The sequence below is a fragment of the Pristiophorus japonicus genome, chromosome 8 (assembly GCF_044704955.1).
Source record: "Pristiophorus japonicus isolate sPriJap1 chromosome 8, sPriJap1.hap1, whole genome shotgun sequence".
NCBI lineage: Eukaryota > Metazoa > Chordata > Chondrichthyes > Pristiophoridae > Pristiophorus > Pristiophorus japonicus.
The window spans coordinates 20850219-21426934 of NC_091984.1; the positions used below are offsets into that span (position 1 = coordinate 20850219).

General features: G+C 46.5%; 2 protein-coding genes across 2 annotated transcripts; one reads left to right on the top strand and one right to left on the bottom strand.

The window, feature by feature from the left end:
* Positions 1-40117: 40117 nt before the first annotated feature.
* Positions 40118-376863, bottom strand: LOC139268024 (uncharacterized). Its single transcript, XM_070886000.1, has 5 exons — positions 376481-376863; positions 348088-348212; positions 298340-298387; positions 108950-109155; positions 40118-40464 (listed from the first exon to the last, which is right to left on the bottom strand). The coding sequence occupies exons 1-5, from the start codon at positions 376545-376547 to the stop codon at positions 40251-40253; spliced, it is 660 nt and encodes a 219-aa protein (XP_070742101.1). The 5' UTR covers positions 376548-376863; the 3' UTR covers positions 40118-40250.
* LOC139268344 (uncharacterized protein SE_2353-like) lies at positions 69370-94971 on the top strand. Its single transcript, XM_070886424.1, has 4 exons — positions 69370-69401; positions 74068-74178; positions 85632-85728; positions 94903-94971. The coding sequence occupies exons 1-4, from the start codon at positions 69370-69372 to the stop codon at positions 94969-94971; spliced, it is 309 nt and encodes a 102-aa protein (XP_070742525.1).
* Positions 376864-576716: the final 199853 nt, after the last annotated feature.

A 576716-nucleotide genomic window follows, 5' to 3' on the forward strand; every position in this document is an offset into this window, starting at 1 on the left:
TCCGTGCAGCAGGGCAGGTCTCCAGTCGTCCTGGTTAACCCTTGCCACTGAATAAAGGCCTTGCTCTGTCAAGCCCGTGTGGTGGCTGATGTGCAACGGTCACCACACGTTAAAAAAATCCACGCACAGGCATCTTCCACCCTTCAATTGGAGTTCAGGACTGGAATATCGATTCCTTCATTGAAACAGCTGCAAATTCTTCCCTTTTGGTGTGGAAGCAAGTCATCCTCGTTGTGAGGGACTGCCTATGATGATGATACTACAGTGCAGTACTGTACTACTGGAAACGAGTTTGAGCAAATAAGGGCAAGAGGAATTTTTTTTGCAAGTGAGAGGGGAAAAAACTAGCATGGATTCGTCTAAGGAAGGCTTAGAAAGTTTAGCTGGTTGTCAAGATTGCCAAAGCACAGTTGGAAGAGACGATTCCCCAGCCTGCCCCTGATTCAGAGGCATGTAAACCAATTCGCTCAACTGGGAAAGCAGCAACTCCTCCTTTGACTTGCGGTTGCGCTCAAACACCAGCTTAATCTCACCCAGCACCTCAGCCCTGTCAACCACAGGGCTCCCAACCCAACGACTTCAAAGGTGAGCCAACAACAGACGTAGCAATCAGGTGAGACAAGCCAATCTCTAAACCAGCAAGTAGTGTAAAAGTAAGGATCGTCAGAGAAAGTAGGTGGTATTGGGCCGTGATTAGGAAATAAATTACTATTGGTTGAGCTTCCTGTTAAAAGATAAAGCCCAGAAGCACAGCTAACTTCCCAAGGAGATGGATGTGCATTTGAAATTTCTGGTTCTTTCTTGTTTAGATTTTCTTGCCACTGTTTGGAAACAAAATTGTGGCAGTTCTTGTGGGCTGCTCAGGACAGCACCATGGTCTCAAGGGAGGCATAATATGGTACACACAAATAACCTCAATGCCAACACCATTAACCATGGTTTGGAGGTTATTGAACTTTCCATGGCAGATGCCATGCAAAGCTTGTTAAATTGGAACCAATGGTATTAGGCAGGGCAAATAAATAACCTTATGGAAAAGGGAGGGCAGAGAGACCTGCTGCAGTGATATGTTGGGAAGAGTTGGGAATGCAGTGCTGCAAACGATACTGTTATGCATGTAAACATTATCAATGTGTAAGACTTGCCACCAGGGGGCGCACCTGTGGGAGACCCTGGGCAAGTAGGTATAAAAGGCAATCTACCATGCTGCCTCCTTGCTCTGGAGTTACAATAAAGAGACCAAGGTCACAACAGTTTGACCTTAAGATATACAGTCTTGTGGAGTTATTCCAAACATAACAATTGGCGATGAGTAACAGACACGAACTTTCACGCAGTTATGGCTGCCATTGGTATTCTTGAGAAAATTGAGGGTGATGATTGGGAAGCCTTTATTGAGCGTCTTGACCAGTACTTCGTGGCTAACGAGCTGGAAAAGGCAGAAACTGCGATCAAGCGCAGGGTGATTCTCCTCGCCGTTTCCGGGTCCACTATACATGGCCTCATCAAAAATCTGCTAGCACCGACGAAACCAATCGACAAGACATATGAAGTGTTCAGGAACACCTCAAGCCGAAGGAGAGCATCTTGATGGCCAGGTATCGCTTTTATATGCACCACCGCTCTGAGGGCCAGGACGTGGCGAGCTATGTCACCAACCTAAGACGCCTTGCGGGACCGTGCGTATTTGCTGAATTTTTGGGGGAAGTGTTGGGGACCTTTTCGTGATTGGAATCGGCCACGAGGTCATTCTTCGCAAACTGCTGTCTGCATCAACACGCACAGAGGACTGTTCATATACCACAGATGCCCCTTTGGGATTCGTTCGGCGACGGCCATCTTCCAGAGGAACATGGAGAGTCTGCTGAAATCGGTTCCGCACACCGTGGTGTTCCAAGATGACATCTTGATCACTGGCCGCAACACCACCGAACACTTGCACAACCTGGAAGAGAATCTCAAGCGACTGGACAGAGTGGGACTCAGGTTGAAATGCTCCAAGTATGTTTTCCTGGTGCCAGAGGTCGAATTTCTGGGGAGAAAGATTGGGGCAGACGACATCAGATCCACGGACTCCAAGACGGAGACCATTAAGAATGCACCCAGACCACAGAACGTGATGGAGCTGCCTTCGTTCCTGGGACTCCTCAACTATTTTGGTAACTTTCTACCGGAGTTGAACAATTTGCTGGAACCATTGCATTTATTGCTACGCAAGGGTGACGACTGGGTTTGGGGTAAATCTCAAGAGACAGCCTTTAATAAGGCCAGAAACCATGCCATGTTCTAACAAGTTACTTGTATTGTATGACCCGTGTAAACGTTTAGTACTAGCTTGTGATGCATCTTCGTACAGGATTGGTTGTGTGTTACAGCAAGCCAATGGGTCAGGCAAACTGCAACCGGTTGCATATGCATCCAGAAGCTTATCTAAGGCTGAAAGAGCCTACAGTATGTTTGAAAAAGAAGCATTAGCATGCGTATACGGGGTTAAGAAAATGCACCAATACCTATTTGGGCTCCGGTTCGAGCTTGAACCCGACCACAAGCCGTTCATTTCGTTGTTCTCAGAAAGCAAAGGTATTAACACCAATGCTTCGTCCCGCATCCAAAGATGGGCAATAACATTATCTGTGTATGATTATGTAATCCGCCACAGACCAGGCACAGCGGATGCCCTCAGTCGGCTACCATTGCCCACCACCGGGGTGGAAATGGCCCAACCCGCAGACTTGCTCCTTGTAATGGATGCTTTTGAGAGTGAGGGGTCACCCGTCACGGCTCGCCAGATCAGGACCTGGACTAGCCAGGACCCTGTGCTATCACTAGTAAAAAGCTGTGTCCTCAATGGGAGCTGGTCGGCGGTTCCCGGGAAAATGCAAGACGAAATTAAGCCATTCCACAGACGCAAGGACGAAATGTCCATCCAGTCAGACTGCCTCCCATGGGAAATCGTGTAATTTTGCCAAAAAATGGCAAGGAAATGTTTATACACGACCTACACAGTACCCACCCAGGCAGAGTCATGATGAAGGCTATCACCAGGTCGCACGTTTGGTGGCCCGGCATTGACTCGGAATTGGAGTCATGCGTAAACAAATTGCAACACTTGCTCACAGTTGAGCAATGCACCAAGGGAGGCCCCACTGAGTCTGTGGTCATGGTCCTCCAAACCGTGGTCAAGGATCTACGTTGATTTCGCTGGCCCCTTTCTAGGAAAGATGTTCCTAGTAGCAGTGAACACTTACTCTAAATGGATTGAATGTACAATAATGTCGTCAAGTAAGTCCACTGCCACCATTGAAAGCCTCCGGTCCATGTTCGACACACATGGTTTGTCCATGACAATGGACCATGCTTCACAGCTCGGAATTCAACGAGTTCATGACCCGCAATGGCATCAAGTATATCAGATCTGCACCGTTTAAGCCTGCATCCAATGATCAAGCAGAACGGGCAGTCCAAACCATCAAGCAGAGCTTGAAACGTGTGATGGACGGTTCCATGCAGAACTGGCTATCTCGGATTCTGCTCAGCTACTGCACGCGACCCCACTTGCTTACCGGGGTTCCCCCTGAAGAATTGCTAATGAAGAGAGCACTCAAATCCTTTGTCCACCCCGATCTCAATGATCATGTAGAAATCGACGTCACTGGCATAACATGTACCACGATCACGCGACATTGAAGTTAATGACCCTGTGTTTGTTCTTAATTATGATCATGGTCCCAAATGGGTTGCTGGCACTGTGTTAGCCAAGGAGGGGAATAGAGTGTTTGTCGTCAAACTTTTGAACGGACAAATGTGCAGAAAGCATTTGGATCAGACTAAACTGCGGTTCACTGACAACCAAGAACAGTTTGAAAAGGACAATACCATCATTGATCCACCCACACACACCCAACCAGCAATCGACCTCACGGTCAACCACGAGGATGAACCCACCCTGCCCGACAGTCCAATCAGACCAGCCACACTCAGCACAGCAATGATCTGACCGACTCACCCATTCCAGGACTTCAACTCAGGCGATCAACCCGGGAACACAGAGCTCCGGATCGCCTCAACTTGTAAATAACTTGTACATAAGACTTGGGGGGGGGGAATGACTTTATGCATGAAAACATTACCAATGTGTAAGGGGTATCTGACAATTCGGAAGGATAGACAAGAAGGGAAAGGAGGTGGGGTAGCTCTGTTAATAAAGGATGATATCAGGGCAGTTGTGAGAGACGATATTGGCTGTAATGAACAAAATGTTGAATCATTGTGGATAGAGATTAGAGAGAGTAAGGGGAAAAAGTCACTGATGGGCGTAGTTTATAGGCCCCCAAATAATAACTTCACGGTGGGGCGGGCAATAATCAAGGGAATAATGGAGGCATGTGAAAAAGGAACAGCAGTAATCATGGGGGATTTTAACCTACATATCAATTGGTCAAATCAAATCGCATGGGGTAGCCTTGAGGAGGAATTCATAGAATGCATACGGGATTGTTTCTTAGAACAGTATGTTACAGAACCTACAAGGGAGCAAGCTATCTTAGATCTGCTCCTGTGTAATGAGACAGGAATAATAAACGATATCCTAGTAAAAGATCCTCTCGGAATGAGTGATCACAGTATGGTTGAATTTGTAATACAGATTGAGGGTGAGGAAATAGTGTCTCAAACGAGCGTACTATGCTTAAACAAAGGGGACTACAGTGGGATGAGGGCAGAGTTGGCTAAAGTAGACTGGAAGCACAGACTAAACGGTGGCACAATTGAGGAACAGTGGAGGACTTTTAAGGAGCTCTTTCATAGTGCTCAACAAAAATATATTCCAGTGAAAAAGAAGGGCGGTAAGAGAAGGGATAACCAGCCGTGGATAACCAAGGAAATAAAGGAGAGTATCAAATTAAAAACCAATGCGTATAAGGTGGCCAAGATTAGTGGGAAACTAGAAGATTGGGAAAATTTTAAACGACAGCAAAGAATGACTAAGAAAGCAATAAAGAAAGGAAAGATAGATTACGAAAGTAAACTTGCGCAAAACATAAAAACAGATAGTAAAAGCTTTTACCGATATATAAAACGGAAAAGAGTGACTAAAGTAGATGAGAAGGGGGATTTAATAATGGGAAATGTGGAAATGGCTGAGACCTTAAACAATTATTTTGCTTCGGTCTTCACAGTGGAAGACACAAAAACCATGCCAAAAATTGCTGGTCACAGGAATGTGGGAAGGGAGGACCTTGAGATAATCACTATCACTAGGGGGGGTAGTGCTGGACAGGCTAATGGGACTCAAGGTAGACAAGTCCCCTGGTCCTGATGAAATGCATCCCAGGGTATTAAAAGAGATGGCGGAAGTTATAGCAGATGCATTCGTTATAATCTACCAAAATTCTCTGGACTCTGGGGAGGTACCAGCGGATTGGAAAGCAGCTAATGTAACGCCTCTGTTTAAAAAAGGGGACAGACAAAAGGCAGATAACTATAGGCCGGTTAGTTTAACATCTATAGTGGGGAAAATGCTTGAAGCTATCTTTAAGGAAGAAATAGCGGGACATCTAGATAGGAATAGTGCAATCAAGCAGACACAACATGGATTCATGAAGGGGAAATCATGTTTAATTAATTTACTGGAATTCTTTGAGGATATAACGAGCATGGTGGATAGAGGTGTACCAATGGATGTGGTGTATTTAGATTTCCAAAAGGCATTCGATAAGGTGCCACACAAAAGGTTACTGCAGAAAATAGAGGTACGCGGAATCAGAGGAAATGTATGAGCATGGATAGAGAATTGGCTGGTGAACAGAAAGCAGAGAGTCGGGATAAATGGGTCCTTTTCGGGTTGGAAATCGGTGGTTAGTGGTGTGCCACAGGGATCGGTGCTGGGACCACAACTGTTTACAATATACATAGATGACCTGGAAGAGGGGACAGAGTGTAGTGTAACAAAATTTGCAGATGACACAAAGATTAGTGGGAAAGCGAGTTGTGTAGAGGACACAGAGAGATTGCAAAGAGATTTAGATAGGTTAAGCGAATGGGCTAAGGTTTGGCAGATGGAATACAATGTCGGAAAATGTAAGGTCATCCACCTTGGATAAAAAAACAGTAAAAGGGAATATTATTTGAATGGGGAGAAATTACAACATGCTGCAGTGCAGCGGGACCTGGGGGTCCTTGTGCATGAATCCCAAAAAGTTAGTTTGCAGGTAATCAGGAAGGTGAATGGAATGTTGGCCTTCATTGCGAGAGGGATGGAGTACAAAAGCAGGGAGGTCCTGCTGCAACTTTATAGGGTATTGGTGAGGCCGCACCTGGAGTACTGCGTGCAGTTTTGGTCACCTTTCTTAAGGAAGGATATACTACCTTTGGAGGGAGTACAGAGACGATTCACTAAGCTGATTCCGGAGATGAGAGGGTTACCTTATGATGATAGATTGAGTAGACTGGGTCTTTACTCGTTGGAGTTCAGAAGGATGAGGGGTGATCTTATAGAAACATTTAAAATAATGAAAGGGATAGACAGGATAGAGGCAGAGAGGTTGTTTCCACTGGTCAGGGAGACTAGAACTAGGGGGCACAGCCTCAAAATACGGGGGAGCCAATTTGAAACCGAGTTGAGAAGGAATTTCTTCTCCCAGAGGGTTGTGAATCTGTGGAATTCTCTGCCCAAGGAAGCAGTTGAGGCGAGCTCATTGAATGTATTCAAATCACAGATCGATAGATTTTTAACCAATAAGGGAATTAAGGGTTATGGGAAGTGGGCGGGTAAGTGGAGCTGAGTCCACGGCCAGATCAGCCATGATCTTGTTGAGTGGCGGAGCAGGCTCGAGGGGCTAGATGGCCTACTCCTGCTCCTAATTCTTATGTTCTTATGTTCTTATGATAGACTTGCCACCAGGGGGCGCACCTGTGGGAGACCCAAGGGTCACCTGCAGACCTCGGGCAAGCAGGTATAAAAGGCAGTCTACCATGCTACCACCTCACTCTGGAATTACAATAAAGAGACCAAGGTCACAACAGTTTGAACTTAAGATATACAGTCTTGTGGAATTATTCCAAACATAACAGATATGATTGTACAAATGCAAAATACTGCGGATGCTGGAATTCTGAAATATAAACAGTAAATGCTGGAAATACTCAGCAGGTCAGGCAGCATTTTTGGAGAGAGAAACAGTGTTAACGTTTCAGGTCGATCGCCTTTCGTCAGAACTGGAAAAAGTTAGAGATGGAACAGATTTTAAGCAAGTGCAGAGGCAGGGAAAGGGTGTAAATGGTTGTAGTTTGGTTCACAGGAGCAGCGTGGTGGTCCCGATCTGCGAGGGATCATCAACGGCAGGTCGGGGCCATAAAAGGAGCGGCGAGGGGCGACCACGGGCAGCGCGGCGGCGTACCACTTCAAGGTACAGCACGAGCTGGTGCAGGAGGGCGACGGCAGCGAAGAGGGACGTCATCAAGGTCCAGGTCAGTGATTGGAGCGTGGGCAGATACAGCAGGAGTAGCGAAAGACTGTAGAGGGACATGATCGGGGCCCAGGGTAGGCATGAGTTCAGGGCCAGGGGCCCAGGGGCAGCACGGGCCAGCCCCCACTGTGATACGTGTGTGCACTAGGTCCGTGCAGCAGAGCAGGTCTCCAGTTGTCTTGGGTAATCCTTGCCACTGGACCAAGACCTAGCTCTGTCAAGCCCGTGTGGTGGCTGGTGTGCAACAGCCACCCCACGTTAAAAAAATCCACGCAACAGGCATCTTCCACTCTCGGGTCCTTCATTGAAACACCTGTGAACTCGTCCTTTTTTGGCGTGGAAGCAAGTCGTCCTCGTTTCAAGGGACCGCCTCTGATGATGATGATGATGGTTCAGGTGGGTCTTGACCAGTCACAGCCTGATATTGGTCATGCACTTAGATGCAGCCCATATGCTCCAGCCCTGCCGTGGTTTGAAATGGTTCTTTACGGAATAAAATACAAGATACAAATTAAACAAAAAAAATGCTGCTTTTGCATGCACCAACTAAATATAGGAACAAACCCAATAGGTTTAAGATACCAACAGGAAGCTTGTACGCTATCCAGGTGCCTGCAACTGAGAGCCCTTTAATCATCATCAGATAGAGACAACGACAGCTAAACTCTTCAAGGTCATGATTAAAAAAACTATTGAACATATAAATCAAATGGGCGACAAAATGCTTCAAGCAGCCAAAAGAGCTATTGATCAGAAACAGAGGAAAACCACTGATGTCTCAACACCATAGACAGTACAATCTGACAAGTCTACAGGCAGAATTCTTGCTTGGCTGCTCGTGAGGAAGCTTATCTTTTCATGTTCCAGGTGACGTTAAGGTTTGTCTTATTGTCTCCAGTGTACTGAGGTTACCCAGGGGTATTGCTTCTCACAACACTTCAGAGCCAGATTTTGCACTGCACAAGATTGGAAAGATGTCTCGAGAAGTAGTCAGCTGAGGGCTAAAGAATAACTGCTCCAGGTTACATGACTTGACCAAATATCGCCATTCCTTCATCGTCCTTGGGTCAAAATCTTGGAACTTCCTAACTAACAGCACTATGGGAGCACCTTCACCACACGGACTGCAGCGGTTCAAGAAGGTGGCTCACCACCACCTTCTCAAGGGCAACTAGGGATGGGCAATAAATGCTGGCCTTGCCCAAGAATGAATACAAAAATACTAACACTAAGAGGACATCTAGTTAACTCTGGCAGTGTGCAAAATAAATATTCAGTAGATATAGCATGCTCTTATACCAGGTCAGATACAAAATCATTTTAACTGACTTTAAGCAAATGTGTTTATGGACAGAGAGATTTTGAGCTTAATAATGTACGGCAACCAGGAAGTTGAGTGTGTGATGAAATCAAAGATCGCTGATGGTGAAGAACATAATTCGTCAGATGGTGAGCATTGACACTGGAAGATGAGAAGTTGCATTTATTTGTAATTATGGAGGTGCTGTTCCTACACTTTATTCCAAAGCTTCAATCCAATGAAATGTAGAATGGAAAAGCTGACACTAAGCACAATGGTTTCATATCAGGTGCCACTTGAAGTAAGTGGATAAAATCAGTCCACTTCAGTTTGAGAATTTTAAATTCAACCAGCATTGTGCAGCAACATAGGAGTAACATCAGCCAGCAGAAAGTAATAGGCACCGTCCAAGTATGCTGTAATATTTAGATGATATTTGTGTGACCTTCCCGATTATTTGAAAGCATTATTATTATAACATTGTTTAACATCTGTTGTTCAAGTTAATATCCAGTAATTCATTGGTGATTCTCGTATTATTCTAGACCATTTTCATTATTCCAAACTCACGGAAAGCAAAGCAGCCAATCATGGGTTCAGCTCCTAAAATTACTTTAATGGAACTGCTGGTAGGACGGAGAAAACTTTGACCAATGAAATGTTTTTAGTTTTCTTAGTAGCACTACTTAGCAAAGAAGGGCTTTAGGTGCATGCTTTTGCTAATTATCATGAAAAAGTAGTTTGTGAGTAAAGAGTGATGGAATGGAGGTAGACAATTCTAATGGACTGCTCATCTGTGTTTAATGCTGTTCTGCCCAAGTCCAAAAATAGATGCATGTATATTTGTGAAAAGTTGGTAAAAAAGGACCAATTAGGGTTTCCAGCCCTCCAGCATTGTCCTGGAGTTTCCAGGAATTGAAGATTCATCTCCAGGACACTGCTGCGAGCAACACAGGAGAAACATCCTAAGATTATTAAAGAGAATTGTGAGTTTCTTTCCGTTTCTTTGAACATTTTCATTTATTAGTTATAAACATATTGGGAGCTGATTAAAAAAAGGCTGTTTCATTAACAGTCAATATTAATGCAATTAGGTAACAGAGTCTGTTCCCTTTCCAATTGGCCATAGGAAGGCAGCCGCCGGGTGGATGGACCAATGGCAGGCGTGTGGGGGCGGGGTGGATCGAGGTGGATCATGTGGCAAAACCTCCAGCTGTACACCCGAGCAGAGTTGGCAACCCTCGAGCCAATTCTTGTTTAAGGCCATTAATGAGGATTAATGACTGTTCAACATTCTGCAACTGCAGTCAAAAAGTGAATATCTTCCTCTGTGTCAGATCTGGCACGAGCGAGCTTGGCAGTGAGGAAGTATCAGGCCCAGGCCCAGGCCCAGAAACTCATAGGGCCACTCTGTTGGCCTGAAATGGTACATAGGGCACACATTGGTGGAAATGGAGAAAAACAATTGATGAAGCTGGTGAGCAAACTGACAGATATTCTAATTTTCTGGGAGGTGGTGTGAGGCAGGCTTCCTCCAAAAATTAGTGATTTATTTTTTAACTTGGTGCATTTTCCAGCTCTTTGGAGGGCCTGGCAATTTTCTCATGAGCCATTCTGAGCTGTTGCCTTCCAACTTCACAGTGACTTCACTGTTACATAATCTCACACCATTTCAATTAAATTTGTTTTGAAAATGCTTCTAGACAGACGGCAAAACACACAAATTGGCCGGTGACACATTCATTCGATGCATCATCTCCTGAATGATTTCTTCCGCAGTACTCAATCTCCTGGTTCCACCGTTTCCTGGGTTGCTGGTATAGCCAGGTTTCATAGAATTCCGATATAGTGTAGAAACAGGCCATTCGGCTCAAATGGTCCATGACGGTGTTTATGTTCCACACACGCCTCCTCCCACCCTACTTCATCTCACCCTATCAACATCTCCTTCTAATCCTTTCTCCCTCATGTGTTTATCTAGCTTCCCCTTCAAGGCATCTCAACCTCGACTACTCCATGTGGTAACAAACCTAAGCCTTCAAATTCTGGCACCTAAAAATGTATTAATTTTACAACCACTCTCATATTTTATAGAAGAGAGGAATAAAATAAGCATGCAATATTTTTTTAATGTTTTGATGAAAACATTAAGCTTGTCATTTGAGTTGGGCCTCCCCTCTCTGCTAGGCCACTCAGATGATGTCCAACCATGGAAAACCACTCTAAAGGCTGGGGGAGTAAGGGTGTGCAGAGTTCTCTCCCTTCTCATTGGACGTTGCTGGGGTACAGTTTCTAGGGCACCAGATAGAAGTAACAGGCCACTCCAGCACAGGCCCTATCCTGTCCACCCATACACACCCTCCAGAAGTAGTCAAACTGGAGCGAGAACCCAGGCCATTATTTTGCCAAATCAAGGGGCACTGACGCCTTTGGTAACACCCCTACTGAGAACTTAGCTGGGATCGGACTCGGCAGAAACCGGAGATTAAACCTGGGACATCCTTGATCTGCATGGCTCAGCAATTCATTGGCTCAACTGACCAAATCATCAGTGGAGTTGGACGATTTAGTGTATTTTGCTTTAAAGAGATAATAATTATACTCTTCAGAATAATATTCTTGCGAGCTGGTGTCGACAAATAATTTGATCTGTGAAAAAAAGCCCACTCGCCGCCCCAGATTCTCCAAAAGTGAGTCCATCTTGCGAGGGATAATAAATACTGAGAATGGAAATCTAATTAGTTGTCAGGGTTGCTCTGCGGAACATCCTCTGGAGTGGAGATAACTGCACTTTCTAGGAATCACTGACATATTATGACAAAGGGTATATTATGGACTTTAATGTGTCTGAAGTCACAAAGTACTTATCCAGTTATTAGCTCTCCGAGGAACACTACAGGAACAAAACACAGAACACCAAAAATGAGACAATGGCAATTTATTCATTGGATAAATCTGGTGAAATAAAAAATAATAACTCCAGACCTCTGCAAACTGCTCTTATTTCCTATTTCCCATTTTCTTGTCTGAAATCACTGACTCAGTGCTGAGGTACAGGTACACAGCAGGCACCTCTTAACTCATCCAAAGGGGCCTTTTCTTCATGTGTGGGTATGCACAATGTACTTTTATGTTACGCCAGTGCCATGGGGTTTCCCAAAGCCATCTGGGACCTGTGCAATGTCCTTTGCGGTCAGTCTTTAGTTAGTGCCGGCAATTTTTCATGCATGGATCTCGCACAGTATATCAGCATCTAAAGTATCAGAAGGCTGTTTGACCGTGGAGGGCAGCCAAACCCAATCCTGACCTACCCTAACACCTGCACACTTCTTCTCTGGCTCGGTGTCAGCTTTTGTCTGATTACACTCCTGTGAAGCGCCTTGGGGTGTTTTCCTGCGTTAAAGGTATCATATAAATGCAAGCTGTTGTTGTTGTACATGTGCTTTCTAAAAGGTATTCTAAGTTATTATTTAAATGGAGAAAGATTGCAAAGTGCCGCCATTCAGCGGGATCTGGGGGTACTTGTGCATGAAACACAAAAGGATAGTTTGCAGGTACAGCAAGTGATTATGAAGGCCAATGGTATCTTGGCCTTTATTGCAAAGGGAATGGAGTATGAAAGCGGGGAGGTCTTGCTACAGCTGTATAAAGTATTGGTGAGGCCACACCTGGAATACTGCCTGCAGTTTTGGTTTCCATATTTACAAAAGGATATACTTGCTTTGGAGGCAGTTCAGAGAAGATTCACTAGGTTGATTTCGGGGACGAGGGGGTTGACTTATGAGGAAAGGTTGAGTAGGTTGGGCCTCTACTCATTGGAATTCAGAAGAATGAGAGGTGATCTTATCGAAACCTATAAGATTATGAGGGGGCTTGACAAGGTGGATGCAGAGAGGATGTTTCTACTGATGGGGGAGACTAGAACTAGAGGGCATGATCTTAGAATAAGGGGCTGCCCATTTAAAAATGAAATGAGGAGAAATTTCTTCTCTCAGAAGGTTGTAAATCTGTGGAATTTGTTGCCTCAGAGAGCTGTGGGTGCTGGGACATTGAATAAATTTAAGACAGAAATAGACAGTTTCTTAAACGATAAGGGAATAAGGGGTTATGGGGAGCAGGCAGAGAAGTGGAGCTGAGTTCTGATCGGATCAGCCATGATCGTATTAAATGGCGGAGGAGGCTCGAGAGGCCGTATGGCCTACCACTGCTCCTATTTCTTATGGTCTTATAGGAGTCAATGTACAGCAACCAGGAGCAGAAATGCTTGCTGATTATTTTCTTTCCTTCCCTAACCCAAGTGCGCTGATGCAAATTGTAAGACTTCACCACCACTCTAGCCAAGATTGCCAAACTCAGAAGGTTGACTTTTGTCTCAGTACCTCACTCGGCTGCACTTTGAGCCACTGAACCATAAGGGTAGCGTAACTCTAATTCTGTCTTTAACAGCGACGACACTTCACAGGCACTTCCTGGGTTGCAAAGCGATTTAACATAGAAACATAGAAAATAGGTGCAGGAGTAGGCCATTCGGCCCTTCGAGCCTGCACCGCCATTCAACAAGATCACGGCTGATCACCCACCCCAGCAGCCCCCCCCGCCACGCTCCCTCCACACCCCCCGACCCCCCCAGCTGCAAGGACCACATCCAACTCACTCCCGAACACATCCAATGAACCGGCATCAACAACTCTCCGCGGCAGGGAAACCCACAGGCCAACAACTCCCCGAGTGAAGAAGTCTCCCCCCATCCCAGCCCCAAACAGCCCACCCCCCCATCCCAAGACCGTGCCCCCGCGCCCCTCCCCACCCCCCCGGCTCCGAACCCACCCAACACCGGGAACACTCCCCCCACACCCAACCCGCCCCTTCCCGTCAGAATCCTTCCCAAATGCCCAACACCCCCGGATGTCCAGCCCCCAGCCCCGGAGCCACGCCTGCATAACGCCAACTACACCACATCCACCAACTGCCATCTGCACAGTCAACCCGTCCACCCCACTCCGAACACTCCCCGCACCGAGGCACAGAGCCCTCATTTGGGATGTACTGAGTTCCCAATAAATGGACGTTCTCTATTTTTTTCTTTATCACATTTAACATTAAAAATTGACAGCAAATAATTTTTGCAGCTGTTACAATATTTTGTGGCCAACCAGGAATAGCAACGGGTGCCTATGATCCAAGGGCCTATTACATAAAAGCACACACATTTATATGCAAAGTTGAAACATGCCACATTTTCTGTAATCTAATCTCTTTCGAATGCTTAACTGTAACATGCTTGATGTGCGCACACAACGTTGTCACCTGTTGAAAAGATAATTGTTTCTTCCTGCTTTTGATGTAAGAGGTCCCACTGTTTCTAATGACTCCTGTGGTTAAACAGTCGGTCCCATTGATCTCCGAACACCCGCCGTACGCAGCCTACCCGATACTAAGTCTTACTCAACTATCATCCTCGTGCTCAATGATCTCCTCCTGCCCCTCAGCACATTGATTTACAGATTCCTCCTTCTTTATTGATCCTTCTGTGGTTTCACCCCAGCACCATGCCCGTGTTTACAACCTCTGTCCTTTTGACTCTCTGCCAGTCGGCCTATATTCTCCCCTCTTCCTCTGAATTTGGCTTTTTGTGAATCACCCCTTCTCCTCCTCCTCTACCAACTTACCGCCATCATCATCTTCAGTGTCATCAGCATCAACAACTTAAGAACATAACAAATAGGAGTAGGAATAGGCCATTGGCCCCTCAAGCCTGCTCCGCCAATCAATAAGATCATGTCTGATCTGATCATGGACTCAGCTCCACTTCCCTGCCCACTCCCCATAACATAGAAACATAGAAAATAGGTGCAGGAGTAGGCCATTTGGTCCTTCGAGCCTTCACCACCATTTAATATGATCAGGCTGATCATTCAACTTTAGTACCTCATTCCTGTTTTCTCTCCATATCCCTTGATCCCTTTAGCCGTAAGGGCCACATTTAACTCCCTTTTGAATACATCTAACAAACTAGCCTCAAAAACTTCTTGTGGTAGAGAATTCCACAGGTTCACAATTCTCTGAGTGAAGAAGTTTCTGCTCATCTCAGTCCTAAATAGCTTACCCCTTATCCTTGGTTCTGGATTCTGGATTTCACCAACATCAGGAACATTCTTCCTGCATCTAACCTGTCCAATCCCATCAGAATTTTATATGTTTCTATGAGATCCCCTCTCATTCTTCTAAATTCCATTGAATATAAGCCTAGTCGATCCAGTCGTTCTTCATATGTCAGTCCTGCCATCCCGGGAATCATTCTGGTGAACCTTTGCTGCACTCCCTCAATAGCAAGAATGTCCTTCCTCAGATTAGGAGACCAAAACTGTACACAATATTCAAGGTGAGGCCTCACCAAGGCCCTGTACAATTGCAATAAGACCTCCCTGCTCCTATACTCAAATCCTCTCACTATGAAGGCCAACATGCCATTTGCTTTCTTCACTGCCTGCTGTACCTGCATGCCAACTTTCAATGACTGATGTACCATGACACACAGGTCTTGTTGCACCTCCCCTTTTCCTAATCTGTCACCATTCAGATAATATTCTGCCTTCCTGTTTTTGCCACCAAAGTGGATAACCTCACATTTATCTGCATTATACTGTGTCTGCCATGCATTTGCCCACTCATCTCACCTGTCCAAGTCACCCTGCAGCCTCTTAACATCCTCCTCACAGCTTACACTGCCACCCAGCTTAGTGTCATTTGCAAACTTGGAGATATTACATGCAATTCCTTCGTCTAAATCATTCATGTATATTGTAAATAGCTGAGGTCCAAGCACTGAACCTTGCAGTACCCCACTAGTCACTGCCTGCCATTCTGAAAAGGACCCGTTTATTCCTACTCTCTGCTTCCTGTCTGCCAACCGGTTCTCTATCCACGTCAATACATTACCCCCCATACCATGTGCTTTAATTTTGCACACTAATCTCTTGTGTGGGACCTTGTCAAAAGCCTTTTGAAAGTCCAAATACACAACATCCACTGGTTCTCCCTTGTCCACACTACTAGTTACATCCTCAAAAAATTCCAGAAGATTTGCCAAGCATGATTTCCCTTTCATAAATCCATGCTGACTTGGACCGATCCTGTCACTGCTTTCCAAATGCGCTGCTATTACATCTTTAATAATTGATTCCAACATTTTCCCCACTACCGATGTCAGGCTAACCGGTCTATAATTCCTTGCTTTCTCTTTCCCTCCTTTTTTAAAAAGTGGGGTTACATTAGCTACCCTCCAATCCATAGGAACTGATCCAGAGTTGATAGAATGTTGGAAAATGACCACCAATGCATCCATTATTTCTAGGGCTAGTTCCTTATGTACTCTGGGATACAGACTATCAGGCCCTGGGGATTTATCAGCCTTCAATCCCATCAATTTCCCTAACATAATTTCCTGACTAATAAGGATTTCCTTCAGTTCCTACTTCTCGCTAGACCCTCGGTCCCCTAGTATTTCTGGAAGGTTATTTGTGTCTTCCTTAGTGAAGACAGTACTAAAGTATTTGTTCAATTTGTCTGCCATTTCTTTGTTCCCTATTATAAATTCACCTAATTCTGACTGCAAGGGACCTACATTTGTCTTCACTAATCTTTTTCTCTTCACATATCTATAGAAGCATTTGCAGTCAGTTTTTATGTTCCCTGCAAGCTTACTCTCATACTCTATTTTCCCGCTCCTAATTAAACCCTTAGTCCTCCTCTGCTGAATTCTAAATTTCTCCCAGTCCTCAGATTTGCTGCTTTTTCTGGCCAATTTATATGCCTCTTCCTTGGATTTAACACTATCCCTAATTTCCCTTGTTAGCCACGGTTGAGTCACCTTCCCCATTTTATTTTTACGCCAGACAGGGATTGTTGTAGTTCATCCATGTGATCCTTAAATGTCTGCCATTGCCTATCCACTGTCAACCCTTTAAGTATCATTTGCCAGTATATCCTAGCCAATTCATGCCTCATACCATCGAAGTTACCTTTCCTTAAGTTCAGGACCCTAGTCTCTGAATTAACTGTGTCACTCTCCATCTTAATGAAGAATTCTACCAAATTATGCTCACTCTTCCCCAAGGGGCCTCGCACAACAAGATTGCTAATTAATCTTCTCTCATTGCACAACACCCAGTCTCGGATGGCCAGCTCTCTAGTTGGTTCCTGGACATATTGGTCTAGAAAACCATCTCTTATACATAGAAGCATAGAAACATAGAAAATAAGTGCAGGAGTAGGCCATTCGGCTCTTTGAGCCTGCACCGCCATTCAATGAGTTCATGGCTGAACATGCAACTTCAGTACCCCATTCCTGCTTTCTCGCCATACCCCTTGATCCCCCTAGTAGTAAGGACTACATCTAACTCCTTTTTGAATATATTTAGTGAATTGGCCTCAACAACTTTCTGTGGTAGAGAATTCCACAGGTTCACCACTCTCTGGGTGAAGAAGTTTCTCCTCATCTCGGTCCTAAATGGCTTACCCCTTATCCTTAGACTGTGACCCCTGGTTCTGGACTTCCCCAACATTAATAAGAACATAAGAACAGAAGAACATAAGAATTAGGAACAGGAGTCGGCCATCTAGCCCCTCGAGCCTGCTCCGCCACCCAACAAGATCACGGCTGATCTGGCCGTGGACTCAGCTCCACTTACCCGCCCGCTCCCCATAACCCTTAATTCCCTTATTGGTTAAAAATCTATCTATCTGTGACTTGAATACATTCAATGAGCTAGCCTCAACTGATTCCTTGGGCAGAGAATTCCACAGATTCACAACCCTCTGGGAGAAGAAATTCATTCTCAACTCGGTTTTAAATTGTCTCCCCCGTATTTTGAGGCTGTGCCCCCTAGTTCTAGTCTCCCCGACCAGTGGAAACAACCTCTCCGCCTCTATCTTGTCTATCCCTTTCATTATTTTAAATGTTTCTATAAGATCACCCCTCATCCTTCTGAACTCCAACGAGTAAAGACCCCCAGTCTACTCAATCTATCATCATAAGGTAACCCTTATGTTCCTGCACCGTATTGCTACCAGTTTGGTTAGCCCAATCTATATGTAAATTAAAGTCACCCATGATAACTGCTGTACCTTTATTGCACGCATCCGTAATTTCCTGTTTGATGCCATCCCCAACCTTACTACTACTGTTTGGTTGTCTGTACACAACTCCCACTAGCGTTTTCTGCCCTTTGGTGTTCCGCAGCTCCACCCATACAGATTCCATATCATCCAAGCTAATGTCCTTTATTAAGATGGAGAGTGACACAGTTAATTCGGAAACTAGGGTCCTGAACTTAAGGAAAGGTAAGTTCGACGGTATGAGGGGTGAATTGGCTAGAATAGACAGGCAAAGGATACATAAAGGGTTGACGGTGGATAAGCAATGGCAAACATTTAAAGATCACATGGATGAACTTCAGCAATTGTACATCCCTGTCTGGAGTAAAAATAAAATGGGGAAGGTGGCTCAACCATGGCTAACAAGGGAAATTAAGGATAGTGTTAAAACCAAGGAAGAGGCATATAAATTGGCTAGAAAAAGCAACAAACCTGAGGACTGGGAGAAATTTAGAATTCAGCAGAGGAGGACTAAGGGTTTAATTAAGAGGGGGAAAATAGAGTACGAGAGGAAGCTTGCAGGGAACATAAAAACTGACTGCAAAAGCTTCTATGAATATGTGAAGAGAAAAAGATTAGTGAAGACAAATGTAGGTTTCTTGCAGTCTGATTCAGGTGAATTTATAATAGGGAACAAAGAAATGGCAGACCAATTGAACAAATACTTTGGTTCTGTCTTCACGAAGGAAGGCACAAATAACCTTCCGAATGTACTAGGGGACCGAGGGTCTAGTGAGAAGTAGGAACTGAAGGATATCCTTATTAGGTGGGAAATTGTGTTAGGGAAATTAATGGGATTGAAGGCTGATAAATCCCTGGGGCCTGATAGTCTACATCCCAGAGTACTTAAGGAAGTGGCCCTAGAAATAGTGGATGCATTGGTGATCATTTTCCAACAGCCTATCGATTCTGGATCAGTTCCTATGGACTGGAGGGTAGCTAATGTAACACCACTTTTTAAAAAAGGAGGGAGAGAGAAAATGGGTAATTATAGACCGGTTAGCCTGACATCAGTAGTGGGGAAAATGTTGGAATCAATCATTAAGGATGAAATAGCAGCGCATTGGGAAAGCAGTGACAGAATCGGTCCAAGTCAGCATGGATTTATGAAAGAGAAATCATGCTTGATGAATCTTCTGAAATTTTTTGAGGATGTAATTAGCAGAGTGGACAAGGGAGAACCAGTGGATGTTGTGCATTTGGACTTTCAAAAGGCTTTTGACAAGGTCCCGCAAAATCAAAGCGCATGATATTGGGGGTAATGTACTGACGTGGATAGAAAACTGGTTGGTAGACTGGAAGCAGAGAGTCGGGATAAACGGATCCTTTTCAGAATGGCAGGCAGTGACTACTGGAGTACCGCAGGGCTCAGTGTTGGGACCCCAGCTCTTTACAATGTACATTAACGATTTAGACAATGGATTTGAGTGTAATATCTCCAAGTTTGCAGACGACACTAAACTGGGTGGCAGTGTGAGCTGTGAGGAGGACGCGAAGAGGCTGCAGGGTGACTTGGACAGGTTAGGTGAGTGGGCAAATGCATGGCAGATGCAGTATAATGTGGATAAATATAAGGTTATCCATTTTGGGGGCAAAAACACAAAGGCAGAATTTTATCTGAATTAGGAAAAGTAGAGGTGGAACGAGACCTGGGTGTCATGGTTCATCAGTCATTGAAAGTTGGCATGCAGGTACAGCAGACGGTGAAGAAGGCAAATGGTATGTTGGCCTTCATAGCTAGGGGATTTGAGTATAGGAGCAAGGAGATTTTACTGCAGTTGTACAGGGCCTTCCTGTAATCTGAGGAAGGACGTTCTTGCTATTGAGGGTGTGCAGCGAAGGTTCACCAGACTGATTCCAGGGATGGCTGGTCTGTCATATGAGGAGAGACTGGATCAACTGGGCCTTTATTCACTGGAGTTTAAAAGGATGAGAGGGGATCTCATAGAAATGTATAAGATTCTGATGGGACTGGACAGATTAGATGCGGGAAAAATGTTCCCGATGTTGGGGAAGTCCAGAACCAGGGGACATAGTCTTAGGATAGGGGTTGGTCATTTAAGACTGAGATGAGGAGAAACTTCTTCACTCAGAGAGTTGTTAACCTGTGGAATTCCCTGCCGCAGAGTGTTGTTGATGCCAGTTCATTTGATATATTCAAGAGGGAGTTAGATATGGCCCTTATGGCTAATGGGATCAAGGGGTATGGAGAGAAAGCAGGAAAGGCGTACTAAAGGAATGATCAGCCATGATCTTATTGAATGGCGGTGCAGGCTCAAAGGGTCGAATGGCCTACTCCTGCACCTATTTTCTATACTTCTATGACCTCTGACAGTGGCGCCACCTGTTGGCTAGTAAACCCAAGCATACATACATGACAATATCCACCTTTAAGATATTAGTAACGGTCTTTTTACAAATTGAGACAGTCCGGGGCTTTCCGCTCCTGAGTTGATTGTCTCAGTTCAACTCCAGCCTTGGGCGAGTGTTCTGAGTCTGTTATGACTGGGGGCTGGGTAGCCGATTTGATGGGAGTGGCAATGACCACGTCAGGGATTGAAAGTGCAGATTCATTGATGACAGCGGAGTCATCTGATGACTGAGGGTAGGTTGGTTGGTCACTGATTGTGTCTGCCTCAGACTGTTCCGGTTCATCCGTGTGCCACAGCTTTACCTGATCAACATGTTTCCTGCATGTCTGCTCATTCTTGAGCTTAACGATAAACACTCTGTTACCCTCCTTGGCCGTAACAGTACCGCCGATCCATATGGGACCTTGACCACAATTCAGTACATACACAGGATCTTTGATAGAAATGTCGCGTGACACAATAACGCGATCATGATACCACTGCTGACTTTGATGTCTGTATTCGACACGATTATTCAAGTAAGGGTGGACAAGAGAGAGCCTGGTCTTGAGACCTCTCTTCATCAATAGTTCAGCAGGGGAGATCCCGGTAAGTGTATGGGGTCTTGTCCTGTAACTAAGCAATATGCGTGACAAGCGAGTTTGCAGTGAACCTTGAGCGACATGTTTCATACTCTGCTTGATGGTTTGGACCGCACGCTCTGCTTGTCTATTGGATGCGGGTTTGAACGGTGCTGACCTCACATGTTTGATACCATTGAGTTTCATGACCTCTTGAAACTCCATACTGGTGAAGCAAGATCCGTTGTCGCTTACAACGATGTCAGGCAGACCATGTGTAGCAAACATGACACGAAGGCTCTCAATGGTAGCTGTGGATGTGCTGGATGACATGATTGTACACTCTATCCACAACTAAGAACATCTTTCCCAGGAAGGGACCTGCAAAGTCGATGTGGATCCTGGACCATGGTTTAGATGGCCACGACCACAGACTCAGCAGTGCTGCCACTGGTGCTTTACTAAGCTGTATGCAAGTGTTGCACTGATGCACACATGATTCCAGATCAGAGTTAATTCCAGGCCACCATACATGAGACCTGGCAATGGCTTTCATCATGACAAAACCAGGATGCGTGCTATGTAGATCATGCACAAATTTCTCTCTGCCTTTCTTGGGCCTAACAACACGATTACCCCACAGTATACAATCTGATTGAATGGATAGTTCGTCTTTGCGACAGATGTAAGGTTTGGTCTCCTCACACATTTGCTTGGATATGGCAGACCAATCACCACTAAGGATACAACATTTCATAACCGATAATATCGGGTCCTGGCTGATCCAGGTCTTAACTTGTTGGGCCGTGACAGGGGTTCCTTTACTTTCAAAAGCATCCATGACTAACAGTAGGTCTTCTGGTTGTGGCATTTCCAACTCCAGTGTGGACAACGGCAGATGGCTCAATGCATCGGCACAATTTTCAGTGCCAGGTCTATGGCGAATGACAGAATCATAGGCAGATAATGTCAGCGCCCACCTCTGGATGCGGGACGATGCATTGGTATTGATACCTTTGTTTTACGAAAACAATTAAATGAGTGGCTTGTGATCTGTTTCCATTTCAAACCGAAGACCAAACAGGTACTGATGCATCTTTTTAACCCTATACACACAGGCTAGTGCTTCTTTCTCTACTATGCTGTAGGCTCTTTCCGCCTTTGACAAACTCTTTGAAGCATATGCAACAGATTGTAATTTGCCTGTCTCATTAGCTTGTTGGAGCACGTAACCAACTCCATATGACAAATTATCACAGGCAAATACTAGATGCTTACACAGATCATAATGTACCAGCAACTTGTTGGAGCAAAGCAGATTAGTAGCTTTCTCAAAAGCTCTATCTTGAGACGCACCCCAAACCCAGTCGTCACCTTTTCTTAGCAGCATGTGTAGTGGCTCTAATAAGGTGCTCAATCTAGGTAAGAAATTACCGAAGTAGTTGAGTAGACCAAGGAACGAACGCAGCTCCGTCACATTCTGAGGCTTGGATACATTTTTGATGGCCTTGGTTTTCGAGTCTGTAGGCCTGATACTGTCAGCAGCAATTTTCCTCCCCAGGAATTCGACTTCCGGTGCAATGAAGACGCACTTCGAACATTTCAGTCTGAGTCCCACTTTGTCCAGACGATGTAGAACCTCTTCCAGGTTATTCAGATTTTCGGCAGAGTCACAACCTGCGACCAGCATGTCATCTTAGAACACAATGGTTCTGGGGACAGACTTCAGCAGACTCTCCATGTTCCTCTGAAATATGGCCGCATCCAGGCAAACTCCAAAAGGGCACTTGTTGTAGATAAACAGTCCTTTATGAGTGTTGATGCATGTAAGTTTCTTCGACGTGTCCACCAGCTCGTGAGTCAGATCCAGTTTAGTGAACGACTTTCCCCCGGCTACCATTGCAAACAGGTCATCAGCTTTCGGTAACGGGTATTGATCCTGTTTCGAAACTTGGTTGATCGTAACCTTGTAGTCTCCACAAATCCTGACAGTGCCATCACTTTTCAACATGGGAACAATGGGGCTAGCCCAATCATTAAATTCAACCGGCGATATGATCCCTTTATGCTGGAGTCTGTCCAGTTCGATTTCGTCCTTCTCCCTCATCATGTACGGAACTGCCCGAGCTTTATGATAGACGGGTCTTGCATTCGAGTCCACATGGATCTGCACCTTGGCTCCCGTGACATTGCCAATGCCTGATTCAAACAGCGAGGGGAATTTGCTCAGCACTTGAGCACATGGAGTATTCTCCTCCGACAACAATGCTTTGATCTTGTTCCAGTTCCATTTGATTTTTTTCTAACCAGTTCCTGCTGAACAGCATTGGACCATTGACGGGAACAATCCATGAAGATAAATCGTGAACTGCACCATCACACAACACATTGATTACTGCACTGCCAATCACTGTTATGAGTTCTTTAGTGTACGTAAGCAACTTGGCATTGACTGGACTCAGCTTAGGCCTCACAGCCTTAGTATCCCACAGCCTGTCAAATGTCCTGTGGCTCATTATTGATTGACTTGCACCCGTGTCTAGTTCCATCGATACCAGCACACCATTAAGTTTTACATTAATCATTATCGGTTGGCTTTTTGTTCTGAACGAATACAGTCCATACACTTCCTCCTCTGGTATCTCGGATTGCATATCCGAATCTGCGCTAGGCTGGTCATCATCCTCCATGCTAGTGTGTCACAGCACGCTTGCTCAATTATGGACACATGCGCTGGAGATGCCCCACTCTTGAACAGCCTTTACAAATATACTATTTAAACTGACACTGATGATGCCGATGATTTCCCCCACAACGCCAACACGGTGATATTGGATTCATTCCTGTTGGCAGATTTTGAACAGTCACAGGCTTTGCTTATGCAGTCGGATAGGCCCTGCCATACGCAGCTCTGCCAAACGACGATACTATCTTGTTTACAGTACTTGCCGAGTTCCGATTTTTCAATGATATCTGCTTTAAGCTTTTGTCCGTCATCATGTCTGATTGGGCAATCGTGATGGCCTTGCTCAAATCCAGCGTCTCAGCCACCAGTAGCTTACGCAGGATCACCTCGTGGTTGATGCCGATTACAAAGAAGTCCCGCAGCATGTCTGCCAATGCAGTTTCGAACTTACACGGTCCAGCTAGACGTCTTAGGTCGGCAATGAATTCCGATACATCCTGGCCCTCAGAATGATCGTGCATATAGAATCGATATCTTGAAATGATGATGCCTTCATCTGAGATGGTCACGTAACAGAGCACACAATGTTTCCTAGTCCTTGTCCATTGGACTTAAGGGCGAGAGGAGATTCTTTATGAGTCCTTAGATTTTTGGACCGCAAACCGTGAGTAGGTCCGCCCACCGCCGAACTGCGTCTGCCTCTTTCTCCATTTTGTTGGCCACGAAGTACTGGTTCAAGTGGGCTACAAGTCTGTCCAATCTTCTCCCTCCATGAATCGCTCCAGAATTCCAATTGTACTCATTTTTGCATGCAAAGGTTCTTGTTACCTCGTAGCCAATGTTGTGTATGCAATAACTCAATAGACTGAATACTGTAAACTCCGAACAGGTACAAACCTGGCTCTACTTTATTAGGACCCAATATGATTACATTACAAGATGGCTGGCCTTTTATACCGGGGCCGCCACACACGTGTGCACAGCCCAATGACCTCCGACAGTGGCGCCACCTGGTGGCTAGTAAACCCAAGCATACATACATGACACAAGCCAAAGAAGAAGCTATTAGAAAGGGTGACTAAAAGCTTGATCAAAGAAGTAGGTTTTTAGACTCTTAAAGGAGGCGAGGTAAAGAGGAGGAAAGGTTTAGGGAGCGAATCCCGGAGCTTAGGGCCTTGATGGCTGAAGGCATGGCTGCCAATGGTGGGGCAAAGGGAGTGGGTATGTACAAGTGGCTCGAGTTGGAGGAATGCAAAGTTCTCAAAGGGTTGTAGGGTAGGTGAAAGTTACATAGATAGATGCAAGGCCATGAAAGGATTTAAACATGAGGATAGAAATTTTAAATTCAACACCAACTCCCAAACCCAAGCCCGGACAGACAAGGGCATCAGGCGAATGGGAGCACCACCACCTCCATGTTCCCCTCCAAGTTGCACACCATCCTGACTTGGAAATATATCGCTGTTCCTTCATCATCGCTGGATCAAAATCCTGGAATTCCCTAACTAACAGCACGATGGGAGTACCTTCACCACCATGGAATGCAGCAGTTCAAGTAGGTGGCCCACCACAACCTTCTCAAGGGCAAAAAGCATGGGCAATAAATTTTGGCCTTGACAGCGACACCCACATCCTGTGAATGAATTTAAGAAAAATTGGAGGCTTTAGGAGACTGGGAGCCAATGTAAGTAAGCAGAGCACAGGGGTGACAGGTGGGCGGGACTTGGTGCGGGTTAGGATACAGGCAACAGAGTTTTGAATAGTTACCAAGTTTATGTAGGGTGGAACATAGGGGGCTAACCAGGAGACCATTGGAATAATCAAGTCTGGAGGTGACAAAGGCCTGGATGAGGGTTTTGGCAGCAAATGGGCTGAGCCAGAGGCAGAGATGGATGACGTTATGATGGTGGAAGCAGGCAGCCTTTGTGATGGAGAAGATAATAGGTTGGAAGCTCAGCTCAGGGTTGAATAAGATGCTGAGCTTGTGAATATTTGCCTTCAACCTGAGACAATGGGCGGTGAGTGAGATTGAATCGGAGGCGAGGGTACGTAGTGTGTGGCGGGTAACCAAAGATGACGACTTTGGTCTTCCCAACGTGTAATTGGAGGAAATTGCAGCTCAACCAGGACTGGACGTGAGAAGGAGCAGGCTCGCAGCACAGGAGCTGTGGAGAAGTTGGCGGGATAGAGCTGTGCGGCATCAGCACACATGTGGAACAGTATGCCATGTCTTTGGATGATATCATTTGAAGGGCAGAAAGTAGATGAGGCAGAGGATGTGGGGTCACGGATGGATCCGTGGGGGATCTCCAGAGGCAGTGGTGTGGGTTGGAAGGAGAGGCCATTGCTGAAGATGCACTGGCTACGATTGGATAGGTAAGGGTGGAACAAGTGAAGCCTAAGGAAGGATGTTTTTGCAATGAAGGTTCACTAGATTGATTCCTCGGATGAGCAGATTGTCCTGCGAGGAGAGATTGAGTAGATTTGGCCTACATTCTCTGGCTTTTATAAGAATGAGCGATGATCTCATTGAAACATATAAAATTCTTAGAGGGTTTGACAAGGTAGATGGTGAGAGGTTGTTTCCCCTGGCTGGGGAGTCTAGAACTAGGGGGCATAGTCTCAGGATAAGGGGTTGGCCATTTAGGACTAAGATAAGAGGAGACATTTCTTCAGGGAAAATGGAGTTGATGTAGAAGATCAGCCAGGATTTTACTGAATGACAGAGCAGGCTCAAGGGTCCTTATAGCCTACTGCTGCTCCTATTTCTTATGTTCTTATGTTCACTCATGTGGACAACGTGAAAAGGCAATGGAGCAGGATGGTATGGTCAACCACGTCAAACGATGGAGAGAAAAACAACAACCTGTATTTATATAGCGCCTTTAACATAGTGAAACATCCCAAGGAGCTTCACAGGAGTATTATGAGATTAAAAAAAGAAAGATGAGGAGGGATAGTGCACTACGTTCACAGACACAGAGGATTTGTGAGTTTGATTTGGGCTGTTTCAGTGCTGGGGCAGGAGCAAAAAAACGTGATTGGAGAGATTCAAACAAGACAAGAAAAACGGGCACAGATTTGGAAAATGACAATGTCTTCAAGGATTTCATAGTGGATAGGGAGATTGGAGATGGTGCGGCAGTTTGCAATGATAGCGAGGGGGGGGGGGCCATTGAGAGTCGATTTCTTGAGGAGTGAGGGGCTGACGATGTGAGTTATGAAAGGGAGGTAGACTGTATCTGAGGAGACGGGACCATTTACAATGTCAGCTGGCATGGGGGCCAGGAAGGGAAGTTGGGTGGGCAGCAGGTTAGTGGGAATAGAGTCGAAAAAGCTGGAGGTGGACCAGGAGAAGGTTTGAATGATTTCCCCCTGCAGTCCCCAGCAGGGTCATCCTTCCTGTTGATATTCAGAAACAAAAAGGATTATAGCTTTGGAGAAGAGGCCTAAAATGAAAAGGGACTGGCAGGATGTGCCATACGCTCCATTGCAATGGCTTGCCTCTGTACACCTGCAGTTTTGCCTTTCGTTTGCCTGTAAATTGTATTTCGATGCATACGCGTTCCAGGCTTCATGCAATTAAAATATGAAAATGAGCATACGAGGATATTTACTGGCTGCCTCACCTGTTTGTGGTGACCATGTGCATTAGAACACGCACCGTTTAAATCTAGGTGAAATCCACAGCTACACTGTGCACAGGAGATGGGAGGAAGCGAATGGCCTACTGTTTATATCGGGACAGATCACTGAACCAGCGGGAATTATGGTACACAAAAAAAATCTTCCTCATTCTCCCTGGGATTGTTCCGCTTAGAGCAGAGAAGGTAAAGAGGAGGTTTAATTGAGGTGTTCAAAAAATGATGAATGTATTTGATAGAGTAAATAAGGAGAAACTGGGGCCGAAATTCAGCCTCCTGGAAAGACTTGTTACCGCCGGAAAGCGGCGGAGTCGAGGGGTCGGTGATTTGCGGTCGAATGGCCGCCGCCAGCGAAGTTCACCTCATGGGTTTTCCGGGGGTCCCCTCTTCCGCCCCACTGCTGCCAAACCCTCCTAAGTGCGTGATCAACGCACGCATCGCCGATCTCCCGCGCCTCCACCTAAATTCACCTGCAAAAATCTTCGTTCCTCACCGCGTGGTGCCCTCGACAGCTTTTTCTGTCGGTGCGCTGTTTATTCAGTGTGTGCGGCATGACTGTGTGGCACTCATTCAAGGGGGGGGGGCACACTGCTGCGGCCGCCATGTTTTTTTTTGTTGGCCGACTACCAGGTCGGGCCGACAATTATGCTCCTGGGTTCGGCCAGGCCGCCAACAGGCAGCCAGATACCCGCGCGTGGGTGCCAGGCCGCCGGCCGACCCGAAACCCTCCCTGGTGGCCCAATGGGTGAAGTTTTTAAATGGCCAAGGCTGTTTCCTTGAAGTGAAGGTGAGAGACATGGTGACGCACACGCGTCATGACGTCATGACTGCTCCGCTGATGATTGACAGCGGGCGGTGACTCTGTCCCGCCTCCACTTCCACCCCACTAGAGTGGCCCTCGCCCACACTTCCGCCCCCATTATGACTGGTTTCCGGCCCACTCCGAAAAAGTTGACAAGGAGCTGAATTCGCGAAAGAGCCCACCTCATCCACAGCGGCGGAAGAAACACTTCAAGAGCGGTAGGTGTGACTCGTTTCGGGCAGACCTGAATTTCGACTCCACTGTTTCCACTGGCAGGTGGGTCGGTAACCAGGGGATGCCAATTTTAAGATAATTGACAAAAGTACCCGAGAGGAGATACGTTTTTTTTTTAACGCAGCGAGTCATTATAATCTGGAATGCACTGCTTGAAAGGATGGTGGAACCAGATTCAATAGCAACTTTCAAAGGGGAAATAGGTTAATACCGGAAAAGGAAAAAAAAAATGCAGGGCTATGGGGTAAGAGCAGGGGGATTGAGATGAATTGGATAGCTCTTTCAAAGAGCCGGTACAGGTACACTTGGGACAAATGGCCTCCTTCTGTGCTGTATCAATCTATGATTCTATGAAAACAAATACGTTAATTTGTTTGGTGTTATGAACATAAATAGCCTATAGCCAGAAAAAACAAGACGGCAAAACAACACAGCAATAACTCACGTCTGATGACTTCTAATTATTATTGCAATTAATTTTGATTCACCCTAGTGTACCTCACGGAGTTGACCATTGTTCAAGTGTGAGCCTTGGCGATGCGTGTTACCATTCTATTCAACCGTGGGGGCATTACAACAACAACTTGTATTTATATAGCACCTTTAACGTAGTCAAACGCCCCAAGGTGCTTCACAGGAGTACTATGCAATGAAAATTTCACACCGAGTTGTATCAGTAGAAATTAACACAGGTGACCAAAAGCTTGGTAAAGAGGTATGTTTTAAGGAGCGCCTTGAAGAAGGAAAGAGAGGTAGGGAGGCACAGAAGTTTAGGCAGGGAGTTCCACAGCTTAGGGCCTAGGCAACAGAAGGCACCGCCACCAATGTTGAGCGATTATAATCAGGGATGCTCAGGATTTGAAAATAAGGATGAGAATTTTGAAATTGAGGCATTGCTTAACCGGAAGCCAATGTAGATCAGTGAGCACAGGGGTGATGGGTGAGCGGGAGTTGGTGCGAGTTAGGACACGGGCAGCCGAGTTTTAGATCACCTCTGGTTTATGTAGGGTAGAATGTGGGAGGCCAGCCAGGGGTGTATTGGAATAATCAAGTCTTGAGGTAACAATGGCATGGATGAGGGCTTCAGCAGCATATGTTACGGAGGTAGAAATAGACGGTCCTAGTGTTGTTGTGGATATGTGGTCGAAAGCTCATTTCAGGGTCAAATATGACACCAAGGTTGCAAACAGTGTGGTTCAGCCTCAGACAGGAGTTGAGGAGAGGATGGAGTCCAATGGCTGGGGAACAGAGTTTGTGGCGGGGACCGAAAGCAATGGCTTTGGTCTTCGCAATATTCAATTGGAGAAAATTTCTGCTCATCTAGAACTGGATGTCGGACAAGCAGTCTGACAATTTAGAGACTGTGGAGGGGTCGAGAGAAATGGTAGTGTGGTAGCGCTGGGTGTCGTCAGCGTACATGTGGAAACTGACACTGTGTTTCTGGATGATGTCGCCGAGGGGCAACATGTAGATGAGAATTAGGAGGGGGCCAAGGATAGATCCTTGGGGGACACCAGAGGTAACGATGTGAGGGCGGGAAGAGAAGCCGTTGCAGATGATTCTCTGGCTATGATTAGATAGATAAGAATGTCCCACCCAACTGGACGACGGTGGAGAGGTGTTGAAGGAGGATAGAGTGGTCAACTGTATAGGATAGGATAGGGCACTACATTGACGCACCTGAGGGCAGGTGTCATTGGTGAAGTCAGAACACAGGGAGGAGAGTTAAAGGGAGAAAAATATGGGAAAAACTGGGTAAAAAAAATTGATATCAAAATGTATTTTTAAGAAATGTCCACAAATAGAGGGTGGTTTACACAAGCTCAAGTTTAGAAGGTAGAAGTGGGAATTGCTGCCACACTTATACTCCTTAATATGCATTGGTGACTAACGAAAGGACTATGATGGCCACAATTTCAAATAAAAAGAAATATGATTTTATTTCAATTAGCACTTTATGGTGAAGAAGGAAAGTTGGACCGTACAGGCCCACAATAACAATCTGTGTAATCTGGAAACAATTCAGTCTATGATTGGAAGATGATTATTTTATTTCTTCTATAAAACATAACTGCAAACACAATAAAACAATATAGAGGGCTTATAACAGCACAATATTGCTAAAGGGTCATTAAAGTGCTTAACTGCTTGCAGTGGAAATACTTTGTAATGGTAACAGATTGCAGGAACAAATTGTTTGCCCTACAGAGCACTAAAGTAAGAACCCGATAAGATCATCTTGCAAGAATAGCACTTAAATTGTGACTTAAAGTAGTAAGTAACCCTATACTATTTCTCTCCACCTCTAGTGGAGCTAAGATACATATCAGTCATGATCAAATTGAATGGCGAAACAGGCTGGAGGAACTGACCGGCCTCCTGTTCCTATGTCATTAGAGAAAAAGTTGGTGCCTTTATTTTTTCTACTGAATCTCCTCTTCTTCCTCTTATGACATGGGACAAGAGCGCATGTATGTGTGTGTGTGTGCGCGCGCGCATGTACGCCTGCATGCGTGTGTGTAGTGTGCACATGTTCATGCGTGTGCGTATCTGTGTGTTTGTGTATGTGTGCGTGTGTATGCACGTGTGTGCGTATGTACGTGCATGTGTGTGTGTGTGTGTGTATGGGTTGTGTGTGTGTGTGCGTGTATGTGTGGGTGTGTGTGCATGCCTGTGTGTTTGCGTATGTGTGTGCGTGTGGTGCGTGTGTGGTGCATGCGTGGTGCGTGTGTATGTGTACGTCCATGTGTGTGTGTGTGTGTGCACGCGCCTGTGTGTGGGTTGTGTGTGTGTGTTTGCATATGTGTGTGTGCACGTCTGTGTGTTTGCGTATGTGTGTGTGCGTGTGTGTGCATGTGGTGCGTGTGTGGTGCATGCGTGGTGCGTGTGTATGTGTACGTCCGTGTGTGTGTGTGTGTGTGTGTGTGGTGTGTGTGGGTTGTGTGTGTGCGCGCGCCTGTGTGTGGGTTGTGTGTGTGTGTTTGCATATGTGTGTGTGCGTGTGTGTGCATGTGGTGCATATGTGCGCACGTGTGTGGTGTGTATGTGGTGTGTGTGTGTGTCTGGTGTGTGTGGGTTGTGTGTGTGCGTGTGTGGTGCGCGCGTGTGTGTGTGTACGTGCCATCGGCTGCACATTTCTAACATCAGAAACACCTTTAAATTTGTGTTATTAAACAACATGCTCCTCTCAGGCTTTGCCGCACCCTTGAAGGTCGCAGCATGCATAGGCTCATGGTTGCCAATTTTTCACCGAAACAATGGCGAGGTTAATTATCCAAATCGAACTTAAGCAGGGGGCTGAAAAAAAAATTGATTTTACTTCTTTCCTGATTAGAATCCGACCCATAACTTAACCAATGACTGGCTTTCACGCTAAATTTGCCTCCGTGTAAAATAAATGCCCATTTACCATACAAGAAAATAATACTTGGCTGATAAAAAGGACACAAAGGAGTATGAATCCATTGTGGGTGGTAGCACAAAAACAGGTCACAGCGAACAAGCTGCGCGGCCCGTTTGACCCTCTGCCCAAATTTCTTTCTGTATTGACTTCAATGGAAAAGCAAATCAGGAATATAAAGTGGGCTTCCGATTTGCATTCGCCCATTTTACACTAAGTCCCCGAGGCCAATTTGTACCCCAAAGAGAAAAAACAGCCCCAAGTTTCATTTCACCGGACTTGGTGATTAGCTTATTTGCAAACTTTCCTCGGCTGGGGAAGTAATATGTCCATGAGAGATTAAATGAACATGTGGAAATAGTGGGGGCGATGTATTTAAAGAACAAAACAAGTTGGCTGCTAATATATACGCTATCTTAATTAACTGAAATTTCACAAGTTGAATAAGCCATCTCCAGTTTTTCAGTAAGTAAAAGGGTGTGTGAATGTCCCCTGACATTGCAGCTATTTCAGGAATGTTAATAGCTACTGGACTAAATTATTCTCATGTTTGAAAGAGTTGTGTTACTGGCATTTTGTTTTTATCAAAGTACGCAATTAGACTTCAGCCTTAATATCTCTGAGGCTGTCACATTTTCTGAACTCCATGGCATTGCTTGCCAATCGCAATCAGAAACCGCTCTGTCCCTTCAGCTTAATGAAAAATAAGTACTTGGCCATAAACTTGTAGTCATCCTGTATCCAATCACATTGTCTTGAGTAATTAAAATGATTAGCTTAATTAGCTTAATTAACTAAATTTGACTACAGGACATGGCCATATGGTGAAGCAAAACAAAGATGGGAGCTAATTAAACTTAAAATAATGCAGGTTTTAATTAACTCAACCCCTAGGCATCAACATTTTCAAATTTATCCAAGCTGATAATTAAAAAGTCCTCTTGCCCAAGCAACATTTCTTCTCCGAGCTAATTAAATCTGGAAATGAATTAGCAACATGAAGCTCCAAATATTAATTCCTGCTCGAAGATGATTTCACTTCCTAATGAAATTAATTAGCTGCAGTGGACCTTCAATCAGATGCCAAACACTGTCCATGAACATAGACCTCATGTAATCGAGAGCCAGGCTACAAGCCCTGGGGCAGGAATTTACAACAGCAATGAACAGTCTTCAGCTATGTGCCTCCCTTAATAACCAAATGAACATGTAGCTCTGTGTTTGCCAGCAGCACTCTCTCTCTCTCTCTCTCTCTCTCTCTTATTTAACGCTGCTGGTTTATCAATGCAGTTAGTTAAACATTCTTTTGCTTAATACTACTTGTTAGTGTTAATGATAAAATTGGCTGGCAGCGACGACATTCCGAGGAAGGAGGAGCTTTCGAGAGAGAACAAAGGTTATACAGAGCAAGATTTAAAAACTGTTCCGTATGTAACTCTTCTCGCTTTTCAGACAAGCTGACCTTATTACGATTAAATCACTAGGCTTACCTGTTGCTGTTTAACCCAGTGATTGAAAAGTCAACTACGCAAATCCTAGGAAGACCGAAGCCATTATCTTTGGTCCCCACCACAAACTGCATTTCCTAACCACTGACTCCATCCCTCTCCCTAGCATCAATCTGAGGGTGAACAAGACTGTTCGCAACCTAGGTGTCATATTTGACCCTGAAATTAGTTTCCAGCCACATATCCACGGCATAACTGAAACCGCCTTTTTCCACCTCTGTAACATCACCCGCCTCCGCCCCTGCCTCAGCTCTTCTGCTGCTGAAACCCTCATTCATGCCTTTGTTACCTCTAGACTTGACTACTCCAACTCACTCCTGGTCGGCCTTCCACATTCCACACCATGTAAACTTGAGGTCAGTCAAAATTCAGCAGCCAGTGTACTAACTTGCACCAAGTCAAGATCACCCATTACCCCTGTGCTTTCTGACCTACATTGGCTCCCAGTTAAACAATGTCTCAATTTCAAAATTCTCATCCTTGTTTACAAATCACTCCACGGCCTTGTCCCTCCTATTTCTGTAATCTTTTTCAGCCTCACAATTGCACAAGATGTCTGCGCTCCTCAAATTCTGGCCTCTTGAACATCCCTCAATATAACTCCTCAACCATCGGTGGCCATGCCTTCAGCTGCCTAGGTCCTAAGCTCTAGAATTCCCTCCCTAAACCTCTCTGCCTCTCTTTCCTCCTTTAAGACGCTGGTTAAAACCTACCTCTTTAAACAAGCTTTTGATCATCCGCCTTAATTTCTTCTGTGGCTCGGTGTCAAATGTATCTGTTTGTCTGTAACACTGTTGTGAAGCGCCTTGGGATGTTTTACTATGTTAAAGGCACTATATAAATAACATTTATTATTATTAAGCGCTGTATGAAAACACTGACCTCGGAGGAACAGAAGCTCACAGATTTGTTTGAAATCAACAAGTTTTTCTTTTGCCACCAAGTCAGCACAGGTTGAATTCTCTCGGCCTTCCATCCCTCACCGCGGAGATGCAGGTGTTTGGTTTCTGGCTGTATTTTTAATATTTCCTTCATATTCTTTGGGAGAGGGTGGAGGGAGAGGGAGTGTGGAGGGGGAGAGGGTGTAGAAGGTGAATGGAGAAGAAAGGATGGGGGGTGTGTGGAGTGGGAGGGGGGTGTGGAGGGGGAGTGGGTTGAGGAGGGGGGTGTGGAAGGTGGAGGGGGGAGGAGGTGTGGAGGGTAGGGGGTGTGGAGGGTGGAGGGGGAATGGAGAAGAAAGGATGGGGAGGTGTGGAGGAGGAGGAGGGGTGTGGAGTGGCAGGGGGGAGTGTGGAGGGTGAGGGGGTGTGGAGTGAGAGGGGGGAGTGTGGAGGGTGAGGGGGTGTGGAGGGGAAGGGGAGGGTGTGGAGGGTGGTGGAGGGGGAGGGGTGGAGTGTGAAGCGGGAGGATGGTGGAGCGGGAGGGTGGTGGAGGGGGACGGGGGTATGGATGGAAGTGGAGGGCGAGGGGGGTGTTGAGGGTGGAGGGGGTGTGGAGAGTGGTGTGGAGGGGGAAGGGGTTTGTGGAGGGGGGAGGGAGTGTGGAGTAGAAAGGATGGGGGATGTGGAGGAGGAGGGGGGTGTGGAGTGGGAGGGGGGAGTGTGGAGGGTGAGGGGGTGTGGAGGGGGAGGGTGGAGAGAGGAAGGGGGTGTGGAGGGTGGAGGGAGGTGTGGAGGGAGAGGGAGTGTGGACGGTGGAGAGGGGGGAGGGCGGTGTGGAGGGGGCGGGGGTGGAGGGGGAGGGGAGGAGGTGAGGGGGTTGTGGAGGGTGTGGAGGGGGTTGAGGGAGAGGGGGTGTGGAGGGTGGTGGGGTATGGAGGGGGAGGGGGTGGAGGGCGAGGGGGATGTGGTGGGTGGAGGGGGGTGTGGAGGAGCGGGTGTGGAGGGTGGAGGGGGAGTGGGGTGAGGAGAGGAGGGGGGTGTGCAGGGTGGAGGGGGTGTCGAGGGGGAGGTGTGTGGAGGGGAGGAGTGTGGAGCGGGAGGGGGCATGGATGGGAGTGGAGGGCGAGGGGGGTGTGGAGGGTGGAGGGGGTGTGGTGTGGAGGGGGAGGGGGTTTGTGGAGGGGGGAGGGGGTGTGGAGTGGGAGGGGGGAGTGTGGAGGGTGAGAGGTTGTGGAGGGGGAGGGGTGTGTGGAAGGGGAGTGGGGTGAGGAGAGGGAGTGTGGAGGGGGTGGGGAGAGGGTGTGGAGGGTGGAGAGTTGTGGAGGGAAGGGTGTGGGGGGTGTGGAAGGGGAGGGGTGGAAGGTGGAGAGGAGGAGGTGAGGCGGGTGTGGAGGGTGATGGAGGGGGTGAGGGGGAGTGGAGTGTGGAGGGTGGATGGGGTGTGGAGGGGGAGGGAGTGTGGAGGGGGAGGGGGTGGAGGGTGAGGGGGTAGAGGGGAGGGGGGTGTGGAGGGGGACGGGGTGGAATGTGTGGATGGGGGTGGAGGGCGAGGGGGTGTGGAGGGTGGAGTGGAGAGGGAGGGGTGTGTGGAGGGGAGGAGAGTGTGGAGGGGAGCGGGGTGGAGGGGGAGGAGAGTGTGGAGGGGAGCGGGGTGGAGGGGGATGGAGTGTGTGGAGAGGGAGTGGGTGTGTGGAGGGGGAGGGGGTGTGTGGAGGGGGAGGGGGTGTGTGGAGGGGGAGGGGGTGTGTGGAGGGGGAGGGGGTGGAGGTGGGGGGGTGTGTGGAGGGGAGGGGGAGAGGCTGTGTGGAGGGGAGGGGGTGGAGGGTGGTGTGGAGGGGGAGGGGGTGGAGGTGGGGGGGTGTGTGGAGGGGGAGGGGGAGAGGCTGTGTGGAGGGGAGGGGGTGGAGGGTGGTGTGGAGGGGGAAGGGGTGGAGGTGGGGGGGTGGGGGGTGACAGCACCGTCTTCATATTAAAACCAAAAAATCATCATTTAATTGTAAACTTTTTAATCATCATCCCATCACTGTTGGCTACGCCTTCAGCTGCCTGGGCCCCAAGCTCTGGAATTCCCTCCCTAAACCTCTCTGCTGCTCTCTCCTCCTTTAAGACGCTCCTTAAAACCTCTCTCTTTGATCCACCTTCTGGTCACTTATCTCTTGACGTGGCTCGGTGTCAAATTTTGCTTGATTAACGCTCATGTGAAGCGCCTTGGGCCTGCATGAAGGCCTAATGCAATATAAAAGCAGCTTAAAATATGCAGCTCGAGGAGCCTCCTCACCTCTTCTCTGCTTCCACCCCCCACACGCCCCACCCACCCCGTTCAGCTTTCTGGCCTCTTGTCCTGAATCTTGCTGGGGTGCAGTTAGAGAGTGATCCAGCAGCCCTCCAGGGTCACAGCAAAAGTGAGTGAACCTAGGCAGAGAGTGGCGTCAGCAATTCCACCGCGGAGGAGGGATGGAGAGAGGCAAGGGCATCACATCACAGCTGAGCCTGATCCTGTCCTCAATTGACGCCTGCATGCATACACGCTCCAACATGCATACACTTTCCAGCAGGCGTCTCTAGATTGCAAGCTGAAGCAGCTGATTTTTCAACCACTCGAGCCCAGGGAGCCAAAGCCAATTATTAGCAGCCCTGATTGATAGATTTCGGTTCGGGAGGGTATTCAGGGCTACGGAACGAAAGTGGATAGATTCAGTTAAGATACAGATCCGCCATGATCGAATTGAATGAGGGGGACAGGCCCGAGGGGCTGAATGGCCTACTCCTGTTCCCACGTTCTGGCTGCCATCCTGAGTGAAATCAGGGCCCGGAGTTTGCTCCGCATCTGCTGCCCAGAGAGACGTGTAATCCGGGTACACATCAATTACTCGGCATAAAAGAGCGCAGAATTTTGGGCCCCAGCGTGTGACGTGCGTAACTCCAACTTGCCCCAAGTCTCCTGGAAGTTTTTACGTCCGTACGTCAGAACAGGTCTCCGCCTTACAAAACTTGCCATGTTCCAAACCCGCCCTATCCCCACCCCCTCTCCCAACACTCAAATGCGAGTACCCTCCAGTTGCTCCCGTTTGTGGGTGGGAGGGGGGGGGGAATATCTCGATAAGATCGCAACCAGAGTTTTAGGTGCAGCAGGAAAGAAAGTGATTCCTCTCGTGTTAATTGCGATTTAAAAAAAAAGACATGGACCTCACCGAGAACGGCTCTGTATTTTCTGTTTCTTTGCATGGATAATTCCGGCATCACGAAAAGTCACCAGAAAAATTGAAAAGCTTCCCCAATTGCAAGTTCTGAAAACCGTCGGGCTGGATTTTCCGGCCGTTTGCGTTCGGGGTTTTGCCCCGGAGCGGCGTGAAAGGCGGCGGTGTGTTCTCCTGCGCCCCGTCGCGATCCTCCGGTCAGGATTTGCGGCGGCTTTGAGCAGCACCGCTGGGAAGAGCTGTGCCGGGTGTGCAACGCCCCCTGGTTGTGACACCGCTGCGAGTTTTGACTCTTGCCCGACCCGCCCGCCCGGAAGTTCGCCCGCCATGACTGCCTGGGAAATCGGAGGGTCCAACCATCTCGGCAGCAGATGGACTCTACACGTACGTGCGAGTGTTTTTTTGTTTTAAATTTTTGTGCGATTTGAGTTGCGGGCAATGTTTTGGGAATGTTTTTGTGCGTTTTTGTTGAGGTTCCACGCACCCCCCCCAGGCCGCTCTCGGAGCGTTCCCTGGCTGGCTGTTTAGTTCGGGAGTTTCCCTTCCTTGTGCCACGAGAGGTGTACAACGCCTCCCTTAGCACTGCGCCCCCTGACGCAGGACCCAGATCCCCAAACTTAAATACTAAAGTGCAAACTATTCCAGGCCGCTAACTTTCCCTCCCCACCGCCATTATCGCCCCGAAAACAGAAAAACTGAAAACCTAACGTGCATGAATGAAGGTCAACTGAGTTGGAACTTAAAATGTTCATACTTAACGAGTATTGTGTAGGTTCGGCACTTTCCTTGAGCTCCGATTGTTTATGCAGATTTATGCCAATTTTAAGTTCGAGCATATTCTAATGAGATTGGGAGGATTCTTGTGGTGTAACGTGACATCGGCAAACTGGGAGCGACATTGGACGCAGCTTCAAGTCTAACCTTCGTATTGTGCCCACAGAAGGAACTCCAAGCCCAGCTAACTCAGCACAGGCCTAAAAGGTAACCCGAGTCTGTATAGTGAACCCACTGAATCCATAGGATGGAGCAACTGTGCATTTTCACATAGGAATTTGTATAATGTCGTTTGCTAGATTCTACTCCTTACCAAAGTATCATATTGGATGTCCTGGCCAAAAATACTCCTCTATGGGCTTCTACAGAAGTCTTGCAGATTTTGAAAGCGTTTCTATAAGAGTCTGTAAGACCGACCATAAATACTAAACAAATTTCATTCAGGTCTCCTAGGTTCCACAAGAACCCTATTAATTTAATAGATCCATTTAAAATCCTTATAGCAGGCTCCTTATACTTTGGCAAAAGATGAATTTAGCAGCACTCTTAATTAAGAATCATGCAAGCATTTGGTACAAAATCCTTATTATGTGCAAGTATTACATTTAAAGTAGCAGCAAAGGTTAACTGAAGTGTACACCAATTACTGAAATATATGAGATGGTGAAATATATCCGACGACTGCAGATTCATTAAGAAGACACTTGTGACTCCTCTGCTCCTTTCCTGCAGTCTTCAACCCGATAAGCTTGATTTCTTGCCTCGGCAAGGCTCCCCGGTTGCTAGTCTGAGTTCCTCCAGTGGCTTTCTGTGCAAGCATTTGGAGGCCCCGATGCAGGAAATGAAATAATCCAACACTCGTACCGACATGAAAGTGCCCATCTGGCACACAGGACTATCTAGCTTCGAAAGCACAGACCCACTTTTGTCCTTGCATTGGAAAAAAAGCAAACTGTACGAGAGCTGCACGGATTTTCCTTTTCCCGTTTATGTACAGTGTTTGCACAGAGCCGACAGCCGCCAATATTTGTGAACACTTAACATGTTTGTACGACATTCCTTTGTCGGCTGATAAGTGTTTTCTAGATTTTTTAAAACTTTTTTTTTTAATAAAGAATGAAAGACATTTATATAGCGCCTTTCATGATCACTGGATGACTCAAAGTGCTTTTCAGCCAATGAAGTAGCTTTTGGAGTGTAGTCACTGTTGCAATGTAGGAAATGCGGCAGCCAATTTGCGCACAGCAAACTCCCACAAACAGCAATGTGATAATGACCAGATAATCTGTTTTTGTTACGTTGATTGAGGGATTAATATTGGCCTGGACACCGGGGATAACTCCCCTGCTCCTCTTCGAAATAGTACCATGGGATCTTTTACGCCCACCTGAGAGAGCAGACGGGGTCTCGGTTTAACGTCTCATCCGAAAGACGGCACCTCTGACAGTGCAGCGCTCCCTCAGCACTGCACTGGAGTGTCAGCCTAGATTTTTGTGCTCAAGTCCCTGGAGTAGGACTTGAACCCACAACCTCCTGACTCTGAGGCGAGTGTGCGACCCGCTGAGTCACAGCTGACACATTTAAAGTAATGTGCATCTATTTTTTTTTTAAAAACAGGAAGTGCTATTGTAAGATTCAGTCTCAGCAACACTGCTTTGGTGCAGCCCACAGAGCTACTGATTTCCAGAGTGCAAACATGCTAATAATTCATTTTGGAAGCAAAGAAATAATTAATCGTGGGGAGGTTTACTGTAAAACCTAACCAGGCCGTAAATGGCAGGACGATTTCATTTGAGTTTATGAGCCTCCTTCTTTCTCTCAGTTTGTGTTATTGCATTCTTGCCCTTCAGCACCCACCCAGGCCTTTTCAATGACCGTTAGCCTGCAAATATAGAAGGCACGCAAGCTTTGGCAGGTTCCCTATTTCTCATAAAAGTTCTTGCTCAAGCCGCCCCATGATAATTGCTCAGTTGTTTTGGATATTTCTTCTTTTCCAGTGCTATTTCTTTCAATACTTGCTTTCCCTCGGAAAACACAGCCGCCGGGTTCTTTGGAACTGCCTGGTTGATGCCCCCGCTACCCAGCGCGGTTCCTGCAGAGCTCTCAACTGTCAGACCCTCCCACCCGCCCATCCCCAACGTGCAGCCAGAATGCCAGCAGGAGAGAAGTCAGCCCCATTCCAGAAGCTAAATGAGTCACCAAGAGTCAATCTGTTTTCCTTTGCCGCCGGGGGGTATCCTCGGGTCTTGGCCTCGCCTGTGCTGTTCTGCTCATACATACAGCTCCAGGCTCAGGCCCTTGCTCGGCTTGGCTGCCTCCTGCTTGCCTGCTTCCATTCTGCTCGCTGCAGCTGCTGTTGGGCTTTGACCAGCCAGCCACAGAAGGTTCACGCCTCTGTCACATTTCTCCAAACTTCTTCCCCTGATGGAGAACGCGGACATCTTGGCTCTGTTGTATTTGCTAGAGCAGCAATAGATGAGAGTCCTGGGAAAAAAAAAACACACACACATGCCTTTATTCAATAGAACTCAAAATAAACTTTGATGAGTGTGCTGCAGATGCCAGCGTACATATTGCACAATAGTTATAAAACGTGTGTTCTGCAAAAGTACGACCCACCGTAAAAATGAACTAACGTGTATTTATCAAAGTTTAGTAATTGTGGGCTACTGAAAGAAATCTACCGATGTAATTTTGTTTACTGCTAGCTGCAGAGATGTACAAGCAGGCAGATGTTAACTATTTGTGGACTGCCTGTGACAATCATCCTGATTGCAGTTCTTTGTGGTGTTTGTTCTATTGTGTCACTGCGCACTGGTTATAGCTCACAACAACAACTTGCATTTATATAGCGTCTTTCACATGGTAAAACATCAAAAGGCGCTTCACAGGAACATCATCAGACAAAAGATTTACAATGAGCCACATAAGGAGATATTAGAACAGGTGATTAAAAGCTTGCCCAAAGAGGTAGGTTTAAAAAAAGAAAGACTTGGATTTATATAGCGCCTTTCACGACCACCGGATGGCTCAAAGTGCTTTACAGCCAATAAAGTACTTTTGGAGTGTAGTCACTGTTGTAATGTAGGAAACATGGCGGCCAATTTGTGCACAGCAAGCTCCCACAAACAGTAATGTGATAATGACCAGATAATCTGTTTTAGTGATGTTGATTGAGGGATAAATATTGGCCAGGACACCAGGATAACTCCCCTGCTCTTCTTCAAAATAGCGCCATGGGATCTTTTACATCCACCTGAGAGAGCAGACGGGGCCTCGGTTTACGTCTCATCTGAAAGACGGCACTTCCGACAGTGCAGCACTCTCTCAGCACTGGACTGGAATGTCAGCCTAGATATTTTTGGCGAGAGTGCTACCCACTGAGCCACTGCTGGCACTAAGGCGCATCCTAAGGAGAAGAGAGGGGCAGAGAAGCAGAGAGGTTTAGGGAAGGAATTCCAGAGCATAAGACCTTGGCAGCTGAAGACATGGCTGCCAATGATAGGGCAGAGGGAATTGAGAATGCACGAGGCCAGAATTGGAGGAATGCAGTAACACCGGCCATTTAGAGGTGGCATTGGTCTGCGTACCAATATCTAAATACAACCAGATTGTAACAATTATTGCACAAACCATACAAATTAGTCCTGTAATTTTTCCACTTCACTAATAAATCCTTTAAGGAATTCAAGAGAAATGTCTTTACCCAGAGAGTGGTTAGAATGTGGAACTCGCTACCACAGGGAGTAGTTGAGGCGAATAGCGTAGATTCATTTAAGAGGAAGCTAGGTAAGCACGTGAGGGAGAAAGGAATCGAAGTCTATGTAGATGGGATTAAATAAAGAAGGGTAGGAGGAAGCTTGTGTGGAGCATAAACACCGGCACAGATTTATTGGGCCAAATGGACTGCTTCTGTGCTGTAATTAGTGTGTAATACTTTGTACAGCTTCTTGTTGGAAACATGCAGAAAATGTTTGGAACTGCTACAGGAACAAAATAGCATGTGTTTAGAAAATGGTTCAAGGTATTGTCCAGTGCAGTACTGAGCTGTGCAGCCAAGGAAGATCATGGGTTCGATCCCTTGAGTTAACTGATCTTACCCAGGGCACGAGTTGGGGGTCATTGCAATTGGCCTCAGCCCCTCCTGGCTAGAGAAGAAAAAAATCAGCCAGGGCTCCTTGTCCTGATCATTAGCCAGTGATACCCAGCTGAAAAATGTATATGTGTAGGATCTTGCGAAGACATCGTTGGTGGTACTTCTCCAGCGCTTTGAGATGTCTGCTGTATATGGTCCATGTCTCTGAGCATATAGGAGGGCGGGTATCACTACTACCCTGTAGACCATAAGCTTGGTGCCAGATTTGAGGTCCTGGTCTTAAAACACTCTCTCCCTCAGGCGACCGAAGGCTGCGCTGGCACACTGGAGACGGTGTTGAATCTCATCATCGATATCTGCCCTTGCTGATAGTAGGCTCCCAAGGTATGGAAAATGGTCCATGTTGTCCAAGGCCGCAACATGGATCTTGATGACCGGAGGGCAGTGCTGTGTGGTGGGGTCAGGTTGGTGGAGGACCTTTTCCGAGAGCATGCAGAAATCAAGTGCAGACAGTGGAAGGAGCGTGCGGCAAACCAGGCTCCCCACTCACCTTTTCCTTCAACCACTGTCTGCCCCACCTGAGATAGAGACTGTAATTTCTGCATTGGACTGTACAGCCACCTGAGAACTCACTTTTAATGTGGAAGCAAGTCTTCCTCGATTTTGAGGGACTGCCTATGATGAAGATGTACATGTGTGGATATCGGATGAGAACAGGATTGGACTTGGGTGTGATGACTGCCGACACTGCTCCCTGTCCAGGATCAGCGCTTGCAGGAAGATACCAGAGAGCTGTAGCGCACTCGGAACTGTAACCCAAGAACAGTCAATGCCTTCAGCAGAGGAACAAGAAAGAAGAAAGAAAGATTTGCACATTATGTGGCACCTTATGACAGCTCTCAGAAACACCTTATGGAGGCAAACAGCAACTGGCCAACAGCAAGACGCCCACAAACAGTAACAAAATGACTGGCTAGCTCACTTGTCTTGGTTGAGGGAAGAATGTTAGTAAGGAAACCATGACTACTCACTGCTCTTCTTCCCATGGGATTTACCTAAACCATTGGAGCAAACAACAACAACAACAACTTGTATTTATATAGCGCCTTTAATATAGTAAAATGTCCCAAGACACTTCACAGGAGCTTTATCAAACAAGATTTGACACATAAGGAGATATTAGGGCAGGTCAAGGAGGTAGTTTTAAGGAGTGTCTTAAAAGAGGAAAGAGGTAGAGAGGCGGAGAGGTTTAGGGAGGTTTAGAGGTTTAGAGTTCCAGAGCTTAGGGCCTTTGTAGCTGAAGGCACGGCCGCTGATGGTGGCGCGATTAAAATCGTGGTTACGCAAGTGGCCAAACACAAGAACATAAAAAATAGGAGCAGTAGTAGGCCATTTGGCCCTTTGAGCCTGCTCCGTCATTCAATAAGATCATGGCTGATCTGATCATTGACTCAGCTCCATTTCCCTGCCCGCTCACCATAACTCTTTATTTCCTTATCTCTCAAAAATCTGTCTATCTCCGCCTTAAATATATTCAATGACCCAGCCTCCACAGCTCTCTTGGGCAGAGAATTCCATAGATTTACAACCCTCTGAGAGAAGAAATTCTTCCTCATTTCAGTTTTAAATGGGCGGCCCCTTATTCTGAGAATATGTCCCCTAGTTTTAGTTTCCCCAATGAGTGGAAATATCCTCTCTGCATCCACCTTGTCGAGCCCCCTCATTATCTTATATGTTTCGATAAGATCACCTCTCATTTTTCTGAACACCAATGTATATAAGTCCAACCTACTCTTCATAAGTCAACCCCCTCATCTCTAGAATCAACCTAGTGAACCTTCTCTGAACAGCCTCCAATGCAAGTATATCCTTCCTTAAATACGGAGGCCAAAACTGTACGCAGTACTCTAGGTGTGGCCTCACCAAAGTCCTGTACAGTTGTAGCAGGACTTCTCTGCTTTTATACTCTATCCCCCTTGCAATGAAGGCCAACATTCCATTTGCCTTCCTGATCACTTGCTGTACCTGCATACTAACTTTTTGTGTTTCATGCACAAGGACCCCCAGAGGTCCCTCTGTACTGCAGCACTTTGCAATTTTTCTCCATTTAAATTATAAGTTGCTTTTCTATTTTTTCTGCCAGAGTGGATAACCTCACATTTTCCCACATTATACGCCATCTGCCAAATTTTTGCCCACTCACTTAGCCTGCCTATATCCCTTTGCAGATTTTTTGTCTTCTCACAATTTGCTTTCCTACCCATCTTTGTATCATCAGCAAACTTAACTACATTACACTCAGTCCCTTTATCCAAGTCATTAATATAGATCGTAAATAGTTGAGGCCCCAGCACCGATTCCTGCAGCACCTTACTAGTTACTGTTTGCCAAGCGGAAAATTACCGATTTATTCCGACTCTCTGTTTTCTGTTAGTTAGCCAATCCTCTATCCATGCTAATATATTACCCCCAACCCCATGAGCTTTTATCTTGTGCAGTAACCTTTTATGTGGCACCTTATTGAATGCCTTCTGGAAATCCAATTACACCACATTCACTGATTTCCCCCTTATCCACCCTGCTCGTTACATCCTCAAAGAACTCCAGCAAATTTGTCAAACATGATTTCCCTTTCATAAAACCATGCTGACTCTGCTTGATTGAATTATAAGAACATAAGAACATAAGAAATAGGAGCAGGAGTTGGCCATACGGCTCCTTGAGCCTGCTCCGCCATTTAATACGATCAAGGCTGACCCGATCATGGACTCAGGTCCACTTCCCTGTCTACTCTCCATAAACCCTTATTCCCTTATTGTTTAAGAAACTGTCTATTTCTGTCTTAAATTTATTCACTGTCCCAGCTTCCACAGCTCTCTGAGGCAGAGAATTCCACAGTTCCACAACCCTCAGAGAAGAAATTTCTCCTCATCCCAATTTTAAATGGGCAGCCCCTTATTCTAAGATTATGCCCTCTAGTTCTAGTCTCCCCTGTCAGTGGAAACATTCTCTCTGCATCCACCTTGTCAAGCCTCATCATAATCTTATACGTTTCGATAAGATCACCTCTCGTTCTTCTGAACTCCAATGAGTAGAGGCCCAACCTACTCAACCTTTCCTCATAAGTCAACCTCCTCATCTCTGGAATCAACCTTGTGGACTTTCTCTGAGCTGCCTCCAAAGCAAGTGTATCCTTTAATAAATATGGAAATCAAAACTGCGCACAGTTTTACCCATTTATTTCAACTCTCTGTTTTCTGTTAGTTAGCCAATCCTCTATCCATGCTAAAATCATGCTTTTCCAAATGTCCTGCTATTGCTTCCTTAATAATGGACTCCAGCATTTTCCCAACGACAGATGTTAGGCTAACTGATCTATAGTTTCCTGCTTTCTATTTGCCTTCTTTTTTTAAATAGGGGCGTTACATTTGTGGTTTTCCAATCCACTGGGACCTCCCCAGAATCCAGGGAATTTTGCTATATTACAACCAATGCATCCACTATCTCTGCAGCCACTTCTTTTAAGACCCGAGGATGCAAGCCATCATGTCCAGGGGACTTGTCCACCTTCAGTCCCATTATTTTACCAAGTACTACTTCTTTAGTGATAGTGATTGTATTAAGTTGCAACCTCCCTATAGCCCCTTGCTTTTCCACTATTGGGATGTTTTTAGTGTCTTCTACCATGAAGATCGATACAAAATATTTGTTCAATGTTTCTGCCATTTCCCTATATCCCATTATTAATTCCCCAGTCATCCTCTAGGGGACCAACATTTACTTCAGCCACTTTTTTCCTCTTTATGTACCTCTAGAAACTCTTACTATCTGTTTTTATATTTCGTGCTAGTTTACTTTCATAATCTAGCTTCCCTCTCTATTATTTTTTTAGTCGTTCTTTGCTGGCTTTTAAAAGTTTCCAATCCTCTGGTCTCCCACTAGTCTTGGCCACATTGTATGCCCTTGTTTTCGATTTGATACCATTCCTTATTTCCTTAATTAGCCACGGATGGTTATCCCTTCTCTTAGTCCTTCCTTCTCATTGAAGGAGCGCAGATATCTCGAAGGGCTTTGGGACAGGAGGAGGTTACAGAGATAAGAATGGGCGAGGCCATGGAGGGATTTGAAAACAAGGATGCGAATTTTGAAATCGAGATGTTGCTGGACCAGGAGTCAATGTATGTCAGCAAACACAAGGGTGATGGGTGAACAGCACATGGTGCGAGTTAGGACACGGGCAGCAGTGTTTTAGTTGACTTCCAGTTTATGACCGATTGGGCCTGAGCTTAACCATATCCGGAAGCCGGCACCTCCAACAGTGTAGCATTCCCTCCGCGCAGCACTGGTGTGTCCGCCTTGATCATATGCTGAAGTATTGTATAGGGACGTCCTTCTGATTGCAGGATGAGAGTGCTACTAGTTGAGGCAAACTGGCACAAGGGGGAAATAATAGGGAAAAAATTGAAAAAAAACTCATCGAGATAAATAAAGCTTACAAAAGGAATCTTTAAGCAAAGGTTGAAAGGATTTGAATTTTTTTTTGGACATTTAAATCCATGGCTGTATATAAGACACTTAACAATTCTAATTACTATTAAGATTTTGTGGTACAATTAAAATATTGGACTAGTTACTTTCTATTGAAGTGAAGCCGTTCCACACGTAATGCTCAGTTCTTCCATGTTTACGAGAGAAATATTCCAGAAAACAATCCCTTGTTCTCAGGACTCTCTATTAAGTGTCTCTAAAAAGCTAATTTAAAAAAATACATTGCTTGCCTGCCCCATTTTTGTACGTTTTCAAATTACGTTGCCTCGATTTCAAAATTCTCATCCTTGTTTTCAAATCCCTCCATGGCCTCGCCCCTCCCTATCTCTGTAATTTCCTCCAGCTCCACAACCTCCCCCGAGATGTCTGCGTTCCTCTAATTCTGCCTTCTTGAGCATCCCGGATTATAATCGCTCACTTATTGGTGGCCGTGCCTTCTGTTGCCTTGGCCCTAAGCTCTGGAATTCCCTGCCTAAATCTCTCCGCCTCTCTACCTCCCTTTCCTCCTTCAAGATGCTCCTTAAAACCTACCTCTTTGACCAAGTTTTTGGTCACCTGTGCTAATTTCTACTTATGCGGCTCGGTGTCAAATTTTAAAAATCTCATAATACTCCTGTGAAGCGCACTACATTAAAAGCGCTATATAAATACAAGTTTTTGTTGTTGTTTCTTTCTCCGTTACATTATGGACCATTTCTTAGTCAGTAGACTGGGCACCAGGACTGTGCCAGTGTCACCGCCTGTAAACAATGTTAACATAGTCATTCAATACTGCTCTCCGATACTTAGAGAGAAGTGAATTGGATGGGGTTGGCATTGCCTGAGTCTGTGGTGGCTGTGATTAGGACATCCCATATTGGGAACTCTTGTGGGGGGAGAACCTATGCTCCTAGTATCACTCTTTGGTGCAACCCATTAATGCACTAATGCCCTGTGCAAAAGGTCTGCCCCTTTAGAAAACGCTTCTTCGATAACGTTTCTTCCCTCCTCGTCAAGCTACATTTCGTGGCTTGGAAGGAAGATGGGCAGGAGTCCTGATCCCAGCCCTCTACGGATTCAGCTGTACAATCAGTTGCTAGGAATCATGCAAGATGGTCAGAAGGAGCCTCTCCCTCCATTCCTTCCTACATTCCTGTGAAAAGCACTTAGCAGCAGCTTAGGACTGTAATATAATAATGCAGTAATGGTATAACTTCGTAATGGATATAATAGGGAGCACTGTGTTCTGGGATCATTACGTACTGTCTAGCTGCTAAAATAGGCTATCCGCATGCATTGTTGAGTACAACCAGTTCTGAGAGACAGTCACCCTGAAAATTTGTGGTCCTTGTAATTATGCTGGGATTGTGCCCGCTGGGAACAACAACCGCTGACCCCGGCAAACTTTCTGGGATCATGGTGAGATTAGCGGGTCCAACTAACGGGTGTCCGCACCATGTGGCACCCACCATATAAAAGAAGCCAGAAAGTCAAGCACTGGTATCCAGGACAAAGGAACTTGTAGTTGCCCTCTATTGCTCCCTTATAAAAGGAGGCCGCTTTAGAAGTGATCTTGATTCCATCATGGACTCTCAAAGGGTCCCCACATTCAACAGTCTCAGCTGTGGCTCAGTGGGTAGCACTCTCGCCTCTGAGTCAGAAGGTTGTGGGTTCAAGGCCCACTGTGGAGACTTGAGCACAAAAATCTAGGCTGACTCCAATGCAGTACTGAGGGAGCATGGAACTGTCGGAGGTGCCGTCTTTTGGAAGAGGGATTAAACCAAGGCCCCGTCTGCTCTCTCAGGTGGATGTAAAAGATCCTATGGCACTATTTCGAAGAAGAGCAGGGGAGTTATACCTGGTGTCCTGGCCAATATTTATTCCTCGATTAACATGACTAAAACAGATTATCTGATCATTATCACATTGCTGTTGGTGGGAGCTTGCTGTGCATACATTGGCTGCCACCTTTTCTACATTACAACAGTGACTACACTCCGAAAGTACTTCATTCGCTGTAAAGCACATTGAGACGTCCATTGCTCGTGTAAGGCGCTATGTAAATGCAAGTCAGTCTTTTTTACTGGCCGGGGAGCATTCCTGGTCTGAGCAGACATACTTCCTATATGCTGGGTCGCTCAGAAACCCCGGGGTTCAGGGACACCTAATGTCGGGTGTCCCGACTCACGACTCTACCCCCTTCATGATGACGGCCTTGTAAGGAACATGGCCTTACTCACACGGGTTGCAACAATCGAATCAGCGCATGTACTTCCTGGAATAATGCTTCTCTGAGTTGCGTGTGTTTTGGATTCTGCAATCTATTATAAACAGCTTGGGTGCTTGCTTTGGGGACGCTTTCCAAATGCTTCTCCAAATGTTCTACCCAAATGTCACTCAGCAAAGCATAGTGGGAAGTAAATTTGTAAAGAGCATCTGCTGTTGTGGAGGTTAATCGCTAATACAAATCATAAGCACATTATGACATTGCCCACAGCCTCCTCTATGCTTGGTCCTGTACTCTCTATCCCAGTCACATGACAGTTCAGAATTTCCAGCTTCTCTTATTTAAAAGTGCTCCATATAAACTGTCTTGAAAGCTCGCTTACAACCACAACGTACATTTATATAGCGCCTTTAAGGTAGAAATATGTCCCACGGAACTATGTAGAAGCTTAATCAGTAAAGATCGGCACTGAGCCAAAAAAGGAGATAATAGGATGGCTGACTGACAGCTTGGTCAAAGATAGGGTTTTAATGAGGGTCTTAAAGAAGGAGAGCAAGTTGGAGAGGCGGAGAAGTTTAGGGAGGGAACTCCAGCATGTAGGGCCTAGTTTAGTGTGAGAACATCCCTTTTGAATGGCACTGAGTACTTACTGTTGTCGACAGCTTCTGTGTTTCTGCGCTTACAGTTTCTTTTTACATCTTTGCATATTTCTGAAGGTGACTATTATAAAATGGTTTTGCTGACCTTGAACAGATATTTGTCGGTATTACCCCTTAGATTAGTGGCAGCATCAGGGAATTCTCGGCAATCTGAGCCTGCCAGTTGTTTACATGCCATGCTGAAACAAACCCTCATTTCTAATGCAATGTTGAACCAAGAGTCCCCATCTGTGCGTCCAGGTAGATAGTAAAGATCCCACGGCACTATTCGAAGCAGGCCAGGGAGTTTTCCTGGTGTTTTGGCCAACATTCCTCCTTCAACCAACACCACCAAAAAACAATATCTAATCCGCTTGCTTGCCACCCAAAGCGGTGAAGGTGAAAATGACTCCCCAAGCTTTTCCATCTTTTCCTCGTAACTCCGCCCTCTGCTCAATGCCTCCTCCTGATGTTGTGCTTGAGATCAGGAATTCATCACATGGGGAATCAGCGGCACCAAACCTCAACCGACCTCTCTCCATGACAGACCACACATAATGGCCCCGCTCTGCATTGGTATTGACGGATTTTGAATTTCTGCTCAAACAATGTCATTGCACCAGCTCCCCTAATGGCCTGGTGAATAAAGTCACCACTCAGTGTAGCACCAATACTTACTGACCAGATGAGCCCTGCTTTAACTCCTGGTCTGAGTGATGTTTGCTGAGCTCAACTGGGCAACAACTGGCATGCTACAATTGGCCGCAGTTCCCTTGGGGTAAGGAGGCTCCTCTTCATGATTGCTATTCAATGATGCGTTTTGTGTGTGCGTGCATGCGTGCGTGCGTGTTGGCGTGTGTTGAAGTTAAGAAAGGAGAGGGTCAGTTTCAGCTGTGATGCCCTCGATGACTGCCAACATACTGCCCAAGGTCACACGAGGAATGGCTACAGTCGCCTGTGCCAGTGAACCAGTGAAGCAAACCCAGCAAACATTGCTGCTTTCAGGAGAGTTGGGGAGACAAAGGGGAAGACAATTGGGGCAAAGCACCTATTTCAGCCTCCAATGGGTTAAACCAATCTGTGAAGTAACTGGATAAGACTCAAGATGGTGCAAATGTTCCGATTCAAAACATAGTCATTTCCTGCCTGTCGTGCACCTTAGAGCATGTGCTGACTGCGATTACTTTTCAACTGTCTGACACATCCACTAGTTTGTGGGAAAGGCAGCAGGATAGGCGTAAGGAGATGAAATTTAATGAGCCCAACAAAATACAAATTCAGTCCGATGCCTTGCATGAATTTCCAAGAAGTCTGGAGGTGGAAGAGAGGTGGACCTGCATGTCATGGGCTGCAGGGCAATGATATTCAAAACATTTTTAGGGATGGGATGCGAGTACGAAGTGGTCAAATCTCGGTAGACTCATTTACAGGGAGAGCAAGACACCGATTAAAACAGGTTGATCCAATGCCCCTACTTGACTTTTCCCCTTTTCCCTCCGTTTGCACGCAATGATTCTTTGTTTTAGCGAAGGCCATTTGAATCCAAACCCTGTTATCCATTAATGAAAGCAAGTCAAATTGCCAGATGGGGCATTAACATGAAAGAGCAATTAAAAAAAACAATCTGTATACGCCACTTCAGATAGCATGGATATGGTAGTGTTCAGTCCCACATTATGTAATGGATGCTTCACAGCCTCTGCAGTGGTCTAGCAAGGCACGCATTTGCACAAACAATCATTTACCAGAGAGAAGGCCCACCATCATCTTCTTAGAGGAAGGCCTCCCCAGGGAAACGAGGGATGGGCAATAAATGTGGCCACACAAGCATTAGCCACATCCTGAGAATAATAAAAAAAAGATACAGCTTCTTTCTTAATTTGTTCTCAGGATGTGGGCCACACAAATTTAAGACTGCAGTTTTACCCAACCCTAACTGCTTTGAGAAGGTGGTGGCAGCTCTTCAAAGCTCTTATTTGTACAAACGAATGGCCTATGAGGAGAGTCAGTCACGTGGTGTGGACTAGAGTCAAGTGTATGCTAGTCCAGCTAGGTGTGACAGGTTCCCTACCCTGGAGGACATTAGTGAACTGGCTTGGTTTGTACAATAACATGGCATCTTTTGTGGTCATTTTTTTCTGGTGCTCCCCCACACAAATGAACAGACTTCATTTTCACAACTTGCCATGGAAGAACCCAAACTCGCAACCTCTGAGCTACTAGTCCAGTGCCGCACACTGGAATCCTCCTCAAACGGCACTGGCACAGACTAGACCTCATGGTCCCATCACGGTGCCAATTCAGAAGAATGCGAGCAATGCCAGTATAAAAGACTCACAATCGAACCCTCCCTGTAACTGTCTGCATTCTCCTGTACCACCAACCGCATCCTGTCCTCTACCAGAACGCTGTTCAGTGAAAAACAAAGTCTGAAAATTTGTACTTATTTGACATGTGCTTGGAATTAATGTATGTACGCCTATTTTTTTTAAGACCCAAATTAATACTACAATTATGGAGCCAGCCAGCAGTGTAAGTGGTGCAGCTCTGATCAATTCGCACAGGAGGATTTGCTGGCCGGGCTCAGATTACAGCGCAGGGCCTAAGTGTAAAGGTACAGAAGGCATTTTCCCATCGACAGAGTGTCATTGATGGCAGGCGCTCGATACTCTCGCTGTCGACACCGCTATCTAAAATGAAGGAGGCAAGCCCTGCTGCTCTGACAGTGCCTGGCTCGTAGCTTTTCCCCATTCCCCTCGAGTGGAAATCGGAGGCACGGAAAATCAAGTGGCTAATCCAACAGGGGTTAAAAAGAATAGGGCCAGTGTGAAGTTCAGAGGTCACGGGGCTTGACACGCGCTTCACTCTCCCGGGCTCCCAGCAACATCAATGAGGTGCAAGGTTCCAAATCCAGTTTCCATCAGGACAGCTAGAATAAAATGGGATTCATTCTGGAATATGACAGGTTGGTACAGCAGCAGGTTTCTAAATTTGGCTTGAATTTGAATAAAACCCATCTGCATAATTTACGTGGTGTTATTTAATTCAAATTCAATCTAAATTAAATGAGTCCATGCAAATAACATTAAGAAAATGAGCAGGAAATGAGTACCACAATTCACTGTTGTTAACCACTGGTCGACTACACTTTGCTTATTGAATATTATTGGGGAATTGCTTTTTATTTTTTTTTTAAAACAATAATTGCATGTTCAGCTCTTAAAATAAATCTTTATTGTGCTGTTCTGTTGTCAAAATTGGCAGGCACTCAAAGTGAAATGATCTTGAACTGAGTTGAAGGAGTGACCTCCAAAACATTCAATGGCCTCGACAAAATCCCAGTTCCTCATGGCTCACTTGGCAAAACTCAGCCTTACAAATGAGAAGGTATCAGGCTCGATTTCTGGGTCTGGCCCGAGTTGGCTGATCTCATTCAGGCTAGCAGCCGGGGGCTATAATTGGACTCAGCACCTCTGAGCGAGCGAGTGGAACATCGCCAGGGGATAGTCAGCGACCCACGTTGGGACTTGTCCACATGATGGTGGCAGGTAAGGACGAGATTGGGTTTCACTTTGATGTCTGCTTGATTGAATAGCCTGCCACCAGAAACAGCTCTTATAACGTGAAAAAAAGGGGTGACCGAATAGAGATGTTTAAATTATGAAGGGGTTGGAAAGGGTAGACATAGAGAAGATGTTTCCAGTTGTGGGGAAGACTAAAACTACGGTTCATAAGCAATGGTCCCTGTAATTGTTTTGTGGCCCATTCAAAATACCACGCCTGCACGGTTTTCTATTTAAATGCCAGCAAGTTGGCTGCATGGAACCCTTCGAGCGTTGCGGGGCCACACAGCTTAAAGGGAGCATTGGTTATAAATATAAGATAGTCACTAATAAATCCAATAAGGAATTCAGGAGAAAAGAGTGGTTAGAATGTTTCAACTCAGTGAATCATAGAATGATTACAGCCCAGAAGGAGGCCATTTGGCCTGTTGAGCCCATGCCAACTCTCTGCAAGAGCACTTCAGCCAATCCCATTCTGTCCTTTCCCCGTAGCCCTGCAAATTTTTTTCCTTCAGGTACTTATCCAATTCCCTTTTGAAAGGCACGATTGAGTCTGCCCCCACCACCCGTGCAATCCAGATCCTAAACACTCGCTGCGCAAACAAGTTTTTTCACAGAACGCCTTTGGTTCTTTTGCCAATCACCTTAAATCTGTGTCCTCTAGTTCTCGACCTTTCTGCCAATGGGAACAGTTTCTCTCTACCTATTCTGTCCAGACCCCTCATGATTTTGAACTTGCTATCACAAGCAGTAATTGAGGCAAACAAGCTTAGATGAATTTAAAGGTAAGCTAGATACGTACATGGTGGAGGAAGGAATAGAAGGATATGCTGATAGGGTTAGATGAAGTAAGGTAGGAAGAGGCTCGTGTGGAGCATACACACCAGCATAGACCTGTTGGGCTGAATGGCCTGTTTATGTGCTGTAAGTTTGTTGAGTTATTCTCTCCTCTTTCGTGTTTCCTACACTTAGGTCTTTTGTCCTGGTTAGGAGAGCTGGTTAGTGCATCCTGCCTCTCTCGGCAGCACCAATGCCTCTTCTGACTTGCCTTGCGGGAGATGCTGTGGGCATTTTTTCTTGGGCCCAGAATATTCTTCATTCACAGCTCGATCTCCGAGAAGTTGATGAAAGATCAACAACTCGCCATGTCAGCTACAAACCGCAGTAGTGGCTGGGATTTTACAGGGTAAATATTGACGCCACTGTGTCAGCCAACAAGTTGGAGGCGGGGCGGGACTTGCTGGTTTAATTTACAGAGCAGATTGGATATAGCCATGAAATGGGCTGTGTTAAGCTGTGCCACCTCAAAATGGTCTAGGTAGCAGGCAAAATTCGTGCTCACTCCTCACTGACATGATTATAGTCATAATTTCAGCTCATGGGCTTAATGCACAACAGGCGGACCAATATCGGGGCCAGTCTAATTCCCAGTCATGCATGGCACAGGCTTTTTCCACTACTTTAAGAGGACGCGCATCGATGCTAAAGCACCTCATTGTCAAGGCCGTTACAACTGCAGCTGTCACAGGCACAAGAACAAGAAGAAGAAGGAGGAAGTGTAGGAGCTCCAAAGCAATTGCAGATGTCCTGAAAGCGAGAGAGCCAGGAGATTTTCGGATGCAGCTCTAGAGGCACTGGTTGTGGCCGTGGAGGGGAGGTGGACTGTCCTCTTCCACAAAACTGGCAGGAAGCCCTCGCCATACACCTCCTGAGCAATGTGGCAGGAGATAGCGCCCATGTCACGGCCAGCACTGTGGTGCCAAGGTTGGCCATCCAGTGCCGAAAGAAGTTTAATGACCTCACATGGTAGGTCAAAGTGAGTAAAGGCTTCAGCAAATGTCATATCCCACCATCTACACCACAACCCTCACACACTACCCTATACACCATATCCCCAGCACTCACCTACCAACAATCTCTAGCAATCACCACTCACACCTCACAATCATAGCTTCACTTCACCCTCACAACTTTAGCACCGCTGCAAATCTCACACTCACATCTCACACCTTGCACACAATGCCAGATATTTAACTTTGGAAGGCACATTACCCAAACACAATGCATTACACTCACTCATACATGTCTCTTTCTCTTACAGGCCAAGGTGGCTCACAACCATGGGAGCGCAGCGGCAGACAGGCGGAGGGCAGGCTGACATGCAGGACATCAGTAAGCTGGAGAAGGGAGTTTTGCAGATTATTGGGCAGCACATCGTAGAGGCTGTGGTAACCGGCGAGGTTGAACCCCTTGGGGATAACAATGGCATGGTCATTGCCAACCCTTCTTCTCACATCCCGCTTGGCCCTCAGCCCACAATCTCTTCTCACTTTCAAGCTGATGCTGTCTACATGTACATCCTGCATTACCCTACCCAGCCCTCCCCTCACCATAAGCTGACTCTTGTTCCTTTCTACTTTCAGCTAATGAACAACAAGCACTGGACCAGCCTGTCCCCGAGGTGATGCAAAAGAGCGAGAGGGAGGGAGAAAAGAGGAAGAAGAAGACACTGCATCTGTCACTCGCAGACACCAACTCAGAAATTGGCACTATGGGTACTTTAGAGGCTGGTGTAGTAGTGTGATCTACGCAGAGTGAGGCGCTGGGCACGAGTGGGCTGCAGCAAGGCTAAGGCGAAAGGGTAGCTCGGGGGGGGGGGCCAGTTCCCCGGAGGCGAGTTTGTGCGAGAGTTCTGCTGCACAGGACTCAGATGAGGAACCTCGATGGGGTAGCCTTCAGAAGAATTGATGGGTGCAATGGCAGGCCTGCCACAGAGCCCTGTGGCAATGTCGAGGAGCCCGCCTCCAATCTTGCACGGGGCTCTGCACAGAGCTCGGAGCCCAGGATTTCCAGGCTGGAAATGATGGAAGACTCCCGAGGAGACCGTGCTGACCAGACGCAATGGTGCGTGTGATGGGTGATCTCGCGGCTGCCAACTGCAGCACAGGCGACCCAACATCTTAGTGCTGCAGTAGCTCACATGCAGTCTCCGCTTGATGCCACCCAAGCTCAGACTGCTCTCGTGCAGCCTCCGCTTGATGACACGCAAACTCTGACTGCTGCCATTGTGGCTGGGTTTACCAGTCGCGACCGGGTCTTGCAGCGTGTCGCAGCAGCCCAGCAATCTGTGCTCCAACAGATTGCTAGGAATACTGTGGCGCCACCGAGGGGGAGTGGCAGTGGCTCAGTGGAGCAGGACCCTGCTGTCCTTTCTCCAGAGGTGGTCCCGCAACCCATGGTGGCAAGGACTGCGCTCTCATGATGATCAAGGTGTGGAGCTTGCAGCAGACCACCATGAAGTGGGATAGCCGCTTCGGCGAGTACTGGAGGGCACCTCCCGAGCGGTCAAGGCAGCGGAATCGTTGCCTCAGCAGCCCAATGCTCTGCTGGATGATGTTCCCGGTGGCAGTATGCCTGTCATTATGTGAGTGCTGGCCACGAGTGTTGGGGTTGCGGAGGGGAGTTCATCAGCCAGGTGCAGAGCAGAGATCCCTTTTCTCTGAGCACACCATCTGCACCACAACCCTCACACACTGCTGGCACACCGGACTGACGCAGGATGAAGGCATCATGGCTGCTGCCAGATCGCGGCCATTACCTGTTGGGAATCTCTGGGCGTGCTCGCATACCAACTGCACGATAAGTGAATGGTAGCCTTTAAGGTTATGCGGCACACGCAAATCCACGTGAGTGCAGTCGATGGCGCCCTGTACGAGGTCTAGTATTGTACTTGAGCTGTTGTGACCTTAGTCCCATTTATTGTAACTCCAGATTGAGGCACAACCATGAGGAAGCCCGCTCTCCTGGAAAGCCACATGCATGCTCTTCCTGCTTCTCTCTGCTCAGAGAAAAGATACTGACGTCCCTTCTCCTGTTGTAGAGAGCCTTTGTGACCTCCAGGATGCAGCGATGGATGGCGAACAGTGAGATGTGAGCTATGTCTCCTGCTGTAGACTGGAAGGATCTACTGCTGAAGAAATTGAGGGCCGCGGTGATCTTGACTGCCACTGGGCGAGCCATGGTCGCCCTGCTCTCAGGCTGCAGGTCTGGTTGCAGGAGGTGGCAGAAGTTTTGTGACCACCTCCTTGGTGAAGCATATCCTCCTAATACACTGCTCCTGGCTTAAATGGATATAAGAGAAGTGCTCTCGGAAGACCCTAGGTGGATAAGGTCTCTGGTTGAGACCCCTCCTGGCCCATCCCTCCCTTTGTGCACATCTTCTCATCTTCTTTGCTGCCTCCGCTCCCTCTGACGAAGATCACCGAGTGCGAGGTGGACTGCCTATGACTGTGAGCAAGTGGTGTGAGCAGAAGACTTGAAATGATAATGAAGGTGTTCTCCACTTGCAACAACACCTTTGAACCTTGAAAGAAGTTAATAAAGCTGCTGGAGTTGCAGAAAATTGCACAGAGTCAGTCCAACTGCAGAAACATGTCAAGTGCAACTGATGGCTGATGAGCTCTTTAAATACGAAGCATTCGCATCAAACTAGATGAATTAATAGCGCAGATAGAAATGGATAGGTTTGATCTAATAGTCATTATGGAGATGTGATTGCAAAGTGACTACGGTTGGGAACTAAATATTCCAGGAAACTTAACTTTTAGAAGAGACAGGCAAAATGGAAAAGGAGGATGGGTAGCCCTGATAATAAACAATGGGATTAAGACAATAGAGAGAAAGGATCTTAGCTTGGAAAATCAAGATGTAGAATCAGATTGGGTGGCGCTAAGAAAGAGCAAGGGGCAGAAAACATTGGTGGGAGTTGTTTATAGGCCCCCAAACAGTAGTGGTAATGTAAGGCACAATATAAATCAGGAAATTAGAGGTGCATGTAACAAGGGTAATATATGGGGGACTTTAATCTACATATAAAGTGAGAAAACCAAATTTGCAGTAATAGTGTGGAGGACGAATTCATGGAATGTATACAAGATGGTTTTCTAGATTCTAGGGAACAGGCTATTTTAGATCTAGTATTGTGCAATGAGAAAGGGTTAATTAATAACCTTGTAGTAAGGGGGCCTTTAGGGAGAGTGACCATAACATGATAGAATTTTATATTAAGTTTGAAACTGATTTCATTCAATCTGAAATTAGGGTCTTAAATCTAAACAAAGCAAACGATCTAGGTATGAGGGCTGAGTTGGCTAAGGTAGATTGGGAAACTACATTAAAAGGTATGACAGTAGACAAGCAAAGGCTAGCATTTAAAGAATTAACACATAATTTACAACATACATTCCTTTAAGGCACAAAAACCCCACATAAAAAGTGGTCCAACTGTCACTTACAAGAGAAGTTAAAGATAGTATTAGATCAAAGGAAGAGGCTTATAATGTTGCCCAAAAGAGCAGTAAGCTTGAGGATTGGGCAGATTTTAGAATTCAGCAAAAGAGGATCAAGAAATTGATAAATAAAGGGAAAATAGAATATGTGAGTAAACCAGCGAGAGACGTAAAAACAGTCGACAAAAGCTTCTATAGGTATGTAAAAAGGAAAAGATTAGCGAAAGTAAATGTGGGTCCCTTACAGGCTGAGACAGGAGAAATTATAATGGGGAATAAGGAAATGGCAGCGAAATTAAACAAATACTTTGTGTCTGTCTTCATGGAAAAAAAACACAAAAGACCTTCCAGAAATAGTGGAGGACCAAAGGTCTAACAAGAATGAGGAACTGAAAGAAAATAGTACTGGAGTAATTAATGGGACTGAAAGCCAATAAATCCCCTGGATCTGATAGCCTACATTCTAGGGTTTTGAAAGAGGTGGCTGTAGAGATATTAGATGCATTGGTTGTCATCTTCCAAATTTGCATAGATTCTAGAATGGTTCCCGTGGATTGGAAGGCAGCAAATGCAACCCCGGTATTTAAGAAAGGAGAGAGAGAGAAAATGAGGAATGAGAGATCAGTTAGCCTGATATCAGTAGTAAGGAAAATACTAGAATCTATTAATAAGGATGTGGTAACGGGGCACGAAGAAAAGAATAATAGAATTGGGCAGAGTCAACACGGATTTATGAAAGGGAAATCATGTTTGACAAATCTTTTAGAGTTTTTGAGTTGTAAACAGCAGAATAGATAAGGGGAAACCAATGGATGTGGTGTATTTGGATTTTCAGAAGGCATTTGATAAGGTGTCACAAGCGAGGTTATTAAACAAAATTTATCATCATCATAGGCAGTCCCTTGAAAGAGGATGATTTGTTTCCACAAGAATTCACAGATGTTTCAATGAAGGACCCCATGTTCCAGTCCTGAACTCCAATTGAAGGGGTGGAAGATGCCTGTGCATAGATTTTTTAACGTGTGGTGACCGTTGCACACCAGCCACCACACGGGCTTAACAGAGCTAGGCCTTTATCCAGTGGCAAGGGTTAACCAGAACAACTGGAGACCTGCTCTTCTGCACGGACCTAGTGCGCACACATATCGCAGCATGGGCTGGCACGTGCTGCCCCTGGGCCCTCAGCTCTTCTGGTGCCCGTACCCTCATTCACCGCACCTCCGCCATGATCTCTCGCCACTCCTCCGTCACAAACATTTGCCGCACCTCCGTCACGATCCCTCACCGCTCCTCCGCCACAAAAACACTCGCTGCACCTCCGCCACGATCTCCCTGCGCACCTCCGCACCAAACATTCGCCGAACCTCCATCACGATCACCCACCAAATCTCAGCCACGATCTCTCATCACTCCTCCGCCCCGATCACTCGTCGCAAGTCCGCCACGACCTTCCCGCTCCTCTGCTGTACCAGGGCCCCGCCGATGCTCCTGCCCACGCTCCAAACAGCGACCAAAATTAGGGCTCATGTGATTGGGGGCAATATACTAGCATGGATTGAGGATTGGTTAACGGACAACAAACAGAGTTGGAATAAATGGGTCATTTTCAGGTTGGCAGGCTGTAACTAGTGGATCAGTGCTTGGGCCCCAGCTATTCACATCTATATGAATGATTTGGATGAGGAGACCAAACGTAATATATCCAACTTTGCTGATAATACAAAGTTAGGTAGGAATGTAAGTTGTGAGGAGCATGCAAAGAGTCTCCAAGGGGATATAAACCGGCTAAGTGAGTGGACAAGAAGATGGCAAATGGAATATAATGTGGAGAAATGTGAAGTTATCCACTTTGGTAGGAGAAAAAGAAAAGCAGAGTATTTTTTAAAATGATGAGAGATTGGGAAATGTTGGCATTCAGAGGGACCTAGGTGTCATGTACATCAATTACTGAAAGTTAACCTGCAGGTATTGCAAGCAATTACAAGAGGATTTGAGTATAAGAATAAAGACGTGTTACTGCAATTATATAGGGCCCTGGTGAGACCGCACCTGGAGTGTGTGTACAGTTTTGGTCTCCTTACCTAAGGAAGGATATACTTGCCATCGAGGGAGTGCAACAAAGGTTCACCAGACTGATTCCTGGGATGGGGGGGGATTGTCCTCTGGAGATACTGAGCAGACTAGGCCAATATTCTCTAGAGTTTAGAAGAATGAGAGGTGATCTCACTGAAACATACAAAATATGGCAGATGAAGGGAGGGTGTTTCCCCTGGCTGGGGAGTCTAGAACCAGGAGTCCCAGTCTCAGCATAAGAGGTTGGTCATTTAGGACTGAGATGAGGAGAAATTTCTTCACTCAGAGGGTGGTGAATCTTTGGAATTCTCTACCCCAGAGGGCTGTGCAGGCTCAGTCATTGAGTATATTTAAGACAGAAATTGATAGATTTCTGGATATTAAAGGAATCACGGGATATGGGGATAATGCAGGAAAGTGGAATTGAGGTCGAAGATCAGCCATGATCTTATTGAATGGTGGAGCAGGCTCGAGGGGCCGAATGGCCTACTCCTGCTCCTAATTCTTATGTTCTTGTGTAAATACCACTGCTGGACCCTCTTCCTGCTTGCCAATTCTTAGTCACCTCATTGTAGATAAGGCAAGCCATTGAGTGGAGTGGTGAAGTCCAATCTAGCAGATTGAGGGTCAAGTGAGCATTGCACACTCACTGATGTCATGATCTGCTTAATTTCAATGATTTTTGCCACCGCTGCTATCCGCAGCTCTGCCGGCTACCCCAAAATGGTGGACGCCGCGGGACCCACCTCCAGCGGACCGAAGAGCAGGAATCACCATTTTTACACCCAATTATGGTATTAACGGATGGCAATAAACCACTCAATTTCTAGGCCAGAATCTTCAACTCATGATGGAAACTACAGTCCCCCATGTATACCAGGATTGTTTTTTCAGCAAAATGCAGTGAGTGAAAGATAGTTAGAAACATAGAAACATAGAAAATAGGTGCAGGAGTAGGCCATTCGGCCCTTCTAGTTACATAATACAAATCAATCCCAGTTACTTACGTGACTAAGGTGTCCCAGGAATTTACCCACCCCCACTCTCATTGTCTGTGGCCTTGTGCAGACATACAGCTTTTGGGCCGTGCTGTTCCTTGATGCTGACTTTTAAAAGAAAAGCTCATTTGCCATGCAAAATGTTACAGAATAAAATGAAAGAGCTGACTTCAACACATTAGCAGTAAACTTGTACAATGCAATGTGTTAAACCACGAGAGAGCCCTTGACATTGATGAGTTATGAAGTCCCTCACATTCATTTAATAAAAGGTGGTTTAACGTGCCGGCTTTTCCAAACACTGCATTAAGACATTCACCAAACACTGAATTTACAGGATACTCACAATGATTGAGAAACTATAACTGTGTTGTGCTTTTTATTTTGGTTTGATGTTCTCCTTAAAGAAGGAATGCTTAATGGTTTGATTTTCAAACTAGGGTCTGTGGACTATAAAGAATCCCATGCCATCATGAGATCACCGCTGGTCATCACATTTCTGCATTTGTTGACCCATGAGCATGATATTTCTGTTAGAAATATACTGTAAATGTTTTCTACAATGGTAGCATTGTTTGCCTTTGGGCAACTGACCCTATTTTCAGCAAGTTAAACAAGGTGATTTCTGGGAGTGTGTCAATATTGACAGTAATCAGATAGAATCCTAGAATCTTACAGCCCATTGTGCCTGTGCCAGCTCTTTGAGAGAGCTGTCCAATTTAGTCCCACACCCCAGCATTTTCCCCATAGCCCTGCAAGTAAGTCCTCTTCAAGTACGTGTCCAATTGCCTTTTCAAATTTCCTATGAAACCTGCTTTCACCACCCTTTCAGGTAGTTCGTTCCAGATCTTAACAACTCCCTGCATGTAAAATAATTCCTCCTCATGTCCCCTCTAATTCTTTTGCCAATTATTTTAAATCTATGATGTCTAAGTCAGAATGGTGGATTTTAAAAAGGGGCCTAAAGGAGGAAAGGGAAATAGAGAGACCAAGAAGTTTTTGAGGCCAGTTTGTTAGTTATATTCAAAAGGGAGTTAGATGTGGCCGTTACGGCTAAAGAGATCAAGGGGTATGGAGCGAAGGCAGGAATGGGGTACTGAAGTTGCATGATCAGCCATGATCATATTGAATGGTGGTGCAGGCTCGAAGGGCCGAATGGCCTGCTCCTGCACCTATTTTCTATGTTTCTATGTTTAGGAAGGGAACTGTAGAGCATTGGAAATCTGACTTTAAAAACATTCTAACAATATGTTCATTATAATACTGGTCACACACTTGTGCCTTGCATCTATAGGTGAAGCAAAACTGGACGGCAGCAATTTGAAGTGTAATTGGACCAGGTGTTGCAAACAAAATTCAGTCCTCATTTTATGTCATACATCCTATTGTTATCTTTCTATAATGTTTGATTTTATATCATTATTTATAATCAAATAGCCAAGTTAGGGCAATTTGGGAGGCAGAGAAGTTGTGTCGGTGGGAGTGTGTGAGTTCCTCCACAGGAGAGGCTGAGGGGCTGGGGAGGGGGGAGTTCAGAGGCTGGGTATTCTGTGGCGAGTGTCTCACCTCCTGACTCTCCAAAGCCTTTCCACAAGGCACATGTCAGGAGTGTGATGGAATACCCAACACTTGCCTAGATGAGTGCAGCTCCAAAACACTCAAGAAGCTAGACATCATCCAGGACCAGATACACTGCGGCAATTTGCCAGGGCTTCTTCAGCTGCACCTCCCAAACCCACGACCCCTACCACCTAGAAGGACGAGGGCAGCAGGCGCATGGGAACACCATCACCTCCAAGTCACACAGCATCCTGACTTGGAAATGTATCACCGTTCCTTCATAGTTGCAGGGTCAAAATCCTGGAAGTTCCTCCGTAACAGCACCACGGGAGTACCTTCACCATGCAGACGGCAGCGGTTCAAGGACAGTTAGAGATGGGCAACAAATGCTGACCTTGCCAGGAACGAATAAAATCACTGAGGTGCTACAGTGCCACCACTGGCGGGATGGTATAATTACTGCATTGCCAGATAGATGGACAGTCTTCATTATAAATGTGGACACAGGAGTCTATAATAGACACAATTGGCACAAACGTGTGATAAAAACACGATGAGAGGAAGTTAAAGTTTTGTAGTCAGGAAATTCTCGTAAAAAAAAATATTTTAAAGGTTTTTTTTTAATAGGAAAGATTGAACTGGCTGGGGCTCTTTCCTCTAGTAAAGGTAAAGCTGGGGGGGTGACCTGATAGAGGTCTTTAAGATTATGAAAGGGTTTGATTGGATAGAAATGGAGCAAATATTTCCACTTGTGGGGGGAGTCCAAAATTAGGACCCATAAATATAAGGCAGTCACTAATAAATCCAATAGGGAATTCAGGAGAAACTTCTTCACTCAGAGAGTGGTTAGAATGTGGAACTCGCTATCACGAGGAGTAGATGAGGCGATTAGCATGGATGTGCTTAAAGGGAAGCTGGATAAGTACATGAGGGAGAAAGGAATACAAGGAAATGTTGATGGGGTGGGATGAAGAGAGGTGGGAGGAGGCTCGTGTGGAGCACAAACACTGGCCGAATGGCCTGGTTCTGTGGTGTACAGTCTATGTAATTCTTTGTAAAATTGAGCCATTATCTTGAAGGTACGGTATTCCCTGGACCTTCTTTCCCCTTTGAGAAATTAAAAGCAAGATATATTGTAGCCTGGAAGTCATAACAGGACTCATTCCCTGCAACATTGTTGCATAAAAGAGGAAACCCTTATTTTTCAGATATATAATTACATTTATGCAGAACTGAAGCAAGCACATGACAAGTGAGCATGAGGCAGGAGATGCTGAACAACCTTTTGACCTCAACTGTGAACTTTTTAAACTGAAGTACTGCCTTGTTTAAGTTCCGCACTCATTGCTGAGTAAACGCTGTGTACATTCATCCCTGCACTAAAGTTTGCAATGTAAACCTTGCTGACGGAGGCAGCCAATATAAAAGCAGCATTTTTGGAAAAAAAAGAGAACCCATTTAACTGCGGGTTCTGGGCCAGTTTTGCTCTGGAATTTTACCAATGTAAATAGCGATCCAGGGTAACGCAGTCTTAACTCGCCCACCCACTGGCCCGTCACGTAATAAGTCCTCTTGAGGAAAATGCACGAGTGAAGCTGATTCCTGTGACTCTGCTGTAAGCGGGTGTAAATGGAACAGCTTCAGAGGCTTGTCTTCCCATGATCCAGAATAAACCGCAGTGGAGTGACTGAGACCCCGGGATTAATGCGATGCAGGCGGCAATTACAGGTATAAATGATCGGCTGAGAACTGCTGCAGCCTTTCTGAACCAGGTCCAAAAACAATAGTAGATATGAACTTCCTGTTTTCCTCAGAACATTCAGCGCATTTAAAAAAAAACAGATTCTAAGTTTAAGGTGGGCGGTTGAGAAATTGGGAAAGCATGCTCTCCGAGATACAGTGGGAGCTCTCTATTTGATTTCATTTGCCATGCCAACAGTCAGAGAAGCCCGACTGAACCCGAAGCCACCTGGATGATTGAAGCTGCGCTCGGCCCTTTGAACCTTCCGCGCCCACAGCGGTTTCAACATAACATCTTTCTCCATGGGGAAAGAGGGGAAGGAAAGATTTGGTTAAATTTAGCTTGACTTGTTCAACCCGTGCCAGCCTCTCGGTCTGAAACCATGGTCACTAACTACTAATTAAGAGGACTAATTCCCACAGCTCTAAAATCAAAGACTTGCATTTATATAGCGCCCTTCACGACCCCAGTTTGTCCCAAAGCGCTTTACAGCCAACGGAGTACTTTGTGAAGTGTAGTCGCTGTCCCAACGCTTTTAAATAATACAATTCAACCATGTGCCGCTCGTTAAAGGGATACAACCACTAGAACCTGCAAACTAACCAAAAGCGTTTAAGAAAACCTAACAAATCCAATCCAAATGTGGTTTCTGGAGGTGATGATGCACTGCAGTCCCTCTGGTGCCCGCCGGTCGCGGAAGGCCTGGTGTACTCTTATCTCCTGGGACGCCGGGGCGCGGAAGAGATAGTCGCTGTTCTAATACAGGAAATGCAACAGCCTAATTGCCCACAGCAAGCTCCCACAAACAACAATGTGATAATGGCCAGATAATCTCTTTCTTTTTTAGTGATGTTGGTTGAGGGATAAATGTTGGCCAGGACACCGGGGAGAACTCCCCTGGCCTTCTTCGAAATAGTGCCGTGGAATCTTCTACATCCACCTCAGCGGGCAGACGGGGCCTCGGTTTAATGTCTCATCCAGAAGACGTGATGATAAAGTATTAACTAAGGAACTAGGCCAAGCGAACTGCCGCAAGGTGAGACTACAACTGGCTTTATATTGCGTGGGACTGGTGTTAGTGGCACCAATTCCCATCGCGCTGCTCTTGTGCAGCTGGTTGCACGTCAAAAGTAAGCTTGCCAGGATTAATTTTATTTTAATTTCGATCCTAGCAGGCGTACCTTTGGGTTGCAGTGATATGCGAGCGACTGAACTTTGAATTGAAAGGCTGGTCGAGAGATTGCAAAACAACAACAAAAACTTGCATTTATATAGCGCCTTTATCGTAGTAAAACATCCCAAGGCTCTTCACAGGAATTTTATCAAACAATATTTGACACCGAGCCACATAAGGAGGAGATATTAGGGCAGATGACTTGGTCAAAGAGGTTGGTTTTAAGAAGCGTCTTAAAGGTGGAGGGAGAGGGAGAGAGGTGAAGAGGTTTAGGGAGGCAAAAGTGTGAGATAGTGACAGAGACGGTAAATGTTGCAGAGATGTTAGCATCCGGTCATGGTGGCGGATAGGATGTGGGTTACATTACCAGTAGGTGGGGAAGCAGGTAGACTAGGTGGTATCTCCACAATGGTTTGCACCCCAATCATGACCTAATTTAACCAGAACAGCAGCTGTGAACAAGAACCCTGGCAGATTTTCCCCTACTTGCAAGGTATTTGCATTGAAAGTGTATATTTTCTATCACAAGTTATAAATAAGTGAATAATTCACCCACCACCTCAGCGACTTGATCCAGTCATGCAGAGTTGGACATTACCAAGTTTAGAAGAAAAAAAGACTAGCATTTATATCGCACCTTTCATGACTACCGGACATCCCAAAGCGCATTGCAGCCAATGACGTACTATTGAAAGGTAGTCACTTTTGTAATGTAGGAAATGCAGCAGCCAATTTGCACACAGCAAGCTCCCACAAACTCCAATGCGATGATGACCAGATAATCTGTTTTTTGAGGGATAAATATTGGCAAGGACACCGGGATTAACTCCCCTACTCTTCTTCGAAATAGTGCTATGAGATCTTTTACGTTTACCTGAGGGAGCAGACGAGGTTTTGGTTTAACATCTCATCTAAAAGACGGCACCTCCGACAATGTAGCATTCCCTCAGTACTGCACGGGACTATTAGTCTAGATTTTTGTGCTTAAGTCTCTAGTGGGACTGGAACCCACAACCTTCTGACTATGAAGCAAGGATGCTACCCACTGAGCCACAGCTGACACGCCCCAGTCTGGGAATAAGTTACCTGATCCTAGTCAATTTCCACTCAGGGTGTCACATTTGGCCTTAATTTTTAGGAGAGGAAAATCTGCCAAGGTTCCTGCCCTAACCACTATCCGTGTGTGTGAATATTAGGTTAGGACATGATCAGGCCTGGTTGTGATGCACCACAGCCAAATCCCTTACCAACATGCACTGTTAAAGCCGTATCCTAAGGGGCAGCAAGTTCCATCACCCCTGTGGTCGCTGATCTATATTGGCTCTTGGTCCATCAATGCCTTGATTTTAAAATTCTCATCCATGTTTTCAAATCTCTCCATGGGCTTGCCCCTCACTATAACCTCCTCCAGCCCTATGACCCTCCAAGATCTCTGCGCTCCTCCAATCCTGGCATCTTGTGCATTCCCAATTTCCTTTGCTCCACCATTGGTGGCCATGCCTTCAGCTGCTTTGGCCCTAAGCTCTGGAATTCTCTCCCTAAACCTTTCCGCCTCTCTACCTCTCTCTCCTTCTTTGAGAGGCTCCTTAAAACCTACCTCTTTGACCAAACTTTTAGTCACCTGCCCTAATAGAACATAAGAACATAAGAAATAGGAGCAGGAGTAGGCCATACGGCCCCTCGAGCCTGCTCCGCCATTTAATACGAGATTGGCTGATCTGATCATGGACTCAGGTCCACTTTCCTGCCCGCTCCCCACAACCCCTTATTCCCTTATCGTTTAAGAAACTGTCGATTTCTGTCTTAAATTGGTTCAATGTCCCAGCTTCCACAGCTCTCTGAGGCAGCGAATTCCACAGATTTACAACCCTCTGAGAAAATAATCTCCATATGTGGCTCAATTTCAAATTTTGTTTGATAACGCTCCTTTGAAGTATCTTGGGACATTTTAATTTATTAAATGCGCGACATAAATGCAATTAATACCCTCACCTCCAACAACAAGTGTGAGGAACTCATGGTCTTCTTTGTCTCTAAGATTGAGACCATCTGATCATCCGCCTCTGCCACTTCCTTTCTCTTCCCTAGCCCACCGGGCCAAACTTCCTCCGAAGTTCCCCACAGCCTAGCCCTAAACTCACATCTTTCTCCAGTTTATCTACGATCTCTCCTCATGACGTCTTCGAGCTCATCTTGTCCATGAGACCCACTTCTTGCTCCCTCGACTCTAATCTCATTAAACTGCTGACCACCCAACTTTCTTTTCTGGATCCCATGTTAGGTGACATTGTTAACGGTTCTCTCTCCTCAGGTACTGTCCCCCTCTCCCTCAAATCTGCCGTCATCACCCCTCTCCTCAAAAAAAACCCTCGACTCCTCCGTTCTTGCAAACTACCGCCCCATTCTCCAATCTCCCCTCCGTGCCAACCTTTCCTGGAACTCCATGTATGAATCCCTCCAATCAGGTTTCTGTCCCTGTCCCCGTACCAAAACGGCTCTTATCAAAGTCACAAATGACATCCTGTGTGACTGTGACAAAGGTAAATTATTCCTCCTCATCTTTAAAACCTACCTCTTTGACCAAGCTTTTGGTAATCTGTCCTAATTTCTCCTTATGTGGCTCTGTGTCAAATTGTGTTTTATAAGGCTCACGTGAAGCGCCTTGGGACATTTTCGTATATTAATCATCATCCCTCGGAATCGAGGAAGACTTGCTTCCCCTCTTAAAATGAGTCCTTAGGTGACTGAACAGTCCAAAACGAGAGCCACAGTCCCTGTCATAGTGAGGCAGATAGTCGTTGAGGGCAAGGGAGGGTGGGACAGATTTGCCGCACGCTCTTTCCGCTGCCTGAGCTTGATTTCTGCATGCTCTCGGCGATGAGATGCGTTAAAGGCACTCTATAAATACAAGTTGTTGTTGTTGAATAAGGGTCACTTGGGTGAGACAACAGAGAGAACTTAGCACATATGGAAATGGACTCCGGCAAGGAGTCAGTGCCTTCAGGAATAGAAAGGAGGAAGTGGTAAGGAAAATAAAACATATTATTTCCGAGTCTCATATTTATTTCAGAGGGCTGTGATTGAAGGAAACCACTTAATGTGGCATTAAGAAACAACTAACAGCTTTGCATTTATACAGCATCTTATAACATCCCATCCCCAAGTGCTTCCCTTGCAATGAAATACTTTGGAGCACAGTCACGGTTGTGATGTAGGTGAACTTGGCTGCCATTTTGCGCACAGCAAGGTCCCACAACCAGCAATGAGATCTGCGTTATAAAAGCAAAATACTGCAAATGCTGGAATCTGAAATAAACCCAGAACATGCTTGAAATCTCAGCAGGTCAAGACCCTTCGTCATCGACCTGAAACGCTAACTCTGTTTCTCTCCACACATGCTGCCTGACCCACTGAGATTTCCAGCATTTTCTGTTGAGATTTGCGATGTTGCCTTGCAATCATACGATTGGTGCAATTTTGCATTTTGTTGGTCAGCAAACTGTAATGGAACTAAAACCATCCAAAGAAGATATAAGGTGAGCTGAATTCAGAGAGAATGGTAGATGAAGCTGTACCATCTGCTGAATGAGGCAGTGGTGCAGGCAGACAGTGGTAAAGATGGAGGATGCAGCTTGGTGATGGGAAATGAATACTCACTGGCCCATTTTAGAGTAGCTCTTACCTGCATGTACATCAGTGCGCTCAAGTTCCTTTATACCCATTTGGAAGGAAATGACCGTGCACTTTACAGCACAAGTATTTAGACATTCCTTCCCCAATAACAAAAAGGCAGTGAAAGTACTTGGCGAATAGAATAGAATTAAATGATACAGTATAGAAGGAGGCCATTCGACCCATCATGCCTGTGCCAGCTCTTTGAAAGAGCTGTCCAATTAGTCCCACTCCCCTGCTCTTTCAGCGTAGCCCTGAAAATTTTTCCTTTTCAAGTTTATATCCACTTCCCCATTGAAAGTTACTATTGAATCTGCTTCCACCATCCTATCAGGCAGTGCATTCCAGATCGTAACACCTGGCTGTGTAAAACAATTTCTCCGAATCTCCCCTCTGATTCTGTTACCAATGATCGTAAATCTGTGCCCTCTGGATACTGATCGACTTGCCAGTGGGAACAGTTTCTCCTCATTTACCCAATCAATACCCTTCATCGTTTTGAACACCTCTATTAAATCTCCTGAAACCTAAAAATAAATGCTCGCACCTTCATGATTCGATGCAAGGAAGACGTTCTCACTTCCACTCCGTAAAAGCTTAATGAGGCAGGGTGCACAGGAGGCCTGTTGTCCACCCGATTTGCTCCGGGACACTTGATAAAACAAGGTTGAATGGGGCCGTGCTGTTAAGGCTCAGTATAGGAAGGGAAGAGGTAGGCCAAAGGAAGCATTCACTACAAACTTGCTGCAAAAACACAGTGAGAGGAAAACAATTTGTCACAGCTGGTTGGGCAAAAAAAAAAACCCTTCCTTAAAAAAAAAAACAAAGGTCAGAAAAGATTTGGGTATTCTTTAAATGCTGTCTCAGAGCATTTATTTAAAGGTTACGATGTCATATAGTTTCAGAGTAAGGAAGTAAGAGGAGCCCTATGAGCACCAGCTCTACCGCAGGCCAGTTAGTGACTGTGACACGCAGTGACAGTGGACAGCAGGAGGCTGGCTGATGGTACGACTGTTGCCGGCGCCACTGGGCAAAATCACATTACTTTCAAACGACTTTAGAAATTGTTTGCATTTTTTTAGGGCAGCAAGGTTCAAAAGTTTTGAATTAGGGAATGTCCATCCACTGAGCTGCAACATTTTTCATTGGTCGCTACCACAAAGCATATTTTCCTGATTTACTGCTTACCCAATAAATGCACAACAAAATATGATATAATATACATGAATGCTAGATGTAATCCAAAATTAGTTGTTGAATTTCTAGGTTAAAAATTCAAAGGTACATATTATGACAATATAATTGGTACCATTGTAGGACAATGCTGTAGTTTGGCAGCTGTGAGGCATTAGCACTGCTATATTTGCCATGCCGTATGTACGTATATGTAGTGACAAATACCCTTATTGAGGGGATTTCAGTTGTTTATGCATGTATAAAATAACATATTCCCACTTAAATTTGCTCAACCATCTTACCAGAGAATTGGAAGATAAGCAAAATGCTTGTTAAACAGGATTAAACAAAAGCAATGAAATTGTACCGAGGGGGCGAAATTGCCCCGCGCTCCGTTTGGAGGCGGTAACCTTCCGGGGCTGGGACATTTATCGCCAGATCCGGAAGTTCCACCTCTGGCGCAGAATTCTGCCCTTCTGCCCCTCAACGGAGGCGGAGCGATATCGGAGGCACTCCGAATCTATGGAGGGATGCTCCCGGGGCGATAGAGCACCGCTGACCCCGCTCGCAACATCAGCACACCTCTCCTTCAATTAAAGGGGAGGGCCACTGCGTGCTCTGCAGTCCCTTTGGTGATCGCCATGGGGCCACCATGGATGCCCTTGACCGGGTCAACAGCCCGGCACCCAAAACAGAGTGAATATACTCAATGTCTCAGCATCCATGGCCCAGATGGCCAAGGCTTGTAGGCCATGTGCGGTTGATAAGTCATAGTGCGAACCTCTCAGCCACAAACATTTTATAAAGTCTTTGCTTACCTACGCCTCACACACTGACAACAATAACATTCAAAATTTGACTTCAGATTCTCTAAAATTCACATCTAAAATCTGAATGAATATGAATTCCCTTTTTGTATTATTATTTGTTCTCTGGATATGGGCAATGTTGGCATGCCTACATTTATTGCCCATCCCTAGTTGCCCTCAGAAGGTGCAGGTGGACATTCTCCTTGAATCACTGCAGTCCTCATCATGATGGTGCACCCACAATAGGGTTTGGTAGGCAAATCCAGGAATTTGAGGCAGCAATGATGAAGGAACAGCGATACATGCCCATAGCAGGATGGTGTATGGGTTAGAGGCAAACTGGGAGGCCATGGTGTTATGTTGCTGCTTTTGCCTGTCTAGGTGGTACAGGTTGCAGGAGAGGGAGGTGCTGCTAACAAACTTCAGTGAGTGGTCACTGTGTATCCTGTAGATCATATGTATCCTGCCACAGCGGGAGAGAGGATGGAAGTTAAGTTCAGCAACAGGACGATCAGACAAGCAAACTTCTCTGTCCTGACTGATGTTGAGCTTCTCGAATGTTATTCTGTCTGCTTTGACCGTGGAAAATTTCGAAGGCACCTATATAATATCTACGTTTACAGCATAAGTAGGGGTGCCAGCTCTCCCAGATATTGCTGGGGTCTCCAGGAATGAAAGATTAATTGCCCGAGCACTACTGTGAGCAATCCAGAAGAAAATAGGGGCAGTGCCCATGCACCAATGAGAGGAGGCATAGCTTTAATGGGCAGGCACGAAGGCCAATGAACAATGGGGCAAGGGGCGGGTTTCGGCAATCAGTTCAGGCTGTGCTGGAGCCGATGTGAGCACCATGGGCATTAAAAATCACAAATAATAGCTGCTTGTGTTTTGGCTGCAGCAGTCGCCATTACATGGTAAGCTCTAACAATGCATGAACCTGCACATTGAGTGTTCCTTTGTGAAGATTTTCCAGTTTGGAACATAGGTGCACTGATGGAAATGGACCTGGTGAAAAAATGCTCAGTAAAGTCAAATAGAAGGAATAAAAAAGGTGCAAGACCAGGTCAATAATGCTAGCAGGCTACAAGAGATGCTGAATTTGTTGGCAGACCTTTCCATGACAATTATGTTTAAACCTTTCGGATGAGGCGTTAATCTGAAGGCCAGTCTGCTCTCTCAGGTGGATGTAAAAGGTCCCATGGCACTATTTTGAAGAAGAGCCCAATATTTATCCCTCAATTAACATCACTAAAACAGATTATCTGATCATTATTCACATTGCGGTTTGTGGGATCTTGCTGTGCGCAAATTGGCTGCCGCAATTGCTAAATTACAACAGTGACTACATTTGAAAAAACCTTCATTGGCTGTATTGCATTGCGCAATTTCCTATGGTTGTAAACGGTGCTATATAAATGTCAGTCAGTCTCAGTCATTCTCAGTCAGCGTCAATCAGTCTCAGTCAGTCAGCCTCAGTCAGTCTCAGTCCGTCAGTCTCAGTCAGCGTCAATCAGTCTCAGTCAGTCAGCCTCAGTCCGTCAGTCTCAGTCAGCCTCCGTCAGTCAGTCTCAGTCAGCCTCCGTCAGTCAGTCTCAGTCCGTCAGTCTCAGTCCGTCAGTCTCAGTCAGCCTCCGTCAGTCAGTCTCAGTCCGTCAGTCTTAGTCAGCCTCCGTCAGTCAGTCTCAGTCAGCCTCCGTCAGTCAGTCTCAGTCCGTCAGTCTCAGTCAGTCTCAGTCAGCCTCCGTCAGTCAGTCTCAGTCAGTCTCAGTCCGTCAGTCTCAGTCCGTCAGTCTCAGTCCGTCAGTCTCAGTCAGTCTGTCAGTCAAGTCACAATCAATCTCAGTCAGTCAGTCAGTCTCAGCCAGTCTGTCAGTCAGTCTGAGTCAGTGTCAGTCTCAATAAGTCAGTGTCAGTCAATCTCAGTCAGTCAGTCTCATTCAATCAGTCTCAATCTGTCAGTCTCAATCTGTCAGTCTCAGTCACAGTCATTCAGTCTCAGTCATTCAATCTCAGTCATTCAATCTCAGTCTCAGTCTTAGTCCGTCTGTCTCAGTCAGTCATTCTCAGTCCATCAGTCTCAGTCTGTCAGCCAGTCTCAGTCCGTCTGTCTCAGTCAGTCTCAGTCCGTCAGTCAGTCTCAGCCAGTCCGTCTCAGTCAGTAAGTCCCCGTCTGTCAGTCTCATTCAGTCAAGTCAGTCAGAGTCAGTCTGAGTCCGCCATTCTCAATCCTTCAGTCTGAGTCAGTCTCAGCCAGTCACAGTCAGTGTCAGTGTGTCAGTCTCAGTCAATCCCATTCAGTCTCAGTCAGTCAGTCAGTCTGTCTCAGATCATCTGAATCAGTCTCAGTCAGTCTTAGTCAGTCATTCTCAGTCAGTCAGTCATTCTCAGTCAGCCTCCGTCAGTCAGTCTCAGTCCGTCAGTCTCAGTCAGTCTCAGTCAGCCTCCGTCAGTCAGTCTCAGTCAGTCTCAGTCCGTCAGTCTCAGTCCGTCAGTCTCAGTCCGTCAGTCTCAGTCAGTCTGTCAGTCAAGTCACAATCAATCTCAGTCAGTCAGTCAGTCTCAGCCAGTCTGTCAGTCAGTCTGAGTCAGTGTCAGTCTCAATAAGTCAGTGTCAGTCAATCTCAGTCAGTCAGTCTCATTCAATCAGTCTCAATCTGTCAGTCTCAATCTGTCAGTCTCAGTCACAGTCATTCAGTCTCAGTCATTCAATCTCAGTCATTCAATCTCAGTCTCAGTCTTAGTCCGTCTGTCTCAGTCAGTCATTCTCAGTCCATCAGTCTCAGTCTGTCAGCCAGTCTCAGTCCGTCTGTCTCAGTCAGTCTCAGTCCGTCAGTCAGTCTCAGCCAGTCCGTCTCAGTCAGTAAGTCCCCGTCTGTCAGTCTCATTCAGTCAGAGTCAGTCAGAGTCAGTCTGAGTCCGCCATTCTCAATCCTTCAGTCTGAGTCAGTCTCAGCCAGTCACAGTCAGTGTCAGTGTGTCAGTCTCAGTCAATCCCATTCAGTCTCAGTCAGTCAGTCAGTCTGTCTCAGATCATCTGAATCAGTCTCAGTTAGTCTTAGTCAGTCATTCTCAGTCAGTCTGTCAGTCTCAGTCAGAGTCAGTCAGTCTGTCAGTCTTAGTCAGTTGCAGTCATTCTCAGTCAGCCAGTCTCAGTCAGTCTGTCAGTCTCAGAAGTTCAGTCAGTCTCAGACGTTCAGTCAGTCTCTGTCAGTCGCAGTCAGTCGCAGTCGGTGTTAGGCAGTCAGTCTCAGTCTCAGATTATCTGTTGGTCAGTGTCAATCAGTGTCAGTCTCAGACCATCTGTCAGTTTCAGATCATCTGACAGTCTCTCAGTCAGTCTCAGTCAGTCTCAGTCAGCCTCCGTCAGTCAGCCTCCGTGCGCCAGCCTCCATCAGTCAGCCTCAGTGCGTCAGTCTCAGTGCGTCAGCCTCAGTGCTCAGTGCGTCAGTCTCAGTGCGTCAGCCTCAGTGCGTCAGCCTCAGTGCGTCAGCCTCAGTGCGTCAGTCTCAGTCCCTCAGTCTCTGTCCCTCAGTCTCTGTCCCTCAGTCTCTGTCCCTCAGTCTCTGTCCCTCAGTCTCTGTCCCTCAGTCTCTGTCCCTCAGTCTCTGTCCCTCAGTCTCTATCCCTCAGTCTCTGTCCCTCAGTCCCTCAGTCTCTGTCCCTCAGTCCCTCAGTCTCTGTCCCTCAGTCTCTGTCCCTCAGTCTCTGTCCCTCAGTCTCAGTCCCTCAGTCTCAGTCCCTCAGTCCCTCAGTCTCAGTCCCTCAGTCTCAGTCCGCCTCTGTCAGGCAGTCTCAGTCAGTCCGTCTCAGTCCGTTAGTCTCAGTCAGTCTGTCAGTCAGTCTGAGTCAGTGTCAGTCTCAATAAGTCAGTGTCAGTCAATCTCAGTCAGTCAGTCTCATTCAGTCAGTCTCAATCTGTCAGTCTCAGTCACAGTCATTCAGTCTCAGTCATTCAATCTCAGTCTCAGTCCGTCTGTCTCAGTCAGTCATTCTCAGTCCGTCAGTCTCAGTCTGTCAGCCAGTCTCAGTCCGTCTGTCTCAGTCAGTCTCAGTCCGTCAGTCAGTCTCAGCCAGTCCGTCTCAGTCAGTAAGTCCCCGTCTATCAGTCAGAGTCAGTCTGAGTCCGCCATTCTCAATCCTTCAGTCTGAGTCAGTCTCAGCCAGTCACAGTCAGTGTCAGTGTGTCAGTCTCAGTCAATCCCATTCAGTCTCAGTCAGTCAGTCAGTCTGTCTCAGATCATCTGAATCAGTCTCAGTCAGTCTTAGTCAGTCATTCTCAGTCAGTCAGTCATTCTCAGTCAGCCAGTCTCAGTCAGTCTGTCAGTCTCAGACGTTCAGTCAGTCTCTGTCAGTCGCAGTCAGTGTTAGGCAGTCAGTCTCAGTCTCAGATTATCTGTTGGTCAGTGTCAATCTCAGACCATCTGTCAGTTTCAGATCATCTGACAGTCTGTCAGTCAGTCTCATTTAGTCTGTCAGTCAGTCTCATTCAGTCTGTCAGTCAGTCTCAGCCAGTCCATCTCAGTCAGTCTCAGGCAGGCACTATCATTCAGTCTGTCAGTCAGTTTCATTCAGTCAGTCTCAGTCACTCTGTCACTCTGAGTCAGTAAGTCTCTGTCTGTCTCAGAGTGTCTCAGTCAGGCAGTCTGTCTCATTCAGTCACAGTCAGTCTCAGTCATTCAGTCTCAGTCTGTCAGTCAATCTCAGCCAGTCTCACTCAGCCAATGTCAGTCAGTATTAGTCAATCTCAGTCAGTCTCATTCAGTCTCAGTCAGTCAGCTTCAGTCAGTCCGTCTCAGTCCGTCCCATTCAGTCTCAGTCTGTCAGTCTCAGTCCGTCATTCTCAGTCCGTCATTCTCAGTCCGTCAGTGTCAGTCCGTCACTCAGTAAGTCTGTCAGTCACAGTCAGTCTGTCAGTCAGTCTCATTCGGTCTCAGTCAGTTTCATTGTCAGTCTCAGTCACTCTCAGTCAGTTAATCTCTGTCTGTCTCAGAGTGTCTCAGTCAGTCAGGCAGTCTGTCAATCTGTCTCATTCAGTCACAGTCAGTCTCAGTCAGTTTCATTAAGTCACAGTAAGTCTGTCAGTCAGTCTTAGTCAGTCAGTCAATCTCAGCCAGCCAATGTCAGTTAGTATTAGTCCATCTCAGTCAGTCTCATTCAGTCTCAGTCCGTCATTCTTAGTCTGTCAGTCCGTCAGTGTCAGTCATTCAGTCTCAGTCACTCAGTAAGTCTGTCAGTCAGTCTCACCCTGTCTCAGTCAGTCCGTCTCAGTCACTGTCAGTCAGTCTCAGTCACAGCCTCAGTCAGTTTCAGTCAGTCAGTCTCTTTCAGTCTGTCAGTCTCAGTCCCTGTGTCAGTCAGCCTCAGTCCGTCATTCTCAGTCCATCAGTGTCAGTCACAGTCTCATTCAGTCTCAGTCACTCAGAAAGTCTGTCAGTCTCAGCCTGTCTCAGTCAGTCCATCTCAGTTAGTCAGTCAGTCTGTCAGTCTCAGTCAGTCGCAGTCAGTCTTATTCAGTCAGTCTCTTTCAGTCTCAGTCCGTCAGTGTCAGTGTCAGTCATTCAGTTTCAGTCAGACTCAGCCAGTCTGTCAGTCCATCTCAGTCAGTCAGTCTCAGTCTCAGTCAGTCGCAGTTAGCCTGAGTCAGTTTGAGTCAGTCTCAGTCAGTCAGGCAGTCTCAGCCAGTCAGTCACACTCATTCTCAGCCAGTCTCAGTCTCAATCAGTCTCAGTCACAGTCTCAATCAGTCTCAGTCACTCAGTCAGTCTGTCCATCACTCTCAGCCAGTCTCAATCTCAGTCAGTCTCTGTCAGAGTCAGTCTGTCAGTCTCTGTCAGAGTCAGTCAGTCTGTCAGTCTCAGTTAGAGTCAGTCTCAGTCAGTCTCAGTCAGTCAGTCTCAGTCAGTCAGTCTCAATCATTCAGTCTCAATCATTCAGTCTCAATCATTCAGTCTCAGTCTGTCAATCAATCTCAGCCAGTCTCAGTCAGCCAATGTCAGTGATCTCAGTCAGTATTAGTCCATCTCAGTCAGTTTCATTCAGTCTCATTCAGTCCGTCAGTGTCAGTCCGACAGTGTCAGTCCGACAGTGTCAGTCTCAGTCATTCAATTTCAGTCAGCCTGTCAGTCGGAGTCAGTCTCATTCACTCTCAGTCATGTCATAGTCAGTCTCAGTCCGTCATTCTCAGTCAGTCTCAGCCAGCATGTCAGTCCATCTCAGTCAGTCAGTCTCAGTCTGTCAGTCTCAGTCAGTCTGTCAGTGTCAATCAGTCTCAGTCACTCCATCAGTCTCAGCCAGTCTGTCAGTCCATCATAGTCAGTCACAGTCAGTCACAATCAGTCCGAGTCAGTCTCAATCAGTTTCAGTCAGTCTCAGTCTGTCAGTCTCAGTCTGTCAGTCAATTTCAGCCAGTCTCAGTCCGCCAATGTCAGTCATGTCAGTCAGTATTAGTCCATCTCAGTCAGTCTCATTCAGTCCGTCAGTCTCAGTCAGTCTGTTTCAGTCAGTCAGTCTCAGCCAGTCTGTCAGTCCATCAGTGTCAGTCCGTCAGTGTTAGTCTCAGTCATTCAGTTTCAGTCAGCCAGTCCGTCTCAGTCTGTCTCTATCAGTCAGTCTCAGTCCCTCTGTCAGTCAGTCTGTAAAGTCCTTACTCTACAATATGAAACCACACGAGGCATATTCTGGGGACAAGGTCACTCTGTGACCTTAATTCTTTATTTACAGGACTCCAAAGACGATGACCCTGCGTGGAACGTCCCTTTTTATACCTGTGTGATCAGGTAAGGAGTGTCTCCCACAAGTTCACCCCTTGTGGTCAAGGTGTGCATCTAGGTTGAGTGTATACAGTAATACAGTGGTGTTACATTGTGGTTACATACATGACATCACCTCCCCCCCGCAAAGTCTTATTGGGATCATAGGTTTAGTCTTTCAGGTGGTCTACGCTCCCTCGTGGAGCGCCGCAGTTGGGGCTCTGGTTGTTGGACACTGACGTGAGTGTCTGTCACCTGTGGTGATTCCGGCCTGTCCGGGCTGACCTCAGGGACTGTGCATTCTTCTGATTGCTCTTGTTGCTCGTTGTGAGCTCCATCTCATGGTCTTCTTCAAGTTCCTCCGTGTCGATGCTGAACCTTATTTTTACTTGGTCCAAATGCTTCCGGCATCTCTGACCATTGTTGAGTTTTACCACGATGACCCTATTCCCCTCTTTGTCAATTACAGTGCCCTCAAGCCATTTGGGCCCCATGGCATGATTGAGGACGAATACAGGATCATTTATTTTGAAACATCTCCCCCTCGAATTACAGTCATAGTACTCGTTTTGTGACTTGCGCTTGCCCTCAACTATGTCGGTCAGGATAGGGTGAATGAGGGACAACCGAATTTTGAGTGTCTATTCCATTAGTAGCTCTGCGGGCGGGACCCCCGTGAGCGAGTGCGGTCGGGATCTATAGGCCAGCAGGAGACGCGACAGGTGGCATTGTAGGGAGGGTCCTTCAATCCTGAACATACCTTGCTTAATGATTTGGACCACACGTTCCGCCTGGCCATTGGAGGCCGGCTTGAATGGCGCAGTCCTGACGTGGTTGATGCCATTGCCCTACATATAGTAGCTTGTGAAACATGAGCCATTATCACTAACTAGGATGTCTGGCAAGACATGGGTTGCAAAGATCGCACATAGACTTTCCACAGTGGTGGATAACGTGCATGAATTCAGAATGATGCACTCGATCCATTACGAGTACGCATCTACCACAATAAGGAACATCTTTCCCATCAATGGGCCCACGTAGTCAACATGAATGCGTGACCATGGCCTGGTGGGCCAAGGCCACGGGATGAGCGTGGCCTCCCTGGGGCATTACCCAGCTGGGCACACGTCGTGCACCTGCGAACACAGTGTTCCAGGTCTGAATCAATTCCAGGCCACCAAACGTGTGACTGGGCAATGGCCTTCATCAGCACAATGCCTGGGTGCTCGCTGTGGAGTTCCCTGATGAATGCCTCCTGCCCTTCTGGGGCATAACAACCCGGTTGCCCCATTTTAGGCAGTCGGCTTGGATGGAGAGAGCTCATCCATCCGTCTGTGGAACGGTCTGACCTCCTCAGGGCATGCTCCATGTGCGGGCGCCCAATCCCCAGTCAGGACACATTTCTTAATCAGGGATAGGAGGGGATCTCTGTTTGTCCAGATTTTGATCTGGCGGGCTGTGATGGGGGAGCCTGCGCTGTCAAAGGCATCGACAGCTATGACCATCTCAGTGCTTTGCTCCACTGCTGTCTGTGGTGGCCAGTGGAAGCCTGCTGAGCGCGTCAGCACAATTTTCAGTGCCGGGCCGGTCCGGATGGAGTAGTCATAAGCAGCCAGCGTGAGAGCCCATCACTGTATGCGAGCAGATGCGTTGGCATTGATAGCCTTGCCGTCTGACAACAGGGATGTTAATGGCTTGTGGTCCATCTCTAATTCAAACTTCCTACCAAAGAGGTACTGATGCTTATTTTTTTTACACTATAGACACATGCAAGCGCTTCCTTCTCGACCATCCCATAGCCCCGTTCTGCTTGATAGCACGACCTGGAGGCATAAGCCACAGGTTGTAGTTGACCCTCAGCATTGTCTTGCTGCAACACGCACCCAACCCCATAGGAAGATGCATCACATGTCAGAACCAATTTTTACAGGGGTCGTACAGGGTCAACGACTTGTTTGTTTCGCGCCCGATCAAAAGCCCATTCCTGACAGTCCCCCCAAAACCAATCGCAACCCTTACGCAGGAGCACGTGTAGCGGCTCCAACAATGTGCTCAAGTTCGCAGAAAGTTCCCGAAATAGTTCAACAGTCCCAGGAATGAATGCAACTCCGATGTGTTGCAGGGCCTGGGTGCTCGTCGAATCGCCTTTGTTTTGGATTCGGTGGGCCGAATCCCATCTGCAGCAACCCTCCTGCCCAGAAACTCAACCTCAGGAGCTAAGAGCACACATTTAGACTTCTTGAGTCGAAGGCCTACTCGGTCCAGTCGGCGTAGCACCTCCTCCAGATTGTGGAGGTGTTCCTCGGTGTCTCGGCCCGTGATGAGGATGTTGTCCTGGAATACAATCGTTCCAGGAATGGATTTAAGCAGGCTTTCCATGTTTCTTTGAAAAATGCTGATCGAATACCAAATGGGCACCTGTTATAAATGAACAGTCCCTTGTGCGTGGTGATGGTGGTCAGTAGTTTAGATTCGTCGGCCAGTTCCTGGGTCATACAGGCTGAAGTGAGGTCCAACTTGGTGAACAGCTTGCCGCCTGCCAGTGTGGCGAAGTGGTCCTCCGCTCTTGGGAGCGGGTATTGATCTTGTACGGACACCTGATTGATGGTGGCCTTGTAGTCGCCACAGATCCTGACAGAGCCATCCGCTTTTAGGACGGGAACGATGGGCCTCGCCCAGTCGCTGAATTCAACAGCGAGATGATGCCCTCTTTCAACAGCCAGTCCAATTCGCTCTCGATCTTTTCCCGCATCACATATGGCTTTGGCTTTGTGGTGCACTGGCCTGGCGTCCGGGCTGATGTGTATCACTACTTTGGTGCCTTTGAAAGTCCCGACCCCAGGTTGGAATATTGAATCGAATTGTTGTAGGACTTGTGAGCACGAACTTCGCTCCACAGATGACATTGCATGAACATCCCCTCATTTCCAGTTCATCTCGGCTAACCAGCTCCTCCCCAACAGTGCGGGACCATTGCCCGGGACAATCCAGAGCGGCAGCTGGTTCACTAACCCATTGTGTGTGACAGCCAACATTGCACTGCCTAGCACCAGAATGATTTCTTTGGTGTAAGTCCGTAATTGTGTCTCAATACGTGCTAATTTGGGTCTAAAGGCTTTAAGTAGCCATAGCTTCTCAAATTGCTGAACGGCCATGAGTGACTGGCTGGCCCCAGTGTCCAGCTCATAACATAAGAACATAAGAATTAGGAACAGGAGTAGGCCATCTAGCCCCTTGAGCCTGCTCCGCCATTCAACAAGATGATGGCTGATCTGGTCGTGGACTCAGCTCCACTTACCTGCCCACTCTCCGTAACCCTTAATTCCCTTATTGGTTAAAAATCTATATATCTGTGATTTGAATATATTCAATGAGCTAGCCTCAACTGCTTCCTTGGGCAGAGAATTCCACAGATTCACAACCCTCTGGGAGAAGAAATTCCTTCTCAACTCGGTTTTAAATTGGCTCCCCCGTATTTTGAGGCTGTGCCCCCTAGTTCTAGTCTCCCCGACCAGTGGAAACAACCTCTCTACCTCTATCTTGTCTATCCCTTTCATTATTTTAAATGTTTCTATAAGATCACCCCTCATCCTTCTGAACTCCAACGAGTAAAGACCCAGTCTACTCAATCTATCATCATAAGGTAACCCCCTCATCTCCGGAATCAGCCGAGTGAATCGTGCATACTGGGATACCGTTTAATAAAACCTTCATCATCATTGGTGTATGAGCTGTGAATATTCGCCACATGGACCCGCTGAACCTTGGCGTCCATCGATTTGCCCCAAAAGTCATCCTGCCTCAAAGGACTCTCTTCTGGTCCATCCGCCTCATATATTAGTCTGGTTGCAGAGTTCCTGCACATTCGAGCTAAATGGCCACTGAGATTGCAGGATCTGCAGACAAACTGTTGAAATCTGCAAGATCTGGCTGAGTGTTTTCCCTCACACCTCCAGCATGAGTTAAAGTTTCCATTGTTGGGAACAAAGGGACTATGGCCAGGCATTCCGCGCTGACTGTCCCTTTGACTGCTCTTAAGTACCCTATTAGTGGGTGTCAATGGCCCCATCCTGGGCTGCATTGTCCACTGAGATGGCGTGAATGTCCGTTCAGCCTGCCATTGTCTCTGTTGAAGTCCTACTCTGGTATCTATTGCTGCCTGGGGAGTGTTGGACTTCCCCTGTCTGCCTGCGGGGCTCTGAGTCGCATTGATGATGTTGACTCCCTGATCCATCGCCGCGTTAGAGGCAGAATTGCGCGCGTATATTATTTTCGTCTCTTCCTCCCCCGCCATGAAAGTTTGAGCCATCAACGCCGCCGCTTCCAAGGTCAAATCCTTGTTCTCAATTAATTTGCGGAAAATTCCCGCATGACCGATGCTCTCGATAAAGAAATCCCTTAGCATTTCCCCCCTGCAGGCGTCTGTGAACTTACAGAGGCTGGCCAAACGCAGGAGGTCTGCTACGAAGTCCGGTATGCTCTGTCCTTCACGACATCAGTGGGTGTAGAATCTGTGTCGGGCCATATGTATGCTACTCGTCGGTTTGAGGTGCTCCCCGATCAATTTGCTAAGTTCTTCAAAGGTTATGTCCGCCGGCTTTTCGGGTGCTAGTAAGTCCTTCATGAGCGCATAAGTCTTTGGTCCGCAGCTGGTCAAAAGATGAGCCCTTCGCTTGTCGGCCGCTGCATCCCCCAGCCATTCTTTCATAACGAAACTTTGCTGAAGCCTCTTGACAAAATCGTCCCAATCTTCCCCAATACAGTACCGTATCTCTGTGCTACCAGTGGCCATTCTCGTGGGTCGTGAATTCCCATTTCTTGTCACCAATGTAAAGTCCTTACTCTACAGTATGAAACCACATGAGGCACATTCTGGGGACTAGGTCACTCTGTGACCTTAACTCTTTATTTACAGGACTCCAAAGACGATGACCCTGCGTGGGACGTTCCTTTTTATACCTGTGTGATCAGGTAAGGAGTATCTCCCACAAGTTCACCCCTTGTGGTCAAGGTGTGCATCTAGGTTGAGTGTATACAGTAATACAGTGGTGTTACATTGTGGTTAAATACATGACACAGTCTGTCAGTCAGTCTCAGTCCGTCATTCTCAGTCCATCAGTGTCAGTCATTCAGTCTCAGTAAATCTGCCAGTCAGTCTCAGCCTGTCTCAGTCAGTCCGTCTGTCAGTCAGTCTCAGTCACAGTCTCAGTCCGTCTCATTCAGTCAGTCTCTTTCAGTCTGTCAGTCAGTCTCAGTCAGTCATCACAGTCAGCCTCAGTCAGTCTTAATCAGTCTTAATCAGTGTCAGTCCGTCATTTTCAGTCCGTCAGTGTCAGTCCGTCAGTGTCAGTCTCAGTCATTCAGTTTCAGTCAGTCAGTCTCAGCCAGTCTGGCAGTCAGTCTCAGTCAGTCTCAGTCAGTCTCAGAGTCTCGGTGAGTCTCAGTCAGGCAGTAGCAGTGAGTCCCAGTCAGTCGCAGTCAGTCCGAGTCAGTCTGAGTCAGTCTGAGTCAGTCTGAGTCAGTCTGAGTCAGTCTCAGCCAGTCTCAGCCAGTCAGTCTCAGCCAGTCAGTCATTCCGTCTCACTCAGTCAGTCTGTCCGTCAGTCTCAGTCAGTCCATCTCAGTCATTCAGTCTCAGCCTGTCAGTCAATCTCAGCCAGTCTCAGTCAGCCAATGTCAGTCGGTATTACTCTATCTCAGTCAGTCTCATTCAGTCTCAGTCAGTCTCACTCAGTCGCAGTGAGTCTCAGTCATTCGCAGTCAGTCTGAGTCAGTTTTGAGTCAGTCTCAGCCAGTCAGTCTCAGCCAGTCAGTCTCAGCCAGTCATTCGCAGTCAGTCAGTCTCAGTCAATTAATCTCAGTCAATTAATCTCAGTCTGTCAGTCACTCAGTCAGTCTGTCCGTCAGTCTCAGTCAGTCAGTCTCAGTCAGCCTCAGTCACTGTCTCAGTCAGGCAGTCTCAGTCCATCTCAGTCTGTCTGTCTCAGTCACTCTCAGTCAGTCTCATTCAATCGGTCTGTCAGTCTCAATCACTGTCTCAGTCCATCTCAGTCTGTCTGTCTCAGTCACTCTCAGTCAGTCTCATTCAGTCAGCGTCAGTCAGGCAGTCTCTGTCAGTGTCAGTCAGTCTCAGATCAACTCACTCAATCAGTCTCAGTCAGTCTGAGTCAGTCTGAGTCCGTCAGTCTGAGTCCGTCAGTCTGAGTCCGTCAGTCTGAGTCCGTCAGTCTCAGTCAGTCAGTCTCAGTCCGTCAGTCTCAGTCCGTCAGTCTCAGTCCGTCAGTCTCAGTCCGTCAGTCTCAGTCCGTCAGTCTCAGTCCGTCAGTCTCAGTCCGTCAGTCTCAGTCCGTCAGTCTCAGTCCGTCAGTCTCAGTCCGTCAGTCTCAGTCCGTCAGTCTCAGTCCGTCAGTCAGACTCAACCAGTCTCAGTCAGTATCAGTCTATCTCATTCAATATCATTCAGTCTCGTTCAGTCACAGTCAGTCAGTTAGTCTCAGTTAGTCTCAGTCAGTCCGTTTGTCAGTGTCACAGTCTCAGTCAGTTATTCAGTCTGTCAGTCTCAGTCCATCTGTCTCAATCAGTCTCAGTCCGTCTGTCTCAGTCAGTCCCACACTGTCCGAGTCAGTCTCAGTCAATAGGTCTCAATCAGTCTGTTAGTCACTCAGTCAGTCTGTCAGTTTCAGCCAGTCTCAGTCACTCCGTCTCAGTCAGTCTGTCAGTCTGTCAGTCATGTCATAGTCAGTATATTTCAGCTTCAGTCAGTCTGTCAGTCTCAGTCAGAATCAGTCAGTCTCAGTCATTCTCAGACAGTCTGTCAGTCAGACTCAGTGAGTCTGTCTCAGACAGTGTTAGTCAGTCTCAGTCCGTCTCATTCAGTCTCAGTCACTCTCAGTCAGCCTGTCAGTCACAGCCAGTCTCAGATCATCTGAGAGTCTCAGTCCGTCTGTCTCAGTCCGTCAGTCTCAGTCTGTCTCAGCCAGTCAGACTCAATCAGTCTCAGCCAGTCTCATTCAATCTCATTCAGTCGCAGACAGTCCGTCTCAGTCAATCGCAGACAGTCTCTGTAAATCAGTCTGAGTCAGTCAGTCTCATTCAGTCACAGTCTGTCAGTGTCAGTCAGTCTCAGTCTGTCAGTCTGAGTCAGTCAATCTCATTCAGTCAGTCGCAGTCAGTCTCACATTATCTCAGTCAGTTTCAGTCAGTCAGTCTCAGTCAGTCAGTCGCGGCCAGTCGCAGTCTCAGTCAGAGTCAGTCAGTCAGCCTCAGTCAGTCTCAGTCCAGTTAGAGTCAATCTCAGTCAGTGTCAGTCAGTCTCAGATCATCTGTCAGTCTGTCAGTGTCAGTCAGTCTCAGTCAGAGTCAGACAGTCTCAGTCAGTCTGTCAGTCTGTCAGTCAATCAGTCTCAGTCAGTCAGTCTCAGTCAGTCAGTCTCAGTCAGTCGCAGTCAGTCTCAGTCAGTCGCAGTCAGTCAGTCACAGTCAGTCAGTCTCTGTCAGAATCAGTCGCAGTCAGTGTCAGATCATTTGTCAGTCTGTCAGTGTCAGTCAGTCTCAGACAGTCTCAGTCAGTCTCGGTCAGTCTGTCAGTCTCAGTCAATCAGTCTCAGTCAATCAGTCACAGTCAGTCAGTCAGTCACAGTCAGTCTCAGTCCAGTTAGAGTCAGTCGCTGTCAGTGTCAGTCAGTCTCACATCATCTCAGTCAGTCTGTCAGTCAGTCAGTGTCAGTCAGTCTCACATCATCTCAGTCTGTCTCAGTCAGTCTGTCAGTCAGTCTCAGTCAGTCGCAGTCAGTCAGTGTCAGTCAGTCTCACATCATCTCAGTCAGTCTGTCAGGCAGTCTCAGTCAGTGTCAATCAGTCTCAGTCCGTCTCAGTCATTCTGTCTCAGTCAGTCTGAGCCAGTCTGAGTCCGTCAGTCATGTCAGTCAATATCAGTCCGTCTGTCTGTCTCAGTCCGTCAGTCTCAGTCCGTCAGTCTCAGTCCGTCAGTCTCAGTCCGTCAGTCTCAGTCCGTCAGTCTCAGTCCGTCAGTCTCAGTCCGTCAGTCTCAGTCCGTCAGTCTCAGTCCGTCAGTCTCAGTCAGAGTCAGTTTCAGTCCGTCAGTCTCAGTCCGTCAGTCTCAGTCCATCAGTCTCAGTCCGTCAGTCCGTCAGTCTCAGTCCGAGTCAGTCTCAGTCAGTCTCAGTCAGTGTCAGCCCGTCAGTGTCAGCCCGTCAGTGTCAGTCCGTCAGTGTCAGTCACTGTTTCAGTCTCAGGCACAGTCAGTCTCAGTCTGTCAGTCAGACCCAATCAGTCTCAGTCTCATTCAGTCTCAGTCAGCCTCAGTCCGTCTTTCTCAGTCAGTCTCAGTCAGACTCAGAGTCAGTCTGTCAGTCTCAGACAGTCCGTCTCAACAGTCCGTCTCAGTAATTTAGTCTCAGTCAGTCTCAGTCAGTCAGTCTCATTCAGTCACAGTCTGTCAGTGTCAGTCAGTCTCAGTCTCTCAGTCGCATTCAGTCTCAGTCTCGTTCAGTCAGTCTCAGTCAGAGTCAGACCATTTCAGTCAGTCAGTCTCAGTCAGTCTGTCAGTCAGTCTCAGTCTGTCAGTCTCAGTCAGAGTCAGTCTCAATCTCTGTCAGTCAGTCTCAGATCATTTGTCAGTCAGTCTCAGTCAGTCGCAGTCAGTGTCAGTCAGCCTCAGTCAGTCTCAGTCAGAGTCAGTCTCAGTCATTCAGTCTCATTCCGTCTGTCAGTCTCAGTCAGCCAGTGTCAGTCATGTCACAGTCAGTCTCAGTCCGTCTCAGTCAGACAGTCTCAGTCAGTCTCAGTCAGACAGTCTCAGTCAGTCTCAGTCAATCTCAGTCTGTCATTCTCAGTCAGAGTCAGTCAGAGTCAGTCAGAGTCAGTCAGAGTCAGTCAGAGTCAGTCAGAGTCAGTCAGAGTCAGTCAGAGTCAGTCTCAATCTCTGTCAGTGTCATTCAGTCTCAGGTCATCTCAGTCTGTCAGTCAGTCTCAGTCAGTCGCAGTCAGTGTCAGTCAGAGTCAGTGTCAGTCATTCAGTCTCATTCCGTCTGTCAGTCTCAGCCAGTCTCAGCCAGCCAGTGTCAGTCATGTCTCAGTCAGTCTCAGTCAGTCCATCTCAGTCAGTCCATCTCGGTCCGTCATTCTCAATCCGTCATTCTCAGTCCGTCATTCTCAGTCCGTCATTCTCAGTCCGTCATTCTCAGTCCGTCAGTCATTCAGTCTGTCAGTCAGTCAGTCTCAATCAGTCACTCAGTAAGTCTGTCAGTCAGTCTCAGCCAGTCTCAGTCAGTCAGTCTCAGTCAGTCCGTCTCAGTCCGTCCGTCTCAGTCCGTCAGTCTCAGTCCATCAGTTTCGGTCGGTCTCGGTCAGTCTCAGTCAGTCAGGCAGTCTCAGTCAGGCAACCTCAATCAGGCAACCTCAGTCAGGCAGCCTGAGTCAGGCAGTCTGAGTCAGGCAGTCTGAGTCAGGCAGTCTGAGTCAGGCAGTCTGAGTCAGGCAGTCTGAGTCAGGCAGTCTGAGTCAGGCAGTCTGAGTCAGGCAGTCTGAGTCAGGCAGTCTGAGTCAGGCAGTCTGAGTCAGGCAGTCTGAGTCAGGCAGTCTGAGTCAGGCAGTCTGAGTCAGGCAGTCTGAGTCAGTCTCAGTCAGGTAGCTTCAGTCAGTCAGTCTCAGTGAGTCTCAATCAGTCTAAGTCAGTCTAAGTCAGTTATGCAGATTCAGTCAGTCTCAGTCTGTCCGTCTCAGTCCGTCTGAGTTAGTTTGAGTCAACCTGAGTCAATCTGAGTCAGTCTCAGTCCGTCAGTGTCAGTCAGTGTCAGTCTCTTTCAGTCTCAGTCACTGTTAGTCAGTCTCAGTCCGTCAGTCTCAGTCAGTCTGTCATTCAGTCTGTCAGTCAGTCTCAGCCAGTCTCAGTCAGTCAGACTGTCTCAGTCAGTAAGTCTGTCAGTCTCAGTCTCAGTCACACTCAGATGATCTGAGACTGACTGAGACTGACTGTGACTGACAAACTGTCAGTCTGAGTCATGCTCAGTCCGTCAGTGTCAGTCCGTCAGTGTCAGTTCGTTAGACTCAGTCCATCAGTGTCAGTCCGTCAGTCTCTGACAGTCTCAGACAGTCAGGCAGCCAGTCAGTCTTAGTCCGTCAGTCTGTCAGTCAGTCTGAATCAGTCTCAGTCTGTCAGTCTCAGTCTGTCAGTCTCAGTCCGTCAGTGTCAGTCCGTCAGTGTCAGTCCGTCAGTGTCAGTCCGTCAGTATCAGTCCGTCAGTATCAGTCCGTCAGTCTCTGACAGTCTGAGACAATCTCAGACAGTCAGGCAGCCAGTCAGTCTCAGTCCGTCAGTCTCAGTCCGTCAGTCTCAGTCCGTCAGTCTCAGTCCGTCAGTCTCAGTCCGTCAGTCTCAGTCCGTCAGTCAGTCTCAGCCAGACAGATTCAGTCTCAGTCAGTCTCATTCAGCCTTAGTCTGTCAGCCTCCGTCAATCATTCTCAGTCGGTCTCCATCAGTCATTCTCCGTCAGTCTTTCTCAGTCTGTCAGTCTCAGTGAGTCAGTCTCATTCAGTCTCAGTCAGTCATTCTCAGTCAGAGTCAGTCCTTCAGTCAGTCTCAGTCATTCTCAGTGAGTCAGTCTCAGTGAGTCAGTGTCAGTCAGACTCAGTCAATGTCAGTGAGTCAGTGTCAGTCAGTCTCAGTCACAGTGTCAGTCAGTCATTCTCAGTCAGACTCAGTCATTCTCAATCATTCTCAGTCAGACAGTCTCAATCAGTCTCTGTCAGCCTCTGTCAATCATTCTCCGTCAGTCTCCGTCAGTCTGTCAGTCTCAGTGAGTCAGTCTCATTCAGTCTCAGTCAGTATCAGTCAGTCTCAGTCAGTCTCAGTGAGTCAGTCTCATTCAGTTTCAGTCAGTGTCAGTCAGTGTCAGTCAGTCTCAGTAAGTCAGTCATTCTCAGTCAGAGTCAGTCCTTCAGTCAGTCTCAGTCATTCTCTGAGTCATTCTCAGTGAGTCAGTGTCAGTCAGACTCAGTCAATGTCAGTCAGTCTCAGTCAATCAGTGTCAGTCTCAGTCAGATTCAGTCAGTCTCAGTCAGAGTCAGTCATTCTCAGTCAGAGTCAGCCAGTCATTCTCAGTCAGACTCAGTCATTCTCAATTATTCTCAGACAGTCTCAATCAGTCTCAGTCAGACTCAGTCTCCGTCAGTCATTCTCAGTCAGAGTCAGAGTCAGTCAGTGAGTCAGTCTCAGTCTTTGTTCACAAAACATATTGGGAAAGAAATTGGTCTTGGGTGGTAGCTCTAAGCAGGCGATTCATCATGCTGTTTTACAATCGGATGATTTTACTTTCCACTGACTTCAAAAAACGAAATACAAAACATAGGCACTGACAGCCAACAGACCTAATTCTTGTAAATCAGATTTACAAATCTGCACCGCAGCAAGTAAATGAACAAGTTAAAGACAACAGTATGTTGTGCTATTCATTGGTTTATCAGGCCTACTTTACTGTTTCCAGAGCGAACAACTGTAATAAATGTAAATTTGGAATTAATGTTTGGTTTGATAGAAGATTTGTGCAGCAAATAGTAAAGTGAGGCCACTGCAGTGTGCCTTATTTTCACAGTAATGTCTTCAATCAATTTTCTCCCTTCCTCTCAACATCTTGTTGGAGGGCCTCTGGGTCATCTGCTAGTCATTCAATATTTAGATGTGATTTCCTGATACCCAGTCTACCTCTGCTAGTGAGGAAGAACTTTTTTTTCAGAATCATGGTGAGCAAACACACTTAACAACAGGGCACTAAACATTTAGAAGTAAATGTAAAAAAACATTTGGAAAACTGTCGGCAAACATCATGTGATTAAATGTCACATGATATCCACATTGATAGGTCCTTACTATACAGTATAAATGCACACGAGGCCCATGCTTGAGAAGTGGTAAGTCTGTGACCTGTCCTTTATTCCTTAGCACTCTAGTGATGAAGGTGGGTGGAGCTTCCCCTTTTATATCTGAAGGCCCAGGTTAGGAGTGTCTCCCACCTAGTGGTCATTGTTCTCACAGTGTACAACTTAGGTCAGTTTATACATGGGTTACAATGCTGGTTGAATACATGACACCATCTCCCCCCCAAAGTCTTATTGGGATCACAGGTTGAGTCTCTCTGGTGGTTTCGGCTCTCTTGTAGAGCGCCTGAGTTGGGGCTTCAGTTGTTGGGCGCTGGCCTGAGTGTCTGCTGTTTGCAGTGCCTCAGGCCTGTCTGGACTGCCCACAGTGATTGGGCTCTCCTCCCTTTGGTTCCAGTGTTCGGTCACCTGTGATGGAGTGAACTCTACATCGTGTTCTTCTTCTGCTTCTTCTATGGGGTTGCTGAACCTCCTTTTTGTTTGATCCACATGTTTGCGGCAGATTTGTCCATTGGTAAATTTAACTACCAGAATCCTATTTCCCTCTTTGGCAATCACAGTGCCTGCGAGCCATTTGGGCCCTGCAGCGTAGTTGAGGACAAAAACAGAATCATTTCAATACCTTCGCATTCCTGTCATGGTAATCATATTGTGGTTGGCGCCTGCTCTCGACAATTTCTTTCATGGTGGGGTGTATAAGGGATAACTGGGTTTTGAGCGTCCTTTTCATTAGCAGCTCTACGGGTGGAACCCCTGTGAGCGAGTGTGGTCGGGATCTATAGGCCAACAGGAGGCGTGATAAGCGTCTTTGTAGGGAACCCCCTTGGATTCTGAGCATCCCCTGTTTGATTATCTGTACTGCTTGTTCTGCCTGGCTGTTTGAGGCCGGCTTGAACGGTGCCGTTCTGACATGGTTAATTCCATTGCCTGCCATGAAGTCCTGGAACTCAGTGCTTGTGAAGCACGGGCCATTGTTGCTGACCAAGACGTCCGGTAGACCGTGGGCGGCGAACATTGCCCGTAGACTTTCTACCGTGGCAGAGGATGTGCTTGAATTTAAAATGTCACACTCGATCCATTTGGAGTAGGCGTCTATTACAACCAAAAACATTTTTCCCATGAAAGGACCTGCGTAGTCCACATGGATGCGTGACCAAGGCTTGGCGGGCCATGGCCAGGGGCTAAGGGGGGCTTCCCTGGGCGCATTGCCCAGCTGAGCACATGTGTTGCACCTGCGAACACAAAGTTCCAGATCTGCGTCTATCCCTGGCCACCAAACGTGTGACCTGGCAATTGCCTTCATCATGACAATGCCCGGGTGCTCATTGTGGAGTTCTCTGATGAATACCTCTCTGCCCATCTGGGGCATGACTACGCGGTTTCCCCACAGTAGGCAATCGGCCTGAATTGAGAGTTCATCCTTGCGCCTGTGAATTGGTTTAAATTTCTCAGGGCATGCCCTGTACGTGGCTGCCCAATCCCCATTCAGGACACATTTCTTGACTAGAGACAATAGCGGGTCTCTATTTGTCCAGACTTTAATCTGACGGGCTGTCACGGGTGAGCCTTCGCTACCAAAAGCTTCAACAGCCATGACCATCTCAGCAGCATGCTCGGTAGCCCCCTCAGTGGTGACTAGTGGGAGCCTGCTGAGTGCATTGGCGCAGTTTTCGGTGCCCGGTCTGTGCCGAATTGTGTAGTCATAGGCGGCTAACGTGAGGCCCATCTCTGTATGCGGGCCGATGCGTTTGCATTTATGGCCTTGTTGTCCGCCAAAAGGGACGTTAGGGGTTTGTGATCTGTCTCCAGCTCAAATTTCCTGCCAAACAGGTACAGGTGCATTTTCTTTACCGCATATACACATGCGAGCACCTCCTTTTCTACCATCCCGTAGCCCCTTTCTGCCTGGGACAGACTCCTGGAGGCATAAGCTACCGGCTGTAACTGACCCTTGACATTGACATGCTGCAACACACACCCGATACCATAGGATGACGCATCGTACGTTAACACAAGTTTCTTACATGGGTCGTATAGTGTTAACAGAGTGTTGGAACATTACAAATTGCGTACTCTATTAAAAGCCCTTTCCTGGCTGTCCCCCCAGACCCATTCGCGACCTTTGCATAGGAGCACGTGTAGCGGCTCTAGCAGCGTGCTCAATTTGGGAAGAAAGTTACCAAAATAGTTCAGGAGCCCCAGGAACGAACGCAGCTCCGTCGTGTTACGGGGTCTGGGTGCTCTCTGGATCGCTTCCGTCTTGGACGCAGTAGGGCTGATCCCGTCTGCTGCTACCCTCATCCCCAGGAATTCTACCTCTGGAGCTAGGAAGACGCACTTCGCTTTTTTCAGTCGCAGCCCTACCTGGTCCAGTCTGCATAGCACCTCCTCCAGGTTGTGGAGGTGTTCTTCAGTATCGTAACCCGTGACGAGGATGTCGTCCTGAAAAACCACCGTCCCTGGAATCGACTTGAGGAGGCTTTCCATATTTCGTTGGAAGATCACGGCGGCCGAGCGAATCCCGAACGGACATCTGCTGTACTCAAACAACCCCTTGTGTGTCGTGATGGTGGTCAGCTTCTTTGACTCACTCGCCAGCTCCTGGGTCATGTAAGCTGAGGTCAGGTCCAATTTTGAAAAAAGTTTGCCACCGGATAGCGTCGCAAAGAGGTCCTCCGCTCTCGGTAGCAGGTACTGGTCTTGGAGTGATACCCAATTGATGGTGGCCTTGTAATCACCACATATCCTGACCGACCCATCCGCCTTGAGCACCGGCACAATCGGGCTCGCCCAGTCACTGAATTCAACTGGCGAGATGATGCCTTCCCTCGGCAGGCGGTCCAGTTCGCCTTCTATCTTTTCCCACATCATGTACAGCACCGCTCTGGCCTTGTGGTATACTGGCCTGGCGTCCGGGTTTATGTGAATCACTACCTTGGCCCCCATGAAAGTGCCGATGCCGGGTTGAAATAATGAGTCAAATTTGTCCAGGATCCGTGAGCATGATACTCGCTCCACAGAGGAAATTGCATTGACATCGCCCCATTTCCAGTTCATGACAGCAAGCCAACTCCTCCCCAGTACTGTGGGACCGTCCCCTGGGACAATCTGGAGTGGCAACCTGTTCTCCGAATCTTTGTGGGTCACGACTACAGTGGCGCTGCCTAGCACCGGAATGATCTGCTTTGTGTAAGTCCGTAGCTGTGCGTCAATCGGTGATAATTTTGGCCTCCTGGCCTTGGACGCCCACAACTTTTCGAACTGTTTGATACCCATCAGGGACTGGCTGGCCCCTGTGTCTAGCTCCATTGATACTGGGATGCCATTGAGGAGCACTTTCATCATTATCGGTGGCGTCCTGGTGTATGAACTGTATACGTCCTCCACATGAACTCGCTGAACTTCAGCTTCCAGTGATTTCCCCCAGTGTCCATTTCTGCAATTTCTGCAGGTATTTTGCTCATCTCTGCAAACTCCGGCTGAGTGTGTGCTTCCAACATGAGCTGTTGTTGGAAACAAAAAGTCCCTTGCCAGTCGATCGTCCCTGACTGCCCCTGTTATTGTCCTTGAGTGCACCATTAACAGGTGTTGATGGCCCCATTACTGGCCGCATTGTCCCTTGCAATGGTGTGAATCGCCGTTCAGCTTACCATTGTTTATGTCGAACTCCTCCTCTGGGTTCGACTACATGTTGGGGCATGCCCTATTGCCCCTGTCTGCCTGGAGAACTGTGTGCTGCTTTAACAATGTTGAATCTCTGTCTCAACCATTCCTTAACACAGTACCTCTCGTCTGTTCTGCTAGTGGCCATGCTCGCGTGGTTTAAATCCCAGTTTCTCGTTGCCACTGATAGGTCCTTACTATACGTATAAATGCACACGAGACCCATGCTTGAGAGAAGGTCGGTCTATGACCTGTCCTTTATTCCTTAGTGCTCAAAGTGATGAAGGTGGGTGGAGCTTCCACTTTTGTACCTGAAGGCCCAGGTTAGGAGTGTCTCCCACCTAGTGGACATTGTTCTCACAGTATACAACTTAGGTCAGATTATACATGGGTTACAATGCTGGTTGATTACATGACACACATGATCAAATATCATGATGAAACATGATGAAACCTCCAGGAATATGTCCAACCAGAGTTGGCAACCCTAAACATCAGCCACCTTTAAAACTTTGTTAAGTAACACTACTAATGTCGTATCCATCAGCCCTAAATCATGGGGACTCTGTGGTGTGAACCTATACTCAAGTAGGGACTGGATTGTGATTGCCCTTTCACTGAAGACTGTCACAGTTAGGAAGGCACTTTCATCCCCATTATCCCTGGCTGGAATTATACTTCGGTCCCCAAAGAGAAAGGATAGTTTCCTAATGCACTCTGATACAACAGGGTCCTTGTCATATGATTGCTATTCTCACACATATAGAAGGGATCAACAAAACAGCATTCATTTGGATTTTGAAATGGGTTTTAATCTGAATTGACTTCAGCTCATTGAGCTCAAAGACAACGGTGCACCATTATAGCTCTAACGTCAATAGATTGGCTCAGGTCCATGTTTTTATTTTGTCAGTTCAGGTTTCGATTTCTTTGTAAACAGAGAAATCTGGCATCTTGTAAGGAATCCAAAGCCAGCCTGATTGAATTGATCAAGTGCAGGTCGGTTTGACATTTTCACTTGGCACTAATCTCGACGCTATTATGTGGTATAAAAATACCTCATTGGCAAGAAATTAGAGCTGAAACTGAAGAGTTTGGAATTGCCAGCACAGCTTGCCCTGAGTATCCGTTACTACTGAAGCAGCAAAGTAACTAACCAACATTAGTGTTAAATCCCGCTTCATCAGAATATTTTGCACTTTGAAAACTTTAATGTATTGAACAACAGCCACCGACCCGGTTAGAAAATTAATCATCTTTCACGGACAACTTATTGGCTCCATTCAGTTTCCTTATCTGGTGGTGGACATTGCAGCATGAGGCAAGAAAAAAAACAGAGGAAGAACATTTAAGGAACGGCAAGAAAATATCTCCCTGCCCATAAAATGTATGGCAAATCGAAAAATATCCAGATACAAGGATTCGGAATGGGACATGAACTCTTTCCCATGGACGTGGATTTGTGTCCTGTGTGTTCATTTCTGCCTAAAACCATATCAAGGGACAAAGCCAACAAAGTATTTAATACCAAGGGGATGAAATAGTGCTGTGGGATATAATGTTTGTTACTAATGTTATGCAGTTTGGTTTCAACATGCAAGTATTTGGCATCCTGTTCTCAAAAATTTGTGAAATTACAATATTTCATTATTTAAAAGAAAGAATTGCATTCATATAATGCCTTATTAGGTCCCTGAGAAACGTCTCACAGCATTTCACATCAATTACATTTGAAGTGCAGTCACTGTTATGTAGGCAAATACAGTAGCCAATTTGTGAATATCCTGCAGACAATGGGATGAATGAGCAGCTAACCTGTTGATGGTTGAGGATTGAATGTTGATCTGGGCACCAAGGGAATTCCCTGCACTTCTTCAAATAGGAACAGGAGTAGGCCATTCAACCCCTCGAGCCTGTTCTACCATTCAATTAGATCAAGGCTGATCAGTGACCTATCCACTTACCCGCCTTTGATCCATATCCCTTGATACCCTTAACCAACAAAAAGATATTAATTTCAGTCTTGAAACTGTCAATTGACCCAGCTTCCACAGCCTTTTTTGTGGGCGGGGTGGAGAGATACTATTGTAAGAACTGCTTATAACCAGAGTCATCAGAGGATCACTTTATCCTCAAATAGAACGTAAGAGATGAGAGATTGCCATGGGTCAGTGGACAGGTGCTTGGTTTAACATCACATCTGACCTCTGGCAAAGCAGCACTCCCTCAGTATCACATTGAGTGCCAGCTCACATTTGTACTCAAATACTGGTACGGACTTCAGTTTGGAATGCAGAACTGCTGCATATCGGTTATCAACTTAACCATCGGCAGATACTGGCCTGGACCATTTCCTTTTTGGTGTAAGTTACGATTTTATGAGCTCCCTTAGGGATGTTATGCCTGGGACAAATTTCCCTTTTCTTCCCCATCTCCTTCCCCCTCCCCCCAAAGCAAACAACCATGCCAGATCTGCCAATGTATAAGTGAATGGAAGCATTACATTCCAAACGAAAAAGAGTAGCAAATTTTATAGTCTGCACTGCGGGGATCAGAACATTCCTATCCTCTCCCTTCAATCTCTCTCTCTCTATCAATCTAAGGGTAAGCGCCGAGAGTTATTGATGCCAGTGCAGCTCTTCATACAATGGAAACGCAGATCGGAAAATCAGGGACGGATTTCTGCGTGACTGACCCATGACCCTCAATATTACTGCATAAGTGGATGGTAAGCCCTACACACTGCCTGAATTCCCATTATGTGCTTCCATTGTGCAAGCATCCCCACTGAATTTCTGACACCGAAATTCAAGTCAAGTGCACTATGCCATGTACCATCCAGTTCAACGTATAAGCAATATTCTGTTTTGATAATATAACGAAAATACTGAAAAAAATGACTTCCTGTACACAAATGTAAATAAAATGATGACACCACAGTACACTATTTTGCATTACTCACACAGCACATTATTGAACAAATCATGCTGACTAGCATATAGATTTGGAAATTTTAGGTAAGGTTTTCAAATTGGAAGCTACTTTGCCGTGTGCAATGATGGTGACATCATTAAATTTTCCCACATGATCTTCTTCATACATCCTGTAGCTCTGGATTGAAATGATTTTCAAATATCTTTAAAAACAGTTTGACCAAATTCAAAAACTGCTTCATTTCAGTAATCGCTGAATAAATGGCTAAACGGCAAATACATCAGACTGCTGCTTCATCCCATGTGGAGAAGGATGTCAATCGAATGCTGCCTGCACCAGTGGGATTATAGGAACTGTAGTTCATAAGAACATAAGAAATAGGAGCAGGAGTACGCCATAAGGTCCCTCAAGCGTGTTCTGCCATTCAATAAGATCATGGCTGATCTGATCAGTTCCATTTCCCTGTCCGCTCCCCATAACCCCTTATCCCCTTATTGTTTAAGAAACTGTCTTTTTCTGTATTAAATTTATTTAATGTCCCAGCCTCCACAGCTCTCTGAGGCAGCGAATTCCACAGATTCACAACCTTCTGAAAGAAGAAATTTCTCCTCATCGCAGTTCTAAATGGGCGGTCCATTATCCTAAGATCATGCCCTCTAGTTCAAGTCTCCCCCACCAGTGGAAAAATCCTCTCTGCATCCACCTTGTTCAGCTCCCTCATAATCTTTTACGTTTTGATAAGATCACCTCTCATTCTTCTGAATTGCAATGAGTAGAGGGCCAACTTACTCAACCTTTCCTCTTAAGTCAACCCCCTCATCCCCGGAATCAACCTAGTGAACCTTCTCTGAACTGCCACCACAGCAAGTATATATATCCTTTCATAAATATGGAAAACATAACTGCACACAGTATTCCAGGTGTGGCCTCACCAATACCCTGTACAGCTGTAACAAGACTTCCCTGCTTTTATACTCCATTCCCTTTGCAATAAAGGCCAAGATTCCATTGGCCTTCCTGATCACTTGTGTACCTGCATACTATCCTTTTGTGTTTCATGCACAAGTACCCCCAGGTCCCGCTGTACTGCAGCACTTTGCAATCTTTCTCCATTTAAATAATAACTTTCTCTTTGATTTTTTTTGCCAAAGTGCATGACCTCACATATTCCAACATTATACTCCATCTGCCAAATTCTTGCCCACTCACTTAGCCTGTCTGTGTCCTCCTGAGCCTCTTTATGTCTTCCTCACACATTACCCTTCTTCCCATCTTTGTATCATCCGCAAACTAGGCTACGTTACACTCAGTCCCCTCTTCCAAGTCATTAATATAGATTGTAAATAGTTGGGGTTCCAGCACTGATCCCTGCGGCACCCCACTCGTTACTGATTGCCAACCATTTATCCCGACTCTCTGTTTTCTGCTTGTCAGCCAACCTTCTATCCATGCTAATATACTACTCCCAACCCTTTTATCTTGTAACCTTTTATGTGGCATCTTGTCAAATACCTTCAGGAAGTCCAAATATACCACATCCATTGGTTCCCCTTTATCCACCCTGTTTGTTACATCCTCAAAGAACTCCAGCAAATTTGTCAAACATGACTTCCCCTTCATAAATCCTGACCAAATTTTGCTTTTCCAAATGTCCCGTTACTGCTTCTTTAATAATGGACTCCAACATTTTCCCAATCACAGATATTAGGCTAACTGGTCTATAGTTTCCTGATTTTTGTCTGCCTCCTTTTTTAAATAGGGGTGTTATATTTGCAGTTTTCTAATCTACTGGGACCTCCCCAAAATCCAGGGAATTTTGGTAAATTACAACCAATGCATCCACAATCCCTGCCGCTACTTCTCTTAAGATCCTAGGATGCAAGCCATCAGGCCAGGGGATTTATCGGTCTTTAGTCCCATTATCTTACTGAGTACCACCTCCTTAGTGATTGTGATTGTGTTAAGTTCCTCCCCAACGATAGCCCGTTGACTATCCACTGTCGGAATATTGTTAGTGTCCTCTACCGTAAAGACTGATACAAAATATTTGTTCAGAGTTTCTGCCATCTCCATGTTCCCCATTACTAATTCCCCGGTCTCGTCCTCTAAGGGACCAACATTTACTTTAGCCACTCTTTTCCTTTTTATATACCTGTAGAAACTCTTGCTATCTGTTTTTATATTTTGTGCTAGTTTACTTTCATAGTCTATTTTCCCTTTCTTAATCATTTTTTTAGTCATTCTTTGCTGGCTCTTAAAAGCTTCCCAGTCTTCTGTCCTCCCACTAATTTTGGCCACTTTGTATGCCCTTGTTTTTAATTGGATACTGTCCTTTATTTCTTTAGTTAGACACGGATGGCTTTCTTTTCTCTTACACCCTTTCCTCCTCACTGGAATATATTTTTCTTGAGAGTTGTGAAATATCTCTTTAAATGTGCACCACTGTTCATCAACCGTCCCACACTTTAATCTATTTTCCCAGTCCACTTTAGCCAACTCTGCCCTCATACCTTCATAATCTCCTTTACTTAAGCTTAGTACGCTGGTTAGAGATTCAACTTTCTCATACTCCATCTGAATTTGAAACTCAATCATGCTATGATTGCTCATTCCGAGGGGATCCTTTACTAAGAGATCACAGGAAACGGTCTATCTCAATCACAGGAAACGGTCTATTTCTTCTAGGACTACAGTGGACTGTGGGTTTGTGGCCCACACAACACCACTATCTGTTCTACAAAATGGAGAGGTAGGTGTAAAGGCAGCAGACAGCAGTCATTCTAGAATAGGGATGCTAACACATCTTCCATCAGCATTGTCATTTGTGGTTAAAGTTGGCTGAACTCTTCCTTCTGACTTGTGTCTAGTTGGGCAGGCTTGATGAACCAGCTGGTCTTTTCCTGCCCATTAATTTTGTATGTTCATAATCCTTTGGTAATATTTTTGCATTGCTGTGATAGAAATGTTTAATTGTGTGGGTGATATACAGAAGAATGGATGGTTGGCAGAGCGGGACAACAGGGTAAGGCAAGTTTGGCGTTCAGGTGACAAGCTTGCATGTTTGTTATGTGCTCTGTGCCTCACGATTATGGTCAAGTCTGTTAATGTAACCACAATCGGCTAGTGTTCTGTATAAAACTGACAGATAGTTGGCCCCAACTACTGCCATTTCCTGGCTGTTTTTCCCTAAATAAACATTTTTGACCTATAATAATGATTCTCATTTTCTTGCCACTTTCGGTTAACTCAAAGGTTTATTAGAATTACATAGGAATTACCAGACAGAATCAGGCTGTTTGGCCCAAGCAGTCCATGTTAGTGTTTATCCTCCTCATATCCTAATCCCATGTGCCTTCTCATTCCCATATATCTTTATTTTCCCCCTTCCTCTAACCACCTACAAAACCTATTGTTGATGTAGAGGGGAACTTCCAACTTTGGCGAAGGCTTAAAACAGGTGGTAGTGGATCAGCGGCTCATTATAAACCCCTACCCAATTTCCTTTTAGCTTTCTGAAGTCAAAACTATGTTAAATTGGATGAGGTGTATAATGGCAGGTCAATTTTACCCATTTAGCCTATTTTACCCTGCCAACATTGAAAGTTCCATCCTTGATTCTCTGCTTCAACTCACTAACACCAGCAGTGCATTCCAAAGCCTTATGACCCTCCGTGTAAAGAAATTTCTCCTGCTCTCTGAACTAAATCTCCCATTGCATCTTATATTTTATGTTCCCTCGTTCTAGACCTCTCAATCACAGGAAACGGTCTGTTTCTATCTATCCAGTCCCATCTCTTCATAATTTTAAACATCTCGTTCAAATTACTTTGCTATGTACTCTGTTCCAATGAAAACACTTTCTTTGTAATTGTATTTCTTCACCTCAGGCAGCATCTGGTGTACCTCATTGTACAATCTCTATTGTCTCACCATCTTACTTATAGTCTGGAGCCCAAAAGTGCACTCGGTATTTCAACTGTGTTCTTACAAAGGTTTTATATAGATTTGCCATTACATTTTAACTTTTATATTTTATGCGTCTTGCATTAAAACCCAGTATTCCATTAACTGTTTTTATGGACTTATCTATTTAAGATGCTGCTTTTAATGTTTTTGTGAATCTGAACCCCCGAATCCCCCTGCGCTCCAACATCATCCACCATTCAAAATATAATAATGATTTTTTATAAGCATAATGTACCACCTCACACCTACTGACACTGAATTCCATCTGCCACGTTTTTGCCCATTCCACCATCTTATTAACATTTCCAACTTTGTTTGGTCCTCCTTAATTTAGCATCATCTACAAAATCAGAAAACAGTTCAGCGAGCCTTATAGCCAAGACGTTTAAAGACAACTAATTAGGAGACTTTATTTGTTTATTCTGCTATAATTTGAGATTTGGCCCGTGTGGATTTTAAACAACGGCATGGGCCTGTTGAGCCACATGGCCTGTTTCTGTGCCTAAATTCTATTGTAATTATTACATGGTTCCGACTGAATGAAAAATTATTTTTAATCACATCTCAGTGAAACGTCTCAAGGCACATTATACACCACAAATTACTTTGAAGTGCAGTGGCTGTTATTAAGTTGGCAGATGTGGTAGCCCCTTTTAGCACACAGCAATGTCCCACAGAATCATTTTAGTGATCGTGTTGGTTTGAGGGTGGAACGTTGACCAGAATACCAGGAGAAGGCCTTGCTCTTCCTCGAACAATGCCATGGGATTATTCTGAGACCGGAATATTTTGGGATGGGTTGGGTCACAGCTGAAGAGCAGCGGTGCCCCGATCGCAGTTAAGAGTAACGCCAATCTGACAGAGAATGGTTTTTAACCTACTCAGTTAGTTCCCAGTCTTTCTTTTTGTACGTAATGTATTTGTCATGTATTCAACTATCATTGTAATCCATGTATAAGCTGACCTAAGTTGTATACCTTGAGAACACTGACCACAGGCCCCCTGTTTACCCCGAACTTGTGGGAGACAATTCTAACCTGGACTTTCTGGTATAAAAGGGGAAGCTCCACCCACCGTCTGTCTCTGGAGGTCTTGGTAATAAAGATAACTGGTCACAGAGTGACCTTTTCTCAAGTATGGGCCTCGTGTGCATTTATACTGTATAGTAAGGACATATTATTGGTGACGAGAAACTGGGATTTAAACCACGCGAGCATGGCCACTAGCAGCACAGAAGAGAGGTACTGTGTTGGTGATGATTGGGACGACTTTATTGAGAGACTACAGCAAAGTTTTGTCACTAAGGAATGGTTGGGACAGGATTAGGCCGACAAACGCAGGGCTCATCTCCTGATGGTTTGCGGATCCAGAACTTACTCTCTGATGAAGGACCTTCTAGCACCAGAGAAGCCGGCGGACAAGATGTTCGAAGAGCTCAGTAAGTTGATTGGGGAACACCTGAAACCGACGAGCAGCATGCACATGGCGAGACACCGGTTTTACACGCACCGGCGACGAGAAGGGCAAAGCGTTCCAGACTTCGTGGCAGATCTCCGGCGACTGGTGAGCCTATGTAAGTTCCCAGATGCATGCAGAGCAGAGATGCTGTGAGACTTTTTTATTGAGGGCATCGGGCACGCTGGGGTTTTCAGGAAACTGATTGAGACCAAAGGCTTGACCTTGGAAGCGGCAGCTATGATAGCCCAGACAATTATCTCAGGGGAGGAAGAGACCAGAATGATTATGGCAAAAATCTTGGCTCAAATGCGGCAAACGACCAGAGAGTCAACATTGTTAACGCGGCACACAGTTCTCTAGGCAGACAAGGGCAATCGGACATGCCCCAGCATGCAGTCGAACCCAAATGGGGAATTCAACAGAGACAATGGCTAGCTGAACGATGATTCATGCCATCGCAATGGACAATGCAGTCAGTAATGGGACCATCAACACCTGTTAATGGTGCGCTTAAGGACAGTTACAGAGACAGTCAGAGACGATCGACTGGTAATGGACCTTTCGTTTCCAACAATGGGGCCTCTAGCTCATGCTGGAGGTGTGGAGGCAAACACCCAGCCAGAGCTTGCAGGTATCAGTAATATACCTGCAGAAACTGCAACGTCAGTGGTCACTTGGCACGTATGTGCAGGAAGCCTGCAGCCAGGTTGATGTACGAGGAGGACGGGCCCGATGTAAGCCCTACGAGGCCAAATGAATACTGGGGGAAATCGCTGGAAGCTGAAGTTCAGTGAGTTCATGTGGAGCACATATACAGTTCATATACCAGGATGCCACCGATAATGATGAAAGTGCTCCTCAATGGCATCCCAGTATTAATGGAGCTGGACACGGGGGCTAGCCAGTCCCTGATGTGTATCAAACAGTTCGAAAGGTTGTGGGTGTCCAAGGCCAGGATTGACACACTGCTACGGACATATACAAAGGAGATAATTCCGGTGCTAGGTAGCGCCACGGTAGTCATGACCCATAAAGATTCGGAGAACAGGTTGCCACTCTGGATTGTTCCGGGGGACGGTCCCGCATTACTGGGGAGGAGTTGGCTTGCTGTCATGAACTGGAAATGGGGCGATGTCAATGCAATTTCTTCTGTGGAGCGAGTATCATGCTCACAGGTCCTGGACAAATTTGACTCATTATTTCAACCCGGCATCGGCACTTTCATGGGGACCAAGGTAGTGATTCACATAAATCCGGACGCCAGGCCAGTACACTACAAGGCCAGAGCGGTGCCGTACGTGATGCGGGAAAAGATAGAAGGCGAATTGGACCGCCTGCTGAGGGAAGGCATCATCTCGCCAGTCGAATTCAGTGATTGGGCGAGCCCGATCATGCTGGTGCTCAACGTGGATGGGACGGTCAGAATATGTGGTGATTACAAGGCCACCATCAATCGGGTGTCACTCCAAGACCAGTACCCGCTACCGAGTGCGGAGGACCTCTTTGCGACGCTATCCAGTGGCAAACCTTTTTCAAAATTGGATCTGACCTCAGCTTACATGACCCAGGGGCTGGCGAGTGAGTCGAAAAAGCTGACCACCATCACGACACACAAGGGGTTGTTTGAGTACAACAGATGTCCGTTCGGGATTCGTTCGGCCACCGCGATCTTTCAGCGGAATATGGAAGGCCTCCTCAAGTCGATTCCAGGGACGGTGGTTTTTCAGGACGACATCCTCATCATGGGTCGCGATACTGAAGAACACCTCCACAACCTGGAGGAGGTGCTACGCAGACTGGACCGGGTAGGGCTGCGACTGAAAAAGGCGAAGTGCGTCTTCTAGGCTGCAGAGGTAGAATTCCTGGGGATGAGGGTAGCAGCAGACGGGATCAGACCAACTGCGTCCAAGATGGAAGCAATCCAGAGAGCACCCAGACCCCGTAACACGACAGAGCTGCTGGGACTCCTGAACTATTTTGGCAAATTTCTTCCCAAATTGAGCAAGCTGTTAGAGCCGCTACACGTGCTCCTATGCAAAAGTCGCGATTGGGTCTGGGGGGCAGCCAGGAAAGGGCTTTTGATAGAGCACGCAATTTGTTATGCTCCAACAAACTGTTAATGTTATATGGCCAGTGTAAGAAACTAGTTTTAATGTGTGATGCTTCGTCCTATGGGGTCGGGTGTGTGTTGCAGCATGTGAATGCCAATGGTTAGTTACAGCCAGCAGCTTATGCCTCCAGAAGTCTGTCCCGGGCAGAAAGGGGTTACAGGATGGTAGAAAAGGAAGCACTAGCATATGTATATGCAGTAAGAAAAAATGCACCAGTACCTGTTTGGCAGGAAATTTGAGCTGGAGACAGATCACAAACCCCTAACGTCCCTTTTGGCCGACAACAAGGCCATAAATGCGAATGCATCAGCCCGCATACAGAGGTGGGCACTTACATTAGCCGCCTATGACTACACAATTCAGCACAGACCGGGCACTGAAAACTGTGCCGATGCACTCAGCAGGCTACCACTAGCCATCACTGAGGGGCCAACTGAGCATGATGCTGAGATGGCCATGGCTGTTGAAGCTTTCGAAAGCGAAGGATCACCTGTGACAGCCCGTCAGATTAAAGTCTGGACAAATAAAGACCCGTTACTGTCTTTAGTTAAGAAATGTGTCCTGAATGGGGACTGGGCAGTCACGTACGGGGCATGTCCTGAGGAATTTAAACCGTTTTATAGGCGCAAGGATGAACTCTCGATTCAGGCCGATTGCCTACTGTGGGCAAACCGAGTAGTCATGCCCCAGAAGGGCAGAGAGGTGTTTATCAGAGAACTTCACAATGAGCACCCGGGCAATTGCCAGGTCACACGTTTGGTGGCCAGGGATAGATGCAGACCTGGAACTTTGTGTTCGGCAGGTGCAACATGTGTGCTCAGCTGGGCAACGCACCCAGGGAAGCCCCCCTTAGCCCCTGATCCTGGCCCGCGAAGCCATGGTCACACATCCATGTGGACTACGCAGGTCCTTTCATGGGAAAAATGTTTTTGGTTGCAGTAGACGCCTATTCCAAATGGATTGAGTGTGCCATTTTAAATTAAAGCACATCCTCTGCCAAGGTAGAAAGTCTACGGGCAATGTTTGCCACCCATGGTCTACCGGACGTCTTGGTCAGCGACAATGGCCCGTGCTTCACAAGTCCTGAATTACAGGACTTCATGACAGGCAATGGAATCAACCATGTCAGAACGGCACCGTTCAAGCCGGCCTCAAACGACCAGGCAGAACAAGCAGTGCAGATAATCAAACAGGGGATGCTCACAATCCAAGGGGGTTCCCTACAAAGTGCATATCATAAGAACATAAGAACATAAGAATTAGGAACAGGAGTAGGCCATCTAGCCCCTCGAGCCTGCTCTGCCACTTAACAAGATCATGGCTGATCTGGCCGTGGACTCAGCTCCATTTACCTGCCCGCTCCCCAAAACCCTTAATTCCCTTATTGGTTAAAAATCTATCTATCTGTGATTTGAATACATTCAATGAGCTAGCCTCAACTGCTTCCCTGGGCAGAGAATTCCAGAGATTCACAACCCTCTGGGAGAAGAAATTCCTTCTCAACTCGGTTTTAAATTGGCTCCCCCGTATTTTGAGGCTGTGCCCCCTAGTTCTAGTCTCCCCGACCAGTGGAAACAACCTCTCTGCCTCTATCTTGTCTATCCCTTTCATTATTTTAAATGTTTCTATAAGATCACCCCTCATCCTTCTGAACTCCAATGAGTAAAGACCCAGTCTACTCAATCTATCATCACAAGGTAACCCCCTCGTCTCCAGAATCAGCCTCATGAATCGTCTCTGTACCCCCTCCAAAGCTAGTATATCCTTCCTTAAGTAAGGTGACCAAAACTGCACGCAGTACTCCAGGTGCGGCCCCCCCAAACCCTATATAGTTGTAGCAGGACCTCCCTGCTTTTGTACTCCATCCCTCTCGCAATGAAGGCCAACATTCCATTCGCCTTCCTGATTACCTGCTGCACCTGCAAACTAACTTTTTGGGATTCATGCACAAGGACCCCCAGGTCCCTCTGCACCGCAGCAAGTTGTAATTTCTCCCCATTTAAATAATATTCCCTTTTACTATTTTTTTTCCAAGGTGGATGACCTCACATTTTCCGACATTGTATTCCATCTGCCAAACCTTAGCCCATTCGCTTAACCTATCTAAATCTCTTTGCAGCCTCTCTGTGTCCTCTACACAACCCGCTTTCCCACTAATCTTTGTGTCATCTGCAAATTTTGTTACACTACACTCTGTCCCCTCTTCCAGGTCATCTATGTATATTGCAAACAGTTGTGGTCCCAGCACCGATCCCTGTGGCACACCACTAACCACCGATTTCCAACCCGAAAAGGACCCATTTATCCCGACTCTCTGCTTTCTATAAGCAGCCAATTCTCTATCCATGCTAATACATTTCCTCTGACTCCACGTACCTTTATCTTCTGCAGTAACCTTTTGTGTGGCACCTTACCGAATGCCTTTTGGAAATCTAAATACACCACATCCTCTATCCACCATGCTCGTTATATTCTCAAAGAATTCCAGTAAATTAGTTAAACATGATTTCCCCTTCATGAATCCATGTTGCGTCTGCTTGATTGCACGATTCCTATCTAGATGTCCCGCTATTTCTTCCTTAATGATAGCTTCAAGCATTTTCCCCACTACAGATGTTAAACTATCTGGCCTACAGTTACCTGCCTTTTGTCTGCCCCCTTTTTTTAAAGAGAGGCATTACATTAGCTGCTTTCCAATCCGCTGGTACCTCCCCAGAGTCCAGAGAATTTTTGTAGATTATAACGAATGCATCATGCCTCCTGTTGGCCAATAGATCCTGACCACACTCGCTCACAGGGGTTCCGCCCGCAGAGCTGCTAATGAAAAGGACACTCAAAACCAGGTTATCCCTTTTCCACCCTACTAGGAAATAAATTGTTGAGAGCAGGCGCCAGTCACAATGTGACTACCATGACAGGAATGCGAGGGTGTTTTTGTCCTTAATTACGCTGCAGGGCCCAAATGGCTTGCAGGCACTGTGATTGCCAAAGAGGGGAATAGGGTTCTGGTAGTTAAACTTACCAATGGACAAATCTGCCGCAAACACGTGGAGCAAACTAAAAGGAGGTTCAGCCACCCCATAGAAGAAGCAGAGGAAGAACACGACGTAGAGTTTACTCCACCACAGGTGACCGAACACCGGAACCAAGTGGAGGAGAGCCCAGTCACTGTGGGCAGTCCAGACAGGCCTGAGGCACCGCAAACAGCACACACTCAGGCCAGCGCCCAATAACCGGAGCCCCAACTCAGGCGCTCTACAAGGGAGCATAAACCACCAGAGAGACTCAACCTGCGATCCCAAAAAGACTTTGGGGGGAGGTGATGTCATGTATTCAACCATCATTGTAAGCCATGTATAAGCTGACCTAAGTTGTATACGTTGAAGACACTGACCACAGGGGGCGAACTTGTGGGAGACACTCCTAACCTGGACTTTCCGGTGTAAAAGGGGAAGCTCCACCCACCGTCTGTCTCTGGAGGTCTTGGTAATAAAGGTAACTGGTCACAAAGTGATCTTTTCTCAAGTATGGGCCTCGTGTGCATTTATACTATATAGTAAGGACATATTAGTATTCATATACAAACTCGCAAGTCCTTTTGCTGCTCAGCACTCCTGCAGTGTAACCAGTTAGATGGAAGTTTCCCAGCTCCCTTTAAATGGGCAATGTAATCACAATCTCCACAAAATTGTAGCAGCAGTCACTGCAGAAAGTGATTCACTTATGTCATTGTCATTTTATTGCAAAGTGGCTCATCTCGAACATTTCTCTGAGGCAAAACGGCAGGATATCATATTGGAGTGTGTCCCTGCCATCTTTTTTGAGTTGAGGTTTATCATAATTGGGCTCAGCACATAATCCCAGGACAGAATATGTGAGAAAATCCAGTTATTTTAGTATCTAGTGATGTATATGTATTAAATATCCAAATTGGACTTGGGTAATGAGGGACACCACTTGTGTCATGCAGTGTATTATATGTGCATTGGAAGTTTTATCATTGCACAGTGCTTTTGTGTGCCTCTCGGGCATCGTCCTAATGTGCAGCACTTAATCAAAAAAAAAATTAAATAACCAAAATGCTGAGGTGGTGAGAATTAGTAAAAATTACTGTTAGAGAATTACATTCACTATATCATTTTGATATCAAAAGTTGTTCCACATGTGACAATTTCACTAAGTGTCAACTCTGCTGACAGCAATTGTGCTATTGCTATATTAGAAGGAATCCCATCTTAATTAAAAAAAAAAGAACTCTTTAATAGCTAATACCATTTCCAACTGATTTACAAGTAAGGGCTAGGACTGGACTCCACAGAATCTTGTGACTTGCTTGTCCAACAGTGAGCACACGGATTCCGTTTCAGTGCATAAGCGAGTGTGATTAATCTCTCATTGCACATCAGATTACACGCTTATTGAAGGTAGAAAATGAAGCATGTATGGACGTGTAATGTCCAACACACTCCAAAGCAACGCGGTAGCTCTTAGCAAATTAGTTTTTCAAGCAGCTTATTATTTATCAACAATGCGGCATGTTTTCCTGAAGCCTTTGGGAGGGGAAGCTTCACTGGAGTGCAGGTGCTTAGCGGTTAAAAAGAGTTAATTTGCAACCAACAAATAAAAGCCAACACCTGTATCAACTCACTTGATTAGGAACGTTTCTGATAGTAGTCCAAAACAAATGGATGCTGCTTTGAAGAGAGAATGGGGCGGAGGGTCGTCGAAGGCTGTCATCATCCTGTACACGGTGAATGGCACAATGGCCATTAGGCCCAAGATTACTGCGAGAATCATCCAATTCTGCCAGCGGACAGCAACAAGCTTCCATGCTGAGCCATTCTGCAGGTGGTACTGTGGACACAGAAAGAGCTGTTACGATCCGGAATGCACGGCCTGAAAGGCTCGTGGAAGCAAATTCAATAGTAACTTTCAAAAGGGAATTCGATAAACACTTGAAGGGGAGAAATTTTCAGGGCTACGGGGGAAACGGACAGGGGCGGCGCCAGAGGACTGGAGGACTGCTAATGCTGTACTTTTGTTTAAAAAGGGAGAAAGGGATAGACCGAGTAATTATAGGCCAGTCAGCCTAACTTCGACGCTGGGAAAATTATTGGAGAAAATCCTGAGGGACAGAATAAATCTTCATTTGGAAAGACATGGATTAATCAAGGACAGTCAGCATGGATTTGTTAAGGGAAGGTCATGCCTGATTAAGTTGATTGAATTTTTCGAGGAGTTAACCAGGAGAGTCAATGAGGGCAGTGCTTATGATGTAGTGTATATGGATTTTAGCAAAGCTTTTGATAAGGTCCCACATGACAGACTGGTCATGAAAGTAATAGCCCATGGGATCCTGGGCAAAGTGGCAAGTTGGACCCAAAATTGGCTCGGAGGCAGGAAGCAAAGGGTAATGGTTGATGGGTGTTTTTGTGACTTGAAGTCTGTATCCAGTGGGGTTCCGCAGGGCTCAGTGCTGGGTCCCTTGCTTTTTGTGGTACATATCAATGACTTGGACTTAAATGTTGGGGGCATGATTAAGAAGTTTGCAGATGACACTAAAATAGACTGTATGGTTGATAATGACGAAGAAAGTTGTAGACTGCAGGAAGGTATCAATGTACTGGTCAGGTGGGCAGAACAATGGCAAATGGAATTCAATCTGGATACGTGTGAGGCATTTGGGGAAGTCTAACAGGACAAGGGAATCATCATCATGATCATTATACACATTAAATGGTACGACACTGAAAAGTTTAGAGGAACAAAGGAACCTTGGAGTGCAGGTCCACAGATCCCTAAAGGTAGCAGGCCAGGTAGATAAGGTGGTTAAGAAGGCAAATGAAATACTTGCCTTTGTAAGTCGAGGCATAGAATTCAAAAGCAAGGAGGTTACGCTTGAACTGTATAAAACACTGGTTAGGCCACAGTTGGAGTAAAGATGTAATTGCATTGGAAAGGGTACAGAGGAGATTTACAAGAATGTTGCCTGGACTGGAGAATTTTGGCTGTTACAAAAGTTGGAGATGCTGGGTCAGTTTTCTTTGGAACAGATGAGGCTAAGGGGAGACTTGATTGAGGTGTATAAAATTATGAGGGAACTGGATAGAGTGGATAGGAAGGACCTGTTTCCCTTGGCAGAGGAGTCAACAACCAGGGGCATAGATTTAAAGTAATTGGGGAGAGGTTTAGAGGAAATATGAGGGGAAATTTCTTCACCCAGAGGGTGGTGGGGGTCTGGAACTCACTGCCTGAAAGGGTGGTAGAGGCAGAAACCCTCACCACGTTTAAAAGATACTTGGATGTGCACTTATTGTGCCGTAGCCACAGGGCTACGGACCTAGAGTTGGAAAGTGGGATTAGGCTGGATAGCTCTTGGCCGGCCGGTGCGGACATGATGGGCCGAAATGGCCTCCTTCCGTGCTGTAAATTTCTATGATTCTGTGAATGGGATTAGTTGGATAGCTCTTGCAAAGAGCCGGCACAAGCACAGTGGGCCGAATGGCCTCCTTCTGTGCTGTATCAATCTATGATTCTATGAAAACAAATACCTTAATGTGTTTGGTGTTATGAACATAAATAGCCTATAGCCAGAAAAAACAAGACGGCAAAACAGCACAGCAATAACTCACGTCTGGTGACTTCTAATTATTACTGCAATTCATTTTGCAAAGTTCAAATAAAATTATAGCTGCAAGTACATATTGGTTTATTCAACAACTCTGCCAGTTGTAAATCTATCCCTAATACTATCTTATGAGAAAATAGGGTAACGTATTAAACATGCAACTGTGCATGCATCGTTATATATTATTAAACCAGAGAGGATGATCTTTATTATATACGGTATTTATATTCTGCAGCTTGCAAGCCTCCAGCAAGAACTTTAAATCTGTTACTGCAGACAGTGTTGTATATTAATCCATATTTTAAAATGAAATTCTGTTTGTTGTTTTCTTCTACAACACTGGTAATAGTGGATCAAAATAAGGAACAATAAACTCTAGCCAGCTTTTACTAATGTGCCTGAAAGAAGATTCAAGCTGATTTTTCAAAGCTAGCAGGAATGCATCACGTGGTTTAAGTCAAAGGGGCCGACACTGTCCCTTTCGATAAGGTCTCTGACCGTTGGAAAGCTGCGGCCACGGGGCGGTGCGGAATGGCCGCCGACTCTCCGTGGAGGTGCCACCATTTAAAAAAATTGCTTTTCCTCAGGATTGGAGCGGTGTGCGGGAGTGCTCCATCCATTTTCCCGTGTGCACGCGCTGACCCCTTACCGTCTGGCGGGGACCCTCTCGCAAAATTGCCCCTTACCCGAAATTGCCCCGCGGGAGTGGCCCTGTGCAGGGCCGAATGGACTACTCCTGCACCAATTTTCTATGTCACCGGCCGGTGCCCCCGACAGCTTCCGCTGTCAGTGCACTCTGTGTGAAAAGGCGAGGGCCCTTAAAGGGGAGGGCGCACAACTGCGGTCGCCATGTTATTTTTTTTGTCGGCTGATTGCCAGGTCGGCCAGAGTTCAACCGGGTGTTGGCAGCCTAGCATCCCCTTTTGCGTGCCAGGCTGCTGGCCGGGCCGAAAGCCTCCCTGGTGGCCCAGTGGACCTATCTAAAATTATTGTGGAGTTTGCAGCGGCTCTCCCCTTTAACTGACGGGAAGAGACGCTGTGATGCGCCAGTGCGATGACGTCATCAGCACGGCACTGATGACTGACAGCTGCCCCCACTTCAGCCTAAGGAAGGATATACTTGTCATTGAGGGAGTGCAACGAAGGTTCACCAGACTGATTCCTGGGATGGGGGGATTGTCCTATGAGGAGAGATTGAGTAGACGAGGCCGATATTCTCTAGAGTTTAGAAGAATTCGCGGTGATTTCATTGAAACATACAGAATTCTTACAGGGCTTGACAGGGTAAATGCAGGGAGAATGTTTCCTCTGGCTGGGGAGTCTAGAACCAGGGGTCACGGTCTCAGAATGAGTGGTCGGCCGTTTAAGACTGAGATGAGGGGGAAATTTCTTCACTCAGGGTGGTGAATCTTTGGAACTCTCTACCCCAGAGGGCTGCGGAGGCTTTGAGTATATTCAAATTAGAGATCGATAGATTTTTGGATATTAAGGGAATCAAGGTATATGGGGATAATGCAAGAAAGTGGGGTTGAGGTAGACGATCGGCCATGATCTTAATGAATGGCACAGCAATCTTGAGGGGCCGAATGGCCTACTCCTGCTCCTATTTCTTATATTCTTGTATTATTACATTGGTGTTTGTCAGAGTTTTCCTTTGTACAGCACCTTTAGCAGCATTTGGAAATGAAATAGTTAAACTGGAATTAAAGGGCAGTTGTCATTAAGGCTCACACATGGTCTATTGGTAGGATTCAGATCTCATTCTTATCACTCTATAGCTGGCAGAACATTGGGCCTGCAGCTAGGCTGCCTGGGAAAGGCTGCTTTCACCTTTGTATCTGACCAGAGAGCACTGTTTTGGCTTGCACCAGCGCTCCTCATAGTTTTCTCGAGTCGGTACGCAGAGCCTCATGTGAACTTCCCTTAAGCATAACCATCGTGTGCTTCCTCCAACAGGGCTTAAAACTGGAGAGTTCGCCTGCTGTTTTAACATCATTTAATTAGTGCCCTAAATTCATTTGCAATGCACACTGCACATTGTAGGCTGTTGTCCATGAATTAGTTTCTATGTGGCAAGTGCCGTCAAGCTAACTGTGATTTTTTAATGTAACAGCGAGCCCCGGTAATGGCTCACTGATAACTGAATGCATCTATCTTCATTACCTGGTCATTTCTGCTTCGGTTTGCTCTACTGCTCGTAAAGGATATGTGTCTCTGTGAACGGCACAATCAAGCCTTCATCCCAAGCAGATTCAGAACTTTCACTCATTTATTCTTGACTTCTCTTAATTACATTTTTTATTAAAAATGCAATCGTTCATGATGACACATTCCCGTGAAGAGGGTTGTTGCTCACAGGGAGATTCACTTCGTTTCTGGGTTATCTGTGCAACCATTATCAGCATGAAATACATCAAGTCAAAGCTGAATTTACTATGTTATATATATATATATATATGCACACACACACACACACACACACACACACACATATACATATACATATAGAAAACCCTGCTAACTTTATTGCTGTGCTGCAGATAATATATCTTCATTTGGACTTGAGAGGAATCAAGGGATATGGGGTTAGGGCAGGAAAGTGGAGTTGAAGTCAAAGATCAGCCATGATCTTATTGAATGGCAGAGCAGGCTCGAGGGGCTGTATTTCTTATGTTCTTTTTCCCAGTGTTATTACCTGCACCATAGTGTCACCAGGTAGGATCATGTAATCGGTCCGGATTCAAAGGGCTGGGTTTTCCGGTCCTTTGCGCTCTGGGTTTCGCCCCAGAGTAGTGTGAAAGGCGGCGGTCAGGTCTCCTGCGCCCCACCGCAATCTGCCGGTTGGGATTTGCGGCGGCACTGAGCAGCACCGCCAGGAAGAGCTGCGTCAGGTGTGCAACGCCTCTCGTCGTGACACCGACAGTACTTTGGACTTTTGACTGATCCGTCCGCCCGGAAGTGCGCCCGCAATGACCGATCAGAGCGATCCAGCATAGCCGGCGGTGTAGAGGAAGGTAAAGAACTCCCAAGGTAAGTGCGAGTGTTTGTCCTTTTAATTTTTGTAACGATTTGTGTTGTGGTGGCGTGGGCAACTTTTTTGGGAATGTTTTTGTGGGTTTTTTTTTAAGATTCCCTCCACTCTCTTCCACCCTCCCCCCTCCCCCCCTCCCCCAGGCCTCTCTCGGAGCGCTCAGGCCCGGCACTTTATTTGCGAGTTTTCCATCCTTGTGTCACGAAAAGTGTATAACGCCTCCCTTAGCACTGGGCCCATGTCGCAGGGCCAAGATGCTGAAACCTCCTTACCAAAGCGCAAACTATTCCTGGCTGGTAACTTTCCAGTCCGCCTCTGTTTTTGCCCCGAAAACAGAAAAGCCTCAAATCCAGCCATAATGTTTCTCGATATATGTACCAGAACAACATTTTTAAAAACTCAGTTTCAGACCGTACACATACTTTAAAACATCTTTTGGTGTCAGCTGTGGCTCAGTGGGTAGCACTCTTGCCTCTGAATCAGAAGGTTGTGGGTTCAGGTTCCACTCCAGGGACTTAAGCACAAAAATCTAGGCTGACAGTCCAGTGCAGTACTGAGAAAGCACTGCACTGTTGGAGGTGCCGTCTTTCAGATGAGACGTTAAACCATCCCATGTAAAAGATCCCATGGCACTATTTCAAAGAAGAGCAGGGGAGTTATCCCCAGTGACCTGGCCAATATTTATCCCTCAATCAACATAACAAAAACAGATTATCTGGTCATTATCACATTGCTGTTTGTGGGAGCTTGCTTGTGCACAAATTGGTTGCTGTGTTTCTTACATTACAACAGTGACTACACTCCAAAAGTGCCTTATTGGCTGTAACGCACTTTGAGATGTCCAGTGGACGTGAAATGTGCTGTATAAATGTAAGTCTTTATTTTTCAAAAATAGTTTGCATTCTGGCCATTTTCACATTGAGCACTCGATAGTTCATCCAATGGCAATAATGTGAGACTGCATTCATTGTCAATGCAGGTAACTGCACTGCTAGAGAGTGGTCATCAAATAGAAAGTCCAGCACCGCTGATAATGCATATTAAATACAGAGGCCGGTTGCAATATGACTACTGCACTGGAGTGTCCGCCTCGATTATGTGCTCAAGAATCTGGAGTGGGACCTCCTGTTTCAGAGGCGAGCGGGCTACCACTGAGAAGACCTATAACAGTATGCCATTAAAAGTTTCACCACAACTTGACTACCGACACTTCTTTCAATGCATAATCTTTTCACTTAGTCATACTTTCAAAAGTGATTCCTACACACACTTTCAAATTCTAAAGTAGTGGAAATTAATAACGGAAGCAAAATCAAGCTGGTGTTGAGATGTTTGTCCAGCAGGCAATCCTATGCTACTTTTTAGTCATTCCTGAGGAGTCCAGCACTGCATGTTAGATCCCAATGGCCGTAAGGTGTCAGTCGTGGCTCAGTGGTAGCCCTTTTGCCTTTGAGTCAGAAGGTTGTGGGTTCAAGCCCCACCCCAGAGACTTAAGCACATAATCTAAGTCAACACTTCCAGTGCTTTACTGCGCTGTCGACTGTGCCACTTTTCCGGAGAGATGTTAATTGATGTTATATGAATGTAAGTTCTATATTTCTTTCATTCTTACCCAGACTGTATGTAGAAAATATCTTTTGAAAAGAGTTTGTTAATGCGCTGAACAAAAAGTGCAGGGTAAAGCTCCTCAAAGCTCATTTAAAGTATAGCCCGAGATAAACGCATTCTCAAATGTGTAATTTGAGAATATTATATGGATGCAAAAAAATACATTTTCCAAACTAGGCTGACAACCTGCCAAAATGTGTCAGAAGTTAAGAGGGCAATTTTATGAATACCAACATTCAGTGTGTCAGATAGTATTAAATAAATGAAGAGATTTCAGGGGACTGGTATGTATGTCTTTACATGAATAGTCTTCAGCCATAATTCTCTTTCAATATATTACTGGCTTTATGGCCTTGTGGGTCAAGGCAACTATTGAGAGGTCGAAAACTGTGCCAAGAAGCTACAGTATCCACAGAAGGAATGTAATTATATTTTTTAAATTCCTGACAAAGAAAGAAAGTCAGAGAAACCTCTTTTGACCTGTAAAAGCTCTTAGGCTGAGAGGAACATGAGATCATGGACAAATTAGAGGCGGCTTTGGTAATTCAGCACTAAATGCAACTTAGGCATCAAACATCATCTTCTCTGTTAAATGTTTTATTAGCACCAAAATGCAGTCAGTTTAACATAACATTTCAAATGGAGTTCCAATAATCATTTGACTGTGATAACAGTGAATAATAAAATAATTTGCACCAGTTATATCAAAAACATTGTTGGTTTGTCATTTCACAACCCTTCTGTTTTCCCTTTTATTTTTCTTATACATTTGGGTTGTTTGTCTTCTGCCAGATAGAAAGTGAATCCCTTTTTGTTGTTGACAGATTTGCTTTTTTTTTGTTGGAATGGACAACTTTCAAATCTCAAGAGGTCCTTTTTCCAGCGCGGGTTTTATATAATTTTATGTAAAATCTCTTGTGCCGCATTAAATCTATGATATGCTGCTGATACCTCCTGGTCTCTCCAAACATCTTTTGCAAAGTGATGGCATTCAGCCAAAGCCAAATTGCAGATAAAAACAAGAACATAAACTCATGGAACTTGGGAAAGGGTGAACCGGCCTCCAGTCTGAATCTATCAACGGAAAAAGCCAAAACAACTCAAACACAGAGTCAAAGCAAATTCCTAAAACTGCTGATTCCTATATCAGAGTCAATAGAAAGTGACTAGAATGAAGGCTTTAACGTGTCAGGCTTGGCTCAATTGATAGCACTCTCGCCTCTTGAGTCAGAAGCTCATGAGGTCAAGAGCCACTGCAGAGACTTGAGCGCAAAATCCAGGCTGACACTCCACTGCCGTACTGAGGGAGTTGCACTGTCGGAGGTGCCAACTTTCAGATGAGATGTTACACCGAGGCCCCGTTTGCCCTCTCAGGTGGATGTAAAAGATCCCATGGCACTATTTCGAAGAAGAACAAGGGAGTTCTTCCTGATGTTCTGGCCAATATTTATCCCTAACAATATGAGTAAAGCAGATTATCTGGTCATTATCTCATTGCTGTTTGTAGAACCATGTTGTATGCAAATTGGCCACCCCATTTCCTACATTACAACAGCGACTACACTTCAAAAGTTCTTCAACGGTTGTAAAGCGCTTTGTGATACCATGAGGTCGTAAAAGACTCTATGTAAATGAAAATATTTCTCTGTCTTTGCAACTGTGAGAATGTTTGCATTTTAATCTGGACACAACCATCCAGGTTGGATTTGCTGAAGTTGTTCTAATTGTCCTAGAATATTTTAACATTGGTGAATAGGACAAGTTTCAACTTGCTGCCTGGGCAACACAGCTTGTGATGTGGATCAGCTCCACATTATAGAAACTGCCCAATTTTCATTGTAATTTATATCCTAACTCGCATTAAATCCCAATCACCCATCAGCCCGTGCTTGCTGATGTACATTGGCTCCCGGCCTAGCAATGTGTCCATTTTAAAATTCTCATCCTTGTGTTCGAATCCCTCCATGGCCTCGCCCCTCCTTATCTCTGTAATCTCCTCCAGCCCTATAACCCTCTGAGAACTCTGCTTTCCTCCAATTCTGGCCTCTTGTGCGTCCCCCCAGTTCCTTCACTCTACCATTGGCTGTCTGGGCCCCAAGCTCTGGAACTCCCTTCGTAAATCTCTCCACCTCTCCACTTCTCCACTTCTCTTTCCTCCTTTAAGATGCTCCTTAACATCTACCTCTTTGACAGAGCTTTTTGTCACCTGTAATAATATCTCGGTTTTTGGCTCGGTGTCAATTTTTGCTTGATAATGCTCATGTGAAGCCCTTTGGGATGTTTTACTACATTAAAGGTGCTATATAAATGCAAGACGTTGTTGTTGGATAAAGCAGGGAGCCAATACAAGTGGCAACAAAAGGAACAGGGAATTGGACTTCCACCAGAGTCAATTTTGACATGACGTAGCATACCACTCAGTCTCAAACAGAACCAAATCAGCAAATTTCTCACTGACCTTGAATGCAGCAAAATGTAAGTGCCTTTTGTATTTGTAATAGCATTTCTAGTGGTCATTTTGAATGAACTCTGAGCCTTTGCAAAAGCTTTGCCTTAGTCTTGGCAAATTAGAATCAGACGGGCTTGGATTTGTGACTTAGTTCTGTGCTCATCTACAGTGGAAGGTGGAACAATAAGTTATAAAATCTGCGACTATAGTTTGATAAATTAAGAATATCAGAAAAGTTAAGGATGAGAAAAGGCCATTTAACTCATCGAAGCTTATCTTTCTGTTATCTTACCTCTCCCATTATGGCATCCAGCTGTACTTTGAATGTCTCTAATATGTTTGCCTCTTCTATCCTACCCAGCAGATTATTGCAAACATTTATCACTGTGAGCAAAGACATAAATGCACTTTTCACTAATTTGAATTTATGTTCTCTTGTCCTGTAATCTATACTTCATTTGAAGTAATATTCTATACCATTTAATATTTTATATTCCTTGATGAAGTACCTCCTTAATTTTCTTCTTTCAGATCTTTCTAGAAGTACAGCTTGATCTTCTCTGATCTTCCAACAGCTCATTTCCTTCACATTTGCGATCAGCCTTGTTGCTCTTCTCTGCAACCTCTCCAGCATTTGAATATGTTTTTTGTGGCATAGTGACAAGAATTGAACACAGTATTCAAGTGTGGTCTGTCCATTGTATTGTTCAGTCCCAGCATTACCTCTGGAGATTTGTGCATTTAAAAATTCAGCCTGGGGATGTGGGAGTTGATGGCAAAGCCAGCATTTATTGCCTATCCCTAGTTGCCCTTGAGAAGGTGATGGGCCATCTTCTTGAACCGCTGCAGTCCGTGTGATGAAGGTACTTCCACAGTGCTATTACGGAGGGATTTCCAGGAATTTGACCCAGCGACGATGAAGGAACAGCGATATATTTCCAAATCAGGATGATGTGTGACTTGGAGGGGAAACATAGAAACATAGAAAATAGGTGCAGGAGTAGGCCATTCGGCCCTTTGAGCCTGCACCACCATTCAATAAGATCATGGCTGATCATTCACCTCAGTACCCATTTCCTGCTTTCTCTCCATACCCCTTGATCCCTTTAGCTACTTGGAGGTGAAGGTGTTCTGATGCACCTGCTGCTCTTGTCCTTCTAGGAGGTGGAGGTCGGGGAGCTTTAAGAGGTGCTGTCGAAGAAGCCTTGGTGAACTGTTGCAGTGCAGTACTCCACTGTTCTAGCTATATATTCCAATATTCTATTTTTCCATCACTCACAGGCCCCTTTCTAAGTCTCCCTCTGCCTATACAATCCAATTCATTGAGGTTTACGATGCATATTATTTGATAGATGTACTAAACTTTTCATTTCTTAGTGATGAATTTCATTTGCAATTTCTGCTCAATTAGATCGCCGAGTAAAATCCTCCTGTAAATGTTTTGCTGCATCCTCTGTCGCTGCTGCACTCCCTATTTTAGTGTTATCAGCAATTTTGATGAACTTACATTTCCAGTCATTAATGTCCAACAATGGTCCATGTACAAACCCATGTGGAACTCCCCAAAGCCTCTCGGGGAGATTTTCCACTTTGGCTTTCCCGGTGAACACCAGGAAGTTGCACAACCCACGATGCGATTTTCCCATCCATTAAAATTAATAGATGGAAAACCATAGGCTGGCTTTGGGCTATTTCCCAATATGTGTTCCCGGCATGTACAAGAATGCCAAAGCAGAAAAATCTTAGCTTCCATTTCCTATTTTTTAATCAATACCATTTTCTACCCTGGATTCTTATGGCTTCTAGTTTAATAGGAGTGCCCATCTCTGTAACCTCCTCCAGTCCAACGACCCGCCGAGATCTCTGCGCTCCTCCAACACTGGCCCCTTGCGTATCACTGATTTTCATCGCTCCACTATTGGTGGCCGTGCCTTCATTTGCCTAGGTCCTAAGATCTGGAATTCCCTCCCTAACCTTTCCACTTCCCTTTCTTCCTGGAAAGCATACCTCTTTGACCAACCTCTCCTAATATCTCGTTATGTAAATCGGTGTCAAATTTTGTTTGATAATGCTCTTCTGAAGCGCCTTGGGATGTTTTACTATGTGAAAGGTGCTATATAAATGCAAGTTGTTGTTTATGTGGGACTTTTAATGAAAGCTTTCCAAAAGTCAAAATAGACTAAATAGAAAGACTTACATTTATATAGCGCCTTTCTTGACCTCAGGATATCCTAAAGCGCTTTACAGCCAATGAAGTAATTTTGAAGTGTAATCATTATTGTAATGCAATGATAGGGAACCCCAGTATTTACTTTATTTGTAATGTGCTCCAAGCAATGAAATTGATTAATCTTTGAATAATAGTCCTGGTTAATCTGTTGACTCAAATTGTATTTTGAGCTCCTAATTTCATTATCCAACTTGTATTTAGAAAGAAATGATGTGTCCCTTGTATTAAAAACAGGGAAGTCTAGAGGCAGGTATCTAACCAGTTACAGTTCATGCTGACCAGACATCTTACTAGCAGAGCAAGCAGCCTAACATTACCTCTGATTTTCCTTTAGGTGGATGGGGGCTCTAGCCATTGTTGGGATGGCATTTTCCAGTTAGACTCTTAGCTGGACAGACCCATTCCTTTTGATTGTAAGTCTGTTGAATGGAATTTCTGTCTCTCAATCGAAGTTGGTAATGTGTTCATAATATCACAGGGGGAAAATATAAATGTTTAAGCTTTCGAGAAGCAGTGTAAATAAAATGGCAGTGTGGTAAAAGCGCTCACAGCTGGTGAGGTAGATGAGGTAAGATTGGTATCATTTGATGATGTTTCCGCTGGAATTGATGAGAAGGTGTCAGGAGGACATAACTTATGTTCATTTTCCAGGATTCAAAAAACTGCATTGGAGGAAATGATGGAACGACTTAAGGCAATGGTTTTCAACTTTCCCATGTGGGGGCTGCCTGAAAATGCCCAGAGAGCCCCTGTTATAACTTCCAAAAGTCAGTGCTGGATATCAAAAGGAATCAGCGCTACTTCTATTAGTATATAATAACAAAAATAATGTGCTGGAAAATCAATAAATGCAGCAAAATACCAAACTTTTAGGACCTCAGACATCACTTGGGATTCCTTCAGGGTCCAGGGATTCCAATATAAAAACATTGTGGCTCAGGCGAAAACATATCTTAATGATATAAGAAATAGAGGACTTCAAAATGACAAAAACAAAGTGTTCAAACTAATCTCAGGGAAACAAGAATGAATAGCATTCCCACGGAGATTACTATCCTAATACCCCAATTGCTAGAAAATAAGGTATTAGATAGCCCATTAGCAGAGGTTCTTCAGTCCCTAGTGAGAGCCATTGTTTGTGGAATTGTGATATCTGAGACATGCCCTGTACTGTTCTGGTCCTTGAGAGAAGGGGTGATATGGAGGAAACTGTTGGGAGTACATATGGTGTCCCCTACATAATTGTGTGCGCCTGAAGTCATAATACACATCGCCAGCTTATCGCCCATTTTCAAAGCCCCTAGTCTCCATTTTAAAAATTGGGCGTTACCACAAGCGATCTGAAATGGGTGTTAGCGTTAAATCTCTCTGACCTCCTGCCGTAAATGGTCGCCGTCCTTAGCAATAGCATGGCAATGCTCGTTTCCTGCGATTCAGGAGGTCAGGGGTCATTATTACATGCGCAAAAGGGAGAGCGAGAGAGTGAGAGGGAGCAGAGAGGAACTGAAGGCGTGTGTGGGTGTGGTGTGTGCTTGTTTGGCTGTTGTGGGAGTCACGAGGGAGATTTACCAACAGCATAAAGCCTACTAAGCACCAAGAACATAGTTGGCACCGAGTTTTTGTCCAACAAATAATATATAACATGGAAGGGATGGAGGAGGCCCTGCAGCTGTTAGTCAGGAACACTGGTGGCAGAGGGCTCCCGGAGCATGGCACTGCACCCCAAGGTGCCGCACCCCCATTGCCAATGACACGAGAGCCAGGAGCAACATCTTGCTTCTGGCTCAGAGCACGTTCCCACCTCGGGACCGTCCTCTCCCGTATCTGTCCAAGCAGCGGTTCTGCCATCATGCCCCCCCCCCCCCCCCCCCCAATGAAGCAGCGCCTGAGGAGCTCCTCGGCCAGGCGGCTTGGAGTCAGGAAGGGAAGGGATAGAGATGGGGAGGAGAAGCGGGAGGGGGTGGGGGGGGGGGAGGGTTGTTTTTTACGGATATACTTAGGATTTCAGACAAATGTTCGGTTTAAATGTTTTTTATTTAACATAACATTGTTGCGCATTGGCTCAGATAGCTGCACCGTTACACACTGGTGATTCCTTTACATCAAAGGGTACAATTACACTTAACTTCAATCAACTTAAACTTTGACTGTCACCATGGTGATGCCCACCATTGATGTATGACTTGCACAATCAGCAGTGTGTCAGCCTTGTAAATAACACCAACGTTCTTTCAGGCAAAGCGCTCATTTATGAGCTCCTGACGTAAGAGTCTTGATGCCACTATGGGTCCTTTCCTGCGATCTACAGGAAGGCTGGGGCATGGCTTCAGCGTCAGCCTGATTGTGTGGCCCGAGGTCAGCATCCAACTCCTCGATCTCCTCTTCCTCTCTCTCCTGAGGTGGACTGTCACCCCCTTCTGGAAATTCCTGATAGCCAAGTTGTGCAGCATGGAGCACACCACCTCGAATTGAGCTATCTGCTCAGGGTGGTATTGGAGCTTGCCTCCTGAGTGGTCCAGGCATCTAAAAAGCTGCTTAAGCATTCCAATGGTTTTCTCCACGATATTGCGAGTGGCTCTGTGGCTCTCGTTGTATCGCTTCTCAGCTTCGGTGTGGGTGTCACGCAGGGGGGTCATCAGCCAGGTGGCGAGGCCATATCTTTTGTCACCAAGCATCCAGCATTGACCTTGTGGCTGATTGTTAAACAAATCAGATACAGTGCTCTCATGCAGGATGTCAGCATCATGGATGCTGCCCGGAAATTTAGCATTCATTGCCATAACAATTTGCTGGTGGTCGACAACCAGTTGCACATTCAGGGAGTGGAATCCCTTGCGGTTCCTGAAAACCTCTGCATCCTGAAAAGGTGCCCGCATCGCGATGTGCGCACAGTCTATTGCTCCCTGCACCTTGGGGAAGTTAGCAATTTGGTGGAATCCTAAAGCCCTCTCAGTCTGAGCCTCCCTGGTCATAGGGAAGCTGATAAATGTTATCCTGCGTGCATACAGGGCTTCAGTGACTTGTCTAATGCAGCAATGTGTGGCATGCTGAGACATACCACAAATGTCGCCAGTTGAGGCCTGAAAAGAACCCGACGCGTAGAACGACAGTGCCACTATGACTTTGACCTCGACTGACAATGCGGTTCTGATGGTGCTGGCAGGCTGCAGATCTCCCCTGATGAGCTGGCATATCTCACTGATAACCTCTTTGTGGAAGCACAATCTCCGAAGGCAGGTGGTGTCGGAAAAGTTGAGGTAAGACTGCTTTTGCCTGTAACGTCTGGTCCACCTCATCTGTCTGTCATGTCTTACATTGGGTACATGATGCTGTCGAGCGTACCTTCTGCCATCTCGAGTCTGCAGCATGTAAGTGGTCATCAAGAGAGGCAGAGAAAGGACAGGCCCCATTCCAATAGCTATCTGTTTTCCACCGATTGGTCACAAAGAATGAATGTCCCCACTAAGACACCTATTAAATTCCAATCGTCCATAGTATGATAAAGACATTTGTTCAGATGTTCACATCACCTCCAAAGACCTCTAGAGTATATCCAAACTCTCCCGAGGTTGAAGCAGAGCAGCCTTTTAAATTGTGCGATATGTGATTTAGAACCATACCGCTGTGAGTAGTTCCGGTTAGTTCCACTTTTTCTTGGCGTTTTTTTCGGCGAGCGATATTGTGGGCGAGATGTCTGCGAGGTGCCGAAAGTAAGGATGAGCGATATACTGGCCGTTAGTTTCGGCAAATTTGATTAGTGGCCGGGTGGAATTATTAAATCCCGATGTTAATTACGTGCCGAAAATACTGCTGGGCGATATTATGGGCGTTGGGATCGCCCATTCTGATGACTCAGCCCCAAAAAAGTAGGCGGGCGGTATTATTTTTTCTTGCCGTTACGCACATGCGGAAATAAACGCTCGGTGATAAGTGACCGAGAAATGGGCGTCAGTTTCCATTTTGTGGTTAAATGGGCGATATTTGGGCGTTACACCTCATTTCAACGTTAAAATGGATGTTAAGTGGGCGTTATGCATGCAAAAATAATGGAAAATCTAGCCCTAAGAGTCTGTGCATTATTGCTAGGTCTATTGACGTGTGGCTTTTAACAAGTATCTTGTCTACTAATAACAAGATTATTGTGCATGAAGTAGTTGATTTAACTTGCCTTGGTCGGCTGTATGTAGACTGGAGCTCGCTGAAAGTAGACTAATTATGTATATTGTTGGGTTTGATTTCAGCATGGCATGTAGTCTGTAGCCTCTTCTCTCTGAATAAACGGTTCTTGTCAGCTTAGTTCAGAAAGTTGTGGGTTCAAGACCCACACTAAGACTTAAGCACATGATCTAGGCGGACACTTTAGTGCACTACTGAGAGTATGTTGAATTGTCAGAGGGACCATCTTTTGGCTGAGACATTAACCCGAGTCCCCATTCACCTGTTCAGATGGACGCAAGAGATCCTATGGCAGCTATTCAAGGAAGAGTAGGGGAGTTTCTTCCCGGTGTCCTGGCTAACATTTAATCCTCAACCAACATCACCAAAACAGATTATCTAGTCAGTTACCTCACTGCTGTTTATGGGGACCTCACTGTATATAAATTGCCTACTGCCTTTTCCTACATCAAATAGTGACTACACTTCAAAAAGTAATTAATTGGCTGTGAAGTGCTTTGGGACGTCAAGGGATGTGAAAGTTGCTCTATAAATACAAGGGGTTGGATTTTCGGCTTGTTGCTGCCTCTGTTTTCGCCCCGGAGGAGCGGTAATGGCGGCAGAAAGCATTAGCGGGCAAGCGACCAGCTTCCAGTGCCCCGCCGGGACATTTGGTGCCGGGTTTGCGGGTCGCAGAGCAGTACCGCCCGGGAGAGGCGACACCGCCTCGATATTTGGTTCGCGCTCAATCCGTAACCCGCCCTAGTAGGACCGCCTGTGAAAGCTGGCGGTCCGAGCTGCACTGGCCGTAGTGAGTGAAGTAATGTCGACCTGAGGTAAGTGTGATTGTTTTGTTTTTATTTTTGCGATTTATGTTGATGTGGCGTCAGTAAAGTATTGCGTATGTTTTTGGTGAGGATTTTTCCAGATTTTCTTTTCCACGCAAGCCTCTCTTAGGGCGCTCCAAGGCTGGCTGTTTAGCTCGGGATTGTCAGTTTCTCAGCCGGCCTAGCGCCTAAAAGAGGTGTGGAACGTCTCCCTTAGCGCTTTGCTCCACACTTAGGGCCCAGCTGGCGAGTTTTGCGGACGCAAACTATTTCCCGCGCAAAATTTACCGTTCCGCCTGGATTAACACCGCAACAGAGGCATGGCCGAATTTCCACCCCAAGTTCTGTCTTCCTTCATTTATCCAAAAATAACCAGCACTCCATCTGAAGTTAGCTAAAGAGGTTAGATCTGTCAGGGTAAGAGCAATAGATAACCGTAATTACAGTGCAATTAGAAAAAAGAAACAACTGATGCTAATTGAACCAGGCACACTTTAACTCACTGACCATGGATCTCAAACAGAAGAGGACTTATTGCTTCAGGTAAATTTATATGATCAAACCTCTTGTGTCCTTTGCAGTTGCCATCTATGCCATGGTCATCATCTAGGTTTGGACTGTCAAATTTGTCCGCCAATTTACTTGTTCCTTATTGGTTAACTCTATGTTATTCTCTTTTCTACTTGGTGAATATCCCAAAAAATAACGAATCATATTGTGCAAAACCTTTCGCCAAAATGTTAATGTTCTCCCCAATCAGATTCATCCCATCATGCTCCAGCAAAATAAAAACCTCCAAGATGCAGTTTCTCATTCGACTCACTATCAGCCTCAAAAATGAGCACATAACAGATACAATAACTGCACAAAAGAAGCGCTAATTTACCCCTCTGTCGTTTACGATCCCTACTGCCACACAGTCGGACCAAAGTCGAAACAGCCTTAATTTAGCAAATGCATATTTGCAGGAGTCTGTCCCTGATGTGAAGCACAACAATTCCTAGAAGCCAGCAGGTGGCCACAGCTCTAGACACAAGCACACTTCTTTCTTCTGGCGTGAGAGTCCATCTCTGTTACAAAAGACACATTTTCCACGAGCCGTCACCCTGCCAGGGCTCCAAAGCAGAGGCATGTGTTTCATACAATCAGTCTCCTCCCCTCACCCTCCACCCCGCAATATGCGCATGTCCAGGAGGACATCTCTGATGAAACACAGAAACATAGAAAATAGGTGGAAAAGGCCATTCGGCCCTTCGAGCCTGCACCGCCATTCAATGAGTTCATGGCTGAACATGCAACTTCAGTACCCCATTCCTGCTTTCTCGCCATACCCCTTGATCCCCCTAGTAGTAAGGACTACATCTAACTCCTTTTTGAATATATTTAGCGAATTGGCCTCAACTACTTTCTGTGGTAGAGAATTCCACAGGTTCACCACTCTCTGGGTGAAGAAGTTTCTCCTCATCTCAGTCCTAAATGGCTTACCCCTTATCCTTAGACTGTGACCCCTGGTTCTGGACTTCCCCAACATTGGGAACATTCTTCCTGCATCTAACCTGTCTAAACCCGTCAGAATTTTAAACGTTTCTATGAGATCCCCTCTCATTCTTCTGAACTCCGGTGAATACAAGCCCAGTTGATCCAGTCTTTCTTGATATGTCAGTCCCGCCATCCCGGGAATCAGTCTGGTGAACCTTCGCTGCACTCCCTCAATAGCAAGAATGTCCTTCCTCAAGTTAGGAGACCAAAACTGTACACAATATTCCAGGTGTGCCTCACCAAGGCCCTGTACAACTGTAGTAACACCTCCCTGCCCCTGTACTCAAATCCCCTCGCTATGAAGGCCAACATGCCATTTGCTTTCTTAACCGCCTGCTGTACCTGCATGCCAACCTTCAATAACTGATGTACCATGACACCCAGGTCTCATTGCACCTCCCCTTTTCCTAATCTGTCACCATTCAGATAATAGTTTGTCTCTCTGTTTTTACCACCAAAGTGGATAACCTCACATTTATCCACATTATACTTCATCTGCCATGCATTTGCCCACTCACCTAACCTATCCAAGTCACTCTGCAGCCTCATAGCATCCTCCTCGCAGCTCACACTGCCACCCAACTTATGTGTCATCTGCAAATTTGGAGATACTACATTTAATCCCCTCGTCTAAATCCTTAATGTACAATGTAAACAGCTCGGGCCCCAGCAAAGAACCTTGCGGTACCCCACTAGTCACTGCCTGCCATTCTGAAAAGTACCCATTTACTCCTACTCTTTGCTTCCTGTCTGCCAACCAGTTCTCAATCCACGTCAGCACACTACCCCCAATCCCATGTGCTTTAACTTTGCACATTAATCTCTTGTGTGGGATCTTGTCGAAAGCCTTCTGAAAGTCCAAATACACCACATCACCTGGTTCTCCCTTGACCACTCTACTGGAAACATCCTCAAAAAATTCCAGAAGATTTGTCAATGATTTCACAAATCCATGCTGACTTGGACCTATCATGTCTCATCTTTCCAAATGCGCTGCTATGACATCCTTAATAATTGATTCCATCATTTTACCCACTACCGATGTCAGGCTGACCGGTCTATAATTCCCTGATTTCTCTCTCCCTCCTTTTTTAAAAAGTGGGGTTACATTGGCTACCCTCCACTCCACAGGAACTGATCCAGAGTCTATGGAATGTTGGAAAATGGCTGTCAATGCATCCGCTATTTCCAAGGCCATCTCCTTAAGTACTCTGGGATGCAGTCCATCAGGCCCTGGGAATTTATTGGCCTTCAATCCCATCACTACCTCTTGGTGGAACTAACTCTTGGCTTTATTTATTTATTTATTTCAACAGCATTGTGGCCCAGGGAAAGAACTTGCATTTATATAGCACCTTTCACGATCTCAGGATGTCCCAAACCGCTTTACATCCAACAAAGTGCTTTTGAAGTATAATATAGGAAACGCAGCAGCTAATTTGCGCAAGGCCCCACAAACAGCAATGAGATAATGACCAGATGATCCACTTTTGTGATGTTGGTTGGGGTAGAAGAGGGATTAGATGGTTGATAGAAATGGGAGAGATGGAGAGACACTCTCGAGAGACACAATTGATGGGAGAAAGGCCTTCTTTGTTACTCAGTGGAGTGGGCAGAGACGGAGAGTTAATCAATATTTGGAAAGGATGAATACAGAGTGTAATGTATTTGCTTCATGGGTTCTTTGCTTAAGAATTCATAGCAACACATTGCTATTAAGAACTCGTTGGTTTATTAACAAAGGTTTAACAATCACACTACACATTAGCAGTTTATCCACTAGGCTCACAACTTCATACCGCATCATGGATGACCTAAACCTAACTGACTGGAGTTTTATTGAGTCTTGTGAACATCATGTGACCGGCTAAGCCATTCACAATGCAACAGCTCTACAACTATTTTAAGTAGAAACTTTAAATCAAGTGCCCCCTTTTGGCACTCGAACCCACAGATTTCCAAATTAAACTTTAACGGAAACTTAGATCAAATTAAAATTTGGTTACCGGGGGTGATGATGCACTCCAGTCCCTCCAGCATCCACCTCTCGCGGAATGCCGTGTGTATACCGGTGGACACCGCGTGCCCATCTTCAGGGACACCCTGGCTTGAACGCGGAAGAGAAGCAGGCAGTCAGGCTGAACGACCCCCTCGACCATCAAATATTGGAAGAGGGGCTGCAACCTCACATTTACAACATAAATATGGAACACGGACTACTCCAGATCGCAGAAATTACAGGCGGCCTGGGAGTCCGTGAACTGACTTAAAAACCAATTGCACGGGACTGCCCCATGCAACACCCTCCAGCCCAAGTCCCCAATAAATAAAGAGAGGACTCCTGCATAGAGAGCACTCCATTGGGGACCCCCACCTCCTCCGGACAGCAAGATGGTGCGCCATGGCGTGTCCGGACGGCAGACGAGGATGGCAAAGTGGAGAGTGTGCAAGAGCAGCCCGTTCAGGAATCCGCTCCGCGCAGAACTGAAAGGCACGGAGGGCAACAGCTCTACAACTATTTTTTTTTAGTTGCAATACTTTAAACAAGTGCCCCCTGATTAAAGGAGTGGGGGGGGGGCACTCCAAAACCTTTTCAGGTGCCCCCTTGTTTTTTTTTTTTAAACCTGTGAGCATACTCACATGTGCGTACATTACAGAGAGTGATCCTGTTGAATGGAGAAAGAGAAAGATAACTTGATGTCAATGATGTCTATCATTGGAAAAAAAATTGGGAGAATTGTTTGGCCGAGCTGAAATTGCACATTTTATGCTATCACCCAAAGACAAAACTACATCCCCACCCCCGTCCCCCCATGAATTTTCTTTAGACCAGGTGTAACTTCTCATTTAGAATGATTGTTAAATAGCCTTGAATTGCACATTTACAATTTACATATCATGCCTCACGTTGAGGTATAATAGATTCAATTATATATTAATTCTGTCAAAGCAACGTGAGTGAGTTCACACAACCAACCCAAATTTACAAAGCAAGCTGGCTAAATTAAACAACCAGACAGCAAATTCAACTGAACTCCCCATGCTTCAATGCAGTGCAATCCAATAATTCAATCAGATTGTAAATGGTGATGATATTAAAGAGACTCTCAATATCAGGCCCACTTTTAAAAATGGAAAGAAGTAAGACTGACATTAGCAATCCTATGTTGTGTGTGGTGCTTTTTTTTCTCCGGTTTGTTTAAACAGTGGGTGCTGATCAGCGGATTGCTAAAACCTGCCAGGTTGAGGGAGCTGTATTAATGCAGAGTCACTGGTGAATCATCCCTAGGTTAATAACTGAGGGGCTGCAATTTCCTCTCAGCTCTATGTGTCAGTGGCATTGTAACTGTAGCAGGAAATCTTCTGGTGGTGAAAATCGTAAATGAGTGATTTTTTTAAAATAGAAATGGCAACCACTGGTATTTCTACTCATTTTAATTTGGTTCCCTAACAGCTGGTGTCAGTTCCTCCTTTGAGCTGTCATCCTTTCTTTCTCTTCCCTTCCTCTCACGCTGGGGTTTGATGCCACGAGCATCAGCAGTCCTCTGGCCCTTCAACCAAGTGGTCATTCTTCATCTGTGAGCCTAGACGCTCAGTACTCATGGGCTGTTCAACCGTGAAGGACATCACAGCTGAGCCCAACTCGCTTTATATATATATATATATATATATATATATATATTTATACACACACACATGACCCAGTTTTGTCCCCCTCCTCCCTAGTCCAAGATACCAAATAGACTGCTGCCACCAATCTGTGGCTCAGATCACTTAACTTTAGAGCAGGTTAGGAATCAGCCCTGCTATCTCTCTTTTTCATGGTTCAGTTTCGCACCATGGGGCTCGTTTGCCCTCCGAGCTATCCTGGGAGGCCCCCAGCCTGAGCTTAGTAACAAAACAGCTACTGCTACTCTGTTTGCCTAAGAAATGCATAAGGACATTTCTCTCCAGCCATACGCGAGGTCTTTGGCTATGTATGTAATCTACATATTTTTGTCTTGTGCTGTCAAATAATCCTAAAAGCTTGTTTCAGTACATTGGAGACTAAATCAACGAGCAAAGGCTTTGCAGCTTTCCCCAGAAATTATTGCTTCGATTGAGCCAAATGGTAAATACTGAGCGTCAAATCACCATATTTCCATGGGCTAATCCGAGGGTTCACTGAGCTGACATTTACTCCAACTGTGGATGAGTCATCTGGAGACGGCAGAGCTTCGTGTCTACAAGGAGCCGAGCAGTCACCATCCCTGTGTGTCCAAAATGTAAGCAGCTAATTACAGGAAGACAACTGCTAATTAAAACCGTGCACCCTAAACCGTCACCTTCATCCAAGCTACAGCACTGGACAGTGGAGGGGGTGAAAAGGACACACACACACACACACACACACACACACACACACACACGATTCAGCTTGTCTTTATGGTAAGCTGACATAGTGAAGGATGCCCATTATTTTTTATTTTACACATTTTCGGTCAAAAGACAGTTCTGAGTAATTTATTCCCATAATGAACCATGGTTCGTTAATCAATTTAATTTATAATTGAATCAGATGGATGTAACTCTCTGCAAAATTGTCTCTGAAGAATCTGTTTTGCTCATCTGTTCAGCTGCGGAAAAGGTTCTGACAGGAACTGGAGGAAACAAAAGGGTTTGCAATTCTCTCTACCATGAGGGTTCGCAAAAGGGATATATGTTAGTGGAAAAATACAGAATGTACATGGGACAGAAGCAGAAAAAAAGGTCATCTGAAAGCCATTATTAAAATATAAAGTAACTATCTGTCCATCTAAGCAATTGTAATATATCTTCGTTGACAAGAAAGGGTTGTACTTTGATATTCCCGGAAATTTATACCGAAAAAAAATTCAAGTATCGTCTCTGTTTAGACATGTATCATCTTCGTGTACAGAATGTCACCTTTAATAGTACTTTATTTCCCACAGTGTCAGCTGTTGGTAGGGCAGCACAGGCTGCAAGACCATGAGAGGGCAGATCCGAGGCAGTATCGGAATGAAGGGGAAAGCATAGGCAGAATTAGGGGAGCAGGGGAGCAGAGCATGGGCAGAGCGAACAGGGCACAGGCAGACTTAATACAGTACAGGCAGAATCAACTTGGTACAGGGAGAGTTAACACGGTACCGGGAGAGTTAACACGGTACCGGCAGAGTCAACACGTACAGGCAGAGTCAACACGGTACAGGCAGAGTCAACACAATACGGGAGACTTAATACGGTACAGGGAGAGTTAACTCGGTACAGGCAGAATCAACACGATACAGGCAGACTTAATACGGTACAGGGAGAGTTAACACGGTACAGGGAGCGTTAACATTGTACAGGCAAAGTTAACAAAGCACAGGAGGGCAATAGAAATGTGGATTGCGCTTTCTAGAGTCGATCCCCCCAATGTGGCTGGTCTGTGGTGAAACTGTGAAAATCTGCAATACTCAAACATACTCGACAATAGTCCCAACAATGACACTCTCTACAATCCCGCGCTATAAAATCACACACTCTACAGTCATACTCTCTAAGGTCACACACTCTCTCCAATCACGCTCTCTTGAAATTCACTCTACAATCACATTCACTACAATCACATCATTTGTACAATCATACTTTAAAATCAAACTCTCTACAGTCGCTAGCTCGACAAGCGCGCTCGCTACAATCAGGCTCACTATGTCACGCTCTCTACAATCAGGCTCACTATGTCACGCTCTCTACAATCAGGCTCACTATGTCACGCTGTCTACAATCAGGCTCACTATGTCACGCTGTCTACAATCAGGCTCACTGTGTCACGCTCTCTACAATCAGGCTCACTATGTCACGCTCTCTACAATCAGGCTCACTATGTCACGCTCTCGACAATCAGGCTCACTATGTCACGCTCTCGACAATCAGGCTCACTATGTCACGCTGTCTACAATCAGGCTCACTATGTCACGCTGTCTACAATCAGGCTCACTATGTCACGCTCTCTACAATCAGGCTCACTATGTCACGCTCTCTACAATCAGGCTCACTATGTCACGCTCTCTACAATCAGGCTCACTATGTCACACTCTCTACAATCAGGCTCACTATGTCACGCTCTCTACAATCAGGCTCACTATGTCGCGCTCTCTACAATCAGGCTCACTGTGTCACGCTCTCTACAATCAGGCTCACTATGTCACGCTCTCTACAATCAGGCTCACTATGTCGCGCTCTCTACAATCAGGCTCACTGTGTCACGCTCTCTACAATCAGGCTCACTATGTCACGCTCTCTACAATCAGGCTCACTGTGTCACGATCTCTACAATCAGGCTCACTATGTCACGCTGTCTACAATCAGGCTCACTATGTCGCGCTCTCGACAATCAGACTCACTATGTCACGCTCTCTACAATCAGGCTCACTATGTCACGCTCTCTACAATCAGGCTCACTATGTCACGCTGTCTACAATCAGGCTCACTATGTCGCGCTCTCGACAATCAGGCTCACTATGTCACGCTCTCTACAATCAGGCTCACTATGTCACGCTCTCAACAATCAGGCTCACTATGTCACGCTCTCTACAATCAGACTCACTATGTCACGCTCTCTACAATCAGACTCACTATGTCACGCTGTCTACAATCAGGCTCACTATGTCACGCTGTCTACAATCAGGCTCACTATGTCGCGCTCTCTACAATCAGGCTCACTATGTCACGCTGTCTACAATCAGGCTCACTATGTCGCGCTCTCTACAATCAGGCTCACTGTGTCACGCTCTCTACAATCAGGCTCACTATGTCACGCTCTCTACAATCAGGCTCACTATGTCACGCTGTCTACAATCAGGCTCACTATGTCACGCTCTCCACAATCAGGCTCACTATGTCACGCTCTCTACAATCAGGCTCACTATGTCACGCTCTCTACAATCAGGCTCACTATGTCACCCTCTCTACAATCAGACTCACTATGTCACGCTCTCAACAATCAGGCTCACTATGTCACGCTCTCTACAATCAGGCTCACTATGTCACGCTCTCTACAATCAGGCTCACTATGTCACGCTCTCTACAATCAGGCTCACTATGTCACGCTCTCTACAATCAGGCTCACTATGTCACGATCTCTACAATCAGGCTCACTATGTCACGCTGTCTACAATCAGGCTCACTATGTCACGCTGTCTACAATCAGGCTCACTATGTCACGCTCTCTACAATCAGACTCACTATGTCACGCTGTCTACAATCAGGCTCACTATGTCACACTGTCTACAATCAGACTCACTATGTCACACTGTCTACAATCAGGCTCACTATGTCACGCTGTCTACAATCAGGCTCACTATGTCACGCTCTCAACAATCAGGCTCACGATGTCACGCTCTCAACAATCAGGCTCACTATTTCACGCTGTCTACAATCAGGCTCACTATGTCGCACTCTCTACAATCAGGCTCACTGTGTCACGCTCTCTACAATCAGGCTCACTATGTCGCGCTCTCGACAATCAGGCTCACTATGTCGCGCTCTCTACAATCAGGCTCACTATGTCACGCTGTCTACAATCAGGCTCACTATGTCACGCTGTCTACAATCAGGCTCACTGTGTCACGCTCTCAACAATCAGGCTCACTATGTCACGCTCTCTACAATCAGGCTCACTATGTCACGCTCTCTACAATCAGGCTCACTATGTCACGCTCTCTACAATCAGGCTCACTATGTCACGCTCTCTACAATCAGGCTCACTATGTCACGCTCTCTACAATCAGGCTCACTATGTGACGCTCTCTACAATCAGGCTCACTATGTGACGCTCTCTACAATCAGGCTCACTATGTCACGCTCTCTACAATCAGGCTCACTATGTCACACTCTCTACAATCAGGCTCACTATGTCACGCTGTCTACAATCAGGCTCACTATGTCACGCTCTCTAGAATCAGGCTCACTATGTCGCGCTCTCGACAATCAGACTCACTATGTCACGCTGTCTACAATCAGGCTCACTATGTCACGCTGTCTACAATCAGGCTCACTATGTCACGCTGTCTACAATCAGGCTCACTATGTCATGCTCTCTACAATCAGGCTCACTATGTCACGCTGTCTACAATCAGGCTCACTATGTCACGCTGTCTACAATCAGACTCACTATGTCACGCTCTCTACAATCAGGCTCACTATGTCACGCTCTCTACAATCAGGCTCACTATGTCACGCTCTCTACAATCAGGCTCACTATGTCACGCTCTCTACAATCAGGCTCACTGTGTCACGCTCTCTACAATCAGGCTCACTATGTCACGCTCTCTACAATCAGGCTCACTATGTCGCGCTCTCTACAATCAGGCTCACTGTGTCACGCTCTCTACAATCAGGCTCACTATGTCACGCTCTCTACAATCAGGCTCACGATGTCACGATCTCAACAATCAGGCTCACTATGTCACGCTGTCTACAATCAGGCTCACTATGTCGCGCTCTCGACAATCAGACTCACTATGTCACGCTCTCTACAATCAGGCTCACTATGTCACGCTGTCTACAATCAGGCTCACTATGTCGCGCTCTCTACAATCAGGCTCACTATGTCGCGCTGTCTACAATCAAGCTCACTATGTCACGCTCTCTACAATCAGGCTCACTATGTCACGCTGTCTACAATCAGACTCACTATGTCACACTGTCCACAATCAGGCTCACTATGTCACGCTCTCTACAATCAGGCTCACTGTGTCACGCTCTCTACAATCAGGCTCACTATGTCACGCTCTCAACAATCAGGCTCACTATGTCACGCTCTCTACAATCAGACTCACTATGTCACGCTGTCTACAATCAGGCTCACTATGTCACGCTGTCTACAATCAGGCTCACTATGTCGCGCTCTCTACAATCAGGCTCACTATGTCACGCTGTCTACAATCAGGCTCACTATGTCGCGCTCTCTACAATCAGGCTCACTGTGTCACGCTCTCTACAATCAGGCTCACTATGTCACGCTCTCTACAATCAGGCTCACTATGTCACGCTGTCTACAATCAGGCTCACTATGTCACGCTCTCTACAATCAGGCTCACTATGTCAAGCTCTCTACAATCAGGCTCACTATGTCACGCTGTCTACAAATAGGCTCACTATGTCACGCTCTCTACAATCAGGCTCACTATGTCACGCTCTCTACAATCAGGCTCACTATGTCACGCTGTCTACAATCAGGCTCACTATGTCACGCTCTCTACAATCAGGCTCACTATGTCACGCTCTCTACAATCAGGCTCACTATGTCACGCTCTCTACAATCAGGCTCACTATGTCACGCTGTCTACCATCAGGCTCACTATGTCACGCTCTCTACAATCAGGCTCACTATGTCACGCTCTCTACAATCAGGCTCACTATGTCACGCTCTCCACAATCAGGCTCACTATGTCACGCTCTCTACAATCAGGCTCACTATGTCACGCTGTCTACAATCAGGCTCACTATGTCACGCTCTCTACAATCAGGCTTACTATGTCACGCTGTCTACAATCAGGCTCACTATGTCACGCTCTCAACAATCAGGCTCACTATTTCACGCTCTCTACAATCAGGCTCACTATGTCACGCTCTCTACAATCAGGCTCACTATGTCACGCTCTCTACAATCAGGCTCACTATGTCACGATCTCTACAATCAGGCTCACTATGTCACGCTCTCTACAATCAGGCTCACTATGTCACGCTGTCTACAATCAGGCTCACTATGTCGCGCTGTCTACAATCAAGCTCACTATGTCACGCTCTCTACAATCAGGCTCACTATGTCACGCTGTCTACAATCAGACTCACTATGTCACACTGTCCACAATCAGGCTCACTATGTCACGCTCTCTACAATCAGGCTCACTGTGTCACGCTCTCTACAATCAGGCTCACTATGTCACGCTCTCAACAATCAGGCTCACTATGTCACGCTCTCTACAATCAGACTCACTATGTCACGCTGTCTACAATCAGGCTCACTATGTCACGCTGTCTACAATCAGGCTCACTATGTCGCGCTCTCTACAATCAGGCTCACTATGTCACGCTGTCTACAATCAGGCTCACTATGTCGCGCTCTCTACAATCAGGCTCACTGTGTCACGCTCTCTACAATCAGGCTCACTATGTCACGCTCTCTACAATCAGGCTCACTATGTCACGCTGTCTACAATCAGGCTCACTATGTCACGCTCTCTACAATCAGGCTCACTATGTCAAGCTCTCTACAATCAGGCTCACTATGTCACGCTGTCTACAAATAGGCTCACTATGTCACGCTCTCTACAATCAGGCTCACTATGTCACGCTCTCTACAATCAGGCTCACTATGTCACGCTGTCTACAATCAGGCTCACTATGTCACGCTCTCTACAATCAGGCTCACTATGTCACGCTCTCTACAATCAGGCTCACTATGTCACGCTCTCTACAATCAGGCTCACTATGTCACGCTGTCTACCATCAGGCTCACTATGTCACGCTCTCTACAATCAGGCTCACTATGTCACGCTCTCTACAATCAGGCTCACTATGTCACGCTCTCCACAATCAGGCTCACTATGTCACGCTCTCTACAATCAGGCTCACTATGTCACGCTCTCTACAATCAGGCTCACTATGTCACGCTGTCTACCATCAGGCTCACTATGTCACGCTCTCTACAATCAGGCTCACTATGTCACGCTCTCTACAATCAGGCTCACTATGTCACGCTCTCCACAATCAGGCTCACTATGTCACGCTCTCTACAATCAGGCTCACTATGTCACGCTGTCTACAATCAGGCTCACTATGTCACGCTCTCTACAATCAGGCTTACTATGTCACGCTGTCTACAATCAGGCTCACTATGTCACGCTCTCAACAATCAGGCTCACTATTTCACGCTCTCTACAATCAGGCTCACTATGTCACGCTCTCTACAATCAGGCTCACTATGTCACGCTCTCTACAATCAGGCTCACTATGTCACGATCTCTACAATCAGGCTCACTATGTCACGCTCTCTACAATCAGGCTCACTATGTCACGCTGTCTACAATCAGGCTCACTATGTCGCGCTCTCTACAATCAGGCTCACTATGTCACGCTGTCTACAATCAGGCTCACTATGTCGCGCTCTCTACAATCAGGCTCACTGTGTCACGCTCTCTACAATCAGGCTCACTATGTCACGCTCTCTACAATCAGGCTCACTATGTCACGCTGTCTACAATCAGGCTCACTATGTCACGCTCTCTACAATCAGGCTCACTATGTCAAGCTCTCTACAATCAGGCTCACTATGTCACGCTGTCTACAAATAGGCTCACTATGTCACGCTCTCTACAATCAGGCTCACTATGTCATGCTCTCTACAATCAGACTCACTATGTCACGCTCTCTACAATCAGGCTCACTATGTCACGCTCTCTACAATCAGGCTCACTATGTCACGCTCTCTACAATCAGGCTCACTATGTCACGCTGTCTACAATCAGGCTCACTATGTCACGCTCTCTACAATCAGGCTCACTATGTCACGCTCTCTACAATCAGGCTCACTATGTCACGCTCTCTACAATCAGGCTCACTATGTCACGCTGTCTACCATCAGGCTCACTATGTCACGCTCTCTACAATCAGGCTCACTATGTCACGCTCTCTACAATCAGGCTCACTATGTCACGCTCTCCACAATCAGGCTCACTATGTCACGCTCTCCACAATCAGGCTCACTATGTCACGCTGTCTACAATCAGGCTCACTATGTCACACTCTCTACAATCAGGCTTACTATGTCACGCTCTCTACAATCAGGCTCACTATGTCACGCTCTCTACAATCAGGCTCACTATGTCACGCTCTCTACAATCAGGCTCACTATGTCACGATCTCTACAATCAGATTCACTATGTCACGCTCTCTACAATCAGGCTCACTATGTCACGCTGTCTACAATCAGGCTCACTATGTCACGCTGTCTACAATCAGACTCACTATGTCACGCTGTCTACAATCAGGCTCACTATGTCACGCTGTCTACAATCAGGCTCACTATGTCACGCTCTCAACAATCAGGCTCACTATGTCACGCTCTCAACAATCAGGCTCACTATTTCACGCTGTCTACAATCAGGCTCACTATGTCGCTCTCTCTACAATCAGGCTCACTGTTTCACGCTCTCTACAATCAGGCTCACTATGTCGCGCTCTCTACAATCAGGCTCACTATGTCGCGCTCTCTACAATCAGGCTCACTATGTCACGCTGTCTACAATCAGGCTCACTATGTCACGCTGTCTACAATCAGGCTCACTATGTCACGCTCTCTACAATCAGGCTCACTGTGTCACGCTCTCAACAATCAGGCTCACTATGTCACGCTCTCTACAATCAGGCTCACTATGTCACGCTCTCTACATTCAGGCTCACTATGTCACGCTCTCTACAATCAGGCTCACGATGTCACGCTCTCTACAATCAGGCTCACTATGTCACGCTCTCTACAATCAGGCTCACTGTGTTACGCTCTCTACAATCAGGCTCACTATGTCACGCTCTCTACAATCAGGCTCACTATGTCACGCTCTCTACAATCAGGCTCACTATGTCACGCTCTCTACAATCAGGCTCACTATGTCACGCTCTCTACAATCAGGCTCACTATGTCACGCTCTCTACAATCAGGCTCACTATGTCACGCTGTCTACAATCAGGCTCACTATGTCACGCTGTCTACAATCAGGCTCACTATGTCGCGCTCTCGACAATCAGACTCACTATGTCACGCTCTCTACAATCAGGCTCACTATGTCACGCTCTCTACAATCAGGCTCACTATGTCACGCTGTCTACAATCAGGCTCACTATGTCGCGCTCTCGACAATCAGGCTCACTATGTCACGCTCTCTACAATCAGGCTCACTATGTCACGCTCTCAACAATCAGGCTCACTATGTCACGCTCTCTACAATCAGACTCACTATGTCACGCTCTCTACAATCAGACTCACTATGTCACCCTCTCTACAATCAGACTCACTATGTCACGCTGTCTACAATCAGGCTCACTATGTCGCGCTCTCTACAATCAGGCTCACTATGTCACGCTGTCTACAATCAGGCTCACTATGTCACGCTCTCTACAATCAGGCTCACTATGTCACGCTCTCTACAATCAGGCTCACTATGTCACGATCTCTACAATCAGGCTCACTATGTCACGCTGTCTACAATCAGGCTCACTATGTCACGCTGTCTACAATCAGGCTCACTATGTCACGCTCTCTACAATCAGACTCACTATGTCACGCTGTCTACAATCAGGCTCACTATGTCACACTGTCTACAATCAGACTCACTATGTCACACTGTCTACAATCAGGCTCACTATGTCACGCTGTCTACAATCAGGCTCACTATGTCACGCTCTCAACAATCAGGCTCACGATGTCACGCTCTCAACAATCAGGCTCACTATTTCACGCTGTCTACAATCAGGCTCACTATGTCGCACTCTCTACAATCAGGCTCACTGTGTCACGCTCTCTACAATCAGGCTCACTATGTCGCGCTCTCGACAATCAGGCTCACTATGTCGCGCTCTCTACAATCAGGCTCACTATGTCACGCTGTCTACAATCAGGCTCACTATGTCACGCTGTCTACAATCAGGCTCACTGTGTCACGCTCTCAACAATCAGGCTCACTATGTCACGCTCTCTACAATCAGGCTCACTATGTCACGCTCTCTACAATCAGGCTCACTATGTCACGCTCTCTACAATCAGGCTCACTATGTCACGCTCTCTACAATCAGGCTCACTATGTCACGCTCTCTACAATCAGGCTCACTATGTCACGCTCTCTACAATCAGGCTCACTATGTGACGCTCTCTACAATCAGGCTCACTATGTGACGCTCTCTACAATCAGGCTCACTATGTCACGCTCTCTACAATCAGGCTCACTATGTCACACTCTCTACAATCAGGCTCACTATGTCACGCTGTCTACAATCAGGCTCACTATGTCACGCTCTCTAGAATCAGGCTCACTATGTCGCGCTCTCGACAATCAGACTCACTATGTCACGCTGTCTACAATCAGGCTCACTATGTCACGCTGTCTACAATCAGGCTCACTATGTCACGCTGTCTACAATCAGGCTCACTATGTCATGCTCTCTACAATCAGGCTCACTATGTCACGCTGTCTACAATCAGGCTCACTATGTCACGCTGTCTACAATCAGACTCACTATGTCACGCTCTCTACAATCAGGCTCACTATGTCACGCTCTCTACAATCAGGCTCACTATGTCACGCTCTCTACAATCAGGCTCACTATGTCACGCTCTCTACAATCAGGCTCACTGTGTCACGCTCTCTACAATCAGGCTCACTATGTCACGCTCTCTACAATCAGGCTCACTATGTCGCGCTCTCTACAATCAGGCTCACTGTGTCACGCTCTCTACAATCAGGCTCACTATGTCACGCTCTCTACAATCAGGCTCACGATGTCACGATCTCAACAATCAGGCTCACTATGTCACGCTGTCTACAATCAGGCTCACTATGTCGCGCTCTCGACAATCAGACTCACTATGTCACGCTCTCTACAATCAGGCTCACTATGTCACGCTGTCTACAATCAGGCTCACTATGTCGCGCTCTCTACAATCAGGCTCACTATGTCGCGCTGTCTACAATCAAGCTCACTATGTCACGCTCTCTACAATCAGGCTCACTATGTCACGCTGTCTACAATCAGACTCACTATGTCACACTGTCCACAATCAGGCTCACTATGTCACGCTCTCTACAATCAGGCTCACTGTGTCACGCTCTCTACAATCAGGCTCACTATGTCACGCTCTCAACAATCAGGCTCACTATGTCACGCTCTCTACAATCAGACACACTATGTCACGCTGTCTACAATCAGGCTCACTATGTCACGCTGTCTACAATCAGGCTCACTATGTCGCGCTCTCTACAATCAGGCTCACTATGTCACGCTGTCTACAATCAGGCTCACTATGTCGCGCTCTCTACAATCAGGCTCACTGTGTCACGCTCTCTACAATCAGGCTCACTATGTCACGCTCTCTACAATCAGGCTCACTATGTCACGCTGTCTACAATCAGGCTCACTATGTCACGCTCTCTACAATCAGGCTCACTATGTCAAGCTCTCTACAATCAGGCTCACTATGTCACGCTGTCTACAAATAGGCTCACTATGTCACGCTCTCTACAATCAGGCTCACTATGTCACGCTCTCTACAATCAGGCTCACTATGTCACGCTGTCTACAATCAGGCTCACTATGTCACGCTCTCTACAATCAGGCTCACTATGTCACGCTCTCTACAATCAGGCTCACTATGTCACGCTCTCTACAATCAGGCTCACTATGTCACGCTGTCTACCATCAGGCTCACTATGTCACGCTCTCTACAATCAGGCTCACTATGTCACGCTCTCTACAATCAGGCTCACTATGTCACGCTCTCCACAATCAGGCTCACTATGTCACGCTCTCTACAATCAGGCTCACTATGTCACGCTGTCTACAATCAGGCTCACTATGTCACGCTCTCTACAATCAGGCTTACTATGTCACGCTGTCTACAATCAGGCTCACTATGTCACGCTCTCAACAATCAGGCTCACTATTTCACGCTCTCTACAATCAGGCTCACTATGTCACGCTCTCTACAATCAGGCTCACTATGTCACGCTCTCTACAATCAGGCTCACTATGTCACGATCTCTACAATCAGGCTCACTATGTCACGCTCTCTACAATCAGGCTCACTATGTCACGCTGTCTACAATCAGGCTCACTATGTCGCGCTGTCTACAATCAAGCTCACTATGTCACGCTCTCTACAATCAGGCTCACTATGTCACGCTGTCTACAATCAGACTCACTATGTCACACTGTCCACAATCAGGCTCACTATGTCACGCTCTCTACAATCAGGCTCACTGTGTCACGCTCTCTACAATCAGGCTCACTATGTCACGCTCTCAACAATCAGGCTCACTATGTCACGCTCTCTACAATCAGACTCACTATGTCACGCTGTCTACAATCAGGCTCACTATGTCACGCTGTCTACAATCAGGCTCACTATGTCGCGCTCTCTACAATCAGGCTCACTATGTCACGCTGTCTACAATCAGGCTCACTATGTCGCGCTCTCTACAATCAGGCTCACTGTGTCACGCTCTCTACAATCAGGCTCACTATGTCACGCTCTCTACAATCAGGCTCACTATGTCACGCTGTCTACAATCAGGCTCACTATGTCACGCTCTCTACAATCAGGCTCACTATGTCAAGCTCTCTACAATCAGGCTCACTATGTCACGCTGTCTACAAATAGGCTCACTATGTCACGCTCTCTACAATCAGGCTCACTATGTCACGCTCTCTACAATCAGGCTCACTATGTCACGCTGTCTACAATCAGGCTCACTATGTCACGCTCTCTACAATCAGGCTCACTATGTCACGCTCTCTACAATCAGGCTCACTATGTCACGCTCTCTACAATCAGGCTCACTATGTCACGCTGTCTACCATCAGGCTCACTATGTCACGCTCTCTACAATCAGGCTCACTATGTCACGCTCTCTACAATCAGGCTCACTATGTCACGCTCTCCACAATCAGGCTCACTATGTCACGCTCTCTACAATCAGGCTCACTATGTCACGCTCTCTACAATCAGGCTCACTATGTCACGCTGTCTACCATCAGGCTCACTATGTCACGCTCTCTACAATCAGGCTCACTATGTCACGCTCTCTACAATCAGGCTCACTATGTCACGCTCTCCACAATCAGGCTCACTATGTCACGCTCTCTACAATCAGGCTCACTATGTCACGCTGTCTACAATCAGGCTCACTATGTCACGCTCTCTACAATCAGGCTTACTATGTCACGCTGTCTACAATCAGGCTCACTATGTCACGCTCTCAACAATCAGGCTCACTATTTCACGCTCTCTACAATCAGGCTCACTATGTCACGCTCTCTACAATCAGGCTCACTATGTCACGCTCTCTACAATCAGGCTCACTATGTCACGATCTCTACAATCAGGCTCACTATGTCACGCTCTCTACAATCAGGCTCACTATGTCACGCTGTCTACAATCAGGCTCACTATGTCGCGCTCTCTACAATCAGGCTCACTATGTCACGCTGTCTACAATCAGGCTCACTATGTCGCGCTCTCTACAATCAGGCTCACTGTGTCACGCTCTCTACAATCAGGCTCACTATGTCACGCTCTCTACAATCAGGCTCACTATGTCACGCTGTCTACAATCAGGCTCACTATGTCACGCTCTCTACAATCAGGCTCACTATGTCAAGCTCTCTACAATCAGGCTCACTATGTCACGCTGTCTACAAATAGGCTCACTATGTCACGCTCTCTACAATCAGGCTCACTATGTCATGCTCTCTACAATCAGACTCACTATGTCACGCTCTCTACAATCAGGCTCACTATGTCACGCTCTCTACAATCAGGCTCACTATGTCACGCTCTCTACAATCAGGCTCACTATGTCACGCTCTCCACAATCAGGCTCACTATGTCACGCTCTCCACAATCAGGCTCACTATGTCACGCTGTCTACAATCAGGCTCACTATGTCACACTCTCTACAATCAGGCTTACTATGTCACGCTCTCTACAATCAGGCTCACTATGTCACGCTCTCTACAATCAGGCTCACTATGTCACGCTCTCTACAATCAGGCTCACTATGTCACGATCTCTACAATCAGATTCACTATGTCACGCTCTCTACAATCAGGCTCACTATGTCACGCTGTCTACAATCAGGCTCACTATGTCACGCTGTCTACAATCAGACTCACTATGTCACGCTGTCTACAATCAGGCTCACTATGTCACGCTGTCTACAATCAGGCTCACTATGTCACGCTCTCAACAATCAGGCTCACTATGTCACGCTCTCAACAATCAGGCTCACTATTTCACGCTGTCTACAATCAGGCTCACTATGTCGCTCTCTCTACAATCAGGCTCACTGTTTCACGCTCTCTACAATCAGGCTCACTATGTCGCGCTCTCTACAATCAGGCTCACTATGTCGCGCTCTCTACAATCAGGCTCACTATGTCACGCTGTCTACAATCAGGCTCACTATGTCACGCTGTCTACAATCAGGCTCACTATGTCACGCTCTCTACAATCAGGCTCACTGTGTCACGCTCTCAACAATCAGGCTCACTATGTCACGCTCTCTACAATCAGGCTCACTATGTCACGCTCTCTACATTCAGGCTCACTATGTCACGCTCTCTACAATCAGGCTCACGATGTCACGCTCTCTACAATCAGGCTCACTATGTCACGCTCTCTACAATCAGGCTCACTGTGTTACGCTCTCTACAATCAGGCTCACTATGTCACGCTCTCTACAATCAGGCTCACTATGTCACGCTCTCTACAATCAGGCTCACTATGTCACGCTCTCTACAATCAGGCTCACTATGTCACGCTCTCTACAATCAGGCTCACTATGTCACGCTCTCTACAATCAGGCTCACTATGTCACGCTGTCTACAATCAGGCTCACTATGTCACGCTCTCTACAATCAGGCTCACTATGTCACACTCTCTACAATCAGGCTCACTATGTCACGCTGTCTACAATCAGGCTCACTATGTCACGCTCTCTACAATCAGGCTCACTATGTCGCGCTCTCGACAATCAGACTCACTATGTCTCGCTCTCTACAATCAGGCTCACTATGTCACGCTCTCTACAATCAGGCTCACTATGTCACGATCTCTACAATCAGGCTCACTATGTCACGCTGTCTACAATCAGGCTCACTATGTCGCGCTCTCGACAATCAGACTCACTATGTCACGCTCTCTACAATCAGGCTCACTATGTCACGCTCTCTACAATCAGGCTCACTATGTCACGCTGTCTACAATCAGGCTCACTATGTCACGCTCTCTACAATCAGGCTCACTATGTCACGCTGTCTACAATCAGGCTCACTATGTCACGCTCTCTAGAATCAGGCTCACTATGTCGCGCTCTCGACAATCAGACTCACTATGTCACGCTCTCTACAATCAGGCTCACTATGTCACGCTCTCTACAATCAGGCTCACTATGTCACGATCTCTACAATCAGGCTCACTATGTCACCCTCTCTACAATCAGACTCACTATGTCACGCTCTCAACAATCAGGCTCACTATGTCACGCTCTCTACAATCAGGCTCACTATGTCACGCTGTCTACAATCAGGCTCACTATGTCACGCTGTCTGCAATCAGGCTCACTATGTCACGCTCTCTACAATCAGGCTCACTATGTCACGCTGTCTGCAATCAGGCTCACTATGTCACGCTCTCTACAATCAGGCTCACTATGTCACCCTCTCTACAATCAGGCTCACTATGTCACGCTCTCTACAATCAGGCTCACTGCGTCACGCTCTCTCCAATCAGGCTCACTATGTCACGCTCTCTACAATCAGGCTCACTATGTCACGCTCTCTACAATCAGGCTCACTATGTCACGCTGTCTACAATCAGGCTCACTATGTCACGCTCTCTACAATCAGGCTCACTATTTCACGCTCTCTACAATCAGGCTCACTATGTCACGCTCTCTACAATCAGGCTCACTATGTCACGCTGTCTACAATCAGGCTCACTATTTCACGCTGTCTACAATCAGGCTCACTATGTCACGCTGTCTACAATCAGACTCACTATGTCACGCTGTCTACAATCAGGCTCACTATGTCACGCTGTCTACAATCAGGCTCACTATGTCGCACTCTCTACAATCAGGCTCACTGTGTCACGCTCTCGACAATCAGGCTCACTATGTCGCGCTCTCTACAATCAGGCTCACTATGTCGCGCTCTCTACAATCAGGCTCACTGTGTCACGCTCTCAACAATCAGGCTCACTATTTCACGCTCTCTACAATCAGGCTCACTGTGTCACGCTCTCTACAATCAAGCTCACTATGTCACGCTGTCTACAATCAGGCTCACTATGTCACGCTCTCTACAATCAGGCTCACTATGTCACGCTCTCTACAATCAGGCTCACTATGTCACGCTCTCTACAATCAGGCTCACTATGTCACGCTCTCAACAATCAGGCTCACTATTTCACGCTGTCTACAATCAGGCTCACTATGTCACGCTCTCAACAATCAGGCTCACTATGTCACGCTCTCAACAATCAGGCTCACTATGTCACGCTGTCTACAATCAGCTCACTGTGTCACGCTCTCTACAATCAGGCTCACTATGTCACGCTGTCTACAATCAGGCTCACTATGTCACGCTCTCTACAATCAAGCTCACTATGTCACGCTGTCTACAATCAGGCTCACTATGTCACGCTCTCTACAATCAGGCTCACTATGTCACGCTCTCTACAATCAGGCTCACTATGTCACGCTGTCTACAATCAGGCTCACTATGTCACGCTCTCTACAATCAGGCTCACTATGTCACGCTCTCTACAATCAGGCTCACTATGTCACGCTCTCTACAATCAGGCTCACTATGTCACGCTCTCTACAATCAGGCTCACTATGTCACGCTCTCTACAATCAGGCTCACTGTGTCACGCTCTCTACAATCAGGCTCACTATGTCACGCTCTCTACAATCAGGCTCACTATGTCACGCTCTCTACAATCAGGCTCACTATGTCACGCTGTCTACAATCAGGCTCACTATGTCACGCTGTCTATAATCAGGCTCACTATGTCACGCTGTCTACAATCAGGCTCACTATGTCACGCTCTCTACAATCAGGCTCACTATGTCACGCTGTCTACAATCAGGCTCACTATGTCACGCTCTCTCCAATCAGGCTCACTATGTCACGCTCTCTACAATCAGGCTCACTATGTCACGCTCTCTACAATCAGGCTCACTATGTCACGCTGTCTACAATCAGGCTCACTATGTCACGCTCTCTACAATCAGGCTCACTATTTCACGCTCTCTACAATCAGGCTCACTATGTCACGCTCTCTACAATCAGGCTCACTATGTCACGCTGTCTACAATCAGGCTCACTATTTCACGCTCTCTACAATCAGGCTCACTATGTCACGCTGTCTACAATCAGGCTCACTATGTCACGCTGTCTACAATCAGACTCACTATGTCACGCTGTCTACAATCAGGCTCACTATGTCACGCTGTCTACAATCAGGCTCACTATGTCGCACTCTCTACAATCAGGCTCACTGTGTCACGCTCTCGACAATCAGGCTCACTATGTCGCGCTCTCTACAATCAGGCTCACTATGTCGCGCTCTCTACAATCAGGCTCACTGTGTCACGCTCTCAACAATCAGGCTCACTATTTCACGCTCTCTACAATCAGGCTCACTGTGTCACGCTCTCTACAATCAAGCTCACTATGTCACGCTGTCTACAATCAGGCTCACTATGTCACGCTCTCTACAATCAGGCTCACTATGTCACGCTCTCTACAATCAGGCTCACTATGTCACGCTCTCTACAATCAGGCTCACTATGTCACGCTCTCAACAATCAGGCTCACTATTTCACGCTGTCTACAATCAGGCTCACTATGTCACGCTCTCAACAATCAGGCTCACTATGTCACGCTCTCAACAATCAGGCTCACTATGTCACGCTGTCTACAATCAGCTCACTGTGTCACGCTCTCTACAATCAGGCTCACTATGTCACGCTGTCTACAATCAGGCTCACTATGTCACGCTCTCTACAATCAAGCTCACTATGTCACGCTGTCTACAATCAGGCTCACTATGTCACGCTCTCTACAATCAGGCTCACTATGTCACGCTCTCTACAATCAGGCTCACTATGTCACGCTGTCTACAATCAGGCTCACTATGTCACGCTCTCTACAATCAGGCTCACTATGTCACGCTCTCTACAATCAGGCTCACTATGTCACGCTCTCTACAATCAGGCTCACTATGTCACGCTCTCTACAATCAGGCTCACTATGTCACGCTCTCTACAATCAGGCTCACTGTGTCACGCTCTCTACAATCAGGCTCACTATGTCACGCTCTCTACAATCAGGCTCACTATGTCACGCTCTCTACAATCAGGCTCACTATGTCACGCTGTCTACAATCAGGCTCACTATGTCACGCTGTCTATAATCAGGCTCACTATGTCACGCTGTCTACAATCAGGCTCACTATGTCACGCTCTCTACAATCAGGCTCACTATGTCACGCTGTCTACAATCAGGCTCACTATGTCACGCTCTCTACAATCAGGCTCACTATGTCACGCTGTCTACAATCAGGCTCACTATGTCACGCTCTCAACAATCAGGCTCACTATTTCATGCTGTCTACAATCAGGCTCACTATGTCACGCTCTCAACAATCAGGCTCACTATGTCACGCTCTCAACAATCAGGCTCACTATTTCATGCTGTCTACAATCAGGCTCACTATGTCACGCTCTCAACAATCAGGCTCACTATTTCATGCTGTCAACAATCAGGCTCACTATGTCACGCTCTCAACAATCAGGCTCACTATTTCATGCTGTCTACAATCAGGCTCACTATTTCACGCTCTCTACAATCAGGCTCACTATGTCACGCTCTCAACAATCAGGCTCACTATGTCACACTCTCTACAATCAGACTCACTATGTCACACTCTCTACAATCAGACTCACTATGTCACGCTGTCTACAATCAGGCTCACTGTGTCACGCTCTCTACAATCAGGCTCACTATGTCACGCTCTCTACAATCAGGCTCACTATGTCACGCTGTCTACAATCAGGCTCACTATGTCACGCTCTCTACAATCAGACTCACTATGTCACACTCTCTACAATCAGACTCACTATGTCACACTCTCTACAATCAGACTCACTATGTTACGCTCTCTACAGTCACATTCCATACAGTCGCGCCCCCCCACGGTCACGCTCTCTAAAATCACGCTCTCTAAAATCATGCACTGTAGTGTATATTGTGATGTTGTGTATATGGATTTTAGCAAAGCTTTTGATAAGGTCCCTCATGGTAAACTGGTCACAAAAGTAAAAGCCCATGGGATCCAGGGCAAAATGGCAAGTTGGATCCAAAATTGGCTCAGAGGCAGGAAGCAAAGGCTTATGGTTGATGGGTGTTTTTGCGACTGGAAGGCTGTATCCAGTGGGATTGCGCAGGGCTCAGTGCTGGGTCCATTGCTTTTTGTGATATACATCAATGATCTAGACTTGAATATAGGGGGTATGATTAAGAAGTTTGCTGATGATAGTAAAATTGGCTGTGTGGTTGAAAATGAAAAAGAAAGCTGTAGACTGCAGGAAGATATCAATCAACTGGTCAGGTGGGCAGAACAGTGGCAAATGGAATTTAATTCAGAGAAATGTGAGGTAATGCATTTTGGGAGGGCTAACAAGGAAAGGGAATAAACATTAAATGGTAGGATACTGAGAAGTATGGAGGAACAAAGAGACCTTGGAGTGCTTGTCCACAGATCCCTGAAAGTAGCAGGCCAGGTAGATAAGTTGGTTAAGAAGGCATACGGAATGCTTGCCTTTATTAGCTGAGGTATAGAATACAAGAGCAGGGAGGAGATTATGCTTGAATTGTATAAAACACTGGTTAGGCCACAGCTGGAGTACTGCGTGCAGCTCTGGTCACCGCATTACAGGAAGGACAGATTTGGATAGGCTGGGTTTGTTCTTATTGGAACAGAGGAGGTTTTGAGGAAACCTCATTGAGGTGTACAAAATATTGAGGGGCCTGGATAGCAAGGGCCTATTTCCATTAGTGGAGGGGCCTATTACGAGGCGGCTTAGTTTTAAGGTGGTTGGTGGAAAGTTGAGAGGGGATTTTGGGGGGCGGGGGGCCTTCTTTACGCAGAGTGTTGTGGGGGTCTGGAACTCACTGCCTGGAAGAGTGATTGATGCGGAGAGCCTCACCACATTTAAGAGATGGTTGGATGGGCACTTAAAGGGTTACGGACCTAGAACTGGTAATTGGGATTAGCCTTGATGATCTCTTGTTGGCCGATGCAGATATAATGGTAAGTACTGCAGGAAATTGAATACGGCCAGGGTGATCTCCTGGACTAGTTTCAATCGCCTTGATGGATTGGAGAAGAATTTTCTCATATTTTTTTCCCCCAAATTGGCCTGGGTTTTGATCTGGATTTTGCCTCTCCCAGGAGATCACATGGCTCCGGTTGGGATGGAATGTAAAATGTTTCAGTGTAAGGGGTGTCGCAGTTATGTGGGGCGGATTGGTTGGGCTGGGTGCTCTTTACGTTTCCGTTATTGTTCATAGGTTTATATGTAACCTTTAGGGCTGCTGGCCAAGGGCCGTGTAGCTCTTTATCAGCCGGCGGGGACACGATGGGCCAAAATGGCCTCCTTCTGTGCCGTAAATATCTATGTTTCTATATTTCTATTGCACTGGAGAGGGTACAGAGGAGATTTACGAGGATGTTGCCAGGAGTGGAGAATATAAGCTATGAGGATAGATTAGATAGGCTGGATTTGTTTTCATTGGAACAGAGGAGGCTGAGGGGAGATCTCATGGAGGTGCATAAAATTATGAAGGCCCTAGATATAGTGGATAGAAAGGGCCTATTTCCCTTAGCAGAGCGGTCAACAACCAAGGGGCATAAATTTAAAGTAATTGCTCGAAATTTTAGAGGGGATTTGAGGGGAAATTTCTTCATACAGAGTGTTTGGGGGTCTGGAACTCAACGCCTGAAAGCGTGGTAGAGGCAGGAACCCTCACCACATTTAAAAAGTACTTGGATGTGCACCTGAAGTGCAGTAACCTGCAGGGTTATGGACCTATTGCTGGAAAATGGGATTAGGTGGATAGCCTCTTGTTGGCTGGCATGGGCCAAAATGGCCTCCTTCCGTGCTGTAAACTTCTATGATTCTGCAGTCACACACTCTACAGTCAGTCGCTCGACAACCACGCCGCTGACAACCAATCACTCTGTATAATCGCACCCTCTACAATCGACAATAACGCACTCACCAAACAATCACTGTGTCGACAACCACACTCTGTTCAATCAAGTTCTCTCTAATCATTCTGTCTACAATCACACTCTCTCCAGTCCGGCTCCCTTGACAATCTCGCCCTCCACAATCACGCCCTCTCTACCATCACGCCCTCTCTACCATCACGCCCTCTCTACCATCACGCCCTCTCTACCATCACGCCCTCTCTACCATCACGCCCTCTCTACCATCACGCCCTCTCTACCATCACGCCCTCTCTACCATCACGCCCTCTCTACCATCACGCCCTTAACAATTAATCATGCTCTCTACAGTCACCCTCTCGAAATCATACTTTCTACAATCACGCTCTCGACAATCAATCATGCTCTCGACCAAAATCGCGCTCTTGACAGTCAGGCGCTCTATAATCGTCCTCTTTACAATTGCCCTGTCTACAGTCAATCGCCCTGTCTAGTCAGTCACGCACTCTACAGTCCCGTGACCAAAATCATGCTCTCTACTATCAAACTCTCGACAATCCCGCGATCAAAATCATGCTCTCCCCCGTCATGCCCTCGGCAGTCATGCCCTCTATGATCTCGCTCTCCACAATCGCGCCCTCTAAAATCGCGCTCTATAGATGATTACATAGATCATATGGCACAGAAACAGACCATTCGGCCCAAGCAGTCCATGGCAGTATCTATGCTGCACTCAAGCCTTCTCCCGTCTTTCCTCATCAGCATAATCCTCTATTCCCTTCTCCTTCATATGTTTGTCTAGCCTCCCCTTAAAAGCATCTATATTATTCACTCCAACCACTCCCTGTGGTAGTGAGTTCCACATTCTCACCACTCTTTGGGGAAAGAAGTTTCTTCCGAACTCCCTGTTGGGTTTCTTGGTGACTACCTTATATTGATGGCCTCCAGTTATGCTCTTCCCCACAAGTGGAAATGTTCTCTCTGTATCCACTCTATCAAAACCTTTAATAATTTTAAAGCCCTCTATTATGTCAACCCTCAGCCTTCTTTTTTCAAGAGAAAAGAGACCCAGCGTGATCATCCTTTCCTGATATTTATACCCTCGCATTTCTGATATCATCCTTGTAAATCTTTTCTGCACCCTCTCCAGTGTTATAATATGATCACCAGAACTATATGCCAACACTGGTCTAACCAACACCGATACAGGTTTAGTATAACTTCCCTACTTTTTGATTTTATACCTCTAGAAATAAACCCGAGTGCTTGGTTTGCTTATGTTCCTCTACCCCACCTAGACTCGCACCCTCCAAGTAATAAGTGACCTCCTTTTCCTTCCTCCCAAAATGTAATACCTCACATTTATCAGTGTTGATTTGAATTTACTTCATGTTCTATTTCCTCCATTAGTAGGGATTCCATTATGTTTCCTACCACTGCTGTTAAGCTGACTGGTCTATAATTCCCTGGACGTGTTCTATCCCCCTTGACCAGAACCAATGTCCGAGGGGGAGTGTTTGCTAGTGCTGTTGGAGAGGGGTTAAACTAATATGGCAGGGGGATGGGAACCTATGCAGGGAGACAGGGAAGTAGAATGGGGACAAAAGCAAAAGATAGAAAGACAAAAAGTAAAAGTGGAGGGCAGAGAAACCCAAGGCAAAAATCAAAAAGGGCCAAATTACAGCAAAGTTCTAAAGGGGCAAAGTGTGTTAAAAAGACAAGCCTGAAGGCTCTGTGCCTCAATGCGACGACTATTCAGAATAAGGTGGACGAATTAACTGCACAGATAGCAGTTAATGAAAACGATATAATTGGCATCACGGAGACATGTCTCCAGGGTGACCAAGGCTGGAAACTCAATATCGAGGGGTATTCAACATTCAGGAAGGATAGACAGAAAGGAAAAGGAGGTGGGGTAGCGTTGCTGGTTAAAGAGGAAATTAATGCAATAGTAAGGAAGGACATTAGCCTGGATGATGTGGAATCTGTATGTGTGGAGCTGCGGAATACCAAAGGGCAGAAAACGCTAGTGGGAGTTGTGTACAGACCACCAAACAGTAGTAGTAAGGTGGGGGACAGCATCAAACAAGAAATTAGGGATGTATGCAATAAAGGTGCAGCAGTTATCATGGGTGACTTTAATCTACATATAGATTGGGCTAACCAGACTGGTAGCAATACGGTAGAGGAGAATTTCCTGGAGTGTATTAGGGATGGTTTTCCAGACCAATATGTCGAGGAACCAACTATAGGGCTGGCCATCCTAGATTGGGTGATGTGTAATGAGAAAGGACTAATTAGCAATCTTGTTGTGCGAGGCTCCTTGGGGAAGAGTGACGATAACATGGCAGAATTCTTTATTGAGATGGAGAGTGACAAAGTTAATTCAGAGACTAGGGTCCTGAACGCAAGGAAAGGTAACTTCGATGGTATGGAACATGAATTGGCTAGAATAGACTGGCAAATGATACTTAAAGGGTTGACGGTGGATAGACAATGGCAAACATTTAAAGATCACATGGATGAACTTCAACAATTGTACATCGATGTCTGGAGTAAAAATAAAACAGGGAAGGTGGCTCAAAGAGAAATTAAGCATAGTGTTAAATCCAAATAAATTGGCCAGAAAAAACAGCAAACCTGCAGACTGGGAGAAATTTAGAATTCAGCAGAGGAGGACAAAGGGTTTAATTAGGAACATAAAAACTGACTGCAAAAGCTTCTACAGGTATGTGAAGAGAAAAAGATTAGTGAAGACAAACGTAGGTCTCTTGCAGTCAGATTCAGGTGAATTTATAATGGGGAACAAAGAAATGGCAGATCAGTTGAACAAATAATTTGATTCTGTCTTCTCGCAAAAAGACACAAATAACCTTCCGGAAATACTAGGGGACCGAGGGTCTAGTGAGAAGGAGGAACTGAAGGAAATCCTTATTAGGCGGGAAATTGTGTTAGGGAAATTGATGGGATTGAAGGCCGATAAATCCCCGGGGCCTGAAAGTCTGCATCCCATAGTACTTAAGGAAGTGGCCCTAGAAATAGTGGATGCACTGGTAATCATTTTCCAACAGTCTATCGACTCTGGATCAGTTCCTATGGACTGGAGGGTAGCTAATGTAACACCACTTTTTAAAAAAAGGAGGGAGAGAGAAAAAACGGAATTATAGACCAGTTAGCCTGACAGCAGTAGTGGGGAAAATTTTGGAATCAATTATTAAAGATGAAATATCAGCGCATTTGGAAAGCAGTGACAGGATCGGTCCAAGTCAGTTTGGATTTATGAAGGGGAAATCATGCTTGACAAATCTTCTAGAATTTTTTGAGGATATAACGAGTAGAGTGGACAAGGGAGAACCAGTGGATGTGGTGTATTTGGACTTTCAAAAGGCTTTTGACAAGGTCCCACACAAGAGATTGGTGTTCAAAATTAAAGCACATGGTATTGGGAGTAATGTACTGACGTGGATAGAGACCTGGTTGGCAGACAGGAAGCAGAGTGTCGGGATAAACGGGTCCTTTTCAGAATGACAGGCAATGACTAGTGGGGAGTCGCAAGACTCAGTGCTGGGACCTCAGCTATTTACAATATACATTAATGATTTAGATGAAGGAATTGAATGTAATATCTCCAAGTTTGCAGATGATACCAAGCTGGGTGGCGGTGTGAGCTGTGAAGAGGACGCTAAGAGGCTGCAGGGTGACTTGGACAGGTTAGGTGAGTGGGCAAATACATGGCAGATGCAGTATAATGTGGATAAATGTGAGGTTATACACTTAAGGGGCAAAAACACGAAGGCAGAATATTATCTGAATGGAGGCAGATTAGGAAAAGGGGAGGTTAACTATCCGCCAGTCCTCTGGCACTGCACCTTTTTCTCACGAAGTATTATTATTTTTTTTTACATTTGTTCACACGATTTGGGGGTCGCTGGCAAGTCCAACATTTATTGCCCATCCTTAATTGCCCTTGGAAGGTGGTGACGAATTGCCTTCTTGAACTGCATAGGGCAGTTAAGAGTCACCCACATATCTGTGGGTCTGATGTCTCATATAGGCCAGACCGGGTCAGGATGGCAAACTTCCTTCCCTAAAGGACAGTAGTAAATCATTTGGGGCTAGATTTTCCACTTTTGTGCTTATTGCCCAAAAATGGGCGTTAAAAAAGGTTTTTCAGATCGCCGGCTTCTCGCCCATTCTCAAAGCACCTAGTCTCCATTTTTTAAAATGGGAGTTACTGCGAGCGAAATGAAATGGGCGGTAGCATTAAATCTCGCTGACCTTCTGCCATAAAGTGTCGCCGTCCTTAGCAACTGCATAGCAACGCTCGATTCTCGTGATTCAGGAGGTCAAGGGTCATCATGACATGCGCGGAAGAGGAGACAGAGAGAGAGGGAGCTCAGAGGGACTGAAAGCATGTGTGGCTGTGGTGTCTGCTTGTTTGACTGTTGTGGGAGGCACGAGGAAAATTCACCAGCAGCAAAAAGCCTTCTAAGTACCAAGAACATAGTTGGCACCAAGATTTGCTCCAACAAATAAGATATGACATGGAAGGGATGGTGGAGGCCCTGGAGCTGGTTACCAGGAACACTGGTGGCAGAGGGCAGAGAGCACCCCAAGATGCTGCACCCCCGTTGCCAACCACACACGAGAGCCAGCAGCAATATCTTGCTTCTGGCTCAGAGCACGTACCCGCCTCGGGACCGTCCTTTCCCGTATCCGTCCAAGCAGTGTTTCGGCTATCAAGACCCCACCCCCCCCACTCCCAATGAAGCATCGCCTGAGGAGCTCCTCGGCCAGGCGGTTTGGAGTCAGGAGGGGAAGGGAAGGGGTAGAGTTGGGGAGGAGAAGCGGGGGGTAGGTTGGGGGGGGGGGGGGTGTGGTGGGAGGGGGGAGGGTTGGTTTTCACAGAAATACTGATGATTTCAGAAAAATGTTCAGTGTAAATGGTTTGTTGTGCATTGGCTCAGAGAGCTGCACCGTTACACGCTGGTGATTCCTTATCAAAGGGTATAATTACACTTAACTTCAATCAATTTAATCTTTAACTGTCACCAAGGTGATGCCCACCATTGATGTATCACCTGCACACCCAACAGTGTGTCAGCCTTGTAAATAACACCAACGTTCTTTCAGGCAAAGCGATTATTGATGAGCTCCTGATTTAAGGCTCTTGCAGCTATCGTGCCACCACGGGTTCTTTCATGTGGTCTACAGGGGGACGGGGGCATGGCTTCAGCGTCAGCCCGATTGTCTGGGCCGATGTCAGCGTCCACCTCCTCATCCTCCTCTTCCTCTATCTGGTGAGGTGGACTGTCAGACTCATTAGGCAATTCTTGTCCCCTCCTGATAGCCAAGTTGTATAGCATGGAGCACACCACCATGAATTGAGCTATCTGCTTAGGGTGGTATTGGAGCTCGCCTTCTGAGTGGTCCAGGCATCTAAAGCGCTGCTTAAGCACTCCAGTGGTTTCCCCCACGCTATTGCGAGAGGCTCTGTGGCTCTCATTGTATCGCTTCTCGGCTTCGGTGTGGGTGTCATGCGGGGAGTCATCAGCCAGGTGGCGAGGTCATATCCTTAGTCACCAAGCATCCAACATTGACCTTGTGACTGATTGTTAAACAAGTCAGCTACAGTGCTCTCACGCAGGATGTGAGCATCATGGATGCTGCCTGGAAATTGAGCTTCACTGCCAGTATAATTTGCTGGTGGTCAACAACCAGTTGCATATTCAGGGAGTGGTATCCCTTGCGGTTCCTGAAAACCTCTGTATCCTGAAAAGGTGCCCGCAACGCGATGAGCATACAGTCTATTGCTCCCTGCACCTTGGGGAAGTTTGCAATTCTGGAGAATCCTAGAGCCCTCTCACTCTGTGCCTCCCTGATCATAGTGATCTGTCTAATGCAGCAATGTGTGGCATGCTGAGAAAGTCCGCAAATGTCGCCAGCTGTGGCCTGTAAAGAACCCGAGGCATAGAACAACAGTGCCGCGGTGACTTTGACCTCGACAGACAGTGAAATTCTGATGGTGCTGGCAGGCTGCAGATCTCACCTTATCAACTGGCACACCTCAGTGATAATCTCTTTGTGGAAGCGCAGTCTCCGAAGGCAGGTGGTGTCGGGCAAGTCGAGGTAAGAATGCTTCTCCTTGTACTTCCGGGGGGGTGTAACGTCTGGTCCTCCTCATCAGTCTGGCACTTCTTACATTGGCCACATAATGCTGTGGAGTATACCTTCAGCGATCGAGTCTGTTGCGTGTAATTGGTCACCAAGAGAGGGTGAGAAAGGACAGGCCCCATTGCAGTAGCTCTCTGTTTTCCACCGATTGGTCACAAACAATGAATGTCCCGATGAAGACACCTATTCAATTACAATTGGTCACAGTATGGTCAAGATGTTTAGAGAGATGTTCACATCAACTCCAACGACCTCCAGAGTACATCTCAATTCCCCCGAGGTTGAAGCACAGCAGCCTTTTAACGGATGCGACATGTGATGTAGAACATGGCGTCCATAACGCTGTGATTAGTTCCGGTTAGTTCCACTTTTTCTGGACGTTTTTTAGGTCGAGCGATATTGTGAGTGATATGTGTGCGATGTGGTGAAAGTGATGTTGGGTGATCTCATGGCCGCTAGTTTCAGTAAATATGCTCTATACGACAAAAAAAGTGGGAGGGCGGTATTATTGAATCTCGGCGTTAAATCAGTGCAGAAATTAACACTGGGCTATATTATGGCCGTTGATTTTGCCCATTCTGATGATTCCGCCCCAAAAAAATGGGCGGGCGGTATTATCTTTTCCCGGCATTAAGCACATGGGGAAAGTAACACTCGGCGATAAGTTTCCGAAAAATGCCTGTCAATTTCCATTTTGTGACTAAATCGGTGATATCTCGGCGTTATTGGTCATTTCAGCGGTAAAATGGGCATTAAGTGGACGTTAAGTATGCATAAAAAGTGGAGGTTCTAGCCCGTCGGGTTTTTCAACAATCCGGTGGTTTGCTGGTCACTCTCTCTACCGTCACTCTCCCTACCGTCACTCTCCCTACCGTCACCCTCCCTACAGTCATACTGTCTACAGTCATGCTGTATACAATCATAAATGCCCCAAGATTGACAGGTGCAGTTTTTCTCTGTGGTTGTCCGGCCTTTGCGTCGGGACACGCGGAGGTTCAGTTTTCCCCGCATGATGTGGAGTTTTGACTCCATGGCCATTGTTTTCCTTTGACAGGGTCCCTGCCTGGCTTCCAGTCGGACGGGCAGCAGGTCCCTGCAGCAGGGAAAGAGTCTTCAGTTGCTATTTATAGCCTGGGGAAGAGAATCCTCAACGTCGTAGATATCCGATCCCCGAGCCCAGTGGGTGGGGTTGTATGGGAGGAGAGTCTGATAGGTGAGAGTTTGGTGGTGGGGGTGGGGGCCAGGGTAGAGCTGGTCAGAAGCAGTTCTTGCCTCCCTTCAGCTGCCAGGTTTCCAGAGTCCTGGGAAACCCAGCCGGCCAGGTTTAAACCTGCAAATCAGGTTAAATCAGAGGCTGCCGGCTATATTTAAATATTTAAATTGCCAACCCATCTTCTGGGAGGGGGTTGGCTGCCCGCTTCTTGTAAAACTAGTCCAATAGACATTGTTTTGAGCATTTGCCTACTGCTTCATCGAGAGAAAAATTTAATTAAGGGATGATTTTGATGTCACATAACAGGGTGTTTCCTATTGTGACTTGGCTTTCAGGATGCTCACCCAAGAGTTCCCCAGTGGATTAAGGCAGACCAGAAGGTTCCAGTTGAAGTTTAGGGTTGTGCTACATTATCTCATCTCAGTTGGGTGACAATAGAGTTACTACAAATGGCCTCATTACCACGGTGATCAGTGGGAAGGTGGAAGGCAAGTGAACCATAATCGTCGATCCTGATTGCTATGCAGCGATTCTGGCTGCATTATGCAGGTACATGGACATTTGATGAGAGCTCTATGGGGCACTGTAATGATGACTAACCTGCTAACACAGATCAAAGTAAAGCTGCTTAGATGAGGAGCTGGAGGGTGAACCAAATCCAGCAAAGAGTCAAAGGGGACAAATTCTGTTGCGCTCCGTTTGGGGGCGGTGATATACGGGAGGCGGGACAGTTTGCACCAAGCACGGAAGTCCCACCCCCCTCGCTAACTTCGGGTTACCGCCCCTGGAAAGGAAGTGGAGCACGACATAATGTGCTCCACTTCCTTTCTTGGGGTGCTAGCAGAGCAGACGTGTAGGGAGTGGGGCGCAGTGCTCGGCACTGGGCTGCATAGCGTGCCGCGTAGGATGGGCTCTTCCCTTAATTAATGGAAAGGACCCAAGCTGCAAATACTGCAGTATAAAAATGGGCCTCCCTGGCCCACCGGAGAGTGGGGTGCCGTGCCAACAGCCCGGCACTCAAGCAGAGTGTCAGGCTGACCGATCGTGGCACAGACCCTAGGTTCAAACGCCAACATGCTCGGCAAAATCGTTGGAATTTTTTCTTTAATGGCCGATACTTCCCCTTTAACTATCAGCCCGCGAGGGGCCTGCAGCCTGGTTCACGTGCCCTGACGCTGTTGCTGGCATCGCCCGATGCAGCTTCAGGGGGCGACACCCAATTTAGGCTCCAGGGCGGTAACGGGGCGCCGCGCACGGTGACGATGTCGTCTTTGCTGGCACAGCAGAGCGGAGCGCTACGGGTTACCGCTACCGCTAACCCCCCCGCCAAATTTAGCGGGAGCGGTTAGCAGTGTAGCGCCCGGGCGAAACGTCGGCCTAACGAGAGATGCAACCGGCTCGAATTTCTAGGCCAAAGCCATCAGGAGAGGAGGAGAGAAAATTGGCAAAACAAAAGCTGCTATATCAAAAAGTCATCCCAAACAGTGAGCTTCAAACAACAATAACTTCACAAAAGATTATTAGATCAGAATCACTCATCATATATATTCTACAAAATAGGAGAATGTCATATCTCACTATCTTCCAGCTAAAATTATTGTCATATTTGCTAGTTACCTATAACTAAGGCTCAATGATCCAACATATATACACTGTGCAGTACTCAACAAAAATATATAATATTATCAAAAGTGTTCCACTAGGCAAGGGCAACATTGGAATTGCAGTCTATGCAGCATAGATAAATTGTGCATAGATCAGCAAGAGCTGATCATTAATTATATTAAAAAGGTCTTCTTCAAGAACTGGACCATTACGACGTCTTCTTTCCACCCAACAGCAACAACAACTTACATTTGTGCAGCATCCATCAGGTAGGAGAATATCACAGAGCACTTTAGAGTAGGAGAGAAGGACACCAGGCAGGGAGAAGGGGCTGAAAGACTTAGTTACAGAGATAGTTTTTTTTAAGTGGTTTCAGAAGAGAATGAAAGAAAAAGTTGCTACACCGACAAAGCAAATTGGTTTTGGGAGACAGTTCCAAAGAACAGAGGCGTTGGCGGCTGAAGAACTGGCCCTCTTGATCTTGGAGCAGCGGGAGGCAAGGAGTAATCTGGACCTGTAAGAACGGATGCTGCCCCTGGAATTCATGGCTGGCAGTGACTTACTAAATAATCTGTCCCACTGGCTCCCTGCCTCTTGATGCCACTCTCAGGAATTTCCGTGGGATGTCATGTCAACTGTATAATGCACCCACCCAAGTATGGGATGGCTTATTATAATTAGCTGTAAATGAAGACATGACACATTTCTGGTCATTTACCTCCTGAGCAATGTAGGGCACAAGCAATGTCAACACGTTCCTGCCATCCACTGTTGCTAGGGGCTGCAACAGGGGAGTTTTAAATTTGAAAGGCCTGCCATGACTAAGGCAATAAATCACAGAGCAATCGATTGCCCTAGTCAAAGAGACAATTCTAAATATTTCAACTTTTGTGAATTTAGTTTTACATTCTTCAGCGGGCAGGGTCCTGTGGCAAGCTGCTGCACCAATCTCCTTCCCCCTGCACCTTCACCCCAGGCAACTGTCCCAGCGGTGCTGAACAGAGCAGCGGAGCCAGCCTGTGATACCTCAATTACCCAGACCGCAGGAAACGCGTGCTGAGTCAGGAGCACAAGCAAATGGTAGGGAGATGTTCCACCCCGCCCGAGACCTGGCAGTCTTGGGGCAAAGAGGTAAATCTGGGTCCATGAACTGAAAGAGTGATTCGCTAAAGTATGATTGCAATGAATGGTCTTTTGGTAGGGTAGTGGATGCTACAATAATTCAAGCAGCAGCTGGATGCTATGCTGGGAGGAGGATAGAGGTCTATGGATGAGCGACTTGGGCTGAATGGCCTCCCTCACCATTCCGCATGTGTCTGTGATCTTTCCATTTGGGAAGGGAAGATAGCGTGTGAGAAATCAATGCTCAAAATGAACATATTACTTGTCCTGTTTACTACTCAGAATACACATTTTTGGTTCATCTTTGACTTATATTCTTTTCTGTCCTGCAACAATTGTGTGCTGGATATATGTGTGAATAATATCCTGGAAACATTAGCATTCAAACAGTGGTCCTCATGGGTTGCATGCGGTACCGGGATGTCATTTCAATGTATAAAGGTTATTTGATTACTCAGAGATGATTGTGCATCACGGGCTGGATTTCTCACTCAATGGACAGTAACAATATTTTCTAAGCAGTAGCTGTAGCATATTATATTGCTCCAGTCTCATCCCTTGGTTTCCCCTGTTGGGCGTACCTTAACAATGTAAATACACTTACTGGGGTATGGTAGCATAGTGGTTATGTCACTGGACCAGTAATCTAGTGGCCTGGACTAAAATTATTGAGGGAATGTGAGCTCACTTCCCACCATGGCAGTTTAGGAATTTCAATTACGTTTAATAAATAGTTCAGGAAATAAATAGCTGGTATCAGTAAAAGTGACCATGAAGTTGGCAGATTGTCGTAAAAACACATCTGGTTCACTGGTGTCATTTAGGGAAGGAAACCTGCCGACCTTACCCAGTGGCTCCAGTCCTGCACCAATGTGGTTGATTCTTCACTGCCCTCAGAAGCTGCCTAGAAAGCCATTCAGTTGTACCAGGCATGGCCAATGAATGCTGGCTTTGCCAGCAACACCTGCGCCCCGAGAATAAATTAAAAAAATATTATATCGACAGTACTGACAGTATCTACCTCACACAAAGAGAGCAGATTATTGGTCCCCAACTTCCCGCGAGATTCCAGTCATTTCCTCCTTTGTTTCTTTTTCTCCCGTAGGTGCAGAATCCTCGCTGAGGTGCAGTTCCCCCGGTGCCTGCCACTCTCCAGTACATTGCTCGAGTGACCGAGAGGGTCACCATGGACCCAGCTACTCGCCCATGAAATACGCATCACAGCTGTGCCCGGTCCTGGTCTCACTCGGCATCCACCTTTCCCAGCAAGGCTCAATGGGCCCTGCCACCACTCGTACCGTCCCCACTGCCATTCCCACTAAGGCCAGCTAACTCAGCACAGACTGTAGATCGAACCTGGGATTGTCCTGGACTGTATGTGGAGGGATCCTCTGCTTTAAGAACATAAGAACATAAGAAATAGGAGCAGGAGTAGGCCATTTGGCCCCTTGAGCCTGCTCCACCATTTAATACGATCATGGCTGATCTGATCATGGACTCAGCTGCACTTCCATGTCCGCTCCCCATAACCCTTTACTCCCTTATCGCTCAAAAATCTGTCCATCTCCGCCTTAAATATATTCAATGACCCAGCCTCCACAGCTCTCTGGGGCAGAGAATTCCATAGATTTACAACACTCAGAGAAGAAATTTCTCCTCATTTCAGTTTTAAAGGGGCGTCCCCTTATTCTGAGACTATGCCCCCTAGTTCTAGTTTCCCCTATGAGTGGAAATATCCTCTCTGCATCCACCTTTTCGAGCCCCCTCATTATCTTATATGTTTCGATAAGATCACCTCTCATTCTTCTGAACTCCAATGTGTATAAGCCCAACCTACTCAACTTGTCTTCATAAGTCAACCCCCTCATCTCCGGAATCAACCTAGTGAACCTTCTCTGAACTGCCTCCAATGCAAGTATATCCTTCCTTAAATACGGAGACCAAAACTGTACGCAGTACTCCAGATGTGGCCGCACCAATACCCTGTACAGTTGTAGCAGGACGTCTCTCTACTCTATTCCCCTTGCAATAAAGGCCAACAGTCCATTTACCTTCTTGATTACTTGCTGTACCTGCATACTAACTTTTTGTATTTCATGCACAAGGACCCCCAGGTCCCTCTGTACTGCAGTACTTTTCAATTTTTCTCCATTTAAATTATAATTTGCTTTTCTATTATTTCTGCCAAAGTGGATAACATTTTCCCACATTATACTACATCTGCCAAAATTTTGCCCACTCACTTAGCCTGTCTATATCCCTTTGCAGATTTTTTGTGTCCTCCTCACAATTTGCTTTCCCACCCATCTTTGTATCATCAATAAACTTGGCTACATTACACTCGGTCCCTTCATCCAAGTCATTAATATAGATTGTAAATAGTTGAGAACCCTGCAGCACCCTTTGGGGTGGAGTTCCAGCAGAGCATGACTTCCGTTTGCCCCTCCATATCTGCCCCAGCCTCGAACCATTTTTCTGGATCTTTTATTTTCCTTCTGTAGCTCAGGAACCCTGTAGCGTTTTGGCACAAGTCAAAATCTGAATGGCTCAGTACTGCACCATGCGGTGCATTTAGTCGTTGAGTCATCGAGACCAGCTCAGAACTTGATGCCATTAAAGCACGCAGTTGCACCGTGTCCTGCTGATCCTGAAGCAAACGAACTCAGAACACATTAGTGTTTTCCAATCTTAACTGCAGTAATAACGAAGGCTGCAGTTAAGGAAAACTAGCCAAGGTTCCCATTCCTGCTCGATGTACAACAAGAACAGCCTGTATTTATATAGTGCCTTTAAAATAGTAAAACGTCCCAAGGCGCTTCACGGGAGCATTACCAAACAAAATTTATCAAGCTATTCGGACAGGTAATCAAAAAGCTCAGTTTTGAGGAGCATTTTAAAAGGAGGTGAGAGAGGTGGGATGGTTTAGGGAGGAAATTCCAGAGGGCCCAGACAGCACGGCCGCCAATGGTGGAGCATTGCTCGAGGCCAGAATTGCATCAGCGCAGATATCTCGGCATGTTGTAGGCCTGGAAATGCGCGTGTGAAAACGCCAACCGAGGGCGGCACTGGCCTTGACCGAAACAACCTCCATAGCCGGATAGTCTGCCGACATTCACTGCCAAGGCTCATGCATCAGTAACGGGCACCTGGGCAAGATTAGGTCCCAGTGTGTCGCTGTGTGGGAGTCAACCACTCCAGGAAAGGAGGAGGAGAGGGGAGGACACTGGATGAGAAAATTAGAAAGAAAAGTTAAGCAAATCTAAAGAGTGGTGGAACGAGGCAAGGAAGTTGTGGTGAGTAAATGAATCAGGGTGTCTGTGGACAAATGCAGGATGGGGACTGGAACAAATGTTTGTGCTGGTACAGAACCATGTGTTCAACACATGGTAACATAGAAACATAGAAACATAGAAAATAGGTGCAGGAGTAGGCCATTCAGCCCTTCTAGCCTGCACCGCCATTCAATGAGTTCATGGCTGAACATGCAACTTCAGTACCCCATTCCTGCTTTCTCGCCATACCCCTTGATCCCCCGAGTAGTAAGGACTTCATCGAACTCCCTTTTGAATATATTTAGTGAATTGGCCTCAACTACTTTCTGTGGTAGAGAATTCCACAGGTTCACCACTCTCTGGGTGAAGAAGTTTCTCCTCATCTCGGTCCTAAATGGCTTACCCCTTATCCTTAGACTGTGACCCCTGGTTCTGGACTTCCCCAACATTGGGAACATTCTTCCTGCATCTAACCTGTCTAAATCCGTCAGAATTTTAAACGTTTCTATGAGGTCCCCTCTCATTCTTCTGAACTCCAGTGAATACAAGCCCAGTTGATCCAGTCTTTCTTGATAGGTCAGTCCCACCATCCCGGGAATCAGTCTGGTGAATCTTCGCTGCACTCCCTCAATAGCAAGAATGTCCTTCCTCAAGTTAGGAGACCAAAACTGTACACAATACTCCAGGTGTGGCCTCACCAAGGCCCTGTACAACTGTAGCAACACCTCCCTGCCCCTGTACTCAAATCCCCTCACTATGAAGGTCAACATGCCATTTGCTTTCTTAACCGCCTGCTATACCTGCATGCCAACCTTCAATGACTGATGTACCATGACACCCCGGTCTCGTTGCACCTCCCCTTTTCCTAATCTGTCACCATTCAGATAATAGTCTGTCTCTCTGTTTTTACCACCAAAGTGGATAACCTCACATTTATCCACATTATACTTCATCTGCCATGCATTTGCCCACTCACCTAACCTATCCAAGTCACTCTGCAGCCTCATAGCATCCTCCTCGCAGCTCACACTGCAACTCAACTTAGTGTCATCCGCAAATTTGGAGATATTACATTTAATCCCCTCGTCTAAATCCTTAATGTACAATGTAAACAGTTGGGGCCCCAGCACAGAACCTTGCGGTACCCCACTAGTCACTGCCTGCCATTCTGAAAAGTACCCATTTACTTCTATTCTTTGCTTCCTGTCTGACAACCAGTTCTCAATCCATGTCAGCACACTACCCCCAATCCCATGTGCTTTAACTTTGCACATTAATCTCTTGTGTGGGACCTTGTCGAAAGCCTTCTGAAAGTCCAAATATACCACATCAACTGGTTCTCCCTTGTCCACTTTACTGGAAACATCCTCAAAAAATTCCAGAAGATTTGTCAGGCATGATTTCCCTTTCACAAATCCATGCTGACTTGGACCTATCATGTCACCATTTTCCAAATGCACTGCTATGACATCCTTAATAATTGATTCCATCATTTTACCCACTACTGAGGTCAGGCTGACTGGTCTATAATTCCCTGTTTTCTCTCTCCCTCCTTTAAAAAGTGGGGTTACATTGGCTACCCTCCACTCAATAGGAACTGATCCAGAGTCAATGGAATGTTGGAAAATGACTGTCAATGCATTCTCTATTTCCAAGGCCACCTCCTTAAGTACTCTGGGATGCAGTCCATCAGGCCCTGGGGATTTATCGGCCTTCAATCCCATCAATTTCCCCAACACAATTTCCCGACTAATAAAGATTTCCCTCAGTTACTCCTCCTTACTAGACCCTCTGACCCCTTTTATATACGGAAGGTGTCCTCCTTAGTGAATACTGAACCAAAGTACTTGTTCAATTGGTCTGCCATTTCTTTGTTCCCCGTTATGACTTCCCCTGATTCTGACTGCAGGGGACCTACGTTTGTCTTTACTAACCTTTTTCTCTTTACATACCTATAGAAACTTTTGCAATCCGCCTTAATGTTCCCTGCAAGCTTCTTCTCGTACTCCATTTTCCCTGCCCTAATCAAACCCTTTGTCCTCCTCTGCTGAGTTCTAAATTTCTCCCAGTCCCCGGGTTCGCTGCTATTTCTGGCCCATTTGTATGCCACTTCCTTGGCTTTAATACTATCCCTGATTTCCCTTGATAGCCACGGTTGAGCCACCTTCCCTTTTTTATTTTTACGCCAGACAGGAATGTACAATTGTTGTAGTTCATCCATGCGGTCTCTAAATGTCTGCCATTGCCCATCCACAGTCAACCCCTTAAGTATCATTCGCCAATCTATCCTAGCCAATTCACGCCTCATACCTTCAAAGTTACCCTTCTTTAAGTTCTGGACCATGGTCTCTGAATTAACTGTTTCATTCTCCATCCTAATGCAGAATTCCACCATATTATGGTCACTCTTCCCCAAGGGGCCTCGCACAATGAAATTGCTAATTAATCCTCTCTCATTACACAACACCCAGTCTAAGATGGCCTCCCCCCTAGTTGGTTCCTCGACATATTGGTCTAGAAAACCATTCCTTATGCACTCCAGGAAATCCTCCTCCACCGTATTGCTTCCAGTTTGGCTCGCCCAATCTATGTGCATATTAAAGTCACCCATTATAACTGCTGCACCTTTATTGCATGCACCCCTAATTTCCTGTTTGATACCCTCCCCAACATCACTTACTATTGTTTGGAGGTCTGTACACAACTCCCACTAACGTTTTTTGCCCTTTGGTGTTCTGCAGCTCTACCCATATAGATTCCACATCATCCAAGCTAATGTCCTTCCTAACTATTGCATTAATCTCCTCTTTAACCAGCAATGCTACCCCACCTCCTTTTCCTTTTATTCTATCCTTCCTGAATGTTGAATACCCCTGGATGTTGAGTTCCCAGCCCTGATCATCCTGGAGCCACGTCTCCGTAATCCCAATCACATCATATTTGTTAACATCTATTTGCACAGTTAATTCATCCACCTTATTGCGGATACTCCTTGCATTAAGACACAAAACCTTCAGGCTTGTTTTTTTAACACCCTTTGGCCTTTTAGAATTTTGCTGTACAGCGGCCCTTTTTGTTCTTTGCCTTGGGTTTCTCTGCCCTCCACTTTTCCTCATCTCCTTTCTGTCTTTTGATTTTGCCTCCTTTTTGTCTCCCTCGGTCTCCCTGCATTGGTTCCCATCTCCCTGCCATATTACCATGGTACATCTATGGCTTTGTGTCACGGAAAGCTCTAGTTACACTGTTAGCCAATAGCCTTGTAGACTATAGTCATTGTGGTATAAATGCAGAATATTACAGGTTTAATGCATAAATTACACTGAAACCTTAGGATACCATCGTATTTTGGAACGGAAACACGCCAGTAGAGCAGCTGGTTGTTGTGTTGAAATGTTAAAAAGGTTAAGCTCTAAACCAAAGTGAAATAATAGTGTTGCTCAGTCAAGGCTACATTTACACCCTTTACACTGATAACCAGTCACTTTTCCTAATAGTTATTATGGCAACATTAGCAGGTGGGAGCTTAATCGAAGTGTAGACCCTACTTAATTTACATTAACTGGCTCACAAAAATATTAGCAACTTAAAAGCACGATGTTACCATGGCAATGTACTTTGCAGTAGACTGTACACTGACCGAGTGCATGATGATGATGATGATGATGCAATCATTATATTAATCACACCTGGATCTGTACATTTCTGCTTCTAAAACTTAACAACTGCATCGCAAAGCAGCTGATGTGTTACCACTGACAATATGGCAGCACTGCAGAAGAGCTTTTTTGTCAGTATTTGTTCTCGGGATGTGAGCGACACTGGCAAGGCCAGCATTTATCGAGGAGCTGGAAATTTGCCCGGCTTTTGGGAGCCAAGGCCGTGCTGCAGGTGCAACGCGCACCTAAACCGGGAGGCCAGCATCCGGCCAGAAAGTAGCCTCAGGCTTCTTTTTAAATAACGCGGACGAACTGCTGGAACGGGTTGCGCCTCCAAAGAAAGAGAGGATTACTCCTGGCTCCTCCTGGCTCCACAGGGAGGTTTTGCAAACTTAAAAAAAAAATGACCTTTAGTTGGGGGACGCTGCAGCCACTGAAAGTTCCTGAGCAGGGTAGGCCCAGCACATCACAACCCAATTTCCATGAGGGGACCTAAAACAGCATTAGGTCCCTCATTTCTACATGTAAGGGACCTATCACCTGTTTTAGGCGGCCGTCGGGGACGCCTGTAAAATAGCCCAACCCAATTTTGGGGCACAGCATATTGCTCCCCAAAATTGGGTCTTGTTGCACCTGTTGTATGCCCATCAAATGGATGATTTAGCCTTCCTTAACCCAGGGGCACTGAAGCCAATTACAGTCCTTCCAAAAGCTTCCCCAGCTGAGGCCAGCAGAGCCAGGAATCAAATCTGAGGCTACTAGGCCTCTATGGCTTGGCATTTACCCATAAGGCACGCACTTTCAAAGAACGCCTCCTGATTCATGTCAGAGAAAAATATGCCATTGTCAGCTTTAATTTCCATTGCTGGGATTTAAAAATAAATTCTTGTTCCTTTGATAGGGCAGTGAGCACTTTCAGCAGTGATATAATCATTCCCAGCAAATCAGTTCAACAAAGGCAGCAGCTATTTGAGACAGACTGCAGCAATCTGTCGTTCTTTGGGGGAAGTGCAGCACTGTGCTTTTATCACAAGGGCTGAGTGTTCCAAATGGGCAAGGTGATGGTTTAACATTGTAACCTCGGTTGAGCTTTCTATGGGTCTACATGGAAACTGAATCACAGAATAAGCAGCACTGCTTTAGTGGCTGCTACAAGTTCACTGCAGATATTATACTACTGCGGGTTATCAGAGATGGAAGGATTTGTTGCACTGGAATCATTTAAGTGGTAGTTGCATGCTATGAAGGGGGAACTGTAGGTTTGTAGGGAAGGATCAGCTAGATAGGCCAAGTGCCCAACTTCAGCTGTAATTATCTTTGTGGCTATTATGTCTGTAATGTACCTATGAATGACTCCAGAAGGCAATGTGTTGTACTCAAACTGTAGTGACCTTGGTCCTTTATTCGTAATTGCAGAGTGAGGCAGCCGCATGATGGCTACCCTTTTATACAGCCCCTGCCACCAGGGCAGGAAGCCCCAGTCTCCACCAGTTGCACCCTCTAGTGGTGCCAGCATAGTATATACACAGTGTAAACCTTATTGATAGTACATCAGGTAAACAAACGTCTTATGCAACTATACAGTGAGTACACAGAGAATATATCTATAATCTGCATATATAACAGTGGCCAGCCGCAAAAATGCTGTCACTACTACAGGTCAGAACCTGGGTATTCTGCGGCGAGTGTTTCATCTCCTGACTCCCCAAGGCTTCTCCACCATCTACAAGGCACAAGTCAGGAGTGTGATGGAATACTCTCCACTTGCCTGGATGGATGCAGCTCCAACAACACTCAAGAATCTTGACACCATCCAAGACAAAGCAGCTTGCTTGATTGGCTCCTCATCCAGCACCTTCAACATTCAGTTCCTCCACCACAACTGTGGCTGCAGTGTGTACCATCTACAAGATGCACTGCAGCAACTCACCACGGCTTCCTCAATAACACCTCCCAAACCCACGACCTCTATCACCTAGAAGGACAAGGGCAGCAGATGCATAGGATTGCCACCACCTCCAAGTTTTCCTCCAAATCACACACCATCCTAACTTGGACATATATCGCCGTTCCTTCATCGTCGCTGGTTCAAAAATCCCGAAATGCCTACCTAACGCATTGTGAGACTATCTTCACCACACGGACTGCAGCGGTTCAAGAAGGCGGCTCACCACCACCTTCTCAAGGGAAACTAGGGATGGGCAATAAATGCTGGCCTTGCCAGCGCTGCCCACATCCTAAGAATGAATTTTAAAAATCTGCAAATTACCAATTTGGGTTTCCTTTTTGTAATCGTCACTCTTGTCCTGGCTTCCACCCTCAGCCAACCCCAACAAAAATTCTCACCATGATTATCTAGTCATTCATCTCATGTACAAGATATTCCAGGTGGAGAATGGTTGTCATATTCACCTACATAATAATAGTCACTGCACTTCAATGTAATGCATTGTTTGGATGTGCTGTATAAATGCAAGTATTGTTACTTATCATCTCGTGGTGGCCAGATCTGTGGTTGTGTCCACTGATAATATAATTGCTGCCTCTTGGTTGTTTAAAATACTCATCCTTGTTTTCAAATCCCTCCATGGCCTCACCACTCCTCATCTCTGTAAGCTACTCCAGCTCAACAGCCACCCCTCTGCACCCCCTCCGCCACTCCCTGCGAGATCTCTGCACTCCTCCAATTCTGGTCTTTTGCACATCCTTGTTTTTAATCACTCCATCATTGGTGGCCGTGCCCTCAACTGCCAAGGACCTAAGCTCTGGAATGCCATCTCTAAACCTCTCCACCTCGCTCTCCTCCTTTAAGACGCTCCTTAAAATCGACCTCTTTGAACAAGCTTTTGATCATCTGCCCTAATATCTCTTTTGTGGCTCGGTGTCATATTTTTGTCTGATAACACTCCTGTGAAGGACCTTAGGATGTTTTTATTGCCTTAAAGGCGCTATATAAATGAAAGTTATTCTTGGTGTTATTGTCCTGTACTTCACGATATAGGTTTGGATGTAGATGACCCTTCAGCCCAGTTGATCTTATTCTTGCAGAATACCAATTCATTACATGATCAGGCAGACAAGGTCCTCGGTTTAATGAGTAGCCCAAGGAGAGCATCTCTGACAATGCAGCACTTCATCAATACAACACTAGAGTGTCAGCCCAGATTATAAACTCAGGTCCTGGAGTGGGGCTCAATAATACAATCCAGTGCTGATCCAGCATAAACAATAATGGAATCCAGTGCAGACTCATAATGAAGCACTAACGGAATCCAGTGGAGAGCAGCTTATTCAGCACACAACTGCTTTAGCCATCCAAGTGCGACAATTTCAAGAACAATGACGCCTCAGTCTCCTATGCCAAAACTGCTCCTTATCCAGGGACATCCTGGAGAACAGAGATAACCCCCGGTTTCTTTCTCTACCACCAGCCATCTCAGTAAATCCTCCTCTCTTGTCCCCTCTACCCTCACCTCCAACAAGTGCGAGGAACTCGTGTACTTCTTTGTCACTAAGATTGAGAACATTGCTAACATAAAAGGGAATCCAAAAGTCTTCAATAGGCATATAATAGTAAACAGGTAATGAGAGGATAGGTGGGGCCGATTAAGGACCAAAATGGAGACCTACACATGGAGGCAGATGGCATGGCTGAGGTACGAAATGAGGTACTTTGCATCTGTCTTTACCAAGGAAGAAGATGCTGCCAAAATCATAGTGAAAGATGAGGTAGTTGAGATACTGTATGGGATAATAATTTCTAAGGAGGAGGTACTAGAAAGGCTGCCTGTACTTAAAGTAGATAAGTCACCAGAACCAGATGGGATGCATTCTAGGATGCTGAGGGAAGTAAAGATGGAAATTGCGGCGGTACTGGCCATAATCTTCCAGTCCTCCTTGGATATGGAGCTGGTGCCAGAGGACTGGAGAATTACAAATGTTACACCATCATTCAAAAAATGATGTAAGGAGAAACCCAGCAACTACAGGCCAGTCAATTTAACCTCGGTAGTGGGGAAACTTTTAGAAACGATAATCCGGGACAAAGTTAACAGTCTCTTAGACAAATATGGATTAATTAAGGAAAGGCAGCACGGATTTGTTAAAGGCAAAACTTGATTGAGGGCAATACGATTGATGTGGTGTACATGGATTTCCAAAAGGTGTTTGATAAAGTGCCACATAATAAGTTTGCCAGTGAAGTTGAAGCCCTTGGAATAAAAGGGACAGTGGCAGCATGGATACAAAATTGGCTAAGTGACAGGAAACAGTCATCATCATTATAGGTAGTTCCTCGGAATCGAGGAAGACTTGCTGCCACTCTTAGAATGAGTCCTTAGGTGGCTGAACAGTCCAATATGAGAGCCACAGTCCCTGTCACAGGTGGGACAGACAGTCATTGAGGGTAAGGGAGAGTGGGACAGGTTTGCCGCGCGTTCCTTCCGCTGCCTGCACTTGTTTTCTGCATGCTCTCGGTGATGAGACTCGAGGCGCTCAGCGCCTTCCCGGATGAAATTCCTCCACTCAGGGCGGTCTTTGGCCAGGGACTCCCAGGTGTTGGTGGGGATGCCACACTTTATCAGAGAAGCTTTGAGGGTGTCCCTGTAACGTTTCCTCTGTCCACCCTAGGCTCGTTTGCCATGAAGAAGTTCCGAGTAGAGCGCTTGCTTTGGGAGTCGCGTGTCTGACATGCGGACAATGTGGCCCGCCCAGCGGAGCTGATCAAGTGTGGTCAGTGCTTCAATGCTGGGGATGTTGGCCTGATCGAGAACGCTAATGATGGTGCGTCTGTCTTCCCGGGGGATTTGTAGGATCTTGCGACAGCATCGTTGGTGATATTTCTCCAGCGAGGTGAGGTGTCTACTGTACATGGTCCATGTCTCTGAGCCATACAGGAGGGTGGGTATTACTACAGCCCTGTAGACCATGAGCTTGGTGGTAGATTTGAGGGCCTGGTCTTCGAACACTCTTTTCCTCAGGCGGCCGAAGGCTCCGCTGGTGTACTGGAGGCGGTGTTAAATCTCCTCATCAATGTCTGCTTTTGTTGATAAGAGGCTCCCGAGGTATGGGAAATGGTCCACGTTGTCCAGGGCTGCGACGTGGATCTTGATGACTGGGGGCAGTGCTATGCGGCGAGGACAGGCTGGTGGAGGACCTTTGTCTTACGGATGTTTAGCATTAGGCCCATGCTTTCGTACGCCTCAGTAAATACGTCAACTATATCCTGGAGTTCAGCCTCAGAATGTGCACAGACGCAGGCGACCTCCACGTACTGTAGCTCGACGACAGAGGTTGGGATGGTCTTGGACCTGGCCTGGAGGCGGCGAAGGTTGAACAGGTTCCCACTGGTTCTATAGCGGGGAGCTTGTTGACTGTGAGATGGAGCATGGCAGCGAGGAAGATTGAGAAGAGGGTTGGAGTGATGACGCAGCCCTGTTTGATCCCGGTCCGGATGTGGATTGGGTCTGTGATGGATCCGTTAGAAGGATCACGACTTGCATGTCATTGTGGAGCAGGAGAAGGATGTTGACAAAATTTTGGGGGCATCTGAAATGGAGGAGGATGCTCCATAGACCCTCATGGTTGACAATGTCAAAGGCCTTTGTAAGGTTGAAGAAGGCCATGTATAAGGGCTGGCGCTGCTCCCTGCATTTTTCCTGCAGCTGTCGCGCTGCAAAGATCATGTCCGTTGTGCCCCGTAGGGGACGAAATCCGCACTGTGACTCCGGGAGGAGCTCCTTGGCCATAGGGAGAAGACGGTTGAGGAGGACTCTCGCGACAACTTTCCCAATGGCTGATAGCGGGGAGATTCTTCTGTCGTTGCCGCAGTCGGACTTAACCCTTTTTTTTTTAAAGATGGTCATGATCACTACATCTCTGCGATCTCCCGGCATGCTGTCCTCCCTCCAGATGAGAGAGATGAGATCATGTATCCGCGCCAACAGCGCCTCTCCGCCATGCTTTAGTGCCTCAGCAGGGATTCAATCCACACCCGTAGTCTTGTTGTTCTTGAGCTGTCTTATGGCTTTTCCTACTTCGTGCAGTGTTGGGGTTTTACTGAGGTGGTGGCGAGTAGCATGCTGTGGGATGGAGTTGAGAACACTCGAGTCAAAGGCAAAGTCTTGATTGAGGAGACCTTCAAAGTGTTCCTTCCAGCGGGCCCTGACTGCCTTGGTATCCTTGATGAGTGTTTCCCTGTTCTTGGCCAGTAGTGGGATGGGGCCTTGGGAGTTTGGACCGTAGGTGCCTTGACTGCGATGAAGAATCCTCACACATCATGGCTGTCGGCTAGTTGTTATAACTCCTGTTCTTTCTCCATCCACCATCTGTTCTTTAGGTCCCGGGTTTTTTGTTGGACCTCAGCCTTGAGTGAGCCGCCTGTAATGTTGCTTTGCTGCTCCCGAGTTGGGTTGTTGCTTAAGGCTCAGAAATGCTCTGCGCTTGCGATCTATTAGTTCTTGGATCTCCTGATCATTCTCATCAAACCAGTCCTGGTGTTTTCTGGTTGAGTGACTGAGTGTCTCTTCGCAAGCACTGGTTATAGAGGCCTGGAGGGCAGACCAAGCGCTGTGGCCATAGAGCATCTCAGGGTCATCAGGCACGCCAGGTTAGCTGTGAAGCATTGGCTGTATAGGATTCTCTTAGCTGGGTCTTTAAGTGCCCCGGCATTAACTTTTTTGCGGCAGTGCTTCTGCTGTCCCCTCCGCTTTGGGGCTATGTTGATGTCGATGATGGATCGGATTAGGCAGGAAACAAAGAGTAGCGGTGAACAGTTGTTTTTCAGACTGGAGGAAGGAATACAGTGGTGTTCCCCAGAGGTCGGTACTAGACCACTGCTTTTCTTGATATCTATTAATGACTTAGACTTGGTGTACAGGGCACAATTTCAAATTTTGGAGATGACACAAAACGTGGAAGTATAGTGAGCAGTGAGTAGGATAGGGATAGACTTCAAGAGAACATAGACAGACTGGTGGAATGGGTGGACACGTGATAGATTAAATGGAATGCTGAAAAGTATGAAGTGATACAGGAAGAATGAGGAGAGGATATATAAAGTAAAGGGAAGGGTAAATTCTAAAGGGGATGCAGGAACAGAGAGACCTAGGGGCATGTGTGCACAAATCGTTGAATGAGGCAGGGCAGGTTGAGAAAGCAGTTAAAAAAGTATACAGGATCCTGGGCTTCATAAATAGAAGCATAGAATACAAAAGCAAGGGAGTTAAGATGAATATTTGTAAAACACTGGTTCGGCCTCAACTGGAGTATTGTGTCCAATTCTGGGCCCCGCACTTTAGGAAGGATGTGAAGGCCTTAGAGAGGGTGCAGAAAAGATTTAAGAGAATGATTCCAGGGATGAGGGACTTCAGTTACGTGGATAGACTGGAGAAGCTAGGGTTGTTCTCCTTAGAGCAGAGAAAGTTGAGAGGAGATTTGATAGAGGTGTTCAAAATCATGAGGGGTCTAGACAGAGTAGATAGAGAGAAACTGTTCCCATTGGTGGAAGGGTCGAGAACTAGAGGACACATATTTAAGGTGATTGGCAGAAGAACCAAAGGCGACATGAGGAAAAATTTTTTTATGCAGCGAGTGGTTAGGATCTGGAATGCACTGCCTGTAAGGGTGGTGGAGACAGATTCAATCATGGTTTTCAAAAGGGAATTGGATGAGTACCTGAAGGAAAAAAAATTGCATGGCTATAGGGAAAGGGCGGGGGAGTGGGACTAGCTGAGATGCAGAGAACCGGCACAGGCTCGACGGGCTGAATGGCCTCCTGTGCTGTAACCATTCTATGATGCATTCATTCAGCTGCTTCTGCTGCTTTTCCTTTTCTTTGCTCAAACCAAACTCATCCCAGACTCCCTCCGCCCTAGCCATGATCCTACATCTTGTCCAGTTTCTCTTTTATTTCCCCTCATGCCCTCTCTGAGCTTGTTTTGTTCCTCAGAACCCCCTCTTGGTCTCTTGATCCCATTCCCACTTAAATGTTGACCACCCAAGTTTGCTTCCGATATGCTGCCCCTTGGTGACATCATCTGCTGCTGAAACCTTCAGCAATGCCTTTGTCACCTCCAGACTCGAATATCCTGATTCTGTGCTGACCAGCTTCTCATCTTCTACCCACAGTAAATGTCAGCTCATCCAAAGCTCTGCTGTCCATATCCTAACCTACAACAAATCCCACGTACCTACCACCCCTGTCGTTACTGACCTATATTGGCTCTCGGTCCCACAACACCTCTAACCTATTATTCTGATCACCATGTTTAAATTCGTTCATAGCCTCACCCCTCTCAATCTATGTAATTTCCTGTTGGAAAGTGTGAGGTCATGCACTTTGGCAGAAAAAAAATCAAAGGACAAGTTATTATTTAAATGGAGAAAGATTGCAAAGTGCCGCAGTACAGCGGGACCTGGGGGTACTTGTGCATGAAACACAAAAGAATAGGATGCAGGTACAGCAAGCGATCAGGAAGGCCAGTGGTATCTTGGCCTTTATAGCAAAGGGGATGGTGTGTAAAAGCAGGGAAGTCTTGCTACAGCTATACAAAGTATTGGTGAGGCCACACCTGGAATACTGCGTGCAGTTTTGGTTTCTATATTTACGAAAGGATTTACTTGCTTTGGAGGCAGTTCAGAGAAGGTTCACTAGGCTGATTCTGGGGATGAGGGGGTTGACTTATGAGGAAAGGTTGAGTAGGTTAGGCCTCTACTCATTGGAGTTCAGAAGAATGAGAGATGATCTTATCGAAACGTATAAGATTATGAGGGGGCTTGACAAGGTGGATGCAGAGAGGATGTTTCCACTGATAGGGGAGACTAGAACTAGAGGGCATAATCTTAGAATAAGGGGCCGCCCATTTAAAACAAAGGAGAAATTTCTTCTCTCAGAGGGTTGTAAATCCGTGGAGTTTGCTGCCTCGGAGTGCTGTGGAAGCTGGGACATTGAATAAGTTTAAGATAGAAATAGACAGTTCTTGAGCGATAAGGGTATAAGGGGTTATGTGGATTGGGCAGGAAAGTGGAGCTAAGTCCATGATCAGATCAGCCATGATCGTATTAAATGGCGAAGCAGGCTCGAGGGGCCGTATGGCCTACTCCTGCTCCTATTTCTTGTGTTCTTATGTAACCTCCCCATAACTCTTATTCGCCTGATTCTGACCTTTTGTGCATCAACCCCCTCACTTTACCCCAACATTCATCACTGTGCCTTCAGCCAGCTAAGCTCTACATTTTGGAATTTCCTGCCTCTTCGCTTCTCTTTCTTCCTCTAATGCTCTCTCTAAATCCCTCCTCTTCGACCTAGCCTTTGGTCACCTTTTCTAATATCGCCTTCTTTGGCTTGGTGTCCATTTATTTTGAATTGTACCATGGTAAAGCACCTTGGGGACATTTTGCTGCATTAAAGGTGCTAGATCAATGCAAGTTGTTGTTGTTCTTGAACCAGCGAGGGGAATTGGAAATTGGCATGGTATGTGCACAGAGACATTGGGACAATTGAAACCTAACCCGCCCATTGGGAAATTGACAAGATCGGGTGCAACTAAAATCAGGCTTTACATGCTGCCCAATTTTACTTAATCATACTAGGCATGTATAAAACCGACGTTCCACCCAATGTCATGTGTTTCCCGCCTGACAAATAAGATTAAATGTACCCTCATTGTGTCCAAGAAGTGATGGGCTTTTCAGAAACCCAAAGTATCCAAATTCTGGTATTTGGTAAATTAACCCAACTGTTATTAATTCAGGTCACTATGGACCTGGCACTTATTTTGACAAACTTCTCTGGTTAGTGGCCAGAAAAGTTTGTCAAAATATTTTGATCTGCATTGTCTGGGTCTTGAACATCCCCAGGCAGAGCGCAGAGGGGGAAGACATGGAAGGGAGGATCACACGCCAGTGATGGCGTCATTTGGTTTTTCTTTTCATTTCAATGAATGGTTGGAATGAAAGAAATCGGGCTGGAGCAGTTAGGGCTTTCCCCTCTCTGCCCCCCACCCAGCCGATCCTGAACAACCCGGATAAAGGCTACCCCCCCAATGTCCAACTTCCTGCGGCTCTGACTCGCGCCCAAAATGTGGCAACAGCGGGTTCCTCCCTGCAGACTGCGGACTGCCTACATCGCATCTCGCATACTCGGCCCGGTCGAGAGCTCAGCAGCGTGTTCCCGGTTTGAAATGTGCAAACCGAGTTGAAATTGACAAACGGACACTGTAATTGGAAATGGGATACTGCAGCGAAGGCAGGAGGACAGGCAGCAAAGTGATCATTTCGGCGGAAGCTTTCAGCAGGAAACCTGGAAGCGGCTCCATGAATTAAAGATGGCAAGAAGGCAGCGAGATCAAAGTCGGAGTGTTAACAGCAATGCGGTGGATGTCAACAGTTATAGGGACTGAATAAAAAGGGATGGGATTGTCTTTCAGAAATGAATCCACAGGAGGCTTCCCAATTCTTAGCTCGCCATTAGCCCCGCACAGAAGAATTCATTGTAAACAGCAGACACAAGTCTTCAGAGCTGCATTTCAGACAAACTTCTAAACTCAAGAAAATACATGTTGCATTGACAATTGCTCGAAAACAAAGTGTCAATTGTGGCAGCTTTGCTCGAGTGCCATTGTGAAATCGCATTACAGAAAATACTCCATTTAATAATAAATAAAGAGTTCTTGATCAATACGCAACACAGAGGGCACAGTTTAACTTTGAATAACACCCAAAGTGATCCTCCTGGCCATCTGCTCGCTGTTGCAAAGGATTACGGGTGTCCTAGTTTACTCTTTGATTGTTATTTTGTGAAATCAACGCTCCTGGGAAAAATGGCAACTCTTCCCAATTCACTGATTTTCTCTGTCCAATTTCTGGCCTATCCCTACCTTTCCTGAAAGCATTGTCTTCTCGCGGAGGCATGCTGCAGTCTCGCTCCACAATTCTGGTCTAAGTGACCAGGATTCGTGTACAAACAGAGAGAGTCAACAGGCTATTCAACCACAGGGGCCAGCATATACCTTTTTATTTTATTTCATTATTCGCACTGAAGTTAAACTCTAGAAATATTACATTTTGACATGCTTAAAAAAAATCGTGATAACTTCCGTTCTCTGGTACATTTCTGTAAGACATGATAAAGTGCTTTCTAAATGCAACTCTTTCTTCGAGGTCTTTTGGGCCTCATTTTCCTTGTGCCTAAGCACGGGCATGTAGAGAATGTGCAACCATGAGTATGTAGCAGAAAATATTATAAACAACATGTTGCTGGCCAAGTTATGGTTCCAGTAAGAACTGTAAAAGTTGCAAATTGGATCTGACTTCAATACCAGGATGAAACTAAAACAGTCGATGCACAATAACAATGTAATTCACAGCTGGCCACATGGATTCAGAACGGGAAGACCGTGCCTATCCAACCTCAATAACCTTTTTGAAGAAGTGATAGTATTTAAAAAAAAAACCTTCTCAGAACTCGTGTCCACAACCAAGCTTTTAGCAACCTCTCTCCCTTCCTGGGTTTCCTTACGCATGGCAGTGGGACCTTTATTCCTTTACATTAAGCGCACTATATAAATCCAGCTTTTAGCATAATGCTCTGGTCAGAACTCACTTCAAGCACTGTATCTGAAGTGCAAGGAAAACATCCAGGTACTGGATTCAGACAGCCACGAGAAGAGCTTCAAGGCTGATCTCTACTGTCCAAGGTCCGTGTTCTGAGGAAAGGTTGAGTAAGCTTGGGCGGATCAACCATGAAAGGAAGCAACTGAAAAATTACCTCAGTTTAAAAAAAAAATCATTCACAGGATGTGGGCGTCGCTGGCAAGGCCGGCATTTATTGCCCATCCCTAATGAGAAGGTGGTGGTGAGCCGCCTTCTTGAACCGCTGCAGTCCCTGTGGTGAAGGTACTCCCACAGTACTGACTTTGTCATAGTAGTCTGGTGGAACTAAGTGGCCATTTCGCAGGTCAGCTAAGAGTCAACCACATTGCTCTGGGTCTGGAGTCAGGTATCGGCCAGAGCAGGTGAAGACGGCAGGTTTAATTCACTAAAGGACATTAGTGAACCAGATGGGTTTTTACGATAATCCAGCAGTTTCATGGTCACCATTACTGATACTAACATTTATTCCAGATTTACTTAATTAACTGAATTTAAATTCAACCAGCTGCCGTGGTGGGATTTGAACTCACGTCTCTGGATCATTAGCAGTAAACGGTATGCAAAAGTAAATCTAGCAAATAACACGTCAAATTAAACTGCGAAGTAGGTCTAGGATCAATCTAGTAAAAGGCAAATTAGGACTGAGGTCACAAAATTCTTCACGCAAAGAGCGCCCAATACATGGAGAGGGCTTCTGGGAATGTGATGGAGGTGCAAACCCTGGAATCATTTGGTTGCATGTCACAATGGGGAGACTTTAGGATCATTCCAGATGGATGAACTAAAATTAATTTTATCCATCTTTGTTTTGTGATCTTATGAAGTGCAGCTCACCAAGAGAATACATATACTTAGGACCAGTAGGGGCTCGAGGGGCCGTATGGCCTACTCCTGCTCTTATTTCTTACGTTCTATGTTCTCATGTAGTAACCATTTCCAAGCCCATGCAAATGGACAGAAAAATGTCCACTATCCCTGGTGTTTGCAATATCTCAGTGTGCTCGCAAGGAATGCGGGGTGAAGATGATGTTACGATAATGTAGCCCCAATTACCTGACTGCAAGCAAGGCTCCCGAATGTGAGTGTAGGATCGTGGAATCACACCATATATGAACTGTGCTTCACCTCTCCAACCATTGGTAGGATAAAACAATTCGGGGAGTGGGGGGGGGGGGAAGCGAAATGGGTTCTAAATATACAGCTATCATAATCAAAGGATAAGAGTTTAAGAAATAGCACCAGTTCAACCAACACGCTCTTCCCTGCCCCTTCCTTTTCAGAATTGAGTCCTGGTTTCCCAAAGCCTCTTCTTCACCTACAAGCCATAAGTCAGGCACGTGATGCAATATTCTCCACTTGCCTGGATGAGTGCAGCTCCAACAACACTCAAGAAGCTCAACACCATCCAGGAAATAGCAGCCCGCTTGATCAGCTTAAACATTCACTCCCTCCACCATCGGTGAACGTGGCTGCAGTCTGTACTGTCTGCAGGATGCACTGCAGCAACTCACCAAGGCTTCTTCAACAACAGCTCCCAAACCCACAACCTCCACCACCTATAAGGACAAGGGCAGCAAGCGTATGGGAACACCGACACCTCCAATTTGTCCTTTAAGTCACACATCATCCAGACTTGGCCACTGGGTAAAAATCCTACCTAACAACACGATGGAGGTACCGTCACCACATGGACTCCAGTGGTTCAAGAAGGCGGCTCACCACCATCTTCTCAAGGGAATCCAGGGATGGGTAATAAATGCTGGCCTTGTCAGTGACGCCCACATCCCGTGTATTAATTAAATTTTTTTTTTAAAAAAGGTCCTGGCATCTTGGCAGCTCAGGTGGGTGGGGGGGGAGAAAGAATGGTATAATGGAACACCATTGGCTGGAATTTATTAGGCAGCCTCCCGGTGGATTAATGAGAGGGAAATATTTAAAAATATTTGTTGCTGTTGAAAGGGGTGAGATGTGCTGACTCAGTCTCTGCCCCAAGAATTCCAATGAATCGGATCCTCCTCTACCTCACTGGGTCACCAGTTACAGAAGCATAAATGTTGACAAAATGAAACACGTTGAAAATAAAGCTAAACACTCACGTTTGACTCTGAGCCATAGACATCAGGCATCTTTGATGTAAATGTTAGCACTTAGAATCACAGAATCATAGAATGGTTACAGCACAGAAGGAGGCCAAATATTTTGTATCAGTCTTATGGTAGAGGACACTAACAATATTCCGACAGTGGATAGTCAAGGGGCTGTGGGGGGGGGGGGGGGGGGAAGGAACTTAACACAATCACAATCACTAAGGAGGTGATACTCAGTAAGATAATGAGACTAAAGGCAGATAAATCCCCCCGGACCTGATGGCTTGCATCCTAGGGTCTTAAGAGTAGTGGTGGCAGGGATTGAGGATGCATTGGTTGTAATTTACCAAAAGTCCCTGGATTCTGGGAAGGTCCCAGCAGATTGGAAAACTGCAAATATAACGCCCCTATTTAAAAAAGGAGGCAGACAAAAAGCAGGAAACTATAGACCGGTTAGTCTAACATCTGTGATTGGGAAAATGTTGGAGTCCATTATTAAAGAAGCAGTAGCAGGACATTTGGAAAAGCAAAATTTGGTCTGGCAGAGTCAGCATGGATTTATGAAGGGCAAGTCATGTTTGACAAATTTGCTGGAGTTCTTTGAGGATGTAACGAACAGGGTGGATAAAGGGGAACCAATGGATGTGGTGTATTTGGACTTCCAGAAGGCATTTTACAAGGTGCCACATAAAAGGTTACTGTACAAGAATAAAGTTCACGGGATTGGGGGTAATATATTAGCATGGATAGAGGATTGGCTAACTAACAAAGAACAGAGAGTCGGGATAAATGGTTCATTCTCTGGTTGGCAATCAGTAATTAGTGGGGTGCCGCAGGGATCAGTGCTGGAACCCCAACTGTTTACAATCTATATTAACGACTTGGAAGAAGGGACTGAGTGTAACGTAGCCAAATTTGCTGACAATACAAAGATGGGAGGAAAAGCAATGTGTGAAGAGGACACAAAAAATCTTCAAAAGACATAGATAGGCTAAGTTAGTGGGCAAAAAATTGGCAGATGGAGTATAATGTCAGAAAGTGTGAGGTCATGCACTTTGGCAGAAATAATCAACAAGCAAGTTATTATTGGAGAAAGATTGCAAAGTGCCACAGTACAGCGGGACCTGGGGGTACTTGTGCATGAAACACAAAAGGATAGTATGCAGGTACATCAAGTGATCAGGAAGGCCAATGGTATCTTGGCCTTTATTGCAAAGGGGACGGTGTATAAAAGCAGGAAAGTCTTACTACAGCTATATAAGGTATTGGTGAGGCCACACCTGGAATACTGTGTGCAGTTTTGGATTCCATATTTACAAAAGATATACTTGCTTTGGAGGCAGTTCAAAGAAGGTTCACTAGGTTGATTCCAGGGATGAGGGGGTTGACTTATGAGGAAAAGTTGAGTAGGTTGGGCTTCTACTCATTGGAATTCAGAAGAATGAGAGGTGATCTTATCGAAACGTATAAGATTATGAGGGGGCTTGACAAGGTGGATGCAGAGAGGATGTTTCCGCTAATGGGGGAGACTAGAACTAGAGGGCATGATCTTAGAATAAGGGGCTGCCCATTTAAAACAGAGATGAGGAAAAATGTCTTCTCTCAGAGGGTTGTAAATCTGTGGAATTTTTATGCCTCAGAGAGGTGTGGAAGCTGGGACATTGAATAAATTTAAGACAGAAATAGACAGTTTCTTAAACGATAGGGGGATAAGGGGTTATGGGGAGCGGGCGGGTAATTAGAGCTGAGTCCATGATCAGGTCAACCATGATCTTATTGAATGTCAGAGCAGGCTCAAGGGGCCGTATGGCCGACTCCTGCTCCTATTTCTTATGTTCTTCTGTTCTTATTCAGCCCATTGAGCCTATGCCTGTGCTTGGTGGGGCACCAAACGTTTAAACCCAAAGCCATGTTTTATTTCCAGATTTTGTTTCAAAATGCGACAGATGCATCTGCACCCTGAGACAGACCAAACTGGGTTAAGCTCAGACACTTGCAAATAAGCTGGAGAGGTCCCAAATTTGGGTGACCTAGCTTTCTTGCGTGACTTTAGCACTACTATAAACCTACTTTGCAGATCATGTACGCTAACATCTTTCTACATACACTGAAGCTTTGTTACACAAATATCCAAAAATAATCTCAATAAAAAAGGTTCTTAGAACAAGGTTTTGTTGTTAGATTAAATTATTTAGAGATATTAGTGTCTAGACTTATGACTTCACAAGGACACTTGGAAAATGTGAGTTTGTCCGCACAATCAGCCTTCTGGAGTTTTTCACTCTCGCAGACTGAATTTGAAACCTCACCGCTTGGAGTGGCCAACAATTCTTTTACGACTCACTTGTGGGATTTGCCCTCTCAGCATGATGAGAAAGTTTCACAGGGGGGGAGGTGTGAAGGGGCCGCACAAAAGGAGTTGAAGATATAAAAGTTTGAGCTTTTCTGAGACCTCGCAGCAAGGTGCATGGGAAATCTTTGGACCAAAGACAAACGTAACTATCAATCCGTAATCTTTTCAACAACAAGGGAAAAGACACTCAGATGGAGAATATCTACCCATTGGCTGCGAATGGGCAGAATAACTATCCCTAGCGTTTAAATCGAGGTTTATCAGTATAAGTTAACGACTCTAAATGTGATGCATTCAATTATTGCAGTATTAAAATCCCCACACTGAAGTTCCAATTGTGCACTGACTGTATGTAGGATTCTCAGAGCAGAAAGAATCACAACCATTAAAATTCAGTCAGAGAAAAGTTGAACTGAGGTGTGAACAGATGGATGGGAACTTACTGCCAGGGAGCACAGTCTGCAGAGGTGTGAAAAGGTTATAGCAGTAACAGTTGTGCTTATAAAGTCAGGAAAAGCATTCCTCGGTACAAATTTAATATTGAAAGCTGGAGGTTGGAAATTATTGGTTGATTAAAATTACAACATCTGGTCCACATATTAGTGGGCTTATATTATTTAATTATTCTTTTGCTATAAAACTAAATTTTCCTAAAAAATGATTTTAATAGAAGCTAAATTAACACAGCTTAACTGACAAATAAATGCTTTTGAAATCCTTTTTTGAAGACTTTGTCGATGGCTCACCAGGTTATGACAACAAGGTCAACTTACATTTATATAGCCCTTTTAACATAGTAAAACGTCCCAAGACACTTCATAGGAGTGTAATCAGATAGAAATTTACACCGAATAATATAAGGATATATTAGGACAAGTCACCAAAAGAGGTAGGATTTGAGGATTGTCTTAAATGAGTAAAGAGACGTTTAGGGAGGAAATTCCGGAGCTTAGGGCCGAGTCAGCTGAAGGCATGGAGGGGCAAAGGAATTGGGGCATGCACAAAAGCCCAGAATTAGAGGCGCCCCGATATCTCGGAGTTCTGTGGGGCTGGAGGAGGTTACAAAGATAGGGAGGGGCGAAATCATGGAGGGATTTGAAAACAAGGATGAGAATTTTAAAATTGAGGTGTTACCGGACTGCGAGCCAATGGAGGCCAGCGAATATAGCGATGATGAGTGAATGGGACTTGGTGTAAGTTAGGATGTGGGCAGCAGATTTTGGGATGAGCTCAAGTTTACAGAGGGTGGAAGATGGGAGGCCGACCAGGAATAGGCTAGAGGTCACAAAAGCATGGATGAGGATTTCAGCAGCAGGTGGGCAGAGGCAGGGGCGGAGAGAGTGAATGGCTGAGTCATATAAATGAGGAAAGTCCCAGGGTTGATTGCCAATCTGTGCAGAGTTTGCAGATCTGGGATAGGGTAGTGGTAGGGGTGCTACAATTGACCTTAGAAGCCTTTGGGTTAAGGAGGAGCGATGGTAGGTGGTAGGGAGGGGGAGGGGTGAAGAATCAGTTGGCATTCCCACTTCTGGTTAATATCCAGCAATTTCAGCTGGAAATGCGTGTGTGTGAAGGTGCAGCTCTATGCCAGTCTCACACAGCCATGCATGAAGCTGTGAATGGGCCACGCACCCAAACAAATTGGGGAAATATTGGTGTGCATGTCAGGTGAGGACAGGATCGGGATTAGCTGTGATAGTTCCCCCAGTCAAACAGCCTGCCAGCACTCGCTGTATAGGTCAATCGATGAACAATGGCCAGCTGGATGAGGCACTGGAGACTAGTCTGACATCTATTGTGTTTCAATGAGCTTTCACAAATGGAAGAAAATGGCCACTGACTTTAAATACCTAATATACAATCAAAAATAAGTGCTCCTTGTTGTTATAACCTGCACATTCCATCCACTTTCTCTTAGTAATGAATGAAGTATTTTTTTTAAGTCTCCAGACGTTACTAATAAAAACAAATGCTGGAAAAATAGATTTCTTTTAACAGCTAGTACAAGAATGGCCACCAGAGCAGGGTCATGGAGTTTGCCTCCTGCACTTTGACCCTTACAGGATATGAGCCTGTGTGCAGCAATAATGCTTATTTGATACACATATCCTGTATGGAGTAAAACACGAAGTTGCATCAACTGAGGGCCACTATCCATATAGATATTTTAATTTATCTTTGTTCACAGAAAAACCTAGCAACAGCTTTGGAGACATACAATTGAATCTTCTTCAGCGATTTCCATGTTTCTATGATGATGCATACAGTACTGAGCCTCAGCCTCCGTCACTGCCCGCTCATTCCCATTCGAATTACCCCAAACATAAACTCCCTCACACAAACCCACTCCTTCGTTTTTGCCGTCAAATGATTCCTCGGTGTCATGTGTCTTACATTATTATATATAACTGTATCCCAACATGCGAATATGACTGTAATAAGATATGACCTGTAACCACCAGCATACCTCACCACCAGGGGTGCACTTGCAAGAGTCAGGTATATAAGGACAGGTCTCAGGCAAGTGCAGCTTTCCAGAGCTGTGAAATAAAGGTGCAGGTCCAGAGTGACCTTGACTTCACTACATGCCTCGTGTGAATCTGTACTGAGGGGACAGGACTTTACAGTGGCGACGGGTTACGGGATTACAGAATCCACAGAATGGCAAACAACGGATCAGATGAAAAGTACAATGGGTGAGACAATTGGGAGGACCTTATAAAAAGGCTCTAGCAAAGCTTTGTAACCAAAGACTGGATAGGCGACGATAAGGCAGACAAGAGAAGAGCCCATCTCTTGACCAGCTGTGGCTCGAAAACATACGCTTTAATGAAGGATCTGTTGGCACCCGAGAAACCAGCAAGCAAGTCGTTTGAAGAATTGAGCACACTGGTAAGAGACCACCTGAAGCCAGCGAGCAGCCTACACATGGCCAGACACAGGTTCTACAACTACAGACGCTGTGTGGGCCAGAGCATACCCGACTTCGTGGCGGAACTTCGGAGGTTGGCTAGTTTATGTGAGTTCTCCGATGAACTGAGGAGAGAAATGCTGAGAGACTTTTTCATTGAAGGAATAGGCCACGCAGGCTTATTCCGAAAGCTCATAGAGACCAAGAACCTGACCTTAGAGGCAGCAGCACTGGTTGCACAGACATTCTTGGTAGGGGAAGAAGAAACGAGGTTGATTTACAATGCAGGTACGACAACTAACAAAATATCGGAACAAGAAGTTCACAGCATTAAACAAGCTGCTACCCCCACACACAGACAAAACCGGGAGAACAGGCTCTCGACAGCAGGCAGAAGCCATCAAGGGCCACAGGAACGGCCGTTCACACCTCATCAACCCACAATGCGAGCAATCAACTACAAACTGAGAGAAGCTCAAGAGAGATCAGCCAGACACAGCTCACCCTTTGGGAACTCATTGAATAATGGAACAGGTCTGCGGAGGTGTGGGGGTGGGCATTCGTCAAGGGGGTGTCAATTTCAGCAGGTTGTTTGCAGAAATTGTGAATATACAGGGCATTTGGCCCGCATGTGCAAAAAAATGGCAGCTCGGCTTGCATACGAATCGGATGGGTCGGAAAGCGGACCAGAAGATGGTGGGGACAGTACCCGGGACACCGGTGTACAGCGGGTCAACACGATCAATGGCCGCTGCTGCTACAACAGGACGCCTCCTATAATGATGAGGGTTCTACTCAACGGGATATCTGTCAACATGGAGCTGGATACGGGAGCGAGTCAATCTCTCATGGGGGCTCAACAATTTGAACAACTGTGGCCGCATAAAAGAGACAGACCAAAACTCACAAGGGTCGACACCACACTAAGGACCTATACCAAAGAAATCGTACCAGTCCTCAGCAGCGCCATGCTCTCTGTCACACACAACGGGACAGTGAACCGACTTCCCCTGTGGATTGACCCCGGAGACACCCCAGCACTGCTGGGGAGAAGCTGGCTGGCAAAACTAAACTGAAAATGGGATGATGTCCATGCCATGTCATTAGAGGAACGGACCTCCTGCTCAACAGTTATAAAGCGATTTGAACATCTCTTTCAGCCAAGTGTGGGCATTTTCATAGGGGCCAAAATCAAAATCTACATCACATAGGATCATAGACCGGTCCATCACAAGGCCAGAGCTGTACCCTATGTGATGAGGGAAAAGATTGAACACGAACTAGACAGGCTTCTGCGGGAAGGCATTATATCACCTGTGGAATTTAGCGACTGGGCAAGTCCCATCATCTCAGTCATGAAGCCTGATGGATCCATACGAATCTGTGGGGACTACAAATCTACCATAAACAGAGTCTCCCTACAGGACTAGTACCCGCTGCCCAGAGCGGAGGACTTATTTGCCACATTGGCTGGAGGTAAACCTTTCTCAAAATTAGACCACACATCTGCATATATGACGCAAGAATTGACCAAGGAATCCAAGCTACTCACCACCATCAACACACATCGAGGCCTTTTCATGTACAATCGATGCCCATTCGGCATCAGGTCGGCAGCTGCCATATTCCAGCGCAACATGGAGAGTCTGCTCAAGTCCATCCCGGGGACGGTGGTATTTCAGGACGGCATACTTATCACGGGCAGGGACACCGACTCCCATCTCCGTAATTTGGAGGAAGTACTAAAGCGGTTGGATCGGGTAGGCCTACGAGTCAAGAAATGCAAGTGCCTGTTTCTCGCACCCGAGATTGAATTTTTGGGCAGAAGGATTGCCGCTGATGGAATCCGACCAACGGAGTCCAAAACAGAAGCAATTCGCCTGGCACCCAGGCCCCGGAATGTCTCAGAACTGCGCGCCTTTCTCGGGCTACTCAATTACTTTGGGAACTTTATGCAGAACTTAAGCACGCTGCTGGAGCCTCTCCACGTGCTACTCAGGAAGGGGTGCGATTGGTTTTGGGGGGACATCCAGGAACGCGCCTTCAATAAGACACGCAACCTTCTGTGTTCCAACAGTGTTTTGACTTTCTTTGACCCAGGTAAAAAACTAATTCTCACATGCGATGTGTCAGCGTATGGGGTCGGGTGCGTTTTGCAACATGTCAATAGTGCGGGAAAATTACAACCCATAGCTTATGCCTCCAGGTCACTTTCGCGGGCGGAGCGCGGGTATGGAATGGTCGAGAAGGAGGCGCTCGCGTGCGTGTACGGTGTCAAAAAGATGCACCAATACCTTTTCGGGGCCAAGTTCGCGTTAGAAACTGACCACAAGTCCCTCACGTCCCTCCTATCCGAGAGCAAGGCAATAAACGCCAACGCCTCGGCGCGAATTCAACGGTGGGCACTCATGCTGGCGTCCTACGACTATACCATAAGGCACAGACCAGGCACAGACAGCTGTGCCGACGCGCTCAGCAGGCTACCCCTGGCGACCATGGTAGGGTCTGACGAACAGGACTGTGAGGTAGTCATGGCAATCAATGCCTTTGAGTCCACAGGTTCGCCCATGATGGCTCGCCAAATCAGAGCCTGGTCGACAGCGACTCCACGTTATCCTTAGTAAAAAGATGTGTCCTAACCGGTGACTGGGCAGCGGCACGCGATGCCTGCCCCGAGGAATTAAAACCCTTTCACATGCATGAGCTATCACTACAAGCAGACTGCCTGATGTGGGGCAGCCGAGTAGTCATGCCTCTGCGAGGCAGAGAGGCATTTGTCCGGTAGCTCCACCGCGAGCACCCGGGGATCGTTCTCATGAAGGCCATAGCCAGATCCCACGTCTGGTGGCCTGGTATTGACGCGGACTTGGAGCTCTGCGTCCGAAGGTGCACCATTTGTGCCCAAATCAGCAATGCCCCCAGGGAGGCTCCACTGAGCCCCTGGTCTTGGCCTACCAAACCGTGGTCGCGGGTGCACGTAGACTATGCGGGCCCATTCATGGGCAAAATGTTCCTCGTAGTTGTAGATGCATTTTCAAAGTGGATCGAATGCACCATTGAAACTCGAGCACAACCTCCACCACTGTGGAGAGCCTCGCAACCATGTTTGCAATGCACGGAATCCCTGACATATTGGTCAGTAACAATGGTCCGTGCTTCACCAGCGCAGAATTCCAAGACTTTATAATTGACCACCGCATAAATCACGTCAAGACGGCACCGTTCAAGCCGGCCTCCAACGGCCAGGCGGAGAGAGCAGTGCAAATCATTAAACAAGGCATGCTTAAAATCCAAGGTCCCACGCTGCAGGGTCGCCTGTCGCGACTGCTGCTGGCATACAGATCTCGTCCGCACTCACTGACTGGGATCCCCCCGCGCAACTATTGATGAAAAGGACTTTAAAAACAAGGCTCTCATTAATCCTCCCAGACATGCACGAAATCGTTGAGGCAAAGCGCCGTAAGCTGACTGAGTACCATGACAGAAATTTGAGCGGGAGATGGAATGAGATAGGGGACAAAGCGTTTGTACAAAACTATGGCAGGGGTCCCAAATGGCTTGCAGGGACAGTAACGGGCAAGGAAGGAAACAGGCTACTGATAGTACAAATGGACAATGGCAAAACCTGCCGAAGGCATGTAGACCAAGTCAAAAGCAGATTTACCAACAACACTGCGGAACCAGAGGCAGACTATAATGTGGAACTCGCACCACACCTGGTGGACAGACAGAGGGAACAACCTGAGGAAAGGGCAATCCCAACAGACAGCCCAGGCGAGTCAACAACAATCACACCAATCGAAACAGACAGCCCAGGCGAGATACCAGCAACCAAACCCAAAGAAAAACAGACACCAAGGCAAACAACTGAACCACAACTCAGATGGTCCACGTGAGAGCGTAGACCACCTGAGAGACTGAACCTATAAAGACAATAAGACCTTGGGGGAGGGTGATGTCATGTATCTTACATTATTATATATAACTGTATCCTAACATGCTATACATGACTGTAATAAGATATGACCTGTAACCACCAGCATACCTTACCACCAGGGGGTGCACTTGCAAGAGACAGGTATATAAGGACAGGTCTCAGGCAAGTGCAGCATTCCAGAGCTGTGAAATAAAGCTTCAGGTCCAGAGTGACCTTGACTTCACTACATGCCTCGTGTGAATCTGTACTGAGGGGATAGGACTTTACACTCGGCACCTCCGAAATTTTGATCATTGACGAGATCGTCACCAATAACTCCATCAGATCCCCGCCTCCCCCATCTGTAATAGAGCTTCACCTAGTGGACTATTGATGTAATGCAACTAGCAGTGGATGTGTGTATTTGGATTTCCAGAAGCCATTCGATAAGGTGCCACATAAGAGGTTACTGCACAAGATAAAAGCTCACGGGGTTGGGGGTAATATATTAGCATGGATAGAGGATTGGCTAACTAACAGAAAACAGAGAGTCGGGATAAATAGTTCATTCTCTGGTTGGCAGTGACTAGTGGGGTGCCGCAGGGATCAGTGCTGGGTCCTCAACTATTTACAATCTATATTAATGACTTGGATGAAGGGACCGAGTGTAAGTTTGCTGATGATACAAAGATAGATGGGAAAGAAAATTGTGAGGAGGACATAAAAAATCTGCAAAGGGATATAGACAAGCTAAGTGAGTGGGCAAACATTTGGCAGATGGAGTATAATGTGGGAAAATATGAGGTTATCCATTTTGGCAGAAATAATAGAAAAGCAAATTATAATTTAAATAGAGAAAAATTGCAAAGTGCTGCAGTACAGAGGGACCTGGAGTCCTTGTGCATGGAACACAAAAAGTTAGTATGCAGGTACAGCAAGTAATCAGAAGGCAAATGGCATGCTGGCCTTTATTGCAAGGGGGATAGAGTATAAAAGCAGGGAAGTCCTGCTGCAACTGTACAGGGTATTGGTGAGGCCAGACCTAGAGTACTGCATGCAGTTTTAGTCTCCGTATTTCAGGAAGGATATACTTGCATTAGAGGCTGTTCAGAGAAGGTTCATTAAGTTGATTCCGGAGATGAGGTGGTTGACTTATGAAGATAGGTTGAGCCTATACACATTGAAATTCAGAAGAATGAGAGGTGATCTTATCGAAACGAATAAAGATAATGAGAGGGCTCAACAAGTTGGATGTAGAGACGATATTTCCACTCATAGGGGAAACTAAAACGAGGGGACACAGTCTCAGAATAAGGGGCCGCCCATTTAAAACTGAGATGACGAGGAATTTCTTCTCTCAGAGGGTTGTAAATCTATGGAATTCTCTGCCCCAAAAAGCTGGATCATTGAATATATTTAAGGCGGAGATAGACAGATTTTTGAGATAGGGGAATAAAGGGTTATGGGGAGTGGGCAGGGAAGTGGAGCTGAGTCCATGATCAGATCAGCCATGATCTTATTAAATGGCGGAACTGGCTCGATGGGACAAACGTCCTATTCCTGCTCCTATTTCTTACGTTCTTATGTTATTCACTGATGTAAGAACAATAAAAGGTCATTTGGCAAGGTCACATGATGGCACATTTTCTAATAAGGAGCCATCTTGTAGGGTGTGTGCTTGAGCAGCTATATAAAGAAACATGGAAAATAGGTGCAGAAGTAAGCCATTCGGCTCTTCGAGCCTGCACAACCATTCAATAAGATCATGGCTGATCATTCCCTCAGTACCCCTTTCCCGCTTTCTCTCCATACCCCTTGATCCCTTTAGCTGTAAGGGCCATATCTAACTCCCTCTTGAATATATCCAATGAACTGGCATCAACAACTCTCTGCGGTAGGGAATTCCACAGGTTAACAACTCTCTGAGTGAAGAGGTTTCTCCTCATCTCAGTCCTAAATGGCTTGCCCCTTATCCTTAGCTTATGTCGCCTAGTTCTGGACTTCCCCAACATCAAGAACATTCTTCCTGTATCTACCCTGTCAGAATTTTATATGTTTCTATGAGGTCCCCTCTCATCCTTCTAAATTACATTGAATATAAGCCGAGTCAATCCAGTCTCTCCTCATATGTCAGTCCAGCCATCCCTGGAATCAGTAAGGTGAACCTTAGTTGTACTCCCTCAATAGCAAGAATGTCTTTCCTCAGATTAGGAGACCAAAACTGTACACAATCTTCAAGGTGTGGCCTCACCAAGGCCCTGTACAACTGCAGTAAGACCTCCCTGCTCCTATCCTCAAATCCTCTCACTATGAAGGCCAACATGCCATTTGCCTTCTTCACCACCTGCTGTACCTGCATGCTAACTTTCAATGACTGATGTACCATGACACCCAGGTCTTGTTGCACCTCCCCTTTTCCTAATCTGCCGCTATTCAGATAATATTCTGCCTTCGTGTTTTTGCCACCAAAGTGGATAACTTCACATTTATCCACATTATACTGCATCTGCCACACGTTTGCCCACTCACCTAACCTTCCAAATCACCCTGCAGCCTTTTAGCATCCTCCTCACAGCTCACATCGCCACCCAGCTCAGTGTCATCTGCAAACTTGGAGATATTACTTTCAATTCCCATCATCCAAATCATTAATGTATATTGTAAATAGCTGGGTTCCCAGCACTGAGCCCTGCGGCACCCCACTAGTCACTGCCTGCCATTCTGAAAAAGACCCATTTATCCTGACTCTCTGCTTCCTGTCTGCCAACCAGTTCTCTATCCACGTCAGTACACTACCCTCAATACCATGTTCTTTAATTTTGCACATCAATCTCTTGTGTGGGACCTTGTCAAAAGCCTTTTGAAAGTCCAAATACACCACATCCACTGGTTCTCCCTTGTCCACTCTACCAGTTACATCCTCAAAAAATTCTAGAAGATTTGTTAAGCAGAATTTCCCTTTCATAAATCCATGCTGACTTGGACCGATCCTGTCACTGCTTTCCAAATGTGCTGCTATTTCATCTTTAATAATTGATTCCAACATTTTCCCCAGTACTGATGTCAGGTTAACCGGTCTATAATTTCCCATTTTCTGTCTCCCTCCCTTCTTAAAAAGTGGTGTTACATTAGCTACCCTCCAGTCCATAGGAACTGATCCAGAGTCTATAGAATGTTGGAAAATGATCACCAATGCATCCACTATTTCTTGGACCACTTCCTTAAGTATTCTAGGATGCAGACTATCAGGCCCTGGGGATTTATTGGCCTTCAATACCATCAATTTCCCTAACACAATTTCCTGCCTAATAAGGATTTCCTTCAGTTCCTCCTTCTCACTAGACCCTCGCTCCCCTAGTATTTCTGGAAGGTTATTTGTGTCTTCCTTCGTGAAGACAGAACCAAAGTATTTGTTTAACTGGTCCGCCATTTCTTTGTTCTCCATTATAAATTCATCTGAATCTGACTGCAAGGTCCTACTTTTTTTTCATTAATCTTTTTCTCTTTACATATCTATAGAAGCTTTTGCAGGCAGTTTTTATGTTCCCAGCAAGCTTCCTCTCATACTCTATTTTCCCCCTCCTAATTAAACCCTTTGTCCTCCTCTGCTGTATTATAAAATTCTCCCAGTCCTCAGGTTTGCTGCTTTTTCTGGCCAATTTATATGCCTCTTCCTTGGATTTCATAGATATCACAGATGGTGATGAGGATAAGATATATGAATTCCCTAGCTGAAACTTTTGTTGGTGGGTAATCCTGCCAACTGATGGAGAGACTTTGAAAGGTTCTTTGAACTGTCAACATTGCCAGAGACTAGATGGGCATGCCTATGGGAATAATATGGCGCTTGGGGGAGTTCCATCGCAACCGAGAGACTTTTGGAGCATATGAAGACCGGTTAGAAATGTATTTCACTGCGAATAGTATCGTCAAAGTCCCCGATGATAAAAACCGTAGCCGGGTGGTTTTAGAAAGGAAATGGGCTAGTTTCTTGACTGAAGCAGGCCCCGAGGTGTATGAAACTGTGAAAAATTTGCTAGTTTCCGTCAAGCCAAAGGACACGCCACTGACAGAAATTCTGAGCAAGTCAGAACCGCACTGCAGTCCTGAGCCCCTGGAAATTGCTGAAATGTTATTGTTTTGGAACACAAAGTCAATTAATTGACAAGGGTATGAGTGAGTACACATTGTAGCATTAAAAAGTCTATCCATTCACTGTCATTTCAGAAACTTTCAGGACCGGGCATTGTGTGACCGCTTTGTTTGTGGGTTGAAAAATGAAGCAATCAGAAGGAAATTGTTGACAACCCCTAAATTGACTTTTGATTTAGCTTGTCAGACCGCAATGTCGATGGATATGGCCGACCAATATTCCAGAGAATTTCGCATCATTTCCAGTCATCAAACAACCAAGGTGAATCACCTGCAGGTTATAAGTAAAAGGCAATTGCGCCCCAAAGCCTCAGCAACTGGCCAAGGTAACAGTGCATTGAAGTCGTGCCAATGGTGCCTGGGACAACACATCGCTCAAAGCTGTCCGTATGTGAAGGCAGAGTATATCTGCTGAAAGAAAACTGGGCATCTTGCGAAGTCATGCCAACTGAAGAGTAAACCGAATTTCAATGATGGAAGTAGAAATTGCCAGACACTACACAGCATTGTAGAGAAGCAACAGGACAATGAGGTTTTGGAGGCAGGAAACAGAGAGCAGGAATAAACACCTCTTTTTCGGGGTGGCAGGCAGTGACTAGTGGTGTATCACAGGGATCAGTGCTTGGGCCCCAGCTATTCACAATATATATATATATATAAATGATTTTGATGAGGGAACCAAATGTAATATTTCCAAGTTTGCTGACGACACAAAACTAGGTGGGATTGTGAGTTGTGAGGAGGATGCAAAGACGCTGCAAAGCGATTTAGACAGGTAGAGTGAGTGGGCAAACACATGGCAGATGCAGTATAACTTGGATAAATGTGAAGTTATCCACTTTGGTAGGAAAAACAAAGACAAAATAGTATTTAAATGGTGATGTACAAAGGGACCTGGGTGTCCTTGTACACCAGTCATTGAAAGCAAACATGCAGGTGCAGCAAGCAATTAGGAAGGCAAATAGTATGTTGGCCTTCATTGCAAGAGGATTTGAGTACAGGAGCAAGGATGTCTTACTACAGTTATACAGGGCCTTGGTGGGACCGCACCTGGAGTATTGTGTGCAGTTTTGGTCTCCTTACTTAAGAAAGAATATACTTGCCATAGAGGGAGTGCAACGAAGGTTCACCACACTGATTCATATGAGGAGAGATTGGGTCGACTAAACCTATATTCACTAGAGTTTAGAAGAATGAGAGGGGATCTCATTGAAATGTATAAAATTCTGACGGGGCTGGACAGACTGGATGCGGAGAGGATGTTTCCCCTGGCTGGGAAGTCTAGAACAAGGGGTCACAGTTTTAGGATACGGGGGTAGGAAATTTAAGGCGGAGATGAGAAGAAATTTCTTCACTCAGAAGGTGGTGAACCTGTGGAATTCTCTACCACAGAAGGCTGTGGAGGCCAAGTCACTGAATATATTTAAGAAGGAGATAGATAGGTTTCTAGACACAAAAGGCATCAAGGGGTATGGGGAGAAAGCAGGAATATGGTGTTGAGATAGAGGATGAGCCATGATCATATTGAATGGCGGTCCAGGCTCGAAGGGCCGAATGGTCTACTACTGCTCCTACTTTCTATGTTTCTATGTTTCTATGGAGAAACAAGTCATCAGAAGCATGAAGGTATCTAACAGCGATTTGCAAAGTATTGTCATTCAAGTAGGTGTTGCAGGAAACAGGAACTCATGGAAATCGGCATTAGTGCATCCATGTGTATAATTACTGGAATCACTATATCTCGACTAGTTGCATGATTTTTGACTGGAGAAATCGAAGATAGAGCTGATAGGCTACTCAGGAGATCCAAACCTTGTTGTAGGATGTATCACCTTACCGGTGAAATACAAGGATCAGTTTCAGAGCTTGCCTCTCATATTATTGGCAGGAGACAAGCCTGCCTTTTGTAGATAGAAATTGGTTGGGATCACTGAAGCTGGATTGGAATGAGATTTTTCATGTTGAAGCAGTACCCGAAGGTATTCCGCGAAATAGGCAGTCTGATCCAAGACTTCAAGGCGAGTGTCAGGGAGTACAGAAGGACACAAGTCCAGTTGACTGCAAGCCACGTCCTATACCATATGCACTCAAGGAGAAAGTTAAGCAAGATCTCAAAACACTAGAAACTGAGAACATTATCTCTAAAGTAGATCTAAGTAATGCTGATCACAGTAATGCTGATGCTATTATAAAAGCAAAATACTGCAGATGCTGGAATCCGAAATAAACACAGAAAATGCCGGAAATCTCAACGGGTCTGGTGGGAACCGAGTTAACTGAGTTTGTCCTTTCCTCCCCTCCCTCTTTGTTCATTTTGAACATTCGCTAGTTCTGGTGAAGGGTCATCGACCCAAAATGTTAACTCGGTTTCTCTCCATGGATGCTGCCTGATCCGCATTTTCAAGATTTTCTGTTTTTATTATCATCATCATAGGCAGTCCCTCGAAGCGAGGATGACTTGTTTCCACGCCAAAATGGGATGAGTTCACAGGTGTTTCAATGTTCCAGATCCCAAACTACATCTTGAAGGAAGGAAGATGCCTGTGCGTGGATTTTTTTAACGTGGGGTGGCCGTTGCACACCAGCCACCACACGGGCTTGACACAGCTAGGTCTTGGTCCAGTGGCAAGGATTAACCAAGCCGATTGGAGACCAGCTCTGCTGCATGGACCCAGCGCGTACACATATCGCAGTGTGGGCTGGCCCGTGCTTCCCTCGGGCCCTCGCCTCCTCTGAGCCCCAAACTCACGCCTCTCTTGGGCCCCGGTCACCTCCATCTACAAACTCTTGCCGCTCCTTCGCTCCTCCTGCTGTGCCTGTCTACACTGCAATCAGCGACCTGGCTTCGCAGTTGTCGCCCTCCTGCAGCAGCATGCGCTGGTCCCTGCAGTGGTATGACACTGCACGCTGCTCCCTCCAATGGCCCCAGCCTGCTGATGGTCTCCAATAAGGGGAACAAAGGCCCACAGCCTCCCGAGTGCTTTTATTAATGCTGATGCTATGTCCAGTTTGCCATCCCCATCACAAGTTACATCCAATAGGGAAGAAGCGTTCCATTTCTCATGCATTGATGAGCTGCCAGTCACAGTAAAAGAGATTGATGGAGCAACCAAACGTAACCCAGTTGTATCAAAGGTGTATGATTACATAGCAAATGGATGCCCAAACCTGGTATCAAAGGAAGATATTCATCCATACTTCGTTCATAGAAATGAATTGTCAGTGGATGAAGATTGTATCATGTGGTGAGCAAGAGTGGTTATCCCAAATAAGTTCAGGTCCAAATTGTTAGGAGATCTTCATGACCAGCAGTTGGGAATGTGCTTGACCAAGAGGTTTGCACGTAGTTATTTATGGTGGCCAGGTTTAGATAAAGATATGGAGTACATCATCAGTCAGTGTACAACATGTCAATCGGTAAGCAAGAAACCACCATCAGTACCATTACAGCCATGGAAATGGCCTCCCAGGGTGTGGCAAAGGTTACATATAGATTTTGCTGAGCTCAAACGACAGCAATTGTTCATTGTGATTGATTGTCATTCGAAGTGGGAAGAGGCGTTTCCGATGTGGAAAATAACAAGTAAAACATTAGACAATTTGCGAAGATTGTTTTCTTCATATGGCCTCCCAGAAGAAATTGTGTCTGATAATGGGCAGCAATTCTGTTCAGAAGAATTTACACAGTTCACAAGCAGAAATGGTGTGAAATATATCAAAGTTCCACTATATGACCGTGCTTCAAATGGTGCAGCAAAGAACACAGTACAAATTGTAAAACGTGTCCTCATCAAATAAATGTTGGAACCAAATACAAGGAGATGGCAGTTGTCATTGAACCACAAACTGGCACATTTTCTGATTACTTATCATAATACTCCTCATACAACTACTGGTAGATCAACAGCAAAGTTGTTTCTCAAACAACAGCCACCAACCAGATTCTCGTAGTTAAAGCCAAACCTGGCACAGTTAGCAGATAGGAAACAATCAAGACAGAAAGAGAGTCATAATAGAGGTGGAGTAAGTGACAGAAGTGTGAAAATTAATCTCAAGGTTAGAGTAAAGAACCATCATCATAAATGGTTAAAGTGGTTACCAGGAAGAGTTGTGAAGATATGTAGTCCTCCCGCATATTTGGTCAAGATGTTTGATCAAGAGAACATAAGAACACAAGAAATAAGAGGAGTAGGACATTTGGCCCCTCGAGCCTGCTAGACCATTTAATAAGATCATGGCTGATCTGATCATGGACTCAGTTCCAGTTCCACTTCCCCGCCCGATCCCCATAACCCTTTATTCCCTTATCGCTCAAAAATCTGTCTATCTCCACCTTAATTTATATGCAATGACCTAGCCTCCACAGCTCTCTGGGGCAGAGAATTTCACAGATTTACAACTCTCAGAGAAAAAAATTTCTTCTCATCCCAGTTTTAAATGGGCAGCCCCTTATTCTAAACTATGCCCTCTAGTTTTAGTTTCCCCTATGAGTGGAAATATCCTCTCTGGATCCACCTTGTCGAGCCCCCTCATTATCTTATATGTTTCGTTAAGATCACCTCTCATTCTTCTGAACTCCAATGAGTATAGTCCCAACCTACTCAACCTATCTTCATAAGTGAACCCCCTCATCTCCGGAATCAACCTAGTGAACCTTCTCTGAACAGCCTCCAATGCAAGTATATCCTTAAATACGGAGACCAAAACTGCACGCGGTACTCCAGATGTGGCCTCACCAAGACCCTGTACAGTTGTAGCAGGGCTTCTCTGCTTTTATACTCTATCCCCCTTGCAATAAAGGCCAACATTCCATTTGCCTTCCTGATTACTTGCTGTACCTGCGTACTGACCTTTTGTGTTTCATGTACAAGGACCACCAGGTCCTTCTGTACTGAAGCACACTGCAATCTTTCTCCAATTAAATTATAATGTGCTTTTCTATTATTTCTGCCAAAGTGGATAACCTCACATTTTCCTATATTATACTCCATCTGCCAAATGTTTGCCCACTCAATTAGCCTGTCCATATCCCTTTGCAGATGTGTTGTGTCCTCCTCACAATTTTCTTTCCCACCTTTCTCTGTATCATCACCAAACTTGGCTATGTTACATTGATCATGGAAAGGTTAGGATTGTTCACATTGATCAGATTTTACCTACAGATGTGGAAGGAGTTGAAAGTTGGAATGATTCGATTATTTCTGATGAGTCAGATAGTCTTATTACAAGTAGAGTACCAGTAGCAAATCCTACATCAGATGTACAAGAATCAAGTCCAAGAGAAAGTCAGTATTTAATTCCGAGTTCGAGTCAGGCAGTCAAGCAGTTTGAAGTTGTAGAGAAAAACTTGGAGAAAAACTCTCCTCAGGCTCAGCCGAGAATGAGTCTAAGTTCTACACAAGTTTGGAAAGTTCTGTTCAAGAAAGAAGGTATCCGCTTTGAAACAGAAAACCAGTGGTTAAGTTTGGTTTGTAAGTATGGAAAAATAAGTCCATATCATTTGTTATGTATAACCATGCAAGTTATGTATAATGATTATTTTGTTATGATTGTTTCTTTAATAAGGAGGGAGAAGTGGAAGAGATCAACCTAGTGGACTACTGATATAATGCAACTACTGATGTAATAACAATAAAAGGTCATGTGGCAAGGTCACATGATGACACAATTTATGTTAAGGAGCCATCTTGTAGGGTTCTGTTTGCGTAGTTGTATAGAGATATCACACCATCTACATTTTCCTACCTGCCTTCCCCCCTCCCCATCCCCCATCACCCTCATCACCCTCTCCTCCCCTCCCTCTCCCCTCCATCCTCCTCCTCCTCCCCCTCCCCCCTCCCCTTCCCTCTCCCTCCTCCCCATCCCCCTCTTCCCCCTCCCCATCCCCCCCATCATATCCCCCTCCCCCCCATATCCCCCTCCCCTCCCATATCCCCCCCCTATATCCCTCTCCCCCCTCCATATCCCCCTCCCTTCCGATACTCTCACTCCCACCTCTGGAAAACCCTCCTCCTAGCTCCCATGCCAGTTCACTCTTTAACTCCAAACTCTTCCTTCCTTTGGTCCTCCAAATGCCACAACACTGTTGTTGCTGTTGGCTTCCTCAACCGCTCTCACAGATCTATCTTTGGCACATTCATTCATTCACGGTCTCCTCAACCCTCATACCCCCCGGTAAAAGAAAAACTCCCACCTCCATGCTCTCAACCCCAAAGACTACACAATCAAGTGCACCTGGCACACAACAGCCTGCCCTCCACAACTAGATCTTCAGGCTTGACCACCTTACGACCTTCCACTCCGCAATCCCAGATCATCCTTGAGGGCAAGGACCATACCAGACTCCCCTTCTCAACAACTAAGCACGTCCTCTAATTCCCACCTCCTCCATCCTGACCACCAAAGCCCAATGTGAGGAGCTTATGGAGTTTTTCATTTCAAAAGATCAGAACTTTCACACTGCTACCCCACTGACCATCTCCTCTTCCTTCCCAAATCCCTATACTAATCTCTTAGTTCTGAGTCTGTATCACTCTGAAATTTCTTTCCATCCATCCCTTACCATGTGTTGCTCCTCTATAAGACCCATCTCCTGGTCTTTCAACCCCCTTCCCACCCAACTCTGAATATTCAACAAGTCCTACTTGCCGCAGTATTAAGTGACATCATATATGGTCCCAATTCTCACGCAGGAGCAGCCAGCGGCCTTGGGAGCAGTGTGGAGGCATACCGCTCCAGGGAGCAGCGAGAGCTAGTGCAGGAGGGTGACAGCAGCGAAGAGTGACGTCATCAAGGTCCAGGTCGGTGATTGGAGCGTGGGCAGATACAGCAGGAGCGGCGAGGTCAAGGCGAAGGAGCGGCGAGAGACTGTAGAGGGATGTGATCGGGGCCCTGAGGAGGTGTGTGCGATGGCTGGTGTGCAACGGCCACCACACTTTAAAAAAATCTACGCACAGGCATCTTTCACCCTTGAGGATGTAGTTCGGGTCCTTCATTGAAACTCCTGTGAACTCATTCTTTTTTGGTGTGGAAGCAAGTCATCCTCGTTTCGAGGGACTGCCTATGATGATGATTTGCTCATGCACCATTTCCCTTTTATTGAATCATTTTTCACCCTGTTCCTCACCAGTCTCCAATGGCTCCTGGTCTCCCAACTCAACACATTAAAACTCCTCCTCATTTACCATCTCACTCTCCCTGTGCAACCTCTTCCAACCCTGAATCCCAGCTTTTCACCAGTGCTTTAGGTCAGCTGTCCTAATTCTCCTGCTGCCACTCAACAACATAGCAAAATGTTCCAAGGCACTTCACAGGAGCCTTATCAGACACTTGACACCAAATCACGTAAGGAGATATTAGGACAGGTGACCAAAACTTCAGTCAAAGAGGTTTTAAGGAGCACCTTAAAGGAGGAGAGAGTCAGAGAGGCGGTGCGGTTTAGAGAGGGAATTCCAGAGCTGAGGATCTAGGCAGCTGAAGGCATGGCCACCAATGGTGGAGCGATGAAAATCGTGGTATGCACCAGAGGCCTGAATTGGAGGAGAGTAGAGATGTCAGAGGATTTTTTAGTCTGTTCTCTTATTTGTGAAGCACCTTAGGACCTTTTATTATATTCAAGGAATGATATAAATGCAAGTTGTCATTAGCATTGCACCAAAGAGCAACACATTACATTCCTATGATAATCGCTAGTCGTGGCGAGTATTGGCTGGCACACTAATCCACCAGCTCTGCTTTCAGTAGGCTACCTTGCAGATGGTGAATGTCCTGCACAGAATTGTACTGCATTAGTGAGCCAGACAAGCACTTCTCTTGGCTGTATCACAATATGCCAGACTGATGTGTATGGGGGAAAAATTGGGGACAAAATGTTTCATTTACAACAAAAAAAGGCATCTCCCATATCCATCAAACTTCATGGTAAGACATTGTATTATTATTTTTCTAACAGAGCAGCTTGTCTTAATATTTACAAAGCTTTGATTACTTTATACCAGAACAGCATCAAGTCTCCTCAACTACATGAGAAGATATTAAAAGAAAAATAATTTTTCAAAAAATTCCAAATAATTTAAAATTTATGTTGTACTCTATTTCCGAGCACTTGCACAAAATGACCTTAAAAATAAGTCTAATTATACTCATCAATAACATGGAACCGTAGATTTACCACGAGCATTCCCAAAGGGAAAGCATGACCCTGTACAAACGCCATTTAAGAATAAGTTGATAAAGGTAAAAATGAGCTGCCGTTACCTGAGGGATATTTTAGTAATGAAACAGTGTGTGTCGGAGCGAGTGTTAATGGCTGATGAAGCAGACATTTTAATCCCAGGAGGCATCATCATCAGGAAAATTGGTCATATTTACATTAAGGGGCCGCAAAATTGTTCCTGTTCCTTAAAAATAAATCTGGTCCAAAAGAAGTGGCTAAGGCTTGGAGCTCAGTCTCATTTTGCTTGCTGAGGCCTGAGATATGCTTGTCAGCTGTTAGACATGCTCAGGTGAGTGCTAGTTGGCTGGCACAAGAGCCAACTCAAACAGATTTGCATTGAAGATCAAAAATTCAACATTTAAACAGTGGAATACAGGCAGTGATCACAAGGAACAGTCTGAAGACTCTGGTGCATTAAAACAAACTTTTGCATAAAGGAAAGTTTTTTGTTTTCTGCGTGGTTTATGCACAACATAACCACACTCTCTCTGGTCGGGGAATTGTGCTATAATCGACTGATGATGTCTTTTGCTGTAAGCAGTGCCAACCTGCTGCTTTAGATCTGATTTGCGGTATTTTGTTTCCCACATATAACAGTCATGGTTCATACAGCTGCATTTATTCACCCAGGATCCAAAATAATCTGTCACAGTACATAAAGTATTTTAATTTAAATTATTAATCCAGTATTCTTGTGTATTCAGCACAGTGTGGAATTGAAAAATGTGATCAGATTATCGAGTCGTGCTTCTGGAAGCTAAGGTAAGTTTTTACACAATGAAGCATTATAAAACTGAACAATACTTTCATTACGATGATGTGGTTTCAAAATATGGTCAAACATTTGTCTAAATATTTAAACAAATACACGGGAATGGGTACAGTGTTAATATATGAGCAATAGGTATAACACAGATGATATCTTCATTGTGATATTTCTCTGCTCATAAAAATGAGGTAACCTGATAAGAAGCAGTTTGCTTTTGCAAATCTCTTTTTGGATTAGCAGTGTTTACGATATAATTGCTTGTCTGCTCTGAAAGTAAGATCCATTATTGAATCCACCCATTCAAGAGCTCTGAATTCTGGAATAGTAACCTTGGCATTAAATGGGGACTTTAGTTTCTGTAAGCTGCATTGCTTATATTCAGAATATAATCAGTGGACACAGATTTAAGATAATTGGCAAAAAATCCAAAAGGGAGACGAAGAGAATTATTTTTACGCAGCAGGTTGTTAGAATCTGGAATGCGCTACCTGTAAGTGTGATGGAAGCAGATTCAATAGTAACTTTCAAAGGGGAATTGGATATATACCTAAAAAGGAAAAAAGTTGCAGTGCTATGGGGAAAGAGTGGTGGAGTGGGACTAATTGGAGAGCTCTTTCAAAGAGCTGCAACAGACACGATGGGCTGAATGGCCACCTTCTGCGCTGTAAGATTCAAGGAATATAAATGTAATCACAGATTCATTTTGTAACATACCGTCGTCCAGTGTTTCGTTTTAATTCACATTTATGGTTCTGACAGGCAAAAAGGAAAAGGTTTTACTTTAAATTTCCTCCCTCTGCCTTGCTTTCAACCTCCCCTCCCTGCCTCAAACGCCCGCCACCCCCACACCCCCCATTGTAGGCAGTTTTTCACGGTTGGGGTAGAGTTCCACTAGCCATGGCTTTGGCTGGCCAGCACCTCAGCCCCAAGTTACCGTGTGTCAGGCTGATCAGAAAATCCCTGTGGTGCTATTCAATCAATGGTCTATCATGACCGAGCCGAATTCCACCCTTATCTGGTGTACGCACGCGGGAACCTCCAGCAAAAGTCCGGAGCAGAGATCAAAACTGGGACTTTTTTCCTCTCTTGTTTGGTCAAAGGGACTAGTTATAACAGGGAAATGCAAAACCTTGACCCCCAAAAAGATAGAAGGCGATTTTATGTACTTTTACGCTATGTTCCTGCTGCCAGAGACCAACAGGAACATAGGAACAGGAGTAGGCCATTCAGCTCCTCGAACCTGTTTTGGCATTCAATCATATCGTGGCTGATCTGCACCTCAAGTCCATTTTCCCACCTTTGCTCCATATTCCATGATACCCTTACCTAAGAAAGATCTATCAATTTCAGTCTTGAAAGCTCCAATTATCGCAGCATCTACAGCCTTTTGGGGAGAGAGTTTCAGATTTATACCAATCTTTGTGTGAAAAAGGTGTTTCCTGATATTGCTCCTGAACGGCCTGGCTCTAATTGTAAGATTATGTCCCCTTGTTCTTGATTCCCCCCACCAGAGGAATTAGTTTCCCCGTATCTACCCTAACGAATCTTTTTAACATTAAAAACACCTCAATCAGAACACCCCATCAATCTTCCAAACTCAAGATCACACAAGCCACGTTTCTGCAACCTGTCTTCCTAATTTAATCCTCGAAGCCCAGGTATCATTCTGTTGATGGCCCTATCAAATACCAAACTACTATTCTGTGCCTGGCCTGGGGGTGGCCCAGATTTTCTTTGGAGTTTCACTTAGAATTGTAAACTCACTGAGCCACTTTAGTGCATCAGTGAGCTTACATCATGATGCAAGCTTGCTGCTGCACTAGGGTAGCTCAGAGCCAATTTCGGGCCTTCGCACTTTTGTTTTTGAAGAAGAAGATGTAAGTAACAGGTATCATAAGGTGTCTCCACTTTCCTGTAGGCTCATTGAAGGATGTGGTTTTGGAAGATGGTAGCTCAGATTTCTGTACACCTGAGCCAGTTTTCCCCAGTCCGACAGCAGATCAACGTATAATTGTAGGAGAGTGATGTACAGTGGCAGGTTGGGCATTGCTCTTTCAAAATCAGGGCCGTTAAGTCAGTCCTGCAGTGTCAGCCGGGTGGGATAAATACTGCACAGCGAGAGTCCCAGCCCTGAGTTTCACTTGACGGGGAGCATGGTTCTGAGAACTGGATAGGTGATCAGCAAGACCTAATTCAGGGTGCTCCTGATTTCCCAAAATGATATAAGAGGTACTTTTGAGCCACAACCTAATTCCGGATTTTCACAAAACATGATTTATATTTCAAGCTTCCCGCTGTTTGATATCACAGTGAGTTTGCAACCTTGCTTTTGAGATTTTGCTCCTTGTAACATATGGAGTTTGGCATCTGGGAAGCTTTGTACAAAAAGTGGTGGCAAATACATACAACTCTGTAATGTCAAATTCAAGATCTGCAGCAGCAGAGCATGAGCCTGAAAAACCAAACTCTATCAAATATACAGAATGTACGGGGGTGTCCAAATGATAGCAGCTCACTGCACAGGCATTTCCATCACCTGGCTATGGGCAGCCTATTACAGCGCATCACCTCACAACGCTAGCATCCTACGACATGGATACGACCGATGGCGCAGTGGCATTGCCTCGCCACACTGGAGTGCTCTACTAATTGGGTATTGGCAGCCACAGATTCAGCGGCATGAAGTCACGTTGGCGTCGCCCATTACACGCACATGAGCAGCTTCGTGCATAGGTGGAAACATAGAAAAATAGAAAATAGGTGCAGGAGCAGGCCATTTGGTCCTTCGAGCCTGCACCACCATTCAATATGATCATGGCGGATCATGCAACCTCAGTACCCCACCTCTGCCTTCTCTCCAAAACCCCTGATCCCTTTAGCCGTAAGGGCCATATCTAACTCCCTTTTGAATATGTCCAACGAAATGGGCTCCACAACTTTCTGTGGTAGAGAATACCACAGGTTCACAACTCTCTGGGTGAAAAGGTTTCTCCTCATCTCGGTCCTATATGGCTTACCGCTTATCCTTAGACTGTGACCCCTGGTTCTGGACTTCCCCAACATCGGGAACATGCTTCCTGTATCTAACCTGTCCAGTCCCATCAGAAGTTTATACGTTTCTATGAGATTCCCTCTCATTCTTCTAAATTCCAGTGAGTATAAGCCTAGCCGATTCAGTTTTTCCTCATATGTCAATCCTGCTATTCCGGGAATCAATCTGGTGAACCTTCGCTGCACTCCCTCAATAGCAAGCACGTCCTTCCTCAGATTAGGAGACCAAAACTGCACACAATACTCAAGGTGTGGTCTCACCAAGGCCCTGTACAACTGCAGCAAGACCTCCCTGCTCCTATACTCAAATCCTCTCGTTATGAAGGCCAGCATGCCATTTGCTTTCTTTACTGCCTACCTTCAATGAGTTGGTGACAAGGACAAGGAGGCATGTTGACACTGCAACGGGCTTTCCACTTCACCGCTATGCCACAGTAACAGCTTAGCTCGGGAGTCAGATCTGGAGCTCCATAGTTATACTTTAGTATTGCTGTGAAGCAGAATCTGCTAAAGTTGCAACATAATGGCAGCCTAGATTTGGAGTGGTGAGTTTTCAGCTCCCTTTGCGAATTCAGAGCTTGGATTTCCAGACTGGCTCCGTAAGCAAATGGAAACATGCCCTCAGTCACTGGCGTAACTCATCTCTATATCGAATTGCACTGAAGACCATCTCCTCAGTTCACCTATAAAGTCATTAACAAGTCCATTTCAGCTCTGAACTAATTAATTCTTGTGATGTCCTTTGCAAAGCTATTCTTTTAATTTAGCTAGAATAAAGCACTAATGTCACTGCTACTGTTTAGACACAGCCAGACTCTGTCTATTCATTTGTGGCAGTAATTGCCGGTCATAGCCTCCCTAATGGACATTACAGTCTAGTGTTCGCTGTCAGAATGAGCAGCAATTTCCTGACTCCAAACAGCCTCTTTTGTGCAAAGCTGGGAAAAAGTGTCAGCACTGAAAGAATAAGTGATTTTGCTCCAATCAGGCTGATAGAAAAATTTCTGTTTACAGCCAGAATTACACAGGCAATGAGGGAGAAAAGATCGACCCCCTCCTCTCGCCCCCTTCACACGGCCACTACCAGCACCCAAAGTAAAACAATCAACGGCAACTCAAGCATTCCTTCCTCCTGTGATTACAGCTGCTATAAAACTGATTATATGGCCACTGACAATCAAATGCATTCTCAACATCCTGTTAGAGCTTTAATTATTACACTTAGCCGAAAGTACCTCTCCTTTGAATCTACCAGCATGAGACAAAAAGCAGAGTGAAAGCAGCAAATTGAACAGCACACCCTATATAACAACTGCATTTATATAGCGCCTTTAAACTACATAAGAACATAAGAACTAGGAGCAGGAGTAGGTCCCTCGAGCCTGTTCCACCATTGAATAAGATCATGGCTGATCTTCGACCTCAACTCCACTTTCGCATCCTATCTCCATATCCCTTGATTCCCCCCAGAGTCCAAAAATGTATCTATCTCGGCCTTGAATATATTCAATGAGCCAGCTTCCACAGCCCTCTGGGGTAGAGAATTCCAAAGATTCACAATCCCCTGAGTGAAGAAATTCCTCCTCATCTCAGACCTAAATGGCTGACCCCTTATCCTGAGTCTATGCCCCCTAGTTCTAAACTCTCCAGCCAGGGAAACTAAACTCTCAGCTTCTACCCTGCCAATCCCCCTCAGAATCTTATATGTTTCAATGAGATCACCTCTCATTCTTCTAAATTCCAGAGAGTATAGACCCAACCTACTCAATCTCTCCTTATAGGACAACCCTCTCATCCCAGGTGAACCTTTGTTGCACCGCCTCTACGGCATGTATGTCCTTTCTCAGCTAAGGAGCCCACAATTGTGCACAGTACTCCAGTTTCAATTTTTTTTCAATGCAATGCAGGTAAATAAATATTCTCTGACAATTTACATGCCATTCGTAAATTGGAATTCTACAGGTTACTATTTCAATATGTCATGCAACTGGACATCAGAACATAAGAAATAGGAGCAGGAGTAATAGAAACATAGAAACATAGAAAATAGGTGCAGGAGCAGGCCATTCAGCCCTTCTAGCCTGCACCACCATTCAATGAGTTCATGGCTGAACATGAAACTTCAGTACCCCCTTCCTGCTTTCACGCCATACCCCTTGATCCCCCGAGTAGTAAGGACTTCATCTAACTCCCTTTTGAATATATTTAGTGAATTGGCCTCAACTACTTTCTGTGGTAGAGAATTCCACAGGTTCACCACTCTCTGGGTGAAGAAGTTTCTCCTTATCTCGGTCCTAAATGGCTTACCCCTTATCCTCAGACTGTGACCCCTGGTTCTGGACTTCCCCAACATTGGGAACATTCTTCCTGCATCTAACCTGTCCAAACCCGTCAGAATTTTAAACGTTTCTATGAGGTCATTTGGCCCCTCGAGCCTGCTCCGACATTCAATAAGATCATGGCTGATTTGATCTTGGCCTCAACTCCACTTCCCTGCCCACTCCCCATAACCCTTGACTCCCTTACCATTCAAAAATCTGTCTATCTCCACCTTAAATACATTCAAAGACCCAGCCTCAATAGTTCTCTGCGGCAGAGAATTCCAAAGATTCACGACCCTCAGAGAGAAGAAATTCCTCCCCATTTCCGTTTTAAATGGGCAACTCCTTATTCTGAAACTATGCTCCCTAGTTCTAGATTCCCCCACGAGGGGAACCATCCTCTCTGCATCTACCTTGTCAAGCCCCTTCAGAATCTTATACGTTTCAATAAGATCACCTCTCATTCTTGCTTGGAAGGGTTAAAGCTACTGCATTCCTCTGCCAATGATCTTGTCTAGAGTTGTACAGTTGAAAACCTACCAACAAGTGATCTTTGTGTACACCTGCTGGTGCTGAGGCAGCGGTGTCACTAAAGCATCTTACAGGACTTCACTACAATCAAGTGGCTAGGGTTGGCAACTCAGCTCAGGGTCAAGCAAACACCGAGATTGCAAACTCAAGTCCAGTTGAATTTATTCCTGGAGGTTTCATGACATGACGGCCTGTCTCTAACTGCCCCGCCCCTACACTCTCGCCATTGGTCGCCCGACATGCCCACCCTCATGGTGCCCCGCCTTCCGATGCCAATCAGACAGTGAACAGACTCTGCATTAGCTGATTGGTTGATTCTTGACTGTCAGTCAAACAGCCTTCACCCCGCCCCACTGCCATGTCCGCTATTTGTACAACTCGTAAACAAAAATGCTCAAACATAAGTTTTGAATGCTCCTGGGTTGCTGGCAGCCCAGTCCCGGAGATTAGTCTGTATTTCCTGGAGACTCCAGGACAACCTTGGAGAGCTGGCAACCCTAAACTGTACAGCTATTTGGCCTACAAAGGAGCATGTGGCTTGGAAGGGTTAAAGCTACAGTATTGCTCTTCCAATGATCTTGTCTAGAGGCGTGCAGTTGAAAACCTACCAACAAGTGATCTTTGTGTACACCTGCTGGTGTTGTGGCAGCGGCGTCACTAAGCAGCTTACTGGACTTCACTACAATCAAAAACAACTTTTAACAGATTAATGTATAAGCTGAAATAATTAGAGGAATAAAAGCGGGGGATGGCACGTTTATATTTTAATAAGCTTTGAACATAACCTTGCAAAAGGCGCAAGAATTAAAGGCAACTTTTAATGCCTCCACCACAAAAAAAAAAGAATTGTCATTAGTTCTAGTTTGAAAGCTGCAAAACCAAGTTAAGTACTAGCAATATGCGCCGCCCTATTTTTTTTTCACTTAACTCAGTAGAAATTAGACCAACATACTCAGTGTACAAAGAAAGTATGAAAGGAACTCTTGTTTTAGTGTTGCCAGCTAGGTTTCAGCAAACCCTACATTATCTCACAGCTTTAATGACTTCCTGCTGAGTACAACTCTGTGAAAGTCTTGGCAGCAGGACTAAGAATAGCATTAAATGGAAGGTTATCTGGGCATTACACTCGCTGTAACATGCAATTAACTCTCCTCTTCCATTTTCATTACACAATTATTCATTAATGTCAATTTAATTTTATGCATTGTTCTACATGACCGATGGCTGATTACGGGCCTTTCACTCCAATATCCCAAGTTAACTGGTGCCAGCTTCAGTCAGTGCTAGCTAATTGCAACTTAGTCCAGACAATTCCTCCCATTTTTGCCCTCCAGTAATGGAACAACAAATCCCTAGCCAGGTAAGGAATTTAACAGCTATTTAGTTGAGTTGGAGCGCCAGCACATTAAGGTAACTCTGACCCCTTGCAGTATCTCATCACTAAAAACATACCTTCCAGCTTTCCCTCGCTTCCAACAAGCTGCCATTAACCCTTCTGAATTTATTGCAACAACAATCTACAATTCTATTGCACTCCTGATAAAAAAGAACATTTCACAGCTTTTTATAAGCATGGAGTATCGGAATTTAGGGGGTTGGGAGGAGATCAGAGACATGGTCAAAAACAGAGGCTTTCATGAGACTTTTGAAGAAAATATAAGGGAACGAGCAAGATAAAGTGGTATTGAAAGGGATCTCGAGAAGGCAGGGAACAACACTGTCATGTATCTTACATTATTATATATAACTGTATCCTAACATGCTATACATGACTGTAATAAGATATGACCTGTAACCACCAACATACCTTACCACCAGGGGTGCACTTGCAAGAGACAGGTATATAAGGACAGGTCTCAGGCAAGTGCAGCATTCCAGAGCTGTGAAATAAAGGTGCAGTCCAGAGTGACCTTGACTTCACTACATGCCTCATGTGAATCTGTACTGAGGGGACAGGACTTTACAGTGGCGACGGATTACGGGATTACAGAATCCACAGAATGGCGAACAACGGATCAGATGAAAAGTACAATGCGGGAGACAATTGGGAGGACTTTATAGAAAGGCTCCAGCAAAGCTTTGTAACCAAAGACTGGTTAGGCGACGATAAGGCAGACAAGAGAAGAGCCCATCTCTTGACCAGCTGTGGCTCGAAAACATACGCTTTAATGAAGGATCTGTTGGCACCCGAGAAACCAGCAAGCAAGTCGTTTGAAGAATTGAGCACACTGGTAAGAGACCACCTGAAGTCAGCAAGCAGCCTACACATGGCCAGACACAGGTTCTACAACTACAGACGCTGTGTGGGCCAGAGCATACCCGACTTCGTGGCGGAACTTCGGAGATTGGCTAGTTTATGTGAGTTCTCCGATGAACTGAGGAGAGAAATGCTGAGAGACTTTTTCATTGAAGGAATATGCCACGCAGGCATATTCCGAAAGCTCATAGAGACCAAGAACCTGACCTTAGAGGCAGCAGCACTGGTTGCACAGACATTCTTGGTAGGGGAAGAAGAAACGAGGTTGATTTACAATGCAGGTACGACAACTAACAAAATATCGGAACAAGAAGTTCACAGCACTAAACAAGCTGCTACCCCCACACACAGACAAAACCGGGAGAACAGGCTCTCGACAGCAGGCAGAAGCCATCAAGGGCCACAGGAACGGCCGTTCACACCTCATCAACCCACAATGCGAGCAATCAACTACAAACTGAGAGAAGCTCAAGTGAGATCAGCCAGACGCAGCTCATTCTTTGGGAACACTTTGAATAATGGAACAGGTCTGTGCTGGAGGTGTGGGGGTGGGCATTCGTCAAGGGGATGTCGATTTCAGCAGGCTGTTTGCAGAAATTGTGAATATACAGGGCATTTGGCCCGCTTGTGCAAAAAAACGGCAGCTCGGCTGGTATACGAATTGGATGGGTCGGAAAGCGGACCAGAAGATGGTGGGGACAGTACCTGGGACACCGATGTACAGCGGGTCAACACGATCAATGGCCGCTGCTCCGACAACAGGTCGCCTCCTATAATGATGAGGGTCCTACTCAACGGGATATCTGTCAACATGGAGCTCGATACGGGAGCGAGTCAATCTCTCATGGGCACTCAACAATTTGAACCACTGTGGCTGCATAAAAGAGACAGACCAAAACTCACAAGGGTCGACATCAAACTAAGGACCTATACCAAAGAAATCGTACCAGTCCTCGGCAGCGCCATGCTCTCTGTCACACACAAAGGGACAGTGAACCGACTTCCCCTGTGGATTGTCCCCGGAGACCCCCCAGCACTGCTGGGGAGAAGCTGGCTGGCAAAACTAAACTGGAAATGGGATGATGTCCATGCCATGTCATTAGAGGAACGGACCTCCTGCTCAACAGTTATAAAGTGATTTGAACATCTCTTTCAGCCAGGTGTGGGCACTTTCAAAGGGGCCAAAGTCAAAATCTACATCACACAGGATGCTAGACCGGTCCATCACAAGGCCAGAGCTGTACCCTATGTGATGAGGGAAAAGATTGAACACGAACTAGACAGGCTTCTGCGGGAAGGCATTATATCACCTGTGGCATTTAGTGACTGGGCAAGTCCCATCATCCCAGTCATGAAGCCTGATGGATCCATACGAATCTGTGGGGACTACAAATCTACCATAAACAGAGTCTCCCTACAGTACCCGCTGCCCAGAGCGGAGGACTTATTTGCCACATTGGCTGGAGGTAAACTTTTCTCAAAATTAGACCTCACATCTGCGTATATGACGCAAGAATTGACCGAGGAATCCAAGCTACTCACCACCATCAACATACATCGAGGCCTTTTCATGTACAATCGATGCCCATTCGGCATCAGGTCGGCAGCTGCCATATTCCAGTGCAACATGGAGAGTCTGCTCAAGTCCATCCCGGGGACGGTTGTATTTCAAGACGACATACTTATCACGGGCAGGGACACCGACTCCCATCTCCGTAATTTGGAGGAAGTACTAAAGCGGTTGGATCGGGTAGGCCTACGAGTCAAGAAATGCAAGTGCCTGTTTCTTGCACCCGAGGTTGAATTTTTGGGCAGAAGGATTGCCGCTGATGGAATCCGCCCAACAGAGTCCAAAACAGAAGCAATTCTCCTGGCACTCAGGCCCCGGAATGTCTCAGAACTGCGCGCCTTTCTCGGGCTACTCAATTACTTTGGGAACTTTATGCAGAACTTAAGCACGCTGCTGGAGCCTCTCCATGTGCTACTCAGGAAGGGGTGCGATTGGTTGTGGGGGGATGCCCAGGAACGTGCCTTCAATAAGGCACGCAACCTTCTGTGTTCCAACAGTGTTTTGACTTTCTTTGACCCAGGTAAAAAGCTAGTTCTCACATGCGATGTGTCAGCGTATGGGGTCGGGTGCGTTTTGCAACATGTCAATAGTGCGGGCAAATTACAACCCAGAGCTTATGCCTCCAGGTCACTTTCGCGGGCGGAGCGCGGATACGGAATGGTGGAGAAGGAGGTGCTCGTGTGCGTGTACGGTGTCATAAAGATGCACCAATACCTTTTCGGGGCCAAGTTCGCGTTAGAAACCGACCACAAGCCCCTCACGTCCCTCCTATCCAAGAGCAAAGCAATAAACGCCAATGCCTCGGCGCGAATTCAACGGTGGGCACTTATGCTGGCGTCCTACGACTACACCATAAGGCACAGACCAGGCACAGACAACTGTGCCGACGCGCTCAGCAGTCTACACCGAGCGACCACGGAAGGGTCTGACGAACAGGACTGTGAGATAGTCATGACATCAATGCCTTTGAGTCCACAGGTTCGCCTATGACGGCTCGCCAAATCAGAGCCTGGACGGCCAGCGACCCCACGTTATCCTTAGTAAAAAGATGCGTCCTAACCGGTGACTGGGCAGAGGCTCGCGATGCCTGCCCCGAGGAATTAAAACCCTTTTATAGGCGCATGCATGAGCTATCACTACAAGCAGACTGCCTGATGTGGGGCAGCCGAGTAGTCATGCCTCTGCGAGGCAGAGAGGCATTTGTCCGAGAGCTCCACCGTGAGCACCCGGGGATCGTTCTCATGAAGGCGATAGCCAGATCTCACGTCTGGTGGCCTGGTATTAATGCGGACTTGGAGCTCTGCGTACGAAGGTGTGCTATTTGTGCCCAACTCAGCAATGCCCCCAGGGAGGCTCCACTGAGCCTCTGGTCTTGGCCTACCAAACCTTGGTCGCGGGTGCACGTAGAATATGTGGGCCCATTCATGGGCAAAATGTTCCTCGTATTTGTCGATGCATTTTCAAAATGGATCGAATGCACCATTTTAAACTCGAGCACAACCTCCACCACTGTGGAGAGCCTCGTAACCATGTTTGCAACGCACGGAATCCCTGACATATTGGTCAGTGACAATGGTCCGTGCTTCACCAACGCAGAATTCCAAGACTTTATAATTGACCACGGCATAAATCACGTCAAGGCGGCACCGTTCAAGCCGACCTCCAATGGCCAGGCGGAGAGAGCAGTGCAAATCATTAAACAAGGCATGCTTAAAATCCAAGGTCCCACGCTGCAGGGTCACCTGTCGCGACTGCTGCTGGCATACAGATCTCGTCCGCACTCACTGACTGGGATCCCCCCGCGCAACTGTTGATGAAAAGGACTTTAAAAACAAGGCTCTCATTTATCCTCCCGGAAATGCACGAATTCGTTGAGGCAAAGCGCCATAAGCTGACTGAGTACCATGACAGAAATTCGAGGGGGAGATGGAATGAGATAGGGGACAAAGTGTTTGTACTAAACTATGGCAGGGGTCCCAAATGGCTTGCAGGGACAGTAAAGGGCAAGGAAGGAAACAGGCTACTGGTAGTACAAATGGACAATGGCAAAACCTGCCAGAGGCATGTAGACCAAGTCAAAAGCAGATTTACCAACAACACTGCGGAACCAGAAGCAGACTACAACGTGGAACTCGCACAACACCTGGTGGACAGACAGAGGGAACAACCTGAGGAAAGGGCAATCCCAACAGACAGCCCAGGCGAGTCAACAACAATCACACCAATCAAAACAGACAGCCCAGGCGAGATACCAGCAACCACACCCAAAGAAAAACAGACACCAAGGCAAACAACTGAACCACAACTCAGACGCTCCACGCGAGAGCGTAGACCACCTGAGAGACTGAACCTATAAAGACAATAAGACCTTGGGGCAGGGTGATGTCATGTATCTTACATTATTATATATAACTGTATCATAACATGCTATATATGACTGTAATAAGATATGACCTGTAACCACCAGCATACCTTACACCAGGGGTGCACTTGCAAGAGACAGGTATATAAGGACAGGTCTCAGGCAAGTGAAGCATTCCAGAGCTGTGAACTAAAGGTGCAAGTCCAGAGTGACCTTGACTTCACTACATGCCTCATGTGAATCTGTACTGAGGGGACAGGATTTTACAAACACTCCAGTGGTGGCTTTGGGACAAATAGTAGTCCAGAGAGAGAGAGGAACAGACGATGCAGATTGGGGTGAAAAAGATTGCCCAGATAAGGTGGGATGAGACTGTGGACAGATTAAAAAAATGAGGCTGAGGACATTGAAGTGGATTGGACAGTGCACAGAAAAAATGCAGACGTCTTTGTGTGGAATAGGAGGCAGGCCACAGAGTTCTGGATCAGCTGGACTTTGTGAAGGGAGGCGTCTGGTGAGGTGAAGGGTTATGACAGAAATTGGAAGTGAAGAAAGCATGGATGGGAGTTTCAGCAATGGAAGAGGCACAGGCAGAAGTGGGTCATTTAATGGAGGTGGAAAATGATGGATCAGACGTGAGGAAGAAAGCTCTGCTCAGGGTCAAACAAATACCGAGATTGGAAAACCATCAGGCTCAACCTGAGTCAGCAGCCAGGGAGGTTGATGGAATCAGCACCAGAGGTGTTTAGATGCTGACAAGAATGGCTTTGGTCTTGTTTAACTTCAGCTGTCGGAAGTTAAGGGTCATCCAGATTTGACTTTGGACAGGCAGTTGGATATTACACCAGTAGCCTTGGAGTCAATGGTGGTGCAGAGAAGTAGAGTTAGATGTCATTGGTCTAAACCTGAAAGTTAACCCTGTGCCTGTGACTGATATTGATGAAGGAAAGTGTGTTGATGATGAATAGGCAGGGTTAAAGGATGGAATTCAGGAGTATATAAGAGTTAACCTTGTAGGTGCTATGACGATGGACAATAAAATTTGCCGAGAACAATGGAATAGTCTGTTGAAGGCAGCAGAGAGAGTGAAGGAAACAAAGTTATCCACAATGGTGTCATGGATAGGATGCTGCTTAAAGCTCAGAAAAGAGAGCGATGGTTAATGGATGTTTGCCAGACTGGAAGGATGTAAACAGAGCTGCTCCTCAGGGGTTAATGTTAGAACCACTAGTCCTCTCAATAAATATATATATATATATATGTCTATATAAATATAAATTGACATGAGTATCGGGGGCAGTGTATCAAAATTTACAGATGACAGAAAAATATGGGGTGTGGTTGATTGTGAATGACTTCAGGAAGACACAGAAAGGATAGTTAATTGGGATATCAGATGACATTTAATGCAGGGAAATCTGAGGTAATACATTTTGGGAGGATAAAATAGAGAGGAAATATACACTCGATGGTATGACTTTAAGAGGACTAAAGTAGTAGAGACACTTAGGAGTTCAGATACACAAACCTTTAAAAGTGGGAGGACAAGCTGATAAAACTAAAAGAAAGCATATGGGACCTTAGTTTTTTTTGTTGAAAGAAGTGGGGGGGTGGGGGGAGGAGCGTAGGGTACAAAATCAGAGGGGTAATGTTAAACTTACACAAACTGTGGTTAGGTCAGAGTTAGAATGTGGGTCTAGAAATGGGATCACCTTTGAATCAGGGTGCGATCCCAGTGCAGTGTACACACCTAATGAGGCCGCTGGCAGATCCACTGCAAACTGGCCTGCCGATCTCAATTGTATCACAGCGGGGAGCTGCGGGCCCCAGTCATGGCCCTACAGGCAGGCCCGCTGGTCTTGATGGGTTAGCGAATTTGGCCGGCACAGATGCTGGGCGAGGTCCTCAAGTGAATCGGAGAAGATGATGGGGGCGGGAGGGCGGGGGGGAAGGAGGCAGTCGGAATGGGGGTGTGAGCGGTGACTGGCTGCGCCTCCCAGTTTTAACGTGCAGCTGGGAGCGGGACCGCTGTTCCTCCTGGCTCCACGTGAAGTGGAGACTTATCTTGTGAGTGGCAGCCTCCAGAGGTCCCCATAAGGACCATTGGTTCAGCTGCCCGTCTCAACCGCATTTCACAAGGGGGCCTGAAACGGGCGTTAGGTCCCCGTCCTGCATGACCAATTGGCCCAACGTCAGTTTCAGGCGACTAACCTGGACAACTACAGGGTGCTCTAACCAATATGGCGTGCACGCCCAGCACAGAATGAACGTGTGCTCACTTCGCTCCGCATTGGATGCCCCAGCGCTAGACTTTCCCTTTGGCTGCAGAAGAAATACACTCAGGGATGAAAGACTTTAGTTATGAGGAGAGGGTAGGAAAGCTGGAGCTCTGTCAAAATTATGAAGGGTCTTGCTAACGTAAGTAAAGGAAAATAATTATTTCCACTGATCATTGTGTCGGTAACGATGGGGCATAAAGTTAAACAGTCTGTGGTGCACTTCATCATCTAGGAACTCATCGCCTGACTTCCAAGGTAGGTGAATCTATTCACTGCAGAGGTGAGCACGTAATTGGATGGTAACCATGCATTCAAGAACCATGGCGCGAAAGGCAAGATAGCGATATAGGGCAAGAGGGAGTCACATCCAGATTTGCTAATGATACTGACATAAGAGGCTGAGGGCTAAAAATTTAGGAGCTTTACTCCACCTGTTACTGGCAAAACGGTGAGTTAAGAGGGCGGCTTCTGCTCTTTTTCCAGCTGGTGGCAGGCCCCATGGCGTCCACTATTCTCTCAGGCCTGGCAGCACTGGCAGTAACATCCATCGCCCTGCAAATTGAAATGAGGGAGTGGTGACGTCAGTCGACATGCACGCTGTCTTAATGTCACCACGGCGAACTTGGACCTCAGCGCTGGATCCTAAGCTCACCATTTAAACCTAGCGCCCAGCAGACTGATAGAGATGTTCCAGGATAGATCCAAGGTCGTCCCATGCTCTTATCATTGAACGTACAGTACGCAAACGACACTTGCGTCTGCGCATACTTGGAGGCCGAACTCCAAGCCATCATCAACAGCTTCACCGAGGCGTATGAGAGCATTGGCCTTATGCTAAATATCCATAAGACAAAGGTGTTCTACCAACCTATCCCCACCATACAGCTCTGCCCCCCGATTATCAAAATCCACAATGAGGCCTTGGACAACGTGGACCATTTTCTATACCTCGAGAGCCTGCTGTCAACAAAATCAGACATTGATGACAAGGTCCAACATCGCCTTCAGTGCGCCAGCGCAGCCTTCGGTCGCCTGAGGAAGAGAGTGTTTGAAGACCAGGACCTCAAATCTGGCACCAAACTTATGGTCTACAGGGCAGTAGTGATACCCGCCCCCTTATATGGCTCAGAGACATGGACTATATGCAGTAGACACCTCAAAACATTGGAGAAGTACCACCAGCACTGCCTCCGCAAGATCTTGCAAATCCACTGACAGGATAGACGCACCAACGTACATGTTCTCGCTCAGGCCAACATCCCCAGCATCGAAGCATTGACCACGCTCGACCAGCTCCGCTGGGCGGGCCACATTGTCCGCATGCCCGACACGAGACTCCCAAAGCAAGCGCTCTACTGGGGACTTCGGCACGGCAATCGAGCCCCAGGTGGGCAAAGGAAACGTTTCAAGGACACCCTCAAAGCCTCCTTGATAAAGTGTAACATCCCCACCGACACCTGGGAATCCCTGGCTCACGACTGGCCAAAATGGAGGAAGAGCATCCCAGGAGGGCGTTGAGCACCTCGTGTCCCATCGCCGAGGGCATGCGGAAATCAAGCGAAGACAGTGGAAGGAGCGTGCGTGAACCCAGGCTCCCCACCCACCCTTTCCTTCAACCACTGTCTGCCCCACCTGTGACAGAGACTGTAGGTCCCACATTGGACTCTTCAGTCATCTGAGAACTCACTTTTAGAGTGGAAGCAAGTCTTCCTCAACTCCGAGGGACTGCCTATGATGATGATGAGAGGTGCTTTCAGGTATGTTTGCATTTAAGCTGTTGGACTGTTTTTTTTTATTTTATTGAAGTAGTGGCTTGTGCAATACATGTTAAAAGTGTTTTAAGTGTGCCGGGAGTGCTGCTGGATGCTTGCAAGGCCTCAGTTGGTACAGGAAGATTGAAAATGCATTCAATGCTCAGCAGGTCAGGCAACATCCATGGGGTGAGAAACAGAGCTCACGTCTCAGGTTGAGATGCTGCATGACCTGCTGAGTATTTCCAATATTTTATGCTGTCATTTCAGATTTACAGCATCAGTTCGCAGAAGAGGAAGACGCAGAAGATGAAAAAGCCGAAGAAGAGAAAGCAGAAGGAAGGAGGCAACCCAGACAGCCCCTTTCTGGCCGGGGTATCCGGGATTGTATCATCCGCCTGCGGTCCAAGTGATCGAAACCTCAATTCCCTTTTCAACATTTGTCCCACACCGTACCTTCCCTCTGTTACTGACCATCACAGCATCCTCTTGGCCACAATACTGAAATAAAAGCTACAGCAAAGCAAACTGGCCAATCCAACTTTATACATCTATCCATCCAATGTCACATCAGGAAATCAGCTTATCACCCTTGTGCATCCTCTTCGTGACTGTCTTCTGTGGCCTTTGCCTATCCTACTGATGTCACACAGTTCTACCCCAGTGGCTGCAGCATGGCTGGTGGAAGGCTGCTGACTTTCAGTGGGGGACACTGCAAATGGCCTTGCTTGTAGACCTAGAGGTGCTGGTGGCTGGGAGTGTCAAATCAAGTGAGGTGCTGCTGCTTCTTCTTCACTCTCCACTCCCTCTTCTTGGTCAACCACTGGCTAGGCAGACCACAGTTCTTGGGTATGTGAAATGAGGAAGGCACAAGGGGAGAGTTGTGGTGAGGGGAGGGCGGAAAAGCAAGTGGTGCATGCCAGAAGCAGGATAACGGATGAGGATATCAGCATCTTGTATCCTTTCTGCCCCACCACTGACCAAGGGCTCAGCCATGCCCCTGCCAAGAATGCCCAACGCCCTCTCCTCCAAGGGGGTGAGGTGAGGCTAGGAATGGGAGGATACAGATTGATACAGATGATTGGTGAGGTGGGGGAGTCGTGTATTGAGCAGTGTGTGAGATAGTGGTGCAGTTGGTAGGAGACGGCTTTTGAAGATTCATTCACTGACCTTGACCAGTGGTCTGAGGTCATGAAGCTTCTTTGGGCACTGGAGTCAGGTGGTGGGGACGACACTTCTGGCAGTGACAGGCTCAGTGATGTAGTCCCACATCATTCTCTCTGGAGGGCCTCCTGGCCCCTGTGGGTAGAGGACCTCTCTTGCAGTATTGACCCCCTGCACAAAGCTGGAGTGCTGCGTGCGAGACCCTGGGTGCCCCTTCCCTGGCTTGCTGAGCCATTTGTGTTGGTGCTGAAGCACTTTTCCCATTTTTTGAGGTTCAGAAGGGAATTCAGGTTTAAGAGCTGAAGACTCCCATTTAGGACTTCATTTTAATGTTTTTTTTAAAAAAGGCAGTAAGCACTGAAAACTGCATTTTTCCTCTTCATTTTTATTATTATTAGTTCAGAAGGCACTGCCCTTTTAATTTATCTCACTTCCAGTGGCTGTTAGAAGCTGGAATGCCATTTCTCTCATTACAACAGTGACTACACTCCGAAAGTACTTCAGTGGCTGTAAAGCGCTTTAAGACGTCCGGTGGTCGTGAAAGGCGCTATATAAATCCAAGTCTTTCTTTCTTTCTGGATGGCAACTTTGACTCCCAGCCTGCACTAACGCCGCCAGGAGAGCGTCACACGGTAAGTTAGCACTGGGCTAAAAATCTTTAGCCCCTAGCGTGAACTTGTCTGTTGTGGTGCTTCATCCATTTTCAGCGGCTGTTAGCCCGAGGCAGCGGTGACACCTGCAACTCTCGTGGCGGCCAAGGATTTTTAGCCCATAGTAAATAATTCTGAGGACCAGAGGAGGATGCAAGGGAAGATTGATCAGATGGTGGAATGGGCAAAACAGTGGCTGATGGAATTCAATGTCAATAAATGTGAGGTGGCACATTTTAGATTTTTTTTTTTTTAAAGTAGTAATTATACTTTGAATGGGAAGACGCTGGATGATGCAGAGCAAAGGGATTTGAGAGTTCAGGTTCACAAGATATTAAAAGCAGCACTCAAGTGGATAAGACCATAAAAATGCTAATGGAGTACCCAGGCTTTATGGCAAGACGTAAAGAATATAAAAGTAATGGTGAATCTACATAAAACCTTAGTAAGCCCACAGTTGTAATACTGAATGCAGTTTTTGGCTGCATTCTTTAGGAAAGATGTTGAGGCAATAAAGAGAGTACAGCATCAGGATGCTGCCAGGTATGGTACAAATATGAAGACATATTGAAAATTGGGGCTGTTGTCATTGGAACAGAATAGATTATAGAGTGGTTTCATAGAGGTGTTTGTTATGATGGGATGGGAAAGATTACAATAACATACATTTATATAGCACCTTTAACATAGAAAAACATCCCATGATACTTCACAGAAGCACAATGAGTAGTTGAGTTGAATAGCATCAATGCATTTAAACGGAAACCAGATAAACACATGAGGGAGAAAGGAATAGAAGGATATGTTGATGGGGTTAGATGAAGGAAGGTTGAAGAAGGCTTGGGTAGAGTTCAAACACTGGCATGGACCTGTTGGGCCAAATGGCCTGTTTCTGTGCTGTAAATACTACTTAATATGATGTATGTGATAATCAGGCAGAAATCAGACAGCGCACCAAAAAAGCAGATATTAGGAGAGGTTACCAAAAGGTCGGTTAAAGAAGTGGGTTTTAATGAGGGTCTTAAAAGAGGAGAGGGAGGTAGAGAGGTGGAGAGGTTCAGGCAGGGAATTCCAGAGTGTAGGGCTAGACAGCTGAAAGCATGGCCACCAATGGCAAGGCAAAAGGAGAGAGAATGCACGAGAGGCCAGAGTTGGAGGAACGCGGAGTTCTGAGGGGGGGGGGAGGCTGGAGAAGGTTGCAGAGCTGGGAGGGAATAGATAGAAACAAACTGTTTCCAGTATGAGGGACCTAGAATGATGGAACATAGATACAAGATCAAATGTAAGAGATTTAGGACAGGGAGCAGGAGAAACCCTTTTTACACAGAGGGTTATGAGGCTGTGGAGTGCATTATCGGAGTTAGTGATTGAAGCAGAGTACATGTTAACATTTAAGAAAAAGTTAGCTGAGTAGTCGAAGGAAAGGGGGTTAAAGGGATGTGGAAACTGCACTTGCATGGGATTATGGCTACTGCTTGTCTGGAGAATAACAAACAACATGGACTGGTTGGTCCAAATGGCCTGTAAGATCTATGTAATTATATATAAAGATAAGATTGTATCTTGCAAGGGTAGATTTTTTTAAGGAGGGATGAGGACAGTTTTAAAAGAGATGGAAATAATACCTGAAGAAAGGTAGAAGATTATAGTGTTGGTGACCTTGGGATTGAGAAGGGGAAGTTGGGTGACTCTAGGTATGGAAACAGAAGTAGTAGACTTCATGTGGGAGATGGGAATTGGTAAAAGGAGAAACTCCAAAGTCTAGGTTGTATGGTCTCTCCCGTTTTCAGAATTATTGCTCTACCTGGACCCCTCCCTCTGGCCTAGTACCCTCTCTAGATCTCTTCATTGCAAACTGCCAACGGGACATTGGCCGTCTTAATTTCTCTGCCCCCCCCCCCCTCACTCACTCCAGCCTACCTCCCCCTGAACTTGCAGCGCTCCGCTCGGCCAGATCCAACTTTGTTTCTTGTTTTCGGTGGGAGCGGTGTTGGTGTTGGGAGAGGGGTGGAAGTGGGGGCGGGTCAGAACGGCCATCACTCCAAGTCATCAGCACCAAGCGGGGGTGCCAGGCTACCTGTTGGTGGCCCGGCCGTACCCATGGGCATAATTGTCGGCCCGACCTGGCAGTCAGACGACAAGAACAAATAAAATGGAGTCGCTGGCAGCGTGACCTCCCCTTTAAGAGCAGACGTGCCACCTAGCCACAGACCGCTCCCGTGGGGGTCGGAAAGCTGGTCACCGCCGGTCGGTAAGGGGTTGGCACGTGCCTGACGCGGGGGGAAAACGGGCTGGGCGGTCCCGTACACCGCTCCAAGTATAAAGGAGGGCAATTTACAAAATGGCGGCCCCTCCACGCTGACTGAGTCCTTACCGACCTGGGGCCGTCTCTGAGTTTGTCACGGCCCTTATAGAAAGGGGCAATTTCGGCCCCGATATGTTTTCACAAGTTGCTTCACGGTGTTAATTTTCCTGTAATATTTAACACTGTATATAACATATTGTTATTGATAATCTCTTTTTAAAAGTTCTTGCCTCAGCTAACTCAGCACAGACCAGCCTGGGACATTCCTGGTGTATACGGCTCCGTACCACAATTTATTGAACTCTTTATTTAACTAGAAGTTAGCTGTATTCATTCCAGGTCTGTACATCCTTTACCTTAGATTAAATGGTATTCCCAGGTGTTAAGGGGCAGTGAATAGCTGCCCATGATTTTCCTCCGCCAGTCGCCCATGGCAATCGCAGGCACAGGCCTCCCTCCCCCTGACGTTGTTGTGGGCCTCAGAGGGCTGCAGGTGTGCTCCCAGCCACAGCCATCGGAGCCTTTTTATCCAATCAATGCTTTACTGACCTGCATTTCCTCGGCCCGTATCTGGTGTTGTGTAGGCATGCCTGTTCACTGTGTAACACTCTCATGCAACATTGAATGTACCCTTGTACTGTACACACCTTACCAGTACACTAGAGGGTGCTGTTAATGGAGACCGAGGGGTTGCCTGCACACGGCAGGTAACCCAGTATAAAAAGGAACACACAGCTTGTTGTCGTCACTCAGGAGCTGCAAATAAAGGACTGCAGGTCTGCATAGTTTAAGTACCATATTCTGCCTCGTGGAGTCATTACTAAAGGTGCCTACATACACCACAACTGGGACCCCCTTTCTTCAGGTGCCTCCACACGGTGGGGCTACCCAATGGCTGCAAAAAGAGAGAGGAAGCTCAGTCGAGAGGGTAGCACCATTTCCTGATGCCTCAGCTAAATCAAAAAACAGGGCCTGCTCCTACCACAGGTGGAGGGCCCCTGTGTGTTACCAAAGAAAGCCCAGGAAATCCCGGGGCGGCTCAAGCAGGGGATGGGGACTGTGGAGGCCTGCCCTAACCAGTCACTTCACTGATTCCCTCGGCGCAGTGGAAAGAAAATGTCCCCTACTGTCTGTATCTCATCACTTGCTACCGGCTGGCAACACTCCTTCAGGCCCTCGCCATTGATCCCAGCTGCCTGGCTCGGTCAGTCCTTCCACTTATTAACCTTCCCCAACCATACTTCTGTATCCTGCCTAACTCCCTGTGCGCCCTCTGACAATCTAACCCATTGCAACCAAGGGGACTCTCTCAAAAATCAGAAACTATGGCCTTGATATTAACCACCATCCCCCCCACCCTCCTGCCCCCACGATGGGCGGGAGAAGGTCGGAGGGGACGGGTTAAATATGGCCAACACGTCCCTGTTTTTACCGCGGCAGATTTTGTGGTGTCAGAGTGTCCCACTGTGGGGAGGCGGGTCCATCATTAACATATTTAAATCAGGCTCCCGCAGTGCAACTGGGAGCCCGATTATCAATGGACTGCGGGTTTCCCAGGAGTCGGAAAACTGGGCAGTGAAAGGGAGGCGGGGCTGCCGGCTTCACAAGGCTTTTTCCAGCACTCCTTGTGGGCCTGTTCCCCCCAGCCCCTCGAGGAAGTCTTCGGCCTCCCTCCGGCTGATCGCGGCATCTCCCGGCCACCCCCGCCCGTCGACCTGCCCCTCCCCAACACTGATGACCTCACTCTCCGATGGCCTCTCTCTCCCCCGCCACAGAGGCTAACCTTCCTGACTGCGCCCCCCCCCCCCCGCCCCCCCTGCAGCTGGTTTTCCCTCCGGCCCGCCAAACAGGCTGTCATTTTGTTTGGCTGCCGGGTTGGGAATGGAACTAAACAAATGCTGATGAGGTCCTGTCATTAAGTTCGGCAGGATCGCCGCGTCCCCAGCCTTGCCGGGTTCTTTGGCCGCTTTCAACTCCTCCCGCACCCTCCCCACCTACCTGTAAATAGCGGGGCCTACTAGTTTCCAACAGTCTCTCATCTGACTGAACGGAGGTGTCTGAGCCTCTGAAATGCTGCAGTTGCCCGATACTTACTGGACCACAGTCTGCAGCCTGAACTTAGTGTCGCCAACTCGGTTTCGGCATATCCCTGGCGGTCTCACCACATGGCCTCTCACTTCCCATCGCCCCGCCCGATCCAACAGGTTTTCCACCCAATTCCAATACTTTTATAACAGTAAAACAAAGTGACCTGGAGATTAATCTTTAATTCCTGGACACCCCAGGGCAATCCTGAAAGGTTGGCAACCCTCATAGCATTGAGGTCACATTCACTTTAAAGCAAAATTGTTCTTAATCTGCTGGTGTATGGTTCACCTATCTTCTCAAGCTTCAGATTGTTAGAACTTTCAGATTCTCATGCATTGCATTCTAAAACCAGCACGGACACGATGGGCCAAAACTGCCTCCTTCCGTGCTGTAACTTTCTATGATTCTATGAAAACTTCATTCCTCATTCTCCATTGAAACCGTCAAATACTCTCATTGGGTTAGCTAGATTTAACAGCAAGTTAGGAGTGCATTGAAGGTAGTTTTGGTTACAATACAGGATACAATCGCTCAACCATCGGTGGCCGTGTCTTCAGTTGCCTCGGCCCCAAGCTCTGGAACTCCCTCCCTAAACCTCCCCGTCTCTCTACCTCTCTTTCCTCCTTTAAAACGCTCCTGAAAACATACCTCTTTGACCGAGCTTTTGGTCATCTGATGTAATTTCTTCTGATGTGTCTCAGTGTCAAATTTTTGTCATATAACACTCCCATAAAGCGCCTTAGGACGTTTTCCTACGTTAAAGACGCTATATAAATACAAGTTGTTATTGTTGTTTTGATTTACCTTCTTAGGTTCTTAAATAATGAATACATACTGAGCTCAAGTCCATGGATGACCATGATGGCAGGCAGACCCTTCCCATAACTACAAGCACACCCCATTAGGCCCTGACATACTTCTAAAGCTGGTGGCTCTCCAGTTCCTGCTCGGGTTACATTACTTTATTTTAACATTAATCATCTATGAGACTAATGAGAGATAGTTTCCTCTTTAACAAGATTATCTTGTCCACCTTCAGCGTTGAGATCATGGTATCCCACTTATTAGCCATACCCTTGTTCCTTTTGCTCAGGCACAATTCAGAATTTTCCCACTATTCCAGCTTTCTTTTAAGTCAATATCCCGTAACGATCCATTCATCTGAATGAGGTGATGCTGAGCTTCTGTGGCATTCGAACAAAATCCGAAATCTGTGATACGATAATGGAACCTGGGCTAAAGAAGTTAAATTAAATCAAGTGCGTAGTCAGTAAAAAGCTACATGTTCACATTTACCGCTCGTAAAATGTAATATTACAGGGCTGTCCCCACAATCCATCTCCCGGGTGTGCCCTCCATACAGGTCCAGTATCAATAAAGTCAGTGATTTTCAAGATTAGACAGACAGACAGAAAAAAAATGTTTGGATTTATGTAACAGGCCGTCCCAAAGTGCTTCATAGCGATTACGTATTTTTGGAGTGTAATGACTGTTATAATGTAGGAAACATGGCAGACAATTTATGCACAGCAAGGACCCACAAACAGTAATGTGATAATGACCAGATAATCTGCTTTAGTGATGTTGGCTGAAAGGATAAATATTAGCCAGGATACCAGGGAAAACTCCCCTGCTTTTCTTTGTAATAGTACCACGAGATCACTCTTACATCCACCGGAGTAGGCAGATGGGTTTAGCGCCCCATCCAAAAGACAGCACCTCGGACAGCACAGTGTTCCCTCAGTACCGCACTAGAGTGTCTGCTCTTCATTCCCAAAGACAAAAGTGCGACCACTAAGCCAGAGCGAACAGCAAATGCTTACATTAGAGTTAACAAGATGAAAGAATCTCTGCACTGATAAGCTTTTGGGAGATGTAAGTTTTCAAATTGTAGGTGGCTTTATGTGAATATGAGGATCATGGAGCTTCTTGCTGAAGACAAGAGAGGTATTGCTCTGCTGTACCAGCAGTTTCTTTATCCTCTGCTCACTGTTTTTCCAATTTAATCTCTAGTCCTCGATATGGATTATGTGAACTGTGAAATATTGCTAAGCTCTGGAATTCCCTCTCAAAACCTCCCCGCCTCTTCACCTCTCTCTCCTTTAAGATGCTCCTTAAACCCTACCTCTTTGACCAAGCTTTTGGTCATCTGTCCCAATACCTCCATATGTGGCTCAGTGTCAAATTTTGTCTGAAAACGCTCCTGTGAAGCGCCTTAGGACTTTTGCTGCTGTAAAGGCACTATATAAATGCAAGCTGGTGTTGTTGCAGGGACAGTAATCGTTAGTCCCATGCAGCGGAACCTGGTCTCCAGTCGTCTTGGATCCTCTTGCCACTGGACCAAGACCTTGCTCCGTCAAGCCCGTGTGGTAGCTGGTGTCAACGGCCACCCCACTTTAAAAGAATTCAGGCACAGGCATTTAAAATGAAGTTCAGGACCTGGAACGTCAGGACTTTCATGGACAATCTCAACAGCAACAGACTGGAACGTCGTACCGCTATCATTACCTGGGAACTCAGACGCTTCGACATAGACATCGCCGCCCTAAGCAAGACCCATCTCACAGACTCTCCTTGCGGGATAAACAAGCGCCTCATGACCCTTCGGCTCACTCTAGCCTGGAACCAGTGCGCTACAGTCATCAGTGCTTACGTCCCAACACTGGAAGTTACAGATGAGACCAAAGAAGAATTCTACTCCAACCTTGAACAATGTCCCGAATCCCAACGGGCGACAAGCTGATCCTCCTCAGTGACTTTAACGCCAGAATTGGAAAGGACACAGACCTCTGGGGAAGTGTGATCGGCAGAGAAGGGGTAGGGAAAACCAACTCCAAAGGTACCCTCCTCCTGACAAAATGCTCAGAACACGGCCTTGTCATAACTAATACCGTGTTCCGTCAGAGAGAGAGTACAAGTCTTCATGGCAACACCCTCACTCCAAGCACTGGTATCTGCTAGACTACGTCATTGTCCGAGCGAGGGACCGCAAGGACGTTCGCATCACCCGAGCCATGACAGGAGCCGACGACTGCTGGACTGACCACTGTCTAATCCGCTCGTTAATGTCCATCAATGTAGCCCCAAAACAGTGGTGGCAACAGAAACAATGCCGCAGGAAAATTAATGCTGGAGCACTCAAAGACCCTGCTGAGAAAGCACTATTCAGCCAAACGCCTCGCTACCAACTACTCCCAGTGATCCGGAGACGCAGAGTGTCCACAGTGCCTGGTCTGCCCTCAAGGCCTCCATAATTAGCACCTGCGAAGACACGCTCGGTCACTCGACCAGGAATCACTAAGGCTGGTTCAACGCAAATGACCAGGAGATCCAGGAGCTAATAAGCTGCAAGTGCAAGGTATTTCTGGACTGGAAACATCGTCATCATCATCATAGGCAGTCCCTCGGGGTCGAGGATGACTTGGTTCCACAAACTGGAAACAGCAACATAACTCGAGAGCAAGAAAGCAGCCTTACAGACGTCTGAAGACCGAGGTCCAACAAAAGACTCACGACCTAAAGAACAGATGGTGGGTGGAGAAAGCACAGGAGATCCAGCAACTAGTTGACAACCATGGTGTGTGTGTGTGTGTATTCTTTAGTGCAGTCAAGACCACCTACACCCAAACACCCAAGGTTCTATTCCACTGCGCGCCAAGAATAGAGAGGTACTCATCAAGGGCAGAGAGGCAGTGAGGGCCCGCTGGAAGAAGGACTTCAAAAATCTCCTTAACCGAGACTCTGTATTCGACGGGAGTGTCCTCGACTCCATCCGGCAGCATGCTACCCACCAGCACCTCAGCACAACCCCAGCCTGGCATGAGGTTGAAAAGACCATCCGACAACTGAAAAAAAAGCAAGGCCTCAGGAGAGGATTGAATCCCCACTGAAGCACTAAAACATGGCGGCAAAACATAATTGGCGTGAATACATTAACTCATTTCTGTTATTTGGAAGGAGGAGAGCATGCCAGGGGATCTCAGAGACGCCGTAATCATGATCATCTTCAAGAAAGGGGACAAGTCCGATTGAGGAGTTTCCTTGCTGTCTGCCACAGGGAAAGTCATCGCAAGAATCCTCCATCGTCTCCATTCCAGATCCAAGGCCATCCCATCCAGTCATTGAAATACAGAATGCATACGACGCTTGCGTCTGCGCACACTCGGAGGCCGAACTCTAAACCATCGCCAACATCTTCACCGAAGCGTACGACAATCTGGGCCTTGCACTAAACATCCGTAAGATAAAGGTTCTCTACCAACCTGCCCCCCGCCAAACAGCCCCCGATTACCAAAATCCATGACGAGGCCTTGGACAATGTGGACCATTTTCCATACCTCGGGAACCTACTGTCAACAAGGGCAGATGTCAATGATGAAGTCCAACACCATCTTCAGTGTGCCAGTGCAGCCTTCGGTCGCCTGAGGAAGAGAGTGTTTGAAGACCAGGACCTCAAACTCGGCACAAAGCTCATGGTCTACCCACCCTCCTTTATGCTTCAGAGACATAGACGATGTACAGCAGACCTCAAAGCACTGGAGAAGTACCACCAAAGCTGCTTCCACAAGATCCTGCAAATCCATTGGCAGGATAGGTGCATCAATGTCAGTATTCTCGCTCAGGCTAACATCTACAGCATTGAAGCATTGACAACGTTCGATCAGCTCCGATGGACGGCCACATCTACGCATACCCGATACGAGACTCCCAAAACAAGCGCTTTACTCGGAACTCCGACAGGGCAAACGAACCCCAAGAGTACAAACACACTAATCACTAAAGGTTGCGACACAGGTTATCAAGGCTGTAAAAAAAGCAAACCAAGCACTTGGGTTTATTTTTTGAGGTATAGAATTAAAAAATAAGGAAGTTATTCTAAACCCGTATCTTACCTTGGTTAGACCACACTTAGAATACTGCACACAGTTCTGGTCGCCATATTAGAAAAAGAATAATAGAGGCACTGGAGGAGTTGAAGAGAAGATTTACAAGGATGATACCAGAAATGCGAGGGTTATATATCAGGAAAGGATGAATTGCTTGGGTCTCTTGAAAAAAGAAGGCTGAGGGGTGACCTAATAGAGGTCTTTAAAATTATGAAAGGTTTTGATAGAGTGGATACAGAGAGAACATTTCCACTTGTGGGGAAGAACAAAACTAGAGGCCATCAATATAAGATAGTCACCAAGAAATCCAATAGGGAATTCAAAAGAAACTTCTTTACCCAAAGAGTGGTGAGAATGTGGAACTGAGTGGTTGAAGCGAATAGTATAGATGCATTTAAGGGGACTGGTTGCGCCAAATAATCTGTTTTTGTGTCATATATCCTATGTAATCCTATGTAAATATACCTTTGACCCTTGTAAGTGTGACATCTGAAATGTGACAATATTCAAGGTTTTTATATATAATTAGCGGCTATCCCGTTGGTGCTACTCACAGATAGAGCAAGGCCTGGAGCAGTGTTATTCATGCTTACCTGCTAAAGTTACCTGTCCTTTTGCACTAAATAAGAAAATGTGGGTATTTGTAGCTCGTTGTAAATAGTTGGTCATTCAGAGTGCAATTACAATTGCTTGTAAATTTCAGGCTCCAGTTCAACGACTGGCTTTCTTCCTCTTTTATAAAAAGATCTTTGCTTTGCATCAGTGCAATGTCTGGCGCGCGATCCCTGGCGGGCGATCTCTGGCGCACGATCTCTGGAGTCTGACAGATGTAAGTAGTCACATTGTTTTTATACACCCTCGACAATCTCCCATGGAGGGTGTGCTCTTCTATTAGCACAGGAGCATTACACCATAGACCAAACATTGTGTTGCTTAAGTGTTGCTGTGCGTTTAAATGGTGTGTGCCCTTAAAGCCACAATAATTGCTGTGCCTTCCTGGGTCAAGTGAAAAATAATGCTTCAGAGCAGCGCGTCGGGTCATTTGGAAGTCAAACTATCTTTCGGTCTCTTTTCGTAGACTATTTTTACGCGTGACTCCTGAACCCAATTAGAAGCTATGTTCTGTACACGCTGTTCTAAGTTGCTTTGTACATCAGAGATGGTTGGTTTCCTTTCCCTTTATAAAAAAATACTTTTTACAGGTTACCCAGGATTTTGCAAGGGTGGCAGTGTCACAACTGAAATGTGATAGGCACGTCTCAAATCTCATACATACAAGAAAAAGATAGCTGGATAGATTTTTAGATAGAGTCTCCCTGGATAAATTACCAGGAAAATAACGTATGTTTTCCACCAAAGTAGAACACATCTAGTCAGCTGAACCTTTAATAAGCATTTTACCAGGTTACATTTGTGTTATATCACCCTTTTAAGCACTAATGGAGCTGTATATAGTTTTTTTGATCAATGGGATTCATAACGTGTCGAACATCTAAGCTTCATTTACTGTAAAAGCATACTCGGACACTTAAATTATGAAATGAAACCAGAGTAAACATCAAAGAGGTGCTCTCAACATGATTTTCGTATATGCTGAATTTCTAATTCAATTCAACTTGTTAGGTAAAAAGGCTTCCATCAGCTGCAAATGCACTCTTGAGAAATCTTTAATGTACTCTAACTGCTATCCCTTTTGCGAACATAAGCATGGGTTCCTTTTGTCGTTTGGTTCACGTATTGAGAGTTGCTATGTTTCAATAATCTATAGAGATCAGTTTTGTATACGGTTAGTAACAGTTACTAATAAGCATATAAAATCATCCAAGGTGTCAGCCTTGGCTCAAGTTGGTGGCGGCACTCTCGCCTCTGAGTCAGAAGTGGGCTTAGCCTCCACTTCAGAGACTTGAGCGCATAATCTAGGCCGACACTTCAACGAAGTGCTGAGGGAGCGCTGCAGTGTCAGAGGTGCTGTCTTTCAGAGGAGACATTAAACCGAGGCCCCGTCAATCATCCCAAGTGGATATGAAAGATCCCACGGCCACTATTTGAAGGGAGGCAGGCAGCCCTGCCAGTGTCCTGTCCAATACGTATCTCTCAACCAACACGAATAAATAAAAGAATTGATTTACCCAGTCACTTGTCTCATTATTACTTGCAGGACCCGGCTCTGAGAAAAATTGACTGCTGCTTTTACCGACATTATAACAGTAAGTACATTTCTAAAGTAATTCATTTAATTGTGAATCATGAAAATGATTGTGGGACTCTGTTATTAGCACGATTGTGTAGGTTGCTAGGCCCTCTCAGAGGGCATTTGGAGTTAACCATGTGTGCAGCACTGGAGTCACAGGTAACCCAGACTACATCATAGGCAGTCCCTCGAACGAGGATGACTTGCTTCCACAAGAGTTTTGATGAAGGATCCGACGTTCCAGTCCTGAGCTCCAATTGAGAGGGTGGAAGATGCCTGTGCGTGGATTTTTTTAATGTGTGGTGACCGTTGCACACCATCCACCACACGGGCTTGACAGAGTTAGGCCTTTATCCAGTGGCAAGGGTTAAACAAGGATGACTGAGATCTGTTCTGCTGCACGGACCTATTGCGCACACATATCACAGTGTGGGCTGGCCCGTGCTGCCCTGGCCCCTCAGCTCTTCTGGGCCTCGAACCCTCATTCCCCACACTTTTGCTCACGCTACATAGGGGTCTGACAGCTTCCCTGAAATACTTCAATGAATCATTTGGATTTAAATAGAAACATAGAAACATAGAAAATAGGTGCAGAAGTAGGCCATTCGGCCCTTCTAGCCTGCACCGCCATTCAATGAGTTCATGGCTGAACATGCAACTTCAGTACCCTATTATAGAAATGATAATCTGGCAGTGTTAATGGCCTTTCTTTCTGGTGTTAATTTACCAGAATAGTGGGATTGAAACTCGTGCCGGGGTCGGGAGTGGGGGTTGGGGAGGGAGCAGGGGTTGGGGAGGGAGCAGATTCTCCCAATCATTCACCGTAACTTTGGTGAAAAATCTTCGGCAATCCCAGAGCAACTGCGCAACCAGTGTTTACACCATTTCTCCGTTGTTTCTGCAGATCTTCCTCTGAAGTTACGATGGACAATCGGGAGAAGCCAGGCGAAAATTCAACCCAATGACCTCGGGTTGCTGGCCCAGTATCTTAATCACCACAGTACGATATCCCACAACAGAGTCAAGTGAAAATCTGCATCCTCATTTAAAAATCTCTCCACAGTCTCACCCCCTTCTCTGTCTTTGCTACCTTCTCGAGCCCAACGTGTGGCCTCCCCTCAACAGATTCTGGCCTCCTGAGCAACACCTCTTCAGTGGCCCAGCCTTCAGAACCTTGGCTCTATACTCTACCATTCTCTCTCTAAAATCCCCTCTGCCTTGGTACTGTTTCACCAATTTCAAACATCTCCTCAAAACCTTTTGCTTTGATCATGCCTTCCGTCACCTTGGGCCCAGTTCCACCACAATTCCACTGGCACATAGATATGTACGAGGGTGATAAGTTGATGAGGATCAAAACCTAATACACTGTGCAAAATAGCAGCGGGGAGGGGGGGGGGGGGGATGATTGTGATGGACATGGTTGGACAATGGTGCAGTGAGGCCTACTGCCACCTCACTGCCCTGACCCCAGCCCTCTCAGAAGCATAGCTGGCTGTCCCTTCCCTGCCCGCCACCTGTAAATGCTGGTGGGGAATGAGGGGTCCTGGAATCCCAGCCCCCACCCGCCCTCGCCACCAGCCCCTCCCATCCCAGTTATCGCCACTCCCCGGGACTGCCTCGTCGAGGGTGGCTGTTGGCCCGGGATTGCAGCAGGAAGGCCCTAGCCAGAGGGACAGAGCTTAGTAAAGACCTGCTCTCCCTCTATTTCATGACCTGGGCATATCGAGACCTTTGCCGAGGCTTAAAAAGAAATTTGCCATTTTGTCTTCAAAGCATTTCTGCCCGTTTAAAATCCATCACCGCCTCTTGCGGTGCTCCATTGCTCGGATTATCCTTTGCTGCACTGGCGGGCTCCCGATGGGCATCAGGAGTCCTGCCAGGACCCCGTTGTGCAGGTCATCTTGACCCTGGGGTCACAGTGGTTTCGGGGGGTCAGGTGGAAGTCCTGCCCTAATAGAACACCACCGTGAGGAGGAGAATGCATCACCACAACATTTTATCTTTGTTGAAACTTCAGCCTCCATAAATAACAAATGAGCATATTTGCATTTATATAGCGCCTTTAATGTAGTAAAACATCTCACGGCTCGTTATAGCATAAAAAATTGACACTGAGCCAAAGAAGGAGACATTAGGACAGGGACCCAAAAGCTTGGTCAAAGATCATCTTAAAGGAGGAGGGAGAGGCGGAGAGGTGGAGGGAGGGAATTCCAGAGCTCAGGGCCTCGATGGCTGAAGGCACGGCTGCCGAAGATTGGGCGAAGGAAGAGGGGGAATGCGCAAGAGACCAAAGTCGGAGCAGCGAGTTCTCGGAGGGTTGTAGGGCTGGAGGAGGTTATAGAAATAGGGAAGAGCGAGGACATGGAGGGATTTGAACACGAGGATGAGAATTTTAAATTTGAGTACATTGAGTAGAACCTCGATGACATGCTCCAAACAAAATTACCCTTATCTCTACAAAAATGAAAAGTGAGCATACCCGCGTATACCCTCTTTCCACAGCCCTGTCCCAACAGGGGCACACGTGACTTTGAACAAAATATAGCCCCCGTCGACATTAATCTATATCTCTGTTTGTGCTGATCTCTGCCGCTTTGTTCCATTTCACACCTGCCTGACACGCTGCAAATGAAATGCACGTGGGAGCAGATGCAGTTCGACAGGAATTGTAACAAAGTCGTAAAATAATTATCAGTAATTAACAAGATGCACCCGACAACCAGAGAGAGCGAAACCTGAGTCGGAATGTAGTGGTGGAACAGCAGCCTTCGGACTGCTGCAAGTGGGCTGGTGGGTGCGGGACTGAGTGCAATCAATGCCTGGCTGAGGAGCATCCTACGTAAAAGGTATCACCCCATATCCAGAGTGGCTGGCATGTCCGTTTCCCTTCTTCAAACGCCGCAAGATGTTGACATCTTGTTTTTCTTTTTCATATAAAAGCCAAAAAAAATCTGCGCTAAACTGCGGTTAGAAATCGAAACGTTTATTGACCGAGGTGCATAAAGTTAAGTCTCAAATGATGTAGTGCCTCCCCGTTTCTACAACCCGTTTTTAAATTTCTGATGAGATTTATTTACATTTATCTGTAAGCTCCATTTAGTTTTCTGACAATGTGGACCGACTGAGTCGCGGTGATGGATTGAGGTACCTGTCCTAATGGTAAACCCAAACTGTGCCCAGCAGTGCACAGTACATTGATAAATTGACAGCCACTGCTCCATGCTCTGCTAGCAGTGAAAATGGGGCTACTCGGACAAGGAAATGCATGCAATCAGACTGCCAGTTTAAACATTCCTGGGTACCTTAAATAAACTCTTAAACCTGACAGCTACGACATTTGAAGTTTTGAGTGTGCGTTTCGATTTGAGTCGCTCTAGTTAGACGCGTGCCTGTGCTGTTTTTACACCAGGAAAGTACCAGATAATCGTAAAATTATATTGTTCCTAATGCGTAAACCCAAACAATAGGGAACGCAGCGCGGGGGAATTACACACAAATAGTGTTACGGGTTTGATAGAATTGTATTTCTCTGTTATTATAGACTGGAATGTTAAAGCTGTTGGAATCTCCCCACCCCACCCCATCCCCCTCCATCCCCCAGTGTGAGCCATAATTGTTACAGCAGAGCTAGGGACAGTAATGATGTCTTACAGCCTTGAGGCTTCATTCATTCAGCTGGGGTTTTGCTGCTGAAAATATGGTTTCAAAGGTTCTGTCCTCGCCCTTCCCCTGGCTCCGATCTCATTTCCCCCTCGGCCACGATAAAACTTCCTCAAGCCTTGAGAATATTTCCTCGTGATCGTGTATTCCCCAGCCCGCCCGCTCACAGCCATGATTTAATTCCTCTGCCAGCTGCCATTTTGATTCAAAATGGTTGCTGAAACTTTGTTGTCCCACAAAGCTGCACTACCCGTTGCTAAAGATCACAAGCTTTGCGCAAGGTCCGAGCTGGACCCTTTGGCGAACATTTACCCAAATCTGGGTGGAGGTTTCATCACATGACCGCCTACTTCCCAGGCGATGATGTGATGCACTGACAGTTACTGCTTGAAGGAAAGAAAGAACTTGCATTTATATAGCACCTGTCCTGACCTCAGGACCTCCAAAAACGCTTTACAGTCAATGACGTACTTTTGAAGTGTGGCCACTGTTGCACTGTGGAAAAGGCAGCAGCCAATTTGCGCACAGCAAGCTCCCACAAATGGCAAATGTTTTAGGCATTAGTTAAGGGGTAAATATTGGCCAAGACACTGGGAGAACTCCTCTTTCCTCCCCCGGGCAGGCAGTGCCTCGGTTTAACATCTCATTCAAAAGACATCTGCTCAGACAGTGCAGCACTCCCTCAGTACTGCACTAGGAGTGTTAGCCTGGATTCTGTGCTCAAGTCTCTGAACCCACAACCTTCTGACACAGAGACGAGAGTGCTACAACTGAGCTAACGGCGCTTGGGCGCGCACAGGAATAAAGGCAACTTGGGTAAGGTAGCGAGAGGCCCATGGCACCATACTCCTGCACGAGGCCTGGAAATTTAGTAATGAAATAATAATCTTGCATTTTAACCGTTGAGACAAAGTACTTCCTCTGTCAGCTGGGCAATTTTGAACAAATTCTTTGTATACTCTTACCCATCAATCACTTCTTTATTGTTATTTACATCAGGTTTCTCCTCAAGGCACTCAGCCCACTGCGCGGATCTCCGGCTGGGCGAGTGGGTAAGCACGCAGCAGACTGACACACCCCACCCAACAGCTCCATGGTGCAAGAGGCAAGAGGAGATTTGACACCCAGCCTAGTTCATGAAGCGTCACTGTGCACCTTGTGGGTAACTCCACCTTGTGGTCATGGAGTGGATTGCCTAAATTTATTGTCCAATATATATTGGTGGGACGACCTTTAGCAGGGTTTCAACGCAGTTTCAGAAACGTGAAGTAATTCGGTACAGTCACCCATCAACTCCAAGTTCCCCATCAATCACATGCCACCCCGACTTGGGATATCGCCGTCCCTTCGTCGTTGCTGGTCAAAATCCTGGAACTCGCTCCCTAACAGCGCTGTGGGAGTACCTTCATGGCAGCGGTTCAAGAAGCCGGCTCACCACCACCTCTTCAAGGGCACCTAGGGATGGGCAATAAATGTTGACTCTGCCAGCGATGCCCACATCCCAAGAATGAGTAAAATAAAGTCACATCCAGAAATACAGTTGCTGTTTCCTCCCAATGGACGGGTGCATAAATGCATCACTTGGGGTGAAAGCAAGCTATACGCAGCAAGTAGTCTCAGCTTTAACCCCCCCCCCCTCCTCCCTTCCCAGTCCACGTTGAGCTAGCAGATTTCACCTTGGCCAACGGTAATGTCACTTTAATAGCTCACATGATACCATGCGGTAGAGGTGGGGAGGGGGGGGGGACAGGGGAAGAGAGGAAAATCAGCCAGAACTTCTGTGCTGAATATTGTGTGTGCGTGTATGGGCACGTCAGCTGAGCACGGAGCCCGGGTTAGTTATGAAGACCCCACAACACTCACTGGTCAAGGCTGAAGTATGAAGAAGAATGCCAGTTACTTGGATGAGGTACTGGAAGGCTGCTGGTAGTTGTAGACCCTCACCCTAGTACAACCCTTCGAGAACTCGGCACCCCCCCTCCCTCCAATTCTGGCTGCTTGTGCATCCCCGAATTCCCTCGCCCCACCAGCTATGGAATTCCCTGCCTAAACCTCTCCGCCTTGCTACCTCTCTCTCCTCCTTTAAGACGCTCCTTAAAACCGATCTCTCTTAACAAGCTTTTGGTTACCTGCCCTGATATCTCCTTGTGTGGCTCGGTGTCAAATTTTGGTCTGATAACGCTCCTCAGAGTGTTTTACTGCATTAAAGGGGGTAAATAAATAAATGCAAGTCACTGTTGCTGTCAAGAGTCACCACCTTCAGGGGAGGACAGGAGAAAATAAAGAAAAGTTGAAAAGTGCAGCTGACTTCACTTAATAGGAGCGTCTATTTAAAGAGGCAGCATTTGTGGTTTCAGTTGACTCACAGTGTGCTTAAATCAGTGAGCTAATGGGTTCTACCGAATGGAGAACAATCTGATAAATGATACAATGGGATTCATTTTGCCCTGGACTCATGCTTTCCAAACTGTTACCAATTACCTTTGCTGTAAAACTCGCTCTGTCAGTAGTGTTTTTGCATTGCTACACTGGGCCCGTGCTGGCACGAGGGAACCAGTGTTATGGTCGTAGGGAGGGGCAGGACAGACAGCTTCAGGGCACGTCGGCACCGCCAGTGTCCCACTGCGTCAATCCTCTCTTTTAGTCGTGAATGAAGAAATTCAAAAGTCCAGTGCAAACAAAGCTAGCCAAGAGGTGACCTTAGCAGTGAAAAGCAGGATTTATACAGCCGGAGTATATTTAAGTCCACATGCTTCTAGGAATCTGACTCCTGTTGTCAAAGTGTCAGCTTAGCTCAGTGGGAGCAGTGTCACCTCGGAGTCAGAAGGTTGTGCTATGAACCCCATTACTTCTACCACTGGATCTTGTTAGACCCCATCTGGAGTTTTACATTCAATTCTGGGAAAATTTTGCTTGACAACGCTCCTGTGCAATGCCTTGGAATGTTTTACTAAGTTAAAGGAACTATATAAATGCAAGTTGTTGTTGTTGTTGTACCTCAGGAAGGATATATTGGCCGAGGGGATGCAGCACAGATTCACCAGAATGATACTGGGACTAAAAGGGTTAAATAGATTAGGTCTGTATTCCCTTGAGTATAGAAGATTAAGGGGTAATCTAATTGAAGTGTTTATAATGACTAAAGGAATAAATAGGGTAGATATGACCACTATTCCCTCTGGTGGGGAGTACAGAACAAGGGGCCATAACCTTAAAATTAGAGCTAGGCCATTCAGGGGTGATGTCAGGAAATTTGGAACTCACTCTCCCACAAAGCTCGAGAGTCTGGGGGTCAAATCAAAATTTCAAAACTGAGATTGATTGATTTTTGTTCGGTAAGGGTATTGAGGGATATGGAACCAAGGCAGGTAAATGGAGTTAAGATACAGATCAGCCATGATCTAATTAAATGGCAGAACAGGCTCGAATCTGAATGGCCGACTGCTGTTCCTCTGTTGCTGTAGGCTTGAACACATCATCTAAGCTGACAGCTCAGTGCAGTGTTGAGGAAGTACTACAATATCAGAGGTGCTGTCTTTACAGACAAGACATTAAGCTGATGTCCCATGCACCTGGTCATGCAAAAGATTAGAAAAAGAACAGGCAGTTATCCCTCAAACCTCACCACTGAAACAGATGAACTAATCATTAATTTCGCCGTGTGTAAATTGGCTGCCGCATTTGCCTATATAACAGCAGTGACTACAGTTCAAAGTAATTTATTGGCTGAGAAATGCTTTGGTTTCTCTTGAGGGCATGAAAAGCGTTATATAAATGCAAAATCTTTCTTTTTTTTTTATTACCATCTGGACGGGTGTTCAAAACACCCGGCCGTTTTAATTTTATAAACTAGGTTAATTTTTACAAACTCAGCTTTTGAGAGGAAAGTGCCTTTACTGTTTTCAATGTGCCTGACCAACTATCCTCTCACGTGGAATGGCAACAGTGGGCACAGAATTCAGTGCTCTGACTTTGCTACGATCTAGCACCGCAAATTTAATTATTGCATCGATAGTTACACCTAGCCACTCTTCCATCAATCTGCCCCTGTCACAAGAGGAGGAATACTGGGCCCCATTTCTCTCCGAGACCACAAATATAGCCCTCCAAGACCACACCTGTATTTGAATATCTTGTGATCTTTCTTTCTTTCTTTCCTGTGCTCAGAATCAATGCACTCCTTCAAAGACCATCACTTCCCCTGTGAACCTGTCTTGTAAGAAAAGGAAGACTGCACCAAGATTAGAGACGGTGTTCATCTGTTTGGTTTTCCACTGATTTTTCATTGTTGTGCAACAACTCACCCAGATACTTTGTAACTGTGACTTTTTCGAGCTGCCCAAGTTCTCTCAGGACCGCCAATTCTCTTTCTAGTGGCTCAAGCTGCTGCAGGCACAGCCCTCAGCACATCTGTCCAACCACTTCCCAAGGCCTTTGCTTCATTTTCCTGTCTGTCTGTTATGGGGAAGTTATTGGAATCTATAATTGAGGACAGAGTGACTGAGCATTTAGAGTAATTTGAGCTAACTAGACTAGAGAGAGCCAACATGGATTTGTAAAGAGTAGGTCATGTCCAGTGAACCTAATTGAATTTTTTGAGGAAGTAACTAAAGTAGTAGACAGGGGAATGTCTATGGATGTAGTTTATATGGACTTCCAATAGGCATTCAGTAAAGCTCCACATTAGAGACTGGTAGCTAATATTAAAGCTCATGGAATTGAAGGCAAATTACTGACCTGGTTCGGAGACTGGTTAGAGGGTAGAAGACAGAGTAGGGATAATGGAGATGGACTCTAATTGGAAGGAAGTGACTAGTAGTGTTCCACAAGGATCTGTGCTGTGCCTCAATTATTCACTATATTTATTAATGACTTAGATAACACAATAGAGAGCCAGATATCCAAGTTTGCCGATGACAGGAAGATTGGTGGCACAGTAAGTAGTGTTAAATTACAAAGAGACATTGATTGATTAAGTGAGTGGGCAAATCTGTGGCAGATGGATTTCAGCGCAGGTAAATGTGAGATCATCCATTTTGGATCAAAAATGGATAGATCAAGTATTTTTTAAATGGAGAAAAGCTAAGAACAGTGGACGTCCAAAGAGATTTAGAGGTCCATATACACAAATCACTTAAATGTAGTGGTTAGGTATATAATCAAAAAGGCTAATGGAAAGTTAGCTTTTATATCTAGAGGGCTAGAATATAATGGGGAGGAAGTTTTGTTTCAGCTATACTCAGCCCTGGCTAGACCACACATGGAGTACTGTGTACAGTTCTGGCACTGCATCGTAGAAAGGATATATTGGTCTTGGAAGGAGTAATGTGCAGATTTACCAGAATGCTGCTAGGGCTCCAAGTGCTAACTTATGAGGAGAGATTACATAAAACTAGGCTTGTATTCCCTGGAATATAAAAGGTTAAGGATGATTTGATTAAGATTTTTAGGATTTTGAAAGGAATTGATAGGGTGGACAAAGAGAAACTTCTTTCGCTGGTGGGGAGCCCAGAACAAGGGGACATAACCTTAAAATCAGAGCCTGGCTATTCAAGAGAGAAGTTAGAAAACACTTCTTCGCGCAAAGAGTGTGGAACTCTCTCCCACAAAAAGCAATAGATGCTAGCTCAATTAATAATTTGCAATTTGAGAACAATTGCTAGCCAAGGGATATGGAGTTAGGATATAGATCAGCCATGATCTCACTGAATGGCGGAACAGGCTCGAAGGGCTGAATGGCATACTCCTGCTCCTATGTCCCTGTGCCCATCATTTCTGTCACTAGGCCGAAGCATGTCCTCACTGATCAACATTTGAATAAACTGACAATATTGCAATTCTTTATATGACATAGCCAACCTGTTCAGCAAACCTGCAGAATGTTCCTCAAAATTATTCTGCAAAGAATGTTTAAAAATTAACATTTTTTATTAAAAAATTGTGGCATAAGCACAGAAGTCACAGTATAATCCATTAATCATATAACACATCAATCCAACCAGACGTCAGCACTCGTGTGTTATGTGATTAGGTCCATTTGTGTATAAATATGCTATCACACTGGGACCAGTGTGCTATCCTTTATGAACCACTCTTTCATAATTCATTTTTGCTTATTACATTTGACGTTATACATCCAGGTTGATGTACGTACAGAACGTGAATAAATTCAAAATTGGCACATCAGTTATTTATAATTTTATGGATTACTGGCTAGAGCCTTTGATAACAGTAAGGGCCTTAGTCGCTGCTACAGTGTAGAACAATATTTTGTTATGAACATTCAAACTCCATAGTTAACATTTTACAACAGCCTTTACATTTTGCACTTCTGTGATTTATGGACTTTCTAGCAAATAAAATATGAAGTGAATAATGAATAGCTGTTAAAAAGAATCCAAAAATTGTAATGGTAAAGACATTAGTTGCATACTTTGCGTGCATTCTGAGATCATGAATGTAGGCGATGCATAACGGCCCAATTTGCAAAGCATGTGAAATGCATGGACCCATTTGTTACCTGTAATCTTGATGCAGTGCTCATTTTGAAATAAAAATGCAAGGCTGTCACATTTACAGTCGAAAAGTTGTGCAAAGGAAAGGCTAGTACACTGGCCTTGTTAATATCCTGATAGCAATTCACAGGACACGTGTATTCATTGGTGTAACAACAGTAACTACACTTCAAAAGTACTTCCTTGGTTGTAAAGCACTTTGCGACATCCTGAGGTCATGAAAGGTGCTATATATTATTAGAAAAGAGAAGACTTCTATCTCTCCAAGAAGGGTTTATTCCAAGGATCACGTCAGGATGTTTGTGCTCAAACAAAGTCATCACTTGAGTCGATTATTTGACAAGGAGAACTCAGTTATCAGCTGGAGTCAAAAGAACATAAGAAATAGGAGCCAGGAGTAGGCCATTTGGCCCCTCGAGCCTGCTCCAATAAGATCATAGCTGATCTGATCATGAGCTCAGCTCCACTTTCATACCTCGATTGATAGACAGATATAGCCTTTCACTGTCAGTACATTAAAGAACCCAGATACAGACCATGTTATCTCATGCTTCAGATGCTGGTCCAAGGGAGTATTATCTTCATTTGCAGCTTTGCTTACCAATGGAGTAGGTTATGCCTATATTCAACCTACCTGTCCTTGGTGCATTTTGTGCCCATTAAAAACATTTTTTTTTTTTTTTTTTTAAACAGGAGATACAAGTGGTAGACTTAATTGAAGATTCTACTGGTAAACCCATGGAACTCCATGAAAGTCAGATACATCCACCTCTCTGAAGATTTCACTAAGGAAGAGCTAAGTCAGGCCAATTATTTTTGTGAACTGGTTTGGTTGTAATCAACTAAAGTCAGAATCCGAGGTTTTATGAGAGCAGATGTTTGAGGGGTGAATACTTGGCTTACTCAGAGGACAATTTTGAAAAGAAAGATAGAAAGATAGTAAGGTAGAAAGAAGAAAAGAAATGGGGCAGCCAATACGCACACAGCAAGCTCCCTCAAACAGTAATGTGATAATGACTAGATAATCTATTTTAGTGATGTTGGTTGAGGGATAAATATTGGCCTAGACATTGGGGAGAACGCCTCTGCTTTTCTTCAAATAGTGCTATGAAATCTTTTACACCCACCGAAGAGCACCAACAGGACTGCGGTTTAATGTCTTATCTCCAACATAACACCTCCAACAGAGCAGCACTCCTTCAGTACTGCACTGGAGGGTCAGCCTACATAGAATCATAGAATGGTTACAGCACGGAAGAAGGCCATTCAGCTCGCCGAGCCCGTGCCGGCTCTCAGCTAGTCCCACTCCCCTGCCCTTCCCCTGTAGCCCTGCAAATGCTTTTCCTTCAGATACTTATCCAACTCCCTTTTGAAAGATAAGATTTAGTCTGCCTCCACCACCCTTTCAAGCAGTGCATTCCAGAACCCAACCTCTCGCTGTGTAAAAAAGTTTTTTCTTACATTGACCTTTGGTTCTTTTGCCAATCACCTTAAATCTGTGCCCTCTGCTTTTTGGCCATTCTGCCATTGGGAACCGTTTCTCTCTATGCAGACCCCTCATGATTTTGAACACCCCTATCAAATCTCCTCTCAGTCTTCTTTGCTCCAAGGCGAACAACCTCAGCTTCTCGAGTTTATCAACATAACTGAAGTCCCTCATTCCTGGAATCATTCTCGTAAATCTATTCTGCACCTTCTCTAAGGCCTTCAGATCATTCCTAAAGTGTGGTGCCCAGAATTGGACATGGTACACCAGTTGGAGTCGAACCAATGTTTTATACAGGTTTGATCACCTCCAGCCCCACAATCCCCCGAGATGTCTGCGCTCCTCTAATTCCGTCCTCTTGAACATCCCTGATTATAATCGCTCACCATTGGTGGCCATGTCTTCTGTTGCCTAGGCCCCAAGCACTGGAACTCCCTGCCTAAACCTCTCCGCCTCTCTACCTCTCTTTCCTCCTTCAAGACGCTCCTTAAAGCCGACCTCTTTGACCAAGATTTTGGTCACCTGTGGTAATTTCTACTTATGCGTGCTCGGTGTCAAATCTTTTATCTCATAATACTCTTGTGAAGTGCCTTGGAATGTTTCAGATACTTATCCAAGGTGCTATATAAATACAAGATGTTGTTGTTGATCATATTTTCCACAATTTGTACTCTATACCTCTATTTATTAAGACCTGGATCTCGTAAGCCTATTTAACTGTTTTCTCTCAACCTGCCCTGCCACTTTCAACAATTTGTGCACACATACCCCCAAGTTGTGCACCTCCTTTAGGATTGTACCATTTAGTTTAGATTCCTCTCCTCATTCTTTCTACCAAAATCTCTGATTATGTGCTGAAGTCTCTGGAGTGAGACTTGAACCCACAACATTCTGAATCAGAGGCAAGAGTGCTAGTCACTGAGCCATGGCCGACACTGTGGCTGACATCACTACATGTAAAAGGCTGTGAAGAGGGCCACTGGATTGGATGTCACCATAACCCAGGTCAGTGATTGGTGCATCGGCAGGTACAGCAGGAGCGGCGAGGTCAGGGCGCAGGAGCAGCGAGAGATCGTGGAGCAACGTGATTGGGGCACGATTTCGGGGCCCAGAAGAGGCGAGGGCCCAGAGGCAGCATGGGCCAACCCACACTAGGTCCGTGCAGCAGAGCTGGATGCCAGTCGTCTTGGTTAACTCTTGCCACTGGACCAAGACCTAGCTCTGTCAAGCCCGTGTGGTGGCTGGTGTGCAACGGCCACCATACGTTAAAAAAATCCACGCACAGGCATCTGCCACCCTTCAACATGTAGTTCGGGATCTGGAATATCAGATCCTTCATTGAAACACCTGTGAACTCATCCCTTTTTGGTGTGGAAGCAAGTCATCCTCGACACGAGGGACCGCCTATGATGATGATGATGATGTAAAAGGTAGCATGGGTAGTGAGGATTGCTGTGGTCTTCTGCAAAATGTTTTGAATGCCTATGGGTTTGGGAGAGGAATTTCCCAGAGTTTTATTTCTCCTGGATTTTTCGTGCCTCTTCCAGGAGATTTTGTAGCTGGTTGGGGGGTGGACAGAAGGAGGGACATCGTTTGCATAAGTCGCACCATGACAATATGAATCAGTTTTGATGGATCAGCAGATCTTTTCCTGTCATTGTCTTTCTACGTTAAGATTGCAAAGTACCTCAAAGAAGATCTGTTGCCCACTTCTGGTATACGGTCAAATACAACGCACCAGTATTACAAGGACAGAGTCATATTCCATTTAGAAAAAAATCCCAAATGAAAATCCTTTGCCTCTGACCAGGCCAAGAATGTCAGGCACCGGTTGATCTGTTTCGAGGTAGTGGTAATAAATACAATAATGGTGAGAATGTAGAACTCGTTACTACATGGAGTATTTGAGGCGAATGGCAGAGATGCATTTAAGGGGAAGTACATGAGGGAGAAAGGGAGAGAAGGAAATGTTGATAGGATGAGATGGAGTAAGGTGGAAAGAGCTGTATGTGGAGCACAGACCTGTTAAGCCGAATGACCATTTTTATGCTGTAAAATTCTATGTAACAATAGAGTATGACAGTATCACTGAAGAAAAGCAGCAAGCAAGGAAACCATCAAAAGTTAAACAGTAACAGGCATTGGGATATTGTAAATAGAAATGAAACCAATATTTAAAAAGTTTTCCTTTTCTTTCGCTTCTAAACACAATTCAAAGTCGGTATCACTTAACCTTCATGGACTGATGGAATAGCTTCACTCTGTGTAACACACCATTCAAAAACCCACTCAAGAATGGGCAACCCTCATCCAATTGAGCTGGCAACACGGAGACTGGATTTGGACATTTTGTTTGAGAATCAATTACTTCCATCACTCAAGTCATTAGAATGCCAAGGGTCTGAATATCATTTGTATAAGGAAGAAAGAAAGACTTGGATTTATATAGCGCCTTTCACGACCATCGGGCGTCTCAAAGCACTTTACAGCCAATTAATACTTTTGGCGTGTAATCACTGTTGTAATGTAGGAAATATGGCAGCCAATTTGCGCACAGCAAGCTCCCACAAGCAGCAATGTGATAATGACCAGATAATCTGTTTTTAAATGATGTTGATTGAGGGGTAAATATTGGCCAGGACACCGAGGATAACTCCCCTGCTCTTCTTCAAAATAGTGCCATGGGATCTTTTAAATCCACCTGAGAGGGCAGGTGGGGGCCTCGGTTTCATGTCTCATCTGAAAGATGGCACCTCTGACAGTGCAGCACTCCCTCAGTACTGCACTGGAGTGTCAGCTTAGATTTTTGTGCTCAAGTTTCTGGAGTGGGACTTGAACCCACAACCTTCTGACTCAGAGGCGAGTGTGCTTCCAACCAAGGGGTCCTTTATCTCGCAAGAGATTTTGAGAAACACTTAATGAATAATAGAATAGTACAGCGCAGAAGGAGGCCATTCGGCCAGAAGGGAAGAAGAGGAATGGGAAGAGAGGAATTTCACATTGATATTCTAATATTTATATGTATTAGCACATTGAATTTTAGGCCAGAATTTTTATAAATTTCCTTTTAGTCACTGAGCCTGGAGAGTAAGTTTAAGAGGGAGAGGAAGCAGTGATCTGCAATGACATACTTACTCTTCTACTTCCAATGTTCACTTGTTCACAGTACAATCAATTAGTAATCGTGAAACTATTAATCAACCACTAAAAAGGGTATAATTAGTGTAGCAGAGCTTCAATGGCTATGGCAATGTTCTCCGAGAGAACTGGTTACAGTTTTTGAAGTGATTTCAATTTTAAAAGGAAAGAAATAGGAAAGTAATAATAATACAAATTGGGATGTAAAATGGAATAAAAGAGCTTTGAGGTTTCAAGCAAAAATTAATAAGTGAGAAATGAAATCATCTTCAGGAATTGCACAGACGTGGATAGAATTTACAGCACAGAAACAGACCATTAGGCCCAACAGGTCTATAAGAACATAAGAACTAGGAACAGGAGTAGGCCATACAGCCCCTCAAGCCAGCTCCGCCATTCAATAACATCATGGCTGATCTGATCATGGACTCAGCTCCACTTCCCCGCCCGCTTCCCATAACCCCTTATCCCCTTATCGTTTAAAAAACTGTCTATTTCTGTCTTAAATTTATTCAATGTCCCAGCTTCCACAGCTCTCTGAGGCAGTGAATTCAACAGATTTATAACCCTCAGAGAAGAAATTTCTCCTCATCTCAGTTTTAAATGGGCGGCCCCTTATTCTAAGATCATGCCCTCTAGTTCTAGACTCCCCCATCAGTGGAAACATCCTCTCTGCATCCACCTTGTCAAGCCCCCTCATAATCTTATACGTTTCTATTAGATCACCTCTCATTCTTCTGAATTCCAATGAGCAGAGGCTCAATCTACTTAACCTTTCCTCATAAGTCAATTCCCTAATCCCCGGAATCAACCTAGTGAACCTTCTCTGAACTGCCTCCCATTGTGTTCCTAACAGAGATGAGACTGCACACAGGGAGGTTAAAGTAACAGTGAACTCAGTCTTTATTAAGACACACCAGAGTGAGGAATAGGCCTTCGGGGCCGGCTTATATACCGTGCTCCCAAGGGATACTGTGATCCCTTGGGACTTCAGGGGATGCACTCCCTGGTGGTGGAACATGGGAGAGCATGCTTTACAGATACACACCATCCTGCCTCCCAAAGTCAAAGTGAAAACTATTTACAAGGTGAGGCAGTCGGGAGCCTTTTTTTCCCTGGTGGACCTCCTCGGTACAAATTGTCTATTCTGGTGTGTTGGCTGTGCCCTTGCTGAACTGAAGTGTTGTTGGCCATGCAGGGCTGCTGGGTGAGCCTGGCCTTGCTGGGCTGTTGGGCATGTTGGGTTCAATTTCCTGGTCCGGGGTGGTGTCGTTGATCCTTTGGGTGTGTGTTGTGGGCTCGAAAAAGGTGGTGTCTGCTGTGGGTTGTTCAGGACAGTCTGTGAACCGAGGCCTCGTTTGGTCCAGGTGTTTTCTGCAAATTTGTCCGTTGTCTAGTTTGACTACAAACACCCAACTCCCTTTTTTAGCTATCACCATGCCCGCGATCCACTTGGGACCATGTCCATAGTTTAGCACATACACAGGGTCATTCAGATCAATTTCCTGTGACACAGTGGCGTGACCATCGTTTACATTTTGTTGCTGCCACCTGCTCTCTACCTGATCATGCAAGTTGGGGTGAACCAGCGAGAGGCTGGTTTTAAGTGTCCTTTTCATGATTAGCTCAGCTGGGGGCACCCCTGTGAGCGAGTGGGGTCTCGTGCGGTAGCTGAACAGTACTCGGGACAGGCGGGTTTGGAGTGAGTCTTCTGTGACTCGTTTAAGGCTCTGTTTGATTGTTTGTACTGCCCGCTCTGCCTGCCCATTAGAGGCTGGTTTAAACGGGGCCGAGGTGACATGTTTGATCCCAATGCGGGTCATGAATTCTTTAAATTCGGCACTGGTGAAACATGGCCTGTTGTCACTGACCATGGATGGCAAACATGGTCCTTAGGCTTTCAATGGTGGCGATGGCGGTGCTTCCCGACATTATTTCACATTCAATCCATTTTGAAAAAGCATCCACCACCACGAGAAACGGGCCCGCATAGTCGACATGGATCCTTAACCATGGTCTGGAGGGCCAGGACCACAAACTTAGTGGTGCCTCTCTGGGCGCGTTGTTCAACTGAGCACACACGCTGCATTGCCGTACACAGGACTCTAAGTCAGAGTCGATACCGGGCCACCACACGTGGGATCTGGCTATCTTTTTCATCATTACTATACCCGGGTGTGCGCTGTGGAGATCCGAGATGAACGTCTCCCTGCCCTTTTTGGGTAGCACTACACGGTTACCCCACAACAGGCAGTCTGCCTGAATGGACAGCTCGTCCTTTCGCCGCTGGAACGGCTTGATTAGCTCTTGCATTTCAACGTGGATGCTGGCCCAGCTCCCATGCAGTACACAGTTTTTTTTACGGGGACAGCAGAGGATCTTGGCTGGTCCAAGTCCTAATCTGGCGTGCCATGACAGGTGATTTATCATTTTCAAATGCTTCCATGACCATCAACAAGTCTGCGGGCTGTGCCACCATCAACAAATTTGCAGGCTGCGCCATTTCCAACCCCGTGGCGGGCAATGGTAGCCGACTGAGAGCATCCACACAGTTCTTGGTGTCTGGCCTGTGGCGGATGGTATAGTTATACGCTGATAGCGCGAGTGCCCACCTTTGTATGCGGGCTGAGGCATTAGTATTTATCCCCTTGTTTTCAGCGAACGGGTATGAGGGGCTTGTGATCGGTTTCCAGCTCAAATTTGAGGCCAAACAGGTACTGATGCATTTTCTTTACCCCGAACACACATGCTAATGCCTCTTTCTCAATCATGCTGTAGGCCCTCTCGGCCTTAGACAAGCACTTGGAGGCATAGGCGACAGGTTGCAACTTCCCCATAACGTTAGCTTGTTGTAATACACACCCGACTCCGTACGATGACGCATCGCATGCTAGCACAAGTCTTTTACACGGGTTATATAATACAAGCAGCTTGTTGGAGCATAAAATGTTTCTGGCTTTCTCAAAAGCAATTACTTGTTTCTTTTCCCCATACCCCGTTCTCACCTTTACGTAATAACACATGTAGGGGCTCTAAGAATGTGTCTAACCCCGGTAGGAAGTTACCAAAATAGTTGAGTCATCCCAGGAATGACCGCAGCTCCGTGACGTTCTGTGGCCTGGGCGCATTCCTGTCTTGGCGTTTGTGGGCCGAATGCCATCTGCCGCGATCTTTCTCCCCAAAAACTCCACTTCTGTTGCCATGAAGACGCATTTCAACCTCTTCAGCCGCAGCCCTACGCGATCCAGTCACTGGAGTACCTCCTCCAGGTTTTGTAGGTGCTCGACGGTGTCCCGACCCATGACCAATATGTCGTCCTGAAAAACCACAGTGCGTGGTACCGACTTGAGTAGGCTCTCCATGTTTCTCTGGAAGATCACCGCATCCAACCGAATGCCAAACGGGCATCTGTTGTAGATGAACAGTCCCTTGTGCGTGATGATGCAGGTGAGGCCCTTTGAAGATGCCTCCAGCTCCTGAGTCATGTAGGCCGAAGTCAGGTCGAGCTTGGCGAACATCTTGCCTCCTGCCAGCGTCACAAATAGGTCATCTGCCTTAGGTAGCGGGTGTTGGTCCTGTAGCGAGAAATGATTAATAGTTACTTTATAATCGTCGCAAATCCTGACCGTGCCTTCACTTTTGAGTACTGGAACAATCGGGCTGGCCCACTCGCTGAATTCCACTGGGGAGATGATGCCCTCGCTTTGCAGCCTGCCCAGCTCGATTTCCACTCTCTCCCTCATCATGTGAGGTACCGCTCGTGCCTTGTGGTGAATTGTTCATGCCCCTGGGACCAAGTGGATCCACACCTTCACCCCGGAAAAGTTTCCAATGCCTAGCTCAAAAAGGGAAGGAAATTTGTTCAGAACCTGGGTACATGAGGCCTCATCGACATGTAATAGCGCTCGGATGTCATCCCAGTTCCAGCAGATTTTGCCCAGCAGCTCCTTCCAAGCAGTGTGGGGCCATCGCCTGGGACAATCCAGAGTGGCAGTTCATGCACCGTGCCCTCGTAGGTGACCTTGACCATGGCGCTGCCCAGGACAGTGATAAGCTCTTTGGTGAATGTTCTCAGTTTCGTGTGGATGGGGCTCAGAGCTGGTCTGAGTGCCTTGTTGCACCACAGTCTCTCGATCATCTTTTTACTCATGGTGGATTGGCTAGCGCCAGTGTCCAGTTCCATGGCTATGGGTAAGCCATTCAATTTTACAATTAGCATTATAGGTGGACATTTCATCGAAAATGTGTGCACCCCATGTACTTCAGCATCTGCCTCCTCTCTCTGAGGGTCAAAAGTGCTTTGATCCACCATGGACCGATCTTCCTCTGCCACGTGGTGGTTAGCAGGTTTTGCAGAGCTTGCAGCTCGTCTGCAAGCTCGTTGGTGTTGCCCCATTGTTCCACAGCTCTTGCAAATACACCCTTTGAAGCGGCATGAATAGGCTGAATGGAAGCCTCCACTACACCTACAAGGTGTGAATTGCTTTGCATTCATCCTTTGTTGCAGACTCTGAGTCATAAGAACATAAGAACATAAGAACATAAGAATTAGGAACAGGAGTAGGCCATCTAGCCCCTTGAGCCTGCTCCGCTATTCAACAAGATTATGGCTGATCTGGCCGTGGACTCAGCTCCACTGACCCGCCCGCTCCCCGTAACCCTTAATTCCCTTCTGGGTCACCTGAGGCCTGCTGGCTGTTGCAGACTCGTGGTTTCTGCCCTGTACATTTCTGCTCACAAACACAGTTCCAGTTAATTTATGAACATTGCTAGCACTTGTGTGCTGAGAGATTTGTTTGGTGTTATCACTGGACATAAATGCCTGTGCTATCGCAATGGCCTTATTGAGGGTCGGTGTCTCGACAGTCAAAAAAGTCTCTGACCATTTGCTCTAGGTAGCCATTAAACTCACATTGTCCTGCAAGTCACCTTAGCTCGGCGACGTAGCTCACCACTTCCTGACCTTCAGATCGTTGGCACATGTAGAACCGATGCCTCGCCATCAGCACGCTCTCCCTCGGGTTAAGATGCTCCCGAACCAGTGTACACAGCTCCTCATACGACTTATCTGTGGGTTTCACTGGAGCCAGAAGATTCTTCATGAGGCTATAGGTCGGTGCCCCGCAGACCGTGAGGAGGACCGCTCTCCTTTTTGCAGCGCCTCCTTCTCCGTCCAGCTCGTTGGCTACAAAGTCTGGTCTAGCCACTCGACATAGACTTCCCAGTCCTCACCCTCCGAGAACTTCTCCAGGATGCCCACAGTTTGCTGCATCTTTGCGTTGGATTCGTTTACTCGTCGCCAGTTATTGTGTTCCTAACACAGATGAGACTGCACACAGGGAGGTTAAAGTAACAGATGCTGGGATCCCTTGGGACTTCAGGGGATGCACTCCCTGGTGGCGGAACATGGGAGTGCATGCTTTACAGATATAGAACACCTCTCTAAAGCAAGTATATCCTTTCATAAATATGGAAACCAAAACTGACACAGTATTCAGGTGTGGCCTCACCAATACCTTATATAACTGTAGCAAGACTTCCCTGCTTTTATACTCCATCCCCTTTGCAATAAAGGCCAAGATACCATTGGCCTTCCTGATCATTTGCTGTACCTGCATACTATCCTTTTGCATTTCATGCACAAGTACCCCCAGGTCCTGCTGTACTGCGGCACTTTGCAATCTTTCTCCATTTAAATAATAACTTGCTCTTTGATTTTTTTCTGCCAAAGTGCATGACCTCACACTTTCCAACATTATACTCCATCTGCAAAATTTTTGCCCACTCACTTAGCCTGTCTATGCCCTTTTGAAGATTTTTTGTGTCCTCCTCACATATTGATTTTCCTCCCATCTTTGTATCATCAACAAACTTGGCTACGTTACACTCAGTCCCTTCTTCCAAGTCGTTAATATAGATTGTAAACAGTTGGGGTCCCAGCACTGAAACTCTTTTGGAGTTTACCTGAAAAAACATAAACATTAAACCGTGCCACCCGCCCTGGATGATACACCAGACATTTACAAGGCCCTTTTTTTTCTTTTTTGTGGTTTTTTTTTGTGTTTTTCTTTTTTTTTGGTTTTTTTTTTGGGCACTAAAATCAAATTTTTTCCTCCAGTGCCCCCTATAAAAGGGGAGGGGGACACTAAAAGCACCGGCAATTAAAACAAATCAAACTTTAAAACATAAAATCAAATTTAAATTTGGTTGCCGGGCGTGACGATGCACTCCAGTCCCTCCGGTGCCCACCTCTCGGGTCCCAGCACTGATCCCTGCGGCACCCCACTCATTACTGGTTGCCAATCAAAGAATGAACCATTTATCCCGACTCTCTGTTCTCTGTTAGCCAATCCTCTATCCATGATAATATATTACCCCCAACCCCGTGAACTTTTATGTGGCACCTTGTCAAATGCCTTCTGGAAGTCCAAATACACCACATCCACTGGTTCCCCTTTATCCACCCTGTTCGTTACATCCTCGATGAACTCCAGCAAATTTGTCAAACATGAGCTCCCCTTCATAAATCCATGCTAGTGTTTATGTTCCACATGAGCCTCCTCTCACTCTGCTTCATCTAACCCTATCCTTTCTCCCTCATGTGCTTACCTAGTTTCTTAATAAATGCATTTATGCTATTCATGTGTATTTTTTTTTTTTTAAAGTGCTGACATGAAGCTGGTATTTCTGCCATGAAGTGCCAAGGTACCAGACAGAACCCTGGTACTGATAACGTACTGTTCCAATAAGAGCCAGTTACTAAACTGAAAAGGTAGTGCAGCTACACAGTCTATGGTTAATAGCCACAGACAGAATGGGCCGAATGGCCCCCTTCTGTGTCATAAATTTCTATGATTTAAAAAGTATAGCATTGAAGCGGTGACAGATATGCAACTCAGCCGTTGCAATGCATAAATATATGGCAGTGGGATATATTCCATTCCTTTCCAAACGTACTCGAGAAAATCTCCCTAATACAATGATAATAACAGGCTTTGGTCAAGCCCAAAGAACTTCTGCTATAGTACCTGCAGCTGGAATCAGATGTAACGTAAAACGATTTGCTTTTTGTTTTGATTGCAAGCAATTATTAGCCCAGCTTTAAGCCGAGATTACTTTCCAACTGTCATAATTTTATCCAAGCCCTCAGGAAAATTAGAAAGGTTGTTTGACTATTCCAATCAGATCCTGCTTTGCACACATACCATAAACAACACAATGGTATCTCTTAACAGGATCCAAATCGGAAACCTGCAACAATTTACTTTTATGTAGAGAGTCTAGTGGCCTGTACTATCAAGTTACAGGCCCCCCTAAAAAAAACAAAGAATGCAGATGGAGCTTACATTCAATAAAAAAATAAGAATTCGGAGCAGGAGTAGGCCATTTGGCCCTTCGAGCCTGATCTGCCATTCAATAAGATTATGGCTGTTCTCCTACCTCAACTCTACTTTCCTGTACTATCCCCATATCCCTTGATTCCCTTAATATCTAAAAATCTATACTCAATGACTGAGCCTCGACAGCCCTCTGGGGGAGAGAATTCCAAAGATTCACCACCCTCTGAGTGAAGAAATTTCTCCTTATCTCAGTCCTAAATTGTCGACCCCTTATTCTGATACTGTGACCCCTGGTTCTAGACTCCCCAGCCAGGGAACAAAATCCTCCCTGCATCTACCCTGTCAAGTCCTGTAGGAATTTTATGTTTCAATGAAATTATTCTTCTGAATTCTAGGGAATTCTAGTCTCCTCAATCTCTCCTCATAATCCGATCATCTCAGGAATCAGTCTGGTGAACCACTGTTGCACCCCCTCTAAGACAAATATCCATCCTTCGGGTAAGGAGACCAAGACTGTACACGATACTCCAGGTGTGGTCTCACCAGGGCCCTACATAATTGCAGTAAATTCAAGGGACAGCAAGTTGAAATGTCGAAGAAATGCAGACAAAGCAAATTCTATTTTTCACTAGAAAAATAATATAGTAACTCTGTAACTCAACTGAATAAAGTAATTTTATTAATCTGATCTACAGCTAATGAATAGACATTTTTGGGACATTTCAGTATGAAAATTTGAGTAGGCCTGGAGTAATTTCAATTGTTCTTTTTTCTTTACAATCTGGGGGAATTCCATGGGGATAATGAAAAATACGAATTGTTTTATGATGCACTGGGAAAATATACCCTGTTCAGAATTAATCATTTATTTTTTAATATCGCAAAACTTTTAGGTCCCGAAATTGGTGGCCTTGTCGCCGACTGCCGCAGGGTCTTGCCGCCAGTCTCCCCTTTGTGCCAGTTTCCATTTTGGGCTGCAGCCGGCGGGCGGGGAGTGCCGCCAGGAACTGCCCGCCAATGGCCTCGGGTGGCCAAGTAGCGCAAGTGTCCTCCCGTCCGCCGAGCTGCCAGTTTGGTGCGAGCGGGAGTCGGTGGCAGCAGGGGAAAGGTCCACTGCATTGAGGCAGGTCTAACCTCAATGGTAAGTATGAAGGACATGCAAAAAAAGGTTAGTGACCTTTTTTTAATTTTTTTTTTACAGCATCTTACCTGTATGGGCTCCCCTGAAGGTCTTCTGGTGTTTTTGTTTTGATGATGATTTTCAGATCTTCCACCCACCCTGGGCCCGACTCTATCCTCAGCGGCACTTGGGCGGCAATTGCATTTGCCACCGAGATTGAGAGCTCCCGCCCGCTGCTGCCCAGATGGACGACGTAAGTACCCGCCCGGTCGCTCAGCGGCCATCGGTGGGCCTTTGGCCGGCACTTGGGCGGGCCTTGGCCTTCAGCAGTTTCGGGCCCTTCGAATGATACCAGGGCCGAGGGGCTTCAGTTATGTGAATAGATTAGAGAAACTGGGATTGTTCTCCTCAGAACTGAGAAGGTTAAAAGGAGATTTGACAGAGGTGTTCAAAATGATGAAAGGTTTTGATAGAGTAAATAAGGAGAAACTGTTTCCACTGGCAGGAGGGTTGGTAATCAGAGGACACGGATTTAAGATCATTGGATAAAGAACCGGAGGGGAGATGAGGAATTTTTTTTAACGCAGCGAGTGGTTATGATCTGGAATACACGGTCTGGAAGGATGGTGGAGGCAGATTTCATAGTAATTTTCAAGAAGGAATTGGATGTATACTTTAAAAGGAAAATAAAAATGCAGTGCTATTGGGACAGAGCAGGCGAGTGTGACTAATAGCATATCTCTTTCAAAGAGCTGGCACAGGCACAATGGGCCATTAGAAAGTAAGAATGTAAGAAATAGGAGGAGGAGTAGGCCATACGGCCCTCGGGCCTGCTCCGCCATTCAAGGCTAATCTGATCTTGGCCTCAACTCCACTTCCCTGCTCGCTCCCCACAACCCTTGATTCACTTATCATCCAAAAATCAGTCCATCTCCACCTTAAATATATTCAAAGACCCAGCCTCCACAGCTCTCTGGGGGTAGAGAATTCCAAAGATTCACAACCCTCCTCATTTCTGTTTTAAATGGGAATTATGGGAACTATGTTCTAGATTGCCCCAGGAGGGGAAACATCCTTTCGGCATCTACCCTGTAAAGCCCCCTCAGAATCTTATATATTTCAATAAGATCACCTCTCATTCTTCTAAACTCCAATTAGCATAGGCCCAACCTGCTCAACCTTTCTTCATAAGATAATCCCTTCATCTCAGGAATCAACCTCATGGACCTTATTGGAACTGCCTCCAATACAAGTATATCCCACCTTAAATAAGGAGACCAAAACTGTACCAGTACTCCAGGTGGGGTCTCATCAATGCCCAGTACAGTTGTAGCAGGACTTCCCTACTTTTATACTCCATCCCCCTTGCAATAAAGGCCAACATTCCATTTGCCTCCCTGATTACTTGCTGTACTTGCATACTAACTTTTTGTGTTTCATGCACAAGGACCCCCAGATCCCTCTTTACCTCAGCATTTTGTGATCTCTCCCAATTTAAATAATAATTTACTTTTTTTTATTTTTCCTCACAAAATGGATAACCTCACATTTTCCCACATTATACTGCATCTGCCAAATTTTTGCCCACTCACTGAGCCCATCTATATTCCTTTGCAGATTCTTTGCGTCCTCCTCACAACTTGCTTTCCCCCACCTATCTTTGTATCAACAGAAAATTTGGCCACGTTACACCCGGTCCCTTCATCCAAGTCATTAATATAGATTGTAAATAGTTGAGGCCACAGCACTGATCCCTGTGGCATCCCACTAGTTACAGTTTGCCAACCTGAAAATGACCCATTTATCCCAACTCTCTGTTTTCTGTTAGTTAGCCAATCCCCAACCCCGTGAGCTCTTATCTTGTGCAGTAACCTTTTGTGTGGCACCTTATCAAATGCTTTCTGGAAATCCAAATATACGGCATCAACTGGTTCTCCTTTATTCACTCTGCTTGTTACATCCTCAAAGAACTCCAGAAAATTTGTCAAACATAATTTCCCTTTCACAAAACCATGCTGACTCTGCTTAACTGCATTATCATTTTCTAAATATCCTGCTACTGCCTCCTTAATAATGGACTCTAGCATGTTCCCAATGACAGATGGTAGGCTAGCTAGTCTATAGTTTCCTGCTTTCTGTCTCTCTCCTTTCTTAAATAGGGGTGTTACATTTGCATTTTTGAATCCACTGGGAACTCCCCAGAATCCAGGGAATGTTGGTATATTACAACCAATGCATCCACTATCTCTGCAGCTACTTCTTTTAAGATCCTAGGATGCAGGCCATCAGGTCAAGGAGACTTGTTCACCTTTTGTCCCATTAGTTTGCCTAGTACTTTTTCTCTAGTAATAGTGATTGTTTTAAATTCCTCTTCCCAATAGCCCCTTGATTATCAATTATTAGGATGCTTTTAGTGTCTTCTACCGTGAAGACCGATACAAAATATTTGTTCAAAAAGCCAAATGGTCGCCTTCTGTGCTGTGCCATTCTATGATTCTAAATTATATTGAAATGAAAACGCAACATGCTGGAAATACACTGCAAATCGCTCAGCACCTATAATGAGAAAAAAAAAATGGTTAATGTTGTGGATGTAAACCCCTCAATGTTTGAATGAAGGCTCTACAGCCAAAACATTAAACCAGCTTTGCTCTTTTTAGATGCTGACTGACCCGCTCTGTACTTTCCAGCAGCATTTTAATTTCAGATTTACAGCTTCACTGTAAAATTATAATAATTGACTTCACAAATGTTAAATAACATCTGCCAAAAATAACAAACATCAGATCATTCAATTTGTGTGCAGTTTTTTCTCTCTCAAATTGTAGGTTGAAAGGGGATAGTGTACATGAATGAAAACTGTCCCAATACGATTTCAGGAGGAATGCAAGTCCGTTTATCACCAGCCGCAAGAACTTTTCTTCCGAATGGAACATTGTGAAAATGAAGAGAGCTGTTTTGTGCCTCCATTCGCACATGCCATTAAGTGTAAATATCCCGCAGTTTTCAAAATCCCAAATGACTAAATCTAGAAAACTTTAAAAAAAAATTAACGGAGAGTAAATTTAAGTCCAGGAGAGGAAGAAAGGCCAATCTGAGAAACACATAGGAGGCAAGGAAGGCCCTTTTCTTTTGCCAATACAGGTTGAACCTCTGTAATCCGGCATCCTTGGGACCTGGCCTGTGCCAGACCAAAGAATTTGCCGGACCACGGGGAGGTCATGCTGACCCTCAACTTATCGGCTCCTGATGACGCGCTCGTGTCTCTGACCGCCTTCCGCCAAGCTCCGGCTCCAAAACTCCTGCCACGCTCCTTCTCCGCGCTGCTTTCTTGAACGTTGCTTGACAAGATGGCGTCCCGACCCCGAAGCTGGATTGGTGCATGCGCTGCACAGAAGACGACTGCGCAGCACTTAGTCCGGAATCACTCGCGAGACCAGCAGATAAAAGCATCATGCATTTCACCCTACCGTCTTCTGTCCACTATACCTGTACACATTTCACAGTAAAAGGCAGTCATACTGCAATCCCCATCCTTGTTCCTGTGTTATTATTCTCACCCCCGCCCCGGCCGGCCGGGAGTGATACTGGGAGGTTGTTGGACTAAAGAGAGCTGGATTCGAGAGGTTCAATCTGTACCACTATACTGATAAAGCTCAATGTACATGAGGTCTACCATTCTGCCTTTCCATTCAGAATACTGGCTGATGGCTGCAGCCTGTGTGACAGAAGTAAACTTCAGCAATTGTACATCCCTGTCTGGAGTAAAAATAAAATGGGGAAGGTGGCTCAACCGTGGCTAACAAGGGAAATTAAGGATAGTGTTAAATCCAAGGAAGAGGCATATAAATTAGCCAGAAAAAGCAGCAAAACTGAGGACTGTTTTATAATACAGCAGAGGTGGACAAAGAGTTTAATTAGGAGGGGGAAAATAGAGTATGAGAGGAAGCTTGCTGGGAACATAAAAACTGACTGCAAAAGCTTCTATAGATATGTGAAGAGAAAAAGATTAGTGAAGACAAATGTAGGTCCCATGCAGTCAGATTCAGGTGAAATTATAATGGGGAACAAAGAAATGGCGGACCAGTTAAAAAATACTTTGGTTCTGTCTTCACGAAGGAAGACCCAAATAACCTTCTGGAAATACTAGGGAACCGAGGGTCTAGTGAGAAGGAGGAACTGAAGGAAATCCTTATTAGACGGGAAATTGTGTCAAGAAAATTGATGCGATTGAAGGCCGATAAATCCCCGGGCCTGATAGTTTTCATCCCAGAGTACTTAAGGAAGTAGTCCTAGAAATAGTGAATGCATTGGTGATCATTTTCCAACAGTCTATCGACTCTGGATCAGTTCCTATGGACTGGAGGGTAGCTAATGCAACACCAATTTTTAAGAAAGGAGGGAGAGAGAAAACGGGTAATTATAGATCAGTTAGCCTGACATTAGTAGTGGGGACAATGTTGGAATCAATTATTAAAGATGAAATAGCAGCGCATTTGGAAAGCAGTGACAGGATCGGTCCAAGTCAGCATGGATTTATGAAAGGGAAATCATGCTTGACAAATCTTTTTTGAGGATGTAACTAGTAGAGTAGACAAGGGAGAACCAGTGGATGTGGTGTATTTGGACTTTCAAAAGGCTTTTGACAAGGTCCCACAGAAGAGATTGATGTGCAAAATCAAAGCACATGGTATTGGGGGTAATGTACTGACGTGGATAGAGAACTGGTTGGCAGACAGGAAGCAGAGAGTCGGGATAAACGGGTCCTTTTCAGAATGGCAGGCAGTGACTAGTGGGGTGCCGCAGGGCTCAGTGCTGTGACCCCAGCTATTTACAATATACATTAATGATTTAATTGAAGGAATTGAGTGTAATATCTCCAAGTTTGCAGATGACACTAAGCTGGGTGGCGGTGTGAGCTGTGAGGAGGACGCTAAGAGGCTGCAGGATGACTTGGACAGGTTAGGTGAGTGGGCAAACGCATGGCAGATGCAGTATAATGTGGATAAATGTGAGTTTATCCACTTTGGTGGCAAAAGCACGTAGGCAGAATATTATCTGAATGGTGGCATATTAGGAAAAGGGGAGGTGCAACAAGACCTGGGTGTCATGGTACATCAGTCATTGAAAGTTGGCATGCAGGTACAGTAGGTGGTGAAGAAGGCAAATAGCTAGGGTATTTGAGTGTAGGAGCAGGGGGGTCTTACTGCAGTTGTACAGGGCCTTAGTGAGGCCTCACCTGGAATATTGTGTTCAGTTTTGGTCTCCTAATCTGAGGAAGGACGTTCTTGCTATTGAGGGAGTGCAGCGAAGGTTCACCAGACTGATTTCCGGGATGGCAGGACTGACATATCAGGAGAGACTGGATCGACTGGGCCTGTATTCACTGGAGTTTAGAAGGATGAGAGGGGATCTCATAGAAACATATAAAATTCTGATGGGACTTGACAGGTTAGATTCAGGAAGAACATTCCCGATATTGGGAAAGTCCAGAACCAGGGGACACAGTCTTAGGGGGATAAGGGGTAGGCCATTTAGGACTGTGATGAGGAGAAACTTCTTCACTCAGAGAGTTGTTAACCTGTGGAATTCTCTAACACAGAGAGTTGTTGATGCCAGTTCGTTGGATATATTCAAGAGGGAGTTAGATATGGCCCTTACAGCTAAAGGGATCAAGGGATTATGGAGAGAAAGCAGGAAAGGGGTACTGAGATGAATGATCAGCCATGATCTTATTGAATGGTGGTGCAGGCTCGAAGGGCCGAATGGCCTAGTCCTGCACCTATTTTCTATGTTTCTAACATGGTGACATGCCCTGACCTGCTTTAAATACGTCCAGTCAGGGGTTCGTTCATTTTTAGTAAATGACCCTTGTGTGTCTCCCTGGTAACTTGTAGGAAATGTTGTTTGAAGGCTTCTTGTGTCAGTTGTGCTTTAGGGGGTCACGAGTCTGAAGCTCCACAGGCTGTTTGAACTATTTTCCCAGCAGCAACCGTGTTATTGGACAGCAGCGGCTAATCAGGTAATGACAGCCTGACCATTATTTATTCAAATAAACACAGGAAGAATGCTTCCTGGAATTGTTCATCCCATTCAGTCATGTTTTTTTCTTTACGATTCCATGTGCCAATCCACTTTAATATTCCTGATAAGTCTCCAGTTGTTGTTGCAGGCAGTGTTCCAGACAGCCTCATGTCGCATGTATTTTTAATATATCAATGTAACGATTGCAACATTTCACAATTAATTAAGCACAGATCATATTTTTTAAGATTGTTGATTGTTCATTTTTACCCATTTATATGGTCATTTTATATATATATATATATATATAATCATAAGAGATGGAATCTGCAAAGCTTTAAAACCTTTGTGACTTAAATAGTGTTTATAAGGCAAACTACAAACTAGCAGAGGATTCACAGCATTGATAATGTGAGGCACTTGCACCCGAACATTGCACTTGTTTTCCAGCCTCTCCGTTTACTGTGCCAATCAATTGGTAATTCAATATTCAGTTAATGAACAGGCCCAGGCAATTAGTAATTGATGTGTATTTACATTGGTAATCCAATTCAGTTAAATAATAGAAATGTGCCTATAGCACTTAAAGTGAGTCAGATTTTGGTCACAACGTATTCTTTTTAATTGAGAGCATGCATAGAATAAAGCTCATTTGGCAGAGGCAGTTGAACCTCATCAGGGAACCAAACATCTAAAGGACTGCACAAGCTAATTACGATATATCAGGCAGTTGGTTTATAATGTATATTTTACAACTCGGGAGCAAAGCGTGATCACTTTGTGAAGTGAGCATCATTTATTCAAACTTTTTAAGGGTCACAAAATGCAGATCACATGTCGAATTTGAAATGGATTCTTCAAATGTTCAGAGCTCCCGTCTTGGTTTCATGTGGGGCTCGTAATGCAAATGGAACACTTCTTCAAGTCTGAGGCTTCATGCAAGGTACAGAATGCTAAATGGCTGCTCTCACTTCAGAGAGAGAGACAAATTAGGCTTGGATCACAGCATACTGTGAAACGTCAAAGAACGCTGGGGAATTGGAAGGAAATGGGAATAGTCGAGCTAGCTCCAGTTTAGAAACCAGCATCCGCACAGCACAATAGACTAATCATTTCTATGGTCAAGTGTCCAGCCCACCAGAACTTTTATATGGTCAGATCATAGGATCATACGGCAGAGAGGGAGGCCATTCAGCCCTTCATGCCTGTGTCAGCTCTTTGAAAGAGCTATCCAAGTAGTCCCCCTCTCCTCTTTCTCCTCTCCTGCTCTTTTCCCATAGCCCTACAAATGTTTCCTTTTCATGTTTGGAAGGATCTGCTGTTGGGGTCAGATGAAATAGAGAGGGAGGAGGCTTGCGAGGAGCATAAACACTGGCATAGACAAGTTGGGCTAATGGTCTGTTTCTGTGCTGTAAATTCTATGTCGTTCTATGCAAGTATATATCCAATCTCCTTTTGAAAATGACTATTGAATCTGCTTCATCACCAGGAATGGTAGCATAGTGGTATTATTACTCGACTAGTAATCCAGAAACAAGAATTCAAATCCAACCAACGACAGCTAGCGAATTTAATTTCAGTTAATTAAATCTAGAGTAAAACGTTAGGGCCGAAATTGCCCATGGCCCGAAACGAGTCGCACCGACTGCTCTTGAAGTGTCCTGGCCGCCCCAATGCATAGGGCGGTTAACTGGGGGTATTCAGCACCTTGTGCTTTCTTTTTGCAGCAAGGCAGAAGTGGCCTCATCATCGGAGTGGAAGTTGGGGTGGGGGGGGGGGGGGGGGGCGTGGCCATCACTAGCGGAGCTGAAGTGGGGGCGGGGCGGAGAGACCGATGCTGCGCTGATGATGTCATCGCTGTGGCGCGTCACACCATCGCTCCCCATCAGTTAACTGGGAGGGCCTTTGCGAACTCTGCAGCCTTAGTGAACTTTAGTGGCAAACACTGGGCCGCCAGGGAGGGTTTCGGCCGGTCTAGCGGCCTGGCACCCAAGAGGGGGTGCCAGCCTGTCTGTTGATGGCCTGGCCGAACCCAAGGCCATAATTGTCGGGCCTGAACTAGCAGTCTCGGCCGACAAAAAAAAACATGGCGTTGCCGGCAGCACCGCCTCCCTTTTAAGGGTGGCCATGCCGTCAAGGAACAGAAAGGGCACCGATAGAAAAAGCTGTCAGGGACACCAACCAGTGGCAGCGCCGCTCCCTTGGGGCAACTTTTGAAAGGGGCAATTCCGGGAAGGTGTTGCTGCTGGTTGGTAAGGGGTCGGCCCGTGCACGCCATGGCGGGAAAACGGGTGCAGCTGTCCCTTACTCCGCTCCAAAACAGAGGAAGGGCAATTTCAAAAATGGCGGCTCCTCCACGGAGGCCAATCCGCACCGACGCATGGCCGCTGCTTTGAGGTGGCCACGGGCTTTATAGAAAGGGGCAATTTTGGCTCTCCAATGTCAGTAATGGTGACCATGTAACTATTGGATTGTCATTAAAAACCCATCTGGTTCACTAATGCCCTTTAGGGAAGGAAATCTGCTGCCCTTACCTGGTCTGGCCTATATGTGACTCCAGGCCGACAGCAATGTGGTTGACTCTTAACCGCCCTCTGAAATGGCCTAGTGAATCACTCAAGGGCTGTTAGGGATGGACAGTAAATGCCGGCCTTGCCAGCGATGCCCACATCCCGTGAATGAATTTTTTTAAATCACCCTTTCTAGCTTTGCATTCCATATCATAACAACTTGCTGCATGAACATCTTTTTTTGTAATGATCTTATTCTGTGTCCTCTGGTTACCGACCCTCCTGCTCAGTAAGCAAGAAAATCTCATGTGAACGTGAACAATAAAAAAAAAGAATGGCACAAAATTAAATTATACATTGCCCAAGAAAAACAACTTTATTTAATTGAAACAATAGTGTCCTGTGCATTAACGGTCTGATGGGAACAATGAAGTTAAGCCTCAGATGGACAATTGGGCAGGGCTGATAGGCAGTGATCAGACATGCAACATTTCAGTGTAGATATTAAAGAAGATTAGATGTTAAGAACTGATTTATAATGCAAAGCGTCGACATTTATTGTGCTGAGTGTACGGAATAGGGATGAGCATATGCCAAGCCGAAAATCCCAATTAATCTGAACTTGCCCCCACCCACAGTCAATATTTGCTTGCTGCCTACCTAATCTGTTCCAGTGGTTAATTGCTAGATTTTCAGCTAGATTTGGAACTCCTTACCAGCGAACGTTCAGACATAAGAAATCCCCCTGCGTAAGTGGGCTCCAGTTTATCCAGCTGCTAACTGGATTCTACCCATAACTGGCACGTCAACAGGAGTCCAGTGTGAATGGCAGACCGCTTTTGAATGATAGTGCACTCCTGGCCATGAAAGAGAGATGGGGATTCTCCCTACGGATGGCTTGTGACATGGTTGCATAGCTTAGTGGGTAGCACTCTTGCCTCTGAGCTGGAAGCCTGTGGGTTCAAACGCATTACACTCATTGACCTTCCATGTTACCTCTTCAAAAAAGTCAATCAATTCCCTTAACAAATCCATGCTGACAGTCCTTGATGAATCCGTGCCTTTCTAAATGAAGATTTATCCTGTCCCTCAGAATGTTTTCTAAAACATTTCCCATCACCGAGGTTAGGCTGACTGCCTGCAATTACTCGGTCTATCCCGTTCTCCCTTTTTAAACTAAGGTACCACGTTAGCAGTCCTCCAGTATCACACCTGCAGCCAGAGAATTGGAAAATGATGGTCAAAGCCTCTGCTAGTTCCTCTTTTGCTTCTCTTAACAGCCTGGGATACATTTCATCTGGGCTTGGGGATTGATCCACTTTCAAAGCTGCTAAACCCTTTACGACTTTCATACTTGAACACAAAGATCTAGGTTGACACTCCAGTGCAGTACTGAGGGAGTGCTGCACTGTTGGAGGTGCCGTCTTTTGGATGAGACATTAAACCGAGAAGTCTGCTGTCTCAGGTGGACATAAAAGATCCCACGGCACTATTCACTATTTCAAAGAGCAAGGGAGTTATCCCTGATGTCCTGGGCAATATTTATCCCTCAATCAACATCACTAAATAAAGCTTGTTTGGTTATTAGCATATTGCTGTTTGTAGAACCTTGATGCATTCAAATTAGCTGCCATGTTTCATACATTACAACAGTGACTGCCCTTCAAAAGGTATTTCATTGGCTGTAAAACGCTTTGTGAGGTTGTGAAAGGCATTATATAAATTGCAATCTCACTTTATTTGTTTTACTTATATAGTTTATTTTAATATAGTGAAACTTTCTAAGATGGGGGAGAAACAGATACGAAAGAAGAGTTGGAACATAGGTTGAAGAGAGAAGTTTTGAGGAGTCTTATAAAGGAGGGGAGGGATGTAGCAAGACGGAGGGGTTTTCAGGAGAGAATTCCAGAGTTCAGAGTTCAGAGGTGTGAGAGCTGAAGGTTCCATCATTGAGCATCGAGAGTGGGGAGGCACAGTAGACTGAGAGTGGATGACGGGCTGGAATGGAAGACTGGAGAAGGATACAGAGATGAGGTGGGATGAAGCCACGTAAGGATTTGTCGATTGAAGATGACGATTCGGAAATCCATTTTGTAGCCCCCTACCTGGGGGAGGTGGGAGGTGTACGAGACATATCCATGGTGACCAAACCTCCAAAAGTTCCTTCTGTTCCCATGGGAAAGTACCAGGCTTTTATTTGTCACCTCCCACTGGTTCTAGGGCCCAGATTGGGAGATCACATTGGGTTGCATTATGGCTGGGACCCCCTGTCTGACTGCTCCAATACACACGACAACACTAATGCCATCGACCGCAGGGCTACGCACGCTAAGCTTCTTACTGAAAATGGCAAAACTCTTCAAAAAGCACAGTAAAATGAGAGATTCACCGGCTTTATTTACATATCCAGTAATTCTGGATCTGTAGCTCAAACGCAATGGCTCACTTTGTAATGTTCCTCTGGAATTTGCTTGTATGTCCACAAGTAAATGTGTGCACACACATACTCTCACACATGTTTCCCTGTTGCACAAAATGACATTACAACAGGGCAGCCCCCAAGCCTTTTTGTTCAAATAAATTCCTGCAAAACAATGCGTTCCTGTCAGTCATCATTAGCTTACCCGATCCCTGTCAGTTTATTCATCATACAGTAAAATAAAATTGGCAGATCTCTTGTGCAAACAGTGTAAGTATTTATATTAGGTAGCTTGCATATAGCAATATAATATTCATCATTATCCTCATTATAATACACCCCAGAGAGCTTCAGTAGATGCTTTTGAACTTCAAATTTGGCAATAATTTTTACAAGCAGCTGATGCTCCTGCTCATGAAGCATTTGAGTTTTAGTGGAAAAGTGAGAAACATTTTGCAAAGTGACAGTTGCACAGTGTTCAGCGCCATTCACAATTTCTCAGATGACAAAGTAGTCCATGGTCACGTGCAGCAAGACCTGAACAACATCCAGGTTTGGCCTAACAAGTGGCAAGTAACATTTGCAAGTGTCAGGCAATGACCATCTCCAACAAGTGAAAGCATAACCACCTCCCCTTCAATGGCATTACCGTCGCTGAATCTCTCCAGTATCAGCATCCTGGGGGGTCGCCATTGACCAGAAACTAAGCTAGACCAGCCACATTTATGTTCTGTTCTGAGTACTGGTGAGGGCAATGTTTGCCCCACCTGTGACAGAGACTGTAGGTCCCGCGTTGATCTCTTCAGTTACCTGAGAACTCACTTTGAGCGTGGAAGCCAGTCATCCTCGACTCCGAGGGACTGCCTATAATGATGATGCTGCTGCTCACCGCACATTATACAGCAACCCAGATATAGGTGCAAAAAATAAAGATTTAATACATAATCAATATAGTCACAAACAACTACCAGAACAATAAACAGTGCAGAAAAATAACATCATTTACCACCCTTGTGCATTTCCTTATAAACCCTCTTACACGTGCCTAACCTGCAACTTTGCCTCAGTGTCTCCCCTGTGGCTGACTCATGGGTCTGGAAAGGCTGCTGCCTTCCCTGTGTGGAAGCTGCAGATGTTCTTCTAGGATGCCCTCGGGCAACTTTGGGCCTAGAAGGAGATTGGTCAACATCCTCCTGGGACGGTTCAGTGTGGCTTGGCTCGAGCGAGGCCATGCGTGGAGGTACTGGCGGAGTGACAGGCCTGGGGCCAGGAATGCTGTGATCCGGAGGGAGAGCATCAGCCATATCCTGGCCTGAGGAGTCTGAGTAACTCACCAGGGGTGGCACAATACCACCACCACCAATCTGAGGGAGCTCAGGTCGGTGCTGTGACACCACACCAGAAGGTCCCCCGTGGCCCGTGGTGGACCCAGCCACGAAAGCAATACTGAGGTGTCGGGGGGCATCCAGCTGAGACTGCATGTGAGCAACCACAGTCTGAAAGCCACCAGATATGACAGCACTTAGACGCTCCATCGACTCTTGCAGAACCGCGGCCATCCTCTCCAAAGCAGCACCGATACACTCATTCCCTCGCGCCTGTGCTGCAATGGCAGCTGCCATGTCACCTTAAGGATGAATTTCCCGTGGAAATAACGCCCCCATTAAGACTGTAAATTTCAGCTTTGTAGGGCTAATAAGGCTGGAACACTTTTTTGTGGTCAAAAAGCTGAATTTGGATCGAATGGCCTCCCCAAACTTTGCAGCATTAATCGGAGAAAAAAGGCCTCAACACCACCAGCTTTCTGGCTGCATTTAAGTTCGGCCCCAGGGTCTTCAGACGGGATAGAGAGGAGAGTAAAAAAAGAGGGTGGTGGTTGCAGTATTAATTAAAGAAACAATTACAGCTGTGAGCAGGGATATATTAGAGGGATCATGAAACAAAGCCATATGGGTTGAATTGAAGAACAAAAAAGGGATGATCACATTTCTGAGAGTGTACTACAGACCTCCAAACAGTCAGAGGGAGATAGAAGAACAAGTATGTAGACAAATTGCTGTAATAGTGGGGGATTTCAATTACACTAATATTAGCTGGGAAAACTGCAGTCTGAATGGTAGAGAGGGTGCAGAGTTCCTAAAATGCATTCAGGAGAACATTTTTAGCCAGTATGTAACAAGTACAACAAGGGAGGGGGTGGTTCTGGACTTGGTTTTGGGGAATGAAGAGGGGCAGGTGGAAGGGGTATCAGTGGGAGAGCATTTTGATGCTAGTGATCATAATTCAGTAAGATTTAGGGTAGTTATGGAAAAGGACAAAGGTGGACCAGGAAAAAATGCTCTCAATTGGGGTAAAGCCAATTTTGCTGAGCTGAGATGGGATTTGGCCAAAGTGGACTGGAAACGGCTACTTGATGGTAAATCAGTGTCAGAGCAGTGGGAGGCATTCAAGGAGGAGATCCTGAAGGTACAGAGCAAGTATGTTCCCTTAAAAAAAAAAGGTGGGGCTAACAAATCTAGAGCCCCCTGGATGTCAAGAGACATACAGGGTAAGAAAAAGAAAAAAAGGGTAGCTTATGACAGATTCTGAGAACTCAACACTGCAGAGACTCTAGAGGAGTATAAGAAGTGCAGGGGTGCTATTAAAACAAATATCAGGAAAGTAAAGAGAGAGTATGAAAGAATGTTGGCAAGTAAAATCAGAGCAAACCCAAAGATGTTTTATAAATACATTAAGAGCAAAAGGTTAACTAGAGAAAGAGAGGGGCCTATTAGGGACCACAAAGGAAATCTGTCTGTGGAGGCAGAAGATGTGGTATGATTCTTAATGAATACTTTGCATCTGTTTTCACAAAAGATAGGGGTGATACAAACTCTGCAATGAGTGAGGAGTGGTGTGAAATATTAGATAAGATAAACATAGTGAGAGAGGAAGTATTTAGAGGCTTAACAGCATTGAAAGTGGATAAATTCCCAGGCCCAGATGAAATGTATCATTAAGAGGAGCAAAAGAGGTTCTGACTATCATTTTCCAATCCTCTCTGGCGACAGGTGTGGTGCCAGAGGACTGGAGGACTGTTAATGTTGTACTTTTGTTTAAAAATGGAGAAAGGGATAGACTGAATAACTACAGACCAGTCAGTACAGACCAGTCAGCCTAAACTCAGTGGCGGGAAAATTATTGGAAAAATCCTGAGGGACAGGATAAATCTTCATTTGGAAAGACATGGATTAATCAAGGACTGTCAGCATGGATTTGTTAAGCTGCGGATTGCAGGAAGATATCAATGTACTCGTCAGGTGGATGGAACATTTGGGGAGGTCTAACAAGGCAAGGGAATACACATTAAATGGAACGACACTGAAAAGCGTAGAGAAACAAAGGGACTTTGGAGTACAGGTCCACAGATCCCTAAAGGTAGCAGGCCAGGTAGATAAGGTAGTTAACAAGGCATATGGAATACTTGCCTTTATTAAGAACATAAGAAATAGGAACAGGAGTAGGCCATACAGCCCCTCGAGCCTGCTCCGCCATTCAATAAGATCATGGCTGATCTGATCATGGACTCAGCTGCACTTCCCTGCCCGCTCCCCATAACCCCTTATCCTTTAAGAAACTGTCTATTTCTGTCTTAAATTTATTCAATATCCCAGTTCTCTGAGGCAGAGAATGCCACAGATTTACAATCCTCTGAGAGAAAAAATTTCTCCTGATCTTTGTTTTAAATGGGCGGCCCCTTATTCTAAAATCATAACCTCTAGTTCTAGTCTCCCCCATCAGTGGAAACATCCTCTCTGCATCCACCTTGTCAAGCCCCCTCATAATCTTATACGTTTCGATAAGATTACCTCCCATTCTTCTGAATTCTAATGAGTAGAGGCCCAACCAACTCAAGTTTTCCTCATAAGTCAACCCCCTCATCCCCGGAATCAACCTAGTGAACCTTCTCTGAACTGCCTTCAAAAGAAGTATATCCTTTCGTAAATATGGAAACCAAAACTGCACGCAGTATTCCAGATGTGGCCTCACCAATACCTTATATAGCTGTAGCAAGACTTCCCTGCTTTCGTACTCCATCCCCTTTGCAATAAAGACCAAGATACCATTGGCCTTCCTGATCACTTGCTGTACCTGCATACTATCCTTTTGTGTTTCATGCACAAGTGCCCCAGGTCCCGCTGCACTGCGGTACTTTGCAATCTTTCTCCAGTTAAATAATAACTTGCTCTTAGATTTTTTTTCTGCCAAAGTGCATGGCCTCACACTTTCCAACATTATACTCCATCTGCCAAATTTTTGCCCACTCACTTAGCCTGTCTATTAGTCGAGGCATGGAATACAAGAGCAAGGAGGTTACTCTTGAACTGTATAAAACACTGTGTTAGGCTGCAGCTGGAGTACTGTGTGCAGTTCTGGTCACCACATTACAGCAAAGATGTGATTGCACTGGAAAGGGTGCAGAGGAGATTTACAAGAATGTTGCCTGGACTGGACAATTTTGGCTATGAGGAAAAATTGGAGATGCTGGGCCTGTTTTCTTTGGAACAGAGGAGGCTGAGGGGAGACCTGATTGATGTGTATAAAATTATAAGGGGCCAAGATAGGGAGGACCTGTTTCCCTTGGAAGAGGGTCAACAACCAGGGAGCATAGTTAAAGTAATTGGGGGGAGATTTAGAGGAGATATGAGGGGAAGTTTCTTCACCCAGAGGGTGCTGGGGGTCTGGAACTCACTGCCTGAAAAGGTGGTAAAGGCAGAAACCCTCACCACATTTAAAAAATATTGGATGTGCACTTGAAGTGGCGTAGCCTGTACGGTTATGGATCAAGAGCTGGAAAGTGGGATTTGGCTGGATAGCCTAATCATCTGGCGTGGACACGATGGGCTGAAATGGCCTCCTTCCATGCTGTAAATTTTTATGATTCTATGATTAATGTTGTGGCTATTAGAGCAAGACAGAGGTTGGATATTCTGCACCTCTGGACTTCCCAAAGGTTCTCTACCTCCTATAAGGCACAAGTTAGGAGTGTGATGGAATACGCTCCATTTGCATGGATGACTGCAGCTCTAACACTCAAGAAGCTCAACACTCATTCAGGACAAAGCGTCTGCGTGATCGGCACCCCATCCACTAGCTTAAACATCCACTCCCTCCATCACCGACATAACGTGGTTATAGTGTGTACCATTTACAAGATGTACTGCAGCAACTCACCAAGGCTTCTTCGCCAGCACCTCCCAAACCCGCGACCTCTACCACCTAGAAGGAACGAGGGCAGCAGGCGCGTTGGAATACCATCTCTTCCAAGTACCCTACCATCCTGACTTGGACATATATCGCTGTTCAGTTAATGTCGCTAGGTCAAAATTGTGCAAATCTACCTTACAGCATTGTGGGAGCACCGTCACCACATGCGCTGCAATGGTTCAAGGGGGCAGCCCACCACTACCTAATCATGGGCAACCGCAGATGGGCAATGAATGCTGACCTTTCCTGCGATGCCCACATCCCCAAAATGATTTTTTTTAAATTAGAAAATCCCTGAAAATGAATGGACTTCAAGGAGGTTTTGAAATCTCTCAGCAGGTGATGACGAGAACAGAAGATCGAAGTGCGATAGCCAATAGGACATTCTTATTTTTTCAAGATTGTGTGCAAGATTTTTATAGAATTAGAAGAGGGATGTGTAACCTTCCAAGCTATTAAACTGACAGCTACTTCATAATCGAATTCTTGAGACAGAACAGTAACTATGGCACGGCACAAGTGATTGCATTCAGAGAAAAAATTGACAAGCAAGTCTTCAGTTACAGAGCTTTGATTGCGGATAAACAGGGCTGAACTTTAGTGGGGAAGGTGGGTTGGGAGCGGAGGGATGGCGCTCCGACGGGGTCGGGGAAAGCCAGGAGGATAGATTTCTCACAGGCCCTGCAGAATATAACGGTAGGGCCTGATTTGCATGGGAAATCTCTGCTTCCCACCCGCAGCCAGCCAGAAGAAGAGGCTGGCTGTCTCCAGGCGGGTAGGCTTGCGGCACTAGGCCACAGAGAAGAAGGAATAGCATGGGCGCCGGGGGTTGTGACCGAAGGGGCAGTGGGGGGGTGGTGGTCCAGAACACGGTTTATTCTTGCAGTGTAATGGAAACTGGCTCTGGACTGGGCGGAGGCCATCTTAGAATGCTGGTCGCAATATCATTGCGCCTTTGAACTTTAAGATTAAAAGTCCAGGAGGTCTGCTGGACCTCCTTTAAGCTTCTAACATTGCAAACTGTCACTTTGGCCCTTCACTAACATTAGAGACTTTTTTTTTCACGCCATTCTAGAAGCCGTTTCAAAGCAATGCCTGTGTTACAACATGCAGCACTAAGGCAGGAAGTCACTTACCGAATTTGGTGCAAATCGAATAAAGCTGTTAGAGTTACTGAGGTGACAAATGGAAGGTTTATGGATGGGTGGATGGATGGCTTCAGAGAGAGAGACAGACAAGCAGCAGCAACTGGTTCAGTAGCATGGGAAGGAGGGATTACGGATGAAACAAAACCCAAAGCTATTTTGTGGTTTGATGAGCAAACTCTCATGTATTGTGCAAATGCAATTGTTTATACTGTAAAAGGCTAATTCTGTTAAAGGCTTGCCCTACAATCTGACCTTTTGCCGAGGCGGGCAGGAATCGGATCAGTATCGGCCTGCTTCGCAAGCACTCTCTGTTTGTATGGGAGATTTGCAACATTTGAATGTGAGACGAAGAGAACAGGAGTTCCCTGGGCTTCTGTAAAAAGGCACCGGGGGGGGGTGTGTTAAGGCAACATTGCTATTGAAGGATGAGAGCAGCTTAAATCAGTCAAGCACTCAAGCAGTTTGCAGCTACTGAAGAGAGGCAAGTCTTTGAGACGCTACAGAAAACACCTTGAAATGGTGGGCACCTGACAGGAGTCACATCAATTCACCAAAATCAATGGCGTGCCTTAGATTCCACTACGCATATTGGATGACATAAAATACTCCCAAGAAACGGGAAAAGGATATAGCAGCAGGTTTGAAACCATTCACCCTATCGTTCGGGCTTCATAGGGGAACAGACTGTAACATTGCTGAAAAGTCATCGATCAACACCATTCCTAGACTCAAGTGTCTGATCAATGTGGAAACTACACTCGCAGTGCCACAATATGAATTTATTGTGATCACAGTCACTGAGGTCAATAATTACCGATACACACGGTTTCCTTCTCACAAAAATCAATAGTGAAACCCCAGTAACTATTACATTTCAGCAGACCCTTTAATATATTTCTTTGAGTTCTAATCTACTGTGGTGCATGTAGGTAGTAGCAAGGTGCAGTGAAGTATGTCCCTCCAGCTAATTACTGGAGGCATTCATTAATGCAATCAATGTAAACTATTCTAGTGCAACTCAGCTCTATTCATTAGAAACAATGTAATGCACATGTGTCACATTGGGCCTTTTCAAGTGCTCGATGCCTTTTGTACTTCGAAGAGCGAGAATGCATTTTCTATCATCAGGCGTTATTCTATATCTGTTTTATATATGAATGCTCAATAAACAACCATATCAAAACACGTAGGATGCAGCCCAATATCCTCAACAGGTCACAGGTCAAAGTCGCACGGCACACACAACAACAATTAAGCATGCAACACCATCGACATTTTAAGCACACTGCCGAGAACAAAAAAAAAACATTAAAATTAAATCAATGGCTTAATCGCATTTTTGGAGGACTTTTTAAAAAAAAACAAATGGGAATGGAATAAATCTGTTTTCCCCTGTATTCCAAAGGTTGCTACCTGGTACATTGTATGCCAGACGTTTAATCTTCAGTTACCATCAGTATTAAGAAGAATTATATTTATATAAGCATCTTTAACCGAGTAAAACGTCCCAAGGTGCTTCATCGGAGCGTTATCAAAGAAAAATGCTACCACATAAGGAGATATTAGAACAGGAATTTGGTTGAAGAGGTAGGTTTTAAGGAGCAACTTAAAAGAGGAGACAGAGATGGAGTGCAGAGAGCTTTAGTGAGGGAATTCCATAGTACATATACACACACACATACAATTAGTAACTTAAGACATGTGTATGTAAGATATTCATAGTTTGATATTTATGTCTGCACAGATAATACCACACCATTCATCCCTAAATTCTACTTAAAACAAAATAGAATTAAATGGATCGCGATGGTACAATTTGATTTTGATACTCGACCCCACGTAGGTTTCTGGTTTGCCCTTCTTCAAAATTTTTATTTTTTTCTGTTTTTTTTGCAAAATCAATGCTTTGTCAGGGCTTTAAAATGACTGAATAAAAAGATGACAGGATGTGGAATTACTTGGCACTGCAGCCTTTGCTGCTGTGCTCACCGAAGCCAATAAGAAAGCGCCTGGCTGAAATGGGGCGCTAGCGAGGTTAAAATTGAAGTGGTAGACTTACTGGTCCGTTCCCGCTTGCTGTCATTTTAACTCAGGCCTTCTGCTGGGCAGCCCATGTGCCCACCAGGTCCAGGAGAGTCTCATTAGGACCCCAATGCAATTTAGAGGACCAATCTGAGCTTAGCTGGGCCAACCTGACAGAGCATGCGCCGTATGGGACCTGCTCAGCTAAATCAGGCCATGAAGAAGAAAGGGCCTTAAAAGGTAAGTGAAAATTTATTTTTGTGGGGCCGGGAATACACCTCAGTGCTCCACATGAATATCTTGGGCCACTGTCAACCTGGGCTCTCCCCACCCCCACTCCGCAATCGCCCTATCCATCCCTCACCCCCCCACCCGCAACCTGCAATCGCCCTCCCCACTCCCACTCCGCAATCGCCCTCTCCATCCCTCACCTCCCCACCCTGCAAATCGCCCTCTCCTCACCCCTCACCCTCACTCTGCAATCACCCTCTCCGCGCGCCCCCCCACCCCCACTCTGCAATCGCCCTCCCCACTCCCACTCCGCAATCGCCCTCCCCACCCCCACTCCACAATCGCCCTCTCCATCCCTCACCCCCCATCCCGCAAATCGCCCTCTCCTCCCCCCCCACCTCCACTCTGCAATCGCCCTCCCCACCCCCACTCTGCAATCGCCCTCTCCATCCCTCACCCCCCATCCTGCAAATCGCCCTCTCCTCCCCCCCACCCCCACTCTGCAATCGCCCTCACCACCCCCACTCCACAATCGTCCTCTCCATCCCTCACCCCCCATCCCTCAAATCGCCCTCTCCTCCCCCCCACCCCCACTCTGCAATCGCCCTCACCACCCCTACTCCGCAATCGCCCTCTCCATCCCTCACCCCCCATCCCGCAAATCGCCCTCTCCTCCCCCCCACCCCCACTCTGCAATCGCCCTCTCCTCCCCCCCACCCCCATCCCACAAATCGCCCTCTCCGCGCCCCCCCCACCCCCACCCTGCAATTGCCCTCTCCACCCCTCACCCCCCACCCCCACTCTGCAATCACCCTACCCACCCGCACTCCGCAATCGCCCTCTCATTCCCTTACCCCTACCCCGCAAATCGCCCTCTCCTCGCCCCCCCCACCCTCACTCTGCATTCGCCCTCTCCGCCCCACCCCACCCCCACTCTGCAATCGCCCTCTCCCCCTCCCGCCCACGTCCACTGCACAATCGCCCTGTCCACTCCCTCCATCCCCACCCCGCAATCGCCCTCTCCGCTCCCCCTACCTCCACTCCACAATTGCCTTCTCCACTGCACCCCTCCCACCCCCCCCCCCCCCCCCCACACGGACCTACGTCCCTTGTTGACTGGATTGGCTGGCAAGCGGCGGGGGAGGGGGGGGGGGGGCACCTGTTTGGGGCATGTGGTAACCAGGCCTGGTCCTCGAAGTAGGTCTGGTCTTCGTTACCATGGATCGAGCTTACTGGCCTGCGTAATGCACTGGTTGGCCAGCGTTCAAACCGACCCTTATTATTCTTATTTTTTTCAGCCATTCAGAATTTTAGCATTTTACAACACATTTTTATTTCCTCACTAAAAGAAAATACTCAAGCTAACCAAAAAGCTGCAATTCTCCCTAAGGAGCGTGGAATAGTATTTGAAAAGGCTATTTTTGTAGTCAGCATAAGTATTTTCCATTTTCCCAAAGATCTTTGACCTGTACTTGTTTTATTGCTGGTTTAAACCAAAAACCACAATTCGTAATATTTCACTATCATATAATCAGTAACAGAACTGTGGGAATAAGTTATAGTAGAAACCTTATTCAGTGTCTCATACAGCAGTCCCTCCTTTAAAAACACTGATATATAGAAGATACTGAACATCTAACACTTGATGCGTTTTTTATATGCTATAACTCATTCATGATATCATTACATAATATGATATGACACAAATCATAACGTTGTATGGTTATGAATGCCTCATTAACAGAGAAAATAGATACTCTTGCCATACAATGCTATAATATCGCTTCCTCTTGTGTCCGCCCCTGGAACAAACTCTTCCCCAAGTCAGTTACAACTGCACTTCAAGCTACTAACTGTCTAGGCTTTGGCTCTCCCTTCATCACAATCTTTCTGCAGCTATTGATGTGCTCAGTCACTCCCTCACCCCATTTTTAGTGGTCTTTTCCTCAGTAAAACCCATACTCGCTCCCCCCTGGTATGTGCCCCATTTTCGCTCCCTTCAGTGCAAAGGGTGCTGAGTTGAACGTATCTGGTGCACAACTAGTTTAGTCATCCATCACCAGATCAGGATGGACCACATCAGGGTCTGACTCTCCCCTGTCCAAATGGCCAGGACCATCCTGGAGAGCAAAGATAACCCCAGGCTTATTTTCTACACTACCAACCATTTCCTTAAACCCGGTTTCCCCTGCCCCCTCCATCTTTGCCTCCAACAACATGTGCAAGGTGCAAGGAGCCCATGGATTTCTTTGTCATTAAAACTGAGAACCATCCATTCAGTTGCCTCTGTTGCTTCTCCTCCCCCCACCCCCCGTCACGCCCCCTTGCCCACCAAGCCAAAACTCCCTTCCCCCACCCCAGGCTTCTATCTGGCCTAGCCCTAAATGTACGTAGTTCTCTAGTTGCTCCTCTACCTCCTTTTTGATCTTAATTTGTTCACAAGACCCACCTCCCGCTCCCTTTACACCACTCCCACTGCTGGTGTAACACCCGATTTCCTTTCCTGACCACCATGCTAGCTGGCTTGTATGGCAGGGTAGTGTTTATGTTAATAGCCTAATATGGCCGGAGGGTAGAGGCCGGGTGGAAAAGTAACAATCTCGACATAAGAAAAAGAGGGGATAAGAGTAATGGAACAAAAGGAGATAAAGACGACATAAATACACTGACAACAGAAAAGGTTATAGACAGTAATAATAAAATATCAGTGAAAAATAAAGCAGGAGCGATGACAAATAAAAGCATATTAAAATTGCCTGTATAGCAGTATACATCAGCAGCCAAGAGTGTGATAGGTCAACAAGTATGAGAAATACACCATCAGGGCGTACGGGCAGGGTGGGGACAAACAGTTATGTACATGAATGCATGAGAAACAAATGAGTGAGAAGCACAAATTCAGCTTAAATGATACAAGGTATCAGCCATTACAGGGACCTGGCTGGGCTACAAGCTGGGTATGATTGGGAGCGATATTCCAGGTTATAGGATCAATAGAAAAGGACAGGGAAAACGGGGAAGGGAGTGGGGGCAGCAGCAAGGTTGATAAAAGGAATCAAATCGAGAGAAAAAATTTCAGTCAGGGTGATCAGGCTAAAAATTCGATAGTGGTAAAAGCCTGCTGGTGCCACAGTGTAATGGGGCCAGAAGAGGCGAGGGCCCAGGGGCAGCACAGGTCAGCCCACACTGCAATATGTGTGTGCACTAGGTCTGTTCAGCAGAGCTGATCTCCAGGCATCCTGGTTTACCCTTGACACTGGACCAAGACCTAGCTCTGTCAAGCCCTTGTGGTGGCTGATGTGCAACAGCCACCACACATTAAAAAATATCCACGCACAGGCATCTTCCACCCCTTCGATTGGAGTTCAGGACTGGAACATCGGGTCCTTCATTGAAACATCTGTGAACTCATCCCTTTTGGTGTGGAAGCAAGTCATCCTCGTTCGAGGGATTGCCTATGATGATGATGATGATGGGCCGTGTTAATGGCCACCGAAAATGGTGGCGGCTGGCAGGACTGGTAAATTGGTGCTGGTAGCTAATTAACATTAGCCCAGCTCTAAACTTTCAGTGCAAAGCTGTTCTGGTGACTTTCATCCTGGCATGAGGCCCCAATGTAGCGTGACTGTAGTGTCGTTGCAGCAAGGACAGCCCCCCCGTTAAAGCAAGTCTGTCATTTCAGAAAGCAGTTCGGTCTCTTAATGCTGATGATAGAAAGATGGGTGGGAAAGAAAATTGTGAGCAGGATACAAAAAAATCTGCAAAGGGATATAGGCAGGCTCAGTGAATGGGCAAAAATTTGGCAGCTGGAGTATAATGTGGGAAAGTGTGAGGTTATCCACTTTGGCAGAAATACTAGAAAAGAAAATTATAATTTAAATAGAGAAAAATTGCTAAGTGCTGCAGTACAGAGGGACCTGGGGGTCCTTGTGCATGAAACACAAACAGTTAGTATGCAGGTACAGCAAGTAATCAGAAAGGCAAATGGAATGTTGGCCTTTATTGCAAGGGGGATAGAGTATAAAAGCAGAGAGAAGCCCTGCTACAACTGTCCAGGGTATTGGTGAGGCCACACCTGGAGTACTGCGTACAGTTTTGGTCTCCGTATTTAAGGAAGGATATACTTGCATTGGAGGCTGTTCAGAGAAGGTTCACTAGGTTGATTCCGAAGATGAAGGGGTTGACTTATGAAGATAGGTTGAGTAGATTGGGACTATACTCATTGGAGTTCAGAAGAATGAGAGGAGATCTTATCGAAACATATAAGATAATGAGAGGGCTCGACAAGGTGGATGCAGAGAGTATATTTCCACTCATAGGGGAACCTAAAACTAGGGGACATAGTCTCAGAATAAGGGGCCGCCCATTTAAAACTTTAATGAGGAGAAATTTTTTTCTCAGAGGGTTGTAAATCTGTGGAATTCTCTGCCCCAGAGAGCTGTGGAGGCTGGGTCATTGAATATATTTAAGGCGGAGATCGACAGATTGTTGAGCGATAAGGGAATAAAGAGTTACGGGGAACGGGCAGGGAAGTGGAACTGAGTCCATGATCAGATCAGCCATGATCTTATTAAATGGCGGAGCAGGCTCGAGTGGCCAAATGGCCTACTCCTGCTCCAATTTCTTGTGTTCTTGTGTTAAAGGACATCTGCCTTCTAAAGTGAAAAAAAAATCATGTAAGAATAGGCAGTTTTTAGACCTCACAGCTCAACTGCCTTCTGAAAAAAATTTACATTGAAAAGAATTCCCAAATGGGAGTCTTCAGCACTCAAAACTTAATTCCCTTTCGCAGCTTAAAAAAAAAACTACCAACAATCTATACCAAACAGCAAGCCAGGGAAGAGGCACCCAGGGTCTCGCATGCAGCATTCCAGCTTTGTGCAGGAGTTCAACACTGCAAGAGAGTTCTTCTGCCCACAGGGCCTGAAAGAAGAATGTGAAACCATATCAGAGTCCATCACTGCCTGCAGTTTCGCCCCATGACCTTGCTCCAGTGCCCAAAGAAGCTTCAGGACCTCAGACCATTGGCAAAGGTCAGTGAATGCATCTTCAAAAGTCATCTCCTACTAACTGCACCACTCGCCTCACACACTGCTCAATGCATGACTTCCCCTGCCCCCGCCAATCACTCACCTACCAACAATCTATACCAAACATGAGGCACACCTCCCATTCCTAGCTTCACCTCACCCCCTTGGAGGAGACAATGCAGGCCATTATTGGCAGCAGCATGGCTGAGCCCTTGGCCAGCGGCAGGGCTGACAGAATACAAGATGCTGGTATCCTTATACGTTATCCTCCTCCTCCTATGCACCTCTTGCTTTCCCGCCCTCCCCTCACCACAACTCAACCCGTCCTCATTTCATACACCCAAGAAATGCAGCCTGCCCAGCCAGTGGTTGGCCAAGAAGAGGGAGAGGAGAGGAGAAGAAGAAGAAGAAGAAGGGAAAAAAACACCGTCACTCGATTTGACACTCCCCAGTCATTCAGGTCCTCGCAGTAGACCTGCGTGTCCATTTGCAATGTCCCCAGTGAAAGTCAGCAGCCTTCCACCAGCCATGTTGCAGCCATTGGGGGAGCACTGCGTGACATCACTAGGATAGGCAAAGGCACACACAGGACAGTCACTAAGAGAATGCGTAAGAGCGATGAGTTGATTTCTTGATGTCATATTGGATGGATAGATGTATAAAGTTGGATTGGAGAGTTTGCTTTGTGGTGGCTTTTATTTCAGCACCGTGGCCAAGAGGACGCTGTGATGGTCAGTAACAGAGGGACGGTAAGGTGTGGGACAAATGTTGAAAAGGGAATTGGGGTTGTGTTCCCTGGTGGATCATTCCATCCCAGATATCCCGACCTGAATGGGATTGTCTGGGTTTCATCCTTCCTTCTGCTTCCTCCTCCTCTGTCTTCCTCTTCCCTCTGCAAGTGGGTGCTGTCAATCTGAAATAAAAGCATAAAATGCTGGAAATACTCAGCAGGTCAGGCAGCATCTCCACCTGAAACATGAACTCTGTTTCTCTCTCCATGGATCCAACCTGACCTGCTGAGTGTTTCCAGCGTTTTCTGTCTTCTCAGAGGCCTTCCTTTACTATTCCTGGCCTTGCAGCTTCCAGCAACACTCCCTGCACATTTTTTTAAAACTTTGAACATCTATTGCAGCAGGCCAGTACTTCAATAAAATATTTAAAAATCCAGTCCAAAAGGTTAAATGCAAACTTACCTGAAAGATGTGTGTGTCCCTTTAAGAAGTGCTGGCAGCTTCTCTGTCAGTCTGCTGCACGCTTGCTTTTCAGAGTGAGCTTAAACTCAGTGCTAAACTCAGTCCTGAGGTTGAAGTTCGCACAACTGCAGACATCCCGCTCTTTTCATTTACATCTCCAGGGCCAGCACTGCTAACGGCAGGGCGAAGGCCCTCACCAAAACGGCGGGTGTTATGTATGTAATAACTCGATATACTGAATACTGTAAACTAACAGGTACAAACCTGGCTCTGCTTTATTACAAAATAGCTTGTCTTTTATACCTGGGCTGCACACACGTGCGTACAGGCCAATGACCTCCGACAGAGGCGTCACCTGGTGGCTAGTAACCCCAAGCATACATACCAATATCTTAAAGGGGGATATTGTCATGTAACAATCTTTTTACAAATTGAGACGGTCCGGGGGCTTTCCGCTCCCGAGTTGATCGTCTCAGTTCAACTCCAGCCTTTGGCGAGCATTCTGAGTCTGTTATGACTTGGGGTTGGGTAGCCAATCTGATGGGAGTGATAATTGCCCATGTCAGGCATTGAAAGTCCAGATTCATTGATGATAACGGAGTTCTCTGATGACTGAGGTTAGGTTGGTTGGTCACCGATTGTGTCTTCCTCAGACTGTTCCGGTTCATCCGTGTGCCGCAGCTTTATCTGATCAACATGTTTCCTGATGTTTGCCCATTCTTGAGCTTGACGATAAACACCTTGGCCGTAACAGTACCGGCAATCCACTTGGGATCTTGACCATAATTTAGTACATACACAGGATCGTTAACAGAAATGTCGCCTGACACAGCAGCGCGTCATGATACCACTGCTCACTTTGACGTCTGTATTCAACATGAAAGTTCAAGTCAGGGTGGACGAGAGAGAGCTTGGTCTTGAGACCTCTCTTCATCAATAGTTCAGCAGGAGGGACCCCGGTAAGCCTGTGGGGTCTTGTCCTGTAACTAAGCAATATGCATGACAAGAGAGTCTGCAGTGAACCTTCAGTTACATGTTTCATACTCTGCTTGATGGTTTGGACAGCACGCTCTGCTTGACCATTAGATGCGGGTTTGAATGGTACTGACCTCACATGTTTGATACCATTGAGCTTCATGAACTCTTGAAACTCCAGACTATTGAAGCAGGGTCTGTTGTCACTTACAACGATGTCGGGCAGACCATGAGTGGCAAACATGACACGAAGGCTCTCAATGGTAGCTGTGGATGTACTGGATGACATGATTATACACTCTATCCACTTGGAATATGCATCCACCACAACAAAAAACATCTTTCCTAGGAAAGGGCCCGGCAAAATCGATGTGTATCCTCGGCCATTGTTCAGATGGCCATGACCAAAGACTCAGCGGAGATTCCGCTGGTACTTTACTTAGCTGCATGCTGATGCACACATGATTCCAGATCAGAGTCAATTCCAGGCCACCTTACATGAGACCTGGCAATGGCTTTCATCATAACAATGCTAGGATGAATGCTATGTAGATCATGTACAAATTTCTCTCTGCCTTTCTTAGGCATAACAACATGATTACCCCACAGTAAACAATCTGACTGAATGGATAGTTCATCTTTGCGATGGTTGTAAGGTTTGGTCTCATCACCCATTTGCTTAGGTATGGCAGACCAATCACCACTAAGGACACAATGTTTCACAACCGATAATATCGGGTCCTGGCTGGTCCAGGTCGTAACTTGTTGGACTGTGACAGGGGTTCCTTCACTTTCAAAAGCATCTATAACTAACAGTAGGTCTGCAGGTTGTGGCATCTCCAACTCCCCCGGCTCAGTGCATCAGCACAATTCTCGATGCCAGGTCTATGGCGAATGACATAATCATAGGCAGATAATGTCAGCGCCCACCTCTGGATGTGGGACAAAACATTGGTATTTACACACTTGTTTTCCGAAAACAAGGAAATGAGTGGCTTGTGATCTGTTGCCAGTTCAAATCGAAGACCAAACAGGTACTGATGCATCTTTTTAACCCCATACACACAGGCTGATGCTTCTTTTTCTGCCAGGCTCTTTCCGCCTTTGACAAACCTTTAGAAGCATATGCAACAGGTTGTAGTTTACCGGACTCATTAGCTTGTTGGAGCACGCAACCAACTCCATATGACGAAGCATCACAGGCCAATACTAGATGCTTACATGGATCATAATGTACCAGCAGCTTGTTAGAGCAAAGCAGATTAGTAGCTTTCTCAAAAGCTCTATCTTGAGACACACCCCAAACCCAGTTGTTGCCTTTTCTTAGCAGCATGTGCAGTGGCTCTAATGAAGTGCTCAATCTAGGTAGGAAACGACCGAAGTAGTTGAGTAGACCAAGGAACGGACGCAGCTCTGCCACATTCTGAGGCTTGGGTGCATTTTTGATGGCCTTAGTTTTCGAGTCCGTAGACCTGATGCCGTCAGCAGCAATTTTCCTCGCCAGGAATTCGACTTCCGGTGCCATGAAGACACACTTCGAAAGTTTCAGTCTGAGTCCCACTTTGTCCAGACAATGTAGAACCTCTTCCAGGTTGTTCAGATGTTCGGCAGTGTCACAACCTGTGACCAGGATGTCATCTTGGAACACGGCGGTTCTAGGGACGGACTTCAGTAGAGTCTCCTTGTTCCTCTGAAATATAGCTGCAGCTGAGCGAATTCCAAAAGGGCACCTGTTGTAGATAAACAGTCCTTTATGAGTGTTGATGCAGCTCCTGTGTCATGTAGGCAGACGTCAGATCCAGTTTAGTGAATGACTTCCCCCCAGCTAGCGTTGCAAACGGGTCATCAGCCTTTGGTAACGGGTATTGATCCTGTTTCGAAACTCGGTTGATCGTAGCCTTGTAGGCTCCACAATTCCTGACAGTGTCATCACAGGAACAATGGGGCTGGCCCATTCGTTAAATTTGACCGGTGATATGACCCCTTCACGCTGGAGTCTGTCCAGTTCAATTTCGACCTTCTCCCTCATCATGTACGGAACCGCCCGAGCTTTATGATGGACGGATCTTGCATCCGAGTCCACGTGGATCTGCACCTTGGCTCCTGTGAAATTGCTGATGCCTGGTTCAAACAGCGAGGGGGAACTTGATCAGCACTTGAGCACATGGAGTATCATCCTCCGATGACAACGCTTTGATATCGTTCCAATTCCATTTGATTTTTTCTAGCCAATTCCTACCAAACAGCGTTAGAACATTGCCTGGAACAATCCATAACGGTAAATCATGAACTGCACCATCAATCACTGTTATGAGTTCTTTAGTGTACGTACACAACTTGGCATTGACTGGACTCAGCTTAGGCCTCACAGCCTTAGTATCCCACAGCTTGTCGCATGACCTCTGGCTCATTATTGATTGACTCGCATCTGTGTCCAATTCCATCAGTACCGGCACACCGTTAAGTTTCACACTAATCATTATCGGTTAGCTCTTTGTTCGAAATGAATACAGTCCATACACTTCCTCCTCTGGTATCCCGGATTGCATATCTGGATCCGCGCTCTACCAGTCATCATCCTCCACGTGGTGTGTCGCAGCACGCTTGCTCAGTTACGGACACATGCGCTGGAGATGCCCCAGTCTCGAACTGCCTTTACAAATATACTATTTGAACTGACACTGATGAGGCCGATGATTGCCCCCACAACGTCAACACACTGAAATCGGATTCATTCACCGTTGGCAGATTTTGGGCAGCCACAGGTTTCGCATACACAGTCGAGTAGGCCCTGACATATGCAGCTCTGCCAAACGATGATACAATCTTGTTTACAGTTCTTGCCGAGTTCCGATTTTTCGATGATATCTGCTTTAAGTTTTTGTCCGCCGTCATGCATGCCTGGGCAATCGTGATGTCCTTGCTCAAATCCAGCCTCTCCGCCACCAGTAGCTTACGCAGGATCACCTCGTGGTTGATGCCGATTACAAAGGAGTCCTGCAGCATGTTTTTGAACTTAAATGGTCCAGCTAGACATCTTAGGTCGGCAACGAATTCTGACACATCCTGGCCCTCAGAACGAACGTGCTTGTAGAATCGATATCTTGAGATGATGATGCCTTCTTCTGGTTTGAGATGGTCACGACCCTGAGCACACAATGTTTCATAGTCCTTGTCTGTTGGACTTTAGGGCGAGAGGAGATACTTTATGAGTCCATAGATTTTCGGACCGCAAACCATGTGCCTAACTGCCTCAGTAGTTTCCTCCATTTTGTTGGCCGCGAAGTACTGGTCCAGACGAGCTACAAAATCTGCCCAGTCCTCTCCCTCTATGAATCTCTCCAGAATTCCAATTGTGCTCATTTTTGCATACGAAGGTTCTTAAGTTACCTTGTCGCCAAATGTTAAGTATGTACTAACTCGATTGACTGAATACTGTAAAGTAACATAGGTACAAACCTGGCTCTGCTTTATTAGGGCCCAAAGTGATTACATTACATGATGGCTTGCCTTTTATACCTGGGCCGCACACAATGACCTCCAATAGTGGCGCCACCTGGTGGCCAGTAACCAAGCATACATACATGACAGCGGGCAGTGGGTTCCATGCCAAAGAAGGGCGCTAGAGTAGCGGCCGCCATTTTTAGCCACGATTCCAGTGCTAATTGGGGCCGCTATGGTAGGGAATTTCTAGGCCGATGGTTCCAACTAAGGAACAGTAAAAGATGCAAGATTCTACAGACCAGCAGGACAGTAGGATGAATAAATATCGAGATCAGGGAAGCATGTAGCAGGAACAACGTGGTTATAATGTGAGGTTTTAATTTTCACGTAAACTGGGAAAAGTAGAATAGATCAAGTAGTAAAGGCAATGAATGTCTATGATGGATTTGGGACAGTTTTCTGGAAGAGTATGTTGTGGAACTGACAAGGGAATGGGCCATACTAGATTTAGTTAACAATCTGATTGTAAGGGAACATCTTGTGAATAGTGACCATATGATTGAATTTGAGAGGGAGAGTCCATAACCAAGATTTTAAATTTAAGTGAGGCAAACTTCAAAGGGATGAGAAACAAATATACCACAGTAAATTGGGCTGAGCTGTTAATCGGTAAATCTACAGGCAAGAAGTGGGAAGCAAAGAAGTTTTTTGGTACAATACAAAACCAGCACATACCCCAAAAGACAAAGGCTCCAGCTGTACAGTTAAGCAACACTGGTCTACAAATAGGCAGTGTAAGAAAAGGCCTACACAAATGAAAGGAAAAGTAGAAATCCAGCAGACTGAGGGAGCTATAAAAACACAGGGATACAAAAAGGGAATATGAACAGAAATTTGCAAGAGCTATCAAATCTAACAGTAACATTTTTTTTATAAATATATTACGAGAAAGAGAGTGATAAATGTGAATGTGGGCCCATTAAAGACAGATGTAGATGATACTATAATTACATCGGATTACATAGGATATACAACACAGAAACAGGCCATTAAGCCCAACCAGTCTACTCGAACCTCCTCCCATCTTTCCTCATCTAAATCTATCAGCATAACACTCTATTCCCTTTTCCCTCATATACTTGTCTAGCCTCCCCTTAAATGCATCTACACTATTCACTTCAGCCACTCCTTGTGGTAGCAAGTTCTGTATTCTCACCACTCTTTTGGGTAAATATGTTGCTTCTGAATTCCCTATTGGATTTCTTGGAGACTATCTTATAGTGATGCCTCTAGTTATGCAATTGGTCCTTTGTTATTATTTATTTCTATCCATATGCATTCTATTTTTGTCCTGCTGATAGCTGCATCACTTTTTCTATTGTCATTATGTTATATCTAATAAGTACAGCTACTCCACCTCCCCTTGTCCCCCTCTATCTTTTCTAAATATGCTGTACCCTGCAATATTCAATTCCCAGTCCTGAGTTATCTATAGCCATGTCTCAATAATCCCTACTATGTCTGGTTCCTCGCAACGCATGATTGCCTCCAGCTCCCCTATTTTATCACATCTTGTGTGCATTGCTGTACAGACAGTTTAATTCATTTTTAATAGGAATTCATCTCACTTTATGTTTAAGCACCTTTTTAGACTCCTGTTCTATAACTCTACTTATTACCTTGTCATCAATGTCCTCCCTTACTTTATTATTTCCTATGCTCCCTTTTCCTGATTTGTTTATATTTAGGCTGGTTGTGTTTCTTGTAGATCCCTCCAGCAACATTCACTTCAGTGTAATATGATGAATAATAAGGAAATAGCAAACTTGTTACATGAATATTTTATTCCTGTTTTCACAGTAGAGGAAGAGGACAAAATAGCAGCTGTATAAAAGAACCAAAATTAATTCAAGGGAAGGAACTTTGATGTTATGCAAGTAGAAATATGGTAATGGAGAAAATAATGGGACTTAAGATAGCAAATCTCCAGGATCTGATGGTTTCCACCCCAGGGTGTTCAAAGTAAACTGCAGGTGCATTGGTCAGCATTTTACAAAGTTCTGTAGATTTGGATATTGTGCCTTTGGATTGGAAAATTGCAAATGTCGCTCCATTATTTAAGGCAAGCATCACTTGCAATCTCAGTGTTGGCTGTGAGTATATGCATTCATTTAACCCCTCATAAACCTGCAAGTGTTTGACTCCTGCATCCAGAACCCTTATTTCTGGTACACAAACAGAGACTGTAGCCTCTGTCTATATTATTACTAAGACACATTCTAGCACTTCCAAAGAGTCTGTGATATTCAATAAGAAGTCTCACACCATAATTGCTTAAAACTGTACCAGCATATTACACTGAAGGGAATGCTGCTGGAGTGGAAGCCTGTCCCGTACAATGATTACTTACAGATTGGCTTGTGTAGGTAATTAAAGCTAAACGGTTACCTACATGGTTTCCGATGGGATGGGGAGTGCATACATCGTGATGCACGTGGAATTGCAGTTGTGCGGGACAGACCGGATGGACCAGTGGGTCCTTTCCTGTCTGTCATTGTTCGTATGTTTGTTGCTGGATAAGGAAAAGAATCTTGGTATGTGGCAGCAATTGGCACATACAAGGACATTGCCAAGAACTAGCTGATAGCTGATATGTGGATTGCTTTTACTGTAGATACATATCAATGCATCTGTTCCAAAAGCCAATAACTGTCAGGAATTGTAAGCACTTACAGGTACTGCGTGTTTACACAAACTCATTTGTCTTCATCTGAAGTAATGCAGCAAGAAATTATACAGCCAGTCTGTCTCGCAGTAGCTAATGAGTTAATTGTCCTCTAAAATATATAGTTCTGTTAAGAGTCTTTATTTTGATTTCCCTTTAAATTCTTGATGCCAACCATCTTCATTTGATACACAGCGATGCCAAAAGGAGAGGAAATGGAGCTGGGTTTAAAAACAAGCACACAGCTGAGTTTGAATGCTGATGTTCAGGTAGGATGTCAAAGCTGGGTATCTCCATATAAAATCTTAATAATTAACAGCCACAATTTAACATGATCTCTTCTGACACACCCACACTGGTAATTATTGCTTTAAGGCCATTTGCTAATGAAATTAATGTATTCATTGCCCTAACAAATTAGTATAACTCGTACATAATGCCCTGCATTTGTGACCTCGCAGTAAGAGGTTCCCAAAATACCACCAGAATTAAATGGCAAGAGCATTAAACGTAGGCTGTATTCACTGGAGTGCTCTATGCATCTAACCACAAAGGATATTCTCTTTTAAAATGCAGAATACATCTGATGACAGTATAAGTGAAACCTAATTAATTAAAGCTCGGTTTTGGGAACTAATGATATTGTTTTGCAGCAAATACATTGTTAGTTATCCATCTGTGTTGACAATTAACGTAACTAATATTATGGAAATTGATTTTATGGAAAGGAGAACTTTGCCCTTTTAGTCAATTACAGCGCATGCATTATGGGTTGGCATTAATCTGGGATATGTTTGGTATCCAATATGAAAAGCAAAGGATATAAACAGAATCTCACAAATTAAAATTTGTACCGAATTTGATTGTGCATGGACACAAAACAATATTTACACAATATTCATTAGGTTAATTCATATATTTTGTTTCTTTTCATCCTCTATGTATCAATGTGCTTAATGCAGCAACAGTGTTATATTTACAACATTTTGTTCTTTCAATGAAAATAACGAAAGAAATATATTTTTCTTCCTCTATTTTCTGACAGTTTTGACCTCTCCTGAAGCCACGGATTCCTCGCTGGGGTATGATTGCACTGGCAACAGGCACATCTCACTCAAGTAGCTATTATTCATGTGTGACTGTAGATAGTGAGTGTCGACAACCATGACTGGCAACACAACTGAGCCCAGTGCCACCCTCACTCAATGTCCACAGACATGCACTGCCAGCAGGAGTCACGGGATAAGAATCATGATGAGGAACTCGTGCAAAACAGGCATGGGCGAATTGGCAAGACAAGAAAAATAGGGCAGGGTGTAAATCCGGCTGCAAATTCGCGATCGCTTTGTACCACTGCCCAAGCCCAGTGTCCTGTCTGGTTGCTTTTCCCCTTTCTAACCCAGAGGCACTGAAGTCAACTGTCGTAAGCAAAGGACAAGTGTAGCAATATCATGGGGACAACATCAACTCCAAGTTCCCTTTCAAGTCACACACCATTCAGACTTGGACTTATATCGCTGCTGCTTCATTGTCACGAGGCCAATTGCCTGGAACTCCCTGCCCGACAGCACTGTGGAGCACCCTCATCCTCAGGAATGCGCAAGTTCAAGAAGGCCCACCACCACCTTCTTACGGCAAGCAGGGGTAAGCAATAAATGCAGCCTGCCCAGCCTCGCCCACATTCTGAGAACAAAGTGCTGCCCAGCTGAGATCAGTTCACTCAGACCCTGAACCTGGGTTTCCTGGTCTGAACGAGCCACTGAGCTAGTCCCCATTTCAGTCTTTCAAAAGAAATGGATTAAAGTAATGGTTAGCTACCTTAAACTTTGCAATTTATCTCTGATTCTAATTCATTCACAATTGAGTTAAATGAAGGAATGTGGATTGTGAATTCATGTGGCCTAAAATTCTGAGATTTAGTTTTAGTGCAACAGTGGTGTAGTTCTTGCATAGGGGTCTGGAATTTAGGATGTAAATCAGATATACTAGAGTCACACCCGTTCTAAAATACACACTAAATTCTGATAGAATTGGCTGCTGGCTGAAGATGTGTCTGTCCCTCAAAGTGGTGCAATTTGGAAATGACAGGATAATGGCAAAAACTGCTGTCCCACAAGTTGTGTCATTTACACTAGTGTCACACGCCTGACTTAATTAAAGCTTGTAGTAAAGAGGGATACGTTACTGGCGTGGCTTGTCAAACCAGGGAGTGGTTGAGTTCAGAGCCTTTGATTGAAAGCTCTTAGCAAGATCTGTTCTTGGCTGTGCAACTAGAAAGGAAGTCTGCAAGCTGCCTTTCAGCAGTCGTCACCAGGAAAACGTTTTTGCCGCACTCTTCTGTCACAGAACCCTTAACATGGGACTCAATATAGACATTCCCACATATGTGTCCTTGTACTGGAGGCAGGACAGGAGCAGAAGGGAAAGGAAACTAGAGAGGCAAGCAGGATAAGACTACACCAATAGGAGGTACCCTTCCACTAGAGTCTAGAGACTGCACTGCTCCCTCGATGGTGTCTCGGGTCTGAGGTTGAGGTTCAGTAAGAAGGTATAGAAGGAATGCAGTGTCCTATAGTAAAGTGACCTCCAAAATGTCCCCTCAAACACAAAAGACAAAGAACAGACATTCTTCAAACTTCATATCACAAGTGATTTTACATGCACATATATTTACAGTGATTGCTTCTTTTAACCAACTCTGGTGCCTCTCCATGCTGTTCTAAAACCTATCCTGATACTGCGCCAAGATGATACCCAAGGTACCAAGACGCCAGTGGTGCTTGGCTGTGCTGTGGTATAATTAGTCTCTTGGGACCAAAGTGGTCCTCGCTGCAGAGGGTTTGGAGCCATGGGAGGACACGTCATCAGGCAAGTGCATGGGCAGCCTGGTCCTGTATCCCGACACCTACATGAGAAGGCTTCTGAGGAGATGCCTACAAAGGTGACATGAGCTGCCACCAGGAGAGAGGATGGCATCAGAAAGGCAGACTCTAGCCACGCCCACTGATCAATATGATGGCAGAACTGATGGGATGGGTTCGATTCTGCATCCCCCCTGCTTCTCGGGTGAGCCTGAGGCACCGCAGACTATGTTTGCACAGCCTGCATACCTCTGCCTGCGTAAACTGGCCAACCTTGCGATTCGTGGCACGGTCGACTCAGCTGCCCAGGAGGTGGGGAGAAGTCTCGCTCTGTATCAGTTCTGATGCTGCCATTGGAACTTCATACCCCAGGTGTTCACAGTAATGGAACTCCAGGCAGGTCCCCTGTTCAGAAAGTAATTCTTTCTGCGTGAACTTTTTGGTTATTGCCTTTTTCCAATAACAAGTAAAAAAAAAAAGGTCCGTGTTTCTGGAGAATAATCTATATTGGGGAGAGTTCAGCTAAAAAGCTAAGTGAAATGTCTAAATCTTATTGCAAACTGTATTTTCACTGGTTTCATATAGTCTCGGAACATCAGGCACTTATTTTTACAAGGTGCGAAAGTTTGTTTTCCAATAATGTGTCTCTTGGGAAGGAAACTGATAAAGAATACCACTGCATTCCAGCTCGCCTCGATCAGACTATTATACATGGCATTCATTATAGCACTGTTGCTGTGTCTGCTGGTGATTAGAACTGTGCCAAGTCCTGAACCCAAAGAGGCCTAGTGTAACCACACACAAATGGACAAACCATTTTTCCGTCTGTCATCAACCAAACATATTTGAGAAGAAATGGTTTTGAGACATCTTTTTCTTTTCCAATCTTTGCCCTTCATCTCTTAAAGGTGCTGGCTCACACTGAGATACGGTTTCAAGGCGTGAGGAGAATCTAATAGTGAGTGCTTGTTCAGCATTCCCTGCACCCCACCCTTCCTATTTTCTCCCCTCCTTTCCTGACAGTAGGTGATCATGTTGCAGCCCTCTTATACCTCAACCAAGTGCTGAATCTTCAGATGCCTGGACATGGAGCGTTGGCAGGCACTTCAACCATGGGAGTCACAGCAAACCTCAAGATTGGGATCCAGCCTAGTTATACACTCCCACTTAACTGTATGGCTCATCCAGTAATGGAGACCTCTAAAACTGTGATGCAGCTTTGTAACAAACATCAGCTAGCTGTTATTTTGAGTGGTGTCCTGATTAAATCCTGTTCACCCATCACCCCTGTGCTCGCTGACCCAGGATGTGTCTGCCAATGCCTCAATTTTAAGATTCTCATCATTGTTTTCAAATCTCTCCATGGCATCGCCCCTCCCTATCTCTGCAACCTCCTCCAACCTTCCGAGATCGCTACATTCCTCCAATTCTGCGCATCCTTGATTGTTATCGCTGCACCATGGGCGGCCATGGCTTCAGCTGCCAAGGCCTTACGCTCTCAATAAACATCTTTGATTCTCTACCCCTCTCTCCTTTAAGATGCTCGTAAAACCTACCTCTTTGACCAAGTTTTTGGTCACCTGACCTATTGTGTGGCTCAGTGTCAAATATTTGTTTGTTAACGCTCCTGTGAAGCACCTTAAGATCTTTTACTACATCACAGGAGCTATATAAATGCAAGTTGTTGTTGTATACCCACTCTCCTATTTTGCTGTTGAAGTTTTTCTTCACGGTATTTTTTTCTTCAAATATCTGAGTTGAGTAGTTTTTTGGCACAGTTTTGTGTCTCACTACTGCTCTTGGGCTTTGCCACTTTGGGTTACCATCCTTCACTGTTATCAGATCATAAGACATAAGAACACAATACAATGTGGAGGAAGGAATGTCCATTTGGCCTATCAAACACAAGCCATTCAGAGCCCTTGGGGTTAGTTTTGACTTCTCATGATAGTTCAAAACAGGCGATAGCAAATCAGCAGCCCATTTTACACCTCTGCCAACTTTCATTCCCAAATGTGTCGCCTCGGTATCAGATGGTTGTGGGTTCAATTCCCACTCCAGGCTCTTGAGCACAAAAATCTAGGCTGACACTCCAGTGCAGTGCTGTGGGAGCACTACATTGTTGGAGGTGTCATCTTTCAGATGAGATGTTAAACCGAGGCCCCATCTGCTCTCTCAAGTGGATGTAAAAGATCCCATGGCACTTTTTCGAAGAAGAGTAGGGGATTTATCCCCGGTGTCCTGGCCAATATTTATTCCTCAATCAACATAACAGCTGTTTGTGAGAGCTTGCTTGTGCTGCCGCGTTTCCCACATTGCAACAATGACTACACTCCAAAAGTACGTCATTGGATGTAAAGCGCTTTGAGAAGTCCGGTGTTTGTGAAAGGCGTTATATAAATCCAAGTCTTTCTTTTTAAAGACAAAATTACAGGCCCCGCCTGCCCGCTATCTATGATTATGATTGTGAATCTATGATCATGAACTATCTTTTCCCACCGCCTGGTGATTCCTACTTTAAGGAATACTACTTTATTTTCTTTATCTCCCCTGAAATAAAAATCAAGAAGCAATTTAATCTTCAGTACCACTTTTCAATGGATATCTTTTTGCTGTATGGTTCTATATATCATTCTTTTCTTGTCATTCATGTTTGTGTACAAGCATTGGGATGACAGCCATTAACTCTGAATGTCATTCATCAGCAGGGGAGCATTAGACGCTTTTTTTAGGATATATTTTCAGCAATTCATGTTCCGATGTTTATGATGGACAATTTGAAGATTTGTGGATACTTGTCATAAACCATTAATATTTTACAAGTTGATTGTAAGGTCATTTGTGTTCCTAGTTAACTGTCCTAGTTTTACAATAGCTAATGGAAGTCCAATGGATTCTTACCGTGGTTGCTTTCAGATTGACAGCCACCAAAGTGACTGAATATGAAGTGACAACTAACTGGGGTTCACTCCAATATGAGATAGTTCTCCTCAGAGAAACTTTCAACATGCAGTACAGTAATAAAAAAAACATCAAATCAATAAGTCACTTTTCACACTGTGTTACTGCAACTTGATGGGGTTTTTGATTAGACTGCCAATGTAGGGACCGATCAGAACATTGCCCTAATAGTGCTGGATCTGTTCCACTGTCTCCACACCCAATTTCTCCCCCTCCTTTTTCAACGGTGGTTATTCAAGCCACACTGCAAGCTTCTGTACCGCCCCCAAGTGGCCATCTCCATTTTAATTTGATGGGTTACCTGACTTTGGGCGGGGGCGGGGGGTGGGGGGGTGCAGGGTGGAGGTCGGAGCTCATCATAGCTGTGACCGATTAGGTTCTTATCTAAATGTATTTCTAGCAAGGATCATTGAATGCTGATAAGGGGCCGCCCATTTAAAACTGAGATGAGGAGGAATTTCTTCTCTAAGAGGGTTGTAAACCTGTGGAATTCACTGCCTCAGAGAGCTGTGGAAGCCGGGACATTGAATAAATTTAAAACAGAGATAGACAGCTTCTTAACCGATAAGGGATTAAGGGGTTATGGGGAACGGGCAGGGAAGTGGACCTGAGTCCATGATCGTATTAAATGGCGGAACAGGCTCGAGGGGCCATATGGCCGACTCCTGCTCCTATTTGTTATGCTCTTATAGGATGAGTAATCATAGTTAACTTCCTCCCTCCCCTGCCTTCAAATAATATAAGGGGCAATTGTCGTGCTCTCAGCACCATCGCTGCTGATGAAGTCGCCAATTCAGCACAGGGGGGGAAAAGGAACAAATCTGTCACTGTCCTGAGCTGTATGGCTCCTGCTCACATCGTGTAGTGCATTGCCCCGCTGAACCGTTAGGGCAGCCGAATGAAGGTTCGATAAGGTGAATATATGTAGAACATTTTGTACAAATAGAGTGACACTAGATAAGAACTGACAATCAGAAGTGTTTTTATTAGATAAAATGAATTGTGATTGATTGAAAAATACTGGAACAAGGAAGGAGATAGCAATAAATGGAGTCCACATTACTGATATTGGAGCCTGCCAGAAAATACTTAAAATAGCATGTACTGCGTGAAACCAAACAGAATAAAAACACATCCAATCACTTCTGTAACCAAATATTAGATTGAAAATAACCTTGAATGTTAGATGTTATTACCATCAATATCAATATTTGATTAATTTATATATAGCTCCTGTACTTACAAAAGGTAACTTGTTGCGGTACAACAATTGCGTCAATTTAATGAATAATATAACATTGCGTTATGTTCATAGACCAATTTAAAACCAGCTGCATTCCTATATTTCTGCTACAAGCCGGAATGAAACTAATCGGTTAAACTGTTCATCAAGGCATTTGTAAGTTCGAGCCCCTTCCTTAGATCACAAAAAAGTGCTGCATTTTAAAGGCAATTAAAATTTCAACATTATATTGGATGAAATCACTCATTATACTGACTACAGATAATGAGGAATATTGATGTTTCTCTATTGCTAAATAGTACGTATCTCATATTGTTGAAAAGGAATCACGCCAGCACTTAGATGCATTCATATGTAGATATGGCACAGTAAAGCTCACACTGGAGTGCACATTATTTAAATGTTAGACACAATGTCAATTTTAATGCAATGGCAGACAGCACTCACATCTCGCAAATGCTGATATGACTCAAAAGCCCATTACATCACTTTAATTGCAAGTGGTCCCCTAGGATAATGAGTTCTAGACACTTTTTACTACTGGTTCTTAAGTATCATTGGCAATATTTATTTTTTATAGCTTTTAATACAATTATTTGTTTTTGCCTGAAAAAATCTTTCATAGGAAAAGTAAATACATCTAGCTGTATTGAATTCCCCTGTCCCTCTTCAACCCAACAACCCACCCCCACCATGTCCAGCAGCCAGAACCTTACCTCAGCTGTGCACACTTTGCAACTTGGCCTGTCTTCATTCCCGGAGCCCTGTGGAAAAAAAAAATAACTCAGTTAGATCTATTCATGGGAAAATGGAAAAGGAAATCCGTGTGCGGTTGTGATAATATTAATCGACATTGTGATTATTGGAACAACAGTCTAAAGATCTGATTTAACCCTCGGGAATAGCAGTGGAATTTCTGCACTAAAAGTTGAATTCTGACAAGCTTATGTTTCTTTTAAGTTTGAACGAGGCTCCCCGAATTTAGACATGTTCTGCGGTTTTCCATGTTTTCTTTAATTCTATCAACATATTTGACATCAGAGAAAATGACTGTTGCACCTCTGACTTTGGTCCCCTGGTTAAGGCAGTGAACACGGTAGGGAGATTCCAGCTTCAATCTCCACTTACACAGGAACAGGCGCAGGGCCCTCTAGTCTGCTCCGCCACTCAATTGCGGTTCACCTGTACCTCAGCTCCACTTACCCGCCTTTGATCCATATCCCTTTATAGCCTTACCTAACCAAATTCTATTGATCTCAGCCTTGAATGCTCCAATGGACCACCAGCATCCACAGCTTTTTGGGAGAGAGTGTTCCGCATTTCCACTATCCTTTGTGAGAAATACAGGGGCCAAAATTCACCCCCGCCAGAAACGGGTTGCACCTACCATTTTTCTTGCGTTGCGGCAGCCCATCTTGCGAAATTCAGCTCTGTCATTTTTTTCCCCCCCCCCCGAGCGGGTGGTCATAGTGGGGGGTGGAAGTGGAGGTGGGACGGACTCTCTGCCGCCGTCAGTCATCGGCGCTGGGCTGGTGACATCACCGCGCTGGCGGGTCAACGCCTCTTCCCTTCAGTTAAAAAGGGAGAGCCGCTGCGAGCTCTGCAGCTTTTAAAGTTAGGTCCACAGGGTCACCAGGGAAGGTTTTGGCCGGGGTGTGTGGTGGGGGGGGTGTGCCAAGCTGCCCGTTGTCGGCCCCGGCTGAACCCGGGGCCGTAATTGTCGGGCCAACCTGGTAGCCGGCCGACAAAAAAAAAAAAGTCGCCAGTTGCCGCAGTGCGCCCTCCCCTTTAATGGAGGCTGCACCGCCATTTTACACACACTGCAAACACTCTGCACCGACAGAAAAAACTGTCGGGGGCACCGAGCGCCAGACGGAAGATTTTCCAAGGTGAATTTTGCTTGCGGGGCGGGACACCGGCGGTGTGCGCTTTGATGAATCACTTAGGAAGGTTCGGCAGCAGCGGGGCGGAAGTGGGGGTCGCCGGAAAAACCACCGGGGAGAATTTTGCGAGAGGCGGCTATTCAACTACAAACCGGCGGCCAATTGGCACCGCAGCGTGGCCACCGCGTTCTGACGGTAACAGGCCTTAACGGAAAGCTGAATTTCGACCCCAGGTGTTTCCTGATTTCGCTCTTGAACGGCCTGGCTCTGATTTTAAGATAGTGCCTCCTTGTTCTGAATTCCCACACCAGAGGAAATAGCTTCTCGGTCACCACCCTATCGAAACCTTTTGTCAAATTTGTCACTTAGATAGCTGATCTTCCAGGGGCCTCGGTGCTAAAAATAAGGGAGGGGGGAAAGTTGCTGAGGGTTCCTTCTCAGGAGAGCAGCCTAGCTGGAAGTACATGCGTGTGGATATCAGGTGGTCAGGATTGGGCTTGGCCGTGATGCAGCAGAAGGTTGAATAGCCTCCTGGTATTAACTGGCCAGATTGACATGTGAAGGATGGCCCCTTGGCTGAGGTACTGCAAGGTGACGGACGCCCAAGAAACACCACTGCTGCAGATAACATAAAAACGGACGTGTTTTTGAAACATAGAAAATAGGTGCAGGAGCAGGCCATTCAGCTCCTCGAGCCTGAACCCCATTCAATATGATCATGGCTGATCATGAAACTTCAGTACCCTACTCCTGCCTTCTCTCCATACCCCCTGATCCCTTTCGCCGTAAGGGCCACATCTAACTCCCTTTTGTATATAGCCAACGAACTGGACTGAACAACTTTTTGTGGTAGAGAATTCCATAGGTTCACAATTCTCTGGGTGAAAAAGTTTCTCCTCATCTCAGTCCTAGATGGCTTACCCCTTATCCTTAGACTGTGACCCTTGGTTCTGGACTTCCCCAACATCGGAACATTCTTCCTGAATCTAACCTGTTCAATCCCATCAGAATTTTACATGCTTCTATGAGTACCCCTCTCATTCTTCTAAATTCCAGTGAATACAAGCCTAGTCGATCCAGTCTTTCTTCATATGTCAGTCCTGCCATCCCGGGAATCAGTCTGGTGAACCTTGGCTGCACTCCCTCAAATGGCAAGAATGTCCTTCCTCAGATTAGGAGACCAAAACGGCACACAATACTCAAGGTGTAGTCTCACCAAGGCCCTGTACAACTGCAGCAAGACCTCCCTGTTCCTATACGCAAATCCTCTTGCTATGAAGGCCAACATGCCATTTGCTTTCTTTGCTGCCTGCTGTACCTTTATGCCTACTTTCAATGACTGATGTACCATGACACCCAGGTCTTGTTGCACCTCCCCTTTTACTAATCTGTCACCATTCAGATAATAATCTGCCTTCCTGTTTTTGCCACCAAAGCGGATAACCTCACATATCCACATTATACTGTATCTGTCATGCATTTACCCACTCACCTAACCTGTCCAAGTCACCCTGCAACCTCTTAGCATCCTCCTCACAGCTCACACTGCCATCCAGCTTAGTGTCATCTGCAAACTTGGAGATATTACACTCAATTCTTTTGTCCAAATCATTAATATATATTGTAAAAAGCTGGGGTTCCAGCACTGAACCTCGCGATACCCCACTAGTCACTGCCTGCCATTCTGAAAAGGACCCGTTGATTCCCATTCTCTGCTTCCTATCTACCAACCAGTTCTCTATCCACATCAATACACTACCCCCAATCCCATGTGCCTTAATTTTGAACACTAATCTTTTGTGTGGGACCTTGTCAAAAGCCTTTTGAAAGTCCAAATACACCACATCCACTGGTTCTCCCTTATCCACTCTACTAGTTACATCCTCAAAAAATTCTAGAAGATTTGTCAAGCATGATTTCCCTTTCATAAATCCATGCTGACTCGAACCGATCCTGTCACTGCTTTCCAAATGTGCTTCTATTACATCTTTAATAATTGATTCCAGCATTTTCCCCACCACCGATGTCAGGCAAAGCTGTAGAAGACACAGAGCAATCGAAGGGTTAAAGTGCAAAGCTCCACAGCTATGGCACTTTTCAAACAACAGTCACATCCAAGAGATTCTGTTTATTTTGAACACTATTATACTGATATCAGTTATGGAGCTCATGTTGTTTTATATTAAACTAATTTGAAGTACTGCATCTGGACTGTCCCCTGGTGCCAGTTCCAAACCATTTAACATTTTTTATTGGAGCACTCTATAAAATCATGGTTACAAACCATTATGAATTTGCATGCATGACCCACTTTGAAGACCGTCATCAAAGACAAATGACCCAAGTTATGGATAAAGTCAAGAGCTGATTAATTTACAATGAAAATCTAACAGACTCGAGAGTTCTCGACTGTCTATTTAAACCATTGCATAAACATGCTCGCGTGAAGTCAATTTCTCCAAATGCTCCAAGGCTGGAAAAAGAGAAAAAAATTAAATCGGTAAAAATGAAAGCTTTCTCCACGCTGAAGTAAAATGAAGCATCTATCAGTGACACTGGCTTGTGATGTGACACTGGCATTCAGAAGTACTGAATTAAGTCCCTGGTTTGCAGCAAAAGATTGGAAACTGTCTTTGAACAGCACACCCAGAGCGCCCAGGATTGGCGTTCAATTGGATTAAATCAACTAGAATGGTGGCAGCAAGGGTTCTGCAAGATGAGTAATGAGGATGCTGTGATGTAATTTCCTGGGTCAGCCAATCTTCTGAAGGCAATAATAACCTGGGCTTTCTAATAATAGTAAGCCTGCTTCATTAGGCTGGTATCTTTCTTGGCAGTTTGGACACAGTCAAAGTGGTTTAAGAGTAATAGCCAAGTGAAAGGAACCATACTGAGATGCTTGCCTGAATGAGGCATTTGTTCATGTTAGTGTTATGACAAGGAGTAGGGTATGGGGTAGGTGAATTCCCACTTGTCACACTGCCCAAGTGGGTAAACGCAGTCATAGGCAGGGTTGGGGCAGGAAACTCCACACAACTGATGCTTGAAGTACATTCAACCAACGATATTGCTTTGTAGGAAGTGTGCAATCCACATGGCCATTTCTAGACCACATCCGAATGTCACATCGGTGCGAATGCCTTTTATTTATTCTTGGCAGGAACTCAGTGCATTGTCTGCATTTCTGTGGAAATTGGCACAGAGCCAAGTCTTTGCATAAAGCCAACAAAAACAAAAGCAAGCAGCAAACTTTATTTTTAGATGATGTGTCCTAACTTGCAAATGGGCTCACATCACAGTCAATTACCTTTTAGGTATGTTTATATAAAATGGTCATCTCAAAGCTGAAGACATGCCCAAACAAGTAATAATGTATTTGTAACTACCAGAGGATATAATTTGAGAGACTTCCAACCAGCTGTTTTAATAGCTGACTGTATTCACATGTAATCATTGTAAACATGATAAATGAGAAAAGCACACCTTTTAATACCCCATATTTGGTTCTCTCTACATTCCCTTTAAAAACTTTGTCTAATCAAATTGTTTAACTCCAATGATTATTTGTTTGTCCCAATAACAATAAGAGAGGGGTGATGCAGACACAGCTATCGAGGAGGAGGAGTGTGAAATATTAGATGAAATAAACATAGTGAGGGAGGAGGTATTCAGGGGTTTAGCAGCTTTGAAGTGGATAAGTCCCCAGGCCTGGATGAAAAGTATTCCAGGCTGTTAAGCGAAGCAAAAGAGGAAATAGCAGAGGCGTTGACTATCATTTCCCAATCCACTCTGGCTTCAGGTGTGGTCCCGGAGGACTGCTAATGTGGTATCTTTGTTTAAGAAGGGAGAAAGGGATAGACAGAGTAATTACAAGCCAGTCAGCCTAACCTCAGTAGTGGGAAAACTATTGGAAAAATCCTGAAGGACAGGATAAATCTACATTTAGAAAGACACAGATTTATCAGGGACAGCCAGCACGAATTTGTTAAGGGAAGGTCATGTCTGACTAACTTGATTGAATTTTTCAAGGAGGTGACCAGGAGGGTCAATGAGGGCAGTGCGTATGATGTAGTGTATATAGATTTCAGCAAAACTTTTGATAAGGTCCCACATGGCAGACTGGTCACAAAAGTAAAAGTCCATGAGATCCAGGGCAAAGTGGCAAGTTGGATCCAAAATTGGCTCAGAGGCAGGTATCAAAGGATAATGGTTGATGGGTGTTTTTGTGACTGGAGGGCTGTTTCCAGTGGGGTTCCGCAGGGCTCAGTACTAGGTCCCTTGCTTTTTGTGGTATTCATCAATGATCTAGTCTTGAATATAGGGGTTAAGTATTGAATAACTCCACGAGACTAAGTACGGTGAGCTAGTTCAGGCATGACCTTACTCCAGTTTATTTACTCTCAAAGTGAGGATTCAACATGGCTGCCAACATTATATACACAGCTTGCACATGTCTGCCAGTGACCATGAGTACTCCGACAGTCATGTCCTCTGGTGGCAGGTAAAACCCAGTTAACATACATAACATCATTCCTCCCAAAGTCCTTGGTACAGGTTATATTTACAAGTTGAGACAGTCCAGGGTCTTCTGCTCCCTGGTTGATCTTCTCAGTTCGAACCCAAGTTTGGGTGAGTTAGTAGGACCATTGCTGTATTGTGGAGCAGTCGGTCTGACAGGACTGTCAGGGATGATAGATTAGTCTTTGTGAATGACACAAGGGTCAACTGATGATTGGATGTGTGTTGGTTGGTCGATGATGATGTCATCTTCAATTTGTTCTGGGTTGTCTGTGAATCGCAGTTTGGTTTGGTCGATGTGCCTCTTGCACAATTGGCCATTTAACAGTTTGACTACAAACACCCTGTTCCCCTCCTTGGCCAAAACCGTGTCAACAACCCACTTTGTACCATGACCATAATTCAGGACAAACACAGGGTCATGAACAGCAATGTCACGTGATAAGGCCGCGCGATCGTGGTACCATTGCTGCCGTTGCCTTATGGTTTTGACATGATCAGAGAGATCTAGGTGTACAAGGGAGAGCCTGGTTTTGAGGCCTCTCTTCATTAATAGCTCGGCAGGAGGGAGCCCGGTGAGCGAGTGGGGTCTCGTCCGGTAACTGAGCAGAATGCGGGACAAGCGGGTAAGTAGGGAGCCGTGAGTCACGCGCTTTAGGCTCTGCTTAATGGTTTGGACCGCTTGACCGTTAGACGCGGGTTTGAAAGGGGCAGACCTGACACTCTTAATGCCATTGCGGGTCATAAACTCGTGGAACTCCGAACTGGTGAAACACAGTCCGTTGTCACTGACAAGGACGTCGGGCAGGCCATTGGTGACGAACATGGCCCGGAGGTTTTCAATAGTGGCTGTGGACATGCTGGATGACATGATTACGCATTCAATCCATTTGGAGTAAGCGTCCACTACCACTAAAAACACTTTGCTGAGAAAGGGACCGGTGAAGTCTACGTGGATCTTTGACCACGGCTTGGATGGCCATGACCACAGACTCAGCGGAGCCTCCACAGGTACATTACTCAGTTGCATGCAAGTGTTGCACTGATGCACGCATGACTCCAAGTCCGAGTCAATGTCGGGCCACTAAACGTGAGACCAGGCAATGGTGGGAGTTCGTGAGATGAGCGGCCTACAAGAGGCCCATCAGTGAGCAGCGGGAGTTCGTGGTCAGAGGCGGGAGTTCGGGAGGCAAGTGGCCTACAAGAGGCCCATCAGTGAGCAGCAGGAGTTCGTGAGACGAGCGGCCTACAAGAGGCCCAGCAGTGAGCAGCGGGAGTTCGTGGTCGGAGGCGGGAGTTCGGGAGGCAAGTGGCCTACAAGAGGCCCATCAGTGAGCAGCAGGAGTTCGTGGTCGGAGGCGGGAGTTCGGAAGGCGAGCGGCCTACAAGAGGCCCGTCAGTGAGCAGCGGGAGTTCGTGAGGCGAGCGGCCTACAAGAGGTCCGTCAGTGAGCAGCGGGAGTTCATGAGGCGAGCGGCCTACAAGAGGCCCGTCAATGAGCAGCGGGAGTTCGTTAGAGGCGTGAGTTCGTGAGGCGAGCGGCCTACAAGAGGCCCGTCAGTGAGCAGGGGGAGTTCGTGGTCGGAGGCGTGAGTTTGGGAGGCGAGCGGCCTACAAGAGGCCCGTCAGTGAGCAGCGGGAGTTCGTGAGAGGCGTGAGTTCGGGAGGCGAGCGGCCTACAAGAGGCCAGCCGGTGCAGCTGCAGGAGGGAGGCAAAAAGAAGTAGAAAGAAATCGAAAGGTGACGTCACAGCCAAGGGAGTAAGTGATTGGTAAGTAGCTTTTCTTTTTCTTTTCTATATCAGTAAGTAACATTTAGCACTGTTGTTGCCAAATTAAGTTAATCTAAGCATTAAGTCATGGCAGGAGAGCTCGGACACGAGTTATGCTCCTCCTGTACTATGTGGGAAGTCAGGGACGCTTCCGGTGTCCCTGACGATTATGTATGCGGGAAGTGCATCCGCCTGCGGCTCCTGACAGATCGCATTGTGGCACTGGAGCTGCAAGTGGATAAACTCTGGAGCATCCACGATGTTGAGAATGACGTGAATAGCACATTTAGCGAGTTGGTCTTACAGCAGGTAACGAGTACACAGCCAGATAGTAAATGGGTGACCAACAGGAAGAGCAGTGCAAGGAAGGTAGTGCAGGGGTCCCCTGCAGTCATCCCCCTGCAAAACAGATACACCGCTTTGGGTACTGTTGAGGGAGATGACTCATCAGGGGAAAGCAGCAGCAGCCAAGTTCATGGCACCGTGGCTGGCTCTGTTGCTCAAGAGGGCAGGAAAAAGAGTTGGAGAGCTATAGTGATCGGGGATTCGATTGTAAGGGGAATAGATAGGTGTTTCTGCGGCCGCAACCGAGACTCGAGGATGGTATGTTGCCTCCCTGGTGCAAGGGTCAAGGATGTCTCGGAGCAGGTGCAGGACATTCTGAAAAGGGAGGGTAAACAGCCAGTTGTCGTGGTGCACATTGGTACCAACGATATAGGTAAAAAATGGGATGAGGTCCGACAAGATGAATTTAGTGAACTAGGAGCTAAATTAAAAAGTAGGACATCAAAAGTAGTAATCTCAGGATTGCTACCAGTGCCACATGCTAGTCAGAGTAGGAATCGCAGGATAGCTCAGATGAATACGTGGCTTGAGGAATGGTGCAAGAGGGAGGGATTCATAAGAACATAAGAATTAGGAACAGGAGTAGGCCATCAAGCCCCTTGAGCCTCCTCCGCCATTCAACAAGATCATGGCTGATCTGGCCTTGGACTCAGCTCCACTTACCCTCCCGTTCCCTGTAACCCTTAATTCCCTTATTGGTTAAAAATCTATTTATCTGTGACTTGAATACATTCAATAAGCTAGCCTCAACTGCTTCCTTGGGCAGAGAATTCCACAGATTCGCAACCCTCTAGGAGAAGAAATTCCTTCTCAACTCGGTTTTAGATTGGCTCCCCAGTATTTTGAGGCTGTGCCCCCTAGTTCTAGTCTCCCCGACTAGTGGAAACAACCTCTCTGCCTCTATCTTGTCTATCCCTTTCATTATTTTAAATGTTTCTATAAGATCACCCCTCATCCTTCTGAACTCCAACGAGTAAAGACCCAGTCTACTCAATCTATCATCATAAGGTAACCCCCTCATCTCCGGAATCAGCCTAGTGAATCGTCTCTGTACCCTCTCCAAAGCTAGTATATCCTTCCTTAAGTAAGGTGACCAAAACCGCACACAGTACTCCAGGTGCGGCCTCACCAATACCCTATACAGTTGCAGAAGGACCTCCCTGCTTTTGTACTCCATCCCTCTCGCAATGAAGGCCAACATTCCATTCGCCTTCCTGATTACCTGCTGCACCTGCAAACTAACTTTTTGGGATTCATGCACAAGGACAGCTCCTGAAATTCTGGCTGCACTTCAGTCCCACTCTCCTGATCTTTGGGCACCCTGTGCGGAGGGGAGCGGGTAGGTCCGAAGGCCTCCTCGTAGGACTGCTCCTGGGCACGGCCAAGGGTGCCATCAGCCGGTCCAGGCAGCGGGCGGTCGAGGGGGTCGTTCAACCTGACTGCCTGCCTCTCTTCCACTCTTACATCCGGTCCAGGGTGTCCTTGGAGATGGAGCACGCGGTGTCCACCGGTACGCTCGCGGCCTTCCGCGAGAGGTGGGCACCGGAGGGACTGGAGTGCATCATCACGCCCGGCAACCAAATTTTAATTTGATTTTACGTTTTAAAGTTTAATTTGTTTTAATTGCCGGTGCTTTTAGTGTCCCCTTCCCTTTTATAGGGGGCACCGGAGAAATTGTGATTATAGTGCCCAAAAAAAAAAAATAAAACACAAAAAAAAAACCAAAAAAAGGAAAAAAAGGGCCTTGTAAATGTCTGGTGTGTCACCCAGGTTGGGTGGCACAGTTTAATGTTTATGTTTTGCAGGTAGACTCTAAAAGAGTTTCATGCACAAGGACCCCCAGGTCCCTCTGCACCGCAGCATGTTGTAATTTCTCCCCATTCAAATAATATTCCCTTTCACTGTTTTTTTTCCCCAAGGTGGATGACCTCACACTTTCTGACATTGTATTCCATCTGCCAAACCTTAGCCCATTCGCTTAACCTATCTAAATCTCTTTGCAGCCTCTCTATGTCCTCTACACAACCCGCTTTTCCACTAATCTTTGTGTCATCTGCAAATTTTGTTACACTACACTCTGTCCCCTCTTCCAGGTCATCTATGTATATTGTAAACAGTTGTGGTCCCAGCACCGATCCCTGTGGCACACCACTAACCACCAATTTCCAACCCGAAAAGGACCCATTTATCCCGACTCTCTGCTTTCTGTTAGCCAGCCAATTCTCGATCCATGCTAATACATTTCCTCTGACTCCACGTACCTTTATCTTCTGCAATAACCTTTTGTGTGGCACCTTATCGAATGCCTTTTGAAAATCTAAATACACCACATCCATCGGTACACCTCTATCCACCATGCTCATTATATCCTCAAAGAATTCCAGTAAATTAGTTAAACATGATTTCCCCTTCATGAATCCATGCTGCGTCTGCTTGATTGCACTATTCCTATCTAGATGTCCCGCTATTTCTTCCTTAATGATAGTTTCAAGCATTTTCCCCACGACAGATGTTAAACTAACTGGCCTATAGTTACCTGCCTTTTGTCTGCCCCCTTTTTGAAACAGAGGCGTTACATTAGCTGCTTTCCAATCCGCTGGTACCTCCCCAGAGTCCAGAGAATTTTGGTAGATTATAACAAATGCATCTGCTATAACTTCCGCCATCTCTTTTAATACCCTGGGATGCATTTCATCAGGACCAGGGGACTTGTCTACCTTGAGTCTCATTAGCCTGTCCAGCACTACCCCCCTAGCGATAGTGATTGTCTCAAGGTCCTCCCTTCCCACATTCCTGTGACCAGCAATTTTTGGCATGGTTTTTGTGTCTTCCACTGTGAAGACCGAAGCAAAATAATTGTTTAAGGTCTCAGCCATTTCCACATTTCCCATTATTAAATCCCCCTTCTCATCTTCTAAGGGACCAACATTTACTTTAGTCACTCTTTTCCGTTTTATATATCTGTAAAAGCTTTTACTATCCGTTTTTATGTTTTGCGCAAGTTTACTTTCGTAATTGATCTTTCCTTTCTTTATTGCTTTCTTAGTCATTCTTTGCTGTCGTTTAAAATTTTCCCAATATTCTAGTTTCCCACTAACCTTAGCCACCTTATACACATTGGTTTTTAATTTGATACTCTCCTTTATTTCCTATGTTATCCACGGCTGGTTATCCCTTCTCGTACCGCCCTTCTTTTTCACTGGAATATATTTTTGTTGAGCACTATGAAAGAGCTCCTTAAAAGTCCTCCACTGTTCCTCAATTGTGCCACCATTCAGTCTGTGTTTCCAGTCTTCTTTAGCCAACTCTGCCCTCATCCCACTGTAGTCCCCTTTGTTTAAGCATAGTACGCTCGTTTGAGACACTACTTCCTCACCCTCAATCTGTATTACAAATTCAACCATACTGTGATCACTCATTCCGAGAGGATCTTTTACGAGGAGATCGTTTATTATTCCTGTCTCATTACACAGGACCAGATCTAAGATAGCTTGCTCCCTTGTAGGTTCTGTAACATACTGTTCTAAGAAACAATCCCGTATGCATTCTATGAATTCCTCCTCCAGGTTACCCCGTGCGATTTGATTTGATCAATCGATATGTAGGTTAAAATCCCCCATGATTCCTGCCGTTCCTTTTTCACATGCCTCCATTATTCCCTTGATTATTGCCCGCCCCACCGTGAAGTTATTATTTGGGGGCCTATAAACTACGCCCACCAGTGACTTTTTCCTCTTACTATCTCTAATCTCCACCCACAATGATTCAACATTTTGTTCATCAGACAATTTCATCTCTCACAACTGCCCTGATATCATCCTTTATTAACAGAGCTACCCCACCTCCTTTCCCTTCTTGTCTATCCTTCTGAATCGTCAGATACCTCTGTATGTTTAATTCCCAGTCTTGGCCACCCTGCAACCACGTTTCTGTAATGGCCACCAAATCATACCCATTTGTAATGATTTGTGCCGTCAACTCATTTAATTTATTTCGAATGCTGCGTGCATTTAGGTAGAGTGTTTTAATACTAGTTTTTAAACCATGATTTTTAGTTTTGACCCCTCCTGCAGCCCCTTTATATTCAGTGGCCCTTTTTGTTTTTTGCCTTGGGTTTCTCTGCCCTTCACTTTTACTCATCTCCTTTCTGTCTTTTGCTTTTGTCTCCTTTTCAAATTTCTGGGACATTGGAACCGGTTCTGGGGGAGGTGAGACAAGTACAAACCAGACGGTCTGCACCTGGGCAGGACCGGAACCAATGTCCTAGGAGGTGTGTTTGTTAGTGCTGTTGGGGAGGAGTTAAATTAACATGGCAGGGGGATGGGAACCGATGCAGGGAGACAGAGGGAAATAAAATGGAGGCAGAAGCAAAAGTTAGAAAGGAGAATAGTAAAAGTGGAGCGCAGAGAAACCCAAGGCAAAAAACAAAAAAGGCTACATTACAGCAAAATTCTAAAGGGGCAAAGTGTGTGAAAAAGAAAAACCTGAAGGCTCTGTGCCACAGTGAGAGGAGTATTCGGAATAAGGTGGACGAATTAACTGCACAGACAGCAGTTAACGGATATGATGTAATTGGCATCACGGAGACATGGCTCCAGGGTGACCAAGGCTGGGAACTCAACATCCAGGGGTATTCAACATTCAGGATGGATAGGCAGAGAGGAAAAGGAGGCGGGGTGGAGTTGCTGGTTAAAGCGGAAATTAATGCAATAGTAAGGAGGGACATTAGCCTGGATGATGTGGAATCGGTATAGGTGGAGCTGCGGAATACTAAAGGGCAGAAAACGCTAGTGGGAGTTGTGTACAGACCACCAAACAGTAATAGTGAGGTTGGGGACAGCATCAAACAAGAAATAAGGGATGTGTCAATAAAGGTACAGCAGTTATCATGGGCGACTTTAATCTACATATTGATTGGGCTAACCAAACTGGTAGCAATGTGGTGGAGGAGGATTTCCTGGAGTGTATTTGGGATGGTTTTCTAGACCAATATGTTGAGGAACCAATTAGAGAGCTGGCCATCCTAGAATGGGTGATGTGTAATGAGAAGGGACTAATTAGCAATCTTGTTGTGTGAGGCCCCTTGGGGAAGAGTACCAGAATATGGTAGAATTCTTTATTAAGATGGAGAGTGACACAGTTAATACGGAAACTAGGGTCCTGAACTTAAGGAAAGGTAACTTCGACGGTATGAGGCGTGAATTGGCTGGAATAGACTGGCAAAGGATACTTAAAGGGTTGACGGTGGTTAAACAATAGCAAACATTTAAAGATCATATGGATGAACTTCAACAATTGTATATCCCTGTCTGGAGTAAAAATAAAACGGGGAAGGTGGCTCAACCGTGGCTGACAAGAGAAATTAAGGATAGTGTTAAATCCAAGGAAGAGGCACATAAATTGGCCAGAAAAAGCAGCAAACCTGAGGACTGGAAGAAATTTAGAATTCAACAGAGGAGGACTAAGGGTTTAATTAAGAGGGGAAAAATAGAGTACGAGAGGAAGCTTGCAGGGAACATAAAAACTGACTGCAAAAGCTTCTATAAATATGTGAAGAGAAAAAGATTAGTGAAGACAAACATAGGTCCCTTGCAGTCGGATTCAGGTGAATTTATAATGGTGAACAAAGAAATGGCAGACCAATTGAACAAATACTTCGGTTCTGTCTTCACGAAGGAAGACACAAATAACCTTCCAATTGTACTAGGGGACAGTGGGTCGAGTGAGAAGGAGGAACTGAAGGATATCCCTATTAGGCGGGAAATTGTGTTAGGGAAATTGATTGGATTGAAGATCAATAAATCCCCGGGGCCTGATAGTCTGCATCCCAGAGTACTTAAGGAAGTGGCCCTAGAAATAGTGGATGCATTGGTGATCATTTTCCAACAGTCTATCGACTCTGGATCAGTTCCTATTGACTGGAGGGTAGCTAATCTAACACCACTTTTTCAAAAAGGAGGGAGAGAGAAAGCGGGCAATTCTAGACCTGTTAGCCTGACATCAGTAGTGGGGAAAATGTTGGAATCAATCATTAAGGATGAAATAGCAGCGCATTTGGAAAGCAGTGACAGGATCGGTCCTAGTCAGTGTGGATTTATGAAAGGGAAATCATGCTTGACGAATCTTCTGGAATTTTTTGAGGATGTAACTAGCAGAGTGGACAAGGGAGAACCAGTGGATGTGGTGTATTTGCACTTTCAAAAGGATTTTGACAAGGTCCCGCACAAGAGATTGGTGTTCAAAATCAAAGCGTATGGTATTGGGGGTAATGTACTGACGTGGATAGAGAACTGGTTGGCAGACAGGAAGCAGAGAGTCGGGATAAACAGGTCCTTTTTAGAATGGCAGGCAGTGACTAGTGGAGTGCCGTAGGGCTCAGTGCTGGGACCCCAGCTCTTTACAATATACATTAACGATTTAGATGAAGGAATTGAGTGTAATATCTCCAAGTTTGCAGGTGACACTAAAGTGGGTGGCGGTGTGAGCTGTGAGGAGGATACGAAGAGGCTGCAGGGTGACTTGGACAGGTTAGGTGAGTGGGCAAAATCATGGCAGATGCAGTATAATGTGGATAAATGTGTGGTTATCCATTTTGGGCGCAAAAACACAAAGGCAGAATATTATCTGAATGGTGGCAGATTAGGAAAAGGGGAGGTGCAACGAGACCTGGGTGTCATGGTTCATCAGTCATTGAAAGTTGGCATGCTGATACAGCAGGCGGTGAAGGCGGCAAATGGTATGTTGACCTTCATAGCTAGGGGATTTGAGTGTGGGAGCAGGGAGGTCTTACTGCAGTTGTACAGGGCCTTAGTGAGGCCTCACCTGGAATATTGTGTTCAGTTTTGGTCCCTTAATCTTAGGAAGGACGTTCTTTTCTTGAGGGAGTGCAGCGAAGGTTCACCAGACTGATTGCAGGGATGGCTGGACTGTCATATGAGTAGAGACTGGATTAACTGGGCTTTTATTCACTGAAGTTTAGAAGGATGAGAGGGGATCTCATAGAAACATATAAGATTCTGACGAGACTGGACAGGATGTGGGAAGAATGTTCCCGATGTTGGGGAAGCCCAGAACCAGGGGACATATTCTTACGATAAGGGGTAGGCCATTTAGGACTGAGATGAGGAGAAACTTCTTCACTCAGCAGTTGTTAACCTGTGGAATTCCCTAACGCAGAGAGTTGTTGATGCCAGTTCATTGGATATATTCAAGAGGGTGTTAGATATGGCCCTTACGGCTAAAGGGATCAAGGGATATGGAGAGAAAACAGGAAAGGGGTACTGAGGGAGTGATCAGCTATGATCTTATTGAATGGCGGTGCAGGCTCGAAGGGCTGAATGGCCTACTCCTGCATCTATTTTCTATGTTTCTATGTTTCATCATGACAAGGCCTGGGTGGGTACTGTGTAAATCTTGCACAAAAGTTTTGCTGCCTTCTTTTGGCATAACAACATGATTACCCCATAACAGACAATCAGACTGAATAAACAATTCATCTTTGCAGCGGCTATAAGGCTTAATTTCATCCTGCATTTCCCTGGGAATGACAGACCAATTTCCATTTAGGACACACCTTTTTATGCTTGACAGTACAGGATCCTGGCTGGTCCAGGTCCTAATTTGGCGAGCCGTGACGGGTGACCCTTCGCTCTAGAAGGCATCCATGACCAGCAGCAAGTCTGCGGGCTGCGGCATTTCCACCGCGGTTGTGGGCAATGGTAGCCGGCTAAGCGCATCAGCACAGTTTTCAGTGCCTATGGCGGATGACATAATCATAAGCGGATAATGTCAGTGCCCATCTTTGGATGTGGGATGAGGCATTGGTGTTTATACCTTTGTTTTCAGAAAACAATGAAATGAATGGCTTGTGGTCTGTTTCAAGCTCAGACTGAAGCTCAAACAGGTATTAGTGCATTTTCCTAATGCCATATATGCATGCTAAAGCCTCTTTCTCTACCATACTATAGGCTCTTTCAGCCTTAGACAGACTTCTGAACGCGTATGCATTGGTTGGAGTTTGCCTGATACATTGGCTTGCTGGAGCACACAACCGACCCCATATGATGAGGCGTCGCAGGCCAGCACTAACCACTTCCATGGGTCATAATGTACCAGTAATCTATTGGAACAGAGCAGGTTCCTGGCCTTCTGAAAGGCTCTGTCTTGAGATTTGCCCCAAACCCAATCGTTATCCTTTCTCAGCAACATGTGCAAGGGCTCTAGCAATGTGCTCAAACTAGGGAGAAAGTTACTGAAATAGTTGAGTAGACCCAAGAACGAACGCAACTTCGTCACACTCTGGGGTCTGGGTGCATTCTTGCTGGCCTCTGTCTTCGAGTCCGTAGGCCTGATGCCATCTGCTGCAATCTTTCTCCCCAGGAATTCGACTTCTGGTGCCATGAAAATGCACTTCGAGCTTTTTAGCCTGAGTCCCACTCTGTCCAGACGACGTAAAACCTCTTCTAGGTTGTGCAGGTGTTTGGTGGCGTCGCGACCGGTGATCAGGATGTCATCTTGGAACACGACGGTTCTCGGGACACACTTCAGCAAACTCTCATATTTCTCTGAAATATGGCTGCCGCCAAGCGAATTCCGAAAGGGCATCTGTGGTCAATAAACAGTCCTTTGTGCGTGTTGATGCACGTTAGTTTTTTCGATGATTCGACCGGCTCCTGTGTTATGTAAGTGGAGGTCAGGTCCAATTTGGTGAACGACTTCCCCTCCCCCCCCCCCCCGCCCTCCCCGCTAGCGTTGCAAACAGGCTGTCAGCCTTGGAGTAACAGGTACTGATCCTGTATCGAGACTCGGTTGATCGTTACCTTGTAGTCGCCGCAGATCCTGACCGTGCCATCACTTTTCAACACCGGGACAATTGGACTGGCCCATTCGCTGAACTCGACGGGTGATATGATTCCTTCCTGTTGAAGTTTGTCCAGTTCGATCTCAACCTTCTCCCTCATCATGTAGGGAACCGCCCGAGCCTTGTGATGGACGGGTCTTGCATCCGGGCCTAGGTGGATCTGCACCTTGGCTCCCGTGAAGCCGCCGATGCCTGGTTCGAACAACGAGGAAAACTTGCTCAGCACTTGAGCATACGAAGCATCATCTACTGATGATAAGGCTTTAATTTTCTCAAGCCAACTCCTGCCGAACAGCATTGGGCTATTGCCTGGAACGCTCTACAATGATAAATCATGCACAGCTCCATCGTACGATACCTTTACTGCCGCACTGCCAATAACTGGTATGAGCTCTTTGGTGTCGGTACGCAGCTTCGCATTGATTGGGCTCAGTTTGGGTCTTTTTGCCTTAGTATCCCACAGCTTTTCGAAAGCCCTCTGGCTCATTATTAACTGACTCGCACCCGTATCCAATTACATGGATACTGGAGCCCCATTTAATTTAACTTCCAGCATTATTGGAGGACTTTTGGTAAAAGAATGTACCCCATACACTTCTTCGTCCTGTACCTTGGGTTGAGTTGCCTGTGCCACTTGATCCATGCTGGATCGATCATCCTTAGCCACGTGGTGTGTCGCAGCATGCTTGCTCAGTTGCGGACACATTCGCTGAAGGTGCCCCATTGTTGCACACCCTTTGCACACGTATTGCTTGATGGGCCCAATGACAGCCCCCACAATGCCAACAAGGCGAGATTTGATACACCCCTGATGGCGGACTTTGAGCAGTTACAGGTCGTACGAATGCGGACGAGTAGGCCCTGCCATGTGCAGCTCTGCTGCTGACGATATTATTTTATGCACAGGACTTGCCGGTGAATTTCGATGCTGGGAAGATATCTGTTTCGAGTTTTCGTCCGTGGACATGCTTGCCTGGGCGATCATGTCTAGAGATTCAGCAGCCAGCAGCTTTCGAAGGATGACCTCATGGCCAATGCCAAGCACGAAAATGTCCCGCAGCATTTCCTCCAACGCAGCTCCGAAGTTGCATGGCCCAGCGAGATGTCCCAGGTCGGTGACAAATTCCGCCACATCCTTGCCCTCGGAGCGATTGTGCGTATAGAAATGATACATAGAAACATAGAAACATAGAAAGTAGGTGCAGGAGTAGGCCATTCGGCCCTTAGAGCCTGCACCATCATTCAACATGTTCATGGCTGATCATGCAACTTCAGTACCCCATTCCTGCATTCTCTCCATACCCCTTGATCCTTTTAGCTGTAAGGGCCACATCTAACTCCCTTTGGAATATATCTCATGAACTGGCATCAACAACTCTCTGTGGCAGAGAATTCCACAGGTTCACAATTCTCTGAGTGAAGAAGTTTCTCCTCATCTCAGTCCTAAATGGCCTACCCCTTATCCTTAGACTGTGACCCCTGGTTCTGGACATCCCCAACATCGGGAACATTCTTCCTGCATCTAACCTGTCTAAACCCGTCAGAATTTTATATGTTTCTATGAGGTCTCCTCTCATTCTTCTAAATTCCAGTGAATATAAGCCTTGTTGATCCAGTCTTTCTTCATATGTCAGTCCTGCCTTCCCGGGAATCAGTCTGGTGAACCTTTGCTGCACTCCCTCAATAGCAAGAATGTCCTTCCTCAGATTCGGAGACCAAAACTGCACACAATACTCAAGGTGTGGCCTCATCAAGGTCCTGTACAAAGTAAGACCTCCCGGCTCCTATACTGAAATCCTCTCGCTATGAAGGCCAACATACCATTTGCCTTCTTCACCGCCTACTGTACTGCATGCCAACTTTTAATGACTGACGTACCATGACACCCAGGTCTTGTTGCACCTCTCCTTTTCCTAATCTGTCACCATTCAAATAATATTCTGCCTTCCTGTTTTTGCCACCAAAATAGATAACCTCACATTTATCTACATTATACTGCATCTGCCATGCATTTGCCCACTCACCTAACCTATCTAAGTCCCCCTGCAGCCTCTTGGCATCCTCCTCACAGCTCACACTGCCACCCAGCTTAGTGTCATCTGCAAACTTGGAGATATTACATTCAATTCCTTCGCCTAAATCATTAATGTATATTGTATATATCTGGGGTCCCAGCACTGAACCCTGTGGCACCTCGCCAGGATGATGCTTTCCTTCGGTTTAAAGTGGTTCCGAACCAGCGTAAACAATTCAGCGTAAGTCTTATCCGTTGGTTGAGTCGGTGAGAGTAGATTCTTGATAAGGCCATACATTATTGACCCACAAACGGTGAGGAGAACTGCCCTGCGCTTAATTGCGTTATTGGTTCCTTCCAATCCATTGGCCACGAAGTACTGGTTGAGGCGATCAGTGAAATCCTCCCAATCTTCCCCTTCCACAAATCTCTCCAAAATTCCAACAGACATGGTTACATCAAAGTTCGTATTTTTAACTCGTCGCCAATTGTTAAATATCGAATAACTCCACAAGGCTAGAATCTTACCCCAACTTATTTACTCTCAAAGTGGGGATTCAAAATGGCTACCAACATTATATACACGGCTTGCCGTGTCTGCCAGTGACCATTAGGACTCTGACAGTCGCGCCCTCCGGTGGCAGGTAAAACCCAATTAATATACATGACAGTATGATTAAGAAGTTTGCAGACGATACAAAAATAAACTGTGTGGTTGATAATGAAGAATAAAGCTGCGGACTGCAGGAAGATATCAATCAACTGCTCAGGTGGGCAGAACAGTGGCAAATAGAATTTAATCTGGAGAAATGTGATATAATGCATTAAATGCTAGGACACTGAGAAGTGTAGAGGAACAAAGGGACCTGGGAGTGCATGTCCACAGATCCCTGAAGGTAGCAGGCCAGGTAGAAAGGGTGGTTAAGAAGACATACGGAATGCTTGCCTTTATTAGCCGAGGCATAGAATATAAGAGCAGGGGGGGGGGGGTTATGCTTGAATGGTATCAAACACTGGTTAGGCCACAGCTGGAGTACTGCGTGCAGTTCTGGTCACCGCATTACAGGAAAGACGTGATTGCACTGGAGAGGGTACAGAGGAGATTTACGAGAATGTTGCCGGGAGTGGAGAATCTTAGCTATGAGGACAAATTGGATAGGTTGGGTTTGTTTTCCTTGGAACAGAGGAGGCTGAGGGGAGACCTCATTGAGGTGTATAAAATTATGAGGGGCCTAGATATAGTGGATAAAAAAAGTCTATTTCCCTTAGCAGAGGAGTCAACAACCAGGGGCCATAAATTTAAAGTAATTGATAGAAGGTTTAGAGGGAATTTGAGGGGAAATTTGTTCACACAGAGGTTTGTGGGGGTCTGGGACTCACTGCCTGAAAGGGTGGTAGAGGCAGAAGCCCTCACTACATTTAAAAAGTACTTGGATGTGCACTTGAAGTGCCGTAACCTGCAGAGTTACGGACCTCGAGCTGGAAAGTGGGATTAGGCTGGATAGCCTCTTGTTGGCCGGCACGGACACGATGGGCCAAAATGGCCTCCTTCCGTGCTGTAAGCCTCTAATATTCTACGATGAATTATTTTCATTTGTTCTAGAGCACTGCTGCCTGTGTCCTAACTCGCACCAAGTCCCATTCACCCATCACTCCTGTGCTCGCTGAACTTCACTGGCTCCCAGTCTGGCAACGCCTCGATTTTAAAATTCTCATCTTTATTTTCAAATCCCTCCATGGCCTCACCTCATCCAATCTCTGTAACCTCCTTTTACCTAACCTCACCCCCCCAAGATCTCTCTGCTACTCCAATTCTGGCCTTATGGGCATCCCCGATTTTCATCACCCCAGCCGTGCCTTCAGCTGCTTAGACCCTAAGCTCTGGAATTCCCTCTCTAAACCTCTCTCTATCTTTCTCTCTCCTCCTTTAAGACCCTCTTTAAAACCTACCTATTTGACCAAGCTTTTATTCATCTGTCCGAATGTGTCCTTATCTGGCTCAGTGTCAATTTGTGTTGATAATCACAAACCTCTTCAAGACCCTTCTCTGTGATCGCAGACTTTGGTTTGACCCATCCCTCCAATTTTTTCCAAATCCTGCTTGATGTCACCCTCTTGTGTAAGTTTTTGGAGAACTTCCTCTGTGAGGGATGCTCTTTAAATGCAAGTTGTTGTAACTTTTGGGGATGACGTTGTTGTTAAACCTACAGCGCTATTCATAACTAATACAAAAGCAAAATACTGCGGCTGCTGGAATCTGAAATAAGAACAGAAAATGCTGAAAATCTCAGTAGATCAAGCAACATCTGTGGAGAGAAACAGAGTTAACGTTTCAGTTTCTGAGGAAGGGTCACAGACCTGAAACCTTAACTCTGTTTCTCTCCACGTGCTGCCTGATTTGCTGAGATTTCCAGCATTTTCTGTTTTTATATTAGGGCTATTTATAATTTTGTTTTCAAAGATTTTGATTTTACTTTTTTGAAATAGTTTAAAGAATTAATTGACAAATCCCATTCAGTCTTGACGAGACCAAGCATTCGTGACACTGAAATTTAGAAGACTGAGAGGGGATCTCATAGAAACATATAAAATTCTGACGGGATTGGACAGGTTAGACGCAGGAAGAATGTTCCCAATGTTGGGGAAGTCCAGAACCAGGGGTCACAGTCTAAGGGTAAGGGGTAAGCCATTTAGGACCGAGATGATGAAAAACTTCTTCACTCAGAGAATTGTGAACCTGTGGAATTCTCTACCACAGAAGGTTGTTGAGGCCAGTTTATTAGATATATTCAAAAGCGAGTTAGATGTGACCCTTATGGCTAAAGGGATCAAGGGGTATGGAGAGAAAGCAGGAATGGGGTACTGAAGTTGCATGATCAGCCATGATCATATTGAATGATGGTGCAGGCTCGAAGGGCCGAATGGCCTACTCCTGCACCTACTTACTATGTTTCTATGTCAGGCAGACAGAGAGTGAAGCTCCCCTGACAAAGAACACCAACACCAAATTCAGAAAAGGTTCACTGCTGCACCAGTATGGCACTTAAGGCCTTGGAGAGGGTGCAGAGCAAATTTACCAGAATGGTACCAGGGATGAGTGTCTTCAGTTATGAGAAGCTAGGGCTCATTTTCTTAGCGCAGAGAAGGTTAAGGGAAGAGTTAATGGAGTTATTCAGAATTATGAAGCGTTTTGATTGAGTAAATGAGGAGAAACTCTTTCCACTGGCAGGAGGGTCAGTAACCAGAGGACACAGATTTAAGATCATTGGCAAAAGAATCAGGGTGGAGATAAGGAGAATTTTTTTTACGCAACGAGTTGTTAGAATCTGGAATGCACTGCCTGAAAGAGATTCAATCGTAACTTTCAAAAGGGAATTGTATATATAATTGAAAAGGAAATATTTATAGGGCTATGGGGAAAGAGCAGGAGAGTGAGACTAATTGGATAGTTCTTGCAAAGAGCCGGCACAGGCACGATGGACCGAATGACCTCCTTCTTTGCTGTATAATAATTCTATGATTCAATGGCAGGGCCATTTCTCAATCTAACTAACCTTATGAGTTCTGGGAGTGAGCCGGTCACTTTAGTAGCAATTGCACTGAATTGGAGGGCAGTTTTGTGTGCAGGTTCATGCCCTTTGGGAACTGGGTTGAAACTGTCCAAACTAATTTCATGGAAAAGATCCACCAGCCATTGGAGAAAGGAAACATTCAACACATCTGCCTGGACTAGTAACAGGGACAGGTTTTCACTGCCCAACTCCAGCACCAGTTTGTTCAGAGATTATTGTGAACTGGCCTGATGTTCTGCATCTCCCTGACATTAACTATATGGAGTGATTATTTGCAATGCATTTCTGACTCTGTACACATGCTTGCCCATTGGCAGCACTTGATCCGGTCAGGCATGCACAGTACCCAGCGGTGCAGTAGTTGCGGCTTGCATCATCATTGGGGGAGAGCAGATCGGGGGGGGGGGGGGGGGGCGGTGGACAGAAGATCTAAGGGGAGGAAGAGAAGAGAGGGGATCGAAGGGTAAGAAGAGGGGAGAGAGGACTGAAGGGGGAGAGAGAAGAGGGGATCGAGGGGGGTAGAGGAGAGGATATTGAAGGGGGAGAGGAGACTGGGTGAAAGATAGAGGATTGAAGGGAGGCGAGAGGAGAGGGAATTGAGGGGGGAGAGAGGAGAGGAGAGGATATTGACAGGGGAGAGGAGACTGGGTGAGAGAGGAGAGGGGATCGAAGGAAGGTACAGGGAGAGGAGGGGGGATCAAGGGGCGAGAGAGGAGAGGATATTGACATGGGAGAGGAAACTGGGTGAGAGAGGAGAGGGGATCGAAGGGAGGGGAGGGGAGAGGAGAGGGGATCAAGGAGAGAGGGGATCGAGGGGCGAGAGAGGAGAGGATATTGACATGGGAGAGGAGACTGGGTGAGAGAGGAGAGAGAATCGAAGGGAGGGGAGGGGAGAGGGGAGAGGGGATCAAGGGGAGAAAGAGGAGAGGGGATTGAAGAGAGGTGCAGGGAGAGGAGAGGGAATCGAGGGGGGAGAGAGGGGAGGGGATTGGGGGTGGAAGAGGAGATGGGATTGAAGGGGAGAGGACCAAAAGGGGGAGAGAGGATAGGGGAATGAAGGGGGGTGGGGGAAGAGGAGAGTGGATGGGAGAGGAGAAGGGATTGAAGAGGGAGGAGGAGAGGAGAGTGGGTGAGAGAGGGGATTGAAGAGAGGAAGAGGAGAGACGATCGAAGGGGGAGACGGGAGAGGGGATTGAAGGGGGAGAGGAAGCAAGGAGCTCGGGTGGGGGGTAAGATCACAGAGAGAACAGTGGGGATGGGGCAAGAACATGATCTAGGTCTAAAAGGGGGTATTGAGAATGAGAACGTGATCTAGATGGGAAGATGGAACATGTTCTCTCCCCGACAGACATGGATCACGTTCTTTCAACCCCACCCTCACTACACACACACCACATTCTCCTCTCCTCCCCTAGACCTGATTGATTTCTCAGAAAGCCCGATGCGTGTGTGGCAAATGACATAATTGGACTGACGAAATCTGGAAGTCATGACACTGTCACTGTTCATTTCATATCCAATAAACCTGTTAAAACAATCGATGACCCACACACAATGCCTCATCTATCGGTGGAGGAGGTGGTCAGGAACTCGGGGGGGAGAGAGAAGGTCAGAAACTTGGGCAGGGTGAAAAGGTCAGGAACTCGTGAGGTGGGTCAGGAACTTGTTGGGAGGTCAGGAATTTTGGGGGTCTGTCAGGAACTCGGCGGGTGGGGGGTGAGGCGGGGGGAGAAGGTCAGTAACCCGGAGTGGGGAGGGAAAGGGTCAGTAACTTGTCTGGGGGAGGAGGTCAGGAACTTGTTGAGGGGAGCGTGGGTGGAAGTTCCTAACGCGCGAAGGTGAGCCCTGGCTGTTCTCTGAAAGCAGTACTCTGAGCTCTGGCTGGAGCCTGGCAGTCAGAATGAATGGATCAAATTACACATTGCAAAGTATTTGATTACTCAGGCAGGCAGGATCTAATTACACATTCCAGACTAACTGCTGGGTGTGTCTTGTCCTCCTAGGTGACCAATCAGAAATCAGGTTTTATCATCCAAGGTGAGCAATCAGAACTTTGGTGTTGCAAATACACACTGCCTTAACTATACGGCATCAGATTTTAGAGAAAAGGATTTTAGCCGAGGTTAAGTTATAAGAAGCATATATTTCACCACAGATGTCATTGAAAGCTGAAAAAGTTCATTCCATATTTTAATGGTTTACAGTTTCTACTGTAAGCAAATCAATCTTAGCTGAAATTATAAATATCGATTTAACATTCTAATTGGTTTATTATTTAAAATAAAATATCTGTCAGCTTTCCTCTTCAGATGCTATAATTTGAAAGTTTGAGTTAGTTAGGCTCATAAACTATATGTGACAGGAGTGCGCACAGGAATAGGTGACTTTTGTTAGAAATGGAACTCATTGAGGCTCTTGAATTCTCAGTGCTCCCACATCAGTGTGTACCAGTCCTCTACTGTCGGTCAGGGGGGGCTAACTCGTGGTGTCATTCAGGGTCAGTTTAATTTACACATTTCATCATCTGAAAGGAGCAGTTATGTTTTCATTTGATATTGCTGGCGGGAGGCTCACTAACATTTTAATTATCCCAGCCATCTCTCAGTGGTGAGAATCATCAACATAGGCGGTCCCTCAGTGAGAATGTAGAGCTCATAGGAACGTTGGAGCACAGGAACAGGAGCAGGTCATTCAGCCCCTCGAGCCTGTTCCGCCATTCAATTAGATCATGGCTGATCTGTACCTTAACTCCATCTACCTGCCTTGGTTCCATAACCTTTAACACACGTGCCTAAAGAAAATCTATCAACCTCAGTTTTAAAATTTTCAATTGACCCCCCGCGCCCCCCCCCCCACCCCACAGCCTCAACAGCTTTTTGGGGGGGGGGGGAAGAAGAGAGTTCCAGATTTCCACTGCCCTTTGCGTAAAGAAGTGCTTCCTGACATCACCCTTGAACGGCCTACTGCATGGAGTGGCTGCGGTGAATAGCGAATATGCATTTAAGGGAGAAAACAATAGAAGGATATGCTGATAGGGTTTGATGAATCAGGGTGGGGAGAAGGCTCACGTGGAGCCTAATCATCGGCATAGACCCGTTGGGGTAAATGACCCGTTTTCTGTGCTGTAAATTCTATATCATTCTATGTCATCTAGTAACTGAAAATATGAAATTTAAAGGATTTTTTAAAGTCTCACCGCATTCTCCAGGCAGCATATACTACAGTTAAAGTCTCAGTCACATCTGACATTCCAGTGATAGGGTTGAGGGAGGCAGAATGGGCTGGACTAGACATTCATTCTCTAGTTAATTTTCATATCAAAATGGTTTCATAAAATGTTTGGAAAAAAAAAAGTGAGGAATGTAGTTATATTAAATTTGAATTGATAAGCAATAATTTGATCAGCAATAATTTGATCTGGATTCAAGTTGTACTGTAAATGATAAAGTGGGTCATTCAGATAGGATACGGTAGCATAGTGGTTAAATTACTGGACTAGTATTCCAGAGACATTGAGTTCAAATCCCCCCACAGCAGCTGGGGGAATTTAAATTCTGGAATAAAAAACTAGTTTCAGTAATTGTGACCAATGTTGTAAAAACCCATCTGTTTCACTAATGTCCTTTAGGTGAAGGAAATCTGCTGTCCTTACATGATCTGGCCTACATGTGACTCCAGAGCCACAGCAACGTGTCGACTCTGAACTGCTCTCTAGCAAGCCACTCAGTTGTACCAAACCACTTTTAGAAACTATGATGTGACCTTCACCACACAGTCTGCAATGATTCAAGAAGGCGGCTCACCACCACCTTCTCAAGGATAATTAGGAATGGGCAATAAATGCTGGCCTTGCCAGTGACGCCCACATTAATTTAAAGGGAGATTTGATCTAGATCCAATTTTTTTTTTTTTTTTTAAGTGTCCTTAGTTTTTTTCCTGGCTCCCCTATGCGAGCAAAGGGTGGTGGCAAACCTTTCAACTGTGGAGGCAATAGGCCAGCTCAATCCATTCCTTAACCAATGCTTACTTATATTTTTGCTGGATGGCAACCAGGGCCAGAACTTTTACCAGCAGCAGCGAGTGTGTTTAGGAGATGGAGGCAGGAGGAGGGGAGTAAAAAGTGCTGAAATTGAATGCGCGACGGGAAGCTGGCTCCAAGGTACCAACTTCCGCACTCCACTGGAGTGCAATCTGGCAGCGTGCCAGAAACCCCCTCGGGTGAGGTGAGTTAGCATTAGAAAGCAATTAAGAGATAGGTAACTGATAGTTAAGAAGTTTTCCAACAGCAGTTTTCAACTTTAACTGTGGATCCACGGGTTTCTCGAGCTTCCTGGACCTCGCCAGTGACAAGAAGGTGAGAGCACAGTGGCAATTGAGGGGTCTAATCGAGCTCCCCCTGGTGGATTACTGCTCCACCTCGTGGACTACTGTGGTAATGCAACTACTGATGTAAAAACAATAAAGGGGTCATGTGGCAAAGTCATATGATGACAGGTTTTCTATGTAACAGCCATCTTGTGTGTGTTTGTTAGTGATGCTGTAAGAATATATCACATTGGTGACGAGGATAGGATAATCAGATTCCTCAGCTGAAATTTTTGTTGGTGGATAATCCAGCCAAACGACAGAGAGAGGTTCTTTGTTTTGCAGAACAGCTAAAAATCCAAGGTAAATTACAAGCACAATTGGCGGAACTGTCAGAGTCCAGATGGCTGTACCTATGGGAATAATAGGACGGTTGCCTGAGTTCTATCACAACTGAGAGACTTTTGGAGCCTATGTGGAGCAGCTAGAAATGTTTTTCACTGCAATTAGTATCGTCAAAGTCCCCGATGATGAAGACTGTAACCGGGTGGTTTTAGAAAGGAAACGGGCTATTTTCTTGACTGAAGCAGGTCCCGAGGTGTATGAAACCCTGAAAAATGTGCTTGTTCCTGTCAAGCCAAAGGACACATCACTTATGGAGATTCTAAGAAAGTTAGAATGCCACTACAGTCCTGAGCCTCTGGAAATTGTTCAAAGTTATTGTTTTGGAACATGAGATCAATTCATTGACGAGGGTATAAGTGAATACATTGTAGCTTTAAAAAAGCTATCCATTCACTGTCATTTCAGAAACCTTTAGGACCGAGCATTGCGTGACCGCTTTGTTTGTGGGATGAAAAATGAAGCAATCAGAAGGATATTGTTGACAACCCTTAAATTGACTTTTGATTTAGCTTGTCAGACAGTGAAATCGATGGATATGGCCGACCAATACTTCCAAGAATTTCGTGCCATTTCCAGTCGTCAGACAACCGAGGTGAATCATCTGCAGGTTAAATGTAAAAGGCAGTTGGGCCCCAAGGCCTCAGTAACTGGCCAAGGTAACAATACATTGAAGTCGTTCTATCAGTGCTTGGGACAACACATTGCTCAAAGCTGTCCATATGTGAAGGCAGTGTTTCTTCTGCAAGAAAGCAGGGATCTTGGGAAGGCATGCCGACTGAAGAGTAAACCGATATTCAATGCTAGAAGTAGAAATCCCCATAGCATTGAAGAGAAGCAACAGGACGAGGAGGTTTTGGCGATACGAGGGTATCTAAGAACAATTCACAAAGGATCGTCATCCAAGTAAACATTGCAGGAACCAGTATACCCAATACCAGAATCGCTATATCTCGACAACTTGAGTGATTTTCCACTGGAGAAATTGAAGATAGAGCTGCAAGGCTACTAAAGAGAGCAAATTTCTGTTGTAGGATGTAGCATCACACCGGTGAAATACAAGGATCAGTTTCAGAGCTTGCCTCTCATAGTAATGGCAAGAGACAAGCCTGCCTTGATAGATAGAAATTGGTTGGGATCATTGAAGTCGTAGGGGGAGGAGAGGGGTTCGTGGGGGGAGAAGAGGGGTTCGTGGAGGTGGGGGGAGGAGATGGGTTCGTGGGGGGGTGCGGGGGGGAGGAGACGGGTTCATGGGGGGGGGAGGAGGAGACGGGTTAAAAATAAAAAGGGGAAGGTGGCTCAACCATGGCTAACAAGGGAAATTAAGGATAATGTTAAATCCAAGGAAGAGGCATACAAATTAGCCAAAAAAAGCAGCAAACCAGAGGACTGGAAGAAATTTAGAATTCAACAGAGGAGGACAAAGGATTTAATTAAGAAGGGGAAAATAGAGTACGAGAGGAAGCTAGCCGGAAACATAAAAACTGACTGCAAAAGCTTCCATAAGTATGTGAAGTGAAAAAGATTAGTGAAGACAAACGTAGGTTCCTTGCAGTCGGATTCGGGTGAATTTATAATGGGGAACAAAGAAATGGCAGACCAATTGAACAAATACTTTGGTTCTGTCTTCACAAAAGAAGACACAAATAATCTTCCGGATGTACTAGGGGACTGAGGGTCCAGTGAGAAGGAGGAACTGAAGGATATCCTTATTAGGCGGGAAATTGTGTTAGAGAAATTGACGGGATTGAAGGCCGATAAATCCCCAGGGCCTGATAGTCTACATCCCAGAGTACTTAAGGAAGTGGCCCAAGAAATAGTGGATGCATTGGTGATCATTTTCCAGCAGTCTATTGACTCAGGATCAGTTCCTATGGACTGCAGGGTTGCTAATGTAACACCACTTTTAAAAAAGGAGTGAGAGAAAACGGATAATTCTAGACCGGTTAGCCTGACATCAGTAGTGGGGAAAATGTTGGAATCAATCATTAAGGATGAAATAGCAGTGCATTTGGAAAGCAGTGACAGGATCGGTCCAAGTCAGCATGGATTTATGAAAGGGAAATCATGCTTGACAAATCTTCTGGAATTTTTTGAGGATGTAACTAGTAGAGTGGACAAGGGCGAACCAGTGGATGTGGTGTTTCAAAAGGCTTTTGACAAGGTCCTGCACAAGAGATTGGTGTGCAAAATCAAAGCACATGGTATTGGGGGTAAAGTACTGACATGGATAGAGAACTGGTTGACAGATAGGAAGCAGAGAGTTGGGATAAACGGGTCCTTTTCAGAATGGCAGGCAGTGACTAGTGGAGTGCCGCAGGGCTCAGTGCTGGGACCCCAGCTCTTTACAATATATATTAATGATTTAGATGATGGAATTGAGTGTAATATCTCCAAGTTTGCTGATGACACTAAACTGGGTGGCGGTGTGAGGTGTGAGGAGGACGCTAAGAGGCTGCAGGGTGACTTGGATAGGTTAGGCGAGTGGGCAAATACATGGCAGATGCAGTATAATGTGGGTAAATGTGAGGTTATACATTATGGGGGCAAAAAAAAGGCGGCAGAATATTATCTGAATGGCGGCAGATTAGGAAAAGGGGAAGTGCAACGAGACCCAGGTGTCATGGTTCATCAGTCACTGAAAGTAGGCATGCAGGTACAGCAGGCGGTGAAGGCGGCAAATGGTATATTGGCCTTCATAGCTAGGGGATTTGAATACAGGAGCAGGGAGGTCTTACTGCAGTTGTACAGAGCCTTAGTGAGGCCTCACCTGGAATATTGTGTTCAGTTTTGGTCTCCTAATCTGAGGAAGGACGTTCTTGCTGTTGAAGGAGTGCAGCGAAGGTTCACCAGACTGATTCCAGGAATGGCTGGACTGACATATGAGGAGAGACTGGATCAACTGGGCATTTATTCACTGGAGTTTAGAAGAATGAGAGGGGATCTCATAGAAACGTATAAGATTCTGACGGGACTGGACAGGTTAGATGCGGGAAGAATGTTCCCGATGTTGAGGAAGTCCAGAACCAGGGGACATAGTCTTAGGATAAGGGGTAGGCTATTTAGTACTGAGATGAGGAGAAACTTCTTCACTCAGAGAAATGTTAACCTGTGGAATTCCCTGCCGCAGAGAGTTGTTGATGCCAGTTCATTGGATATATTCAAGAGGGAGTTAGATATGGCCCTTACGGCTAAGGGGATCAAGGGGTACTGAGGGAATGATCAGCCATGATCTTATTGAATGGTGGTGCAGGCTCAAAGGGCCGAATGGCCTACTCCTGCATCTATTTTCTATGAAGCTGAATTGGAATGAGATTCTACGTGTGGAAACATAATTTGCATCAAAAACTGATGTCATCAAGCAGTATCTAAAAGGTGTTCTATGAAACAGGCAATCCGATCCGAGACTTCAAGGCAAGTGTCGGAATGCAGAAGGACACAAGACCAGTTTACTGCAAGCCACGTCCCATTTCATATGCACTCAATGAGAAAGTTGAGCAAGAACTCTAAAGACTACAAACTGAGAACCATATCTCTAAGGTAGATCTAAGTAATGCTGATGCTATATCTAGGTTGACATCCCCATCACAAGTTACACCCAATAGGGAAGAAGTGTTCCATTTTTCATACATTGATGAGCTGCCAGTCACAGCTGAAGAGATTGGTAGAGCAACCAAACATGAACCAGTTATGTCAAAGGAGTATGATTACATAACAAATGGCTGGCCAAACCAGGTATCAGAGAAAGATATTCATCCATACTTTGTTCATTGGAATGAATTATCAGTGGAAAAAGGTTATATCATGTGGGGTGCAAGAGTAGTTATTCCAAATAAATTCAGGTTCAAATTGTTAGGAGATCTTTATGACCAGCACCTAGGAATGTGCTTGACCAAGAGTTTTGCATGCAGTTACTTATGGTGGCCAGGTTTAGATAAAGATATAGAGTACATCGTCAGTCAGTGTACAACATATCAATCAGCAAGCAAGAAATTACCATCAGTATCATTACAGTCATGGAAATAGCCTCCCAGGGTTTGGCAAAGGTTACATGTAGATTTTGATGATCTAGAAGGACAATTGTTCAATGTAATTGATAGTCGTTCAAAGTGGGTAGAGGTGTTTCCAGTGCAGAAAATAACAAGTAAAACACTAGACAATTTGCGAAGATTGATTTCTTCATATGGCTTCCCAGAAGAAACTGTGTCTGATAATGGGCCACAATTTTGTTCAGAAGAATTTGCACAGTTCACGAGCTGAAATGGTGTGAAAGATACCAAGGTTCCACCATACTTCAAATGGTGCAGCAGAGCGCATAGTACAAGTTGCAAAACGTGCCCTCATCAAACAAATGTTGGATCCAAATCCAAACGGCAGTTGTTGTTGGATCACAAACTAGCAAATTTTCTAATTACTTATTTGTAATACTCCTCATACAACTATTAATAGAACACCAGCAGAGTTGTTTCTCAAATGACAGTCATGAACCAGGTTCTCGTTGTTAACGCCAAACTTGGCACAATCAGTAGCAGAGAAACAATTAAGACAGAAAGAGAATCATGATAGCGGTATGAGAGAGAAGTGTGAAATTGAATCAGAAGGTGAGAGTGAAGAACCATCATATTAAATGGTTAAAGTGGTTACCAGGAAGAGTAGTGAAGCTATGTGGTCCTCGCATATATTTGGTCAAGATGTTTGATCATGGAAAGATTAGGCTTGTTCACATTGATCATATTTTACCTGCAAAAACATTTGCCGCACCTCCGCCACGAACTCTCCACGCACCTCCGCATCAAACATTCGCCGAACCTCCGCCACGATCACGCGCCAAATCTCAGCCACAATCTCTCATTGCTCCTCTGCCTCAATGGCAGAGGAGCGGTGAGAGATCGTGGCGGAGGTGCGGTGAATGTTTGTGGTGGAAAAGCGGCGAGAGATCGTGGAAGAGGTGCGGCAAATGAGGGTATGGGGCCCAGAAGAGCCGAAGACCCAGAGGCAGCATGGGCCAGCCCACACTGCGATATGTGTGCGCACTAGGTCCGTGCAGCAGAGCAGGTCTCCAGTCATCCTGGTTAACCCTTGCCACTGGATAAAGACCCAGCTCTGTCAAGCACGTGTGGTGGCTGATGTGCAATGGTTCCACACGTTAAAAAAAATCCACGCACAGGCATCTTCCACTCCTTCAATTGGAGTGCAGGACTAGAATATCGGATCCTTCATTGAAACATCTGTGAATTCATGTGGAAGCAAGTCATCCTTGTTCGAGAGACCGCCTATGATGATGATGATTTTACCTACAGGTGTGGAAGGAATTGAAAATTGGAATGATTCGATTATTTCTGATGAGTCAGATAGTTTTGTTACAAGTTGAGTACCAGTAGCAAATCCTACATCAGTTGTACTAGAAACAAGTCCAAGAGAAAGTCAGAATTTAAGTCCGAGTCCGAGTCAGGCAGACAAACAGTCGGAAGGTGTTGAGAGTTCAAATGTAGATCAAAGGCTGCCCTTGGAGAAAAACTCCACTCAGGCTCAGCCTAGAATGAAGCTAAGTTTGACACCAAGATCGGAAAGTTCTGTTCGAGAGCGAAGGTATCCTCTTCGAAACAGAAAACCAATGGCTTTTTGTGGTATATATCAATGATTTAGATTTGAACATAGGGAGTATGATTAAGAAGTTTGCAGACGACACTAAAATTGGCTATGTAGTTGATAATGAAGAGGAAAGTCATGGGCTGCAGGAGGATATCAATCTACTGGTCAGGTGGGCAGAGCAGTGACAAATGGAATTTAATTCAGAGAAGTGTGAGGTGATGCACTTTGGGAGCGCTAATAAGGAAAGGGTAAACACATTAAGCTGTAGGCCATTTAATAGTGTAGATGAACAAAGGGACCTTGGAGTGCTTGTCCACAGATCCCTGAAAGTAGCAGGCCAGGTGGTTAAGACGGCATACAGAATGCTTGCCTTTATTGACTGAGGCTTAGAATATAAGAGTAGGAAGGTTATGCTTAAATTGTATAATACTCTGGTTAGGTCACAGCTGGAGTACTGCGTGCAGTTGTGGTCGTCTTATTATAGAAAGGATGTGACTGCACTAGAGAGGGTGCAGAGGAGATTTACTATGATGCTGCCTGGAATAGAGAATCTTAGTTATGAGGAAGGGCCTTTTTCCATTTGTGGAGGAGTCTATTACGAGGGGCCATAGTTTTAAGGTGGTTGGTGGAAGGTTCAGAGGGGTTTTGAGGGGAGGCTTCTTTACGCAGAGGGTTGTGGCGGTCTGGAACTCACTGCCTGGAATGGTGGTGGATGCAGAAACCCTCACCACATTTAAAAGATGGTTGGATAGGCACTTAAAGTGCCATAACCTGCAGGGTTACGGACCTAGAACTGGTAATTGGGATTAGACTGGATAACCTCTTGTTAGCCAGCGCAGATATGATGGTAAGTACTGCAGGGAATCGAATATGGCCAGGGTGATACCCTGGATGGGTCGGAGAGAAATTTTCACAGAATTTTTTCCCTCATATTGGCCGAGGTTTTTAATCTGGTTTTTGCTTCTCCCAGGAGATCACATGGCTCCGGTTGGGGTGGAGTGTAGAATGTTTCAGTGTAAAGGGTGTAGCAATTATGTGAGGCGGACTGGTTGGGCTGGGTGCTCTTTACCTTTCCGCCATTGTTCATAGGTTTATATGTAATCTTCAGGGCTGCTGACCGAGGGCCGTGCGACTCTTTGTCGGCCGGCGCGGACACGATGGGCCGAAATCTGCGCTGTAAATTTTTATGTTTCTATATTAAGTTTGATTTGTAAATATGGAAAAATAAGTCCATATCTTTTGTTGTGTGCAAGCATGCAGGTTATGTATAATTATTATTTTGTTATGATTACATCTTCATTAACGGGGAGAAGTGTAATTTAGCTCCCCCTATTGGACTACTGCTCTACCTAGTGGACTACTGTAAATGCAACTACTTATGTAAATACAATAAAAGGGCCATGTGGCAAAGTCACATGATGACAGTTTTTTTGTGTCAGAGCTATCTTGTAGAGTGTGTTTGTTAGTGATATCGTAAAGAATATATCACAAGGGGGATGAACAAATGACAGGCAAAGAGAGACTTTTTCTCACAGCACTTGTACTGAGAATTTGCTTTCGGTATTTTGCAGGTGATATCTATACCTTTGCATGTGATTTCAACTACTTTGAAGGTGACTTTCACTACATTGGAGGTCACTCTTACTACTTTGGAGGTTTGTGCGTTTGATCTCCACATTAAATCTGTCACATATCAGATCAGCATGGGTGCTGCTGATGCAGTTTCACCTTGTACCTCATGAGGAGCAGGATGAGCACCAACATCAACAGCACCAGCAGCAGCCCGCACTGCTGCACAGGATGCCCAGGATGCACTCATCGTGGCAAGATTTTGTTTCACCACTGTAACCACCTGGCAGCCACATGCAGAACTCACTTGCCCCTTGCCCCCAGCACAAAGCAGTCCTGCATTCAACAAAGCATCCCTTTCACAGACTCCCATTGCTCAGATTTAAGTCTTGTCTTACCATTCATCAGAACTGAGAAGGCCAGTTGGCAGGCTGCAGACAAAAATGGGCAGGACTGGGAAGTCATGCAAAGAAATAATTTTGTATGAGAATCAGAACTTGCATTAACTTATTATTGTGACATGTCTAACACACACATGTGCATACCCTTGTGCAACTAATAATCTTTCATCTTCCTTTTCCAAGAACTCCTACGATGTGCAACCTATTTGGCTTTACAACAACAACAACTTGTATTTATATAGCGCCTTTAATGTAGTAAAATGTTCCAAGGGGCTTCACAGGAGTGTTATAAGGCAAAACAAATAAATTTGACACCGAGCCACGTAAGAAAGAATGATGGCAGATGACCAAAAGCTTGGTCAAAGAGGTAGGGTTTAAGCAGCATCTTAAAAGAGGAAAAAGAGGTAGAGAGGCAGAGAGGTTTAGGGAGGGAGTTCCAGAGCTTAGGGCCTAGGCAGTTGAAGGCAAGGCCACCAATGGTTGAGCACGCATAATCAGGGATGCTCAATAGGGCAGAATTGGAGGAGCGCAGACATCTCGGGAGTTTGTGAGGCTGAAGGAGATTACAGAGATAGGGAGAGGTGAGGCCACGGAGGGATTTGTAAACAAGGATGAGAATTTTGAAATCAAGATGTTGCTTAACCGGGAGCCAACTTAGGTCAACGAGCACAGGGGTGATTGGTGAGCAGAGGTAGAGGCAGGCAGCTCACTTCCCTGCTATTACTGCTCAGATGCTCTTGGCCGATGTCCTCTGGGTTTTGGAGCCCATGAGGGCCCTGCCAAAGGCTACTCCACCTGCACCTGTACAGAGGCAGAATTGGCCACTGGACAAGAGGCAACATGTGGGGCACTGACTGACTGGGGGTGGGGCAGAGGGGGCAATGGGTGAGAAGTGGAAGTGCCCATTTTTCCTTTTGCCATCAACCCTCTCATGGCCCACCCACACTGCCTTGCTAGCACTGAGCAGGAGAATACTTTGCTGCACATCAATGGGCCGATTAATGGACAAGGTTAGGTTTTGATCGATCCTAGTTAAGGTGGCATTCAGCGTGTGCAAGCTGTTGGCGAGGGCAAGCATGCAGGCATTTGACTGCCACGTTTGGTGCTCCATGCAGGTGGCCACTCTTTCCATGTCACTACTGATGTAAATACATCATAGCTAAGGCCTGCGACATCATGCCAGTCATGCTTGAGGTGGACTCCCCCATTCTCTCTGCAAGTGTGCACGTAACATAAGAGCATAAGAAATAGGATCAGGAGTAGGCCATACGGCCCCTCGAGTCTGCTCCGCCATTTAATACAATGATGGTTGATCCAATTATGGACTCAGCTCCACTTCCCTGCCCGCTCCCCATAACCCCTTATCAATTAAGAAACTGTCTATCTCTGTCTTAAATTTATTCAATGTCCCAGCTTCCACAGCTCTCTGAGGCAGCGAATTCCACAGATTTACAACCCTCAGAGAAGAAATTTCTCCTCAGCTCAGTTTTAAATGTGTGGCCCCTTATTCTAAGATCATACCCTCTAGTTCTAGTCTCCCCCATCAGTGAAAACATCCTCTCTGCATCCACCTTGTCAAGCCCCCTCATAATCTTACATGTTTCGATAAGATCACCTCTCATTTTTCTGAATTCCAATGAGTAGAGGCCCAACCTACTCAACCTCTCCTCATAAGTCAACCCCCTCATCCCCGGAATCAACCTAGTGAACCGTGGATGGAAATCCTGCCAAAGCTTTGCACATTTTTTGCTGCCCCTCCAGAATTAACCTCTTTGTCGATGGCCCTCGAGGTTCAGCATCTGTGCCCAGCTGAGCAGAGCTTGGAGCGTTCTGTGCCCTCCGACGAGAACTCCCCACGGTGTTCCAGTCTCCAACTGTGAGACACCAGGTGACAAGACAACTATCTGTTTTGATGGTCCCACCGACATGTGTGCATCTGAGTTGGTGCATGGTGTGCCTGCGTCCTGTGACGGTGCACCCTCAGAGTTAGCAACCTCCTCTGGAGGAGTCATCTCCCTCCCCCAGCTCCACCACCTTGATGGGCCTGTGGGAGAGCAAAGACATGAATTAGAACTGTCATGGTAAGAATGTTTTAAGTGATCATTATGCACATGATCATATTTCACTGGCTGCTGACAACAAGTCAACATGAGTGAATTGTATGCCATGTGGCTGTGCGATATTTAATTCTGTCACCGGGTAGCTGGGAGTTCCCCATCTCTCCATCTCCCTCCGCCATACACACCAACACGCCGTTTATTTCCAGTGCCTCCTCCACTGCAGCTGTGAACATTGCTATGACTGGAGGGCCACCTTCTGGTCTCTGCCTCCCCCTGGAGTTCTGTGCTCTCTTCTCCTACAAGGAGGGAAACAAGAGACCTGCTCTTCTTAGGCAGTCCCTCGGAGTAGAACATGACTTGCATCCACACTAAAATGAGCTCGAAGGTGACTGATGAGACCAACGTGGGATCTACAGTCTCTGTCACAGGTGAGGCAGGTGGTGGTTGGAGAGACGGGTGGGTGGGGTGCTTGGTGTGTCGTGCGCTCCTTCTGCTGTTTGTACTTGGTACTTGGTTTCCGCATGCTCCCGGCGAAGAGACTCGAGGTGTTCGGCGCCTCCTCGGACGCTTCTCCTCCACTTTGAGTGGGCTTGGGCCAGGGATTCCCAGGTGTCGGTGGGGATGTTACATTTTTTCAAGGTGGTTTTGAGGGTGTCCTTTAAGCATTTTCTCTCCCCTCGTGGGACTCGCTTGCCGGAACATAACTCGAAGTAGAGTACTTGTTTGGGGAGTCTAGTGTTGGGCTTGCGGACAATGTGGCCTGTCCATCAGAGCGTGGTCAATGCCTCAATGCTGGGGATGTTGGCCTGAGAGAGAACGTTGATGTTGGTGCGCCTATCCCGCCAATGAATTTGCAGGATTTTGCAGAGGCAGTGTTGGTGGTACTTCTCCAGTGTTTGGAGATGCCTACTGTACATAATCCATATCTCTGAGACATATAAGAGGGCGGGTATCACTGCTGCTCTGTAGACCATGAGCTTGGTGCAGGGTTTGAGATCCTGGTCTTCGAACACTCTCTTTCTCAGGCGATCAAAGGATGCACTGGCACTGAAGGCGGTGTTGGACTTTGTCATCGATGTCTGTCCTTACTGATAGTAGGCCCTCAAGGTATGGGAAGTGGTCCACATTGTCCAAGGTCTCATTGTGGATCTTGATAATTTGGGAGCAGTACTGTGTGGCGGGAGAAGGTTGGTAAAGAACCTTTGTCTTACGGATGTGTAATGTGAGGCCCAGACTCTCGTACACTTCAGTGAAGGTGTCAACGATAGTTTGGAGTTCGGCCTCTGAGTGTGCACAAATGCAAGTGTTGCCTGCATACTGTAATTCAATGACAGAGGTTGGAACAACTTTGGATTTGGGCTGGAGGCGACAGAGGTTGAATAATTTCCTGCTTGTCCTGTAAATTAACTCCACTCCAGCGGGGAGCTTGTTAAAGGTGAGATGAAACATTGCAGCGAGGTAGATGGAGAAGAGCGTTGGTACGATGACACAGCCTGGCTTGACCCCGGTCTGCACGTGTATTGGGTCAGTGGTGGATCCGTTGGTAAGAATCACGGTTTGCATGTCATCGTGAAGCAGGTGCAGGATGGTGACAAATTTTTGAGGACAGCTGAATTTCAGAAGGACACGCCATAATCCCTCATGGTTGACAGAGTCGAAGGCCTTTGTGAGGTCAAAGAGAGGTTGATGCTGTGCCCTACATTTTCTTGGATTTGGATGGATAACGTCTATGAGGAGAGGCGTGACGCTGCATTAAGATGAGGGCGAGTGTCATTGGTAGATGGTCAGATGGGGAAGTGAGAAAATGCATAGAGAGAGAAGGATGGTTGCATCTGCAAGGGACATTGGTGTGAGGAGTGACATGCAAGAGTAGGCTTGGGAAGGCAGAGCGAGGGGGGTGGGGTGATGCGCACATGAGGATACAGTTGAATGTGGCCTTGTACTCACCTTTCCTTCCCTCGTGAGATCATTAAATCTCTTTCTGCATTGTGCCATCACACTCCTGCTGGTCACCTCCTCCATTATCTCCAGCCATGCCTTCTTCGTAATCCAGGCTGGCTTCTTCCTCCCATCAAAAGGGAATAAAATCCACGTGGGCCCCAACATCTCGCGCACCCCAGGGAGGCATCACTAAAGTGAGGGGCAGCAATCGAACATCAAGAATCCATTTTCACCTGCAACCGATCTTTCTCCCACCTGCACAATCCTTCAAGAGTCATCGTTGCCGTGTTCCTTTAAAGACCCCAGCTGAAATAGACCCATGCATGATGTCATCTCAACCGCTCGCTTTAATTGGTCGGGATACCGGAAGTCAGATGCAAGTGCAGGGGCTTCATCAAAAAGCCACTGTTGAACGCGCTGGTGAAATCTGCGGGTTCCCCACATGCTCCAGGACTCCCCGCACATTGGACAGTGAAAGTTTCAGCCTAGTACTGTGGATGTGTTTAGCCAATAACTTCTCAGGGGCGAAACTCTGACCCAAATTCAACTCACCCAAATCAGTTACATGCTGTTTGAGTCCAGTGGAATTAGGATGCACCTCTTCATGTTTTATCAGGTCTTTATCACTGGGTTTGGCGTGCAGTGATGATACAATAGAACCTTCATTACCTGCACTCTAATTATATGATAGACTGTTAGAATTGTCACAGTCTCATGCCAAATATCCCCTCAATGCAATTATCATCATTCACATCAATGTCCTCTGGTCTGATATAAACCTGCCTTACAGCCCCGAACAGATTGAATTCAAATTATGGTATCTGCATTACACTTATCTTCATTGCTATATTTAAGATATTGTTGTAACCCGCATTTAATGCTTCTGCTTATCGGTCAATTCGTATTATTCACTGGTGGTGATGGGTGGCGATGGGTGGAGGGGAAGGGGTGTCTTGGGGAGCTTATTTTGGAGGTTATACTGTCCATCACTTTCACAGTTAAGGAAATATCATCTCATGCGTCTACAGGAGATTAGTCAGATTAATAATGAACAAGTTATCAAATCATTGCATTAATGTTGCATTGACCATTGTGGCTACAACAAATACATGCTAGTCATTAATAAAAGAGCATTGACTAATTATCATCATCACATTTGGACAGATGGTTCCTAACTTTACCTCCTCGGTGAATCAGGATATTTTGCGTAATATAATACTGTCTTCACACTGCATCTTTCTGGCCATGCGATACCAATAAAGCTGCCAGTGTGGTTAGGTATTCTAGCAAGCAAGAGCTTTTAAAAATGTGCCCTCACTTCATATCTTGCTTCACACCAACAGCAGTATAACTATGGCTGGTGCATACCTGCTTCATAAATTATCTTTATTTAACAACCCATTAGAAACCCATTAGAACCCACCCTCAAAGCCTCCTTGATAAAATGCAACATCCCCACCGACACCTGGGAATCCTTGGCCAGAGACCGCCCTAAGTGGAGGAAGTGCATCTGGGAGGGCACTGAGCACCTCGAGTCTCGTCGCCGAGAACATGCAGAAAGCAAGCGCAGGCAGTGGAAAGAGCGTGCGGCAAACCAGACTCCCCACCCACCCTTTCCTTCAACCACTGTCTGACCCACCTGTGACAGAGACTGTAATTCCCGTATTAGACTGTTCAGTCACCTGAGAACTCACTTTCAGAGTGGAAGCAAGTCTTCCTCGATTTCGAGGGACTGCCTATGATGATGATGGTGATGAGAAATGTGGGTGGGACCGGGGAATTTTAATTGATTGAAAAGTTCCAACTATCCTGGCAGAAAAAAATGGCCCGAATCAGAGTCCAGGATGCAGCATTCTGTGGCACTGGTTGTGTTTACATACACCGAGCTGCTTCCCCCAGTCCACTGCGATGTGAATGGGGAGTCTAAGCATAACTCTGCACCTGCACCATGCCTGAAACAGTGTGAGTACTGCACTGGTTCATCCCGTATAAAGACACCATGAGGAACATTGTCTTGTTAACTGGCAATAGGATTACATCAGATTACAAAAGATATACAGTTGAGAAACATGCCATTTGGCCCAACCAGTCCATGCCGGCATTTATGCCCCACTCAAGCCTCCTCCCGTCTTTCCACATCTAAATCTATCAGCATAACTCTCTGTTCCCTTCTCCCTCATATGCTTGTCTAGACTCCCCTTAAATGCATCGATACTATTCCCTTCAACCACTCCCTGTGGTAGCGAGTTCCACATTCTCACCACTCTTTGGGTAAAGAATTTTCTTCTGAATTCCCTATTGGATTTCTTGGTGACTTTCTTATATTGATGACCTCTAGTTATGCTCTTCCCCACAACTGGAAACATTCTCTCTGTATGCACTCTTGAAAAACTTTTCATAATTTTAAAGACCTCTATTAGATCACCCCTCAGCCTTCTTTTTTCAAGAGAAAAGAGACCCAGCCTCTTTATCCTTTCCTGATATATACCCTCACATTTATGGTATCATCCTTGTAAATCTTCTCTGCACCCGATCCAGTGCGTCTATAACCTTTTGATAATATGGTGACCAGAACTGTACCCAGTACTCGAAGTGTGGTCTAACCAAGGTTCGATACAGGTTTAGCATAACTTCCCTACTTTTCAATGTCTACAAATAAACCGTAGTGCCTGGTTTGCTTTTTTTTATGGCCTTGCTAACCTTGTTGCTACTTTTAGCGATTTGTGTATTTGTACTCCGAGATCCCTTTGTTCCTCAACCCCACCTAGACTCTCACCCTGCAATTAGTAAGTGACCTCCCGATTCTTCCTACCAAAATGTAATACCTCACATTTATCTGTGTTGAACATCATTTGCCAATTATATGCCCATTCTGCAAGTTTATTAATGTCCTCCTCAGTACTGACTATCATCCCCAATTTGGTGTCAGCCACAAATTTTGAAATTGTGGTTTTGATTCCAAATTCTAAATCCTTGTGGAACACCACTACCCACCTTCTGCCACTGTGATTAGCTACCTTTTACCCATACTCTCTGCTTTCTGTCTTGAAGCCAGCTAGCTATCCATTCTGTTACTTGTCCCCGACTCTGCAGTCTCTAACCTTGTTCATCAGTCTATTATGGGGTACCTTATTGAAGGCCTTATCTACTGCATTACCATTGTCTACTCTCTCTGTTACCTCTTCAAAAAATTCAATGAGGTTGATCAAGCAAGATTTTCCCTTTTGAAATCCATGCTGACTATTCAGTACTACATTTTTGGTTTCTCGATGTTCTTCTATTTTAATAGGGATTCCATTATTTTTCCTACCACCAATGTTAAGCTGACTGGCCCATAATTCCCTGGACATTTTCTATCCCACTTCTTAAATATAGGTATTACGTTAGCTATCCACCAGTCCTCTGGCACTACACCTTTTTCTAACGAATTATTAAATATGTGTACTTATGCCCCTGCTATTTCTTCTCTAGATGCTTTTAAAATGCGTGAATGCAATCCATCCGGACCAGGGGTTTTATCCTCTTTGAGTTTGATTAGTTTATTTAATATATCCCCTCTTTTTATTTTAAATGTACTTATCTCATTACTAATCTCATCATCTAATGTCATGTCCACCTGTTCTATCTCCCTGGCAAATACTGAAGCAAAATAATGGTTTAATATTTCTACCATCACTCTATCGTTACCTGTGGTATTATCCTGTCTATCCCTTAATGGCCCTCTTCCCATCCCAACCTTTTTTTATTGATATGCCTATAAAATATTTTACTATTTTGGTTTCTTTTCTTTGATAATTTAATTTCATAGGGCCCGAGCTTGGCCCATGTACCGTCAAAAGGACCGCTAAGATCCTGACGGTACTTTGGGCGGAAATTTGGTGAATAAATGGGAGGGAAAAAAAAATCGCCCGGTGAACAAATGGATGTTATACGCCGATTCTGGCAGCAAATGTGATCCTCGGCAAAGTAACGTCGAGGATAGAGTCGGGCCCGGGGGGCGGGAGAAATGGGGGAAAAAAATCTTCAACAAATGAAAAAAAAACTTTTACAAATCCTTCAGCGGATCCTATCCACCAAAATCACAACAAAAAAAATGAAGAAAACAAATGCACTAACCTTTTCTTGCAGGTCTTCATACTTACCGTTCAGGTAAGATCTCCCTCCATGCGGTGGTCTTTCCAGCTGCTGGAGTGGAGGACCACACGGACCAATCTCGGGAGGGAGCGGATGGGAGAACTTTTGTCAGTATTGTACGCCGATGCACGCTAGCGGACGATCCCCAGCGGTCTTCCCTCCCCGCCGGCATGAGGGCTTCACCAGGCTCGCTCAGAGGGGAGAGCACCCAGAAAGCAGGGAGACCGCTGAGAAAACTCAGTGGCAGCTCGCAGTAAAGTCCACCAAATTCAGGCCTATAGTTCCTTTTTACCTTCCTAATTGTTTTTTTCACTTCTCTCCTAATTATTTCATATTCTCCTTTAATTTATGCCTCTTTCCTTACCCTCAATTGTTCCCTTGTAGCTTTATTCATCCATGGAGTCTCATTAGTGTTTAGTTTGTTCCTGCACTCAGTTGAACACCGTTTTAAATGTTTCCCATTGCTGTTCTACATCGTTTTTTTGCCAATATTGTTACCCATTTTATTTTACCAAGTCCTATTCGCAACACTTCAAAATCAGCTTTTCTCCAATCTGTTACATTGGTTTTCATCATACTTATGTCCTTCTCAATTATCATCATGTAAAGGTGCCCTCTCAGGTGGATATAAAAGATCCCATGGCACTATTTTGAAGACGAATAGGGGAGTTATCCCCAGTGTCCTGGCCAATATTTATTCCTCAATCAACATAAAAAAAAAACAGATTATCTGGTCATTATCACGTTGCTGCTTGTAGGAGCTTACTGCGCGCAAAATTGACTGCTGCATTTTCCACATTACAACAGTGACTATACTCCAAAAATACTTCATTGGCTGTAATCCGCTTTGAGACGTCCAGTGGTCATAAAAGGCATTATCTAAATGTAAGTCTTTCTTTTTTTTATTAATTATGGAATCTCATGGAAATTTCTCACCTTGATTAATCTAGAAAGCAGTCTCTTAGACCTTTGAAATTACATTGTGGGATATTAGCATACAAATACTTAATTGTTCACATGAAGTTCCTTTGTCCAGTCAACATACTTATTTTAAACCACCTCCCATGACATTCATTGGCATTACCATCATTAAGTCCCCCACCATTGACCAGAAACTCAACTTGACCAGCTACATAAATGCCTTGGCTACTAGGGTAGGTCAGAGGCTGGGTATACTGTGGTAAGTGACTCACCTCCTGACTCCCCAAAGCTTCTCTACCACCTACAAAGTCAGGAGTGTGATGGGAACACCATCACCTCCAAGTCACATACCATCCTGCCTGGGACATATCTCACTGTTCCTTCATTGGTGCAGAATCAAAATCCTGGAACTCCCTACCTCACAGCACTGTGAGAGTACCTCCATTTGCCTGGATGGTTCAGCTCCAACACTCAAGAAGTTTGACACTATGCTGGACAAAGCAGTGTTCTTGATCAGCACCCCATCCACTGGCTATCACCATCGGTGTACCGTGGCTGCAGTGTGTACTATCTACAAGATGCACTGCAGTAACTCACCAAGGCTTCTTCGGCAGTACTTCCCAAACCTGTGACCTCCATCTCCTAGAAGGACAAGGGCAGCAGGCACATGGGAACACCATCACCTCCAAGTCACAGACCATCCTGCCTGGGACATACATCATTGTTCCTTCACTGGTACAGAGTCAAAATCCTGGAACTCCCTACCTAACAGCTCTGTGAGAGTACCTTCACCGCACGGACTACAGTGGTTTAAGAAGACGGCTCACCACCACCTTCTCAGGGGCAACGAGGAATGGGGAATAAATTCTGGCCTTGCCAGTGACACCTACATTCTGAGAATCAATAATTAACGAAAATGCCTCTGTAAAAATAGCAGACAAAAAACATTTCAAACAAATATGTTCTTAAAGTTTAAATCGCCCCTTTGCCATTTAAACCAACATTGGACAGCAAGAATAAACAGGCATCCCTTGCATTGCTATGGCACAATTGGTAGAAAATGTGTTGGATGACAGATCTCCTTCAATGACATAGCATGACGATATGGCCAGGAGTGGCCAGGGTGAAGTGGGAGCCCATGGAGCAGTTCCAGAAGAAGCTTCCACATCTCTACTGTTAAGTGCTGGTATGGTAACATTCCCGAGCGTTATTTCAAGTCTTATTTACTTATCCTGCATTAAAACAGTGATTACACTTCAAAAACTTACTTAATTGGCTGTGGAGCACTCTGGGACATCTTGAGGTCGTGAAAAGGGCTATGTAAATGAAAGATCTTTCTTTCTTATCATATTAATACCTTGCTCCTTTAGTTAATTAACAATTCGGAAGCCAGCCACTATATTGCATTCAAGAGACGCACACAGGACGGAATAAGAACTGGAAACAACATAGGTAGCTCATATTAGTAGTTTGACATTATGGGGCCGAAATTGGCCAGCGTCCCAGTTGGGGGCAGTAACCTTTCTGGGGCTGGATATTCTGCGTCTATAGCAGAATTCCTGCCCCCGAAGCGAAATTGGGGTTATCGCCCCTCACAGGAAGTGGAACGCAATGTCGTGTGCTCCACTTCCTCTCGGGGCGGGATCAGGGGGTGCTACCCGGGCGCTACACAGCCTCTCTGCGTAGCGCTGACGCATTTCAACATCCCTCCCCTTCTGTTAAAGGGGAGGTCCTCCTTCTGTTAAAGGGGAGGGATGCTGTGAGCTCTGCAGGCCTTTCGTTGACCTCCACTCGACCACCAGCATTGCGGGGGGTGTCGTGGCCGGAGCCCCTCACCGAAATGGAGTGCCGGGCTGCACGATTATACCCCAGACCCCGCAACATCGCTGGACAAACAGCCCGACCAGTGAAGCCGTGGGGAGGGGGGGGCGGAAATGGCAGCGTTCGGCACAGTGCACCTCCCCTTTAACGGTCGGCGTGCGGCCCGGTTCAAAATCCGCGAGGCCGGCGTGGACATTACCAGTGGCGGAAACGGGGCGCCGCCCAATTTCTGCCGCGGGGCAAAAAGGAGTCGCCGGGCATAGCCATGATGTCATCGTCGGAGGCGCAGTGGCCTAAGGCGTTTCCAGCGGGAGGGGGGGGGGGGGGGCGATGCTACTGGATTCGCACCTCTGCCAATTTCTCGGGAGCCGGTACCCCCCCCCGCTCCCGGGTGAAATCACTTCCCACCCCAGGAGGTGCTAACGGGAGACGCACAACAAGGGGATTTCGCCCCCTATATTTTAAATCATTAGAACTTTTTAAAGTGTATTTGCTGAAAGAATTCTCAGCTGCTGATCAGGAATATACTGCAGCAGAGGGTGTGAAGCCTGCAGTGCAATCCCAGGGTGTTAAATGCCACTGTATTGCCAAGAACCCACCTAAATACTGCATGCATTCATCACGATGTCACTTTGCTTTGTTTTTAAAAGAATGAACCGAAATAAGGTCAATCACATCGCACAAATTGGATGCGGCTCGTCAACCAAAGTCCCTGGGAAACAGGTGTGTAGTAGAAAGCATCTTGGAAAGATTATCTGAGAATGCACAAAAATTGGAGGAATCGCTGTGCTGAGGAATTTGGTGAAAGGGGAAAATCTAGCATTTACATTGCCTCGGATGTGCCGTCTTTAGGATGGTCTCAGGTGAACGTAAAAGATCCCACCACACTATTTTGAAGAGGAGCAGAGAAGCTATCGCCGGTGTCCTAGCTAATATTTAATCCTCGAAACAGTTTATCTGGTCATTATCACATTGCTCTTTGTGGGAGTTTGCTGTGCGCAAATTGGCTGCCGTGTTTCCTACATTACAACAGTGACTACACTACAATAGTACATAATTGGCTGTACACCATCAACCCTGTGCTCGCTGACCGACATTGGCTTCCGGTTAAGCAACGCCTCGATTTCAAAATTCTCATCCTTATTTTCAAATCCCTCCATTGCCTCACCCCTCCCTATCTCTGTAATCTCCCCCAGCCCCACAACCGCCCCGAGATGTCTGCGCTCCTCTAATTCTGTCCTGAGCATCCCTGATTATAATCGTTCAACCATTGCTGGCCATGCCTTCTGTTCCCTGGGCCCTAAGCTCTGGAACTCCCTGCCTAAACCTCTCCACCTCTCTACCTCTCTTTCCTCCTTCGAGACGCTCCTTAAAACATACCTCTTTGACCAAGCTTTTGGTCACCTGTGCTAATTTCTATGTATGCGGCTCAGTGTCAAATTTTTTAATGCATAATACTCTTGTGAAGCCCCCTTGGGATGCCAGACTACCTGTTGGCGGCCCGGCCGAACCTGCAATCATAATTGTTTGCCCGACCTGGCAAAAATCGAGGAAGACTTGCTTCCACTCTAAAAGTGAGTTCTTAGGTGGCTGAACAGTCCAATATGGGAATTATATGCTCTGTCACAGGTGGGACAGACAGTGGTTGAAGGAAATGGTGGGTGGGGAGTCTGGTTTTGCCGCACGCTTCTTCCGCCGCCTGCGTTTGATTTCTGCGTGCTCTCGGCGATGAGACTCGAGGTGCTCAGCGCCCTCCCGGATGCTCTTCCTCCACTTAGGGCGGTCTTTGGCCAGGGACTCCCAGGTGTCAGTGGGGATGTTGCATTTTATCAAGGAGGCTTTGAGGGCGTCCTTGAAACGTTTCCTCTGCCCACCTGGGGCTCGCTTGCCGTGTAGGAGTTCCGAGTAGAGCGCTTGCTTTGGGAGTCTTGTGTCAGGCATGCGAACTCTGTGGCCCGCCCAACGGAGCTGGTCAGTGCTTCGAATCTGGGGATGTTGGCCTGATCGAGGATGCTAACGTTGGTGCATCTGTCCTCCAGGGGATTTGCAGGATCTTGCGGAGACATCGTTGGTGGTATTTCTCCAGCGATTTGAGGTGTCTGCTGTATATGGCCCATGTCTCTGAGTATTACTACAGCCCTGTAGACCATGAGCCTCTAGAGCGTCAAGCTCTAGTATCCAAGTACTTATCCAATACGTGGTGATCCAGTGGTGGCTACTTAGTCCATGCAGCTCTAGTATTGGACATGAATGTGTACTGTTGTGGATGACTTCCCCATAAGTTCCCTCTACACAGACTCAAGTTTCAAGTAAAATGCTTGTAGGAATCAAAATAAAAAGGCAGAGTCAGTCTTTCTTAGAACTGAGGTGGACATTAATGAAACAGTAGCTGAACTCCTGTGGTAAAGTGTTTAATGATGGGGGTGTTTTTGAGTGAAACTAAGCTAAAGTAAGCGCGAAAGTAGAATTCTGAGAAAACAAAATATATGTTTGGATTAGTATCAGCTGCCTGATTCCTAGTGCATGGTTGCTTCTATCATTTTTTCTTTTCTTTGTTCTTCAATGAGAAGAGAGATTCTGTGGCAATAGAAAGAAAGAATTTACATTTATATAGCACCTTTCACAACCTCAGGACATCCTAAATGCTTCACAGCCAATTCATTTCTTTTGAAGTGTAGTCGCCGTTGTTGTGTAGGCAAATGTGGGAGCCATTTTACACACAGCACGGTCCCATGAACAGCAATGAAATCTATTTTGGAGGTGCTGGTTGAGGAATAAGCTGGAAAACCTCTTTGATGCGGGACAGATCTTCTTTGAATCATTTCACAGCACCTTTTACACACTCGTGAATAAGCCAACACATCTCATTTAAAAGGCAGCACCTCTGGTAATGCAGCACCCAGTACTGCACTGAAGGGTCAGCCTAGATTATGCGATCAAGTTCTGCAGTGGGGCTTGACTCAGAGGCACGAGTGCTACCCACTGAGCTAATAGGACTAACCCGATCGCTAAGACAAGATTGAAAATAACATAGTCTCTTCAAAGGAAAGTCAGGCTGCTGAAGTAATCCCACCCTGCCATTGTATCAATGGGTGGGACAGATAGGTGCAGATCTGGATTGGACAGGAGAGGGACTTTGATGTGGAAGGAGGAGAATGGAAGATTGTAGCTAACACCAGGACAGACAGGATATTGGAAGCAGGAATTGGCTTTAATGGGCTAGATTGCAAAATACTATTTTAAAAATACAATTCCGTTACAAATCAAATTATTATGCGAGAGAGGCTGTGGTGCTTAGTAGCAATTGTTTAATATTAGTACTCAGGTCATAGGAATTTCCCCGACCTTCTGTTTATACACTGCCTGAAGAAATAATTACAGAAGACTGGGATAGGGTTGGGGGCGTATGGGGGGAGAAGATCAACATCCCAACTTGGACCGATATCACCGTTCCTTCATGGTCACTGGGTCAAATTCCTGGAACGCTCTACCTAAGAGCACTGTGGGAGTTCCTCCACCACACAGACTGCAGTGGTTCAAGAAGAAGACCACCACCTGCTCAAGGGCAACTTGGGACAGACAATAATTGCTGGCCTTGCCAGCAACGCCCAGATCCCCAGAATTAATAAAGAAAGAGATGTACTTTGGCCGTTATGTGTAGGGACATTGTAAATACGTTCATGTCTCCCACCCTCCCTGGTAGATACAACAACAACATCTTGCATTTATATAGTGCTTTTAATGTATTAAAATGTCCCGAGATGCTTTCACAGGTGCGATTTCAAACAACATTTGACACCGAGCCACATAAGGAGGTATTAGGACAGGTGTTCGAAAGCTTGGTCAAAGAAGGAGATCTTAAGGAGCATCTTAAAGGAGGCGAGAGAGGTAGAGAGGCGGTGAGGTTTGGGGTGGGAATTCCAGAGCTTAGAGACTAGGCAACTGAAGGCATGGCCGCCAATGGCGGAACTATGAAAATTGTGGAAGCTTAATAGGCCAAAATTAGAGGGGTGCAGAGATCTTGCAAACGCCTTTCAAACACAGAATAAGATACTTAAAAAAAAAAATTATTATTTGAACAAAGACTTCTGAAAGGGCCCAGAATGTAACTGAGATTTGCAGTTGAAACACACAAAATTCATTGCAGTTCGAAAACCCAGAATGATGAAAGGGCTCCTGGAAACACATCAGTGGATGCTGCAAAATCCTAAACATCTGGAAAATAATGCCTTTAAAAAAACATTTTTAAACAGTGGTCTTGAGGAGAGGGAATTTTCCACTGCCAGAATCTTCAATGTAATTGAAGGCTTTGTCTTGGCAATCTAATCGATAGCGCTATCATGGAGTTTTATTACCTTTTGTATCCAGGTCAGCAAACACTTGTGATGAGCAACTAAACTCTTGCAGTCACAATACTGCAGCAAGGAATCACAGTCTGTCACCTCCCGTTCTCGACAGATGAAGCATTCGAGAGCATCGTCTGAAATTTTAAAAATAAATTACATTTTTTTTTTAAAAGCTACAATGAAACAGCATCACAAATAATTGGAATCAAACTAGCTGAGTACCATTGATATCTTCGAAGCAATAGAGCTGTTTAAATAGGAATATGTCTGAGACTCGTCAACTGAGAACACACGTAGATCATAACTCAAAACAAAAGATGCTGGAAATACTCAGTAGGTCAAGCAGCCTCTGTGGAGAGAGAAACAGAGTTAAAGTCGCAGGCAGATGAATCTTCGTCAGATCTGGAGGTTCACAGGTATCACATGCATATTTTATGTGTATCGTATGGATAATCAAGGTATGATCACACGTATGATCATGAATGTCACAAGTGTATATCGCATGTCTAATTAGATGCACATCACATGTATAACCTCATTAATTGAAAACCGGCTGGCAGCTCCCTGGAGGCTAATTATATGAAATACTGACGTCATTCCTCTACCATAATGTACCTGCAGTTTGAAATAGGTACAGCAATCTGTGCTCTGTTCTACAATTCAGTGATTGTCGGCAGGACAATTCTCCAAAACGGGACAGGGATAGAGATTGGGAGATCTTTATCCTAACTGTTCATCCCCGGAACTGTAACATGCAAGGGACATTCCAATCTATCATGCGGTGGCGCAGATGTATTCTAAACAAGCACGTGCTATTAACCAGCTACTAAATTAACTCGTTGTCTAAATTTGGGAACGATTTCTATGGATTGGAAATTGCCCAATATAACAAGGCAAGACAACGTGAGCGTGCAGGCTCTGCCTACTTGTACCAGGTACTGTGTGGCCTAACCAGCGGGTCCTTAAATTGAGTCCTCGGTTAAATCCCGAGTTAGCTGAGGGTCGTGAATCTTCTGTGCTGTGGAGGCTGGATCATTGAATATATTTAAAGGTGGAGGTAGACAGATTTTTGTATGATAAGGGAGTCAAGGGTTATGGGGAGCAGGCAGGGAAGTGGAGGATCAGATCAGCCATGATCATATTGAATGGCGGAGCAGGCTCAAGGGCCTACTCCTGCTCCTAGTTCTTATGTTCTTATGTAAATCATCTGGCAATCATGCGCTACAATTAGCCTCAGCGTCTTGGGGGCAGAGAGGGGCTACAATTCTTGCCAGGTTCAAGCCCCACTCTGGAGATTTGAGCACAAAATCTAGGCTGACACTCCAGTGCAGTACTGGGGGAGTGCTGCGCTGTCGGAGGTGCCATCGGTTGAATGGGACTTTAAACTGAGGCCCCGTCTGCTGTCTCAGGTGGACGTAAAAGATCCTATGGCACTATTCGAAAAAGAGGAGGGGAGTTCTCCCCAGAGAATCAATACATCACTAAAAAAAAGTGGATTGCCTTTTCATTATCACACTGCTGTTTGAGGGAGCTTGCTGTGTGCAAATTGGCTGCCGTGTTTCCTACATTACAGTAGTGACTACACGTCAAGAATAATTCATAGGCTGTAAAGCACTTTGGGACGCCCTGAGGTTCTGAAAGACGCTATATAAATGCAAGTCTTTTTTTTCTATTTAAGCTATGGCTGCTTGAGTGAGGTATCGGAGCATTTTAGTACCCACAGAACCTGATCCCACATGAGGGGGAGGGGGGAATGAGAAAAACGGAAATAAAAGGTTAGATATGCCACTGCTACCATACCAGGAGCAAGCTACTGATGTTAGATCAGGTATTATGACATCAGAAAGAAATATAACTTTTATTTCCCTTGAGAGAGTGAAATATCAGTTCCCGTATTACTCAGGGGACAGGGGGGGGGGAGCTCATCACTCAAAGCCATTTCGCATTTATTAATAACGTGATTGCCACAGGATATGATTAATCTATTGGGATTGCACACTGTACAGGAATCCACATTTATATAAACAAACCATCACAGCAGTCGAATAGGATAAGATACAGAATGTGATTGAGTGTAATTAAGGCTGCAAACTCGATCAACCGGGCAAAAAGTTTTCGCTCAACAGAGAATTTTAATTTTAAAAGAAAGCCAACAGGCCCAATTAACATGGGTGTAGCCAGAAATGGTGATGACATTGCCATTTTGTTCATGTGTTTCATTCAGCAGCTGTTCCACTACCGTATATTATACAACTGCGGTGAAGAATCCTCGCACGTCATGGCTGTGGGCCAGTTGCTGAATCTCCTGTGCTTTCTCCACCCACCATCTATTCTTTAGTTTTTTGTTGTACCTCGGCCTTCAGCCGTCTGTAGAGCTGCTTTGCTGCTCTCGAGTTGGGTTGTTGCTTTAGGTTCAGAAATGTCCTGCGCTTGCGGTTTATTAGTTCTTGGATCTCCTGGTCATTCTCATCAAACCAGTCCTGGTGTTTCCTGGTTGAGTGACCAAGCGTCTCTTTGCAGGCACTGGTTATGGTGGTCTGGAAGGCAGACCAAGCGCTATGGGCACTCTACGTCTTGGGGTCATCGAGGGTCGCCAGGTTGACAGTGAGGCGCTGGCTCTATAGGGCTTTCTTAGCTGGATCTTTGAGTGCCCCGGCATTGCTTTTTCTGCAGCATTGCTTCTGTTGCTGTTGTCGCTTTGGGGCTAAACTAATGTTGATGACAGAACAAATTAAGCGGTGGTCCGTCCAGCAGTCGTCGGCTCCCGTCATGGCGCGGGTGATGTGCACGTCCTTGCAATCCCTCGCTCGGACGATGACGTAGTCAAGCAGGTGTCAGTGTTTGGAGCGGGGGTGTTGCCATGATGCCTTGTACTTGTCCCTCTGGCGGAACAAGGTGTTGATGACAAGGTCGTGTTCTAGGCATTTTGTCAGGAGCAGGGTACCGCTGGAGTTGGTTTTCCCTATCCCTCTCTGCCGATCACACCTCCCAAAAGGTCCATGTCCTAACTGACTCTGGCACTGAAGTTGCCAAGGAGGATCAGGTTGTCATCTGTAGGGCCACACTGTCCACATGCCCGACACAAGACTCCCAAAGCAAGCGCTCTACTCGGAACTCCTACGCGGCAAGTGAGCCCCAGGTGGGCAGAGGAGACATTTCAAGGACACCCTCAAAGCCTCCTTGATAAAGTGCAACATCCCCACCACCACCTGGGAATCCCTGGCCAGAGACCACCCTATGTGGAGGAAGAGCATCTGGGAGGGCGCTGAGCACCTCGAGTCTCGTCGCTGAGAGCATGCAGAAAACAAGCACAGGCAGCGGAAGGAGCGTGCGGCAAACCAGTCCCACCCACCCTTTCCTTCAACCACTGTCTGCCCCACCTGTGACAGAGACTAATTCGCATATTGGACTGTACAGTCATCTGAGAACTCACTTTTAGAGTGGAAGCAAGATTCCGAGGGACTGCCTCTGATGATATGATGATGATTATACAACATAAAGGAAATACAAATGTGCCCTTTTACCACTGGATCTCAGCCAATCCTTTCCACTCACCTTTTAACTTCCATTTGAACAAGCAGGCAGGACTTCAACTTAGCAGCCCATCCAAATAACAACCAAACTCCTTTTCTATAATCGCTTTCACATAGAAAAATTACCCAAGGCGCCTCATAGAGACGCAATCAAAAACTGGGGACCGAACCAAAATAAGTAGATATTAGGAAGGGTGGGGGTAGGTTTTAAGGAGGGTATTAACAAGGAAGAGGGAAGGTGGGGATGAGGAGGAGTTTAGAGAGGTGGGGATGCCAAAGAATGGGGCCTAGGTGGTTGAAGGCATGGCCAACAATAGCGGGTCAAATGTCATGCCGGTAAAATCAATACTTTTTGAAGGTGGCGGTGTTGGTGTCAATTGTTCATGTGACTACTTACTTTTGCTTTTTATTATTTGAAAATATATAGTTGAAAGGGTTTTATTGATGAGAAAATACAATTAAATATAGAGGAGATGGTTTGTAGGTTAATACAGATTTTGCCAAGTTATCCCCGCAGCATTTGAGATTGATTTTCACTGACCCTACAGACCGATGTTACAAAGGGACATATTAAACTTCAGTGACATTCAATTATATGAAAAAGATAACACTTACAAAGTCTCAATATTCCTGTTTGTTCCCATGCTATTTTGGGTCGACTCCACAGGATATATTGTCACTTGATTGCAACCGTGCCGACACTGTAGCAGTGCCAATGATCACATTCAGCACTGGCACAAATGGAGGATTTGCTCTGCTGTAGGCTGACAGTATATTCAAACTCCCTGTTCGTGGCAATGCTGGGGAATGGACATTTGTATCATGCAAGTGGCATGGCCATGTCAGTAAAGATATTGGGCAGAACATTGTGCATGGGTGCTCCCTTAATGCAAACAATCAAAATGGCTCTCAGATTTTTATGATTGATTTCAGTGTTTTAAGGACAAATTTACATCGGATATATGCACAGAGACAGGCCATTTGGACCAACCAGTCCATGTTCCAGCCAAATTTCATCACTCCTGAAAGTTAAAGGCCTAACTATATTCTGGGAAAATATATAAGAACATAAGAAATAGGAGCAGGAGTAGGCCATACAGCACCTCGAGCCTGCTCCGCCATTTAATACGATCATGGCTGATCTGATCATGGACTCAGGTCCACTTCCCTGCCCGCTCCCCATAACCCCTTATTCCCTTATCGTCTAAGAAACTGTCTATTTCTATCTTAAATTTATTTATTCAATGTCCCAGCTTCCACAGCTCTCTGAGGCAGTGAATTCCACTGCTTTACAACCCTCTGAGAGAAGACATTTCTCCTCATCTCTTTTTTAGAGATTATGCCTCCTAGTTCTAGTCTCCCCCATCAGTGAAAACATCCTCTCTGCATCCACCTTGTCAAGCTCCCTCATAATCTTATATGTTTCGATAAAATCACCTCTCATTCTTCTGAATTCCAAGGAGTAGAGGCCCAACCTATTCAACCTTTCCTCATAAGTCAACCCCCTCATCTCCAGAATCAACCTTCTCTGAACTGTCTCCAAAGCAAGTATACCCTTTCGTAAATATGGAAACCAAAACTGTACGTAGTATTCCAGCTATGGCCTCACCAATACCCTGTATAACTGTAGCAAGACTTCCCTGCTTTTATACTCCATCCTCAATAGACTGCATATACCATCCTGCGTCTATTATAATCTTTCTACAAAATATTACTATTAGTGTTGATGAAATGATTTATGTTGTATGAACACCTGACTGTTGGCAAGCTTTTCTTCCACTCTATAGGACTGAAATTCACAGGACTAGGCAACCATTAAGGCCGTTGTTGTAATAGGCATACTGAATAATATCATACAGCATGGATACGTATCAAAAGTGACTTGTATGCGCACTGAAAAGATCACTTTGAGTGAGATGAACCAAAGTCAAACACTGTTCTTTCCCGGGCTTCTCATTCTTTGACCATTTGGTGTATTTAGGTGACAGCGGTGGAAGTGACAGCAGCTGCAGAGCACTTGGACTTCATTCCAGATTCCAACCAAACCAAATCAAAAAGTTTACATACCTCAAATTTAAAATGTCATCCTCGTGTTCAAACCCCTCCATGGCCTCCCTCCTCTGCAGAGAGCAAAATTCACCAGAACCCCCCCCCCCCCACCACCGTGTTTGGGCTCATTCGAAAGGAAATTTAATTTGGGACTATCTACTGAAAAGTTTGGAACTCAAAGTGCTTATGGAAGAAACTACAAACTTTATAGAATTATGAACTTTTACAAGACAAATTCAAGCCTGTGGGCGGAGCTAGGGAACAAAAGAAGCCCACTTGATTATTGGAACTGTCTGGGTGTGAGGACTGAGTTAGCCTGTCTGGAAGAATGAGTATTTGAAAATCTTTCTCCACAAGAGACATTACCATCACAAAATCACCCAGAGGCAGCTCCCCATCAACATGGGTCTGGAAAAACCATTTCAGCATATACATCACAAAGAGGCCCAATCCAGCCTGTATGCGAAAGACTAAACACTAAAGGGACATTGCAATTACCAAACTAATATTTCCATCAGGAAACAGTGTTCGAACATCAACCCACCCAAGACATATCAACTTTAACGAGCCCGACAAAATATTACAAAAAAGAACCAAGCCCGCCAAAATTATACAAAGGATTGTGAATAGATTGGGCGGCAAGATTAGAACACTGAAATCGTATAACTGGCCACTGTTTTCAACAAAGTGAGAGGGGAGAGAGGTGGTTGCTACTATCAAGACAAGGAGAGAAACCAACGCGACAGTTGTAAACTAACTTCTCCAGCCTCGAAGTCTTGAAGTCCTGAAGGAAGGAAGAACATCACCATCTACCATTAACTATCAAAAGGATTCGCAAGCATGAGTCCCTGCCTGCCCTGGACTCTAACCTAGCTAGAATTAGGTATTGGGAGGTGGGAGGTATAATTTTACTGCAACCCCCTTTGAATGTGTAGTGTATGGTACTTTATTGGAGTGATTATAAGTTTGACCTTGTACCTTTCCTTGTATTGTTCTTTATTAGAGTGATTATAAGTTTGACCTTGTACCTTTCCTTGTATTGTTCTTTATTAGAGTGATTTTAAGTTTGACCTTGTACCTTACCTTGTATTGTTCTTTATTAGAGTGATTGTAAGTTTGGCCTTGTATTTTCTTACTAGAGTAGTAAGCCTGTATTACCTTGACTGTAATAAAAAACAAAGTTCTTTGCATCAAACCAGTATCCTTTGCACTTTTGTCACACCCCCCAAATAAATCCAGAGTACAGAACCTAAGGGAGCGGGAGCGATTCGAAATCACTCAAGTTGGTCAGAAGGGAACTTGACCCCCTCATAGAGACCACAAACACAAACCCCCCCCTTACACCTCCCTATGTCAGTAACCTCCCCCAGCAACTACAACCCTCTGAGAACTCTGCATTCCTAGCCTTGTGTGCACCTCAATTTCCTTCAGCCCTCCATTGGCGGCCTCTGGAATTCATTCATTAAGCCTCTCTACCTCTCTTTCCTCCTTTAAGACGGTCCTTAAAACCTACCACTTTGATCAACCTGTCCTAATATCTCCTTATGTGGCAGCTGTGGCTCAGTTGGTAGCACTCTCGCCTCTAAGTCAGAAGGTTGTGAATTAAAGTCCTACTCCAGAGACTTGAGCACAAAAATCTAGGCTGACCCTCCAGTGCAGTGCTGAGGGAGTGCTGCACTGTTGGAGGTGCTGTCTTTCAGGTGAGAAGTTAAACTGAGGCCCCATCTGCTCTCACAGGTAGATGTAAAAGGTCTCATGGTACTATTTCGAAGAAGATCCCTGGAGTCCTGGCCAATATTTATCACTCAATCAACTTTATTAAAAAACAGATTGGGCCTGAAATTCCGATTGAGGTCTTCCCGCGGGCAAAGGAGTGAAATAGGGAATAAAGATGCGCACTTACCTGTTGCTGCTGCGCCGATTGGAACTTCCGAGCCTGAGGCCTCTCATGACTGCACATCACAGCGCGTGCACGTGGGGACGTGCGCAGGCCGGGATCTGGAGACAACAGCCAATCAGGTGAAGTATAGATTCTCATTCATAGTAATAGGAGTTCCGTAAGTCCGGAACTCCTATTACTATGAATGAGAAACCCTCCCTCCAAACACCCAAAACAGGATAAAAAAATAGAAAATAACTACATATTTAACATTCATTTAAATTAAAGTTTTTATTAAAAAAATTTCCCGACTTTTTAAAAAAGTTTTTTTAATTAAGCCTTAAAATAAACTTACCGTAGTGGGGAGGGTTTTTAAAAATAGAGTGTGTTTTTATAACTTTATTTTTAAATGTTGCTGTGTATTTGTAAACACTTGCGCCTGTAAAAGTAAGCTATATGCCTGCTTTTTCAGGAGCAAGATTTTAAAGAACATTTGCAGGGCAAGATATTCGTAAATATCGGAAATCTTGCCCTGCAAGTGTACTCGTTCCCGAGATACGGAGGATCTGTCAAGCCAGAAACTTGACAGTTCGGAAAAGCCGGTTTTCAGCGCATGCGCATTGCGTGCTGAAACCTGGATTTTCCAATGCCTTCCCGGGTCTGTAGAAACTTCGTATGGACCCGGGACATTGGAATTTCAGGGCCATTATCTGGTCATCATCACATTGCTGTTAGTGGGACCTTGCTGTGCACAAATTGGCCGCCGTGTTTCCTACATTATAACAGTTTTCTACATTACAACGCTTCAAAAGTACTTAATTATCTGTAAAAGGGTTTTGGGATGTCCCGAGGTCATAAAAGTCTTTCTTTCTTTTCTTTCAAACTTAGTTCAGTGTCAACCTTTCCCTGATCCTGCTCCTGTGAAGTATCTTAGGACATTTTACTAAGTTAAAGGCGCGATATAAATGCAAGTTATTGTATCCAGTCTGACTTCCAGTGTTTGCACATCACAACAATTGTTTCTTTTGTTTCTTTTAAGTATTTGTATTGCTTTAAGTAAGGACTTCTCAGCTGCTTCAGTAAGTCAATGAGGAGTTCTGTCAGCAGTGTTGCCTTTCCCTGGGACAGGTATACAGATGTGGCAAATGCAGGCATCTTCAAAGACTGAAGCTGATTTTTCAGAGCAAATATATAACAGCGGATAGCTACTTGTCAAGGTAATGCAAATGGTCCTGAAAAAGCTACAATACAAAAAACCCCTGAATTAACTGGATTGATCTCTGCGGGGCCATTTTACTGTATATTTCCCACTGAATGTGGTATGTTACCACTGGCAGCAGTCTAACACTTACAATAATCACTGCTACTCCATATCATCCCCGTACTATTTAACAGAGCGTTAGACTGAGTCAAGTTGACTAAAATACCAATTAAGACACGTATCACAATTACGCTCCTGTGAACTTTTAACATAAAGTGAATACAGTTCAGAATACATGCCATTCGTTACTTGACACAGTAACTTGATAGCAATAACATAAGAATTTATTTCTGTCTGTGGCGTGATACCAGTCTCATTTTAATACTTTTCTTTTCTCTGGAGAATGAGCCAGCACCATCTGGGACATCACAATGCACACGCCTCTCAATAACAAGCATTGGCACCAGCGGAAGGGATGGTACCATTGGCACCAGCGGAAGGGGTGGTACCATTGGCACCAGCGGAAGGGGTGGTACCATTGCCACCAGTCAAATGCACCATCAACACACAACCTATCGTTAAGGAGCTTGTATGCATATGGATGCATATCTCATGTGATGCCCAATAACTGGGAACGAACATTAAATATAATTGTAAATAAATAGATTTGCCATAGCTTTCTAATAAGAGGCTTTGATAGAGTAGAAAAGGAGAAATTGTTTCCACTGGCAGTAGGGTCGGTAAACAAAGGCCGCAGATTTAAGATAATTGCCAGAAGAGCCAGAGGTGAGATGAGGAGGATTGATTTTTACGCAGCGAGTAAATGCGCCTGCCTGAAAGAGTGGTGGGAGCAGATTCAATAGTAACTTTCAAAAGGGATTTGGATAAATACTTGAAAAGGAGCTATGCGGAAAGCGCAGGGGAATGGGACTAATTGGATCGCTCTTTCAAAGAGCCGGCACAGACACGATGGGCCGAGTGGTCTCCTTGTTTGCCATATGATTCTATAACTTTGTGCATTTAATTTCAGAAGATGCATCGATTGAGTGAAAGACTGGTCTTCAATATGTGGTTTAAAAAGAAATGTATATTGATCATCTCTTATTTTGTAATTAATTTTACATTGCATTCAGGGCAATTTAATTAAAATCCAGTGTAATTTTCTCCTTTAGATGCTGACTCTTGCTGGGGCATGGTTCCATGAGATCTACCAGCCATCGATACTTTGTTCAAGTCACCACCATTCAGGTATGATCCTAGAGAGTGGGGTCCCAAAATTAATTGGGTTGGGGGAGGAGAGGGTGTTGTTCTGCTGGCACAAGTGTGGCAGAGCGGCACTACACCCGCCCTCGACCCAGGCTGGAGACCTCATCCCAAATCCATGCCTGGGGCGGACACATCACAGCTGCAGGGGTCGTGGCTCAGTGGTGCCATTGTACAAAATGAAGCCCTGAAGAAACAGCTCCTCTTCTGTTCTTCACTCCCAATGGAGCAAGCGAGCTCCTTCAGGAAGGTAATCTATCTCCTCTGGGATTGATTACATACGGCTACTAAAGGTTTGGGGTTCTTTTGCAGGCTTCAGCGGGGCTATAGCAGGAAGGAAAAGATGGGACGGAACCCTGGCAGAGCCCAGTCATATCTCATTGTTTGGAACTCGATCCAGAGATCTGCTGCAATTCAACCTTGGCCCGGACAAAGTGAATTTTGAGGCCTAAGTGTGTGAGAGAGAGAGAGAGAGAGAAAGAAAGAAAGAGGGAAAGAGAGAAAGAAAGAGAAAGCGAGAGAGAGAAAAAGAGAGAGAGAGAGAGAGAGAGAGAGAGAGAGAGAAAGAAGGAAAGAGAGAGAAAGAGAGAGAGAGAGAGAAAAAGAGAGAGAGAGAAAGGAGAGAAAGAGAGAGAGAGCGAACGAGAAAGAGAAAGAGAGAGAGAGAGAAAGAGAAAGAAAAAGAGAAAGAAAGAAAAAGAAAGAACAGACTTGCATATATACAGCACCTTTCATGACGTCCCAAAATACTTCGCAGCTAATTAAGACTTTTCGAAGTGTAGGAAATGCAGCAGCCAATTTACGCATAGCAAGCTCCCACAAATAGTAATATGATAATGACCAGATAATCTATTTTTTAGTGATGTTGGTTGAGGGATAAATATTGGCCAGGACACCGGGGATATCTCCTCTGCTCTTCTTCAGAATAGTGCCATGGGATCTTTTACATCCACCTAACTTCAAAGTGTCATGCTTTGTCATAAATGCAAAACAATCTTAATAAAAAGAGAAAGAAAATCAGTCATCAACTTAGAGTCTGAAATTTACAAGGAAATACAATTAACCTCTGATTGATCGCATGAGTTTGGAAGCAGATTTAGTTAGCTGGGTTTAGTGAGTATTGTAACGATTCTGTAGTGTAGTGCTTATGATATTCGACTTTAGGGGTTTAAATCCCAACATGGCAAGTTGTGAAAATGAATTCAATAAATCTGATCATTTGTAGGCTGACACCAGAAAAATTAGCATGAAAACTATTGGCTGGTCTTCCAGGAAAGAAATTCTCTCATCCATACTCATTTTGGCCGACGCATGACTTTAGTCCCACTCTATAGGGTAGATTTTAACCCTACTCACTCAGCAGAAACCTAGCGGGTGGCAAGTTAAAATCGCCCTGGCTCTTACCTGTCCGAAAGTCGCCATGATCGCAATTTTAACCTGCTCTCCTGGGCACTCGCCCGGAACCACCAGGGTCCTTCTTTACATATGCATGTTGCAGCCTGATGACATCATTAAGACCCGACTGTAATTTTAACTTGGGCCTGAACAGGGGATCCACCTGGAGTTAAAATCAGGGCCACTAGTTGCTGACTCTCACCTCTCAGAGTCCAGCATATAATCCAGGATGACACTCCAGTGCAGTATTGAGGGAGTACTGTGCTTCAGAGATGCTGTCTTTCGGATGAGACATTAAACTGAGGTCCCATCTGACCTCTCAGGTGGGAGCTATGGATCCCAGAGCACTTATCAAAGAAGGGCAGCAGAGTTCTCAGTGCTCTGACCATTATTTCTCCCTCAACCAACATAATTAAAACAGATAATCTGGTCATTTATTTCTTCACTATTTGTGGGGCGTAGCTGTCTGCAAATAGGTTGCGTGATTCCTTATGTTACAACAGTTACCACACTTCAAAAAAATACTATGAAGTGCTTTGGGATCTCCTGAGGTACTGAATGGTGCTGTATAAATGCAAGTTATTCCTTAAGGAATAATCGATTGCTAAGGTTATTTGAGAGCTAATTTGGTGTTTTTGCCCTCCCAGGAGGGAAGCTGTACTTCAAGGGATCATGGATTGGAAATAGACCTATAGCATTATAGACCCCGTTCTTTGACTGTGCTCCCTTTGAAAACACATCCCTACTGTGGGCTCAGGATTGGAGAATTATTTTCCAATATTTGTCCTGAGATGTGGCTGTCACTGGAAAGGCCAGCATTTATTGCCCATCCCTAATTGCCCTCAAGAAGGTGGTGGTGAGCCGCCTTCTCGAACCGCTGCAGTCCGTGTGGTGAAGGTACTCCCACAGTGCTGAAAGAAGGGAACTCCAGGATTTTACCCAGCGACAATGAAGGAATGGCGATATATTTCCAAGATAGGATGGTGTGTGACTTGAAGGGTGTTATGTATGCAATAAAGATACAAACTGAGTACTGTTTAACTGAACAAGGTACAACCTTGTTCCTGCTTTATTACGGCTCAAAGTGCCTGACTCTCAAAATGGCTGGCCTTTTATACCAGAGCAGCACCATGCGTGTGCTGCTCAGCGGCCTCCAACAATGACACCATCTGGTGACTACAAACAATATGTACATGCATGACAAAGGGGACCTTGGAGGTGAAGGTGTTCCCATGTGCCTGCTGCCCTTGTCCTTCTAGGTGGTAGAGGTCGCGGGTTTGGGAGGTGCTGCTGAAGAAGCTTTGGCGAGTTGCTGCAGTGCATCTTGTAGATGGTACACAATGCTCTTACATTGCTTCAAAATTCTGATGTTGTAGCAATGCTGCTTTTTTAAAGAAAGACTTAAAAGACTTGCATTTATATAGCGCCTTTCATGACCTCAGGATGTCCCAAAGTGCTTTGCAGCCAATGAAGTACTTTTTGAAGTATAGTCACTGTTGTAATGTAGGAAACACAGCAGCCAATTTGCCCACAAGAAGGTCCCACATACAGTAATGGGATAATGACCAGATCATCTCTTTTGAAGAGAGGTTGAGGGATAAATATTGCCCACAACACCATGGGCGAAATCTCCCGCTCTTCTTTGAAATAGCATTACAAGATATTTTACCTCCACCTGAGAGAGCAGACAGGACGTTGGTTTAATGCCTCATCAGAACGACAGCACCTCCAACAGTGTAGCTCTCCCTCAGTACTGCACTGGAGTGTCAGCTTTGTATTTTGCGCTCAGGTACCTGAAATGGGATTTGAACCCACAACCTGTGACTCAGAGGTAAGAGTGCTGCCCACTGAGCCACAGCTGGTACAAACATGCAGATATTCATCGAATCATAGAATCATAGAATGGTAACAGCACGGAAGCAGGCCATTCGGCCCATCGAGCCTGTGCCGGCTCGCTGCAAGAACACTTCAGCTAGTCCTACTCCCCCACCCTTTCCCCATAGCCCTGCAAATTTTTTCTTTCAGGTACTTGTCCAACTCCCTTTTGAAAGCTGTGGTTTTGTCTGCCTCTACCACCTTTTCAGGCAGTGAATTTCAGATCCTAACCACTCGCTGTGTAAAAAATTCTTTCCTTATGTCATCTTTGATTATTTTGCCAGTCATCTTAAATCTGTGTCCTCTGGTTCTCGACCCCTCCGCCAATGGGAACAGTTTCTCTCTATCTACTCTGTCCAGACCCCTCATGATTTTGAACACCTCTATCAAATCTCCTCTCAATCTTCTCTGGTCTAAGGAGAACAACCCCAGCTTCTCCAGTCTATCACATAAATCTATTCTGCACCCTCTCTAAGATCTTCACATCATTCCTAAAGTGTGGTGCCCAGAATTGGACACAATACTCCAGTTGAGGCCAGACCATTGTTTTATACAGATTCATCATAATTTCCATGCTATTGAACTTTATACCTTTCTGCATGAAGCCCAGGATCCTGTAAGCCTTTATAACTGTTTTCTCAACCTGCCCTGCCACCTTCAATGATTTGTGCACATATACCCCTAGGTCTCTCTGTTCATGCACCCCCTTTAGGATTGTACCCTTTAGTTTCTTTTTTCTATCCTCATTCTCTCTACCAAAATGTATCACTTCACATTTTTCTGCGTTAAATTTAATCTGCCACATGTCCGCCCATTCCACCAGCCTGTCTATGTCCTCTTGAAGTCTATCACTATCCTCCTCACTGTTCACTTTACTTCCAAGTTTTGTGCCATCTTCAAATTTTGAAATTGTGCCCTGTACACCCACATCTAAGTTATTAATATATATATCAAGAAAAGTAGTGATCCTAGTACCGACTCCTGGGGAACATCACTGTATACCTTCCTCCAGTCCGATAAACAACCAGTCACCACTACTCTCTGTTTCCTGTCACTTAGCCAATTTTGTATCCATGCTGCCACTGTCCCTTTTATTCCATGGGCTTCAACTTTGCTGGCAAGCCTATTATACGGCACTTTATCAAACGCCTTTTGGAAATCCATGGACACCAGAACAACTGCACTGCACTCATCAACTCTCTGTTACCTCATCAAAAAAATGATCAAGTTGATTAAACACGATTTGCTTTAACAAATCCGTGCTGGATTTCCTTAATTAATCCACTTGTCCACGTGACTATTAATTCTGTCCCTGATTATTGTTTCTAAAAGCTTCCCCACTACAAGGTTAAACTGACTGGCCTATAGTTGCTGGGTTTATCCCTGCATTGTTTTTTTGAACAATGGTACGACATTTGCAATTCTCCAGTCCTCTGGCACCACCCACGTATTTCTGGAGGATTGGAAGATTATGGCCAGTATCACCGCGATTTCTTCCTTCACTTCCCTCAGCCTCCTAGGATGTATCCCATCCGGTCCTGGTGACTTATCTACTTTAAGAACAGCCTTTGTTTATAAAAGAAGCGCAATGGGAGTGGGAAACAGATGAAGACAAACGTCCAGTCTTCCTTCCCAAGTGCACCACCTGACTGCATTATTCAACAGTCACGCCATTTGGTGGGGACTCTCGGAGTTCTGCGAACTCACAGCCTCCGTTCCACGAATCTCACTGGAGCAAAGGAAGCTCCAATTCAAGAACACACTCATCCATCGCTCCAGCCAGATAAGAACGCTACAGGTTTCAGAGACTGCGACAGTGGGAAGAAAAGTGAGACATTTGCACTACGAAAAAAAAATCAGAGGAATTACTGGAATGCTTTGACCTAATCCCACTTAGAGTCATAGAAATTTATGGCATAGAAGGCCATTCGGCCCATCGTGTCTGTGCTGGTCGACAAAGAGCTATCCAGCCTAATCCCACTTTCCAGCTCTTGGTCCGTAGCCTTGCATTTTATGGCACCACAAGTGCGTAAGACTATTTGCAAGTTTACAGATTTTGTTAACAAACAAAAATATGAAAATCAGACAATAATTTTTAAAAACTCCAATCAATCGAAACTGTTTCAAAAACTCCAATGTATCACTTGTGGGTGCGAAGAAAGACTGACTTACAAACAGGAATTAGCTCCACAAGTTGTGTAAGCATTCCATTCTATATTACTCATGGACTCAGCTGGAAATTCTTTTAGATTACAGCACAGCTAAAATCCCCTACAATTACTTGTGTTACATGACTGCCTTAACCTATAACATTATGTCATATGTAGTACATCTTTAAAATGGCTGAAGAAAGCATATCTGTCAACCTCAGCATAGTGTGTGTGGTCTGTGACGTGCAGCAGGACTGCTGGAAGTTCCTTTGAAAATACCAAGGGCTAAAGAAAGTGCAAGGCAGAGAGCCAGGCGGGAATTTGTTGCGTACAGCGCTTTTAGTTAAAGAATAGCGAACCATTGGTTGTCCGAGCGAGCCGTACATCGTAACTCTTGATAGAACCACTCAGTAATTTAAGTATTTCAAAGCTATAGAAACATAGGAATATAGAAAATAGATGCAGGAGTAGGCCATTCGGCCCTTCGAGCCTGCACCACCATTCAATAAGATCATGGCTGATCATGCAACTTCAGTACCCCATTCCTGCTTTCTCTCCATACCCCTTGATCCCTTTAGCCATAAGGGCCACATCTAACTCCCTATCAGTTATTTTTTTTTAAATATCAGAAGTTAATGATTTTTTTTAAGGATGCATCAGCTGGGTGTAAAGTTCACTGGATAATAACAGTTAAGTTAAACAATTCACGTACAATGAGCCAATGGTGCAGCACTTAGGTGCTCTGACGTGCTAGGCTGCAGGAAGGCATTTCACCACATGCCAAGCTCAGGATATAAGTCAGGCCACCAGGGGGAGTGCAAGGTGGAGGCCGGCTAGAACAATCAGCGTAAAAACCACCTGAGCTAGCCTTGTGCAACTTCAAATGGCTTGACTTGGATGAAATGCTAAACCGCCGCCCTGTGTCTCTATTCTGGTAGTTAAACTGGATGTTACTGATCCCCATGGCATTATTTGAACAGTAGAGAGTTCTCCTGGTGTTCTGGCTGACATTTCTTCCTCAACCAATGAAATAGAAAAACTGGCCATTCATCTCATTGCGTATTATAGGATCTTGTTGTATGCCAAATGGCTTCTGCATTCATCCACATAACAACAGTGCTTGCACTGTATAATTAATTCTATGTTTCTAAGAAATATGATGAGAAGCTGTATAAAGACACATGTCCACTAATATTACAGTTCCCACCATACCTTGGGATGTTTTACTACGTTAAAGGCACTATATAAAAACAAGTTGTTGTTGTGTATAGGGTGTGTATCTGTGATAGCGATGTGCCTGCTATACATGATGGCTGGTATAAGGTGACCAGGTTAGTCTTGGGTTACTATAGCAGGACAAGTTTGGTTCATAGTGAAGCCTCTTTCCACAAAAAAAAATGCCAACCGAAGCCAACAGTATTAATAAGTGAAATAAGCACTCGAGTCCATTTCTGAAGAAAGGCCAACAATTATCAACTGACTCAAAGATGGACCTTTAACAGCAGAGAGGTGCCCATTTCTACAAATGTTTCTGCACCATGAAACGTTAGTTTTTAAGAGCAAACTATTTTTCCTTGAGCAGTCAATAGCACTTGCAATTTTCCCATCAGGAAAAACATTTAAAAGCACGCTTAAAAATCTGTGACATTTCTAACTTTTTCCAATTTTGACGACGGGTCATCGACCTGAAACATTAACTCTGTTTCTCGCTGCACAGATGCTGCCTGACCTGCTGAGTATTTCCAGCATTTTCTGTTTTTATGTCAGATTTCCAACATCCACAGTATTTTGCTTTTGATTTAAACACACGCCTTGACCTCTGTGGCTATGCGTTTTAAATGTGAACAGCGGCTTGAATTACCTGAAATAGTCAGCCTGCTTGATATGGTTTAAGCAGCACCTTTGCATTTGACGCCTATGGTGATGACAGGTGGTTAGCGCCATTTGCCCAAGATAGGCAATTGTCAGGGATGAAGGGGGACTGTACCAACAATACTTTCTGGCTTGTTATCTCTTGCTATCGAGGTATGCCACAGGACTGTTGATGGGCGTATGACTAGATACGTACAGTAACCAATGTCCTGTACTTGGAAGGACCCAGTGGCAGAAACATTAATGGTAGTGGTAGTGGAGTGTAGATGGTGGACTGCCATTGCAGGTGAATTGGGCAGTGCAGCTCAGTGACAGAGTCCCTCGTTCCTTGCATGGTAGACCCTCTCCCGGGTCCTCTGTGCTCCCACACTAGCCATCCCTCTTACTGCACGATGCAATAACTAGCGAAGACTGCTGCACCAACGTTGGAGGGATAAAACCACATTGTACCATTAACTTAGAATTTAACTCCATCAAGTTTGCAAACCTTTTCTTTCCAAACTTACCAGTCTGACTATAATGAACTATTCTATTCCTATTTATCCGTATCTCAGCAAAACTGCTTCTATTGATTGTTATTTAATAAACATTCTTTCTTTTGGCAGGCCAACTTTCACAAATGTATTTTGATGAGGAACCAAGGCTTGGAATAGAGAATATAATTGAAGAACTACATTAATGAGTCTTCCTCATCAGTTACCTCACACTTACTTTTTGGGTAAACTTTACCCACAATGGTGAGCCCAGCCCTTTGTATATAATTGTGTTGGTGATAAGATGATGCACAGCCTGCAAATGTAAAGTACTCAAAAACTCATCCAGTCTCTTCTCCCTCGTCAGCTGTCCCTCCTCCTCCCCACAGTCTCCCTCACCCTGTCCCTCCTCCTCCTCCTCTCCCCACAGTCTCCCTCACCCTGTCCCTCCTCCTCCTCTCCCCACAGTCTCCCTCACCCTGTCCCTCCTCCTCTCCCCACAATCTCCCTCGCCCTGTCCCTCCTCCTCTCCCCAGTGTCTCCCTCACCCTGCCCCACTCCTCTCCCCACAGACTCCCTCACCCTGTCCCTCTCTCCCCATAGTCTCCCTCACCCTGTCCCTCCTCTCCCCAGTCTCCCTCACCCTGTCCCTCCTCCTCTCCCCACAATCTCCCTCGCCCTGTCCCTCCTCCTCTCCCCAGTGTCTCCCTCACCCTGTCCCTCCTCTCCCCACAGTCTCCCTCACCCTGTCCCTCCTCCTCTCCCCACAATCTCCCTCGCCCTGTCCCTCCTCCTCTCCCCAGTGTCTCCCTCACCCTGTCCCTCCTCCACTCCCCATAGTCACCCTCACCCTTTCCCTCCTCTCCCCACAGACTCCCTCACCCTGTCCCTCCTCTCCCCACAGACTCCCTCACCCTGTCCCTCCTCTCCCCACAGACTCCCTCACCCTGTCCCTCTCTCCCCATAGTCTCCCTCACCCTGTCCCTCCTCTCCCCACAGTCTCCCTCACCCTGTCCCTCCTCTCCCCACAGACTCCCTCACCCTGTCCCTCCTCCTCTCCCCATAGTCTCCCTCACCCTGTCCCTCTCTCCCCATAGTCTCCCTCACCCTGTCCCTCCTCTCCCCACAGACTCCCTCACCCTGTCCCTCTCTCCCCACAGACTCCCTCACCCTGTCCCTCCTCTCCCCACAGACTCCCTCACCCTGGCCTGCTCTTGTTCCCCAGAGATTCACTCATTCTGCCTCTCTCACAGATGCTGGTATTCAGCTCCATCCCCTCGCTCTCACAAATGCTGACAGTCTGTCCCTCCCCTCTCACAGACTCTGAAATTCGGACTCGTCCCCTCTCTCTCACTGTCACTGATATTCTCCTCCATCCCCTCTCTCACACAAATGCGGACAGTCTGTCCCTCCCCCCTCACGGACACTGAAATTCTGCCTTCTCATTGACATGGCCATCCTGCCTTGGCCTGTTTATCTTGCAGCTGTTGCGATCCTGATCAAATGCTCACATTAATTAATCTGTTGTTGGGGACTCTGGCCAGAGCCAATCAACACCACCAAGTGCAGAATAACTGGTCATTTATCAGATTGCTGATTGTGTGGCCGTGCTGTGCACAAAATGGTGACATGTTTTCTCACTGAACAAGAGTGACTGCGTTTCAAAGTAATTCATTGTGTTGGAAGCACTTTGGGACATCCTGAGAGGCACATATGAACATAAGAACATAAGAAATAGGAACAGGAGTAGGCCATACGGCCCCTCGAGCCTGCTCCGCCATTCAATAACATCATGGCTGATCTGATCACGGACTCAGCTCCACTTCCCCGCCCGCTCCCCATAACCCCTTATCGCTCAAGAAACGATCAATTTCTGTCTTAAATTTATTAAATGTCCCAGCTTTCACAGGTCTCCAAGGCAGCAAATTCCACAGATTTACAACCCTCTGAGAAAAGAAATTCCTCCTCATCTCTGTTTTAAATGGGCGGCCCCTTATTCTAAGATCATGCCCTCTAGTTTTAGTCTCCCCCATCAGTGGAGACATCCTCTCTGCATCCACCTGTCAAGCCCCCTCATAAACTTATACGTTTCGATAAGATCACCTCTCATTCTTCTGAACTTCAATGAGTAAGAGGCCCAACCTACTCAACCTTTCCTCAGAAGTCAACTCTCTCATCCCCGGAATCAAGCTAATGAACCTTCTCTGAACTACCTCCAAAGCAAGTATATCCTTTCGTAAATATGGAAATCAAAACTGCACACAGTATTCCAGGTGTGGCCTCACCAATATCTTATATAGCTGTAGTAAGACTTGCCTGCTTTTATACTCCATCCCCTTTGCAACAAAGGCCAAGATACCATTGGCCTTCCTGATCACTTGATGTACCTGCATACTAACCTTTTGTGTTTCATGCATAAGTATCCCCAGGTCCCGCTGTACTGCGGCACTTTGCAATCTTTCTCCATTTAAATAATAACTTGCTCTTTGATATTTTTCTGCCACAGTGCATGACCTCACACTTTCCAACATTATCCTCCATGTGCCAAATTTTTGCCCACTCACTTAGCCTGTCTATGTCCTTTTGCAGATTTTTTGTGTCCTCCTCACACATTGCTTTTCCTCCCATCTTTGTATCGTCAGCAAACTTGGCTATGTTACACTCAGTCCCTTCTTCCAAGTCGTTAATATAGATTGTAAATAGTTGGGGTCCCAGCACTGATCCCTACGGCACCCCCTAGTTACTGGTTGCCAACCAGAGAATGAACCATTTATCCCGACTCTCTGTTTTCTGTTAGTTAGCCAATCCTCTATCCTTGCATATATATTACACCCAACCCCGTAAACTTTTATCTTGTGCAATAACCTTTTATGTGGAACCTTGTCAAATGCCTTCTGGAAGTCCAAATACACCACATCCACTGCTTCCCCTTTATCTATCCTGTTCGTTACATCCTCAAAGAACTCCAGAAAATTTGTCAAACATGACTTCCCCTTCATAAATCCATGCTGACTCTGCCTGACCGAATTTTGCTTATCCAAATGTCCTGCTACTGCTTCTTTAATAATGGCCTCCAACATTTTCCCAACCACAGATGTTAGGCTAACTGGTCATAGTTTCCTGCTTTTTGTCTGTCTCCTTTTTTAAATAGGGGTGTTACATTTGCAGTTTCCCAATCTGCTGGGATCTCCCCAGAATCCAGGAAATTTTGGTAAATTACAATCAATGCATCCACAATCCCTGTCGCTACTTCTCTTAAGACCCTAGGATGCAAGCCATCAGGTCCAGGGGGATTTATCTTATTTAGTCCCATTATCTTACTGAATATCACCTCCTTAGTGATTGTGATTGTGTTAAGTTCCTGTCCCCCTATAGCCCCAAGACTATCCCTGGAATATTGTTAGTGTCCTCCACCGTAAAGATTGATACAAAATATTTGTTCAGAGTTTCTGCCATCTCCATGTTCCCCATTTCTAATTCCCCGGTCTCGTTCTCTAAGGGACCAACATTTACTTTAGCCACTCTTTTCCTTTTTATATACCTTGAGAAACTCTTGCTATCTGTTTTTATATTTTGTGCTAGTTTACTTTCATAGTCGATCTTCTCTTTCTTAATCACGATAAGGTGCAAATTATTTTATTTAAATGGTGGCTTGTCATCCTGTAAAGCTTTTCAGAGAAATAATTAAATGGAAAATTACATTTGGGATATTTTCTAAATTAAGATAAAAGTAATGACAGCCAGAAGCCACCAATAAAGAAGCAGTAATTATCTTCCTCTCTTCTGTAACTGAGACAGCCAGGAGCAGAGGATCAGCAGAGCCAGTGTCGCTGTGTGACTAGTTGTGAGGAAACATGCGAGTGCCCCATGGAATAATTGAGACTCTTAAGTACCCTGTACTCTTAGAATTTTCCCCCAGGAACAGGATTCAGGGAACCACAGCCATAAGTGCTGCCCGCCCCGTGTTTCCACACCACCCCCCCTGGCGCGCTTTCACCTTACCGCCCGGAGGCGAGCCCTTACTGCCCCGCATGGGGAAATTGCCCCACAGGAGTGCGGCCACCGCTGGTCGGTCCCCCGACAGCTTTCCATGGCAGGAAGCGGCCAGTGGCTGGGTGTGCGACTGCCCTTAAAGGGGAGGGCGCACTGCCAAGGCCGCCATTTTGTTTTAATTGTCGGCCGGGCCACCAACAGGCAGCCTGGCACCCCCTCTTGGGTGTCAGGCCACTGGCCTGGCCGAACCCCTCCCTGGTGGCCCAGTGGGCTCCACACAGCGGCCTCGCAGCATCCCTCCCCTTTAAGTGAAGGGGAGGGACGTTGTGATGCGTCGCGCTGACGTCATCGCCACCCCGCTCCCTCGCAAACTTGCCCCTACACCGCCTCGAACAGTGCCCCAACGCGCTGGGAGGCGGTGTCAGAGTTAAAGAGCTGAATTTTCCGTATCTTCCCTCTGACTCCTGCCAGGCGCTAAATTTCTGGTTAATTCAAAGTGCCCGCCCTAATTTCCCGCTGAGGGCAATTTCGGCCCCAGAGAGTTTAATGGTAGCAGTGCAGCAGAGAATAAGGTCAAAGCAGGGAATAATGCTAAAAAAGTTAAATTAAAGGCTCTTTATCTGAATGCATGAAGCATTCGTAACAAGATAGATGAACTAGTGGCACAAATAGAGATAAATGGCTTTGATCTAATAGCCATTACAGAGATGTGCTTGCAAGGTGACCAAGGTTGGGAACTAAATGTTCCAGGGTACTTGACATTTCAAAAAGACAGGCAGAATGATAAAAGATGGTTGGGGGTGGGGGGCGGAGGGGCGGAGGGTAGCCCTGATAATAGGGACAGTAGAGAGAAAGGATCTTGGCTCAGAAGATCAGGAAGTAGAGTCAGTATAGGTAGCGGTAAAGAATAACAAGTGGTATAGAACACTGATGGGAGTAGTATATAGGCCGCCTAACAGTAGCTATGCCATTGGACAGAATATTAATGAAAAAATCGTAGGAGCTTGTAATAAAGGTAATGCAATAATCATGAAGGACTTTAATCTTCATATAGACTGGACAAATCAAATTTGCAAAGATAATCTGGAGGACAAGTTCATGGAATGCATTCGGGACAGTTTCCTAGAACAATACGTCATGGAGCCAACCAGGGAACAGGCTATTTTAGATCTTGTATTGTGTAATGAGACTGGGTTAATTAGCAATCTCATAGTAAAGAGGCAGAGTGATCATAATATGATAGAATTTCACGCTAAGTTTGAGGGTGACTTGCCCGAATGCGAAACCAGTCTTAAACTTAAATAAAGCCAATTACATAGGTATGAAGGGTGAGTTGAGTAAGATAGATTGGATCAATAGATTAATAGGTATGGCAGTAGAAAAGCGTTTAAAGAAATATTTCATAATTCTCAACAAAAATACATTCCATTGAGAAACAAAAACACCAAGGAAAAAATGATCCTTCCGTGGCTAACTAAAGTAGTTAAGGATAGCATTAGATTGAAAGAAGAAGCTTATAATGTTATGAAGAATAGTAGTAAGCCTGAGGATTGGGAAAGAGTTTTAGAAACCAGTAAAGAATGACCAAAAAATTGATAAATGGAAAAAATAGAATATGAGAAAGAACTAGCAAGAAATATAAATACAGGTTGTAAGAGCTTATACAAGTATGTAAAAAGGAAGAGAGTAGCAAAAATAAACATTGGTCTCTTAGAGGCTGAGACAGATGAAATTATTAAGGGCAGATGACCAAATGCTTGGTCAAAGCGGTATGTTTTAAGGAGCATCTTAAAGGCAGAGAGAGAGGTCAAGAGGTGGAGAGGAAGGGAGGGAGTTCCAGAGCTCAGGCCTTAAACAGTCGATGGCATGACCACCAATGGTGGAGCGGTGAAAATGGGGCATGCGCAGGAGATAAAATAAACTGTATCGGCCAACTTAAATGACACCTGTCATCCATGTTGATGACTTGGAAGCTTGGCACAGCCTGATGTGTAGAATTGTCTGAAAAGGCCAAGTATTTATGACAGTGCTGGCAATGTGGATAAGTGGAGAATGGCAGCAATTCCTCAGCTTTGCATGCGTGAAGTGATAATGCCAATCTTCACTAAAGAAGAAACAAAAAAGAACTTGTATAGCACCTCATCACACGTCTCAATGCACTTGACATCCAATGAATCACTTTGAAGTGCAGTGCTTGTGATGTGGTCACACTCAGCAGTCATTCTGAACACAAGATCCCACAAAGAGCAATGAGATGGATGCCCATTTCATCTGTTTTTTTTGGATGGTGTTGATTGAGGAAGAGTAGCGGTCAGCACACTGGGAGGACTCTTTGAATAGTATTATTGGATCTTACAAGGTCTCGCTGAACCATCAGAATGAGCACAGGGACCTTCCATTTAATGTCTCATCAGAATGACAAAACATCTGACAAGGTATTACTCCCCTGATATCAGCGTTTCAGGCTCTTTACAAAAACTGGCTTTAAGAGATGGAAGTTACCCTTTAAAATGGCACTTCCTTTAACAAGGGTTTTTGGTACACCTTTTTATTCTGTTTGAGAGGGAGAAAAAAAACAGAAGAAAAGTTGCCACGGTAATATTGCATGCAAGTTACCCAATGATGTATTTCAATGTGGCTCAAGTGATCATATCCTCTATTTGCCAAATAATCTTTCTGAAATATTGCACGCTGTAAATGGCTCTTTTTATAAAAAATTAGATGTCACCACCCAAAATATCCAGATACGGCTCAGTGGAATGTGTGGTTCATTTTGTTTCCTATCCTTTTCTTTCATGCCAATTTTACTCCATTCCCCTCTTGAAGTCACTGAATCCGTGTTCGAATACAGATCCACACGCACCTGGCACACCTTAAACAAGTGTGGCCATTCCTCACATGTGAAGATGAACCCACAATAATTTTTCGAGGTCCATCAGCAAATTATACACAGCACAGCAGACTATTTGACAGCAGGTGACATCACAGTGAAGTCCTCACCCAACATGCATCCATCATCATCATCATAGGAAGTCCCTCGGAATCGAGGAAGACTTGCTTCCACTCTTAACATGAGTCCTTAGGTGGCTGAACAGTCCAATACGAGAACCAGAGTCCCGGTCACAGGTGGGACAGATAGCCGTTGACGGAAGGGGTGGGTGGGATTGGTTTGCCACATGATCTTTCCGCTGCCCGCGCTTGATTTCTGCATGCTCTCGGCGTTGAGACTCGAGGTGCTCAGCGCTCTCCCGGATGCACTTCCTCCACTTAGGGCGGTCTTTGGCCAGGGACTCCCAGGTGTCAGTGGGGATGTCACACTTTATCAGGGGGGTTTTGAGGGTGTTCTTGTAACGCTTCCGCTGCCCACCTTTGGCTCGTTTGCCATGAAGGAGTTCTGAGTAGAGCGCTTGCTTTGGGAGTCTCGTGTCTGGCATGCGAACAATGTGGCCTGCCCAGCGGAGCTGATCAAGTGTAGTCAGTGCTTCAATGTTGGGGATGTTGGCCTGGTCGAGGACGCTAATGTTGGTACGTCTGTCCTCCCAGTGGATTTGTAGGATCTTGCGGAGATATCGTTGGTGGTATTTCTCCAGCAACTTGAGGTGTCAGCTGTACATGGTCCATGTTTCTGAGCCATACAAGAGGGCTGGTATTATTACAGCCCAGTAGACCATGAGCTTGGTAACAGTTTTGAGGGCCTGATCCACCAACCTGTCGGATGGCCCATAAGAACAGGAACCCTGGTTGATTTCTTCCCCACCAGCCCCAGTGTCTGCAAATCTATATCAGTTAATTAATAATAATTAAGTAGTAATTTGTTAATCATTAACAATTAAAACTTAGGCAATAACGATGTTGTCCTTCATGCAGAGTTAAAAGTAAGTGTTTGCTAATCTGCTGCGTCACACTCTGTAGTCATGACTCGGCAATTTGGAAGGGCTCGGCTATAGATAAGGCTCTTCAAAACATTTCATGTTACCAGTGATCACGCTTCTACTTGATGATAGTAAAGCACGAAGGTAAACAGAGTGGGGTCAAAGTTCACTGCCTTCAGCCGGCGTTAACGGGGCAGTAACGGACCCAAAAGCCTAGTCGGTGGCCTTAGCGCCCCGTCACCACCGGAGATGCGGCCGTCTCCATTTTGAAAGTGTCCAAAGCGCCCGCCTGATTCAGGCGCTGGGTCCCTTTTAACATGGGAATCGGGGCCCGTTGGCGTAAATGGGACCCCGATTGTTATTTGCGGTGGGAGATAGTGGACGCCATGCAGCGCAGGTTCTGGTCGGTCCCACAGACACTGGAACCGAAGAGGCCTACCAGAGGTTAAGTGGCAAATTATCTTTGTGGGGCCCAGGAGGAGCAGGAAGCCCACAAAGATAACCCCCCCCCCACACCCCACCCGGGACCACCACCTTCCGTGCTTGCGTGCCCCCTCCCACAACCTTGCTGGCGGCTGCCCAGGCCTGATCTGGAGGCTCGCAATCCGGCGAACCGGTTTGGCGCCCCGGCAGCTCACCAGCCAAATTTAATTGAGGGGTTCGGCCTACGATTGAGCCTTCGGCTAATGACTCCTTTAATAACTAGTTTTGCCGGTGTTTCTCACACGAGGACTATTGATCAGGAAGCTCCTTGAAGAATGTCATGATGTCTCTATAATGCCCTCCTGAACAGACATGCAAGAACTTGGTTGAATGGGTCACCTGGAGGGCAACACTTCCGACGAACCAGCACGTCCCCAGTACTGTGCTGTGTGAGCAGCCTGCTTACATCAGAGAGCTTCGGATCTGAGGAAAGTTTTATGAAGGTGAAGATGCAGCCACTTGCCAAAGGTGTAGCCTGATTCACCAAGGATTCAGCGATTCCTCTGTGTCTCCAGAAGCTTTGGTTTGTCACGAACCTTACATTATTTCAGTTAATTACAAATTAAATTAATTTAAAAAGACATGCAAGGATAATACCAGAATTGAGAGATAATATTTGTCTCTAGATAATGAGGCGGGAATTGCCCCTCTCTTTAAGATGCATTACTGCCTCTAATAGGTGGTAATGGGGCGGTAAGGCCTTTCCAACCGGGAGCAGGCGGATGGTCCGAAATTGTCTCCGGGCCGGGGCAGCAGAAATGGGTTTCTGCCGCGTCCCGTGTTCCTGCCCCGTTGGGCATGTGCCGACCTCATTCTGCCCGGCGAGGGAATTTGCCCCGCGGGAGCGGAGCCGGTGCTGCCCGGTGCCCCCCGGGCGGAGGGCAATTTCGGCCCCAATATCTCTAGAAACAATAAGGTTGAGGAGTGACCTAATAAAAGGTCTTCAAGATTATGAAAGGGTTCGATGGAGTAGACATAGAGAAGATGTTTCTAATTGTGGGCGACACGATAACTAGGGGCCATAAATATAAGATAGCAATAAATCCAATAAGGATTTCAGATGAAACGTCTTTACCTAGAGTGGTTAGAATGTGGAACTCACTGCTGTAAAGGGCATTTAAGGGGCAACTAGACAAAAACATGGAGAAAGGAATAGGATGTTGATGGGGTGAGATGAAGTAGGATGGGAGGAGGCTCGTTTGGAGCATAAACACCGGCACAGACCAGATGGGCCAAATGGCCTATTTCTGTGCTGTACATTCTATGTAATTCTTTGCAATGTACAAAATATCCCAAAAACTGAATAATGAGATAAATGTATGTAGATTATAAAATGAAGGGTGGAAAATAATCTTTAGAAATGAGCAGGGGGAAGGGCTTGTTGGAAAGATCTGCAATTTACTCAATGAGATGGTTCATTGTGACTTACGTCATCACATCCTGTATTTGCCAACAATCTTTGACAAAGATGGTTTCCTTAAATGTTCTGTGGGTACATTAGTTATCAAAGAACCCCATTCATTTTCACTCTGCCAATTGATAACAGTTTAAGTGCTTAATTATCTCTCACAGAAGATAGACTTGATTTTCTGAAACTGCCCATCACATGAAGTTAGTATGTTATTGTGGAAATCTGCTGTGTCATTCTATGCTAGCCATAGCTCACAATGTCTAAAGAACTTAAGGATAAGTTACAGATAAAACCGTCCTTCAAAACATGTTCAATGCCAATTTTCTCCAATCCTCCCCCTCTCCCAGTTAACTCTTCATTGAACAACAGTTCACCGGGTATCAGTCACCCTCTGGTACAACAACAACAGCTCGCATTTATATAGCTATTCAATGGAGTAAAAGTCCCGTAATCGGACAAAAAAATTGACACCGAACCACATAAGTGTTTGGTCAAAGACGTAGGTGTTAAGGAATGACTTAAAGGAGGAGAGAGAGGTGGAGAGCTTCAGGAAGGGTGTTCGAGAGCTAGGGTACCTCAACACAGTGCCATTCCTAGTGAGCGCTGGCAGACTATTCAACTGCAATGATAGCCCAACATTGACAATGAGGGGCTTTGTATACATTGAAGCTTTGAGCTGAAACCACTGGGTAGCAATTAGCAGCTGACTATCTCCTTCCTCCCTGACTCAGGGGCATTGCAGTGGTCCCGACTGCCACTTTAGCCGCCAATTCAGTACCGACCAGGAATCAAACCCAAGATCTTCCCTGGTCTGCATGGCTTGTGCTGTACTTTGGTTAAACCTCCCGAGCTGCCAGGGAACCAGTGCTTCACTGCTTCAAATATTCAAACAGCCACTTGTTGAAAATAAAATAGAGCGGTAAGTATACTGAGTATTAACAACGCTGTATTACCTGGAATCGAGACTGATGGCTCAGTGCTGCTGCCAGTGGTGTTCTGTGTCCTGTTCATCTTCTCCATTCTTTAACCCTTGATATTTTTCTTCTCAGGCTCGTGAGTGAGTGCCTGATGTAAATCAAAAGGCACAGGAATGTTTTTTTTTCTCTCTGCTGTAAACTGACTTGAGCCAGATCCCACCCGAGAAGCAGAGCCCTGGGCACGACTCCAGTAAAGCAGCAGTGAGGGGGAGCTGTGGGGGCCAAGGGTGGGGAATGAGTTACAGCAGCCTCAGCTCTAAACAACCTTAACACTGTCACTCAAAACTGAAAGTAAAAATGACTGTAGACACTTATCAAGAGGGGTGAAAACAAGGAGAAACCCTTATGAGACGCTTATTTGTTTTGACAGGAAGTTTGAAAGTGCCTGACCAATCAGCTGATCAGGGAGAAGAAAACAGGATATTCTGTAGTTTTGAAATGTGGGCTTCACAATCAGGGCCCAGTTGAGCTGTCTACAGGAATGCCTGACAGATTGAAAATTCGAACAGCTGTCCTGTAGAAAACAGACCCATGCTTGTTTGTTTACTCGTTGGGCTACTGTTGGGGGTTTATTTTTGCTTTAAGTTGTTATTCATTGCTTTTGGCTTTTGCTCTGTGTCAAACCATGGTGGAATTAAACATCTGGAAGTCATTGCCTGTGACATTATAAACAAGGGAAGGGCTCGATGCTTATAAAGCATGTGGCTTTCAGGAAAACAGCAAGAATAAAAATGTGATGTCACAGAGGCAGCAACTGGATCTCGATTTGCATTTGGGTCTTTTTTGCAACAGTTTGGAAGTTGTGATTATCATTTTCGGTGTTTACATTAATAGTTTTAGCGGATATTAAAAAGCAGAAAGTTTATTTAGTTTAAGTTTAAGTGAGATTATCTTGGACCTAAAGCACTCATTTTCAGAGGTTTTCCCCAATTTGCAGCCCATAGCATATTTAGGAGGTACTTTTAGACTAATGCCCCCCAGGCTTCAAATTAATGTTGTGCAATCTGAGCTCAAATTTTGCAGTGTTTCTTCTCAGATAACAGCTGGGAAGAAAACTGCGGGAAGATCTAATTAATTACTTTTCTTAATTAGAAGAGAAAGCTTTGGGGGGGAAAAACACACTCAGGACAATCCATTCTTGGCAACAAATAAGGTGCTGGAAATTCCTTTCTGAGTGGAAAATGGAAGAAATCCTTTTTTTTTGCATAATTAATGAGACATTAAAGAAAGAACATAAGAACATAAGAATTAGGAACAGGAATAGGCCACCTAGCCCCGCGAGCCTGCTCCGCCATTCAACAAGATCATGGCTGATCTGGCCGTGGACTCAGCTCCACTTACCCGCCCGCTCCCCGTAACCCTTAATTCCCTTATTGGTTAAAAATCTATCTATCTGTGACTTGAATACATTCAATGAGCTAGCCTCAACTGCTCCCTTGAGCAGAGAATTCCACAGATTCACAACCCTCTGGGAGAAGAAATTCCTTCTCTATCGGTTTTAAATTGGCTCCCCCGTATTTTGAGGCTGTGCCCCCTAGTTCTAGTCTCCCCGACCAGTGGAAACAATCTCTCTGCAACTGTCTTGCATTTATACAGCATATCATCTCTCAAAAAATGTCTCGAAGTGCGTCACTGCAATTTACTTTGAAGTGATTCTTGTTGTACAAATGCGGCACCCATTTTGCACACAAACAGCAAATCAGATGAATGCCCAGTTAATTCACTTTTGCTGTTGCTGGTTGAGGGCAGAATGTTGGCCAGGAACACCAGGAAATGTCCTTCTCTTTTCTGAATGGTGTCACGGGATCTTTATAAGACCCACTTGAAAAGCATACAAGGTCTTGGTTGAATGTTTCATCTGAAGGACAGCACACCCTCTCTACTGTATTCTATAAGCAACCTAAATGCATTATCATAGGCAACCAAAACATAGAATTCCATAGAATCAGGCCAACTATTCAATGCCGGTGTTTATAAGAACATAAGAAATAGGAGCAGGAGTAGGCCATTTGGCCCCTCGAGCCTGCTCTGTCATTCAATAAGATCATGGCTGATACTGCACATTGGCTTCTTCTCACCTTGTCCACTTATTCCTCTATTCGCTTCTCCTTCATGTAAGCATCAAGCCTCCCATTCAATGTGTCAAAGCTATCTGTTACAACCACTTTGCATGGCAGATTGACACATTTTCACCACTCTCTGTGTATCCATGTATACCCTTGCCTATCCTTTCTGTTGCTACTTCAAAGAATACAATAAGATTAGTAAAACATGACCTTTCTTTTAGAAATCCATACTGACACTTTTATTTCAATTATATTCTTCTTCTTTGGATGTGTTATCATCCCATCTTTTAGCAAAGATTCTACTATTTTTCCTGCTGCTAACATTAAATCTGTTCCCTTATTTGAAGATAGGAAATATAATTGCTGCCTACCAGTCTCTGGCACTATTCCTTATCCTATTGACTTTTTATACATGGATACTATTCCTCTGCTATCTCCTCCTTATTTTCTTTCAGTATCCGTGGACATAAGCCATCTGGATGTGGGCTCTTGACATCCTTAACAACTGTAATAATATCTCTTTTAACTTCTTCTGCTATGCTTCGATTTTAAAATTCTCATCATTATTTTTAAATCCCTCCATGGCCTTGGACCTCAAAATCTCTGTAATGTTCTCCAGCCCCACAACCCATGCGATCTCTACGCTCCTCTAATTCTGGTCTCTTAAACATCCCGTATTATAATTGCTCCACTATTGGCAACCATGCCTTCAGCTACCAACGCCCTTAGCTTTGGAGGTCCCACCCTAAACATTATACACTGTTGGACAGAGTATAAATCAAGAAATAATAGAGGCTTGTAAAAAAGGAACAGCAATAATCATGGGTGATTTTAACTTTCATATTGATTGGACAAAGCAATTTGCCAGGGTATCCTTGAGGAAAAGTTCATAGAGTGTATCCAGAATAGTTTCCATGAACAGTATGTTGCAGAACCAACCAGGGAGCAGACTATCTTAGATCTGATACTGTGTAATGAGACAGGTTTAATAAATGATCTCCTAGTAAAGGATCCTCTAGGACTGAGTTACCATAACATGGTTGAATTTGAAATTTAGTTGGAAGGTATGAAAGTTGGGTCTCAAACCAGTGTCCTAAACTTAAATAAAGGAGACTACAAAGGTATGAAGGCAGCGTTTGCTAAAGTGGACTGGGAAAATAGATTAAAGTATGGGATGGTTGATGAGCAGTTGCAGACATTTAAGGAGATATTTCATAACTCGCAACAAAAATATGTCCCAATGAGAAGCAAAAACTGTAAGAGAAGGGATAACCAGCCGTGGCTAACTAAGGAAATAAGGGATGGTATAAAATTGAAAACAAGGGCATACAATGTGGCCAAGACTAGTGGGAGGCCAGAGGATTGGGAAACTTTTAAAAGCCAGAAAAGAATGACTAAAAATATAATAAAGAGGGGGAAGATAGATTATGAAAGTAAACTAGCACGAAATATAAAAACAGATAGTAAGAGTTTCTACAGATACATAAAAAGGAAAAGAGTGGCTAAAGTAAATGTTGGTCCCCTAGAGGATGAGACTGGGGAATTAATAATGGAGAACAGGGAAATGGCAGAGACATTGAACAAATATTTTGTATCGGTCTTCACGGTAGAAGACACTAAAAGCATCCCAATAGTGGATAATCAAGGGGCTATAGGAAGGGAGGAACTTAATACAATCACTATCACTAATGAAGTAGTACTCGGTAAAATAATGGGACTGAAGACGGACAAGTCCCCTAGTCCTGATAGCTTACATCCTAAGGTCTTAAAAGAAGTGGCTGCAGAGATAGTGGATGTATTGGTTGTAATCTACCAAAATTCCCTGGATTCTGGGGAGGTTCCAGCAGATTGGAAAACCATAAATGAAACGGCCCTATTTAAAAAAGGAGGCAAACAAAAAGCAGGAAACTATAGACCAGTTAGCTTAACATCTGTCATTGGGAAAATGCTAGAGTCCATTATTAAGGAAGCAGTAGCAGAACACTTGGAAAAGCATAATTCAATCAAGCAGAGTCAGCATGGTTTTATGAAAGGGAAATCATGTTTGACAAATTTGCTGGAGTTCTTTGAGGATGTAACGAGCAGGGTGGATGAGGGGGAACCAGTGGATGTGGTGTATTTAGATTTGCAGAAGGCATTCGATAAGGTGCCACATAAGAGGTTTCTGCACAAGATAAAAGTTCACAGGGTTGGGGGTAATATATTAGCATGGATAGAGGATTGGCTAACTAGAGTTGGGATAAATGGGTAATGTTCAGGTTGGCAAACAGTAACTAGTGGGTGCCGCAGGGATCGGGGTTGAGTCCTCAAATATTTACCATCTATATTAATGACTTGGATGAAGGGACCGAGTGTAAAGTCGCCAAGTTTGCTGATGATACAAAGATGGGTGGGAAAGCAAATTGTGAGAAGGACACAAAAAATCTGCAAAGGAATATAGACAGGGTAAATAAGTGGGCAAAAATTTGACAGATGGATTATAATGTGGGAAAATGTGAGGTTATCCACTTTGGCAGAAAAAAAAGCAAATTATAATTTAAATGGAGAAAAATTGCAAAGTGCTGCAGTACAGAGGGACCTGGGGGTCCTTGTGCATGAAACACAAAAAGTTAGTATGCAGGTACAGCAAGTAATCAGGAAGGTAAATGGAATGTTGGCCTTTATTGCAAGGGGGATAGAGTATGAAAGCAGAGAAGTGCTGCTACAACTTGGTGAGGCCACACCTGGAGTACTGCGTACAGTTTTGGTCTCCGTATTTAAGGAAGGATATACTTGCATTGGAGGCTGTTCAGAAAAGGTTCACGAGGTTGATTCCGGAGATGAGGGAGTTGACTTATGAAGATAGGTTGAGTAGGTTGGGCCTATACACAATGGAGTTCAGAAGAATGAGAGGTGATCTTATCGAAACATATAAGATAATGAGGGGGCTCGACAAGGTGGATGCAGCAGGATATTTCCACTCATAGGGAAACTAAAACTAGGGGGCTTAGTCTCAGAATAAGGGGCCATTTAAAACTGAGTTGAAGAGGAATTTCTTCTCTCAAAGGGTTGTTAATCTATGGAATTCTCTGCCCCATAGAGCTGTGGAGGCTGGGTCATTGAATATATTTAAAACAGAGATAAACAGATTTTTGAGTGATAGGGAATAAAGGACTATAGGGAGCGGGCAGGGAAGTGGAGCTGAGTCCATGATCAGATCAGCCATGATCTTATTAAATGGCGGAGCAGGCTCGAGGGGCCAAATGGCCTACTCCTGCTCCTATTTCTTATGTTCTTATGTTTTATAAACCTCTCCGCTTCTCTTTGCTCCTTTAAGACGCTCCTTAAAACCTACCTCTTTGACCATGCTTTTGGTCATCTGCCCTAATATCTCCTTATTTTGTTCAGTGTACGCTCTTGTGAAGTGCCTTGGTACGTTTTACTACATTAAAGGCGCTATATAAATACAAGTTGCCCTTGTTTTTGTTATTGTCATTTTGTACTGACCTGAGGAAAATGTTATGAAGGAAAAAGTCTCAAAGCATTTTAAATGAATCATTTTGACATGCAAGTGCAAGTGACTGTTGTTTGGTAAGTGTGGCAACCATTTTGCGCAATCCAGGTCTCTCCAACAGCAATAAGATGAATGACCAGTAAATCTGTATTGCGGTGGTACTGCAAATTTTGAAACATGATTTCATTAGCAGGACATTAATCATGGAAGCTTTCCCTCATTTCTCCATAAAAGAGCAGAATTTTAGTTGCAATGTTGAAAAGATCACATTCCCTCATGGTGCCACGGGGAATGTTTTCAGCTATTTTCTTCAATAGAAATCTGGTGACGACTATAATTTTCAATGAGCTGCAAGCATGGAACTTTCCAACCTTCATAAAATCCATGCAAATTGAGCCTTATTTTTCTGGCACCAACGCTCATTAAATGTTACTTAGCCCACTTGAAATCGTGAGCATAAAGCCCCGAAGAGCTACAGTAGTGCCACCACTTTAAAAAAAATGTTCTGCTCATTATCTTTCATTAAGGGCAAATTTTTCATAATTTGAACAAAAGGTTGCTGTGCCCTTCTGTGGTTTTACTTGACTAATTACAGCCAATTGGTTTGGTCTGGTTAACTCTTCGAGTGCTGGTGACATAAATTTCTCTGCATTGTTTGGCAAGCGCCTTGTCGACTGAAGTTCCCTTTATTCTTTCTCATGAATCCACTCGTGGAAGACTTCTTTATAACAGTTTCAGTTTTGTATATTTGTGATCTCTAACAAGACCTAGAAAGGGTCGGTGCTGAGCTGCGTCTTCCTTGACTGCCTGTCTCCCCCTTACAACCTGTACTATTTGTACAATCTGTAGAACAAAGACAACCCCAGGCTTCGTTCTTCACTACTAACCCTCTCTTCAAACCCCTTTCTCCACTGCCCCCTTCAACCTCACCTTCAATAAGTGCCCTAGCACTCAAGTATCCACGTTTTTCTCTGATTTCTCTATTTTTCTACATCTACCACTCCCCCCCCGCCCCCCGACCCTTTCCCCCCCCCCCACCGCCATCCTGTCTGAGCTCATCTTCTCACATTTTTTTTTATTCGTTCATGGAATGTGGGCATTACTGGCAAGACCAGCATTTATTGCCCATCCCTAATTGTCCTTGAGTGACTTGCTAAACCATTTCAGAGGGCAGCTAAGAGTCTTCTTTTTTCGTGTGGTAGCAGCAAAGCAAATCAAATGTCAATACCTACGTCAGCTATCCGGGCCAAAGCTTCCAGTGTAACAGCGTGGATATCTTATAGACTGCCTGCAAATTTCCACTGAGGGAAGTGCTCAATGATATGCTCCAGGGTCTGATTAGGAGCTCCACAGTCCCATGATGGGGATGCTTTAATCTTCCACTTATGGAGGAGGTGGTAGCATCTACCATGACCGGTTCTGAGGCGGTTGATAGTTGTCCACTGTTTGCGAGGAAGGTTTGATCCTTCAGGTTGTACTGTGGGGTCCTCTGTAAGGAATCCATTCCGTATGTCGCAGTTCTTCCAAGCATTTTGCCATCAGTCATCAAGGCTGAAGGGATTCGGCGACAGTCCAAAAGTTAAGAGTCAACCACATTGGCGAGGACAGCAGATTTCTTTCGCTGAAAGACATTAATAAACCAGATGCATCTTTACAACAATCTGGTAGTTTCATGGTCACCATTACTGGCCTATTTAATTAACCAAATGTAATTCCCCAGCTGCCGTGGTGGGATTTGAACTTGCATCTCTGGATCATTAGTCCAGGGCACTGCAGTACTAGTCCAGTAACCTTACCACTATGACACTGTACCCTTCCTATCCTCTGCTGCTCCCTTGAATCCTGTTCTCACTAAATGATAGACCCCCCCCCCAACTTCTCTTCTGGGCCTCCATGCTAGCTGACATTGAGAATGGAATTCTCCTCAGGTACTGTTCCACTTACTTTCAAAGCCAAGATTATCACCACCTTCCTCAATAAACCCACCCTTGACACCTCTGTCCATGTGAACAACAAGCCCACCTCCAATCTCCCTTTCATCTCCAAATTCCTTGAACATGTTGCTGCCTCTCAAATCTTTGTCTATTTTTCTCACAACTCCAAGATTGAATCTCTCCAATCAAGTTTAAATTCCTGCCACAGCACTGAAACAACCCGAGCAAAAGTCACAAATGACGTCCTCTGTGACTGTGACTGTGGTGCTTTATCTTTTCTCGTCCTCCTTGACCTCTCTGCACCGGTCGACCACAACTTCTTCCTCCAACATCTTTCCTCTGTTGTTCAGCTCAATGAGACTACCCTTGCTTAATTCTACTCTTATCTATTCAATCATAGCCAGAGCTCCAACAATGGCTACACCATTCGTTTGCTCTGGAGTACTCCAAGGATTTGTCCTGGCTCCCCCTCCTCATCTACAGGCCTACAACCCTCCCTGAACTCTCTGTTCTTCTGACTCTAGCCTCTAGCATATCTCCCCTCCGGCTGTCCCTTCATTGGTGCTGTACCTTCAGTTGTCTATGCCTTGAGGTCTGGAATTCCCTCTCTAAACCCCTCTGCCTCACCACCTCCCTCTTCTCCTTTAAGTTTCTCCTTAAAATTCCCCTCCTTGACCACATTTTTAGTCACACCTGCTAACATCTTCTTCTTTGGCTTCTTTTTGCATTTTTGTCTGATTACACCTCTGTGAATCACCATGGGACGTTTTTCTATGTTAAAGGCACTCTATAAATGCAAATTTTTGTTGTTATTGTACTACATGTGCTTTCCTGTATCTTCCATATCATGTAAAGGACTAGTTTAAAAACTTACTCCACTTGCCTGGATGAGGGCAGCTCCAAAAACACTCAAGTAGCTCGACACCATCCAGGACAAAGCAGTCCGCTTGATTGGCTCCCCATTCACCACCTTAAACATTCACTCCCTCCACCACCGGCGCACCGTGGCTGCAGTGTGTACCATCTACAAGATACACTGCAGTAACTCGTCAAGGCTTCTTCGGCAGCACCTCCCAAACCCACGACCTCTATCACCTAGAAGGATAAGGGCAGCAGGTGCATAGGAACACCAGCACCTCCACGATTCCCTCCAAGTCACACACCATCTTGACTTGGAAGTTTATCGCTGTTCCTTCATCGGCGCTGGGTCAAAATCCTGGAACTCCCTCCCTAACAGAATTGTGGGAGTACTGTAAGAAATTGTGAATTGGAAGAAATAACTTGAGAGCAAAAAGCCTCTTCAGACTGGTGTTAGAATTGAAGGAATCATTCCCTGGTACAATAGCTAAAGCGACTTGAACATCGTGAGCATCAATAACTGATAACAGGAAGCTCCAAACATCTGAAACGTAGAAACATAGAAAATAGATGCAGGAGGAGGGCATTCGGCCCTTCGAGCCTGCACCGCCATTCAATGAGTTCATGGCTGAACATGCAACTTCAGTACCCCATTCCTGCTTTCTCGCCATAACCCTTGATCCCCCTAGTAGTAAGGACGACATCTAACACCTTTTCTCGCCATACCCCTTGATCCCCCTAGTAGTAAGGACGACATCTAACACCTTTTCTCGCCATACCCCTTGATCCCCGTAGTAGTAAGGACGACATCTAACACCTTTTCTCGCCATACCCCTTGATCCCCCTAGTAGTAAGGACGACATCTAACACCTTTTTGAATATATTTAGTGAATTGGCCTCAACAACTTTCTGTGGTAGAGAATTCCACAGGTTCACCGCTCTCTGGTTTCTCGTCATCTCGATCCTAAATGGCTTACCCCTTATCCTTAGACTGCGGCCCCTGGTTCTGGACTTCCCCAACATTGGGAACATTCTTCCTAACCTGTCTAAACCCGTCAGAATTTTAAACGTTTCTATGAGATCCCCTCTCATTCTTCTGAACTCCAGTGAATACAAGCCCAGTTGATCCAGTCTTTCTTGATATGTCAGTCCCACCATCCTGGAATCAGTCTGGTGAACCTTCGCTGCACCCTCAATAGCAAGAATGTCCTTCCTCAAGTTAGGAGACCAAATCTGTACACAATACTCCAGGTGTGGCCTCACCAAGGCCCTGTACAACTGTAGTAACACCTCCCTGCCTCTGTACTCAAATCCCCTCGCTATGAAGGCCAACATGCTATTTGCTTTCTTAACCGCCTGCTGTACCTGCATGCTAACCTTCAATGACTGATGTACCATGACACCCAGGTCTCGTTGCACTCCTCTTTTCCTAATCTGTCACCATTCAAGTAATAGTCTGTCTCTCTGTTTTTACCACCAAAGTGGATAACCTCACATTTATCCACATTATACTTCATCTGCCATGCATTTGCCCACTCATCTAACCTATCCAAGTCACTCTGCAGCCTCATAGCAAGAATGGCATGTCTGACTCCAACCTTGAGAGGATGTGAAGAGGAGGGTTTCACCCAAGAGTTGAGACAAAGAACCCGACATATCATAGGTTAAATGGCCCTGCCAATATCCTACAGGGCAGACGGTGAAGATTAGAACTGTTCGTACCACCAGACGTCTGTCCGATCGGGACTAATAACAGCTATTTGTCATGGTCGTATGTCTACTATGTCTATCCTGATTGTGTGTTGTGTTTGACTATATTTGAACTATCTGTCCCTTAATAAATTGCCTTATAACTTTTATACCTCGTGCAGGGCTAGAGTTTTGCTGAGATGCTGTCGGGTAGCATGCTATGGGATGGAGTCGAGGACACTCATGGCAAATGTAGAGTCTCAGCTAAGGAGATCTTTGAAGTGCTCCTTCCAGCGGGCCCTGATTGCCTGGGTGTCCTTGATGAATGTCTCACCGTTCTTGGCCAGCAGTGGGGTGGAGCCTTGGGTGCTTGGGCCGTAGGTGGTCTTGACTGCGGTGAAGAATCCTCGCATGTCATGGTTGTTGGCCAGCTGCTGGATCTCCTGTGCTTTCTCCATCCACCATCTATTCTTTAGGTCACGGGTGTCTTGTTGGACCTCGGCCTTCAGCCGTCTGTAGAGCTACTTTGCTGCTCCCGATTTGGGTTGTTGCTTTAAGTTCAGAAATGCCTTGCGCTTGCGGCTTATTAGCTTCTGGATCTCCTGGTCATTCTCGTCAAACCAGTCTTGGTGTTTCCTGGTTGAGTGACTGAGCGTCTCTTCACAGGCACTGGTTATGGTGGCTTTGAGGGCAGACCAGGCGCTGTGGCAACTCTGCATCTCAGGGTCATCGGGGGTCACCAGGTTGGCAGTGAGGCGCTGGCTGGATAGGGCTTTCTTAATTGGGTCTTTGAGTGCCCCAGTGTTAATTTTTCTGCGGCATTGCTTCTGTTGCCATTGCTGCTTTGGGGCTATATTGATGTTAATGATGGAGCGGATTAGGCGGTGGTCCATCCAGCAGTCGTCAGTTCCCGTCATGGCGCGGGTGATGCACATGTCCTTGCGGTCCCTCGCTCGGACAATGATGTAGTCGAGCAGGCGCCAGTGCTTGGAGCGAGGGTGTTGCCATTATGCCTTTTACTTGTCCCTCTGATGGAACAAGATGTTGGTGATGATAAGGTCGTGTTCTAGCCATTTTGTCAGGAGCAAGGTACTGCTGAAGTTGTTTTTTCCTACCCCCTCTCTGCCGATCACACCTTCCCAGAGGTCTATGTCTTTACCGACTCTGGCATTGAAGTCACCAAGGAGGATCAGTTTGTCATCCATAGGGACTCAGGACACGTTCATAAATAGAATAATGAATTCAGGAGAAACTTCTTTACCCAGAGAGTGGTAAGAATGTGGAACTCGCTACCAGAAGGAGTAGTTGAGGTCAATAGTGTAGATGCATTTTGGGGGAAGCTAGATCAACACAACGAATAGAAGGCTCTGCTGATAGGGTGAGATGAAGAGGAGTGGAAGGAGACTCATGTGGCACAGACCAGTTGGGCTGAATGGCCTGTTTCTGTGTTGTAGAATCGATGTAACTCGCTGTTCCTTTAAAATGAGAATACGGAGGGACAAACCACCTGAGCAGCAGGGAACTACACTCACATCTGAAGTGGAGGTCCTCTGGTGTCATCCACCCATTGTGTCAGTGAGAACCTCCATTAATTCAGGAGAGGAGAGCAACACCTTTGCAACCCCCGCATGTCAATCTGAAACAAGCAATCATTAAATAGCCGAGTACTGCTGAGTCGTATGTTGATTAAAAACTGTCATTTGATTTTTATTAAAAAATGGTCCTACTTTGTTAGCTATTCAATTAAGTAAATGAAAATATTAACTGAAGCACTGGACCAGTCATTGCAATCTATCATTTCTAATCAAAATGTTGACAGCATAATGAAAGTAAACAAAAGGGAGGAATAAAACAAAATTAAAGAAAAGTATGAGAAAAAGAAAGTAAAAGGGAAGGAGAAATAAATTGATCGGGAGTTATAGCTGTTCTCTCAGGTGGAAATTAAAAATATTCCCAGGAGTGGCATTTTTGGCAAGAATTTATTACAGTTATGTGTTCGTGCTATCAGCAGCATTGATAATGGTTCTTAAGCCGGTCGTTCCAGTTACCTCAACGCTTTGGGCTACCTCATATGTTGCACAGATCAGGAAGGAATATCGGAATGGGAGTACGCCATTCAGCCCCTCGAACCTGTTCCACCATTCAATGAGATCATGGCTGATCTGTATCTCAACTTCATCTGCCTGCCTTGGCTCCATGTCCTTTTATACATTTTCTAGTAAAAAGGTCCTGCGTTGGATTCCTGGTCTGCACTGAGTGAGCTGATTCTCAGGACATGGTGTTGGGGTCTATACGCTAGTGCTACGAAAGAGAACAAGGTGAGCCTGTGCTCTTCCTCCTGACTGCCGTCCAGTGAGCCCTGTTGGATAGTGCACACCAGAGGGGACAGCATCAGCCTCAGGTGTCACAGTCCCCACTGTCGAAAAGTCTGCGGCCACTCACTGACAATCTTGGCACTTTGCTCCAGCAGGAAGCGCTCCTGTAAAAGTGAAAGGACGAGGGGAGGAAACCGGAGTAAAGGAAGAAAGGAAAGATTCTCATTTATACCGTGCTTGTTTATATCTCTTCGGAGTGTCTCAAAATGCTACACGTACAATGAATTTACTTTTGACTGCAGTGATAGTTATTATTAAGGATGGATATTTATATGTAAGCAAGAAATTGGTACACAAGAAGATCCCATAAATAGCAGTGAGATGACAGGCAGCTAATCTGTTTTGGTGGTCTTGAGGGAGGAATATTAGCCAGGACCGGTGGGACAGCTGCCTGCTTTTCAAATATCTTTATTGTCCATCTGACGCAGCAGTGCAGGTATAAGGGGTCATGGGTCAATACCTCTTCTCAGGGACGGCACCTCTGATAACACAGCACTCTCTCAGTATTGCATGGGCATGCCAGCTCAGATTGTATGTTCAAATCCTGTTGTGGGGTTCAAACTCACAACGTTGTGACTCAGAGGGGAGGGTGCTACCCTCTCAAAAAGGAAAAGAAGACAATCTCTATGACAGCACAAAGTGGATTTTAAGAACAGCGAGATGAACACCTCTATTAACTTTAAGTATTCTTTGGCAGCTTTCCAGGAGGAATAACAACACATGGGACGAGGAGATACAGTAGCCATTTTCCAATAATCACCTGTCTTGAAACTAGTGTGTGTAGTAGAAAGTGGGGTAGATCTTGACTTGTGTGCTAGTTATAGTTACCAATTCTTCAGTTCCCTGCGTGCTCACGATCGTCCCAGTGATCCGCTGATGTGTCATGATGCGCGTCTTCTGATGACTGACCAGGTCACCCTTCCTTGATGGCAGCCATGTTTCCACTCGTCATTGCTAAGTCTCTGCCTCAGTTTCCCTGCGCACTCACGATCGACCCGGTGGTCTGACGGGTTCGTGGAGTACAACTTCTGATGACTGACCAGGTCACCCTTCTCTGACTACTGCTGTCTCCTTGCTCCCTTCGTCTGTGAGATTTGTCCCTGCCTTTTCTCATGTGTTGTTTCCATGGCTTCCTGCCACACCAACGTTCCTTCTTTTGATCCATCGGTGATTTTTATACACCTTGAGCACGCATTAGCACTTTGGAAACTGGTCATTATTGTCTATAGTCTAGCACTATCATGGACCTCACTGTGTCTCATTGATTGTAGTTCTCGCATTTTACATTGTCAGTATCGGTGTTTACATTTCTACAAAGATTTCTTACAGTCTGTATCGCTTCTATTATGTTGGGGTTTCTCTTAATGTTTGTGCTGATTACAGTTTGTGTGTTTTTACATTCCTACACAAAAGGTTTCTTACAGTCAATATCGCTTCTATTGTGTTGGGGTACCTACAGGGTTTCTCATTGTTAGCACAGATTCACATTAAGCATTTTAAACAGAAGTCTCCAGAAGTTCTTACAGATTGCAAAAAGTTAGTATTTACAGCTTTCATGTTTTACATGTGCATTTATACAGAATGTTTAAAAAGGTTAATCACAGAGTTCGGTTTCCTGGGCCTTACAGAAGATTCTTTTGAATGTTATTGCTGATTTTCAAAAGTGAGGTTTTGAAGCCCTACAGTGCTGTAACTTTCTACGATTCTATGAGCAGGCAGTGGTTCAGTTGTTCATGAGAGCAGTGGTGATAGTGAGGCAAGTGGGGAATTTTTATTCCACACAAGAGCTGTAATAGCTTTATTATTTCTTTAATTAATAGCTTGATTCCGAATCACATTTACCAATACATTGTGCTGGGGGAAAAAAAATAGTTCAATCCTATTAAATGACATTTGACTGTTTTATAAGACCGATATTAGTCGTGACCCGCACGCACCGAGGGCTGGATTCTCAAAGTATGCATGCTTTGTTCCAATGCATGTGTGCACACGCTGCGGGAGAATTTCTTCCTGTGGAATCATTCTTGTGAACACGCCAGAGCGAGTGTAAAGCAGAAAATTCCATACTGCACTCAAGCTGAACTTTTCAGCAAAATTATCGACAGGAGGAATTTCACCCCCTTTGTTTGAACCATTTCCAATCGCTCAGTGGATCCTTTGGACCAGTGCCATTTAAGGGTGGAAATTACCGTCAGTGGTGCCGTCGTACAAGTGCTGAAGAAGTTCGGCGTCCTTTGTTGGCTGCACTCGTCGGGTGAACAAGCACAAGTTCCAGGAACCAATGGTGTCATAGTTAAATGAAAATGTGAATCTATAATTGTGCTATCGGGATAACGGCACTTGCTATAGTTCTGCAAACATAGTGGAGCTGGTCTCATGTGTTCTCTCTCTGGGTCTCCGTATTAAAAGTGGATCCCACCAAGCCCACAGATATCAGCTATCAGTAAATAGGGAGAAAGAGTTTCCACTGATAGGAAGGTCGGTAATCACAGATTTAAGGTAATTGGCAAAAGAACCAGAGGGAAGGTGAGATTTTTTTATGCAGCTTGCTGTTATAATCACAGAATCATCATCATCATCACAGGCAGTCCCTCGAAATCGAGGAAGACTTGCTTCCACTCCAATACGGGAATTACAGTCCCTGCCACAGGTGGAACAGACAGTGGAAGGAAAGGGTGGGTGGGGAGTCTGGTTTGCTGCAAGCTCCTTCCGCTGCCTGCGCTTGATTTCTGCATGCTGTCGGCGATGAGACTCCAGGTGCTCAGCGCCCTCCCGGATGCTCTTCCTCCACTTAGGGCAGTCTTTGGCCAGGGACTCCCAGGTGTCGGTGAGGATGCTGCATTTTATCAAGGAGGCTTTGAGGGTGTCCTTGAAACATTTCCTCTGCCCACTTTTGACTCGCTTGCCGTTTAGTAGTTCCAAGTAGAGCATTTGCTTTGGGAGCCTCGTGTCTGGCATGCAGATAATGTGGCCTGCCCAGCGGAGTTGATCAAGTGTGGTCAGTGCTTCAATGCTGGGGATGTTGGCCTGGTCGAGGATGCGAATGTTGGTGCGTCTGTCCTCCCAGGGGATTTGCAGGATCTTGCGGAAACATCGTTGGTGGTATTTCTCCAGCAATTTGAGTGTCTACTGTATACGATCCACGTCTCTGAGCCTTACAGAAAGGCGGGTATCACAACAGTCCTGTAGACCATGAGCTTGGTGGCAGATTTGAGGGCCTGATCTTCGAACACTCTTTTCCATGGCGACCGAAGGCTGCACTGACGCACTGGAGGCGGTGTTGAATCTCGTCGTCGATGTCTGCCCTTGCTGATAATAGGCTCCCGAGGTATGGAAAGTGATCCATGTTGTCCAGGGCCATGCCGTGGATCTTGGTGACTGGGGGGCAGTGCTGTGTGGCGGGGTCAGGTTGATGGAGGGCCTTTGAATTATGGATATTTAGTGTAAGGCCTAGGCTTTCCTACGCCTCAGTGAAGGTGTTGACTATGACTGGGAGTTCAGACTTTGAATGTGCGCAAACGAATGCGTCGTCCGCATACTGTAGCTCAATGACAGAGGTTGGGACGGTCTTGTATCTGGCCTGGAGGCGACGTAGGTTGGACAGGTTCACACTGGTTCTGTAGTTTAGTTCCACTCCAGCAGGGAGCTTGTTGAGTGTGTGGTGGAGCATTGCAGCGAGGAAGATCAAGAATCACAGAATAGTACAGCACAGAAAGAGGCCATTCGGCCCATCGAGTCTGCGCCGGCTCTTGCGAAGAGCAATCCAGTAGTCCTACTCCCCCGCTCTTTCCCCATATCCCTGCAATTTTTTTCTCCTTTAAGTATTTATCCAATTCCCTTTTGAAAGTTACTATTGAATCTGTATCCACCTCCCTATCCGAGTGCACTGCCTGAAAGGGTGACGGAAGCAGATTCAACGTAACTTTCGAAAGGGAATTGTTTAAATATTTGAAGGTATAAAATTTGCAGGGCGATGGGGAAAGAGCAGGTGAGTGGGACTAATTGGGTAGCTCTTAGAAAGAGCTGGCGCAGGCACGCTGAGCCGAATGGCCTCCTTCTATGCTGTATGATTCTATGGGGCCAAACTTGGTGCACTCACCGCCCGCTGCCGCCGACGGCCGCCGAGTTTTCTGGGCGGTCTCCCCTCCGAGCGAGTTTGGAGGAGGCCTCCCGCTGGTGGGGAGGGAAGACCGCTGGGACCTGCCCGCTGACGTCCGCTGGCACGCAGCTCACGTAAGTGTCCTCCCGCCCGCCGAGCTGCCAGTTTGGTCCGGGCGGGAGTCCGCTGTGGCAGGGGGAAGGACCGTCACGTGGAGGTAGGTCTAACCTCAATGGTAAGTAAAAAGACCTGCAAAAAAAGGTTAGTGAACTTCTTTACTTAATTTTTTTTCCAGTGATTCAGGTGGATGGGGTCCCCTGAAGGTTTTGCAGTGCTTTTTAAAATTTTTTGACAACTAAAAATTTTATATGCTCCCCCCTCCCTGGGCCCGACTCAATCCTCGGCGGTACTTTGCCGAGAATTGCATTTGGTGCCGATATTGGGAGGTCCTGCCCGCTGCCGTCTAGATTCATGGCATAAGTTTTTTTTTGCCGCCGGGCGGTCTTTCCCGGACTTTTCCACGAATCTCCCGCCAAAAGTACCGTCAGGTATCTCAGCGGTCCTTTGGGCAGAACTTGGGCGGAACTTAGCTTCCAACAAGTTCGGGGCCTTTGAATCTGTGATTCTATGAAAAGCTGCCAAGTGAAAGCTTGTCAACATGATGCTTTGTAAAACTGACTACTGACCATAGCCTGAAGAAGCAAGATTAAGAACCAAAGAGAAATTGAATCATTGCTATCAGACTCTTTGAAAATCACAAGCAAATACAATTTAGATACAGGAAAGCAAACACTTGTGAACATACTATTGCCCTAAATGTGATTGTCCAGTCTATATGTTTGCTTTCCTGAATTTAAATTGTGCTTTCTGTATCTCTTTAATGAAGCTGGTTTAAAAAGTTGTACAGTGATTATACCCTCTCCCTGTTTTGCTCAGGTTCCTCCAGATCCTGGTCACTCGCTCCTGTCCTTTGTATCCATTCCCTTGAAGCAATTCCTGTCACCCTATGATGTCTTCTGCTCTATCCTTACTCTACTCCGTCCTCTTTTTATACCAAGTAATAATATTTTATAATGGTGTCTGGTGGCATGTTGCAAGTTCCTTTCTTGATACTTCCTTAGCTGTCCATAACTGTGATGGCAGGCCACATAGTTCACATGCCAGACACGAGACTCCCAGAGCAAGCGCTCTACTCAGAACTGTCATGCATCCTACATGGCTACTGTTGGTACTATCACAAGGTGTGCCACCAGAGGGCACAGCACTTGTAGGTTACCTGTACAGGTGTGCCTGGCCTGGTATAAAAGGCAGGCCACCAGGTGTGATCCTCACTCTGGAGTTATCAATAAAGGACTAAGGTCACTACAATTCAAATACAACACATTTCCTCATGGAGTCATTATCGAAGCATCTAAGGACATAACAATTGGCGACGAGATTACGGAATTTCACACGAAAATGGCTACCCTTGGTACGTTGCAGCAGTTCGCCGATGGTGATGATTGGGACGCCTCTGTGGAGAGGCTCGACCATTTCTTCACAGCAAACAACCTGGTAGGAGACACCCCGGCCACACTGGCTGGCAAGCGCAGAGCTATCCTGCTGAGTAGTTGTGGGCCGACCGACTATGGCCTCGTCAGGGACTTGCTGGCACCAGCGAAGACAATGACCAAGACGTATGAGGAGCTCGTAACACTGATCCATGAGCAACTCAAGCCCAAGGAGAGCATCCTCACAGTCAGACACCTGTTCTACACCCACCGACGGCCCGAAGGCCAAGAAATCGCAAAATATGCTGCAGACCTCAGGAGGCTGGCGGCACTGTGTGATTTCGGCAACCACCTCACCGAAGCGCTGCGGGACAGTTTTGTCATTGGAATTGGCCATGAGGACCTTCTTCATAAACAACTCTCTGCGGATACCACAGTCACACTGCAGAAGGTCATCTCTGTGAACCAGGCATTCATGACCTCGACCTGCGGTTCTAGGCAAATGACTCATCCTCAGGACTCAAACCCGGCAAGTACTGTGCACAGAGTGGCACCTTTTAGAGGCTGGACTGTAGAACATGAGCCTTCTCAGGGAAGAGAGAACAGGCCCCGAGTCCCTTAACTCAGAGTCCGCCGAGGGGGCTAATCGAGTAGCTCCATGCTGGTGTTGTGGAGGGAATCACAGGGCTCACCAGTGCTGTTTAAAAGACTATGTATGCAAAGGCTGCAGCACAAAGGGCCACCTCCAGCGAATACGTAAGAGAAATATGACTCACTGTGTTGATGAAGAGTCTGCAGATGGTCATGAATCCAATGTGGATTATGAAACGATAGGCAGAGAGGCAGCTCAGCCCCACAATGAGGTACATAGCATGTTTACCTGCACCACCGAGTGTTCCCCGTTGAGTTTGCAAGTCGAGATAGATGGCGTTCCAGTCTTCATGGAAGTGGACACGGGGGCGAGCCAGTCAGTAATGAATTAAAAAGCCTTTGAGAGGCTATAGGACAATCAAGCTGAACGACTTAAGTTGGTCCCGGTTCAGGCAAAACTGCGCACCTATACCGATGAACTTATCCCAGTCGTTGGTAATGCAGATGTAAAGGTACTCCATGATGGCGTGGTGCACAAGTTACCTCTGTGGATTGTTGCAAGTGATGGACCAATGCTTCTCGGAAGAAGGTGGATGGAGAAGATCCATTGGAGTTGGGAAGACTTCACCCCTCCAGCGGTCGACGCCCTCTGCGCTCGGAGGCAAAGCAAGCCCTCACCTGAGGTTGGATCCGGCACCAGAGAGCAGACCAGCACAGCACCCGAGGCACAGATCGCTCAGCATGACTGCGTGGAGATGATCCAGCTGAGACGACCCGAACGCACCTCCCAGGCTCCAGTGGCAGGACTCCGGAGAAAGAAAATCGGAACCAGAGACGACTTCCCAGCTTCGGAGGCAAAACCCGGGGAGAAGAGGATCACCACAGTCGCATCGTGTATGAAGGAAAAATGGCGCCTGACCCACGAGGTGATGCGCTGAAGAAAAAAATGGCGGTGGCCAGACCACGAGGTGATGCGCTGATGGAGCAACATGTGGCACCAAACGGAGAAGAGGATTGGGGTAAAGAAAGCAAGGCTCTCTTAAAGGAGGCCTGCAATCCACCACACTTAAAGGGACAATGTAAAAACAACTGTGAGTTACAGATAAAATGTGTTACTGATGATCAGAATTGTGTACAGGCAATAAGCAAGGAAAAGTCGCGTGATTGCAATCATGTAATATGTGTACTTGATGATCAGAATTATGTAAATACAACAAGCAAGGAAAAGTCGCGCAATCGCAATCGGAGCTACAGGGTATTCACAATAAGCAATGAAACATTGTGCGATGTAGGATTTCAACTGCACACAGCCAATGCAGCGGGCAAACACCCATCAGGAGCACACAGGTCCAGCGCTGTACCCAACGCTGTAGCCTGTATCCCTGGGACCAGAGTTATGCACCATGGAGTGTGGCCACAAGCAGCCAATACACACGAGCTGCAGAGCAAGCGATCTCAAGAGGGCAACGACACTGGTATCGATACCCTGCCCCTGATCAGCTCCGCTTCTCAGGCACCCGATGGCACCAACCGCCATGAGTCTAAAAGAGCAAGCTGTGCTAAGGCGCAGCCCCCAGACTCCATCGCCACCAAGGCCATACCCGGGAACGAAGGGCCACCCACAACAGTTCTCCCAAAGGGACCGGGACTAGCTGGGATCCCAAACCAAACAGCGCCCTAGCCAGCGAGACAGCAGTTCCCTGTGCACTACTAAATGACTGCTCCTCAGGAAGCAGCAGTGACCCAGAGCACAAAGAAAGGACAGGGAGGTCACAGGCATCTGTGAACCTGCCCGGCGCTAAGAGCAATGGCAACAGCCCCAAGAGCAGGCAACTTGAGCCAACCGGGTTCCTACTGCCAGTACTGGGAACCGCACTGCCACCAGACTGCCGGGACACCATCCAGCAGTTCTGGAACTAGCTTGACCTTACGCACCAGCTACCGATCCCCAGTATGCATCGATGATGTTTCTCAACAGTCTAACGTACGTGTCTCACAACTGAACCACAAATGCAATGCAAACTTGTTTTTCTGGACTTGAATGTATGTGAATGCAATGAACCTCCGGCATAACTTATATATCGGTGGGGGCGGGGCGAGAATGGAGTGGTCAGGGACACACACAAACAGCAACCATCAGCACTCTACTGCCAATGAAACACCAACCACTCACCCAAGATTGAAACGACCCGCTAAGGGTCAACTAGATAGAGCTAAGCCCAGAGCGCAGTCAATACAGAGGCGAGTTGCACTAAAGGTTTGGGGGAAGAGTGATGTCATGTATCCTACATGGCTACTATTGGTACGATCACAAGGTGTGCCACCAGAGGACACAGCAGTGGGAGACTTGTAGGTTACCTGTACAGGTGTGCCTGGCCTGGTATAAAAGGCAGGCCACCAGGTGTGATACTCACTCTGGAGTTATCAATAAAGGAATAAGGTCACTACAGTTCAATTACAACATATTGCCTTGTAGAGTCATTATCAGAGCATCTAAGGACATAACAGGAACTCCTTCACGGGCAAACGAGCCAAAGGTGGGCAGCGGAAATGTTACAAGGACACGCTCAAAGCCTCCCTGATAAAGTGCAACATCCCCACTGACAGCTGGGAGTCCCTGGCCAAAGATCGCCCTAAGTCTCGTCGTCGAGAGCATGCAAAAATCAAGCGCAGGCAGCGGAAAGAGCAAACCAGTCCCACCCACCCCTTCCCTCAACAACTATCTGTCCCACCTGTGACAGAGACTGTGGGTCTCATATTGGACTGTACAGCCACCGAAGAACTAATGTTAAGAGTGGAAGCAAGTCTTCCTCGATTCCGAGAGACTGCCTATGATAATGATGATTTCCAGTGTGAGATCTTTGGGATCTCTGCATTCCTCCAATTGTGGCCTCTTGAGCATCCCCGATTTTAATTGCTCCACCATTGATGGCCATGCCTTTAGCTGTCAAGGCCCCTAAGCTCTGGAATTCCCTTCCTAATGAAACCATGACACTATTTCGAAGTAGAGCAGGGGAGTTCACCCCGGTGCCCTGGCCAATATTTATCCCTCAACCAACAACACCAAAACATATTATCTGGTCATTATCACATTGCTGTGTGTGGGAGCTTGCTGTGTACAAATTTGCGGCTGGGTTTCCCACATTACAACAGTGATTACACTTTTTTTAAAAAGTACTTCATTGGCTGTAAAGCGCTTTAGGACGTCCGGTAGTCGTGAAAGGCGCTATATAAACCTCTCGGTCTCTCTACCTCTCTTTCCTCCTTTAAGACGTTCCTTAAGATCTCACTTGCCTTAATATCTACTTGTGTGGCTTGGAGTCAAATTTTGTTTGATACTACTCCTGTGAAGTGCCTTGGGACGTTTTACTACATTAAAGCCACTATATAAATGCAGGTTGTAGTTGTTGTGTGTAGGGAAGACACTGCAGGCACTTGGAGGAAGATTCCTCGGTGCTGTGTGTGTAGTGGAATGGTAGTCCCGCCCAGCCAGGCACTGCCCACTGTGCCCCTGCCAATCTCACTCCTGGCTTTTTGGAGTGGAGGGGCCCTTAGTACTATTCAAATGCCAGGGTGAATGACACCATTCGGACCCTGACGCAATTTTAACTCGGGATCATCGCTGCAATGCCCAATATTGAAGCCATCAGAGAAGGCTGACAGCCAACAGCCAATGTGTGCATAGCAAGCTCCCACAAACAGCAGATACGATCCAGTGCCACAAGAGACCCAGGTAAGTTACTTTTTTTAAAAAAAGTTTCCTTGTGGGCCAGGCAGAGCACGAGCGCTGGTCCGGGCCCCACAAGGAAGCCTTGGATCTCTCCTGTCTCAGGTTATCCTTTCCCCTACCCGTGATCACCTTGGACTACCTGTTGTCACTGAGCTTGGCGGGACGGTTTTGAGGGGTTCTTGCTGTAGCCGTGCGATTGCCCGCTCCTGCTCGTCAACCATCGCGTCACTCCCACCGTCTTCGGACAGGGAGTCCCCTTACTGCTATTTTGAGTGAGGCCCGGGAGATAAAATGGCTTGGGGCTCACGCTGCTGCTGTTGTGAGCGCTTCCTGCCCGCCTCACACGCGCCACACTCCCTTTCCTGGTTAAAATTGGGGCTCACGGGTCCGCTTGTAAAGAGGTTTCCGATATTTGATAAACAACTTTTCTGAGAGGAAATATCTGCTGCTGTGGTCCAAACTAGGAATGAACATAACATCGCTGAGCCACGGTGAAACACGGCAGGAACAGCAGCCAGGATTATCAATAACACTGGGAAAGTGGAAAATAAGCATAATGGCTGGTGCAATATGAGAGAGTTGACCTTGAAGTGCTTGGGTGTAATGTAAAGAGGGAAAACCTTTACCTTAACAGACGGACTGACATGGAAAAGAAGGTTATTGATCTCCCAGTAAGAGCTAATATTTTAGGGGTTTAGAATGAAAGAAATTCTTGCACTTAGATAGTGCCTTTCACAACCGGTGGACATCTCAAAGCGCTTGAAAGCTAATGAAGTACTTTTTGGAGTGTAGTCACTATTGTAGTGTAGGAAACACAGCAGCCAATTTGCACACAAGCAAGCTCCCACAAACAGCAATGTGATAATGATCAGAAAGTCTGTTTTTGTTATGTTCATTGATGGATAAAAATCAATCTAACTATTTGTACTGCACTTTTTTGACAGACATGCGACAAGCCCTTCCCCCCATCAAGCTCCACCCCCCCCTCCCCACCGGCCCGAATCATTCCTGTCATGTATTCAACCATCATTGTAACCCATGAAAAATCTGACCTATGTTGTACACTGTGAGAACAATGACCACTAGGTGGTGAACTTGTGGGAGATACTCCTAACCGAGACCTTCAGATATAAAAGGGGAAGCTCCACCCACTTCCAGCACTTGAGTGCTATAAAATAAAGGACAGGTCACAGACTGACCTTCTCTCAAGCATGGGCCTCGTGTGCATTTATACTGTATAGTAAGGACGTATCAATGGCGACAAGAAACTGGGATTTAAACCACGCGAGCATGGCCACTCGCAATAACAGGGACAGTCAGGGATGATCGACTGGCAAGGGATCTTTTGTTACAAACCGCAGCTCATGCTGGAGGTGTGGAGGCACACAATCAGCCGGAGTTTGCAGAGGTGAGCAAAATACCTGCAGAAATTGCAGAAATGAACGTTGGGGGAAATCGCTGGAAGCTGAAGTTCAGCGAGTTCATGTGGAGCACGTATACAGTTCATACACCAGGATGCCACCGATAATGATGAAAGTGCTCCTCAATGGCATCCCAGTATCAATGGAGCTAGACACGGGGGCCAGCCAGTCCCTGATGGGTATCAAACAGTTCAAAAAGTTGTGGGCGTCCATGGCCAGGAGGCCAAAATTATCGCCGATTGACGCACAGCTACGGACTTACACAAAGCAGATCATTCCGGTGCTCGGCAGCGCCACGGTAGTCATGACCCACAAAGATTCGGAGAACAGACTGCCACCCTGGACGGTCCCGCACTACTGGGGAGGAGTTGGCTTGCTGTCATGAACTGGAAATGGAGCGATGTCAGTGCAATTTCCTCTGTGGAGCGAGTATCATGCTCACAGATCCTGGACAAATTTGACTCATTATTTCAACCCGGCATTGGCACTTTCATGGGGGCCAAGGTAGTGATTCACATAAACCCGGACGCCAGGCCAGTACACCACAAGGCCAGGGTGGTGCCGTACGTGATGCGGGAAAAGATAGAAGGCGAATTGGACCGCCTGTTGAGGGAAGGCATCATCTCGCCAGTCGAATTCAGTGACTGGGCGAGCCCGATTGTGCCGGTGCTCAAAGTGGATGGGTCGGTCAGGATATGTGGCGATTACAAGGCCACCATCAATCGTGTGTCACTCCAAGACCAGTACCCGCTACCGAGAGTGGAGGACCTCTTTGCGACGCTATCCGGTGGCAAACTTTTTTCAAAATTGGACCTGACCTCAGCTTACATGACCCAGGAGCTGGCGAGTGAGTCGAAGAAGCTGACCACCATCACGACACACAAGGGGTTGTTTGAGTACAACAGATGTCCATTCAGGATTCGCTCGGCTGCCGCGATCTTCCAACGAAATATGGAAAGCCTCCTCAAGTCAATTCCAGGGATGGTGGTTTTTCAGGACAACATCCTCATTACGGGTTACGATACTGAAGAACACCTCCACAACCTGGAGGAGTGCGACGCAGACTGGACCGGGTAGGGCTGCGACTGAAAAAGGCAAAGTGCGTCTTCCTAGCTCCAGAGGTAGAATTCCTGGGGATGAGGGTAGCAGCAGACGGGATCAGCCCTACTGCGTCCGAGACGGAAGTGATCCAGAGAGCACCCAGACCCCGTAACACGATGGAGCTGCGTTCATTCCTCGGGCTCCTGAACTATTTTGGTAACTTTCTTCCCAAATTGAGCATGCTGCTAGAGCCGCTACACGTGCTCCTATGCAAAGGTCACGAATGGGTCTGGGGGGACAGCCAGGAAAGGGCTTTTAATAGAGCATGCAATTTGTTATGTTCCAACAATCTGTTAACGCTATATGACCCATGTAAGAAACTTGTGTTAACGTGCGATGCGTCGTCCTATGGGGTCGGGTGTGTGTTGCAGCATGTCAATGCCAAGGGTCAGTTACAGCCGGTAGCTTATGCCTCCAGAAGTCTGTCCCAGGCAGAAAGGGGCTACGGGATGGTAGAAAAGGAGGCGCTCGCATGTGTATATGCAGTAAAGAAAATGCACCAGTACCTGTTTGGCAGAAAATTTGAGCTGGAGACAGATCACAAACCCCTAACGTCCCTTTTCGCCGACAACAAGGCCATAAATGCAAACGCATCGGCCCGCATACAGAGATGGGCACTCACGTTAGCCACCTATGACTATACAATTCGGCACAGACCGGGCACCGAAAACTGCGCCAATGCACTCAGCAGGCTCCCACTAGCCACCACTGAGGGGGCTACCGAGCATGCTGCTGAGATGGTCATGGCTGTTGAAGCTTTCGGAAGCGAAGGTTCACCCGTGACAGCCCATCAGATTAAAGTCTGGACAAATAGAGACCCGCTATTGTCTCTAGTCAGAAATGTGTCCTGAATGGGGACTGGGCAGCCACGTACAGGGCATGCCCTGAGAAATTTAAACCATTTCACAGGCGCAAGGATGAACTCTCGATTCAAGCCGATTGCCTACTGTGGGGAAACCGCGTAGTCATGCCCCAGATGGGCAGAGAGGTGTTCATCAGAGAACTCCACAATGGGCACCCGGGCATTGTCACGATGAAGGCAATTTCCAGGTCACACGATTGGTGGCCAGGGATAGACGCAGATCTGGAACTTTGTGTTCGCAGGTGTAACATGTGTGCCCAGCTGGGTAAATGCTCAGGGAAGACCCCCTTAGCTCCTGGCCATGACCCTCCAAGCCTTGGTCACGCATCCATGTGGACTACGCAGGTCCTTTCATGGGGAAAATGTTTTTGGTTGTAGTAGACACCTACTCCAAATGGATCGAGTGTGACATTTTAAATTCAAGCACATCCTCTGCCACGATAGAAAATCTACGGGCAATGTTCGCCACCCACGGTCGTTGGAGCCGTTACACGTGCTTTGCATAAGGGTTGTGAATGGTTTTGGGGGCCTGTCAAGAATGGGCTTTCAACAGGGCGCGGAACCTGCTTTGTTCTAACAAACTGTTAACGTTGTATGACCCCTGTAAAAAACTAGTTTTAACATGCGATGCATCATCATATGGGGTTGGGTGTGTGTTGCAGCAGGGCAATGGAGACGGACAACTCCAACCGGTGGCTTATGCCTCCAGGTCGCTCTCCCAGGCATGGTCGAAAAGGAAAAGGAAGCACTCGCTTGCGTTTATGGTGTGAAAAAAATGCACCAATACCTTTTCGGCAGACCGTTCGAGTTAGAAACGGACCACAAGCCATTAACTTCTCTGTTGTCCGACAGCAAGGCGGTCAATGCAAATGTGTCAGCTTGCATACAGCGATGGGCTCTCGTGTTTGCTGCATATGACTACACCATACGGCACCGGCCAGGCACCGAAAACTGCGCTGACGCGCTCAGCAGGCTTCCCCTTGTCACCACCGAGGGGGCGGCGGAGCAAAGCGCTGAGATGGTCATGGCCGTTGAGGCTTTTGACACCGCAGGCTCCCCCATCACAGCCCGCCAGATCAAAATCTGGACCCTCCTATCCATGATAAATAAATATGTCCTGACGGGGGATTGGGCGCCCACGCACGGGCATGCCCCGAGGAGGTCAGACTGTTTCTCTCCATCCAAGCTGACTGCCTGCTATGGGACAGCCGAGTGGTCATGCCCAGAAGGGGAGGGAAGCATTCATCAGGGAACTCCATAGCGAACACCCGGCATCGTGTTAATGAAGGCCATTGCCCGGTCACATGTATGGTGGCCGGGGATTGACTCAGCCCTGGAACACTGGGTTCGCAGGTGCACGACATGTGCCCAGCTGGGCAACGCCCCCAGGGAGGCCCCGCTCAGCCCCTGGCCCTGGCCCACCAAGCCTTGGTCACGCATTCACGTGGACTATGCGGGCCCGTTCATGGGAAAAAATTTTTTGATAATTGTCGATGCATACTCGAAATGGATTGAGTGCATCATATTAAACTCGTGCACGACATCCATCACCGTGGAGAGCCTGCGCACGGTTTTCGCAACCCACGGCTTACCGGACATTCTGGTCAGCGACAATGGCCCGTGTTTCACCAGCCATGAATTCCAGGAGTTTATGTCGGGTAATGGCATCAAGCATATCCGGACGGCGGCGTTCAAGCCGGCTTCCAATGGCCAGGCGGAACGTGCGGTCCAAGTCATAAAGCAAGGCACGCTCCGCATCCAAGGACCCTCTCTGCAGTACCTCCTATCGCACGTCTTGCTGGCCTATAGGTCCTGGCCGCATTCGCTCATGGGAGTTCCGCCAACGTACACTTCAAACGCGGCTGTCCCTCATCCACCCAACCCTGGCAGACATTGTTGAGGGAAAGAGCCAGTCCTAAACCGAGTGCCACGATCGTAACTCAAGGGAGAGGCGTATAGAAATGGATGATCCGGTATTTGTACTTAACCATGCATTGGGACCTAAGTGGCTGGAGGGCACCGTAATTGGTAAAGAGGGAAACGGGGTCATAGTGGTCAGACTCAATAATGGGCAGATATGCCACAAACACTTGGACCAAGTAAAGAAAAGGTTCAGCATAGACACCGATGAACATGAAGAAGAGCATGAGATGTCAACCACACCACTGCCAATGGACGAGCAACAAGGACAATCACCAGCATGCACAGTCCCTGCGGCCAGCCCGGACAGGCCGGATCACCTCAGGTAACAGAAACGCATGCCAAGGCTCAGCCACCAGAGCCTCAACTGCGGCGCTCCACGAGAGAACGTCGACCACCTGATAGACTTAACCTTTGAGTCAAAAAGACGTGAGGGGGGAGGTGATGTCATGTATGTAACCAGCATACTACTGTAACTCTTTTACAATTGTAACCCTCAGATAACCACTACATAATGTACATACTTACTAGAAATGCACACCTTGACCACAGGGGGTGTACTTGTGGGAGACACTCCTTACCTGGAGATTCAGGTATATAAGGGGAGGTCCCTTGCAGGGCCAGCACTCCTTGGTTCAGGTAATAAAGGTGAAGGTCACAGAGTGACTGTGTCTGCAGAATGTGCCTCGTGTGATTATGTTTAAGAGTTAAGGACTCAACGGGTGGAGCATGGTAACCATTTTGGCAGTACAAATAAGCACATCCATAAATGTTGGCCAGGACACTGAGGATAACTCCCCTGCTCTTCTTTGAAATAATGCTATGGAATCTTTTACGTCCACCAGAGAGAGCAGACAGAGCCTCGGTTTAACGTCTCATCTGAAAGATGGCACCTCCAACAATGAAGCGCTCCCTCAGCACTGCACTGAAGAGTCAGCCTAGATTTTTGTGCTCAAGTCCCTGGACTGGGACTTGAACCCACAGCCTTCTGATTCACTGTGCTACCCACTGAGCTACAACTGACACATTTAGTTCTGATTCATTTTAACACAAACATTTCCCTTATATGGAGATATATAGAGGTTAATGCTTTATAACATGCTGTAGTATATCATCACACATAATCCAAACTTTAGACCCCAATATTATCCCCTTTGTCATATACATGCCACCATTAAGCACTAATTCCACAACAGAACATCTACACCTAGCTAGTATCTATGGTCCAGTTCCCCCACACTCGGACCATCCTTAGACTGGGTATCCTCACTAATATTTCTCCTTTAGCAGCAGATGCCAGTTATCTTGCTAATGGTCACTTGAGGCCCCAACATCAGGTACTTCCTAATTCAACCAGAAATAGCCACAACCCTAAACTGTGTTCAAGCTAAGGCTTCACAACATAGCAGAATGATTTAATTCTGAGTCCACAACTTTAAAGACTTATGGCCAGAAAATCAATTTGGTGATGTTATACACGGCTACCTGTTCACCAAATTAGATTTGTCCCAATGCGCCTGAACTGAATTTCTTCAAATATAATACAGTATTTCTGTAAGGTCAAATTCACCATTTTTTTTCAAGAATAAGCTAGCAGTCTGAAACCAGGCTGGTTACCGCAGTGATGTGGAGTGTTTATCAGTAATAGAAGCAATATTAAAAGGTAGGTTGGTTATTTTCAAATGGAAGCATTTCATGTTACTGTGAAGAGGCAGCCCTAAAAAGCCAGGCATTGTTCCATTACATTTGCACAACTGAAGATAAATGTTTCAAAGCCTCGTGCTCATAATTCAAAGAGTAATACCCCTCAACTAGATTTCTTCAAATATAATACAATATTTCTGTAAGGTTAAATTCAGCATTTATTTATTCAAGAATAAGCTGGCAGTCTGAAAGCAGGCTGGTTTACCGCGGTGATGTGGAGTGTTAATCCGTATTACCAAAATTCTCTGGACTCTGGGGAGGTACCAGTGGATTGGAAAGCAGCTAATGTAACGCCTCTGTTTAAAAAAGGGGACAGACAAAAGGCAGGTAACTATAGGCCGGTTAGTTTAACATCTGTCGTGGGGAAAATGCTTGAAGCTATCATTAAGGAAGAAATAGCGGGACATCTAGATAGGAATAGTGCAATCAAGCAGATGCAACATGGATTCATGAAGGGGAAATCATGTTTAACTAATTTACTGGAATTCTTTAAGGATGGTGGATAGAGGTGGATAGAGGTGTACCGATGGATGTAGTGTATTTAGATTTCCAAAAGGCATTCGATAAGGTGCCACACAAAAGGTTACTGCAGAAGATAAAGCGGAGTCAGAGGAAATGTATTAGCATGGATCGAGAATTGGCTGGCTAACAGAAAGCAGAGAGTCGGGATAAATAGGTCCTTTTCGGGTTGGAAATCGGTGGTTAGTGGTGTGCCACAGGGATCGGTGCTGGGACCACAACTGTTTACAATATACATAGATGACCTGGAAGAGGGGACAGAGTATAGTGCAACAAAATTTGCAGATGACACAAAGATTAGTGGGAAAGCGGGTTGTGTAGAGGACACAGAGAGGCTGCAAAGAGATTTCGATAGGTTAAGCGAATGGGCTAAGGTTTGGCAGATGGAATACAATGTTGGAAAAAAAAACAGTAAAAGGGAATATTATTTGAATGGGGAGAAATGACAACATGCTGCGGTGCAGAGGGACCTAGGGGTCCTTGTGCATGAAACTCTTTTAGAGTCCTTGTGCATGAAACTCTTTTGAGTTAACCTGCAAAACATAAAACATGTATCCGTGCCACCCGACCTGGATGACACACACAAGACATTTACAAGGCCCTTTTTTTTTTTTTTTTTGTTTTGTTTTTTTGGGCACTAAAATCAAATTTTTCCTTTTTTCCAGTGCCCCCTATAAAAGGAGAGGGGGACACTAAAAGCACCAGCAATTAAAACAAATTAAACTTTAAAACGTAAAATCAAATTAAAATTTGGTTGCCGGGCGTGATGATGCACTCCAGTCCCTCCGGTGCCTCCTTGTGCATGAAACTCTTTTGAGTTCACCTGTGAAAACATAAAAACAATAAACGGTGCCACCCGACCTGGGTGACACTCCAGACATTTTCAAGGCCCTTTTTTTCCCCCCTTTTTTTTTGTTTTTTTTTTGTGTTTTTCTTTTTTTTTTTTTGGTTTTTTTTTGGGCACTAAAATCACAATTTTCCCCAGTGCCCCCTATAAAAGGGAAGGGGGACACTAAAAGCACCGGCAATTAAAACAAATTAAACTTTAAAACGTAAAATCAAATTAAAATTTGGTTGCCGGGCGTGATGATGCACTCCAGTCCCTCCGGTGCCTCCTTGTGCATGAATCCCAAAAAGTTAGTTTGCAGGTGCAGCAGGTAATCAGGAAGGCGAATGAAATGTTGGCCTTCATTGCGAGAGGGATGGAGTACAAAAGCAGGGAGGTCCTGCTGCAACTGTACAGGGTATTGGTGAGGCCGCACCTGGAGTACTGTGTGCAGTTTTGGTCACCTTACTTAAGGAAGGATATACTAGCTTTGGAGGGGGTACAGAGACGATTCACTAGGCTGATACCGGTGATGAGAGGGTTACCTTATGATGATAGATTGAGTAGACTGGGTCTTTACTCGTTGGAGTTCAGAAGGATGATGGGTGATCTTATAGAAACATTTAAAATAATGAAAGGGATAGACAAGATAAAGGCAGAGAGGTTGTTTCCACTGGTCGGGGAAACTAGAACTAGGGTGCACAGCCTCAAAATATGGGGGAGCCAATTTAAAACCGAGTTGAGAAGGAATTTCTTTTCCCAGAGGGTTGTGAATCTGTGGAATTCTCTGCCCAAGGAAGCAATTGAGGCTAGCTCATTGAATGTATTCAAGTCACAGATAGATAGATTTTTAATCAATAAGGGAATTAAGGGTTATGGGGAGCGGGCGGGTAAGTGGAGCTGAGTCCACGGCCAGATCAGCCATGATCTTGTTGGATGGCGGAGCAGGCTCGAGGGGCTAGATGGCCTACTCCTGTTCCTAATTCTTATGCTATTATGTAAAAGGAATGTTAAATGGTAAGGTGGTTATTTTCAGACCGAAGCATTGCATGTCCTTGTGCAATTACATTTACTCAGCTGCAAATAAACATAGCTAAAATAATCTTTTGGGGTCTTGTGCTCAGCCCTGGTATGGCCCCCATCTTTGCTCTCAAACGTCAAAGGGATGCAGACTTGAAATATATATGGTGCGCAACTTGTTTAACCTTCCATCGCCAGATCTGGCTGGACCACATCAAGCACTATCCGGTTCTGTTCTCCTCTGCCAAAACTGCTCACTCCTCCAAGATCATCCTGGAATGCGAAGATAACCACCAGCTTCTGCACTCCACAACCAACCGTCTCCTTAAATCCCTTTCCCCTGCCCCCTTTGCCACCATCTCCAGTGACAAGTCCGAGGAGCTCGTGGACTTGTTTGGTACCATCTGTTAAGTTGCCTCTGCTGCATTCTTTCTTTCCTGATCAGTCATGATCTTATTAAATGGCGGAGCAGGCTCGAGGGGCCAAATGGCCTACTCCTGCTCCTATTTCTTATGTTCTTATGTTCCCCTAGCCCACCAAGGCAAGCTTTGCGCAAGGTAACCCCGAGCACTAGTCCTGAACTTGTATCTTTCTCTAGTTTCTGTTTTATCTCCCCTCATGCCCTCTGTAAGCTCACCCTATCCATGAGACCCCACCTCCTGCTCTCTCAACCCTATTCCCACTAAACTGCTGGCCATTACTTACCTCCCTGAACCCCATTCAAGCCGATATTTATAAATATAACCCCCTCACATATTGTCCCCCTCTCTTTCAAATCTGTTGTCACACCCCTTCCTCAAAAAACCCAACTTCCCTTTCCTCTCCATGTCGACGCCTTCCAAATCCATACCTACCTCTATGTTTGAACTTCTCTAATTAGTCTTCTGCCCCATCACAGCACTGAAATGGCCCTAATCAACGTCACAAATTACATCCTCTATGACTGTGATCGTTGTGCATTGTCCCTCCTCATTCTTGTCGACCTTCGCAGCCTTTGACACGGTTCACCACACCATCCTCCTCCGTCATCCAGCTGAGTAGACTTGCCCCCGCCTGGTTCTATTCTTACCTATATCGTCATAGTCTTCTATAATGGCATCTTTTCCCGCCCTCACATCATCCAAAGACAGGACATCAGGTTCCACATGCACGCTGACAATAGTCAACTCTCCCTCACCACCACTTCTCTGGATCCCTCCACTGCCTCTGTTTTTCCAGATTGTTTGTCCAACATTCAGTCCTGGATGAGCTGCAATTTCCATCAATTAAACATTGGGAAAATCGAAGACAGCGTCTTCTGCTTCCGCTACGAATTCCTTTCCTTAGTCAGCGATTCCATCCTCCTCCCTGGCCAGTCTCAGGTTGAATCAAACTGTTTACAACCTCTGTGTCCTGCTTGACCCTGAGCTGAACTTCGGACCCCGATATCCTCTCCATTAAAAATACTGCCTATTTCCACCTCTGTGACTTCAGCTTATCAGCTGGTGAGATCCTCATTTATGCTTCTGCTATCTCCAGGATTGACTATTCCAATGCTCTCCTGGCCATCCACCCATATTCCACTCTGCACAACATTGAGCTCATCCACCAAGTCCCATTCACCATCACACCTGTTGATCTACATTGGTTCCTGATCCAGCAACTCTTCCACATCCTCCACTTCCTTCGTCCACCATTGGTGGCCGTGCACTCAGCCGCCTAGACCCTAAGCCCTGGAATTCCCACCCTAAACCTCTCTTGCCTCTCTACCTCTGTCTCCTTTAAGATGCTCCTAAAAACCTATCTCTTTGACCAAGCTTATAGTCTCTTGACCTAACATTTCCTTCTTTGGCTCGGTGTCAAATTTAAATCCCGTGAAGCCCCTTGGGTAGTTTTACTAAGTTGAAGTTGCTATATTAATGCAAGTTGTTGTTGTTGTTAAGGCAGGGGAGAATCAACGGAAATAAAAATCGGGAGAGATGGAAAATGGGCTGCCGACTCGCTATCACCCGTTGCAGACAATGGCCCAAAGTCCAGTGCTTTCAGAATAGGAGCGAAGGAGAAAAATCATTAAAATAGAATATTTTTGTTTTATGCTTGGTCTGATTGAACAATGTTTATTATTAGGTCACCTTGGTTTTTGTAATCTGAATGTTCATTGATTACTCACAGAAGCAACGAGCTCCCTCGAGCAACAGTGTACGTGTCCACACTGGGCTTCTGGCTCGGCCTGAAAGGGACTGCATTTTCTTACAGTTACTCTTTCTCTAACAGCTGCTGCACCATCAGAAACTTGCATTTCATTAGGAAGATGAAAGGGGCTGTGGTGCGCAGGAGTCAGTTTGTAATTAAGCAACAGCATATGCATACCTGTACTGCACTGCGATATTCAGCATAGGCCGGGTAAATTGACGGACACACTACGGGTTGGGTCCTTCAATCAGCTGAATTCCCCCAGTGTGACACACACACAAAGTAGTTCCTGCTATTTGATGTGACCTGTGAAGTATTGGAGCAAACTGCTCCTTTGATGCAGAAACTGGCAGTTTGTTTTTGTTTCTATCCCGAGGCTGGAAGCATTGCCGATTGAGACATCAGGGTCAATTTTAACCCGACGCAACTGGCGGTTAAAGCCGATAGCAGCGAGCAGGTTACTTACCCACTCGATACTCGGCCCTATTGTGCAATCTCCCATTAAACCTGCGAGAGTTACTCAGGTGAATGAGGCACCCATCCAAAGCAGGTGGGAGGGCAGTGTGGGCGGTGGGTGGGTGGCCTCATGAATTGATGCAAGTTGGGATCTTATTACTTCAAAATGATCCTGATTGCATTTTAACTGGGGCATGAGCGGGGAAGTTGTCGCGCCAGGTTGAAGCAAGCCTTCAGTTGGTCGGCAGACAAGAAGAGGCCCTCTAAGGTTAGAGTGTAAAACATTCCTTTGTGGGGACGGGAGGAGCAGGAGTTCTCCTCCGGCTCCAATAAGGAAAGTCACGCCCTCCCCTACACCAGCCCCGCCCCCTTCCCTCTTGCTTCCGAAATCCCCTCCTCACGATTTACCTGCTTGCTGGCGAATCTTCTTTTTAGTTCTGCCCGCTGGACCATCCCCACTGTACTCTTCCCTCTCGACCCACCCCACTGTACTCTTCCCTCTGGACCCTGTCTGCTGTACCCTGCCCACTGGACCCTCCCCACTGGACTCTCCCCACTGTACCCTCCCCAGTGGACCCTCCCCACTGTACCCTCCCCACTGGGCCCTGTCCACTGGACCCTGCCCTCTGGACCCTCCCCACTGAAATCTGCCCTCTGGACGCTCCCCGCTGGACCCTCCCCATTGGACCCTCCCTGCTGGACCCTCCCCACTGGATCCTCCCCTCTGGACCCTGCCCACTGGACCCTCCCCTCTGGACCCTGCCCACTGGACCGTCCCCACTGGATCCTGTCCACTGGACCCGCCCCACTGGACCCTCCCCACTGGACCCTGCCCTCTGGACCCTCCCCACTGGACCCTGCCCACTGGACCCTCCCCACTGTACCCTCCCCACTGGACCCTGCCCTCTGGACTGTCCCCACTGGACCCTCCCCACTGGATACTCCCCTCTGGACCCTGCTCACTGGACCCTCCCCTCGACACTGCCCACAGGACCCTCCCCACTAGATCCTGCCCTCTGGAACCTCCCCACTGGACCCTCCCCGCTGGACCCTCCCCACTGGAATCTGCCCTCTGGACCCTCCCCGCAGAACACTCCCCACTGTACCCTCCCCACTGGACCCTCCCCACTGGACCCTCCCCTCTGGACCCTGCCCACTGGACCCTCCCCTCTGGACCCTGCCCACTGGATCCTCCCCACTGGATCCTGTCCACTGGACCCTCCCCACTGGACCCTGCCCACTGGACCCTCCCCACAGGCCCCTGTCCACTGGACCCTCCCCACTAGACCCTCCCCACTGGACCCTGCCCTCTGGACCTTCCCCACTGGACCCTGCCTTCTGGACCCTCCCCACTGGACCCTGCCCACTGGACCCTCTCCATTGGATCCTCCCCACTGGACCTTGCCCACTGGACCCTCCCCACTGGACCTTGCCCTCTGGACCCTGCCCTCTGGACCCCCCCACTGGACCCTCCCCATGGGACCCTGCCCACTGGACCCTCCCCACTGAACCCTCCCCTCTGGATCCTACCCACTGGACCCTCCCCACTGGATCCTCCCCTCTGGACCTTCCCCACTGGATCCTGCCCACTGGACCCTCCCCAATGGATCCTGCCCACAGGACCCTCCCCACTGGACCCTGCCCACTGGACCCTCCCCACAGGCCCCTGTCCACTGGACCCTCCCCACTGGACCCTCCGCACTGGACCCTGCCCTCTGGACCCTCCCCAGTGGACCCTGCCATTTGGGCCCTCCCCACTGGACCCTCCCCACTGGACCCTCCCCACTGGACCCTGCGGTCTGGACCCTCCCCACTGGACCCTGCCCTCTGGACCCTCCCCACTGGACCCTGCCCTCTGGACCCTCCCCACTGGACCCTGCCATTTGGGCCCTCCCCACTGGATCCTCCCCACTGTACCCTCCCCACTGGACCCTCCCCACTGTACCCTCCCCATTGGACCCTGCCCAATGGACCCTCCCCACTGGACCCTCCCCACTGGACCCTGCCCACTGGACCCTTCCCACTGGACCCTCCCCTCTGGACCCTACCCACTAGACCCTCCCCTCTGCACCCTGCCCACTGGACCCTCCCCACTGGACCCTGTCCACTGGACCCTGCCCACTGGACCCTCCCCACTGGACCCCCCAATGGTCCCTGCCCACTGGATCCTGCCCTCTGGACCCTCCCCACTGCACCCTCCCCGCTGGACCCTCCCCACTGGAATCTGCCCTCTGGACCCTCCCCGCAGAACACTCCCCACTATACCCTCCCCACTGGACCCTCCCCACTGGACCCTCCCCTCTGGACCCTGCCCACTGGACCCTCCCCTCTGGACCCTGCCCACTGGACCCTCCCCACTGGATCCTGCCCACTGGACCCTCCCCACTGGACCCTGCCCACTGGACCCTCCCCACAGGCCCCTGTCCACTGGACCCTCCCCACTAGACCCTCCCCACTGGACCCTGCCCTCTAGACCCTCCCCACTGGACCCTGCCTTCTGGACCCTCCCCACTGGACCCTGCCCACTGGACCCTCCCCACTGGACCTTGCCCTCTGGACCCTGCCCAATGGACCCTGCCCTCTGGACCCCCCCACTGGACGCTCCCCATGGGACCCTGCCCACTGGACCCTCCCCACTGAACCCTCCCCTCTGGATCCTACCCACTGGACCCTCCCCTCTGGACCCTCCCCACTGGATCCTCCCCTCTGGACCTTCCCCACTGGATCCTGCCCACTGGACCCTCCCCAATGGATCCTGCCCACAGGACCCTCCCCGCTGGACCCTGCCCACTGGACCCTCCCCACAGGCCCCTGTCCACTGGACCCTCCCCACTGGACCCTCCCCACTGGACCCTGCCCTCTGGACCCTCCCCACTTGACCCTGCCATTTGGGCCCTCCCCACTGGACCCTGCCCACTGGACCCTCCCCACTGGACCCTCCCTACTGGACCCTCCCCACTGGACCCTCCCCACTGGACCCGGCCCTCTGGACCCTCCCCACTGGACTCTGCCCTCTGGACCCTCCCCACTGGACCCTGCCATTTGGGCCCTCCCCACTGGATCCTCCCCACTGTACCCTCCCCACTGGACCCTCCCCACTGTACCCTTCCCATTGGACCCTGCCCAATGGACCCTCCCCACTGGACCCTGCCCACTGGACCCTTCCCACTGGACCCTCCCCTCTGGACCCTACCCACTAGACCCTCCCCTCTGCACCCTGCCCACTGGACCCTCCCCACTGGACCCCCCAATGGTCCCTACCCACTGGACCCTGCCCATTGGACCCTGCCCACTGGACCCTCCCTACTGGACCCTCCCCACTGCACCCTGTCCACTGGACCCTGTCCACTGGATCCTCCCCACTGGAACCTATCCTCTGGGCCCTGCCCACTGGACCCTCCCTACTGGACCCTGCCCACTGGACCCTCCCCACTGGACCCTCCCTACTGGACCCTCCCCACTGCACCCTGCCCACTGGACCCACCCCACTGGACCCTATCCTCAGGTCCCTCCCCACTGGACCCTGCCCACTGGACCCTTCCCACTGGACCCTGTCCACTGGACCCTCCCCACTGGACCCTATCCTCTGGACCCTGCCCACTGGGCCCTGTCCACTGTACCCTGCCTACTGGACCCTCCCCACCGGACCCTAACATCTGGGCCCTGCCCACTGGACCTTGCCCACTGGACCCTCTCCTCTTTTCCCTCACCTCTGGACCCTCCCCATTGGACCCTGCCCACTGGACCCTCCCCACTGGCACCTGCCCACTGGACCCTCCCCACTGGACCCTCCCCACTGGACCCTGCCCACTGGACCCTCCCCACTGGACCCTATCCTCTGGACCCTGCCCACTGGCCCCTGTCCACTGGACCCTGCCCACTGGACCCTCCCCACTGGACCCTATCCTCTGGGCCCTGCCCACTAGACCCTCCCCACTGGACCCTGCTCACTGGACCCTCCCCTCTGGTCCCTGTTCACTGGCCCCTGCTCGCTGGACCCTCCCCACTGGACCCTGCCCACTGGACCCTGCCCACTGGACCCTCCCTACTGGACCCTCCCCACTGCACCCTGCCCACTGGACCCTCCCCACTGGACCCTATCCTCTGGACCCTCCCCACTGGACTCTGTCAACTGGACCCTGCCCTCTGGACCCTCCCCACTGAAATCTGCCCTCTGAACGCTCCCCGCTGGACCCTCCCCACTGGACCCTCCCTGCTGGACCCTCCCCACTGGATCCTCCCCTCTGGTCCCTGCCCACTGGACCCTCCCCTCTGGACCCTGCCCACTGGACCCTCCCCACTGGATCCTGTCCACTGGACCCGCCCCACTGGACCCTCCCCACTGGACCCTGCCCTCTGGACCCACCCCACTGGACCCTGTCCACTGGACCCTCCCCACTGTACCCTCCCCACTGGACCCTGCCCTCTGGACCGTCCCCACTGGACCCTCCCCACTGGATACTCCCCTCTGGACCCTGCCCACTGGACCCTCCCCTCGACACTGCCCACAGGACCCTCCCCACTGGATCCTGCCCTCTGGACCCTCCCCACTGGACCCTCCCCGCTGGACCCTCCCCACTGGAATCTGCCCTCTGGACCCTCCCCGCAGAACACTTCCCACTGTACCCTCCCCACTGTACCCTCCCCGCTGGACCCTCCCCTCTGGACCCTGCCCACTGGACCCTCCCCTCTGGACCCTGCCCACTGGACCATCCCCACTGGATCCTGCCCACTGGACCCTCCCCACTGGACCCTGCCCACTGGACCCTCCCCACAGGCCCCTGTCCACTGGACCCTCCCCACTAGACCCTCCCCACTCGACCCTGCCTTCTGGACCCTCCCCACTGGACCCTGCCCACTGGACCCTCCCCACTGGACCTTGCCCTCTGGACCCTGCCCAATGGACCCTGCCCTCTGGACCCCCCCCCCCCACTGGACCCTCCCCATGGGACCCTGCCCACTGGACCCTCCCCACTGGACCCTCCCCACTGGACCCTCCCCACTGAACCCTCCCCTCTGGATCCTACCCACTGGATCCTCCCCTCTGGACCTTCCCCACTGGATCCTGCCCACTGGACCCTCCCCAATGGATCCTGCCCACAGGACCCTCCCCACTGGACCCTGTCCACTGGACCCTTCCCACTGGACCCTGTCCACTGGACCCTCCCCACTGGACCCTATCCTCTGGACCCTGCCCACTGGGCCCTGTCCACTGTACCCTGCCTACTGGACCCTCCCCACCGGACCCTAACATCTGGGCCCTGCCCACTGGACCTTGCCCACTGGACCCTCTCCTCTTTTCCCTCACCTCTGGACCCTCCCCATTGGACCCTGCCCACTGGACCCTCCCCACTGGCACCTGCCCACTGGACCCTCCCCACTGGACCCTCCCCACAGGACCCTGCCCACTGGACCCTCCCCACTGGACCCTATCCTCTGGACCCTGCCCACTGGCCCCTGTCCACTGGACCCTGCCCACTGGACCCTCCCCACTGGACCCTATCCTCTGGGCCCTGCCCACTAGACCCTCCCCACTGGACCCTGCTCACTGGACCCTCCCCTCTGGTCCCTGTTCACTGGCCCCTGCCCGCTGGACCCTCCCCACTGGACCCTGCCCACTGCACCCTGCCCACTGGACCCTCCCTACTGGACCCTCCCCACTGCACCCTGCCCACTGGACCCTCCCCACTGGACCCTATCCTCTGGACCCTCCCCACTGGACCCTGTCCACTGGACCCTGCCCTCTGGACCATCCCCACTGAAATCTGCCCTCTGAACGCTCCCCGCTGGACCCTCCCCACTGGACCCTCCCTGCTGGACCCTCCCCACTGGATCCTCCCCTCTGGACCCTGCCCACTGGACCCTCCCCTCTGGACCCTGCCCACTGGACCCTCCCCACTGGATCCTGTCCACTGGACCCTGCCCTCTGGACCCTCCCCACTGGACCCTGTCCACTGGACCCTCCCCACTGTACCCTCCCCACTGGACCCTGCCCTCTGGACTGTCCCCACTGGACCCTCCCCACTGGATACTCCCCTCTGGACCCTGCCCACTGGACCCTCCCCTCGACACTGCCCACAGGACCCTCCCCACTGGATCCTGCCCTCTGGACCCTCCCCACTGGACCCTCCCCGCTGGACCCTCCCCTCTGGACCCTGCCCACTGGACCCTCCCCACTGGATCCTGCCCACTGGACCCTCCCCACTGGACCCTGCCCACTGGACCCTCCCCACAGGCCCCTGTCCACTGGACCCTCCCCACTAGACCCTCCCCACTCGACCCTGCCTTCTGGACCCTCCCCACTGGACCCTGCCCACTGGACCCTCCCCATTGGACCCTCCCCACTGGACCCTGCCCACTGGACCCTCCCCACTGGACCTTGCCCTCTGGACCCTGCCCAATGGACCCTGCCCTCTGGAACCCCCCCCCACTGGACCCTCCCCATGGGACCCTGCCCACTGGACCCTCCCCACTGGACCCTCCCCACTGGACCCTCCCCACTGAACCCTCCCCTCTGGATCCTACCCACTGGATCCTCCCCTCTGGACCTTCCCCACTGGATCCTGCCCACTGGACCCTCCCCAATGGATCCTGCCCACAGGACCCTCCCCACTGGACCCTATCGTCTGGACCCTCCCCACTGGACCCTGTCCACTGGACCCTTCCCACTGGACCCTGTCCACTGGACCCTCCCCACTGGACCCTATCCTCTGGACCCTGCCCACTGGGCCCTGTCCACTGTACCCTGCCTACTGGACCCTCCCCACCGGACCCTAACATCTGGGCCCTGCCCACTGGACCTTGCCCACTGGACCCTCTCCTCTTTTCCCTCACCTCTGGACCCTCCCCATTGGACCCTGCCCACTGGACCCTCCCCACTGGCACCTGCCCACTGGACCCTCCCCACTGGACCCTCCCCACTGGACCCTGCCCACTGGACCCTCCCCACTGGACCCTATCCTCTGGACCCTGCCCACTGGCCCCTGTCCACTGGACCCTGCCCACTGGACCCTATCCTCTGGGCCCTGCCCACTAGACCCTCCCCACTGGACCCTGCTCACTGGACCCTCCCCTCTGGTCCCTGTTCACTGGCCCCTGCCCGCTGGACCCTCCCCACTGGACCCTGCCCACTGCACCCTGCCCACTGGACCCTCCCTACTGGACCCTCCCCACTGCACCCTCCCCTCTGGACCCTGCCCACTGGACCCTCCCCACTGGACCCTATCCTCTGGACCCTGCCCACTGGCCCCTGTCCACTGGACCCTGCCCACTGGACCCTATCCTCTGGGCCCTGCCCACTAGACCCTCCCCACTGGACCCTGCTCACTGGACCCTCCCCTCTGGTCCCTGTTCACTGGCCCCTGCCCGCTGGACCCTCCCCACTGGACCCTGCCCACTGCACCCTGCCCACTGGACCCTCCCTACTGGACCCTCCCCACTGCACCCTCCCCTCTGGACCCTGCCCACTGGACCCTCCCCACTGGACCCTGCCCACTGGACCCTGTCCACTGGACCCTCCCCACTGTACCCTCCCCACTGGACCCTGCCCTCTGGACCGTCCCCACTGGACCCTCCCCACTGGATACTCCCCTCTGGACCCTGCCTACTGGACCCTCCCCTCGACACTGCCCACAGGACTCTCCCCACTGGATCCTGCCCTCTGGACCCTCCCCACTGGACCCTCCCCGCTGGACCCTCCCCACTGGAATCTGCCCTCTGGACCCTCCCCGCAGAACACTTCCCACTGTACCCTCCCCACTGGACCCTCCCCGCTGGACCCTCCCCTCTGGACCCTGCCCACTGGACCCTCCCCTCTGGACCCTGCCCACTGGACCCTCCCCACTGGATCCTGCCCACTGGACCCTCCCCACTGGACCCTGCCCACTGGACCCTCCCCACAGGCCCCTGTCCACTGGACCCTCCCCACTAGACCCTCCCCACTCGACCCTGCCTTCTGGACCCTGCCCACTGGACCCTCCCCATTGGACCCTCCCCACTGGACCCTGCCCACTGGACCCTCCCCACTGGACCTTGCCCTCTGGACCCTGCCCAATGGACCCTGCCCTCTGGACCCCCCCCCCCCCCCACTGGACCCTCCCCATGGGACCCTGCCCACTGGACCCTCCCCACTGGACCCTCCCCACTGGACCCTCCCCACTGAACCCTCCCCTCTGGATCCTACCCACTGGATCCTCCCCTCTGGACCTTCCCCACTGGATCCTGCCCACTGGACCCTCCCCAATGGATCCTGCCCACAGGACCCTCCCCACTGGACCCTATCGTCTGGACCCTCCCCACTGGACCCTGTCCACTGGACCCTTCCCACTGGACCCTGCCCACTGGACCCTCCCCACTGGACCCTAACTCTGGGCCCTGCCCACTGGACCCTGCCCACTGGACCCTCTCCTCTTTTCCCTCACCTCTGGACCCTCCCCATTGGACCCTGCCCACTGGACCCACCCCACTGGCACCTGTCCACTGGACCCTGCCCACTGGACCCTCCCCACTGGACCCTCCCCACTGGACCCTGCCCACTGGACCCTCCCCACTGGACCCTATCCTCTGGACCCTTCCCACTGGACCCTTCTCACTGGACCCTGCCCACTGGACCCTCCCCACTGGACCCTCCCCACTGGACCCTGCCCACTGGACCCTCCCCACTGGACCCTATCCTCTGGACCCTGCCCACTGGCCCCTGTCCACTGGACCCTGCCCACTGGACCCTCCCCACTGGACCCTATCCTCTGGGCCCTGACCACTAGACCCTCCCCACTGGACCCTGCTCACTGGACCCTGCCCTCTGGTCCCTGTTCACTGGCCCCTGCCTGCTGGACCCTCCCCACTGGCCCCACCCCACTGGACCCTGCCCACTGGACCCTGCCCACTGGACCCTGCCCTCTGGACCCTGCCCACTGGACCCTGCCCACTGGACCCTGGCCGCTGGGCCCTGCCCGCCCAAGCTTTCAATCCCATGACTAATTAGATAGCTCTTTCAAAGAGCTGGCACAGGCACGAATTGCCTCCTTCTGTGCTGTATAATTCTATGATTCTATCCACCAACCAGCCGTCTTTTTCCACTGGGCACTTCAGGCAGGCAGATGACCAGAGGAAAGTAGTCGAGTACCAAGTGTTAAAATACCCCAGGCCGGAAACTTAGGCCAGTGAATATGCTTCCCCCCTCCACCAGCTTGCCCGAGACCCACTTGTCTGCCATGCAAGTGTCCCTTCAATTATGTAGGAGAGTCATCAGCTGGATAAGAAAGTATGGTTAGGAGCCGATCAGTGTGTGAGTTTTTTCATGCACTCTTACACAGCACTTCACAGTACCAATGGGGACAGACTGAGAGATGTGCTATAAACTAGACATACACACACTTTATTAATGCATCACCTCTAATGCACAACAGAGCATTGTGATTATCTGGCTCTCTAGGATTTTTTACACATATGCTTAAAAGATGTAAATAATGCTTATAAATGGTAATTTGTAGCATCTACAAGATGCACTGCAGTAACTCGCCAAGGTTTCTCCAGCAGCACCTCCCAAACCCATGGCCTCTACCACCTAGAAGGAAAAGAGCAGTCAACGCAGGGGACCACCACCATTTCCATGTTCCCCTCCAAGTCACACACCATCGCATCCTGACTTGGAAATATACCGCCGTTCCTTCATTGTCGCTGGGTCAAAATCCTGGAACTCCCTCCCTAACAGCACTGTGGGAATACCATCGCCACACGGACTGCAGCGGTTCAAGGAGGCAGCTCATCACCACCTTCTCACCGGCAATTAGGGATGGGCAATAAATGCTGGCCTTGCCAGCGACGCCCACATCCCATGTTTGAATGAAGAAAAAAAAATTGACATCCATTGACATCTAGTTTTGAACTTGGCTTTAGATGTCAAGAATTTGAGTAATTGCTGCTGGCAGTTCATGGGTGTGAAGATTGGGTGAGGGCAAGATCAAGTTTGGCTGTGATCCGCTTCCAACCACCTCCCCACCACCCCCCACCCCCCCCTCCACTCCACCACCCTCCCCTCAACTCCGCCCCACACCCCTCTGCAATCCTGGGGTTGAATTGTCTGCTTGGCACTCGTTTTAAAGGTTTCACACATAAATAATGGGCACTTGGTGGAGGCTCCCAGCTACCTTGGAGCCATAGTCCAGCAAGGCGGAATATCGGGTCAGCGTTATTCAGGCTTCCTTTAGGCACAGGGTGTTGGTGCCCGACATTGGTGCTCATCGCACCCTTTTTACACCTGTGAAACGTGCCCAACAAGATTAAATTTCTACCCCTTTGTTTATCAAACACTTTGGAGCCTTCCTGAGGGAAGTGATAAGGCGCTATATAAACACAGATCCATCTTTTTCTTCTTTTGTAGGGAAAGACTCGAGTGTCGCCAGGAGTCAATGATGGTCTTTTACATACCAGTATACAAAAGGGCACCAACATAAGACGCTAAACAAGAAAGTGCAAGTGGAGACAATTGTAAATAAGAACTGTGGCTCATGAATTCTACCCTTGGGAAGCAGAGAAGATTTGGAGAAGTCAAACATGGCAGTCTCAGATTTCCCATAGCAAAACACATGGTCTAGCAAGCCTGGGAACAAGGAGATAGTCAACTTGGCATTTGACCTTCTGCACACAAGGACTAGTGCTCCACAGGAGAACAGAGTCTGGTTCAATTCCAGTGGAAGGAGAAGCAGTTTATAAATCTGTATCACTGACATCACTGCCAACCTTATAAGTTCATACAAAGTGCTGAGATGCACCAGATTTTCCAATTCTGGCTTAAATCCCATGGGCTGGATTTTTGGTCTTCTCCTGCCCCTGTTAGCACCCCGGAGGAGTGGCAATGGTAGCGGTGAGCACTTCCGGGCGGGCCCCACCGGGACATTCGGTGCTGGTTTCGGTGTTGCACGGAGCATTACCGCCCAGGAGAGGCGAGCCGGTGTGCAACGCCCCTGATTGTGGCACTGGCTCGATTTTTGGCTTCTGCCTGATCCGAAGCACTTCGCAGAACACCCTGCTGGGACTGTCTGTGGAAGTGGGTGGTCCGAGCTGCAGCGGCCACAGTGAGGTAAGTAATGTATGTGCGATTGTTTTTTCCCCTCAATTTATGGTGGCGTGAGTTATTTATTTGGACTGTTTTTGATGGTGTTTTGCCCCTCCCTCAGGCCTCTCTTAGAGCTGGCTGTTTAGCTCAGGATTTTTACTTCCTCAGCACCCTAAGAAAGGTGTACAATGCCTCCCTTAGCGCTCCGCCCCACACTCAGGGCCCAGCTGGTGAATTTTGGTGACTGAAGCGCAAACTGTTCCTGGGTGCAAACTTTACCGCCTCGCCACCATTACTGCCCCGAAATGAGCAGAAACGAAAATCCAGCCCTAACAATTGTGTGGCCTGAATCCAGTTATAATTTAGTGAACTACTGAAAATCTGGCCTGGTCGCTCCAATGATGTAGTGGGTGGACTTTGTCACCCTCAACAAGTCCACGCATCTGCATGATTGTGGAACTGAAAGAAAGAATTCTCATTTACATCGAACCTTACCACAGGCTTAAGATGCTTAAGAATGCTTCACCACCGATGATTTACAGTCACTTTTGTTTCTCAGCCAATTTGTTCACAGTCGGCCCCACAAACAGCAAATGGATGTATGATACACTAATTGATTTTTTGGCGGTGCTGCTTGAATATTGGCTGGGACAACGGGAGACTCCCTGCTTTGCTTCTGTTATGCAACGGGATCTTTTATGCCCCATCTGAACAGGTAGATCGGTTTAACACTCTATCTGAGAGGTAGCAGTGCAGTATACCCACAGTACCGCACAGAAGAGTCAGCCGCTCTATGTGCACCATTCCTGGAGTGGGGCTTGGGCTCACAACCTATTGTTGGACCAAGAGATGATTGTTCTCTGCAGTCCACTAAACTGGGCTGCAACATTGCAGCATTGGGTGATTCTAGTATCCGTGATGCTACTGACAGTGGCACATGGAGGCAAACCTTCTATTGGCCTTTACAGGAATCTTTGCCATATACCCCCACCTCCACCCCACCAGACGTGATCAGGTGCTGAATGCTTGCAACTGAAGAGCATTGGCAATCCTTATACAGTGGAGGTAGACGGGCCATATCATGATCAATCTTTCTCGACACTTATTGACTTGGTCTTCTCTGTGCCGAGGGTAACATCCCATTTGTCCAATTCTGTCGATATCTGCCTGCAGTGATTCAGTCGCCAATTGTCGTTCAAATGGGGACTTTGTACAGCATGGCACCACCAACGTTTGGTGAGATGCTGGCTGGGTGGCTGTGATTGAGATGTTGGACAGTGTCTTGTTCACTCTGGTGTCCATGGCTTTGACACGATGGACATGCTGATCTGTATTTGATGAAGGGAGCCACTTTGAACGCTGGTTGATCTCATTATTGATCACAATATTGTCACAACACCGCATTGCTCCAGAATGCCCAGTAAGCATGAAAGAAAAAATTGGAGTTATTCATTTTGAGAATTGTAATGGGACTGTCAACAATGGGATGTAACAGAATGTGCTGGAAGGAGCTAAAGTGTGGTCTGATTAGGATGAGCTGTTTTGTTTTCGTTTCTGTAATATTAACATTTGCTGTAATTAATTGTGAGTCTGTTTATGTTCAGTAGACAATGTGACACTATACGACTATATATTGCTCAGAATGAGACCAGCTGGCATTTAAAGTGCCTCACTGAAGCGCAACATGCAACGCTTTTCAGAAGCATTAGCGAGAGATATTTAAATGATTTTTGTTTAGCATTTAGTTCGGGAAATCATTGGAAATTACAGTTGAATCAATCATTTTTGAAAAGGTAGTTCTTCATTCAACTTAACAAATGACGGTTACAAGGAGGGAGTTTTCATATAAAATGTGTACCTGTTAAATGTATTGTAACAAATTTGATTGAGGAGGCCTGTGAAGGAAGAACTGGGTCTATGCTAGAGAGCTCAATATTAAACAGACTCAACCACATATTTACCAGCATAGCTCCACTGTGATTCACTGCCCCAGAGAGCTGTGGAGGCTGGGTCTTTGAATATATTTAAGGTGGAGATAGACAGATTTTTGAACGATAAGGGAATAAAGGGTTATGGGGAGCAGGCAGGGAAGTGGAACTGAGTCCATGATCAGATCAGCCATGATCTTATTGAATGGCGGAGCAGGCTCGAGGGGTCAAATGGCCTACTCCTGCTCCTATTTCTTGTGTTCTTGTGATTTCAATCTTGTAACTTCCAGCAAATCCCTCTGTTAGTCCACTAGGTTTACATTTACCCTGGGCTAACTATAATGAGCTTTTATGTTGTCTAGAACAGGCACCGGTTGGCCACCCATTCCGGCAGCAAAGAAGCCTCCACCACCACACTCACACCCTCCATCATTGTGATGGCTGTGGCCTCATTTAAATTTGTCAGGCGAGCTGCAGGACGCCAATCAGGCAGCCCCACACAGCCCGCCAGATTGAAGCCTGGAAATTGGGCCGCAGCTCCGCCAGCAAGGTAAGTCACAGGCCCACAAAATTAATTCAACACTTACCTTTAGAGGGCCTCTTCTCTTCCATTGCCATGGGGGAAACTCGCTGGAGCCTGTGTGGTGCAGGCTATGGCCAATTCCAACCGAAAATGGCAATTGGGTCCTATTTACCTCATAGGGCCCCAATTTCCATACTAAAGAGGACCTATTGCAGGAATCGGGAAGGTGCTTTGCAATGTTCCCTTCAATTTTTTTCGGGGGGAGTGGGGTGAGCGGCCCCTTTAAAATATCGTGCACTAGCATTTTTTCCTATTTAAAAGCCGGTGAGCCGCCTGCATGGGAACTGCAGAGTGCTACGCGGCCTTATAGCGAACATTGGCGCTTTGGACACCCGACGATAGGTGCCTTTCAAAATGGAGCCAGCCGCATTGCCGGTTAATGGTACAGTAAGGCTACCGACCAACATTTTGAAGCCGTTACCACAGCCGTTAGCCCCAGACGAAGGCACGCAACATCGACCCCACTGTCCTTCATGAGCCCCATGTACAAACATATGACTATCACATAGGCAAGTGGTGTAACACGGCATGATCTCCCAACACATAAATCAAATCCTGTATATAGGGAGCTGTATAACAAGCTATATACAGAAAATTGCATGTACGATATTTCACTTGGAAAATACAGGGGGAGAAATTCGATGATGCAAAAAACCAGACCCGGGCACCACGATGCGAGATATGCCTGCACCCATTCAAAGAGTGCAGGCAACATGTCAATCTGGTGCTGCCTGTTAATTTAAATGAATGTAATGCACAGTCCAGCAACTCAGGTGTCATGTATGTCGATCATGTATACTAACTGTATAGTCACTTAAGGTGTGCCACCTGAGGGCACTGCGATGGGAGACCTGAGGGTCACCTGCATAGGTGTGCAGGGCCCAGTATAAAAGGCGGCCCACCATGCTTGTGCCTCACTCTGGAGTTACAATAAATGGGACTAAGGTCACAACAGCTCAAGTACAGTACTAGACCTCGTGGAGTAATTCATAAGAGTATTAAAGACATAACAACTGGCGACGAGATTACGAACTTTCACGCAAAAATGACTAACGGTGCATTAGACAAGTTCTCAGAGGGTGAAGATTGGGAAGCCTTTACAGAGCGGCTCGACCAATATTTCGTAGCATATGACCTGGTAGGCGATGATCCGGCCACGCTGGCAGATAAGTGCAGAACTATCCTGTTGACCAGTTGTGGGCCCGTGGTCTACGGCCTCGTCAGGGACTTGCTTGCACCAGAGAAAACAACGACCAAGTCATACAAGTGCTGAAAGTGCTAATTCGGGACCAACTCAAACCGAAGGAGAGCATCCTCACGGCCAGGCATCGATTTTATACACACCGCCGCCCCGAGGGCCAGGAAATCGCAAAGTACGCTGCCGACCTCAGGTGGCTGGCAGGACCGTGTGAATTCGGTGCATTCCTTGCTGGTGCGTCGCGGGACGTCTTCGCAATTGGCATCGGTCATGAGGCCCTTCTTCACAGGCTAATGTCTGCCGAAACCACCGTCACTCTGCAGAAGGCCATCAGCATCAGCCAGGCGTTCTGCAGCTCCAAGCAGATGATGACTCACTCTCAGGACTCAAACCCGGCAAGTACTGTAAATAGAATGGCGCCTTTCACAGGCAGAACTGTTGAACGTGAATTTGCCCAGGACAGAGTATACAGGCCCCCAAGTCCTTTAACTCAGAGTCTGCCGAGGGGTGCAAACGTAAGTCGAGATGCACCATGCTGGCGTTGCGGAGATAATCATAGGGCTCATCAGTGTCGTTTCAGAGACTATGTGTGCAAAGGTTGCAGCACAAAGGGCCACCTCCAGCAAATGTGCAAAAGAGCTGTGACTCACCACGTAGAAGAGTAGTCAGCAGATGGCTGTGAATCCAGCGCTGATTACGAGGAGATGGCTAGAGAAGCAGCTCAGTCCCAGGACGAATGTATGGACCACAGATTGTCCTCCAGTGATAATGGAAGTCGAGATAAATGGCGTTCCAGTCTGCATGGAAGTGGACACTGGGGCGAGTCAGTCAGTAATGAGCCAGGAAGCCTTTGCGAGGCTATGGAACGGTCAAGCTGAACGACCCAAGCTGGTCCCGGTTCAGCCAAAACTGTGCACATACACCAAGGAACTGATGTAGATTTGACCGGGCCACCAACAGGCAACATGGCACCCCCTCGTGGGTGCTGGCCGCTGGCCCAGCCGAAAGGCTCCCTGGTAGCCCAGTGGACCTAACTTAAAAAGCTGCAGAGCTCGGAGCGGCCCTTCCCTTTAACTGAACATAAAAACATAAGAACGTAAGAAATAGGTGTCGGCCATTTGGCCCCTCGAGCCTGCTCCACCATTCAATAAGATCAGCTCTACTTCCCTGCCTGCTCCCCATAATCCTTTACTCCTTCATCACTCAAAAATCTGTCTATCTCTGCCTTAAATATATTCAATGACCCAGCCTCCATAGCTCTCTGGGGCAGAGAATTCCATAGATTTACAACCCTCTTAGAGAAGAAATTTCTCCTCATTTCAGTTTTAAATGAGCGGACCCTTATTAGAAACATAGAAACATAGAAAATAGGTGCAGGAGTAGGCCATTCGGCCCTTCATGCCTGCACCATCATTCAATAATATCATGGCTGATCATTCCCTCAGTACCCCTTTCCTGCTTTCTCTCCATACCCCTTGATCCCCTTAGTCGTAAGGGCCATATCTAACTCCCTTTTGAATATATCCAATGAACTGGCATCAACAACTCTCTGAGGCAGGGAATTCCACAGGTTAACAACTCTCGGAGTGAAGAAGTTCTCCTCATCTCAGTCCTAAATGGCCTACCCATGATCCTAAGACTGTGTCCCCTGGTTCTGGACTTTGCCAACATCGGGAGCATTCTACCCGCATCTAACCTGTCCCGTCCCGTCAGAATCTTATATGTTTCTATGAGATCCCCTCTCATCCTTCTAAACTCCAATGTATAAAGGCCCAGTTGAACCAGTCTCTCCTCATATGTCAGTCCTGCCATCCCAGGAATCAGTCTGGTGAACCTTCGCTGCACTCCCTCAATAGCAAGAACGTCCTTCCTCAGATTAGGAGAACAAAACTGAACACAATATTCCAGGTGAGGCCTCACCAAGGCCCTGTACAACTGCAGTAAGACCTCCCTGCTCCTATACTCAAATCCCCTAGCTATGAAGGCAAACGTACTATTTGCCTTCTTCACTGCCTGCTGTACCTGTATGCCGACTTTCAAAGACTGATGTACCATGACACCCAGGTCTCGTTGCACCTCCCCTTTTCCTAATCTGCCACCATTCAGATAATATTCTGTCCTTGCGTTTTTGCCCCCAAAGTGGATAACTTCATATTTATCTACATTATACTGCATCTGCCATGCATTTGCCCATTCACCTAACCTGTCCAAGTCACCCTGCAGCCTCTTAGCGTCCCCCTCACAGCTCACACCGCCACCCAGTTTAGTGTCATCTGCAAACTTAGAGATATTACACTCAATTCCTTCATCCAAATCATTGATGTATATTGTAAAGAGCTGGGGTCCCAGCACTGAGCCCTGCGGCACCCCACTAGTCACTGCCTGCCATTCTGAAAAGGACCCGTTTATCCCGACTCTCTGCTTCCTGTCTGCGAACCTGTTCTCTATCCATGTCAGTATATTACCCCCAATACCATGTATTTTGATTTTGCACACCAATCTCTTGTGCGGGACCTTGTCAAAAGCCTTTTGAAAGTCCAAATACACCACATCCACTGGTTCTCCCTTGTCCACTCTATCAGTTACATCCTCAAAAAATTCCAGAAGATTTGACAAGCATGATTTCCTCTTCACAAATCCATGCTGACTTGGACCGATCCTGTCACTGCTTTCCAAATGTGCTGCGATTGCATCCTTAATAATTGATTCCAACATTTTCCCCACTACTGATGTCAGGCTAACCAGTTTATAATTACCCGCTTTCTCTCTCCCTCCTTTTTTAAAAAGTGGTGTTACATTAGCTACCCTCGAGTCCATAGGAACTGATCCAGAGTTGATAGACTGTTGGAAAATGATCACCGATGCATCCACTATTTCTAGGGCCACTTCCTTAAGTACTCTGGGATGCAGACTTTCAGGCTCCGGGGATTTATCGGCCTTCAATCCCATCAATTTCCCTAACTCAATTTCCCGCCTAATAAGGATATCCTTCAGTTCCTCCTTCTGACCAGACCCTCGGTCCCCTAGTATTTCTGGAAGGTTATTTGTGTCTTCCTTCGTGAAGACAGAACCAAAGTATTTGTTCAATTGGTCTGTCATTTCTTTGTTCCCCATTATAAATTCACCTGAATCCGACTGCAAGGGACCTACATTTGTCTTCACTAATCTTTTTCACTTCACATACTTATAGAAGCTTTTGCAGTCAGTTTTTATGTTCCCAGCAAGCTTCTTCTCGTACTCTATTTTCTCCCTCTTAATTAAACCCTTTGTCCTCCTCTGCTGAATTCTAAATTTCTCCCATTCCTCAGGTTTGTTGCTTTTTCTGGCCAATTTATATGCCTCTTCCTTGGATTTAACACTATCCTCAATTTCCCTTGTTAGCCACAGTTGAGCCACCTTCCCCATTTTATTTTTACTCCAGACAGGGAGTTCATCCATGTGATTTTTAAATGCTTGCCATTGCCTATCCACCGTCAACCCTTTAAGTATCATTTGTCAGTCTATTTGAGCCAATTCACGCCTCAAACCATCGAAGTTACCTTTCCTTAAGTTCAGGACCCTAATTTCTGAATTAACCGTGTCACTCTCCATCTTAATAAGGAATTCTACCATGTTATGGTCACTCTTCCCCCAAGGGACCTCGCACAACGAGATTGCTAATTAGTCCTTTCTCATTACACATCAACCAGTCTAGGATGGCCAGCTCCCTAGTAGGTTCCTCGACATATTGGTCTAGAAAACCATCCCTAATACACTCCAGGAAATCCTCCTCCACCGCATTGCTACCAGTTTGGTTAGCCCAATCAATATGTAGATTAAAGCCACCCATGATAACTGCTGTACCTTTATTGCATACATCCCTAATTTCTTGTTTGATGCTGTCCCCATCCTTACTACTACTGTTTGGTGGTCTGTACACAACTCGCACTAGCATTTTCTGCCCCTTGGTATTCCGTAGCTCCACCCATACCGATTCCACATCATCCAAGCTAATGTCCTTTCTTACTATTGCATTAATTTCCTCTTTAACCAGCAATGCCACTCCGCCTCCTTTTCCTTTCTGTCTATCCTACCAAAATGTTGAGTTCCCAGCCTTGGTCACTCTGGAGCCATGTCTCCATGATGCCAATTACATCATACCCGTTAACTGCTATCTGCGCAGTTAATTTGTCCACCTTATTCCGAATACTCCTCGCATTGATGCACAGAGCCTTTAGGCTTGTCTTTCTAACACACTTTGCCCTTTAGAATTTTGGTGTAATGTGGCCCTTTTTGCATTTTGCCTCAGGTTTCTCTGCCCTCCACTTTAACTTTTCTTCATTTTATCTTTTGCTTCTGCCCCATTCTACTTCCCTCTGTCTCCCTGCCATATTAGTTTAACTCCTCCCCAATAGCACTAGCAAACACTCCCCCTAGGACATTGGTTCCGGTCCTGCCCAGGTAGAGACCGTCCGGTTTGTATTTGTCTCACCTTCCCCAGAACCGTTTCCAATGTCCCAGGAATTTGAATCCCTCCCTTGTGCACCACTCCTCGAGCCAGGTATTCATCTGAGCTATCCTGCGATTCCTACTCTGACTAGCACATGGCACTGGTAGCAATCCTGAGATTACTACTTTTGAGGTCCTACTTTTTAATTTAGCTCCTAGCTCCCTAAATTCGTCTTGTAGGACCTCATACCTTTTTTTTACCTATATTGTTGGTACCTACATGCACCACGACAACTGGCTGTTCAACCTCTCTTTTCAGAATGTCCTGCACCCACTCAGAGACATCCTTGACCCTTGCACCAGGGAGGCAACATACCATCCTGGAGTCTCAGTTGCGGCCGCAGAAACGTCTCTCTATTCCCCTTACAAATGAATCCCCTATCACTATAGCTTTCTCACTCTTTTTCCTGCCCTCCTGTGCAGCAGAGCCACCCACGGTGCCATGAACTTGGCTGCTGCTGCCCTCCCCTGATGAGTCATCCCCCTCAACAGTACCCAAAGCGGTGTATCTGTTTTGCAGGGGGATGACAGCAGGGGACCCCTGCACTACATTCCTTGCACTGCTCTTCCTGTTGGTCACCCATTCCCTATCTGGCTGTGTACCCTTTACCTGCGGTAAGACTAACACTAAGCGTGCTATCCATGTCATTCTCAAAATCGTGGATGTTCCAGAGTGAATCCACCCGCAGCTCCAGGGCCACAATGCGGTCGGTTAGGATCTGCAGGTGGATACACTTCCCGCACACGTAGTCATCAGGGACACCGGAGGCGACCCTGACTTCCCACATAGTACAGGAGGAGCATAACACGTGTCCAAGCTGTCCTGCCATGACTTAACACTTAGATAAACTTAAATTGGCAACAACAATGCTAAATGTTACTTACTGATTAAGAAAAGAAAAAAGAAAACCTACTTACCAATCACCAGCCAATCACTTACCCCCTTGGCTGTGACGTCACCTTTCGATTTCTTTCTACTTCTTTTTTGCCTTCTCTCCTGGCTGCGGCTGCACTGGCTGGCCTTTTATGCGCTGCTCCCGAACTCCCGCATTGCCTCTCCTCAACCACGAATTCCTGATGACTCACGGACACTGGGCCTTTTAAGGGCCATTCCCGAACTCCCACACCACCTCTCCTCGACCACGAACTCCTGACGACTCACGGACGCTGGGCCTTTATAGGCCGCTCCCGAACTCCTGCACCGCCTCGCTTCGACCACGGCTATGTCCCCTAGTTTTAGTTTTCCCTATGAGTGGAAATATCCTCTCTGCATCCACCTTGTCGAGCCCCCTCATTATCTTATAAGTTTCGATAAGATCATCTCTCATTCTTCTGAACTGCAATGTGTATAGGCCCAACCTACTCAACCTATCCTCATAAGTCAACCCCCTCATCTCCGCAATCAACCTAGTAAACCTTCTCTGAACAGCCTCCAATACAAGTATATCCTTCCTTAAATACGGGGACTAAAACTGTACGCAGTACTCTAGATGTGGCCTCACCAATACCCTGTACAGTTGTAGCAGGATGTCTATGCTTTTATACTCTATCCCCCTTGAAAAAGGCCAACAATCCATTTGCCTTCCTGATTACTTACTCTACCTGCATACTAACTTTTTGAGTTTCATGTACAAGAACCCCCAGATCCCTCTGTACTGCAGCACTTTGCAATTTTTCTCCATTTAAATTACAATTTGCTTTTCTATTATTTCTGCCAAAATGGATAACCTCACTTTTTCCCACATTATACTCCATCTGCCAAGTTTTTGCCCACTCCCTTAGCCTGTCTATATCCCTTTGCAGATTTTGTGTGTCCTCCTCACAATTTGCTTTCCCACCCATCTTTGTATCATGAAGGGGAGAGACGTGTTGACACGCCAGCGCAATGACGTCACTAGCCCGGCGCTGATGGCTGACAGTGGTGGAGAGTCCGCCCGCCTCCAGTTCCGCCTACTCTATGACCGATTTCCGCCCCGTTCCTAAAAAAATAGACAAAGACCTGAATTTTGCAAGATGGTCCGTCGCGTCCATTGTGGCGGCCAAAACACAAGAAAAGCGGTCGGTGCAACCCGTTTCCGGCGGGGGTGAATTTCGGCCCCAGGATCTTACTACAATTGTACAGAGATTTGGTGAGACCACACCTGGAGTACTATGCACAGTTTAGGTCTCCTTATCTGAGAAAGGAAAAAGATGCCTTAGAGGCAGTGCAACGGAGGTTGCAATGGGGGCGATCGGGTTGGAGGGAGGAGTGTCGGAAGTGGGGGTAGGTCAGCTCGGAAGGAGAGGGCTCGAGTCGGGGGGGGGGGGTCAGGTCGGAAGGGGGGGGGGTGTGGGTCTAAAGGGGGGGTGGAGTCGGTGGGGGGGGTGGTGTCGGAGGGGGGGGTCAGGTCGGAATGGTGGGGTGGGGTCGGATGGGGCGCGTTGGAAGGGGGGGTGGAGTCGTAAGTTGGGGTGGGTCGGGTCGGAAGGGGGGGCTGGAAGTGAGGGGGGTCAGCTCAGAAGGGGGTGGCGGATCGGAAGGGGGGCACGGGGTGGGAGCGGGTTGCCAACTAATTATTGGGTAGATTGAAGCCGCTGTCTTCGGTCCCCACCACAAACTTCGTTCTCTAGTCACTGACTCCATCCCCCTCCCTGTCCACTGTCTGAGGCTGAACCAGACTGTTCACAATCTTGGCGTCCTATTTGATCCTGAGTTGAGCTAACGACCCCATCTCCTTTCCATTACTAAGACCGCTACTTTCACTTCTGTAACATTGCCCTCACTACCACTGTCTCAGCTCATCTGCTGCTGGAATCCGGATCCATGCCTTTCTTACCTCTAAACGCGACTATTCCAATGCTCTCCTGGTTTCCCACCTACCACCCACTGTAAACTTGAGCTCACCCAAAGCTCAGCTGCCCGTGACCGAACTGGCACCAAATCCCGTTCACCCATCACCCCCGCTGACATACATTGGCTCCCGCTCTTGCAACACCTCGATTTTAAAATTCTCATCCTCGTGTTCAAATCTCTCCATGGCCTTGCCCCTCCCTATCTCTGTTACCTCGTCCCGCCCTACAACCCTCTGAGATCTCTGCGCTTCTCTAAATCTGACCTCATGCATCCTCGATTTCCTTTGCTCCATCATTGCCGGCTGTGTCTTCAGCTGCATAGCCCCTACGCTCTGTATTTCCCACTGTAAAACTGTCTGCCTCACTACCTCTCTCTCTCTTTTAAATACAGAAGGAAGCCATTCGGCCCATCGTATCTGTACCGGCTCTTTGAAAGAGCGATCAAATTAGTCGCACTCCCCTGCTCTTTCCCCAGATCCTTTCAAATTTCTCCTTTTCAAGTATAGATCCAATTCCCTTTTGAAAATTACCATTGAATCTGCTTCCACCAGTTTTTCAGGAAGTGCATTTCAGATGATAACCACTCATTGTGTCAAAGAATTTCTCCTAATTTCCACTGGATATTTTTGCGAATTATCTTAAATCTTTGTCCTCTAGATATCGACCCTCCTGTCAGTGGTAACAGTTTCTCCCTGTCTACTCAATCATGTTGATTCCTTGAACTCCTGGGTTTTCTAACCACAGAGCGATGATTTTCTATGATTGAAATGGAGTATGCAGTTACCACAATAGTCTTAGTGTTAATCTCATAAGTCACGCAACTCTGGAAAGGTAGAGATTTGGGACTGTACCAGTTCACTTATGATGTAAAATTATTGAGAGAGAAATAGTTCTGTAAAATACCCAAAATTATAACAGGGGCATTTAAATGGTTTTACTTAGTAGTATAATATTAGGCAACATCTTGAGGATGACCTGCTTCCACACCAAAAAAAATGAGCTCTTAAGTATTTCTATGAGGTACCTGATGTTCCAGGTCCAGAACTTCATTTTGAAGGGTGGAAAATGACTGTGCGTGAATTATTTTAACGTGTGGTGGCAGTTGCACACCAGCCACCACACGGGCTAGACAGAGCAAGGTCTTGGTCCAGTGGCAAGGACATCCAAGACAACTGGAGACCAAGCTCCACTGCACGGGCCTAGTACATACACATATTCCTACATAGGACACAGTGTGGGCTTCACGGCCTCGCTTTTGGCACGTGCTACACCTTCCCTGGGCCCTGACTCCGTTGCTGGTACGCACTGCGCTACTCTTGCCCCTGGGCCCCGACCCCGACCCCACCACAACCTCGCTCCTGGGCCCCGACCCCACCACTCCGGGGCCCCGACCCCACCGCTCCTGGGCCCCGACTCTGCCACTCCTAGGCCTCGACCTCGTCATTCCTCCACTCCACGCCACCTCCGATCACCGCCGGTCCCGACTTCTGCTCCACACCACCTCCGATCGCCGCTCCTCCTGCACCTGGGTAATGATCCCGCCGCTGATCTCGTCCTGAAGTGGTACACTGTCACGCTGCTCCCAGGCCTCCGCTCACTGCTCCTTTTATGGCCCCGACCTGCACGACACGGTCCGGGAGGGCGATGGCTGTGAAGAGGGCGGCTAGATTGAACGTCATCATTACCCAGGTTGGTGATTGGAGCATGGGCAGGTACAGCAGGAGTGACGAGGTCGGGGCGATGGAGCGACGAGAGATTGCAGAGTGATGTAATCAGGGCCCAGGAGAGGTGAGGGCCCAGGGGCAGCATGGGCCGTTCACACTGTGATATCTGTATGCACTAGGTCCGTGCAGCAGAGCTGGTCTCCAGTCGTCTTGGTTAACCCTTGCCACTGGACCAAGACCTAGCTCTGTCAAGTCTTTGTGGTGACTGGTGTGCAGTGCTAAAAAAATCCACTCACAGGCATCTTCGACCCTTCAATATGTAGTTCGGGACCTGGAATATTAGGTCCTTCATAGAAACACCTGTGAAATCATTGAACTCATCACTTTTTGGCGTGGAAACAAGTCATCCTCGATTCGAGGGACCGCCTAAGAAGAAGGGTCTCGTCCACGCTCCAATCAGCTACCTGAATTTTCATGACGTCAATGCAATTGCCCTTCCTAATTCTGTCAGCCTCCGAGAACAGCTCGCACTGCTCCTTGTGGTGGCTAGCTCCTGCCGCTGATGGTGTTCTCGCGCAGGTTGGGTGGGTGCCGGATTGGTACTTTTACTTAGTACCAACCATTATAAAGCACTTTGATGACTAAAAAAGACATACTGCACTGCAATATAGGTTTGGGTTGTAGAGATTTATACATCTTAACTGATCCAGCATTCTGTATCCATGCTTAATAATGTTGTCAAAAAGGAAAATACGTTCAATACCTTTCAAACTAACACTACTCACAATGACTCCACTGTAATAAAAGACGAGGACCTTAAGGGGCTGAATGGTCTACTCCTGTTCCTATGTTTCTATGACCCTAAGTGGAGGAAGAGAATCCGGGAGGGCGCTGAGCACCTCGCGTCTCGTCGCCGAGAGCATGCAGGAAACAAGCACAGGCAGCGGAAACAGCATGTGGCAAACTCGGCTCCTCACCCACCTTTTCCTTCACCCACTGTCTGTCCCACCTGTGACAGAGACTGTAATTCCAGCATTGGACTGTTCAGTCACCTGAGAACTCACTTTGAGAGTGGAAGCAAGTCTTCCTCGATTTCAAGGGACTGCCTATGATGATAAGCATGACCGGTTCATGCACCGATAAGTCAGGATTTGATACCGAATCACTGAAATTAAATGAATGGCTTTCCACAATATATCAGGCATCACCTGTCCTTCTGTGCAACACCGAATCATAACTCTTGAGATAATTTGCAGCTCTTTTTTATGTCAGTTGTACTTGTATTTTCCCAACACAATATTACCAGCAATATGAGGTCTTTCCTAATTTCCAGGTGGTGCTGATGGAACGAGAACTAAACTTTAAAAGTGTCTCAAGTTGGCAAAATACATATATAATTAAACTCCTCTGTTGTATTCAGTAATGTGATGCCACTCTCATGACTCTTGAGTTTGCATTACACTGAGAGGTCCATAACTGTATAAAAGTTACCTTAAGATATTGCAAGTCATTTCCATGCTATAGGTAGTGTCCTACAGCAAGCATATGCAATTGAAAATTAAAACCAAGGATGACAAAGGAATTGAATATGTATTATCAAAGGAAGAGTAAGAAAGAATATGAGGAAATGTCCAGGGAATGGGATTGGGATAGACAGCACCAGCTGAAACACTGGCTCAGGCACGATAGGTCGAATGGCCTCCTTCTGGGCCATAAAAACTCACTTTAAAAATTTTAGGCATCAGGACGAAGAAACTTTCCAGGGAGGATCGCCTCAATTAACAACGTGTCAGCTGTGGCTCAGTGGGCAGCACGTTTGCCTTTGAATCAGAAGGTTGTGGGTTCAAATCCCACTCCAGATGGAGTATAATGTTGGAAAATGTGAGGTCAGGAAAACAAATCAAAGAGCAAGTTATTATTTAAATGGAGAAAGATTTCAAAGTACAGTGGGACCTGGGGGTACTTGTGCATGAAACACACAAAGTTAGTATGCAGGTGCAGCAAGTCATCAGGAAGTCCAATGTAATCTTGGCCTTTATTGCAAAGGGGATGGAGTATAAAAGCAGGGAAGTCTTGCGACAGCTGTACAGGGTATTGGTGAGGCCACACCTGGAATACTGCGTGTAGTTTTGGTTTCCATATTTACAAAAGGATATACTTGCTGTGGAGGCAGTTCAGAGAAGGTTCACTAGGTTGATCCCGGGGATGAGTGGGTTGACTTATGAGGAAAGGTTGAGGAGGTTGGGCCTCTACTCATTGGAATTCAGAAGAATGAGAGGTGATCTTATCGAAACGTATTAGATAATGAGGAGGCTGGACAAGGTGGATGCAGAGAGGATGTTTCCTCTGATGGGGAGATTAAACTAGAGGGCATGATCTTAGAATAAGAGGCCGCCATTTAAAACAGAAATGAGGAGAAATGTCTTCTCTCAGAGGGTTGTGAATTTGTGGAATTCACTGCCTCAGAGAACTGTGGAAGCTGGGACATTAAATACATTTAAGACAGAAATAGACAGTTTCTTAAACAATAAGGAGATAAGGGGTTATGGGCAGCGGGCAGGGAAGTGGAACTGAGTCCATGATCAGATCAGCCATGATCTTATTGGATGGCGGAGCAGGCTCGAGGGGCCGTATGGCCTACTCCTGTTCCTATTTCTTATGTTCTTATGTTCTTATGTTCCCACTCCCGGAACTTGAGTATATAAATCTAGGCTGAAAGTACAGTGCAGAGCTGAGGGAGTGCTGCACTGTCGGAGGTGCTGTCTTTCAGATGAGACATTAAACCGAGGCCCCGTCTGCCCTCTCAGGTGGACATGAAAGATCCCATGGCACTATTTTGAAGTAGAGCAGGGGAGTTATCCCCGGTGTCCTGGGACCAATATTTATCCCTCAATCAACATAACAAAAACAGATTATCTGGTCATTATCACATTGCTGTTTGTGGGAGTTTGCTGTGTGCAAGTTGGCTGCAGCGTTTCCTACATAACAACAGTGACTACACTCCATAAGTACTTTATTGGCTGTAAAGTGCTTTGAGATGTCTGGTGGTTGTGAAAGGCGCTATTTAAATGCAAGTCTTTCTTTCTTTTCTATTACCATCTGCATACAAATGTCCGTCTTTTACACTGCGTTTCTGTATCTGTTCGACGTGCTCTTTCATTTATGGCAGATCTTGTCTTGCTCTCTCCTGCCCATGCCCATGTCTTACCTCTGCACACTGCTGTCTGCTTCTTTGTTGCTTCTGGCAGCATGTATGTGCCTTGTGGCCTATTACCTCAGTCACATTCTTTGATATCAACCCAGAATGGGTTCCATTAAGTTCAGTAGACTATAATAAGCAGCTATATCAACAAGAGAACCTTCAAGCACCAAATAAGAGATTTCAAATACTAAATTACCTTAAGGAAAACTAAGCCTTGAGGATGAGCCCCAAAGCCATTCTCTAAGCTGAACGGATCTGAAGTGGATCAGTTCTGATCTTCTCAGAAGTGTCATGGTTGACCGAGTTTGGAATGGACTAGTACTTCAGGATAGATAGAAAGAAAAAAGATATATTCTGGTTGTGTGTGATTCTGGCAAGAACAGTGTGTTGGAGGAGATATTGTTGACTTTGAGCACACAGCTCTTCCTGGCAAAAGCTCATGACTTGAATAAATGTTTTGATCCTTCCTGTTACCGATGGCTGCCTACAGGAGCGCGCACACCCGGAACAGATCGTTTAACGCTGCTGTAGCTATTTCAAAGGTTTCCATTTTGAACGGACAGAAGCGAAGGGCATCGAAGTTGCACACTATTGCGGCATGTTTCTGCATGGTGCCCTTGAGGTTCTGCTCTAGCGGTGAGGTAAGTGAGGGTTGCTGTAATTGAAACGCAAGAGCATTCTCCCCAGAGAAGGGTCCTCTGAAATGTCGGGCACGAGATAGCTGACAAGGTGATTACTCTCTGCAATACTTAGAGAACTTGGCTGTAAATGTAGAAGGTGGCAGACCAAATGAAAGGTGCCAAGGTTAATCATTGCAAGTTGTTGTTGATTTTATTGTCACACTGAAGTCTCAAAGTTGCTTCACACAGCAAATCATTCCAACAAACCCGAGATGCATGGCACATGGTCAGTTACGGACCCATTGGATGGGCTGCAGGGTGGGTATATGTGTGTCGCTGTATGTGCTCCTTAAACTTGCAAATATTGAAACTACTTCTCTGCTCGCAAGGCAAGATGACACATAATAAAAGAAACCCACCTGATCTGGAGGTTCCAACAATTTCTAACCCTTGACTCTCTTTGAGAAGACCACTCTAGACATTCTGATCAGTTGTCTAGGATCAGAGACAGGAAGCAGGAAGCAGGAATGGTGAAGCTGAAGGTCTCCCACAGGCTCGGGACCAGTACTGACCTGCTCTTATCATATCCTATCCCCTTATTCATTTATTCACATAAACACAAAATCATCCCACATTGAATATTGCAAGGCATCCTCTGTTCAAAGGTTCCTCTTCTGTTTTTGTAGGCCTGAAATTACAGCTGGCACCTTGCGTCCTTCATCATTCATATACACATCCTGGAAGTTGCAGAAAATGAACATGAGGAGTGACTGGGGGGGGGGGGGGAGAGTGTGTGGGGTGTGACTGGGGGGGGGGGGGAGAGTGTGTGGGGGAGTTACTGGGGGGGAGAGTGTGTTGGGGGGGTGACTGGGGTGGGGGGGGGAAGAGTGTGTGGGGGCTGTGACTGGGGGGGAGAGTGTGGGGTGTGACTGGGGGGGGAGAGTGTGTGGGTTGGGTACTGGGAGGGAGTGTGTGGGGGCTGTGACTGTGGGGGGTGTGACTGGGGGGGGGGGAATGTGTGGGGGGAGTGACTGGGGGGAGAGTATGTGGGATGGGGTAACTGGGGGGAGAGTGTGCGGGGTGGGGTAACGGGGGAGAGTGTATGGGGGGGTAACTGGGGGAGAGTGTGTGGGGTGGGGTAACGGGGGAGTGTGTGTGGGGTGGGGTAACTGGGGGGAGAGTATGTGTGGGGGGTAACTGGGGGTAGAGTGTGTGGGGGGTAACTGGGGGTAGAGTGTGTGGGGGGTAACTGGGGGGGAGAGTGTATGGGGGTAACTGGGGGAGAGTGTGTGGTAGGATAACTGGGGTAGAGAGTGTGTGGGGGAGGTAATGGGGGGAGAGTGTGTGGAGGTGGGGTAACGGGGGGAGAGTGTGTGGGGGTGGGGTAACTGGGGGGGAAGAGTGTGTGGGGGTGGGGTAATGGGGGAGAGTGTGTGGGGGTGGGGTAATGGGGGGAAATTGTGTGGGTGGGATAACTGGGGGGGGGAGAGTGTGTGGGGATGGGGTAACTGGGGGGAGAGTGTGTGGGGGGGGGAACTGGGGGGGGAGTGTGTGGGGAGGGTAAAGGGGGAGAGTGTGTGGGGTGGGGTAATGGGGGAGAGTGTGTGGGGGGTAACTGGGGGGAGAGTGTGGGGTGGGGTAACTGGGGGGAGAGTGTGTGGGGTGGGGTAACTGGGGGGAGAGTGTGTGGGGGGGTGTGACTGGGGGGACAGTGTGTGGGGGTGTGTGACTGGGGGGACAGTGTGTGGGGTGGGGTAACTGGGGGGAGAGTGTGTGGGGGGGGTGACTGAGGGGAGAGTGTGTGGGGGTGTGTGACTGGAGGTGAGTGTGTGTGGGTGGGGTAACTGGGGGGAGAGTGTGTGACTGGGGGGAGAGTGTGTGGGGGTTGGGTAACTTGGGGAGAGTGTGTGTGGATGGGGTAACTGAGGGGAGAGTGTGTGACTGGGGGGAGAGTGTATGGGGTGGGGTGACTGGGGGGGACAGTGTGTGGGGTGGGGTAACGGGAGAGAGTGTGTGGGGTGGGGTAACTGGGGAGAGAGTGTGTGGAGTGAGGTGACTGGGGGGACAGTGTGTGGGGTGGGTAACTGGGTGAGTCAATGTGTACAAGTGAGCAGAAGCAAATGGGGCTGCCCAAATAGCCGCCCAGATGATCTAAATTGTGCCACCAATGGCCCCTTATATTTGAGTAGTCCAGCAGTGTGCTGGATTTGGCCAGCTTTGCCATACTGCTATTGCTAATCAAGCAAAAGTGTTAGCCCTGCATAATAACATGGGAACCGTTTGATATTTCTTGTGTAAGACAGTTGGTTGGCACTGTACATGATCTCTAATCTAGCCGGGAAGGAGGCAGAGACACTACAGTTGAGGGCAGAGCTGACCTTGACTGCCATTGGCAGTGCCGTCCTGATGTTGAAACTGGCTCTGACTTCCTGCAGCGGGCCCCTTGTGCAACCTGAGCTTGTGGAGGCTGTTCTCTTCCACCAGTGCCAGTTAGCAATGCCTGGGGCTGTAGATGTGATTGGCGGCATATTGCTGGATGTGGGCAGTCAGCTCTGGTCCCATCTGATCTCCCTGGCATATGTCCTTTATTTTTCATCCTATACAATGCAACAGCAGGAATAAAATGTAGTAGTGTGTCTTTAAGTGATCCTTTTCTGACAGATAACCTTCCTGACCCAATGCTCAGCACATGTATTTTGCCTCTCTAAGTGCTTTGGAACATTTTACTCCATTAAAGGCACTATATTTTTTTTAAAATAAATTGTTGGCACATGGACATCGCTGGCAAGGCCAGCACTTATTGCCTATTTCTAGTTGCCCTTGAGAAGCTGGTAGTGGGCCTTCTTGAACCGCTGCAGTCTGTGTGATGTATCAATTCAAGCTGTTGCTCTTGATGCTGAAGTAGTTGTATGATCCATAGCGCAATAGGGAGGAATGTTGGCCAGGAACTCCAGAGTAGAATTTCTGTGAGGGCTTCCACCAATCTTCCCCCTGAAGGATATCAAGAGAAACCCCCCTGGAAATTCTACTCCTCGGTGCTCCTCTTCAAATAGTGCTGTCGAAGCTTTGTCTATTGCAGCTGAGCACAGTCGCAGATGTTTGAATGGCAACATCACATTTCTAAATACATGAAATGCACTTGAAGAACAAAATTCAAGATTCAATGATCTGAAATCAGAAATCGTGCAAGAATCATGCAAATTTGGAAGGTTTGAAAACTTAATCATATTGATAAATGATTTATAAATGGTTGCGCTAACAAATCCAATAGGGAATGCAGGAGAAACCTTTTCACCCAAAGAGTGGTTAGAATGCGGAACCCGCTACCTCAGGGTGTAGTTGAGGTGAATAGTATCGATGTATTTAAGGGGAAGCTAGATAAACACATGAGGGAAAAAGGAATAGAATGATATGTTGATGGAGCGAGATGAAGAGAGGTGGGAGCGGGCTCGTGTGGAACATAAACACTGCTCAGTGGGCCGAATGGCCTGTTCCTGTTCTGTAAATTGTATGTAATCTTTGTAAAAAAAACAAATGATACTAAATCTAAATCTGAAAAGTATATGCATCACCTGGAACCCGCATTAACCAAGGACCAATGAAGCAAAATATTGCTTTTTATTTGCAGCTTCTTATTTGGTTCTCTGGTTAGTTTCCTGACACCCTTTACTGCAGTTCTCGATTTGACCAATTTAGTTTCTTACATTGCCTTCGACTGATGCAGCAGAAGGTATACATTTGCCCGTGTTGACTTTGGTGCAGTGGATTGTGATAGTGCCACACTCTGGGGATGAGCAGTATCTTCCAGGTCACACATCCCCACAGCCACACAGACCCATGGGGTTAGGCACTTATAGGGACGATGGGCGACACATTCATGACACCGATTGGAGTCGATGTTCATGCTGCCACTGCTGGGGGAACGCAACTCTTGATGTGTGTTTCCATGCTGCCAGTTACAAGTAGTTCTAAAGGATAAGCAGGGTTTCCCGAGCCTGGGCCAGCCCTTTACTGAAAAAAATATTCCCCTGGGCATCCCTGTGCAGCTTTGAAATCTTTCTCAAGCAGTTTCCCCATCATCGGTCGCAAAGTGCACTCGAAAGAAGTCTGGCAGTCGCGTATTATGTTGCTATCTTGCTAAATATTAAAGAAGGACAATCTGATAAGACCCATTTGAAGCGATGTATGTTCATCACTATATTCATGCGTTTAATTATTTCAAAATGTCAACCTTCACATTTATTGTGGAAGTGGAAGATGGCCCCACTCCCACTCAGCTCTGATATATTGCCCATTAAGTGCCTACATTCTAATCCATTTCTAGTTTATCAGCTCCACTTCCAAGATCTACCTTCCACTTCAAATTGACGATTAAAAGTGAAGATTATTTTTTGGTTGCTTCTGCCGTCTGGATCTGCTCTCTCTGGAGGTATGGGGTGGGGGCGGGTGGGTGGGCGGGGGGAAGGGGGGGCTAGGTGAGGGGGGGGGTTGCTATTTTTCCACTGTAACCTTAAGAAGTCAATGTGAATGTAAAGGGGGTTTCCCTTCTTTATACTCAGGTTGATTTTTCCATTAACGTTAGGGAATGAGTCTCGATATTGAGGAGGTTTCTGTCACAGCTCCACCAACTGCAAATCAACAACCTTTCTTACAATGGCTTTCTGTGATGAGGTAACTCTGTTACCTGAATACTAAAACCTAAATGTCCATCCTTCTGCAAGCATCATGCAACATTAAGGATTTCACCCAGTTTAATCGATATTTTTAGAGGAACGTTTTGCAACAATGTTTCCTTGGTTGCTAAAGTGTCGGCCATGGTCCAGTGGTATCACTCTCACTTCTGAGTCAGCAAGTCATGGCTTCAAGACTCACTCCAGAGACTTGAGCACATAATCCTGGTTGACACTCCAGTGCAGCACTGAGGGAGTGCCACACTGTCGGAGCTGCCTCACTCAGATGAGATGTCTGCTCTCCCAGGTGAATGTAAAAGATCCCATGGCACTATTCAAAGAGCAGAGGAGTTCTCTCTGGTGTTCTGGACGATATTTATCCCTCAACCTCTCAAAAAAATTAATGATCTGGTCATTATCATATTACTGTATGTGGGAGCTTGCTGCAGGCAAATTTTCTGCCACGTTTCCTACATTACAAGTGATTACTCTACAGAAGTGCTTCATTGGCTGTAAAGCACTTTGGTATGTCCTGAGGATGTGAAAGGTGCTATATAAATACAAGACCTTCTTCCTTCCTTCTTCTTTGGTTCTGTCTTCATGAAGGGAGACACAAATAACCTTTCGGAAGTACTAGGGGACCGAGGGTCTAGTGAGAAGGAGGAACTGAAGGAAATCCTTATTAGGCGTGAAATTGTGTTAGGGAAATTAATGGGATTGAAGGCCAATAAATCCCCGGGGCCTGATAGTCTGCAACCCGGAGTACTTAAGGAAGAGGCTCTAGAAATAGTGGATGCATTGGTGATCATTTTCCAACAGTCTATCGAATCTGGATCAGTTCTTATGGACTGGAGGGTAGCTAATGTAACACCAATTTTTAAAAAAGGAGGGAGAGAGAAAACGGGTAATTATAGACCGGTTAGCCTGACATCAGTAGTGGGGAAAATGTTGGAATCAATTAGTAAAGATGAAATAGCAGCGCATTTGGAAAGCAGTGACAGGATCGGTCCAAGTCAGCATGGATTTATGAAGGGGAAATCATGCTTGACAAATCTTCTGGAATTTTTTGAGGATGTAACGAGTAGAGTGGACAGGGGAGAATGAGTGGATGTGGTGTATTTGGATTTCAAAATGCTTTTGACAAGGTCCCACACAAGAGATTGGTGTGCAAAATCAAAGCACATGGTATTGGGGGTAATGTATTGATGTGGATAGAGAACTGGTTGACAGACAGGAAGCAGAGAGTCGGGATAAACGGGTGCTTTTCAGAATGGCAGGCACTGACTAGTGGGGTGCCGCAGGGCTCAGTGCTGGGACTCCAGCTATTTACAATATACATTAATGATTTAGATGAAGGAATTGAGTGTAATATCTCCAAGTTTGCAGAAGGTACTAAGCTGGGTGGCAGTGAGAGTTGTGAGGAGAATGCTAAGAGGCTGCAGGGTGACTTGGACAGGTTAAGAGAGTGGGCAAATGCATGGCAGATGCAGTATAATGTGGATAAATGTGAGGTTATCCACTTTGGTGGCAAAAACACGAAAGCAGAATATTATCTGAATGATGACAGATTAGGAAAAGGGGAGGTGCAACGAGACCTGGGTGTCATGGTACATCAGTCATTGAAAGATACAGCAGTCGGCTTTATAGCTAGGAGATTTGAGTATAGAAGCAGGGAGGTCTTACTAGTTGTACAGGGACTTGGTGAGGCCTCACCTGGAATATTGTGTTCAGTTTTGGTCTCCTAATCTGAGGAAGGATGAACTTGCTATTGAGGGAGTGCAGCAAAGGTTCACCAGACTGATTCCAGAGATGGCAGGACTGACATATGAGAAGAAACTGGGTCGACTGGGCCTATATTCACTGGAGTTTAGAAGGATGAGAGGGGATCTCATAGAAACATATAAAATTCTGATGGGAATGGACAGGTTAGATGCAGGAAGAATGTTCCCGATATTGGGGAAGTCCAGAACCAGGAGACACAGTCTAAGGATAAGGGGTAGGCCATTTAGGACTGAGATGAGGAGAAACTTCTTCACTGAGAGAGTTATTAACCTGTGGAATTCCCTACCACAGAGAGCTGTTGATGCCAGTTCATTGGATATATTCAAGAGGGAGTTAGATATGGCCCTTATGGGTAAAGGGATCAAGGAGTATGGAGAAAAAGCAGGAAAACTGTACTGAGGTGAATGATCAGCCATGATCTTATTGAATGGTAGTGCAGGCTCGAAGGGCCGAATGGCCTACTCCTGCACCTATTTTCTGTTTCTTAAACATTTTCAAGCAACGCTCAATGACGCTACCATTCCAAAGAGTATTTGATCAAGTACATCTAATGTTATCCTTATCTGGCAATGGAAGTCACTGAGATGTTTAACCGGCTGGCATGTTAAATGGGCCGCAGACATGATCCTCTCCATTTCCTGCCAGACGGGTTAAGCTAGAATTAGCCCCTATAAACCTCAATCCTATTTCTAACTGGATAGTTATTGAGTTTGTTTTTAAATCAGCAGTAATCACTTTTGCTTGGAGAGGGTGGAGAGGGTGGAAAGGAAGATTTCCTCAAGGAGGAGGCAGGAATTTGGAGGGGAATCCAGTTCGTGTGGAATTCTGTCCAGACGACATTGCCCCTTTAAATTCTCGCAGGGAGAGGCATGCTTCCTCCCCCGACCCTGGTTCACACCAAGGGGACTAACGAGACCCAGCTTCACCTCTCCCGACTCCTCCACTGCCTTTGTGTTGTCAACCTGTTGTCTGACATCCAGCCCTGGATGAGACACAATTTCCTCCAGTTTAACATTGGGAGAACTGAAACCATTGTCTTCGCCCCTCTCCAATTTTATTGGCTTGTTACTTTGAGTGAATGATCAATCACACTGAATCCTTTTCCTGCTCAACCTTTGCTAATGGACATCCTCTCATTGTGTATGTTTCATACTTTTACTGCTTCGGTATTAATCACTTTACATTTATCCATTTCAAACCCCATCTTTTTATTCCTTCGCCCATCTGTAATTCATCCTTAATGGATTTCAAACCGAGATTGAAACTTTCCATAGTATTTGTTTTTAAATAACGCAGTTCGGGATGATTCGAAGTGGGCTCGGGATAATGTATGTACACGAGGAGGCTGTTAAACTGCAGCTCTGTAATTACCTGTTGATGACGACCTACAGGGGGCTGATTGATTGCCCGCTGGCCTATTTAGGGCTAACCACAGGACTGCAGAATCCAATTGTCCCATTTATAAGGCTGGAAACTTTGCACCATGGGGGTGATTGTTTGCTGCACGGAAATTGGACCGATCTGTGGGAATCCGTAAAGTGGATTGTTTCAGGGCAATTGGCTGTCATTTTTGAAAAAAGAGTAAGTAAGGCAACCGGAAAAGAATGGAAACATATTGATCAAAAAAATAATAGGTACCAGTATGTAGAAAATAGAGGCACCACCTGCAAGACTGCTGCCCCTGTTTAACGCAGTATGTGAAGTTGGAGGCGTATAAGGAACTAACTGAAAGAGAGGAAGCAGCAAGTACTATTAAGGGGACTGATGTCAGGCTGAGCAGAAGCACTGAGTGGAGAAACCCAGGCATTGGTTCTGGGCTCCTACCATTGTTGATCCACATAAAGAACCTGGGTTCAGAAACACAATGGCCAAATCTTGCTGCAGTATGCGCCTTTAGGTAGACCTTCTCCTGCACCCTTCAGCTCAAAAACCTTTTGCGCTGTAAGTGCTGAAGGTCAGAGCTGAGAATGGTGTGGCAAGGGCAATGGGGCATCTGGAACCTCAGTGAACGATGGGACCAACAGTGCATCTCCTTAACCAATGAGATTTAAGGATTGAGAAAGAAACAGAGGAAAGACGGAGAAGGAGGGAGAATTTGAGTCAAATCAAGTACAGGAAGAGAAATAGAGAGACAGAAAGAAAGACTGAATTAAGAGAGAGAGAAAAGAAACACAAAAAAAGTAAGTTATTCACAACTCACGGCGTTCCACTTCTTGGCCTGAACTTGCAGACCAATTTGCTCATTTAAAACACCGTGTTTCGTGAACTTGCTGTTATTTTTCCAGAAAGATTTGGGCCAACATAAATTAGAGGATAGACAGTAGCCAAGGATCTACAAAAGGACCCACATAAAATGTCCAAGTGGGATGCTCCACAGCTGGCTAAATTTAATACGTGCAGGTCTTAGAGGAAGAAAAAAATAGGGAACTAACTTGGCAAACATTGTTGAACTAGATAGGGGCGAAGCTGAAAGATCTGGGGATGATAGTGGTCTCAACACCGACCATGTTCAATAACACAGAGCAACAAATAACATATCAGAATGATGATCTATATTGCCAAATCAACAGAGTTTCAGGCCGTTGTACTGAAGCTGTATACTGCTTTAGTCAGGACGCATCCTGAATATGTTTTCAGTTCTGGTCAATGAGGCACAAAGGAACCATTCAGGTCCTGCGAGCTTTGGAGAGAAGGACAGTGGTGTTTCCCACCAAATCTCTCAAGTTTGGTCACATGTGTTGCAACCACAATTAGCAAAGACAAACTTCTATCCAACAGTGTTTGTGGTAAATACTATCAATTCAGTTACTATTTGCTTGAAAGCAAAATGATCCACCAGCTCACCAGAAAAACCACCAGGTTTTGAGAAGTAAGCAGGCCCAGAAATTGAAAGTGGCAGCAGCCTCGGGGAGGGTTGGAGCAGCTTATAGACATGACTAGATATGAGAGAATGTGAGTGAAAATATTGCAGTCTGGTCGGATTAGGATGTACTGTTCCTCTGATTCATTGCCATCCGATAGGAAGCTAAAGGTCTGAGTATATCAAAGACTGTTGATAGAATTTGCAGTGCAGAAGGAGGCCTTTCTGCCCATCATACCTGTGCTGATGTTAGCTGTTCAATTGGAGCTATTAATTCTAGTCCCATTTCGCTACACTTTCACTGTATCCTTTTATATTCTTCCTTTTTCAAATACTTATAATTCCATTTTAAATTGTTATATTCTCTGCCTCAACAACCACTAGTGGTAAAACATTCTATGTTCTAATAAGGTTCAGTGTAAAAATATTGTGCCCTCTAATTTCTCACTCTGTTCTTTCACTGATCACTCTGAGTCTATTTCTCCTTGTTATTACTTCACCAAACAGCAAAAACAATCTTTCACTTTCAAATCATAGAATCATGGAAATTTACAGCACGGAAGGAGGCCATTTCAGCCCATCGTGTCCGTGCCGAGAGCTATCCAGCCTAATCCCACTTTCCAGCTCTTGGTCCGTAGCCCTGTAGGTTACGGCACTTCAAGTGCACATCCAAGTATCTTTTAAATGTGGTGAGGGTTTCTGCCTCTACCACCCTTTCAGGCAGTGAGTTCCAGACCCCCACCTCCCTCTGGGTGAAGAAATTTCCCCTCATATCTCCTCTAAACCTCCCCCCAATTACTATAAATTTATAATGGTTGTTGACTCCTCTGCCAAGGGAAATGTGTCCTTCCTATCTACACTATCCAGGCCACTCATAATTTTATACATCTCAATCAGGTCTATCCTTAGCCTCCTCTGTTCTAAAAAAAAACCCAGTATCTCCAATCTTTCCTCATAGCCAAATTTCTCCAGTCCAGGCAACATTCTTGTAAATCTCCTCTGCACCTTTTCCAATGCAATTGCATCTTCCTGCACACAATACTCCAGCTGCGGCCTAACCAGTTTTATACACTTCAAGCATAACCTCCTTGCTCTTGTAATCCATGCCTCGACTTATAAAGGCAAGTATTTCATATGCCTTCGTAACCACCTTATCTACCTGACCTGCTATCTTCAGGAATCTGTGGAGCTGCACTCCAAGGTCCCTTTGTTCCTCTACAAATTCCAATGTCGTATCATTTAATGTGTATTCCCTTGCCTTGTTAGACCTCCCAAAATGCATTATCTCACACTTATCCTGATGGAATTCCATTTTGGAATTGTTCTGCCCACCTGACCAATACATTGATATCTTCCTGCAGCCTGCAGCTTTCGTCTTCATTATCAAACACAAAGCCTATTTTAGTGTCATCTGCAAACTTCTTAATCATGCCCCCAACATTTAAGTCCAAGTCAATGATATATACCACAAAAAGCAAGGGACCCAGCACTAAGCCCTCCGGAACCCCACTGGATACAGTCTTCCATCCATCAAAATTACTCTTTGCTTCCTGCCTCTGAGCCAGTTTTGGATCCAACTTGCCACTTTGCCCTGGATCCCATGGGCTATTACATTTGTGACCAGTCTGCCATGTAGGACCTTATCAAAAGCTTTGCTAAAATCTATATACACTACATCATACGCACTGCTCTCATCGACTATCCTGGTTACCTCCTCAAAAAAGTCAATCAAATTCGTCAGAACATAAGAACATAAGAACATAAGAATTAGGAACAGGAGTAGGCCAGCCAGCCCCTCGAGCCTACTCCGCCATTCAATAAGATCATGGCTGATCTGGCCGTGGACTCAGCTCCACTTACCCACCTGCTCCCCATAACCCTTAATTCTCTTATTGGTTAAAAATCTATCTATCTGTGATTTGAATACATAGGAAAAGGGAAGGTGCAACGAGACCTGGGTGTCATGGTACATCAGTCATTGAAGGTTAGCATGCAGGTACAGCAGGCGGTTAAGAAAGCAAATGGCATGTTGGCCTTCATAGCAAGGGGATTTGAATACAGGGGCAGGGAGGTGTTGCTACAGATGTACAGGGCCTTGGTGAGGCCACACCTGGAGTATTATGTACAGTTTTGGTCTCCTAACTTGAGGAAGGACATTCTTGCTATTGAGGGAGTGCAGCGAAGGTTCACCAGACTGATTCCCGGGATGGCGGGACTGACCTATCAAGAAAGATTGGATCAACTGGGCTTGTATTCACTGGAGTTCAGAAGAATGAGAGGGGACCTCATAGAAACGTTTAAAATTCTGACGGGTTTAGACAGGTTAGATGCAGAAAGAATGTTCCCAATGTTGGGGAAGTCCAGAACCAGGGGTCACAGTCTGAGGATAAGGGGTAAGCCATTTAGGACCGAGATGAGGAGAAACTTCTTCACCCAGAGAGTGGTGAACCTGTGGAATTCTCTACCACAGAAAGTAGTTGAGGCCAATTCACTAAATATATTCAAAAGGGAGTTAGATGAAGTCCTTACTACTCGGGGGATCAAGGGTTATGGCGAGAAAGCAGAAAGGGGGTACTGAAGTTTCATGTTCAGCCATGAACTCATTGAATGGCGGTGCAGGCTAGAAGGGCTGAATGGCCTGCTCCTGCACCTATTTTCTATGTTTCTATGTTTCTATGAGCTAGCCTCAACTGCTTCCTTGGGCAGAGAATTCCACAGATTCACAACCCTCTGGGAGAATAAATTCCTTCTCAACTCAGTTTTAAATTGGCTCCCCCGTATTTTGAGGATGTCCCCCCTAGTTCTAGTCTCCCCGACCAGTGGAAACAACCTCTCTGCCTCTATCTTGTTTATCCCTTTCATTATTTTAAATGTTTCTATAAGATCACCCCTCATCCTTCTGAACTCCAACGAGTAAAGACCCAGTCTACTCAATCTATCATCATAAGGTAACCCCCTTATCTCCGGAATCAGCCGAGTGAATCGTCTCTGTACCCCCTCCAAGGCTAGTATATCCTTCCTTAAGTAAGGTGACCAAAACTGCACGCAGTACTCCAGGTGCGACCTCACCAATACCCTATACAGTTTCAGCAGGACCTCCCTGCTTTAGTACTCCATCCCTCTTGCAATGAAGGCCAAGATTCCATTCGCCTTCCTGATTACCTGCTGCACCTGCAAACTAACATTTTGGGATTCATGCACAAGGACCAAAAAGAGTTTCATGCACAAGGATCCCCAGGTCCCTCTGCACCGCAGCATGTTGTAATTTCTCCCCATTCAAATAATATTCCCTTTTGCTATTTTTTTTTCCAAGGTGGATGACCTCACATTTTCCGACATTGTATTCCATCTGCCAAACCTTAGCCCATTCGCTTAACCTATCTAAATCTCTTTGCAGCCTCTCTGTGTCCTCTACACAACCTGCTTTCCCACTAATCTTTGTGTCATCTGCAAATTTTGTTACACTACACTCTGTCCCCACTTCCAGATCATCTATGCATATTGTAAACAGTTGTGGTCCCAGCACCGATCCCTGTGGCACACCACTAACCACCGATTTCCAACCCGAAAAGGACCCATTTATCCCGACTATCTGCTTTCTGTTAGCCAGCCAATTCTCAATCCATGCTAATACATTTCCTCTGACTCCGCATACCTTTATCTTCTGCAGTAACCTTTTGTGTGGCACCTTATCGAATGCCTTTTGGAAATCTAAATACACCACATCCATCGGTACACCTCTATCACCATGCTCATTATATCCTCAAAGAATTCCAGTAAATTAGTTAAACATGATTTCCCCTTCATGAATCCATGTTGCATTTGCTTGATTGCACTATTCCTATCTAGATGTCCCGCTATTTCATCTTTAATGATAGCTTCAAGCATTTTCCCCACTACAAATGTTAAACTAACCGGCCTATAGTTACCTGCATTTTGTCTGCCCCCTTTTTTAAACAGAGGCGTTACATTAGCTGCTTTCCAATCCGCTGGTACCTCCCCAGAGTCAATAGAATTTTGGTAGATTATAACCAATGCATCAGCTATAACTTCTGCCATCTCTTTTAATACCCTGGGATGCATTTCATCAGGACCAGGGGATTTGTCTACCTTGAGTCCCATTAGCCTGTCCAGCACTATCTCCTAGTGATAGTGATTGTCTCAAGGTCCTCCCTTCCCACATTCCCGTGACCAGCAATTTTTGGCATGGTTTTTGGTCTTCCACTGTGAAGACCGAAGCAAAATAATTGTTTAAGGTCTCAGCCATTTCCACATTTCCCATTATTAAATCCGTCTTCTCATCTTCTAAGGGACCAACATTTACTTTAGTCACTCTCTTCCGTTTTATATATCGGTAAAAGCTTTTACTGTCTGTTTTTATGTTTTGCGCAAGTTTACTTTCGTAATCTATCTTTCCTTTCTTTATTGCTTTCTTAGTCATTCTTTGCTGTCATTTAAAATTTTCCCAACCTTCTAGTTTCCCACTAACCTTGGCCACCTTATACACATTGGTTTTTAATTTGATACTCTCCTTTATTTCCTTGGTTATCCATGGCTGGTTATCGCTTCTCTTACCGCCCTTCTTTTTCACTGGAATATATTTTTGTTGAGCACTATGAAAGAGCTCCTTAAAAGTCCTCCACTGTTCCTCAATTGTGCCTCCGTTTAGTCTGTGTTCCCAGTCTACTTTAGCCAACTCTGCCCTCATCCCACTGTAGTACCCTTTGTTTAAGCATAGTACGCTCGTTTGAGACACTACTTCCTCACCCTCAATCTGTATTACAAATTCAACCATACTGTGATCACTCATTCCGAGAGGATCTTTTACGAGGAGATCGTTTATTATTCCTGTCTCATTACACAGGACCAGACCTAAGATAGCTTGCTCCCTTGTAGGTTCTCTAACATACTATTCTAAGAAACAATCCCGTATGCATTCTATGAATTCCTCCTCCAGGCTACCCAGTGCAATTTGATTTGACCGATCGATATGTAGGTTAAAATCCCCCATGATTACTGCCGTTCCTTTTTCACATGCCTCTATTATTCCCTTGATTATTGTCCGCCCTACCGTGAAGTTATTATTTGGGGGCCTATAAACTACGCCCACCAGTGACTTTTTCCCCTTACTATCTCTAATCTCCACCCACAATGATTCAACATTTTGTTCATTAGAGCCAATATCATCTCTCACAACTGCCCTGATATCATTCTTTATTAACAGAGCTACCCCACTTCCTTTCCCTTCTTGTCTATCCTTCCGAATTGTCAGATACCCCTGTATGTTTAATTCCCAGTCTTGGCCACCCTGCAACCACGTTTTTGTAATGGCCACCAAATCATACCCATTTGTAATGATTTGTGCCGTCAACTCATTTACTTTATTTTGAATGCTGCGTGCGTTTAGGTAGAGTGTTTTAATACTAGTTTTTAAACCATGATTTTTAGTTTTGACCCCTCCTGCAGCCCCTTTATATTCATACATATTGTCCCTTCCTATCACCTTGTGGTTTACACTTACCCCAGTGCTACTTTGCTCTGTTGCCTCCTGCCTTTTGCATTCTTTCTTGGGGTCCTGTTCATCTGCGCTCTCATCCACTCTAACTAGCTCAGAGCCCTCTCCTGGGTTCCGAATACTCCTCGCATTGAGGCACCGAGCTTTCAGTCTTGCCTTTTTATTACACTTTGACCCTTTAGAATTTTGCTGTACATTGGCCCTTTTTGTTTTGGCCTTGGGTTTCTCTGCCCTCCACTTTTACTCATCTCCTTTCTGTCTTTTGCTTCTGTCTCCATTTTATTTCCCTCTGTCTCCCTGCATTGGTTCCCATCCTCCTGCCATATTAGTTTAACTCCTCCCCAACAGCACCAGCAAACACTCCCCCGAGGACATTGGTTCCGGTCCTACCCAGGTGCAGACCGTCCGGTTTGTACTGGTCCCACCTCCCCCAGAACCAGTTCCAATGCCCCAGGAATTTGAATCCCTCCCTGCTGCACCACTGCTCAAGCCACGTATTCATCTGCGCTATCCTGCGGTTCCTACTCTGACAAGCACGTGGCACTGGTAGCAATCCCGAGATTACTACTTTTGAGGTCCTACTTTTTAATTTAGCTCCTAGCTCCTTAAATTCGTTTCGTAGGACCTCATCCCTTTTTTTGCCTATGTCGTTGGTACCAATGTGCACCACGACAACTGGCTGTTCTCCCTCCCTTTTCAGAATGTCATGCACCCGCTCCGAGACATCCTTGATCCTTGCACCAGGGAGGCAACATACCATCCTGGAGTCTCGGTTGCGGCCGCAGAAACGCCTATCAATTCCCCTTACAATTGAATCCCCTACCACTATAGCTCTCCCACTCTTTTTCCTGCCCTCCTGTGCAGCAGAGCCAGCCACGGTGCCATGAACTTGACTGCTGCTGCCCTCCACTGATGAATCATCCCCCTCAACAGTACTCAAAGCGATGTATCTGTTTTGCAGGGGGATGACCGCAGGGGGCCCCATACTACCTTCCTTGCACTGCTCTTCCTGCTGGTCTTCCATTCCCTAGCTGGCTGTGGACCCTTCACCTGCAGTAAGACCAACTCGCTACAAGTGCTACCCACGTCATTCTCAGCATCGTGGATGCTCCAGAGTGAATCCGCAACGTGGTCCGTCAGGAGCTGGAGGCGGATACACTTCCCGCATACGTAGTTGTCAGGGACACCGGAAGTGTCCCTGAGTTCCCACATGGTACAGGAGGAGCATATCATGTGACCGAGCTCTCCTGCCATGACTTAACCCTTAGATTAACTTAAATTGGCGATAACAATGCTAACAGGTTACTTACTGATATAAAAAAGAAAAAGAAAAGCTACTCACCAATCACCAGCCAATCACTTACCCCTTTGGCTGTGACGTCACCTTTTGATTTCTTCCTACTTATTTTTTGCTTTTTCTCCTGGCTGGAGCTGCACAAGCTGGGCCTTTATAGGCCTCACCATGCACCCCGGACTCGTGCTGCTCAAACTGCCACTCCTTCTCAGATGTTGGGCCTCTTATAGGCCTCACCACGCACCCCGTACTCGTGCTGCTCGACCTTCCCTTGACAAATCCATGCTGACTGTCCTTGATCCATATCTTTCCAAATGAAGATTTATCCTGTCCCTCAGAATCTTTTCCAATAATTTTCCCACCACTGAGGTTAGGCTGACTGGCCTGTAATTACTCGGTCTATCCCTTTCTCCCTTTTTAAACAAAGGTACAACATTAGCAGTCCTCCAGTCCTCTGGCACCGCATTGTAGCCAGAGAGGATTGGGAAATGATGGTCAGAGCCTCTTTCATAATTTCCAAACTTACATTAAATCCTGCCACCCACATCCCCACGCTTAACTTTCTCTGTTCCAGTAACAAAACAGACCAATTTTTCAAGCCTTCCTTCATAATTGTAACCTCTGTTTCCAGGTATCATTCTACTGTTGCAGTACAAGGCTAGAGTTGTCTCACAAGGGCATGCAAGGCAGAGATGGGGAATCGCTCAAAATACAAGTCTGCACCTGCAATATATTAGAGCAGGTATCCGTGGAAGTTCTGACTTATGACCCTGTTTTAAATTATGAATATGTGGAGTTTTGGGACTCTGGTTCTGCTGCCAAAGGGCAGCTTCATATGTTTTAACTGGCTGCACATCTGCTGTGATTTATTTTGGTATGATATAAATTTAATTTAAAAAAAAATGTTACAGTAATTTATTTGCATTGTTAAAAAAAGTTCCCTTCAAAGTGCTAATTTCCCTGGGGTTTTCTCATTCATTGACATGTATAATGTACATCAATTATCAAAGCACAAATACAATGGCCTGAAAATTGCGGTCTCTCCCGGTGGGTAAGATGTGCGCACGTACTCGAAGAGGCCTCGCAAATGCCGGTTCTCGGCCCGCGATGTGAATGCACTGAGAACCGGCTTTTGTGATCTGTCAAAATTTCTTTTGACAGATCCAATGCATCCCTGGGTGAAGGACATTCGCGGGTGGAATTTTGGGCTATTTGCCCAACTCCTACCCAGGAAATGTCCTTCAAACTCTTATGCTTGGTAATAGTACGCGTGTAGCTTACTTTTACCAGAGTAAGAGTTTTAAAACATAGAAAAATTAAATGTTACTACTTATCTTTATATTAAAAGCCCTGTCTAGAAGGTAATTTTATTTTTAACACTATTAAAACATTTTTTTTTAATTTCAAAATCATTTTTTTTTCTCAAACATTAAATTTAATGCAATTTCTGTTAATTTAAAAAAAGCTCCGAGCTCCCATTACTATTACATTGTGATTGGTGTTCCAGGCCCATGTGATCCCAAGATACGCATACGATCCTGGAAGACATGTTCCCGTACGCTGGACTGTGAAACTAGACCTCTGAGCGCAAGTCTATGTTCCTCTGGCACCACCAAGTCTTTTTGTTGAAAGATTTTTGGTCCGAGGCATTTTCCCGCAGGAAGCCTCCGACCACAATTTTCCTCCCAATATATAAGCCTAGATATGGCATTAAAGGAAGACTGGTTGGGATACTCTTTTTAACATTTAGGTATCAGTCTTGCCTCACTGGTGGAGCTCTCACCTCTGCATCAGGAGCTTGTTGGTCCAGGTCCCACTCCAGAGACTTGAACACATCGGCCAGGATTTTGCCGGCACTCAGGAGGTGGGTTCGGAGACGGGTCCACTGTCAACATCTAAAAAATTGTCAGCGGGGTGGGATCCCGCTCTGAGTTTGCCTCCATGTCAGGTTCTCAAGTGTCGGGTCTGTCTACGCTTTACTGACCCGACATTAAGTGGTGGGTGAGCCAATTGAAATAGTTAAGAGGGTGTTTAAAGGTAGTTGAACAGCATTTTACCATCTACTTACCATCTTTCCAGCATTTTGACGAGTTTGACAGCACTCGGTGATCACGTTAGGTAAGTAGGTCGGGTTTCTGTGACTCTCCATTCCTCTGAATAGTTGACAGCTGCAAAAGTGATATAAAAGCTACCATTTCACAGGTGTTCACTTTCCAATGTCAGCAGTTGGAACCTTCAGAATTTGGAATACACTTTTGAGCTTTAGGAAGGTTGGAAGTGTTTGTAGTAAACTCTCTATCCACTGTCACCTCCTTGGAGTAACCTCTCTCACCATTGACAGATCACTTCTGTCATCTCAACTTTAGCTGCTATCTATTCCAGCAGCATCAGTGCCCTTGAAAAAAACTCACCTTGGTCCTCAGAATCCCACCACGATCAGCCCCAACACCATCATCAGGCACACCAGTAGCACCACCAACAACAACAACCTTCTCCGCAATCAGCTGATGCTGCACAGGACACAGGGCATCAGCACCTGACCACACTGCTGCCCTGGAGGCCAGTGATGACCTCGCCATGACCAGATTTACTTCACTTGATGCTGTACACCCTGACTGCCACATGTTGCGCCAGGTTGGCACCACCCCACACCAATACTATAAAGCATCCCCACAATGTCCAAGCCATTCCTTTCACACTCAACACCAATACAGGGATGGGGGGGAGGGGGTATTCTTATGTCTCACCATTCATTGCAACCCACTAAGCCACTTCCAAAGGTGCACACAAATACGTGTAAGAAGACAACGTGTTGTAAATAAAGATGTCAATGGTTGACAACACAGTAGCAGAAACTTTACATGAACATTGGCTAAAAGACCCTTGTGTGTTGCTAGTTGGTACGATTGGATAAAGATGAGTGTGGGTGTGAGAGGTGGCTAGTGAGATGGGGATGTGATAATGTCGATAGAAAGAGAGTGATGGGTGGAGGTGCAGCAGCATCGGAAGAGGCGGCAAGATTTAAAGCAGCAGGGGAGAGACCAGTGCTGACCAATCGGTGGCAGCATCTGAGGAGCAGAGAGAAAAAAAGTCCAAGAGTGACATCACAGGACAGCTGCTAACTGATTGGAGCTGAGGCAGACCCGAGCGAGAGCTGAGCAACTCAACACAGGCTGAATTTGAAGGAGTGACGTTAGTGTAAAAAACCTAAAGTGACATCAGGATAATGGAAGGAGCTGATTAGTGAGTAGCTGGTGAGATTTTTTAAGTTTTAAGTTTATTTCTGCTAAATAGTTCATAGTCTATTAAATAGAGTCATAGCAGGGCAGCTCAGTCCCCGTGGAATGCACATCCTGTGACATGTGGGAACGCCAGGATACTTCTCGTGTCCTGGACAACCACATGTGCAGGAAGTGTCGTCAGCTGGAGAAACTCGAGCTCCGGGTTTCAGAGCTTGAGCCACAGCTGGCATCACTGCGGTGCATCCGTGAGGCTGAGAACTGCATGGATAGCACGTTTCAGGGGGTGGTCACCCCACAGCTTAAGAGTGTGCAGCCAGAGAGTGAATGGGTGACTGCCAGACAGGAGAGGAGGACCAGGCAGGTAGTGCAGGAGTCCCAGGAGTGCATCTCTCTCTCCAATCAGTATTCTGTTCTACACACTGGTGAAGACGATGGTTCCTTTGGGGAGTACAGCCAGAGGCAAGTCCATGGCACCACGGGTGGCTCAGCTGTACTGTGGAGGGGGAGGAAGAAGAGTGGGAGAGCAATAGTTGTAGGGGACTCGATAGTTAGGAGAGCAGACGGGTGTTTCTGTGGCTGAAGACACGTGTCCTAGCTGATATGTTGACTCCCTGGTGCCATGTTTAAGGATGTCTCTGAGCGGCTGCAGAACTTTCTGAGGGGGGGGTGGTGAACAGCCAGAGATCGTGGGCCATATCAGTATCAACGGCATAGGTAGAATAGAAAGAGGGATGAGATCCTGTAGACAGATTTTAGGGAGCTAGAAAAAAAATTAAAGAGCAGGTTGTAATCTCTGGATTACTCCTGGTGCCATGCGCGAATGAGTTTAGAAATAGGAGGATAGAGAGATGAATGCATGACTGGAGAGATGGTGCAGAAGAGAGGGCTTCAGATTCCTGTGACATTGGGACCAGTTCTGGAGGAGGTGGGACCTGTACAGGCTGGACAGGTGGCACCTCAACAGGGTGGGAACCAATATCCTTGCAGGGAGGTATGCTAGTGCTGTTGGGGAGGGTTTAAACTCATTTGACAGGGAGATGGGCACCGGGATCTAGCATTAGAAAGGAAAAGTAAAGTGCTCAAAGGATTGGGAGAGGCAGCGAGCACTAAAGTAAGAAGTGGTAAGGTATTAAGTGGGGTCAAACTAAGAGAGAATACAGGATGGAATGCACGAAGCATAGTAAACAAGGTAAGTGAGCTGCAGACACAAATAGCCACATGGGAATATGATGTTGTGGCAATAACTGGGACCTGGCTCAAAAAAGGGCATGATTGGGTATTAATTATTCCGGGTTATAAGGTGTTCAGGAAAGATAGGGAAGGAAAAATAGGTCTGGTAATATTGGTTAAGGAGAATGTTAACCATGCCAGAGAGGAAGGATGTCCTGGAGGGATCAAGGACAGAATCTATATGGCTAGAGGTAAGAAATAATAGAGGTGCCATTACACAACTAGGTGTATTCTATCGACCCCCAAATAGTGGGAAAGATATGGAGGAGCAAATTTGCAGAGAAATTACAGAGAAGTGCAAGAACTATAGAGTAGTAATAATGGGGGACTTCAACTATCCAAATATAGACTGGAATTGTAATAGTGTTAAGAGTAGAGAAGAGGAAGAATTTCTGAAGTGTGTTCAGCAGAATTTTCTTGATCAGTACTTTTCTGGCCCGACGAGAGAGGAGGCATTGCTGGATCTGGTTCTGGGAATGAGGTGTGCCAAGTGGAACGAGTGTCAGTAAGTGAACAGTTAGGGAATAGTGATCTTATTATCATAAGGTTTAGATTAGCTATGGTAAAGAACATGGAGCAATCCAGAGTTTAACTGGGGGTAGGCCAATTTCAATGGGATGAGAACGGATCTAGCCCGGGTAAACTGGAATCAGAGATTGGCAGGCAAAACTGTAATGAAACATGGGCTGCCTTTAAAGAGGAAATAGTTCGGGTACAGTTGAGGTACATTCCGTAACTAACTTGATCGAGTTTTTTGATGAGGTAACAGTGAGGGTTGATGAGGGCCATGTGGTTGATGTAGTGTACATGGATTTCCAAAAGGCGTTCGACAAAGTGTCGTATAATAGGCTTGCCAGCAAAGTTGAAGCCCATGGAATAAAAGGGACAGTGGCAGCATGGGTATGGAATTGGCTAAGTGACAGGAAACAGGGAGTAGTGGTGAACGGTTGTTTTTTGGACTGGAGGAAGGTATAGTGGTGTTCCCTAGGGTTCAGTTCTAGTACCACTAATTTTCTTGATATATATTAATGACTTGGATGTGGGTGTACAGGGCACAATTTCAAAATTTGCAGATGACACAAAACGTGGAAGTATTGTGAACAGTGAGGAGGATAGTGATAGACTTCAGGAAGACAGACAGGCTGGTGGAATGAGCAGACACGTGGCAGATGAAGTTTAACACAGAAAAGTGTTAAGTGATACATTATAGTCGAAAGAATGAGGAGAGAACATTTAAACAAAATAGTACAATCCTAAAGGGGGTGCACGAACAGAGAGACCTGGGGGTATGCGTGCACAAATCATTGTAACTAGCAGGGCAGGTTGAGAAAGCAGGTAAAACAGCTTACGGAATCCTGGGCTTCATAAATAGAGGTATGGAGTATAGAAGTGTGGACATAAAACACTGGTTCAGCCTCAACTGGAGTATTGTGTCCAATTCTAGGCACCAACCTTTAGGAAGGATGTGAAGGCCTTAGAAAGAGTGCAGAAAAGATTTACGTCAATGATTCCAGTAATGAGGGACTTCAGTTACGTTGATAGACTGGAGATACTGGGGTTGTTCTCCTTGGAGCAGAGAGGATCGAGAGGAGATTTGATAGAGGTGTTCAAAATCATGAGGGGTCTGGACAGAGTAGGTAGAGAGAAACTGTTCCCATTGGCGGAAGGGTCGAGAACCAGAGGACACAGATTTAAGGTGATTGGCAAAAGAAGCAATGGGGATTTAAGAAAAAACATTTTTACACAGAGAGTGGTTAGGATCTGGAATGCACTGCCTGAAAGGGTGGTGGAGACAGACTCAATCTTATCTTTCAAAAGGGAGTTGGATAAGTGAAGGAAAAAAATGTGCAGGGCTACAGGGAAAGGGCAGGGGAACGGGACTGACTGAGAGTCGACACCGGCTCGATGAACCGAATTGCCTTCTTCCATGATGTAACCATTCTATGATTCTATGATACAGTAAGTCGGTGTGAGAAAGGATGTGCAGGAGTAGGGTAGGGAAGGTAGAGTAATGGGATGTGATGAGTGCACAGCAGGCTGAGGTTCAGTGTGGCTTGGTCCAACGTTTCGTGATCCATTGTGATTATTGAAAGGATTGCACCACTGCAGCCAGGTCCTCCTGACGACATCCCTGCTTATGCCCTCCTGTGCAATGTGCAACCAGGCTGTTTTGGAGGTCTCTTCCGCCCACTAGTAGGGAAGAGAACCACCCTGCGTGCTGTGACTCCCTACATAAGCATATGGAGGAAGTCCTGGGAGAGCCTGTGTGCAGCCATGCCCCTCTGTGCAGTGCTTCTCAGTGTTGGCAGCACCGCAGTGCTGTAGAACACTGATAACACAACTGTCAAAATGAACGTGGGCATGGTCCCTTTAAGGAAAGCAGCTGATCACGAGTCATCAAATTACGTCATCAGACCCGCTTCCTTTTAATTGGCCGGGATCCTCGCAGGGTGTGCTTAACAAGCTCAATCAGGGCAAAATCACTTCAACTGAGCACGACGGAACCAGGAGTGCAGTCGCAGCCCGCCACCTACCTCGGCTGCACTTAGCTGGCCTCGGTAGGCAAAATCGCGGCCATAATTTGAGTTAAAATTTCAGTGCAGTACTGAGGAAGTGCTGCACTGTCAGAGGTGCTGTCTTTCCGATGAGAAGAGGCCTTGACTGCTCTCTCAGGTGGATGTAATAGATCCTATGGCACTATTTCGAAGAAGAGCAGCGGAGTTCTCACCGGTGTCCCGGGCAATATTTATCGCTCAGCCAACGTCACTAAAACAGATCATATGGTCAATATCACATTGCTGTTGGTGGGTCCTTGCTGTGTGCAAATTGGCTGCCGCGTTTCCTACATTCTAACAGTGACTGCCCTTCAACAGTACGTCATTGCCTGTAAGGCGCTTTCATATGTCCTGAGGGTGTTAAAGGTGCTATATAAATACATATCCTTCTTTCTTTAATTTGTACATCATACATCAAACTTTGGGTTCATGAACTGTAAAATAACGTTGCTATCTGCAGACAGCTGTCTTCATTGAAGACTAAGGGAGAGAAATTGGACTACTTGGCGCCTCCCGTTAGCGCCCCCAAATCAATTTTCAACCGGGCGCAATGAGAACAGCACCTCCCGCTAAATTCGGCAGGGGTTTTGCGGCGGTGGTAACACGTAGTGCCCCGCTCTTCTGTGCCCAGCGATGCTGACGTCATCACCGTGCGCAGTGCCCCGGAACAAAAATTGACCTTTGCCCTGTGGTTTTGCGCCTGACGCTGACAACGACAGATTCAGCAGTCGGGTTTCAGTCGAATATCAGCTGGAGGATCGCTATTTTAGCATCCGGTGAAGATTTAGTCAGCTAATAATGTTTCCCTCTTAGTTTCACGTAGGCAGACAGGTGTTTCGACCGATTTTGAGTGAGTTGCAGTTGAAGAAGTATCCTGGCTCTGAAAGATTCCTGACTTTCATAGACGGCAGATTTGAAATTCCAACATTTATAACATTTCATGGGGGTTGGGCTGGCACTGGACCTCGCGCTCCAGCGTCAACATCAAAGGTAACTAAGGCACAGAGAATGACAGCAAAATGTGGCCACAGGGAGGAGGACCAACAAGGCTCTCAACATATGACCTTACCCTCCTAGGGTATTCCAGCAGCAGTTCTCCTACATCAGTTTCACTGAGGAACAGTGTGTTCAAAGACTGGGCTTCAGCAAGGACATGGTCACAGAGCTCTGCCACCTCCTGCATCTCGAGCCTCAGACCAGGGTGGGGACAGCTCTCTCAGTGGCAGTCAAGGTCACCAATGTGCTCCATATCTATGCCAGTGGATCCTTCCAGGGTGCAACAGGAGACATCTCCAACATCTCCCAGTTTGCCGTCCATTGCTGCATCCATGAGGTCACAGATGCTCTCTACAGAAGAAGGGACTCAATTTCCTTCCACATCATCAGACAGAAGCAGCACGAGTGTGCGTATGGCTTTGCCAGGAAAGCAGGCTTCCCATGGTGCAGGGCGCCATTGACTGTGCCCATGTCGCTTTGCGGGCACCGCATCACAACCCTGAGGTGTTCTGTAACCGCACAGGTTACCACTCACTGAATGTGCAGTTGGTGTGTGACCACACACGCCGAATTTCTTACCGTCAATGCCCGCTTTCCCTGGCAGCAGCCACAATGCCTTCATCCTGCGCCAGACCGGTGTGCCAGCTCTCTTCCAGCCACCACATCAAGCTCACGGCTGGCTGCTCGGAGACAAGGGCTATCTGCTCTCCACCTGGCTCATGTCTCCCCTCCCCAACCCCAACACTCTGACCTGCACTCACACAATGAGAGCCATGCTGCCACCACGACCATCGGAATGCTCAAGCAACGGTTCCGCTACTTTGACCGCTCGGGAGGAGCCCTCCAGTACTCAGCTGAGCGGGTGTTCCTTTTTGTCGTCATCTACTGCATGCTGCACAACCTGGCCATTCTGAGGATGCAGCCATTGCCAGCAGGCGTAGCTCCATCACCTCAGGAGGAGGAGGAGGAGGAGGAGGGCAAGGACGAGGACCAGGAGCAGCAACAAAGGAGGCAGGCACTCAATCGGCCTTCTGCGGTGGTCCGCGAGCACCTCATCAGACTTCAGTTCGAATGAATGCCCTCAGCGGGGTTAACACCGCCCACCACTTGCTGCCCAATAAGCTGCAGCTCTCGCTCCTCCAGATCTGAGAGCTGCTGGAGCTGAGGTTCACCCCTGCCTGTCCTCTGCTGCTCCCTCCTATTGTGTGTGATTTTGGCCTGCAAAAGAAAGGAATGTGTATGAGTCAGAGTCCAGCTATGTGTCTGGGAGATATGCCTGCCGTTGTTGGATAGCTGTGAATGTAGGCAAGGCGTGAGATGAAGATGTGAGTTTGAGTAGTTGCAGATGTTTGGTGGATGAGTGTTGGAGGAGTGGAGCTTTAGACAGTGTGCACAGACAGAGGTTTAGATGCTGGTATGTGGGACCTGTTGAAGCATGTACTCACCTTCACCACCCGACTGAGGTAACTGAACTTTTTACAGCACCGAGTCAGGCTACGTTCCATGACACTACTGGCTGAGACCTCCTGTGCCACTTCCCTCCACATTGCCCTGAAGACCTGAGGCAATGGCCTCCCTCTACTTGCCAGGAACAGCGCTTCCCTCATTTGTTTCAATTCTCCCCACCAATGCCTCCAATGTGAAGTCAGTGAAGCCACGAGGCCTCTCCCTTCGATCTGGATTGGGAGCGGCCATGAGGTCTTTCAGTTGGTCTCAGGTCGACCTCAGCTGCAGGAATGGTGAAGATGAGTGGCTGCAGCTTTATAGAACCTCCCCTTTAAGAGCTGGAATGAGCCAGTGTGATGTATTGAAGGATGATCGATGAATATATATTTAATAAATTTATGGTGGAGATAGATAGATTTTTGAATGATAAGGGAGTGAAGGGTTATGGGGAGCGGGCGGGGAAATGGAGCTGAGGCCAGGATCAGATCAGCCATGATCTTATTGAATGGCGGAGCAGGCTCGATGGACCTAATGGCCTACTCCTGCTCCTATTTCTTATGTTCTTATGTTCTTATTAAATCAATCAACTGAAATGCGGTCGCACTCTAGTTGTAGCGCCCCACTGAGTTCGTAAGCGCTTGATTTACCGTCCCCTTCCTTCCTGGGGCGCTAAAGCCTAATTTAGAAGAACTTCAGAATCCTTTGTGCCTGGTGCTAAATGTTCAAAATTTTAAAAGTTAACGCCCCAAACAGGTTGCTACCAATTTCTGCCCCATTCTGCTTTTCTATTCTTCCTACCAAAGTGGATAATTTCACATTTCCCCTTATTATATTCCATCTGCCACCTTATTGCCCGCTCACTTAACCTGTATATAACCCTTTGCAGTTTCTTTGTATCCTCCTCACAGCTTACTTCCCCACCTAACTTTGTAAAGTCAGCAAACATGGATACATTACACTATGAATTACTGTTTGCAGTATTAGGGTATGAATGCTTAGCATGTTTATAGAGCATTATTTAATCCTCTGTTTTAATAGAAGTATTAAACATTTCAGATAAAATCTAACTTGTCCAAGTGTCATTATTCATGTGTGCACCTTGACAGTGAATGTTATATATGTAAACCTGTAAATACCTTGTCTAACCACTAGAGGGCTCATCCCCTGGAATCCCAAGGGATCCCACAATCCCTTGGGAACACCTGTCCTTAAGGAGGCCTCACAGGCTGGAGAAGCACGCTGAAGACCTGCAATAAAAGACTAAGGTCACACTTTACTTTGAGCTCACAGTATCTGGTCAGACTCTTTATTCATACATAATAGTGACTGTTAGCAAACTATTCGACCACAGGAAGGACTGTGGGTGTGGGGCTTAAATCATAGCCAAGTCCAATCCTGTCCTCAACCAACAAGTGCATTTGCAGCACGGGTCACTGCACAGCCATCTGGCTGGTTTCTGTTCCGCTCTGTCTCGGGAGCGCTGAAGTGAATTGCATCACTCTTACCACTGTCTCGGCTGACTAATCAGCTAACTCGGTCTGGCTCAGCCACTCACTGGGCGAATACACTTGAGACATCAGGGGAACCCAGGTTTGAGACTTCACAGAATAACTTCAGCAACACGCATTCTGCAATGAAAACAAGAATTGAGTAGCAAAGTATGGTGGAAAGTTTCTAGATAAACTTTTCATTGTTGCTAATCAGGCCAGTAAGGCATGGAAATGACCTTGATGGTAGCTGATAAAGACCCACAGGGGGATTGTGACAATGAAGACAGCGAGCAGGCAAAGAAGCAGTGTGTCTCCCTCTCTGACAAGCTTATTTTCTTCCTGCTGGTTACAGTATCGGCCACTTTCATCGCACTTGATTCATTAGCATGACAAACGTAAACATATGACATCTCCTGATAGCATTAAAGACAAACCAGGAAATTAGTTCTGTTATTGCAGGAAACTAGGAACTCCAAGATAAGCATTATTTGTGTTTTCAGAAGGAGGTTGTGTCGGGAAGTAGTACTGAAATATAATTGAACATTTTAAACTTAGTGAGATTAATCTGAGAATGTAAAATTGAATGAAAACATTAGACCATGTCTACACTTAAGGGTTAGCACGGAGGGTGGACTGCATTGTTGGAGATGCTGCCTCTCAGATGAGATGCTAAACCTGCTTGTTTGAGAAGATCCATGACTATTCAAAGCTGAGCAAGTGTACAAACCCCCCTGCACCCCCCTGCCCTCCCAGTGTCCTGACCAACATTCTTCCCTTCACCAACACCTCCCAAAGCAGATTAACTGAGCATTCAATGTAATTCTGTTCATGTGCATTGTCTTGTGCACATTGGCTGCACAACAATAGTACAATTCAAATGTTAGTCATTAGATGAGACATGTTTGGAGATGCCCTGAGCATGTGATGAAGGACAGAAAGAAAGACAGACTTGTATTTATATAGTGTCTTTCATGATCTCAGGCTGTCACAAAGTGCTTTCTAGCTAATTAAGTACCTTTGAAGTGCAATTTCTGTAAAGTCAATTTCTTTCTTTAAATATTCAGGCTCATAGTAAAGGATTGTGAGCAGCGGGCAGGGAAGTGGAGCTGAGCCCATGATCAGATCAGCCATGATTTTAATCAGTGGCAGAGCAGGCTCGAGGGGCCAAATGGCCCACTCCTGCTCCTATTTCTTATGTTCTTATAAAACTAGACTACGCTAGAAATTTGGCAATTAGTGCAATGACTGTTTTTTAGGCGTTAATCACGGCGGCGTTTTTTTTAGTGCCGGAATACTGCTGTCGTTATAGGTCGCAAAATTCGCCAAACCGTGAACGGCGACAGCAATAGCGGTAAATTCTGGCGTTGAATTTGTGCGCTGGAACCGAATCTACCAACCTTAAAGAAAACGTACCTTCTGCGCATGCGCACTTTTATTTTCCCCCCGATTTGTTTTTCTTCCACTTTTTTCCCCCGCGATCCAGATCAGCTGTCAAGGTGCGCCCGCACATACGCTGTCAGGGTGCGCCCACGCATGCGCTGTCAGGGTGCGCCCACGCATGCGCTGTCAGGGTGCGCCCATACATGTGCTGTCAGGGTGCGCCCATGCATGCGCTGTCAGGGTGCGCCCAGGCATGCGCTGTCAGGGTGCGCCTGCGCATGAGCTGTTAAGGTGCGCCCGCACATACGCTGTCAGGGTGCGCCCACGCATGCGCTGTCAGGATGCACCCACACATGAGCTGTCAGGGTGCGCCCGCGCATGAGCTGTCAGGATGCGCCCGCGCATGAGCTGTCAGGGTGCGCCCGCGCATGCGCAGTTTCAGCCATTTTTCAAAGAGCATTTTAAAAACATGATCGAGGTGAATCGAAAATGCAAGCCGGATTCAGTTTACCGCAGATGCCAATGAGGCCTACATTACTGCAATAGAAAGCAGATGGGGAGAGTTTAATAAGAAGGGTAGATCTAAACTCTCCCCCCAGCCACTACAAAAAAACTCTGGAAGATTGTGGCTGAGGTGGTTTCATCAGTAGACTCGATAAGGAGGGATCACCAGCAATGTAGAAAAAGGTGGAATGGCCGCTGCAGGATTGTCAGAGTAAGTAATATTTTTTTTGATGCACTCCTATTACTTAAATTGCAAATGTGACATATGTTGGTATTGGTAGGCTTAGTGTTGCATCTTATATGCCAAGAATGATCGGCGCACATTATGAAGACCGCTTTTTGACATCTTAAAAGATGTTTCGACACTTCGATGACTTCCTCATGAACCTCATGCAAAACATCTTGTGCCCAACTTGGGTAGGGGCAGGGACAAGGGCAACAATTGGGGGGTGGGGAGGAGTTAAAATGAGGGGGGTAAAGGTGGCTGCAGTTAAAAATGTTTTGTGCAGTGGTTGTTCTTTTGTTGTTGTTTTGGTGGTATTTTATAATAGTTTAAAAAGTTTTACCATTGTTGTTTAAGTTAAAATGTTATTGAAGTTCACAATTTAAAGTTTACAAAGTTGACAAAGTTTCATAAATTTCAAACGGTTTCATAAAATTAATGTTTTATAAATTGTTATTTTCACCTTTACCATTCTTGTGCAGTATCTCATCTGCAGACTAAGAGTGGGAATAGTCAACATGATGGGATAGAGTGGGCAGGCAACTGTGAAACGTGCCGTCCAGCCTTCATGCACAGCGTTGAATTATGAGCTGCTGATGTAAGGCTTTCGCAGTGGCAAAATCTCCACGAGGCCTCCTCTGTGGTGGTGGGGGTGGTGGCACGGGTTGATCGCCAGGCTCCTCATCCTCCTCATCCTCATCCTCCTCCTCCTCCTCCACCACCCCCTCCCCTCTCTCCTGAGGTGGTCCTGCAATCCCCAGTGGCAAATCCTGTCCCCACATGATGGCTACGTTGTGTAGCATGCAGCACACCACAATGAACTCAGAGACCTGCTGAGGGAAGTATTGTAGGGAGCCTCCAGAGCGGTCCAGGCATCGGAAGCATGCTTGAGCACTCCAATTGTCTGTTTGATGATGTTGTATGTGGCTATATGGCTCTCATTATAGCGATGCTCGGCTTCTGTCTGAGGGTTCCGGAGTGGGGTCATGAGCTAGGTGGCGAGGCCGTAACCTTTGTCCCTGAGCATCCAGCTTTGGCCTTGTGGTTGACGCTCAAACAAACACAGAAAATAGGTGCAGGAGTAGGCCATGCGGCCCTGCTCTCACGCAAGATGAAAGCATCATGAGGCACTGCTCTCACGCAAGATGAAAGCATCATGGATCATGGATGCTCCCTGGATTTTGGGCATTGACTGCCATGATGCGCTAAGTATGGTCACACACGATCTGTACATTCAGGGAGTTGAATCCCTTTCAGTTTCGGTAAACCTCTGGATTGTCTAAATGTGCTCACTGGGCAATGTGCGTACAGTCAATGGCAGCCTGTACTTTGGGGAAGCCAGCAATTCATGCAAAACCGACCGCCCTTTCATTCTGTGCCTTCCTGGTTATTGTGAACTTTATGAAGTCCATCCTGTGTGCGTACAGTGCAGTAGTCACCTGGCGAATACAGCAAAGTGTAGCGCACTGCGAGATGGAGCACACGTCCCCTGCTGATGCCTGAAAGGAGCCAGAGGCATAGAAGGCAAGTGCCGCAGTCACCTTCACCTCGACGAGCAGTGCAGTCCTATTCCAGCTTGTAGGCTATAGGTCTGCCTTTATGAGCTGGTATACCTCTGTCACCACCTCTTTTCGGAAGCTCAGCCTTCTAACACATTGTGCCTCAGACAGGTGCAGATATGAGCGCCTTTCTCTGAAAACTCATTGGGGATAAGGCTTCCTTCCCACATGTCTGCGAGCTCTTTGATTATGTTCAAAATGCTCTTGAATAAGCCTTCGTCCAGCTCTATGCTACATAGGAAAAGCAGCCAGCAATAATGACAGCGATAGTATAGCCCCCATTCTTTTAAATGTCCTTAAATATCCTTAAAAACAAAGTATAACCTCACAAAAAGCTCAATGTATAAAACGCAGCCTTCCCTCCAAATTGAGAAGCTACATTTTGAGTCAGAGCAGAAAGAACTAAAAACAATTCTGCTCACCAGATGGGCTCCTAGATAATTCCAAGAATCGTGCAACTCAAAATTCTCTTCAAAGGCTCCAACCTCAGAACTGCTTTCCCACTACCATTAACCAGTCTTCAATTTTCCACTTCCTACAGACTTTCTATCCCTGTGGTTCTTAAATTGGGATTACCAATTAGCGCTGAGATGGGGGCAATTTTATGTGATGGGACCATGCCCATAGGAACTGTGTTGAGATTGCTCAAACATAATTTCACATCTTGAAGAGCATCAGATGCTCTTCTGCTGGGATGAGAGGAAAGTGCAGATAACAAATAGTGTTAAAAGTGATATAAATACTTCAAGTTCAGAAAAAAAATAGGAAATAATAAAAATACAACCAGAAAAATCAGAAGAGGGATCAAAGTTAAAGAGCTAAAAATTCCCCGACCTTGCGCCTGGTTTTTTGGCGATATTTCGCCATTTTTTGGCGAAAAACCAGTCGGCAGGAATTTCAGACACATCTTGCGGTGGCGGTGTTCAAGTAACACTGGGGTGCGGACCACCACCGTGCAAGACTCGAAATATCGCTTTGGCCAAAAATTTGGCTCAGCATGCACCTGTATTTAGGGTAGGTTAAAAAGCTGCGTTGCAGCCCTTGGAGCAGCGGTAAGTATGAAGACCTGCAAAAAAGGTAAGTTAAAGTTTTTATTATTTAATTCTTTTTCAGCGATTCAATAGTTCAGTGTCTTGTGAATGTTTTGCGATTTTTTTAAATATTTTTTTATTTTTTGTTTTTTGCTATTTTTGTGGGGGGGGGGAGGGGGAGGGGGAGGGGGAGGGGGAGTTTCCCCCCCTCCCAAGGACTCTCTCGCAGCGGTATCGGCCTCGGAGTAAGGTTGCAGAAAATTCACGGTTTGCGCCACGAATCCTCGTGCAACGACGAATTGTTACCGCAGCGCAAATTGAAGCTCCAATTTTAGGCCTCGTAGCGGTAGCGGAGCGAAAGTGGGATTTTGGCGAAAAATACAGCTTTCGCCAAATATCGAATTTCTAGCCCAACAAGTGTGAGAAAAACAGCATGCAGGCCGAAGGGTCGAGTCCGTTGCCCAAATAAGAGTTCATCCAGAGCAAGAGGGACGTCACTTTACAATAAGAGCTAAGATGTTCAGGGGTGATGTCAGGAAGCACTTCTTCTCACAAGGACCGAGATGCGGAGGAACTTCTTCACCCAGAGAGTGGTGAACCTGTGGAATTCTCTACCACAGAAAGTTGTTGAGGCCAATTCACTAAATATATTCAAAAGGGAGTTAGATGAGGTCCTTACTACTAGGGGGATTAAGGGGTATGGCGAGAAAGCAGGAATGGGGTACTGAAGTTGAATGTTCAGCCATGAACTCATTGAATGGCGGTGCAGGCTAGAAGGGCCGAATGGCCTACTCCTGCACCTATTTTCTATGTTTCTAAAGGGCAGTGGAAATCTGGAACACTCTTCCCCCAGAATTAAATAATAAAATCTTTAACTTACCTTTTTTTTTTGCAGGTCTTCATACTTACTGCTATTCTTCAGGCCGGGGGTCAATTGAAAATTTCAGAACTGAAATCGATAGATTATTATTAGGGAAGGGTTTTAAGGGATATGGAAAGAAGGCGGGTAAATGGAGCTAAGACACAGATCAAGCAGGATATAATCGAATGGTAGAACAGGCTCGAGGGGCTGAATGGTCTGCACCGCTTCCTCTGGTCCTATGTAAATGGAAACTTTCATCTCATCAGTCAGTGGGGTACTGAAGTTGAATGTTCAGCCATGAACTCATTGAATGGCGGTGCAGGCTAGAAGGGCCGAATGGCCTACTCCTGCACCTATTTTCTATGTTTCTATGATTAAACCTGCTCCACGAGGTGAACTGCCCGGGGATCATTGTTCACCCTAAGCTGTGCGCACGCAACTGTCTCGTGGGTGTCGCGCAGCACACCTTGCAGGCCACACACTCGCGCCATGCTGCAGGGCGAGCTCTGGCACACAGGCGCTCTTTCTAATCAGTGCTGCGGGCTCCAGTTCTTCGGGCCTGCAGGAGCCGCCTAATGCATGCAGGTGCTCTTTTTTCAGCGCCTGCGGGACTGAAGAACTGGAGCCTGTCGGAACGATTACAAAAAAATCGCCCTGATTATATTATTTGCACAAACACCTTTGCGGCCTTCTGCGCATGCGCGTGGTATACTGGAGCCGTGCATGCGCAGTACCCCGTTGCCTGCACCGTGGGCTACCACTTTCCTCGGCTCCATACTAAAAGGTCACTGGATCTGTTGGTGGCCGGGGGGGCGGGTAAGATCGCGGGTCGAAAGGAGAGAGAAAGGAAATCGGAAGGGGGAAAAAAAAAAGAGACTTGTTGTGGTGGGTGGGGGGCGGGGAGGAAAGAGAGAGACTAGGTGAGAGGGAGAGAGACAGACTGGAGGGGAGAGAGACTGGGGGAGACAGACAGAGAGAGAGAGTGGGGGAGACAGACAGACAGAGAGAGAGAGAGAGAGACAGACGGGAATGAGAGACTGGGGAGAGAGAGAGAGACTGGGGTGGGAGGGAGAGTGTGACTGAGAGAGAGAGAGAGAGAGTTACTGGGGAGAGAGAGAGAGTTACTGGGGGAGAGAGAGAGTTACTGGGGGAGAGAGAGAGAGAGAGTGACTAGGGGGAGAGAGAGAGTGACTGGGGAGAGAAAGAGAGAGACTGGGGAATGAGAGACTGGGGGAAGAGAGAAAGACTGGGGTGGGAAGGAGAAAGTGACAGAGAGAGGGAGAGAGTTACTGGGGGAGAGAGAGAGATACTGGGGAGAGAGAGAGAGTGACTGGGGAGGGAGAGAGAGGAAAAGAGACTGGGGGAGAGAGAGAGAGAGACTGAGGATAGAGATAGAGTCTGGGAAGAACGAGAGGATCGGAAGTGGAGAGAGATTTAAAAATAATACAAACTACACAAATAGATATGCCCCTTTCAGCTCACCTTGGGCTTTTGGATTGTTTGTCGATGTCTAACCGTGTAACTGAGTGACGTTTCTGAAGTGTTAACACATTATTATCCAGTTCTTTTATATTCCAGTCATTTCTGACAAGTAATTCTTTTTTTAAAATAGAGTTTGTACATGACAAACTAAAAGCTTTTAATTAATTCTACCGTAACCAAACTTGCAGAATGGGCATGTAATGACAAATGAATTTCAATATAGATAAGTGCGATAAGAGAAGAGGAATATAGAGACTACTTACTCCTTGGAGAATAAGAATCTAAATGGGGTAGAAGTGCAAAGGGATCTAGGGGAACAGATTCACAAATCATTAAAAGTAGCAACGCAGATTAAAAAAGCCATAAAAGTGCAAATAAAGCACTGGGGTTCATTTGTAGAGGAGTAGAATTCAAAAGCACAGAAGTTATGTTAAACTTGTATAGAACCTTGTCTGTTGTCTCATAATTTGAGACAGTGGGTTGGCAATATGGCATTAATGTATATGGCTGTTGCTGCCGTTGTTGTGAAAGTTGCTGCTGTTGATGCTGATGAAAAGGTCGCGCTCAAAGGAGTTCATGGCCCGTTCAGTACAAAAAGAAATTAGAGGGAACATGGCCTGGGATGCCACCAAGTATTGTCTGTTAGAGGAGAGCCTGTACAATCCACACTCTAACACAATCTCGTTTGATATGTTCATTCAGCACCCGGAAATTACTGTTATTGCTGGCTTTTCAAGGTTTAAGCAATAAATTATTTTGCCAAAACAAACTTGAAAATCAATGATCCTAATCCTATTTGGAGACATACTCGGTACTGGCAAATTCTCTGTTAAGGTTAACTTTGGGGTCAGGACATCTTACAATTTCTTTAATCATATCCAAAGCTCACCCACCTGCACCCAGAACTTGTATTGTGGAAGCATCCAATGGTCTCCTCACAGGTTCAACGATAGATTTTTGGATCGATAGATTTTTGGATATTAAGGGAATCAAGGGATATGGGGATAGTGCAGGAAAGTGGAGTTGAGGTCGATGATCATCCATGATCTTATTAAATGGCGGAGCAGGCTTGAGGGGCCGAATGGCCTACTCCTGCTCTTATTGCTTATGAACCTGTATAAAACACTGGTTTGGCCCCAACTGGAATATTGTGTCCAATTCTGGGAACCACACTTTAGGAATGATGTGAAGGCCTTAGAGAAGGTGGAGAAAAGATTTACGAGAATGATTCTAGGAATGAGGGACTTGAATTATGTTGATAGACTGGAGAAGCTGGGGTTGTTCTCCTTGGAGAAGAGAAGATTGAGAGGAGATTTGATAGAGGTGTTCAAAATCATGAGGGGTCTGGACAGAGTAGATAGAGAGAAACTGTTCCCATTGGCAGAAGGGTTGAGAACCAGAGGATACAGATTTAAGGTGATTGGCAAAAGAACCAAAGGCAACGCAAGAAAAAAACTTTTTTACGCAGCGAGTGGTTGGGCTCAGGAATGCATCACCTGAAAGGGTGGTGGAGGCAGATTCAATCTTGTCTTTCAAAAGGGAATTGGATAAGTATCTGAAGGAAGAAAATTTTCTGCGGGGAAAGGGCGGGGGAGTGGGATTAGCTGAGAGTCGGCACGAACTCGATGGGCTGAATGTCCTTCTTCCGTGCTGTAACCATTCTATGATCATTCTATGATTCCACTGTCAGTTAACTTGCCAATTCCCATTGACAAACATTGGCATAGTGTGTAGCAATATATGAGCTGCAATCTCGCAATCCTGTTTTCATATCACCCCAGTTTGGTCTGTTCCACAGACCTCCTATTTGAATGCATGCAAACTGAAAAGACTTCTGCAGTGCTATAAAGGCTGTCCATTTGTTAATGGCAGTGCCCCTTCCAACTATTTCTCTCCCCTAATATATAATAATTCCAGAAGAAGCTCTCTCAAAGTCTGCAGCAGCTGTATCTTCCTTTCAATCTAATGCAGGCCTTGTCATCGCAATCTGTTCTGTTTCTCCATTTATTTACAGGGGTGTGTCCGACGGGTTGAGATTCAGTCAGAGGCAGCATTCGGAAGTTCGAATCAGTGAGAAACAGTTCGAATAACAAGTGGGTTTCATTAATTTTACCGTACAGGAATAACCTGGGCGATTTTCGTCTCGCTCCTGCTCCGTTTATGCCGAAGAACAGGTCGGTGGGTGGGCCAAGATCACGCGGAGGATTGACCCGTCGAATTGCTGTTGGTGGTCCGCCCATTCCGATTCTCAGGCAGACGGCCATCGAGGCGACCAGTGCTCCCACCCGAAATCGGCAGGGGCCTTAATGGTACAGGCAAACCATGCGGTTAAAACCCATATTTTCATCTCCGCTCACATTGTTATCCCCACTTTTTCAACCCACTCTCAAACCATGAGCGACACACTGACTGGGAGGTAGCCATTCCAGTGCTGTGTACAGGGATCTTCTGCTGCAGTAGGGAAGGCTGGAGGCAGATCGGGAGCTCATTTCACTGCAATTACTTGTGTGGGTTTCAGGTTTTCCCTGGGTTGGGTCAAGGCACCTCTTTGCTTCGGCAGCTCAGAGCAGAAGTCAGGAGTTACCCAGATCTTTTAAATAGCAGAGGCCCCTGCTTTTCTTGCTACCCTCATCATGGCCTCTCTACCTTAAAAGCAGGCAAATCTCATTATCGCTACGCAAGGAAGATTCGATTTAAATTCAGGAGTGATTTAGAGAACCTAATCAAATTTAATATCCTGGGGAATTTGCCACATTCCCAACAGTTGCGTCAGTGCCTATTGTTGAAAGGTGCAAAGAACTGGGCTTTCTGCAGTTTCTGGCAAATCTTCCAAACAGAAGGTGTTTCTTCCAAAAGCAGTTTACCGCCACCACCTGGCAGCCTCCCAATTTCAAAAGCCTTTGGCCTAGAAATTGGCCTCTTTTGTGCCTCCGGGGAGGGGGGGGGGGGGGGCGATAATGCAGTGCGTACCCCTTACCGAACGCGTGGGACGAAATGAACAACTCCTGTTAAGGCGTGAGGTTTGTGGCAGCGATAGGGCGCTGTGCCCTGATCGCCTTCGCCCGAAGATCATGAGGTCATCGCTGTGCTCATCGCTCCCAAGCTTCGGTCCCGCCCCCTGCAGCATCACCAGGCAAAAAACACCGGCAGCTGCAGGAGCCGTTGATCGGGAGGCCGGTACAAAACTTAAAGGCGAGGTGGCCGAAATAGGCGACAAAAATTCCAAAATGGTGCACCTAATTCGTTTTGCTTCCTCTTTGCGAGCGATTAGCCCGGCACTCTGCTGCAGTGCATCAGGCTGATCGGGCCGGATCGTGGCTGCCGTCGGGGACCAGGTAACTGTTTCCCATTGCAGAGCCTGCAGTGATGGCCCTTCCCTTTAAGGGAGGGAAGGAGTCCCCAAACGTGGCAGCGCCTGCACGCCCAGCGTAGTACCGCCCCGCCTGCGCCCCTTGAAGGAAGTGGAACGCTTTATTTAATGCTCCACTTCCTTCCTGGAGCGCAAACACCAAGTCTTTTAAAAGTTGAAAATCACTAGCACCTGGTGCTCATTTTTTCCAACTTTTAAAAGTTAATGCCACAAGTGGAGTGCTCCCGAATTTCTCCCTCTTTATTCCAACGAAGGCAATTATATTTATCCCTTGGCATCAATTTTTTTTAAGTTGTATTCATTCTGTCATGATGAGAAAGAAAGAACTGTCATATAGATAACGCCTTTTATGACCTCAGGCCATCCCAAAGTGCTCCACAAACAATGAAGTACTGTTGAAGTATATTCAGTGTTGTATTGTAGAGAAACACGGTAACCAATTTGTGCACAGCAAGGTCCCACAAACAGCAATGAGGTAATGACCAGATAATGTGTATTTTACTGTTGTTGGTTGAGGGATAAATGTTGGCCAGGAGAGGGGGCATCTTTTTGAATAGTGCCATGGCATCTTTACTCCCACCTGAGAGGGCAGACGGGGCCTCGGTTTAGCGTCTCCTCCGAAAGGTGGCACAGCACTCCCTCAGTACTGAACTGAAGTGTCAGGCTACCTTATGTGCTAAAGTCTCCAGAGTGGGACTTGAACTCAGAGGGCTAAAAATTCAGTATAGCCTGGTTTGAGACGGTGACACCGCCTGGTCGCTAACGTTAGCACCGGGCGATGTTTACCGCCTCCAACCGGGATTTTCATTTCTAGTGCCCCAAGAGGGGAGTCAGCGCTAATTAAAGCATTCCACACTCCTCCTAAGTCACGAACAGGGGGGTAGCGTGAGAGCGCTACTGAAGATGAGGTGCTAGGATAATGAAGGACCTAATAATCCAGGTCCCGAACTACTTCCTGAAGGGTGGAAGATGCCTGTGCGTGGATTTTTTTAACGTGTGATGGCCATTGCACATCAGCCACCACACAGGCTTAACAGAGCTTGGTCTTGGTCCAGTAGCAAGGGTTATCCAAGACGACTGGAGACCAAGCTCTGCTGCACGGACCTAGTGCGCACACATATCGCAGTGTGGGCTGGCCCGTGCTGCCCCTGGGCCTACGCCTCTTCTGGGCTCCGAACTCATACCTCTCCTGGGCCCCGATCACATCCCTCCAGTCTCTCGCCGCTCCTGCTGTACCTGCCCGCGCTCCAATCTTCGACCTGGACCTTGATGACGTCACTCTTCCCTGCCGTCGCCCTCCTGCACAAGCTCGCGCTGCTCCCTGCAGTAGTATGCTCCACGCTGCTCCCGGAGCATCCACACTGCTCGCGGGGCCTCCAAACTGCTCCCGAGGCCTCCACGCTGCTCCCGGGGCCTCCACGCCGCTCCCGAGGCCTCCACGCCGCTCCTGAGGCCTCCACGCTGCTCCCGAGGCCTCCACGCTGCTCCCGAGGCCTCCACGCCGCTCCCGAGGCCTCCACGCCGCTCCCGAGGCCTCCACACCGCTCCCGAGGCCTCCACGCTGCTCCCGAGGCCTCCACGCCGCTCCCGGGGCCTCCACGCCGCTCCCGAGGCCTCCACGCCGCTCCCGAGGCCTCCACACTGCTCCCGAGGCCTCCACGCCGCTCTCGGGGCCTCCACACTGCTCCCGAGGCCTCCACGCCGCTCCCGAGGCCTCCACGCCGCTCTCAGGGCCTCCACACTGCTCCCTAGGCCTCCACGCCGCTCCAGAGGCCTCCACGCTGCTCCCGGGGCCTCCACACTGCTCCTGAGGCCTCCACGCCGCTCCCAGGGCCTCCACACCGCTTCCGAGGCCTCCACGCCGCTCCCGAGGCCTCCACGCCGCTCCCGAGGCCTCCACACCGCTCCCGAGGCCTCCACGATGCTCCCGGGGCCTCCACGCCGCTCCCGAGGCCTCCACACCGCTCCCGAGGCCTCCACGATGCTCCCGGGACCTCCACGCCGCTCCGTTTATGGCCCCGACCTGCTGCTGGTGTTCTCGCGCAGGTCGGGGCATCCAGGCGAGAGCTGGACCTGTTTCTGGCTGGGGTGGAGATCGCCTCGTACGAGAGGTCGGTGCTGCAGGGAATTCAGGGCCAGAGTGATTTTTTGGATTAGTTAAGGGGGTCGGAGTGGAATCTTCCAGATTTCCCCTCTCCCACCTCCATCCCCCCACCGCCCCCGCCCAATTGTTCAGAGTTTTGATTTTTTTTTGTCTCTCCCGGGAGATCACATGGGCTCCTGGTGAGGTGGGGATTGTCTGTATCGTGAGGCGCAAGGTTATCACAGTACTGTGGGACAGGCTGATTTTTGGACTCTTGAGGAATCGAGGGATATGGGGATCGGGCGAGAAAGTGGAGTTAAAGTTGAGGAGGGAATGATCAGTCATGATCTTATTGAATGGTGGTGCCGGCTCGAAGGGCCGAATGGCCTACTCCTGCACCTATTTTCTATGTTTCTACGTAACCCTTGACTCCCTTATCGCTCAACAATCTGTCTATCTCCGCCTTAAATATATTCAATGATCCAGCCTCCACAGCTTTCTGGGCTAGGGAATTCCATAGATTTACAACCCTCTGAGAGAAGAAATTTATCCTCATCTCAGTTTTAAATGGGCAGCCCCTTATTCTGAGAATGTCCCCTACTTTTAGTTTTCCCTATGAGTGGACATATCCTCTCTGCATCGACCTTGGGAGACTCGAACTCGTGGGCATAACCTTAGAATAAAGGGCCGCCCATTTAAAACTGAGATGAGGAGGAATTTCTTCTCTCAGAGGGTTGTAAATCTGTGGAATTCATTGCCTCAGAGAGCTGTGGAGGTTGGATCATTGAACAACTTTAAGACAGAGATAGACAGTGTCATGTATCTCACATTACTGTATATAACTGTATCTTACCATGCTATACATGACTGTAACTCGATATGACCTGTAACCACAAGCATACTTTACCACCAGGGGTGCATTTGCAGGAGACTCTGCATACCTGTTCCACACAGGTATATAAAGGCAGGTCTCAGGCAAGTGTGGCACTCGAGAGCCGTGAAATAAAGGTGCAGGTCCAGAGTGAAAGTGGAGTTGAAGTTGAGAATCACCCATGATCATGTTGAATGACAGAGCAGGCTCGAGGGGCATTATGGTCGACTCCTGCTCCTAATTCTTATGTTCTTAGGAGACAGAAACCAGGCATTCACGAACATACAAAAATGCCAGACAGGAAAGGGTGCCCTGGTCCAGCCTGCCTTTACCAATCCAGCACCAGTAGGCCTATTCCATCGGTGCTGGTGTTGCCTGGAAACCATGTAGCTGTCATGATGAAAACATTATACATTTTGGTACATTTCACAGCACTGTGTGTTCAGCACTATGTGGCGGTGAATGTTGTTCTAAACGGAGCCGCTCAGATCCTGATCCTTGTTGTACACTTTATTGGACTTGCTCCAGTTTAAATGGGGCTATATATTAGGTGTATTTAAAGGCATTTGCTGCAGTCTTCATCATTCTGAATGGGTGATTCTTTGCAGTCTCTAATGATGTTGTAAGATAATTATTCCCTGCTGTGTGCTTGATAACACAGCTGTGAAAAAAAAAAGAAATTAAATTTAAAGTCAGTGACCTTGTAAGAGCAGAACCTTTTAAATTAAAACAGCCGAGGGAGATGAAAAAGTTCACAAGTGATTGTGTTTTAATTGATTTCTTTTTTATGTTGATTGTATTTAAAATAACGGTGTGGCATCTTGCAGAAAACTCATTTTTAAAATAATAGGGGACAGATGTAAGATTGAAAATAGAATGAAAACCTGTAGGAATGTATGTTCTGTATCTGTGTTATTACAGCAATGTACACATTACCGTCTCCCCATATGTACAACAGATCAGTACACGGGCGCTATTATTGTAGCTTGGCCTAGCATTACCCTCGGAAGTCTGTGATAGAATTTCTGCATTATTCTAATAATACAGGCATCCATATTGAGATACTCAAAGAACGTCGTTCTAAACGTGTCTTGTGCTTTGCTCTAATGTTCACGTTTAATCCAAAGTATAATTGTACCGAGAGAAAAATAAAGAAATTATTTTTATAGTTGCTCAACGTGTGAGAAAAGCAAACTTCCATATGCCAGAATGGAGTTTTAATGGAGTTTTAATACTGAAAGGATTATGGGCCAGTTCAGCACATTTTAAATGAGTGCATATTCAGGTCAGCATATCTGTATGGTTTGTTCTAACTAGATACTGTGTTCAGTGATTTATGCAAGACTGGCGTCAATACACTCATTATTACAGGCCCGCAAATACGTTGCTATAATTCTGCTGAGGGAATTGTGTCGCCAAAAAAAAATTAAAAAACTATTGATTGCCTGTAATGTTCTAATAATATCAGGTAATGATCCTTACCAGCAGGGCGAGGAAGTTATCGCCTGCAGGCACCTGTAATCAGGAGATTCCAGGCCGCAGTCAATCACATTCCCAGAGGTAGACAGGAATAGCAGGTTGTGTCAGGAACACTATGAGGCCAAAGCCTCGATTTAACCCCTCGGGGAAATAAAGTTTTTTCTTTTCTTGTTCCTAAACTTTCCACCTTTTTCCTTTCGGAAGGAGATGCGGTAAAATGCTATCAGATGTAACCGGAACAAAATGTAGACTTATGGAGGCTGATAAGGAAATTGGTAGGCTTTTCTTTCTGCAGGGGGGAGCCAAATACCCACAATAGGTGGAATAATTCAGGGCTATCATAACCTCCCACCTGTGAGTGCTCAAAGCCCGAGATTTTAAACAGCTTTCATTCTACTAATGCTGGCTGCAGCATGGGGGCTTGTGGCCTGAAGGGATCAGTTGGAGACACTGCACAGAGCTGGGTACAAGCTTGTGTCCACTGAGGTCAAACCTTTGACCTTTTCCGACTTTGGTTCCTTTCAGAAGACTCTTAAAGGAGAAGTTCCGCGTCACTTTTCCTTTGGCGAAATGTGTTCTGTGCTCACCATTGAAGCCATAAATAAATGCATGTGGGGGAAGCTTGTTCGGCTGACGTTAAATGAAATTGCGTATTTCTGCAAGCTATCACCACTGAGGTGCGGTTAGTGGTTAGAAATGGATGCTGCCAGAGGAAGATTTTGTGCCTCAGAAGCCCATCACCTGATTATACTGATTCTAAATACAGAAGGAATATTATTAAGGAAAAGAGCCAAGAATCTGGTGGAAAGTCCTAGAACATAAGAAGATAAGAACATAAGAAATAGGAGCAGGAGTAGGCCAATTGGCCCCTCGAGCCTGCTCTGCCATTCAATACGATCATGGCTGATGTGATCACTTCCCTGTCCGCTCCGCTCCCTGATTCCAGGGATGGCTGGACTGATATATGAGGAGAGACTGGATCAACTGGGCCTTTATACACTGGAGTTCAGAAGGATGAGAGGTGATCTCATTGAAACATATAAGATTCTGACGGGGCTGGACAGGTTAGATGTGGGAAGAATGTTCCCGATGTTGGGGAAGTCCAGAACCAGGGGACACAGTCTTAGGATAAGGGGCAGGCCATTTAGGACTGAGATGAGGAGAAACTTCTTCACTCAGAGAGTTGTTAACCTGTGGAATTCCCTGCCGCAGAGAGTTGTTGATGCCGGTTCATTGAATATATTCAAGAGGGAGTTAGATATGGACCTTACGGCTAGGGGGATCAAGGAGTATGGAGAGAAAGCAGGAAAGGGGTTCTGAAGGAATGATCAGCCATGATCTTATTGAATGATGGTGCAGGCTCGAAGGGCCGAATGGCCTACTCCTGCACCGATTTTCTATGTTTCTATGTAACCCTTGACTCCCTTATCGCTCAAAAATCTGTCTATCTCCGCCTTAAATATATTCAATGATCCAGCCTCCACAGCTTTCTGGGCTAGGGAATTCCATAGATTTGCAACCCTCAGAGAAGAAATTTACCCTCATCTCAGTTTTAAATGGGCAGCCCCTTATTCTGAGAATGTCCCCTACTTTTAGTTTTCCCTATGAGTGGACATATCCTCTCTGCATCGACCTTGGGAGACTAGAACTAGGGGGCATAACCTTAGAATAAAGGGCCGCCCATTTAAAACTGAGATGAGGAGGAATTTCTTCTTTCAGAGGGTTGTAAATCTGTGGAATTCATTGCCTCAGAGAGCTGTGGAGGTTGGATCATTGAACAACTTTAAGACAGAGATAGACAGTGTCATGTATCTCACACTACTGTATATAACTGTATCTTACCATGCTATACATGACTGTAACTAGATATGACCTGTAACCACAAGCATACTTTACCACCAGGGGTGCACTTGCAGGAGACTCTGCATACCTGTTCCACACAGGTATATAAAGGCAGGTCGGTCTCAGGCAAGTGTGGCACTCGAGAGCTGTGAAATAAAGGTGCAGGTCCAGAGTGACCTTGACTTCAGCATGTGCCTCGTGTAAGTCTGTACTGCAGGGTCAGGACTTTACAGTGGCGACGAGTTACGGGATCACAGAATCCACAAAATGGCTACCAATGGTTCAGATGAGAAATACAATGCTGGAGGCAATTGGGAGGACTTTATAGAAAGGCTTCAGCAAAGCTTTGTAACCAAAGGCTGGTTGGGCGACGACAAGGCAGACAAGAGAAGAGCCCATCTCTTGACCAGCTGTGGCTCGAAAACATACGCCTCAATGAAGGACCTGGTGGCACCCGAGAAACCAGCAAGCAAGTTGTTTGAGGAGTTGAGCACACTGGTGAGAGACCACCTGAAGCCAGCGAGCAGCCTATATATGGCGAGACACAGGTTCTACAACTACAGACGCTGTGTGGGCCAGAGCATACCTGACTTTGTGGCAGAACTTCGGAGGCTGGCTAGTTTATGTGAGTTCTCCAATGAACTAAGGAGAGAAGTACTGAGAGACTTTTTTATTGAAGGAATAGGCCACGCAGGCATATTCCAAAAGCTTATAGAGACCAAGAACTTGACCCTAGAGGCAGCAGCACTGGTCGCACAGACATTCTTGGCAGGAGAAGAAGAAACGAGGTTGATCTACACTGCGGGTACGACAACTAACGAAACATCGGAACAAGGGGTTCACAGCGTGAAACAAGCCGCTACCCCCACACACAGACAAAGGCAGGAGAGCAGGCCTTCAACAGCAGGCAGTGGCGCCAGAAGCCATCAAGGGCCACATGAACGGCCGTTCACACCTCATCAACCCACAATGCGAGCAATCAATTACAGACTGAGAGAAGCTCAAGAGAGATCAGCCAAACGCAGCTCATCCTTCGGAAACAATGGAAGCGGTCTGTGCTGGAGATGTGGGGGAAGGCACTCAACAAGGGGGTGTCGATTTCAGCATGCTGTTTGCAGAAACTGAAACTATACAGGGCATCTGGCTCGCATGTGCAGAAAAACAGCAGCTCGGCTGGTATACAAATCGGAAGGGTCGGAAACTGGACCAGAAGACAGTGGGGACAGTGCCCGGGACGCCGAGGTACAGCGGGTCAACACAATCAATGTCCACTGTCCTTACAACAAGACGCCTCCAATAATAATGAGGGTCCTACTCAACGGGATACCCGTCAACATGAAACTGGACATGGGAGCCAGTCAATCCCTCATGAACATTCAACAATTTGAACAGCTGTGGCCGCACAAAAGCAACAGACCAAAACTCACAACGATCGACACCAAACTAAGGACCAATACTAAAGAAATCGTCCCAGTCCTTGGCAGCACCATGCTCTCAGTCACACACAAAGGGACGGTGAACCAACTTCCCCGGAGATCTCCCAGCACTGTTGGGGAGAAGCTGGCTAGCAAAACTAAATTGGAAATGGGATTATGTTCACGCCATGTCGTCAGAGGAATGGACCTCCTGCTCAACAGTTCTAAGTCATTTTGAACATCTCTTTCAGCCAGGTGTGGGCACCTTCAAAAGGGCCAAAGCTAAAATCTATATCACACAGGATGCCAGACCGGTCCATCACAAGGCTAGAGCTGTGCCTTATGTGATGAGGGAAAAGATTGAACACGAACTGGACCGGCTTCTGCAGGAAGGCATTTAGCGACTGGGCAAGTCCCATCATCCCCGTCATGAAGCCTGATGGATCCGTACGAATCTGTGGGGATTACAAGTCTACCATAAACAGAGTCTCCCTCCAGGACTAATACCCGCTGTCCAGAGTGGAGGACCTATTTGCCACATTGGCTGGAGGAAAACTTTTCTCGAAATTAGATCTCACATCTGCGTATATAACACAAGAACTGACCGAAGAGTCGAAGCTACTCACCACCATCAACACATATCGAGGCCTTTTTATATACAATCGACGCCCATTCGGCATCAGGTCAGCAGCTGCTATATTCCAGCGCAACATGGAGAGTCTGCTCAAGTCCATCCCGGGGACGGTTGTGTTTCAAGATGACATACTCATCACGGGCAGGGACACTGACTCCCATCTCCACAATTTCGAGGAAGTACTAAGTCGATTGGATCGGGTAGGCCTAAGAGTTAAGAAATCCAAGTGTCTGTTTCTCGCACCCGAGGTTGAATTTTTGGGCAGAAGGATTGCCGCTGATGGAATCCGCCCAACAGAATCCAAAACCAAAGCAATCGTCTGGCACCCAGGCCCCGAAATGTCTCGGAACTGCGCGCCTTTCTCAGGCTACTCAATTACTTTGCGAACTTTATGCAGAACTTGAGCACGCTGCTGGAGCCTCTCCATGTGCTACTCAGAAAGGGGTGTGATTGGTTTTGGGGGGGACGCCCAAGAATGCACCTTCAATAAGGCACGCAACCTTCTATGTTCCAACAGTGTTTGAGCCTTTTTTGACCTAGGTAAAAAGCTAGTCCTTACCCGTACGAGGTCGGGTGCATTTTACAGAATGTCAATGATGCGGGTAAATTACAACCCATTGCTTATGCCTCCAGGTCACTTTCGCGGGTGGAGCGCGGGTACGGTATGGTTGAGAAGGAGGTGCTCGCGTGCGTGTACGGTGTCAAAAAGATGCACCAATACCTTTTCGGGGCCAAGTTCGTGTTAGAAACCGACCACAAGCCCCTCGCGTCCCTCCTATCCGAGTGCAAGGCAATAAACGGCAACGCCTTGGCGCGCATTCAGCGGTGAGCACTCATGCTGGCATCTTACGACTACACAATAAGGCAGAGACAACTGTGCCAACGCGCTTAGCAGGCTATCGCTGGCGACCACGGAAGGGTCCGACGAACAGGACTGTGAGATGGTCATGGCAATCAATGCCTTTGAATCCACAGGTTCGTCCATGACTGCTCACCAAATCAGAGCCTGGACGACCAGCGACCCCACGTTATCCTTAGTCAAAAGATGTGTTTTAACTCGTAACTGTGCAGAGGCTCGCGATGCCTGCCCCGAGGAGATCAAACCTTTCCATAGGCGCATGCATGAACTATCACTACAGGCAGACTGCCTGATGTGGGGCAGCCGAGTAGTTATGCCCTTACGAGGCAGAGAGGCGTTTGTCCGGGAGCTCCACCGTGAGCACCCGGGGATCGTCCTTATGAAGGCCATAGCCAGATCCCACATCTGGTGGCCTGGCATTGACGCGGACTTGGAGCTCTGCATCCGGCGGTGCACCATTTGTGCCCAACTCAGTAATGCCCCCAGGGAGGCCCCCCTAAGCCCCTGGCCCTGGCCCACCAAACCGTGGTCGCAGGTGCATGTAGACTATGCAGGCCCATTCATGGGAAAAATGTTCCTCGTAGTCGTTGATGCATTTTCAAATTGGATCGAGTGCACCATTTTAAACTCGAGCACCACCTCCACCACTGTGGAGTGCCTTAGAACCATGTTTGCAACGCATGGAATTCCTGACATATTGGTCAGTGATAATGGTCCGTGCTTCACCAGCGCAGAATTTCAAGATTTTATAGTTGACCACGGCATAAATCACGTTAAGACGGCACCGTTCAAGCCGGCCTCCAATGGCTAGGTGGAGCGAGCAGTGCAAATTGTTAAACAAGGCATGCTAAAAATCCAAGGTCCCACGCTGCAGAGCCGCCTGTCGCGACTGCTGCTGGCATATAGATCTCGTCCGCATTCATTGACTGGGGTTCCCCCTGCGCAACTATTAATGAAACAGACCTTAAAGACTAGGCTCACGTTAATCCTCCCAGACATGCATGAAATTGTTGAGGCAAAGCGCCGGAAAGTAACTGACCGAAATTCGAGGGGGAGGTGGAATGAGATAGGGGACAAAGTGTTTGTACTAAACTATGGCAGGGGTCCCAAATGGCTTGCAGGGACAGTAACAGGCAAGGAAGGAAACAGGCTACTGGTTGTACAAATGGACAATGGCCAAACCTGCTGGAGGCATGTAGACCAAGTAAAAAGCAGATTTACCAACAACACTGCAGAACCAGAGGCAGACTACAATATGGAACTCACACCACACCTGGTGGACAGACAGAGGGAACAACCTGAGGAAAGGGCAATCTCAACAGACAGCCCAGGCGAGATACCAGCAATCATAGTGATCGAAACAGACAGCCCAGGCGAGATCCCAGCAATCACACCGAAAGAAAAACAGGCACCATGGCAAACAACTGAACCACAACTAAGATGCTTCACGCAAGAGTGTAGACCACGTGAGAGACTGAATCTATAAAGACAATAAGACCTTGGGAGAAGGTGATGTCATGTATCTCACACTACTGTATATAACTGTATTTTACCATGCTATACATGACTGTAACTAGATATGACCTATAACTACAAGCATACTTTACCACCAGGGGTGCACTTGCAGGAGACTCTGCATACCTGTTCCATACAGGTATATAAAGGCAGGTCTCGGGCAAGTGTGGCACTCGAGAGCTGTGAAATAAAGGTGCAGATCCAGAGCGACCTTGACTTCAGCATATGCCTCGTGTAAGTCTGTACTGCAGGGACAGGACTTTACAGACAGTTTCTTAACCGATAAGGGAATAAGGGGTTATGGGGAGCGGGCAGGGAAGTGGACCTGAGTCCATAGTCGGATCAGTCATGATCGTATTAAATGGCAGAGCAGGCTCGAGGGGCCGTATGGCCTACTCCTGCTCCTATTTCTTATGTTCTTATGTTCGTGTCGAGCCCCCTCATTATCTTATAAGTTTCAATAAAGATCACCTCTCATTCTTCTGAACTCCAATGAGTATAGGCCCAACCTACTCAACCTATCCTCATATGTCAACCCCCTCATCTCCGGAATCAACCTAGTGAACCTTCTCTGAACAGCCTCCAATGCAAGTACATCCTTCCTTAAATACGGAGAACAAAACTGTACGCAGTACTCCAGGTGTGGCCTGACCAATACCCTGTACAGTTGTAGCAGGACTTCTCTCTGCTTTTATACTCCATACCCCTTGCAATAAAGGCCAATGTTCCATTTGCCTTCCTGATTACTTGCTGTACCTGCATACTAACTTTTTGTGTTTCATGTACAAGGACCCCCAGGGACTCTGTACTGCAGCACTTTGCAATTTTTCTCCGTTTAAATTATAATTTGGTTTTCTATTATTTCTGCCAAAGTGGATAACCTGATATTTTCCCAGTAAGGGGCAGGGACTTGGTTACGCTCTCTCCCCAATGAGGTCTACGTGCCATATTTCTTGGCAGCATGTGCCAGCAAGTACTGGAGATTCCCGTGTGGTGGCGCATTGGACCTGCCAGTTTCCTGCCATTGAGGTGCCATTCTTTGCACCGAGCAAAATCCGCTTTATGACGCTCCTGAACTACGCCACCTATTGTGGGATGTCTGGTTTCCTCGGCACAAAGATGTCTACAGGTTTTCCTTAGCATCCGCCATGGGCTTACGCTTTGTTCCGATTATATCACAAAAGAAAAAGGCGGAAGGTTTGGAAGGCAGAAAGAAAAGGGGTCAATAGAAGCTTCAGCTCCTGTCATTCTGACACAATCTGGTATTCCTGTCTATGCCTGGGAATGTGATTCACTGCAGTCTGGAATTTCCTCATTACACCTGCCTGCAGATGATAACTTCCTAGTTCAGTGCTGCTGTACAATCGCAGCATAACTGCATGTATCACGAGCTGCGGATTTTCAGGGCCAGATTGTTTTTGGTAAAATGAAAAAAAATGCAGTTATACAACGCCTTATCACATCTCTCAGAAACATCTGCAAGCATACAATTAATTATTTTATAGTAAGCTGTTATGTAAGCAAATGCAGCAGTTGTTTTGTACACAGCCAGATTCTACAAACATCAATGACATGAGTGACTAGTCAATCCATTTTTGGCAATGCTGGTTGACAGAGGAATGTTGGCCTGTGTTATGTATTGTCCAGGTACATTAAATGTATAAGTACAATGGTGCGCCACAGAGGACGCTGTGGTGGGAGACCTGAAAGTACCTGCAAGATAGAGTATAAAAGGCTGCCCACCACACCTGAGAGGCACTCTGGAGTTACACAATAAAGGACTGAGGTCACAGCAGTTATATCAACACCAGACCGTGTGGAGTCAGTGATTTGTGTGCTACATACGCCACATTGGCGACTAGGAAGCGGACGAACTCCATGCAACCATGGCTACTCTGGGCTCGCTAAAGGATTTTACCGTGGGCAATGATTGGGAGGCCTTTACAGAAAGGCTCGAGTACTACTTCACAGCAAACGACCTGACGGAGAACACATACGCAATGAGAGAGAAGCGTAAGGCGATATTGCTTTCCAGTTGTGGAGATGAGGTTTACTGTCGTCAGGGATTTGCTGGCACCCGCGAGCACCAGGGACAAGTCATATGAGGAGCTGGTCGCACTCATTCGTGACCAGTTGAAACCAAAGGAGAGCATCCTCACGGCTAGATGCAAATTCTACCATCACTGCAGATCTGAGGGCCAGGATGTCACCAAATATGCTGCGGACCTCAGGAGACTCGCGGCACCGTGTGATTTTGGAGCACACCTTGACGAGGCTTTGCGGGATGTTTTCGTCATGGGGATTGGCCACGAGGGTCTTCTTCACAAGCTGCTGGCCACGGAACCCACAGTCACCCTGACAAAAGCCATCGCCATCAGCCGGGCATATATGACCTCGACTTACAGCACCAAGCAAATAATCCACACAGTCTCGAACCCGGCAGGCACTGTCCACAGGATAGCGCCCACCATGGACAAAACTGCAGAACGTGTACTCTGCCCGGGGCAGAGAGCACAGACCTTGGGGTCTTGGAACTCAGAGTCCGCTGAGGGGGGCCAATCAAGCAGCACCATGCTGGCGCTGCGGAGGAAGCCATGGGGGCTCACCGGTGCAGGTTTGCGGAGTATACGTGCAATACCTGCCACACAAAAGGCCACCTTCAGCGTATGTGTAAAAGAAATCGGACTCACCGTGTGGCTGAGGAGATGGGGGATGATCCACTGTTCAGTGAGGAGCAGGCAGAAGAAGATGAGGTGTTGGGACCGTATGCGTGTACCGACGATTCGCCCCCAGTGATAATGGAAGTAAAAATTGACGGAGTCCCAGTGAGTATGGCAGTGGATACGGGATCGGGTCTGTCATTGATGAGTCAGAGAACTTTCGATAAACTGTGGGTCAACCCAGCTGCACGACCCAAGCTGGTCCCGGTCACGGCAAAGCTGTGTACCTACACCAAGGAACTGAGCGGATGTGCAGGTATCTCACGGGGGCGAGACGCACGGTTTACCTTTGTGGGTCATTGCAAGGGATGGGCCGACACTTCTCGGCAGAAGATGGATGGGAAAGGTCCGTGGGAGCTGGGAAGACTTCATTCCTCCACAGGCCGCTGTACCCCGGCTTCCCAAAGAGCAGCGCCGACCGAGCTGGAGCTGCAGCCTAAATCCACACACAGGCGACAGCAGCCCAGAACTCCTGACCTCAAGCAATCCTGCAGACTCAGCCTCCACAGACGAGCAGACCCTGGAAGAGCAAGTTTGCAGGTGCGGGCCGATTGCTGGGGTGCGGGCTGGCGGGGCGCTGCAGGCGATGAGCGGGAGGTCCATCGATGGCCGGCGGATCTGGGGGACCCACGCAGAGGAAAAGTCGGGCAGCGATAGCGGCTGCGATGGTGGTGGCCACGGCGGCCGCAGGAGAGGTGGCAAGTGCGGAGACAACGGTGGGAGCGGAGGCTGTGGCGGCGGCTGCCGTGACTCGGGAGAACGCGAGCCAGAGCGGCGGACGCGGCAGCAAGTATGGAGGGACTCACAGGGACTGTGACTGGTCGAGTCCAGGGAGCCACTTCTGCCAAGATGGGTTGCTCTGGGCCGTTTTTTCCCCATCCTTTCTTCCTTGTCCCTTCTGTTCTTTCTTCGCCAGCGAGCTCAAGATGGTGGTGAGCCTCGCGGCAACGGAGCTCTGCAGACAAAGGCCAGCAGAGCACCTAAAATGGCGGCGCCAAAGGGAAGCCTTGTGGGAACCATAAGGTGGCGTCTTAAAAGGGAAATGCACCCGGGGGTCTTAAAAGGGCCTTACACCATTGGCGGACCCCACAAAAAAACTTTTGTAAGGCAAGAGCGAGTCTAAATGAGCTATCTGAATGTAGGATGACGGATTTATGATAAGAATTAATATTTCAATGCTGAATGGTCACTGTGTTTAAAATTATGGATATGAATTACGGAAAGAGTTAATACCACGAGGTTCAAGTAAAAGGGATATGGATCCGTGACTAACATTACCAATGGGCTAATGTGATTTTCGATTTAGGGGATTCATGCAATGGTTCAGCGGCTGCTGAGGCGACTAGTTCATGAGAACAGAGGCAACGCACCAGTTGCAATACCCTGTCTCAGCGCTGCCCATTACCTCAGGCAAAAAGGAGCTGTGTACCGCCACCGTATCTCACCCAGAGGAGCTGGGATTAAATAACTGTTCAGTGTACCTGCAACCTGTTGACATATGATATTTGGTCCAGATGTTATGTACCATACAACTGTACCGTCTATGTATACCTGCTTTCTGTTGGGAGGTTATGCTCGTGTACCTTATCACTGCAAATACCACGTGCTTGCACCGGGGTCCTCCACATGAGGGAGAAGAGGGAAGTGGATGGTCATGGACTCACACTCACAAATCAACCAGGACGAACAAGGCCGAGGTTACTGGCAATAGCTTTTGGAACTGGCGGGGGGGGGGGAGAGTGTGAGATGTTATGTATTGTCCAGGTACAGTAAATGTATAAGTACAATGGTGCGCCACAGAGGGCACTGTGGTGGGAGACCTGAAAGTACCTGAAAGACAGAATATAAAAGGCTGCCCACCATACCTGAGAGCCACTATGAAGTTACACAATAAAGGACTAAGGTCACAGCAGTTATATCAACACCAGACCGTGTGCTGTCAGTGATTTGTGTGCTACATACGCCACAGCCTGGACACCAGGAGACCTCCTTACTCTTTGAAGGCTCTTTAACATTTACTTTACCTGAGCAACTGGATCAGGCAGACAGGGCATCAGATTAACGTCTTATTGAAAGGCCTTCACCCCCAACAATACCACACTCCTTCAGTGTTAGCCTCGGTTATGTACTTGAACCTTGGGCCAGGCTTGAACCCACAACCTTCTCAGAGGCAAGAGTGCTGCCAACTAAGTCAGCTGACAGACACAATAGTTGTGATGAACAACATTGCATGGAACTTCTTTTTTGTTGTGTGTCAACTGGCAATAAGTTAGCACCGAGGAAAGACAATGGACACAGCAGTTTATACCACAATGTGCAACACTTTAGGGACTATTAAATTAATACTATCAACAATTAAGGTCCAATCCAACCGCCACTAGCTCAGTTGACTTCAAAATTCTCATCCTTGGTTTCAACTTCCTCCATGGCCTCACTTCGCTCTACCTGACTGAATCCCTCCTGTTTTACAGCCTTCACCTTTGCCCTCTGCTAGTCTAAAGCTGAGCTACCCCTTGTCCGTCATCCCTCTGCTCCACCATTGACAGCCTCTTGGGAAATTTCTGTCCCTTTTTCCTACATCACAACAGTGACGACACTCCAAAAGTATTTCATTGGCTTGTAAAGCGCTTTGAGACGTCCGGTGGTCGTGAAAGGTGCTATATAAATCCAAGTCTTTCTTTCTTTCCCCTGTCTCAAGACCCTTCTCTGTGAACATGTCTTTGGTTCCACAACCTGATCCTCTTTCTACTGCGTGACATCCACTGTTTTGTCCTCATTCAGGCAAGGTGCTTTGAGATATTTTTGTATGCGTGATGAGCTCTATAAAAATACAAATTATTGTTGACAATCTACGGTGCATTCATTATGGTTATTGTTAATACAATCACTATGATCATGAAGTATGTTTCTAAAAGAGAAATTTAATATAGCGCTTGAAGGAAACGCACTCATATTATGAAACCTGAATAAATAATTACAAGCATTGTAAATTAAAATCAAACTAATCACAAACAATGCTATTCATTTTCAGCTCATATACTTCCTATAAATCATGTTATGTATTTTTTGATCAGATTTTGTTGGTTAATTAACCTGTAAATATAACATTCTCATTACAGCATCACCCTGTTGCTTTTTAATTACTTCTACAATATTAGTCTTTACTTGCAGCTATTTTTCCACACAGTTCACTGTGCACACAATTCACATTCAAGAAAAAAAAAGGTACATTGATTAAGCTCCAAAGACCAGTCAATTATTAACATTTTTTCCCGCTGACAGTTCAAATCAGTAAGGGAGTTGGCTTGATTAATTAAATTCTTCTTGGGGACCGAACAGGGCATAATTTTTCTCTTAATTGGTGCCAGTGTGTGATTCCTAGCGCAAATGCAATACAAATGTACGTTTGTTTGAGCAGGGAATCGAAATGGAAATCTCTTCCCCCAACACTTTGCAGCATATTAAATCAGCTTCGAATGTGAAATATTTCTTTTTTCACAGAGTCGAAAACTTCTGGAATAGATGTATTCGCCATAGGCCTTCAATAAGGAGCTGAATGGGTTTAGAATCTTAGAAATCATAGAAACTTACAGCACAGAAGGTGGCCATTCGGCCCATCATGCCTGTGCTGGGTCTTTCAGAGAGCAGTTGTGCTTAGCTCCACATTCTTCCTTTTTGTCCGTACGTTCCTCATCCTCAGGTGCCTGTGCAACTCCCTTTTAAAATTATTTATGGAAATAGCTACCACCATCTTTTCAGGCAGAGCGTTCCAGATACTGACAACATTTTTCCTCATCTCCCCACTGGATCTTTTGCCAATGATTTTAAATCTATTTTAAATCATTTTAAATCTCTGGTTTGTGAAAATGAAGGACTTCTCCAGTTATAGGGGGTTTGTGAGGGGCACCTGGGATACTCCTGGTGCTTGCTTGATAACCTTCAGGATTGGAGAACAACCTGCCAGAATTTTCATTCTCCCTAAATTGTCCCAAGGTTTTTCTTTACTCTGGGTTTTGGCTTCTTGCCGGACTGGTGGAGGTGAGGGGAATGGGTGGGTGAGAAGGTTGACTGGATGGGATAGGCCTCGTCCAACACTCTTGAGCCACAATGGACCATGAAGCCGTGGAAGTGGCCGCGAAACAGAAGCGGGGCTGGCAAGTATGGCTAGTGACTTACCAAGAGGGACTGTGAAACGTAGGAACAGGAGTAGGCCATTCAACTCCTCGAGCCTGTTCCGCCATTCGACGAGATCATGGCTGATCTGTATCTTAACTCCATCCACCCGCCTTGGATCCATAACCTTCAATACCCTTACCCAACAATAATCAATCAACCTCAGTTTTAAATATTTCAATTGACACATAGGGGTAGAAATTGCCCCCCGCCTGAAACCGGTGATCCCACTGTATTTCGATGTTTTTTTTTTACCGCAGCTGCGGTTCAGGTCGCCTCTTGACAGAGAACAGAGAGTCGGGATAAATGGTTCATTCCCTGGTTGGCAATCAGTAACTAGTGGGGTGCCGCAAAGATCAGTGCTGGGACTCCAACTATTTACAATCTATATTAACGACTTGGAAGAAGAGACTGAGTGTAACGTAGTCAAGTTTGCTGAAGATACAAAGATGGGAGGAAAAGCAATGTGTGAGGAGGACACAAAAAATCTGCAAAAGGACAGAGACAGGCTAAGTGAGTGGGTAAAAATTTGGCAGATGGAGTATAATGTCGGAAAGTGTGAGGTCATGCACTTTGGCAGAAAAAAAATCAAAGAGCAAGTTATTATTTAAATGGAGAAAGATTGCAAAGTGCCGCAGTACAGCGGGACCTGGGGGTACTGGTGCATGAAACACAAAAGGATAGTATTGTGTATGCAAGCACTCTCCAGTACTGACTCCATGAGATAAGGTTGTAGTACTTGGACTGTAGTGACCGTAGTCCTTTATTGCAGCTCCGAGAGTGAGGAGCAGGGAGGTCTTACTGCAGTTGTAAAAGGCCTTGGTGAGATCACACCTTGAGTATTGTGTGAGGTTTTGGTCGTCTAATATGAGGAAGGACTATTACTACTCCCTTACTATTGAGGGAGTGCAGCAAAGGTTCATCAGACTGGTTCCCGGCGGGACTGACATATGGAGAAAGACTGGATCGACTAGGCTTATATTCATTAGAATTTAGAAGAATGAGAGGGGGTCTCATAGAAACATATAAAATTCTGACGGGATTGGACAGGTTAGAGATGCAGGAAGAATGTTCCTGATGTTGGGGAAGTACAGAACCAGGGGTCACAGTCTAAGGATAAGAGGTAAGCCATTTAGGACCGAGATGAGGAGAAACTTCTTCACTCAGAGAATTGTGAACCTGTGGAATTCACTACCACAGAAAGTTGTTGAGACCAGTTTGTTAGATATATTCAAAAGGGAGTTAAATATGGCCCTTACTGCTAAAGGGATCAAGGGGTATGGAGAGAAAGCAGGAATGGGGTTCTGAAGTGATCAGCCATGATCATATTGAATGGTGGTGCAGGCTTGAAGGGCCGAATGGCCTACTCCTGCACCTACTTTCTATGTTTCTATGTTTCTAAGACACCAAGAGGTGAGCTCCCTTTTATACTTGGTTACCTGCAGTGTACAGATGACCCTTAGGTCTCCAGCAGCAGCACCCTCTGGTATACAGGTATGGTTGTATACAGGGTGAAAGTACATTCAGTGGTCTAGTGTTACAGTACATATATTAACATGCATACATAACAACACTCCCCCTAAGCTTTTCCCAAGTTCTTATTGCCATGACATGGGGAGGTGATCAGTAGTGGGCTGTGGGAGGTTGTGGTGAGGGTTGTGTGGGTGCCAGGTGTGATTCCTGTATTCGTGGCTGCACTCATCCATTTTCCCCTCCCATACAAAGACCATGTGGGTGTCACTGTTGGAGGATTCCGCAGTGGTGGAGTGAGTGCTATGGGTAAGGTACATACATTGTCGAATGGGTAGGTAATGGCGTTTAGTGATGGGCAGGGCCACAGCATGGTGTGGGCTCCTTGTCCTCCATTAGTGGTGGGTTTTTTTCTGTTCAGCCATGAACTCATTGAATGGCGGTGCAGGCTAGAAGGGCTGAATGGCCTACTCCTGCACCTATTTTCTATGTTTTCTATCCCAGGTTCCACTGGGAAAGCTGGAGAATACTGGCCTCTTGCTCCCGGTGCTAGCCCTGATGGCCAGGGGGGGTTGGGTAGGACCGATCTGGGGCAGGTTGCCAGTGGTGGTGGCTGTGCTGCCCATTGACCGCTGTCCCTGCAGTGGGTCTGCTCTCACTGGGTGTGTGTGAGCCCTTCCTGGGGCATCACATTGGTCCCAGAGGCACAGGCTACATGATCAGGTAGCCTGCTGGATCTGGGTGTTTCCCATGGGGGATTTCCTTTGCCATTGACATTATACATGTAGAATCCGGTATCTTTTATCATTCTATCATTAGCATACATGACATATTGGCTCCGATCACGACTAGTCGACTCGACATTGTTATATCTCTTTACACTTTCACATTTTGCACTTACAATGCTTTCTTGTGTATCGGTATCTCTGTACAAGGTTACATTTATCATGTTAGCATTATTGACATCACTGTAAGTAACAAACTTGTTACTTACATCACTTTTTGAAGCATCTGTTACATTTCTCCCAATAGCCTTGCCGGCATCACCACTTAACAGTACACTTGTATACCTGCATTCATTTACTACACTTTTATCTTTAATATCACTGGCATCGCTGTACCTAGAGTGGAACTGTCTCTTTAATAGTTTTGGGTTGCCGGTCTCCTTTAAGAGGTGTCTTTAGCCCAATCCGGTTCGTCGCTCGTGAACACGTGCTGCTCCCTCAACGCTGCCCTTCATGGTCTGATCGCAGCCACCTTGATTCCAGTTGCTTCGCCTCGTGGTGCGGGCGCCATCTTCTCTCTCTCTGCGGTGATCCTTTTCTCCCCAGGTTCTGCCACGGACGCTGGGAATCCACCTTCTGTGCCGATCTTCTTCCCTCAGAGTCCTGCCACTGGAGCCCGGAGGATGAGGTCTGGTCGTTCGGGTTGGATCATCTCGCCGCAGAGTTGTGCGGTCTGTGTTGTCGCCACGCAGTCGAGCTGGACGGTAGGATTTTCAGTTGCTGCGATGGATCCAAGTTTGGGGCAGCATGGGATGTCGATCGCCGGGATATAGAGCCATCGTCGCTCCAACCGATTTGGACTTGCTTCATCCATCTTCTACCCAGCAGCGTTGGACCATCACCGGCAACGATCCACAAGGGGAGCTTGTACATTGCGCCACCATGGGACACCTGGACCTCTACACTGCCAATGACTTGGATGGTGCCTTTTGTGTAGGTGAGCAGCTTTGCCTGGATTAGGCACATTTTTGCTCGTTCAGCGGGATTGTCCCAGAGTTTCTCAAAGGCTGTCTGATTCATCAATGACTGGCTTGCACCTGTGTTGATCTCCATCGAGACTGGAACACCGTTGATGTCCACTTCCATTCTCCACAGGGAACTCTCGGTGGAGCAGGTATATATTCTGTACTCTTCTTCCAAGGGCTGAGCAGCTTCGTCTTCATCAGCGCTGGTGAACAGAAAGCAGAGTCGGGATAAATGGGTCCTTTTACGGTTGGAAATCGGTGGTTAGTGGTGTGCCACAGGGATCGGTGCTGGGACCACAACTGTTTACAATATACATAGATGACCTGGAAGAGGGGACAGAGTTCAGTGCAACAAAATTTGCAGATGACACAAAGATTAGTGGGAAAGTGGGTTGTATAGAGGACACCGAGAGGCTGCAAAGAGATTTGGATAGGTTAAGTGAATGGGCTAAGGTTTGGCAGATGGAATACAATGTCAGAAAGTGTGAGGTCATCCACCTTTAAAAAAAACAGTAAAAGGGAATATTATTTGAATGGGGAGAAATTACAACATGCTGAGGTGCAGAGGGACTTGGGGATCCTTGTGCATGAAACTCTTTTTGGAGTTCATCTGCAAAACAAAAAAAACATTAAACGGTGCCAACCGACCTGGGTGACACTCCAGACATTTACAAGGCCCTTTTTTTTCCCCCCTTTTTTTTGTTTTTTTTGTGTTTTTCTTTTTTTGGTTTTTTTTGGGCACTAAAATCACAATTTTCCCCAGTGCCCCCTATAAAAGGGAAGGGGGACACTAAAAGCACCGTCAATTAAAACAAATTAAACTTAAAAACGTAAAATCAAATTAAAATTTGGTTGCCGGGCGTGATGATGCACTCCAGTCCCTCCGGTGCCCACCTCTCGCGGAAGGCCGCGAGCGTACCGGTGGACACCGCGTGCTCCATCTCCAAGGACACCCTGGACCGGATGTAAGAGCGGAAGAGAGGCAGGCAGTCAGGTTGAACGACCCCCTCGACCGCCCGCTGCCTGGACCGGCTGATGGCACCCTTGGCCGTGCCCAGGAGCAGTCCTACGAGGAGGCCTTCAGACCTACCCGCTCCCCTCCGCACAGGGTGCCCAAAGATCAGGAGAGTGGGACTGAAGTGCAGCCAGAATTTCAGGAGCAGCCCCTTCAAATAATAAAACAGGGGCTGCAACCTTGTGCATTCCATAAAAACATGGAACACGGACTCTTCCAGACCGCAGAAATTGCAGGCGGCCTGGGAGTCCATGAACCGGCTTAAAAATTTGTTGCACGGCACTGCTCCGTGCACCATCCTCCAGGCCAAGTCCCCGATGAATAGTGGGAGGACCCCTGCGTAGAGTGCCCTCCATCGGGGACCCCCGCCTCCTCCGGACGGCAAGATGGTACGCCATGGCGTGTCCGGACGGCCGGCGAGGATGGCAAAGTTGAGGGTGTGCAGGAGCAGCCCGTACAGGAAACCCCTCCGCGCGGAACTGAAAGGCACGGAGGGGATTTCCCCGAGGCGGCTCAAGTTGTGAGGCGCCGGCCCCCGAGGGAGGTTCCGGGGTTTGGCGCCGATGAGGAATTCCGTCCGGACGGGGGTCAGTTCGGACGGGATCTCCCCACGTGCTTGAGCCTCCTCGATGCACCTAACGGAGTCAGGGTCCTTGTACATGAATCCCAAAAAGTTAGTTTTCAGGTGCAGCAGGTAATCAGGAAGGCGAATGGAATGTTGGCCTTCATTGTGACAGGGATGGAGTACAAAAGCAGGGAGGTCCTGCTCCAACTGTATAGGGTATTGGTAAGGCCGCACCTGGAGTACTGCATGCAGTTTTGGTCACCTTACTTAAGGAAGGATATACTGGCTTTGGAGCGGGTACAGAGACGATTCACTAGGCTGATTCCGGAGATGAGGGGGTTACCTTATGATGGGTCTTTACTCATTGGAGTTCAGAAGGATGAGGGGTGATCTTATAGAAACATTTAAAATCATGAAAGGGATAGACAAGATAGAGGCGGAGAGGTTGTTTCCACTGGTCGGGGAGACTAGAACTAGGGGGCACAGCCTCAAAATAAGGGGGAGCCAATTTAAAACCGAGTTGAGAAGGAATTTCTTCTCCCAGAGGGTTGCGAATCTGTGGAATTCTCTGCCCAAGGAAGCAGTTGAGGCTAGCTCATTGAATGTATTCAAGTTACAGAAAGATAGATTTTTAACCAATAAGGGAATTAAGGGTTACGGGGAGAGGGCGGGTAAGTGGAGCTGAGTCCACGGCCAGATCAGCCATGATCTTATTGAATGGCGGGGCAGGCTCGAGGGGCTAGATGGCCTACTCCTGTTCCTAATTCTTATGTTCTTATGTTCTTATGGAGCCCAGGTGATCGGCCAACTCTTCAGCGACTCGGTGAGTAAAGCTTTTTCTACACATTCGCTGAAGGTGACCTTTAGTGTTGCATCCTTTTCAGGTATAGTCTTTGTATCGGAATTGGTGAGCCCGGTGGTTTCCTCCACAGCACCAGCACGGGGCTAGCTGGTTGGCCCCATGTGGTGGACTCAGGGTTGAGGGACTCGGGACAGCATTCTTGCCTCTGAAAGTCGCCATTCTGTGCACTGTACTCATCAGATTTAGAGTCCTGGGTGTGGGTCATCATCCGTTTGGAGTTGCAGACCGAAATCATGAAGGCCTGGCTCACTTTGATTGCCTTCTGCAGGGTGACCATACTGTCCGCAGAGAGCAGTTTATGGAGGAGGCCCTCGTGGCCAATTCCAATAACGAAGATGTCCCTTAGTGCTTCGGTGAGGTGGTCGCCAAAATCACATGATGCTGCCAATATTCTCAGGTCTGCAGCAATTTCTTGGCCTTCGGGCTGCCGGTGGGTGTAGAACCGGTGCCTGGCTGTGAGGATGCTCTCTTTAGGTTTAAATTGTTCTTGTATTAAAGTTACGAGCTCCGCATAGGTCTTGGTTGTCATCTTCGCTGGGGCTAGCAGGTCCCTGACGAGGCCATGGATAGTGGGCCCACAACTGCTGAGCAGGATGGCTCTGCGCTTGTTCGGCAGCGAGATCGGTGAGTCCCCAGCCAGGTCGTTCGCGATGAAAAAGTGTTCTGGCCTTTCCACAAAGGCATCCCAATCTTCCCCATCAGCGAATTGTTGGAAGTTGCTTAGGCTAGACATATTCTGCGTGGAAATTCGTAACCTCGTCACCAGTTATTCTGTATGCAAGCACTCTCTAGTAATGACTCCACGAGGTAAGGTTGTAATACTTGAACTGTAGTGACCTTAGTTCTTGCAGCTCCTCGAGTGAGGACACCAAGAGGTGAGCTCCCTTTTATACTTGGTTACCTGCAGTGACCCTTGAGTCTCCAGCAGCAGCACCCTCTGGTGTACAGGTATGGTATATACAGGGTGAAGGTACAGTCGGTGGTCTAGTGTTACAGTGCATACATTAACATGCATACATAACAGATAGTATGCAGGTACAGCAAGGGATCAGGAAGGCCAATGGTATCTTGGCCTTTATTGCAAAGGGGATGAAGTATAAAAGCAGCGAAGTCTTGCTGCAGTTATACAAGGTATTGATGAGGCCACACCTGGAATACTGAGTGCAGTTTTGGTTTCTACTTAAAGGGGAGAGCCACGACGCAGCGCCGTGATGATGTCATCGCGCCAGTCACTCTGCTCCGCACCCACCTTATAAAACTTCCGCCCACTGGGTCACCAGGGAGGGTTTCGGCCGGGCCGGTGACTGAACCCGGGGGCATATTTGTCTGGCCAACCTGGCAGTCGGCCGACAAAAAAAAGCATGGCGGCAGTGCATCCTTCCCTTTAAGGGAAACCGCGCGGTGCTGCAGAACGCCACTAGAACACCGGGAAAATGCTTGTTTTGGTACAGCCGGGCGGGCCGAAGGTTTTCCGAGTTAATGTCGGCGTCGGGAAGACGGGGGGGGGGGGGGGCGGTGGGGTAGATCAACGGAGCGCATGTGATGATGCGCTTAAGACAGATCGGCTGCAGCGGAGCAGTTGGAGGGGCGGGGGGGGAATCGGGGCACCGCTGGGAGACCACGGGAGGCCAATTGGGCTCTCAGCGGCCATTCCACCAAAAATCGACAGCCGCTCCACTCCGCACCATGGCCACCGATTTGCGGTGGTACCAGGCCTTAAGGAGAGGAGAAATCTCGGCCACCCAGCCTCAACTGCCTTTTGGGGGAGAGAGGATGGCCCATAGATGTGGGCAGGGGTCAGGGATAGGAGGAACGGTCAATGAAGGGAGCATGGATGGCCACAGTGGACGACTGCAGCAGGCTAGAATGGACAGCATGGAACTATAGAGGGTAAGGGGGGGGAAGAGTATAGGTACAGTGCAACCCCCAGCAAAGCCTGTGATACTCAACTCAAACAGCTGCGAGGGGGGTGGGGGATAGTGGAAAGAGAAGATTAAAGCCTGGAACAAGGGAGTTGGCAGCTGAGCAAGTGCAGAACGCTCAGAATTCTGCTCCACATCCACCTGACAAATTTACATCTGCAAAACCCTTAAGAATGGGAAAAGCTGACAGAAAAGTGTTGTACTATTCTATGATTCTGAAACTTAAAGACATGTGATGTAGCCAGGACGTGTGTGCAGACAATTTTTGTCATAATTTTACGTCCGTGCACACTTCCTGTCAGCGTTTTCCATTATAAATCTCCACGTCCACATTTACAATGGAAACTCCCTGTGTAAACTTGTCACGCTGTAACAACACCTTCCTGCCAGTGGTGGTACTGTAACATTTGAGTCTTGCATCTCCCAGCTCCTCATCCTGTACTGCAGATAAACTATTGTGACCCAAACAGCTTTACTTCGCAAATTACTGTGCATTTTTCTATTTTAATTATAAGTAGTAATAGTAAATAAAAGTATTATGTAAAAATAAAGACAAAATATGTGACTTTAAAATGGGGACTGGTTAAATCTGCACACCCTGGTCCAACTATTCCCCCATCCTCTAACTCCACATCATTGGAGGACCACACGTGGCCTTGATGCCTTGTGTATAGGGCCATGGGTGATCGATACACATCTTCAATGGCATTGCACATGGAAACTCATAGAATACGCTATCTCTTCTTACCTGTCTCTGCTCTCCTCGTGTTACTGTTTCTTTCTCTGGCTCTCCTCCTCTGTTTCCGTCTCTCTCTTTTTTTCCTTGATTGCTTCTGTGCCCTTAACTCTTCTTTTTGCTTCTCCTGAAGGCTTGATACCCAAATGGGAACGGGGCTTGTGTGGGGTTAAAATTTTAGCAGCGATCTATTCACCTCATTCACACCATCTTCGCGCCTGTCGTCGTTTTAACCGGGCAGTTTGGGCAGCCAACAGCTAACGAGGGCTTCATTGACATTCAAAAGATGACGCAACTGAGACCCGAAAGACGTTTTAATACCAAGCAGCCAATTTGGCACCTGGTACCGACCTCACAAGGAGCACGGGAGTGAAGGAGCAGCAGACCCACAAGATGGCAAAAAGGGTCATTACATTTTAGTTTTTAACCGTTTCCTTGTTGACCAGTAGAACCGTGAGTGCTTCTCCGGGCTCCACAAGAAAATCTAGGACCCCGACCTTATCCCCACGCCCCCAGCCCCCATGCCCTGACCTTCTCCCCCACGCCCTGACCTCGATCGCTTACTATCCACCATTTACTACACTACGGGGGACCGTTCCCATGATTCTGCTGCTGGCCACGTTTGCCCGACTCCCGCCCACTCGCTGACATGACATCATTGACACCCGGTTCGGGTGAGAGTTGGGCCTGGTGTATTTTAATGAAGCCGGGGAGTCATAATGCCCAGGCCTCACGTCAACAAACCAGGGCGTGTTTGATGATTGCTCCACTGCCCCATCCTGCCATTCGCCTCATTAAAATCGGGGCTCGTGGGTTTGCATCATTCACATAGTTACCTCGAAGGTCTATCAAGTGTCAAAATCAACGTTATCATCCAAGATTCTTGTCGCTTATCAGACTCTGTAAAAAATATGTTCTAAAAAATGTATTTTAATCCCATGTGCATTGATGTGAATATTATTGTTTTTATTAGTTAACCCTTATATAAATTTGCAGTTTTAGCCTGTATGCATTAGCGTGTTGGTGTGCGATTCTCTGCCTTTTGGAGGGGACAGGAGAATGTGGTTGGCATCTCATGTTATCTTCAGCGAACAATATATCCGAACATGAGTTGTTAAGCCTGGGTATATAATCCCATAAATAAGGAGACAATGGTGATAGCTAAAGATTTGAACATAGCTACAAACATATGAAAATGTTGGGCAGGAGGAGACGAGTTGGTCCATCAAGCCTGGCCCACACCATGATAGCTGGTAACTCATGACTCGATATTCTTATAGAGACACTGGAGAGGGTGCAGAGAAGATTTACAAGAATGTTACCAGAAATGCAAGTGTATACATATCAGAAAAGGAAGAACAGGCTGACAGATGACCTAATAGAGGTATTTAAAATTATGTTTTAAATAGTGTAAATGTTGGACTGGTAGGTGATCGAGGTTGGAGCGTGGGGCGGGGGGCGTGGGGGCTGGGGGCAGGGGGAGAGAAGGTCGGGGCGGGGGTCGGGGGAGAAGGTCGGGGTGGGGGGCGGAGAGAGAAGGTCGGGGCTAGGGGCGGGGGGAGAAGGTCGGGGCTAGGGGCGGGGGGAGAAGGTCGGGGTGGGGGGCGGGGAGAGAAGGTCGGCGCGGGGGTCGGGGAGAAGGTCGGGGTGTGGGTCGGGGAGAAGGCGGGGTGTGGGTCGGGGAGAAGTCGGGGTGTGGGTCGGAGGGCGGGGGAGAAGGTCGGGGCGGGGGTCGGGGAGAAGGTCGGTGCGGGGGACGTGGGGAGAGAAGGTCGGGGCGGGGGACGTGGGGAGAGAAGGTCGGGGTGTGGGGGACGTGGGGAGAGAAGGTCAGGGCGGGGGACGTGGGGAGAGAAGGTCGGGGCGGGGGACGTGGGGAGAGAAGGTCGGTGCGGGGGATGTGGGGAGAGAGGTCTGGGCGGGGCACGTGGGGAGAGAAGGTCGGGGCGGGGGACGTGGGGAGAGAAGGTCGGGGCGGGGGACGTGGGGAGAGAAGGTCGGGGCGGGGGACGTGGGGAGAGAAGGTCGGGGTGTGGGGGTGGGGGGAGAAGGTCGGGGTGTGGGGGACGTGGGGGAGAAGGTCGGGGTGTGGGGGTGGGGGGGCGTGGGGGAGAAGGTCGGGGCGGGGGATGTGGGGGAGAAGGTCGGGGTGTGGGGGCGGGGGGAGAAGGTCAGGGCGGGGGACGTGGGGGAGAAGGTCGGGGTGTGGGGGTGGGGAGAGAAGATCGGGGTGTGGGGGTGGGGGGAGAAGGTCGGGGCGGGGGACGTGGGGGAGAAGGTCGGGGTGTGGGGGCGGGGGGAGAAGGTCAGGGCGGGGGACGTGGGGGAGAAGGTCGGGGTGTGGGGGTGGGGAGAGAAGGTCGGGGTGTGGGGGTGGGGGGAGAAGGTCGGGGCGGGGCCGGAGGGGAGAAGTTCAGGGCGGGGGGACAGGGGGAGAAGGTCGGGGCGGGGAGGGAGAAGGTCGGGGTGTGGGGGTGGGGAGAGAAGGTCGGGGAGTGGGGGCAAGGGGAGAAGGTCGGGGCGGGGGGAGAAGGTCGGGGCGGGGGGACAGGGGGAGAAGGTCGGGGCGGGGAGGGAGAAGGGCGGGGGGGAGAAGGTCGGGGTGTGGGGGAGAAGGTCGGGGCGGGGGGACAGGGGGAGAAGGTCGGGGCGGGGGGGCGGAGGGGAGAAGTTCAGGGCGGGGGGACGGGGAGAAGGTCGGGGCGGGGAGGGAGAAGGTCGGGGTGTGGGGGACGTGGGGGAGAAGGTCGGGGAGTGGGGGCAAGGGGAGAAGGTCGGGGCGGGGGGAGAAGGTCGGGGCGGGGGGACAGGGGGAGAAGGTCGGGGCGGGGAGGGAGAAGGGCGGGGGGGAGAAGGTCGGGGTGTGGGGGCAAGGGGAGAAGGTCGGGGCGGGGGGAGAAGGTCGGGGCGGGGGGACAGGGGGAGAAGGTCGGGGCGGGGAGGGAGAAGGTCGGGGTGTGGGGGACGTGGGGGAGAAGGTCGGGGAGTGGGGGCAAGGGGAGAAGGTCGGGGCGGGGGGAGAAGGTCGGGGCGGGGGGACAGGGGGAGAAGGTCGGGGCGGGGAGGGAGAAGGGCGGGGGGGAGAAGGTCGGGGTGTGGGGGCAAGGGGAGAAGGTCGGGGCGGGGGGAGAAGGTCGGGGCGGGGGGGCGGGGGGAGAAGGTTGGGGCGGGGAGGCGGGGGGGAGAAGGTCGGGGCGGGGGGGCGGGGGGAGAAGGTTGGGGCGGGGGGGCGGGGGGGAGAAGGTCGGGGAGTGGGGGCAAGTGGAGAAGGTCGGGGCGGGGGGAGAAGGTTGGGGCGGGGGGGCGGGGGGGAGAAGGTCGGGGAGTGGGGGCAAGTGGAGAAGGTCGGGGCGGGGGGAGAAGGTTGGGGCGGGGGGCGGAGGGGAGAAGGTCGGGATTCTCGCTTTCCTTGTGGGGCCCAGAGGAGCACTCATAGTCCTCCTGGCCCATAAGGATATGGCTAAAAACTAAAATTAAATGACCTTTTTGATAGAGTGGATACAGAGAATGTTTCCACTTGTGGGGAAGAGCATAACTAGAGGCCATCAATATAAGATAGTCACCAAGAAATCCAATAGGGAATTCAAAAGAAAATTCTTTACCCAAAGAGTGGTGAGAATGTGGAACTCACTGCCACAGGGAGTGGTTGAAGTGAATAGTATCGATGCATTTAAGGAGAGGCTAGACAAGCATATGAGGGAGAAGGGATTGGAGGGCTACGCGGATAGATTTAGATGAGGAAAAACGGCAGGAGGTTCGAATGGGGCATAAACGCCGGCATGGACTGGTTGGGCCAAATGGCCTGTTTCTGTGTCGTATATCCTATGTAATTCCCACCGTCCCTGCACCCCAACACACACATAGCCATGTAATCTCATGAGGGAGGCAAAAATAAACAGGAAAAAATTAGGGCCAACAGAGGAAAATTCCTCTCCAATCCCCTCAGGTGATCAACACCAGTCCAGAAGATCACATTGACCAAGAGTACTTTATCTGTTAATTCACTTAACTTCTCTATGATGTGATCTCTGCCCCAGCAAAGAACCGGGGCTGCTAATGTGGCATTGCAGTATCTTTAAAGGGTCGGTTAATGATTCTGCAAATCATATTCCTGTTAGCTTAACATCAATAGTAGGAAAAGGAGTATCAGAAAGAAAGCAAGTCAAGGGCACTTAACAAATGTAAAGGCACTAATTCCAAACAAATACAAGTTTATGAAAGGTAAATTAAATTTAACAGGATGTATTGGAATCCTTTGATTATGTAAAACTGTGGCAGATGATGTTGATGTGGTGGGTGTTAGAAAGGTGACTTTCAAAAGACATTTGGTAAAAGACTTGCAACATGAAAGGGAAAACTCTTGGGACATATGGAGAAGTAATAAATTGGATAACTAGCTAAACAATAGGAAACAAAGGGCTGTGATCAATGGGAGTGGTTCTAATTGGGCTGTTGTGATTAATAGAATACCCAGGAATCAGTTGTGGGGCCTCTGATCAGAATATGTCTCAATGATGTTAGAAATGTTTTAAATGTCCGTGTTTATAGACGATATCAAATTGTCTCAGACAAGGAAACATTGACGGAAAAGGGATAAAGCAACTAGGGCAGATGAATTGCAGTATAATATACAGCAATGTACTATTTTGCAGTTAGTGGGATTAAGAACATAAGAATTAAGAGCAGGAGTAGGCCATTTGGCCCTTCGAGACTGCTCCGCCATTCAATGAGATCATAGCTAATTTTCTACCTCAAATCCGCCCTCCCGCACTATTCCCAGATCACTAATTCCCTTAGTTCCCCAAAATTTATCGACCACTTTCTTGAATATACTCAACAACTAAGCTGCCACAGCTCTCTAGGGCAGAGAATTCCAAAGAATTCACAACCCTTTTGAGTGAAGAAATTTCTCCTCATCTCAGTCCGAAATGGCCAACCTCTTATTCTGAGATTATGACCCCGTGTTCTGGACTCCCCAGCCAGAGGAAACATTTTCTCAGCATTAACTCTGTCAAGCCCCTTAAGAATTTTATATGTTTCAATGAGATCACCTCTCATTCTTCTAAACTCTAGAGAATATAGGTCTAGTCTACTCAATCTCTCCTTATAGGGCAATCCCCTCATCCCAGGAATCAGTCTAGTGAACCTTTGTTGCACTCCCTCTAAGGCAAGTGTGTCTTTCCTTCGGTAAGGAGACCAGAACTGTACACAGTACTCCAGGTGGGGCCTCACCAATGCCCTGTATAATTGTAGTAAGACTTCTTCACTCTTATACTCTAATCCCTTTGTAACAAAAGCTAACAGACCATTTGCTTTTCTAATTGCTTGCTGTACCTGCATGTTACCTTTCTGTGATTCATGTACAAGGACACCCAGGTTCCTCTAAATGCCAACATTTCCCAGTCTCTCGCCATTCAAAAAATATTCTGCTTTTTTGTTTTTCCTACCAAAGTGGATAACTTCACACTTCCCCACATTGTATTCCATTTGCCATGTTCTTGCCCACTCAATCAATCTGTCTTGCTTTGGGAGTCTCGTGTCTGGCATGCGAACTATGTGGCCTGCCCAGCGGAGCTGATCATGTGTGGTCAGTGCTTCAATGCTGGGGATGTTAGCCTGGTCGAGGATGCTAACACTAAAGGTGGGCAGAGGAAACATTACAAGGACATCCTCAAAGCCTCTCTGATAAAGTGCGACATCCCTACCAACACCTGGGAGTCCCTGGCCAAAGACTGCCCTAAATGGAGGAAGTGCATCCGGGAGGGCGCTGAGCACCTCGAGTCTCATCATCGAGAGCATGCTGAAATCAAGCGCAGGCAGCAGAAAGAGCGTACGGCAAACCAGTCCCACCCACCCCTTCCCTCAACGACTATCTGTCCCACCTGTGACAGGGACTGTGGTTCTCGTATTGGACTGTTCAACCACCCAAGGACTCATTTTTAGAGTGGAAGCAAGTCTTCTTCGATTCCGAGGGACTGCCTATGATGATGATGATGATCTGTCTATATCTCTCTGCAGCCTCTTTGCATCTGCCTCACGGTTTACTTTCCCACCTAACTTTGTCTCATCTGCAAACTTGAGTACGTTACACTCAGTCCCTTCATCTAAATCATTAATATGGATTGTAAATAACTGAAGCCCAAGCAGTGATCCTTGTGGTATCCCGCTAGTTACAGACTGGGCTGTGATTATGGTAAAATTTGATATGGACTGTGTTAAAGAGCAACTCCCAATAGTTTTAGAAACAGCCCAACTATGCTGAAGTCGATGATAGCCAGTGAATATGTTCCTTGAGGATGTTCCTGTCTGGCATCAGTAGAACATGTCTCTTTTTCTTTCATTTGATTGAAATGTCTCTCAGTGGAAACTTTACGGAGAAATCCTTTGGCTAATTATTACTCAAAGATAATTGCAAAATAATGAAATAGATCACATAAACAGCAGATACTTCACACTGAAGTATTTACTCCTAAGATTAGCATTTTCATTGATAAAATTACCCTATTGTATCAGAAATAAACAGAACAATTATGTTAATTCTACACCTCCCCCTTTGTAAAGTATATTATCAAAAGCCGAATTCAATCAAGCTATTGTTTCAAGTTTGACAAATCAATAGAGATGGCAATGAGGACTACCTGCAATTTTCATCTCTTCCCCGCCTTGTTCAAATAATGTACATGTCACATGCTCACACTTCTCTGCTGGACTAAACAGATTTTTGAGATTTTATTGTATAATACATTATCAATACAATCAACATGGAAGATCTACCCACAACACAACTCATTGTTCAAAGCTCCTTCAGCTTTGAATCACTAAATGGGATGCATCTGGTCTAATGCACTAAGCACCCCAGTGGCCTAAATGTAGGCCTAGCCAGACAGACTCCACAAATGGTTGAACCAGCCAGAACTTCAGTGTGTAGATTAAAATAAGAGGTCCATCAGTTAGTGCACACTTGCACAGACAGAACCCATGGTCAGTAATTTACTTGTTAAGGTGTTGTGTTGAAAGGTAGATTTACACACTATGAGGAAAAAAGAATTACGTGATATTAATTTGATCAAGATTTTCAATTAAATAATTGATTATCTAGCTGTACTTTAGCATCTATCACCTTGTTTGTAGCATATTCATTTTGACTACCATATTCATACCGTTAACTGTCAGCGTGACTCAGTTGGTAATACAGTACTCCCAGAAGGCCTTGAGCTCAAGCCCCACTCCAGGACATAAGCGAGACTACTTCTTCAGATTGCAGTACTAAGGGAGGGCTACATTGTCAGAGCTGACATCTTTTGGATGGAACTGAACCAAGGGCCCAACTGCCTAGATGTAAAAGATCCCCTTGCACTATTCAAAGAAGAGTAGGGAGTTCTTCCGATCACCTGGTCAGCATTCATCCCTCAAGCAGCACAAGCAAGACAATTTAAATCGGCATTTAGCTCATTCCCTGTTTGTGGGACTTTGTTGTACATAATTTGCTGCATTTGGCCAATAGCAACAGTGACTACACTGTCCAAAGTAATTAATTGGCTAAAAGGTATGTTAGGATATTATGAGGACGTAAAAGGCAAGATTTGTCTTTTTCTGACAGCCACAATTTCATGATGGAAATCAAAAATGCCCCTGCGTGTTTTCATTCCATTGCTAATCAGCTACTAGATCATATTTGTGATTCTACCTATTTCTTTGGGTTTGTAATAAAAAAAACATATTCCATTCAATGTTTTTATAGTAGATGCATCCATTCCATCAACTTTAGTATACTCTGTTCCAAAATTTCTGATAGACGCAATCAACTGTGAGATTGAAACTGGCTAGCTAAGTACCTGGTGGGTGGGTGGTGGGGAGGTCATTTTAACTTTGTGCGATAGTGCAAAACAGGTGACAGTGAATCGCCAGCCCGCCTAACAGCTCTCAACAGTTTTATTTCCATCATGTTCAATGGAAATAAAAATCGGGAGAGGTGTAATAGGGGCTGGCGATTCGCTATTACCCATTTTACACTACCACACAAAGTCAAAATTACCTCCGGAGAGAGTAAGCTAGGACCACAGGGCTTAACATGTGCAATGAGCATCATGCTCAATATATAGAGATATTGGACAGAGAGGAAAAGGAGGCGGGGTGGCGTTGCTGGTTAAAGAGGAAATTAATGCAATAGTAAGGAGGGACATTAGTCTGGATGACGTGGAATCGGTATGGGTGGAGCTGCGGAATACCAAAGGGCAGAAAACGCTAGTGGGAGTTGTGTACAGACCACCAAACAGTAGTAGTGAGGTTGGGGACAGCATCAAACAAAAAATAAGGGATGTGTGCAATAAAGGTACAGCAGTTATCATGGGCGACTTTAATCTACATATTGATTGAGCTAATCAAACTGGTAGCAATGTAGTGGAGGAGGATTTCCTGGAGTGTCTTAGGGATGGTTTTCTAGACCAATATGTCGGTGAACCAACGAGAGAGCTGGCCATCCTAGACTGGGTGATGTGTAATGAGAAGGGACTAATTAGCAATCTTGTTGTGCGAGACCCCTTGGGGAAGAGTGACCATAATATGGTAGAATTCTTTATTAAGATGGAGAGTGACACAGTTAATTCGGAAACTAGGGTCCTGAACTTAAGGCAAGGTAACTTCGATGGTATGAGGCGTGACTTGGCTAGACTAAACTGGCAAAGGATACTTAAAGGGTTGACGGTGGATAGGCAATGGCAAATATGTAAAGATCACATGGATGAACTTCAGCAATTGTGCATACCTGTCTGGAGTAAAAATAAAACAGGGAAGGTGGTTCAACCGTGGCTAACAAGGGAAATTAAGGATAGTGTTAAAACCAAGGAAGAGGCATATAAATTGGCTAGAAAAAGCAACAAACCTGAGGACTGGGAGAAATTTAGAATTCAACAAAGGAGGACTAAGGGTTTAATTAAGAGGGGGAAAATAGAGTACGAGAGGAAGCTTGCAGGGAACATAAAAACTGACTGAAAAAGCTTCGATAAATATGTGAAGAGAAAAAGATTAGTGAAGACAAACGTAGATCCCTTGCAGTCGGATTCAGGTGAATTTATAATGGGGAACAAAGAAATGGCAGACCAATTGAACAAATACTTCGGTTCTGCCTTCACGAAGGAAGACACAAATAAACTTCCGGATATACTAGGGGACAGTGGGTCTAGTGAGAAGGAGGAACTGAAGGATATCCTTATTAGGCGGGAAATTGTGTTAGGGAAATTGATGGGATTGAAGGCTGATAAATCCCCGGGGCCTGATAGTCTGCATCCCAGAGTACTTAAGGAAGTGGCCCTAGAAAGAGTGGATGCATTGGTGATCATTTTCCAACAGTCTATCGATTCTGGATCAGTTCCTATGGACTGGAGGGTAGCTAATATAAAACCACTTTTTAAAAAAGGAGGGAGAGAGAAGGTGGGTAATTATAGACCGGTTAGCCCGACATCAGTAGTGGGGAAAATGTTGGAATCAATCATTAAGGATGAAATAGCAGCGCATTTGGAAAGCAGTGACAGGATCAGTCCAAGACAGCAGGGATTTATGAAAGGGAAATCATGCTTGACGAATCTTCTGGAATTTTTTTGAGGATGTAACTAGCAGAGTGGACAAGGGAGAACCAGTGGATGTGGTGTATTGGACTTTCAAAAGGCTTTTGACAAGGTCCCGCACAAGAGATTGGTGTTCAAAATTAAAGCACATGGTGTTGGGGGTAATGTACTGACGTGGATGGAGAACTGGTTGGCAGACAGGAAGCAGAGAGTTGGGATAAATGGGTCCTTTTCAGAATGGCAGGCAGTGACTAGTGGAGTGCCGCAGAGCTCAGTGCTGGGACCCTAGCTCTTTACAATATACATTAGCGATTTAGATGAAGGAATTGAGTGTCATATCTCCAAGTTTGCAGATGACACTAAACTGGGTGGTGGTGTGAGCTATAAGGAGGAAGCTAAGAGGCTGCAGGGTGATTTGGACAGGTTAGGTCAGTGGGCAAATGCATGGCAGATGTAGTATAATATGGATAAATGTGAGGTTATCCATTTTGGGAGCAAAAACACAAAGGCAGAATATTATCTGAATGGCGGCAGATTAGGAAAAGGGGAGGTGCAACGAGACCTGGGTGTCATGGTTCATCAGTCATTGAAAGTTGGCATACAGGTACAGCAGGCGGTGAAAAAGGGAAATGGTATGTTGGCCTTCATAGCTAGGTTATTTGAGCAGGGAGGTCTTACTGCAGTTGTACAGGGCCTTAGTGAGGCCTCACCTGGAATATTGTGTTCAGTTTTGGTCTCCTAATCTGAGGTAGGACGTTCTTGCTATTGAGGGAGTGCAGCGAAGGTTCACCAGACTGATTCCAGGGATGGCTGGACTGACATATGAGGAGAGACTGGATCAACTGGGCCTTTATTCATTGGAGTTGAGAAGAATGAGAGGGGATCTCATAGAAACGTATAAGATTCTGATGGGACTGGACAGGTTAGATGCAGGAAGAATGTTCCCGCTGTTGGGGAAGTCCAGAGCCAGGGGACATAGTCTTAGGATAAGGGGTAGGCCATTTAGGACTGAGATGAGGAGAAACTTCTTCACTCAGAGAGTTGTTAACCTGTGGAATTCCCTACCGCAGAGAGTTGTTGATGCCAGTTCATTGGATATATTCAAGGGGGAGTTAGATATGGCTAAAGAGATCAAGGGGTATGGAGAGAAAGCAGGAAAGGGATAGTGAGGGAGTGATCAGCCATGATCTTATTGAATGGCGGTGCAGGCTCGAAGGGCCAAATGGCCTACTCCTGCAACTATTTTCTATGTTTCTATGTTTCTAGAGCTATTTGACAGTGCCTGGGCACAATTGTTGCCTTATCCACTTAGATGGCCTTCTGTGCCGTACGATTCTTGGATTCGATGTGTGAAACCTTAATATGTCTCTCAGATTCGGGTCAAAGTGCTTCATAAACAATAAATCGTTTTGAAATTCAGTGATTGTTCTTATGTAGACAAACAAAGCAGCCACTTTGCATACAGCAAGATTTCGCAAAGAGCAATGAGACGAATGACCAGTTAATCTGTTTTGGATGGGGTTGGTTAGGAGAAGAATATTGGCCAGGACATCGGGAATAAGAACTCTCTGCTCTTCTTCAAATAGTTTCATTGGATCTTGAATGCTCGCCTAAATGAGCAGACAAGACTTCAGTTTAACGTCTCAACAGAATGCCGGCACCTCCAGCAGTACAGCCTTGAGTACTACAGCGGGTTGTCAGCCTCGAATACGGGATCACATGAGGTGAGCTTAATCAACCCACACACAGATAAAAATAAAGACTTGCATTTATATAACGACTTTCAAGAGCATCAGACATCTCAAAGCAATTTACAGCCAATGAAGTACTTGTTTGGAGTGTAGTCACTGTTGTAATGTAACTTCAAACTCTCCCAGGGAAACGCGGCAGGCAATTTGTGCACAGCAAGCTCTCACAAACAGCACTGTGATAATGACCAGATAATCTGTTTTTCTTATGTTGATTGAGGGATAAATATTGGCCAGGACACCAGGGATAACTTCCCTGCTCTTCTTCAGAATAGTAGCATGAACTCTTTTACATCCACCTGAGAGGGCAGACAGGGTCTCGGTTTAACACCTCATCTGAAAGACAGCACCTTTGACAGTGCAGCGCCCCCTCCGTACTGCACTGGAGTGTCATCCTAGATTTTTGTGCTTAAGTTCCTGGAGTGGTACTTGATCCCACAATCTTCTGACTCAGCGACGAGAGTGCTAACCACTGAGCCACAGCTGGCACATCCCCAATATGGACACATGTCCCCCTCATTCCTTCTTAACTTTACTGCAGCATACCCATACTTAATACATTCTTCAGTCGTCGCTTCCAGAAGGTGACTACTCTCTGAAAAAAGAATACTTTCCTGACATTTAATTGACTCCTTCCTTATATATTTTATAGACACACCCTCCATTAATAATCCATTTAAAATATATTCTCTAAATCTATCAAGTGTATTCATCATTTTAAAAAGCTCAATCATTTCTCCCCTAAGCCTATATTTCTCCCAAGTGATTAACCCTAACTCGCTAAGCCTATCCTTGTAACTAAGAGATCTAAGTTTAGGTAGGAGTTGCCCTCCTTTGCACTCGTTGCACTCTCACTATAGCATCAATATGCTTCAGCAGATGTGGGGCTGAAATCTGGCACCTCCAGCAGTACAGCCTTGAGTACTACACCGAATTGTCAGCCTAGAATATGGGATCACACTAGTTGAGCTTAATCAACCCCACACATAGATAAAAATGTAGACATACCAAAGCCTTATAGATCAGCTTCTGCAAGGTAAAGGTCGGTTTGCCAAACAACAACAGTGCCACCCTTGTCAGCAGGTTTAATGACAATGTTGGGGTTGGATCTGTGAGACCCCTCCCTCGGGCCTCATACCCTCCCTAGATCCTTTCATTGCGAACTGCCGATGGGACAATTTCTCTGCTCCCCTAACTCACTCCAACCTACCTCCCTCTGAGCTTGCAGCACTCCGCTCTCTCAGATCCAACCCCAACATTGTCATTAAACGTGCTGACAAGGGTGGCACTGTTGTTGTTTGACAAACCAACCTCTACCTTGCAGAGGCTGAACGGCAACTCTCTGACACCTCCTCCTACCTCCGCAGGACCATGACACCATTCCCAAAAACAAGCCATCATTTTCCAGACCATCACTGATCTCATCTCCTCTGAAGATCTTCCCTCCACAGCCACCAACCTCATTGTTCCCCAACCCCGCACAGCCTGCTTCTACTTCCTTCCCACGATCCACAAACAGGATTACCCTGGTTGACCCATCGTTTCAGCCTATTCTTGCCCCACGGAACTTATTTCTTCCGATCTCGACTCTATTTTCACTCGCCTTGTACAGTCTCTTCCCCCCTACATCTACGACTTTTCCAATGACCTCTGCCACTTTAACAGTTTCCAGTTGTCTGGCCCCAACCATCTCCTTTTCACTATGGACGTCCAATCCCTCTACACTTCCATCCCCCACCAGGATGGCCTGAGGGCGCTCCGCTTCTTCCTTGAGCACTGGGCCAATCGGTCCCCATCCACCACACCCTCGTCCGCCTGGCTGAACTTGTTCTCACATTGAACAAATTCTCCTTTGACTCCACTCACTTCCTTAAAATTAAATGTGTTGCTATGGGAACCCACATGGGTCCTAGTTATGCCTGTCTTTCCGTGGGATATATGGAACATTCTTTGTTCCATTTCTACTCGGATCCCCTCCCTCACCTCTTTTTCCAGTACATTGATGATTGTATCGGTGCTGTTTCCTGCTCTCACTGCAATAGAGCTCCCCCTAATGGACTACTTCTCCATCTAGTGGACTACTTTGGTAGGCAACTACTGATATAAATACAATAAAGGGCCATATGACAAAGTCACATGATGACAAGTTTCTGTGTTGGAGATATCTTGTAGAGTGTGCTTGTTAGTGATATCGTAAGAATATGTCACATTGGCGAACGAGAATATGATAATCAGATTCCCTAGCTGAAATTTTTGTTGGTGGATGATCCAGCAAACTGACAGAACGAGACTTTGAGAGGTTTTTTGTTTTGCAGAACAGCTAAAAATCCAAGGTAAATTTCAAGCACACTTGACTAAACTGTCGACATTGCCAGAGTCCAGATGGCCATGCCTATGAGAATGATATGGTGTTTGGGTGAGTTCCATCATGACCGAGAGACTTTCGGAGCATATGTGGAGCGGCTAGAAATGTTTTTCACCGCAAATAGTATCGTCGAAGGCCCCGATGATGAAAACCGTAACCATGTGGTGTTAGAAAGAAACGGGCTATTTTCTTGATTGAAGCAGGTGTATGATACCCTGAAAAATGTGTTTGTTCCCATCAAGCCAAAGGACATGCCACTGATGGAGATTCTCAGTACTACAGTCCTGAGCCATTGGAAATTGCTGAAAGTTATCATTTGGAATACGAGATCAATTAATTGATGAGGTATCATTGAATACATTGTATCTTTAAAAATGTTACCCATTCACTGTCATCTTTCAGGACCGAGCATTGTGTGACCGCTTTGTTTGTGGGATGAAAAATGAAGCAATCACAAGGAAGTTGTTCACAACCCCTAACTTGACTTCTGATTTAGCTCGTCAGACAGCTATGTCGATGGATATGGCCGACCAATACTCCCGAGAATTTCACACCATTTCCAGCCACCAGCCAACCAAGGTGAATCGCCTACAGGTTAAAAGTAAAAGGCAGTTGGGCTCTAAGGCCTCAGCAACTGGCCACGGTAAGAGTAAATTAAAGTGCCTGGGACAACACATTGCACAAGGCAGAGTGTTTCTACTGCAAGAACACTGGGCATCTTGCAATGGCGTGCTAACTGAAGAGCAAACCAACTTTTAATGCTATAAGTAGAAATTGCCAGAGACTACATAGCTTTGAAGAGAAGCAACAGGACAAGGAGGTTATGGAGGTACACGTCATCAGGAGTACGAGGGCATCTAACAATGCTTCGCGAAGTATCGTCATCTAAGTAGATGTTGCAGGAACCAGGATACCCCTGGAACTCGACACTGGTGTATCCATGAACATCATACTGAAATCGTTATATCTCGAAATGTTACGTGATTTGTGACTGGAGAAATCGAAGTTAGAGCTGCAAGGCTACTCAGGAGAGCAAACTCCTGTTGTAGGATGTATCACCACACTGGTGAAATACAAGAATCAGTTTCAGAGCTTGCCTCTCATTGTAGTGGCAGGAGACAAGCCTGCCTTGATAGGTAGAAATTGGTTAGGATCACTGAAGCTGGATTACAATGAGATTTTTCGTGTGGAAATGAAATTTGCATTGAAAGATGATGTCATCAAGCAGTATCCGAAGGTGTTCCGTGAAACAGGCAGTCCGATCCAAAGCTTCAAGGCGAGTGTCAGGGTACAGAAGGACGCTAGACTAGTTTACTGCAAGCCACGTCCGGTGCCATACACACTCAAGGAGAAAGTTGGGCAAGAACTCAACAGACTAGAAACTGAGAACATTATCTCTAAGGTAGGTCTAATTGGGCTACAGCCATTGTTGTTGTACCTAAGTCAGATGGTAAGGTAATGTTGTGCTGTGATTATAAAGTAACTGTAAACCAAGTTCTAGAGGGTAATCTCCCCAATACATTGCCAAATGTAGAAGATTTGTTCACAATGCTAATAGGTGGCCAGATCTTCTCAAAGTTAGATCTGACAAATGAATACTTACAACTTGGGCTAGGTAAGGAGTCCACGTAATGCTTGACTATAAATACTCATCTAGGCCTATATCAATTTAAAAGGCTACCATTTGGAGTGTCTTCTGCCCGTCATATTTTGAGGGGTGATGAACCAGATTTTGCAAGGCATTGAAGGGGTAATATGTTATTTAGATGACATACTCATTTCAGCACAAACAGGCAAATCCATAATAATATATTGAATGAAGTGCTCAAATGGCTGGAGAAGCACAGAATAGACAATTCAAAACACAGTTAATTCAAAACTCAGTGGAATACTTAGGGCACAGAATAGACAAAGATGGTTTACATCCAACCAAGGGAAAGCTAGATGCAATCAGAAATGCACCCACTCCCAAGCATGTCACTGAACTTTGATCATTTTTGGGTCTTTTGAACTATTATGGGAAGTTCCAACCAAATTTGGCTACAGTGTTACATCCACTGAATGAGCTGTTGAAAAAACAGGTCCATTGAAGTGGTTAGAAGACTGCAACGCAGCATTCAAGGAGTGTAAAAGTCTGTTGGTAGAGAGCACCATATTAGTTCATTATGACGTATCTAAGGAGATCAAGCTAGCATGTGACACCTTTCCATATGGAGTTGGGGCAGTGATCTCTCATGTACTACATAGTGGGGAGAAGAGACCAATTGCTTTTGCTCAGTGGCAGTGAGCGTAACATAGAAACATAGAAAATAGTTGCAGGAGTAGGCCATTCGGCCCTTCGAGCCTGCACCACCATTCAATAAGATCAAGGCTGATCATTCACCTCAGTACCCCTTTCTTGCTTTCTCTCCATACTCCTTCATCCCTTTAGCCGTAAGGACCACATCTGACTCCCTCTTGAATATATCCAATGAACTGGCATCAACAACTCTCTGCAGCAGGGAATTCCACAGGTCAACAACTCTCTGAGTGAAGAAGTTTCTCCTCATCTCAGTCCTAAATGGCTTACTCCATATCCTTAGAGTGTGTCCCCTGGCTCTGGACTTCCCCAACATCGGGAACATTTTTCCTGCATCTAACCTGTCCAGTCCCGTCAGAATTTTATATGTTTCTATGAGATCCCCTCTCATCCTTCTAAACTCCAGTGAATACAGGCCCAGTCGATCCAGTCTCTCCTCATATGTCAGTCCAGCCATCCCGGGAATCAGTCTGGTGAACCTTCGCTGCACTCCCTCAATAACAAGAACGTCCTTCCTCAGATTGGGAGACCAAAACTGAACACAATATTCCAGGTGAGGCCTCACCAAGGCCCTGTACAACTGCAGTCAGACCTCCCTGCTCCTATACTCAAAACCCCTAGCTATGAAAGTCAACATACCATTTGCCTTCTTCACCGCCTGTTGTACCTGCGTGCCAACTTTAAATGACTGATGTGCCATGACACCCAGGTTATGCGCATATCGAAAGGGAAGCTTTGGCATTGATTTTTGGGGTCAAGAAGTTCCACAAATACATGTATGGTCATAAGTTTACCATCATTACGGACCATAAGCCCCTAACAGCAATCCTCCATCCAAAGTCGCCAGTTCCAATCCTGGCTGCAGCCCGAATGCAGAGATGGGCTTTGATTTTTCAGCATATGCGTATGACATTGAGTACAGATGATCAGCTGATCACAGTAATGCTAATGCTATGTCTAGGTTGTCATCCCCATCACAAGTTACATCCAATAGGGAGGAAGTGTTCTATTTTTCATACATTGATGAACTGCCAGTCACAGCTGAAGAGATTGGTAGAGCAACCAAACGTGACCCAGTTATGTCAAAGGTATATGATTTCATAACAGCTTGCCAAACTGGGTATTGGAGAAAGTTATTCATCCATACTTTGTTTGTAGGAATGAATTATCAGTGGATAAAGATTGTATCATGTGGGGTGCAAGTTTAGTTATTCCAAATATGTTCAGGTCCAACTTGTTTGGCGAACTTCATGACCAGCACTTGGGAATGTGCTTGACCAAGAGTTTTGCATGCAGTTACTTATGGTGGCCAGGTTTATATAAAGATATAGAGTACATCATCAGTCAGTGTACAACATGTCAATCGGTAAGCAAGAAACCACCATCAGTCCCATTACAGGCATGGAAATGGCCTCCCAGAGTGTGGCAAAGGGTTACATGTAGAGTTGGCTGAGCTAGGACAGCACTTGTTCATTGTGATTGATAGCCATTCAAAGCGGGTAGAGGTGTTTCCAATTCGGAAAATAACAACAAGTAAAATAGTAGACAATTTGCGAAGATTGTTTTTTTGATATGGTCTCCCAGAAGAAATTGTATCTGATAATGGGCTGCAATTTTATTCAGAGGAATTTGTACAGCTCATGAGCAGAAATGGTGTGAAACATACCAAAGTTCCACCATACGACCAAATGGTGGAGCAGAGCGCACAGTACAAATTGTAAAACGTGCCCTCATCAAGAAAATGTTGGATCCATATTCAAAGAAATGGCAGTTGTTATTGGATCATAAACTAGCAAATTTTCTAATTACTTATTGTAATACTCCTCAAACAGCTACTGATAGAACACCAGCAGAGTTGTTTCTCAAACAATAGCCATGAACCAAGTTGTTAAAGCCAAACCTGGCAAAGTCAGTAGAAGAGAAACAATTAAGACAGAAAGAGAATCATGATTGAGGTAGAGTAAGAGAGAGAAGTGTGAAATGGAATCAGAAGGTTAGAGTGAAGAACCATCGCCATAAATGGTTAAAGTGGTTACCAGAAATAGTAGTGAAGATATGTGGTCCTCACACATATTTGGTCAAGATGTTTGATCATAGAAAAGTTAGGTTTGTTCACATTGATCATATTTTATCTACAGATGTGGAAGGAGTTGAAAGTTGGAAAGATTCGATTATTTCTGATGAGTCAGATAATCTTGTTACAACTAGAGTACTAGTAGCAAATCCTACATCAGATGTACTAGAGCAAGTCCAAGAGAAAGTCAGAATTTAAGTCTGAGTCTGTGTCAGGCAGACAAACAGTCTGACGTTGTAGAGAGTTCAAATGTAGATCAAGGACATCCCTTGGAGAAAACTCTCCTCGGGCTCAGCCTAGAATGAGTCTAATTTCTAAAACAAGTTTGGAAAGTTCAGTTCAAGATCGAAGGTATCCTCTTCAAAACAAAAAATCAGTAGTTAAGTTTCATTTGTAAATATGGCAAAATAAATCCATATCTTTTGTTGTGTATAACCATGCAAGTTATGTATGATGATTATTTTGTTATGAATACTTCTTCATTAAGGAAGGAGAAGTGTAATAGAGCTCCCCCTAGTGGACTACTGCTCCACCTAGTGGACTACTGTGATAATACTGATGTAAATACAATAAAAGGTCATGTATGACAGGTTTCTGTGTTGTAGAGTGTGTTTGTTAGTGATGTCATAAAGAATATATCACACTCACCCTAAACTGGAAAATTTCATTCACTTTGCATCCAATTTCTATCTTTCCCTCTCCTTCACATGGTCCACCTCTGAATCTTCCCTTCACTTCCTCAATTTCTCTGTCTCCATTTCTGGGGATAGGCTTTTGACAAAACATTCACTATAAGCCCACTGACTCCCACAGCTACCTGGACTAGACTTCCTCCCACCCCGCAGCCTTTAAGGACTCCATTCCATTCTCCCAGTTTCTCCGTCTCCATCGCATCTCTTCTGACGACGCCACCTTCCATAATAGTGCCTCTGACATGTCTTCCTTTTTCCTCAACCGAGGATTCCCCTCCACCATGGTTAACATGACCCTCGACCGTGGTCGTTCTATTTCATGCACTTCTGTTCTCACCCCTTCCCCTCCCTCCAAGAACCATGACAGTGTTCCCCTTGTCCGCATCTTTCACCCCACCAGCTTTCACATTCAACAGATCATCCTCCGCCATTTCCACCACCTCCAGTGTGATCCTACCACCAATCACATCTTTCCCTCCCCTCTCAGCATTCCGAAGGGACCGCCCCCTCCGCGACACCCTGGTCCACTCCGCAACCACCCCCAGCACCCTCTTCCCTTCCCATGGCACCATCCCGTGTAAGCGCAGGAGATGCAACACCTGCCTCTCTGGCGACAGGTGTGGTGCCAGAGGACTGGAGGACTGCTAATGTTGTACCCTTGTTTAAAAAGAGAGAAAGGGATAGACCAAGTAATTACAGGCCAGTCAGCCTAACCTCAGTGGTGGGAAAATTATTGGAAAAATTCCTGAGGGACAGGATAAATCTTCATTTGGAAAGATATGGATTAATCAAGGACAGTCAGCATGGATTTGTTAAGGGAAGGTCGTGCCTGACTAACTTGGTTGAATTTTTTGAGGAGGTAACCAGGAGGGTCTATGAGGGCAGTGCATATGATATAGTGTATATGGATTTTAGAAAAGCTTTTAATAAGGTCCCACATGGCAGGCTGTTCACATAGAAACATAGAAACATAAAAATAGGTGCAGGAGTAGGTCATTCGGCCCTTCGAGCCTGCACCACCATTCAATATGATCATGGCTGACCATGCAACTTCAGTACCCCATTCACGAAAGTAAAAGCCATGGGATCCAGGTTAAAGTGGCAAGTTGGATCCAAAATTGGCTCAGAGGCAGGAAGCAAAGGGTAATGGTTGATGGATGTTTTTGTGACTGGAAGGCTGTATCCAGTGTGGTTCTGCAGGGTTCAGTGCTGGGTTCCTTGCTTTTTGTGGTATATATCAATGACTTGAACATGAATGTTGGGGGTATTATCATCATCATCATAGGAAATCCCTCGAATCAAGGATGACTTGCTTCCATGCCAAAAAGTTCACAGGTGTTTCAATGAAGGACCTAATATTCCAGGTCCCGAACTAAATCTTGAAAGGTGACCGCTGCACACCAGCCACCACACGGGCTTGACAGAGCTAGGTCTTGATCCAGTGGCAAGGATTAACCAAGACGACTGGAGATAAACTCTGCTGCATGGACCTAGTACGCACACAATCACAGTGTGGACTGGCCGATGATCCAGGTCGATGATTCAAGCATGGGCAGGTACAGCAGGAGCGACGAGGTCGGGGCGAAGGAGCGATGAGAGATTGCAGAGGGACATGATCGGGGCCCAGGCGAGGCGTGAGTTTGGGGCTCAGAAGAGGCGAAGGCCAAGGGACAGCACGGGCCAGTCCACACTGCGATATGGGTATGATTAACAAGTTTGCAGATGACACTAAAATAGGCTGTGTGGTTGATAATGAAGAAGAAAGCTACAGATTGCAGGAAGATATCAATGTACTGGTCAGGTGGGCGGAAAAGTGGCAAATGGAATTCAATCTGGATAAGTGTGAATGAATGCATTTGGGAAGGTCTAACAAGGTAAAGAATACACATTAAATGGTATGACACTGAAAAGTGTAGAGGAACAAAGGGCCCTTGGAGTGCAGGTCCAAACATCTCTCAAGGTAGCAGGCCAGGTAAATAAGGTGGTTAAGAATGCATAGGGAATATTTGCCTTTATTAGTCGAGGTATGGAATACAAGAGCAAGGAGGTTATGCTTGAACTGTATAAAACACTGGTTAGGTCGCAGCTGGAGTACTGTGTGCAATTCTGGTCACCACATTACAGGAAAGATGTGATTGCACTGGAAAGGGTACCGAGGAGATTTACAAGAATGTTGCCTGCACTGGAGAATTTTGGCTTTGAGGAAAGATTGAAGATGCTGGTTCTGTTTTCTTTGGAACAGAGGAGGCTGAGGGCAGACCTGATTGAGGTGTATAAAATTATGAGGAGCCTGGATAGAGTGGATAGGAAGGACCTGTTTCCCTTTGCAGAGCGGTCAACAACCAGGGGGCACAAATTCAAAGTAGTTGGGGGGGAGGTTTAGAGGAGATATGAGGGGAAATGTCTTCACCCAGAGGGTGGTGGAAACATAGAAACATAGAAAATAGGTGCAGGAGTAGGCCCTTTGAGCCTGCACCACCATTCAATAAGATCATGGCTGATGATTTGCCTCAGGACCCTTTTCCTGCTTTCTCTCCATACCCCTTGATCTCTTTAGCCGTAAGGGCCATATCTAGCTCCCTCTTTAATATATCTAACGAACTGGCATCAACAACTCTCTGTGGTTGAGAATTCCACAGGTTAACAATTCTCTCTGAGTGAAGAAGTTTCTCCTCATCTCAGTCCTAAATGGCCTACCCCTTATCCTTAGACTCTTGCCCCTGGTTCTGGACTCCCCCAACATCGGGAACATTCTTCCTGCATCTAACTTGTCCAGTCTCGTCAGAATTTTATATGTTTCTATGAGATCCCCTCTCATTCTTCAAAACTCCAGTGAATACAGGCCCAGTCGATCCAGTCTCTCCTCAGTCCTGCCATCCCGGGAATTAGTCTGGTGAACCTTTGCTGCACTTCCTCAATAGCAAGAATATTCTTCCTCATGTTAGGAGACCAAAACTGAACACAATATTCCAGATGAGGCCTCACCAAGACCCTGTACAACTGCAGTAAGACCTCCCTGCTCCTCTACTCAAATCCCATAGCTATGAAGGCCAACATACCATTTGCCTTCTTCACCGCCTGCTGCACCTGCATGCCAACCTTCAATGACTGATGTACCATGACATCCAGGTCTCGTTGCACCTCCCCTTTTCCTAATCGGCTGCCATTCAGATAATATTATGCCTTCATGTATTTGCCACGAAAGTGGATAACCTCACATTTATCCACATTATACTGCATCTGCCATGCATTTGCCCACTCACCTAACCTGTCCAAGTCACCCTGCATCCTCTTAGCATCCGCCTCACAGCTCACACCGCCACCCAGCTTAGTGTCATCTGCAAACTTGGAGATATTATTCTCAATTCCTTCATCAAAATCATTGATGTATATTGTAAATAGCTGGGGTCCCAGCACTGATACCTATGGTACCCCACTAGTCACTGGCTGCCACTCTGAAAAGGACCCATTTATCCAGACTCTCTACTTCCTGTCTGCCAACCAGTTCTCTATCCATGTCAATACATTATCCCCAATACCATGTGCTTTAATTTTGCACACCAATCTCTTGTGTGCGACCTTGTCAAAAGCCTTTTGAACATCTAAATACACCACATCCACTGGTTCTCCCTTGTCCACTCTACTAGTTACATCCTCAAAAAATTCTAGAAGATTTGTTAAGCATGATTTCCCTTTCATAAAGCCATGCTGACTTGGACCGATCCTGTCACTGCTTTCCAATTGCGCTGCTATTTCATCTTTAATAATTGATTCCAACATTTTCCCTACTACTGATGTCAGGCTAACCGGTCTATAATTACCTGTTTTCTCTCTCCCTCCTTTTTTAAAAAGTGGTGTTACATTAGCTACGCTCCAGTCCATAGGAACTGATCCTGAGTCGATAGACTGTTGGAAAATGATCACCAATGCATCCACTATTTCTTGGGCCACTTCCTTAAGTACTCTGGGATGCAGACTATCAGGCCCTGGGGATTTATTAACCTTCGATCCCATCAATTTCCTGACTAATAAGGATTTCCTTCAGTTCCTCCTTCTCGCTAGACCCACGGTCCCCTAGTATTTCCGGAAGGTTATTTGTGTCTTCCTTTCTGAAGACAGAACCAAAGTGTTTATTCAATTGGTCTGCCATTTCTTTATTCCCCATTAAAAATTCACTTGATTCTGACTGCAAGGGACCTACGTTTGTCTTCACTAATCTTTTTCTCTTCACATATCTATCTAAGCTTTTGCAGGCAGTTTTTATGTTCCCAACAAACTTCCTCTTATACTCTATTTTCTCCCTGCTAATTAAACCCTTTGTCCTCCTCTGCTGAATTCTAAATTTCTCCCAGTCCTCAGCAGTTTGCTGCTTTTTCTGGCCAATTTATATTCCTCCTCCTTGGATTTAACAGTATCCCTAATTTCCCTTGTTAGCCACTGTTGAGCCACCTTCCCCATTTTATTTTTACTACAGACAGGGATGTACAATTGCTGAAGTTCATCCATGTGATCTTTAAATACTTGCCATTGCCTATCCACCATCAACCCTTTAAGTATCATTTGTCAGTCTATTCTAGCCAATTCATGCCGCAAACCATCGAAGTTACCTTTCCTTAAGTTCAGGACCCTAGTCTCTGAATTAACTGTGTCACTCTCCATCTTAATAAGGAATTCTACCATGTTATGGTCACTCTTCCCCAAGGGGCCTCACACAACGAGATTGCTAATTAGTCCTTTCTCAATACACATCACCCAGTCTAGAATGGCCAGCTCCCTAGTTGGTTCCTCGACATATTGGTCTAGAAAACCATCCCTAATACACTCCAGGAAATCCTCCTCCACTGCATTGCTACCAGTTTGGTTAGCCCAATGAAAATGTAGATTAAAGTCGCCCATGATAACTGCTGTACCTTTATTGCACGCATCCCTAATTTCTTGTTTGATGCTATTCCCATCCTCACTACTAGTGTTTGGTGGTCTGTACACAACTCCCACTAGTGTTTTCTGCCCTTTGGTATTCCGTAGCTCCACCCATACCAATTCCACATCATCCAAGCTATCATGCTTCCTTACTATTGCGTTAATTTCCTCTTTAACGAGCAATGCTGCGCTACTTCCTTTTCTTTTCTGTCTATCCCTCCTGAATGTTGAATAGCCCTGGATGTTGAGTTCCCAGCCTTGGTCACCGTGGAGCCATGTCTCCGTAATCCCAAATATATCATATTCGTTAATAGCTGCCTGCGCAGTTAATTTGTCCACCTTATTACGAATACTCCTCGCATTGAGGCACAGAGCCTTCAGGCTTGTCTTTTCAACACACTTTGTTGCTTTAGACTTTTGCTGTAATGTGGCCCTTTTTGATTTTTGCCTTGGGTTTCTCTGTCTTCCACTTTTACTTTTCTTCTTTGTATCTTTTACTTTTGCCCCCATTTTACTTCCCTCTGTCTTCCTGCATAGGTTCCCATCCCCCTGCCATATTAGTTTAACCCCTCCCCAACAGCACTAGCAAACACTCCCCCTAGGACATTGGTTCCGGTCTTGCCCAGGTGCAGACCGTCCGGTTTGTACTGGTCCCACCTCCCCCTGAACCGGTTCCAATGTCCCAGGAATTTGAATCCCTCCCTCCTGTACCACTCCTCAAGCCATGTATTCATCTTAGCTATCCGGCAATTCCTACTCTGATTAGCACATGGCACTGATAGCAATCTGGTGGGTGTCTGGAACTCACTGCCTGAAAGGATGGTAGAGGCAGAAACCCTCACCACATTTTAAAAATACTTGGATGTGCACTTAAAGTGGGTAAACTACAGGGCTTCGGACCAAGAGCTGGAAAGTGGGATTAGGCTGATAGCTCTTGGTCAGACGGCACGGACATGATGAGCTGAAATGGGACGTGCTGTAAATTTCTATGATTCTATGACCTGCTCTTTTAACTCCTCTCTTCCCAGTGTCCAGGGCCCCAAACACTCTTTACAGGTGAAACAGTGAATTATTTGTACCTTTTCGAATTTAGTATACTGTATTCGCTGCTCACGATGTGGTCTCCTCTACATTGGGGAGACCAAATGCAGATTGAGTGACCGCTTTGCAGAACACCTCCATTCAGTCCGCAAGTGTGACCCTGAGCTTCCGGTCACCTGTCACTTTAATTCTCCACTCCACTCCCACTCTGATCTCTCCATCCTCGGCCTCCTACACTGTTCCAATGAAGCTCAAGACAAGCTCGAGGAACAGCACCTCATCTTTTGGTTAGGTACTTTACAGTCGTCTGGACTCAACATCGAGTTCAACAATTTCAGACCATAACCTCTGCCCATATTTTATTTTTACTTTCCTCATTTTTTTTTACAACCCCCCTTTATTTCCACTTTCCCATGGCAGCTGGTGATGATTCCACCATTCATACCCTATCTAGACTCATGTTTGGTTTCCTAACTTGTTCCATTACCATCTCATTTTTGCCCATCATCCCTTTTGTCTCTTAAATCTCTTCTGCTTGCCACCCTATCACAGACCTTCCCTTTTGTTCTTTCCTTCCCTCCCCCTTTCAGTGCCCCTGCACTTCCTTAAGAATTTGTTACATCTCAAACTTTTCCAGTTCTGACCAAGGGTCACAGACCCGAAACGTAAACTCCGCCTCTCTCTCCACAGATACTGCTTGACCTGCTCAGATTTCCAGCATCTTCTGTTTTTATTTCAGATTCCAGCAGCTGCAGTATTTTGCTTTTTTATAGTGCTCTTATTTTGGGGCTTTAATCCAACATGACAACAATAACTTGGATTTATATAGCGTCTTTAAAATAGTAAAATGTCTCAAGTCGTAATCAGTATAATCCTAGTGTCAGCCGTGGCACAGTGGGTAGCACCCTTGCCTTGGAGGCAGAAGGTTGTGGGTTCAAGTCCAACTCCATGGAGCTTGAGCAGATAAATTTTGGCAGGGAGTGCTGCACTGTCAGAGGTACAGGCTGCCCTCTCAGGTGTATGTAAAAGGTCCCATGGCACTATTTCAAAGAAGAGCAGAAGAGTTATCCCTGGTGTCCTAACCAATATTTATCCCTCAATCAACACAACAAAAACAAATTATCTGGTCATTATCACATTACTGTTTGTGGGAGCTTGCTTGTGCGCAAGTTGACTGCTGCATTTCCCACGTTACAATTTTGACCACACTCCAAAAGTACTTCATTGGCTGTAAAACACTTTGAGACTCCCAGTGGTTGTGAAAGGCACTATATAAATGAAATGAAATTAAACTCTTTCTTTAATCAGACACAAACTGACACCAAGCTAAGGAGTGGGTAGAAATTGCTCTCCACCGGAAACAGATCGCACCTACTGTTTTTGAAGTGTTCTCTATGCCACAATGGATGCGGCGGCCTATCTGGCAAAATTCAGCTCCTCGGGGTTTTTTTCCAGCGGGACAGAAATGGATCATCACGGGGGTGAAAGTGGGAGCGGATCGCAGTGGTCATCACTTAAAGGGGAGAGCCGCTGCAAACTCTGCAATCAGTTTAGTTAGGTTCACTGGGTCACCAGGGAGGGTTTCGGCCGGGCCGAACCCGGGGGGGGCATAATTGTCGGGCTGACCTGGCCGACAAAAAAAATAACATGGCTTCTGCGGCAGTGTGCCCTCCCCTTTAAGGGCAGCCGTCTCGCCATCTCACACAGAGTGCACAGACAGCAAAAGGTGTCTCAAGGCGGGGTCTCGCTGGCGGGACAGTTTCGGGTAAGCGGCAATTTCGCGAGGGAGTCCCCGCCAAACGGTAAGGGAGGGGTCGGCACGTCCATGCCGTGGTGGGAAATCAGACAACATGGTCCCGGATAATGCTCCACTTCTGAGGAAGGGAAATTTCTAAAATGGCGGCCCCCCCCCCCACAGAGTGTCGGTGGCCATTCTGCGTCGTGGCCCATGGACGCCGCTTTCCGGCGGTCAGAGGCCTTATCGAAAGGGGAAGGATTGGTGACAGAAAGCTTGGTCAAAGAGGTGGGTGTTAAGGAGCATCTTAAAGGACGATAAAGAGGTGGAGAGGCAGTGAGGTATAGGGAGGGAATTCTCGAGCTTAGGGCCTAGGCAGCTGAAGACATTGCCACCAATGGTGGAGTGATTAAAATCGGGGTTGCACAAGAGGCCAGAATTGGAGCAGTGCAGAAATCTTGTTGGGTTGTAGGTCTGGAGGAGATTAAAGAGATAAGGAAAGGCGAGGCTATGGAGGGCTTTGAAAACTGGATGAAAAGGATGAGAATGTTTGAAATCGAGGCAGGTCAGCGAGCACAAACCAACTAAGTTTGGCCACACATAGTTCTAGGGAAGGGTTTATACCTGAAACTTCAATTTGGTTTGTGCCTGACCCGCTGAGTATTTCCAGCGGTTTCCATTATTGCTTCAGATTTTCTGTAATGATCTTTGATCAGAATGATTTCGGTTAATAAATCAGTAGAATATCGCTTTTAGTACAGTTTGCACCTCCCTTATCAAGAACTGCCTTATCCAGAACCACTCCTCGTCCAGAACCATTCCCGGCCACCGGGTGGCGCATGCGCAGAACTCCGACATGAACAAATTGAAGTCTTACCTCGACGCTGACTCCCGCTATCGCTGGCCTGACCCCGCGATCCACAGCCCCCCAACCCCCCCCACCCCCGCCCCCATGATTTGTACTTTGTACTCACTTGCGTGCTTCGAGTCTCGCTGAGAGCTGATACGACACCTTGGGGTGCAGCGCCGTGTGCAGCCAACAACGCATGCCGAAGGGCATTGGTTGTGGAAGTCTGCTCACGAATTGCCTCCAACATCTCCCGTGCTGTCTGTGACTGCATGGAAGACCAGTTGGAGAAGTTCGTGCTGCCGCACACCCAGCCTCAAGCCAGCCAGCCCCAATATGCTCAGTACCTGTACCATCCAATTTAACGTGACCACCCCTCGTCCGGAACAATCCCTTATCCAGAACAGGCCAGGTCCCGAGGGCTCCGGATAAGGGAGGTTTAAGCTGTACGAGGAGCAAGTCCCAGTGACTGGTATGTTGTATGTATAGGGGAGAACGAGCTTATGGGATGAACTTGTCCTAAGTGTGCTCATGAGCGCCTTTTATATGCTTAGGATGTCCCAAAGCACTTTACAGGCAAATCATTATTTTTGAAGTATAGTCGCTGTTATGTCGGCAAACTCCATATCTGCTTAAGAGAGAGCTTTGTGCATGCATGATTACTGGTGTACGAACAATTCTCCCAGCAGTTAAAATTTTAATGTTCAGAGAGTGGGGATGTCCATATTTTCTTGACACTTAAATTAACACTAAATGGTTTTAAAAATTATCCAGAAATCACAAGGAATCTTTGGGCACTTTGAGTCTGGTTGACACTGCACTGGAGTTACTGTGCTAGAGTTATAGAATCATAGAAAATTACGACACAGAAGGAGGCCATTGGGCCCATTGTGTCTGTGCCGGTCGAAAGAGAGTTATCCTACCTAATCCCACCTTCCAGCACTAGGTCCGTAGCCCTGTAGGTCTTTAACTGCACATCCAAGTACTTTTTAAATGTGATGAGGGTTTCTGTCTCTACCACCCTTTCAGGCAGTGAGTTCCAGACTCCCACTACCCTCTGGTTGAAGAAATGTTTCCTCATCTCTCTTCTAATCCTTCCCCCAATTACTTTAAATCTATGCCCCCTGGTTATTGACCCCTCTGCTAAGGGAAACAGGTCCTTCAAGTGCACTCTATCTAGGCCCCTCATAATTTTATATACCTCAATTAAATCTTCCTTCAGACTCCTCTGTTCCAAGGAAAATAACCCCAGCCTATCCAATCTTTCCTCATAGCTAAAGAATTCCAGTCCTGGTAACATCCTCCCGAATCTCCTCTATACCCTCTCTAGTGCAACCATATCCTTCCTGTAATGTGGTGACCAGAACTGCATGCAGTACTCAAACTGTGGCCTAACTAGTGTTTTATACAGTTCGAGCATAACCTCCCTGCTCTTGTATTCTGTGCCTCGGCTATTAAAGGAAAGCATTCTTTCTGTCTTTTTAACTACCTTATCGAGCTGTCCTGCTACCTTTAAGGATCTGTGGACATATAGACCAAGGTCCCTCTGTTCCTCCACACCTCTCAGTGTCCTCCCATTTATTGTGTATTCCGTTGCCTTGTTGCCCTTCCCAAAATACATTACCTCACACTTTTCCGGATTGAATTCCATTTGTCACTTTTCTGCCCAACTGACCAGTTCATCGATAATTTCCTGCAGTCTCGAGCTTTCCTCCTCACTGTCAATCACACCGCCAATCTTTGTATCATCTACAAATTTCTTTATCATGCCCCCTACATTTAAGTCTAAATCATTAATATGTACTACAAAAAGTAAGGGACCAAGTACTGAACCCTGTGGAACCCCACTGGAAACAGCGTTCCACTCACAAAAACTCCCCTCAACCGTTACACTTTGCTTCCTGCCACTGAGCCAATTTTGGATCCAATTTGCCATTCTCCATTGGATCCCATGGGCTTTTACTTTTTTGATCAGCCTATCATGTGGGACCTTGTCAAAAGTCTTGATAAAATCCATGTAAACTACATCAAATGCACTGCCCTCATCGACCCTCCTTGTTACCTCCTCAAAGAACTCAATCAAGTTAGTCAGACACGACCTTCCATGCTGACTGACCTTGATTAATCTGTGTCTTTCTAAATGAAGGTTTATATTGTCCCCCAGAATTTATTCCAGTAATTTGCCCACCACCGAGGCTAAACTAACTGGCCTGTAATTGCTCGGTTGATCCCTTTTTAAACAATGGTACAATGTTAGCAGTTCTCCAATCCTCTGGCACAACTCTTGTAGCCAGGGAGGATTGAAAAATGATGGTCAGAGCCTCTGCAATTTCTTCCCTAGCTTCTTTTAGTCGCCTCGGATATATTTAATCCGGTCCTGGCGATTTATCTATTTTGAAGGATGCTAAACCCCTTAAAACTTCCTTTCTTACTATGTTTATCCCATCCAATATGTCACGATCTTCCTCCTGAACTTCAACGTCTGCATCATCCCCCTCTTTTGTGAAGACAGCCGCAAAGTATTCATTAAGTACCTTACCCACATCCTCCGCCTCTACCCATAAATCACCATTTTTGTCCCTAATAGGACCCTACTCTTTCCTTCGATATCCTCTTGCTCTTTTTGTAATTGTACTAACACTCCCTGCGCTAGAATTACAAACCGAAAACTGCTATTACTCTCCCAGCCCTGGAATTACTGTTCCTGCACGGGATTTACTCTCCCTGCACTGGAGTTACTCTCCCTGCACTGGAGTTACTCTCCCTGCACTGGAATTACTGTCCCAGACTGGATTTGCTCTCCCTACACTGGAGTGACGCTCCAGGCCCTGGATTTACACTCCCTGCTCATCTGTAGATAAACTCTCTGCACTGTCAAATCCAAGCAGAAATTCACTCCATTTCATTTCCTAGTCAACTTTGGGCTTAATTCCAGATTTAGATTGCATATTTAGCCGGCCGCAGATGTCCTGCACTGGAAGCGAATCTGGGGTTTCCAGCCCTCACAGGAAGTGGAGTGCAATGTCGTACGCTCCACTTCCTGTTGAGGCGGTATCCGAGGCGCTACTTGGGTGGGATCAGCAGCGCTCCGTGGCTTCTCCGCATAGCGCTGACGTGTTTCAATGCCCTTCCCCTTCCGTTAAAGGGGAGGGCCGCTGTGCGCTCTGCAGGGCCTCTGATGGCCTCCACTGGGCCACCAGGGAAGCGTGGTGCTATGGCTACAGCCCGGCACCCAAACACAGTGCCGGGCTGCATCATGGCAGCCCAGACCATCTGGGCCAACCAGTGAGTCGGCCAAAACAGTAAAATGGCGCCACGCGGCACAGCGCACCTCCCCTTTAACTTCCGCCCGGAAGTGGAGGTCAACCCAGTTCACGACCCACAATGCTGGTGCTGACACTATTAGTGGCAGCCGTGTGGGGCGCTAGCCAATTTTCACCATGGGGCGAAAAGGGGTCACTGCAGGGCGCTAATTGGAGTAATTCGCGTTTGCGCTGTGGCCTGGTGCACTACTAGCTTGGCGCGGTGCTACCATGTCAGCACCTTCGCTAATTACCGTGCAATTTTGTGGGAGCCCCCCCCTCTCTCCCCGAGCCGAAAACAGGTTCGCGCCCCGTTAACACACCCTGGAGGCGCTATCATGAGGCGCACAACAGGGGAATTTCAACCCCTTAGTATTGGCTTAAAGTAACCCCAAAAATGCAGTTAAAGCGGATCCCTTAATTACTTAGTGGTTTATTACTACTTGGGATTTTGCTAGACAATTTGTCCAGACTGGATTGTGTTTTATAATGCGTCGTGAGATTGGTAACATCTATTTGGCTGTAAATGGAATTGAAACTCCAGAACAGCTGGAAGTTTAGCGAATAGTCGATGTTTTCCCCTATCTTCCCTGTCTATAAAAAGACTTCGATTTATATAGTGCCTTTCACGATCACCGGACGCCTCAAAGCACTTTACAGCCAATGAAATACTTTTGGAGTGTAGTCACTGTTGTAATGTAACTTCATACTCTCCCAGAGTCTCAATTGCATGATTAAGATGAATTATTGCCATTGCAATGCTACAGCAGATCAAGTATTCCCAGTATTCCCAGCAGCTTCACAGGACATGGACAGTACACCTGTTCCTAAAGAGCGGGAGTTGCTTTGGGTGTGACCAAGATAGAGATAGAATCATCTGCACTCAGATTCAATATAATCACGGCAAGAATCACCTGAAGATGAATGCTCTTGTTTTGCAATATTACTTGATAATGAGGGACCACAGTAGTCATGTTCAAAGAACAAAGAAAGATCTTGCATTTATATAGCGCTTTTCAAAACCTCAGGATGTCTCAAAATACTTTTGAAGAGTAGTCATCTAAGATCAAGCAATAGCATTTCTCTTTGTTATATGTCACACTGTTGACGTTCTTAATATCCAGTCTGTGAGTAATCAGTCTACTTTTCATTGGTAGTAAAGAATTTTATGAAGAATAAAAACCCACAAAGTGACATAGATAAAGTATGCATCTGATGGCCTCAGGAGACAACGCTATAGATGTCAGCTGCTTTGCAGTTGAATTAAGACACAAGGGTATTAGTATACATTGGATATCGTATTATTCTAGAATTAGGCGAGGCTTTGAGATTCTTTGACATTTTGTGATTAAAACATTATTCATGTCAGGCATTTAAAGAGGATACTTTACAACTTTAGCTATGAACATACCAACACTGACAGAAAAGACTCTCTGTCCCACAGAATTGTGATATCTTGTGTATCACAATATATACACGCCCCACTACACCCTTAACATGTTGATAGGTTAGGCATCTGTGTAAATAAGTCCAATGTCAGTTTTCCCCTCGCAGTCTCATAGTTATGAGATGAAACATTTGCCATCAAACGGCTCGGCCAAGGACGAACAAAAATGCCCCAAGTGAGTTCAGCTGACAAGAGACCCTGGAGGATGAACCCATGAAGTGTCTGGGTGCTACTCTGCTGGTCTGCTCAGACCTCAGCTGACCCATCTGTATTGGGTGCTGCTGGGAATGTCGAACTACAGTCTCCTTGGAAAGGAAGAAAGAACTTGCATTTATAGAGCAACTTTCACCATCTCAGGACAGCCCAAAGTGATTTGCAGCTAATTAAGTACTTTTTGAACTCTAGTCACAATTGTTATGTAGAAAAAGTGGCAGCCAATTTGCAAAGTCCCACAAACAGCAATGAGATAAATGACCAGATAATCTGTTCTTTATTGATGTTGGTTGAAGGATAAATGTTGGCCAGGACGTTCACGGAGTGCTGACCTGCTCTTCTTTGAAATAGTTCCGTGGAACCTTTTACATCCGCCTGAGAGGGCAGACGGGGCCTCGGTTTAACATCTCTTCCACCCCTATCTGGCGTAAAAATAAAAAAGGGAAGGTGGCTCAACCGTGGCTATCAAGGGAAATCAGGGATAGTATTAAAGCCAAGGAAGTGGCATACAAATTGGCCAGAAATAGCAGCGAACCCGGTGACTGGGAGAAATTTAGAACTCAGCAGAGGAGGACAAAGGATTTGATTAGGGCAGGGAAAATAGAGTACGAGAGGAAGCTTGCAGGGAACATTAAGACGGACTGCAAAAGCTTCTATAGATATGTAAAGAGAAAAAGGTTAGTAAAGATAAATGTAGGTGCCCTGCAGTCAGAATCAGGGGAAGTCATAACAGGGAACAAAGAAAGAGCAGACCAATTGAACAAATACTTTGTTCGGTGTTCACTAAGGAGGACACAAACAACTTTCTGGATATAAAAGGGGTCAGAGGGTCTTGTAAGAAGGAGGAACTGAAGGAAATCCTTATTAGTCGGGAATGTGTGTTGGGAAAATTGATGGGATTGAAGGCTGATAAATCCCCAGGGCCTGATGGGCTGCATCCCAGAGTACTTAAGGAGGTGGCCTTGGAAATAGCGGATCCATTGACAGTCATTTTCCAACATTCCACAGACTCTGGATCAGTTCCTATGGAGTGGAGGGTAGCCAATGTAACCCCACTTTAAAAAAAAGGAGGGAGCGAGAAAACAGAGAATTATAGACCAGTCAGCCTGACATCCGTAGTGGGCAATGATGGAATCAATTATTAATTATGTCATAGCAGCGCATTTGGAAAGAGGTGACATGATAGGTCCAAGTCAGCATGGATTTGTGAAAGGGAAATCATGCTTGACAAATCTTCTGGAATTTTTTGAGGATGTTTCCAGTAGAGTGGACAAGGGAGAACCTGTTGATGTGATGTATTTGGACTTTCAGAAGGCTTTTGACAAGGTCCCATACAAGAGATTAATGTGCAAAGTTAAAGCACATGGGATTGGGGGTAGTGTGCTGACCTGGATTGAGAACTGGTTGGCAGACAGGAAGCAAAGAGTAGGAGTAAATGGGTACTTTTCAGAATGGCAGGCAGTGACTAGTGGGGTACTGCAAGGTTCTGTGCTGGGGCCCCAACTGTTTACATTTTACATTAATGATTTAGACGAGGGGATTAAATGTAGTATCGCCAAATTTGCGGATGACACTAAGTTGGGTGGCAGTGTGAGCTGCGAGGAGGATGCTATGAGGCTGCAGAGTGACTTGGATAGGTTAGGTGAGTGGGCAAATGCATGGTAGATGAAGTATAATGTGGATAAATGTGAGGTTATCCACTTTAGTGGTAAAAACAGAGACAGATTATTATCTGAATGGTGACAGATTAGGAAAAGGGGAGGTGCAACGAGACCTGGGTGTCATGGTACATCAGTCATTGAAGGTTGGCATGCAGGTACAGCAGGCGGTTAAGAAAGCAAATGGCATGTTGGCCTTCATAGCGAGGGGATTTGAGTACAGGGGCAGGTAGGTGTTACTACAGTAGTACAGGGCCTTGGTGAGGCCACACCTGGAGTATTGTGTACAGTTTTGGTCTCCTAACTTGAGGAAGGACACTCTTGCTATTGAGGGAGTGCAGCGAAGGTTCACCAGACTGATTCCCGGGATGGCGGGACTGACATATCAAGAAAGACTGGATCAACTGGGCTTGTATTCACTGGAGTTCAGAAGAATGAGAGGGGATCTCATAGAAACGTTTAAAATTCTGACGGGTTTAAACAGGTTAGATGCAGGAAGACTGTTACCAATGTTGGGGAAGTCCAGAACCAGGAGTCACAGTCTAAGGATAAGGGGTAAGCCATTTAGGACCGAGATGAGGAGAAACTTCTTCATCCAGAGAGTGGTGAACCTGTGGAATTCTCTACCACAGAAAGTTGTTGAGGCCAATTCACTAAATATATTCAAAAAGGAGTTAGATATAGTCCTTACTACTCGGGAGATCAAGGGGTATGGCGAGAAAGCAGGAATGGGGTACTGAAGTTGCATGTTCAGCCATGAACTCATTTAATGGCGGTGCAGGCTCGAAGGGCCGAATGGCCTACTGCTGCACCTATTTTCTATGTTTCTATGTTTCTATGTCTTTGACAGGTCATCGTTAACTCTGTTGTGCTTCTCCCTCCCCACCCACCCCCTCCCCAAACCACAAGAATAAATCCATGAGGTGCCCTTCAGGAAATCCATGGGAGAAGCTAATCACTTTGCTGCAGATAGCTGCCTGCACTGAGTGGAAAGAAAATAAAAAGAAATTCAGCAACCCGATGAATAATAATTTTATTAACTTTTTTTGCTGTATTTTGAACATACTGCAATTTGGTCAAATTAATATTTTTTTTATTTCAATCGGACAAGTGAACTTTTAACACAGAAAAAAAATCCAATTCTATTGTATTAATTGGGAAGTCAGTAAATAGAAGCAACCAAGCTGATCGTGCCTACCTGCGGGGGCATGGCTGGCTCCAGTCAATGATTTTCTGATTAAGCAGACTGATAGTTAATAGCATTATAGATTTTTGGTTCCGTTTATTGTGAATAGCAATCTCTCAAAACTTCCACAGTTTAGAAGTGATACTTCCTTGATTGACAGTCTGTTTAACTGGTATTTTACAACACAAGGAAGGTTGATGTTTCCTGACGAATGTCTTTCATGGATTAGTTGATGGAAAAGCTGACCTGCTCTGTTTACACGCGGCAGGGGGAACATTGCTCTTGGGAAAAATCAACAATTTAAACATCAATTTTTCAGCCTGCATATAAAGGTAGTAAGTAAAAGAGCTATAATTGAGCAGCAGCACTCAGCTTTCAATGATAACCTTGTTAGTGCTCCATATAACTGCATGTAGCCACTCAGCATGGCATCGCTCCCCATTTCCTTTTATGAATAATTTTGTTATACTTTATCCATTTTAAAGTGCTCTGTATTATAACATTTATACTACATTAGTACTACATTTATTAGGATTCCTTTTATAGGCTACAAGGACATGTTTCTGCAGTATACCACCCACTCTTGTTTGTAAATCTTCCTTTCTCTTCAACTGCAATATCTTTTTTCCAATTATCTACTTGTCAATTTTGAGTCAATTTGACAAATTCAAAGTCAGCCAACCAGTGATCCCTCTGTACTCGGGAGCATTTAGAAGCACGACTCAAGCCACATAGATTACGGCAATAAAATTAAATACATTTTTAGAGGGAGAAAAGGATTGTGAAGAAATAATTATGCAAATTCGCGAGGAAATAATGCGCTTTTATTTTAGCACGTCATAAATGGCCCAGAAAAGTGAACACTGCAGGTTTGATTTGGATACTTATATAATAGCATAATTTGATCTCATAACCTTTTGACACCTGTCTTGGCATGCAGAGTGATGCTGGTAAAGGGCTCCTTGATTTTTCTTGGGTCTGGTCATCCACTGTAGCTTCAAGGCAACATACAATCTTTACTATTCAGATTGTTCTGAGGACAAGTCATCGACCTGAAACGTTAACACTGTTTCACTCTCCGCAGATGCTGTCTGGCCTACTGAGTGTTTCCAGCATTTTCGGTTTATATTTCAGATCGCCAGCTTCCGCAGTCCTTTGCTTTTGTTCAATCTTTATTTTTGAATTAACTCTTTAAAGCAGTTGAACAAGTATTTTAAAGCAATCCTCAAAAGTCTTTCATGAAGAGATGTGAGCTGGGAAAACAGCTCCAGGCCTGCTGAGTAGTATTCACTCAGTCACTATCATAATCTTGTTCTCAAAGTCACACTGTGATCCTTGTACCAAGCACTGAGTGTACATTCCAGGTTGTAATGTTATACCCCATTAGATGCAATAACCACATTTTCTAAAATGTTCTCATCTATGGACTGTAAAGATGATGTTGTAGTGCAGTTTGAGTAACCTACAATCTTTTCCTACTTAACCTGGTCTGTTACAAGAACATAAAAAATAGAACCAGGAGTACGCCATACGGCCCCTTGAGCCTGCTTCGCCATTCAATAAGATCATGGCTGATCTTCTACATCAGCTCCACCTCCCCCTCCAGTAATGTTTTCGCTTCATGGCTACTTTGCTTAAGAATTCATAGAAACACATTGCTAATAAGAACTAGTTGGTTTATTAACAAAGGTTTAACAATCACACTACACGTTACCAGTTCATCCACTAGGCTCACAACTGCATACCTCATCGTGGTTGGAGACCATTTTCATCAATCTGCAATCCTAGATAAACCACCTCACGCTGTATGAATGCATATTTACTCCTCTTCAGCTTCAGATTATCGTCATATTTCTTCTAAGATTTCCAGATTTTCTTTCTCCGTGCTGGTGGCTATCAACACATCATCTTGATTGCACAAACAGTGATTTATTTACTGTAAGATCTGCTCCATGCTAGTCTGAAATATCTTTGGTGAGAAATTGATACCATAGGGCAACTTAGTGTATGAAGATTGACGTAATTCACTATAATAATAGGTAATTTTGCTTGTTACCCATAGTATTTTACTACCTACTCCATTTGTCCAAGCGTCTGCAGTTTTTCCCTTGAATATGTTTTCAGCTTTGCTTAGCTTGTTTTTAGTGGTATGCCCTTGAAATTCCTGTCATACACATCCTGACTCATTATTGAGCAATCAGCCGCTGTGTCTATGGTCATATTAATCCATCGAATATTAATCTGTACTAACGTCCTAAAATCCTCACATAAGGAATATACTGCCTTGCGCTTCACTGTATATACACCAAAACCCACACTGTTCTGATTGGTTTCCACTCAGTAAAGTCTTTGACTATCTTTGGGCCTGTCCTTGGATTTACATGCGGCTGCACTGTGTCCCCTTACATGGCAATGGTACATAAGAACATAAGAACATAAGAAATAGGAGCAGGAGTAGGCCACATGCACCCTCGAGCCTGCTCCACTATTTAATACGATCATGGCTGATCTGATCATGGACTCAGGTACACTTCCCTGCCCGCTCCCCATAACCCCTTAATCCCTTATTGGTTAAGAAACTGTCTATCCCTGTCTTAAATTTATTCAATGTCCCGGCTTCCACAGCTCTCTGAGGCAGCGAATTCCACAGATTTACAACCCTCTGAGAAAAGAAATTCCTCCTCATCTCAGTTTTAAATGGGTGGCCCCTTATTCTAAGATTATGCCCCCTAGTTCTAGACTCTCCAACAGTGGAAACATCCTCTCTGCATCCACCTTGTCAAGCCCCCTCATAATCTTATACTTTTCGATAAAATCACCTCTCATTCTTCTGAATTCCAATGAGTGGAGGCCCAACCTCCCCTCATAAGTCATCCCCCTCATCTCCAGAATCAACCTAGTGAACCTTCTCTGAACTGCCTCCAAAACAAGTATATCCTTTCGTAAATATGGAAAGCAAAACTGCACGCAGTATTCCAGGTGTGCCTCATCAATACCCTGTATAACTGTAGCAAGACTTCCCTGCTTTTATACTCCATCCCCTCTGCAATAAAGGCCAAGGAAGATTCCATTGGCCTTCCTGATCACTTGCTTTATCTGCATACTAACATTTTGTGTTTCATAAGAACATAAGAAATAGGAACAGGAGTAGGCCATACGGCCCCTCGAGCCTGCTCCGGCATTCAATAAGATCATGGCTGATCTGATCATGGACTCGGCTCCATTTCCCGCCTGCTCCTCATAACCCCTTATCCCCTTATCCTTTAAGAAACTGTCTATTTCTGTCTTAAAGTTATTCAATGTCCCAGCTTCCACAGCTCTCTGAAACAGTGAATTCCACAGATTTACAACCCTCTCAGAGAAGAAATTTCTCCTCATCTCAGTTTTAAATGGGCGGCCCCTTATTCTAAGATCATGCTCTCTAGTTCTAGTCTCCCCCATCAGAGGAAACATCCTCTCTGCATCCACCTTGTTAAGCCCCCTTATAATCTAATACGTTTCGATAAGATCACCTCTCATTCTTCTGAATTCCAATGAGTAGAGGCCCAATCTACTCAACCTTTCCTCATCAGTCAAACCCCTCATCCCCGGAATCAATCTAGTGAACCTTCTCTAAACTACCTCAAAAGCAAGTATATCCTTTCGTAAATATGGAAACCAAAACTGCACACAGTATTTCAGGTGTGGCCTCACCAATACCTTGTTTAGTTGTAGCAAGAGTTCCCTGCTTTTATACACCATCCCCTTTACAATAAAAGCCAAGATACCATTGGCCTTCCTGATCACTTGCTGTACCTGCATACTATCCTTTCATGTACAAGTACCCCCAGGTCCTGCTGTATTGCAGCACTTTGCAATTTTTCTCCATTTAAATAATAACTTGCTCTTTGATTTTTTTTTTCTGCTAAAGTGCATGACCTCACATTTTGCATCATTATACTCCATCTGCCAAATTTTTGCCCACTCACTTAGCCTCTCTATGTTCTTTTGCATATTTTTTGTGTTCTCCTCACACATTGCTTTTCCTCCCACCTTTGTATCGTCAGCAAACTTGGCTACATTACACTCGGTCCCTTCTTCCAAGTCGTTAATATAGATTGTAAATAGTTGGGGTCCCAGCACTGATCCCTGTGGCACCCCACTAATTACTGATTGCCAACCAGAGAATGAACCATTTATCCTGGCTCTCTGTTCTCTGTTAGTTAGCCAATCCTCTATCCATATTACATCCAACCCCGTGAACTTTTATCTTGTGCAGTAACCTTTTATGTGGCACTTGTCAAATGCCTTCTGGAAGTCCAAATACACCACATCCACTGGTTCCCCTTTATCCACCCTGTACCATCTTGCCGACTTGAACCGAAACTGTTGTACGGTATTATACCTATGACATCTATTCTTCTTGGTTTCATAACACTCCCTCCGATTAGGGCTCAACCTCTTCTGCATTACTACAGCCGTGAACTGCTACTACTGCCGGTAATGGGTGAAATTCTTAAAATTTTTCTCTGCCATCTCCATGGAGGTGGCTATCTTGCAAGCTTTCTCAAAAGAGAGATCATCCATACCTAACAATTTTGATTGGATGCGTTTATCCATTAGTAAACATACAAAATTATCTCAAAGAACCCGATCTAGGAATCGTCCAAAATTGCAGTGCAGCGATAATTTTCTTATGGCAACAATGTATTTTTGGAAAAGAGTGGCAAAAGTAAATGTTGGTCCCTTAGAGGATGAGACTGGGGAACTAGTAATGGGGAACATGGAGATGGCAGAAACTCTGAACAAATATTTTGTATCAGTCTTTACAGTAGAGGACACTAACAATATTCCAACAGTGGTTACTCAAGGGGCTATAGGGGGGAAGAACTTAACACAATCACAATTACTAAGGAGGTGATACTCAGTAAGATAATGGGACTAAAGGCAGATACATCCCCTGGACCTGATGGCTTGCATCCTAGGGTCTTAAGAGAAGTAGCGGCAGGGATTGTGGATGCATTGGATGTAATTTACCAAAATTCCCTGGATTCTGGAGAGGGCCCAGCAGATTGGAAAACTGAAAAAGTAACTCCCCTATTTAAAAAAGGAGGCAGAGAAAAAGCAGGAAAGTATAGACCAGATAGCCTAACATCTGTGGTTAGGAACATGTTAGACTCCATTATTAAAGAAGCAGTATCAGGACATTTGGAAAAGCAAAATTCGGTCAGGCAGAGTCAGCATGGATTTATGAAGGGAAGTCATGTTTGACAAATTTGCTGCAGTTCTTTGATGATGTAACGAACAGGGTGGATAAAGGGGAACCAGTGGATGTGGTGTATTTGGACTTCCAGAAGGCATTTGACAAGGTGCCACATAAAAGGTTACTGCACAAGATAAAAGTTCACTGGGTTTGGGGTAATTTTTTAGCATGGATAGAGGATTGGCTAAATAACAGAAAACAGAGAGTCGGGATAAATGGTTCATTCTCTGGTTGGCAACCAGTAACTAGGGGGTGCCGCAGGGATCAGTGCTGTGACCCCAACTATTTACAATCTATATTAACGACTTGGAAGAAGGGACTGAGTGTAACATAGCCAAGTTTGCTGATGATACAAAGATGGGAGGAAAAGCAATGTGAGGAGGACACAAAAAATCTGCAACAGGATATAGACATGCTAAGTGAGTGGGCAAAAATGTTACAGATGGAGTATAATGTTGGAAACTGTGAGGTCATGCACTTTTGCAGAAAAAAAATTAAAGAACAAGTTATTATTTAAATGGAGAAAGATTGCAAAGTGCCGCAGTACAGCGGGACCTGGGGGTACTTGTGCATGAAACACAAAAAGATAGTATGCAGGTACAGCAAGTGATCAGGAAGGCCAATGGTACCTTGGCCTTTATTGCAAAGGGGATGGAGTACAAAGGCAAGGAAGTCTTGCTACAGCTGTACAAGGTATTGATGAGGTCACACCTGGAATACTGCGTGCAGTTTTGGTTTCCATATTTACAAAAAGATATACTTGCTTTGGAGGCAGCTCAGAGAAGGTTCGCTATGTTGATTTCGGGGGATGAGGGCCTTGACTTATGAGGAAAGGTTGAGTAGGTTGATCCTATAAGCATTGGAATTCAGAAGAATGAGAGGTGATCTTATCGAAATGTATAAGATTATGAGGGGCCTTGACAAGGTAGATGCAGAGAGGATGTTTCCAATGATGGGGGAGACTAGAACTAGAGGGCACGATTTTAGAATAAGGGACCGCCCATTTAAAACAGAGATGAAGAGGAATTTCATCTCTGAGGGTTGTAAATCTGTGGAATTTGCTGCCTCAGAGAGGTGTGGAAGATGGGACATTGAATAAATTTAAGATGGAAAGAGACAGTTTCTTGAGCGATATGGGGATAAGGGGTTATGGGGAGTGGGCGGGGAAATGGAGCTGAGTGCATGATCTGATTAGCTATGATCTTATTGAATGGCAGAGCAGGTTTGAGGGGCTGTATGGCCTACTCCTATTCCTATTTCTTATGTTCTTATGTTCTTATGTATTCACTGATGGTTTCATCAGGCCTTTGGTTTCTCATTCTCTCTGGTTCTCCGCTATTTCTAAAAGCTGTGGATCGAAATGATTCTCCAATATCTGTAGTAAGTCTGAGAATGAAGTACCCTTAACCTTTCTCGGGATTAACAAAATCACCAAGATACTATAACCCTCTGCACCAATCATGACTGACAGAATAGCTTTCATCTTCTCCTGAACTGCTTAATTGCTTAATTGCAAATCTGCCACATCTGCTGAGACTTCATTGATGTCATTAGCTTTAAAAAAAACATTTCTTTCCCTGTAGGATCTAAACAATTCCTTATTCTTGTCAAAATCTCCCAAATTACTGATGTAACTCATCACATCCATGTTGCCTTCTTAGCTTAATAGCCGTTAATCACTCAAAATAATCTTGAATTTTTTTTGCAATGACTAACTTGCTTTCCACAAGTTATTTTTGTCATTTCAACACTGTTCACTACTCACCAAGAAGAATACTACTCCCGGACTCTCATTGTGGAATCATGCTGCCGGTGTATCTGCTAGCTATGCTCCACTTGCAATTGCCTTCTCATAAAAGGAAATTGCACTAAAATGTCTTCATGAAGAAAATCCCATCCTCGTCACCATTTTGTAATGTATTGGCTTTATGGATTCTTTGCTTAAGAATTAATAGCAACACATTGTTATTAAGAACTCGTTGGTTTATTAGCAAAAGTTTATCAATCACACTACACATTACCAGTTCATCCACTAGGCTCACAACTGCGTGCCTCATCATGGATGGCCTAGACCTAACTGACTGGGGTTTTATTGAGTCTTGTGAACATCACATGACTGGCTAAGCCACTCACAATGCTACAGCTCTACAACTATTTTTGAGCATAACTTTAAATCAAGTGCCCCCTTTTGTTAAGGGCACTAGAATCCACAAATTTCCAAATAAAACTTCAAAGGAAACTTAAATCAAATTAAAATTGGGTTGCCAGGGGTAATGATGCACTCCAGTCCCTCCGGTGCCCACCAGGCAAATAGAGCGAACGGAGCAGCGGAAGAAAGGCAGGCAGTCGGGCTGAAAGACCCCATTGACTGCCCACTGCCTGGACCTGTTAATGGCCAACTTGGCCATGCCCAGGAGCGGTCCACAGAGGAGGCCCTCTGACCTACCCGCTCCCCTCTGCACCAGGTGCCCAAAGATCAGGAGCGTGGGACTGAAGTGCAACCAGAATTTGAGGAGCAGCCCATTCAAATAATGGAATAGGGACTGCAACCTCGCACATTCTGTAAAAACATGGAACACGGACTCCTCTAGACCTCAGAAATTGCAGGCGGCCTGGGATCCCGTGAACCGGCTTAAAAATATATTGCACGGGACTGTGTAGAAAACAAAAATAAACATTAAATCAAGTGCCCCCTTATTAAAGAGGGGGACACTCCAAACAGTTTTCAAGTGCCTTTTATTGGTTTTTTTTGTTTTTTGGTTTTTTTTTTTGTGTTTTTGTGTTTTTTTTGGGGGGGTCACTAAAACCACAAATTATTCAAGTACCACCTGGCTAAAAGGGAGGGGATACTAAAACCCGGCACAATAAAACAAAACTTTAAAACATATAAAATCAAATTAAAATTTGGTTGCTGGGGGTGATGATGCACTCCAATCCCTCTGGCACCCACCTCTCACAGAAGGCCGCGAGCGTACCGGTGGACACCGCATGCTCCATCTCCAGGGACACCTTGGCTCGGATGTAACCGCGGAATAGAGGCAGGCAGTTGGACTGAACGACTCCCTCGACCGCCCGCTGCCTGGACCGGCTGATGGCCCCCTTGGCCATGCCCAGGAGCAGTCCTACGAGGAGGCCCATGGACCTACCCGTTCCCCTCTGCACAGGGTGCCCAAAGATCAGGAGTGTGGGACTGAAGTGCAACCCGAAATTGAGGAGCAGCCCCATTAAATAATGGAACAGGGGCTGCAACCTCACACATTTCATAAAAACGTGGGACACAGGCTCCTCCAGACAGTACAAATCAACAGTGCCACAAATCTTTTGTTGCGAACAAAAATAAACATTCAATCAAGTGCCCCCTTATTATAGCGGGGGGACACTTCAAACCGCTTTCAAGTGCCCTTTTATGTTTCTTTTTGTTTTTTGTTTATTTTTGTGGGTTTTTTTGTGGGGTTTTTTGGGGCACTAAAACCACAAATTATACAAGTGCCCCCTGGCTAAAAGGGAGGGGGACACTAAAACCCGGCAATAAAACAAGTTAAACTTTAAAACATTTATAAAATCAAATTAAAATTTGGTTGCCAGGGGGTGATGCTGCACTCCAGTCCCTCCGGCGCCCACCTCTCGCAGAAGGCCGTGAACGTACCGGTGGACACCGCGTGCTCCATCTCCAGGGATACCCTGGCCCGGATGTAACCGCGGAAGAGAGGCAGGCAGTCAGACAGTCGACTCCCTCGACCGCCCGCTGCCTGGACCGGCTGATGGCACCCTTGGCCGTGCCCAGGAGCAGTCCTACGAGGAGGCCCTCGGACCTACCCTCTCCCCTCCGCACAGGGTGCCCAAAGATCAGGAGTGTGGGACTGAAGTGCAACCAGAATTTGAGGAGCAGCCCCTATAAATAATGGAACAGGGGCTGCAACCTCACACATTCCATAAAACGTGGAACACGAACTCCTCCAGACCGTAGAAATCAACAGTTCTGCAAACTTGTGAGCATACTCACAGGTGCTTACACTACGAATGGTAAGAACATAAGAACATAAGAAATAGGAGCAGGATTAGGCCATACATCCCCTCAAACCAACTCCGCCATTCAACAAGATCATGGCTGATCTGATCTTGGCCTCAACTCCACTTTCCTGCCTGTTCCCCATAACCTTTGACTCCCCTATAGTTCAAGAATCTGTGTATCCCAGCCTTGAATATGTTCAATGACCCAGCCTCTACAGCTCTCTGGGGTAGAGAATTCCAAAGACTCATGACCCTCAGAGAGAAGAAATTCCTCCTCATTTCCATCTTAAATGAGCGACCCCTTTTTCTAAAACAATGCTGCCTAGTTCTAGATTCTCCCACAAAGGGAAACATCCTCTCAGCATCTACCCTGTCAAGCCCCCTCAGAATTTTATATGTTTCAGTAAGATCACCTCTCATTCTTCTAAACTCCAATGAGTACAGACCCAACTTACTCAGCCTTTCCTCATAACACAATGGTATCTCTCAATTGTCCAGAGACTTGACCACATAATCTAAGCTGGCAGTACTGAGGGACCTCCACTCTTTTTCAGGAGGCTGGTAAAGGTGGGGAGAAGCATAGCGACGTGGAAGAGCTTAGGAACAGAATTGGAGAATGCAGGAGCTGGGTGGCTGAACAGTCTGCCACCAATGATGGAGTAGCCTGTTGCGGGGGGAGGTGGGATGGGGTGGGTGGGGAGATGGACTATAAACCAGAGTCAGAAGGGCAGAGGGTGCTTGCAGGGATACAGAGTTGGTGAAGGTTGCTGAGATAGTGCGCGGTGAGTTTATGAGGACATCTACAAATGAACAAAAGTGGATGAAGACACGTTTTACACCAAATGGGCGAAACACAAACCAATTTCTACCCCAAGCATTTTAAAGTCAATGCGCTCCAGGGACAAGTGTTGTCCTGCACCAGCAAGAGTGATAGGACTGTGGAACTTAGTGCAGGACAGTCTACAAGCTGCAGAGTTCTGAACATCTTGGAGTTGGAGTGAGGTAAAGCTTGGAGTGAGGTAAAGCTTGGGAGATCTTTAGATACAACATGGCGGACTACAAAAGGGAGTACAGTGGGATAAGGGCAGAGTTGGCTAAAGTAGACTGGGAACACAGACTAAACAGTGGCACAATTGAGGAACAGTGGAAGACTTTTAAGGAGCTCTTTCATAGTGCTCAACAAAAATATATTCCAGTGAAAAAGAAGGGCGGTAAGGGAAGGGATAACCAGCCGTGGATAACCAAGGAAATAAAGGAGAGTATCAAATTAAAAACCAATGCGTATAAAGTGGCCAAGGTTAGTGGGAAAATAGAAGATTGGCAAAATTTTAAACGACAGCAAAGAATGACTAAGAAAGCAATAAAGAAAGGAAAGATAGATTACGAAAGTAAACTTGCGCAAAACATAAAAACATAGTAAAAGCTTTTACAGATATATAAAATGGAAAAGAGTGACGAAAGTAAATGTTGGTCCCTTAGAAGATGAGAAGGGGGATTTAATAATGGAAAATGTGGAAATGGCTGAGACCTTAAACAATTATTTTGCTTCGGTCTTCACAGTGGAAGACACAAAAACCATGCCAAAAATTGCTGGTCACGGGAATGTGGGAAGGGAGGACCTTGAGATAATTACTATCACTAGGGGGTAGTGCTGGACAGGCTAATGGGACTCAAGGTAGACAAGTCCCCTGGTCCTGATGAAATGCATCCCAGGGTATTAAAAGAGATGGCGGAAGTTATAGCAGATGCATTCGTTATAATCTACCAAAATTCTCTGGACTCTGGGGAGGTACCAGCGGATTGGAAAGCAGCTAATGTAATGCCTCTGTTTAAAAAATGGGGCAGACAAAAGGCATGTAACTATAGGCCGGTTAATTTAACATCTGTAGTGGGGAAAATGCTTGAAGCTATCATTAAGGAAAAAATAGCGGGACATCTAGATAGGAATAGTGCAATCAAGCAGACGCAACATGGATTCATGAAGGGGAAATCATGTTTAACTAATTTACTGGAATTCTTTGAGGATATAACGAGCATGGTGGATAGAGGTGTACCGATGGATGTGGTGTATTTAGATTTCCAAAAGGCATTCGATAAGGTGTCACACAAAAGGTTACTGCAGAAGATAAAGGTATGCGGAGTCAGAGGAAATGTATTAGCATGGATAGAGAATTGGCTGGCTAACAGAAAGCAGAGAGTCGGGATAAATTGGTCCTTTTCGGGTTGGAAATCGGTGGTTAGTGGTGTGCCACAGGGATCGGTGCTGGGACCACAACTGTTTACAATATACATAGATGACCTGGAAGAGGGGACAAAATTTGCAGATGACACAAAGATTAGTGAGAAAGCGGGTTGTGTAGAGGACACAGAGAGGCTGCAAAGAGATTTAGATAGGTTAAGCGAATGGGCTAAGGTTTGGCAGATGGAATACAATGTCGGAAAATGTGAGGTCATCCACCTTAGAAAAAAAACAGTAAAAGGGAATATTATTTGAATAGGGAGAAATTACAACACGCTGCGGTGCAGAGAGACCTGGGGGTCCTTGTGCATGAATCCCAAAAAATTAGTTTGCAGGTGCAGCAGGTAATCAGGAAGGCGAATGGAATGTTGGCCTTCATTGCGAGAGGGATGGAGTACAAAAGCAGGGAGGTCCTGCTGCAACTGTACAGGGTATTGGTGAGGCCGCACCTGGAGTACTGCGTGCAGTTTTGGTCACCTTACTTAAGGAAGGATATACTAGCTTTGGAGGGGGTACAGAGATGATTCACTAGGCTGATTCCGGAGATGAGGGGGTTACCTTATGATGATAGATTGAGTAGACTGGGTCTTTACTCGTTGGAGTTCAGAAGGATGAGGGGTGATCTTATAGAAACATTTAAAATAATGAAAGGGATAGACAAGATAGAGGCAGAGAGGTTGTTTCCACTGGTCGGGGAGACTAGAACTAGGGGGCACAGCCTCAAAATACGGGGGAGCCAATTTAAAACCGAGTTGAGAAGGAATTTCTTTTCACAGAGGGTTGTGAATCTGTGGAATTCTCTGCCCAGGGAAGCAGTTGAGGCTAGCTCATTGAATGTATTCAAATCACAGATGAATAGATTTTTAACCAATAAGGGAATTAAGGGTTACGGGGAGCGGGTGGGTCAGTGGAGCTGAGTCCACGGCCAGATCAGCTATGATCTTGTTGAATGGCAGAGCAGGCTCGAGGGGCTAGATGGCCTACTCCTGTTCCTAATTCTTATGTTCTTATGTTCTTATGTTCTTATGGCAATGTAAAAAAACAATGGAACATTTTACAAAAATAAGGAAAAACAAAATGCCTTCAAAAAAGTTCTTTCTTATGAAGCTATCCATATATATGTGTTGGATTTGCCATATTCCTTGGCAATACTGTTTGAGCTGCAGCTTCATAATTTATATAGTGAGTGGGAGTCATTTACTGCCTCATAAACTTAACCACTCCAATGTATATCACTAAATTAGTATAATTTGTAACAGCTTGTCAGCATTGGCTAAAATTATTCTTATTATGGAAGGTTCCTAATGTCTCGGTTGTGTTATAAATGAATAAGGTTTTTTTTCTGGGATTGGTGTTTGTTCCATCTGAACATAGAGCTCGTGCCCTCGCAGTCCTGGCTGAGCTGATGTTACTGTTCTCAGTATAACAAATGTAATAGTTGCACATCATTTTCCTGCTTGCTATAAATCTTTGCTTTTGTTGTAATACAGTAAGGTCGCTCTTTTAAACAGATTGGACATGATGACACAAAGCAGTACCAGCTGAAGTTGGAAGTAACTCAATATAAACAACGCGAGAGTAAATGCACTTAAATAAATAATACTTGCATTCGTGTATTATCTCAAAGTGCTTCACAGAAGGAATTGCTTATAAACTGTAGGACTATTATGTGAGCAAATGTCCTCATGTGAAACATTTTTTCGCGAAGTCTGGAAACTTTACAATGGAGCATAGTGCAGAGTGTCTTATGGGCAAGTAAACTGGATGGACCCTTGGGAAAGATAGCGACATGGAACAGCCTAAGAACATAATTCGAGAATGCAGGAGTTGAACAGTCTGCCACCAATGATGGAATAGATTAGAGGGTTGTGGGGGGAGGTAGACAATAAAGCAGTCAGAAGTGCAGAGGGACCGAAACAAGTGCTAAATATACTAATTCATTTCAGAAGTAAAGTTATCAAGTGCCAGATGCGCGCCTGCCCCTCATCGGCTCTAGATTCATGTAACCATAATTTAAAGCCATAACTTGTTGCTTGGGGTCTGGGGTTGTCCCTTTAAGGAGCACCTGTAAGGCCGACTGCAGATCTGGTTTCCCAGTGTGCAGCTGGTGCCAGCTTCCTCAGGGCAAACCAACCTTGCGTTGGGGGGAGTCAACAGGGGTCAGGCTCATTATCTACATCTGCAAAGGGCCTGCTGCGTGTTTCAGGTGTGGGTAATGCACGCAGATTTTTTTGGCCTTTACCAATATGGCGGGCAGAGCACTTCCAGTTCATAATGAGCCTGTGCTTCAATCAGGCACACAGGGATCTGTAGATAAAATGGTCATGTGCAGTCACGCCAGAAAATGGTCTAGTCATCCACCAGTTGAGGGAATGGAAGTCTTTGTAGTTGGTCTGTGCCACTGGATCGACCAATGACTGGTCTCTGTAGGGGTACGGGCTACCAGAACTCTGGGAAAGATCAGCATCATAAAACTTTGACGAGTGGCACACTATTTCTCTGCGCTTTTAGAAAAAATGGATGTGCCTGCCAGTCTTTCAGAACAGTACATCTGTCACCTCGTGAATACAGACGGATATGGTGCCTTGAACAGTGTCACTGTTATCTCTTCCAGGTGCCTGGAAAGAGCCTACAACATGGGAATGAATGGTTATTTGCAGCTGCACAACATATCATAGCGACTGCCTCTCTAGTTTGCTGGAATTTAAACCTACACTGCTCCTCAGGTAAGGTGGTGAATCCTTGGCCTCTATCCCCTCTGGTCTTCTTCGTTTACATCCCTCATTTCATTCGGCAGATAGGAGTGAGCCTTTGGCGCAGCGGTAGCATTCCCACCTCTGGGCCCGACGGTGTAGGGTTCAAACCCCACTCCTGACAGTCCCGGTGAGCGGAGTCAGAGCTCTGGCTTTGAATTCTGGGCTGACATCCAGAGGCAATTGATGGGTGTGAGTGTGGGTGTGGGTGTGTGTTCCCCCCCTTCCTGCCTTCTGGTCCCAGAAGCTGCTGAGGCAAAAGTGCTCAATCCCTGCGAGGTGGATGGCTCCCCTTGGAGCTGAAGGCATTTTAGTTTGATTTTGAGGCCGTCCTAGTGGAATAGTGTTAGGCCGTAAGCCTTCTGGCAGATGTACCGGGGCAAGCACCACTGAAGGGCCTTTGCAGACGTATGCGACTGACCTGGTCATGTAAATGACCATATCCCAGGATATTGGGATAGGGTCTGTGGCTTGGGGGCATGGGAGGGCTGGAGTTCAGTTCCATTCCACTTGAACACCGGCGCAGTAGGCCCCCAGAGTTTTAATATCCCTGTCACCAATGTGAAAGTCGAGCAATCTACCACTGAAGTTACTGTACCATAAAAGCCAGAAAACTTCAACAGGCCACACATTGGGTATCAAGCATTCATTGGAAGGAATATGTACATTCTCACTTCACCTTCTGCCCCACGTGTGTGCATGGATTCTGATGGTGAAGCAATGGTCCCACAATTTCTCTGCCTGCAAAATAGTCTCTGCACTTCAAAAGGTCACTGATAGTGTTAAAAAATAAAGTTTTGCGATGTCTCGATGCAAAAGATGCCAGTAGCATATTTGAGTAATAGATCCCCTAGGTGTTGCTCATGGTAATTTGGAGGATATGCTGCATTGTCAGGATAAGAACATTGTAACAATGGGGGTGAAATCTGTCTTGAACGGGCGATAGCAAATCAGCTGCCCATATGAACTAGGAGCAGGAGTATGCCATATTGCCCTTTGAGCATGCTCCGCCATTCAATTTCATGACCGATCTTTGACCCCAACTGCACTTTCCCGCCTGAACTCCATGTCCCTTGCGTCCCCTAGAGTCCAAAATTCTATCGATCTCAGCCTTGATCGACTCAGCATCCACAGCCCTCTGGGGTAGATAATTCCAAAGAATCACAACCCTTAGAGTGAAGAAATTCTTCCTCATCTCTATCTTAAATTGCCAACCCCTTATCCTGAGACTATGCCCCCTAGTTCTAGACACATCAGCCAGGGGAAACAACCTCTCAGCATCAACCATGTCAAACCCCCACAGAATCTTATATTTCAATGAGATCACCTCTCATTCTTCTAAACTCCTGAGGCCCAATCTACTCAATCTCTCATCCCAGGGATGAATCTAGTGAATCACTGTCGCCCATTTTGCTCTCCCGTCCAAGACACGTTTTACCCGCATTTTATTATTCTAACTGTTTAAGCGTGCCAGTGTGTAACCTGGTTTCGTAGTCTAATTGCTGTGCCTTCCCGAGGTCCAACAAAAGCTAATCTTATCATAGACAGATTTTTGAGGTCAATTAGAAGCCTGAGAAAAATACCAGGCCCATTTTTTTTTAAGTATGACTCCCGAGGTTAATTAGAAGATAGTTTCCATTGCTGGAGGACATTCTCTGTGGATTATAAATCATTGTTCTTCTGTCCCTTTTTTTCATCATTTACTTTTAAGTGTGATACAGATGTTTGGCTATGAAGTGTGACAGATATGTCTCACAACATTTATATAGGTGGATTATAATGATACCCATTCACCGACCGATACAGTGAGAAGTATGAGCATATGAAAAGAGTCAAAAGTGCCATGACCTCAAATCATTAAATATCTATTGGATGAGTTATAACAGACGTTAAACACTCTGTGAGACAAAGGACAGCTTATACAACATCAGAAGCCGTAGGTTAAAATGTCAGCACTCTTGTGAAGCAAGATCACTTCTTCCACCCAATACATAGTACTAGTCACCATCATAATTAATAATTGTACAACTAAAGGAAGACTTGCATTTATAGAGCGCCTTTCACGACCTCAGGACATCCCAAGGTGCTTTACAGCCAATGAAATACTTTTGAAGTGTAGTCACTGTTGTAATGTGTATAATGTGCCTTTTGTGATAGAGGAACTGCCGCAGCTAATCTGCGCAAAACAAGGCCCCTCAAACAGCAATGTGATAATGACCAGATAATCTGTTTTTTTGTTATGTTGATTGAGGGATAAATATTGGGCAGGACACCAGCGAGAACTCCCCTACTCTTCTTCAAAATATTGCAATGGGATCTTTTATGTCCTTCTGAGAGAGCTGACAGGGCCTCAGTTTAATGTCTCATCTAAAAGATAGCACCTCCGACTCAGTACTGAACTGGAGTGTCAGCCTAGATTTTGTGCTCAAGTCTCTGGAGTGGGATTTGAACCCACAACCTTCTTACTCAGAGGCTACCCACTGAGCCACAGTACATACCTTAGAAGTCTTTGTTTCTTTATTGGTCAACTAGACAGCAGGAAACTCCTCAACATGTTTCAAGATCATAGAAACATAGAAAATAGGTGCAGGAGTAAGCCAGTCGGCCCTTCGAGCCTGCACCACCATTCAATATGATCATGGCTGATCATGCATTTCAGTACCCCACTCCTGCTTTCTCTCCATACCCTTTGATCCCTTTAGCCTTAAGGGCCACATATAACTCCCTTTTGAATATATCTAATGAACTGGCCTCAACAATTTTCTGTGGTAGAGAATTCCACAGGTTCACAACTCTCTGAGTGAAGAAGTTTCTCCTCATCTCAGTCCTAGACTGTGACCCCTGGTTCTGGACTTCCCCAACATCGGGAACATTCTTCCTGCATTTAACCTGTCCAATCCTGTCAGAATTTTATATGTTTCTATGAGATCCCCTCTCATTCTTCTAAATTCCATTGAATACAAGCCAAGTCGATCCAGGCTTTCTTCATATGTCAGTCCTGTCATCCCGGGAATCAATCTGGTGAACCTTCGCTGCACTCCCTCAATAGCTAGAATGTCCTTCCTCAGTTTAGGAGTCCAAAACTGTACACAATATTCAAGGTGTGGCCTTACTAAGGTCCTGTACAACTGTAGTAAGACCTCCCTGCTCCGATACTCAAATCCTCTCGCTATAAAGGCCAACATGCCATTTGCCTTCTTCACCACCTGCTGCACCTGTATGCCAACCTTCAATGACTGATGTACCATGACACCCAGGTCTTGTTGCCCCTCCCCCTTTACCAATCTGTCACCATTCAGATAATAATCAGCCCTCCTGTTTTTACCACCAAAGTGGATAACCTCACATTTATCCACATTATACCGCATCTGCCATGTATTTGCACACTCACCTAACCTGTCCAAGTCACCCTGCAGCCTCTTAGCATCCTCCTCACAGCTCACACTGCCACGCAGCTTAGTGTCATCTGCAAACTTGGAGATATTACATTCAATTCCTTCGTCTAAATCATTAATGTATATTGTAAATAGCTGGGGTCCCAGCAGTGAACCTTGCGGTACCCCACTTGTCATTGCCTGCCATTCTGAAAAGGACCCGTTTATTCCTACTCTCTGCTTCCTGTCTGCCAACCAGTTCTCTATCCACATCAGTACATTACCCCTCATACTATGTGTTTTAATTGTGCACACTAATCTCTTATGTGGGACCTTGTCAAAAGCCCTTTGAATACACCACATCCACTGGCTCCCCCTTGTCCACTCTACGAGTTACATCCTCAAAAAATTCTAGAAGATTTGTCAAACATGATTTCCCTTTCATAAATCCATGCTGACTTGGACCGATCCTATCACTGCTTTCCAAATGCGCTGCTATTACATCTTTAATAATTGATTCCAACATTTTCCCCACCACCGATAACAGGCTGATTGGTCTATAATTACCGGTTTTCTCTCTCCCTCCTTTTTTAAAAAGTTGGGTTACATGAGCTACCCTCCAGTCCATAGGAACTGATCCAGAGTCTATAGACTGTTGGAAAATGACCACTTCTAGGGCCACTTCCTTAAGTACTCTGGGATGCAGACTATCAGGCCCTGGGGATATCGGCCTTCAATCCCATCAATTTCCCGAACATAATTTGCTGACTAATAAGGATTTCTTTTAACTCCTTCTTCTAGCTAGACCATCGGTCCCCTAGTATTTCCAGAAGGTTATTTGTATCTTCCTTAGTGAAGACAGAACCAAAGTATTTGTTCAATTGGTCTGCCATTTCTTTATTCCCCATTATAAATTCACCTGATTCTGACTGTAAGGGACTTACATTTGTCTTCGCTAATCTTTTTCTCTTCATGTATCTGTAGAAGCTTTTGCAGTCAGTTTTTATGTTCCCTGCAAGCTTACTCTCATATTCTATTTCCCCCCTCCTAATTAAACCCTTTGTTATCCTCTGCTGAATTCTAAATTTCTCCCAGTCCTCAGGTTTGCTGCTTTTTCTGGCCAATTTATATGCCTCTTCCTTGGATTTAACACTATCCTTAATTTCCTTTGTAAGCCACATGTGAGCCACCTTCCCCATTTTATTTTTACGCCAGATAGGGATGTATAATTGTTGAACTTCATCCATGTGATCTTTAAATGTCTATCATTGCCTATCCACCGTCAACCCTTTAAGTATCATCTAAAGGAGGTTCAACCATGTTGTGTGGCCTTTCAAGTTTGGTGCCAGGTACTGCAAACCAGTTAATGCAGGCTGGCTGTTGCGAGGGTGGCTGTGGGACTTTGGTGTGGGAGAGTACTTCTGTCTTTGCCCTGCTACAGCCAGAGCAGCAGGTGTTTGTGTGTGTGCACGTCAGGGTAGCAGCTCCCTAGGGAGCTCCCCTGCTAAACAGTTCCTCTGTCCTCAACCTCCCCCCTCCTACTGTCTAAACTTCCCCAAGCTCCAGCCCTAGTCCTAATAGACCCCAACAGGGGGTCTTAAAGACAAATCTCCACCCTAACCCAAACCCCGCGAATCCCAAAAGTTCAGGCCTACCTCAGGCCTTCCGCCACACCGCACATCGGCGACTCCCGGCTGGATCTTCTGCGGCGACTCTACGCGACTTGGATCTCCCGGACCTCCTGCTGACTCAGCGTGACTTGGACCTCCCGGCTGGACCTCCTGCTGACTCGGCGCGACCTGGACCTCCTGCAGCGACTCGACATGACCTGGACCTCCCGGCTGGACCTCCTGCTGACTCGGCGCGACCTGGACCTCCTGCAGCAACTCGACGTGACCTGGACCTCCCGGCTGGACCTCCTGCTGACTTGGCGCGACCTGGACCTCCTGCGGCGACTCGACGTGACTTGGACCTCCCGGCTGGACCTCCTGCTGACTCAGCGCGACCTGGACCTCCTGCAGCAACTCGACGTGACCTGGACCTCCCGACTGGACCTCCTGCGGCGACTCGACGTGACTTGGACCTCCCGGCTGAACCTCCTGCTGACTCAGCGTGACCTGGACCTCCCGACTGGACCTCCTGCTGACTCAGCGTGACTTGGACCTCCCGACTGGACCTCCTGCGGCGACTCGACGTGACTTGGACCTCCCGGCTGGACCTCCTGCGGCGACTCGACGTGACTTGGGCCTCCCGGCTGGACCTCCTGCGGCGACTCGACGTGACTTGGGCCTCCCGGCTGGACCTCCTGCGGCGACTGGATGGCTCATCGTGACCTGGACCTCCCGGCTGGACCTCCTGCACCAACTGGGTGGCTGGACCTGGCTATCGGGCCTCCACCTCCTCCCCCTGGACCTCTCCTTCCCCACTGATGGCCTGGCCTCCTCTTCTCCTCCAGCACATGGTGAATACAATGGTTGTGACCCCCCTGCCCCTATCCTGAATCCCAGTGCACCGTTGGCCCACTCAATGCCTGCCCCCAAACTAACCTTGGACCACCTACCACCAAGGGCACTACCCAGTGCCAAGCCTGCGGCCAACACCTCGCCATAGGAAATTAGGCCCATACAGCAGTGTCTGGTCTCCAGTCGTCCTGGACCCCCTTGCCACTGGACCAAGACCTCGCTCAGCTAAGCCCGTGTGGTAGCCGGTGTGCAACGACCACCCCACGTTAAAAGAAATCACGCACGGGCATCCTCCACTCCTCTAACATGAAGTTCGGGACCAGGAACCTCAGACCCTCATGGACAACCCCAACAGCGACAGGCCGGAATGCCGCACCGCCATAGTTGCCCAGGAACATAGACGTTTTGATATTGACATCGCAACCCTAAGCGAGACCCGGCGGGCAGGGGAAGGCCAGCTCAAGGAACAAGGTGGAGATTACACCTTCTTCTGGAAAGGGAAACCAGAGGCAGAACGCCGCTCCCACGGAGTCAGCTTCGCCATCAAAACGAGCTGGTCGACCGCCTCAAAGACTCCCGCTGCGGGGCTAACAAACGCTCATGTCGCTTCGACTCTCCCTATCCCGGAACCAGTGCGCCACAGTCATCAGTGCGTTCGCCCCAACACTCGATGTAACAGATGAGGCCAAAGAAGGTTTTTATTCCAACCTCGAAAAATCCCTGACCTGTGTCCCCGCGGGCGACAAACTGATCCTGCTCGGGGACTTCAACGCCAGGGTCGACAGACCTCTGGAGAGGCGTGATTGGCAGAGAGGGGGGTAGGGAAAGCCAACTCCAGCGGTACACTACTCCTGACAAAATGTCTAGAACATGAACTTGTCATCACCAACACTTTGTTCCGCCAGAGGGACAAATACAAGGCATCGTGGTAACACCCTCGCTCCAAGCACTGGCACCTGCTCGACTAGGTCATCGTCCGAGCCAGGGATTGCAAGGATGTGCGCATCCCGTGCCATGACAGGAGCTGACGACTGCTGGATGGACCATCGCCTAATCCGATCCATCATTGACATCAACATAGCCCCAAAGCGAAGGGGGCAGCAGAAGCAGTGTCACAAAAAAGTCAATGCTGGGGCACTTGAGGACCCAGCTAAGAGAACCTTTTACAGTCAGCGCCTCACAGCTAACCTGGCGTGCCTTGATGACCCCGAGACGCAGAATGCCCACAGCGCTTGGTCTGCCCTCCAGGCCTCCATAACCAGTGCCTGCAAAGAGACGCTCGGTCACTCAATCAGGAAACACCAGGACTGGTTTGATGAGAATGATCAGGAGATTCAAGAATTAATAGACTGCAAGAGCAGGGCATTTCTGAGCCTTAAACAGCAACTCAACTCGGAAGCAGCAAAGCAGCGTTACAACTGGCTAAAGGCTAAGGTCCAACAAAAAACCAGGGACCTAAAGAACAGGTGGTGGATGGAGAAAGCACAGGAAGTACAGCAGCTGGCCGACGGCCGTGATGCGCGAGGATTCTTCACCGCGGACAAGGCCACATACGGACCAAACTCCCAAGGCCCCACCCACTCCTGGCCAAGAACAGGGAAACACTCATCAAGGACACCGAGGCAGTCAGGGCCCACTGGAAGGAACACTTCGAAGATCTCCTCAACCGAGACTATGCCTTTGACTCGGGTGTTCTCGACTCCATTCCGCAGCATGCTACCCGCTACCACCTCAGTGAGACCCCAACACTGCACGAGGTAGAAAAGGCCATAAGACAACAAGGCTACGGGAGCGGATGGAATCCCTGCTGAGGCACTGAAGTATGGCAGAGAGGCACTACTGGCACTACATGACCTCATCTCTCTCATCTGGAGGGATGGGAGCATGCCGGGAGATTTTAGAGATGCAGTGATCGTGACCATCTTTAAAAAAGGGGACAAGTCCGACTGCGGCAACTACAGAGGAATCTCCCTGCTATCAACCACTGGGAAAGTCATCGCTAGAGTCCTCCTCAATTGCCTTCTCCCCGTGGCCGAGGAGTTCCTCCCGAAATCGCAGTACGGATTTCATCTCCTCCGGAGCACAACGGACATGATTTTTGCAGTGCAACAGCTGCAGGAAAAATGCAGGGACCAGCGCCAACCCTTATACATGGCCTTCGACCTTACAAAGGCCTTTGACACTGTCAACCGCGAGGGTCTATGGAGTGTACTCCTCCGTTTCGGATGCCCCTAAAAGTACATCACCATCCTCCACCTGCTCCTCGACGACATGCAAGCCGTGATCCTTAACAACGGATCCATCACAGACCCAATTCATGTCCGGACCGGGGTCAAGCAGGGCTCCGTCATCGCCCCAACCCTCTTCTCAATCTTCCTCGCTGCCATGCTCCACCTCACAGTTGATAAGCTCCCCGCTGGAGTGGAGCTAAACTACAGAACCAGTGGGAAGCTGTTCAACATTCGCCATCTCCAGGCCAGGTCCAAGACCACTCCAACCTCTGGCGTCAAGCTACAGTACGCGGACGATGCCTGTGTCTGTGCACACACAGAGGCTGAACTCCAGGATATAGTCGACATATTTAGCGAGGCATATGAAAGCATGGGCCTTACGCTAAACATTAGTAAGACAAAGGTCCTTCACCAGCCTGCCCTCGCCGCACAGCACTGGCCCCCCAAACATCAAGATCCACGGCGTGGCCCTGGACAACGTGGACCACTTCCCCTATCTCGGGAGCCTCCTATCAACAAGAGCAGGCATTGATGATGAGATCCAACACCGCCTCCAGTGCGCCAGTGCAGCCTTCGGCCGCCTGAGGAAAAGAGTGTTTGAAGATCAGTCCCTCAAAACTGTCACCAAGCTCATGGTCTACAGGGCCATAGTAATACCCGCCCTCCTGTATGGCTCAGAGACGTGGACCATGTACAGTAGACACCTCAAGTCGCTGGAGAAATACCACCAGCGATGTCTCCATAAGATCCTGCAAATCCCCTGGGAGGACAGACGCACAAACATTAGCGTCCTCGTCCAGGCCAACATCCCCAGCATTGAAGCACTGACCACACTTGATCAGCTCCGCTGGGCAGGCCACATACTTCACATGCCAAACACGAGACTCCCAAAGCAAGCGCTCTACTCAGAACTCGTCCACGACAAACGAGCCAAAGGTGGGCAGAGGAAACGTTACAAGGACACCCTCAAAGCCTCCCTGATAAAGTGCGACATCCCCACTGACACCTGGGAGTCCTTGAACATAGACCGCCCGAAGTGGAGGAAGTACATTCGGGAGGGCGCTGAGCTCCTTGAGGATCATCGCCGAGAGCATGCAGAAATTAAGCGCAGGCAGTGGAAGGAGCGTGCGGGCAAACCAGGCTCCCTGCCCACCCTTTTCTTCAACGACTATCTGTCCCACCTGTGACAGAAACTGTGGTTCTCGTATTGGATTGTTCAGCCATCTAAGAACTCATGCTAAGAGTGGAAGCAAGTCTTCCTCGATCCCGAGGGACTGCCTACGATGATGATGCATTCGCCAGTCTATCCTAGCCAATTCACGTCTCATACTGTCAAAGTTACATTTCTTTAAGTTCAGGATTCTAGTCTCTGTATTAACTGTGTCACTCTCCATCTTAATGAAGAATTCTACCATATTATGGTCACTCCTCCCAAGGGGCCTTGCACAAAAAGATTTCCAATTAATCCTCTCTCATTACACATCACCCAGTCTAGGATGTTCTCCCAGCCAGCTCTCTAGTTGGTTCCTCAACCTATCGGTCTAGAAAACCATCCCTTATACACTCCAGGAAATCCTCCTCCACTGTATTGCTGCCAGTTTGGTTAGCCCAATCTATATGTAGATTAAAGTCACCCATGATAACTGCTGTACCTTTATTGCACGCATCCCTAATTTCCTGTTTGATGCCATCCCCAATCTCACCATAACTATTTGGTGGTCTGTACACAACTCCCACTTGCGTTTTCTGCCCTTTGGTGTTCCGCAGCTCTACCCATACAGATTCCACCTCATCCAAGCTAATGTCCTTCCTTAATGTTGCGTTAATTTCCTCTTTAACCAGCAACGCTACCTCACCTCCTTTTTCTTTCTGTCAATCTTTCCTGAATATTGAATACCCTTGGATGTTGAGTTCCCAGCCTTGATCACCCTGGAGCCATGTCTCTGTAATCCCAATTACATTATATCCGGTTACTGCTATCTGCGCAGTTAATTCATCCACTTTGTTACGAATGCTCCTCGCATTGAGACACAGAGCCTTCAGGCTTGTTTTTTTAACACTCTTTGTCCTTTTAGAATTATGCTGTAATGTGGTCCTTTTTGATTTTTGCCTTTGATTTTTCTGCCCTCCACTTTTACTTTTCTCCTTTCTACCTTTTGCTTCTGACCTGATTTTACTTCCCTCTGTCTCCCAGCATAGGTTCCCATCCCCCCATCGATCAAACTAACAGCTGAAGTAAAAATATGGTGGCTAAAATATTCAGCTCCATATCGCCTGTATTTTGGGTGCTCCAGGTGTCGGTTTGGTTCCAAAATGGTTTCTGCAGCGTGCACGTAAACTTCCAGTGCGGGCCCGCTGGCTGCCATCTTGGGTAGGGCATTTGCGTGGGCGCAGGGAGCGTGCGCCAGAAGTGTGCCGAACAGGCAGATCGTGACGTCAATCAGTGTGCAACGCTGATGTGATGCCATGGCTGCCATTTTGGAGCACAATGCTGCAGCTAATGCCCTCTCTTAACCTCGCACAGCTGGACGTACGTTCAGCAGCTGCAACAAACCTCCCACCAGCGCTATTTAAAGGAATCATTGGCTACTTACAGGTTAGTTGCTGATTGATTTCTACTGGCTGTTGCTGAGTTTGTTGAAGTGTTTGGTGGTTTGTACAGTTACTTCAAGTTGCTAAAGTCTACAGAGAGTGGCAGGTGCCAAATGACTCTGTCGTGACTGCAAGGACTCTGCACAGACCACTTGCTCCCAGACATGGATGCTGCAGTCGGAATTTCACTTGGCCTCCAGCATGCCAGGAGAATGAACAGAGGCGACACAGAGCAGAACAAACTGCTGGAAGAGGGAGGAGGAGGAGGGGGAGATGGGCTCTCAGAAGGAGACCATATCCACCCAAGGTGTTCAGGGAGCAATGCACCTACCTGAACCTCAGCGAGGAACAGGGTGTCAGATGTCTTCATTTCACCAAGGACGTCCTCACTGAAATAAAAACAGAAAACGCTGGAAATACTCGGCAGGTCAGGTAGCATCTGTGCAGAGAGAAACCGAGTTAACGTTTCAGGTCGATCACCTTTCTCAGAACCGGAAAATGTTAGAGATGTAACAGGTTTTGAGCAAATGCAGGGGCAAGGGAAAGGGGAGGATGAGAGGAAAGGACAAAAGGGAAGGTCTGTGATAGGGTAGAAATCAGAAGAGATGAAATGACAAAAGGGACGATGGTGCACTTCCTCACTGAAACCTGCCACCTGCCGCAGACACAACTGCAATCTCAGAGTATGGCAAGGACCGCATTGCCAGTGGGAGTGAAGATCACGGTGGCCATGAACTTTTATACGTCATCTTTTTCCATGCTGGAGCTGGAGATATTCGCAACATCTCCCAGTTTGCCATGCACTGCTGCATAAGGGAGGTAACCAATGTTCCGTCTAACTTTACTTTTGTGCACGGTCCCTTTAACTGGCTGCATGGCCCATTCAAATGTCCGCCCATGTGTCATTTCTTCTTTCTAAAATCCACTGAGCGGCCTTCGTGGGAACTCCAGACTGCTGCATGGCCGTGTCGCCGCACAGCTTAGCGGGAACATTGGAGGTAACTGAGGCATTGTGCCAAGTTGATGCTGCACTCTTCCATGCTTCTTAACATTGCACACAGGCTTTCTGGCAGGCCTGCCAATGCGCCATTGTGCACACCCATCAGCCTTCTTCTGTAGTCTGCTCCATTGAAATGCTCATCTGAGTCCTCTGCAGCAGAACTCGTGTGTGACCTCACCTTTCCCCCCGCCCTGGCTGCAGGCCACTCATGCCCGGTGACTCACCATGTGCCGTTCCTGCGTCTAACTTATCCTCTAAAGTACGCAGAGTGTCAGAGTCTGAGCTGGTGGCTGCGAGTGTGAAATCAAATGACGGTGCTGTGTCACTGCCTTCTTCCTCTTCCAGTTCTTGCTCCTCCACCACTGCCTGGCCAGGGTGCAGTTCTTGGTGATCTGAAAGGAGAAAGATGCAAGGGTAGGGTTGTGGTGAGGGGAAGGGAGGAAAGTAAGAGGTGTATGCTTACACCAACTGCAGCTTGTAAATCAGAAGAGATTGTGGGATGAGGGGGAAGTGGGATGTGAGATTGAGGATTAGATATCATAATACCATCATCTTCAATTGTTTCAGCCCTGCCACTGGCCACGGGCGGCCACTCCAATGATGGCAACCACCATCTCCTCCATCGAGTAAGGTCATGTAGCCATGTCTGTTCCCTAGCAGTTAGCTGCTGCTGCCATCTGTTATGTGCCAACTTGTCCTGCAAGAGAGATGGAAGTGTGTCAGTGAGGTGGTGCAATATGGTTGGGTGATGTGTCTGTCATGGCTGAATAGCTGACTGTGCAAGCTGTGAGATGTGGGGTGTGAGGCCTGTAGCAGTGCTCAGTGTGTGAGGGTGAAGTGAAGCTATGAATATTAGGCATGAGTCCTGTTTGATAGAGATTGTTGGTAACTGAGTGATAGGTGTTATGTCTTGGATGAAGAGTCAGACTAGATACTACAAGCTCAAAGTAAGTGTCACCATAGTCCTTTATTGCAAATCTCAGAGTGCCTCTCCAGGCTGTGAGGTCTCCTTATATACAGGTGCTCCCAAGGGATTGTGGGATCTCTTGGGACTCCAGGGATGAGCCCACTGGTGGTTAGACATGGTAATTACAGGTTTACATACATAACAACACTCCCCCCAAGTCAATAGTGTAACTGTTTACAATGTGAGTCGATCTGGGGCCTTCCTTTCCCTGGTTGATCGTCTCAGTGCAAATGCTGGTGTTGGTGAGTCTTTTGTTGGGCCCTAGCTGGGCTGCAGCGCAGCTGGTCTTGCTGGACTGCTGGGGGTGGTGAGCCTTGCTGGACTGCTGCGGGTGATGGGTTCTGCTTCGTGGTCAACCACTGGGTCGGTTGTTACTTGTGTGTGTGTTGGAGGATCGAAAAAGGTAGAGTCTATTGTGGGTTGCGCTGGATAGTCCGTAAATCTGAGTTTGATTTGGTCCAAGTGTTTTCTGCAGGTGAGTCCATTTGTGAGTTTGACCACAAACATCCTACTCCCCTCTTTTGCCAAAACAGTGCCAGCAATCCACTTGGGACCTTGTCCATAGTTCAACACAAATACAGGATCATTTACTTCAATTTCGCGTGACACATTTGCGCGATCATGATATGTATTCTGTTGAAGCCGCCTGCTCTCTACCTGTTCGTGTAGATCAGGGTGGACTAACGAGAGCCTTGTCTTAAGTGCCCTTTTCATGAGCAGTTCAGCGGGAGGGACCCCGGTGAGCAAGTGGGGTCTTGTGCAGTAACTAAGCAGGACTCAGGATAAGCGAGTCTGCAGTGAGCCTTCAGTTACCCTTTTCAAGCTCTGCTTGATTGTTTGAACTGCTCGTTCTGCCTGACCGTTGGACGCTGGCTTAAACGGGGCAGATGTGACATGTTTGGTCACGAATTCCTTGAATTTAGCACTGGTAAAGCATGGCCCATTGTCACTTACAAGGACATCAGACAGGCCGTGCATGGCAAACATGGCCCGTAGGCTTTCAATGGTGGCAGTGGACATGCTTGCTGACATTATCACACATTCATTCAATTTGGAGTACACATCTACAAACACTAAAAACATTTTTCCCAAGAATGGGTCTGCATAGTCGACATGAACCCTAGACCACAGTTTGAAGGGCCATGACCATAAACTTAATGGTGCCTCCCTGGGTGCATTGCTTAACTGGGAACATGTATTACATTTCTGTACACAGGACTCTAAGTGCATCGATACCGGGTCACCACACGTGGAATCTGGCTATCGCTTTCATTATTACAATGCCTGGGTGGGTACTGTGGAGATCACTAATGAAAGTGTCCCTGCCCTTTTTTGGCACAACTACCCGATTGCCCCATAAGAGGCAGTCTGCCTGTATAGACATTTCACCTTTGCGTCGCTGGTACGGCTTTATTTCTTCCTGCATCTCTAACAGGACACTGGACCAACTCCCGTGGAGCACACAGTTTTTTACGAAGGACAGTAAGAGGTCCTGGCTCGTCCAGGTTCTAATCTGTCAGGCGGTAACATAGAAACATAGAAAATAGGTGCAGGAGTAGGCCATTCGGCCCTTCTAGCCTGCACCGCCATTCAATGAGTTCATGGCTGAACATTCAACTTCAGTACCCCATTCCTGCTTTCTCGCCAATAGAAACAAGTGATTGCTCACTCTCGAATGCTTCCATTACCATAACTAAATCTGCTGGCTGTGCCATCTCCACCCCCGCGGTGGACAATGGTAGCCTACTGAGAGCATCAGCACAGTTTTCTGTGCCTACCTGTGACGGATGGCACAGTTGTATCTGGACAACGTGAGCGCCCATCTCTGGATGCGGGCCGATGAATTTGTATTTAGCCTCTTATTTTCAGAAAAGAGGGATATAAGTGGCCTATTGTTGGTTTCTAATTCAAATTTGAGCCCGAACAGATATTGATGCATTTTCTTTACCCCGTAAACACATGCTAATGCTTCTTTTTCAATCATACTGTAGGCCCTCTCGGCTTTAGACAGACTTCTGGATGCATACGCAACCGGTTGCAATTTCCCAAATTCATTAGCTCGTTGCAATACACACCCAACCCCGTACGACGACGCATCACATGCTGGTACCAAACGTTTACATAGATTGTAAAACACAAGCAATTTGTTTGAACATAACAGCTTCCTAGCTTTCTCAAAGGCATTTTCTTGGCTTTTACCCCATACCCATTCATCTCCCTTACTCAGTAAAGAGTGCAGGGGTTCTAGCAATGTGCTAAGACCCGGTATGAAGTTACCAAAATAGTTTAGGAGCCCTAGAAATGACCGCAGCTCCGTCACGTTCTGTGATCTCAGTACATTCTTGATTGCCTCCGTCTTCGAATCGGTGGGCCTGATGCCGTCCGCCGCGATTCTTCTCCCCAGGAACTCCACTTCAGGTGCCAGGAAAACGCACTTTGAGCATTTTAGCCTGAGCCCCACACGATTAAGCCGACTAAGAAACTCCTCCAGGTTCTGCAGGTGCTCGACGGTGTCCCGACCTGTAAACAAGATGTCATCCTGGAAGACCACGGTGCGCGGGACTGGCTTCAGCAAGCTTTCCATTTTCCTCTGGAATATCGCCGCGGCCGATCGAATCCCAAATGGGCATCTGTTGTAATCAAAAAGACCTTTGTGCATGTTGATGCAGGTGAGGCCTTTCGAAGATTGCTCCAACTCCTGCGTCATTTAGGCCGAGGTCAAGTGTAGCTTCGTGAATGTCTTTCCTCCCGCCAGCGTCGCAAATAGGTCGTCTGCTTTTGGTAGCGGGTATTGATCCTGCAACGAGAAACAATTGATAGTTACTTTGTAATCACCATAGATTCTGACGGTGCCGTCTCCCTTGAGGACTGGAACAATCGGACTGGCCCACTCATCTGCACTTTTGCTCCTTGGAACTTCCCGATGCCTGGTTTGAACAGCAAGTGGAACTTGCTTAGGACCTGGGCACATGAGGTGTCGTCGACGGATGAAAGCGCTCGGACGTCGTCCCAGTTCTAGCGTATCTTTCCCAGCCAGCTCCTGCCGAACAGCGTGGGGCCATCACTCGGTACCACCCAGAGTGGTAAATCGTGCACCGCTCCATTGTAGGACACCTTTACAGTAGCACTGCCAATTACGGGAATCTGTTCCTTTGTATACGTTCTAAGTTTGGTACGAATGGGAGTCAGGACTGTGCTTGAAGCCTTGTTGCACCACAACTTATCGAAAATCTTTTTACTCATTATGGACTGGCTTGCACCCGTGTCCAGCTCCATGGACACCGGGAGTCCATTTAATTCAACCTTCAGCATTATCGGGGGACACTGCATTAATTTGTGCACCCCATATACCTCTGCCTCCTCGGTCTGAGGCTCTGGTTCAACATGATCCAGCGTGGATCTGTCCTCCTCTGCAACATGATGGTTTACAAGATTAGCAGGATTTGCAGCTCGCCTGCACATACGATGGAGGTGTCCCATTGTTCCACAGCCCTTGCAAACATATCCTTTGAAGCGGCATGAATGGAATCGATGATCACCCCCACAGCGCCAACAAGGCCTTGTATTCGCCACCCTTGATGGCGGACTCTGAGTCATCTGCGGACGTGCAGCTACAGGCGTGTAAGTCCTACCATGTACATTTTGATTCGAAAACAATGTTACTTTGTTCACAGTACTTGCAGAAGCACTAGTGTGCTGGGAAATTTGTTTGGTATTGTCACTGGTGGAGATAAACGCCTGGGCTATCACTATGGCTTTACTCAAGGTTGGGGTCTCCACATCAAAAGTTTGCGAAATATTACTTCATGGCCAATGTCAAGTACAAAGAAGTCCCTGAGCATATGCTCCAAGTGTCCTTCAAATTCGCAATGTCCTGCAAGGCGCCTTAACTCGGCGACGTAGCTTGCCACTTCCTGGCCTCCAGACCTCTTGTACGTGTAGAACCGATACCTCACCATCAGAACGATTTCCTTCGGGTTTAGATGCTCCCGGGCCAGTGTGCACAACTCATCGTATGACTTGTCTGTGGGTTTTGCTGGAGCACGCAGGTTTTTCATGAGGCCATACGTTGATGTCCCGCAAACGGTAAGGAGGATCGCCCTTCGTTTGGCAGTGTTCACTTCTCCTTCCAGCTTGTTGGCCAGAAAGTATTGGTCAAGTCGCTCCACGAAGGTTTCCCAATTATCTCCCTCTGAAAATTTCTCTAGGATGCCCACAGTTCTCTGCATTGTTGCATTGGGGGTTCGTTATCTCTATCTCGTCGCCAGTTGTTATGTCTTGGATAATGAGTCAGACTAGATACTGCAAACTCAAAGTAAGATGCGACTGTAGTCCTTTATTGCAGATCTCAGAGTGCCTCTCCAGCCTGTGAGGCCTCCTTATATACAGGTTCTCCCAAGGGATTGTGGGATGAGCCCTCTTCTAGTTAGACATGATAATTAAAGGTTTACATACATAACAACAGGGGTGTGATGCATTGAGCAGTGTTTGTAGCTAGTTGTCCAGATGGTGGGATAGGACATTTGAAGATGAATTCACTGAACTTGACCACTCGTGTGAAGGCATTGACTTTTTGAGGCACTCTATCTAGATCCTTGGGGCTTGACTTCTGGCATTGACCTCCATGGCTACCTGCTCCCACTGCCTTCTGAGAGTTTGTCTGGATGGCCTCTTGGCTCCCTGTGGATAGTTGACCTCTCTCCTCCTGTCCACCTTCTCCACCAAAGACCTTCAGTGCCTTGTCTGAGAACCTTGTAGTATGCTCTTTTCCCTGTTACACCATTAGTCAGTGTTCTTTCAGATCAGACTCTCTTCCCCAGCCACTTCCAGCACCTGCTCCATAAGAACATAAGAACATAAGAATTAGGAACAGGAGTAGGCCCTCGAGCCTGCTCCACCATTCAACAAGATCATGGCTGATCTGGCCGTGGACTCAGCTCCACTTACCCGCCCGCTCCCCATAACCCTTAATTCCCTTACTGGTTAAAAATCTATATATCTGTGATTTGAATACATTCAATGAGCTAGCCTCAACTGCTTCCTTGGGCAGAGAATTCCACAGATTCACAACCCTCTAGGAGAAGAAATTCCTTCTCAACTCGGTTTTAAATGGGCTCCCCCGTATTTTGAGGCTGTGCCCCCTAGTTCTAGTCTCCCCGACCAGTGGAAACAACCTCTCTGCCTCTATCTTGTCTATCCCTTTCATTATCTTAAATGTTTCTATAAGATCACCCCTCATCCTTCTGAACTCCACGAGTAAAGACTCAGTCTATTCAATCTATCATCACAAGGTAACCGCCTCATCTCCGGAATCAGCCTCGTGAATCATCTCTGTACCCCCTCCAAAGCCAGTATATCCTTCCTTAAGTAAGGTGACCAAAAGTGCACGCAGTACTCCAGGTGCGGCCTCACCAATACCCTGTACAGTTGCAGCAGGACCTCCCTGCTTTTGTACTCCATCCCTCTCGCAGTGAAGGCCAACATTTCATTCGCCTTCCTGATTACCTGCTGCACCTGCAAACTAACTTTTTGGGATTCATGCACAAGGACCCCCAGGTCCCTCTGCACCGCAGCATGTTGTAATTTCTCCCCATTCAAATAATATTCCCTTTTACTGTTTTTTTTTCCAAGGTGGATGACCTCACACTTTCCGACATTGTATTCCATCTGCCAAACCTTAGCCCATTCGTTAACCTATCTAAATCTCTTTGCAGCCTCTCTGTGTCCTCTACACAACCCGCTTTCCCACTAATCTTTGTGTCATCTGCAAATTTTGTTACACTACACTCTGTCCCCTCTTCCAGGTCATCTATGTCTTCCAGGTCATTTATGCCAGAATGCACCTTCCCTTTAAGAGGTGCAGGCTGGCTTTAAGTAGTGCAGGCTAGCATTAAGTGGTGCTAGCCTAGCATGAACTTGGGCCCCCTGGGGAAGTACACAGCCACTCAACAGCACATTTAGTGCTTCCTCAATACTGCAATCGTTTATATTAGCAGGCAGCAAGAAGTTTGTGTGCAGCCTGCATCAGAAGCAATGGGTGCGGGGTTAATCAGGCATCTTGATGCCCCCACCTGTTTTTGGGGGCTATTGAACTTAGCCCCCGGTGGGTTTTGTTGCCCAGCTGAACACTCCACTGATCCAGCCGTTCTGCTAAGTAGGGCACGTCACGGCCGTTCCACCATTGCTGTCGAGGGGCTGGTGCATTCACCAGAGCGAACGTCATGTTGGCATCTGAAGATAAACCTTCCTGCGCAAAGCTCCTCTTGTTTGCAGAATTCTCATCTTCTTCCTGTTTAATGACAGGTATATTTTCTTTCTCTCTCTTTTGCTGCACATTGAGATGAACTCGTTCACTCCTCGGGAGAGGACCTCCTGACTAAAAAGGTCCACTTCTGCCCATGGGAACTGGACTGTCTGCACCACTCAGCACTGTTTCCAGCTCATTACAGTACTAGTATAGTGAGGCAGTCCCTCGAGACAAGAATGATGTTCTTTGCACCAAAAAAATAGATGTGCTCACAGATGTTACAATGAGTTACATCTTAAAGGGTGAAAGATGCCTGTGCATGGATTCTCTTTTAACCTGTGCTGACCGTTGCACACAAACCACCACACGGGCTCGACAGAGCTAGGTCTTGATCCAGTGGTGAGGAGTGACCAAGACAGCTGGAGACCAAGATCTGTTGCACCTCCCCTGGGTCCCGACCCCGCTGCTGTTAAATGCTGCGCCGCTCCTGGGCCACAACCCCACCGATCTTAAAGGCTGCACCGCCCCAACGCTGGGCTCGAGCTCCGCCCCCCCCCCCACTGGGCTCAAACGCCGCCTCTCGCTAGTCTCAAATGCTGCCCCTCACTGGGGTCGGCCTCCGCCCCTCGCTGGGGTCGAACACCGCCCAGTGTGGGGCGGCGCTCAATCCCAATGAGGACAGGGGTCAAGCCCAGTGAGCGGTAGCATTTGATCGGAGGAGCTGAAGGTCCACCCCAGCGAGGGGCGGAGCTCGAGCCCAGCGAGGGGCGGAGGTCGACTCCAGCGAAGGGCGGAGGTCGACACCAGCGAAGGGCGGAGGTCGAGCCCAGCGAAGGGCAGAGGTCGAGCCCAGCGAGGGCCGGAGGTCAAGCCCAGCGAGGGGCGGCGGTCGAGCCCAGTGAAGGGCAGTGTGCATAGTACTAGCTTAGAACAAGCTGCACTTGTATTCAGCCCAGGTAGGTGATGCTTTTAAAGGTTGTCATTGAACATTTGTTAACCAGTCTTAAAGGTTTCTTAGAAGAAAGCTGTCCACGATGCTGATAAAAAGGGTTACAAAAATAAATGAACTTTTTCAAGGAGAGGCAATATATTTGACAGCATGAAAAGAAACACTTTGAAGCAACATGACCAAGAACAACAAGTGAAGTGACAATGATTTAAACAATTACGAAATAGATCAATATAGAGCTGAGGATATAAAATGTTGGGGAATTGTTCTCCTGCCACAGGCTTAACAGTTTCCGACCTGAATCTTATTGAATTCTTTTTTTCATCTTCATATTTTTGTTGTTTGGATATTTCTTTAGGCCAGTGGTTTTTAAATTTTCCCGTGATACCTGCTGTGAATATCAACACAATGTTCGATTACAGAAGATGAAGGGGTGATCTAATTGAGGTGTGTATACAGGATTTTGATAGGGTAGATGGAGAGAAGTTATTTTCTCTGGTGGGGGAAGCCCAGAACAAGGGGGGCATAACCTTAAAATTAGAGCTAGGCCGTTCAGGGGTGATGTCAGGAAGCACTTCTTCACACAAAGGGTAGTGGAAACCTGGAACTCTCTGCCTAAAAAGCTGTTGAGTCATAGAAACATAGAAACATAGAAAATAGGTGCAGGAGTAGGCCATTCGGCCCTTCTAGCCTGCACCGCCATTCAATGAGTTCATGGCTGAACATGCAACTTCAGTACCCCATTCCTGCTTTCTCGCCTTAGAAGTGAGGACTACATCTAACTTATTTTTGAATATATTTAGTCAATTGGCCTCAACTACTTTCTGTGGTAGAGAATTCCACAGGTTCACAACTCTCTGGGTGAAGAAGTTTCTCCTCATCTCAGTCCTAAATGGTTTACCCCTTATCCTTAGACTGTGACCCCTGGTTCTGGACTTCCCCAACATTGGGAACATTCTTCCTGCATCTAAGCTAGCTAAACCCATCAGAATTTTAAACGTTTCTATGAGATCCTCTCTCATTCTTCTGAACTCCAGTGAATACAAGCCCAGTTGATCCAGTCTTTCTTGATATGTCAGTCCCGCCATCCCGGGAATCAGTCTGGTGAACCTTCGCTGCACTCCCTCAATAGCAAGAATGTCCTTCCTCAAGTTAGGAGACCAAAACTGTACACAATACTCCAGGTGTGGACTCACCAAGGCCCTGTACAACTGTAGTAACACCTCCCTGCCCCTGTACTCAAAGCCCCTCGCTATGAAGGCCAACATGCCATTTGCTTTCTTAACCGCCTGCTGTACCTGCATGCCAACCTTCAATGACTGATGTACCATGACACCCAGGTCTCGTTGCACCTCCCCTTTTCCGAATTTGTCACCATTCAGATAATAGTCTGTCTCTCTGTGTTGACCACCAAAGTGGATAACCTTACATTTATCCACATTATACTTCATCTGCCATGCATTTGCCCACTCACCTAACCTATCCAAGTCACTCTGCAGCCTCATAGCATCCTCCTCGCAGCTCACACTGCCACCCAACTTAGTGTCATCCGCAAATTTGGAGATACTACATTTAATCCCCTCGTCTAAATCATTAATGTACAATGTGAACAGCTGGGGCCCCAGCAAAGAACCTTGCGGTACCCCACTAGTCACTGCCTGCCATTCTGAAAAGTACCTATTTACTCCTACTCTTTGCTTCCTGTCTGCCAACCAGTTCTCAACCCACGTCAGCACACTACCCCCAATCCCATGTGCTTTAACTTTGCACATTAATCTCTTGTGTGGGACCTTGTCAAAAGCCTTCTGAAAGTCCAAATACATCACATCAACTGGTTCTCCCTTGACCACTCTACTGGAAACAGCCTCAAAAAATTCCAGAAGATTTGTCAAGCATGATTTCCCTTTCACAAATCCATGCTGACTTGGACTGATCATGTCACCTCTTTCCAAATGCACTCCTATGACATCCTTAATAATTGATTCCATCATTTTGCCCACTACCAATGTCAGGCTGACCGGTCTATAATTCCCTGTTTTCTCTCTCGCTCCTTTTTTAAAAAGTGGGGTGACATTGGCTACCCTCCACTCCATAGGAACTGATCCAGAGTCGAATGAATGTTGGAAAATGACTGTCAATGCATTCGCTATTTCCAAGGCCACCTCCTTAAGTACTCTGGGATGCAGACCATCAGGCCCTGGGAATTCATCGGCCTTCAATCCCATCAATTTCCCCAACACAGTTTCCCGACTAATAAGGATTTCCCTCAGTTCCTCCTTCTTACTCGACCCTCTGACCCCTTTTATATCTGGAAGGTTGTTTGTGTCCTCCTTAGTGAATACCGAACCAAAGTACTTGTTCAATTGGTCTGCAATTTCTTTGTTCCCCGTTATGACTTCCCTGATTCTGACTGCAGGGGACCTACATTTGTCTTTATTAACCTTTTTCTCTTTACATATCTATAGAAACTTTTGCAGTCCGTCTTAATGTTCCCTGCAAGCTTCCTCTCGTACTCTATTTTCCCTGCCCTAATCAAACCCTTTGTCCTCCTCTGCTGAGTTCTAAATTTCTCCCAGTCCCCGGGTTCGCTGCTATTTCTGGCCAATTTGTATGCCACTTCCTTGGCTTTAATACTATCCCTGATTTCCCTTGATAGCCACGGTTGAGCCACCTTCACTTTTTTATTTTTACACCAGACAGGGATGTACAATTGTTGTAGTTCATCCATGCGGTCTCTAAATATCTGCCATTGCCCATCCACTGTCAACCCCTTAAGTATCATTCGCCAATCTATCCTAGCCAAGTCACGCCTCATACCTTCAAAGTTACCCTTCTTTAAGTTCTGGACCATGGTCTCTGAATTAACTGTTTCATTCTCCATCCTAATGTAGAATTCCACTATATTATGGTCACTCTTCCCCAAAGGGCCTTGCACAACGAGATTGCTAATTAATCCTCTTTCATTACACAACACCCAGTCTAAGATGGCCTCCCCCCGAGTTGGTTCCTCGATATATTGGTCTAGAAAACCATCCATTATGCACTCCAGGAAACCCTCCTCCACTGTGTTGCTTCCAGTTTGGTTAGCCCAATCTATATGCATATTAAAGTCACCCATGATAACTGCTGCACCTTTATTGCATGCACCCCTAATTTCCTGTTTGATGCCCTCCCCAACATCACTTCTAATGTTTGGAGGTCTGTACACAACTCCCACTAACGTTTTTTGCCCTTTGGTGTTCTGCAGCTCTACATATAGATTCCACATCATCCAAGCTAATGTCCTTCCTAACTATTGTATTAATCTCCTTTTTAACCAGCAATGCTACCCCACCTCCTTTTCCTTTTATTCTATCCTTCCTGAATGTTGAATACCCTTGGATGTTGAGTTCCCAGCCCTGATCATCCTGGAGCCACGTCTCTGTAATCCCAATCATATCATATCTGTTAACATCTATTTGCACAGTTAATTCATCCACCTTATTACGGATACTCCTTGCATTAAGACACAGAGCCTTCAGGCTTGTCTTTTTAACAAACCTTGTCCCTTTAGAATTTTGCTGTAATGTGGCCCTTTTTGTTTTTTGCCTTGGGATTCTCTGCCCTCCAGTTTTACTATTCTCCTTTCTATCTTTTGCCTCTGTCTCCCTTTTATTTCCCTCTGCCTCCCTGCATAGGTTCCCATCCCGCTGCCATATTAGTTTAACTCCTCCCCAACAGCACTAGCAAACACTCCACCTAGGATGGTCTACACCTGGGCAGGACCGAAACCTAATGGCAGGACATTGGTTCCGGTCCTGCCCAGGTGCAGACTGTCCGGTTTGTACCGGTCCCACCTCCCCCAGAACTGGTTCCAATGCCCCAGGAATTTGAATCGCTCCCTTCTGCACCACTCCTCAAGCCACGTATTCATCTGAGCTATCCTGCGATTCCTACTCTGACTGGCACGTAGCACTGGTAGCAATCCTGAGATTACTACTTTTGAGGTCCTACTTTTTAATTTAGCTCCTAGCTCCCTAAATTCGTCTCTTAGGACCTCATCCCATTTTTTACCTATATCGTTGGCACCTATGTGTACAATGACAACTGGCTGTTCACCCTCCCTTTTCAGAATGTCCTGCACCTGCTCCGAGACATCCTTGACCCTTGCACCAGGGAGGCAACATACCATTCTAGAGTCTCGGTTGCGGCCGCAGAAACACCTATCTATTCCACTTACAATCGAATCCCCTATCACTATAGCTCTCCCACTCTTGAAAATTTCAAAACTGAGATTGACAGATTTTTTGATGCAAGAGTTTTAAGGGTTACAGAACAAAGGCAGGTAAATGGAATTATGACACAGATGAACCGTGATCTAACTGAATGGCGGAAGAAGCTCGAGGGGCTGAACGGCCTACTCCTGTTCCTATATTTCTACTGGGAAGCCTTGCAAATATCAATACACTCCCGGGGACTCCTTGCAACTATCAATACACTCCCGGGGATTCTCTGTAAATATCAATACACTCCCGGGGACTCCCTGTAAATATCAATACACTCCCAGGGACTCCCTGTAAATATCAATACACTCCCGGGGACTCCCTGCAAATATCAATACACTCCCAGGGACTCCCTGTAAATATCAATACACTCCCGGGGACTCCCTGCAAATATCAATACACTTCCGGGGACTCCCTGCAAATATCAATACACTTCCGGGGACTCCCTGTAAATATCAATACACTTCCGGGGACTCCCTGTAAATATCAATACACTCCCAGGGACTCCCTGCAAATATCAATACACTTCCGGGGACTCCTTTCGGTGGTAGGTACTCCTTTTCAGGAGGTGGTGGGGACAGACACAGCAACTACTACGTTCTAAATGCATGCTACCTTTTCCTGATTTGCAGCGCGAGTAAGATGAACAGATCAATACTCTCACACGGAGAACAACAGTCTTCCACATCTTTACTTTTAAAGACGATGGAAAATTGCCAAAGTGTGCTCATGCAATTGTACCTTCTGCTCTCTTTACAGATGATGCGGCAGAAATCGGTGGTCTCCAGTCAGAGAGAACCGGAGCAGTACAGCACGCCAGAGCTTCCGGAGTCAGCACTTACACCCGTGCTCAGTCTCCATCATAACTCCAGCAGATCAGGGAAAACCACCCCACCCACCCTAGAAAAATGGCGACAATAGTTAAAAACAACCATTTATGCTATTTTCCTGCTAGTTTTCATTGCTCTCCAATCAGAGTTACAGTGAGAGTCCAGGAAGTACCCCACAAATTTCAGAGCCTAAACAATTTTAAAAAATTAAACATTCCATCTTTAAGTGTAGGACGGTTGATGAACAGTGGTATACATTTAAGGAGATATTTCACAACTCTCAAGAAAAATATATTCCAGTGAAGAGGAAAGGGTGTAAGGGAAAAGATAGCCATCCGTGACTAACTAAAGAAATAAAGGACGGTATCCAAATAAAGACAAGTGCTTACAAAGTGGCCAAACTAGTGGGAGGACAGAAGATTGGGAAGCTTTTAAAAGCCAGCAAAGAATGACTAAAAAAATGATTAAGAAAGGGAAGATAGACTATGAAAGTAAACTAGCACGAAATATAAAAACAGATAGCAAGAGTTTTTATAGGCATATAAAAAGGAAAAGAATGGCTAAAGTAAATGTTGGTCCATTAGAGGACGAGATTGGGGAATTAGTAATGGGAAACATGGAGACAGCAGAACCTCTGAACAAATATTTTGAATCAGTCTTTACA

Excerpts from the sequence above, each read along its gene's own strand:
- LOC139268344 (XM_070886424.1), top strand. The coding sequence starts at position 69,370 with ATGGAACTAAAACCATCCAAAGAAGATATAAG. Across the intron at positions 69,402-74,067 it reads CCATCCAAAGAAGATATAAG|TCAGTCAGTCAGTCTCAGCC; the intron begins GTGAGCTGAATT and ends AATCAATCTCAG. Across the intron at positions 74,179-85,631 it reads CATTCAATCAGTCTCAATCT|AGTCAGACAGTCTCAGTCAG; the intron begins GTCAGTCTCAAT and ends AGTCTCAGTCAG.
- LOC139268024 (XM_070886000.1), bottom strand. The coding sequence starts at position 376,547 with ATGGAGAAGATGAACAGGACACAGAACACCACTGGCAGCAGCACTGAG. Across the intron at positions 348,213-376,480 it reads GCCATCAGTCTCGATTCCAG|ACGATGCTCTCGAATGCTTC; the intron begins GTAATACAGCGT and ends TTAAAATTTCAG. Across the intron at positions 109,156-298,339 it reads GCAAAGTGTGCACAGCTGAG|TACCACCTGCAGAATGGCTC; the intron begins GTAAGGTTCTGG and ends CTGTGTCCACAG.